At 41.1% G+C, this 481087-nt stretch overlaps 9 protein-coding genes across 12 annotated transcripts; 2 read left to right on the top strand and 7 right to left on the bottom strand.

Annotated features, from left to right (window-relative positions):
* Positions 1 to 47709: 47709 nt before the first annotated feature.
* On the bottom strand, positions 47710 to 158702 carry atrn (attractin). Its single transcript, XM_041060111.1, has 29 exons — positions 158238 to 158702; positions 147945 to 148028; positions 144313 to 144426; positions 143876 to 144004; positions 141048 to 141244; positions 138310 to 138478; positions 136768 to 136858; positions 134798 to 135047; positions 133973 to 134156; positions 132843 to 132997; positions 129561 to 129645; positions 125936 to 126159; positions 124693 to 124814; positions 123835 to 123973; positions 123338 to 123519; positions 121030 to 121249; positions 120484 to 120669; positions 118166 to 118411; positions 116690 to 116827; positions 114897 to 114990; positions 113504 to 113556; positions 112024 to 112118; positions 110202 to 110280; positions 109522 to 109679; positions 102643 to 102704; positions 88452 to 88530; positions 64387 to 64494; positions 54257 to 54371; positions 47710 to 50917 (listed from the first exon to the last, which is right to left on the bottom strand). The coding sequence occupies exons 1-29, from the start codon at positions 158486 to 158488 to the stop codon at positions 50793 to 50795; spliced, it is 4134 nt and encodes a 1377-aa protein (XP_040916045.1). The 5' UTR covers positions 158489 to 158702; the 3' UTR covers positions 47710 to 50792.
* A 2815-nt stretch (positions 158703 to 161517) lies between these two features.
* On the bottom strand, positions 161518 to 189431 carry eif2ak3 (eukaryotic translation initiation factor 2-alpha kinase 3). The gene is made up of 18 exons (XM_041060891.1): positions 188948 to 189431; positions 178561 to 178690; positions 171768 to 171962; positions 171441 to 171571; positions 170668 to 170935; positions 170353 to 170518; positions 170131 to 170256; positions 169708 to 169830; positions 169322 to 169551; positions 168957 to 169069; positions 167370 to 167492; positions 166591 to 166740; positions 165638 to 166196; positions 165322 to 165495; positions 164839 to 165012; positions 164608 to 164709; positions 163778 to 163840; positions 161518 to 162835 (listed from the first exon to the last, which is right to left on the bottom strand). Exons 1-18 carry the CDS (start codon positions 189253 to 189255, stop codon positions 162653 to 162655), a joined length of 3318 nt encoding a protein of 1105 aa, XP_040916825.1. The 5' UTR covers positions 189256 to 189431; the 3' UTR covers positions 161518 to 162652.
* Positions 189432 to 190815: 1384 nt separating this feature from the next.
* rpia (ribose 5-phosphate isomerase A (ribose 5-phosphate epimerase)) lies at positions 190816 to 197426 on the bottom strand. The gene is made up of 9 exons (XM_041061218.1): positions 197055 to 197426; positions 196208 to 196268; positions 195835 to 195890; positions 195531 to 195590; positions 195245 to 195309; positions 195093 to 195161; positions 194607 to 194748; positions 193435 to 193534; positions 190816 to 193173 (listed from the first exon to the last, which is right to left on the bottom strand). The coding sequence occupies exons 1-9, from the start codon at positions 197238 to 197240 to the stop codon at positions 193076 to 193078; spliced, it is 837 nt and encodes a 278-aa protein (XP_040917152.1). The 5' UTR covers positions 197241 to 197426; the 3' UTR covers positions 190816 to 193075.
* Positions 197427 to 214336: 16910 nt separating this feature from the next.
* Positions 214337 to 301370, bottom strand: slc4a11 (solute carrier family 4 member 11). 4 transcript variants are annotated; one of them, XM_041060991.1, is made up of 20 exons: positions 301280 to 301370; positions 262155 to 262205; positions 258732 to 258848; positions 250592 to 250635; positions 246336 to 246564; positions 237424 to 237505; positions 236698 to 236821; positions 233388 to 233597; positions 230793 to 230877; positions 229657 to 229782; positions 228432 to 228545; positions 226925 to 227057; positions 225566 to 225639; positions 222929 to 223157; positions 222409 to 222515; positions 220467 to 220632; positions 218543 to 218716; positions 217174 to 217369; positions 215804 to 215973; positions 214337 to 214724 (listed from the first exon to the last, which is right to left on the bottom strand). In XM_041060991.1, exons 1-20 carry the CDS (start codon positions 301338 to 301340, stop codon positions 214658 to 214660), a joined length of 2559 nt encoding a protein of 852 aa, XP_040916925.1. In that variant the 5' UTR covers positions 301341 to 301370; the 3' UTR covers positions 214337 to 214657. The 4 variants fall into 4 exon arrangements, with proteins under 4 accessions (XP_040916925.1, XP_040916928.1, XP_040916926.1 ...); XM_041060994.1 differs by having other exon boundaries at positions 258732 to 258843; positions 301280 to 301354; XM_041060992.1 differs by lacking the exon at positions 301280 to 301370 and adding an exon at positions 284380 to 284533.
* Positions 301371 to 305582: 4212 nt separating this feature from the next.
* Positions 305583 to 311046, top strand: ky (kyphoscoliosis peptidase). Its single transcript, XM_041061585.1, has 7 exons — positions 305583 to 305650; positions 306588 to 307186; positions 307742 to 307856; positions 308000 to 308117; positions 308458 to 308649; positions 308867 to 309057; positions 309269 to 311046. Exons 2-7 carry the CDS (start codon positions 306608 to 306610, stop codon positions 310594 to 310596), a joined length of 2523 nt encoding a protein of 840 aa, XP_040917519.1. The 5' UTR covers positions 305583 to 305650; positions 306588 to 306607; the 3' UTR covers positions 310597 to 311046.
* A 1312-nt stretch (positions 311047 to 312358) lies between these two features.
* On the bottom strand, positions 312359 to 332932 carry dnaaf9 (dynein axonemal assembly factor 9). The gene is made up of 37 exons (XM_041060808.1): positions 332780 to 332932; positions 332203 to 332282; positions 331900 to 332025; positions 331681 to 331805; positions 331289 to 331385; positions 331002 to 331108; positions 330779 to 330856; positions 330429 to 330530; positions 330261 to 330316; positions 330029 to 330164; positions 329441 to 329522; positions 329201 to 329237; positions 329003 to 329087; positions 328851 to 328927; positions 328693 to 328737; positions 328473 to 328518; positions 328239 to 328350; positions 327902 to 327972; positions 327715 to 327762; positions 327536 to 327626; positions 327293 to 327396; positions 326882 to 327025; positions 326655 to 326740; positions 326365 to 326466; positions 325563 to 325680; positions 325304 to 325392; positions 325005 to 325139; positions 324506 to 324631; positions 322395 to 322432; positions 321558 to 321693; positions 321148 to 321234; positions 320280 to 320386; positions 319899 to 319973; positions 318892 to 319061; positions 318692 to 318757; positions 317802 to 317895; positions 312359 to 317469 (listed from the first exon to the last, which is right to left on the bottom strand). The coding sequence occupies exons 1-37, from the start codon at positions 332833 to 332835 to the stop codon at positions 317363 to 317365; spliced, it is 3441 nt and encodes a 1146-aa protein (XP_040916742.1). The 5' UTR covers positions 332836 to 332932; the 3' UTR covers positions 312359 to 317362.
* A 3015-nt stretch (positions 332933 to 335947) lies between these two features.
* On the top strand, positions 335948 to 339880 carry LOC121197671 (GTPase IMAP family member 8-like). Its single transcript, XM_041061374.1, has 3 exons — positions 335948 to 336011; positions 336250 to 337089; positions 337618 to 339880. Exons 1-3 carry the CDS (start codon positions 336002 to 336004, stop codon positions 338328 to 338330), a joined length of 1563 nt encoding a protein of 520 aa, XP_040917308.1. The 5' UTR covers positions 335948 to 336001; the 3' UTR covers positions 338331 to 339880.
* cfd (complement factor D (adipsin)) lies at positions 339805 to 341837 on the bottom strand. Its single transcript, XM_041061375.1, has 5 exons — positions 341726 to 341837; positions 341167 to 341323; positions 340867 to 341008; positions 340424 to 340714; positions 339805 to 340122 (listed from the first exon to the last, which is right to left on the bottom strand). Exons 1-5 carry the CDS (start codon positions 341787 to 341789, stop codon positions 339943 to 339945), a joined length of 834 nt encoding a protein of 277 aa, XP_040917309.1. The 5' UTR covers positions 341790 to 341837; the 3' UTR covers positions 339805 to 339942.
* Positions 341838 to 369691: 27854 nt separating this feature from the next.
* foxi2 (forkhead box I2) lies at positions 369692 to 373027 on the bottom strand. Its single transcript, XM_041060890.1, has 2 exons — positions 372345 to 373027; positions 369692 to 371484 (listed from the first exon to the last, which is right to left on the bottom strand). Exons 1-2 carry the CDS (start codon positions 372949 to 372951, stop codon positions 370910 to 370912), a joined length of 1182 nt encoding a protein of 393 aa, XP_040916824.1. The 5' UTR covers positions 372952 to 373027; the 3' UTR covers positions 369692 to 370909.
* Between the last annotated feature and the right edge of the window lie 108060 nt (positions 373028 to 481087).

Raw genomic sequence — 481087 nt, 5'->3', positions numbered from 1 at the left:
CACACACGAGACTCCCCCTATGTCCTATCCTCTCTCCTGCTCTTCTCCCCAGAGCAGCACAGCAGTTTCAGCAGCAAAATACATGGCCCCCTCCCAGCAGTGGGCGCTATGAGTGTATCATCATACGAGCATATTCATGTCATAAATAATGTCATAGTATAGTAAGGCATCAAAATCGGACAAAAAAAAGTCAAAAAAAAAATTCGCCCTCAAAATGTCATAAAAAACGTCATAGTATAGTAAGGCGTCAAAATCGAACAAAAAAAGTCAAAAAATTTTTTGACCTCAAAATATAAAAAACATCATAGTATAGTAAGGCGTCAAAATCGGACAAAAAAAGTCAAAAAATTTTTTGACCTCAAAATGTCATAAAAAACGTCATAGTATAGTATGGCGTTTTTTTCGGACAAAAAAAGTCAAAAAATTTTTTGACCTCAAAATGTCATAAAAAACGTCATAGTATAGTATGGCGTTTTTTTCGGACAAAAAAAGTCAAAATTTTTTTGACCTCAAAATGTCATAAAAAACGTCATAGTATAGTATGGCGTTTTTTTCGGACAAAAAAAGTCAAATATTTTTTTGACCTCAAAATGTCATAAAAAACGCTGTAGTATAGTATGGCGTATTTTTCGGACAAAAAAAGTCAAAAATTTTTTTGACCTCAAAATGTCATAAAAAACGTCATAGTATAGTATGGTGTTTTTTTCGGACAAAAAAAGTCAAAAAAATTTTTTGACCTCAAAATGTCATAAAAAACGTCATAGTATAGTAAGGCGTCAAAATCGGACAAAAAAAGTCAAAATTTTTTTGACCTCAAAATGTCATAAAAAACGTCATAGTATAGTATGCCGTTTTTTTCGGACAAAAAAAGTCAAAAAATTTTTTGACCTCAAAATGTGATAAAAAACGTCATAGTATAGTATGGCGTTTTTTTTTCGGACAAAAAAAGTCAAAATTTTTTTTGACCTCAAAATGTCATAAAAAACGTCATAGTATAGTAAGGCGTCAAAATCGGACAAAAAAAGTCAAAAATTTTTTTGACCTCAAAATGTCATAAAAAACGTCATAGTATAGTATGGCGTTTTTTTCGGACAAAAAAAGTCAAATATTTTTTTGACCTCAAAATGTCATAAAAAACGCTGTAGTATAGTATGGCGTATTTTTCGGACAAAAAAAGTCAAAAATTTTTTTGACCTCAAAATGTCATAAAAAACGTCATAGTATAGTATGGCGTTTTTTTCGGACAAAAAAAGTCAAAACATTTTTTTGACCTCAAAATGTGATAAAAAACGTCATAGTATAGTATGGCGTTTTTTTTCGGACAAAAAAAGTCAAAATTTTTTTTGACCTCAAAATGTCATAAAAAACGTCATAGTATAGTAAGGCGTCAAAATCGGACAAAAAAAGTCAAAATATTTTTTTGACCTCAAAATGTCATAAAAAACGTCATAGTATAGTATGGCGTTTTTTTCGGACAAAAAAAGTCAAAAAATTTTTTGACCTCAAAATGTCATAAAAAAACATCATAGTATAGTAAGGCGTCAAAATCGGACAAAAAAAGTCAAAATTTTTTTTGACCTCAAAATGTCATAAAAAACGTCATAGTATAGTAAGGCGTCAAAATCGGACAAAAAAAGTCAAAAAATTTTTTGACCTCAAAATGTGATAAAAAACGTCATATTATAGTATGGCGTTTTTTTCTGACAAAAAAAGTCAAAAAATTTTTTTACCTCAAAATGTCATAAAAAACGTCATAGTATAGTATGGCGTTTTTTTCGGACAAAAAAAGTCAAAAATTTTTTTGACCTCAAAATGTGATAAAAAACGTCATAGTATAGTATGGCGTTTTTTTTCGGACAAAAAAAGTCAAAGTTTTTTTTGACCTCAAAATGTCATAAAAAACGTCATAGTATAGTAAGGCGTCAAAATCGGACAAAAAAAGTCAAAATTTTTTTTGACCTCAAAATGTGATAAAAAACGTCATAGTATAGTATGCCGTTTTTTTCGGACCAAAAAAGTCAAAAAATTTTTTGACCTCAAAATGTCATAAAAAACGTCATAGTATAGTATGGCGTTTTTTTCGGACAAAAAAAGTCAAAATTTTTTTGACCTCAAAATGTCATAAAAAACATCATAGTATAGTATGGCGTTTTTTTCGGGCAAAAAAAGTCAAAATTTTTTTTGACCTCAAAATGTCATTAAAAACGTCATAGTATAGTATGGCGTTTTTTTCGGACAAAAAAAGTCAAAAATTTTTTTGACCTCAAAATGTCATAAAAAACGTCATAGTATAGTAAGGCGTCAAAATCGGGCAAAAAAAGTCAAAATTTTTTTTGACCTCAAAATGTCATAAAAAACGTCATAGTATAGTATGGCGTTTTTTTCGGACAAAAAAAGTCAAAAATTTTTTTGACCTCAAAATGTCATAAAAAACGTCATAGTATAGTATGGCGTTTTTTTCGGACAAAAAAAGTCAAAAAAATTTTTGACCTCAAAATGTGATAAAAAACGTCATAGTATAGTATGGCGTTTTTTTTCGGACAAAAAAAGTCAAAATTTTTTTTGACCTCAAAATGTCATAAAAAACGTCATAGTATAGTATGGCGTTTTTTTCGGACAAAAAAAGTCAAAAATTTTTTTGACCTCAAAATGTCATAAAAAACGTCATAGTATAGTAAGGCGTTGTTTTTTCGGGCAAAAAAAGTGAAACATTTTTTTGACCTCAAAATGTCATAAAAAACGTCATAGTATAGTAAGGCGTCAAAATCGGACAAAAAAAGTCAAAAAATTTTTTGACCTCAAAATGTCATAAAAAACGTCATAGTATAGTATGGCGTTTTTTTCGGACAAAAAAAGTCAAAAATTTTTTTGACCTCAAAATGTCATAAAAAACATCATAGTATAGTAAGGCGTCAAAATCGGACAAAAAAAGTCAAAATTTTTTTTGACCTCAAAATGTCATAAAAAACGTCATAGTATAGTAAGGCGTCAAAATCGGACAAAAAAAGTCCAAAAATTTTTTGACCTCAAAATGTGATAAAAAACGTCATATTATAGTATGGCGTTTTTTTCTGACAAAAAAAGTCAAAAAATTTTTCGACCTCAAAATGTCATAAAAAACGTCATAGTATAGTATGCCGTTTTTTTCGGACAAAAAAAGTCAAAAATTTTTTTGACCTCAAAATGTCATAAAAAACGTCATAGTATAGTAAGGCGTCAAAATCGGGCAAAAAAAGTCAAAAATTTTTTTGACCTCAAAATGTCATAAAAAACGTCATAGTATAGTATGGCGTTTTTTTTGGACAAAAAAAGTCAAAAATTTTTTTGACCTCAAAATGTCATAAAAAACGTCATAGTATAGTATGGCGTTTTTTTCGGACAAAAAAAGTCAAAAATTTTTTTGACCTCAAAATGTCATAAAAAACGTCATAGTATAGTAAGGCGTCAAAATCGGGCAAAAAAAGTCAAAAATTTTTTTGACCTCAAAATGTCATAAAAAACGTCATAGTATAGTATGGCGTTTTTTTCGGACAAAAAAAGTCAAAAAATTTTTTGACCTCAAAATGTGATAAAAAACGTCATAGTATAGTATGGCGTTTTTTTTCGGACAAAAAAAGTCAAAATTTTTTTTGACCTCAAAATGTCATAAAAAACGTCATAGTATAGTAAGGCGTCAAAATCGGACAAAAAAAGTCAAAAAATTTTTTGACCTCAAAATGTCATAAAAAACGTCATAGTATAGTATGCCGTTTTTTTCGGACAAAAAAAGTCAAAAATTTTTTTGACCTCAAAATGTCATAAAAAACGTCATAGTATAGTAAGGCGTTTTTTTCGGGCAAAAAAAGTGAAACATTTTTTTTGACCTCAAAATGTCATAAAAAACGTCATAGTATAGTATGGCGTTTTTTTCGGACAAAAAAAGTCAAAAATTTTTTTGACCTCAAAATGTCATAAAAAACGTCATAGTATAGTATGGCTTTTTTTTTGGACAAAAAAAGTCAAAATTTTTTTTGACCTCAAAATGTCATAAAAAACGTCATAGTATAGTATGGCGTTTTTTTCGGACAAAAAAAGTCAAAAATTTTTTTGACCTCAAAATGTCATAAAAAACATCATAGTATAGTAAGGCGTCAAAATCGGACAAAAAAAGTCAAAATTTTTTTGACCTCAAAATGTCATAAAAAACGTCATAGTATAGTATGCCGTTTTTTTCGGACAAAAAAAGTCAAAAAATTTTTTGACCTCAAAATGTGATAAAAAACGTCATAGTATAGTATGGCGTTTTTTTTTCGGACAAAAAAAATCAAAATTTTTTTTGACCTCAAAATGTCATAAAAAACGTCATAGTATAGTAAGGCGTCAAAATCGGACAAAAAAAGTCAAAATTTTTTTTGACCTCAAAATGTCATAAAAAACGTCATAGTATAGTATGGCGTTTTTTTCGGACAAAAAAAGTCAAAAATTTTTTTGACCTCAAAATGTCATAAAAAACGTCATAGTATAGTATGGCGTTTTTTTCGGACAAAAAAAGTCAAAAAATTTTTTGACCTCAAAATGTCATAAAAAACATCATAGTATAGTAAGGCGTCAAAATCGGACAAAAAAAGTCAAAATTTTTTTTGACCTCAAAATGTCATAAAAAACGTCATAGTATAGTAAGGCGTCAAAATCGGACAAAAAAAGTCAAAAATTTTTTTGACCTCAAAATGTCATAAAAAACGTCATAGTATAGTATGGCGTTTTTTTCGGACAAAAAAAGTCAAAAATTTTTTTGACCTCAAAATGTCATAAAAAACGTCATAGTATAGTAAGGCGTTTTTTTTCGGGCAAAAAAAGTGAAACATTTTTTTGACCTCAAAATGTCATAAAAAACGTCATAGTATAGTAAGGCGTCAAAATCGGACAAAAAAAGTCAAAAATTTTTTTGACCTCAAAATGTCATAAAAAACGTCATAGTATAGTATGGCGTTTTTTTCAGACAAAAAAAGTCAAAAATTTTTTTGACCTCAAAATGTCATAAAAAACATCATAGTATAGTAAGGCGTCAAAATCGGACAAAAAAAGTCAAAATTTTTTTTGACCTCAAAATGTCATAAAAAACGTCATAGTATAGTAAGGCGTCAAAATCGGACAAAAAAAGTCCAAAAATTTTTTGACCTCAAAATGTGATAAAAAACGTCATATTATAGTATGGCGTTTTTTTCTGACAAAAAAAGTCAAAAAATTTTTTGACCTCAAAATGTCATAAAAAACGTCATAGTATAGTATGCCGTTTTTTTCGGACAAAAAAAGTCAAAAATTTTTTTGACCTCAAAATGTCATAAAAAACGTCATAGTATAGTAAGGCGTCAAAATCGGGCAAAAAAAGTCAAAAATTTTTTTGACCTCAAAATGTCATAAAAAACGTCATAGTATAGTATGGCGTTTTTTTTTGGACAAAAAAAGTCAAAAATTTTTTTGACCTCAAAATGTCATAAAAAACGTCATAGTATAGTATGGCGTTTTTTTCGGACAAAAAAAGTCAAAAAATTTTTTGACCTCAAAATGTCATAAAAAACGTCATAGTATAGTAAGGCGTCAAAATCGGGCAAAAAAAGTCAAAAATTTTTTTGACCTCAAAATGTCATAAAAAACGTCATAGTATAGTATGGCGTTTTTTTCGGACAAAAAAAGTCAAAAAATTTTTTGACCTCAAAATGTGATAAAAAACGTCATAGTATAGTATGGCGTTTTTTTTCGGACAAAAAAAGTCAAAATTTTTTTTGACCTCAAAATGTCATAAAAAACGTCATAGTATAGTAAGGCGTCAAAATCGGACAAAAAAAGTCAAAAATTTTTTTGACCTCAAAATGTCATAGAAAACGTCATAGTATAGTATGCCGTTTTTTTTCGGACAAAAAAAGTCAAAAATTTTTTTGACCTCAAAATGTCATAAAAAACGTCATAGTATAGTAAGGCGTTTTTTTCGGGCAAAAAAAGTGAAACATTTTTTTTGACCTCAAAATGTCATAAAAAACGTCATAGTATAGTATGGCGTTTTTTTCGGACAAAAAAAGTCAAAAATTTTTTTGACCTCAAAATGTCATAAAAAACGTCATAGTATAGTAAGGCGTCAAAATCGGACAAAAAAAGTCAAAAAATTTTTTGACCTCAAAATGTGATAAAAAACGTCATATTATAGTATGGCGTTTTTTTCTGACAAAAAAAGTCAAAAAATTTTTTTACCTCAAAATGTCATAAAAAACGTCATAGTATAGTATGGCGTTTTTTTCGGACAAAAAAAGTCAAAAATTTTTTTGACCTCAAAATGTGATAAAAAACGTCATAGTATAGTATGGCGTTTTTTTTCGGACAAAAAAAGTCAAAGTTTTTTTTGACCTCAAAATGTCATAAAAAACGTCATAGTATAGTAAGGCGTCAAAATCGGACAAAAAAAGTCAAAATTTTTTTTGACCTCAAAATGTGATAAAAAACGTCATAGTATAGTATGCCGTTTTTTTCGGACCAAAAAAGTCAAAAAATTTTTTGACCTCAAAATGTCATAAAAAACGTCATAGTATAGTATGGCGTTTTTTTCGGACAAAAAAAGTCAAAATTTTTTTGACCTCAAAATGTCATAAAAAACATCATAGTATAGTATGGCGTTTTTTTCGGGCAAAAAAAGTCAAAATTTTTTTTGACCTCAAAATGTCATTAAAAACGTCATAGTATAGTATGGCGTTTTTTTCGGACAAAAAAAGTCAAAAATTTTTTTGACCTCAAAATGTCATAAAAAACGTCATAGTATAGTATGGCGTTTTTTTCGGACAAAAAAAGTCAAAAAATTTTTTGACCTCAAAATGTGATAAAAAACGTCATAGTATAGTATGGCGTTTTTTTTCGGACAAAAAAAGTCAAAATTTTTTTTGACCTCAAAATGTCATAAAAAACGTCATAGTATAGTAAGGCGTCAAAATCGGACAAAAAAAGTCAAAAATTTTTTTGACCTCAAAATGTCATAGAAAACGTCATAGTATAGTATGCCGTTTTTTTTCGGACAAAAAAAGTCAAAAATTTTTTTGACCTCAAAATGTCATAAAAAACGTCATAGTATAGTAAGGCGTTTTTTTCGGGCAAAAAAAGTGAAACATTTTTTTTGACCTCAAAATGTCATAAAAAACGTCATAGTATAGTATGGCGTTTTTTTCGGACAAAAAAAGTCAAAAATTTTTTTGACCTCAAAATGTCATAAAAAACGTCATAGTATAGTAAGGCGTCAAAATCGGACAAAAAAAGTCAAAAAATTTTTTGACCTCAAAATGTGATAAAAAACGTCATATTATAGTATGGCGTTTTTTTCTGACAAAAAAAGTCAAAAAATTTTTTTACCTCAAAATGTCATAAAAAACGTCATAGTATAGTATGGCGTTTTTTTCGGACAAAAAAAGTCAAAAATTTTTTTGACCTCAAAATGTGATAAAAAACGTCATAGTATAGTATGGCGTTTTTTTTCGGACAAAAAAAGTCAAAGTTTTTTTTGACCTCAAAATGTCATAAAAAACGTCATAGTATAGTAAGGCGTCAAAATCGGACAAAAAAAGTCAAAATTTTTTTTGACCTCAAAATGTGATAAAAAACGTCATAGTATAGTATGCCGTTTTTTTCGGACCAAAAAAGTCAAAAAATTTTTTGACCTCAAAATGTCATAAAAAACGTCATAGTATAGTATGGCGTTTTTTTCGGACAAAAAAAGTCAAAATTTTTTTGACCTCAAAATGTCATAAAAAACATCATAGTATAGTATGGCGTTTTTTTCGGGCAAAAAAAGTCAAAATTTTTTTTGACCTCAAAATGTCATTAAAAACGTCATAGTATAGTATGGCGTTTTTTTCGGACAAAAAAAGTCAAAAATTTTTTTGACCTCAAAATGTCATAAAAAACGTCATAGTATAGTAAGGCGTCAAAATCGGGCAAAAAAAGTCAAAATTTTTTTTGACCTCAAAATGTCATAAAAAACGTCATAGTATAGTATGGCGTTTTTTTCGGACAAAAAAAGTCAAAAATTTTTTTGACCTCAAAATGTCATAAAAAACGTCATAGTATAGTATGGCGTTTTTTTCGGACAAAAAAAGTCAAAAAAATTTTTGACCTCAAAATGTGATAAAAAACGTCATAGTATAGTATGGCGTTTTTTTTCGGACAAAAAAAGTCAAAATTTTTTTTGACCTCAAAATGTCATAAAAAACGTCATAGTATAGTATGGCGTTTTTTTCGGACAAAAAAAGTCAAAAATTTTTTTGACCTCAAAATGTCATAAAAAACGTCATAGTATAGTAAGGCGTTTTTTTTTCGGGCAAAAAAAGTGAAACATTTTTTTGACCTCAAAATGTCATAAAAAACGTCATAGTATAGTAAGGCGTCAAAATCGGACAAAAAAAGTCAAAAAATTTTTTGACCTCAAAATGTCATAAAAAACGTCATAGTATAGTATGGCGTTTTTTTCGGACAAAAAAAGTCAAAAATTTTTTTGACCTCAAAATGTCATAAAAAACATCATAGTATAGTAAGGCGTCAAAATCGGACAAAAAAAGTCAAAATTTTTTTTGACCTCAAAATGTCATAAAAAACGTCATAGTATAGTAAGGCGTCAAAATCGGACAAAAAAAGTCCAAAAATTTTTTGACCTCAAAATGTGATAAAAAACGTCATATTATAGTATGGCGTTTTTTTCTGACAAAAAAAGTCAAAAAATTTTTCGACCTCAAAATGTCATAAAAAACGTCATAGTATAGTATGCCGTTTTTTTCGGACAAAAAAAGTCAAAAATTTTTTTGACCTCAAAATGTCATAAAAAACGTCATAGTATAGTAAGGCGTCAAAATCGGGCAAAAAAAGTCAAAAAATTTTTTGACCTCAAAATGTCATAAAAAACGTCATAGTATAGTATGGCGTTTTTTTTGGACAAAAAAAGTCAAAAATTTTTTTGACCTCAAAATGTCATAAAAAACGTCATAGTATAGTATGGCGTTTTTTTCGGACAAAAAAAGTCAAAAATTTTTTTGACCTCAAAATGTCATAAAAAACGTCATAGTATAGTAAGGCGTCAAAATCGGGCAAAAAAAGTCAAAAATTTTTTTGACCTCAAAATGTCATAAAAAACGTCATAGTATAGTATGGCGTTTTTTTCGGACAAAAAAAGTCAAAAAATTTTTTGACCTCAAAATGTGATAAAAAACGTCATAGTATAGTATGGCGTTTTTTTTCGGACAAAAAAAGTCAAAATTTTTTTTGACCTCAAAATGTCATAAAAAACGTCATAGTATAGTAAGGCGTCAAAATCGGACAAAAAAAGTCAAAAAATTTTTTGACCTCAAAATGTCATAAAAAACGTCATAGTATAGTATGCCGTTTTTTTCGGACAAAAAAAGTCAAAAATTTTTTTGACCTCAAAATGTCATAAAAAACGTCATAGTATAGTAAGGCGTTTTTTTCGGGCAAAAAAAGTGAAACATTTTTTTTGACCTCAAAATGTCATAAAAAACGTCATAGTATAGTATGGCGTTTTTTTCGGACAAAAAAAGTCAAAAATTTTTTTGACCTCAAAATGTCATAAAAAACGTCATAGTATAGTATGGCTTTTTTTTTGGACAAAAAAAGTCAAAATTTTTTTTGACCTCAAAATGTCATAAAAAACGTCATAGTATAGTATGGCGTTTTTTTCGGACAAAAAAAGTCAAAAATTTTTTTGACCTCAAAATGTCATAAAAAACATCATAGTATAGTAAGGCGTCAAAATCGGACAAAAAAAGTCAAAATTTTTTTGACCTCAAAATGTCATAAAAAACGTCATAGTATAGTATGCCGTTTTTTTTCGGACAAAAAAAGTCAAAAAATTTTTTGACCTCAAAATGTCATAAAAAACGTCATAGTATAGTATGGCGTTTTTTTCGGACAAAAAAAGTCAAAAATTTTTTTGACCTCAAAATGTCATAAAAAACATCATAGTATAGTAAGGCGTCAAAATCGGACAAAAAAAGTCAAAATTTTTTTGACCTCAAAATGTCATAAAAAACGTCATAGTATAGTATGGCGTTTTTTTCGGACAAAAAAAGTCAAAAATTTTTTTGACCTCAAAATGTCATAAAAAACGTCAGTATAGTAAGGCGTCAAAATCGGGCAAAAAAAGTCAAAAATTTTTTTGACCTCAAAATGTCATAAAAAACGTCATAGTATAGTATGGCGTTTTTTTCGGACAAAAAAAGTCAAAAAATTTTTTGACCTCAAAATGTGATAAAAAACGTCATAGTATAGTATGGCGTTTTTTTTCGGACAAAAAAAGTCAAAATTTTTTTTGACCTCAAAATGTCATAAAAAACGTCATAGTATAGTAAGGCGTCAAAATCGGACAAAAAAAGTCAAAAATTTTTTTGACCTCAAAATGTCATAAAAAACGTCATAGTATAGTATGCCGTTTTTTTCGGACAAAAAAAGTCAAAAATTTTTTTGACCTCAAAATGTCATAAAAAACGTCATAGTATAGTAAGGCGTTTTTTTCGGGCAAAAAAAGTGAAACATTTTTTTTGACCTCAAAATGTCATAAAAAACGTCATAGTATAGTATGGCGTTTTTTTCGGACAAAAAAAGTCAAAAATTTTTTTGACCTCAAAATGTCATAAAAAACGTCATAGTATAGTATGGCTTTTTTTTTGGACAAAAAAAGTCAAAAAATTTTTTGACCTCAAAATGTGATAAAAAACGTCATAGTATAGTATGGCGTTTTTTTTCGGACAAAAAAAGTCAAAATTTTTTTTGACCTCAAAATGTCATAAAAAACGTCATAGTATAGTAAGGCGTTTTTTTCGGACAAAAAAAGTCAAAAATTTTTTTGACCTCAAAATGTCATAGAAAACGTCATAGTATAGTATGCCGTTTTTTTTCGGACAAAAAAAGTCAAAAATTTTTTTGACCTCAAAATGTCATAAAAAACGTCATAGTATAGTAAGGCGTTTTTTTCGGGCAAAAAAAGTGAAACATTTTTTTTGACCTCAAAATGTCATAAAAAACGTCATAGTATAGTATGGCGTTTTTTTCGGACAAAAAAAGTCAAAAATTTTTTTGACCTCAAAATGTCATAAAAAACGTCATAGTATAGTATGGCTTTTTTTTTGGACAAAAAAAGTCAAAATTTTTTTTGACCTCAAAATGTCATAAAAAACATCATAGTATAGTAAGGCGTCAAAATCGGACAAAAAAAGTCAAAATTTTTTTGACCTCAAAATGTCATAAAAAACGTCATAGTATAGTATGCCGTTTTTTTCGGACAAAAAAAGTCAAAAAATTTTTTGACCTCAAAATGTGATAAAAAACGTCATAGTATAGTATGGCGTTTTTTTTCGGACAAAAAAAGTCAAAATTTTTTTTTGACCTCAAAATGTCATAAAAAACATCATAGTATAGTATGGCGTCTTTTTCGGGCAAAAAAAGTCAAAATTTTTTTTGACCTCAAAATGTCATTAAAAACGTCATAGTATAGTATGGCGTTTTTTTCGGACAAAAAAAGTCAAAAATTTTTTTGACCTCAAAATGTCATAAAAAACGTCATAGTATAGTAAGGCGTCAAAATCGGGCAAAAAAAGTCAAAATTTTTTTTGACCTCAAAATGTCATAAAAAACGTCATAGTATAGTAAGGCGTCAAAATCGGGCAAAAAAAGTCAAAAATTTTTTTGACCTCAAAATGTCATAAAAAACGTCATAGTATAGTATGGCGTTTTTTTCGGACAAAAAAAGTCAAAAAATTTTTTGACCTCAAAATGTGATAAAAAACGTCATAGTATAGTATGGCGTTTTTTTTCGGACAAAAAAAGTCAAAATTTTTTTTGACCTCAAAATGTCATAAAAAACGTCATAGTATAGTAAGGCGTCAAAATCGGACAAAAAAAGTCAAAAAATTTTTTGACCTCAAAATGTCATAGAAAACGTCATAGTATAGTATGCCGTTTTTTTTCGGACAAAAAAAGTCAAAAATTTTTTTGACCTCAAAATGTCATAAAAAACGTCATAGTATAGTAAGGCGTTTTTTTCGGGCAAAAAAAGTGAAACATTTTTTTTGACCTCAAAATGTCATAAAAAACGTCATAGTATAGTATGGCGTTTTTTTCGGACAAAAAAAGTCAAAAATTTTTTTGACCTCAAAATGTCATAAAAAACGTCATAGTATAGTATGGCTTTTTTTTTGGACAAAAAAAGTCAAAATTTTTTTTGACCTCAAAATGTCATAAAAAACATCATAGTATAGTAAGGCGTCAAAATCGGACAAAAAAAGTCAAAATTTTTTTGACCTCAAAATGTCATAAAAAACGTCATAGTATAGTATGCCGTTTTTTTCGGACAAAAAAAGTCAAAAAATTTTTTGACCTCAAAATGTGATAAAAAACGTCATAGTATAGTATGGCGTTTTTTTTCGGACAAAAAAAGTCAAAATTTTTTTTTGACCTCAAAATGTCATAAAAAACATCATAGTATAGTATGGCGTTTTTTTCTGACAAAAAAAGTCAAAAAATTTTTTGACCTCAAAATGTCATAAAAAACGTCATAGTATAGTATGGCGTTTTTTTCGGCCAAAAAAGTCAAAAAATTTTTTGACCTCAAAATGTGATAAAAAACGTCATAGTATAGTATGGCGTTTTTTTTCGGACAAAAAAAGTCAAAGTTTTTTTTGACCTCAAAATGTCATAAAAAACGTCATAGTATAGTAAGGCGTCAAAATCGGACAAAAAAAGTCAAAATTTTTTTTGACCTCAAAATGTCATAAAAAACGTCATAGTATAGTAAGGCGTCAAAATCGGACAAAAAAAGTCAAAAAATTTTTTGACCTCAAAATGTGATAAAAAACGTCATATTATAGTATGGCGTTTTTTTCTGACAAAAAAAGTCAAAAAATTTTTTGACCTCAAAATGTCATAAAAAACGTCATAGTATAGTATGGCGTTTTTTTCTGACAAAAAAAGTCAAAAATTTTTTTGACCTCAAAATGTGATAAAAAACGTCATAGTATAGTATGGCGTTTTTTTTCGGACAAAAAAAGTCAAAGTTTTTTTTGACCTCAAAATGTCATAAAAAACGTCATAGTATAGTAAGGCGTCAAAATCGGACAAAAAAAGTCAAAAATTTTTTGGACCTCAAAATGTCATAAAAAACGTCATAGTATAGTATGGCGTTTTTTTCGGACAAAAAAAGTCAAAAATTTTTTTGACCTCAAAATGTCATAAAAAACGTCATAGTATAGTATGGCGTTTTTTTCGGACAAAAAAAGTCAAAAATTTTTTTGACCTCAAAATGTCATAAAAAACGTCATAGTATAGTAAGGCGTCAAAATCGGGCAAAAAAAGTCAAAAAATTTTTTGACCTCAAAATGTCATAAAAAACGTCATAGTATAGTATGGCGTTTTTTTCGGACAAAAAAAGTCAAAAAATTTTTTGACCTCAAAATGTCATAAAAAACGTCATAGTATAGTATGGCGTTTTTTTTTCGAACAAAAAAAGTCAAAATTTTTTTTGACCTCAAAATGTCATAAAAAACGTCATAGTATAGTAAGGCGTCAAAATCGGACAAAAAAAGTCAAAAATTTTTTTGACCTCAAAATGTCATAAAAAACGTCATAGTATAGTATGCCGTTTTTTTCGGACAAAAAAAGTCAAAAATTTTTTTGACCTCAAAATGTCATAAAAAACGTCATAGTATAGTAAGGCGTTTTTTTCGGGCAAAAAAAGTGAAACATTTTTTTTGACCTCAAAATGTCATAAAAAACGTCATAGTATAGTATGGCGTTTTTTTCGGACAAAAAAAGTCAAAAATTTTTTTGACCTCAAAATGTCATAAAAAACGTCATAGTATAGTATGGCTTTTTTTTTGGACAAAAAAAGTCAAAATTTTTTTTGACCTCAAAATGTCATAAAAAACGTCATAGTATAGTATGGCGTTTTTTTCGGACAAAAAAAGTCAAAAAATTTTTTGACCTCAAAATGTCATAAAAAACGTCATAGTATAGTAAGGCGTTTTTTTCGGGCAAAAAAAGTCAAAAATTTTTTTGACCTCAAAATGTCATAAAAAACGTCATAGTATAGTAAGGCGTCAAAATCGGACAAAAAAAGTCAAAAATTTTTTTGACCTCAAAATGTCATAAAAAACGTCATAGTATAGTATGGCGTTTTTTTCTGACAAAAAAAGTCAAAAAATTTTTTGACCTCAAAATGTCATAAAAAACGTCATAGTATAGTATGGCGTTTTTTTCGGACAAAAAAATTCAAAATTTTTTTTGACCTCAAAATGTCATAAAAAACGTCATAGTATAGTAAGGCGTTTTTTTCGGGCAAAAAAAGTGAAAAATTTTTTTGACCTCAAAATGTCATAAAAAACGTCATAGTATAGTAAGGCGTCAAAATCGGACAAAAAAAGTCAAAAATTTTTTTGACCTCAAAATGTCATAAAAAACGTCATAGTATAGTATGGCGTTTTTTTCGGACAAAAAAAGTCAAAAATTTTTTTGACCTCAAAATGTCATAAAAAACGTCATAGTATAGTATGGCGTTTTTTTCGGACAAAAAAAGTCAAAAAATTTTTTGACCTCAAAATGTCATAAAAAACATCATAGTATAGTAAGGCGTCAAAATCGGACAAAAAAAGTCAAAATTTTTTTTGACCTCAAAATGTCATAAAAAACGTCATAGTATAGTAAGGCGTCAAAATCGGACAAAAAAAGTCAAAAAATTTTTTGACCTCAAAATGTCATAAAAAACGTCATATTATAGTATGGTGTTTTTTTCTGACAAAAAAAGTCAAAAAATTTTTTGACCTCAAAATGTCATAAAAAACGTCATAGTATAGTATGGCGTTTTTTTTCGGACAAAAAAAGTCAAAAATTTTTTTGACCTCAAAATGTCATAAAAAACGTCATAGTATAGTATGGCGTTTTTTTCGGACCAAAAAAGTCAAAAAATTTTTTGACCTCAAAATGTCATAAAAAACGTCATAGTATAGTATGGCGTTTTTTTCGGACAAAAAAAGTCAAAAATTTTTTGGACCTCAAAATGTCATAAAAAACGTCATAGTATAGTATGGCGTTTTTTTCGGACAAAAAAAGTCAAAAAATTTTTTGACCTCAAAATGTCATAGAAAACGTCATAGTATAGTAAGGCGTCAAAATCGGACAAAAAAAGTCAAAAATTTATTTTGACCTCAAAATGTCATAAAAAACGTCATAGTATAGTAAGGCGTCAAAATCGGACAAAAAAAGTCAAAAAATTTTTTGACCTCAAAATGTGATAAAAAACATCAGAGTATAGTAAGCCGTCAAAATCGGACAACAAAAGTCAAAATTTTTTTTGACCTCAAAATGTCATAAAAAACGTCATAGTATAGTATGGCGTTTTTTTCGGACAAAAAAAGTCAACATTTTTTTTGACCTCAAAATGTCATAAAAAACGTCATAGTATAGTATGGCGTTTTTTTAGGGCAAGAAAAGTCAAAAAATTTTTTGACCTCAAAATGTATGACGTTTTTTATGACATTTTGAGGTCAAAAAAAATTTTGACTTTTTTTGTCCGAAAAAAAACGCCATGCTATACTATGACGTTTTTTATCACATTTTGAGGTCAAAAAATTTTTTGACTTTTTTTGTCCGATTTTGACGCCATACTATACTATGACGTTTTTTATGACATTTTGAGGTCAAAAAAATTTTTGACTTTTTTTGTCCGAAAAAAACGCCATACTATACTATGACGTTTTTTTTGACATTTTGAGGTCAAAAAAAATTTTGACATTTTTTGCCCGAAAAAAACGCCATACTATACTATGACGTTTTTTATGACATTTTGAGGTCAAAAAATTTTTTTGACTTTTTTTGTCCCATTTTGACGCCTTACTATACTATGATGTTTTTTATGACATTTTGAGGTCAAAAAAATTTTTGACTTTTTTTGTCCGAAAAAAAACGCCATACTATACTATGACGTTTTTTATCACATTTTGAGGTAAAAAAAATTTTTAACTTTTTTTGTCCGATTTTGATGCCTTACTATACTATGACGTTTTTTATGACATTTTGAGGTCAAAAAAATTTTTGACTTTTTTTGTCCGAAAAAAACGCCATACTATACTATGACGTTTTTTATGACATTTTGAGGTCCAAAAAATGTTTGACTTTTTTTGTCCGAAAAAAACGCCATACTATACTATGACGTTTTTTATGACATTTTCAGGTCAAAAAAAATTTTGACATTTTTTGCCCGAAAAAAACGCCATACTATACTATGACGTTTTTAATGACATTTTGAGGTCAAAAAAAATTTTGACTTTTTTTGTCCGAAAAAAACGCCATACTATACTATGACGTTTTTTATGACATTTTGAGGTCAAAAAATTTTTTGACTTTTTTTGTCCAATTTTGACGCCTTACTATACTATGACATTTTTTATGACATTTTGAGGTCAAAAAAATTTTTGACTTTTTTTGCCCGAAAAAAACGCCATACTATACTATGACGTTTTTATGAAGTTTTGAGGTCAAAAAAAATTTTGACTTTTTTTGTCCGATTTTGACGCCATACTATACTATGATGTTTTTTATGACATTTTGAGGTCAAAAAAATTTTTGACTTTTTTTGTCCGAAAAAAACGCCATACTATGACGTTTTTTATGACATTTTGAGGTCAAAAAATTTTTTGACTTTTTTTGTCCGAAAAAAACGCCATACTATACTATGACGTTTTTTATGACATTTTGAGGTCAAAAAAAATTTTGACATTTTTTGCCCGAAAAAAACGCCATACTATACTATGACGTTTTTTATGACATTCTGAGGTCAAAAACATTTTTGACTTTTTTTGTCCGATTTTGACGCCTTACTATACTATGATGTTTTTTATGACATTTTGAGGTCAAAAAAATTTTTGACTTTTTTTGTCCGAAAAAAACGCCATACTATACTATGACGTTTTTTATCACATTTTGAGGTCAAAAAAAATTTTAACTTTTTTTGTCCGATTTTGATGCCTTACTATACTATGACGTTTTTTATGACATTTTGAGGTCAAAAAAATTTTTGACTTTTTTTGTCCGAAAAAAACGCCATACTATACTATGACGTTTTTTATGACATTTTGAGGTCCAAAAAATGTTTGACTTTTTTTGTCCGAAAAAAACGCCATACTATACTATGACGTTTTTTATGACATTTTGAGGTCAAAAAAAATTTTGACATTTTTTGCCCGAAAAAAACGCCATACTATACTATGACGTTTTTTATGACATTTTGAGGTCAAAAAAAATTTTGACTTTTTTTGTCCGAAAAAAACGCCATACTATACTATGACGTTTTTTATGACATTTTGAGGTCAAAAAATTTTTTGACTTTTTTTGTCCAATTTTGACGCCTTACTATACTATGTTTTTTATGACATTTTGAGGTCAAAAAAATTTTTGACTGTTTTTGTCCGAAAAAAACGCCATACTATACTATGACGTTCTTTATGACATTTTGAGGTCAAAAAAAATTTTGACTTTTTTTGTCCGATTTTGACGCCATACTATACTATGACGTTTTTTATCACATTTTGAGGTCAAAAAAATTTTTGACTGTTTTTGTCCGAAAAAAACGGCATACTATACTATGACGTTTTTTATGACATTTTGAGGTCAAAAAAAATTTTGACTTTTTTTGTCCGAAAAAAACGCCATACTATACTATGACGTTTTTTATGACATTTTGAGGTCAAAAAAATTTTTTGACTTTTTTTGTCCCATTTTGACGCCTTACTATACTATGATGTTTTTTATCACATTTTGAGGTCAAAAAAATTTTTGACTTTTTTTGTCCGAAAAAAACGCCATACTATACTATGACGTTTTTTATGACATTTTGAGGTCCAAAAAATTTTTGACTTTTTTTGTCCGAAAAAAACGCCATACTATACTATGACGTTTTTTATGACATTTTGAGGTCAAAAAAATTTTTGACTTTTTTTGTCCGAAAAAAACGCCATACTATACTATGACGTTTTTTATGACATTTTGAGGTCAAAAAAATTTTTTGACTTTTTTTGTCCCATTTTGACGCCTTACTATACTATGATGTTTTTTATCACATTTTGAGGTCAAAAAAATTTTTGACTTTTTTTGTCCGAAAAAAACGCCATACTATACTATGACGTTTTTTATCACATTTTGAGGTAAAAAAAAATTTTAACTTTTTTTGTCCGATTTTGATGCCTTACTATACTATGACGTTTTTTATGACATTTTGAGGTCAAAAAATTTTTTGACTTTTTTTGTCCGAAAAAAACGCCATACTATACTATGACGTTTTTATGACATTTTGAGGTCAAAAAAATTTTTGACTTTTTTTGTCCGAAAAAAACGCCATACTATACTATGACGTTTTTTATGACATTTTGAGGTCAAAAATTTTTTTGACTTTTTTTGTCCGAAAAAAACGCCATACTATACTATGACGTTTTTTATGACATTTTGAGGTCAAAAAAATTTTTGACTTTTTTTGCCCGAAAAAAACGCCATACTATACTATGACGTTTTTATGAAGTTTTGAGGTCAAAAAAAATTTTGACTTTTTTTGTCCGATTTTGACGCCATACTATACTATGATGTTTTTTATGACATTTTGAGGTCAAAAAAATTTTTGACTTTTTTTGTCCGAAAAAAACGCCATACCATACTATGACGTTTTTTATGACATTTTGAGGTCAAAAAATTTTTTGACTTTTTTTGCCCCAAAAAAACGCCATACTATACTATGACGTTTTTTATGACATTTTGAGGTCAAAAAAAATTTTGACTTTTTTTGTCCGAAAAAAAACGCCATACTATACTATGACGTTTTTTATGACATTTTGAGGTCAAAAAAATTTTTGACTTTTTTGTCCGATTTTGACGCCTTACTATACTATGATGTTTTTTATGACATTTTGAGGTCAAAAAAAAATTTTGACTTTTTTTGTCCGAAAAAAAACGCCATACTATACTATGACGTTTTTTGACATTTTGAGGTCAAAAAATTTTTTGACTTTTTTTGTCCAATTTTGACGCCATACTATACTATGACGTTTTTTATGACATTTTGAGGTCAAAAAAATGTTTGACTTTTTTTGTCCGAAAAAAACGCCATACTATACTATGACGTTTTTTATGACATTTTGAGGTCAAAAAAAATTTTGACTTTTTTTGTCCGAAAAAAACGCCATACTATACTATGACGTTTTTTATGACATTTTGAGGTCAAAAACATTTTTGACTTTTTTTGTCCGATTTTGACGCCTTACTATACTATGATGTTTTTTATGACATTTTGAGGTCAAAAAAAATTTTGACTTTTTTTGCCCGAAAAAAACGCCATACTATACTATGACGTTTTTTATGACATTTTCAGGTCAAAAAAAATTTTGACTTTTTTTGTCCGAAAAAAACGCCATACTATACTATGACGTTTTTTATGACATTTTGAGGTCAAAAAAATTTTTGACATTTTTTGCCCGACAAAAACGCCATACTATACTATGACGTTTTTTATGACATTTTGAGGTCAAAAAAATTTTTGACTTTTTTTGTCCGATTTTGACGCCTTACTATACTATGATGTTTTTTATGACATTTTGAGGTCAAAAAAAAATTTGACTTTTTTTGCCCGAAAAAAACGCCATACTATACTATGACGTTTTTTATGACATTTTCAGGTCAAAAAAAATTTTGACTTTTTTTGTCCGAAAAAAACGCCTTACTATACTATGATGTTTTTTATGACATTTTGAGGTCAAAAAAAATTTTGACTTTTTTTGCCCGAAAAAAACGCCATACTATACTATGACGTTTTTTATGACATTTTCAGGTCAAAAAAAATTTTGACTTTTTTTGTCCGAAAAAAACGCCATACTATACTATGACGTTTTTTATGACATTTTGAGGTCAAAAAAATTTTTGACTTTTTTTGCCCGAAAAAAACGCCATACTATACTATGACGTTTTTATGAAGTTTTGAGGTCAAAAAAATTTTTGACTTTTTTTGTCCGATTTTGACGCCATACTATACTATCACGTTTTTTATGACATTTTCAGGTCAAAAAATTTTTTGACTTTTTTTGTCCGAAAAAAACGCCATACTATACTATGACGTTTTTTTTGACATTTTGAGGTCAAAAAAAATTTTGACATTTTTTGCCCGAAAAAAACGCCATACTATACTATGACGTTTTTTATGACATTTTGAGGTCAAAAAAATTTTTGACTTTTTTTGCCCGAAAAAAACGCCATACTATACTATGACGTTTTTTATGACATTTTGAGGTCAAAAAAATTTTTGACTTTTTTTGTCCGATTTTGACGCCATACTATACTATGACGTTTTTTATGACATTTTGAGGTCAAAAAAAATTTTGACATTTTTTGCCCGAAAAAAACGCCATACTATACTATGACGTTTTTTATGACATTTTGAGGTCAAAAAAATTTTTGACTTTTTTTGTCCGATTTTGACGCCTTACTATACTATGATGTTTTTTATGACATTTTGAGGTCAAAAAAAAATTTGACTTTTTTTGCCCGAAAAAAACGCCATACTATACTATGACGTTTTTTATGACATTTTCAGGTCAAAAAAAATTTTGACTTTTTTTGTCCGAAAAAAACGCCATACTATACTATGACGTTTTTTATGACATTTTGAGGTCAAAAAAATTTTTGACTTTTTTTGCCCGAAAAAAACGCCATACTATACTATGACGTTTTTATGAAGTTTTGAGGTCAAAAAAAATTTTGACTTTTTTTGTCCGATTTTGACGCCATACTATACTATGATGTTTTTTATGACATTTTGAGGTCAAAAAAATTTTTGACTTTTTTTGTCCGAAAAAAACGCCATACCATACTATGACGTTTTTTATGACATTTTGAGGTCAAAAAATTTTTTGACTTTTTTTGCCCCAAAAAAACGCCATACTATACTATGACGTTTTTTATGACATTTTGAGGTCAAAAAAAATTTTGACTTTTTTTGTCCGAAAAAAAAACGCCATACTATACTATGACGTTTTTTATGACATTTTGAGGTCAAAAAAATTTTTGACTTTTTTTGTCCGATTTTGACGCCTTACTATACTATGATGTTTTTTATGACATTTTGAGGTCAAAAAAAAATTTTGACTTTTTTTGTCCGAAAAAAACGCCATACTATACTATGACGTTTTTTGACATTTTGAGGTCAAAAAATTTTTTGACTTTTTTTGTCCAATTTTGACGCCATACTATACTATGACGTTTTTTATGACATTTTGAGGTCAAAAAAATGTTTGACTTTTTTTGTCCGAAAAAAAACGCCATACTATACTATGACGTTTTTTATGACATTTTGAGGTCAAAAAAAATTTTGACTTTTTTTGTCCGAAAAAAACGCCATACTATACTATGACGTTTTTTATGACATTTTGAGGTCAAAAACATTTTTGACTTTTTTTGTCCGATTTTGACGCCTTACTATACTATGATGTTTTTTATGACATTTTGAGGTCAAAAAAAAATTTGACTTTTTTTGCCCGAAAAAAACGCCATACTATACTATCACGTTTTTTATGACATTTTCAGGTCAAAAAAAATTTTGACTTTTTTTGTCCGAAAAAAACGCCATACTATACTATGACGTTTTTTATGACATTTTGAGGTCAAAAAAATTTTTGACATTTTTTGCCCGAAAAAAACGCCATACTATACTATGACGTTTTTTATGACATTTTGAGGTCAAAAAATTTTTTGACTTTTTTTGTCCGATTTTGACGCCATACTATACTATGATGTTTTTTATGACATTTTGAGGTCAAAAAAAAATTTGACTTTTTTTGCCCGAAAAAAACGCCATACTATACTATGACGTTTTTTATGACATTTTCAGGTCAAAAAAAATTTTGACTTTTTTTGTCCGAAAAAAACGCCATACTATACTATGACGTTTTTTATGACATTTTGAGGTCAAAAAAATTTTTGACTTTTTTTGCCCGAAAAAAACGCCATACTATACTATGACGTTTTTATGAAGTTTTGAGGTCAAAAAAAATTTTGACTTTTTTTGTCCGATTTTGACGCCATACTATACTATGATGTTTTTTATGACATTTTGAGGTCAAAAAAATTTTTGACTTTTTTTGTCCGAAAAAAACGCCATACTATACTATGACGTTTTTTATGACATTTTGAGGTCAAAAAATTTTTTGACTTTTTTTGTCCCATTTTGACGCCTTACTATACTATGATGTTTTTTATGACATTTTGAGGTCAAAAAAATTTTTGACTTTTTTTGTCCGAAAAAAACGCCATACTATACTATGACGTTTTTTATGACATTTTGAGGTCAAAAAAATGTTTGACTTTTTTTGTCCGAAAAAAACGCCATACTATACTATGACGTTTTTTATGACATTTTGAGGTAAAAAAAAATTTTGACTTTTTTTGTCCGAAAAAAACGCCATACTATACTATGACGTTTTTTATGACATTTTGAGGTCAAAAACATTTTTGACTTTTTTTGTCCGATTTTGACGCCTTACTATACTATGATGTTTTTTATGACATTTTGAGGTCAAAAAAAAATTTGACTTTTTTTGCCCGAAAAAAACGCCATACTATACTATCACGTTTTTTATGACATTTTCAGGTCAAAAAAAATTTTGACTTTTTTTGTCCGAAAAAAACGCCATACTATACTATGACGTTTTTTATGACATTTTGAGGTCAAAAAAATTTTTGACATTTTTTGCCCGAAAAAAACGCCATACTATACTATGACGTTTTTTATGACATTTTGAGGTCAAAAAATTTTTTGACTTTTTTTGTCCGATTTTGACGCCTTACTATACTATGATGTTTTTTATGACATTTTGAGGTCAAAAAATTTTTGACTTTTTTTGCCCGAAAAAAACGCCATACTATACTATGACGTTTTTTATGACATTTTCAGGTCAAAAAAAATTTTGACTTTTTTTGTCCGAAAAAAACGCCATACTATACTATGACGTTTTTTATGACATTTTGAGGTCAAAAAAATTTTTGACTTTTTTTGCCCGAAAAAAACGCCATACTATACTATGACGTTTTTATGAAGTTTTGAGGTCAAAAAAAATTTTGACTTTTTTTGTCCGATTTTGACGCCATACTATACTATGATGTTTTTTATGACATTTTGAGGTCAAAAAAATTTTTGACTTTTTTTGTCCGAAAAAAACGCCATACTATACTATGACGTTTTTTATGACATTTTGAGGTCAAAAAATTTTTTGACTTTTTTTGTCCCATTTTGACGTCTTACTATACTATGATGTTTTTTATGACATTTTGAGGTCAAAAAAATTTTTGACTTTTTTTGTCCGAAAAAAACGCCATACTATACTATGACGTTTTTTATCACATTTTGAGGTCAAAAAAATGTTTGACTTTTTTTGTCCGAAAAAAACGCCATACTATACTATGACGTTTTTTATGACATTTTGAGGTAAAAAAAAATTTTGACTTTTTTTGTCCGAAAAAAACGCCATACTATACTATGACGTTTTTTATGACATTTTGAGGTCAAAAACATTTTTGACTTTTTTTGTCCGATTTTGACGCCTTACTATACTATGATGTTTTTTATGACATTTTGAGGTCAAAAAAAAATTTGACTTTTTTTGCCCGAAAAAAACGCCATACTATACTATCACGTTTTTTATGACATTTTCAGGTCAAAAAAAATTTTGACTTTTTTTGTCCGAAAAAAACGCCATACTATACTATGACGTTTTTTATGACATTTTGAGGTCAAAAAAATTTTTGACATTTTTTGCCCGAAAAAAACGCCATACTATACTATGACGTTTTTTATGACATTTTGAGGTCAAAAAATTTTTTGACTTTTTTTGTCCGATTTTGACGCCTTACTATACTATGATGTTTTTTATGACATTTTGAGGTCAAAAAAAAATTTGACTTTTTTTGCCCGAAAAAAACGCCATACTATACTATGACGTTTTTTATGACATTTTCAGGTCAAAAAAAATTTTGACTTTTTTTGTCCGAAAAAAACGCCATACTATACTATGACGTTTTTTATGACATTTTGAGGTCAAAAAATTTTTTGACTTTTTTTGTCCCATTTTGACGCCTTACTATACTATGATGTTTTTTATGACATTTTCAGGTCAAAAAAATTTTTGACTTTTTTTGTCCGAAAAAAACGCCATACTATACTATGACGTTTTTTATCACATTTTGAGGTCAAAAAAATTTTTAACTTTTTTTGTCCGATTTTGACGCCTTACTATACTATGACGTTTTTTATGACATTTTGAGGTCAAAAAATTTTTTGACTTTTTTTGTCCGAAAAAAACGCCATACTATACTATGACGTTTTTTATGACATTTTGAGGTCAAAAAATTTTTTGACTTTTTTTGTCCGAAAAAAACGCCATACTATACTATGACGTTTTTTATGACATTTTGAGGTCAAAAAAATTTTTGACTTTTTTTGTCCGAAAAAAACGCCATACTATACTATGACGTTTTTTATGACATTTTGAGGTCAAAAAAATTCTTGACTTTTTTTGTCCGATTTTGACGCCTTACTATACTATGATGTTTTTTATGACATTTTGAGGTCAAAAAAAATTTTGACTTTTTTTGTCCGAAAAAAAACGCCATACTATACTATGACGTTTTTTATGACATTTTGAGGTAAAAAAAATTTTTTGACTTTTTTTGTCCGAAAAAAACGCCATACTATACTATGACGTTTTTTATGACATTTTGAGGTCAAAAAATTTTTTGACTTTTTTTGTCCGAAAAAAACGCCATACTATACTATGACGTTTTTTATGACATTTTGAGGTCAAAAAAAATTTTGACATTTTTTGCCCGAAAAAAACGCCATACTATACTATGACGTTTTTTATGACATTCTGAGGTCAAAAACATTTTTGACTTTTTTTGTCCGATTTTGACGCCTTACTATACTATGATGTTTTTTATGACATTTTGAGGTCAAAAAAAAATTTGACTTTTTTTGCCCGAAAAAAACGCCATACTATACTATCACGTTTTTTATGACATTTTCAGGTCAAAAAATTTTTTGACTTTTTTTGTCCGAAAAAAACGCCATACTATACTATGACGTTTTTTTTGACATTTTGAGGTCAAAAAAAATTTTGACATTTTTTGCCCGAAAAAAACGCCATACTATACTATGACGTTTTTTATGACATTTTGAGGTCAAAAAAATTTTTGACTTTTTTTGCCCGAAAAAAACGCCATACTATACTATGACGTTTTTTATGACATTTTGAGGTCAAAAAAATTTTTGACTTTTTTTGTCCGATTTTGACGCCATACTATACTATGACGTTTTTTATGACATTTTGAGGTCAAAAAAAATTTTGACATTTTTTGCCCGAAAAAAACGCCATACTATACTATGACGTTTTTTATGACATTTTGAGGTCAAAAAAATATTTTGACTTTTTTTGTCCGATTTTGACGCCTTACTATACTATGATGTTTTTTATGACATTTTGAGGTCAAAAAAAAATTTTGACTTTTTTTGTCCGAAAAAAACGCCATACTATACTATGACGTTTTTTGACATTTTGAGGTCAAAAAATTTTTTGACTTTTTTTGTCCAATTTTGACGCCATACTATACTATGACGTTTTTTATGACATTTTGAGGTCAAAAAAATGTTTGACTTTTTTTGTCCGAAAAAAACGCCATACTATACTATGACGTTTTTTATGACATTTTGAGGTCAAAAAAAATTTTGACTTTTTTTGTCCGAAAAAAACGGCATACTATACTATGACGTTTTTTATGACATTTTGAGGTCAAAAACATTTTTGACTTTTTTTGTCCGATTTTGACGCCTTACTATACTATGATGTTTTTTATGACATTTTGAGGTCAAAAAAAAATTTGACTTTTTTTGTCCGAAAAAAACGCCATACTATACTATCACGTTTTTTATGACATTTTCAGGTCAAAAAAAATTTTGACTTTTTTTGTCCGAAAAAAACGCCATACTATACTATGACGTTTTTTATGACATTTTGAGGTCAAAAAAATTTTTGACATTTTTTGCCCGAAAAAAACGCCATACTATACTATGACGTTTTTTATGACATTTTGAGGTCAAAAAATTTTTTGACTTTTTTTGTCCGATTTTGACGCCTTACTATACTATGATGTTTTTTATGACATTTTGAGGTCAAAAAAAAATTTGACTTTTTTTGCCCGAAAAAAACGCCATACTATACTATGACGTTTTTTATGACATTTTCAGGTCAAAAAAAATTTTGACTTTTTTTGTCCGAAAAAAACGCCATACTATACTATGACGTTTTTTATGACATTTTGAGGTCAAAAAAATTTTTGACTTTTTTTGCCCGAAAAAAACGCCATACTATACTATGACGTTTTTATGAAGTTTTGAGGTCAAAAAAAATTTTGACTTTTTTTGTCCGATTTTGACGCCATACTATACTATGATGTTTTTTATGACATTTTGAGGTCAAAAAATTTTTTGACTTTTTTTGTCCGATTTTGACGCCTTACTATACTATGATGTTTTTTATGACATTTTGAGGTCAAAAAATTTTTGACTTTTTTTGCCCGAAAAAAACGCCATACTATACTATGACGTTTTTTATGACATTTTCAGGTCAAAAAAAATTTTGACTTTTTTTGTCCGAAAAAAACGCCATACTATACTATGACGTTTTTTATGACATTTTGAGGTCAAAAAAATTTTTGACTTTTTTTGCCCGAAAAAAACGCCATACTATACTATGACGTTTTTATGAAGTTTTGAGGTCAAAAAAAATTTTGACTTTTTTTGTCCGATTTTGACGCCATACTATACTATGATGTTTTTTATGACATTTTGAGGTCAAAAAAATTTTTGACTTTTTTTGTCCGAAAAAAACGCCATACTATACTATGACGTTTTTTATGACATTTTGAGGTCAAAAAATTTTTTGACTTTTTTTGTCCCATTTTGACGTCTTACTATACTATGATGTTTTTTATGACATTTTGAGGTCAAAAAAATTTTTGACTTTTTTTGTCCGAAAAAAACGCCATACTATACTATGACGTTTTTTATCACATTTTGAGGTCAAAAAAATGTTTGACTTTTTTTGTCCGAAAAAAACGCCATACTATACTATGACGTTTTTTATGACATTTTGAGGTAAAAAAAAATTTTGACTTTTTTTGTCCGAAAAAAACGCCATACTATACTATGACGTTTTTTATGACATTTTGAGGTCAAAAACATTTTTGACTTTTTTTGTCCGATTTTGACGCCTTACTATACTATGATGTTTTTTATGACATTTTGAGGTCAAAAAAAAATTTGACTTTTTTTGCCCGAAAAAAACGCCATACTATACTATCACGTTTTTTATGACATTTTCAGGTCAAAAAAAATTTTGACTTTTTTTGTCCGAAAAAAACGCCATACTATACTATGACGTTTTTTATGACATTTTGAGGTCAAAAAAATTTTTGACATTTTTTGCCCGAAAAAAACGCCATACTATACTATGACGTTTTTTATGACATTTTGAGGTCAAAAAATTTTTTGACTTTTTTTGTCCGATTTTGACGCCTTACTATACTATGATGTTTTTTATGACATTTTGAGGTCAAAAAAAAATTTGACTTTTTTTGCCCGAAAAAAACGCCATACTATACTATGACGTTTTTTATGACATTTTCAGGTCAAAAAAAATTTTGACTTTTTTTGTCCGAAAAAAACGCCATACTATACTATGACGTTTTTTATGACATTTTGAGGTCAAAAAATTTTTTGACTTTTTTTGTCCCATTTTGACGCCTTACTATACTATGATGTTTTTTATGACATTTTGAGGTCAAAAAAATTTTTGACTTTTTTTGTCCGAAAAAAACGCCATACTATACTATGACGTTTTTTATCACATTTTGAGGTCAAAAAAATTTTTAACTTTTTTTGTCCGATTTTGACGCCTTACTATACTATGACGTTTTTTATGACATTTTGAGGTCAAAAAATTTTTTGACTTTTTTTGTCCGAAAAAAACGCCATACTATACTATGACGTTTTTTATGACATTTTGAGGTCAAAAAATTTTTTGACTTTTTTTGTCCGAAAAAAACGCCATACTATACTATGACGTTTTTTATGACATTTTGAGGTCAAAAAAATTTTTGACTTTTTTTGTCCGAAAAAAACGCCATACTATACTATGACGTTTTTTATGACATTTTGAGGTCAAAAAAATTCTTGACTTTTTTTGTCCGATTTTGACGCCTTACTATACTATGATGTTTTTTATGACATTTTGAGGTCAAAAAAAATTTTGACTTTTTTTGTCCGAAAAAAACGCCATACTATACTATGACGTTTTTTATGACATTTTGAGGTAAAAAAATTTTTTTGACTTTTTTTGTCCGAAAAAAACGCCATACTATACTATGACGTTTTTTATGACATTTTGAGGTCAAAAAATTTTTTGACTTTTTTTGTCCGAAAAAAACGCCATACTATACTATGACGTTTTTTATGACATTTTGAGGTCAAAAAAAATTTTGACATTTTTTGCCCGAAAAAAACGCCATACTATACTATGACGTTTTTTATGACATTCTGAGGTCAAAAACATTTTTGACTTTTTTTGTCCGATTTTGACGCCTTACTATACTATGATGTTTTTTATGACATTTTGAGGTCAAAAAAAAATTTGACTTTTTTTGCCCGAAAAAAACGCCATACTATACTATCACGTTTTTTATGACATTTTCAGGTCAAAAAATTTTTTGACTTTTTTTGTCCGAAAAAAACGCCATACTATACTATGACGTTTTTTTTGACATTTTGAGGTCAAAAAAAATTTGACATTTTTTGCCCGAAAAAAACGCCATACTATACTATGACGTTTTTTATGACATTTTGAGGTCAAAAAAATTTTTGACTTTTTTTGCCCGAAAAAAACGCCATACTATAATATGACGTTTTTTATGACATTTTGAGGTCAAAAAATTTTTTGACTTTTTTTGTCCGATTTTGACGCCATACTATACTATGACGTTTTTTATGACATTTTGAGGTCAAAAAAATTTTTGACTTTTTTTGTCCGAAAAAAACGCCATACTATACTATGACGTTTTTTATGACATTTTGAGGTCAAAAAAATTCTTGACTTTTTTTGTCCGATTTTGACGCCTTACTATACTATGATGTTTTTTATGACATTTTGAGGTCAAAAAAAATTTTGACTTTTTTTGTCCGAAAAAAACGCCATACTATACTATGACGTTTTTTATGACATTTTGAGGTCAAAAAAAATTTTGACATTTTTTGCCCGAAAAAAACGCCATACTATACTATGACGTTTTTTATGACATTCTGAGGTCAAAAACATTTTTGACTTTTTTTGTCCGATTTTGACGCCTTACTATACTATGATGTTTTTTATGACATTTTGAGGTCAAAAAAAAATTTGACTTTTTTTGCCCGAAAAAAACGCCATACTATACTATCACGTTTTTTATGACATTTTCAGGTCAAAAAATTTTTTGACTTTTTTTGTCCGAAAAAAACGCCATACTATACTATGACGTTTTTTTTGACATTTTGAGGTCAAAAAAAATTTTGACATTTTTTGCCCGAAAAAAACGCCATACTATACTATGACGTTTTTTATGACATTTTGAGGTAAAAAAATTTTTTTGACTTTTTTTGTCCGAAAAAAACGCCATACTATACTATGACGTTTTTTATGACATTTTGAGGTCAAAAAATTTTTTGACTTTTTTTGTCCGAAAAAAACGCCATACTATACTATGACGTTTTTTATGACATTTTGAGGTCAAAAAAAATTTTGACATTTTTTGCCCGAAAAAAACGCCATACTATACTATGACGTTTTTTATGACATTCTGAGGTCAAAAACATTTTTGACTTTTTTTGTCCGATTTTGACGCCTTACTATACTATGATGTTTTTTATGACATTTTGAGGTCAAAAAAAAATTTGACTTTTTTTGCCCGAAAAAAACGCCATACTATACTATCACGTTTTTTATGACATTTTCAGGTCAAAAAATTTTTTGACTTTTTTTGTCCGAAAAAAACGCCATACTATACTATGACGTTTTTTTTGACATTTTGAGGTCAAAAAAAATTTGACATTTTTTGCCCGAAAAAAACGCCATACTATACTATGACGTTTTTTATGACATTTTGAGGTCAAAAAAATTTTTGACTTTTTTTGCCCGAAAAAAACGCCATACTATAATATGACGTTTTTTATGACATTTTGAGGTCAAAAAATTTTTTGACTTTTTTTGTCCGATTTTGACGCCATACTATACTATGACGTTTTTTATGACATTTTGAGGTCAAAAAAATTTTTGACTTTTTTTGTCCGAAAAAAACGCCATACTATACTATGACGTTTTTTATGACATTTTGAGGTCAAAAAAATTCTTGACTTTTTTTGTCCGATTTTGACGCCTTACTATACTATGATGTTTTTTATGACATTTTGAGGTCAAAAAAAATTTTGACTTTTTTTGTCCGAAAAAAACGCCATACTATACTATGACGTTTTTTATGACATTTTGAGGTCAAAAAAAATTTTGACATTTTTTGCCCGAAAAAAACGCCATACTATACTATGACGTTTTTTATGACATTCTGAGGTCAAAAACATTTTTGACTTTTTTTGTCCGATTTTGACGCCTTACTATACTATGATGTTTTTTATGACATTTTGAGGTCAAAAAAAAATTTGACTTTTTTTGCCCGAAAAAAACGCCATACTATACTATCACGTTTTTTATGACATTTTCAGGTCAAAAAATTTTTTGACTTTTTTTGTCCGAAAAAAACGCCATACTATACTATGACGTTTTTTTTGACATTTTGAGGTCAAAAAAAATTTTGACATTTTTTGCCCGAAAAAAACGCCATACTATACTATGACGTTTTTTATGACATTTTGAGGTCAAAAAAATTTTTGACTTTTTTTGCCCGAAAAAAACGCCATACTATACTATGACGTTTTTTATGACATTTTGAGGTCAAAAAAATTTTTGACTTTTTTTGTCCGATTTTGACGCCATACTATACTATGACGTTTTTTATGACATTTTGAGGTCAAAAAAAATTTTGACATTTTTTGCCCGAAAAAAACGCCATACTATACTATGACGTTTTTTATGACATTTTGAGGTCAAAAAAATATTTTGACTTTTTTTGTCCGATTTTGACGCCTTACTATACTATGATGTTTTTTATGACATTTTGAGGTCAAAAAAAAATTTTGACTTTTTTTGTCCGAAAAAAACGCCATACTATACTATGACGTTTTTTGACATTTTGAGGTCAAAAAATTTTTTGACTTTTTTTGTCCAATTTTGACGCCATACTATACTATGACGTTTTTTATGACATTTTGAGGTCAAAAAAATGTTTGACTTTTTTTGTCCGAAAAAAACGCCATACTATACTATGACGTTTTTTATGACATTTTGAGGTCAAAAAAAATTTTGACTTTTTTTGTCCGAAAAAAACGGCATACTATACTATGACGTTTTTTATGACATTTTGAGGTCAAAAACATTTTTGACTTTTTTTGTCCGATTTTGACGCCTTACTATACTATGATGTTTTTTATGACATTTTGAGGTCAAAAAAAAATTTGACTTTTTTTGTCCGAAAAAAACGCCATACTATACTATCACGTTTTTTATGACATTTTCAGGTCAAAAAAAATTTTGACTTTTTTTGTCCGAAAAAAACGCCATACTATACTATGACGTTTTTTATGACATTTTGAGGTCAAAAAAATTTTTGACATTTTTTGCCCGAAAAAAACGCCATACTATACTATGACGTTTTTTATGACATTTTGAGGTCAAAAAATTTTTTGACTTTTTTTGTCCGATTTTGACGCCTTACTATACTATGATGTTTTTTATGACATTTTGAGGTCAAAAAAAAATTTGACTTTTTTTGCCCGAAAAAAACGCCATACTATACTATGACGTTTTTTATGACATTTTCAGGTCAAAAAAAATTTTGACTTTTTTTGTCCGAAAAAAACGCCATACTATACTATGACGTTTTTTATGACATTTTGAGGTCAAAAAAATTTTTGACTTTTTTTGCCCGAAAAAAACGCCATACTATACTATGACGTTTTTATGAAGTTTTGAGGTCAAAAAAAATTTTGACTTTTTTTGTCCGATTTTGACGCCATACTATACTATGATGTTTTTTATGACATTTTGAGGTCAAAAAAATTTTTGACTTTTTTTGTCCGAAAAAAACGCCATACTATACTATGACGTTTTTTATGACATTTTGAGGTCAAAAAATTTTTTGACTTTTTTTGTCCCATTTTGACCCCTTACTATACTATGATGTTTTTTATGACATTTTGAGGTCAAAAAAATCTTTGACTTTTTTTGTCCGAAAAAAACGCCATACTATACTATGACGTTTTTTATCACATTTTGAGGTCAAAAAAATGTTTGACTTTTTTTGTCCGAAAAAAACGCCATACTATACTATGACGTTTTTTATGACATTTTGAGGTCAAAAAAAATTTTGACTTTTTTTGTCCGAAAAAAACGCCATACTATACTATGACGTTTTTTATGACATTTTGAGGTCAAAAACATTTTTGACTTTTTTTGTCCGATTTTGACGCCTTACTATACTATGATGTTTTTTATGACATTTTGAGGTCAAAAAAAAATTTGACTTTTTTTGCCCGAAAAAAACGCCATACTATACTATCACGTTTTTTATGACATTTTCAGGTCAAAAAAAATTTTGACTTTTTTTGTCCGAAAAAAACGCCATACTATACTATGACGTTTTTTATGACATTTTGAGGTCAAAAAAATTTTTGACATTTTTTGCCCGAAAAAAACGCCATACTATACTATGACGTTTTTTATGACATTTTGAGGTCAAAAAATTTTTTGACTTTTTTTGTCCGATTTTGACGCCTTACTATACTATGATGTTTTTTATGACATTTTGAGGTCAAAAAAAAATTTGACTTTTTTTGCCCGAAAAAAACGCCATACTATACTATCACGTTTTTTATGACATTTTCAGGTCAAAAAAAATTTTGACTTTTTTTGTCCGAAAAAAACGCCATACTATACTATGACGTTTTTTATGACATTTTGAGGTCAAAAAAATTTTTGACTTTTTTTGTCCGAAAAAAACGCCATACTATACTATGACGTTTTTTATGACATTTTGAGGTCAAAAAAATTCTTGACTTTTTTTGTCCGATTTTGACGCCTTACTATACTATGATGTTTTTTATGACATTTTGAGGTCAAAAAAAATTTTGACTTTTTTTGTCCGAAAAAAACGCCATACTATACTATGACGTTTTTTATGACATTTTGAGGTCAAAAAATTTTTGACTTTTTTTGCCCGAAAAAAACGCCATACTATACAATTACGTTTGTATGAAGTTTTGAGGTCAAAAAAAATTTTGACTTTTTTTGTCCGATTTTGACGCCATACTATACTATGATGTTTTTTATGACATTTTGAGGTCAAAAAAATTTTTGACTTTTTTTGTCCGAAAAAAACGCCATACTATACTATGACGTTTTTTATGACATTTTGAGGTCAAAAAATTTTTTGACTTTTTTTGTCCGAAAAAAACGCCATACTATACTATGACGTTTTTTATGACATTTTGAGGTCAAAAAATTTTTTGACTTTTTTTGTCCGAAAAAAACGCCATACTATACTATGACGTTTTTTATGACATTTTGAGGTCAAAAAAAATTTTGACATTTTTTGCCCGAAAAAAACGCCATACTATACTATGACGTTTTTTATGACATTCTGAGGTCAAAAACATTTTTGACTTTTTTTGTCCGATTTTGACGCCTTACTATACTATGATGTTTTTTATGACATTTTGAGGTCAAAAAAAAATTTGACTTTTTTTGCCCGAAAAAAAACGCCATACTATACTATGACGTTTTTTATGACATTTTCAGGTCAAAAAAAATTTTGACTTTTTTTGTCCGAAAAAAACGCCATACTATACTATGACGTTTTTTATGACATTTTGAGGTCAAAAAAATTTTTGACATTTTTTGCCCGACAAAAACGCCATACTATACTATGACGTTTTTTATGACATTTTGAGGTCAAAAAAAATTTGACTTTTTTTGCCCGAAAAAAACGCCATACTATACTATGACGTTTTTTATGACATTTTGAGGTCAAAAAATTTTTTGACTTTTTTTGTCCGATTTTGACGCCTTACTATACTATGATGTTTTTTATGACATTTTGAGGTCAAAAAAAATTTTGACTTTTTTTGTCCGAAAAAAACGCCATACTATACTATGACGTTTTTATGAAGTTTTGAGGTCAAAAAAAATTTTGACTTTTTTTGTCCGATTTTGACGCCATACTATACTATGACGTTTTTTATCACATTTTGAGGTCAAAAAAAATTTTGACATTTTTTGCCCGAAAAAAACGCCATACTATACTATGACGTTTTTTATGACATTTTGAGGTCAAAAAATTTTTTGACTTTTTTTGTCCGATTTTGACGCCTTACTATACTATGATGTTTTTTATGACATTTTGAGGTCAAAAAAAATTTTGACTTTTTTTGTCCGAAAAAAAACGCCATACTATACTATGACGTTTTTTATGACATTTTCAGGTCAAAAAAAATTTGGACTTTTTTTGTCCGAAAAAAACGCCATACTATACTATGACGTTTTTTATGACATTTTCAGGTCAAAAAAAATTTTGACTTTTTTTGTCCGAAAAAAACGCCATACTATACTATGACGTTTTTTATGACATTTTGAGGTCAAAAAAATTTTTGACTTTTTTTGTCCGATTTTGACGCCATACTATACTATGACGTTTTTTGACATTTTGAGGTCAAAAAAATTTTTGACTTTTTTTGTCCGAAAAAAACGCCATACTATACTATGACGTTTTTTATGACATTTTGAGGTCAAAAAAATTTTTGACTTTTTTTGTCCGAAAAAAACGCCATACTATACTATGACGTTTTTTATGACATTTTGAGGTCAAAAAAATTTTTTGACTTTTTTTGTCCCATTTTGACGCCTTACTATACTATGATGTTTTTTATCACATTTTGAGGTCAAAAAAATTTTTGACTTTTTTTGTCCGAAAAAAACGCCATACTATACTATGACGTTTTTTATCACATTTTGAGGTCAAAAAAATTTTTAACTTTTTTTGTCCGATTTTGATGCCTTACTATACTATGACGTTTTTTATGACATTTTGAGGTCAAAAAATTTTTTGACTTTTTTTGTCCGAAAAAAACGCCATACTATACTATGACGTTTTTATGACATTTTGAGGTCAAAAAAATTTTTGACTTTTTTTGTCCGAAAAAAACGCCATACTATACTATGACGTTTTTTATGACATTTTGAGGTCAAAAAAAATTTTGACATTTTTTGCCCGAAAAAAACGCCATACTATACTATGACGTTTTTTATGACATTTTGAGGTCAAAAAATTTTTTGACTTTTTTTGTCCGATTTTGACGCCTTACTATACTATGATGTTTTTTATGACATTTTGAGGTCAAAAAAAATTTTGACTTTTTTTGTCCGAAAAAAACGCCATACTATACTATGACGTTTTTATGAAGTTTTGAGGTCAAAAAAAATTTTGACTTTTTTTGTCCGATTTTGACGCCATACTATACTATGACGTTTTTTATCACATTTTGAGGTCAAAAAAAATTTTGACTTTTTTTGTCCGAAAAAAACGCCATACTATACTATGACGTTTTTTATGACATTTTGAGGTAAAAAAAAATGTTGACTTTTTTTGTCCGATTTTGACGCCATACTATACTATGACGTTTTTTATGACATTTTGAGGTCAAAAAAAATTTTGACTTTTTTTGTCCGAAAAAAACGCCATACTATACTATGACGTTTTTTATGACATTTTGAGGTCAAAAAATTTTTGGACTTTTTTTGTCCGATTTTGACGCCTTACTATACTATGACGTTTTTTATGACATTTTGAGGTCAAAAAAAATTTTGACTTTTTTTGCCCCAAAAAAACGCCATACTATACTATGACGTTTTTTATGACATTTTGAGGTCAAAAAATTTTTTGACTTTTTTTGTCCGATTTTGACGCCTTACTATACTATGATGTTTTTTATGACATTTTGAGGTCAAAAAAAATTTTGACTTTTTTTGTCCGAAAAAAACGCCATACTATACTATGACGTTTTTATGAAGTTTTGAGGTCAAAAAAAATTTTGACTTTTTTTGTCCGAAAAAAACGCCATACTATACTATGACGTTTTTTATGACATTTTGAGGTAAAAAAAAATGTTGACTTTTTTTGTCCGATTTTGACGCCATACTATACTATGACGTTTTTTATGACATTTTGAGGTCAAAAAAAATTTTGACTTTTTTTGTCCGAAAAAAACGCCATACTATACTATGACGTTTTTTATGACATTTTGAGGTCAAAAAAATTTTTGACTTTTTTTGTCCGATTTTGACGCCTTACTATACTATGATGTTTTTTATGACATTTTGAGGTCAAAAAAATTTTTGACTTTTTTTGTCCGAAAAAAACGCCATACTATACTATGACGTTTTTTATGACATTTTGAGGTAAAAAAAAATGTTGACTTTTTTTGTCCGAAAAAAACGCCATACTATACTATGACGTTTTTTATGACATTTTGAGGTCAAAAATTTTTTGACTTTTTTTGTCCAATTTTGACGCCTTACTATACTATGACGTTTTTTATGACATTTTGAGGTCAAAAAATTTTTTGACTGTTTTTGTCCGAAAAAAACACCATACTATACTATGACGTTCTTTATGACATTTTGAGGTCAAAAAAAATGTTGACTTTTTTTGTCCGATTTTGACGCCATACTATACTATGACGTTTTTTATGACATTTTGAGGTCAAAAAATTTTTTGACTTTTTTTGTCCGAAAAAAACGCCATACTATACTATGACGTTTTTTATGACATTTTGAGGTCAAAAATTTTTTGACTTTTTTTGTCCAATTTTGACGCCTTACTATACTATGACGTTTTTTATGACATTTTGAGGTCAAAAAATTTTTTGACTGTTTTTGTCCGAAAAAAACACCATACTATACTATGACGTTCTTTATGACATTTTGAGGTCAAAAAAAATGTTGACTTTTTTTGTCCGATTTTGACGCCATACTATACTATGACGTTTTTTATGACATTTTGAGGTCAAAAAATTTTTTGACTTTTTTTGTCCGAAAAAAACGCCATACTATACTATGACGTTTTTTATGACATTTTGAGGTCAAAAGATTTTTTGACTTTTTTTGTCCGAAAAAACGCCATACTATACTATGACGTTTTTTATCACATTTTGAGGTCAAAAATTTTTTTGACTTTTTTTGTACGAAAAAAACGCCATACTATACTATGACGTTTTTTATCAGATTTTGAGGTCAAAAAAATTTTTGACTTTTTTTGTCCGAAAAAAACGCCATACTATACTATGACGTTTTTTATGACATTTTCAGGTCAAAAAAAATTTTGACTTTTTTTGTCCGATTTTGATGCCATACTATACTATGACGTTTTTTATGACATTTTGAGGTAAAAAAAAATGTTGACTTTTTTTGTCCGATTTTGACGCCTTACTATACTATGTTTTTTATGACATTTTGAGGTCAAAAAAATTTTTGACTTTTTTTGTCCGAAAAAAACGCCATACTATACTATGACGTTTTTTATGACATTTTGAGGTCAAAAAATGTTTGACTTTTTTTGCCCGATTTTGACGCCTTACTATACTATGACGTTTTTTATGACATTTTGAGGTCAAAAAAAATTTTGACTTTTTTTGTCCGAAAAAAACGCCATACTATACTATGTATACTAATATTAGTATCACCTCAAGATATCATAAAAAACATCATAGTATAGTAAGGTTTCAAAATCGGCCAAAAAAAGTCATATGTAAGTATGACCTCAAAAGGTATCAAAGAAACGTCATAGTATAGTAAGGCTTCAAAATTGTCCAAATAAAGTCATACCTTAGATTGGTATCAAAATTGTATTTAAGTAGATTAAGCATGTGGGAGAAACACCCGCTAATACATCCACTTCCTGTGTTTTGGCAAAGGGTTAACTTCGTGGTGCCACCCCGTGCACACCATGTAATTTTGATGAAAGCTTTTGATAACTTTTACTCATCAATGTCTTGTGAACCATGACAAAACATTTCAAATGTATCAGATTATGTCCTTAAGAGGACTTCATTAAAATACGTGTGGAATGTGGAAAATAGGGCTAAAAATAATGCATATAGCCAGTCTGTGGCGCTATTACTGTGTCATCATATTAGCATATCAATCTGTTCAGAATCACATGGTCATCATGCCTGATTTTTTTCATCCACACTGGATTAAGTATGTGAGAGATACAGCCACAATTATATCCATTTCCTGTGTGTAGGTGAAGGGTAAAGTTTGTGGCGGTGCCACGGGCAGACCGTGTAACCCACACCAAAACTTTTGATAATGTTTTGTCCTTAATGCCTTAAGATTCAACAGACAAAATTTCAGCCCGATTGGACCAGTCACCTAGGACAAGTTCCGGCCAGTCCGAAATGCCAAATGGCAGCATTTTTCCAAAATGGCAGACTTCCTGTATATCGAAGAATTTTTTTCCAAGAGACTTTTTTTTCTTGTATTGAAGAGATCTCTCTGTTCACCAAATTTCATGTCTGTAGGCCTCACGGGGGCTGAGTTCACATTCCGGGGGGCGCTTCAGAGCCTTTTGGCTGCGCCCAATTGTGCTAAAACGGTGCCCTGTGGCAAGACTTCTTAGGAGATTATAGGTTTTAAGGAGGAATATTAGCCAGAATGGATGATAAGTGGGAAAAACCCAAAATCCTCACTTTCACAAATTGGAGGGTGAGTTTGAGGTGGTGCTCTGCCCACATCGTGTAACGTAGAGAAAAGCTTTTGGACAATAGTTTGGTGACTTTTTGAGCACGTTCAGGGGGTCAAATTAGCACGAATTTCGTGCTCGGGCCCTAAAGCTGCAGAAATTATCAAAAAAGTACCTGACGTAATTTTTTAAAAAAAAAACATATGTATATCACTGCAAAATCGTCTCATCCACAATGCTTGTTTTGGCAAAAAAAAAAGGAGACTCAGGCAGTCATCCTTTTACAAAGTGAGACTCCAGCTGCCTGTGTCCCACCTGTGCTTTGCATATGGCAGCTGTAATTGGTGCCAGTCTCCATGTTTTGGGTCATCAGCTATGTGGGACAGACCTCCTGCTGTCCCACATACTGAAGCTGCTGGGTCCATGGATGCTGCTGCTGCTGCTGCACGCTGACAATAGGCTAAAAATCTGACCACCGACAGGAAGGTAAGCACAGTACGAGGTCTGAAACCAACTGGTGGTGTGAGGTTTGAAACATCTACAACAGGGTTTCACAGCTTTTCCTGGCCTGTCACAGTTTTAGGTCCCAAAATTCTTCTCTCCGTCAATTAAAGATTCATTAAGTCTCAACAGCACAGAGGCAGCTCCAAATTAACTATATAAATAACAAAGAAAACCATTTCAAACCTCTTCTTTTCCAGTCTTAATAACCAGTTTTAACACTAAACCACAGCTAAATTTAAATGCTATGAATTTATAACTTTACACAAGTAAAATGTCTGTATTTGCAATTTTGGTCAATACAAGAACAAATGCTAATTTTTCCATGTTATATGTACAGTGTTAGTGAATATACTTGCTGACAGACATGGACAAAAAATGTGATTGGACCTTTAAACCTGACAAGATGGAATGAAGAGAAGAGACTGTGACCATTACTTTGCAACTAATAACAGACATGAAATATGCCAAGTGAAACTCAAAGCACAGGGTCAATCGGCAGTAAACTTCATCATATTTCTGCAGTGTCCATTAGGGCCTCGTCTACCACATTAGATTCAAGGTAAAAATATCATTACACAGACAAATAAGACCTGACTGATGTCAGCAGCTGGGAGCTGGCCTCAGCCAAGCACACAATCTGTTATATCATGACTGCATAGTATTTTTGTGTTATGTTAGCTCACCTTGTTATTATACATTCTGTTGTTTTTGGCCTTATCGTTCTTCGTGCTCTTCAAAAGACATGGAGTGAAGTCAGCCGTGGAAGAACAAGCTGCACCATCTTCTGTGAAGCTCAGGGAGCAAGAGCTGGCTGTAAAATACACCATCAACATGCAAAAGAAAAAAAAACACAAGGAATGAGTTTTTCTGACTTGTTTTCTTGGCACAAAGAAAAACAATCTGAAAAGATGATGAGGCAACAAAACACTCACTTGTAGGTACAGCTGCACAAGCTGATGGTGATAGTATCAAAACAATTTCCTGCCAACTGCTCTGAGCAGAATCAGTATCAGTCACTGGCCAAAAACACTGGATCAGAAAAAACAATATTTACATCACAAAATATTAGAAAATATACCATGAAATTGGAAATTAATACTCCAAAAAAGTACAAAAATACTCACCACTTGACACATGATAACAGCAGGTGACAACCTGCACACAAGTGAGAGTAGCTGCCGCTATCAATAGCACTGTAGAGCTATTTTACCATGAAGGAAAAAGGCAGAATGCGAGTAAAAGTGAGTGTTTCTGGGGGTGAAACAAAACTGAAAGCAGAGCTGTGTTGATAAAATCGATTCTCCTATTCTGAATCGATTCTCATTTTATTTTCTAAAGATCGATTCGTACGTGTTTGCGTATGAATTTGCGTCATTGAATTCACGCATATGCGCATGGTGTGAAGCTACCAATGAACATGGCGTTTCACTTTTTTATTTTTAATGTTAACTAAGCATTGCTTACTTTCCAACGATGCTCATTGTTTTGGTAATTTATTATTCTGTAAACTTTCAAAAAGAGTTAAGCCAGATGTCTTAGTTTCTAGAAAACCTATTACTGAGTCATGTTACACTCATATCTAGAAGACATATTACAGCCATTTCATTCTATTGGTAACATCTTGAATGAAGTCTACAATTTTAGAGGACACCTGTTTTCATTTTGGAGCACATCAGCAGACAGGTTTCCATTCCCAGTATGGATTTACTGCTGATTATTTATGAGTGAAACGCTTCAATGTAACAAGCACTGAGGGGAAAAAAACATCACCATAAGTCAAAATCTGACAGCTCAGTATAAAGGATGAAGTGGGGGCGGATAGATTGGAGAAACTCCTCTGAGAATTGTTTACTAATTGTACTAATGTGTCTAATGCTGTCAGCAAGACATGAGAGAGAGAGAGAGAGAGAGAGAGAGAAATAAACCTATGCAAGACGAAAACACAAATGCAGCATTTCTGAGAATTACATTTCACCATGTAACCTTTGTTCAGCAAATCTGAAATACGACGGGGGAAATTTCACACAGACATTATTGCCCCTGACAGCTCTGCTGAAAAAACGACCGAATCCAAGCTGAGGAGAGATAATTATATTACACTGTTTAGTGAAAGCAATAAAGACAAGATGACCTGGAAATGGGCAGATGCATGTAAAGTCTGCAAACAATCTCTGCTTACTCAGAATCAGACTCGTCGGAGGAGGAGGAGGATGGTTTCACAAACAGCACTGTCATAATGTAGAGGAGAGGAAAAAATAAGAGCCTCATTATCGGCATACTGCTACAGAGCAGCGGCGTGCAGGCTGTCAAAATGATCAGGATGGATTTAGTCAAAGACTCGGAATCAAAGGGCAGCACCTAATCATGTGTTTACACCGTATAGGAGCTCCTGAGGCCGGGAGGGAGAGAGAACAGGGTCAGACGAGGTAAAGGAGAATGAAAGAGGAGGAGAGGGCAAGAGGGAAAAGCAGGAGATGGAGACAAGAGGAGAAAGATGAGAGAAAATGATGGAGAAGGGACTGAGAAACAAAGGGAAAAAGGGAATGAGAGGGAAGGAAATGTCAAGAAAAGACAGAAAAGAGGAGGGAGCAGGAAGACAGGAGAAAGAGAAGAGAAGCCAGAAAGTAAGAAAAAAAGAGCTGGAGAGAGGAGAAAGGGAGAAAAGGAGCAATGAGTGATAGAAAAGAAAAGAAAGAAAGAAAGAAAGAGAAGAAAGGGTCAAGCATAGTAGGAGGGTGAGGAGAAAGGAAGGGGCAGAAAATGGAAACAGATGGAGGATATGGAGACAGTGGAGCTGGAAAAGTGGAAGGAAATAAGGACTTGGAAAAGAGGAGAAAGAAAGAGAGAAAGGAAAAAGGGGAACAGCAGCAGAGGAGAAACAGAAGGAAAGAAACAAATGGAAACAAAGTGAAAATGAGAGTGGGTGAGATAAAAAAGAAAGAGTTCAAAAGTCAGAAAAAAGAGAAAGTGGGAAAGGTGGGGTGTGGATAATAACGGAGGACAAAAAGAAGGAGGGAGAGAGCACAAAAGAAGATGAGGAGGAGAAAGGGAGGTAGAGGGCAGGATAGAGGACAGAAGAAGGGATGATGTGGTGACTGGAAGAAACAGAGCAATAATAGAGGAGAAACAGAAGGAGGGAAAAACAGGAGAGAGAGAAGAACAAATGAAAGGAGAGTAGGTGAAAGAAAAAAGGAAGTGGGAAAGGAAGGGGGTGAAAGAAGAGGCGACAAATGTAGAGAAGAGAAGGAAAGTGGAAAGAGATAAGAGAAAGAAGGAGGAAAGTAAAAAGTGAAAGAGTGATAGAGGATATGGAGATAGAAGAAAGATGGATGGATGGAAGAGATGGAGCAGTAGAGGAGAGGTGGAGAGGGAAAGAAGTAAAAGAAGGTAGGATCAGAGAAGGGGAGGGAGAGAGAAAAAGAAGGAGAGAATGAATGAAGAAGTGGTGAGAGGAAGGGAGAGAGTGGGCGACGAAGAGGGAGAGGAAAGGGAGAAGGAAAGTGAGGAAAAGGTGTGGGAGTAAAGAGGGATGAGAGACGGAAGAAGAAAAAAAAGAAAAGACGGGAGAAGTGAGGCAGAGATGGAGAACATGGAAGACAAACACTGAAGGATGGGATGAGTGGGAGAAGTTTGAGACTGAGAGGAGAAAGTAGTAGCCAAGAGCGAAGGAGGAAAGAGGGAGAGAGAAAGAAAAGGAAAAAGTGGGGTGTCAGACAGAGAGGGAGAAAGTGAAAGAACAAGAGAGGAGGGGAGAGAACGAGAGCTCAGAGGCAAAAGGAAAAGATCAGGAGTGAAAGGACGAGAAGAGAGTGGGAGAGAGAAACAAAAAGAAACAGAGCGAGAGGGGAGAAGGAGGGAGGGAGGGAGAGATTAAAGGGGGAGAAAGAATGGCAGAGAGATGCAGGATGACTGGTGATGAATAATTGCTGGTGAGAACACAGCAGCTCAGCGACACTCAGCCTCTCCTGCCGCCGCTTAGCTGCAGGGCTCGGAAACATCAACAGGAGCATTAAAAATAGCAGCCATTATTTGAAAACAGGCCTGGGGAAAAGTGTATTTACAAATAATTCCCTGCATTTGTTTCATCCTACTTGCAGCAGCAGACGTGTGTGGTGTGTCACAGAGTCGAAATCCAATATGGGAAAAAACTTTAGCTTTGTCTTTCACTTCTGACCCAGCGTGAGACTTCACCTGTTGAACAACCTGATTTAGATTTTCGTGACCCCATGATTTTCCCTGTAGCTTCTCCATCGGGTCAAAATTTACATTTGACCAAAACGTTTTATCTAAAAAAGTCATTGCTTGATTTTATGCATGACTGGCAGAGGATGGATCCAAACAGTTTTGGTAAAATACATGAAAAAAAAAAAATCTATGAGGAAAATGCAAAGAAAATTTCTGAACTCATTCATGCTCCCCAGAGCAAAACCCCCTCCACTTCCTGAGCTTCACATTCTGTCATCCAGCACTGCCTTCAGGCCACAGTTTCAACTTTGTAAATAAACTGTTGCACAATTAATTTGATGATACACAAAGAGAAATTATAATACTTTTGATAGTGCGGCTAAAAATCCCATCGACCCCTGAGCAGATGTTTCTGAGCTCCCCTGAGGATGAAGTTCATGTATTTTAGGTCATCATCACTCTGTGGTCAAATGATCAACTTTGAGCAACAACTTTGTGTCGTAGGAACCTTCCCTTGACCTCTCACTGCAGCGTCACAATCAGGCCAAAATTTCCATTTCTGCACAAAACATCAAAAATCCAATTTGAAGATTGTCATAATAATTGATGAGCACATTTTTGATCTCTTTCCATTTCGGACTCACCATAAAATTTCCTCTGGCGTCAAACTCAAGCCAAATAAAAACTTTTCCACACTGCAGACTGCCATGAAACTTCCTGAGGACATTTGTCCTGTGAGGATTTACATATTTGATTTTAAAGACTCCCTGAACTCCATCGAGCAGTACGCAGTGTGAGGTTGACGCTGCAGCCCAACGAGGGTTGTATTTGAAGTTACACCATCAAAGAAAATCTTTTAAATTTCAGTGTACTTACTTGAAAGATCTCTTACCAGAAACTGCAGTGCATATTCTGAGGCACCACCCCTCTGGCACTCCAGGCAGATTCAAACAAGCACTACAGGAGAGGGTTTGAAATTCAGTGGAAAGTAGTTTTCAACACAAACAGCGACGGATGGGTTTTCACATTTAATAATAGACAAAAATGTTCTGTCATTCTTTTATGTACATCAGTAATTACAAGTTCATTAAGCTATTATCCTCAAGTTTTACACGTAGTTTCATCAGCTTCTAGTAATGCTTGTTCATCTTTACACTGCTGTCTTACATACAAAATATGCTATGTACTGTAGTCGCATTTTTAAAAGCCTGGAGAGGTTCGCCATAAAACCATTCAACAAACGTCATTCACAATACTTTCTCATTATTTACAAAAAAAAAACAAAAACAAAAAACAGAGCAACTGCTAAATTATACATATTAACAAACTACTTCATCAGTAAATATAATGCCGTTATACAAAGAGAGACCGAAAGAAAGAAAGAGGGTAATGCATGATTTTACAGTGACCTTATTCTGATGCTTCAACCTGTGTATTAAAGCATTTTAAATACATAATAATGCTGCCAGTGTTTGACAAAAATTCTACTTGGATTGTGAATATTAGGAAGATTTCCGGTAACTAGTCACACTTTATAAATACGTGTTTTGCTGGATATTTTCATCAGTTAATACAGAGATTAAATAAGCTGCAATAAGGCCACTGTAAAGTTAGTGTTACCCAATAAAGATTGAGGCTTGGAGAGCGGGGCGAGACAGATGGAGTCGCTCATCTCTTTAAATCAAAGCCAATTCAACAGGTATTTCACAGGTAGGTCTACAGGGGCACGACGGCAGACTGTGCACAGGGTTCCTACACATTTCCATTTGCAAACTTCTACACTCCCTCTCAGATATTTGCAGCAGCTCGGGGCCACTTCACACTCAGGCAGCTGCAGATGGTGGAAAGAGGTAATCATCTGGAAATCTGAACTTTAGGACCCAGGAATCCTGTAATGCAGTGCCACAGTAAAGATCATGTTTACCAACAGGACTGGGCTTTGATGCGTTAGACCAAAGGGAGAAAGTCAAAAGGTTTAACCTTAGAAAGTCCAGCTCTGTCTGGACAGCGCAAAGGTTTGTATTGTGCTCTTGAGTTTTGATTAGTCACTTCTATGGGCCCTCAAACAGGAAGGGGGGACACTCTTCTCTATTTTAGCTAGAAATTGTGATTCAGGGGAAGAAAAAAAAAAGGTGTATTTTTCCATTAAAATTGTGACATTTTAAACTCCTGCCACATCCACACAGGACTTTTCAGTTATGCTGTTTTTCAGTAGGTCTGGGGACACGCGCACCCATCCAACCCGTGAACATCCACCACTATTTAAGCTGCAAGGTAAAAGCTTTGGATCACAGAGTGGAGGTCCCGCCTCCGTGTCTTTAAAAGCTCGAGTGCACCGCATGTCTCCTCGCTGTTTCACAATAAAAGTCTCCTGCTGGTTTGCTCGTGGAAAACTTTTACTGTGAAGCAGCAGGAAATGTTTGGATCGCATCAGCACTAACTTAACAACCTGTGGAGTTTCTGACCAGCAGTGGCACTATGGACCTTACTGATGTGAACTGTGAACAGCTACAACAGCCAACAACATCTAACCACAAGTTTAACCAACCAGTCAGTAAACAGTCCAACCCAGAAGCCCAGAGCTGTGTCTGAAACAAAACATGTTATTATAGCATTTAGGCCATATTCTCCAGCCCCACCATGGAGGTCCACGTTAGTCCTGCCCTAAACTAACAGGGGAGTGCGGGAGGTGTCAATCAAGCACCATCTGTACACACCCACTCAGTCCTGAGAAGACGTCTGATCAGCCATAAATAAATGAAAACGCCTGCGTGGGTGGACCACAAATGTTGAAGCTGCAATATATCGTCTAAATTTCCCTAATCACGTTCGATACTTGGAGACTTTGCAGACCTGTGTAGGAACCACTGTGAGGCTGCTGACAACAGATCTGGGTCAAACAGTATTTACAGATGATAGAGTTTGTTTCTGATCCCTCTGCTGACACTGCAGTTTGAAACTGGTGAGACTGGCCACACAGGACAACAAAGCAACATCCGGAAAGTTCAGTCTGTCAGCAAAAAGTGTGTTAAACCAATCAGAGGTAAAAACAAACATCTAAGATTTACACCATCAGACCCCAGATCTGTTTGTCTGAACCACCACGCAGAGGATGATGGTTAGAGAGGCTCTGGTTAAGCTGGAAACCTTTCATCTTCTTTCTTTATACATCTTAAACTCGGCAAACCTTCTCTTACATGGTCCAAAGCTGTGACCTTTCGGTTACTGTGCTGTGTGTGTGTGAACCACTGCACCACCCTCTCACCCAGGACTGGAGAGGAACTGAAGATCACAGGATACTGGGACTGACAAACCACCCTGCCAAGTTCCAGTTTACAGATCTACCTTGGCTGCACAGGTAATTTTTCATTTTACATTCATTTACAAACAAAACAAAACAAAAAAAAATAAAAATAAAAAAACAAAAAAAACAAAAAAAAAAACCAAAAAAAACAACAAAAAAAAACAACACAATCTTGAATCTTTGTGAAGTTATTACTACAGTACATTTGAATCAGCCGTAAAATAGATTCATATATTAAGAGGCTCATTGCAAAATGAGATTTCTGCTTTGTGTTAAATTAAATAAAATTTTCAACTGAAGATGACTGTGGTCATACATTTTATCACTGAATATTGTTACCAAAGAATGCAGTAAAGTGATTTTCTAACTGAGCAGGTAGTGTATTGTGAAGTGAAACCATTCACCTACAGAAAATCAAATATGAGATGTCGGCTGATCTCAGAGCTGCTCGTGTTCTGCTGACGCTGCAGAGGACAGAGACGTGGTACATGCACGCTCCAGGCATTTCTGTGTCAGGAGCACATCGCCCATTTGATGATGGGTCATGTGATGTTGCAGGTTTGCTTCCCTCTCTCTTATCTCCATCAGCTCAGGGTCACAGTCTGGCTTCAGTTTTTGTTTTAAGCTGCATTTGGGCTTCTCATAAATAAAGCTGCACCAATGTGCTAACAAGTTACAACAAGTGGAATTTGGTTTTGTTTTTTTTAATAACGTGTCTGAAACAGACAATCTCTCATAATGAGGAATTGTACTCAGGTCAGTGGAAGCGGAAGCATTTCTACCAAGGAAGAAGAATGTTGTTTCTACATCCTGAAAACATTCCCGCTATTGTCAGCACCTTATCATCCAACAGGATTTTTGGACTGGAACAACACCTCCAAACAATGGTTGGTTACCTGCCAAACAGAATGAGAGCGCAGGTAAACAAAGTCAAAAAAAGTCCTGCACACCTGAGGATAACTGACAGATGCGTGGGCGAGAGACTGTGGTACAAACCGTAAAAATAAAACTCCCACAGCCTGACGGTAACAGTGTTTAATAAAAATGTTTTATACGGCTCAGAATGGCTTTTTGTGGGAGGTTTGTCTTTAATTTGTACTCAAGTGGACAAACTCACCAAACACACGCCAAATTTTCCCACATTTGGCTGAAAGCTAACGGTGATTTTTCTACCATCAACTCTCTGCAGAGGCGACAGAATGAACATCAAAACCTAAACCGGCCGTGACGGCTTCAATTAACGTTACTGTAGTGGAGAAAAAAGCAAAAACTGATTGATAATAAAGCGCGAGAGTGAAGTGCTTTGATTCCTCAGTGCACATATGAACAAAGCTAACTCCTTAATGCCGTGATGCTCGCTGGGCTCGCTGAGTGGAGCTGTGAGCACATCCAGCTCTCTATAATTACAGAATGTCAACTTTGTTCATGCTTTCTGCTCTGACCTTTTTGCAGTGCTAAAAGTGTGCCCTTTAACCAGATGATGAGCAGTTCTAGTGTGGCGAGCACATGTGAGAGCCTGGAACTAAAAAGGCAGAGCTCTTTAGGGCAGAATGCGAGTTATTAAATTGTTCTATTACTGTACTTCTCTGAGGGTGGGAAGTTAATAACTTCGCAAGGGGGAAGGAGATACGTCTTCTATATCAGTGTGTGCCTCCGCTTTCAAAGACCTGCCGGTGTTGTAGTATGAGAGTTATATATTTAGCAAAAATGACCAGTATGGACTAATTCAAGCCTGCTGTGATATTCAGTGCTGAAGGAGAAAAGATGAAAAGGTAAGAAACACCAATCTGACACCCTGATGCCCTTACAACACAGAAAATTACTTGTGACATTTCAAAGCAACAGCTCTGTTTTAAACTAGCAGCCTGAGTTTTTTTTCTTTTTGTGTCTCTTGTGTTTGCCTCGTGTTTTTCCATTTCTGTTTTCCCTCATTTTCCCCAGTTGACAAAATGTAATGTTTCTTTAAAAATGGACCAGTGATTTCAGATAAGGACTGTGGAAAGAGCAGGTAAAGCAGATATAAAAGGAAGGAAAAATAATAATAATAATAAAAAAAAAGAAGGACCAGCTTAGAGAAACCTTACACACGGAGCACATAAAAGGAATAACCCAAAGAGACTCGGCTAAAAGAGAATTTCAAGAGGTAATTTTAAGAAAAAGCAATGGATGTTTTTCTTTCTTGTCTTTTTTTTTTTTGGTAGAATGAATACCCGAGCTCTTCTATGAGATGTGGTCAATTCAAAAGTCCCATTTAACAAAGGTGCAAATAAGGAAACAGACAATGACATTTGCGACGTGGCTGGTTATTGTAGTGATGTATGTGTACGCTTGATGTTCAGAGTTGTTGGCCTGGTACCATTTAAACGTTGGCATTAGCAGCTCCACTGTAGCTGCATCAACATGGACACAAGCGTTTCCTGCCACAGTGGTAGCACTGTACGGGGGTAGGTGGGAGCATGCATTGCATTTGGGGACACGGCAGGAGCAATTAGAGGCTATGGATTTCTTAGGCAACGACCAGAGGATGCTGAACCGTCACCCCGGCTCCCCTCACGCAGATCGCCCTAATCACTTCAGTCAATCAGAGCCAGGCGATCTATAGGAAACCTGTTTCACATGAGCTCGAGGCGCAGCACTGCCAAAGGGACAATCGTTAAACGCTGGAGGGTTTTCTCACCACCAACTGTTTTTCTGTGTGTGTGGGAGCCTCAGTGTGTGCACCTGCGTGTGCAGAGATTTTGGCTTTCATCGCAACCGGAGGAGTAATAATTAGCTGGAAGTTTCAACTGCCACCGGCTTACGATCCAGCCAGGCAGCCAGTGTGGGTGAGATGCTGCCGTGCTCTTGTTTTGTACTCGGCCACACCACCAAAGAGGTTGGGAAGGCGGTCGGCGTGGCAGGCAGACGGCCACAGAGACAGAGAAAGAGAGACGGGCGGAGACAAAGCTCCAGACAGGCCACAGAGAAGACAGTGGTAGAAGACACAGAGGCTGATTAGAAATGTCACATACTCTTTAGATGGGCTTTGGCTGCACGGCTGGCCTCCTACAGTGGATCCTCATTAAAGGAAGACTGAACATGCTGTTAGCTTGCTTGGGGGCCAAACTGTACAGGACTCCAGTGACACCAGCCCTCAGTGCTGAGCTGCGAACACGACAGCAGGAGACAATGGGCTACAAATGGGTCAAGGGCCTGGAAGGTTGGTTCGTGGAAGAGTGTGCGAGTGTGTGTGTGTGTGTATTTTGTGTGTGCATGTGCAGTTGAACATGTGCAGTTTGTTCCTGCCTTCAAAATAACACAATACAAAACAAAGAACAACAATAACTTAAGTAAAAGGAGAATATAGAGGGTTGCAATGTCTCTGGATTTTTCAAAAACTACGAGACTCTTCTAGCAGCAAGCCGTGGCCGCCTCGACTCTAATGAGGCGGTGTCGACAAATGTAAAATGTTTTTTTTTGTTGATGGGAAAGGGTGGAGTAAGCACCTGCTTTGTCCCTCCGCTCCCTCGGCTGCTCCCCCTCCTCTGTGTCCAGTTTCTGTCATTCAGTTTGAGGGGACCAAAAGTTCCTGTGGGAGGAGAGAGAGGGGAAGCCCACCGAGGCTTCAGTCCACCGGACGACTCGGCCGCTCACCGAAATGTTCCAGTTCTGTGTCCCAGCATGCACCTCTCCCCGCCAGAGCGGAGCTGGCGGAAGTCTCTGAAGGAGGGGGCCGAGGCATGGGGCTAATGGGAGAGCATTGGGCTGGGAATGGTGGAGGAGGGCGGGGGCGTGGTCAGATACAGGTGGACGGCTGTGCGGTGGGCTGCTGTTTGCGGCTCCTCAGGCCTCCAGACTTCTCTTTGTAGCCCACACACATCTGCTGAGAGACGTCCACCAGCGCGCTGGCCACCGCCAGACCTGCCCACACACGAAAACCATGATTAGGTGAAGGTCACGCACAGATGTATACGCCATATGTCCCACAAGTTTTGAAAATGTAAAGGTGCCACATTTTCAGTGAATGAGAACTAACAACATTTGTTCTAATTGAGTAAAAGAAAAAATATAATCAGTTAATAAATTAGCTGAGAAAATCAGACTTCTGTGATTAGGGGTGGAAAGTAGACGCTGCTCACAAGACAAAAGTCTGGGAGCCACCGGTCTAAATGAAAAGTGGTATCAGTGATCTTAACTCATCTGCACACACAAGCTGTGTCCCTTCTATAAATCATATTGTGACACTATATAAATACTAATTAATATTATATAGTGTCACAATATAATATTAATAATTGATTAAAACAGATGGATCAGCCTGGCTGATATTTCAGTCAACATTAGCTAATTGCAGATGAGATAAAGATCTATTGAGAACACTGGGCTTTACCTTGAACTCATTTATATACACTTCATATAATCTATTATCTTTACCTTTTTTTTAAAAAAAATTAGTTTGACTTTGATTTTTTCCCCTTTCATCGTTTTCCACAGTGCATTTATTTAGTGCCTTAAGTAAAGTACTTTAAACTCCCCTTTGTGTTTGAAAGCTGCTGTACAAATAAACTTGCCTATTAGCATGTACCTCTTCCATTTCCTTTTATGTGTGACACTGTGGGACAATAATGTTCCTTAACAACAGCACACTCAAAAATCAAGTGCTTTTTCATGCATACTGATTTTGGTCTGCAATTTTGTCGCTTTTCCAGTGTGAACGTCGTACGTACAGAGAGTAGTGTAAACACACACACAGCCACATACACAGGTGGTGAGATCATAGACTCGCAGCGCAGGCAATCATTGACTTATACCACACTTCATTAACATTTATTAATACTCTCTGAGCCATGAAATTCCAATAAACTCCATTTATCTCCAATGATGGATGCATTTACCCCGATCGAGTACACATAGCCAACGGCGAAATATAAATTCCGAGGGGAGAAGCAGCGGCTGGGATCATATCCTCTGAAATCATACAAACTGACAGTCTACAGTGTAACAGGCCGCAACTCTTGGCTTGTTCCTTGATCTAAAAGTGGGTGGTTCAAATCACACAAATGAGGCTCAGATACAAACCAGAGAACATCCGCGGTGCTGACCTCCTCTTGGCTGTTTGGAGAGTTACAAGGTCAGTTATTTTGGGACGAGCTAAACTGTAAACAGATGTGCCGTGAGGTCGTAACGCTGACGACAGACCGGGGGCCCGAGGAGTCAAAAACGAACGCGGTCGGATAGGAAACGAGTTAAAAGCATTATAACGGGAGACCCTCGCGGGCATGTGAGCATGGTAACATAGTCTCAACGAAAGCTGCCCGAGGGAAAGGTCCACCGAGAGCCGAGACGGTTTTGTTATAACAAAAGGACTATGTCGTAATTAATAAGGGCCTGGGGCGTGCTGATGGTCTGGAGACTGCAACTGTGGGAGGCAAAAAGGCGATAAAACACAGACGGGGGAAAATACATAAAGAATCAAGCTGAGTTCTTGTTTGAGTCCTTGAAGACAGTGGAAGAAACAGAATGGTAAAAAAAAAAAAAAGAAAGAAACTTAAAGCCAAGTGAAGCGCTCAGTCCTGAGTCTTATCAGACTGTCTTAGAAAGACGGATAAGGAAAACAGATGAAGGACGGATGGGAAAGTAAAGAGACCGAGTGACAGAGCAGTGGATGAAAGGAAGTAATGGGCTCAACTCTCTGAGCTTTCAGACCGTCCCAGGAAGAAAGAAGAAGGGAGATAAAGAAGGGTGAGAGCACAGGTAAATGGAAGGAAAGACACCGGGCTGCATTTTAAACCCAGACCTCACAGACAGGAAGGAAGAGAGGAAGAGTACGGAGAGGAAGAAAACACAGGAGTGGGAAAGAGAAGAGCTGCAGTATGCTTAATACAGGGAGAGGACAACATGCAGACAGAAAGATGAAGAAGGGAAGAAACAGGTGAGATGAGAAAGGAAGCAACAAGCAGACTGCAGCCTTCATTTCATTTCATTTCACCACACAGGACTGAAAGGAGGAACGAGAGAGTAAGGAAAACAGAGGAGGTAGAGAGGGAACAGCAGAAAGACGAGCAAACGCAGGAGAAGTGCTGCAGCATCACATGATCTAATTACTGTAAACAAACGAGGCCAAGGTCAAGTTGATTGGTGGACTCTGTTTTACATATCACTGTTTCTCGACACTAAGACCGCATTTCCCATAATCCAAAGTGCTTCTTCTAACACTGAGATGTTATTCTTCCTTGTTTTTTATTTTTTCAAAGAGAAGTAAAATGAGTCACTGTAGCTTTCAGGTTCTCATTAAGCACAGAGCAAACAGAAGATGCAGGATCTTCATACGCTGAGAGATCAGCCACTACTCCCGCACCACTTCACGCCAGGTTTTCAGCCTTAGTTGATGGTGTCTCATAAAAGGTGCAAATTTTGTATATGCACTTCATCAGTGTGCCAAAATGGGTCTGGTGCCTCTGGCCACTTTGATTTATAAACCAGCCTCGACTAAGCCGACTACATTTAAAAACATTCGAAAATCTTTTTGTTACCGTCTTGTCCTTTGATCATGAGTTCATTTTTTCCGGTCCCCCAAAACAGTGTTTTCTTTTTCTTGAGCAGCTCTTCAGAGAGTGGATGAATCTGAAAATGCTGGTCTCTAATTGCAACACGGAGGGAAAAAGAAAGCCTTCCCCAAAATGATGACAGCGCCTGCACAGAATTGTGAATAAGCAAACTCTCCTGTCTTCTCTTCAGCTCTCTCTGAGGCTCTTCTTTGTTAATACCAAGATATGTGATGACACAAAACAGGTATAGGATGAAAACTGTGTGTTATGCTTTTTTGAGACCACCACAACCAGTGGGAAACCCATTTAACTAGCTGAGTGACCAGGTTGCCTGTCCCCATGTCCTCACTCATGATGGCTTCAGCAAAATTTTGGAGGGAGAACAAGTTTAGCTGCTTTCCTTCGTGGAGATTCACTGTAGATGGAAAACTTTTTTGAAAACAACCTGAAAACACTAGTGTGAACACAAGTTGGTGTGTCAACACTATTTTATCAGAATAGTTTTTATCTACTCTGCTGTGGGCATGGCCAAAAATTCTGTGCGGGCAGGATCACGAGAAAGGCAATAAAGAAGAGCAAAAGAAAAGAACGTGAAACAAGTTAGAAGAGCTAACTGTAGGGCTAAAAACCAAGGAGGGACAGGAACAATCAAACAAAGGCAGATAAAGTGAGGAAAGAAGAAAAACAGGTGAATTCAGCTGCTGCATCTCACCGGACTGTCCTGGAGGAGGGATGCCACCGGTGCCCCTGGGTAACCGCACAAAGATGGAGAGCACGGCGGCTTTGTTACCAAAGCAAGGCTCCAGGGCGATGGGTTTTGGGACAGACTGTGGAAAGAAAAAGAAAAGCAAAAAAAAAAAATTGTATTACACATCACAAGCTTCCCAAATCCTGGTGAACACACAACATTTTCAAAGGCATGGATACCAGAGGCTTTGCTGTTACTCTTCTTGTTTGTGTCAGCAACATGCACAGCAACCAGAAAAAAAAAAAAACCCTTTCCATCCCCTGTTGAGATACACATACTGATCTGCAGGTACAAATTGGATTCCCCCCCCCAACCCCCAGAACCCCCCCCCGCAAAAATACCCCACTGTGCACAATTTCATGACAATGCCGCCTGTGTGCTACGTGGGGACGCGACTGGAAATCAAGTGGTGGTGCTGGGAGCGGAGATCTGTGTCAGTGGTGCTGGCGGTGCACTCCTGTCGCCGCAGGCTGCCTGACACACCTGACTCTGTAATACCAATATCTCCTGTTTATCAGCAACTCATCCATATGTGGGGATGAGTCCCCCCCGGTAAACACTGGCCGGATATGCTGCTGCTTGCCTCGTACAATATTCATGGGTTTACCTCGACAGAGGATATGGATACGGAGAACGCCGCCACCTCGGCCGCATACAGATGACTCCCTATCTTTCTCTTGCCATCTCTGTCTCTCTCTCTCTCTCTCGCTGTACTTCGAATTCCTGAGCCGGACAGGAAACTGGGCCATGGCATGGTTTCACACACTCCTGAGACTGCCTCTCAATACACACACATACACACTTCTAAACATACAAGTTCAATCCCTTCCCACGCTGGTCTTCATACTCTGGAGAGTTGAGCTTAATGCCCCAAGTAGCTGTACCACTAGACTGTGACACACACACACACACACACACACACACATATGAATTCCTCGCACTGAAACACACATTTTTACACACATGCAACTGTATACACACACACACTTTTCACCTTTTCATACACAAATTCATCACGGCTTCTGTAACTCACACACTCACACACACAGTGTAAGTGTACACATGGGAAGCAGGGCAGTAATAATATTCAGGCTCTGACCCATTTTACACATTTATTCTCTGCTCCCCTCTCTGAGGCTTACCTTTCATACCAGCAGGATACACAGGCTGTCACACAGGTAGCCGGGGAAGTGGCACAAAGACCTGGATGAATCAGTGTGTGTGTGTGCGTCTGTGTATTCAGTGCAGATGATGTTGTAACACAGGGAGATTCTGTATTTGTTCTTACCCCCACGGATGCGTGTCTGCCTGTTTATGGCACACGTGTTTTCACATGTGTATCAGTGTAACTGGCTGTGTGTTCAAGCAGTTTCTGACAGAGGAGGACATTTCAGTCCGGTAACCGGTCTGGTATTTTTACATGCCGGCCTGAAGAAGCCCCCAAATAAGTTTTCTGCAAAAGTCATGACTGCAATTTCACCAGCTGAACTATTTCTATAACACTTCCAACACGGCTGTACCTTCAACCACGGCTTGAAATATGGACACATGTCTCTGTGGGTCTACACAGACGAGTGTGTTATGAATAACTGTAGGTCACAGAGGAGCTAATGCACACACCTCTCAACACTCAACAACATGTCACGGGGACCTGAGCATCAAACAGACTGATTCGTGGATGAAACTGAGCGAATAGTGTTGAAAAGAAAAAAAAAATTCTTCTCCAAAGACACAGCAAGTATGCAGATAGTAAAGAACAACTATATGAAAAAAACAGCCATGCATATGCCTCTGATTTCTCTGCCCACGCACAGCCCCCAGAACCATGTTACAGGCTTTGTAATGCATTTGTAATTTAATTATTGGCTCTTATGCACAACTTATAAGATCAACTCAACAAACAACAGCGACATGTACTGTGAATAGTATGAATAAGCCAATTTTAAGCCCTTGAGGAGATTTGTCTAATCTCAAATCAGTCTATAAATGTTGTTTTTTCCTTTCTTTCCATTGCAACTGTGGGAGGAAACAATGAAGCAATGAAAATGCATTTTTAAGAAACAAAACAACGAAAACAACAAAAACAAAGACTCTTGGAAAAAAAGAAGTCTCCGGCATAATGCAGATACAGGGAATCATATAGGGTTGATTTTGATTAGACCAGTGAAGCAGGGGACTGCAGCTGTATCTGAAATGTTCCTGTCATGTTGTATATGTAATGGAGACCTATGTTTGAAAGCTAAAAAGTCCTTATTACAACAGACAAATGATAAATGATGCCAGCAATGTTTAAGATTTCATTTCTGAAAGGGGCTCATGTGAACGAGTGCATGCAGCCAAGAACTTAGCTGAAAAGGTTATGAAGAGTTTGTTCATAGTATGTTTGTGTGTGTCTGTGTGTGTGTTCTTTGCGTGCACGCCTCTGAGCTTGCACTACTTTTCAGCTGTGCAGATCCTGGACTCACACACATGCAGCGTTACAGCCCTCTAACGGGTGGGGGGGGGGTCAGATGCAGACAAATGAGCTCATAGAGGGTCAGAGCCACCTGCAGTCACATCAGCAGCAGAATCAACAACACACACACAGAAAATAACAAATACTGAGACACATGTCTGGATACCAGGACTGTGCACCGCTTCTCAACTCTGACATGCTGGAGCTTTAACAATAAATCATTAACACAGTGTTTTGACTTTGAGAAATGAGTGTGATTAATGTAAACAAACAAGATGTTGGAGAGGAAAAAAAAGAGGCGTAAGTGCTTTGTTTTACATCCCCTCCATCTTCTGCTCCCTCCTTGATTATCTTTGTTTCCGCTGTCAAGTCAAGTTTATTTAAAAAGGAGAAAATTAAGACAAGTTTGTCCCAGAGGGGCTTAACAATCCATCCAGTTTAACACACCCTCCCTCCCTAGACCCTTGGCTTGGACACAGAGAAATTCAGAGACACTTTATTACTGTAAACAAATAAGACCAAGACTGAGAAGACTGATAGCTTCTACCAGCCTGCTGAAACAAGGATGTATTCATCCTCATTAACAAAGTAAAAAGAAACAAGCCAGAATGATAACTAGAAAAGGCAAGAGGGACGAGCAGCAACAGTTTCCAGAACAGGAAGGAAGATGTTTCATGAAAAATGTGGATTCAATTATGAGAAACACAAGAGCCAACAATACCACTGCTGCGAAGGAGAAGCTACAAATCATCTTAACTGTGGTCTAATTTGTTTGCAGTGAATAAACAGTATGAGAGTATCAAAAGTAATTTGACTGTGACATCATTTATCACAAATGCTTCACATGGCACTTGTGTCTAATCGTCTCTGTGTATCTAACAGAAAAAAACAGAACAGGGTTAATGGGTTTTCTGGAAGGTTCATCCCTGAATCAGCGATAAATGGTCTTAATAGTAGGACGCAGTTTAGGTTTACAACCTTTACATCATGTGACAAACACTTTTGCTTATTTAACCGGCTGTCGTCATAGAAACCTAACCAGACAAGGCGCACAATTTCAGCCACAAACTCCCTTTGTTTAAATTTCACTTGTTAGATATGTCAATACTAAATTTGGTCAACTTTTAGCAGTGAAATTAAACATCCATTAATCTGGCAGAGAGCCCTGTTGGACCCCGTCAAAAAAAAAAAAACAGGCTCCTATCGCTCTCTGGAAGCACTTTAGAGAAGCTTCTTTAAAAACTCACGAGAGGGGTGGGAGTGAACCAGATAAAAATATCCTAATTAAATACAGAAAATGAGCAAATTACCATTTTGTTTTCCATTTGACTGCAGTAAAAGCCAATATTATCCCCCAGGGCCCCAAAACATTAATATCACTTACAGCGTTGTGTGATAAATGAGTGATGACTCAATAACTAGATAAGACAACCAAACTCTCAGTATAAGGATCATTTCTTTCCATTTTCAATGTCATGGAGCTACAACATCATTACATGCAGCTGACGTGGATTGCTGAGAAATGGGAATAAAAACACTGACAACTGTTCCCATACAACATTAGGTGGTTCAATATCACACTTGGCTAATTTCACTCCTCGATCCCTTGGTACAAGGGAAGATGAAACAATTATTTTGGCCTTGCCAGAAGCAGTTCAACCAGGCTTGGTTAGCTCCAGTCTACAGGTCTGTTTTTGCCTCAAGGAAAATGTATTTTCTCATCCGGTGTGTTTACAATTGGAAAAGTGAGGGCTGCCCGCGATAACCCGAACATATCTGCGCTCTATGTGTAAAAAATAAATAAATAAAAGAAGAGGAAGACTGGCAGCTTTTAATTTTACAGCTTAGGGCTGTCATAAAACTCGTCTGCCAAGTCCAATTTCCACTGCAGCAGCTGCAAGCTGCTCTTAGGTTCTTCGCTTGTTTACATGCTCATTTCTCATTTTCTAGCACCAGCATCTCATATTCAAACTGGAGAGAGAACAGGCACTGCAAATAAATTTGGAATTGGAAGAGGCTTGCTGTCAGACTGATGTGGGATGTGACAGTGGGATCATTTTGTTTTCAATAACCTTGTTTTGTAATCAATTTCATTGAGTGTTCATCAGAACGACTGTTTTATCCAATATACAACCTCAATTTCAACCTGAGCAAACAAGCCAAGCACTTCACTACCCATTTTTGACAAAAACAAAACTGTGCAAACCCCCCCTAAAAAACACAGTTTATCTCCTTCAACACACATGTCCACTTTATTTTGGCCTGAGCAGTAATTAAGGGGGAAAAACAAAACAAAACACCTTGAAAAATTCAATTAGCCATCCTTTTAAACTCTTTGTGCATGCAATTTTTTTTCTTGCCTAAGATGTTCCCCAAAGGCAGTGTCTTTTCTCGTTGTCTTCTTCAGAGGCTGCCTGTTAATAACTTTCCCCAGCAGATGCCTTTTTTTTTTTTTATAGCGTTGAAGCCCTCCCCTTGAGTCCCCCCTGCCCAACCTCCTCTGGAGAGTTATCTAGACTGGCCAGGCAGAGCGGCGAAAGGTTTTGTTAAATTACCTCCAGTAATTAGCCCAGCACGTAGCATCGCTGCTGAGCCCACACACACATACACACACTGATGTGGGCATACACTGCAGCTGCATGCTGCTCTGCTTTCATCCACTGCATTCATCTCTACTTTAGCAGCAGCCGGGGATGAGTTTCCCCCCGCCAGCGACGAGAGCAAGTCAAACTCCCTGTTGCTATGACTCATCAGGTACAGCCACGTCCACTGAGCCAACTTTGTCGAGATTTTATTCAGTTGGCTTCTGTTTGCCAAGAAAATGTTTTGTCAGCCTTTAATAATAACTCCATATCGCAACATATTTAAGCTGAACACTGCAATAAAAATAAAAATAAAGACAATAGGACAAGTTTCAGTTGATGTTATCTGTAGAAACTAGAATTCTGGTTCCCGATATGAAACATGGGCAGTTAAACTGAAGTGACACAGATCAGATAGATCAGAGTTCAGCTTTGTTCAGGAGTCACAACAGAAACACATTAAAGACCATTCTTGCTACGAAAGATGCTACGAATAACATCACAGACAATTTACATCTACATCTACATAAAACTTTACATTAAAATCGTACTTCAGTCACATCTGTTCAGTCTGTTAAAAAGCACAAATCTTTACCATGCACCTGTCTATAAGTATATGATCAGAACTGAGCATTCCTCTGGTATTTTGACCTTTGACCTTCATTTTTTCTTGTCAGTCATGGAATTTCGGGTTATCACACTCACACGATTGGTCTAAAACTCAGCCAAATGCTTATAGCCAATAGCCAAATGCTTGTACATTAATGCAATACACAATGAGTGGAAGGGGAGATAATGGTGCGCCACAACCATGACAGATAAAACAGAATTCTCCCCCAACCCCCGTTTTTTTTTTTTTTTTTTTTACATCACACGTCCCGATTTTCTCTCGTCCCACGGTATCTATAAATAAAAGCAGAGCATTAGGCGTCACAAAGGTAATCATCTGCCCGTGAGGCTGGGGCCGCAAGCTCCATTTGGCAGAAGCTGAGTGAATATATCTCATCGGCGGAGCAAGTTTGGACTTCCCACCGAGGCTATAAACAACTTTAATGATCTTCAGCTCAATGTGCAGCGCCCGGCCCACAGTATACTCCGATTGCCGGTCTTAATACACTACTGTAGCGTCCTGATAAAACAGCATGGAAACAAGGGGAAGAACCTGCTCTGAGTCGCTCAATCTGAGCCGGGAGGAGATAGGATAGTGTGCGCTCACCGTCTGAGCTGGTGAGGGCACAGAAAGCTGAGGAGGAAGATCTAAATTGGATCTCTGCTCCTGGGCTGCTCCTGCCCTGACGGAGAGAAGGAGAGCAGGCCCGGGAAGAATGGAAGAAAAGAAGAATAGAGGCGGGAGAAGAAAAGGTAAAGAAGAGATGGAGGAGGAGGTGGAGGGCACCTGATTTCCCCAGCAAGCTGCATCTCTTCTTTCTGCACAACAGCACAACGTGTGCACACATGCCAACACCCACACAAACATGCAGACGCACACAAAAAAAACAAAAAACACACACACGCGCGCAACAGAACCAGCAGATAAGGCCAACAGAAAACCCCAGACAGCTGATAGCATCAGTAAAGGGCTAGTAAATTAGAGGAGAACAGTACAGTGAAGTAAGGATGTCAGACGAGAGAGGAGAGAAGAGAAGAAGCAAAAACATACAAAGAGAAAAGATTTAAAGAGAAGTGCAGAAAAAAGGAAAAGTTAGATAAACAGCACAAAGAGGAGAACTAAACTGAAACTAAGAAAAAAGACAAAAGAAGTGGAAACAACATATATAAAGGGAAGAACAGTGAACACAAAAAATGTGATGTGAAAAGAAAAGAAAAAAGGAGTAAAAACAGAAGAGAGGAAACGATAAAGAAAAAGAAAAGAAAGATAACACCCCAAGAAAATACAGAATAAGAAAAGAAGCTGAAAAAACTGAGGATGCAATAAAAGAAATGAAAAGGAGAAAATTCAAGCAAAAGGATAAGAGAGAAGAAAAGAGAAGAACACAAAAAAGAGAAGGAGAAAGGAAAGGAGAATTAGGAAAAGGAACAAAAATAGTCAACAGAGCTGAAAAAGGGACAAAAGAAGAGGAAGGGAGTAAAAAAGGAAATGAGGCAAAGTGAGGAGAGAAAGAAGTGGAGACAAAAAGAAGAAATGGGATGATAAAAACCAAGAAGAACAGAAGAGAGGAGAACAGAAAACATGTTAATGGAAGAAAACTGGAAAAAAAGAGAAGAGCAGAGAAGACACAAGCAAAGACATGAAATGAAAGCGCAAAATGGAAAGGGGAAAACTGGACAGTACAGGGTAAAACACTAAAAGAAGAAAATAAAAAGAGGATAAAAGAAGAAAAAGGGAAAAATTTAAAAAGGAACAAAAACAGACCAGAGTGAAGGAAATGAGAAGAAAAAAGGAGTAAAACAGAAGAAAGAAGATAAAAGATAAAGAGACAAAAAGATGATAAATCACAAAGAACATGAGAGAGAAGAGGAAAAAAGAGAAAAAACAAAAGATACAAGGAAAGAAGGGTGGAGGAGGAAAGAAAAGAAAGATAAGATGAAGAGAGAGGAAGAGAGGAGGGCACATTAAGAGAAAGGACAGAAATAGAAAACAGAAGGAAGAGCAGAAGAGAACTGAGGATGGATGAGCAGAGAAGTGAAGAGGCGGGATAATTTCTGTTTGCGCAGGGATTTGATTAGCTGCTGATCTTCCCGCGGGGCCCTGCAGCCTTAGCTGCGAGTAACCTTGTGCTTGGGCGCCGAGCCCCTTGAGATGCATGGCCCCTGTCAGAGCCGAGGGGCCCCGAGCCACGCTGCCGAAACAGCCCTATAATTCTGCACTACATCTGCATTCAGAGGTTATTCATCACAAAGTGCACAGTCACAAGTACACCTGCCTGTGGCTCCGTGCCGAATACTCAACTGCAATTTCTATAACTCTGTACTATTTTTATGTTTAAATGTTTTCTACCGCTGCCTCTGCGCTCAATATCTCCATTTAAATCTGCTCTAACCTGCTTCAACTCTGCTGACACGTTGAACTCTTCTCTATAATCAAGTCTCTTCAACAGCTTAATCTCTACTTACAGTCTGCTATACTGATATTCCTTTACCTATAAACCTACAACACCACTTCTAATGTACTTTAACTCTACATTAAAACCTACTCTAGAATTCTGAAACTAAACCTGTTCCCAGATTCTTTCAAGAGCAAACAATCTGTCAGATCATGACTTGTTGAGGGAGGTGTTTGCAGGTTAAATGAGAACTCCACCTATTTTACACATCAAAGTGTGTTTACAGGTCTTGCGGCGTATTACTGCATAAAAGTTAAAGAAAGCCGTTTGTGTCTCTGGAGGGAGCTGTGTGAAGTCTGATAAATGTCCTCCAGCGACGGCACACGAGTCCGCATCAGCTGGGACTGAAGACTAAAAGTTTCAACGTGAAAAAAAACATCTGGGGGAGAGAGGTTGGACAGAAGTGAGCTTACCGGACCTCTGCAGCCTGCTCGAGGCTGCATTCACTGATGCTAGCATAACACACCCAAATCTGCGACTGAACTGGCAGAGGTTGAGTTGCATTCTGGGTAATGTAGGAGCCAGGTTTTGATAAGGGTACAGTTTCTTGGTCATTGTTTCTGGAAAGATATTTTTTTTGGTTCAGCTCCATACACCGGTGTACTGAAAGAAGTTTCACATAAAGATGTCTCCAAACCTCTGCACCACCAGCTACTAATACTGGTGAGAAAATGTGTTTTAGTGATTTGGAAAGAAATAAGTAAAGAAATGATAGAAATTCAAAATTTCTCAAACCAAATATTAGCAACCAAATTCAATGACTGCTAAATATTACAAAGGTTAAATGTGAAGCCAAAGAAGTTAAGTTTCCAAAATCACAGTTTAAGCAGAACTGCATTTCTGCACGATGGTTTTTTTAAATGATTCATTTACATTTGTTTGATTCAACTATTCAGTCATATGGTTAAAAACTTTGTCTTAATCTTCGCTTTTGGTCTTTGTAGCTACACTAAAACAATATCAACACACCTGAAAACTAAGTGCAAGAGGCTTGGAGTTTGAGTATAGCCTTGGAGGTTAAATGAAATGTGTCACTTTCACTTCACTTTTCGGGATCGACAGAATTTGAACAGGGTCTTGCTGACCTGGTCTAATTAAACGTGGTCCCAGCAGCAGCATCATTATTTGCTCTAAATGTTGAGCCACATATTAAGAAACACAGAACGCCTCTTTATAACAAACTGTCTTTCACTCTATATTGAACTCCTGTATGAATGGCTTTGCTCCAGCTAGCTGTACATCCATATTGACAGAGCTCGCTACCTTCAGTTTCTCTGTCAGTATTTCAAAAACACAGATGGTCCGATGCACCAAAACAAGACTGTTTTGTAAGATGAATCATGACTTTAATGATGTCCTCTAATGTTCTTTATTTTCATGCCAGCACACATTTCCTGCAAGTAGGCGTTTTATTTATTCCAAATGAATAATATCTCACTGTTGGAACGAAACTCTTATTTCTGAGTATAGTCTTAATCTACATTACCTTACTCTCGTCTGCATGTATTTAACTCCAGGGTTAACTGAATTCATTCCCATTAGAATTCACTGCCTACCCACAATAACTGGCTGTAACTGGTATAATGTGCTGTTACTCATCAGCAGCCCATTTTCATCATTGTCCAGCCTTCACACTGTCCCAGCAAATGTACACAGTATTGACCCTCATTAAGTGTACTAGACCCGCACCATGCTTCAAACCCTTCTCCTCGTCCTTAGACTCCTCAGTTTGCAGAAAACGAATGGAATCACCTTAAAGAGGTCAGACTCAAAAGATGACGTAAAACAGATGGTGTGAGGAATATATATCACTTTGGTGACTGTAATCGCAAACCGCTGTCGACGGGCACAAGACTGAGCTCCCACTCGAGGGAGGATGAGCGACAGTGTCGATGACAGATGACGCTTCCCTGCTCAGGGCCGTCTCAGTTCAGACAAAAGGTAGATATCTGGGGTGCGATGGTGATTGCTCAAAGAAAAGGTTGCGCTCACCTTGACGTTTCCTCCTATCAGGTCAGGCGGCTCGTCGTCCGTCTCCAAGGCGACGTTGATGGTGGCGAAAGGCCGGCTCGCCATCTGCTGCATCTCTCTCAGCAGTTGCTAGGGAAAGGGAGGAAGAAGAAGAGGAGTGCGAAGGTCATTGACAGGTAAACACAGAGACTGCCTACTGTCTATTCTCCAATCAACTGCCCAGTATGACGCCAGTGTGTTTCATCTCTAGTCACTGAGCAGAAGCTAATAAAACACTCATAAGTTTCTTTAAAGGACAAGTACATTTTTGAAATCAATGAGGGAGGAAAAACTGAAAATACACTGTGTCTTAAACTGGGTTTATGTAACAGAACTCTGAGATATTATCACTGAGATATTATAAAGCTGATATGACAAAAGTGTTTGCACACAGAGGCTTATTTTCTGTCGTTTCTGGCCACATAATGAATGTAAGTCCAATATTCACTCTATTTCATGCTCTGTTTTGTTCTCCACCAACTCCTGAGAGAAATATTTGGCTTTTTAGTGGCTGAGTGTTCCACTAGGCTCACCAGCTAGCAGCAAAGTTTGTTCTGTCTGTTGTTTGGTCCAGGACAGTTAGAACTGAGTGGGTTTAACTGAGATTTATTGCTGAAAACAGCTACCTTCTGTGGCTGGAAATGAGAGTGATGAGAGTGAACCAAAATAATTAAGTCTGGAGGCATAAAACCAAAACTAATTCATGCTGATTTCAACCTCTTTATTTATTATTGGCTGCCTGTAAAAATCATGTTTTATAAACACTACGAAAAATATTTTGTAGTTGTTATAGGAATATACTGAACTGTTTTCTGAATTCCTGTAAAAGTATAAATGACAATATAATGGAAATAATCAAGTGAAGTACAAATACACTTTAACTGTACTTGAGTAAATGTACTAAATAACTTTCCACCACTGCAACATGGAGGCACAGTCTCATTTTGGTCTGATTTATAACATGGACCTTGGCCAAAGGAAGAGGAGGAGGGAGGTGATTATGAGAGTGAAGGAGGAGGAAGAAGAGAAGGGGAGCAGGGGAAAGGAGACAACGGTGAGAGAAAAAGTGGAAGGGGAGGTTGAGGAAAGTCAGAGACCACAGTAAACAAGGCAACGTGCCTGTGTCTTCCGCTGTCAACGCAGCCAAAGTGCTACGAACAGAGAAACAAATGGCGTCAACTGCCAAAACACCAAAGACCTGAATACCCCAAAACTGAACAGTAACACCTGCAACTGCTGTACAAGAAGAAAAACACTGACAGGAATGAGACAAAAAAATCACAAGGGAAGAAAAAAAATAATAATAATAAAGTAAGACATGTCGGAAAAAATCACGTCTAATTGATCATTTCTTTGAAAAACATCTCGTAGCGCTTCAGCTCATACAGGAAGTCAAACAGCGACAATGGAGCATGATGTGAGTGGAGCTGTGTGTAGACACACAATCAAAAGAAGTCTGACACAATCCATTGGCCTCCGTCTCATTACAGTGAGTCGCTGGCAGAGAATAGGTGCAACTAAAGGGCAGCACTGCAATTCAACTTCAAAGTACACATGGCAGAAATCACACATGGCATTTCTGTGTCGACCCGTGTTCACATGGGGGTCAAAGCTTGCCAGAGAGGTGACGGCCTCTCGGTCAACTCAGCTGGCAATTAATCTGCTGAGCGATTTCATCCCCCGGTGAGGCTGTCGATGGTGGTTATTGACATGTGAGCACTTTCTCTCTATATGCGATGCCTTATGATCATATCCTTACCGAGGGATACAGAAATAGCTTAACGGGACGCCCCTTTTCCTCTCCACAGTAAAACCTGACACGAAAAAAAAGTCTAACTTGAATGTCCTGGATTCTCTTTGTGGAGCAAGCCAACTCATTAAATTTCTGCATGTGTCCGTGGATGTGTGCCTGTATTCAAATCTCCCTACACTCCTCTTTGTGGTAACAGCTGGGGTAGGAGGAGCTGAACCCTTATTTCACTGGAGTCACTACTTTTAAAGGAAATGTTCAAACTTTTTAGGGAACGTGCTTACTCGCATTTTAGCTGAGAAATAAACGAGAAGGATCAATTCCTCTCTCGTGTCTGTCCGTTAAATATGAAGCTACAGCCGGCAACCACTTAGCTTCATGTGAATTCTGGACATGGGGGCAAACATCAAGTCAGTTTAAACATCATGTTTGTTTAACTGGTGCAAGAAACCACCCAGCCAAGATACACAAACCCCCATAAAACCACAACTTCTCACATTTACACTTCAGTCTTTGCACAGATGAGACAAACAAGATAAAAAATGTTAGCGAGCTCTACAAGTGCTGGTGGGCAGAATTTCTTCCCTCTGTCAGAGCCTTTTCCGGTCTCTATGCTAAGCTAAGCTAACTGAGTGCTGGCTCCAGCTTCGTGTTATCAAATCTGAGTCTGGCATTTATGTCATCTGATAGAAGACAGCCATTCAGGCTTCATGAGTAACAGAGCTGGCGTGGCGTAACTGAACAACTGAAGTTCATTAGCAAATTGGCAAGTTAATAATACATAAAAGTGCTTAATAAAGCTGGTGATAAAACAGCATCCGAACACTACTTAATGTGGAGGAAGTACAGTTTAAAAGATGGTTTATAAAAAGCTCTCACATCAGAGAGAAACTATGAACCAAATCAGTCATGAAAAGCAAAACTACAGGCAGACGCTATAAATAGAAACAATGTGAACAGAACAAAACAGCAGAACAATGACAACCATAAAGTATGAATGAGTCCACACACGATGAAGAGTTGCCTCGTTACCATTTACACAAATAAAAGCAGGCTGAAGCATCCGACGTGCCCAGTCCAGCGTTCTGAAGCCGCGCACTCTTTGCTGTCAGCACGGCCGACAACACACAGAAACAAATGAAAAGACAAAGAGCAACTCGTTGTGCTGAGTCCCGATTTGTCATGATTAGACGTCCTGCTGTGTGAAGCATCTAAGAGCCAAAGTATGCAGCCTTTATGAGTGTGAAGACTGCCGGTTGTGTAGCAACACGACACGCCAAGCCGGCTTCCATCTTTCACTCATGTCTGGTTGGGTGAGTGTTTGATTGAAATATCAGCCAATTACCACTAACTCTTGTTAAGTACTAATCAGACCTGTTACTTTCTGGCCAACCAAAATCAAAATGCAATACTCCTGCTACAAATCAGGTTTCGTTCCGAGTGAGATAATGAACTTTAGTTCTTAATTAACTTCAAGAAATTTGGGGTTCTGGCAGAATCGGCCTCGCTCGTTCTGATGCAGGAGGACGAGCAAAGCAGCAGCGTCGCCGCCTGGATCTGCATGCATGCAGAGGAAGTGAGAATCTGCATGCAGACAACATCCTTTTTCATAAGCGGAGCTCCTTGAACAGCACAAAGCAACAGAATTGATTTACTGGATAAAAAGCAGATGGAGGAGCATCTGAATGTTGCAGTAAACAAACTTTATAGATTCATTCCACTGCACTGAGCCTCCCTGCAAACAGCCTGTTCTCATGTCTAACATACAGGTAACCTTTGTTTAAACAGGCACGTCTGGCTGAACTCCTGTGCCTTTATTCACAACTGTACAGCTGGGAACTGTCCACAATCAGCGGCTTGTATCTATGAAAAAAGGTAAGTAACTGTTTACCTATCATACGTCTGTGTGAGGACTGATGGGATTATGGCATGTTTCAGTTTTAATTATGATAAATCTACTGTATTCACCAAATAATCTTCTGAAATATTCAGATTTTTCTGATCTTTTCTGACAGGTTAAAGCTGCCTCAATTAATATCTTTGGTAGCCTGGAAACAATAGAACACAACTGTGCATGTAAACACACAACTGATGGTAGATAATGTCAATTCCAGACATGGGGCAAAAGAATTATTTCTTTCAAATGGAATCAAACTGAACAACTAGTTTGGTTTAGTTTTGTTATGAAAATCAGTTCCTGTCTTCCAGTGCAAAAACTACAATCTATTTTGACGTAACTACACTGCGCAGTGGGTCCGGGTTTTCAAACCAACTGTCCTTTCCTCCTCCTCTCGGCCCTCCCCTCTGACCTCTGAACTCCCACCATCAGGTAAAAGAGACATAATTTGGAGAACAACCATCCTGGAAGGAGTCCTACAGAACATACAATTTGCACAAATCTCATTATGCCATGCTGTGAGTAGGCAACCGCTGTAGAGCTACACACACAGCGCTCCAAAGATAACCAGAAGCCAGAGGAGTTACAGCACAAGTCGCCTACTTCCTAAATTGGCTCTTAGTGTTCTGCAGGGTAGTCTGAGAGTGTGTGTTTGTGTGAGCAAATATCTGACTGTGGCAGAGCGAACTGTGCATAAATACACCTAATTATGAGATGTGCGCGCATACACGCGGACACGCACGTGCATTTACGCGCATGCATGCAAGCGGGCCGGAGATACCTGCACATGAGCACTCATGAATGTGTATGTGTATATATTCACAAATGCAAATGAATTCCCTCAAACACACACCAGGTGGAATTAATTCTGTTCTGTACGCACAAAAGCGAAACAGCAGACGAGCAAACGTGCCTGCAGGTAAAGTTTGAATGTTTGAATTAAATGCACATATGTAAAGATAAAAATACATGAACGGTCACATGACAGGCACAGGGATGAGTATGAACACACTAGTGTTGAATCAGTGTGAATTGTTTTTTGGCCAGTGTAGCATTAGCATTGATTCGGATTCATGTTGACTGAGACAGCAGGGCTGGTGCTGTTCTCACCTTCTGGTTCTGTTTGTATGTGTGAGCTTGTGTCATCATGGCAAAGTGCGCTCATGGAGACACCTACTGTAGCAGGAACAATCCCAGAGACGGTTTAGAGTAATTTGGCAGGTGTTCATGTCTCTGTCAGTGTGACAGCATCACAGCCAAGCAAGACGGCTTGATGCTATCGCAGCACGGGGGCAGGATGTAGGACAGGGACCACTGCCCCACTACCTCTGCAGGTAAAGCTTGCGGTGGGATCACCCAGTTAGGCATACTGAATAAATCTTGTGTGCTTCACCTGCTCTGCCACTCACGTATCTCATGTTGTGTGTTCCACTGCACCACACAAACCGATTTGCCGCTGGTGTGATCCCATTATAACACGGTTGCTCTTGTTTTAGTCTCAAGTGGAAAATATGTCTCTTTAGGTGCTAAATGCTCCACGATGTTCACAACTTTGTCTGTCTGACGTTTGGTGCTGAGCAGGCAGGGTACAGCGGGTTCACAGGGCTTTTCTGATAAAACAAGCTGCTCGCTATAAGTGGAAACACTGCTGATGAGGGCGGTGGACGGGAACCAGAAGAGTAAAGCTGCGAGACAAAAAAAAAAAAACAAAGCAATGACTTGAGAGACGCTGAAATGCTCCTTAGAGCCGAGTGAAGAGAGTCCGGTGATAATCGTCTGTGGGTTTGTCACTACGAGCGACTCCTTTCACACAACACATGGTCATTTCATCCACTGTTAATGTGAAAATACTTTTTACAGAAGATTAAAAAAAATAACCTATATATTGAACAATAATGTCAAAAACCATTTGATGTGGCCTCAGAACAAATCTGTGGATTCAGGAACGCTTTCATTCCCTCCCTCACACACACACACACACACACACACACACACACACACACACACACACACACACACACACACACACACACACACACACACACAAACGCTGTCTGCAGGAATTGTGTTTGAGCATTCTTAAAGTGAGCAGCGGTGTGCCAAAGAGATTGAGTGCGTCAGCAGAGCGCACAGGGGAGAGGGAAGCGGGAATGAGAAGAAAAAAAAAAAAAAAAAGCAAAATGCGAAGAAGAGAAACGGAAGAGAAGGGAGATGAGACAAAAGAGAAATAAGGGAGGATGTTGGTGAGGGATGAGTGATGGCAAACACGGCAAAGAAGAAAAAAAAAATGGGAGCAGAAAGAAAGGCGTTCAAAGAGTTCGCCCCTGGGAAGAGGGGATGGAGCGCCGGATCGCCTGGGCACGGAGAACACAGACATACACACACAGATAAACACACACACACACACATCCCACGTGCAGAAAGCGCAGCACATGGACGGACGCACACACATACAGTACACGCGGCACTACATCAAGCCATTTATTTATTGATGCGTCTGTTTAAAAATGCTGTCGGTGGGAGAGCTCTCAATCATCCTTCAGCATCACTGAAGGAAAACTGGGGAGTGAGAGGCATGGAGCGGAGGGAGGGAGGGAGGGAGAGAGGGAGGAAAGTGCAGGGAAAGAGGAGAGAGGAAATCTTTGTGAAACGATGTTAGCTGCTCGCTGCTTCTCTCTCGCTTCATCTTTCCATCTCTCCGGTGGTGAGGTGGGGGGTAGAGGACGCACGCTGTGAATACTGACAAGAGAGAAGGCTTTGATCCCTCCCTCTTTCTCGCTCTCTCCACATCTTTTTGTCTTTCTTCCTCTCTTTTCTACCTACACCATTCCCCTAGTCTTCCTCTTTCGCACCACAGGCCTCCTGCTGTCTGTGCCAGGCACCTCTCCATCCATCTCTCCCTCCCTCTAAATCTGTTTGTCTCCTGTACATACTGTATACTTTCTCCACCGTCCTGTCCACAGGACTGATCAATACTCCATCAAAGAGGAGTGCACAATCACAAACCAAAACTAAAGGAGGGATGAGAATAACAAAAAAATAGTGATGAGATGAAATGGATAAATGAAATGAAGACGGGTTAGAAACAAAGGAAGCTATCAAAGAAGGAACTGAGATTTACTGAGAGAGCATTTAACTGGGTCCAGGCCCAGGTTGTGGGGGGGGGGGGGGGGGGGGGGGGGGGGGGGACTGCCACCCAGTCCACAATGCACCAAAGTCCGACGGGTGGTGGGCCCATGGGAGGCGGTGCCGCCAGGAGTGGGACTCAAACCCACGACCCCGAGAGATTGAGTCTCGTGCTCTACCAACCGAGCTAACCAGGCAGCTGTGGCTCATTGCGTTTTCTTGAAACTACTGCAGTGCTCGTTCAACATGTGCCTGTCAGCAGGGGCTGATTGCTCGGCCTGGGCTAATTCAGCCTGCAGCTTTCTTGAGACCCCCATGTCGCCAGCACCTGTCAGGGGACAGTCGTGTCCCCGAGATTTACCCTGAAATCTCCTGCTCAAACGACTTGTGAAAAGTGGAGGAAATAGTGTTAAACAATGAAAGGGGTGAAACTTCCAATGCACTACAATATAGCATAAAACGTAGCCTTAAATCTTACATGTAAACAACTTGGTGCGTGAGTGAAAAGTGCAGTAAATGAAGCATGGATCTGTTTTGTTCTCAGGTGACCCCAGGGATGAGGGGGTGAGGGGTGGGGGGGGCATCATTCATAAACATTCAGCGTTGGGAACTAGGTGTCATTTGTTGCTGCTGGAGTCGGCTGATCTGCTCCGCTCTGATAGTGTCTGGGTGATGGTGCAGAGCGTGCCGTCGCACTTGAGTTCCACTGTTCTTAAAGCCCTGGCATGTGTGTGCTGTAAACTGTCTGGGTGCTGCAAACTGTCTGGGTGCTGCGCTGCCCTCGTGGCGAAGTTCCGCCTTTTTCCTTCACGTCAGGTGACATGTAGAAAAGAGGCTTTCTCGTTCATCCAGTGTCCCATTTGACACTGCACTACCTTGGGTCCTCAGCAACACACCCGCCAAGTTTAAGTCGATCAGATGAGCAGTTACCGAGAAAATCAAAATACAGACAGACACAGACAGACAGACAGATAGACAGACAGACAGACAGCTGCATCAAGATGCCCAAAAATGTGAATTCTTCCTCTTTTTCTGAGTGAACTGTAGGAGAGTTTGTGTGAGGATGGGAGCCCACAAAACACAAGGTATTATGAGTAGAAGGAGATTGAATTTGACATCTGATAGCCAGCAGCTACTGGACCGAAGCACAGCATGACTAGCCAAGCAAAACATATCAAGAGATTTATTTTTAAGGAGGCAACAGTTTAGTCTGCAACTTTCTAAATGAGGTTTTCTGAAGTGTAGATGCAGAGGACAGATGATTTTACTCGGCTGTCAGTCTCCTCTGATATTCCCGTCACTAAGAGCAGAGCAACACCTGGTCCGGCTGCAGGTTGTCTCTGTTCTGTGAGCTGGTCAGATCTAATATGTAAACAACCAAATCACTGCAGCTGCCCACACTGTTTACACAATAATTTATTTACTTATTCATTTATTTATTTATCGCCAGACTACACAGCCTCTGTTTTTAACCTTATCAACATGCTTTATTCAATACTTTGGTCCAATGCCAATGTTTCAACTCATAAATGTCACGGAGGAAATTCACAATGTTAAATTTTAATCTATTTTGCATTAATTTTGCTTTGTACTAGATTTTTTTTTATTGTGCTCTTGTTTGTAAACTGAGCTGCCAATGAGCTGCCAGACCAGATCTTGTTTAAAATTTAGATTCATTTTTAATTACAGTTCATGTGTAAAAGTACAAAAGTCTAACATTTCTGGTGAAAATGTGCCGTTGAAAACATTTGAAAGTTTCATTGTCTTACTATGTTAAGAAACTTTCAAAGTCTTTAAGTCTTTTGGGGCTTTTTAAAAAAATGAACTGTCGACCTCAACTGTTAAGCCTAGAGGCGCTCAGAGTCATCAAAACTGGAACATATACACTTTTATCACAACTGAGCAAAAAATCGTGTAATACAGTCCAAAAAATAAATAATAAATAAATAACAGTTGTGTCATCTTTTACTCTCCTCTGGTTGTGTCACCTACAAAACAGGCAAAACCCGTACACGACACACACACACACACACCGGCTGTGTTGCGGTGCGTCACGTCATCTGACGCCCGTGGCTCACACCAGACACAGCACACAGACAGAAGGAGCAGTCACTGTACAGGAGCCGGGATGTGCCTTCCAGGCTGAGAATGTTATAAAACCTTGCTGGCATTTGGAAACAGATACAGTTTTATGGAAATGTACACGGGTGTTTCGGAGCATGTCTGACGGCAGTGGTGTGCGTTGCCCTTTTAAGATGCTAATTATTCAGCACAGCTGCAATAAGTACTGTACAGAAGCGTGGAGGTTAACTAGTGCGAGGCTGCCTCTCAGGTGAGGCAAAATCTCTCTGTGCTCACATGAAAATCCTTACGTAACAAAATAAAAGTTCGACTTGTACTAATATTTCACTGCAATGTTTTTAAATGTTTTCAGACAACACTTCTACAATAGTTAGCTTAAGTCAGAGGCATCAGTGTTGTTGACTTTAGAGTGACAGAAGAAATGAACTGAGGTGGTTCTGAAGTTAAAACAAAGACTGAACAGTGATGGAGGAGATAAGACAGCTGTGGGAAGAAGAAATGAATAAAAGTAAAGTAAGTGAAGACAGCCTGGGATGAGATGAAACAGAATCAAAAACTACAGGAGCGGGGGTTCGACAGAGGTTCTGGGCTTATGATAAGCCCTGTACCAGTGCCATGATGGATGGGTGGTGGTTTAGAGGGTTGGATGTTACTAGGCCAAATGGGGGTCACGCACAGTGCTGCGAGGTTGGGACGATAAGCCAGCCTGTACGTTCTGAGCAATAAGACACTGGCGCTGATCCAAACTCTAATTATACGCACCATCTCTGTGGAATTAAGATTAGCAGGGTTTAGAAGTGTTTTGGGAACTCTATGAGACGGAAAGCCATGTGTTCACACACACACACACACACACACACACACAGAAAATGTGAATGACACTAGTGCAAACACTGCACTGAATCAAACTGTGGGAAGCAGCTAGAATAAAAATCAGCCAACCCACATACGTACAGTCTACTATTCATTCACTTGCACCCACATGCTGCAAAACACAAACTTTTGTTTGTTCACCAACACACACACACAGTGCCCCCGAAACATATGCACGAGCTGTACAAACACGTAAACGTAAATATAAACATATGATTAGTGTTCTTTCACTTGTGCACGTGTTTATATTAGCAGTCTGTTATTTACATGTTGCTTATTTCCTTTTAAAGGCACGGTTTATTTGTTTTTATTTGCTGTGGAGTTGGCGAGGACGGCGAAGGCATGAGCTTGAAAAGCTCGTCTCCCAGCACTGCTGCAGAGGGAGCTGGCTGCCTGTGCTGCGGTGGCTCCCGATTCTTTTTCATCACATTTTGATGAATCCGCATCCTGTCAGGTCCGAGCAGACTCCTGTTAGCTTGACTGTGCAGAAGATACCATTAACAAGGTCCTCCCTTTAAGAAGGATGCATGTTTTCCTGAAGATTCTCAGCTTCCTGTATAAGTGACCTTCAGTGCTGCCTGCTGCCCCCCCCCCCCCCCCCCCCCTCTCTCTCTCTCTCATCATCTAAACTCCCCTCTCCTTACCTCTCACTTCAGGATTGATCACCTCAGAAGTAGGCCTTTTGTTCTGTGCGGTGGTGCAGTGAACATTGACCTCAGGAGAGAGAAGGAGATGGAAGGCAGCTCTCGCAGAATCTTAAAGCATTGCTCTAGTTAATCTACAGGGGCCTTACAGTGCTTCAAAGAAGAACACAGTTGATGCTGCAGTACACAGGAAATGCATTTTTCCTCAGCGTCTGCTCGCCTCACTTCGTTTGCATCATAATCTGTAGCTAAGACAGCATCAGTAACATCCTTGTTGGCAGAGCTATCGTGTCCAAGCCTGGTCAGAGGAAACTGAAACTAAAAATGAATTACCATTACAACATTAAAGTCCTTAAAAAGGATCATTTTAATGTGTTGTGTCATTCATAAGCTTCATGAGACACTTTGATTAAAACTTGTTTCAGTGAAGAGTTTATGGCACGGTGTGAGTTTCATTAGAACTGGTTTCAAAGGGAGAGTTTTACTGTACGATCGTCCAAATGCTGCTGCACAGAATTTCACAAGTTTCGCTTTCAGGGGATAGTTTCGGCATTTTATACAGCGGGATGCTGTTCCAGAGAACTGCAGAGAATTAGTGCAGCACTGGTTTTAATAGACAGCTTTTAGAGTTATGAGCAAACGAATTAGAGGATTTAATAAAATGTTGCTCTAAATGAGCAGAAATGTACTAAAACCTGATCTTGTGATAATTCATTTCTGGATAATGTAATATATCATTACATTACAGGGACTACGAGTTTCATAATGATCATTAAATGTCTGGAGATGTTATTGTATTAGCGGGTAATTGACTATATTAGCATGTTTTACTGCTACATCTTTAATCCATTTAAAAGGAGAACATGGAGATTTCTATGTCACTAGCCCACCAACAAACACTGGGCCACACAGCAGCAGGCCGCAGAGAACATGGTGGGGAGTCTCTGAACCAAGAAGCAGCTGAAGGAGGCTCTGAAGTTTGCCGCCTGGGGGACTGGCAGTCTGGGAGATGACAGAACAGAATGGGTAAGTGAGAGGAGCGGTGGCACGAGGGCAGGCGGGCTGAGCAGAAAGCATGCCGGCTTGGGTCACCTTGAGTAATTCATCTCCCACCTCCAGCAGGGAAGAGAGACTGCAGGAGCTGGGGGAGGAGAGAACCTGCACCCCCTCCCCATTAATAGCACTCTGTGGAGGGTGAGATAAGGTGAGGGCTCTCCCTCTCCGATCTCTTCTACTGTGGATGCAGCCACAGCTGGATTGCTGGGAGGGGAAATGTTCTGACGTGCCCGACAGCTGGGACAAACAACACATTTGTCTGAAAAGAGTCTGTCAAACAGCGCAGCTCAAATGAGCTTTCACATTGTAAAAATGATGAGGTGATGCTTTGACTTGACTAGACTGAGATAGGTGTTTTTTTTTTTTTCAAATATAAAGGTAGGGGAAAAAATCAACCTTTGAGTCTTTTCATTTTTTCTCTTAGTCAACTGTGAGGAGACAAAAGAATAACTTCTACAGCAGAATAAGCTTTTAAACGAAAGTAAATTCACCACCTGCATGTTTCTTAATGTTTAAAGGGGCACCACAATCCTCCCCGGAGAGCCACGTGCCTCTCTGCTGCGCTGTCAATGGTTAAAAGTTCGGTTTTACCTCTGTGTTTGTATCAGAGAGAGGAAGAGGTGGCGAGGGAGACAATTTCTGCATCGTGTTCATGCTGCGGCACAAGCAGAAAGACGTTTTTAACCCAAAACTGACAGTTACAAAGTAGTTAATAAAGTGCTGGGGATACCTCCAACAGCAAGGAGTGTCCCAAGTTCTTTATAGTTCATAAAGCGATGGAGCACTTCTGCAGCATAATCCCAGCACTGTATACTGTACCACTGAGCTGTAACGACAGCCAGGGCTTCAACAGTCTGCCTTCTAGGAGACAATTATTCTTAGTGCAGGCATGGCTGAATCCATTTCCAAGGGTACACAATGGAAACAACGACCCACCTCCATCTTCCAAAAGCATTACAAAACTTCTTTCACAAGTTCAAGATTATCACGTTTCCCAAATCTACAAGGAGAATTTACACATGAACATTTTAATTATGTAGCTTATGATGTTTTATCGAGTGACCTTAAATGAGTATAATGGTTTCATAAGCCTCGCACTTCACCGTTCCACACTTGACTCCATGAGGAGAAAATCTTCAGAGTAACTGCCACTGAGAAAGAGTTGAAGTGGGTGAGCTTATACCGCAGAGCGGCCGTCAAAAACAAACCGAGATCATGCCTGAGAAGCAACTGATGATGGATTTTGCTTTTGACTTTTTCTTGCACAGAATTAAGACTATGAAATGGACCTTTACCTGGACCAAAACACCACAGGCAACCTGCACTGGAATTTCCACCTTTTAAATTTCACCGTCACCAATTAAATGTCTTAACCCATATTATCGACCACCCCAACGAGGCGAGGGGGCAAAGTGGATATGTCTGCCTGAGGGATGTGATGGATTGACTCTCTGTAAATCTCTGTAACAATCCACTACACTGTCAATTCCTCAAGCTCACCTCTGGTACCTGAAACGAATTCATTAAGCCATGTCATCAGAATACTCATACAGACAGGTTTCACTTATTTCAGTGAAGATGTGTGAGTTCTCTGGTCTGGATTTTAAACTTCTGGTCCTATTTTATTGTTCACTTCCACACAGTTCTATTTTTTACCCTGTGTCTGGACTGATTATAAGAACTGAGCTGATTATTAAAAATTACTGGATGTCCCCAGGCTGTGTTCCTAAGCAAATGAGGCCAAAGACAAGATTTAGCTGGATCAAGCTATACTCTCCTTAGTTTTATTTTGAAGTCTAATCATGTCTCCAGATTGCCAACACTACAAAAATATCTTGTTGTCCCAAGTTGGGAGGATTCACACATTATTTCAAAGTGGTTAGCCCCACTAACAGACCTGTACATTTTGCCTTACCAATCTGCGTTGGGTATATAGGCCCTTTTTTTTTGCTGTGGATACCATAAACCTTCACCACGTACTGTAACAGCTGGAGAAGCCTGGCGTCTACATTCACTGATTTCAGCTCAGCCTTCATCACACTAAACTCTTCAATATGCAAACATTAACTTCTGTATAAGACACCAACCACTGGAGCCTCCTGTGGGAAAGTCGGCAGTGGGTTAACACACAGGTGGGACACAGGTGTCCCTCAGGGCTGCCTCCCATCACCCCGTCTCATATAACGCAAGGCAAGTGACAGGCAGGTAATCTCCTGCTCAATACATCCACAACCAGGACAGGAACTTATTACTGACTTTATTATTGACTGCACTGCACAGTTTTGGGCACTGCACCCAAAACCCCCATACAGGTGAACTCAGAACCATCACAGACTTATTTAACTTTCTCTGCACACATTTATGCAACATACTCAAACCGAGAATCAACTTGGACCAAAACACTAACAAAGCCCAGGAGAGACTGCTCTGTCTCAGACAACTCAGGAAATTCAAAGTTAAACACGGACATCTCCTACAGTTTTATACAGCCGGCAGGGCAGCTCGGACACACACGCACACGCACACACGCACACACACACACGCGCACACGCACACACCTACAAAAAACTGCAGCAAACTGTCAACAGGTCATCTGAAATCATCACTGTACAACCAACACAATCAGAAAAGGAGGCAAAGTTTGTCTGACCCATTTGACCGTGCTCACTGTCGGTTTCAGCTTCTGCCAACAGGTCTTTTTTTTTGTTTTTAAACCAAAACAACCCACTTAAAACTTTTTTTTGTCTTCTGCAATAATATCTCTGAATTCTTCAGCCTAATCTGTGCTACACCCCGCGTTCCTCTGCCCACCTACCGTCACAATACTGTAATTACAATTCATTGTGTGATCTTTCATGCCTGTATGTTCAGCTGCTGACATTCTGTACTGAGTGTTTTTACCATGCTGTACCAAAAATAAACTTGTACCAGCTTTGGCTCTGTGGGCCATTAAACTGAAGGAAAGGACTGATGAGAAGTTTTAACTTGCTACGCTGATTGTAACGGCTGATATTGGATTTCATTTAGACTGAACTGCAGGCAGTTGTGGTTTTTTTTTTTTTGGCAGGAGTTCGTTGACACGTTTTTAGTTCTTTTACACAACTGGGAGATATTGTATTGGTCAGAAATTCAGAATGTAAACACATAGCGTGTCAAGCTGAGGTCCTGTGTATTAAATCACTATCGGGGTGCATCCAAATATTCACTCGCTGGATTATGTTGTACAACACTCCTGGCAAGCAAAAGTAAAGAGGCACAGTGCATTTTCATGACTCTAAAATTATAATGTATGACAGAGCATCATCAGAAGTGCTTTGTAAGGGGGTAACAGCTGCAAAGTAAAGGTGGAAAGATTGTTTTTTTTTCCTTTTCTCACCGCTTATGTGTGAACCGCATTCACATCCAGCCATCTGCTTCTGGGACTGGTGTGTACGGGGAGGGAGCAGCCGCGATGGCGAGAGGATCCTCCTTATCATTAACGGATATTTCTGGAAACTAATTTGACGTGGAGCTCTACGTGCTCCTTGATATCTTCATTATGTTTCGGGTCTCTGCTTATTCAGAGGATACCAGTGCCAATCTCTCCCACTCTGCTGCGCTTCCACACTGAACCATCTGTTTTTTAGACCTCGCTGCATGTGTGGCTGTGCGTATGAGGCAAGAGGAGAGCGGCTGAGTGCGTGAGGGAAGTTAGTGAATGCTGAATGTGTTTTTGAGAACGTGGCCTCATCTGACTGTGTGTTTATCAGAGTGAGAGAGTGACTGTAGGCTGTAGGAGTGTGACTGGATGACTGATTATGGAGCCATTTACAAACATGACTCTCATCGATCCCTCTGGACATGAGACTCTGATGGTCCTTATGGCCTACACTGCTCATACCAATCACTGTGCTCTGAATAATGGGCTTTGGTTACAAAAACAGGTTCCAGCAACAACATATCAGCTGTAGCTAATGTTAGATAAAATCACTTAATTATTATAACTTGTCAGTTTGATTTTACTTGTATTCTATGTGTTCTATGTGCTGAGAACATGTTTGTCAGGACACTGCAGTAAAAAGTAAAAGTGTTTGTGTAGATTTTATGGAGCAGCAGGAGCAGTGTGTGCTGCTGACAGCTGCGGACAGGGCCAGCGATGGTGTGGGTCAGAGGTGGGAGTGGACGGGGCGGACAGGAGACGGGAGGACGGTACGAGACAAGGAGGCTTGGTGACACAGCCACCCCCTAGAACCCCACCGAAGGGGAAAAAAACAAAACAAAAAAACCCAAAACACAAGGGTCAGCAGTTTGTCGCAGCTGAGGGCACAACCACAAGGACGCAGCTGTGGAACCACTTAACAACTTTATTGGCCGTTCTGATTCATCCTCACCCTCTGCATCAGACAGCAAGAAATGTCCAAGCAGAGCTGTGTTTTAATCTGGCCACTGGTGAACACGTTTACTCGCCTGTGTATCAGCCACTGAAGGAACACAGTGTGTCTTACAAAAGGCAAAAAGCAGATGTTCTACCAGGGGTTCCTGGATGGTTTACACATCTGTATTATTTCCTCTAAGCCAATTATACAAATTAAGTATTGTTTTAATGAAAATGTGGCCTAGAAATAATGTGAGGGTAATAACAATGTAAAAAAAATGACACACACAAATCTTCTATGTTAGATAGAAGCTTCAAACATTTTAATACTTAAAGACTTTCATTCCAGTGGCTTTAACAAAATCTAATCTACGGATTTGTATGCGTTTTGTAAGTAGTGCATTGATATTATCAAATTATATCAAGGTATAATTAAATATAACTGTACTGGGATGCAAAAACTGTCACTCGCTATAAATTACTCCTTTATCTCTGCCAGAAATCAGGCCAACCTTCTAAAGATCTGGCGAGAGGTAAACTCTAAGCTTACTAACGTAAACGCACGTATATTGTTTTCCTACTTTCTCGTGCGTCATGAACTGTTTACAAACGACAGGACGACGACGCTGCATTTGGCGCTTTCTAAGTGGTGAACTCACAGATTAATAGCCTTGAATAAAGCCGGGGAAAAGTCTTCAGAAAGTGGAGCTGTTTCACATCAGACTGTCTTGTTCGGGCCTCAGATCTTTCCTCTGATGTGCTCCCATTCTTTAGACACTTTTATGTGTGGACTGTATGCTCTCCCTCGCAGAGTCATCAAAGGTAAAAGTGGAACGGTGTCTGTTCGTTGCCGACAGGGGAACGTGTGTGTGTGTGTGTGTGCTCTGAGAGAGGGATTTTCAGGGAGCTGTACCTCTGCACATCACTTCATTAACATCCTACAACCCAAGCCACCGAGTATTTCATTAGAGAAAACAAAAAGTTCGGTTTACATGTCACAGGCCATTGGGCAGCTTTCCACTCATTTTATGACATAATAGCAGGTATTTCTAACAGGGGCCTGAGCCTTGACACCTTGGTTGACATTCATATTTATAGCAGGCAGTGTGGTGGGGAGGGCACTTAATGGGGTAATAAATATGTGAGGGTATCTGGAGACGTTTATGCTGCTTTCCCTGCCTACCCCCTCCTGGCAATCTGCCTCTGATGTAGTGTAAGGAATCTACAACACAGTTAATCATGTGGGACGCAGTGGCAACGATCAGGGACATTATCACATTCTGCATTTCTATCAATGCCTCAGGGTGCAATACATGTCTAATATACGTCAAGTTAGGTGTGATGTATATCTGTGTTGGGGCGGCGATGGATGTCGGGTAAATACACATGCTGTCATCATGAGGATATTTTTGTGCAGATAAGGTGAGGAAGGAGGGACATCACGAGGATTTAACAACATGATATGCAAGTGAAAAAAGAAAGAAAGGAACACTATGAAAACTTACAATCAAGATCAAGGACTTACTGTATTGTGAACCACAATGCCATTCAAAGGGGCAGTAAGATTTTTACAACTCCCTTATGAATCAATACATATGACTCAACTCTTACGTGGCCAGGTACTGAAAATTCTGTCTTTCAAAGCTCAGGCCTGAAATCTCTTTTGGTGCTCCAATCGAGAGAAACAAGACATTCTGTCCTGAGGCAAAGAAAGTGCATGTTAAAGCAGTACCGTTATTACAGTATTTTGCATCATGATATATTACCCCATCACTAGATGTTTCTTCTGGATCCTTGCCCTAATTAGCGAGCGTGCTCATCTCTACGCAGAAAATGTGCTTTTTATTATTTGTGTCTGTTACAGGCCTCCATAAGCTGTGCCTGAAACCTGTCAGTGTGGCTGTAACTGCTGGCTGCTGCTAAAAGGAAGCTATACTCCTCCTCTTATGACTTAGCCTCTATTTAAAGATAAACTATATAAAGGCAAATATAGAAGTAATTCTAAAAGAATATATAAAAGTCAGGATTCTTTCTGCTCAGAACAGCAACATCTAAAACCTGCGGCACTTAAATGCCCCTGCAGGAATAATCAAGCAGTAATGACAGCGGGCCGCTCACGTTGCACTGGGGCTTATTCTGGCTAAGAGGCCGGTGCCTTCGATGGCACAAAATGGCTGCTGTGGTTGGGCCTGTCTAGTGCCATCTGGCAGCTCCAGCTCCTTCAAAGGAGCTGTCAGGTCTCAAAGGAAGGCTTTGATTAGGACACACACATATACACACACACATCTAAGCACATCAATGCAAACAGATGCACGGCAAACACACATGAGGAAAAACACGCACCTGAAAACTTTCAAATGCATGCAAACAAACACACAAAGCCCAACAGGTGGGCTCAGGGTTGTTCCAGAAGCCTCCACCAGTCTCAGCAGGTGTTAGTCTGCTGCCACGGTGAGAAGAACCTCAAACGCAAGTCAGAAACTTATTTTTACTCTGGGCTTGAAATTAACACCTAAAAACTGCCAAATGGAAATAAAAATAGACTGTCACAGATAGAATCAGTCATACTGGTTAACTAATAACCTTTAACGCTTCAAAACTGACCCCTAAATTTAAACAAATGGACAAAGTTTGAGAATTTGACTCTTCTGGTGAATCTGGTCATAAAGAGTTTTAGGATTTACTGCACTGTAAAAATGCCGCACTGCTTTGAATGTAAGAAAGTCCTATATTTTTAAAGTCTTAGCTTTTCATAGTACTAGCAGCCTGTGCATGATATAAATGGCTCATCAAATGAAGAGGAGTGTGAAGACGAGTGTGTCTAAGAAGGTAAATGATATATTCATATCTGCAGCTACTGATTCTGTAGCACAAGAAAATAACTGAAGAATAAATAAAAGAAATGTTTCAGAATTTGTCACAGGATGTGTTTTTGTATCATGCACATACATTAAATTTATTGATACCAGTGGAGCTTGTTGTTAGAGTTATGGTAAAGTATGAAGTCTTATTTCTTAATAACAAATCTCCCGGAATAAATGGAATAACTGATGATCTGATGAACTGTTTTGGCTCGTTGAAGCTCTGCACCCTTCAAGCCCCCACCCCTTCTTTTTCTTTACTGCTTTTCTTAAAAAACAAAAAACAAAAAAACAAACAGCTCAATGACATTGACATTTTAGAGCTACAGCTATCACTGTTATCCAGAGAGGCTTACAGTGACTGCAACAGCACAATGTGCTTAAACTCCTTAAAGTCAGATGACAAGCAGCTCGGGGATAAGAAGCACAAGGCTCAGGGCCAAAGACCTAAATTCCTGTGACCCTGCAATGACCACGTAAAATGCGACGGCCACCATTTCCCTCTGCACCGCGGCCTAAGTGAGGTGGATGTGGGCATAATTAGATGCAAATGTGTGTCACTGTATGGCTGATGCAAGCACAGAGTAACATGGAGGAATCGGGGGGTGAATGTGGGAACGAAGCCTGGAGGGGACAGTGCTGAAAAAAACACAACGGTCCAAGAGTCGAGGAAGCAGGCGGCTGTAACGAGAGAGTTGACCTCATGGAAAAACATGATTAGCTTTCTGTTTGCCGGAAATTATGTGTCACGCTGTGTTTACACGGTAAATGTGTACATATGTAGGCAGGTCTGCTATGTGTAAATGCGTTCATTTCTGCATGAGTAGGACAAGGTAATTATAGGTAAAACCGAAACGCCACAGTTTCGGTGACAAAACTCGAGCTTTTTCCAGACCATTTCTTTATTTGGGATATTGTTTGGTTGGTGTTCTGTTTCCTCCCAGTCCTAAATATCAAATCACTCTCAGTCGGAAAAACTGTGGGTGAGACGATGAGCATCTAAAAAAACAGAAAAGATGTATTTATATGTACTTCGACGCAGTAAAACATCACTTTTCAATACATCCACAAGTAATGAGACAGTCTTGCAGTAGCGTATAGGCTCTGAAAAATGTTATGTCCAAACATAATTCTTTATGCATACAGAAAACTGGCTTTTTCCTCACTGTTCAGAGAGTGTGTGGAGAGAGGGGGACGTGGGATGCCAACATTACTGCTGAGTATTTCTAAAGAAGTCCCAGCCCTAATCCAACTTGACATCTATGATAGGCGGCGCTCACTGTATATCTAATATAGTATTCATGTGTTTGTGGGTTTACAGACAGATCTACATCCTTAATATTTTACTGATTAATGGTTAACTTAATGATTACTTCTGCACTGGAAAAGAAGGTCCTGTTTTGTGGTATAACTTGTTTTCTGGCAACAGAATATTGTAGTGAAATTTACACTGAATTCCACAATGAGGTCAAATTAAATAGCAAAAGAGATTCAATTACCACTGCAAAGGACAGAAGTATAATGAAGAGCATCATTTACAGGAGTCCCCTCGGACACGGCACTCTGCGACAGGATTTTAGTGCATCCACCTCTTAGAGAGAAATATAAATCCTAACAGAAAGGCCACGTTATTAAAGTTCCCACCTGCTGTTTGAACTGGCTGTGATGATTGGACGGCACATTTCTCTCACTCCCCACTAAAACGAGGATGCCACTGCAGCTACTTGGTGTGAACGTTATTTCGACCTCAGTCTTTCTGATGATCTAATAACATTAAAATGCAAAACTGCAGGATACAAAGGGATTTTTCCAAAACAGACTATAAAGTCTGCTGAAGCAGGGACGTCACTGCCAGATTTAAAATTCTCATTGGCAGAAATTACTATATTTATTTTAAAGAGGCAAACACTACATGATGTTAGCTGACATCTCCCATGAACTAGTGATTTAACTAGTGCTAAATTGTCCATATGATTGGTGTAATTTACTAATAATGAACACAAGGTCCTTTCATATTAATGAACACAGTGTAAACCCTAAAAGTTCTCCACTGCAACATCAGGCAATCAATCATGTGTTTGATTACCTTCCAATTCAAATAGTATAGAACTCTTGCTAATAAGCTTGAGAACCTATAATATTGAAAGAGACTGGATCATAATGCAAGAAGTGCATCGTGGGTTAAAGGTTAACGCTCCATTATTTTTCTGTACGTCACAAAATGCTATGAATGCTGGTGAAGTCTGATGCACACTATGGTGACTTTAAAAATAAAACTGTGAATGTAAAAATCTAATTTTCCATCCGTCTTCACTTGGGAATTGCTTTAATAGTAAAAAGAAAAGTATAATTTCTAGTTTGACTGTAGTTAGCCAAAAAAATATTTTTCCTCCAAAGTGAGTCTTTAATTTCTTTTACTTCGCTAATGCTTTCATCAAGTGAATATTTTCCTCGTCAATTTAAGAGAAACCAAACTGGTTCCATGAAAGGCATTTCAGCAAACCCTGCTGTCCTCCAAAAGCTTTTCCAGGTGGTGGGGAGCTTAATATCGGCCCCACAGTTTCCTGTAGCCCCCAGTCCTCTTAACAAAGGTCCTGTGCTAATTTTGTTTAAAGGTTAGGCTGTAGAGAGCCCAGCTGGACAGCAGTGGCTGTGTGATGGAGAGAGGGCGGAGTGGGAGCAGGTGAATGGGAGGATGTTAAGAGGCATCCAGGGGTGAGGGTGATGACAGCACTCTTGGGCGAGGTTACAGCCAAAAGGCACTTCAGCCGGTGCGACGAGTGTGAAAAGCACAAACCAAAAGTTCATATTAAGCACAACATTAGCTTGTATGCCCTCAGACACACACACGCACACACACAGAAACGCACTCCCACGAGCACACAACCTTTCAGCCACTCATTCAAAAGGTGGCCCAAACCCTTCTGGAAACACAAAACTATGAAAATGCATTCGGTCTGTTTCCACAGAGCAACTATTCAATATGCAAAAACTGCACTCACTGTGACTTTTCATAGTTTCCACATCACTTTAGTTAGCTAACCAGCTGCAACAAGCATGGACTCAGTTTGTCTGGCCAAGACCACCAAACATACATTCAGCCTCAGCCACTCAAACACTGAGGTTACTGAGGGCTCGCCCTATTTCCTGGACAAAAATAAAATGCCATCACAGTTACTTGGACAATGACTTTAAGAAATACAGTCATGAAGTGAGAAGATCTATTGTGGCTGCTGTCGTCTTAGAAGGCATAAACCAATCACACGGGAGCTTTGTCAGGATCCCTGCTTTCTATCCGTCAGCACTGGGAATGTGTATTTTTGAAAAAGTGGGTTTAACGTCAGTGAAGCTGAAATCTGCAGCGTATCACCGTATATTTTACAACCTTGTTTTCTGATCCACAGGTATGATACACACAACTTGATGTTTAAGACCTTTCCTCCTATGAATCAACGAACAAATTAATTTTAACATTTTAATTTTTTAAATGCTATAACATAAGCTGTCAGTCTGCCCGGGGTGGAACAATTCAAATGTCTTCTGAAACATTTGGATTGTTTATACTTTTGGTTCTTCAGAATTATTAAAAGACCTGAAAATTGTCTGTCATATTCAGTCTTTTGTGGACCCTGCAGTGCCTCCCACAGTTTGGCAGATTGCTTTGGCCTCCTCTGTTCAGTCTTTTCAAAAAAATTTGTGACTTTTGAGGGGTTTTTTTTTTTTTTCCCCCAGTTGTCTTGAAAGACACCACGTGCTGTGCCATAGGAGCAATTAATCATGGTAATAATAATAATTTCGGAAGTGTTGAGTGTTAGAAGCCCTTTGGTTTTCATAGACGTTCATGGACTCTGGAGGATATACTCATCCTCAGGTTGACTTAACACGTACTTCACTGATGCCCCTATGAACAGGTGCTATTCAGATTACTACATTACATTCTTGTTTGAAATGTAACACCTGCCAATGGCCTACTATACTGTCCATCAATACGCTTTTAGATGTATTGAACTTAAAATAACTATTGAGAAACAAAAGGGCAGACAATGATGGGACTTTTAAAGAGGGGTAATGCGAGCTCTGCCTCTGTCCCGGTCAGCATTTGTGATGCTGTTTTGTTAAATGATCCTAAATTCACGCCATTTACACTTTTCTTGGGTAGTTTAGGAAAGTACATTACAGCAATCAAGCCCGCTACAGATAAAAGCATCTATTAGGCTGTAAGTACCCGCCTGTCAGAGAAACGGCTGTGCTTTAAATAAGGATAAATAGGACAAAGTGAACAGACTTCAGGCTTGATGCTTTGTTCCCAGGATTTTAAGCTAATGCACAGGGTCTTGGCTCCAGTAATTAAAACACATTGTTCAGTTGCATGCAACTGTGTGCTATCCACAAATTGATATAATTGCTGTACTGAACTCTCTCTCTCTCTATCTATCTATCTATCTATATATATATCTCAATCCTGCTTTCTCTGACAACATATCCCAGCAGCAGCAGTTATAGCACAATCTGAACAACACTGGTCCCAGTAGTCACCAAGAGACACAACGAGAAACTTCCTAAAACTATTGAAAGCTGTACCATAGATGCAAGCAGATCACTGGTTAGAATAACAACACCTGTTCATTCAAAAATGGGCCATTTAAAGCTTATCAAACTCCTGATTTCAAATTTTCTGAAATACAGTCAAAATTAAGCTCGGTACTAACAAGTTAACAAAGGCTAGCTAACAAGCTGGTTCACATATAATAGACACAGTAAATAATGCAAAAATTGCTGATGGGTGGTTTTAAATCACACGTTTTTTTAATGTTTCTTTATTTGAACAAAACTAATTCCATGTACTTAATGGATATAACTGAACATTGTCACCACTTAACATTGTCTGTATTATGCTACATGTCCTTCTCCCCCTCTCCTCCATTCCTAGCTGTCCTATCTTCCTCCTTAAGCGCTTTGAGACAATTTTGATTGTGGAAGGTGCTATATAAATAAAATTGAATTGAGTAATTGATTGGAGAGCTTGCAATGCATTTGTTCTTTCCTGAACAATTGTGTCCACAAAATGGTTCATGGAAGTTTCAAGGGTAGAAGGAGGAAGGGGAAAAAAAAATACGGTAACGACGAAGTGAAAAATCCACTAAGACAGACGAGTCAAGGTTTTTCTATTCCTCTCCATTAAAAACCACTTTTTGATCATATATCTGGATGAGTTCATAGCTCATTCGTTTAAATGTATTCCAGTACATTGATCTTTTTAAGCTACACTGACCAGAAACCTCGAGCCTGAACGTTTTAACAAAGCAAAATAAATATAAGCAGAAATAAGTCTACGTGGTTGTTAATTCACCTACCAAAGAAGCCAAAAATCTATATTTGTTGTGAGCTTGCGTCTCAGACTTACCTCTCGTCGCCGTGACGCCCAGCAGCTCTGTTTGATCTTCCAAACCACGGCGGCCACCAGGAGCAGGGACAGGAAGCAGCTGTGGACAGACAGGGAGAGGAAGGGATGAGCCAAAAAGACAGAACAAGCGAGAGGAAAACTGGGAGCCCTGGGATCATCCGTGGTTCCATTTGTGGTGAAGAAGTACATGACTATGAGTGCCATTTTCTGGCCTACATAAATTAATTAACACTGAATTTCTTCTTTAAAAGTACGCATACTCGTGTGTTTTGGTCTGAAAGTGCCTGATAGAAGAGGTGATTACATCCCATGTCAATCTGTATCATTATTTAATGATACAGGTCTGAAGCTTGTGGACCAATCTTCTTTTTTTTTGCCTCCCGAGAAAAACAAGTCATGAGCTGCTGCTCTGCCATAATAAGAACATCATTTAAAGATGTTTTGACATATCGCTGCAGCTTGTCCTGTCTAGACTGCACATCTAACAGCATGTCATGGCAAGAAAATTACCACCAATCGCTGAAGAAGATGAGAAGTTATTCAAAGTTTCTTCTACAGTGAAATACACACATTTTTTTTTTTTGTTTTTTTTTTTTGTGTGAATTTAAGACACAATTCCAAACCCAGCCTGTTTTAGCTTCGATCAGGTATAGAAACACAGCTGCAATCTGTTCACAGCTGCAGTATATAAAATAACTAAGAGTGATGTCACTAGTTTACAAGATAAAAAGTGCAAGGGTACAATGGTGTCAGAAGAAGCAGCTGTTGATGTGGGTGTCATGGTTCTCACATTGTGTTCTGCCAGTTGTGCGTTTTTTGTTTTTTTTTCCATTTCACACAGCCGCACCTGTCTGCCAGGTGCTCCACGCCTGCACACACCTTTCCTCATTTACCTAATCGTTCCCTCTGTATATATACACCTCCCTGTCTCCACTCACCAGTTGTCAGATTGTCTTCATGTTCATTGCCAAGTTCTCTGGACCTGAGTTTGCTTTATCGGCCTGATTCTGGTTCCTGCCTGCCTGACTACGAATCTGCCCGTCCACCTCTTTGCGCCGTTTCCTGCCTGGTCTGTCTGTCTTTGTTTTAATATTCCAGTAAAGAGTCTGTACCTGACATCCCTGACTCATCACTTGTGTGTTCTGAGTTTTCTCACTCGTGACAGTGGGTTTCTGTGAGGAGTCAAAAAATGGCTGACTTTCCATGAGCTTGCCAAGAGGTTTAGAGTGGTAAGACAGACACGCGTGACTGCTTCCTGTGTCAACACTTCCATTCCTTATTGGCATGACATATATTTTACTAGCCTCCTTTTTTCTGTATGTCGTCGTTTCTGTACATTTCCCCACCTCTGAATTTTGACGTTGAGTAGCATCTACATGAATCATTTTTCCTACACTCTCCTCCTGTGGCTGGATATGATTCTGTAGCCCTGTGGGATTTTTTTATTTTTGCTTGAGCACTTAATGTTTTTTTCCTGCTCCATTTTCGGTGTTTTCCACATTTGTGCAAATAAAATATACAAGGAATCAAACCCTGAGTGTTCTCTGCACTCTACACAAAATTGCCTTGAGGTGATGAAGGTACGGGTGACATGTCTTGGAGAGACTGTTTGTTAGTCTCTCTCTCTTTCTTTCTCTCTCTCTCTTTGTGTGTGTTCCCCCGTTCACTCCACTTCTCCTGGCTGCTTTCACACTTGCACTTAGGGAGCTGTGAGGAAGTCAGGGAAGAGAACCACAAAAATAAAGACAAAGAGAGTGTGTATGTGTGAGCCTGTGTATGTGTATGCACAGATACATCACAGACAACATCTCCTGCCATCTGAACTTCATTCCCTGACTGTCACGCCTTTCGCTGATTTCCTGTCAGCGCTCCTGCAGCTGTCTGGCCCAGACTTTCTATGTTTCAGCTCACACAGTGTTGGCAAGTGGCTGCTGATGAGCGAAGTATCAGCAACGTGATGATGGCAAAACGCCTCAGCGCCAGTGATCCACACATTTTCATCCAGGAAAACAATCAACTATAAAAATAGAAATTCGCACATTTAAGCTTTATGTCATCTTGGATGGCTCAATCCTGACGTATGAACACAAACACTAAGTCGCTTCCAAAACTACACAACTCAGCAGCGGGACGCTGGATTAAAATGTCACAGTAAGACAACATAAATGTGTTTAAAATGAGCTATGGATGTATTATGTGCATTAGGTTTTAACGGTAATGAAAACAAACTCAGCCGGAAAATGCATCAACAACAGCACCATAATGCAAACTCAGTGCTATCACCGTTCACAACGACAGCGTGCGGCTCTAAACGCTGCTGGTTTTAAATTCAGCTTGGCAGCGGCACTTGTAGAGTTCACAAGCTGCTTTCATTTAATTAACATCCCATCTCTGTAATATTCCCAGGCCCAAGCATTCAAACGCTGAACGTTACAGAAGACATCGGTTAACAAACTAAATGATGTCAATTGGCTTCTATTTGCAGTTTGACCGACATTTATAGTAATATATAACAACAACCGCTGCTTACTGAGGTGACATTAATCTCAACACTGATGATAAGGCTGTTTACATGCACACGACAAACCAGGTTACTCAGGTCAACACAGAACGCGTTTAGAGAAAACTGATGCTGCTACAAACTGCTTCCTGATTCCTTTCTGTGTGTGCGTTTGTCCTTACAGCCACAAATGTGTCTGGATTTTACAAAAAAGTCTCGATGTTCAGCAGCAGAAACTTAGACTTATTTAGTCTTAAACTCTGGGTGGGATTTTTTTTAAATACAAGAACAGATCGCAGCATGATCTCTCCTTTAATTCGTCTGCTCGATTGTCACAATGCTTTGCATGTTCTGAAACCAGTTTAATGTGTATACATGGTCAGGAAATCAGTATTCTCCGCAAGAAGTCTAGCTGGAGAACTCTGGTTTCTCAAAGTCCCTACCCTGATTGCACAAACTGATCTTGAGGTGCAAGATAACCTGGATTGATTGATTAATGGTTAACAGGTAACTGCTTTTACTTTCTGTCTACATTTAACCACACTGAGGCCGAAAGCTGTTGGCTCTGAATTTCCTAAATCTAATTTTGCTTTATTGTTTCAAGTGCAGCAGATTTTCTTCTTTTATTCAAGATCACAGGAATAATGTATGTGAATTTCTATTTTCTGAGGTTAGAAGTGGATTTAATTAGAAACTCCAAGTTGAGGCATAATTCCAGAGAGGCCCCTCACAGATTCTTCTGTATAAAGTTTTACCACCTTTTCAATCTAAATGTCTTTACCCATTTTACTACTGGCTGTGATGCGTTCAGATCTTTATTCATTGAGCCCACATCCCACCCTGCCCACGCTGTGTGACTTTTTAAAGTGCCATCCATTCAAAAAATTTCCCTTATCTCTCCAGGCTGAAGAGGACTCTTAAGAGATCCGTCCGTTCAGCCATCTTATTGATCTGGCTTCCTGCTCGCTGCTTAAGAAGCGACACGATGCTGATGAATGACTCACGTGAATAGATATCAGCCTCGCATCAAAGGCCTCCCTGCCCAGCGGAATGGGAGGGAAAAAGAGCGAGAGAGAGAGAGAGAGAGAGAGAGAGAGAGAGAGAGAGAGAGAGAGAGAGAGAGAGATAGAGAGAGGCAAAGGGCGGAAGGAGAAGAAGAAGCAAAGACAAAGAGACAGAGGGAAATGGACAGTAATGGTGACAGACAGAGAGATAAAGACATATAAGAGGTTAAAGTGCAAGCTAAAGTCAGAACAATGCACAAAGCAAAGAGATAAAGAAGAAAACAGACAGAAGATGGAGACCAGAAGACAAAGACTGAAAGACAAACACACAGAAAGTAACAACAGAGAGACGGACACAGACACAAAGAGAAGAAGACACAGATGGAAACAGACAGAGCACTCCACTTCATTTGATCTCAACCTCCACAAGGGAGGTTGGCTCCCCCCAACCACCACTACATAACACCCAGAGCTCCCAGTCTCACAGTGAACAGAAAGGAGAATCCACCAGCAGGAGGAGCAGGAGGACTGACAACGCATAACTCCATAACTCCTTCATTTGAATTGATTCCTACTTTAATGGAAAGTATTTCACCTCACAACCTGAGAAAACACAGTCCTGTTCTACCTGCTCCATCGAGAAGCCATTCCAGATTTAGTTTTTTTTCCAGTATTTTTAGGGAGTGTGGGAGTGTGCGGAGTTTTCACTGTAAACCACCACAGTTTTGACTTTATTCACCTGTCACTCACCGGATCATATTGTGTGTTTCCTCAAGGCCAAACAAACATGAAGAATGCATTTCCTGTCTCACAGAACGCAAAGCATTTTACCGAATGTTCTCAAACCTGCAATGCTTACTTTAGCTGGCGGTCGGCTTCTGCTCAGTTTATTGCCACACTGCTGCCACCAACTGTTCCTTCTGCATGAGACACAATACAAGCAAAATGCAGGTCTACTTTTTAAAACTAATGGTTACAAAACTCAACTGGGCACCTTTAAAATGAATGGTTTTAAAAGACATCCCATTCTCATCATAGTGTTTTTTTTTTTTTTAAATCAAGCCAAATACCAACTACTATGCAGAAAATATTGTTTTCACCCTCACAGCTAAAGAGGGAACACCGAGTCTCGAAAACACATTAGTCAAAATCAGATAATGATAATCATCTGATTCCCAAATTACGTTTGCTAACAGGTATTTCTTCTACCTGCTATTTTGGTGCCACTTATTTTTTTTCCCATAAAATATCAGTAACAAACATGTGCTTTTGTAATTTTGTTGTTATCTTGTTGTATCTTCATTGAAGCGGACAAACGATATATTTAACTAGACATCGTGTGCATTATGCACAACGTGCTTTAACACTGTATACTGCTGCTTTAACATGATGTCAGCGAGGTTAAGTGGCATTCAGCGTTTCTGCCATCATCAACAGAAACGCTGGAAAATGTCAGTGAACACTGTCACTGGAGTTACAATGGATGGAAAGAAAAGGGTAAAGGAAGAGAGGAGACATACGCCTACATACATACAACCACTATCCTGTTATATTGTTAACCTTTGATTCCAAGCTCAAGCCTGAAACACACCTTTGGTTGAGCTGCTAAACGGCCAACTGTGGAAAAACGTGGCTGCATTACGGGACAAAGCTACGACTGTGTAACTGAATTTGACACAGAGTGAACATGTGTCCAGGTGTTCTTGATTAAATGAGGCTGACAAATGATAGAAGCTGCCTGTTCCCGTGGCAGACCGAGCGTGTTACAGCCACGAGCTGCTGAGGCCAGAGAGGTGAGCTCTGACGTGTCACTGGCTAACCTGACAGCAAAACAACAGCCACAGGGCAAACGGCAACAGGCCGGCTCCGTTGTCTATAGCCAGCCGAATACTAATCCGCCTGCCTGCCCCTGGCTTTTACTCTGGGGTGGGAAATTAAACCTGCTCACCAACCAAATGCCATTTCATTTTCACTATGGCTGATAAGTTTGTCGACTGAACCATACACTAACCCGTAGATGCTCAGAGGTCCCGTTCTGCCCTGCACTCGTCGTCACTAAAGCATGCAGCACCATGGGTGGTGGGACACTTCCAAGAAGTCTGACCCACCTGAAACAGAAGCAAGGCTGAACATGTCGCAGAATACAAATTTCTGCATAACCTCTGCAGCTTTGGATCGTTTGTTTACTCACTCCTCGCACTCTTTTTATGTTTGGTAAAGGAGACAAAAAACAAAATCAAATTTGGCATATTTTTAAAAGCAGAATGGGAGGTTTGCAGTCCACAAAGAAGCATGCTGCGACAGAGTGTGCACATTTTGCCTGGCTGAACACGTTATTTATACCAATTCACAGATGTTAATTAGTGACAGATAATTAAATTTGCCACAGACAGTTATCATTTCACCTCTTAAAGCGTGTTAAGATGACAGAAAACTAATTAAAGCTGAAGCTTTTTTGGTTTGAAAATTGCAGTTTTTCAAAATGGGAAGTTCAATAAAATAAATATTAATCATTTTACATTAAGACACATCCTTCGTGCGGTAAATCTGGCCACTGCAGCTGTAGTTTACTAACATTTACCTGAAGGAAGACTGAGAACTTGCAAAATGTGAGTTTGCTGGGAGAATACAGTACTGCCTGTCTCACGTGTAATCTAGAGAAAGAAGAAGCAGTGGCGACAAAAACTCGGGGATAAAAACAAAAGCTGCTGTGAAAAAAAAAAAACGGGACAAAAGCAGCTGAGGGAATGTGAGGATTTAGAAAGCGTTTCGTGAATAAAGGAGCAGATTCCCTCTGAAAACCTCAGAAAGCCGAGGCTTCGCACTTTTCATTCTGAACAGGTAGAGATCTGACCAAAAAACAATGAAGTGATGAAATAAGGGCTTTAACACAAGTCATGTTATATATCAGACAATGCTGCAATAGGATGCATGAGAAGACCAATGCCACTTTTTTTTTTTTTTCCTGCAAGCATTTGCTTTTGCTCATATAAACCTGTCGAAACTTATTTCGCCTGAAAGAGCAAAGAGAGTCTGAAAGCACACGTATGGAGGGAGTGGACACGAGGCCGATCGGATGGGAAGAAAAGACTTTGCCTCCCTCTTGGGACTCCCCAGGAGTGCATTACGGCCCAGTTCACGTTCCTGCCTCTCTCCTCCCCACTCATTACAGGTGAGGAAGACGAGGAGGAGGAGCACAGACTGGACGTTCCGAGTCAAACCAACTGATCTGACTCATTTATTATTAACCGCACGCAGAGCGGCTCCCGGCTCCTTGCGGACCTATCGGGAAGAAGGTTTAGCCGCGAGGCTCTTCTTACACTCTCTCTCTATCTGCTCCATCTTCCACTTGTATCTCTCTCTCTCTGCCTCCTCGCTGATGACCTGACAATGAGGTCAGATACAAAGAAAGAGTGTTAAAGAATGCAAGAGAGGGGAGAAAAGGAGATGTTGCGAGAGGTGGGGCGAGAAGGGCTGAAGAGAGAAGAAAAAAGGGGGAAGAAGGAAAGCAGGTAGGCCGAGGTGGAAGATGAGGTTAGGGTTGGAAATATACAAGGAATAAGAAAGACAGAAGATGGGAAGAAGAAAAAAAATGAGAAGACACTCAGGCAGGGTGGTAAACAGACAGGAAACGATGCAGCAGCAAAGGTTCAGGTAAAGATGGAGAGAGTGAGAGGAGGCAGAGATTCACAAAGAGAAAGAGATGGACAACTAGAAAGCTCAGAGAAGAGGAGATTCTGACACAGCACTGGCATATGCCCCTGCTGAGTGCCCAGGGAGGCCCCTTAGGACCGACAGACTTGAATGTGTGTTGAGTATCTACCTCTCTCTCCCTCGCCCTTGTCTTGGGGGTGGGAGAGACAAGGAGAGAGAGAGAGAGAGAGAGAGAGAGAGAGAGAGAGAGAGAGAGAGAAAAAGAGAGAGAGTCTGCTGTCAATCAACAGCACAAGGAGCAAGCTGAGGGCAAACACAACTCTGAGTGTGAGCAAGTGTTAGTGTGTGTTTTGAAAGAAACCATGGGTGAACTGTGTATGAACACATGACGACATTTTAACAGTATGAAAGTTAGTGTTAGCCTCCACCCACACCTCCTGTCACCTGCAATTATGTGTGTGTGTGTATATATATACACATATATTCTTTACATGTGTATATATAATAATATCATATTAAATTATATTATACTGTAAGTTTGTTTATGCAAATCAACCTTTCAAACATTTGAACATTTGCTTGACAGTTGGCTGAACAGATGAAATCACAGCTATCGTCAGTGTTTTGAGCTGCAGAGCCGTCCACACTCTGTCCTGCTGTCAATCACCTACCACCCGCCCTGTCGCTCCTGTCGGTGATGCTCATGCAGGCCGACGCTTGTGTACAAACACGAACTTGTGTTAAGAGGGAGCAGTGAGCGCCACGGCACATATCGCAGCCGAGGTCAGTGTCACTTTCTTCTTAACTAACTGCACTGATGGAGATCTTTCCGGATTTGAACACACAAAAACTTCGATGTTCGATAATGAATCCACTAAGACCGAACACCACAGGGGAAATAATCGAGAACGATATGTCGTTAGTAAACGGGCTGCAGTTTACACTGACATTTGGAATTGATTGTATTGACCTGACCCCAACTCTGGCACTCATGCACTGATGCAGGCTGAAGCTTTAAAGGTGCAGAGAAAAAGAAGATCCAGACACCGTGTGCGTGCGTGTGTGTTGTGTGTGTGTGAAGGACAATCACAGAGCTCAGAGGGCACACAGCACCACTGAGTGGCCAGCTGCCTCCTATGTTTGAATAAAGAGTGTTTCTGAGTGCATGCATGTGTGCCTGAGTGTGTCTGTACAAACATCTGTGTACATTTCCCTGAATTTCTGTGCCAGTGTCTGAATCTGCACATGTGTTTAAGAGGCTGAGCACTGAGATGATGATCACAACAACAGAATTATTTATGTTCGGTTGCAGGCCGCTTCCACCTGCCAAAATATGCATGAGTTGCCACTTGGTTGTCCTCAGAGCCTGGGGCCAACACAGAGAGCCCCAAAATGATGGTGTGTGGCTGGGTAGATGTGTGTGTGTGTGTGTGTGCGTGTGCATGTGCTCCCATATTTGAGATTGGTCATGGATGCATTTGTTTACCTTTGACTACAGGACAGTTGGGCACCAAAAAAGTGATACCAACCAGAACTGGTTCTCAAACGATAATACTTAACCTCATTATGTGTAAATGGGTGATGCTGATCCCTCAAAAGCAAAAATCAATCCATTTGAACGGTAAGTACACCCAAACCAGTTGAGAGTGAGGTCTTTGGGTTGTGCAGAGAAACTGACATGCTGCTGTTTTCCAAATATATTCTTTCACTTGCGCAAAAAAAAAAAAGAAAATTACTTCTGCTGTATTATAGTGGCAGCAGAAGTATCATAGGCGGCTATCTAAAATATTGGGCAAATAAAACCAAAACTAGGGCATTTTTTTGTGATTTGAAATTCAAATATCGACAGTTTTTCAGTGTGACTGCTGCAGCATGAGCACAAGAGGTTAAAGACCGGGCTGGGGAGGATGGGAGGGCCAGTAGAGGGGGAGGCAGAAAGAGGATAAGAGGGACATATACGGCTGGGATGCTGACTCAAGAGACCTGGGAGTGACGACACTAATCACCTCTCTGCTTTAACGAGGCAAATGGTTCAGACCAAGGTCAGTGAGTGGAATAACACTGCTGCATGCTGATGGTGGCTGGGCAGTGCCGGAGGAACCACTGTTAGGTAGATTTTGATGGTAGTACGATTATACTCAAAGTCACGACCAAACAAAATCAGGAAAACATAAACAAAAAGCCAAACAACTGGAGTCAACGTGACCTTTTGACCTCAGATGGGTCGAAGCTGAAGGCCGGAGCTTCGGAGCTTGACAAAAGAAAAGGCCCCAACTGAAAGCTCATCTTCACTCAAACTTGTCTTTGTCTCATAAGAGATCGTTTAAGTCTCCTTGATGGCAGCAGGCAGATTCATTCATATCACAGAATCCCAGCCACCCACACACACACCCAGGCTTGGCTCAGGGAGGGCAACCTACTGGTGCCCCATCGTTTAAATGCCTCTGCCCCAGCCAAATTAACATCCCCCGTCTGTTCAAACAGCCAGCAAAACAATATAAATCATTAATCATTTAAAATACACAACCCTGATAAAATGATTTTTAAATGTTTTTCAGATTTTAATAATTAATCTCAAAGAGGACGACATTTTTCAAGGGTGCTGAGGCTGCCAGGTGCTGAGTCACATGTCACTCTGTGTAGGTCTATGGTCATTACTGGCGCACAATTATGCTGTCAATGATTTGAAAAGGCTGGAACTTTTTGTGTCCTAGATAAGGCTGCTGTCGTTTTACAGACTCCATAACCAACAATGTGTTAGTCCATCTCTCAGTACTCAGTACCAAACACTAACCCCGTCTGTGGCTCCAGGCCAGTTCATTCCTAGTTTTAGTTTTTAGCAAATGTTTGTTGGGGACTATTTTCTGCAGCGGATTAACAAACATTTGGCCCTCAAGTGAGCATCACTGCCGCAGGATGTGTGGGTCAAGGTAAACTTCAGCGCCAATGTTTGTGGTAACGAAGGCAGTGTGGCTCACTGATGTGTACGCCCTGTGAGACAGAACTCAGGAACTTTGCTCGCCATCATGACTTCACCTTGAAAGACTTTTGAAATCACAAGACCCACGATCTTAAGAAGCTCCACCAAGTTTAAGCCTGCTGATTTCACTGGTTGTGACAACTGTCACTGGCAAATCTTCTCTGCTGTAGCTAAGAAACTAATTCATTTAAAAATGATAAACATTTTTTGAGTAGGTGAAACAAGAAAATGTTTATATACTCACTCGCTGCTCATTTGCACCACAAAGAAAAGCTCAGCACAGTGGTTCGTCCTGATGAAGTCAGTGAATGCAGTGAAACCTCATATTAACTTTGAAAATGCATTTGTGCATAGAAAGAGGACTGTGGATTTTCTTGCGTAAGATGGTGATCACGGTCTCTATGGAGACAAGGGATGAGTACAGCAACTTGTAGCTTTTTCTATGTGCATATGAAATGTGAGCATTGCATTAAAATAGACCTGAAATCAGAACCTATTCTTTAAGAGTCTGAGGAAACAGACTCAAGTGTCTGTGACTGGTGACACTTTGGGGTGCTCAACACTTCCAGCGTCAGGGGTTTATGTCCCACTGGGACCACTCATGTACTAAAAATATACAGTAAGCACTCATGTCAGACGGAAGTGGCCACAAAAAAGCACAAGTTATTTTAATATTTGCTGTCAGGCAGCTCCGACGTGCCGCAGACGTACGCTCTCAGAGGAAGCTGAATTTTCTGGGACGTCAGGCCTCACAGCTGCGCTGACTATTAGAAGGTTAAGTCAAGTTTTTTGGAGGAGTAAACACCACAGAGGGACGACTTGTGGTCAGTGTTCTAGAACAGCGGTTCTGTTTTTCCTCCGTTACTTTGATGCATCCATCAAAAATAAAAACAAAAATAAACACAGGTCCCAGGACAAAGAAGTGGGACCCAGTGCAGGTTAGAGAAGCTGCATGGTGTCTTCAGAACTGACAGTTTTATCACTGCCTCTTAACATTGTTCTCTTTCTGGAATTTCACTTCACATCAAAACATTATCTCTCATCTCTTGTTTTGCCCACTCTGCTGTAACCTGGCTGATTCTACAGAACTCAGTGCTGCACTGAAATATCTGCACTTTGCTGAATAGGACATTAAAGTGTTCTTATGTAATTTTGTTAATTATATATTCGAGCACCATTAATTCTCCAAGACAGGCACAGATGTAACCTCTGTAGGTTAAGTCCCTCTTTCATATGCACCTTTGCTGAACTACTTCTGAACATTTGCTTCATAAACAAGATAAACTATTCAGAAAACATAAACAAACTTTTTTTTTTTTTTTTTGGGAAGGAGCTTGTAACCAGTTGGCTGGGGGAGAAAAGATGATGAATTAAGTCAGAATTCAAAACTAGCAATAGCTGCAGAAAAATTTCCATGACAAATATGTCCCAGCATGCCCTGTTTAAAAAAAAAAAAAAGTTGTACTTTATGATAGCTCTTCTAGCTTCCTCCATCCAGCAGTTCAGACTTATGGAGCCAAGAAATTTGTCATTCAGGTCACTATTAATTCAAAGGGCGCTTGCTTCAGCAGCAGCCAAGTTTAAGATTAAAAACATCACAGCTTGAGAAAAAAAGGTCAAGAATACATTTTCAATGCATTTCCAAAAATGTTTTGGAAATTTCACATTCTCCAGGGCTTTTCCAGGCCTGGAAGAAAACATTCAATTTGCTCAGCTAGAGAAAAAAAATTCTGTAAAACATTCAGTTTTCCAGAAACGCCGGGGCTCTGCGAGTCTGTGCTTTGGTTTTAAAAGGGAAAAAAGTGCTAATTCACTTTTAGAAGCCATGATTCAACATAACAAGTCGACGGTGAGAAACTGCCGCACAGCTGGACGTGAATATGTGAATGCATCTGTTTGCTGTTAACGCTGATGTTTAATGCATCGGTTTTGTAGCTGGAGAATGCATGTGGGGGTATCTGTGCTGGTGCTGCAGATAACGGGATGGCAGCACCTTCATCTGTCCCCACAGGGAACATGGCACAGAGCGAGAGAAAGAACCGCGAGCGAGAAAGAGTGAGATTAAGACAAGGAGAAAGTCTGAGCGAAGAAGAGCAAACAATTTTCACGTTAATTAGCATCCCTCTCCTCCCCCGCATCACAAACAATGCAGCGCCCAAAGAACCAGAAGCAAACAGGGACAAGGCTGCGAGCTCGCTAACTTTAGGTCTCTAGTCATCAGTGCTGAATCAGAGGCACGCAGCACACACATCAAAAAAGACTGAGCTGTGGGATTAAGAGCAAGTCAGAGGGAGTGGTGGGAGGCTCGGAGGAAAGAAAACAGGGGAGGGAGGGAGGAGGAGAGGGGATGTAACAAGGGAGATAGACAGAGGGAGGGGAGTAAGAGAAAAAGAGAGGAGGCATAGGGAGAAATGGAGGAGGAAAACACAACAGGAGGGTGAGATGGAGAGCCAGAGATGAAAGAAGAATGATAGGAAGAGAGCATGAGGGGGAGGGAAAGAGGGAGATAGGGAGAATAGGAGAGAGGCAGGGGAGAGGCAAAGTCGGGGATGGAACAACACGAGGAAAGAGCAGGAATAAAGGGAAACGTAAAAAATGATGAGTGAAGGAGGGATGGAAAAGGCGAGCTAGAGATGAAAAAGAAAGAAAAAGTGGAGGAAGATGATTAAAAGAGGGAGAATGTCAAGAAAAAGATGGAAGAAGCAACTGAGAAAGAAAAGAGTGTGCTCTGTTTGTGGATTGCTGCGATGCCTGCTTCCTGCACACAGCAGGCGCAGGTTGTATGCTTCGAATGCTGACACGCAAACACTCAAACGCTGACGCGTGTGTATAAACATACCAGCATCATGAGCGAGCAACTGCAGGGTCGGCATTTGTATGCAAAGGGGGTGAGGCGTATAATAGCAATTGCTTTAATGCTGAACACCATCCACAGCACACCTCAGCGAGGAAGGTGATTTATTCAGTCGATGCTGAAACATACTGTTACCGAACACAAAAGGCTGGTCACCAAACAATAAAAGAGAATCCTTCGAATCAGCCCTATCAAATCTCCCCGCCTTTACATGGCGGCCGGATCAATAAAAGCAGCATGACTTGGAACAGCCAGCCATTTTTTTTTTTCCAATACAAAGTGGAGAGCACAAAAACATGACAAAGTCCTACAGTTCTCCTCTGGGCAGCAGCCGCTCGCAAACAAACATACAGGACACTCAAGAGAAATAAATACACACACGTGCAGCGAAGCATGCAGGGCACAAACTTGTGCAACCAGTTTTTGGTCCCGTTCATTTTTAAAATCGATAACACATTACAACAGTTCCTGAAGAAGGGAAATACGGGCCCGGGGATTCATCACAGCTCAACACACGCACGTGTGTTCAGCCCTGGCAGCAGAACCGGTGTCTCCATCATTACCAAGCAGCGTGCCGCTCTGCCAACAATCCCTGAGAAACCTATTTTAAATTCCAAGATCCGAAGCTGATTCACACTCATCAATCAGATATGTCACGGAAAAAAAACGTGTGCAAAGCCATGTGCACATACCTCCATCTCCATGCCATCACATGGCATCATCAACTTGAACATTGGATTCAGTGTAAACATCACACAGCAGCAGTGAGGGGAATGTGGGGAACACACACGACCTGAACACGGACAGAGACAGTGACTAGCTGGTTGAACACAGTGAAGCATTTAGCAGCTACCGATGCTGGTGCTTCCCTTCAGTAGCTGGTAAAGATGAAAACAGATCAAGAAGGAGCGTGAATCTTGCCCTTACATTCATCAGGTCACCAGAGACATGGCATCTACTGGATGTATATAAATAAGCAACAGTAAAAGCTCCACTAATTAAATCAAATCAGTGAATCATAGAGCTCTGCACCTCAGCAGAGCGAATTAGCCTCTTTACATGTTTCAGTTTTGGAAAGATAATGGTGCTCTGTTGCTTGTAAAATTGCAAGCCAGGGCTTTGTGTCTGCCACCACATTAACACTAACACGTCTGTGGTGTGGAGTGAGTGAACTGAAAGGAGGATAGAGTCCTGCTCACCTGAAGAATGTGACAAAGAATTGCACCAGGTCCATGAAGTTACTGTGCTGGGAGAAGGCAATCTGTCAGAAGGAAAAGAAAGGACAACAGACAGGGTTAGAAATCTGCTTTAATACAGGAGGTCTGAAAACAAAAGGTAAGCATTATACTCTCAAACATGCCAGTTTTAGACTGGAGTCGACCTTGTAGATCTGACAAAAGGAACAGAGATGAGAAGGAGAGATAATGCTGCATCTGCTCACAAAGGCAGACGGTGCACACTGTACATTGTTTATGACATATGCATATTTATGATTCTGTGTTGTCAACATGCACTTGTACCTGCCTTATTATGGTGGTTATATTTCTAGTGCTTCAAAACTTCAATCACTGTCTTAAGATAAATAATTTTTTTTTTTTTTTGTTTGGTTTTTTGGTACCCACAACTCACAACCACTGGGAGGTTCCCAGTCTGTCTGCTTATCTGTGTTCCAGACTACATGCCTGTCAGAGCAGCAACACACCAGCTGCTCACAGCCCGCTCAAAACCCCCCCCCCCCAAAAACCCCAAAACTCATTCCTGCACATGTGGGCAGAAATATTCACTATGTGATCGTCACAAGAGCAACTGTACTAACAACATCCTGTCATCAGGGTTGCCAGGGGTAACATTGGCAGTGTTGTACCACCTCCCCATCCCCTCCTCGTCGTCTCTACACTTATGCCTGACCCCCCAACCCCCGCCTCCAAAAAACCAAAACAAAATGCCCCACAGTGAACACATTTTTTCCAACAACACAACACTGCCTCTCTCTGGCAACAAAGAGGTACTGCAACTCCTGTTCTCCAGAAACAGAATTCCCCTCACACACTTTTCTCCGAGGTGACACCTTAGACCAGAACTCATCACCGCTCCTGCTTATTATTCCTCAGCAAAGCAGGGATTTGCATACAATTCCACACGAAAAAGAAGCAGGAGGCTGGGAAAAAAAAAAAAAAAGAAGACAAAAGCCGGAAAACCCAGCTGTGTGCATGTCAGATAAGTCTCTGAATACTTAATATGTGATCAAGAATTACAATATATGCGTGAGAAAAAGATTTTGATGGGTCTGAATGCACATAAATCTACAGTGACTTTATTCAAGAACAACATGGGTCCAAAGGCATCGGCCTCTGCGGTGAGATGTCAGGGGGGTGTGTGTGTTTTGCGAACGGCCCGGGGTCTAATTTATTTGTGTAGTCAGCACCATCTGGCTCGTTAATGTGTTGCTGTTGATTACTGTTGAGTGCCGAATCCTCAGCGTGATAATTTTGCTGCAGACTGGTGAACACTGAAGAGAAGTTCAGGGTGCCACAGTACAACCAGAGAAAACTTTCAAAAAGATGTCTGTGTTTAGGATTCTGAGTTTGTGTAACACATTATGTCATTTTTATTCTTAACTATCTGGACCATTTCACTCTTGTAAAAGACATTTCGAACCCCAGTAAAACTTTTCTGGTTAAATTAAGGTTTAAAACAAGGCCCGTGAAAAATGACCATCACAAGCTGCAGTGATATAAACCAGAAAAAAGCTAAATCTGATCACATTTATGAATCAGGAATCAGCAAGTGTTGTGCATTTTATTTTTGCTTTATAAATGACTTAAACAACTCAGCAGTAAAACTAATCAATTAATCTGCTCATTGCTTTAGCACTATTCTTAACTGGAGAACACATGAGAACAGAATACTTTCTTACTCTCGAGCAGTGGGTCCACTTTTCTGATTCTGCTCACTGCCTGTGCTTCACCAATGTAAACAGTCCCTCCACAAAGCACTAAAGAGCAAATTTTTTAAATTACTCTGAGTTTCCAAGAAGCCAGTCAGGTACTTGCAATTAAGAGAAAATAGTTTGGAGGGAATATTTTACTTCCTGTGCTCATGAAGGATTAAAGAAAAACTACCTGAGATTATATGAAACCGTGAGTGGCACCAGGATAGCTTAGAATTATTTTTAAAAAAAGCCTCAGCAGGTGTACTGAAACCTGGTGTGCTTTGTGACAGAGGCCTAACAAAGACATCTACTGCTCTAAGTGGTTAAAGGCACATAATGCTCCCTTCCAATGGCACAATAGGCCCTTCAAGGACAATGCCAACTTCCTCCAAACACAAAAAAGCAGTGACGGTTGCTTCAGCATCACGTCACTCCATTTTGAAAAGTACAAGCAGGCCGTCTCGCTGAGAAGATGTGTGATAACAGTTATTGTAGCGGATAATCTCAAGTGTCAGCCATGTGCGGTGCTTTGTCACCGAGAGGCAGGCTGGTGGTGGCAGCCCCGGGTGACGCTCTCGTTATGTGCCCAGCAGAGGGTGACTCTTTAGGGGCTGCAAAGGAACTCGCAGCAGGGCCTGTCAGCCTGCCGCCGGGCATTAAGACGGGAAATATTCTGCTGTTAATGGCTTCTGACAGCCGCTTGTACTTCACATTGGAGTTTTGAAGGAAAGTGTCGTTATCACTGTGAGGGAGGGCAGCTCAACAGGTCCCACAAAAAAAAAAAAAAGGCAGAACAGAACTGAAGGAAAAACAATTTTAAATTTGGTGGAGCTGAAATATATGTATTTAACAACACTATTTCTTAATGAAGGCAAAACTGGTCAAGCCAGCAGCCCGATGCAGATTTGTGGCAGGTATGTTTTTACTGTAACAGTGCAATAATAAGGTTGATTTTATTAATTTTATTTCATTTGCATTTTATCTTTTTAAGGTAAAAGAATTTATCTTTATATAGTTTCTGTAGTTATAATAATACATATAGTATCTTTCTTAGCTGTACATCTGGAGGTTGAACGGGTTGTCCACTAATTAGAAAGGAGGTAGTTCAATCTCCGGCTCCTCTGGTCCACATGTACCAGTGTCCTTAGGCAATGTATTTAACCCCAAGTTACCCCCATGTGCCATTGGTGTATGAGTGTGTGTGGTAGTAAAGCGCTGTATGAATGTGTGTGAATGGGTGAATGTGGCTTGTAGTGTAAAGTGCTTTGAGTGGCTGATAAGACTAGAAAAAAAATTTACCATTTATTTTTTAATTTGTTAGCATAAAATTCAATTTACTTTTTGAATCCTAAGCAGCTGTCTGACTTTGGGTTTCACCCACTGCTGTTGCACGCTGGTAAAACCGCTGTTTCCGTTTCCTACTCTGTCTGTGATCAGTATCAAGACACACCCATCAGGCAGCCATGCATGGCCCAGATAAACACAACACAAGTCCACACAGATACACAGAGCGGCCCAGCCAGCTGATAGCTGCAGCTGCTGCTACACCACAGCAGGGTATTAAATTGGAGGCTGTTCTAATCTCCACCATATCATGACATGTTCACTAAGGCACCGAACAGGAGATCACAGCTCTTTAATGTAATTAGTCTGGGATTTGTGTTTCATTACAAACATCATTAAATTCAGATCTATTCTTCATTAAGAAAGAAAAAAAAGAGAGGTGGGAGAACTCCTTCCTGACTAATCTCAGCGCAATTGATTTTGCTTTGATGATCCGATCAGCTCGACTGTGATGAAGTCATCACAGAATAAACTTTGACCACTGGAAAAGATCTAAATTTTGGTCAAATGACTTGCCAAAAAAGCATTTTGTTCCTCTAATGCAACATCTGTGTATTTCACAAGTTCTGTATGTTTCATCTGGAATAAACTTTTATTTATTCCAAGAGCTGGAGCTCTGCTGTTCAGTTTTGGAGGGTGAAATAATATGTAGCGCTAATTCAATGCAACAGGTTGGCTGTTGAATGCAACAAGTGGAGTCAAAGTAAATCGCCAAAAAACAAACCAAACAAAAAAAAAAAAACTGCAAATGTCACGCACGCTGTTCTAACACCACTTCTGAGCACGTGAAAGCAAACAGAAGAAACCTTCAGGTGGTGTGTCAGAGAGAGAGAGAGAGAGAGCTCTGTTTGGTTGCAGACTAAAGCTAAGAGAGAGAGAGAGAGAGAGAGAGAGAGGGCTTAGCTCACACAGCCCACTCTGAATGCAGCATGTGTTTCAACTTAACATTCCACTTTGCCCTTGCTCTTTCTCGGCTGCTGTTTATGAACCGTTTTCCAACACTCCGATCTCTGCCTGCCAACACCGGAGGACCAACCACCTACAATTACACACATACACACACTCACATCCCAATGCCTCACTGCAGTAGACCACCGAAGGCTGGCAAAGTTTAAAAAAAAAAAAAAAAAGACAGCAAAAGAAAAATGAAGGGATGCTATTAAGAAGAAATGGTAAAAATACGATTCTGAGGCAAGGAGCGGTGGAAGGACAAGCAAGAAAAACAAGTGGAAAATGTTACCTCGCTGACGAAGGTAAAGCTCCATGAGTGCAAGGAAGAAAAATGACACGCTAGCAGACCTGCGTGCTTTAGTTTCAAGGGCAGGGGTGATCTTCTGCATGATCCCACCCAGCAATGCAGAAGGTGAGTTGGACCAGAGGAAGCTGAGAGGGGCAGGCTCTCTCAGCTCAGCTCTGTTCTGCTGTGGAGCTGCACTGCTGACCTCCTGAGGCTGGCTGGCAGCAGCTGGAGTTCTGGAGCTCAGAAAACTAAAAGCCTTCACAAGGCAGGAAACGGAGGATGGAGGCAGGATTTTTCTCCCCTGCAGGAGGAGGGCAGGGGGAAGGAGCTTGCACAGGGCAACCAGTCGAATCACTTCCAGAACAGATCGGGCAGGCTGGACAGACCACACACACAAACGCCAGGCCCAGAGCGCCTCGCTCTCCCAAACCAGCACAAGCCAATCCCGGCAATGCATTCATTTTCTGCACTAAACCAAGAATTAACGATGGGTTCATTCTATGCCTCATTATGGAAACCTGTCTGAAAATCAACTGACGGCTACATGTGTAAAGCATTTACATACAGAGCTATATGGGGTATTTGATAAGCTAGTTCTACCCTCTGAAGCACAGTTAGCCATGCAGCTCAGTCAGAGTAGATCAAATGTCAAAAAGTTGAATGTTCACTTTCTTCAGACAGACCTACTTGAAAAATTATTTTCGAAAGTACTAAGACATGTTGGTCCTAGGGTACAGAGAGAGGTGTCCTTGTTCAGATACGCAAGTCCTCAGGTGAGTCCATCACTGTCTCCACAGGGGACACAACAGTGTTGCTTTTAATATGCTGCATCTTCAGCACTGACTTCATGCTGCAATATTACGTGTAACTAGAAAGTGTAAATAACAAATTCATCAAAGATTGTTCATCAATCCTGTTTTTTCTACCTGTGCAATCAAACACAGAGGAAGTAACGATACAATCTCATGGGACTTTTAAAGGTTGTTTGAAGTAAGTTTAAAGTCCCTCCATCTAAAGTCTGAGAACTCCACGCCTTGATGCCACCAGTGTTAGTATAAAAAAGGCACTGTGGACAACAGCGATGTTTGCTGAAATACAGTGATTTATACTCACTTGAAAATTTATTGAGTCACACCAAGCTCAGTCTGCTGCAAGCTAACATAACAGTTCTGTAATAAAATAAATTCTAAGTTCAAAACAGTAGTAATATTACACTTTTTGATGAAAAGGCTTTAAAGAGGTGCTGAATCAATTTCACTGTCGTTTTGGAGGCTGCCAGCCAATCAGACACAAGTAAACCTCTATCTATACACTGCTGAGGTCACTTCAGAGAAAACTGTCTGTCAGATGTATGTCCCACAGCTACGATATTACCTGTTTTATCAGTACAGATGGATAAGAAAGACAGACCATGCATATGAGGATGACAAAAAAAGCCGGCATAAAAAGTTTTTACCGATTCAGGTTTAGAGTTTCTACATGTTTTGCTTTGAAGTTTATCCACAGTGAATCGACCGACTGAAACAAGCTGACTCTACTGCTGCGGCAACGCTTATTTATTACGTAAGCACAACTTTGCTGCCAGTGTACTGCTGGAGAACTGTTGAGGCACAGTTATCTCTCCGCTGTCCACACGGCAGCGGTTCACCGAGTGCACACACAACCAGCATCTAGGCAAGAAATATACAGAGCCCCATTCACGGCTACTGCCGAGGAGCCACATCAACACTGGGGAAAAGCTCCTGCACACCGAGGGCAGGAAACTTTCTCCCCCCCACTGACCACATTTTACCGGCAACTGCCAACATTTACATTTTGCCATTTTACCAGCCAACTTTCTGGTTTGTAGAGTAGAAAAGTGGCTTGTGAATAAGACAAGCTGACCAGTCACGGTGAAAATTAAGGTTTGCTGCACTTTGATACAAAATATGCGGAGCTGAGTGTATGTGTGAGTGTTGATGCGCACTAGTTGCACGACCATAAAGCTGCACTGGGTAAATTTCCAGGTTGGCAGCCCCAAACAGTGCAAAACAAACCTGTCTGAAACATTTGTTAAAGAGCAACATGGAAGATCACTTTCTCTCACATTTCTCCCTTTTTGTTCACCTAACGGTGAGTCGTTGCAACTTTCCCTTTCTGTCACATCTCATTGCCAAGTTTCCTGGCATCACCATCATTTCTACTTTCCCACGCTGTCAGAGCACAAAGCCTCCTTCAGCGATTTCAAGAATCATATCTAACCAGTCCGCTTTCCTCCCTTATTCAACAAACCAGTCAACGGAGGCTGATCCTTACACATCACTCTGTCTGTCTGAGTTAAATCTGGCAGCTTTATGTAAAAATTACATAAAGCTTTGCAAAGACAATGGAAAAGAACCACTCCTCTGTTGTGGCTTTCAGCTGAGAAACAAAACGTGTTAATTTTTATATGAATATGAAGTCCAGGAATCACTGGCTGAAATGCAGTCATATGTGCCGCTAAAGCGCAGATTGCACAAACTACCTCTCACTTTATTTCCAAAAGAACCAGTTGTATTTTCGTTGAGCTCTGCTGAATCTTACTTGAATCTTAATGGGCCATGTAAAATTGCTGACATAGACAAAGAACGTTATGTTTGGGCTGTTGCGGAAATCGAAGTTCTCATTGGAGAAGCTGTCTTTGAACTCCTTGATGTTGCTCCGAGAGACGATAGGGATCTCCTCCCCGGTCTGGGTTCCTGCTGAACGACAGAAAGAAGAGGAGAAAGGAAGGACAGAGATGGAGAAGGGAAACAGAAAACAGAATATTTAGGAGGACATGGATAAAGAGATGGAAGAGGGAAAGAAATGGGATGAAGGACAAAATACAAGTAAGATAAAGCCAAAAGTTACAGACAGATTCGAGATGAATGAAGTGAGGGAGACAGACGTTAATGGTTCATTCACTGGTTTATCAAAGGTGAACTTTAACAAGAACCATCAGCCTCTAATTGCAGATTTGTTTTTCATCTGTATGAGATGAACAAATCACATGACAGAACTCTCTGTGTATATAATTACCCCATTTTATGATATCAAACATTATCTTCAAATTACAGAGATATAAACAAAGAAAAGGAAGCAAATCCTCACCTTTGATGAGCTACATCCAAGTTTGGCATTTTTTCTTAATGAACAATTTCAAATCAATCAAAAATTGGCGGCAATCACTTCTCTCTTATCGTCTAATTGCTTCAGCACTGCCAGTGTTTGCTGAGACCTACCAGTGAAGCTAGTGGCCCACGTTATGTTCAGGTTGAAGTTCTTGGAGGCATTTATGAACATGTCGAGATCCCGGTTCGGCTGAGGAGGGAGAGAGGACACAGAAAACATGCAGTCAGCGTCATAAATGTTACCCCATCATCTTTCCCTAGATCCAAATATCATATGAACACACAGTGGAACCAGAGTTCAGTGACGGAAGAGAGCCGCGAAATCCATTAAAAAAAAAAAAAAAAAAAATCAAATATGGCCAGTGAGTTAGAAAAACATTTTTAAAAGAGAACATTATTTGTACCGGGTCAAACGGCCTCTCTGCTTTACAGGAAATCCTGAGCAGGCGTCTCTGCAACCCTCCAGCACCAGTTTGCAGTTGCACAGACGGGTATTGTATTGCAGACTAAAGCAAATTTGCACAGCTAATGGATGTTCAATTAACAAAACAAATGTTGGAACAGGAATCAGTGATGGAAATGCCACGTATTAAAATACTGTAAGTGCAGCTGTAAAGTGATATCACCTGTCGTCCAGCAGGTGTAAATTAAGACCTAATTGATGTTTACTGACTGACTGAAAGGCAGTGTTTGTTTATGACTGATTCCTTTTTCAAACAAAATTAAAATAGCTTTAGAGGAGATGAACAGCTGAAGAGTCATTATGAAAATTCTAAATATCTTCCATTTGTACAGATATAATCAGTGACAGATTTATTTTAGATTACACAAAGAAATTCTGCCTATTTTTGGGTAGGTTAATTTCTTCCTGTGACTTTAAAAACACTGTTATTCACGCACACTTTCAGCTGACAAAGAGATCACAGTTCTGCATTTGTTATCATTTGGTAAAAACTTTATCAGGGGAAGAAATTTCATCCGGAAAATTGAATCAGATCCTTGTGTTTCAGCTTCAGCTCCTGATGCTGCCGCCAGGTAAACAGGACTGGACAAGCATTTGTTTGCTGTGGAAACATCTGTGTGACCGTGTGATGTGCTGTAGTTCACAGCACATCATCACACTCCAGTCTGATGTCGTTAATGTCTGTGTGTGCTCATCGGGGCAGACTGACTTCTACTGAGGGAAGTGTCAGGCCAGAACTCAGCTTGTTAAATATGATATAAGATAACTGAGTAACCCCTGTTTTATGTATTTTATTACTTTCTGTTTGGTATTATTTAATGTCTTATTATTCATAAATTACACTTGTGTTTACATGGTCTTACGATGCTTCCCTCCCCTGATCATACCGTAATATTTCTAGTTATTTACTTAAATCGTTTTTATAAACTCAGGTCTCCCATGAAAATGAGATCTCAGTCTCAATGGGACTTTCCTAACTTAATGAAGATGTTATAATGACATGATACTGCTAAATAGTTTGTTATTATACTTTTTCTCCTCTGCTAACTGGGTTGAAATGGAGCCAAGGAATCACAGTATTATGGTCCATCCTTTCATTTTCTTTGAGTTCTCTCTCATTACTTTGGAAGATTTTAAAACAATATACTCAAGTATTCTGAATGCAACTTGTAATTGTTTTCTTTAATGTGGAACTTATTTCAGTCTACTGTGTAATTAATTTTATTGTGAACTTCTGTGTGTTTGACTCCAATTAAAAGCTTTTATCTCCAAAAAAATGTTCCTCTATTTTCCCACAGTACTTCTTATGCTAAATAAACCATTAAAAAGTCCTTTGCATTAGCTGAAAAATGTCGCAATGCTAAACATAATCATCATCATCGTCGTCATGATGTGCTGATTATATTGTCTTTAATCCTAATACAAGTGACAGCTGCTGCGGCAGTGGGGCGTTCACTGTTAGAGACATACCTCCTCAGGTGTGGCCACGAAGTTGATGGCGGTGTAGTAGCGGTCGTCCTCCTGCGACAGGCTGAAGGTGAACTGGTAGTCGATGAGGAGCGTGTCTGTTTGAAGTGATCAAGCCGGAGGTGTGGGTGTGGGAGAGCGTGGAGGGGATTACAAAAGAAAAAGAAGAAGAAGAAGAAAACAGCTTGATCAGTTAAGTTTCAAAGTCACACAGGAGCATGTTTTCAGACGGCGCTCGGGGCAGGAAATTATCCAGATCCCGATTCTTTTTCTCAAAATTCGATCGACTCTCTTGGATTTCGGTGTGTGTTCTGTGATGATGAAGGTCATGATCGAGGCTGGGTTACAGAGCTGTGTATCAGCCAGCGTTAATCCACAGCTGTAGATAACAGTCACTGTGCCACAACAATATGTGAAATGTCTGTAAGTTTACAAACATGAAGTCATAATCATGTCTCTGTGTGTCACACACTGTCCACGTTTTCCGGTCCTCATTCTCTTCAATACGTTATTGACCTGCACAGGAAAACTCATTTCCTTTGTCAATTACTTTCCATGCCGGCTGGAGTATTCCAAAATTTTGTGATCCCCTCTCATGCTTGTTCAAATCAATGGAGGAAAATAACACCTGATACCGACAGTTCAAAACCCAAAGAAATTCAATTTTATACAATATTATAAAATAAAGAAAAGCAGCAAAAAAACAAACTGGACACAGAATTCTTCCTCAAAAAAACCTGAACGTATTAATTAGGCAATTACTGAGAAGTTAATTAATTTTTTAAATTTAATTTAATGATGATATAAAAGAGAGAAAAGCAGCAAGCAAGTCCTCAGCTGGAACAATCCAAGATTTAAAACTTGCTGTTGATTCATTTTCTGGCAACTGCCGAACCAATTAATGTGCACTAAACGTCAACAGCGTTAAATCGACACTGTTGATAGAAATGCTTGTTCGTTAAAGAAGGGCTGTGAATGGAGCTGTCACAACAATCTGAAAAGAACCCCCCCACAAAAAAAATGGATTATAAAATAATGAGGAGTAAGTGTTTGAAGACCATGAGAACACAGTTCGTTTAATTCCACGGTTTGACAGAAATACCTCTTTCACATTATTATATTCTCCAACCACAACTGACAGGAATAATAATGACAAGAAACTAATCTGCAGCGTGGACCAGCACACTGGCAGAATGACAGTCATCGCAGCAGGGAAAAGAGCACAACTGTCCTTCAAGAGCTGGCCGTTCTTCTACGATTCACTTTTATGTGCCGATTCTTTCCACCTGCCACTGAAGCTGTTTCTCCTCTGGCTGTTATTTCTTTAAACATCAAACTACTTGAACTACTTTGATTTAAGAGCCATGTAACTGTCTTGGAAATGACCCGAACAAGGAAGAAGAGTCAGGCCTCCCAGTGCTTTCTTTTTGTGACTCTGCCCGCCCCCACCCTCCCTGAAGTTGGTAATTGGAATTCCACTTACAGTAGCATGTTCCTTTGAGGGGGTTGCCTTGGTAACGATTCTCGACTTCACACCTGAGGGAGAGAGGTGCAAGATAGATGGATGAAAAAAGAAATGGGGGAAAGAAAGGAATAAAGAGAGAGAGCAACAAAAAAAAGAGAGAGACAGGAAGGTGAATTGGGACGATTTAATTGCTGATGAAAACAAAACAGGAGCAAACGCTCGCATCAGGAAACACACCGTCAACTGCGGTGAGGCTCTTGACCTTCAATCAGCTGGAGTAACATCACAATGAAAAGAAAACAGAGACAGAAGAATGAAAGAACAACGTCTGGTGAAGCTGATAAACGCCACTCACAGACACATCCTGCATGCAAAAACACCAGAAATAAAAAAACAAAACAAAAAAAAAACAGCCTCATTTTCATACTGATGACCACTCATTTCTGAAACATTATCTCAAGTTTTTAATGGGTTTCAGGAAGCCCTATGGTAATGACAGCCAGGGTTTTAGATAAGTATTAAAATTTAGCTGCAAGCACTAATGAACAGCTGCTACTCTGGTGTGCCAGAAAAAAGGCAAAGAAAAAATATAAAACATGCTGGACATGGTGGGTACTGAGAGCCTTTTCTTAAAATCTCAACATATTAGCATGTGGCCTTGCAGGTGTTTGTAAAATTCTGTTTCTATAAAAAAAAAATCTAAGTGCTTCAACATTCTGGAACATAAAAAAGGTGACGTTTGAAAAGGTGTAAATACAGATTGATATCAGGGTTCACATTTTTATGACTGCAACCTTTTCAGCTGTACTGACAGCCCGCCGATTGTTTTTTATCTTCACCTTACAACATGACTGCAACGAAACAATTAGCAAATAAAATGGCCTTACTCTTTTTTTTAGACTAGTTGGAAAGTTGACTGCTTTAACATCAAAAAACTTCGCCAAGAAATTGACATTCCTACTCACACGGTTCTGTGTTCTGGCAGCCTCGAGGCTTGTGTTTGACCAGTTACTAATGTTAATGTTAACAGTGATGACACTAATTAGCAAACTGCCAGATCATTCCTGGGCAATCAGAAATCCCCAGAAGGTAGACACAGGCTGCTCTGGTCAAAACGCTTAAGACTTCCTGTGAAAGTTCCCGCAGTGAAAAAGGGCTGTCTGAAGGGCCTCTATAGCTTGGTAAGTACCACTCTTGTGTGCCATCAAAATCTCAGCATGTGGTGTCACAAATACTGCCTGCGATGGACAAAAAAAAAAAAATCGACTAATCCACACTCCCCCAGCCAAACGTCACTGTAGCAAACTAAGATATTACAGTTGCAAAGTTTTCCTCACACTGCAGACACAGCAGAGGAGGAGGACAGAGGAAGACAGAGGGACGGATGAGCGTCATAAAATGTGAAACTCACAGGTGGCAGCGATCTCCTTTGATGCCCTTGGTGGTGCAGAAGCACTTGCCGTTGTTTGGGTTGCACATGCTGGCGTGGCCGTTGCACTTGCAGGCTGAACAAAGGACATGAAAATGTCTCGATAAAGAGAAAGAATTTCATTTTTCACATTTAAAGACTGCTGTTATTTTAAATAACAAACTGACAGAGAATATTGAATAGACTGTATTATATGGAGGGAGACACACCGACCAATCACAACATTTTATCTACCTCAAACAACATTCATTCACATACCAGTTTACCATTAATAAAAATTTGGGTTTACTGGGTCTGACCTCCTCTCTCTCTCTATAGCAGCTGATCCAACTCAGCATCAGGTGGCGATCAGGTGAAAGCTGTGCTCCTCTCTTCGGTGTGTTCAAGACACACGACCACAAATCTGATTATACAAAGTCAATTATTGATGTTTGGCCGAAAGGCGTTCTGGTACCAGGTACAGCTGTATTACGCTTGAACGCGGTGCTTTGTTATAATTCTTAAATCCAATAAGAAAGAACTCCTTGGGTTCAGGTCAGGCAAGCTGTTTCTCCCCGGCACCTCCCTATAGGTTTGTTTGTCATTGCTGACGTTTGCTTTGAAGTCCCCCCCACCCTGCCCCCCGGTGTCCCTATGAGTTGTCCTTTTCAGAAACGCACCCAGAGAGAGACTCCAAGAAGGCCAGATACTCGGAAATGCTGTTCACCACACAGGCACAAACCGCAGCGGCAACAATCCTGTTGCGCCGCAACTGTCTCATTCTCAAAGGATAGGACAAGGGAGGAAAAAAAAAAAAAAAACAGTTGAATCCCAGCCCAGAAGTTTAGTGCCAGAGCCAATTCTGTGCATAAAGGTGAAGGCAGTTTTAACCCTGCATCTCCCACACAAGCTCCAGCTATGACCACACTCAAAAGAGACTTTCCACATCTAGAGAGAGAGTATTTGTAGCCGGTGCTGATGTAGCAGATGCCAAATGTCCATTCGATTTGGTGGTTTTTGTCACACCAGCCCGAATGTTAGTGTCTCTCATCCTTTGCATTAATGCTGTTTGTCACTTTTTAAAATGACTGAGCCTCCCGGCATAAACAGCTGCGAAATATGTAGAAATCTGTGTAACAATGGGGAACAGCTGGTGGAGCAACAAATCGTAATTTATGTACATGTGTTATCTTGATTATTTATTCATTATCTCCTTCTTGAGGTATTGATTTCGTACTCTTTACTTACGCTCATAATGCCTCTCGAGTCAGGCTGATGTAAAGAATGTCCTGATTAGCTGTGGAGCAATAAATGGCTCGGATACATGTGAGAGGCACTTTGCTTTACAACCAGGAGGCAGGGAAAAACAGATGAAGTCTAAACAACAAACGCATAATACTGCCATGATGAAGATAAGCAGAGATACTAGTTTATTGATTGACTGTCACTGATACAGCCAAGTAAATATATATTTCAGGGGGGAGACCAGGAATTAGAGCTTTAGAGCAAAAGAGCAAATTTGCAAAACAGAGGTTGTAATATATTGGTAAGCTAAATTAAACTATGGAAGCACTGGACGATTGATTTGTTGTCAGACTGACTGACTGTCAGTATTAGCTGCAGAGTGGAGTAAATCTTTAAGATCCCGGGGGAACGCTTTACTGTGCAGCCAGGAATCAGGAAAATGGCCGACATAAAACTGAACTGTAAAATACTGACTGAAGTTAAATGAAGCTGTGCGCACAAAGACTGACCGGCTGATTTACTGCTGGACCGAACGGCCCGCGGATACTCACGCTGGCAGCTGCCCCCGTTGGTCGGATCTCCGTAGAAGCCGGAAATGCAGCTCTCGCAGTGTCGGCCGGTTGTCAGGTCCTCGCACTTCTCGCACACACTCTCGTTGACACACTGACTGTGACCATTACACTGACAAGCTGCCAAAAGAGTAAACAAAGTGCACACCGCATGAACATCACACACAGGTATACATGAATTCGTTAGGTGACTTGAAAGTAATGTGCAGTCAGGGATCGGTGTGAGTTCTGAAGTGTCTGCTGGTGCTGCACATGAGGTCCTCATGACAAATAATGTCACTTCTCTCTGCTGGCACGGTTTATTTGTCATGATTTAACCACAAGGGTCAATTAAATTGAAATTGGTCACCATGGCCACTGCAGCTCATTGGGAAATACATAACTTAACTTAGAGAATGATGAACGAGTAAAATAATCCCTGTTAGCGGTCAAACATTTTTAGATATGATAGTTGTCAGAGGATGCTAGTTTCATTATGGGGACACTTAAATGACTTTATAGTTTAGTTGTCATGAGAAAATACTGCACAGCATGTGAGAACGGTTGTGTAATGTGTCCTCTGGCTGTGGCAGGACTGTGACTTATAAAATAACCCTGTCTCAAAGGATGGAAACTTATGTAGACTCTTCTACATTCAACAGGTGAGCAACACTTGTTACCCTGAATATATAAAACTGTGTAAAGTGCACATTGTCGGCTAAACTGGAAACACATTTCCTGGTTATACAACTGTGGACAAATGTAAAACGACTTCCAGGCTTCCATGTGCAAAACAGCTGAGCAAGAATAATAAAATATCTGCACCATGTACAAGGGCGTCATCATTATATATATTTAAAAAAAGAAATGAGGTCCCATACAGCTAGGCATGGTCTGCCAGTGGTAGGTGATTCAACGAAGTGCAGACATCTACTTTAATGATCACTGTGAGCGCAGACAAGACAGCGGCTGAAAGTCTGCTCTCTAATTCATCTGCACTGTTTGTGTTAACAAGACATATCTGTGACATGTGCAGACAGCTGTGAGCCAGTGTTAGCTCAGGGCACAGACAGGCTGAATAAAGCAGAATGTACACACCCTTTATCTGTGTGACAACTCCACAAAGCAGACATTTCATACATCATGCACTGCCTACACATGACGTTTAGCACAGAGGTACATGTTCACTGAGAAAAGATTTTAACAACTGATTTTGGATCATTCAAGTAAAACCCGTAATTAATAACTGGATAATCAATTTCTCCATCCAGCCCTGCTTCAGACCTTAGATTACATTTTACATACAAATATTTTCACCTTTGTACTTTCCATGATAAGCAAACTGATCTCAATGTATAAAATCTGTGGAATTCCCCTTTAAGCAAAAACACTTGTAAAAACATTTGTAGAATGAATTAAAGAAATCCATATTTTCAGAGAATACCCTGGTTGCAAAACAGGACTAAGAGCCTTCCCTACCTGGGCAATGGATGAAGGACCAGTTGTATTTGGCCTCACTGGGGCACATGCTGGCGTTGAGGGCCGGCTGGGGGCTGGCGGGCAGACCGGGCAGGGTGGACGGTGCCGGGACCGAAGTCTGGAAGGGTCCGCGGTACGAGCCCTCGATGCACTGACCTTTGCCCGTGTTACTGGGGTCGGTGCACCAACCGCAGCCCGGCTGGTCCAGACACTGGCCACATGTTCGGTACCCAGAGCAGTTCTCCGCTGCACCAAAACACACAACACAGCACCGGTCAAAAATTCCCATTTCATTATAATGAATTTGTTTTTGTGCACTGTACAGTTTAGAAACAGTCTCAGAGGGGGTTTGTTTTTCTGCACCTGTCAACATCTCAATGACTTCATTACCTTGTGCTGAAATTCCTTTTTAAACTTTTCTATCATAGAAATGTCTTAACAGCAAACATCTGAACATCTGATCCCCATTTTCTCCACGAAATTCTCCTTTAAGTTTTCCCCTCTCTCAGTGCACATGCAGCTGTCATTCCTTTTTCTGTCTCTGGGGCTCTGAGAAGGCCAAATCAGAAGTTTACTGTCTCTTTCAATTTGTATTTTCTGATAATCACGTTCCATATTCTCAGAGATTCTTCTACAGTGGAATTTTAGTCAGTGAGAGAGAGTAAACTTGTTATGTTGGATGTTAGAAAGGTTCAGCCGCTCCGAAAGTTTACATTAATAACTCCAACAATACAGTTACAAGGCTCAACATGAAGCTCATTCCTGAGACACTGGTTCCCTCCACCTGTTCTCCATAGAAATTTGCCTACATTTTAATTTCTAACTCTCAGCCCTCGAGGAGTTTCTCCGCCTATGGCTGAAAGCAACATTTTGTACTTAATTGACCTGCCAGGTTAAATAAATGAAACTGTTCTCTTCTGCACCATACAAAAGCCAAGTACCAGCCAGAGACTAAGTTATCAAGCTATTATTAATCCCATCTCATCTGCTGGAGGGGCCACAGTTTCATGTGCTCGGCTAAATGAAGATTAAAAACACAAATATTTGCTTTAAAGACACTCTTCTTTAAAATGTTGCCTTTTAGGTCATTTTTAAGATGAAGATCACTACATATGCTTGAGTGGTTGAGTACATTAAGTGCAAGTAAAGCATTACATGGGCAGACTTCAGATTTATGCTTTTATTTTCGTGCAGTTTTCCTCATTTCATAGATTGCAACTTGTGAATCCTGACTGAGACGGTGGTGGTTATACAAGTAAAATATCCCTGTACATGTTGTTGCAGCTTAATCAAAGGTTTAAATAGGAAGAAGCAACAATTTCATGTGTCAGACGGGAAATTTTTTTTGCTATGCCAGCAAAAGCAATTTGTTCAGAGCAAATAGGAGAGGAACTGGGAAACGGGCATAAGGAATGCACAGGGAGATTTGTGCACATTTCAAAGTAAACATTTCATGTATAATCATCGGGCTTCGACTCCAGAGATGCCGAGGAGAGGGCTTCAAAGCAAACATCGCAGAACGGTTCTTACAGGGGTACGACAAGATCAACAACGCGGAAGCCAAATGATGAGAAGACATTATAGATTACAAAAAAGAAGCCAGCAGCAGAGAAGAGGGCAAATGTTCCACTTTACTGGTCATTAATTTCCTCAAAATGACTATGTAATTAGGTATTAAAAGAAAAGATCCACTGCAAGTAAAAATTATTTTTTTATTCATATATTATTGGAAACTTTATTCTTCATTTAAAGAGATTTGCTTTGCTGTGAACAAATGTCACTTTTCTCAGTGTGCAGCTGACCTGCTGTGCACCAACTGAACATGGTCTCGATTTTCCCTGAATATCCTACCAAATTATTTTTCTTTCAAAGAAACTTGTTATTGAAATTACTATTATTCAGAAATTATGGCCCCATAAAATAAAGTGTGATCAAGAGGAATTTAAACTGTGAAAGACTAACAAGTTCTAAGGCTTGCAAACAGGGTTTTTAATTGGCAACGCTTGAAATCATCCCGTGTGGTTAATTTGTTATTTGCAGTGCTGTCTCATTTAAAAGTAGAAACATTACATATGTTTTTTCATCCCAAACGCCTTGTTCTTGATAACTTTGAACTCCTTATAGTGTTTTAAAAAAACCTCTTCTTTAAAAAATAGTAACGGCAGAAGAGTAATGTCCTGTTTAATTTCAGTCTACATACTGCACACTGTTATGAAAGAGACTGAATGAGTGTGTTTATAGTTAGAATCACAGTGATGTTAAGCCTATAAGCCGACGTGTAACAGAGAGGAAGAAAACGGGAGAAAAAGATATCTTACGTGGACAAGTGTTCATGGTGTACCACTCCATACACTGTCCGAAGGGGAAAGAAGCCACGTAGGCGTTGGAGTCGACGCACTGCTTCATGTTGCTGCACCACATGCACTCCGAGCTGCTGCTGGTGCACTCGCTGCAGGTGGTTCTCATGGCACATGGCGTCCGGCACTGCTTGGCGCTGTGGTTGGCTGAGGAGCATTTTCACAACAAGCTATGAGTAAACCCCTCTGGAGTTTGAATGCATAAATTCTAGCGCTGATGTGCCAGTGGGAGTCAAGTGTGCTCTGGCAGCGCTCTCCCTGCTGAACTCTACTGGACGACAATAAACACCTGCAGCTGTAAGTGTCGACCAACTCAGAGCAGGAATTTAACATTTCTTAATCTGACAAAATGACCATCTCATGATGTTTGTAGTTGAGAAACACAGGGAATGATTACAACACTGCTAATTTAGTAAGAAGTCTGATCCTATGTGATAAAAGTCTGGGCTTTAACAGCTATGTTCTGATAAATATGTACTGAAAACCAATAACGTATTGTGAACCCACCCGGTCGTTCACACAGGCTGCCGTTCACAGGACTGATGCAGGTTTGAGCTTTCAATCCGCTGGACGCCGGCTCGGCCAGGTAGCCACAGAACCCGGCGTCGCTCGGCTCTCCGGGCAGCCACTGCAGGGTGGTGTTGGTGAAGGGCGACATGTCCTCCCAGCACCAGTATGACACGTTGATCTTCCTAAGACCCACCCAGGGCGTCACTGAGGCCTTGTACTGTAAACAAACAGAAGACCAAAGTCAAAACAGGGATTTTCTTTTGAGATTTTTCTCTAAATCAGCCTCTCGACCATCAACATTAGCTGATGTTGGGAAATCTCTGTGCTTTAAAAGTTCACTAAACCAAGCTTGAGTGGCACAAGTTACATGGCAGTTATTATACAGCTTAAGACTAATGTGACATTTGTAGAAACACAGTTTAATAGCCATCTTTTTGGGGGGGCGGAGTCAGAAATCACAGCTTTTCCCTGGCTATAAGCAACGGCAAAAAAAAAAAAACCCAGAACATGTCAGAGCGATTTCTCATGTGTACCGACATAAATTCCACTGGACTGACTGAGCTGCTGTAAAAGCAGCTTCACTTCACTGGACGTGAGAGGCTCTGGTATCCATCCCATCTCTAATCAATGGCCACGCTGCTGCAGCAGTAGTAAACAAAGAGAGCTTCATCTCTCACAGACATGGTATGAAATTACTGTTCCATCGCGTTTGCTTGTATTTCTTCCACTGATTGATCCCGTCTGGAAATACACGGAGCTGCTAAACAGCACCAACGGTGTCGATATAACACAGCAGGAAGGCTGTGGAGCGGGTTTCAGAGTGTTGAACTGGACAGTTTGAATACCAATGTTATCCCAGAGCTGTTAAGCTTTAACTCTTCTCTGCCTTTAAGCACAACGATTACTGATCACAAGAAGTGAATTTAGACCAACAGTGGAGCACTACACAGTTTCATTAGTATGGATGGAAAATACTTCTAAATACCAGCCCCGCTCTGCAATTCACACTCTGATGTCCTTTGTCTGATCTAGCTTTCGACTTTACGCTTGTCGTTTGGTGGCTCGAGGACACTGTGTAGGATCATAAGGGTCTTGCTTTTTTTGGATGGGTGGCCTCAGTGAGGGACGGCAGCGTTTGCGGCTGCTGGGTGAGCTACACACAGAGGATGTCATCGCGTCTCATTTAAGTGCAGAGCGGGTCGTTAGAGCTGTGCTCTCACGGTGCTGTTGACACGTATGGGATTATCTAACACTCTTCAGTGAACTCAAGTGTGGACACATGAATGCACCAAACTATAATATTTTAGACACTAAAATATTTTAGACAGATTCAGGTGTGATTAGGTCAAAAAAAAAAAAAAACATTTTCCCTCAACAGCATGAAATCTGAGACACTTACCAACAGCGCTTATTAATTCAGGAAATGTGAGAGTGTGAATCATATTTTAGCACAGAGAATTTGCTCTTTCTTTGAGGCATTTCGGGACATTTAGTGGCAGCATTTTACGGCTGCTATTAACAATTACTGTCATTATTCATTGTTCTGTTGCTCATTTCCAAGGTTAATCCACTGATCGATAAATCATTTAGCGCATGTGACAGAAATGGTGACGATTGCTTGCACTGCATCTGATGAAATTAACAGCAGCTCGTAATGGTTAGTTGATTGTTGGGATAGATTTTCTGTGTATTTGATGTAATGGAGCGAGTAAGAGATGTCTGAGCTCTGAGGAAAGTATCTCCTAACGTAAGATTTGTTTCACGCTCACTGGTCCAAAAAATTACAGACAAAAAGAATCCGACCGGAGCTCACCTGCTGATAAAAAGCCAGCATTTCAAAAGAGAGACGCTACCACAAAGACATCCGAGTCCAAAAACTAAACAGATGCACAAGAGTAAATAACAAAGAACAAGGAACAAGAAATCAGATGGTTTCTTTGTGGATTTTCGTGGTGGTTGTTCCGGTTAGTGTGTCATTTCTTATCTGATTTTTTTTTTTTAGGTTTTCTTTGTCTCATCTGTTCACATGTGCCTCTGCTTCAACATGAAAACCTGAGCGTGCTCTTTCTGCACTGTATCCTCATTCATTTCACTAACATTCTATTCTACACTCTTTACTTGTGATCTTCAAGCTGTAATTATCTATTTTATCTCTACATCTGTTGTATTTTAACTCTTATCTCACACTTTGTTGATTTATCTCACTCACTGCTGATGTGATGACCCAGTTATCAGGGGGGAGTATAAAAGTTTCATCTAATCTGATTAAGTCAGACCCAGGACCAAATCCTGTCCTCTGTCTTACCACCACGCTCATAATCTGCAGCTCCTTCAGGACAAAGTCCACCTTCTTCTGCGTTGTGAGCGAGGCCAGGACAGCGTTGTGGCTCCTGCAGGCCAGCTTGGCGTTGTCATACGAGTCCTTTGCCGTGATGAACTTCAGACAGGAGTTGCCCACCAGGTGCCAGCTTTCACCACACACATTTTCTGGAATGGACAGAAAAGATAAGGAGCTCGTACTAAAGATTTAGTATTATGTCCAATAGATTGATTGGACAATAAGCTCTTGTGTTGCACTTTTGTAATAAATACAAGAATCTGTGTCTTTGCTTTAAGGGAACATTTAATTTTAGGATTATCTGGATCTTATTTTCAGTTTTTTATTAGTTCTGAATAATTCTTTGGTCACCGGGCTAATTAAAGAGAAATTAGCCACACATAAGTTTGAAATATAACTTGTGCATTATGCTTATTGTTGAAATGAAATGGCTTTTATTTCCATTTAAAAACATCCACAGTTACCTGGCAGAGAGATGCACTCCTGGTTGCGAGGTTCCCACTGACAGTTCTGGTCCACGGCGCAGCTCTTGCAGCTGGTTTTCTTGTTGCACACGTATGAGGGGTTGTCCTTGGGGCAAACATCATACTCCCCTATGGCGCCCTGAGAGGAGAAAGCAGAAAATAACAGGCGTCAACTCTCAGGACGGAAAATACCAAATTATTACATTACATGCTCCATAAATGACACTGGTTTATGCAAAATTAAATAACACTTCATTATGAACGGAACCCAATAGAATTTCATTAAGAGGACGCAGGTTATTTTTGATGTTTAAGCATTTGGGACATGAGAGAAATGTTTTTTTCTCTTCATGAAGCCACAGATAGAACAGAAAACCAGGTTATCACAAGTATTAGATAATCAAATTACTGCAGTCAGAGAAATGGACTCGTGTTTGTCCAATATTTTAGAGACAAGTGGAGGTCAGAGCACTGGAGAAGACACATGAACTGTCTGTGTGTGTCTGAGCGGTGATTTAGTCACAGATTAATAAATCAAATTCAGAACTGGAAGCTACAACGTGCTTCATCACTTCTTTATGCAATCCTTATTCAGGTCTGACAGGTCCTAATTTATAAGGTGAAGTATGTCTTTGTTTGTGACAACATTTTATTTTTTATCTTATTCAAAATAGAAAAAACCTTCTAGAGTTAGTGAAGCTGCACTGGAACAAGCCTTACACATGATGTCTGAGCTTCCATTATTCAGATGTGCTTCAAAGACCCTTTGACAGTTCAAGATTTTAGGGAGACTACTGACATTAGCAGGGTTAGCTGGTTTATCAGTTAGCAGTGTCGGGGGTTGGTCAGTTTTCTCACCGTGGGAGAGGTACAGTTGCTTCCCAGTGAAACACACTGGCTCGTACACCACTGGCAGCCGTTGGTGTTGGCAGTGCAGCTGTAGCAGTCCGTGTACTGGTCACACCTCTCGTTGTCGGCGTCTGCAAAGTTTGGAAGAACGTGGTTTATAATTACTTCCACAATTTTCTAACAGTGCAGACAGAAATGATAATTTGCTCAACCAGACTGTGCAGCGTCCACTGGTGAGTCCACTTTTGTTTTTTTGTTGTTGCTGTTTTTAACGAATGATAGAAGGTGGCGATTAACGAACAGGGGGGTGGCTGTTCAGTTTACTGCTGATGCCATTTTCCATTCCAAATACAACCACATAAGAGACTTATTCTACCCTCTTTTCTTTTAAATAAATAATTTAATAATGATATATTAATATCCGCGTTCTTTTCAGTAGCTTTTGATCTATTATCAGGGCGATGTGGAACGATCTTAAGACGTCTCACTAATGAATGTTAATCTACTGTTTCAACTATTCCAATTTCTTATTGAGATCTGACCTACAGCACTAAAATAAAAGCGCAGGGAATTGATTTAGTTCCTGTTTGTTTCTTACACAACAGTTTAAGTGATTCTGATGCTGCCAGATCAGTCAACATCTTCCTGGACATGAGGTTTTTGCTTTGGGGAAACTGGGGCAGGGTGACTGCCAGACGGCAGCAGAGCAGAGGGCCTCCCTGGTATTAAATGTGCCTGAAAGATATTCCAGGGCGCGGTTTCCATCTGCCAACATTCCTGTAGACGCCAGCACTGGAACATGAGACCGGCCGTGTTGCTGAAACTGAGGATTTTTTGTGACAAACGGCAAACGGAAGAGAATTCTCTGTCCCCTGATGATTACCTCCTCCCGTCCTATTACACACACGCGTACACACAAACCTGTACTGCTGATTAGTAAACTACTTAACTGATTAATAAACTCCGTGTTTCATCACACATACAGAAATGACAGCATCTGGACAGCAGCTTCTGAAGAAACATCGAGGCCACGTTTCCTACATTTTAAAACGTCTCACACTCTGGTGACACAAGACTCCATCGGCAGTCCGTGGCAAACAAGCTGTTTCTGTGACTCTATGCATCTCATCGGACGTCAGCGCTGTGAATGCAGATGAGCTCTGCAGACGCTCAGGAAAAGCCGCAAGAATATAAAATCATCTTGGATAAGTTTCACATGGCAGACATGTACAAATGCAGGATTTCAACCTACATGATCTTGTATTGCAGGAGGCTGGTAGCTGCTGCTGTTCAGGACCGGCAGTGCTGCTCTCCCAGGGCAGACAGGTCCCCTGGGTGCTGTTCCAGACACAGTGGATCCCTGACCAGGCCTGGTTGCAGGACGCCTGGCTGGAGAAGGCTGAGCAGCTGGGCGAGGTGTACATGAGGACGTCACTGAGCAGCAGGCTGTTGAAGCCACCGAACACGTACATCACACTGTCAGACAAAGGAGGAGAGAAGATGTTAGGGGACTAATAGTAAGAGAAACCAATTTCTAACTCACAAGTTTCTCTAGTTTCGATCTTTTGAGAGCAAAAGACGCTTAGTTCGAGCGATGTGCCTCTTCTCTGGGCTTCAACCTGTCTTACAAGTCTGCTAAATCCCCAACAAGAACTCTCTTTCTGTGTGGATGGACCTGACAGACCACCCTGCTGTGAGAGTGTATACGTGTGTGTGTGTGTGTGTGTTAGGTCCAGGGCATATAACACTGGCCTCTGTTCAGCTGCTGGGATTACTTTGTCAGTGTGAGTCGGTGTGATTGTGTGTGTGCTGGTGGTGGCCGTGGCAGCCGGGCAGGGTGGACGGGTAATTTGCACCAGACTGATCAAAAGTCCCCCCGGATCACAGAGGGCACACTTCAAACTGCTCGGTCTGGACTTCCTGCTGAGCGCACGGATCAGGAGGAGGAGAATGTGGGAGTCTCGCAGAGGATCACATCAGTTAGCCACTTCTTTCCGTCTCATTTGAAAGACGTGAGTCATTGCGGAGAAGGAGACGATGACCAAGACAGTGACAGGATGTGTTAAAAAGGTCAGTTCGTCTAAATTACATTAGAAACACATTAACATAGTGTCTATGTTATGAGATATCTGCCTCTTAGTACAATGGGGGTGAATGGGATTTCATTTGCAATGCTCTCAACATTGAAAAATCACTTTAATAAATTCAAGAGCGACGTCTCTTTCCAGAAAGGACGTCCTCGTTACTCTGGGTAAACATGATGGCACCAGACTTCACAGGGACCATTTCTGCAGCACAAACTAGTTCTGATGAAAACTGTTGACAGCGAAGTCCGAGCAAAGTCATGAAATACAAATAACTTTGCAAGAGCATTAACACGAGGAATGAGTGAGTAACGGGACATATAAATGGATGACTGGACAGACTGTTTCTCCATAAGGTTTTACAGTTGTTACATCATGTGTTCTGAAAAGGGGTAAATATGAATTAATAATAGATTAATAGTAATAGTATAGCGGACCCAGACCATGGAGTGCTTTAAAAGTAAAGAGCAAAACCTTAAAATCAATTCTAAAATCCACTGGAAGCCAAAGTAAAGAGGCTAAAATAGGGATTATGCTGCTTATTTGTCTGACTAATACAGGAATGAGTAAGCGAATGTCTCCTCCAAATTTTCTTGGAACACCAGTGGTTCCGCTCAAACTCAAACCTGACCTTCAGGTCTATGCCCTCCTCACACCACTGCCTTAATCTCTACAGAAGCTTCTCTGTCTCCAGACTCTCTTAAGTACAACAAGTTTCCTCAGTCTACATTTTCTATTTTCTTCTCCTTATAATGTATTTTCTCATTTTGTTCTAAAGCTTTACTGTAAAGTGCTTTTTAATGTTTTCTTTTCGGAGCAGTAATGTTAAAATAAAGCTTAATATCAGTGCTCCAAATTCTGCTTGGAACTCGGTGATTGCATTGGATCTGGATTTGATCAATGGATGAATGAATGAACGCATGAACAAACCCTTAATTGCTTCTGAGGAACAGGAGTCATCAGTGAGGATTGACTCAAACACGGCTGGTGATTCATGTAAATATTTGATGCGTTCTCTACAACAGGACGCATAATTTAATATAGATCGCTGTGTCGTGCTCTGCTGGCAGAGCGGATAACACTTACCGATGAGTCACCCCTTCTGGTCACAGCAACATCCCCATCACAGTCTATTCATACGCAGGCTAATAATGAAATGGGACGTCTGAACGCACAGGAAAGGATTCTTTTCCGAGGTAACAGGGTTTTGTTTTTTTCAGCTGGCCTTGCTGTTGGCTTTTTTCTCCCTCTGCCACAGGAGCTCAGAGCAAGTTCAGCTTAAATAAGATTTTTGTATTTGTCAACTCAGCATGTGGATTTTTTTTTTTTTTGTTTTGTTATAAAATGTAATTGCGAGTCAATGCTTTTATTATTAGATAATAAGAGCTATAGGAGGAGCTATTTTACATGTCACATTTCAGATTCACATTTTCACCTGTGCCAAACATTTAAGTTACAATTACACCCCCCCCCCGTCTGAAGTTTTTCAGTCAGTACGAAGAAAAACACTGTTCTCAACATTTTGGCTCCTCACACGTTTCAATTCAACTTCAGACACGGATGATGAGCTTTACTTATTCGAGAGCAATCATTTTCAATCATTATTCCCACCAAACAGGGGATGTCTCGGTTTAGCTGAATCTATTTTCCTTATAGCCCCTGCTGAGCGTGTGTAGTTCGCAAATTGTTCCTACAACCGTGTTCCGAGAGCACAGCGAAATGATCATGAATAAAAGAACCAGGGAAGGAACCATGGAAACTGTGCTTTCCCATCTGAAAAGCTGAAAAGTCCCATAATGTCAAACTTGGTGCAATACATATGAGAAAAGAAAAATCGCATCCCGGCTCATATTTAGATCAAATGCAGATACATACCGGACATGTTTTTTTCATGGTATATTCCATTTCGACATGCTTTTAAATACCATGAGTGCATAATTAAACGTGTGTGGGCCACAGTGGAAATAAAACCAGTCACCCTGATTTTCATGCCCCCAAGAAACAAGGTTAGCGAGAGAAATCAGGTCAGCAAATCAAAGAACATGTTTACACACACAGCAGAGTCCTGTCGGATTTCTCCCCGACCCCTCGCCTAACACAAGCAGTACATTTCCAATACATTAGTGATATACAGAGAAGAAGAAGAAAATTTTAAAGGAAAAAAAAATAGCCTAAAGCGTTTGGCTGCCATGAGCCTCCAGAGGAGCTTCAGCGCTACTTAGCATAGGTTTTACAACTGTGTGTGGAACTGTGAGAGGGACAGTATACCATTCTTAAAAGATATTCCCTTATTCGACGTTTTGATGGCGGTGGCTGAGAGCGCTGTCTAACACATCACTCCAAAATTTCCCATATCCCACATCCAGTTTCCATCCATGTTCAGTTCAGTTCCAATCAGGTGACTGTGAAGGCCACGCGTACAACTCACATGATTTTCACACTCACCACAATATTCAGTGACCCCTTGTGCCCTGTTTGGACGAATCTGCATTTGTTATGTCGACTCATTTATTTAGATTCTCACTTTAATTTGTCATCCATCCTTATGAAGACCTAATTAATACCTGGGCTGAATTTACAATAAGACAACAAAGAGCAGGCCCCAGCAGGTTTGGTCAAACTCCTATGATCATGATTTCACGTGATGATTATATTTATGTTCAATTTGTAATTTCATGTAATAATCTTTACTTTGGCTAAAACACCATTTTCATTTTCCCAGTTATCCACTGAGCCTTTCTGTGAAGCGCTCTGCAAACTCTGATTCTAGTGCAGCGCTGTATAAGTGATTACCTGTCACTGAAGACTGCAGAGTGCCCGAAGCGGTTGACGTCATGGTAGAGGTCTGGTCGAGGCAGCACTGTCCACTCATCACATGCTGGAATGAAAAGGAGACACAGAGAGATCAAACCCGCTGACCTGCTCCCACATATTAAATCATACACGTCTTCAACAGTTGGAAATTCAGCTGACGCTCCTCGGGTGGTTAGTAGAATCCGTAACAGCTCATATCCTGGTGTCAGTCAACGAGTCGGTCGGCAAAATGTCCTTGACAGCACAAAATGCAGTGAGGCATGTGTGACTCCGACATGTGAAAACTCATTAAATAAGGCCTTGTACAATAACTGACAACAGCAGCTCACCGGTTAACGCTGCAAGATCACAGCAAGAACTGTGGGTTTGAACCACCAAGCCACTGCTTCAGTGAGGACAGAAACCCGCTCGTTTAAGAACCAAAAAAATGATGTGACATAGAGACGCTGAACTACCAGGGGAACATTTGCCCAGTTTTTTTGGTCCCTGGCCAGAGTCTTTCCTCACCTCCCTTCCAATGGTGATGGGCCCGACAGGACTTAAATGACCCTGAACAGGAAAAAGTTAGGCACCCAGCGAGCAATAATTTGGTGATTTGTGGGTCAAATGATGGCTTGACGTCGAGGATAAAAGCAGGCTGAATTTGATTTAAAAGTTAAAGTTGTTTAGAACAGTACTACCTGACTTATGTGGCTTGTGAGCCCTTATAATAAAGCAAGTTCTATTTGGGACCCCTGATATAAATTTTATGGTCTTAAAGTGGACATAAATTGTAAGAACTTCAACCAAAGTGTGGTTTTCATTCTTTGATTGTTTCATTTGACATATTTTGGAGACCCCACACAGGTGAAAGAGTCCATTAATTCACAAGAAAAAAACATATATTTTAATTTAGACATCTAGTTGTTTCAACAATATTTCAGTGACTATGCTTTAGCGTGAAGAACTGCTCAGCTACATGTTGGAATTCAGTCACCAAAATAGTGCAGAAACGATGACATATGTGCCTACATGTGAAAAAACATTCACTCTTCAACTACATTTACCACCATTTTAGCTCAGACGTTGAAATGTCTTGACGTCCTGGGTAAACAAATGACTCAAAATGGTGATGAATTCCTTTAGGTTTGTTTTTAAATGAAGCTGCGGCAGTATGTGACAGTATACACTCATCATATGTCTGTACAAACAAAACAAAAACAAAAAAAAACAAAACAAATGACAAAGAGACCTGGCATGTGAGTCTGAAAGTCAAAGCTGCTGGAACGCAGAAAAGAGGCTGCAGTACATCACCCTCAGTTAGCACAATGCAGTGCAAGTCATCATGGTTTCCCAGCGGAGGGAGTGACATCTGTGAGAGCCCCACATTCACAGGTATACAGTGCCCTCTAGTGTCACAGACTGGTGCTGCAGGTGGCGTGGCGCGTGGCCTCCTCAGAGTGGGGATTTATTACAACACCATCTACCAATGTCAGGACAGCGGACGGCCCTTAAATTCCATGCTGTAATTGAGTTCAGCTTGTTAAGGAGGGGCAATTAGTCCTTGATGCGCGGCCCATCTCAACTGTAATTACCAGACAATTACAGAGCTGCTGCTGCTGACAGCAACCCTGCAGCTGGCTGGTGATGGAGAAGGAGGGGGGCGATGGAGGGGGTGGGGGTGAGAAAAATAGTCGGCTTGTCTGTCCAATTACAAACTCATACAGGGGATGAGGAGTGGCAGGGAGGAGAGAGAGGTCAGAGCTGAGAGAGGGAAAAAAAAAAACAATACTTGGAAGTTTTCAATTTCCAAAGTTCGACTCGAATTCAAATTCTCTGGGGAAATCACGAAAACAATTTGTTTCCCGCAGTGACCAGTTTCAGATGAGTTAGTCTCATTGTGCCAATCAAGTGGGGACATGTGGTATCGTAAATGTATAAATGGGACACTCCGCCAAGAATTTAATTAATGTGACGCCTCTACACGTGCTGCCGGCGCCGTCACCTTCACACCACTCGAAAAAAGGGACATTTGTTGGAGATGTTTTAGTCCCAATACGCAATTCTCACGAACAAGAGCTGCAAAAGCTGGCTGCACGGGGGAAGTGGGGGGGGGGGGTCTGTTGGGCCCCTGATATCGTAATTTTGCTGCCTCTCAATCAAGTTGGTAATGACACAGAAAAACTGAATGTCCTGGGGCCATTTCAGGGCCTGCAGGGAATTCTCCCTCACACCCAGACAGAATAAAGCCTCCCATTAATGAGCAGCTTATGACAGCGCTGCAGAAGGAGGCCGACTCAATTTACAATAATGCAAGATGGCAGCTAAAGAAAGATGGTGATGAAGATGGTTTCTGACGGAGCTACGCTAACTTCTGTTAGCACATATGGACATACTTAAAATGGGCTTGTAACTAGAAAGCAAAAAAAGGTACACAACATACACACGTGTATGTGTATGTTGTGTGAGTTGTATACGTGTATGTTGTATATGAGTATATTGTTTATGAGTGTAAGGAGCAGAGCAGCCTCTAGGGCCCACTCACAAGGTGTTTAAGGGTTTTCAGGTTATGTCTGGAAATTGGATAAACTACTGGATGTTAGCGTTACCAACATACCAGAGCTAGATACATACAACCCGATTTCTTCTGGATTCAGGATTTCTATCAGATTTTGGAACCTGGCTGCAGGGATTTGTTCCCGTTAAGCCACATGAGCATTAGTGACGTCAAACACTGACACTGGGAAATAAGGTCTGACTCATGGTCAGCATTCCAGTGCATCCCGTGTATGATGGACCAGGTGAAGTGTTTTAGTTTCTCCAGGATTAATATGCACATTAACAGAGGCAGTGACCTCTAACAGGTACTTTAAAGGCAACATTCAGATTCAGCTCCTCTATCCAGGACATCATGTGTATGCATATCATATAGTGTGTAAATGCATTCTGCATGTAGATATGTAGTAAAACCGCTACACTGCCAGAAAACTAACCACCACATTATTATGAGTCTTTTGTATGAAAGTAGGCTGTGGTTTGCCACTTGTGTACATCGAGTTACAACATTTGACCTTCTGTTGCTCCAGCGGAGCTGCTCAGCATCCAACAACAAAACACTGCGGCTGAACTGAGCAACTCCCAAGTGTGAGTCCATGCGACCGTATGAATACAAAGCAGCGCAGTGCAGGAAAAAAAAAAAACGATGATGCATGCTCAGCAGAAGTGAGGCTCGGAAAGCAGAGTGCAGGAGCTGCTGTTGTTATATGTGTGTGTGTCACTGACCCAGACTGTAGGCCAAGAAGTCGGAGGAGAAGCACTTGGCGCCGTGGCTCATGGACGTGTCGTTGTGTGTGTTTCCTCCAAACACCAGCATCGTCCCGCTCACTATGACCGCCGTGTGGAGGTAACGGAAGAAGCCGCTGTCTCTCAGAATCGTCCTGCACAAACACACAGCGACGGTTGTTACACGGTTAGGTTAGGTTAGGCTGTACAGCTGTTGCTTTCAGACGAGCAGCGTGGCCACTTAAAGATGAGTATCATCTGTTGTGGCAATCCCCACATGCTACTATGGAAAATGTTTCTGTAACTAAGCGACAGCAAAAATTTATCTTTACAGCTGTTTTTTTTCCCTTGTATTTGCACAACTTCCCACTGCTGCCGACCCGGTAACCTTTTTTTTTTTTTTTTCACCATTCTTTGACTCAGTTTTCAGAATAGTTTCAATGTGAAATGCACAGTTTAAAACTGCAAATACACAATTATTAGCACAAGTTTCAATGCTTAGTACTAAACATACATATCACTAAATCAATGTGACAAGCGTGTGCAGGCATTTCTCCCTATTTTAACATCATTACTCAGGTAAACAGCATTCATTTTCAACATAATTGCTAATTAATTCACCACTGCTGCCAAATAATCAACTGTACAAAGGTTGAAATATCTTTGTATTTATTTTCTGTTACTGTGGTTTCATGTTATAAAGGAAATGACCATTACAGACTCAAGACAATATGTTACTGTTTGATAGCGACACTGTGATGTGATGTGAAATCTGTACCATAATACCATAATAAGTACTCAATGATACAACTCTGTGTTGCACATTTGAGGTTCCTAACGTTTCTTGACTCTGAGCTTCAGACACAAAGTGCTGCCTGTTTGCGCTGCCTCGCCACAGGGTGCATGTCTGTGAGCCGTGAGCAGCTCAATTGAAGAGTTTTCTTTGAATAATTTTTAAAGGCTTGTGGAGATAAAAATATACAGTATTTCACAAGAGAAAAGCAAAGTCTGACAAGTAAATGGAAAACTATACTTTTTCTCACTTCCACAACACACTGCGCTATGAATTTACACCAAATGTTGTTCTCGTATCGAGTGCGTCATTACTGTCAATAAAACGAAAACCTCACCATTTTCTCTTGTCCACATCGAACTTGTACAGGTCTCCAGCCAAGCCGTACTTGTTGGCACTGAAGGCCTTGTAGCCTCCGTGGATGTAGATGGCTCTGGTGCCAGGGTCGAAAACGCTGCTGTGGCCGTAGCCTCCCTGAACCAATGCACCGTCTGTCGAAACCATGCTCCATGTGTTCTTGGCTGGAGGGCCACACAAACATCTTTCACTGAGCAACAGAAAACTAGCTTCATGTTACCATCACATAACGAAATACCAAGTGAACCACGGCCTCAGAGTGTTTGTGTGGAGGATTGAGTTTTTGGTCCCAGCAGGGATGTAATGGAGGTTATTACTTTAGAGCTCTACTCAGCTTACACTGTGTTTTATGAGTGAAAGAAAGATAAACCAATATAAATCTTTGTGTTATTGCTACTAAAATGTATCACAAGTATGAAAGTATCACCAGACAGTCATCAGATTTAATTGGTAACCGTTCAGGTAATGATAATAACCAAATCATGTTCATTTGTGAGCGAACAGGACATGCAGTCTTGTCCATCATCACAGTGGCAGGTTAATTCATCCTATTTTCTCAGACATATTGGCTTTTAGAAGACAGTGAAGTCTGGTTTCGTGCCAACGAGGTAGGTGGTTTAGATGAACACACCGCCCGCGTCCGAAACCCGTGAGCTTTATTTTGGTTGCCAGTGTTAATTTCCTGTTGTTGCAAAGTGATATATTAGGCACTCACACCCACAGTCCAAGGTTATTAGTTCAAATAAGGGAGCAGCTAAAGGTCTGGTGAAGTCCCTCTACAAACCTCACAACACCTACAGCTTACCAATGTTGTACTCCTGGACCTGGCTGATGTAACCATACAGAGGACAGTGTCCAAACAGAACCAGCATGACAGGACTGGCCCCCTCCTGGACGGGAGGCACAATGTGTGCCGAGTGTCCCACCACAGCATACTGCTCTTTAGCCCGGGGGCTCAGGAGGACCCAGGTCTGGTTCTGGATGTGGAAAACCCACAGCTGGCTGGACACGTTTCCTGAGGAGTCGATCTTTCCTCCGTACATGAAGATCTTCCCCTGGTAGAAACAAACACAAAGAGGTCCCAAAACTAAATAAAAATAAACAAAATAAAACTATTCAGTGATTTTGAAAGCATGGAATTTTTTTGTTATACATCATGTTAATCTGTTAAATGTTTAGAACCAACTCTTATTTTTAAAAATAATTAAAGATAAGCTTTAGTTTGACAACTTTTCTAAAATATAATGCTTTAGACAAAGATGAAAAAACTGAGACATAAGTCATTTTCCATTTTAAGGATATATATTTATTGTTATGTTAGATTGTTTGACGGTTCTTTGTGCATGTATTTTGGTTTTGTTTCTTTCTGCCAGTCTTCATTTTTTTGTTTTATCTGGTTTGTTTAATATCTCTTCAAACTCTGAATCTATTTACATAATAAATCCACGTGAGAAAAGGAAGGGGACATTTTTAAAGTGCTGAAACATTCACAGTTTGTCCACAGACTGTTCTAACTGTTGGTGTGTAGGAGGTTAGTCCTGAACCGCAATGATCTTTGTGTCTCATTATGACTGAACCAAAGTCCTACACAGTTACACCACCGTAATCAAGAACTACTGTCATTCCAATGAAGCCTAATAATCAAAACTAAATGCAGCAAATAAACCATTAGAGATTCCTTGAGAAATATTGAACTCCTTGGATATCAATAACCTTCCAAGGGTCCTTGAGTTTTGAATAATAATACCAGTCTATTATTATTCCCTGGGCTTTGTTTCTTATTTAACAATTTTCCCTCTGAAAGAGCTGGATACAGTCTGGAGGTCAGACAGAACAATGTCTCTTGATATTAAGACTTGATATTACTTTCCTCACTTCAACCTAACACGTAAAACTTTCTCGTGTGCTTGATAATATATGTGCAAGAATTGCAGATAATATTGCACAGAGAAGCTGATGAAGAGAAGCTTTTATTTTATGTCAAGAAAGGTATCTTGGTTAGATTTAGTTAGACTTTGAAAAGTAATACTGCAACATACTGTATTTCTTGCCTGAAAAGAGAGTAATCTGGACCCATGAATGTCACAGAGAACAGCTAGATTTCATAAATGCTGTGACTGTTCATTTCAAGGTGAGGCAGAATTGCTGTAGTAGCTTCAGCTTATTACAACCCAGTGAGGGTATGTGTTCTTGAGAGCCCGAGCCGACGCGTTATCCTCGGCTGCGAGACATACATCAGTGCTATCTGTTATGTATCCACACTGATTTGATTTCGGATTTGTCTGGCAATCCCCACATTGAGTTCCAGGACACATTCATACACCGTGATGCAATTTGTGCATCGCAAACGCTGAAGCTCAAACTCGGTTCTCTCAAACCACACAGCAGACAGACTGCGTCTTCCTCTGAATCCTCCGCTCTCTAATTTATTATTCCATCAGCGGCTCCTCACAGTCTTTCTGGCTGAGAAGAAACTGCTTCAACCACTTCACTGCAGCATATCAAAACCCAGAGATTTATATATTAGTTCCAGACAACAAACAAACAGCACTGAAAGCATAAATAAAAGGACGGAGAGTTTTCAGTGTTTCTGATACTGCCTCCATTTCATTTAGTTGTCATCTGTTCTTTTCTTATCCTCTTCTGAAGTCATAGTGCAATGAGGCTGAGTCGGCAGAAACAACAGATGCATGTAAAAATGTAATATGATAAGAATGAATACGGTGTCATGCTGTGTTTTGTCAGCGTACATCCTCTCTCCCTCCCTCCACATACCTCGTGAAGAGCCAGCGAGTGGCCATATCGTGGCGTGACAGTGTTGACGGAGGGGTCGAGGGTCAGCCACCTGTTGCTGCTCAGGTTATACCTACAGAAACAGAGAGAACAGAAAGGTGTGATGAACACTACGGAGAAGCGTCTCAGGGATGAGGATCAAAGACGTTTGCCCACTTGTAAAATGTACATGAATATGTTCTGATCTCACCTGCGTTCAATCATTTTTACACATCAAAGTAAAAACAGCAATATATCTATTTCCAAATATATCATATAAATATTTGTCTACTTAGGACATGGTCTCTGACAAAGTGTGACGAGACTAGGTAAACCCACTACAGCCAGAGAAAGACAGAGCCTGCGGGGAACGCCTGACTCGAAATGGCACCTTCTTTTTTACGGCTCTAGATTATAGTTTCTCACTTTTAAACTCAATGAGATGCAGGGGAACAATTTCAGAGCACTGGGAAACTCCCTGTACCTATCATGCGGCATCAAATACAGATAAGAGTGCTCTGAGTCAAAATGTATGTACACAGATCAGGCCACAGATAGGCAGAGCTAAAATTAAAATGAAAAGACGGAGATCCAAATTGGTTACTGAACAGCAGTGAGTAAGCTGTCGAGCTTGTCTGTGAAATACACTCATTCTCTTGCAGAGAATTTGATGAAAAGATCTAATTCTGTAAACCCAGCATAGACAGGCTAGCTGTTTCCTCAGTTTCAGTCTTAGCTCTAAGTCAACTGACGTGTGGCTGTAGCTTCATTTCAGCAGACGGACCTGAGAGTGTTATCAATAATCTCGGAAACATTGAGTATTTTGCAAAATGCTGAACTATTTCTTTCATTGCTTTTGATATTTCTAAACTTCATATGTGGGACGGTTGTTGCAACTTTTTTTTTTTTTTTTTTATGGGACACACTTATCTTGCTATCAAACTGCTGACTGGTTCTGATCATTCAAATGTTTCCACACCCAAACCTAAACTAAAGTAACACCAGAGCCTTGCTAAACCTACTGACTGATTATCTGTCAACAAGACACAGGAAATTCCACTTAGCATGAGCTTTACACTGACAACGGAATCTTTGCTGTTGTCCAATCTAACTGCGTCAAGGTAACAAACATAAGAAGTTGTATAAAGTTGGCAGGAAGCTCCTTTACAGTCTCACATGATAGAGCCTGGGCAGAAAAAAAAGAAAGGCCTTGGCCTGCTGGAAAGCCATAAAAGCAAAACACAAGCCAGTGGAATAAGTGTGATCTTCCTGGGTGGAGTTCAGGGTGAGGAGCATCAGCCTATCCTGTAATTTTATGGTTTTAATTACATCTTTCACTCTGTGCCCAACACCAAGCTGTCTGTACAGAGCTTGTTGATTTTCAACTAACAGGAAGTCCTGTAGCTTCCTCCTGAAAACAGACATGTATGTTAAATATCTGCAACAGACACACTGTGTTTCAGCCACATAGCAACAGCAGAATCATGTCAAGCAGCTCTTTCGCCTAAAATCCTACTACAGACGCTCACAGGGGAGAGTACTCACGCTTTGACCATGTGATAGTCTGAGGCGTTGAAGACGTAGCCTCCGATGACCCACATGATTCCCTGGTCCACCACAGCCTTGTGGGAAGCCCTGGCCAGCCCGGGCTCTGTGTGCTCCTCCCGGGACCAGAAGGAGGAATTGGCAGGCACTGGGATGGAGCAGTATGGACCTGAGGAGGGACAGAAACCACAGAATCAAGGCTCCACAGGAGACTAAATGATTCAGAAAGCTCAGTTATTTTTTGCCCTTTTGATGAAGACGATAAACAAGCCCCAACCTTTTAGAGGAACATTAAAAGCAGATCTAAAGACAGAGAAAACACCAACAAAATGAATCTGCACTATGACAGAAAAAAAATCTTCTAGCTTGTGAAAAAGTTCCTGCATTTTTAAATCTTCAGGTCACAGAGTGATGATGCAGGTGTGGAGTAATTTAGCATTAGAAAATGGATCCTAAAACTAAAATATGATGAATTATGGAAGCTTTATTCAATGTTTGATGAGCTTACATTTTTTAGAACAATCTTTCAGGAAACAACAGCTATTAAGGCCTCACTGAGTTGAGTGGAGCAACTGTTTAGAGTCAGATGGCTCTGGCCAAAGCTGCCTTCCCCTGTTACAGGACGAGAACAATAACACCAGCAGAAACCGGAATCACTCCTGAATGAAGGGAAAAGATTCTGAGAAGTTTTTTGGAAAACAACCTCCCTGCCAGAAATAGTCAGTCTCACTAATCACAAAGGTCGAGGTGAGGTTTGAGGGCAGTTTGTCGATCTATTTAATCTAATGTGTGTCCATCCTCCCTGATGAAAGACAAAGATAAAACCTGCCTGGAATAAAACATTCACCTACCAATTAGTGATATCACTCCACGGTACAGCAGAACAGGATGTTAACCACTGGGGGAGTTCCTTATTGATCATTATCGAAACAATGCAGAAGCGGTCACATGACAGGAAAGGAAGTGTTGTGATTCACTGCAGCAATCAAGGTCACTCTGCCCATTCGCCTTTTTGTTTTTGTCAGCAGCTGAGAAAACTCCCCTGTGGCTAATATTCTTCGATCTGACTCCAGTATCACTAAGCAAACAAAATTACCTTTGCACCTTGGTGGCATTACCATAAATAAAACGAAGGCCGCCATCGTCTCCCTTAAAGATGTAATTTGTTGAAGGGTACGCATCTGTGAAAGAGAGACTAAACGCAAGGCTGGCTTGATTGAACGGACATCTGTCTCTGCTTTTGCACTGGCTGGTGTAGAAAATGAGTTCATTTGGAAGATGGCAGCACGGAGTACACTAAGTGTGCTATTCCGCGGCTAAAACACCATGACAGAGTAATAAAGGCTGGAAAAAAAAAAAAAAAAGAAAATGAACCCAGTCAGTTTCCCAGCTCCCTCAGCTTTGGTAATTAGATCGTGAGTACACTGAGCTGCTGATATAACTGCAGTTAAATTAAGCCAATTGTCTCTGCTTGTGAGCAGCAGCACAGTGGAGCCGTTTAAGAACTAACAGAGTGGTTAGAAGGCCCACATCTTCTGAGTGAGAGAAGGAACAGTGGTGTCAGGCTATCACCAAATAAAAAAAAAAACCCTCAATATTCATGGCTCAACCAAAATAACGAGGAAGCTAATCCTGCAAAAAGTTCATTTCAAGTGCAACAGGTTAGAGCAGATGGATGCTGCGGGGGCAGCGGGAGCCTCAATAACAGTGATGGAGGCTTAAAACTGAAGAGGCACTGGGTTGAATCACCGGATAAACAGACAAAATCTGGACGGATAAAGTCAGTAACACTCTTTACTAAACCTCCAACTGCTTCTTTGGAGCTGCTTAGTGCTCAGCTGTGCTTTGTTTTCCATTTATTCCTGGGAACGTTTAAAAAGTAAATAACTAGACAGCTATGATCTCCATCATGTGCAACTTTTGCAGAATCGGCAGGTTTGTACACGGAGGAGTGGACTTTTTCAACAGGGATTAGCCGAAAACCTCGTATGGAAACCAACCTTCTCTACTGAGAAGTGGGGTCCGGTCATCGGGTTGAAGGACGCCAAGACAAAAGAAGACACACTTTTTCTTTCCCCGAGTCTGGCATAAGTTTTATGCCTAATTATATGAGCTGCGTCCCACAGCGGGCGGTGCACAGGGCACTTAATCAGATTATTGAACTACTTCAGTAATAAATCAGCCTGATAATCATACATTTCTTTCCGCTTCATTCATTCTATATGAACGGCTGAAAGAGTCGAAAGATGTGGGCGACAGTTCAGCGGTCTGGAACCAAGCGAACGGCCTGGTCTCTAGTATTTCACTGTTCTCAGCTCGAATCACTTTATACTCTCTGACCGAGATCCAACAGCTCCACAAAAACCTAAGCAGAGTCGCTGCATCTAATCTCCAGTTTCTGTACCACTGGCAGCACCATATCTGCTCCACAAAAACAGACCGAAAATAGGAAGAAGCCTCACTGTATTCCCACAAATATCCTGTATTAATTATTTTGGCTGCTAAAAGTGAGTCCTGGCAGCTAAATTTATGATAACCCACTCCTGGGAGCGGAGCCACGGTTCAGTCTGCACACAGAGTGTAGACCCAGTAGAAGGCTTATTTTAGTCACTGAGCAGGGTTTGGCATGTGTGGGCCTGCTGAGGCCAAGTGGATGACACTGTGGTTATTCAGACCAGCGCAACGTACGAGACAATGAGTTCATATCGCTGGTAGCCGAAGCTGCGGTGCCAGCCCACCTTGCCATCCGGTCCAACAGACGCAGGCCTCGTCCTGGCAGCGACCTCGCTCAGGGTAGCCACAGTTGGCCAGGCAGTAGGGGACATCACAGGCCTCTCCCTTCCAGTTGGCCTCACACTCGCAGTACACCAAACCGCTGGAGATCCCCACACGACACTCGCCACGGCCTGAACAGTTGTTAGGACATGTATTGAGCCTGGGAGGGAGGAGAGAGGAAGAAAGAGAGGGGGAGAGAGAGAGAGAGAGAGAGAGAGAGAGAGAGAGAGAGAGAGAGAGAGAGAGAGAGAGAGAGAGAGAAACTAAGATTCAAATCCTGCCTTAAATATAAACTCTGAATAAAATATCCAGAACACCTTTCAACAACTGAGCTGCATCTGCCTTTGTGCACAGAGTGCCTCAGCTGTCTCCGGGCTTAAAGCTAAAATATGCAACATTCCCCTTCGGACAGCTGAACGTTATTGGCATCGTCCTCCCTCATCAGTTGGTAAAGCACCTGCCTCAACACTTGTCACTCTTCTCAGAGGCCTGTCCGCACTGAAAAAGCATCGAGCTAGAGGCCGAGGTAACTGGCAGACATAAAGTCACCACGGGCGCCGAAGAGCAGATGGCAAGCACACCCAATCTGCAGTAAAACACCAGCGCTGAGGCTCTCCATGTCTTTCAATAGGTCATTTCTATTGTACATTAATCTTTTCTGTTAGCACCCAGTTAGCACAGTCAGTGCCAACAATCAAAGCTCCTCTTCTCCAAAACCACGACCTCGTTTCAGTGGCAGTACATCTTACATCTCATTTAGGTTACACATCAACATTCATGGATCTGTTAAGCAATAATTTACACAAAATTAAACAAAAAAGAACCGATGGCTGCATCACAATCGTCAACTACTGCTTCAGGACCAGCAGTAGCACATGCAGCACGACTTTTTAATGGTGCAGAATTTACACAATGTAAAGAAATTTAGCACATTTAACACACAGCTGGTAAATGTCGGGTGAAGTTTAACAGGCAGCAACTTTTCCAAAGTCAAATGATTTATGTCCACCGGCAATTATGTCCTTCCAACCTGTGGAGTATTTCAGAAGCAAACAAAGACATGTTTGCATTCGGTGTTTGGCAAAACCCCTTCTGTGTACGCTTGAGGCCAAATAAATATTTCAAATGCCATTAATGTTAATGTTTGCTCGTAAGCAGTCGTCTTCTTTGCCTTTTGTGAGCACTGCAGCACTTCTTGGCACAGCACCGCCAACAACATCTGTGAGTAACCAGGCATATATCACATCCAATGTCCTCATTTTAATGTGAAAAAAAAAGTAAACTGTGCACAAGACTAGAAAATGTTCCTAATGTTTTCTAAAACAAGAGTAAACATGTCTGTGTCAAAAGTTTTGCGGTAAACTCTAAGAAAACAAATTATTATCCATCAAAGCGAGAGACTGAAGTGAGATGCTAGTTTTTTCCTCTTGAAGACAAACATGTTTGGGAGTGAGGCAGACGACAAAAGGGCCCTCGTCATTCTTTCATGTTCCTTCAGCAGTCTGATGGTTTGATGTCGGCTCCTCCACCTCTCCCAGACACCAAAGATCGGGGGCCCGAGGGCACTTTGCTTTCATCTGACTCTGTGTTTCCCAGCCCAACTTCAATCCCCATCGCTATGGTGACGGTGCCAATGAGCGAGGGAAAAAAGCACGGCTTCATTGTGTCCTTTTGCAGATGTTTTGGAAGGGACAGGCCCCACTCTGGTTTTTAGAACGCAGGTCCCTTTTATGCCAGTTGAAGCAACCGGCACAGAGAAAATGAATGACTTTTTTTTTTTTTCTCTTTCTGACTCGTGAAGCTGAGTCTGATCTGTCTATCTGTGGGCACAGTCTCTAGCACCAATTGCACCAAGGTTTGTTGTGCTTGTAGATCTGAAAGCAAGGACAACATAAGGGGACAAAAGACATTTTTTTGCTGCAAAGAAGCTCCATCTGGTCTCTGAAAAGCTGATGTCAAGACAGACAGAGCTAAATACAGCTCACAAGACAGGATATCATGCAGGACATGCTTAGAACATAGATGGATCGAAGCTAAACATAAAGCTGCTCATAAAACCTTGGTTCATAAAGCAGGAAATTATTAAAGAAGAAGAAGCCATTTGATTTCACATGAAATTTTCAGATAGAAAACTGACCAACTGTATTTGAGTAACTCGAATAGAGTTTTATGGAATACTGGACTTGTGAACCATGAAAAATCCTGGAAATCCCTCAGGTAGGCAGGTGCTGAACATGTCTGGCACATGCCACAGTACGCCCATCAACGATGGTGTAGTGATCTAACGAAAACACACTGCAGACTTGCAGGAAACGGACAGCAGCAGTCCGACATGATGCCAGCACACAGGCTGAATCATGCAGAAAGCGATAGGCTTGCGTCACTCTGTTCCAAGTAAAGGCCGTTAAGTGGGTCCTTCACCTAAATCTCCACAGCCAGTGACACAGAAACGATTTGCACTGAGGGTCTAATCTCAGAGCTCAGTATCAAGATATTTGTCATTTAGCAGAGACTTCTATCCAGTGACTGACTCTATCGTGAATGCATGTGTGGACCCTCTGAGATGCAAACCCGGAGGCCTGGCAGTAGCACATGCTCAGCTGTAGAGGCTTAGGAGGAATGTGATATGGGGAAACTGCCTCCAAAAAGCAAGGAAAGGTCTCAGAGTACAGCTGAGGACAAATGACCACACTGATAGACAAACAACCTTGTGTGTTTTTATTATAAAAAAAGGGAAATTCAGGGTGTGGCCGTGGTAACAAAAACCGTTTTCCTGCTGTGTTTCTCTCACCTGTAGGAAATGTTGAAGCCAGTCAGGTTGTAGGCAGCATCACTGAAGAAGTGCAGCAGGGCGTAGCCAGACTGAGACACCACCTCGGGAACCGTCTCATTCCCATAACGCTCAGGAACAATAAGACCACTGCAATAACAACGCAAAAGTGAAATTTAAGGCTGTTATTGAAAGTAACACAGCAGCTTAGCTTGTTAATAATGCAGCAATTTAATGGTTCAGTAACGGTTTGTGAATAAACGTTCACAGTTTCCCCCACCACCCTAAAACACTTTTATTAGTTTGTTTCTCAGTGTTGAGTTAGAAAATCATATGATTTAAATTATGTTTTTTTTAGCAAATTAGAAAAAGCAGAAGCAGAATTATCTCCACACAGAGGTTTACTGTACTCAGACCTACGCCAAACCAACCTTCAGTCAAATCCACAGTAAACGCACCTGAAAGCAGCGAGAAGGGGAGCGTAAATGGAGTCTCCGTCGTACACGTAGAGGTGGTCCCAGCTGCACTCGGTGGCAAAGTGGTTGAACCGTAATCTAAGTATAGTGTTGGGCCTGGAAAACACACACACACAGACACACAGACACAGACACACACACAAAGGGAGACCATGAGAATGCCAGCCTGGGTTTGATTTTACTTTAACACTGACCAAATCCTTCTAGTGGAAACATTAGAAGTCCTCATTGTGTTATTCAGCACAAACAGCATTGATTTGAAAACACAATTTATGTGCGGGGCTAATATATATAGAAAACAGTGCGTATTTTTTAGACACAGTATAAAGACAGAACTTGTGACTTGGCTGATTAGCTTGCAAATTGGTGCAACAAACACACTTTTGTAGCTGTGACAGCTCCTGCCATCCAAAATTATTCATTAACTTCAGCGGTCTAATGCTGGGGAACTTTTTTTTTTTTTAACACAGCTCCGACGGGTCCTACTGTGAGAGACCAGACAGAAACAAACAAGCCCAGGGCACATAAACTTTTCTTTGCCCAACTCAGAATACTGTTTCCAGTGAAACAGCTATTTTTTTGTGAATATTTGGCAACGTAAAAAACCCTGCGGGAAACTTTTTTTTTTCTTCAAATTAACCATTAATTCATTATTTTTAAAAGATTACAGAGTAAAGTAAAGTAACATACAGTGTACGTAGGGACACTGTGTCAATTAGACATTCAGTGACTGAGTTTGGGAAACATAACTACTTTCCTGCTAAATATTCTAACCTTAAGTAAATGTTATGACCTATTAGCATCAGTCATTGAGTGTATCCACACATCCTTGTTGTTCACATCTTTTCTCTCCTCAGCTGTACATGGGTTGTACATGGGAAATTTACTGTTTCACCAGCTTGAGAGGCTGATTTGAAACTACAACACCCACTTTCACTACATGAGCTGAAGAAATTAGATTTTAAGAAAACAAAAGATAGATAATTAACTAGCTACTACGGCGGAAACATCCACCACCTACAACACCATTTATCTGCAGGCAGTTACCAACCCTGACTCTCTCTTTGCATGAAATCACACGATAAATAGCTTAAGAAAATTTACAGACGCTATTCAAATATCTAACCTAATATTCTTTTATAACCTCCTGCGTCCTCTGTGTTAACAGCAGTACCGCAAATTAAAATTCAGCTGTTAAATCTGACAGTGAAGTTTTACACCTCATAACTGATATAGTGGGTTATATTAGCTACTGCACATTCTCCACTGTGCAGAATGAATAGACTAACTGTCCACTGCTGAGTGTTTTTACAGTAAAGGGCAGCAGACATCAAAGAAGAAAAAACAAGCTTGTTTAATCGGTTTTTGATTTAAGACATTCATGAGATTCTTAAAAATGCCTCCGCTCTAAATTGGGTTAACGCTGTAAAATGAAATCATTCAAAAGAGGAGGGAAGAAAGACAAAGGCCCATTTAGGGTATGTACGATGGGGGCACAAGATGTACAGGAAACGTTATGAATGGTCACATTTTTCTCCTCACAATTTTATTTATCAGAGTGAAGCAGCAGCTCACTCCTCCCTCCACGAGCAGACAAATAAACCGAAGGAATGGCAGCAGCCCCAAGGTTGGATTGGAAGAGAAGACTTGTGACTGGTAAATAATGAATCAAAAGTAAAAGAGTTACTGGGGAGATCTGACAAAGAAGCATCCTATTCTAACTCAGCAAACACCACCAAGGTCCCTTTGAGCACGGCAGCAAGACACAGAGCGTATCGGGCATGTAGCTATGTGTTACGAATCATGTCACCGCCTGTCTGCGGCTGAAGTCACTTCGGGCCACTGCGGGGATTCAGCACGCCTAACTGCAGAGGGAGCTTGTGATGAATGTGCGTCTGAGGCCTTTGAAACCCTCGTTTAAAGTATTCCTGTCGTTTTGATCCAGGCGTTGCATCGTGTCACTGCATTAACCTCCCGTTAAGAACAGGCTGGGGTCTAAAGACAGCATATAAATGTGCCATTAGAACGCAATCAAAACGCTGGACGACAGAGTGTCCTGGTGATTAGACAGGCCGTCCGGGAACACGAGGGTCAGAGGTTCAAAACCATGCAACGGCGACACTTAACGTGAGTGTGATCTCCTGAGCCCCGACAAAGCGGCTCACGGTGAATCCCCCTGAATGAGTGTTGGCTAAAGGCCTGAAACATAAATGTAATCAAAGGGTTTATGGTTTGGAAGAGCTGGCAGCCAGAAAAATTAAGAGTCATCTCTCTGAATCGATCCTCCGTGATGTGGTGTGATGTGGTGTGGTTGTGCTGACTTAAACGATAGAGAAAGTGTATTGGATTTCTTGTAGCTGCTTTGCCATTAATTTTCATCCATGACCTTCTGGATACTGTATATACCTAATGCTAATGAGTGAAGCAGTGCAGTGGGGGTTGTCTTTAGAGGAGGACCGAGTGAATTAGTCTCAGGTCTTGTTATGTATGAGTATGACTGCTGTCCACTGATCTGTTAAAGGGACACAGACAGGTGCCATTAACCCCGAGAGCTCAAGAAGTATCTGCTTTCATTACACCACGTGGCCTGTTCTCTTATACAGTCGTGGGTTTGGGCTTATACAACGCACCAGCTTCCTTTCAGTGACTTATGAATATGGTCGTTAATGGACTTGAAGGTTGCTCCGTATATCTAGATGATGTGGTGATACACAGTAATACCTCGGAGGATCATCGGAGTCGTATTCGTGCTTGGATTGAACAACTGGCAGATGGAAATCTTCCTGTAAACTTCTGCAAAATGAGAGTTTGCAGAAGCAGACGTGACCGAGATCTTGGTAAGGTTGTGGGTCAGGCTCATGTGCTCATGCCGACGTTTCAGCTATTCATACATTTCCTCTTCCTACCACGAAGGAGGAATTGATGAGGTTTTTGGTTTCGGTCAGTTATTACTGCTGTTTCTGCCAGAATTTATCCGCTGTGGTGGCTCCTCTGAATTACTTGCTAAAGGCAAAATAAAAACTCATTTGGTCTGCACCATGCCAGCAAGCTTCTGGTAACATTAAAGCTTTGTTGTGCTCTGCTCCAGTTGTGTTAGCGCCCCGACTGGATCAGCCATTCCATGTGGTTGCGAGCCATGCTGGAGCAGGTGCCGTTCTCCTTCAGGCTCACAGGCAGAGTATTGATCACCCCGTCAGCTTCTTTTCCAAGAAATTCAGCTCCTACCAGCTGAATCACTCACTGGTAGAAAAGAAAGCTCTTGGCTTTGGGGCACTTCCATGTCTTCCTTGACTCTGGAATGCCAGTTCTATTATTTACTGGCCATAATCCACTAACCTGTTAGAACAGTCAGCAGGACCCAAATCAGAGGCTCATGCAGTGGGCTCTGTTCTGAGCGGCCTGGGCTCAGGAAGTTATAAATCAGAGATGCTCTCGCTCTCTTCCTCTGGCCTGCTGACTAATATTTGTTTACCTGTACAATTTCTAGTGTGGTTTACGACCGGGCACGTTCCTGAACTATCTAAGGAATTTTTGAGAAAGCCTTTTAAGAGCACTATTAAGTCCTGTCCTGATCTGGTGTTTGGTCCCTGGTGTTGTCTTTGCACTGTACTTACTGTCCCTCAATGAGCCATGTGCACTTGGTCTTGTACTTGTAGTTTCCTGGTCCGTCGGTCAGATAACCAGAGGGTCCCGTCAGCCTGAAAGAAAGCAAAGAGATTCAAGGTTACACACGAACAGGTAAAATCTATTATTCTAAACAAGCTGAAATCAGGGAAACTGTGTCCTCTGCTCAGAGTTTGGGTGTAAGGTGCCACATTACAAAGCAGGATGAAAACAAAAACAGAAAGCCACATGGACCTGTGTGGCAGCCATCACTGTAACAGACACACATTTTTCTTAATCATTCAAACTGTTGACAAATTTAATTTTAATGTGTTTGACATGGTATGTTAGCATGATCACCATGCGCGCGTTAGCACGCTGATGTTTGCGTATAGCTCAAAGAGAGCAGCTAGCATGGCTGATAAATCAATTTAGATCTGAAGTGATCTGTGTATTGTCAAAAGATACTAGACACCATCTTGTGATCCCACCAACCGTGGCGCCTGTCAGCATGTTGACATTTTGACTCATGAGCACTCAGTAGTTATTAGTACATTATCACATGATTACTGAGCAGTCACAGGTCGGACCACACCCATCTTCAAATGTGGTATTCATTTCAGCCTGTCAGTCGTTACAGTCTACTACACTGTACTACTGCTGCAATCGTTTTAATGTTGTCAATAAAGCTAAGTCTAAATTCACTAATAAAAATAATCATTAGCAGTAGCTCTAATCATCATCTGCTGAATATATTTTCAGTTAGATGATTCCAACACTGGAATATTGAGTCTTTAGTTGAACTTTGCGACACTGACAACGGTTTCACGTCATTACGTAAAGCTTTAAAATACTGATCGAGAAAGCAAATTCAAAGAATTTAAAAAGCAATTCAAAGAATTTTCTGCAGCGACACCAAAGAAATGATTGCACACCGTGCTGTTACACAACAGCCGAGCAGCAGAGCAGAGAGAGAGAGAGAATGCAGGTAAATACAAAACTTCTGCCACTTCACTTTTTAGCACATGCAGCTCAGCGGTTGAGCAAGCAGCAAACAGGGCAGCTAAGGGGCTGAGAATGATTAAACCTCACAGCAAATTATTATCTGAGGCCGACGCGACGGGCAGCCACAAACACCAGTACACTGCAGCGCCCCGGCCTCTGTTATTGCCTGATCAATTCCAGCTTGATGACACAGCAGCAGAGAGAAGCTGAATTACACAGGGGACACTTAGAAGCAGTCAGAGATTGTATCATTACTGATGTAGGTCTCAGGGTGCGATGACTCTGCTAACACACCCAGTCGCAGTCTTGTTCCAAAACAGTCTCCCAGCGCTCCCAGCGTTTCAGACTAAAGTCTACTGAGAAAGCTGCAGAGAACACACTCCTCCCATGTTCAGCCACGAGAGTCGGCCCGAGACCTCTCCCCGAAAATAACAACCAAGAGTCACGCTTTAATAAATACACGCAGATAAAAGCTCAAGTGCTCCACATTTTCAAAATATTAATTTGTCTCCGACGTTACATGAAATAATATTTAAGTGAAATGTGTTTCACTTAACAAACAGGATGCTATTCTTTCACAGTTTTATGACACAACTATGAGAAGTGTATGAAAGGGAAGATCCCTTCTGTAGATCACACAGCTGAGTTTTTATTTGCACCTAGGCAACCAGCGTGCCGCAACTTCTTGTTATTGAAAACTTTAGACTGCTCCCATAGCTGCTGAGGCGCAGGCCAATAGCCCCAGCTGTGTGGGCTGGGCGGCTCAAGGTCCAAGGCCAAGGGTGTTGTTAAGTTAACGAACAACTTTACGGGCTGAACATACGACACTGTTGTCCTGTCCCTGCTCAGATGGCCTACAGTCAGTGTGTCAGCGAATGAAGTGAAACAGACCAAGACATATCTCCACGCTGACAACCACACACGAAGCTGAACGCTGCTGGCTCACTGTTCGCACATCGAGTGTTTTAAGGGAGTAGATTCACACAGCACACTTTTCACGTGGCAGGTCTCAGCGGTTAGCTAACCGGTACACTAACACTGTAATTACAGATCTCTCAGTGCTAATACAGCCGGGGCCTGCTGGGAGTCTCCGCTCCCGCAGCAAGCAGACAAACAGAGCTCTCTCAGAGGGCCAGAGGCTCTGGACTCTCCTGAACCCAACACACCAGCACATCCTGAAACAGAACTCAAACCGTATTTCCTGGACTGACATGTTGCTGCTGATTTTTTACAAATGTTATTTAAGAAATTTCATTCCCTTCCACCCATCGGTTGAAAGATATCAAACAGGTAAAACCTGGGGCTAATAAAACAACAACTTTGTGCGCGCCTTCTGCAATTCAGAGACAAAAACAGGAACAGGACCGCAACCAAAAGTAAAACTGCTCCCTGAACATCACAGTTCCATAAAATTAGGGGAAACACTGACAGAGTTTAGATTAGATTGTTTACATACAGTACTACGTCTCAAATTTAACACGCATTCAGGAATTTGTAATTTAATTCAGTCTTTTCACTGATCAAAGAATATCAACAAGATTAAAAAGTGTCTGCTGCAGAGCCAGTGGTGGCCTGTAACCAGCACAAAAAAACATCTGTCCAGACTGATAGTTAAGATAAGGACTGTTCAGTCTTCTGATTCTTTTTTTTCTTTTTTTGGACAAAGTTCAGTTTGGGCCATAAAGTGAGTTTTTAATTGCAAAAATGAAAGCCCAGTCTGTTGTCACTTCATGCCCCCGGCAGATTAATTATGGTCATTTACAACCACAAGGCAGTAAAATATCTTATTAACTACACCCTTCATGTTGTTATTATGAAGAAGCATGCAAAGGGCACTTTGCAAAATGGTAACTGAGGTGAACAAAAACTCTCTAAAAAAAACAGAAAACAAAAACAAAAAACAATTTGCAGTAACTAAACCATTTTCCAAAGCATGCCATGATCTTTACACTGATTCCTTGTACTGATGCAAATTTTAACCAGTCTACTCACTGGTACATTGGCCATGTAATTCTAATCTATTAATCATTTTTAACAAAATAAACTACAAGGACTTCCTGCAATACAGCTTTATACTCGAATCATAAATTACATAAAGCACAAGTAAGTAATTTAAGTTGCATGCAAAATTAAACCCAACTAAAAAAAATGCTCCTGCATCCAACTCTACCTATTATAATCAATGTTACATCATTCATCATGGTGAATATACTGTTATTGTCAAAGGGAGTGCTGTCACTGTGTGGTAACTTGCAAGCCTTGTGCCTTGGATGGGTCAAAGATACTGTAAAGTTCATATGATTTGTAGTTAATGAGCTGACATGTAAAACACCCATCTTGTCCTTTGACCCCTGTGCAGCTCTGCAGCATGAAATCTGAGAAATCAAAGAAACATACTGTCAGTTTGTCGTACTGCACATGATAACTGTCATGTTAAAAAAGAAGCCGTCAAAAAGCCGTCCTGAGATAAAGGATAAGCTCGCAGGTTCTCATGCTTCCTGTAAATAGATGTACACTGATACAACACATTCACAGTGACGTTCAACAGAGGCTCCTTCTCATGCAAACAGTATCCTTGCAGCAGAGCCAAGTGGTCTGCAAACGGAGAAGTGGTGCAGCATGAGAGCAGAGCAAACACGATTCCTCATTCAAAGGAGACAACAGTACTGTTCGGTGGCACAGGCGCGAGAGGAAAAGAGCATGCTCAAACAGAATGTAAATGCTACAGAGGCAAAAGGCCGCCCCCCACCCCCCACCCACCCACCCAGGCTGTCTGGGTAGACGTATAAAAGGTGCTGATATGAGATTTTAAATCATTTAGGGAATATTCTGTGGGAAAATTACACTTTTATTATTGTATCCCCATGCAGAGGCAGTGGCAGACATAATGTGTTAGTTTCACATGATTTTGCACATGTCAGCAAAAAGAAATTTACCTTGATATCAAATGAATTTCCTGGGGACAACGTGATTTTTTTTTTAATAGCATACTACCCAGGTCATATCCAGAGCTGCTTCTGTAAACATTAAGGTCGAGAGCGATGCACAATATTCAGGACAATGAATACAAGTGTCCTGGGATGAAGATCCACCAGATGTTGTAATCAACAGTAAATTTGCTTTCCTCTCTTGTTATTGCTGCAGTGCCAAAAACATTCAGGAGATATATCGACATTAAAAGTTACTCAGCAGCAGCCACGGAGGAGAGCTGAGAACCCAACGCTGACGGCTGGCAACAAATCAACAAAGGCCGCGCAGCCAAAACACGCTCATGAAGCTATAAGTCAGTCAATAAATATTTCATAAAATATTAGCAATGGATATTTTCCCAGTCACTGAGCTTTTGCACCTCAGTGGGCTTTTGCATGAGTTACTGGTGCACTTAGGTTGGTGTTTTATGCATCACAGCCCTGCTTAGACCCTGTGAATTCATCTCATCTGCAAAAACAAAATTCTGTCCTTTGATACTGAGCATCACAGACATGCTGAGTGCAATTTACTAATGCCACCTTACAAGATTTCTGTAATGATATTCAGATAACTCACTGCCATTTCAGCCTTTCTCTACAGCTGTAAGCAAATCTATCTGTGCCTCTGAGTAGCTGAGGAAAGGGATGGGACACATTTCCGTGCCTCTGCATCAGTAAGCTGGAAAAAAAAAAACAGTAGTACAGCTGTGGGGACCATTAGTCTCTGCAGAGGGCAGGCAGGCTAGTCGCTCAGTGGGGCCTTTAGTAAAGCGAGGTCAGCCTTCAAACAGGTTCCAGACACCGCCTGAGGACAGAAGTGGACTAATACACTACACAACAGACGACAACAAAAGCACAACAAAGCAGAGAGCTGTTAAACTGAAAATATCAAAACCAGTGTTAATGTCAGACCAGGACAAATGTTCCAGTATCAGAATCTGAGGACATGACATGGTTTAAAATTGAATACGTGTAATTTCTGTTTACTGGCTCAGGATACTGACTGATTTAAACTAGTGCTGTGACAATTAATGAATTCATCAATTAGTCAGTGACAGAATATAAAGGGTATACTGTGTGAGTTTTTGCTATTAACTCTATGAGATTTGTTGCATAATGTGCACATGGACACAACACAAATGCAAACCTATGAATACATCAGCAATGTGATACACATCCCTGCCAACATTTTCATGCTATTCCACAACAGTTGGCGGTGGTAACGTGCCAAGGAATGTAGAAATGTTATCTAGTGCTGTCTAGTAAACATATCACAACATCCAAAATATATTTTTAAAAAAACAAAAACAAAAAACAAAGATCAGCTTTGCAAATGTTTTAGAAAGAAAATGCTTTCAACACGTTTGATGATCAACACCACAACACAATGATGTTTATTTACAATTTTTAATTATGCATTTGCCATTATCAAACAGAAAGGCAAAACATTTGCTTGTTCCAGCTTCCAGATGTGAGGACTGGCTGCGTTTCACTCTTTAAACTTTAACTGGTGATTAGCTGATGACTAATAAACCCCAGCGCGAGAATATCTGATGCTAAAATACCAAAAAGTTAGCCAAGTTTCATCGCTGGTAATGTGCAACATAAGGTCAGGAAAGTACTTTATGGATACAGTGAAAAAGAGTTCGCAGAAATATAATTAACTTTTTTCTTTCACCAGTCAATTAAAAGTTGAGAAATGGGCAAGACCTCCAAATGACGGCTGACTGTCCGACTCAGTGGACAGCAGTATGGGAACTGTTTGCATTGCACTGATGATGGTGGTTATTTCATAACCTGACACTTCCAAACATATATGCATACGTACTGTATATGCAACGAACGTGAGCAGGAAGCTCAGTCACGTCATTAGCTGGCCCAGAGTCGCACATTAATTGCATTAGAAATTGGGGGAGTCAGAGTTGGTGTTAGGACATGAACATGCGTCAGAGGATATTAGTGGCTTTAAGTGGCATGGACAAGGCATTTATTCACTACCTCATTCCACTGCAAAAGAAAACTGGCTCTTAACCACGATCCTCCTAAAAAAAACAGCTTCATCTTGGCAAAGGCTGCATCTCTCGCTAATAAAAAAGTACAGTCGCGTGTGCTACTTGACTCTTTGTGCCAAGTAGCATAAAGCTGGCTTTTGTAGAAATAATCTGATCACAGTGTGACTATCGGACACGGTTCAGCCTTATGGCAACACTCATCAACATTACGTGCAGCACTTAAAGGCTGCAGGTTATAGGAAGCCAGAGAGCAGTAGCTTTTCACGGAACTATAGAAATGTTATAACTGTTTACTGTTGTTGATTTCCTGAGCTTCAGCAACATAAGGCAGCTGACTGTGGAGCTCAACCACTCGGATTTTTACAGCAGCAGGAACGGTTTTCCCCAGACAGACATGCCCAGTGAAAACTAAACCATTAGCAAGCAGGTATTAGACTGATGAACCAGTGTCGATGTCACTCCCCGTGTCTCTCTCCCCTCATTTCCTGTCACTTGTCCTCTTTCAGGTCTTTACTGAATGCCCCCAAAATAAATACTGCAGGAAGGGAGAGTGCTGCTGAATTTTCTAAATGTCATTTTTCAAGGATGTGAGCACCACAAACAAGCTCCATCGTATTGGGATGAAGGGAGAAATCTCAGAGATGGACAGCTCTCAAACCCTGGCCAAAAAAAAAAAGAAGCTGTCTGCATGGCTGGGCATCACTAAAAGCAAAAAAGAACATCTGGTTTTTGTTTGTTTGTTTGAAATTTGGGAGAACAGACCCTTCAAAAACAAAGACAATAAGATATTGACGTTTGGATTTGCAAAGATGAAGAGTTTTGTCTGGTGCGAACATCAATTTGACCATTTTGACGCCTTACTTTGCATACATTTGTCACATTGTGAGACAGGAAAATGTTCAGATTAATAGTGTGCCCACCCCTAACCAGATTTGCTCACTGGAATTCATGGGAAATACACAGAACCACAAGTTCAAAGTATCCTCAGATAAATAAGGAAACCTCAATTTTCTGCCACAAAGCAACAACAAAACACACTAGTCTGTTTTTGTCGCCCCCTCCTTCATGTTGATTTTGGCCCTCATGGCAAGTCGGGACTCCATCTTGGCACGACCCCGCCACAGAAAGCTGCTTTTACCAGCACTCACCCAGCCGTGTATGGTTGCATTGTCTGTATGCTAAACACAGCCTCACACCACAAGCTCTCCCCGAAAAACTATCGGCCCTTTGACCACGTTAACAAAACGGGGTGAGGTAGCGACAGCATCACTGATAATGCTGTGCACGGTGGCACAAACGCTTGAGCTGATAAACATTACACTGTACAGCAGTGCCCTGCTGTGTTATTAGTGAAGTTCATGGTCAGACTATCCCTCCTCCAGCAAACAGTCAGCACCACAACCTCTCTGACAGCACTGGCAGCAGAGAAAAGACTGGAGCACATTTCTCCACTTTTCTACACAATAGAGGTTTAGAATAGAAACAGACAATTAAATGTTGCTTTTACGAGAGAAGACAAACAGAACAGCCACAGAGTGTAAGTTCAACTTTAATAATCCCCACAGGGGCGTTCATCCCCTGCATTTGCCCCAGTGGTCAGTGCTGAAGCAGTGTCCAGGAAATAATTTGAGTTTTATGGGCAAGTTACTTGGTCAAGGATAATGGCAGGAGTATGCCTAATACCTAACATGCATAAGCTTGCGGCACTGTGCGATATATGGCCATGCAAATAGGGCTGCTGCAACCAACAAGTACTTTCATTATCAATTCATTCATTCCTTTAAAAAAAAAAAGAGAGAGATTAGTTAAGTTTACAAAATGTTCAGAAAATAATTTTAAAAATGGTGATTACAGTTTTCCATAGGCCAAGGTAATGTTTCAGATGGCTGACAGTCCAGTACAGCACAGACCAAGGATGTTCAATTTACAGTGGTATAAAACCAAGAAAAGCAACACAGCCTCACATTCTGTTGTCAACTCGTATTTTTACACACACACGCACACACACACACACACACTCGCACTGTTATAAACCAAATTCCTTCATGTTTACAGCTGTTTCACGACTAAATAGGTAACTGGAGCATGGCACCATGGGCTCTGGGAACTTGTGATAGGCATTTGTCCTCATTTTCGAACAATTTAATGACTCAACAGCTAATCATAAAAACATTTTTGATTGTAGCCTTTAAGCCTCACTTCAGCCCAAGACTTTCATGCTAACAACTGAGCCTCCATGTTACCCAGGATGCAGCTGGTGGCCAGTGATGATTTCCCTCAGAAACAGATTGCTACAATTGATACTTGAGTGCAACGGGCTCCCGGTTTTTAACCACAACCAAGACAAGCTATTTCGTCCAGAGAGCACTCAACCATACCATTCTGTAACATTAGAAGCTCAGCAGCCACTCAGTCTCCATTTTTCTTGTTCAGATTTGCTCAGCAATCAGCTGTGCTAATGTGCAAAATGTCCCAGCTTCCCTTTTCTTGACCAAGACTGTTTTCTGAGGGTGCACAACACCAAAGGCCTCCTGCCGACTCTGCTTTATGACCTGGCAGGCTAGCACTGGGCTGAGGCAGCATGACACCGAGTATCGAATTTTAAAAAGGACAAAATACCGCGGGTCTTCTAAAAAAAACACATTTAGCCGAGGCCTGCATACTGGGCGCATTTTAGCTGCACAGAGACGCTAGCTCATCATAATGCTAAAACAAGATCAGCAACCAAAAAGAAGTGAAGCAGAAGTGTAACATTACTATTGGAGCTCAAATTTGACTCAACCAAGGAAAATGAAATTGGGACAAAATTGTTGTTGTATTTTTTTTTTTTTTTACCTAAATGCTTGTTTGTGTTATCTTGGCAGGATGCGCAGAAGGACACAATCCTATATAAACTGGACAACAGTGTAATCATCATTGATTTTGCTCTAAATGAAGTGTCATCAAGCAATGAAGGGCAATTTTCTCCACCAGAACATCAGGACAGAATATAAACTCCAGTAAATGAGAAGTGACACTTTAATGGGCACAGAGAACAAGATGTGCAGCACTGATTGTCTGAGTATTCTTATCAATTGACATTTGACACTTTTCAATTGTATACCGCATTTGCCATTACACAGTATGAGGTGTCACTATCCCTTGTTGAAATTAGGGTGAGCTGACACAGAAAGCTAACATGAATGTGGGCAGAGAAAGGGGGCGAGAGAAAGTGGATGTGTTATCGGCTTTATCAAGTGGTCACCTTCCTCCCACCTCTCGGATGTTTCCAAGAGTTCGACCACCACTTACACAGATGGCTCAGCTGTAAAAACAGAGCGCCTTCACTCTGAGCACAGGCAAATTTCCCTTACTTTGACCCCGAGCTGCTGTGGATAACAGCTTCCTCAAGGCTTGAGTGGGTCAAACACCACATCCAGTGCTTTGGTTCAGAACTAGCATGACACCTGCTGTATTTCAAAGAGTCCCGTGAAGCCAGACAACACAAAACGGTCTTACCTACAGGCCTGACAGCACAACAACAAAAAAGCCGGTTCGGACTGAACCCTCATCCATTCTCCCTGCTGAGATCTCCAGCAGCTACCACCACTGTTCCCGTTCAGCAGAGGGGACACTACCCGCTCGTCCCCCTCACAAACACAACTACATTTGCCGAATCTCTCTGTAATTTTAAATTGATCACCTTTGGGGTTAAAGCTGCTGGACACACAAAATACGCTGTTAAATGAAATTTCCTTGGCCTCTGGGAAAATGAGACGGGAATTCTTCACTTTTTTTCGCCCTGACATCTCATCGCCAAGATGTTTGATAAGCAAATAATGTCAGAGTGCAGATAAGGAAAATCATCTTTAGCTGCAGCCCTTTCTGTGGATAATCACAGTCAAGTGAAATAGCCAAGCTGATCTTTAAAAATCACGGATGCGATGTGTACCATGAATTTGAGTGACTGGATGCCAAGATGGTGACACCACGAAGATTAACAAGAATTCAGGCCCCATATTGGTCAACGGTAGGCCGCCTACACTACATCATAACCATCGCATATCGCATATTTCCTCTGTTCGGCATCTTTACAAACATGTACTACATTTGAACCAGGACAACTGTGCCCTTGTGGTAACGTTAGTAGCGATAGTAGTAGTAGTAGTAGTAGTAGCAGCAGACCGGTAACTAAATGCTTCAGGTGTGCACCCCCGTGACTAGCTACCTGAGCTCTGAATTAGCAAACATTTAGCACAAAGCAAAGCAAACGTAGGCGACGTACACAGCCTATCTCCGTGATAAAAGCAGCTTTATTCGGCTCGAGTGTTCTCTGTACCTGAATCGTCCTCCGCAGTGCTGGCATTGGTCCCCAACCCAGCCGGGGAAGCACACACAGCTGCCAGTGCCGGTGTTGCACTGTCCGTTCATACACGGTTTGTCGCATTCCTTCGCCTCGGTGAAGCCGGGCAGCCCGGAGAGCAAGCCGATAGCCGAGAGCAGGAGCGCGGTTGTCAGCATCAGCAGGCTCCGGCCCCGGCCCCGGCCCCGGCCAGAGCCCGAGCAGGCCCGCCGCGTCGACCCGTACATTCTCTCACAAAAGATGGCTGCTTTAGGCAAACGCTCCGCTGCTCCGGAGATAGCGACCCAACGAGCGGCACGTTGTCGCGCTTCCGTTTATCAGCCTAAGGTGCGGGTTCCCTGGAGGTAACGTTTAGTGTCTTCGTTGAGGCTGGTCTTCGCTGGTTACTTGGTTTACATCTTTCCAGTGGTTCTGTTTCCCAGCGCCGCACCAAGCCGCATATTGACATCCAGAAGTGACGTTATGGCAACGGAAATGCGCAACCGGAGGGGAGGGGGGCGCGAAGCGCGCAGCTCTTTAAACTTTTATTTTGAAAACACTGTAGAAATCCCGCCCACCTACCTGCTAGCTTGTTAGCGTCTTTTCCGTATTTTATCATCAATGGTTTCTTTCATCTGTTCTGAGATTTTTTTTTTTGTTCATATGTTGTGTTAGATTAACGTTTATCTACAACCTGGCTATCTCGAAACATTTATTTTAATTCGTTGAAAAAAAGTTGTTATTTAAACTACATTTCCCATGCTGCTTTGCCAGGACTCGACTCAGTGTGAAACTCACGAGAGCAGTAGTTTTCGGTTGCTAGTAAAAATAATTGTCAAGTGTGAAAAGTTCTCAGTTCCTGATCAAATAATCATAACTCAAGGTTCTTCAGCCTTTTCCAGAGCTTTCAACTGAATATTTCGAGAGTCTTCATCAGCGATAATGACAAGTGAGCAATGGTGAGCAAGCAGATAATCAATATCATGACACCAGAACTAACAGCATCCACTACTGAAGATCCTGATAACCCTGAGATGTGCTTGAAAGCTTTTATTTATTTATTTATTTATTTATTCCCATAAAAGCAATTAAAAAGCCACTTATTAGCTCCAAGAAGCTAAGTGGACCTTATACTTCAATCTGAGCAGAGGTCTACTCAGCCAGAGAAACTGAAAACAGCTGTGTGTATGTGTGTGACATGTATTAAATGTAATGTTCTTACACTTTCCTCCACTGAATTTCACATGGGTGCTCCTCACCAGGAAACAACCCTTTACTGTATTTATACATTAAGGTGACATACATGTACACGGTTCAAAATGTGAGTGTTTTTTTCTGTAGTCCATTGCATTATGAAATATTACCGTCTTGTTCCTATAAGGTCTTGTGGTGCATCTAGAACTACTGCTGCTTTCTAGTGGGCTGTGATAGTTAAATGTCATTTTTCATTATGTTTTTCATTATGTTTTTTAAGTCTTTGGTGTTTTTTGTTTTTTTTTTTGCCTAATGAAGTCACAGTGCCCAACTGCCCAACACTGACCCACAGACTACACACCAAGGACACAAAACTGTACAAACGGTATATAACAGTTTATTAAATTTAGACTTGTAAGAAGTCATCATATTCCAACGCGCTCCATCGCATGAAGCGCATTCATAATAACACCAACCCAAAAAGGATTGATCACGGCATCAAAACATAAATAAAGCAAATAAACATATTTACAATTCAACATGGACAGAGAATGGGTTTGTGCACAAGAACACGCAACTACATGTCCAGACAGAGGCATCAGAGATTGAGAAGAGAAATTTGATTTTTCCATTAAACTATCCTCAGGAAAAGGTACCTGGACAACAGGAGAGGAAGGAGGATAAACACAATTCAACAAAGCATGAAAAACCTACTGTATGATGACATTTTCTTGGTTTAAGTGAAAAGAACAAATCTCTAAAACCTCCAATAATACACTATTGTCAGTAATGCTGTTTTCAGTTTAACGGTATACAATGGCAAGCTATTTACTACCGTAGGTGATTTAAGTTGTGAAAGTTTCCTTCTTTCCTGTTGTAAATCGTCCACAAACAACTCTTTATATCACAATTCATTCAGGAATTGATTTATAGAAGACAGAGGAAAGTTTCCAAAACCTTTCAACTAATTTTGTGTTTTGGGAGTGAAGGATTTACCCTGAATCCTTAATTGAATTCCTTTGAAATATCAAATATCAGTTCTACAAAACGTGTCACATTGTCAACAAAGGACGTAAGTAACGGCTCCTACATACGGTCGTTCACACAGCAACTTTTGACTTTTCGGAATGAGTTTTCACATTTTCCCGCCTAACTTGAGGATATGTCATTACAGAACTAAACTCTCATGTTCCCACCTTCATCGTAGTGGGAGTACAGTCTGTTTTAAACTCTGGAGAGAGAACTGATAATTTTACAACAAGAATGACTCATCTTCAGTGGGCTGAGTGGATGGATGAACAAACATCAGTTTGACTTCCTGTATCAGACACAGTCAAGACTACAAAAATCAAAAAACCCTGCAGAATAATCAAAAAACTGCGCTTACTTAAAAAAACAAGAGAAGATCCTTAGAAAAGTACAATCATTGAAAGCACGTTACAATTAGCAGTTTGAGTGTGTGTAGTTCCAAACAGGTCATGTACTCTCCCAGCATTTCTTATGTACATAGAACAATGCTTACGAGGATCATATGACCAACATCAGGTTCGGGTCCCCAGTAGAAAATCTAGAGGGGATAAAACAGTATCACCTTATTCACTAAATGCTATTTTTCCTGCATCGTGGGAGAGCTGCAGACCTCAGTACTGAGTGCTTCACCAGGAACACCAGCCGGATGGGGTTGGAGCACAGTAGCACAATTGCAAAAATGTGAGGTGAGTTATCAGTTACAGAAAAGTACACTTAACTGACTTTCAAATGGCACTCTGGTCTTGCGGGTTCTCCTCTGGTGCTCAAAGCAGGGCATACCCCCTTCACTTGGTACCCCATATATGTGAAAACACTGAGAATAATTTCAAACAGCTATAAGAGGTGACCAACATCATCTGTCTCTGGAGGTCACACTGTAACATTCAGCTATCCATTAATGGCAGAAGTTGTCTCCTCTTTCTTCCCTCTCCTCACAGTATATCACACTATCTTACAGTTGTCTCATGAAAAAGCCATTTACAAGCAACCGCCTTACAATATGTACAGGATTGATCAAATTTATGTTCTGAGTTAACAAAGAAAAAGATATAAACAGGTTTCTCCCTTCATTTATCTACAGAGAGCAAAGAGGAGGTGTTGGAAAATGATTGAGCACCTCGGAGTCATTGTGTAAATTTACACACAGAAAAACTGTGTCCAAGTACTGGCTTTAAGATAACAAAGTCACACTCACCCCTTCACTTTTCTATCAGATACATGCAAAAACCACACGAGCCAGAGGCTCAGCATTCATCCAGAGGGAGCCGCGGGCCCCTTTCTAAAGGCAAATCACATCTGATGAACTGGATTCATAAACTCTTCTCTACACAATACATCACCTTCTCTCATAAAAAAAACCACATAGGAAAAAAAGATGGTCTTTTTTGGTCTCCCAAATCAGGCATATTGGGTGTCAGAACACCAGTTAGTGCTCATACCAGTGATCAGTACTAGTCACTAGTAGGTTGGATGATCAAGCATCAAAGGCCCCTTTGGAGTTTCCTCTTGGTTTTGATACCTGAGGTGTAGCGTGAGTGAGTGAACACTGGCTGAATGTTGAGAGCAAGAGAGCGTGTTGTGACCAGACCAGAATCAAATTATATCTAAAATAGCTCTTATCATGTCTGTCAATTATCTCCGAGTACCAGATGATGTTTGCCACGTCAGTGAGGAGAATGCCTGTCGTCTAAGACAATCACAAGTAAATATTTCAGAATCAGTTAGGTATAATGTTCTGTGATGATAGTTTCATCTCTGCTGAGCTGACCGGCTGCAGCGAACACTGCCCATCTGGTACTCAGAGCCATTTAAAACAACAACTAAGAATTATTTACAAGTACCACTTGAGCCAAGTCTGGTCGTGACCATAACAGAACGGCTGTCACTTTAAAAATATTCTTTCACTTGTAAGTGTGATTAAAATTGGGAATTTGAGTAGTACAATAGTGTGCGAATATGCAACGGCATGTGTATTCACCAAGGACGGTAACTGTGCAGGACTCTGTCTAAAGCCACTGAGATAACTTCCCGCACATTTGTCGTACTTGGCTTCTAAAGTGATTCTGTCAGAGGCAGTGTGTGATGGCAGGGGGCTGAGGTGTTTCTTTTGGACAGCAGACCAGCAGGGGGGATGACAGGGGGAACAGGGGGAATGTGGGACGGGGGTTCTACATTGCCACATGGGATCTTCAGTTAGTCGATGTCTGACGTGAGGGACGGCCCATGGACGAGGCGCTGTAGGTGCGGGAGCGCTGCCTCACAGCCAGTCGGCAAGGCAGCTCCAGCTCCTGGAAGAGGGGAGTCCCTGTGATCTCAGCTGCCTCGGGACGCTCGCTGGGGCTCAACGACAGCATGCTGCGCACCATACTCAGCTACACACAGAGAGAAAACAGACAGCACAGTGAGTGTCTTTGACAACAGTCATGATACAGTAATGCTACCGCTAACACTGTCAACCATTAATTCAACTTATTAGCTTTTCTTAAGGCTCATGTGACACAGCAGACCCAGGACTAATTATAAACACAAACACTAAACTGCTTTAAATACACAGCTCAGATAATGGAAAAATATAGTAACCCATGAAGCCACATACAGACATATGCATACACAGATGGTACACATAAACACACAGTCACATATTCACCCCCCTAATACACAGACACACACAGACACAGTGTACAGGACGTCCTAGAACAGAACAGCATACAGCTAGTAACGTGAGATACTGGGATAACAGGGCGAGGGTATTTCCAGTGTTGGAGAATCACAGATTATGCTGTGGGATTATGCTCATCTCATTACAGAGTAAACAGGTAAACAACATAATGCAACCAGCCCAACACCAAACAGTGGCCCAGTGCCGGGTGTGGTGCTAAAAAACAAATCTGATTTACTATTTGAACATATGGATAATTTTATTCTAATGGGACGATGGAAACAAATGAATTCTAACAAATTATTTATATCCAACTGTCTGAGGTAATAATGAAGCTATTTACATTTTACTTTGTGTAAAATGCTGATATTTCCATATTTAACTTTATTTTCTGTTGATTTGGGAGTAAAATAATCCAGATACGGCTCCTAATTGGATTAGCTAAACAGGTTTAACTCACCAAGTGGATTACATTGGTGACTGCTCATTTGAATCTGTGACTACAATATGAGGACAAACTCTCCGTGCTCTTGTTGTGTTCCTCTTTTTTCATTTCCTCAAATTTGTTCTCAGAAGAAACAAAAATAGATTTCTTTTCTTGGTTTACATATAGTTTGGGTTTGCTGCCACTAGGTGGCAGCAGCAGGCCACTCACCTCCTGAGCGTTGTTTTTGGAGAAAACCTCTGGGAAGCGCAGCACTCTCACCTCTGTCAGTGTCTGGAAAAAAAAAAGATGTAAACACCTGTGAGTGGAGCTGTGCAAATGGCTAATCAGGCCCTTTGTTACTGAGACAAAGACGCCCTGGTCGATCACACAAGGGGAAAGAAAATCTTCTATTTAAACTGACAATCATTCAAATGGCAATAACCATTATGTATTAAAGTTTCCCCAACAGAATTTTCAGTCAAAACAGAATGATTAAGTGAACAAAAGAAAGATAAACTGCCTCATTACAAAGTCCCTCCCTCGTCCAGCTTACACAAAGAGCAGCAGCGTGGATTCTTACTGAAGCCAAAAATTAGAGCATATCATTTTAATTTAAACTAACAGTTTTGGTGGCGACCTGTCAGTTTTTAATCTGAAAAATATAATAGCCTGTGTCTTTGTTAATAATTCAGGTTGGGTAAATATTACTTACACAAATTAATTCTCAAAACACGTATATAATCCTGCTACTGTTTGATGAATCTTTATTCACTCCCCACCTCCCTTTTATATCTTTTGCTTTGCTTACACAGCAATTTTTTTTATTCAGTGCATCACATGCCTATTTGTATCTTACACAGAAAACAGTGTATGTTGTAAAGAGGAAAACACACAAATTTTGTCTACATTGACTATAATAATCATGTGCTTGGCAGGTTTAAAAGCCGAGTGTCGGGGTAGTATATTTCAGTAGAACAATCCTTTTGGGAAGTAAATGAAAGAGAGAAAAAGAAGTAAAATTAAGACATGTTTATGTGGCCATGAGTTTGCTGACTCACCCTCACTCTCTCCATCTGGGTCCTGAAAGGATACAGGAGCTCAAACAGGATCAGACCCAGAGAGTAAATGTCCACTTTGTGAGAGTATGAGTTTCCGGAAAGCTGCCAGGACAAAAAGGAAAAGGACGGAGTCAGAGACTTGACAAAAAAATTGCACACTCAGTTATTTTAAGTGAAATCTCTCCTGTTAATGTTTATCCTAAAAATTAGTTGGTCCCTATGTCTCCTCACCTGCTCTGGGCTCATGTAGAGCTTAGTGCCGACCTGGCCCGTGTGTCGGGTAAGGAGCGGAGCGGGCGTCAGGGCGCTTGGCTCGTCATCGTCCTCCTCCTGGTCCATGGCCGTGACCAGGCCAAAGTCTCCCACCTTCACCACGTCGTCCATGGTGAAGAAGATGTTGGAGGGCTGGAGGACGGACGGTGGCGGTTAATGTAAGATGTTTCACTCATCAAATACAAGAAAGGCAACAAGCCTTAATAATACATGCACCAGCTGACACGTCTCATTCACAAGCACAGTAAATCACACATGTAGTGATCAAACCAAAACCAGACAGCTTGGCACTTTGGGAGTAAGAGGTACATTTTTAACAGTGTTTGCCATGTTTTAAAGCAGATTTAGCTAAATGTTAGTGGGTACATCTGCCTTTCTTTACATTCACTGCTTCAGTATAAGATACAATATAGTGGAGGGTATGCATGTGTGCATGTTCACCTTGAGATCCCTGTGCATGAGCCCCTTGCTGTGCAGGAAGTCGACAGCCTCTGCAATCTGGAGGAAGATATCCAGACACTGGTTGTGCTCCCTCTGCTCCGGGAGGCAGCGCTGAGCCATCCAGTCCTTCAGGTTCTCCTTCCGACAGAGCTGCATCTGGATGTACAGGTACACCTGGAAATGGGAGAAGACAGTTTGAGTTCATGACGATTTATATTTGACACTCAAAAGAAATATTTCACTTTGGTTGTTACTGGAAAAAAAAAAGAAAAAGAAAAAAGAACATAACCACTGTATGAGTGAATGACTGACTGACCTTGGGAGAAGGCTGGACTCGCTGGGTTGGAGGAGATGTGGGGAGAGCCAAGGTAAGTGAGGTTGGCCGGGGGGGAGAAGAAGAAGACGGCGGGACAGATTCCTGTCGTCTGGTGTGCGAGGAAGACGAGCTGTTCTTCTCCGTCAGCGTGCCAGGACTGGCTGCACCAGAGGCCGAGTCTGTGTCTGCCTCTGCATCTCGGTCGCAGCCCGAGTCCTCGAACACTATGTCAAAGGAAGAGGAGGTACAGTCGCTGGGGCCGCGTGGGGGACACAGCTCAAAGGAATGGGGGGTGTCTGAGGCGTCGGGGTCAGCCTGGCTGTCCCTCTCAGACATCAGGCTGTCGTGGCCCAGGAGCGGGTGGAACGATAGGTCTCCGTCATCGACACCAAAACCTACAGCACCACTGGCGCTGCTGGAGAGGAGGGCACGTGAATCAGCGGAGGCCTCCAGAACATCTCCTTCAGGCCCAGAGACAGGTGAAACAGAGCTGGACACTGGAACTTTAACTGACAGCGCCTCCATGTGGTCGAGGAAGCTCATTGGCCAGTCAGTGGTACTGAGAGAGAAAAAAAAAAGAGAATTGTTGCTGCCAGACTTACTGGTATAATTACCATACATAACATTCAACTACATCATAATATTACAAATAATTAAGCACAGACAAATGTGTAATAAACACAGATGAAAATAGGTAACATATTACATGACACAGACAAGTGGGACATGATGTGTTCAAGTGAGAGTGGAAATGATGTAAAATCTTGAGAATGAGATTCATGTGACTGATGAAAAAAATCAAATGCGATTATTTCACGTCATTATTTTCCCAGGCAGAGGCTTAGATTTCTTTGCACAGAGGCCATCGCAGGAAACCAGACCCCTCGCAGACTTACTGCCATGTTCGACCTGCTGAGCAGCATAGGGTAACAGGTTTAAAAGCCCAGTCTCACCTGGCATCTTTCAGCCATCGCTTGTCCATCTCCTCCTGCCAGCCCTCAGGGGGGCTCTCCTGCCAGGCGTTGAAGTAGCGGATAATCCCAGGGTGCTCCAGCTTGGCCAGAGCCTTCACCTCTCGCATCACCTTCTCACGGGCCAGCTCCCTGAATGATGGAAAAAAAAAAGTTGCTTTAGGCTTTGATTTATATTCACAGCAAGTTTGACAGTTGTTTTCCAGAAGTTGGTTGTCTGATTTTTCAGGAATTAAAGGTCTGAACACACAACTCTGATTAATTCCTTTGCTCTTATTATTCTTTATGTTTTATGTTCTTATTCACTTGATTCGTTGTTAACCAAATGCATGTATGAATGTTCTACAAAAACATCGGGATTTGTTCCATTACACTAACGGACTGTAATGACATAAAATGAAGCTGGCTTTGATACACCAAGGGCTTAATAAGCGCTTCAACAAAAACACCGGGCATAAAAATAATTAACAGACTAGTTTGTTATGCAGCGTGGCGCTCCAGTCAACAACGGGCCGAAAATGAAAATAAATGCAGTCGCTGCAGCTGAACAATAAATTTCCATGCTTGTCAGTACAAATATAAATGCATGACTAGCATTTGTTCCAAAATGTCAGTTATGACTCCATGTGGTTTTCTGCATTGAGACAAGTAAGACGCTGCTTACATAACTCAGTTTAACAGCTTTAAAGAAAACTGAGATAAAGGAAGAGGCAATGGCCTCCAGCAAGGAAGTCTGTGGTTTGACCAGTGAGAGGTGCTACCTGTTGGGCAGACGGATTCTTTTGATGGCGTAGTTGCAGTCGTCCACTTTGTTGCGGGCTTCAAACACGACGCCGAACCCCCCACGGCCGAGGCACTGCACTGGCTCAAAGTCAGTCAAATACCTGGGGAGAGACACTTTGGTTGTGATTATGCAAAGATGAATCACACTGCACTCGGCAGTAGAAAGGAGCTGTGTGTGACAAGTGTGTTGTCGCCTACGTCCAGGACCAGGAAGATCAGGAATCCAACAATCCACTGTAATCAGGAAGGTGTATGAAGTGGTAAAAGATGAGAACCAGAGTAGGAATTACCACCAGAAAATCCCACATTTAATATTGTGCTGCCAGAAAAACTCTTATATGTCTCTGTGGCAAACTCTACTTCAAAGTTACTTAATAACAGCAAAAACAAATATATAGAAAAAAAACTCTCTCTGGCAAGGTGATTTTAGGGCATACATGGCCTATTTTAAAGTTAAAACAATTTCATATTAATTTGTTGTATATAGTAGTATTTCAAGTAGACATATATCTTCTGCTAGCTGTAACTCAATCACACAGGACCTGTTAGGTGTAATCCCATTTTTTCCATTTTGAGTGGCTCCATAAACCATCATTAGGAAGTTCTCCTTTATTCTAAGCTGACTTAAAGAAGTGCAACCATTCAGTTTGCTGCTCAGAGAGACAACATAAAACTCTGCCTCAATTCACTGTCTTTTACACCCTGTCAAAGCTTCTCTGCTCCGGCTCCTCAGGGGATTGAAGGCTGTCTTATTAGGAAATGTGTGGGCACATGTGATTCAGGCCTAGTTTCCTGATCTCTATCTCCATCCTAATGATCCTGACTCATGCCTGCCGCAGCTGCTGCTGCAACAGCCACCACTTTTATTTAAAGAAAGTTCATCTAGCAAAAGCACTTTGCATGGATTGCAGCAGCAGCAGTAGCAGAGTTAAAGGAAAGGGATGGGCGGGGTGTTTGTCATTTTAGGGTGGATCAAAAGCAGAGAATGTGCACGCGATGACACCCTGAGAAAAAAAACCTGCAGTTTAATCAGATTTCTGCTTGTGTTTGGGTGGATGCAGCCACATTATTTAGCTCACGAATGTAAATGTGCAAAGTCTCATCGATCAGACTACAGGAGGTCAGTGGCAGCCCATAAATTATGGCTGCTGATCATATTTTGGATGTCCAAAATGACAAACAAACTTCTGACAATCTGCTGACAGTGATGTAAAGTGACACTCCGACCCTGTGGCAGATGCTGCTGGGTAGGGTGGGGTCTCCGGGTGCCAAGGTCATTTTCATTTGATGCCAAACAGCTGAGCTATCCAATCATGCACTACTACGGCTCATATCTCCCGTCGCTGCCTTGTCCTATCAAGGCAGGCTGGAAGACCAGTGGTCACCATGGTAACAGCGCTGAATCTGTAGCTACACCTTGAAAGAGTGAGACTCGCATGTGACTTTCAAGTGGATAACAACTCCCAGCACAGTAGTAGTGTTATGTAAAGTTCTCCTGAGTCAGGACAATATCATTTTACGTGGAGCATATTCTGCCTCAGCTTCACAGTGTGTTAATGATGTACCTGGACACGTATTCGTTGGAACGGGTCTCCATGGTAACCGGCTCTTTGGACTCCACAACCTCAAGGTCAAACTTGCTGTCGGTCTGGCACTGTGTCTCCGACTCTTTCCGTTGCTTTGAAGGACAGAAGGAGGACATCAAAGATACGTTGAGCAAATTTTAGATATTGCTCAGTTCTTTATTTAACAAAAAAAAAAAAAAGCTTAACTTCCGTGGCAGGTTAGGTCTGTTTCTAAGAAACACCTGAACACGGTCTCTGAAGAAGTGTTGTTTATCTCTTGCTTTAAAAATATAGAATTCCATACCTAGTGTGAAATTTACTTTTTATCAACAAAGAGACTCATATTTAAAAATATGAAGTCTTACCCTCACATAGGCTACAGGGGCAGGAGGGTGGAAAAACTTGCGGACGATGTAGGTGGTAGCGGCAATGCAGAAGAAGATGGTTCCGAGGATCTCCTTCCACCAAGGCAGCAGCAGCACGGGGTCCTTTCTCCTGCGACTTTCAGCCCCCGCCCCATTTACATTTATCACGCTTACAGCACTGTCACGTTTCTCCCGGTAACGCTTGCTGTAGGGGAAGTAGTAGCCATTGTCTACGAGGACGAAACAAAGAAATCCGTTAGTGGAGTTTTGTTCCCTTCGTCCTTCTCAGCCAATTTGCTTAACATCGCTGTACATTCTAGATGCCTGCATGTATATCAGACTTTATTTTGGTCTTTTACAACCTACGTCCAGTATCAGCTTCTTACCATATGGATACTGAAGGATGGACAGGGCTCCATTACTGTATTCTTCATGGGAGAACTTGTCATTATTTAGACACTTGTCAAATTCATCAGAGCCGACCAGGGCTGGTGTCCGGGATGGGGAATCTGCGTCAAGGACGAGATGAGTAAGTTATTTGATCTCAGCAGAAAGACGAATCAATATGGAATAACAATCTCAGAGTGGGCATTTATTTAGGGGAATAAAGATGGAAAAAGCTTTGAGGATTTAGGAACAGAGGGAGACACAGTGTCCACATGACTTCAAATATTTTTTTGGGGACACAGTTTCACTTTGTGGTTAAAACGACAACAACGAGGTCAGTCTTCGGTCACTGTGCCTTGAGTGTATACGCCCTCATAAACTCAGTCCCTGTGGTGATTAGACACAGCGAGTTGTGGACTTACGGATTAGAGGCTTCCATTTGACAGTAGGTAGTGGAATTATATTCTTCTCCGACCCGATAGCTTTGGAGGGAAACTTTTCAGTGATCCTCACTGAGGACTGGAGGTAGAGCTGTCCCTGGAACATCCCTGATGAATGAGGGCAATTAAGAGTTATACATGCACGAGATTTAATGGTTCCTGCACCTAGACATTAGGAATGAACGCTGCCACAAATAAATTTACCTAAGTACACACTAGACTCTGCAGCTCCTCTGGCCTTCTCCGGATCATCTTCATCATCCTCCTCATCAGTTTCTGACTGGTTGCTGTAGGCAGTGTCATCAAACAGGCTGATAGGTGTGACTTTACCACCGCCCACCAGCCAGGCTGAAGCGATGGGTGTGCAGAACTACACAATGCAGGTGACAGAATGAGCTGACATACTTTAACGATCTCCAGGCAGAGCGTTGGGAAGTGTGAAAGTTCAAATAAACCACTCTAAACATGCTCAGTATAAAACAACGGCAAATTTAGCTTGAAAGGTTCATAACATCTCACCTGACGCTCCCAAACCAACTGCCCATCAGGCTTGGTGCTGAAGGCCATGACCTTCCAATCAGGAACTGACACCTTGATGACAAGGTCCAGATTCTGGGCCGGGTTTTGCTGCTTCTCTGTCTGCTCCCTCTCATTTGGTTCATCAGCGATGACCCGCTGACTCTCCTTCCAGCCATCGCCGTTTGCCATTTCTCCCTCCAGGAAGTTCATTGCAGACTGCGACTCGGGAACAAGCTTCAGCTCAAAGTTTCCAACACTGAAGTTCCACCTTGTAACAAGAGAGATAACACACAACTGAAACAACGACTTTCAAAGTAGTTTTATAACTGATTATCACAATTAGGGGTTAACTTAATAAAAAGTAAACTAATGAGAATTGTTGAGCTTTATTTTGTTTAATAAATGAATTATTTATTACTCACTGAATTTTAAATCTGCTGACTCCAGATGTAAACAAAAACAATATTTATTTAACATAGGTCTGCATAATACAATTACAGATTTACTCTGCCTGCTAAGGGAGAGCCAAGGACACTGACAATAACAAATGGATAAATCATGAAACTTCTTTTTCAGAGTCCATATGCAATATATGAGGAAGTTGATGAAGTGCAGCATCCGTATTAATAATTAATAATTATTTAAAACCACTGACTCAAAGTCAGCTGGGTGACTGTGACCCTTTCTGAAAAACCACACAAGATACAGCAGCTGCTTCTTGACTCAGGCTGACTGACTGACAACGACACACTGAGTGATTGAATAAAACTCACTTCTCCATCCCCGATCGGGGCCTGATGGCTCGCACAGTCTTCTGAGTCCTCTGCAGCAGGAGCATGTCTTCGGACTCCATCTCATTATCCCCCCAGCGACTGCAGCCCACCGCAGAGCAGATGTACCGAAGCTGAAGCAAACAGCGGGACAAGTTACAAAGTGGGTTATTCTACTGTGTTCGTGTAGTTAGGACAGGCTGATGTTTTCCTGACTTCTTTCAAAACCAACTGGTGTGAGTTATTTGATTCTGTCTCTAGTTAGAACAGAGAAAAAACGAATTTATTACATTTATTATCATACTATCATGTTGGAATGATTTCACTGACCTTGCCACTATAGGCCCCCAGGCCATAGGTAGTAAGGGATTTGCCCCCGACCAGGACTGTGTCCTCTCCGATACGGTAGGACGACTCCAGCAAGGACTCCACACTGAAAGGCACTGCCTCCATACTCTCTCTGTCCCGGTTCCATTGGAACAAGGCACCGTCCAGTGAAGGGATGACCATCTTATTGCCAAATACCTGCAGGAAAGACCAGATTGGTTTTATTGTGGTTTGTTTCAGTCTTTCACTGTCTAACTATCACAAGTTGATGTTAAATTAGTTGGAGAAGCAACGAGATGTCATCTTGGAATGTGAGACACTGGGACGGACAAATTTCAACATTTTCTGAGGAAAATAACTGGCAAATTAATTGATAATGAAAATAATCATTAGTTGTAGCCCTACGCATACCCGATTACAAAAAGCTATGAAATGAATTTGGTCATTTTGCACTAAATGTTGCATTAATCTTTTTGCTGTCCTACCTAATGTTAACCTCAGTTTGAAAGCCAGAAAGCCAAGGATCTGAATACAGATGATGATGCTGTACCACAGCTGGGCTCCCCCTGCTAAGGTTGTCTAAACGAGCCCCAGATACACAGAACAGTAAGAGAGGTGCTGTTGCCACTGCTGCATAAACCATGTCCTACCTTTACTGTAATACAACTATTTTATTATTTCTGTCTGATGCAACAGCTTTTAAAACCCATCAACCCTCCTGGAATATCTATTACAGTTTGAAAAGTCCTTTTCAGCTCAGACAGACAATCGTTCAAACACAAAAACACTTGCCCACACGGACAACACTGGCCGACACACATCCGCCCACTCAGGAACAGCGTTAGCCCCCACACACTTGGACTCAATCCACAGGCTTGGGACCATTACACAACTAAGAGCCCAAGTAATTAACCTGGATCTTTATAAAAGTGTGCAACTGTGGATAATGTGTGTATGTTCCTGCGTGTGTGTGTGTGTTATCAGGTGCTCACTGTAGGGGAACAGGAGGATGACATCATTGCAAAAACTTGAGCCTAATCCTGATTTAACCTTCATAGCTTCAGCTCAGCAGGGGGTGTCAGGACAATTAATTTCTTCCAGCACTCCAGTCATCATTATGCAAACACTGTAATCAAAAATCAGTTTATCTGAATGTCAGAGTTGTGACAAACAAACTGATCAGTGACACAGCACTAATTAGAGATTCCTTATTTTGCTGATGGACATTTCCAAAAGGGACAGACACATCGTGAACCTGTGAACATTCAGTCACCTTGTTGGGGAAATCTAATCTTATCAGACTCGAAAAAAGTCAGTTTAGTACCTTTGTGGTAGATTTAAAAATACCAGGAGGGAGCAATGGCACAAAGATTTACTAGAGAGCATAGCCAGAGGCAGAGGTGATGTCATCTTTTTAGAGAGGGGGGGGGGGGGGGGGGGGGTGGATGGCTTGGAGACAAGACCAGGATAAATTTAGCAAGTGAAAGGAGGAGGGGTTAACAATCTGACCATCACATCACACTATGCTGGTGTGGCTGAGGGGGCGCAAAGAGGTTTACAGCAGAGGGGAACTTCTCAGAGCTGTGGATGAGTCATCCTGCTCCTGATGCCTTAATCCATGTCTGTGATCCGGCCCGGTGTTCTAACACCAGTTAGCCTAGATCTCTTCTCTCAGCTGCTCTTCTTGCTGATCTTGTCCATGTGCACAGACACACATACAGACACGGTTCCATTCCACGCTGACTGATCAACAGTGTTGTCCTACAAAACTCTACATCAGCAAGCAGAGAGGACAAACTGAGAAAAATAAAACAAACAGAAGCAGTCAAAAAATTATTTAAGAGTTTTAAGGTGCATTTATGTAGAACTTTTTCATGGCCTTCCCCTTGGAAGTAAGTAAAATAAATAAATAAACATCCCTCCAGGCCACTCCTGCCCAGAAGATAATACAATTCCCATCTAAAGTCATCATATCACACAATAGGTTTGTTTTGTTTTATGTTACTTTTAAAACTTTAACTTTCCAAGATGATAACTGTGAGGTTTCCATAGGACAAAACTTGAGGCTTTGCTGTAAATTTAAAAAACACAAAGTGGTTAAATATTTGGTATCAGCTTTGTCACTTCATTCACACTCCATAAACATAAATCTAATGCTAATCTCTTTGTTTTAAATGTGGTTTAGATGAACTAAAATTCAATTCAATTGACCTGGCAGCGTCACTTTTATGACTTTTGGCAACGGACCTGCAGAACATTATGTTACATACATGTTATTACTCTCCCATTAGCCCTGATATACTCTCCGTCTGCTGGGTGTATTTACCACTTTAAGTCTTAAGAATATCCACGTTCTGAGGTTTATAGAATTTATGTTTTATCTACAACTAAAAAAATGTATTTCTCTCAGCTGGAAATCTGTTATGCTAATCAGAATGAGGTTATTCAAAATTTGAAAAAAACATGAAAAAAGATGAAAAAAAAAAATCAAAGCAAATTAAAAGGTATCTGTTGATGAAATGTGTATGAATATATATTCGACAGCCCACCCCCACTCAGTTGTTTTATGTCTTTGTCTTTTCTGTTTGTATAAAGTGGTCTTTGTTTACCCTGGTCTCTGTTTTGTTTTGATTTTTTTTTTTTTAAAGGATCTTCTGTTAACTTTCATATCTTTATTAAATCTTGAAATATATTCAAAAGCAAGGGCTTAGATTTTGCATTTTTAACTTTTGTAGAATAATAAAATAAATATTTCAGAAGAACCCATAACTTAAAAAAATATTCTAAATGATTCAAAAACTGACTTCTCAGCACAAATGTTTTCCTTCTCCCTGTGTCTCTTCTGCTATGAATTTCATGGGCCTATTAATATTTTACGACCTATAAATCAGACTCATTTAAGTCTTACCCTCTTCCCTTTTTTGAATGCGCACATGCCCCTTCTCCAACAGAAATATCCATTATCAGTCTGAGAGCCATGTCATTCACTTACTTTGAGATATTCCTGTGTTGGCTGCAGTGAACGCTGCATTGCTCTACTGCACCAGAGCATCCAGACTTCCTTGTAAGGTCTGACTGTAGGTAAATATATTTTGTTTTGTAATTTGATATAATGTGCACTGATCATTATTAGTTCATCTTTATTATAACATCTTTAAGATTTTTGCATTTATATTATTATTTTTTATACACAATTTTGAAGGTGTTCTTCATAAGTAATCAAAACGAGCTGGAGCACTTGATAATTATTTGGTGTTTCTAATCATGTATGTTGTATTCTACCCTGGGGAAATGTAGCGGGGGAGGGGGGTTTGGTTGAGAGGGAGCGGAGGGGGAGGTCGGACAGTGTTGTGTTGGTGTGCACCAATGTTTGTGTGTGCGTTGCTGCAGATGCACCAGCGATCCTGTCAAACAGAGTCAGCTCTCACCCACTGCTAATGTGCCACTGTTGGCCCACAAGGCTACTGCTCCACTTAAAGGCGGCAGACAGTGTGTGAGAGAGAGAGAGAGAGAGAGAGAGAGAGAGAGAGAGAGAGAGAGAGAGGGATGCAGACAGAAGGAGAGAGAGAGAGGGAGAGAAAGTGAGAGAGAGCACGCCGGTGGTTTGACTATAACAAAACAAAACATGAAACGACAATCAAAATGAAATCAGAGCACCTACAAGAAAAAAAAAAAGCCCATCCGGCCTTTTTTCATTTCCTTCGCAACAGTAGAAGAATTATTGCTTGGCACATTAGTCACCGCGAGGCGATCAATGGTGATCAATCAATGTCTCTCATCCTCATTCATTCACGCCGCACGCCAGCAGAGGTATGCAAGTGTGTGAGTGAGCACAAGTGTATTGTCTATTATGTGATGACATCATCTCTGGTTCAAGGCATTACCTCACCTCACTAATCACCCAACCTCCCCCCTCTTCTTCATCCCTTTAACCCCACCCCCTGTGCATGACTCACTCCATGTTGGCACTGACTCCCTCCATCTAACCCCCCCACTCCACACACACACACACCCTTCACCCCCCCTCCAAACACCCCCCGAGCAACTCTTGGCTTTTTGAAGTGATGGCTTCTTTTTCTGCAGACATGGCTGTTTGTGGCTCTTCTGTCCCTCATTTCACAAAAAAAAAGAAAGAAAGAAAAAAGACACACACTCCGCAGGATGCAGCAGGTGACTGGCTGCTTCCTCCCCGGCATGCCGAGGCCAGCCAATGGCATGGCGGCAGACCCCCCTAGCCTCTAATCACCGAGCAGACTGGTGTCTCAGGGACCCAGCAAGCACCAATGAAACTGTTGCTAAGCGCTCGGGAGGTGGTGTAAGGGTAGTGGTGGTGGTAGGAGACAGTAGCAGCAGACTCCCCCACCCACCCAGACATCCACACACAGCAGACAGGCATCCCAGGTTACTGAGGGTAGAGAGGGCAAGGCTGGATTTAAACTTACATAAAATACATGAGCATAAAACACACACACACACACACTCCAGGGATAATAACAAATGACGTCACAGAAAGTCACTGGGTTCAGAGCTGACAGGCATCTCTCCTCGTTCCGCTCTGTCAGCCAAATGAAAGCCAACAGGTGAAAACACACAGACAGAGGGAATCCAACACACAAACACAAACACAAAAACACACACACACACACACACAATCAGCATCCTCTGTCACAACATGAGCACACTGGAGGATGACACATGTGTGTCTGTCTATGATTTTCTTGACACTTTATGTGAAGTCAACACACGCAGATGTAAACATGCAGTGGCCCTCAGAGACTCTAAAGCAGCTGTGGAAAGTATTCAAATAGAAACGCTTTGATACTGTAATGAAGTACCACAGTATTTTAATCTATTAAATATTATACTAAGATTTTAATTTTGATAAATTGTCTCCAACCAAAATTTATCAAACTTATTTTAAGGAAGAAAAACAGTTTCTCAACAAATTTTTGGTTTGTTTACTTTATCTTCAAATACTATATACTTAATATTGACACTTACTTAAAGTCAGTCATTACTTAAGTCATTTTAAATTGAGAAATTATTTTTACTAAAGCGTGAAATTTCATGACATAACACTACTCTCTGTTATACAGATCTATCTATTTTTTTTAATTTATTTCCTTGTGTTTAGGTTCTTCTGATTGAAAAGAACAGGTAAAAAACAAAACAAAAAAAAAAACACCAAACAAACAAACACAACATTAAATACAAGAAGTACAAGTACAAGAAAACAAACTGATATTTGGGGGAAAAAAAACACACTTTGACATCTCAATCACTTTGACATGTCAGTTTTCTGTGAACTTAGAAAAACATGAGAATCATGTAATACTTCAGATGAAGGCAGGCACAAATCACCAAAACTGCAGGATCCATATAGCAAGTGTGACATCTTGTAATTCAGCATAGTGGGGTGCAACTTTATATTCAAGGTCAAATGTGGATTTTGATGCAGCCAGAGGAGAGGATATACCACTGTATAAACTTTGAGTGCTTTGAGGAACCTTTAGGGGGTTTCTACATCATAACCTCTGAGGACCCCGAAGGAAAAAAAAATCAGATTTTCTGAATCTCAACCACAGCAGTTCTCAACCACGTGCCACCGAGCAGCTGATTTCAGTGATTAGTTCCCTCCTTCTAATTGTAGGTTTGCTAATCAGTGAACTCAGCTGCTGTAGTGTTTAGCTGGGATGAAAACCTTCAGACTTTTCAGGCTGAATAGCAGATACTTGAGAGCCACTTCACCCACTAATACGGGAGGTTTTAAAATACTTGAATGGGATTCTTCTGTGAGTAACCAAAAACCCTGCTATATTTGGATTGTTGAAGATCAATGTAAACCGCTGATTTTGTGCTTTCATTTTATACACTTTTTTTTATACTCCTTACTAAAGCACATAACCATAACCCTGGCTGTCAAAAGATATTAAACCTCATGAACTGGCTGTAGATTGATTTCATTGTTATACCACACGTATAAAGCAGAGATGTATTAATGCGACAGAGCCAGAGTTCATTCACTTGTATCCTCCTCACTAAGGCAGACTAACATTAAACTGATCTCAGCAGCCATCCAGACCCTTGTTAGCATCAGAGGCTTTTTCTCTGAGGCAAAACTCACACAGAGCGAGTCCACATCAAAGCAAAGCACGAGCACGCCTCTAGTATGTATTTCGGAGAGCAGCGCTCTGGTCTTCCTCTGGGCTACACTTCACTTTCAGCATGTCGGTGTGGGCGGTTAAGCCTCTGTATGCATGTACACACGAGGGTCTCGCTGTGTAAACCACTGCAGTCAACAAAGAGGCTAATCCTCCAGGCGAAACAGATACTCTCAGATTTATGTGGGGGTGTATAGTATGTCTGGTATGTATTGTGTATGTGTGTGCATGAAATAAACGTATGCAACAGCAACTCTTGGTTGGCTGTTCAAAGTGCACCAAGTTCAATTATTAGTGTTGCTGTCTACAGAGAGAAATCCTGGAGGGACAGTGTTTGTTTTGAGGCAAAGACAGAAGCGAGACTGCATCCTTAACCTCCCACTGACACGTCAATTGAAATGAAACTGACTTTTTCATCTACTGGTAGATGTTAATCAGCTGAACCATGTGTGTTTAGCTTGTTTAAGTGGCTGTATTTATCAGGTTAGGCTGGTCTTGTTAGACTTTGTCTGAATAATAGTGAAAGGCTGATTATATCACCAGTTTACTGATCTGGATCATTTATCTTTATTTGTTAGGGTAGGTAGCTTTTCTTATTTTTCCCCATTCAAATGAATAAATAAATGTTGGTTTACCTCAGGTTTGCTGAGGCTGGAGGACACCAGGCACCCTGAGCCGACATCTAGATCCCACTGCTTCCTGCCCTGGTTGTGAGGATCCAGAGCAGAGATCCGTCCATCCAGGGTACTGATGATTACAAGAGACCTGTGGGCGGAAAACAAAGAGTTCAACAACCAGCTTACATCAGTGCTGTCCTTTAACGCTGTCTTCCCAGTTGGGGTTTTAGTCGAATGCCATCACAGACAAGACAATAAAGGGCAAAGAACTTTAGTGGTGCAGATGTTGTCTTTCCCTCTCTAGTCTGTCCTTGTTTGGAAATCAGGGTGACCTCCAACTGCAGCCAACAGCACACCTGTGCCATGACAAAACCCGCCCTGTCAGCTAGTTTGGGTGGCATGTTGATAAAAGATGGGACCAGACTCGAGGATTATTAAAACCTGACCAGAGATCCCACGCGTAAGTCCCACACAGTGACTTATTTCCAGAAAAAAAAACAACATGAACATGTGAGATCATGAATTTGGAGTTGTTAGTGAAGCAAACCAGGAATCCATCAAAAATACACCTTGTGCATTGATTCTGCAAACCCCATGAAAACGGCTGAAACGCTGTATGAAGCAACATAGAGCTACAAAGCTGATCAATGAACTGGATTAATAAACTATGCTTAATCACTCACGGCACATAACACTGTTTTATCTGCTCACAATTTTCAGCTTTTTTCAGAAAAGACACAAGAGTCAGTTGCGCTTCAGGTGTGGGTGAACACACTGGTGGTGCTCTGAAACAGATGGTCACAGAGAGTGTTAGAGCACACAGGGGGATTTAACATGGTTACTTTTCTCAGGCTTAAAACTGTTATTACTGCCATAAAATTAGGCTAATTTACATGTAAAACCTCAAATGGATGTTTTATGTGTCAACAAAGGCTGCCTTTTATTCAGAGTGGATGAATTCATTCACTGACATTTCTGATTAGTCTTGGCTTTCTTCTGGACTCACTCAACATTGGCACAAAATTCGTCTTCATGAACACTGGTTTGACTGCCCACGATGACAGCTCAGAGAAATACCATATCAGAACTGTCAAGAAAACAACCAAACCCTGTATAATTTCACGTTCAGAGATCAGAGATGAGTTTAAGGAGCCCTGTCTTGTGGCTGTTGAATAACACGGAAGTTGCTTGACCATCACTGGCAAAACTCTGATTGGATTTGGTGCAGTAAAAGAAAGACAAAAAATATTCAAATGCTGAATACAGTTACAGCAACAAAAAGTTGACACATTTTCCAGGTCTTTCATTCAGAGGCATCGCTGGCCGAGAAAAGGCGCGAGGCTAAAAATAAGATGGAGAGGAAAATAAGATGCAGGGGGTGACAGTGTTTTCCCTTGGATGATGTATGGGCTATAGATTTCTCACAGCACCAGTGGGCTTTACCACTAAGAAAAGATTTATAAATTACTGCGGAGATGGATTTTTAAATTTGTTTTTTTTTTTCCCTTCCCAATTATTTCTGTAGCTCTACCTTAAATGTTAACTTGTTCGAGGGTTTTTTTTCCCCCCCATCAGAATCACAGTACAAATTCCCAAATGAGTTTTATTTCCCTTTTATCCCTCTTTTATTCCCCTTTATGTGCCCACACAGCAAGAACTGTTAACATTTCTTCTCTCTTTCGTCTAGTAACTCCAGGCTAAAAACAGTCTAACTGACTTCAGTGAATCAAGACGTCCAGCCCCACCCTTCGCCTAACTCGGAGCGCTTCTGCCGCATTGCTTGTCAGTCATGTCCTGAGCTCTGGCAGGGGCCACCTCCTGACTATTGATTTGTATCTGTCTAGAGGAGATGCTGTCAATGGGGCTTTTAGCTTTATTTAACCGGCAAGGGTCTGCTGAGCACACACGCCATCTCTGAGCACCCACCGCCTCACATCCACACAGCTGGGACCCAAGCAGCTTCCCTCTGTTGGCCACTGGGGCATATGGGGTTTTAACTGCCTCCCTCGAGGGCAACTAGACAGCAGTTGCTGAGGGAGGAGAAAGTGTTACACTGGTTCACTTTCCCAGCTCAGACTGAAAAGAAAAATGAGGAAACAGAGAAAATGTGTCCTCAGCATCATCCATCTTTTTTATTTATGCGCACTGTGACAGCTGTCAACTAAACTGAGTGTATTTATTATTAGCATCAACTGCAGTATCCATCATTTAGACTGAGCAGGTGAATTTCTACTGACAAGCTGTAATCCCTTATTGATTTCACCTATTGAACACACTTCAGTCATGAAGGGGAAAGAGCATGTTCAAGGATGTTTAAGCCTTAGGACAACTAAGAAATGGATTGTTTCAGAGGGTGCAAATCAATTTCAGGAAAGTTTCTCTTATGTTTCACCACACTCAACGACACATTCCCAGGGAGTTACACTTGCTGCTCTGGACAAGCTCGCTGTTCCAGCTCAACTGGAACTGGAAGTTTTGCATAAAAATGCAAATAGGATCACTTAACAGTAATGAGCCATGTGTCTTTCAGCCCCATCAAAGCCAAGATTATCTCCCCAAATCTGCTCTAAGCATTATCAGCTTCGCCACTAGCACTGAAGTGTAGAGTACTAAGAAAAACATTGTTTTTCCTCTCAGCCACCAATAAAAACAGAGCGCTAAAGCCCGCTCTCACCCTCTCGATTGGCTGCAAGACCCTGCCAAAAATATTAGGCTGATTGGTTGTTGCTAAGCAGGCGGCTCTCTGAGAGGGTGGAAGCTTTGGCGGCCTTCACTTGGCCGGCCCCGCCCCCTCCAAGTCATGCTGCGAATGTAGAAGTGAGGAAGAAGTCACTGAGAGCATTGAGTTCAACTTCAGAGATGGTAAGAGGGTGAACAAGAGATAGAAGAATTTCATTTTGAAAGGGAGATCAAAGGCTTTTGTGGACTCTTTGTACTCCAGATAAAGGATAAGGAGGAGGAGAGAGGGCTGGGGGTGTAGTGGGGGTGTAGTGGGGGTAAGGGTGGGGGAGGGCACTTGACTGTACAACTTAGGTATCGTGATGGTAATGGAGAAAATGAGCAGTGGAGCAGAGGAAGAAGGAGTAGCTACAAAAATAGTACTAAACCGATCAATAAAAACAACTCAAACAAAACAAACAGCCCTACTGCATCATTTAGAACTCGAGGCAATTTATTTTCCACGTCTGAGCCCCGAGACACCAGTGCTCTGCTCGTCACCAAAGGGATAACATGTAGCCTGTGGGGCTGCTGCCGCCGACTGTGGCAGATGCAGGCGGCGGAGAAGCTGAAAAAGACGTTGGAATAGCGAATGAAGAGGAAGAAAGAGGGAGAGTATTGCGGCTGCCAAGACCCAGGGTTGTTAGCGTCCTCGCCTGTAATGCTGTCAAAGTGTCATAATAGTGCAGAGTGCTTCTTCAATCACAAAGCGTATGGCGGAGCAGGGAGCCAATTAGCCTCGCTCTCACCAGACTCTCCGCTCCTCCGAGACTCTCAGCCTCAGTCTGCACACACCGGCAAAACCGAGCGGCTGGTAAACACACTCCATTGAAAGAAGCAACCAGGATGTTTACACAGGCCGAGTCTCCAGGGAGCGGGAGCCACTGAGCTGGACCAATCGCAATGGCGTGACACTTCCCCACAGCCAATGGAAGCACTGTTTTTCTCCTCACTTAGCCAATGCGCAAGCGGCTCTGCAGACTCTGAGCCAATGGCAGGCCAGAACGGCCTGTAACCATGCAACAGCGAGCAGCCTGGATGCACGCTGGAGTGTGGAGTTCTGCTGCCACGCAGCTGCCACTCAGCCTGCCGTGCAGCCACAGAGAGGCAGGCACAAAAATATGAGAGCATGGGGAGCACGTGGGGAGAAAGTTATGGATGCAGCTCTGAGCTGGGCCGCACCCAGCACCACCAGCTGCACCAGGAGGAGAGAGTCAAGTGCATTCCCTTAAACTGTGCACATTTTTAAGACATAATGCCACAGAAATGGCACAAAATGGGGAAGGTTTAAGTACGGTTTTATCACAAACGTGTGAATAAACATGATACTAGTAATAGTAACCTGGCTGCAGTGAGAACAAAAACAAGTTTTAAAATCTTTCAGAGCGCTCTAAGACTTTCAGTTGTGGCAATCCCATTATTCAGTGCAGGATATTTTAAGGCTAAAGCAAATATGAATATGCTCCCATGTGCCAAACAATGCAGAAAATAAACAAACACAATAAGGTTGGATTAAATGTCCAAGTTAAAGAAGAAAATTTCACCTGTAGGGTGTCACACTGGTGATTGACATGGCAGTAATGTGCCAGTAAGCCTAAAGAGACATTAATAATCTCAGATGACATAACTCCTGCACCTAAACACAGCTTAATGTGACTTGAAGGTTTATATAACTGTCCTCTGAACCTGTTAAATACACAAGTGATTGTTGTATGTCTGTCACGGCAGCTGAAGGCTGACTGATGTGGACCTGAGTGACAGACCTGTGACATGCAATCTGCTTTAAAGCTGACCTCACATGCGTCCAAAAAAACAAAACAAAAACACGCATAAGAAACACACACATACACACACACATCATTTAGAAGCGTTGCCATCACCCTCTCTCTCCTCCTGCGTTAAGCGCGCTCTCCTCTCCAACCCATATCATCTCACATGTGGTAAAATCCAAACTCTATGGCGCCACACTCCTGACAGCTGATTGGCTGGACTGCAGCTCTGATCCAAGGATCTGATTTGTTGTTGCTAAGCAGTGAGGATCCATCCAGAGTGAAAACAAGTCAGCATGGTCCTACTAACTACCAGCTAACTCCTTGTTTTCAACCTCCCCTCCCTTCGTCTCTCCCTCTCTGAGAGTATCCCACCTTTTTGCCTCTGCCCCACCCATACTGCAGTGCTGCAGGATGGGTCCTGCCGACTTACCAAAATAGCCACCGACCTAATAAATTCACACCTACTGATAATCAAATTCAAAACCGTACTGTTTAACAACCACATTTATGTAGAACTAGTTACTATTTCTGTCACTACACATGGTTATGAAACAACCTGCAAACGTCCGAATGAGCCATAACCTCTTCTATAACCCAGACAGCATTCATCAAGTGCAGAGAAAGTCACTAAAGGTCATCACATCCAAACATCACAAACTGCTGGTCAATTTTTCAGCAACTTCTTTATACTAAAGAATAAACTTTTATGTTATTACAGAGAGAAAGAAATTAAGAAACTGTTGAATAAGACCGAAAAAAAAAGCACCAGACATGGACAAAAGCGTGCTTACATAAGGAAAAGACAAAGAGGATAAAATAGGTTAAAAGAGATTATATAAGCTTGTTTGAAGTGACACTGAGTTTGGTAGCTAGAGTTCAGACCTCTCTAATGCAAAACATTCACTGTACACAGACTGAGTTTAAAGAACTAGGTTTCAAGTGCTCAGTTAAAACTTCCCAGAGGGAGTTCAATCAACTTCATCTTGACCTGTTATTTTGGGGACAGTTTCTATTAATAAAGCCCACAACATCTCCCTGGTTACAGAGAGCACACTGCTGAAACAAAGTAAGGGGGGGAAAAAAAAAACAAGGAAATGATCTCTCCCCTCCCGAAAAAAAAGAAAAAAAAATCTCCTCCTCCTCCTCCTTTACCTAACTATAGCAAGACCCATGCGGCCAACTCAAATTCTGAGCACTAGCCCGTCTCTCCGACGCAATTGGCCGACAAGTCCCCGGCTTGGCCGATTGGCTGTTGCTAAGCAGTAGGCTGGTGGGAGCCAGCCGGCGAGCAGGTCGGCCCAGAAGAGCTGTTGCCCCTACAGGGCCCTGATGGTGTGGGGGGGGAGGTTGACAAAGGGCGGGGGGTGAGTGGCGGTGGGGTGGCAGGTTCAAACAAAGCTGCTGTCCTCTCTCCTCTCACCTCCAAGTGCTCCCTAAGGTGCTGGAGGCCCCGACGGAGCACTCGCTGGCGGAGACATCAAACCTGCCAGCGCCGTCACATGCATGATTCACACACACACATGTACACACAAACACACATGCACTGAGACAGATGTAAACACCAAGTCTCCAGAGCGGCGTCTGTAACGTATAGATGGCAGCGTTAAAAGTGAGGTGACAGCCATCAGCCGACATGACAGCAGCTCACGTCCCAAACTGAAGGACGGATCAAAGCTAACATCTAGAATATTTATAGATTACAGGATACAGGGGTGGAGGAGGGAACGGGAATAAAAAAATAAGGAAAAAAAATAAAGAAAAAACAATTGCAACTGACAGAAACCAAAAAAATTTTGACATCTGAGCATAGACTGGTTTTCAAGCTGTCTGTTTTCAAGAATCTGTGTTTGAAGTGCTCCCTCCAAAATCTAATTTGGAAGAAAGTAAAAGGGTTGAACTGGAGGTCCATTTACTTAAAAACCAGATCCAGGGTCTGACACAAAGCGCTAAAGTTACTTCAAGTCTGCCTAAGTTACTTTTATGTATATATAAGGACACAAAAGTTCCTTTTATATATAAAGTTCTCTCTCTATCCAAAATGACCAAGGGTGTGTTAGCATTGCTATTGTCACAGGGTGGCACTTCTTATCACAGGACCTGGTCTGTTCAACTCGGTAAACAGCCTAAGTAAGGTCACAAAAGAACGTGGTGATATGTTTTTAAAAGGCTGACCTAATTAATGCTGGTTGTAGAGACAATTGCTCCACAAAAAGTATTCAAGTTTACTGTTTCCACACTTAGTCACAGCTGAGTTCCCTTTACCCTGTATTAAAGTCCAAGTTTACAGTCATTACTTGTTTAAATGATGTTAAATTTTTTTATTATCGACACATTATGTTCTTTGTTTGCGGCACGTCATGTTTAAATTGGCCCATTTTACATGAATCACACCTAAATCATGTTTAATTTCTTGTAACACTTCTAAAGTTCAACAACAATACTCCTGACAGACGGATGGAAACAGATAATGGAGTAGAGTATATACTCAAGGGGGGGCATTAAAAAGTGATGTGTACATGGGAAGGTAAGGGAGAGCATGAGGGAGGGAGAAAGTGTAAGATGAGAGAAAGAATGAATACAAGAGTGAGAGACAAAGAGAATAAATGCAACAATGGGACAGATACAGAGAGAGACAGACTGGTTGTGATCGCAGGTCTCAGTGTTTTGACACTAGAAAAACAAAACACCCTCTTCGAGTTCATCATTTTATAATTTCAGAAAAATCGGTGTAATCTTTTATACAGCTTTGTTGTTGTTTTACACAGAGGCTTTTTTATGAATAATTCACCTGTTCATTCTTGTATCTGCCTCTACAAGCTACTCTGTTAATTCTTTATCTTGCTGACTTCTACATATCAGTGTAACTGTTGTTATAATGGTGTGTAAATTCCTGTCCTGTGTGGCAGCATTTTGAAAAGTGGCAGAAATAAGACAGTAATATTATTTAGGTAATCGCACAATTAGCACAAACATGACCTTTCGTGAGCTCAATAATTCTATAATATTTTACAGGTAATAAGCCAAAACAAAAAAAAGGAATCATTAAAACTTTTAATACTATGCAAACTAATGTATTCTAAACATACGCAGAAAGTGACTGATACAAGATGACTCAAACCTAATAAGTGGTGCCAGAAAAACTGAATGTGGAAGAAAGGAAGAATGAAACGATAAGGTGGGAGATACAGGCTGTGACGAAGTGAGAAAAGAAGAGAAAATGCAGCAGAAAGTGACAGACAAAGGTAGATATACTGTATAGGAATAGATGCAGGCACAGAAAGTGAGCAATGGCAGGGTGTGACCAGCAGCAGGATCAACGCTCAGGAGTTTTCCTTCAGCAGCTGAGGTGCCTGGCAGGGGAATAGCCCGCTTCTATCAGAGTAAGCTGCTCTGCTAATTACTTTCGATTTCTTCTTTACACTGTACTGCAGATGACAGACAGAAGCCTACCCCCCCCCCCCCCCCCCCCCCCCCCCCCCCCCCCCCCGAAGTCCTTAAACCATATGTTGCTCTTACACCAGAGTTATTTCACCATCACTTTCATCCTGATAAGTTTGTGTCCTTGGTGGTGCACTAGGTGTGATATGTAAGCCACTTCTTGTCTGTCTGTGCAGTGGTGTGACCAAGATTTTATTCTTCTAACACCATGTAAAAACATTTTTTCTGTCTCACACAATTGTTGGAAAACAACAACTATTCCTCTCAACTTGAGCTCTGTGGGGCTGACTGCACAGTCTGCATAGCTCCCTACTCTGACGAAGCTGGGGTGGTATGGCATCCTAAACAAAAAAAAAGAAACTAATATAGGACACTTTGGGGATTGTCAGAAAGCTTTAAAGAGTCTTAAGATTAAAAAGGTTGATGGCTATAGGGAAGCAAGTAGCATTTTTCCACCAGGTAGGTACAGCTGCAGCAAGTTTTAGTATTACGGCAAGACGTGGAGAAATGGCACCAGAAACCTTCAAGAGGTTTGACTCTAACAGTGTTTTCAATTTTATGACTGACTTTGATCCGGCTCCCTCTTGGAAAGTAGACAACACGTTTATGAGACTACACAGAGAATAATTTAGTGAGGGACCTGAAATGCTTCAGCGGGGAAAGGCACTGAAATAAGAATGATTCAAGAAGCTGTACCGCAGTCAAAAGTACATGTAATGATCTTGGTTTAAAAAAAAAAAAAAAAGAATAACATGGCAGGGAGAAGGAAGGAACATCATGAAGAACACACTGCGCCAAAAATCTAAGGTGGGCGTCAAACCTACTGTTTACCAAGGAAGACAAAATCAATGCCCTACCCACTGCGCCAAGAACTGCATCTCACTTTGGGCAGTAGTAGCAGGTCTAACAACGTTTGGTAAACCTGTGATCTGTGTAAAGCAGTTAACTTTTGACTGGGGGGGCTCAGCAGAATGTCATGCCTTTACATGATAATATGCCATGAAATGTAAACTCTGCTTGACATGTTTCAATTGTATTCAAAGATTGTGAGCAGATAATGCACTAAATGTTTGCTTTTCATTTATAACAACTGCTTTCAGTTCATGTAAATTGCAAATTACATCACTACCACAATAAGGCTTCTCTTAAGCAAAACAACCCTACCTAACTACAACTTTCTTAAGCAGGAACAGATCCCAGAGCTGAGGCAGCATCACAACATGTGATGGGCAGCGCTTTAGACTGAGTGTTCAGTCTTTTCTCTAGTGCAACACAGCCAACAATGTCACACCTTTAAATGACAACAAACATTCTCACTTCTGCTAAATTCCTAATAAACAGTGGTTGATTACATGAACAGATCCTTCTCTATTTAAACTTTACTCAGTCTCAGCTCATAAGTAGCCTATCTGCTGACAAAAGGAGATAAGCTGTGGACCGTGAAAGGACGGTATCTCTGTTGTCAAGTGATTAGGTAGTCCTACCCGTAGTCCTACATTACATCACAGTTGTGTTACACAGAAACGTGTTTATTTATCATATAAACTTGTGGACTCAACTGAACCGACTGCCGCAGAGTCCATTCGCTTGAGCAACAGAGCAGGAGACAGGATTTTAACGTTACCTGTATTTAAATTTAGTTAATTCACAGTTAGTTAATGGCAATACAACTACCAAGAAACCCGAGTAACAACATGTCAGTTCATGACATGTTTCAGTTTCACTGTGGAGACTTTGGTCACAGTTCCAGCCCCTCTGTCAGTGCGCAGGACGCACAAACTTTCCGATGGATGAACTGAAACGCATTTCCATCTGACACACCGAGCAAAGCGGAAATGTATAGTCTACTTTCTAAAGACTTTCACTTCTATCAGCACACGGCGGCTTGAGTGCACAATAACCACAATTAATAACTAAGAAAGGGGCTAGCTGTCGTTAAGCACATGGGTGTTTTTACTACGTCTGCTCTTCTCACCATTTCCATCCAAACTTTGATCAGAACTCTGCGCCCATTATCGGACACCAAGTGAGAATCGCTCTACAGCACCGTGTTCTTCTTGTTTTGTGATCTGACAGTTTCCTGTACCGCTTAGCATTTCTTCCACGAAGATTTATCACGAACATGGGGATATTAGCTGGGGAAATACGCGTTAAAACAAGGGTTATGTGCAGAGCGGACTCAAGCAACGCATTCACAACAAGTTTAGAGTGCGGTGCTAAGGCGGAGGAATACTCGGAATACGTCCAAACCACAAACTGTACGTTAGCTAGCTAAACAGCCGCTAATCGCGACGTTTTAGTTACTTAAATTGAACTGAATGGGGTTTTTCAAACTTTCGTTTTGTTAAGTCGTCATTGAGGAGGTCTCACACTTTTTGCGGATGCTTTAACGCGAGTGTCAAACTAAAAGTGTCCGATAATGGGTGACTAACGGCTAGCTGTCCGTTACAATTGACAATTTCTTTTTTTAAAATTACCTTGTCGGTCGGACATTTCCGTTACTTTCTCCGTATGATTCATCAGCATCCCCGGCCGACGCGTTCTCGTCGTCCTCCACGGTAACGTCTGCTCCTATGACCGGGGCGCCTACGTTCTCCAAGCCCCGCTCCATGACTCTTGCACCATCTTCCAGCGAGGTCGAACCTGCACCCCGGGCGGCGGACTGCGGCTCCCTCCCGATGGCGGAGCCCTGAGCTTGCGACGTCCCGAATCCGATGAGCGCTTTCAGCAACAGCAGGAGCACCAGGGAAATGCTCACGTTTCCAAAGTGAAGCCCCCTTTCCATTTGTAAGACTGGCACATTAGTGAAATATGAGATTTACATGCCACTGGCCTTGTAAATCTTAACATAAAATGCTTAAAGTGCAAAAAAAAATAATGTAACCACAAAGAAAATTCCGTTATGGCTTGCAAAACGCCCTTCCAAATCTGTTCTTTAAGTAAACATAAACAGCCACTGGGGCACCATGTTATTCCCTTTATACTTCACTCGACTTGCCTTGGTAACGTTAAGTCCCGCCTTGTTTCTACACGAGGATTGGACGGTAAAATCCCAACAATCGTTAAAATTTAATGTAACCGTTTCTCATTGGGCCGTTTGCTGTCAATCACACACACTCGCATACTAAGCAGAATGCGATTGCATGTGACATCCGTCACTCAAAGAGGCGGGCTCAGCGCGTGCCAGCCTCCCAAACAGTACACTTCATTGGCTAATCCGCCGTCTGTCTAAACGACGCAGGCGCACTTTCGGCTGCCACACAACGGGAGCAAAAGTTGACGCAAAAAAATCCCCGATGGCGATTCCAGTGGCGGACAGATGATTGGTGGGATGTGTCGACGTCAGTCCAATAGGAGAGACTATAGCGTTAAACTGAAACGCTATTGGTCGAGTTGTGCTATTGCTGAGTAAATGCAAGCGCTGGATTCGATATCTCATCTGTCATTCTTGAGTAGTTGTCAAGACAGCCGACATGAAAGCATCAACGTGGCTGAAAGTGTAGCTGTGAAGCCCAGTTCCTGTTCCTGATCACGAGTACTGACAAAGTGTGTCGCCGCGATATCATGTCAGTCAGCTACAGCAACAATATTCATTATTTTATTTTAAAAAAAAAATAATAATAATAATAATTTATACAAAACGTCAGCCACGAAGCTTTCGAGTTCCGTAGTCATGCTTTCATTAAATATGTATTTCATGACAGTTACTTTAAACGTATCACATAAAGTATTTGTAGCATACATACAGCTGCTCCATGCAGGTAGGATACAGTTTATAATGATTTTAGGTGGTATGAGGTCATTGTGAACCCAGTTTGCTGTGCTCGCACTAAACACCGTTTAGCGCCCCCAAGTGGCCATAATGAAGAACAGCACAGTCAATGTTTTGATTCAGTTGTCATCTTTGGTTGGAAAATGCATTTCCCATCGTTTATAACTATACAAGCTTGGATAGTCAAAATATACAGATATATTTTCTGATTAACTTCAACTGACTTGCTGATTATTTTTTGATTTAATCGATTGGTCTTTTCATTATAGGAAAAGAGAGAAATATCAATTTTACAAGTCGACTAACAGTCTTTGTCTAACAGTCCAAAATGATAAAGATACTATGACTTACCAAGCCAGCAAATACTCACAACTGTAAAGCTAGAATAAGTGAATGCTTTGGCACTTTTTGCCTTAAGAACAAAAAAAAAAATCACACAAATTTACTTTCTGATGAATGGCTAATTGTATCTCCACTAGTATCTAGTTTTTGAACCAAGTCTGTGCTTCATCACATTCTGTTATTAACATGAAAAGAATGAATCATCAGAAATAAAACAAGAAGGCAAACTGGTATAATTTTGGTCCTGTATTGGTTGACAAAGAAAATAGTACCTTCACAACAAAAATCATCATCACAGCCAACTGGTAAAGAAAGGAAAAAAAGAAATGCTGGTGCCAAAATATCATAATATGGTTCATACTCTGTATTTTACCCAAACTGGGCATCATATTCTCAGTTCAGTTGACTTTAACATTGTCTACAGGCCACTCAGGGTTACACATCCTAAAATTCAGCCATTTCCTTTTGATTACTGAGAGTAGCATTAGACTAGAATAGAATCAGACTGCTTGTACCTAATAACCGTGGCTTGTAGACAAATGTGCCAGGCAGCTGCATTTGCTTGCTTGTATTAAATTTCTCAGCCTTGATGTTCTCCTGAGTCTTTCAGAGATGTACATACAAAAACATCAACATATAAAAATAAAACCAGATTTTAAGGCATTGAGTCAAAAGCAGAGTGAAGAACTGCATCCCAAAACGAAAGACATCAATCACCTGGAAGAAACTGACAAGCTATCACTAATTTTCATACAAATGATGTTTGCTCTGGGCAGTCAAAGTAACCAAGTGCCCTTGGTGCTTTAGCAGTGATGTTGACATAGTTGTAGGCAGTTGTTCCCACAACATGACCAGATACATAACCAGTGAATCTTACAACATCTGAAACAAAGGTTTGCAAGTACATTTAATGTGCATTGGCATGTCAAAGTAATAGAACATCCTCTATTACTTTGACATGCCAATGCACATTAAATGTACTTGCAATAGTCCTGATTCGTATTTGAGCTACATAGTTCCCCATTAAACATGTAACGTTTATAGTATGACGGCCAATCATCACTACCTTAAAACACTTATTTAGATTTAAGTTTATGACAAGACGTCCAGTGACTGGACAGCTTGTGGAGGTAAATACGAGACTGACATGCAGGTGACCTACAGGCACAAAAAAGGACATGCACAGTGAAAGGAGGTACATGCATCAAAGTACAAACATTCAGTGGTTTGTTTTGTGTTAAACAGTGAGGCTGTGGACTTTAACCCGGCTGACTTGACTAGTGTAACTACAGGAACCCCTGTTGTAACTGAGAGGAAACCACAAATGTTTCTCAAACTCTGTCTTTACTCAGAGCACAAAACCAGATCACTGATCCATGGCAACAGTGGCAATTATATGAGCTCTACATTTGAGCTGCTATATCGTGACTAGGTGTCCAGCAGGTCAGTGGAATTAACACAGCGAAAAATTTCCAGCTAACTCTGCTCACAGTGAGTGTGGTAAAAGTGAAGGAGGCTCGTCTGACAGAATGGAGCTGTTTGCAGATTAACATTGATGTGCACATTATTTTATAAGCATCTAATCTGTACCCTGTGTTGACATGTCTCCACTCTCATGCCAGCCCAACGTCTCTTGAATTTTTAACACAACGACTGAAAAATGGAAGTTTCACACCTGCACCACAGGGTTTCCCTAAATTGTCAATGATCTCATTCATGTTTGGAGCTTCCTGCTGTTTAAAGCATCACATTAATTAGAGAAATTAATTTCTTGAAAAAAAAGTGTAATTTCTTTATGTTGTACTATACAATTCACATTATTCCTCCTTCTGTGGTTTCATTTAACAAAAAGACTTAAAGGCATCTCAGCTTTTTTTTACTGCTCACAATGCCTCGAGCTTTACCTTGACTGGTGGACTTTTATTTATAGCAACCTAGCAGATGATAACAGTTTGATGTATGATTATGAGCTTTTCAAATGTAACTTTAATGGCATTGTTTTTTTTAATAGGACTTTAAACATAATCTCAAGGCACACCTTAGCTTCATTCTGCAGCACTGCAGTGATTCAGCAAACTGGTCGAGAACCACAGCACTGCAGACATTCAGCCATACCCGCTGATTACAGGAAGAGTCAACATTCCCAGTGTGACCAGGCAGGCAAACAAAGCAACAATACAGACTGAGAAAAAAAACACACACAAAGTTTATCAGATGTACTTGATTTCACTCATCAGGCACTTTAAAACTCACAGAATCAGAAGCACCACCTGCAGGATGAGAAAAAATCAAGTGAACCTGAATTTGTATCTTGTTTTGAGATGTGTGAAAACTTCCCTGCTACAGTTATGTGCAGTTGTACCGGAGGTGCAGTTGTACTGGAGGTGCAGCTCTCTCTCAGTTTGACACTGGGCATCAATCATGAACACGGCACTTGTGGGAGAAGTGAGGTCATTCGAGAAGAGGGATGACAGTGAATATGGCAAACTCCTCAGTTGACTGGAGGATCCCGAACCTGAACGCTTCCATCCTCCATCCCAAAGTAGGCCCGCTCAGCCATGCTGACAAAAAGCCCCGTCTCCACCACACCTGAGGGGGATACATACAGACATGCTGAGCGTTCTGTTGGACAACAACGGTCAAATCCAATTTTTAATGCTGACTACCAACCAAACTTTAACTACAAAACACAAACATTTCCTAAAGTCTCTGGGTTGCTGGTTTTGTCCCTTACAAATCTAAGTCCCTTTTCTGAGAGCTTCTATGTGATGATGATTTGTTGGCTGCAGATCACACACCTTCACACAAACTCAACTGCACTTCATGAACCAAGAGCTGTCAGCTTCTCACCTGGAATCATCTTGATTGCAGTGTTGACTTCCTTCCAGTTCTGAGCATTCTCAAATTTCCAGTCCAGGATGAAGTTACTGTTGTCAGTGACCACAGGGCCCTGAGAGTCAGACAGACCTGATTCAGATCATAGACACTTGCCAAAATCATTCACAAGTTCCTGTAAATGCTAATTTAACACCCAGGCGGCTGCCAGCAAAGTTCAAAAGACAGAAATGTGTCTTTTGAACGTGGACACTCATTATACAACTAAAACATTGTGATAATTGGTCAATTACAGTTTTCAAAGACAGGTGATGTGTGACTATAAGTGTGTTGCACAAAAGTGTTTGACCTGACTGACTTTGTTTCCAGTGCACACAGTTCCAATAAATCTAGAAATGGCTGTAATGATTGGAGCTTCCTGGATAAACAAGCTAGGACCTGTCCGCTCATTAGAGCACAAACTGTTTCCAGGCTCAACAGTCAAAACGAACAATAAAAACATAAACAGCCAGAACAATGAACACACGCTCCTGTCTCTAGCTTCATGTTGTTCATTTAAAATAACCAAGCAGGAGGGGACTCATTAAAGCTCCACTCTACAGACTGTCAGCGAGGCAGACGCAGCACACGTGCAGGTTTCATGTCCTGTTTCCATTGCAAACCTTCCTGTTTCACTGTTGTCATAAGCCTTTTCTTACAGATGCTCTGTGGAGGTTTCTTGTAAACAAACAAAAGTTCTTTTTATATTCAGTGTTCTTCCTCCAAGACACGTCAAACAAATGTATTAAATGCTTTTCCTTCCATCCTTTAACCATTTTTTCCCAAGAATTTTAGTCAATCATGGTCCAGTACGACCTGAAGATCCTGCATAAAGAGCACATCTAACATAAAAAAATCCATATAATTCATACTTATGCTGTTTTAGCTGCTCTGATCCTTTCTGAGATCATTATTATTATTATTATTCTCAATCTGGACCTCAGGACCACCACAGGCCCCTGGACCTGTGAGATCTAACAGTCCTGTACGAAAACAAAAATTCTGAAATATACCCAGGAGCAACACAAAGCAAAGCTATGAAGAAAAAGAATTGTGAAATTGCTCCTGTGACAAAAAAGAGAGCTGCTCTGAAGACAGCAAAATAAGAGAAGCGGTGGATACAGAAGTCAAGCCAATCCTCCACTTACTGCTTTACTGACAGCCATCCGTAAGTTGGCCTCCCCTCCAAAGCGCTTGGCTATCGTCCTGGAGACAGGAACGTACGCCATGGGGATCACTTCAATGGGAACTCCCTTTTTCCACTGCTGGCCCAGAGCCTTGGAGTCCTTCCTGGAAGGAGAAAACAGAACACAAAACAGAGGAGAATATGAACTAAATCTGGACACACACACACACTTCACAAATTACAGATCCCTTCCATTTTATAAGAGCTCGTCCTTAGGTATGCTATCTGGATATATTTTCTCCTGGATCTTACTTGGGACAGAATTATACATTAAATTTGTTCATATAGTAGTTCATGTTGGAAAGGAAGGCGGAAAAAATTATTCTTGCAAATGTCACTAAAATATGAGAAGAATGCAGAGTAGGTGATGTGATTTATAGTGTGAATGTTGTCACACTGTCACTGGTCATTATACTTCTCCTCTCAAGGTAAACTAGCAAATACAAACCTGTAGTCGGCAATGACAATAAAATGTTTAGCACAGCCAGCTACAATCTTCTCCTGAGTCAAGCAGCCACTGTGAGACAGAAGAGAAAAGGAGTGAGACGGACGTCAGAAGACACAGCTGAAGCTCTGCTGTCTGTACTGAACTGTACTCACCCTCCACCTTTGATCAGTGTCAGGTTTGCATCCACTTCGTCTGCTCCGTCAATCGCCACATCCAGCTGTGTGACAGGAACGACAAACAACTTAATACACAATCAGAAAACGAAGCACATGTACAGTTTTTGCTCCACCTCTCCACCTCTCACATTTACTCTTGCAGTTGCACAGGCATAATTTTCACGACGAGCCAATTCGACCTGACAGCGTTTGAGCGCCAACATATTGTGGCCCTTTCTCATTTCCACGGCTTTCAGATTCATTTGTAACGAGCTCATCATACCTCTGGGTGCCTGTCCAGATCCGACAGCGTGAGGCCATGCTGCAGAATCAGCTGACGAGCCTGTGAGAGGAAGAGATGGGAGAAAACGTGACAACCACAAACACAGCAGGAGTGAGACAGAAAGTCAAGGAAAAGCACTGATACAATTTTCTCTGTTTACTTTTATGATTTTTACTTTTTGGAAAAAGAACATCTTATTTATGTCAGAAATGCAGATTTACTATTTCTTCTTTCACAAGTCACTTGGACATGTAAGGGCAAAAACTGTGGATCATTCTGAAGTGTCTCCAACATTAAAACTAACCTGGAAGGAGGTGGGCACACATACGATGTTGAGTTTCTCCTGACGCACTCTCTCCGCTGCAACAAACAGAAGGAGTAAGAACAGAAGGACCATGAGCACATTTATGTTTCATTTTGGTTATAAAAACCCAAATGCTGCTGCTCCTGCTCGATATATTTAGCAATTTCCTTGTGTTGTAAAAGCGGAGAAATGTGCACTAAAAAGAGTTTAACCCCCTGAACTCAACCTTAATCCTGTGCTCAGCTCACAAAAAAATCCAACCGGTGAGACTGATTCTGTTTACTGTGCAGAAATTATTGTCTAAAAAACAAAACTCTGCTCAAGAGGTGCTTTTTCTGAGACCTAACACCAGATTTACAGTGTTCTTACTCACCTAATCTGTCCACGGCATAGACAATGGTTGACCCGCTGCCCACACCGACCACCTGGTTGTTCTACAAGAGACAGAAAAGAAACTCAAACTCATACAACCAGGCTACATCTCACACCAGGTCCTAAAATGGCTGGGAGCAAAACTCTGCCTTGTGCTAACATTTACTTTACAGCGGGTGGGTTGAAATGAGCAATCAGCAGCTGGACACCAAAAACTGAACAGTTTTCAAAATGGAAGTTCAGTCACCTCCATTTGTTTTCAACAGACACTGTAAAAATGTTCACGGTGTTGTGTCACGTGATGTTATATCTTCTTGTTATCTGACATTTACCTGTCAGGATGTGGGAGGTTAAAATGGAAAAGTCCAGCTGCACCACATATTCACTGTACAGGACACAACGCTGCACCACTGCTCATTGTTCGCTGTAAGATAGCAGCAGTGTAAAACTCCGCCAGCTCCCGTTTCTTATTTGAAGCAGCAAGTTCAAGATCACGCTTCACATGTTAGCTCCTCTATCTCTGTTTGTCCACCTGAGCGTCCCGCTAACAGCTAACACATGCTGTAACATGCGGTCGGTATATTTAGTCCGTAATGCCGAACAAAGTTAGCTCACTATCCCGGGACAAGCATGCATAACACGGAGCTAATTCCCTCCCAAACCATGCAGGTTAGATAACGGTAATAATTAACAAGCTAGGCTAACGTTAGTATGTGTTTGCACTTGAGCTAACTTTGCTAGCTTGCTGCCTCCGAGCATGGAGCCAGGAACTAAAGCTGGCAGCCTGTGGACACGTGTATGTCTATAAATTCGCAGACAGCGACTCTGAACTGTCCACCTGGACGTACCTGGACGTGGTTGTCCACAGCGGCGTAAGCGGCCAGTTTCTTCGCCTCCTCTGCCATGTTAGCTGCAGACTGACTGAGCAGACACGCGTGTTTCTGGCTGCCGAGAGCCGCTGCCTGCCTCCAGGATGCTGAGGACAGAAATCCAGCTGCGAGGTTACCGAGGGAGACCCACCCCTGGAGTCTCATGACCCGGCCCACAAGACGCAGAGACGGGCCCCACAAGCAAGAGAGGGACAGGTTCCTCCGCCTCACCAGGAAGTCAGGGGCGGTGAAACGAGCTCTGAGCGCCGTGTTTGCTTTTCACTCCTGTTTGACCGCTGATCACCTGCCCTGTCCGGGTTCTTAAGACTCGGAGATCTGCGGTCATCCGCGCAGGTACAGCACAGCAGCGACACCACGGGGACACCGCACAGTCTGGACATTCAGGAAAGCCCACCTGTTTCATACACATCCGCATTATGGGCACAGGTGTTTCTGTTATTTTGTCCACCCCGCTGAAATCATTGAGGGGAGGCTAAATAACTGGAACGCATGTACAATGCTGTACAGTTGACACGCTACATACATGAACACACTCACGATGACTTTCTCAGAGCCCAGTGGAAACTCAACTTTGTCCTGAGGGTGGCGCCAGAGGAAAAGCTATGGGGTAATTAAGATCTAAGTGGTTCACTCTCTGGGGAGCATGAGTGTGCTCAGCAAACATTCCGATTAGATGATGAGATTTTTTTTTTGTGTGCATAGCTGGCATTTTTTGTCAGGTTAATTCTCTGAGCGGCAGGAAATCTCTCAGGATATTTACTATCATAATAACAAATTCTGATATTTCTTTTGTGGAAAAACAAGGTGTAATTAAAGCTGCAAGCAGCGATGACGGGCCCTCGCACCCCTTGCGACCCGCGGGAGTCGCAGCCGGCGCAGCCAAGAGTACCAGAGTCCTCCTATGTCCTCTCCTCTTCTCCCCAGTACACGTCATAGTACAAACAGGTTATTTCCTGTTACCAGCAGGGGGCGCCACGAGTAAGGCGGGAGTTTGACATATGGAGGCGTTCAGGGCAGAGCCCTCATCATGCTCATGAAGTTTGACGATGTTTGGATAAAGTATGTGGATGTGAGAGCCATTCAAAATGTCATGGCAAATTCACCAAACGCCACCGAACTTTGGCGAGCCACAGAGGCCACGCCCTTTAACTTAGAGAAAAGTCTCTTATAACTTTTGATCATCATGGTCTTGAGGTGAGGTCCACCAGATATGAAGTTGATCGGGTGAAATCCCTAGCACGAGTTCATCCGCATACCAGTGGTGGAAAGCAGTGAAATTTGGCCGCCAAAAACAAAATGGTCGACTTCCTGCTGGGTTGAGGTCATGGTGTCAAGAGACTTTTTTGTGCGTCTGGAAGTGTTCTTTATGTGTACCGATTTTCATCTTCATACTCCAAAAAACCCATATGGAGAGGGGTATTTTAAATTTTCAAGGGGGCGCAGTTGAGCCACTTTGCCCCGCCCAATTACAAAAACCCCATCAGAGTCTAGGACCAGCCCCCAAGAACGTGTGTATGAATTTTTATGATCATAGGAGGTGGTTAAGGTCATTACAAATCCAAACGTAATTTCAGGGCGAGGGATCGTCAGTTGCCGCGCCGCCACACAGATGCCATCGCACCCAGCTTCACGGCCTTTATAATGTAGCTTCACCAAGTAGTTGGGAAGGTTGTAGAGCAGAAACCAAGCCGATGGTGTCAACTATTAAGGAGCAGTACACTTCAGAGTAAAAATAGGTCATTTCCTGTTACCAGCAGGGGACGCCACGAGTAAGGCGGGAGTTTGACATATGGAGGCGTTCAGGGCAGAGCCCTGATCATGCTCGTGAAGTTTGAAGATGTTTGGATAAAGTATGTGGACGTGAGAGCCATTCAAAATGTCATGGCAAATTCACCAAACGCCACCAAACTTTGGCGGGCCACAGAGGCCACGCCCTTTAACTTAGAGAAAACCCTTTAATAACTTTTGATCATCATGGTCCTGAGGTGAGGTCCACCAGATATGAAGTTGATCGGGTGAAATCCCTAGCACGAGTTCATCCACATACCAATGGTGGAAAGCACTCAAATTTGGCCGCCAAAAACAAAATGGCCGACTTCCTGCTGGGTTGAGGTCATGGTGTCAAGAGACTTTTTTGTGCGTCTGGAAGTGTTCTTTATGTGTACTGATTTTCATCTTTGTACTCCAAAAAAACCCATATGGAGAGGGGTATTTTAAACTTTCAAGGGGGCGCCGTTGAGCCATTTTGCCCCGCCCAATTATAAAAACTCCATCAGAGTCTAGGACCAGCCCCCAAGAACGTGTGTATGAATTTTTATGATCATAGGAGGTGGTTAAGGTCATTACAAATCCAAACGTAATTTCACGGCGAGGGATCGTCAGTTGCCGCGCCGCCACACAGATGCCATTGCACCCAGCTTCACGGCCTTTATAATGTAGCTTCACCAAGTAGTTGGGAAGGTTGTAGAGCAGAAACCAAGCCGATGGTGTCAACTATTAAGGAGCAGTATACTTCAGAGTAAAAATAGGTCATTTCCTGTTACCAGCAGGGGACGCCACGAGTAAGGCGGGAGTTTGACATATGGAGGCGTTCAGGGCAGAGCCCTCATCACGCTCATAAAGTTTGAAGATGTTTGGATAAAGTATGTGGACGTGAGAGCCATTCAAAATGTCATGGAAAATTCACCAAACGCCACCAAACTTTGGCGGGCCACAGAGGCCACGCCCTTTAACTTAGAGAAAACTCTGTGATAACTTTTGATCATCATGGTCTTGAGGTGAGGTCCACCAAATATGAAGTGGATCGGGTGAAATCCCTAGCACGAGTTCGTCCGCATACCAATGGTGTAATTCGCCAAAATCGCCAACTTCCGACCACAATGGCGGACTTCCTGTTGGGTTGAGGTCATGGTGTCAAGAGACTTTTTGGTGTGTCTCGGTATAATCGACATGTGTACCAATTTTCATGCACCTATGACAAACTAAGCCCAATGGGAGGGGGGTTTTGAAAATTTCAAGGGGGCGCTGCGGAGCCATTTTGCCCCCCCCATTTACAAGGACCACAAAATATCAAATTTTTCACCAGACCTGATGAGTGTGCAAAATTTCAGGCGTTTTAGAGCATGGGAAGGGGTTGAAAAATGCAGTTGTTTGGGAGGAATAATAATAATAATAATAATAATTAAAGCTGCAAGCAGCGATGACGGGCCCTCGCACCCCTTGCGACCCGCGGGAGTCGCAGCCGGTGCAGCCAAGAGTACCAGAGTCCTCCTATGTCCTCTCCTCTTCTCCCCAGTACACGTCATAGTACAAACAGGTTATTTCCTGTTACCAGCAGGGGGCGCCACGAGTAAGGCGGGAGTTTGACATATGGAGGCGTTCAGGGCAGAGCCCTCATCATGCTCATGAAGTTTGACGATGTTTGGATAAAGTATGTGGATGTGAGAGCCATTCAAAATGTCATGGCAAATTCACCAAACGCCATCGAACTTTGGCGAGCCACAGAGGCCACGCCCTTTAACTTAGAGAAAAGTCTCTTATAACTTTTGATCATCATGGTCTTGAGGTGAGGTCCACCAGATATGAAGTTGATCGGGTGAAATCCCTAGCACGAGTTCATCCGCATACCAGTGGTGGAAAGCAGTGAAATTTGGCCGCCAAAAACAAAATGGTCGACTTCCTGCTGGGTTGAGGTCATGGTGTCAAGAGACTTTTTTGTGCGTCCTGAAGTGTTCTTTATGTGTACTGATTTTCATCTTCGTATTCCAAAAAAACCCATATGGAGAGGGGTATTTTAAATCTTCAAGGGGGCGCCGTTGAGCCATTTTGCCCCGCCCAATTACAAAAACCCCACCAGAGTCTAGGACCAGCCCCCAAGAACGTGTGTATGAATTTTTATGATCATAGGAGGTGGTTAAGGTCATTACAAATCCAAACGTAATTTCACGGCGAGGGATCGTCAGTTGCCGCACCGCCACACAGATGCCATTGCACCCAGCTTCACGGCCTTTATAATGTAGCTTCACCAAGTAGTTGGGAAGGTTGTAGAGCAGAAACCAAGCCGATGGTGTCAACTATTAAGGAGCAGTACACTTCAGAGTAAAAATAGGTCATTTCCTGTTACCAGCAGGGGACGCCACGAGTAAGGCGGGAGTTTGACATACGGAGGCGTTCAGGGCAGAGCCCTGATCATGCTCATAAAGTTTGAAGATGTTTGGATAAAGTATGTGGACGTGAGAGCCATTCAAAATGTCATGGCAAATTCACCAAACGCCACCAAACTTTGGCGAGCCACAGAGGCCACGCCCTTTAACTTAGAGAAAAGTCTGTTATAACTTTTGATCATCATGGTCTTGAGGTGAGGTCCACCAGATATGAAATCGATCGGGTGAAATCCCTAGCACGAGTTCATCCGCATACCAATGGTGGAAAGCACTCAAATTTGGCCGCCAAAAACAAAATGGCTGACTTCCTGCTGGGTTGAGGTCATGGTGTCAAGAGACTTTTTTGTGCGTCCCGAAGTGTTCTTTATGTGTACTGATTTTCATCTTTGTATTCCAAAAAAACCCATATGGAGAGGGGTATTTTAAATCTTCAAGGGGGCGCCGTTGAGCCATTTTGCCCCGCCCAATTACAAAAACCCCATCAGAGTCTAGGACCAGCCCCCAAGAACGTGTGTATGAATTTTTAGGATCATAGGAGGTGGTTAAGGTCATTACAAATCCAAACGTAATTTCACGGCGAGGGATCGTCAGTTGCCGCGCCGCCACACAGATGCCATTGCACCCAGCTTCACGGCCTTTATAATGTAGCTTCACCAAGTAGTTGGGAAGGTTGTAGAGCAGAAACCAAGCCGATGGTGTCAACTATTAAGGAGCAGTACACTTCAGAGTAAAAATAGGTCATTTCCTGTTACCAGCAGGGGACGCCACGAGCAAGGCGGGAGTTTGACATATGGAGGCGTTCAGGGCAGAGCCCTGATCATGCTCATAAAGTTTGAAGATGTTTGGATAAAGTATGTGGACGTGAGAGCCATTCAAAATGTCATGGCAAATTCACCAAACGCCACCAAACTTTGGCGGGCCACAGAGGCCACGCCCTTTAACTTAGAGAAAACTCTGTGATAACTTTTGATCATCATGGTCTTGAGGTGAGGTCCACCAAATATGAAGTGGATCGGGTGAAATCCCTAGCACGAGTTCGTCCGCATACCAATGGTGTAATTCGCCAAAATCGCCAACTTCCGACCACAATGGCGGACTTCCTGTTGGGTTGAGGTCATGGTGTCAAGAGACTTTTTGGTGTGTCTCGGTATGATCAACATGTGTACCAATTTTCATGCACCTATGACAAACTAAGCCCAATGGGAGGGGGGTTTTGAAAATTTCAAGGGGGCGCTGCGGAGCCATTTTGCCCCCCCCATTTACAACGACCACAAAATATCAAATTTTTCACCAGACCTGATGAGTGTGCAAAATTTCAGGCGTTTTAGAGCATGGGAAGGGGTTGAAAAATGCAGTTGTTTGGGAGGAAAAATAATAATAATAATAATAATTAAAGCTGCAAGCAGCGATGACGGGCCCTCGCACCCCTTGCGACCCGCGGGAGTCGCAGCCGGCGCAGCCAAGAGTACCAGAGTCCTCCTATGTCCTCTCCTCTTCTCCCCAGTACACGTCATAGTACAAACAGGTTATTTCCTGTTACCAGCAAGGGGCGCCACGAGTAAGGCGGGAGTTTGACATATGGAGGCGTTCAGGGCAGAGCCCTCATCATGCTCATGAAGTTTGACGATGTTTGGATAAAGTATGTGGATGTGAGAGCCATTCAAAATGTCATGGCAAATTCACCAAACGCCACCGAACTTTGGCGAGCCACAGAGGCCACGCCCTTTAACTTAGAGAAAAGTCTCTTATAACTTTTGATCATCATGGTCTTGAGGTGAGGTCCACCAGATATGAAGTTGATCGGGTGAAATCCCTAGCACGAGTTCATCCGCATACCAGTGGTGGAAAGCAGTGAAATTTGGCCGCCAAAAACAAAATGGTCGACTTCCTGCTGGGTTGAGGTCATGGTGTCAAGAGACTTTTTTGTGCGTCTGGAAGTGTTCTTTATGTGTACCGATTTTCATCTTCATACTCCAAAAAAACCCATATGGAGAGGGGTATTTTAAATTTTCAAGGGGGCGCAGTTGAGCCACTTTGCCCCGCCCAATTACAAAAACCCCATCAGAGTCTAGGACCAGCCCCCAAGAACGTGTGTATGAATTTTTATGATCATAGGAGGTGGTTAAGGTCATTACAAATCCAAACGTAATTTCATGGCGAGGGATCGTCAGTTGCCGCGCCGCCACACAGATGCCATCGCACCCAGCTTCACGGCCTTTATAATGTAGCTTCACCAAGTAGTTGGGAAGGTTGTAGAGCAGAAACCAAGCCGATGGTGTCAACTATTAATGAGCAGTACACTTCAGAGTAAAAATAGGTCATTTCCTGTTACCAGCAGGGGACGCCACGAGTAAGGCGGGAGTTTGACATATGGAGGCGTTCAGGGCAGAGCCCTGATCATGCTCATGAAGTTTGAAGATGTTTGGATAAAGTATGTGGACGTGAGAGCCATTCAAAATGTCATGGCAAATTCACCAAACGCCACCAAACTTTGGCGGGCCACAGAGGCCACGCCCTTTAACTTAGAGAAAACTCTGTGATAACTTTTGATCATCATGGTCTTGAGGTGAAGTCCACCAAATATGAAGTGGATCAGGTGAAATCCCTAGCACGAGTTCGTCCGCATACCAATGGTGTAATTCGCCAAAATCGCCAACTTCCGACCACAATGGCGGACTTCCTGTTGGGTTGAGGTCATGGTGTCAAGAGACTTTTTGGTGTGTCTCGGTATGATCAACATGTGTACCAATTTTCATGCACCTATGACAAACTAAGACCAATGGGAGGGGGGTTTTGAAAATTTCAAGGGGGCGCTGCGGAGCCATTTTGCCCCTCCCATTTACAACGACCACAAAATATCAAATTTTTCACCAGACCTGATGAGTGTGCAAAATTTCAGGCGTTTTAGAGCATGGGAAGGGGTTGAAAAATGCAGTTGTTTGGGAGGACAAATAATAATAATAATAACAAGCAGCGATGACGGGCCCTCGCACCCCTTGCGACCCGCGGGAGTCGCAGCCGGCGCAGCCAAGAGTACCAGAGTCCTCCTATGTCCTCTCCTCTTCTCCCCAGTACACGTCATAGTACAAACAGGTTATTTCCTGTTACCAGCAGGGGGCGCCACGAGTAAGGCGGGAGTTTGACATATGGAGCCGTTCAGGGCAGAGCCCTCATCATGCTCATGAAGTTTGCAGATGTTTGGATAAAGTATGTGGACGTGAGAGCCATTCAAAATGTCATGGCAAATTCACCAAACGCCACCGAACTTTGGCGAGCCACAGAGGCCACGCCCTTTAACTTAGAGAAAAGCCTTTGATAACTTTTGATCATCATGGTCTTGAGGTGAGGTCCACCAGATATGAAGTTGATCGGGTGAAATCCCTAGCACGAGTTCGTCCGCATACCAATGGTGGAAAGCACTGAAATTTGGCCGCCAAAAACAAAATGGCCGACTACCTGCTAGGTTGAGGTCATGGTGTCAAGAGACTTTTTTGTGCGTCAGGAAGTGTTCTTTATGTGTACCGATTTTCATCTTCGTACTCCAAAAAAACCCATATGGAGAGGGGTATTTTAAATCTTCAAGGGGGCGCCGTTGAGCCATTTTGCCCCGCCCAATTACAAAAACCCCATCAGAGTCTAGGACCAGCCCCCAAGAACGTGTGTATGAATTTTTAGGATCATAGGAGGTGGTTAAGGTCATTACAAATCCAAACGTAATTTCACGGCGAGGGATCGTCAGTTGCCGCGCCGCCACACAGATGCCATTGCACCCAGCTTCACGGCCTTTATAATGTAGCTTCACCAAGTAGTTGGGAAGGTTGTAGAGCAGAAACCAAGCCGATGGTGTCAACTATTAAGGAGCAGTACACTTCAGAGTAAAAATAGGTCATTTCCTGTTACCAGCAGGGGACGCCACGAGTAAGGCGGGAGTTTGACATATGGAGGCGTTCAGGGCAGAGCCCTGATCAAGCTCATGAAGTTTGAAGATGTTTGGATAAAGTATGTGGACGTGAGAGCCATTCAAAATGTCATGGCAAATTCACCAAACGCCACCAAACTTTGGCGGGCCACAGAGGCCACGCCCTTTAACTTAGAGAAAAGCCTTTGATAACTTTTGATCATCATAGTCTTGAGGTGAGGTCCACCAAATATGAAGTGGATCAGGTGAAATCCCTAGCACGAGTTCGTCCGCATACCAATGGTGTATTTCGCCAAAATCGCCAACTTCCGACCACAATGGCGGACTTCCTGTTGGGTTGAGGTCATGGTGTCAAGAGACTTTTTGGTGTGTCTCGGTATGATCAACATGTGTACCAATTTTCATGCACCTATGACAAACTAAGCCCAATGGGAGGGGGGTTTTGAAAATTTCAAGGGGGCGCTGCGGAGCCATTTGGCCCCCCCCATTTACAACGACCACAAAATATCAAATTTTTCACCAGACCTGATGAGTGTGCAAAATTTCAGGCGTTTTAGAGCATGGGAAGGGGTTGAAAAATGCAGTTGTTTGGGAGGAATAATAATAATAATAATAATAATTAAAGCTGCAAGCAGCGATGACGGGCCCTCGCACCCCTTGCGACCCGCGGGAGTCGCAGCCGGCGCAGCCAAGAGTACCAGAGTCATCCTATGTCCTCTCCTCTTCTCCCCAGTACACGTCATAGTACAAACAGGTTATTTCCTGTTACCAGCAGGGGGCGCCACGAGTAAGGCGGGAGTTTGACATATGGAGCCGTTCAGGGCAGAGCCCTCATCATGCTCATAAAGTTTGAAGATGTTTGGATAAAGTATGTGGACGTGAGAGCCATTCAAAATGTCATGGCAAATTCACCAAACGCCACCGAACTTTGGCGAGCCACAGAGGCCATGCCCTTTAACTTAGAGAAAAGTCTCTTATAACTTTTGATCATCATGGTCTTGAGGTGAGGTCCACCAGATATGAAGTTGATCGGGTGAAATCCCTAGCACGAGTTCATCCGCATACCAATGGTGGAAAGCACTGAAATTTGGCCGCCAAAAACAAAATGGCTGACTTCCTGCTGGGTTGAGGTCATGGTGTCAAGAGACTTTTTTGTGCGTCCCGAAGTGTTCTTTTTGTGTACTGATTTTCATCTTTGTATTCCAAAAAAACCCATATGGAGAGGGGTATTTTAAATGTTCAAGGGGGCGCCGTTGAGCCATTTTGCCCCGCCCAATTACAAAAACCCCATCAGAGTCTAGGACCAGCCCCCAAGAACGTGTGTATGAATTTTTAGGATCATAGGAGGTGGTTAAGGTCATTACAAATCCAAACGTAATTTCACGGCGAGGGATCGTCAGTTGCCGCACCGCCACACAGATGCCATTGCACCCAGCTTCACGGCCTTTATAATGTAACTTCACCAAGTAGTTGGGAAGGTTGTAGAGCAGAAACAAAGCCGAGGGTGTCAACTATTAAGGAGCAGTACACTTCAGAGTAAAAATAGGTCATTTCCTGTTACCAGCAGGGGACGCCACGAGTAAGGCGGGAGTTTGACATACGGAGGCGTTCACGGCAGAGCCCTGATCATGCTCATAAAGTTTGAAGATGTTTGGATAAAGTATGTGGACGTGAGAGCCATTCAAAATGTCATGGCAAATTCACCAAACGCCACCAAACTTTGGCGAGCCACAGAGGCCACGCCCTTTAACTTAGAGAAAAGTCTGTTATAACTTTTGATCATCATGGTCTTGAGGTGAGGTCCACCAGATATGAAATCGATCGGGTGAAATCCCTAGCACGAGTTCATCCGCATACCAATGGTGGAAAGCAGTCAAATTTGGCCGCCAAAAACAAAATGGCTGACTTCCTGCTGGGTTGAGGTCATGGTGTCAAGAGACTTTTTTGTGCGTCCCGAAGTGTTCTTTATGTGTACTGATTTTCATCTTTGTATTCCAAAAAAACCCATATGGAGAGGGGTATTTTAAATGTTCAAGGGGGCGCCGTTGAGCCATTTTGCCCCGCCCAATTACAAAAACCCCATCAGAGTCTAGGACCAGCCCCCAAGAACGTGTGTATGAATTTTTAGGATCATAGGAGGTGGTTAAGGTCATTACAAATCCAAACGTAATTTCACGGCGAGGGATCGTCAGTTGCCGCGCCGCCACACAGATGCCATTGCACCCAGCTTCACGGCCTTTATAATGTAGCTTCACCAAGTAGTTGGGAAGGTTGTAGAGCAGAAACCAAGCCAATGGTGTCAACTATTAAGGAGCAGTACACTTCAGAGTAAAAATAGGTCATTTCCTGTTACCAGCAGGGGACGCCACGAGTAAGGCGGGAGTTTGACATATGGAAGCGTTCAGGGCAGAGCCCTCATCACGCTCATAAAGTTTGAAGATGTTTGGATAAAGTATGTGGACGTGAGAGCCATTCAAAATGTCATGGAAAATTCACCAAACGCCATCAAACTTTGGCGGGCCACAGAGGCCACGCCCTTTAACTTAGAGAAAACTCTGTGATAACTTTTGATCATCATGGTCTTGAGGTGAGGTCCACCAAATATGAAGTGGATCAGGTGAAATCCCTAGCACGAGTTCGTCCGCATACCAATGGTGTAATTCGCCAAAATCGCCAACTTCCGACCACAATGGCGGACTTCCTGTTGGGTTGAGGTCATGGTGTCAAGAGACTTTTTGGTGTGTCTCGGTATGATCAACATGTGTACCAATTTTCATGCACCTATGACAAACTAAGCCCAATGGGAGGGGGGTTTTGAAAATTTCAAGGGGGCGCTGCGGAGCCATTTTGCCCCCCCCATTTACAACGACCACAAAATATCAAATTTTTCACCAGACCTGATGAGTGTGCAAAATTTCAGGCGTTTTACAGCATGGGAAGGGGTTTAAAAATGCAGTTGTTTGGGAGGACAAATAATAATAATAATAATTAAAGCTGCAAGCAGCGATGACGGGCCCTCGCACCCCTTGCGACCCACGGGAGTCGCAGCCAGCGCAGCCAAGAGTACCAGAGTCATCCTATGTCCTCTCCTCTTCTCCCCAGTACACATCATAGTACAAACAGGTTATTTCCTGTTACCAGCAGGGGGCGCCACGAGTAAGGCGGGAGTTTGACATATGGAGCCGTTCAGGGCAGAGCCCTCATCATGCTCATAAAGTTTGAAGATGTTTGGATAAAGTATGTGGACGTGAGAGCCATTCAAAATGTCATGGCAAATTCACCAAACGCCACCGAACTTTGGCGAGCCACAGAGGCCACGCCCTTTAACTTAGAGAAAAGTCTGTTATAACTTTTGATCATCATGGTCTTGAGGTGAGGTCCACCAGATATGAAGTTGATCGGGTGAAATCCCTAGCACGAGTTCATCCGCATACCAATGGTGGAAAGCACTCAAATTTGGCCGCCAAAAACAAAATGGCTGACTTCCTGCTGGGTTGAGGTCATGGTGTCAAGAGACTTTTTTGTGCGTCCCGAAGTGTTCTTTATGTGTACTGATTTTCATCTTTGTATTCCAAAAAAACCCATATGGAGAGGGGTATTTTAAATCTTCAAGGGGGCGCCGTTGAGCCATTTTGCCCCGCCCAATTACAAAAACCCCATCAGAGTCTAGGACCAGCCCCCAAGAACGTGTGTATGAATTTTTAGGATCATAGGAGGTGGTTAAGGTCATTACAAATCCAAACGTAATTTCACGGCGAGGGATCGTCAGTTGCCGCGCCGCCACACAGATGCCATTGCACCCAGCTTCACGGCCTTTATAATGTAGCTTCACCAAGTAGTTGGGAAGGTTGTAGAGCAGAAACCAAGCCGATGGTGTCAACTATTAAGGAGCAGTACACTTCAGAGTAAAAATAGGTCATTTCCTGTTACCAGCAGGGGACGCCACGAGCAAGGCGGGAGTTTGACATATGGAGGCGTTCAGGGCAGAGCCCTGATCATGCTCATAAAGTTTGAAGATGTTTGGATAAAGTATGTGGACGTGAGAGCCATTCAAAATGTCATGGCAAATTCACCAAACGCCACCAAACTTTGGCGGGCCACAGAGGCCACGCCCTTTAACTTAGAGAAAACTCTGTGATAACTTTTGATCATCATGGTCTTGAGGTGAGGTCCACCAAATATGAAGTGGATCGGGTGAAATCCCTAGCACGAGTTCGTCCGCATACCAATGGTGTAATTCGCCAAAATGGCCAACTTCCCACCACAATGGCGGACTTCCTGTTGGGTTGAGGTCATGGTGTCAAGAGACTTTTTGGTGTGTCTCGGTATGATCAACATGTGTACCAATTTTCATGCACCTATGACAAACTAAGCCCAATGGGAGGGGGGTTTTGAAAATTTCAAGGGGGCGCTGCGGAGCCATTTTGCCCCCCCCATTTACAACGACCACAAAATATCAAATTTTTCACCAGACCTGATGAGTGTGCAAAATTTCAGGCGTTTTAGAGCATGGGAAGGGGTTGAAAAATGCAGTTGTTTGGGAGGACAAATAATAATAATAATAATAAACATTAGAATTACAATAGGGCCTTCGCACCACTCGGTGCTCGGGCCCTAATAATAAACATTAGAAAAACAATAGGGCCTTCGCACCACTCGGTGCTCGGGCCCTAATAATAAACATTAAAGCTGCAAGCAGCGATGACGGGCCCTCGCACCCCTTGCGACCCGCGGGAGTCGCAGCCGGCGCAGCCAAGAGTACCAGAGTCCTCCTATGTCCTCTCCTCTTCTCCCCAGTACACGTCATAGTACAAACAGGTTATTTCCTGTTACCAGCAGGGGGCGCCACGAGTAAGGCGGGAGTTTGACATATGGAGCCGTTCAGGGCAGAGCCCTCATCATGCTCATGAAGTTTGCAGATGTTTGGATAAAGTATGTGGACGTGAGAGCCATTCAAAATGTCATGGCAAATTCACCAAACGCCACCGAACTTTGGCGAGCCACAGAGGCCACGCCCTTTAACTTAGAGAAAAGCCTTTGATAACTTTTGATCATCATGGTCTTGAGGTGAGGTCCACCAGATATGAAGTTGATCGGGTGAAATCCCTAGCACGAGTTCGTCCGCATACCAATGGTGGAAAGCACTGAAATTTGGCCGCCAAAAACAAAATGGCCGACTACCTGCTAGGTTGAGGTCATGGTGTCAAGAGACTTTTTTGTGCGTCAGGAAGTGTTCTTTATGTGTACCGATTTTCATCTTCGTACTCCAAAAAAACCCATATGGAGAGGGGTATTTTAAATCTTCAAGGGGGCGCCGTTGAGCCATTTTGCCCCGCCCAATTACAAAAACCCCATCAGAGTCTAGGACCAGCCCCCAAGAACGTGTGTATGAATTTTTAGGATCATAGGAGGTGGTTAAGGTCATTACAAATCCAAACGTAATTTCACGGCGAGGGATCGTCAGTTGCCGCGCCGCCACACAGATGCCATTGCACCCAGCTTCACGGCCTTTATAATGTAGCTTCACCAAGTAGTTGGGAAGGTTGTAGAGCAGAAACCAAGCCGATGGTGTCAACTATTAAGGAGCAGTACACTTCAGAGTAAAAATAGGTCATTTCCTGTTACCAGCAGGGGACGCCACGAGTAAGGCGGGAGTTTGACATATGGAGGCGTTCAGGGCAGAGCCCTGATCAAGCTCATGAAGTTTGAAGATGTTTGGATAAAGTATGTGGACGTGAGAGCCATTCAAAATGTCATGGCAAATTCACCAAACGCCACCAAACTTTGGCGGGCCACAGAGGCCACGCCCTTTAACTTAGAGAAAAGCCTTTGATAACTTTTGATCATCATAGTCTTGAGGTGAGGTCCACCAAATATGAAGTGGATCAGGTGAAATCCCTAGCACGAGTTCGTCCGCATACCAATGGTGTATTTCGCCAAAATCGCCAACTTCCGACCACAATGGCGGACTTCCTGTTGGGTTGAGGTCATGGTGTCAAGAGACTTTTTGGTGTGTCTCGGTATGATCAACATGTGTACCAATTTTCATGCACCTATGACAAACTAAGCCCAATGGGAGGGGGGTTTTGAAAATTTCAAGGGGGCGCTGCGGAGCCATTTGGCCCCCCCCATTTACAACGACCACAAAATATCAAATTTTTCACCAGACCTGATGAGTGTGCAAAATTTCAGGCGTTTTAGAGCATGGGAAGGGGTTGAAAAATGCAGTTGTTTGGGAGGAATAATAATAATAATAATAATAATAATAAACATTAGAAAAACAATAGGGCCTTCGCACCACTCGGTGCTCGGGCCCTAATTAGAATTACAATAGGGCCTTCGCACCACTCGGTGCTCGGGCCCTAATAATAAACATTACAAAAACAATAGGGCCTTCGCACCACTCGGTGCTCGGGCCCTAACTATCATTTCTGTTTTGGCAGAAACAGCTGCTACAGTTAGGCCCTCATCAATGAGACGCCTTTATACATATGAGCATTTGTTGTGATCCCGTAGAGGTGTTTATTAACATGTTCTCCTCCCATAAGTGGTGACTGCAGTATAAACAGATAATGGGGGGACAATATAGTGAAACTTCACTGGAGATGTTATAAATGCTGACAAATACTTTGGCCCAAAGTGTCTCACAGACACCACAATAAACACAAGCAAACATGAATATTTACATCACTACTACTTTTTATTTGGCAAACAGCTTGAGATAGTCTCTCTTTTTCAGTGTACAGTATATATATATACTATAGTAAACCAACACATTTTGTTTGATAACCATTTTTTTCTCATTTTTACATATTACAGCTTACAAATATAGCTGATCTTTTTGACAAAATTACAGATTCTGTTTGACACCTAAATTAGTATGCTATATAAAAATCCACACATCTTACATTCATGATTAGAAAAAGTAGGCTATATGAAATCAGGAAAAGAAAAGAAAAACAAAACACCACAGTACGCAATTTCAAACAAATCCAATTAGGAGGAGGGGAGTCAAGGTTTCACGAACAGAGTAGCATGTCTTTCACTCTGAATCCAATGTTAAGTCCTCTGAGAGAAGTCTGCTGCTATTCCAAAATCATCAGTACAGAGAAGATATCAAGGAACAACAACAATACTGTCACATACGAAGAATGGTTTAATCTCTGTACTCGGTCCAAAGTTAGAAACTAATACCTTGCCATGGATTATAATGGATAGCTGATAAAAACTAAACTTTGCATTGCAAACTGTACATATTACTTCATAACTCACAATCTCTCTCTTCTCTCACCAGTGCTGTCTTAAGGCTTAGTCCAAGGATTATGCAAATGCTTTCAAGCTTTCCTTTCATGCCTTGCTATCTCGGCATGAGACATCTGCTTAAATTGGACATCTTTCTCACATCTGTAAGACAAAGTTGAACAGAATAGCATGAGGGAGCTGCCATTTGGATATTGGGAAAGCAACTAAACCGTAATAAAATCCGGCACTGTGAATGCCTGGTTGACAGGCAAACTTTTTTTTTTTTTTCTCCTTGTGTGCAATAAATGAATCAGCACAGAGCAATTTTTGTACCATGAGGATGGACTGAAAAGTTGCTGTCTTAAAAATACAGCTGGCCTGTCGTTGCTTCACTGATGGGTCAGCCTTCGCTGGGGAACCCGAATCTCACCAGTGAAGTTCTGTTTTATACACAGTATTGCTGAATATTGAGCATTGCATTCAGTTTATTGAGAAGTTACTGTTTGACTTGCTACTTTTTTTTTCTTGTGTAGGATACATGTCCATTGGCATCACATTGTATCAAAAACCCAGATAAGACATGCTTTAAGCAACCCAGTGCTTAGAAATTTTCTTTTTTTTTCTTTTTGTACTGTAGATAACAAGATAACCTCTCCAGACGTCTGGATTATTACATGACAACGTTTGCAAGCATTGATCTAATCATAACATCTAAATAGAAAACAAGACCGGATTATTCTAAAACTCATCTTTGAACACTTGTTCACATAAGGAAAAATAAAAAAGGGATGCATTTTGTTGAATCCAAAGCCCACAAATGTTTTTTTTTTTTTTTAAACCTTGCCTGACTCTTCTCTTTACTAGCAAATGCACCAGAACTGTGTTGGACTTGACAAAGGGACTTTGATATGTTAACACTGCAGCAAAGTCAGATGTAAGACATGACACTTAAAATACGTGTAACTGTGAAATGTAAAGGAGCAAACAGAGAATTACAGATTAGTTTCCAGTTTGGGGTAAACACACACAATGACCATTTTGTACTTTAAAGATAAACTGTCATCATGATAAATAAATATTCTATTTCAATTTAACCTAAAATACTTTTTGTATATTGCCATAATATATTCTAATATATTCATAATTTGATAAAGATTTCACTATATGTTTTGGTTTGTGCTGTCGTTCTAAATAATTACATTTAATATATACCTGTGGAATGTATTTCCTCCTCAGTTAAGCGCTTAAATTCCACCTGAAAAATGAGGTTTTCTAAAGAGCTGGCAGGAAGCTAGATGAAAGACAGATTAATAATGTGCCCATAACACACACATGCACACACACAAACGCATGCACGCACATACACACACACCTTTTTCCACTCCTCTATGAACACTGGCATTTGTTGGAATGACTTAGAAACTAAATATGTCCGGGCACAAGTGTCCTTCATAGAAAAAGGGGGAGTCACAGCTAAAAGGTGCAGGAATGTGAAGGTTTTTAACATTGCACAATGGCAAAAATACAAAATGTTAAGATTTTACTTTACAGAGGCCTAAATGCAGTGTTCTTACCAGGTAATTTACAAATGGAAAAGTATTTTAGTACTTATCAACACAGTGTAAGTATGTAAATTACTCACATGACAGTGTAAAACACAGTGTGAGGGCAAAGTGCCAAAAAAAGATTTTGTTTATACTTACATTGTGTCATCACACCTGTCTAAGTACTATACAATGTACACTGGCAGAGTTTTCATTACTTACACAGTATTGGTGAGTACTTTAAGCACTTGCCCGCAGATCAAAACACAGATGCATACACTGCAGTGAGGATATTGTAAAGCGTTATCATACAAAGTAAAGATGTGAGAGGAGAACATGGAGGTATGTGGCACTGAACGATCTGACAGGGTCAAACGGAGGTGAAACAGGGAGTTCTGGACAGTCCTGTTTTTTTTTTTTTCTTTAATTCCCCAGAGAGATACTGTCTGTCCACGTTTGGAAAATATTTCCCACGGCTCCCATCTCTCTTCCTCACATGACTTCCCACATTTCCAGTGCGTCACCTGTAAGTATGTTCTTATCAGATACAAAAATCAAAACAGTCGGTATTTCTCCTTTTTGCTTCCGGTACAGTTTTGCATTGAAAAATATGTTTTTTAAATCCTCATTTCTATTTTTTATTTTTTATTCCAGATGTCTTTCTGTGGTGCCAGAGCTCATCTCCATCTGTAGCTACATGTGTTGGGCATCCATTATGTCCAAGTATTTGGCCTCAATGATATGAGGAAGCACGTTGTTCCTAAACACAGAGCAGAGAGAATTTATGTCACTTGTTACTTGTTAAGCCAGAAATGAGAAAAAAAAACACCAACCCATCAAAATGTCAGCTCTTATCATAGAAGATTTATCACTTCCTTCTTAGTAGTACCAGTGTACAAGAGAGTAAAGCAACAACACGGTGATGGCTGAAGCACAAGAATGTGAGTGGGTGGGAAAATGCTGCACACACACTGAGCTGCGGGTTTATTAGGTACACCTCACTGCAACCGTGTAATACAACAGCCCTGCCATAAATTCTGCTTTTATAAAGGTTATAATTTTTGTTTTTTGTTGAAATTATTTCAGTTTGCTGTTGATTCAACTGCAGTATCACACTAAAGGATGTAGTTTGTGGTGCTATTGAACTGCACTGTACAGAAAGAAGTTGATGGGGGGTGGTGCTAATATGCTAATGAATCAGTAAATTTGGGGATGGGACTCTGAAAACTAAAGTCACAACTGTGCTTCACACGTAGGCACGTAGAGGTGAAACCAAATCATCATAAAAAATATGAAACAGCTGAAACTTTGAAAAGCACCGCATAAATATAGTTTGCTCGTTTTCTCTGTAGCTTTTCAAATGCAAAGCTGCATTATTAGTTAAAAACATTCCTCTAGTTTGATGCAAAAAAGAAAGTCAAGGAGAGTGCGCTGAATTAGTCTGTGAATTTACAAATATCATATATAATGCACTACGCCCATCTGCTGTTGGTACTGCTGTTTTCACACATTAAGACTGAGCAGATGAACGGCAGCACAGAACATTTGTATCTCAACTGAACTGCCAGATGTTTCCAGTTGAAAAAACATTTAACCTTGTTATAGTATTTAAAAATGTAATTTAGAAAAAAATAGAATTGTCTGCTTCATTCCCTCAAATGATGCTATTTAGAGAGATGCGCAGTTTGGGAAAACAACAGAAACATGTCCATGTGGATCAAACATGTTTTCATCCACAGGCAGATTCAGGTCAGACACCACACTTGTTACCTATGTGCCACTGAATGTCATCTTGGTTTAAAGCACTTGAGAAAGCCATTTGCTGGGACACGGTAGTACCTGATTGGGATTAGCAGGATCATGAGCAGAGGGAAGATCATCTTCATGTACGGTATCGGGTACATGCCAAACGTACACAGCACCAGCAGCTGCATCATCTGCAGGAAGGTGAAGTAGTGGATCTTCCTCTGGGGCACTTTGCGGATGTAGTGGGTAGGTGGGTAAGACGTCTGCAGGAGGTGAGAGGATCAGGACAGATTAAAATACAATCTCCCCTGAGGTTCTTTTCCTCGCTGTCCTCAGGTCTCCTGCAGTCTTAGAGGAATGACTAAAGGAAGTGGACGGCCCACACACCTCTAAGAAGTGCACTCTGGGTTTTAGATCATATATAACATTTAGCTTTCTTAAAAGTACAATAGGTGTATTTAACATACAAAAAGTCTATTCATAGCCTGTGGGGTCACCTGTGTGAATGTGTGAGGCTGAGTACAGGTGAGAGGTTTCTGATGTTATTTTATACCAAAGCTCAGTGACATTATTATATAAAAATGAATCTTTCCAGTCTGACTGAGGCTGCAGCCGACAAAACAAACTCATCGCCCTCCACCGATCTGCAGTCAGGTAACAGCAAGTTATCGTTTGGTTACCTCTGCCAACAAAGCTGATTCACAATCTTGGTAACTACCTGCAATCATTTTCATCAGGAAAATAAGACAACAAATCTCAACTCTCCACAGCTGAGGGCTGGAAATCAAACGTAGTAAACTGCCACCTGAACAACAAGGCTTCTTGTCAAAGCAGAGGTTGTACATGTTGGATATGGTGACACGTGGTGTTAAAAATGAACTTGGTGGTAAATAACAGTGAGATACAAGTGGCTCTCATTTTGATATTTGCTGAAGACCTTGATGCTGTTACCTCTCACGGCCATTTGGAGGCACTAGTGTCTGAAGTTACCGAGTACAGTTAGGAGGAAAATGGCAAGTTTTGCTTTACTGAGACAGTAGGAAGGTTAAATCGGACAAACAGCAGAAGAGAAACAAAGAAAGAAATTCTAATAGTTTGCACATATTTGATTTTGTGTTTTAATCTGACTGACCATGTTAAGCGGTTCAGCAGATAATGAATAAAGATGAGTGTCAGAAAACATTTATGCTTTATGTGGCTGATACACCACACTAGAATAATAATGCTAATTTACTGTCTGATCTGTCTTAATTCACCAAACCCCGCCCACCCGGTGTTCTGAGTGAATTAAAACAAACACAAAAATTTATATGTGCAAATATTATTTGACTCATGTCTGGTCCTCCCGCACCGGGCACCCAGTCAGCCGTTTGATCTGCAGAGCCCTGCAATCGACATATGGTCACACACACACACACACATTTATTCACTCATCCTCTAACACCAAACACACACTTTCTCACCTGCTCCTTGAGGAGGAGAGCCATGCGGTCGCACATCTGGTTTCCGTCGATGGAGGTGAGGGCGATGTAGAGGAAGAGGCCGTACAGGACGGGTTTGGGGATCCACTGCAGTGGGACGGGCAGCAGCAGCACCGACACACCGATGAAGATGTTGGCAGCCAGAGACGTCAGCCGGGTCTCCTTCACCTGGACAATACTGAGGGAGACAAACGTGGCGTACGAAAACACACAAATGAATGGTTACTGGAAAGCACACAAAACACAATAAAACAGACGACATTTGTTTTTCTGGGATTTTCTTATCAGTGTTGTAGCAGATTTTCCATTTGAAAAATTGTGAATCTTCCAGACATAAATTCCAGAGTTGATGGGATCTTCACTGTTGAAAACAAACTAAGGGTATAACCTGATTTTTGCAGGAATAAGTCATATTATTAACAGGCTTTGTTTCTTATTAGATATGGAGGGCACAGACGTCTCTTTGTTCTTTGTAATTAATGATTATATACATTCTCTGTAATCAATTATTGTCTAATTTAAGGCGTCAGGTGTAGAGCTGTCCTGGACAGTGTCATCTAAGCTGACCAACCAGTAATTTCTGATAGATAAATGTAGAATTTGATTTGATCTATGTCTTTGTCTCTGTATTACACAAAGTGTAACTGAAGCATCCATCCACCTATACTGTCCAGAGGACGGAGAAGCTAGTGAAAGAAAAGTGTTAATTATATAAGTGCTTCCCAACCCACTAAGGGCTCAAAAGATAAATCTGGAATGTTGCAAGATGATTAGTAGGAAATAAACTAAAGATTAAAAACAATTTTGCTTTTTCCTCAAAAGTTTCAAGTCTTCAGGTCTCAAAAAATTATAAACCAAAAAGTGTAAACTGTGGTTTTGAGGTTGTGGCTCATTCACTCTCTCCCAGTGGACTTCAGATCTGTAGACACAGAAAATCCGATTTGCACATCTGGAATATTAATTTCCAGATAATATACATACTTTCAAGAAGCCTGAACTTCACATTTTTCTACAGCTACTACGTCTAATTAGATCTCCTGTTCTTATAGAAGATTGTCTCCTATGCCCCATTTATCACACTTGACTACTTAAGGAATCCTGAATATATGCTAACTATGATTTTTGCACATATCTATGCGACCAGAATGATGAACTTAATCCTCTAATCTCTTAAAAACTCCCTCACCTCTTCCACCCACGGAGAAAATGGTTAGTTACATAGTAATCATGCAATCAGGGAAGAGAAGGATACACTAGCCTGCGACACAAAATTACAGTCACCACAAGTTCTGAAGACGACCTTTAATTGAGCGTCTGATTAGTGGCGGCGGTAAGAGGGCGGGTAACTCACGTCTCGTAGAGGTGCCCCCCCTCCACGCGCTGCTCCACGAACGCCAGCTGGCGCACATGGAGGGTGGAGTGGGGGAAGGCGGCGTGCATCCAGGGCAACCCCAGCACCGACATCAGTATGTTAATGAGCCCAGAGAGCATCAGGTCCCAGTGATACGCCGTGCCCTTCAGCAGCCTGAGGAGCAATGCAACTGTTACACACTGCAGCACAGTCAACAACATCATGGTGCACCACAACAACCGGCTAAAGCACAACAACTCAACAAAAAACACACAAAGAAAACATGAAAAACACATGCACACATGTACACAAGTTCATTCACACAGGCAGAGATGCACAAAGAAGTCATTTGCATACAGTAATGTTTAGAAGTGAGCAGACGTGACAGTCGTCCACTCACACACTCATACACACTGATACAAAGGGCATCACTCTCCTAAGGTTAGAAGTGCCCTTCAACACAACCTGAACAAACTCGCTCATATGTTTCACTAATTCATGTACACGTTGTGAATTCTCTCATGTTTTCATACAAAGAAAGACAGAAATCAGTACGTCAGTAATGATGACATGATAAACCCTGCGTGACATTACTGTAAAGTTACACAAAAAGAAGTCTGCGACCTTTATGATGCCACACAACATGTTTCTGCACCTGTTAGTTAAGGATCACTGCTGTGCATCTTCCCTGCCTCTCCAGCTCTGTACGAGGGCAGTGTGTGTGTGTGGGTGTAAGCGAGTGTCTACCATCTATCAGCCATCGTTGTGCACAGGAATTTATTTGTAAATACACCTTTATTTTCATTTACTTCCCTTCGATCAGAAAGCACAAGTCATTTTTAGGTTAAAAGTTTCTTTCGTCTGTATTTATTTGCACAATGATGACGGATATTTTATATAAATAAATAATAAAATAGGAAATGAGGAAAAAAGATGATGTGCAGGTAGAAAAACCTTCAAATGGTTCAATGAGCATCTTATTTCCAGACTTAGAAAGAAAAGGAAGAACAAGATGTCAAGCAAATAAAGGGACAAAAAAGAAAAAAGATAAAAGAATCAAAAGAGGAAAACAGGAACAGAAATAGCCATAAGTTTTTCCAGCTCTCCTCCTATTGTTAGTTACACATGAGGAATGTAGTGAAGGTTAAAAACAGAAAACTGTATTTACCAACCTTATTACTGGTGTTACAACACTTGCTGATAGATATTTTATTTATTTTATTTATGTTGATATATGTGTAGAGTAAATAAGATCACGATTCACGTACAAATTTATAAAACAATATGAAAATAGTGTGAAAAGATGAATACTCTTGGAAAGCACACTGTTTAATGCTACAGCAGCTGTTGTTTGGCCTATAGGTGAATTCTTCATTGTTTGGAACAGACATTTAGATCCAATTAATTTCTCCCCAACAAATGTACAAGATAAGGGCTGGAATGCCATCATTATAGATTTTTACTGTAGGGCTGGTTGATGGTCCATCTATGGGGCACAGATAAGCTCTAAATTGGTCTGTCCAGTGTAAATTTAGAAGAACAGGGTAAAGGCTCAACATTGTGTTTTGGCTCTGAGGCTTCTTCAGAGCTCCCTGACTGTGACGACTTGACTCAGATGTCAAGTTTCTGGCTCAGTTCATCCGCTCTCCCTAACAGACCGGCAAATATCCGGTTACAGCGGCTCCTAAAGTAGGGTCAGTGGATCCCTAAAGGTGCCTGGCGGCTTTTTGAAGGGTCACAGGGAAAAGAAAAATCGGATAAAAGAACCAGCCCATTTAGAAAAGAACACCCCAGGTTTCACCCTCACTATCATTATCCAATCTTTAGGTTTGTAATTGGATATAAGGGAATTTTAAACTGAGATGAAACGGGATGAAATGGGTGCTTTGTAAAACTCTTTGAGGTGTCAGTGACTGAGCTGTACCTGTTCTCTGGTGCATTGGTCAGAGAGACAACAATGTTCTGGTCGATGAAGATGAGGAGGGCCAGGAGGAAGCCGAGGCCCATGGCGCTCACAACGTTCATGGCTGACAGACGCTCAAACGGAGCCACATTGAAGATGGGCCGGTCGTGAACTTTAAAGACTGGAACTGTTCAAAAAGGAAGAGAAAACAATGGTTTTTATCTTCAACTGTCTCTCAAAGTGTTGCAATGACTCATGTTTTAACAGCAGCAGTCATTTTCTAAGAGTGGCAGGATTTTTTTTTTTTTCAAATGCCTGATACCTCATTTAGGACTGTATCCTCTCCAATGCAGCTGAATTAAGTGCATTTGGTTAAATTTAGGAAGAAGTGACAACATAATAATGGATCTATTATCTTATGACTTGTCTCAGGAGGTAAAGAACAGAAAATTGGCCAGGCACTTAAATTTAAATTCACTTGAGGGTTTGGCGCTCGTCTATGTGTTTCTGGGTCGACCCCTGGAGAACAGCTGCTGCCTTGGCAAGAGTGAATGGAGACTCAAAATGATGCTAAACAATAGAGGATGAAAACTGAAAATGTGTTTTGGACTGTGCCTTGATTAACGAACATAAAAAGACAATAAAGGTACCAAATAAGGGAGGCCTCACAGTTAGAAAGCCTGTGTTGGCAGTAAACAGGCCATAGGTTTGAGCCCTTCAGCAGGTTTGGATCAGAGTCCAAGTCCCTGCAATGTAAATATATCCCAGGCAGTACTGCACGGTCACAAACAGACAGCTAACAACCACATGGAGATTTTTTTTACAATTACTTTTCCTCATTTTTTAAAATATTAAAGCAATGTTATGAAAGTGTTGCCTTCAAACACTGTGCTTAAAATTTTAGAGCAAAGAACCAAAGTTACCAAAAGACACATAATCACAGGCATTTGTCTCACAACAAACTCACATTATAAGAGTTCAAAACAACATTAATACACATGCAGATGTTAGAAAACAACTCTTTTTCTTTCTGTCACATTTGCCCTAGTTAACAGCACAGCAACACAACTGCTAATGGCTTCGTCATTCATTAAAAAGCTGTGAGAAAACATAAATGCCTGTGCATGTTGTACAGTATCGTGACGTGGGAGGAGTTATTTTGGGCATTCAGTGTTTTGGAAGTAAAAGTTCTTTTCTCTCCGTAACCTTAACCAGATTTTGTGGATGTGAAACTTTCCTGAATGAATCAATAATTCAAAAGATGAGCAACAATTTAAAATGTCTGGTTCTTTGATAAATACTCAACGGTACAAGCTTTGTCCATAAAAACTGAGAAGGAATTCAGCTACAGCTCCCATCTCAATAAAAAAGCATCCAGTCATCGAGCTTTAAATTCTCTTGCGTTCATCGGTAACATTAAAGATTAGGATTTTCAGGAGCCGATAACAATCCAATCAGCAGTATAAATCAATTCATTTTCACGCTCTGGGTCTCTTTTGAATGAATTACGCACCTATAATAGCTGCGTGTCAGGGGGTACAGAGTGGGTCATTTCCATTTTAACGTGTTTGTGTAACACCACTACACTTTGTACATTATTGCAAAAATATCTACAATCAATATTAATTATTAAATTAAAAATTACCACTGTGTATGAGCTGACCCTGACAGTTTTATTTTAAAATGCAGCCATGACCAGTTTCTGCTGCTGTGATGCTATAATGTTGAAGTACTTTCTAACTCATAATTAAGTAAAGAGAAATTATTTTGACTCGACAGTTTTGAATGATGAAACTCTCTTCGATGTAAACGTGTAAAAACATGGTGAAAAACAAAAAATTTAAAAAAAGAAAGAAAACAATATTATGGTCACGTTTGCTGCTGGTCAGACACACTCTATGATCAGACTGTATAACACACTCTCTCGCACTGACTGTTCAGTGAAGCAACAAATGATACTAACGCTCAATGTCACTGAAAAGGTAGGAGCCGATGAAGGAGAACATGAGCACTGAGATCGGCAGGGCGCAGTCCGACAGCACCTCCCTCACTTTGGCATGCAGGAACGGACTGAAAGAGAAGGAGGTGGGGGGGTGAACAGGGAGAGACAAATAATAGAGGAATACAATTACTGTGGACAAGACAAGGACAATGGCTGCAATCCTGACACTGTTTAAGTACCCTGGTCTGCCTTTTGCTTACACAATTGAATCCGGCTTTGAGGTTGATTTGATTACTGGGAGCAATCAGAAGTAGAATATTAATGCTTATTAAATCACAGACTGGAATAGAACCTTCGACAGAAAAGGGAGCTTTCCCGTCTGGAAAGTTCCTGCAAGCTCCGTCACTCCCGACAATCTTTAGAGTCAAGGCCCTACTCAGCAGTATTCGTCCTGGTCGGCAGTGCTCCCATCCAAACTCCATTTAAACTTCTCCAGTGATTTATCTTAAAGAGTGCTGCAGCGCTGCAGTGCTGCACATACCTCCTTTTGAACTGGTAGAGGGTGTAGCCCATCCATAATGTCCCGAGCATCAGCAGGAGGCAGAGGACAGGTCTCTCTCGAGTACACTGGATGAGGGATTCAGGGAGGGCATTGAGACCTAACCCCGCTGCCACTTCGCTCCTGTTTCCTCCCAACAGGTCTCCGCCCCGAGGGAAGTCCTCCATGCTTCTGTTATCCAGCGTTGGGGCATGGTAGTATCTGTGAAAGACTGAATCACATCCACAGTGTTCAGTTAAGCAGGGAAAAGACTGTGAGGTTACTGAAACCAACAAAAAATTAGTGGCGTCACACTTAGTAGCTACTTCTACCAACATATACATCTTTGTGTCCATGTCTCTGGTGATGGTGAAGTCAGCGGACAGGCTGGTTGTTCCACCACTTTGGTCTAAACTGATATGTCTCAACAGCTATTTGATGAGATGTCATGAAATCCATGGCCTTCAGTATGATTTGTAATACAAAGCTGGTTGCACATCATAAGCGTTTAGTGCTAAGTAGCAAATGTTAGCATGATAACATAACTAAGACATGTTAAACGTTACAGTCCTGGTAGTGTGGACTCTTAGTCTTGTTTAGTCTTGACAGTCAGAGAGAAGCCTATGTTGAACTGAGCAAATACAGAGGAAAACACACTGAACGATTGTTACACTATGATTATGGCCTTGTTGCTTGGTTAACTCCAAAATCCCACCAGAAATCTTGTATTGACTGTACAACAAACAAAACAACCGGCCTCAAAAACAGTTTGCGTTGTTCATGCTGCAGTCTAAATAAAAAAATAGGAAAAATGCTAAATTTAGGTAAAATGTTGGTTGAAGAGGCACTAGCGACAAGGACTGTAAACTCTGCAGGGAGAGCTGGAGGAGGGAGAACACTAATAAAAATGAGATAAACCTGCTGAGATTTGGTTCAGCACTAAAACCAAATCAACTGGATCAACTCCAAAACTCCCGCTCAAGGAACACGGCCTTGTTTCGTTTGATTATGGACAACTGGCTCACGCACGTGATGCCAATGTCCCCAGCTACCATAATAATTATCAAACATTTAAAATAATCCTACTGAGAACAGTTGGCAACTGCATCAAAAGTCAAATGAGCAGAATCTTTAAACACCACACACGGTATGGTTTTGTCTCTGGGCTGGACCAGATTGTACTGGACTGTTTGGTGAAATCAGTCCTGACACAAATATCAGAACTGCAGTATAAACAATCATCACATCGGAGGCTGGGATGTTAAACTCTGCAGAGCAATGCCCCAACTATTTAAATAAGAAGAAGGACTCAGCTTTGCCCATTAGAGTCCCACACAAGTAGAAATCATTTCTATCATCACTTCCAATAAAGAGTGTGTGAAACGACCGGCATGCAGCTCCCTCCGCAGGCCTTTTCCTCAAACCGGGAGAAAGTTATGCAGCAGACAAAGTTGTACAGGAGCTCACCCAAAATGTATTCGTTCGTGTTACTGGAAAATATTTTGGAGGAAAAGTGTCAACAAAATGTCATAGGTTAATGTTATGGTAATGGCATATGAGCTTGGAGCGTATTTTACAAATGGTTTCTGAAAATTGAACTAGTGCACTGGCAGTCTCCAAAACAGGACAATATCGCATTCAAAATAAATTACATTCTGCGATCGTCATCTCGTTTTTTGGAAATTAAATTGTGTAAAATATTTATGATGTACTAAGATGAGGTGCAGTAAAGGCAGGGTGGTGTAATATGGCTGCGGGCCGGGTTCAAAATCTGGATCGATTAATTTAGTGCATAGTATCTCTCTCAGCCTCTCAGGCTGTTCGTCCAAAAGAGGAGCAGAGGAACTAGTGTATTTCCTCTGTCTCGTCACCACTGAGCTCTCAGGAGGGCTCTGTTTCTTAGTCTTGGCTGGATGAAATGCTCACCTAATAGGGAGTTTGACTTGCCATGTATCTGAATAAGAAGCACAGCTCTTATTAGACTCTTATTATTAGACTCTGCTCTTATAGTTGTGGTTGTCTCACAATTGTTTTGTTGTCTTTTATGGTCCATTGTCAGGACATTAACAATACGTCGTCAGTGACAATAATATTCAAAAATACGGACTGCTCTTTAATGAGCACTGCATTTTAAGATCCCCTTCTGCATGACTGCGTTAAGGACAATAATACTGGCAAAAACTATTTGACAGTGTTTAATTAAACAGACTAAAAGATTAGCTGAAGAGGTCGTGTGACTATCAGTCAACAAAGGATTCTTCAGTCAAGAACAGGCAAACTAATTAGCGAGCTGCCCACTTAAATGATCTCGAAAATTCAACTGTAATACAGTGTAGATTTAAAACGTTTGGGGCATTTAATGTCCTCTTGACTCACAGAAACTGACTGCTTAAAAATCAACTGCTAAAGTAGGACGAGCGGCGGATCTGACAGCAGGTATGATGCTAGTGTTGTCATTGTTTCAGCTCAGTCAATGCTGGCGACAAGCTCATGTTTGCACAGCCAACATGCCAGTTATGCAGCAGGGAGAGGCCACAGTAAAAGCAGTGTGACCCCGTGAAAACAGTGATGTAAACAAGCCGCGGGCTGAGCTGTAGGAACAGAGAAGAGAGACATCTGTCATGTGTGTCAGGAACTTACTTTTCACTGTTCCTTTCACTGCATCCACCACAAATGCGATGGAAATGAACAGGGCGATGACCTCCTCTGTCGACCTGGAAAACCACAGAGACATCACAGAAGTGACGATCGAGGTGGTTGTAGAATAGAAGAGCATACTGGAACAAAATGTTTAGAAACTGTCCATGTGAACACAAATACGAAAAAAAAAATCTGAATCAATTTTAAAAGGAAAGTAGGAGCTATTTTGTGTACTGACCTTCACACATTGTACCTAGTAAGACACAACAACAACTGTGTCGACAGGCAGATTTACTGGGGTTCATGCACACAGTGCAACTTGGACATACACAGTTTGTTCTGCAACTAAATATAAAACCGCCAAACAAACAAATTAAAATTGTGAGGTTATAATTTGCATGCTTGTGTTTTCATTAACTGTTTTTATGAATGAATATAAATAATGTGTCATAATTCCTTCAGGAAGATAAAGTTTGGAGTTGAAATAAAAGATTAGTTCGTGCCAGTTTGAAGCTAAAGCTGAATACATAATAAATACATGTTCTGTTGGACAGTTTAACAACAGAGCTGCCTCTGTGGACTTTGGGGTTTTACTATGTACAAATATACCACCACATTTCAACTGACATATATACATTTAAACATAACGAACAGGGGCAGTGTGGTCTATATTTAATGACACATTTTTTTTATGTATATATTACAGATTGGATAATAGGCGTATCTTTTACTACACTCACTGTCAATTCGTTTTTTTTTTCTCCTCCAGAAAATCTGTTCAGAAATGTGTAACACTGCTGCATCCAAGTCGAGCCCACCAGCGTCCTGGAGCACTTCCAGTGTAGCAGTTCTTGGTGTGTGTGTGTTTTTCCTATTTGTGTTTTCATATTTATTGCATTTCTGGATTTTTAGCACGTTTCCCTTAATGTTTGTGCTTTCACTCTTGTTTTTTGTGTTTTGCCCTTAGGGGCCACCGTATGTTATCCCCCTTACCTTTTCCTCACTGAGTTTGGCTCAGGGAAAACAGAGGGTAACGGAGTTCTTATATCTGTGGGCGTTGGCTAAAGGGACTTTGAAAACGGGAACCAGAAAGCTAGATCTGAAACTCTGGTGACTGTCACACAGAATGGACTCCGCTTTCTTCAAAAACTGTTTGTTGTACAAAACTGACAGATTTTTTTTTTCTGTTGAGTGCCAGTGATTTTGCAGCAGACACTGTCATGGCCACGCAATTTAAAACATTTTTCTGTCTGACAGAGAAGGAGCCACGCCAACAGATAAAAGAAGACATAAGAACTGATTCAATAAATTGGAAAGCACTGGAATGAAAACAATTAAAGCGAGTTAAATGTAAAACACCTTTTGAAGAGCTTCATGAGCAGGCTGACATTGAAGATTCCTCCCAGGATGAGGAAGAGGCAGTTCCACAGGCCGATGCAGGCGTAGAAAGCTGGGAAGTCCAGGTTGTAGTCGTCACAGATTCCTCGGATCACTGCAAAGGATGCACGCGCACACAGACACACACAGAGACAGAAATATAAACACCGTGTCTCACGCTGAGTTTCACTCCTGTTGATTGATGGCTTCTTTTTTTTGCCTCTTTTGCTAATGCAGATGAGGCAGCAGTAAAAATGTCATCCCCCCACAGTGAATGCTAACTTGTATGTCACCTTGGTTGTAATGTGTACAGATGCTCTAGTGTCATTGTTGGTCTAACCTGTGTGAGTACAGAAAACAGAAAAGAGGTGATGAAATGTTCCTTCCCTCAAAACATTATCAAAGTTCAATCAGTTGCGTCTGAAGAACTATATGTGACGTGTAAACAAACAAAGAATGAGCCAACAGGAGACAGATCGATGTTGACTTAATCAATAAATAAAAAAGAAACTAGGTTAATAAGGAGAACTATTGATCATATTTTTGTGCTCTGTAAATACAGATGCTTTAAAAAATTATGAAAAAACAAAAACACTATTTTTTGCTACAGCTATCAGTGAAAAACTGAGGAACAGATTTCTCACACACATAAAACACACACACGCAGAAAAAACGCATTTCATTCAAACATAAAAAGAAAGAAAAGAATTGCAATGTATTCGTTAAAGCCATTACAATTTAGTTGTAATCTTGAGCAGATCTGTGCGTAGATGTTATATCTTTACAAACAAGCCATTGTTCTGCTCAGACAGGCTGCTGGAAATGTACTATAATTATCCCCATGAGAATGTGCTTAGTACAATTCTAACCCATTTACTTCAAAGATCATCACACCACAAACCCAGCAAACAGCTTCGGTATTAAAACTACATCTTGGCACCGGAGTCGCTGCTTTTCCTCATCGCTGCCCGAATCTGCAGATTCCAGCCGTCAAGATCAATTTAAATTCCAACCAACAAAACACTGCTGTTGGGTAAAAACCATATAACAGTTTATGTGCTGTTGTCTCTTTGGACTGAATATAAAGTTTACATGTTCGTTTATGCAATGAGCGAGTTTCCTGACCCACAGGCCCCTGAATCCAACCATTACATAACATCAGAGAGGAGAGAAAAGAGTATTTTCTTCATTCCTGGAAAATGTAGGTTTTGGGAGATATGTGCTTTTTGTTCGACTGCACCAGGAACAGTTGTTAGGAGGCATATGTGTCAACAAACAGCCAAATTAGTCCAAAGGTGCTGTTTTCTAGAAAAAGAGAAAGCAGATGAGTTTCTAGCTGCTGTTCTACACGGCTGGGCGCCTCCTTCTCTTGATTTTTAATGTAATCTTCTTAGCACTGCATCCACCCGCAGCCTCCTTTTCAAATCAATCTGTGGAAAGATAAGTGTATTTTGGCCGAGCTGAGCTGAACGAAAGACGGGAAACCCACCGCTGATGAAGATGGCAAGGGGAGCTGTGGTAAGAGGGATGACTAAGGGAGATCCGGCGAACAACGAGTAGATGACCCCACCGATGCTCTGGCCGATGATGGTCTTCCGAACATCTGTGCAGAGAGGACACACACAGAGAAAGCACATGAGGCAATACTGATTAATGTGTATGACTATCTGCTATGTTCTCCTGTGGGGCTGAGGACATTTCCAATTCATTTTTCAAATAGCGACTGTTAGTATGAGCCAAAAACTTTTATTTTATACCCGTTAAAACTAATTAATGTTTTTATATAACACTGAATTAAACTGCTACTCGTAATGTGAAAGTAGTTACTCACTGTGATGAACCTAAAGAGAATTTGTCACTCAATTCTGGCACTCCACAGAGCTTTGCTTTTTTTTTTTTTTTTTTTTTTTGCCTCTTTTAGCTTTTGTATTTAATTTTGTGACACATTTGCTGCTTGGTTCAGTCAGCTGGGAGGAGCCTTCCGAACAAAGTCACAGCTGTTGCTGCTCCTTGACTCTGGGACATCCTCAAGACAAGTGTCAAAGAAGCCAAATCAGTGCATGTCTTTAAAAAACATCTTAAATCTTGTTTTCTTTGTGAGGTATACACGTATTTCTCCTTGTTTCACTGCACTCTCTCTCTCTCGTATCTTTCATCTTTGTCTTTTCTTTTTCCTGTAAAACACATTGTACATTATGTGTGTAAATTAAGTTTTCTAGCTTTCTAGCTAGCAGTCTCTGCACTCCACTCTCATTAACCCTGTTCCCAGGAGTTGCAGTTTATAGCAAATAAGCTCTGATAAATGGATTTAACTTAAATAAGTGCAATGTTTAAAGGGTAAGTAGTCAAACATTCTTCAAAGAGTCAGTGTAAAAGCAAATAATATGAGCTGTACTGTAATACAGGTCAGGACTGTGTTCTTGAAAATGAGTAATAAAATTGTGAAAACACCACCGGCCTAATTTCAGCTTTGTTCTTAAATTCAATAAAAAAACCCCAAAACATCATAACCTTGAATTCCCTGTAAAATTCTGCCCTTTTGAAAAGTTTGTGTCAACAATCATTATCCTATCATTATTTTATTTAGTTACCTTTGAATCTGAGAGTGTTGATGACATTACTCATAGCAAATACAGAACAGAGAGTTTTGTTTTGATATTAATTTTCTGTTAAATGGGCCAAACTGTGAGACTCATTCGAGTGCGTGCTCATACCGATCTCCCCACGTGTGCTCTCGTCATTGAGGGAGCCGAAAGCGATGGCAGGGAGGAGGATGGCAATGTAGAGGAAGATGGCTGTGGTCATGTACTTCAGCAGGGTTTTATTACTGCCAACTATCCCTGAGGGGAGATAAACACAAACACATGAGTCATATTCACCTCATAATAGAGCGGAGGGTGCTCAACACTTTAATTTTTAAATGACAAAAACATTAGTGGAGTTCATCATTCACTGCTTCTACAATATGGAGCATCCAGTAAGTTACAGTAAAACTATTCCATGAGCTCTCACACTGCACACTGCCCTTTTTAAAACACAAGCAATCTGTTTCAGTTTGGTGCGATCCATCATTGTGTAAGAGCAGTTATCGCTTTTATCCAAATGATGGATAACTCATTTTGAAATAAAACTCTTTGATTGGGCTCTAATGCGATCACAACGATTTTGGTCCTGTGACCTTCATCAGATGATCATTATGTGATGACACTCACAAGACAGAAATATCTTGATTTTGTTACAGGCCAATGAAAGTGTTTGGATATTAAGGAATGAGAAAAGACTGAAACAGAACGGCGGCGGAGAGGAATCGAGCTGGAAAACTCTTTTCCTTAACTTTACTAAGGATTATTTTTTTTAGGTCAACTGAGTCAGCTGAATTGGGTTAACTGAGTAGTTACAATCACTTTAAACAAAGAAACGGCAGCAATAGCAAATAAAAACTATCCAGAAGTTATTTTTTTTCCATTTAACAATGAATTCCAAAGGACATGTGTACATGCATTTGACAGGGGACAGAAACCATTTCACACACTTGCTGATAAAGAGTGCAATCTGATGAGTCAAAAAAAAAAAAAACCCCACCAGAGACTGCAGTGGTGATGTATAGGGCAATGTCCCTGTCTGCTGTCTTGGGAAATTACAATAATCTTGGACATATGGGAACATATGGGAGCAGTAAGACATCTGAGACGGTCCTTTTAGCAGGAGAGGACCCTAGATGTGACACAGATGCAGCACAGATGTATCTGAGGCAAAGGGTGACAGACAAATGAGGAGCTGCCAGAGGCACCCTGGTGTGGCATAATAAGGAAGATGATTCACTTTCACTACAGGTCCAAGTCCAGCCTACCATCTGTGAAGTCAGAGGGGTAGAAAGGCAGTCTGCGGCACAGGTCCTCGTAAATCCCCCGGCCGGCTTTGAAGAAATCTTTACACTGTGGACAAAAGGGAAAAAGGTTAGATTTTCAACAAGGACACAGAGTCTGCTTGATGCGAAGTACCTGAAAGCAGGATCAATTTCAGTCCAACCTCCGTCACCTATAGGAAAGAAAAGCGACGGCAACAGCCTGCAGATGTAGATATGCCTGTGCACCATCTATGAGCAAAGTAACAGCCACTGCAGTTTTTTTTTTTTCCTTTGTTAAAACTAATGATGGTCACCATCATCTCTCAAGGTCAACAGACGCCAACAGTCTGACAGCGAGTGAACAGCTGCTTTATGGAGAGAAACTTAGTAACAACCTAGTAAACATGAATCTGAGTTTGTGAGTGAATTAGCTGCTTCTCAACTAAATATGTACACACTCCAATTATTTCCTTATTTTTCTATAATGTTATTGTAAAGTTTCCATTTTGCTAAACTAGCCTGTTTTATCCACGGTGCCCTCCAAAAATGTAACAGCATGGGAAGCCTGAGGCTGTACCCAACCCAATGTTCTTTTACTCTGCAGTCTGCTGTGGACAATGACACATTTAGATTAAAAATTGCCCGTTTGATGATTCAGCTAAGACGCTGGTGATTCCACAGGGTGCTCTCTCAAAGATGATTTGAATCATCAAATTTAACGAGGCAGTCCTAGAAAATCTTTAATTGCGTAATACAAAACAAAGTAAGCAGAGCAGCACAGCTGGATTTAGATGTACATTTATTAAAGATCTCTGTGTCCCCAGAATGATAAAGAATGACAGAGAGATGACAGCAACAGCGAGGGATAGAAGATTTGGTGTATTTTTAGAGAAGTCAGGAGGAGGACGGCTGGAAAGGGCCACGTGACTCAAAAGACAGAGACATGAAGTGCTTCTTAAAAATAGGAGCTTTCAGGTTACCGAAGACAGGGAGTAAATGTGCAGCCCTGACTGAGCTTATTAAGTAAATTATCCAATTAACCAATGTCCCATTTTCATGTTGAACACAGCATTATACCATTAAACGGAAGAGGTGTAAGAAGGGGCGTATGAAGGCAGGTGTAGCCCCTGGGAAAATTCTTCCTGCCTCATTTGTCATCTTAAAAAGTTTCGACAGTTTTTGGCAGAACAAAGCAATTTGTCTCAACGTAAACAACACGAAAACAAACAACAGCATCAGCATTTCTTCGTCTCTGAGCGGGCTGGCTAGTTTTATGAAGCCACACACGCTTGTTCAACAAGGATTCTTCATCCATTAAATCCCTATACATCATGGAATCATTTATTATTACAAGGGAGACTGTGTGTGTGTGTGTGTGTATGTATGTGTGTGTGCGGCCTGATCACAAGCTTTTGGCTCAGGTTCGATAAACAAAAGTCTCAGAGAGGAATTACTGTCCACCTGTTTGCCATTCGTTCTGAACAGTCGATAGAGTGAGGCAACGGGGAGGAAAAGCATAAAAACACAACAGCAATTTGGCCTTGTTTCTTAAAGTACAGGAAAGTGCTGCTGCAGGTGGTCTTATGTCAATTTTAGATGTGGAAGGAGGTGGAGAGGGTGTGTGGTCTTTCTTTCTCTGTTCCTCTCTCCCTCATTTTGTCATTTTCTGTTTCCTCTTGATTTCACCTGCTCTCCCTTACTCCCCTCTTCCATCCCTTCTTTTCCCCCTTTCCCTCCATCTGTCTTTTTCTATATATCCCTCTTTCACTGAGTGGCACTGATCCTTTCAAGCTCTGGGATAAACACCTTACAAAAAAAAAAAAAAAAATACACACAAGGGGAAATGTCTGGGAGCCCTGGCCTGTCAACGGCAACATTAGGAGGAGATGTTGGTCCGTGGCATTGAGCAGAGCCCCTTTAGAGGTGTGTGTTAAGGTGTGTGTGTGTGTGTGAATGTGTGTGTTTGTGTGTGCACATGCACGTGTGGCTAAGGGGTGGGGAGTTCTGACAGCACTGTGAGAGATGTAAGGTCATTTACCCACTGAGGAGGCCTGGCAGGAGTTGATGCTGATTGATTAGGGAGAGAGAAAAGATGGAAGAGTCAAGCCAGCTGAGCGAGGATGAGAGGAGGAGGAGGAGGAGGAGGGGGTGGGCGATTAAGGAGGGAGAAAGAGATAGAAGAGAATTTAAAAAAAAGGGGGGGTTGAAGAAATGTGTAAATGTATGTGCACAGTGTCATTTCTCCACAGAGCCCTGTAAAGAAATGAAATGATGAAAAGTAAGTGAAAGGTGAGGAAGGAAGTCGAGGATGAGAGGCATTAGAAAAAAAAAAACACCTGAACTCCAACATGTAGAAGAAAATTAGCGAGTTCTAACCAATCACAGGCCTCGTTCCTCAGGGTGCAGAGGATGACTCATAATGCTGTCGTATCAATACACGCTGCTTCAAAATGTTTGGGAATGTGCCCAACTGCCCAAAACTGAAAGGTTGTGCACATGTTCACACACACACACACACACACACACACACACACACACACACACACACACACACACACACACACACACACACACACACACACACAGGTTACTGCCCACCTTGAGGGGCTTGTGGCTGCGGGGGTCGGTCTCCTCCTTCCCCAGGGCAGTGGGCTGCTGGTTGGTTGCTGTCAGCTGGTGCCTCTGGAAAACCAGCGCCTCCTTAAACTCCTCCTGCGTCTTCGTCTCCAGCAGCTTCTGCCTGAAGGAGATGTCAGAGAAGAGGGTGGCAAACGTCCTGCCCAGCTCCATCGCCGTCTTGGTGCTTTTCTGTGGGAGAGAGCAGACACAATAATAGCAACAACAAAACGTTGACCGTTTCCATATTGAGAAGACACAAATCAACATTAGCATCATCCTCAGGCTTCATGCAGCTGTAAACGATGCTGGGAGCAGCAAAACAGTATACTGCAGAACATAGAACCAAAACAACGAGCTGAAAGACACTAAAGGTTTTAACCGTTGAGCTAAAGGGGAACAGCAGATTCAGGGAATCATTCTCTGTTGGTTTGTCATTACAAGTGAAGCCTTTCACACTGCACTAAGTCATCTGATCCATTTTTAATATAAACATTTGAATTATGGCAGCTTTAATCTTGTGGTGTTGAAATATTTCAATCCAAAATAATCTGTCAAAAAAATCCTTTTTTTTCAAAATATCTCCTCAACAAATGTTTTCAGATTTCTATTGTTTTCTTCAGCCATGTACATAGCTTCTCTATTCAAGAAAAGTATTATATAGCATTATAAAAATCCAGACTGAAAGTGAATCTGTTTTCTTTTGATAATGTCTCTCTCTCTCCAAAACCTCATGCATACCTGTACTTAGAGATATAAATTTGGTTCTGATACAGGTTTGGAGCTGGGTATCTTGGCGGGTTTCTGTCAATAATCCCACATCTGTTACGAATAATGATGTCCCAAGTCACAAAGTGCAACAGCGCGATGGTGATATCGTCCTGGCAGGCTCTCAGTCAGTGTGATGCCAGGGAAGCCTTGTTAGCCAGGTGGTGATGATACCAACATAGCCAGGCTCAGTGCGTACAGTAGCAGCTGCAGCAAACAGAATAACTAAAGCCTTTAAGCTTTTTCACAGTGGTAACTGAATTTCAACCAGAGCTGAAAGAGCTGAGAGAATGGATTTTGATTTATCTGGAGGCTCTCTTTCTGTGTGAAGGCACGGGATGCCCCACCTCCAGTCAGACTAGAGGTCTGAGAGGCAGCCTTAGAGGAATAAGCCATGAAAAATCTCACCCATGAGCACCCTCGGTATGCTCTGGGAGTTAAATGCTAAATTCATCATCCAAACATGCTCACAGTTACAACGCTATTAAACTGATATTTAGCAGGTAGAATGTTCACCATCTTAGTTCAGTGTGTTAGCGCGAAAACATTTTCTAATTAGCACATATAAAGCTCAAAAGACGGGTTTTTGGTGGAGGATTTAGTTTAGAAGGTCACTGGTTGGATGAAACCTACACCACAAACACAGAGGGCAGCTTCTCAAACTAGCAAACGACCTAGAGGAGTTTCTCTGAGGGAAACAGGACAGTAATGGCTTGATAGGCGATTTCAGGTATGAGTTTGTTTAACCGAGTGAATAAGAAACAGAGCATTTTTGAAGAAAGGTCATGTTTGTTTGGCACATTCACTTTGGGCAAAGGAAAAGGAGAAAAAAAGCCACAAAAGGCTGTAAAGCTCTCTAAATGGCGGGTGATGGAAATGGTTCACCCTTACTCATGCTAGATTACATACATTTGCCAACCAAAGGAATTCCCATTGTCATTATCCTTGTGCCCCTTCAAAGATTTTTTTTTCGCAGAAGCAGTCACCATCAACAATAATTGAGGCATAATAGCAATTTATGTTTACTTGGGGCTTGGATTAATGTCTCTGAGAGCACCATTAGTGGTTGTGATTGCTGCATGCAAGACTGGAAAGGAGGGCGCTGGGAGCATTGAGGAGAGGCACGAACACAAAGATGGGTTCATGGGAAAAACAGAGATAGAACCAAAACAAACAAACAAACAGAAAACAACGATGCTGCTAGCTGAGACGCTGCTGATTGCCGGGGTCACTCCAACACCCCGCCCCCCCCCCCCCCCTCCAGTGTTTCAGGGTCTGGTGGTGGGTAGGTGAACATGGTGTGTTTGTGGGGAGGATACAAAGGTAAAAGTAGAACCTGCATGAAGAAATCCCCTTTTTTCAACAGAAACTGGGGCTGAGGATTGGAGGGGTTTTCTATCTGGAGCAGGGCAACAATCAGAGCCATCTGAAGACAGGGGAGTGATGTGTGTCTGAGCATGCATGCATGTGTGTGTGTGTGTGTGTGCCGGTGAGCGTGAGCTGAAAGCTCTGGATGAAGCAGAGAAGACAGGAGGGTTGAGTGGTTTGACGGGAAGTAGAAAGAGTTCATGTTTTGATGGGAAGGAAGGGTATTACAGGATATGTGGGGCTCTCCATCGGCCACAGCGAGCTCTTCAAAATTGAAGAAAACTGCAATCTCGCACACAACAGTGACCCAAAAGGTTCAGCCAACAGGGCACTCATGCCCACGCAAGACACCGAGAGGCTCTTGGATTGGATTCTGTTCAGCAGACAATTGGCAGCTTAGTGGATATGTCAGCGGCATTTTAGATATTTTAGTGAATTTAGATTTTTTTTTTTAAATGTAAGAAAAATTAGCAGTAGATGGCCTTAAAATGAAAATCAATACTGAGTATGGAAAAAACCTGCAAATGTATTAGGCTTACAGAACACTTCTTTTAAAGCCTGCTACCCTCCAACATTTAATGGAAAAGAGTGGTCAGAGATCGTCTGCTTTTATTTTCAAAATCGTAACAGAGGATAATACAAAAATCACAGTGGAAGTGATGTTTTAAAAGCACCCTTTCAGCCTGAATATTATGTGGTTTGACTGTTTATTCATTTTTTATTACTTTAATTACTGTGGCACATGATCAGTAGCTCATTTGTGCTTGGGAAGTGTGGGGGCATGAAATCCTGCACAAAACCACCGATTTTGGCATTCTGGGAAAAAAAACATGCAAAAACAGAACATGGTGATCCTCATTCATTCTATAATTCCATCCAGAGCTGAGTTTCCTTTTAAGAAAACCAAATCAAATTTGTGGGTGACTCTTACATTGATCACATGGTGAGTGTATATAAGTAAATATAAGCAATGAAAAAAATCTTAAGGAATAAGTAAATAAGAAGAAATATTTTTGAAATGAAGTGTGGAAGCAAATTAATTGTCAGTTATAATTAAGCAAAACACAGTAATCTATATAAAATATAGATGAAAATATAATGAACGAAAGACAGATAAATCCCAAATATGATTCCTCCCTCTGGGGGCAGCAGTTACCATTTTGAGTGGGGCCAGTATCAGGATGACATAGCGGACCTCGCAGCAGTTCTCTCCCCAGTTTTGCGGCCTCTCCAGGCGGGAGATGCACACGTGACGCCTCTGGAGATGCTTCACGTTGCAGCTGGAGCAGAGAGAGAGAAGGAGGAGGTTCTATAAATGTCAACGCCTCACCTCACCGGCATCGCCCTTCATTTCCATAGATTAACCTCCTTCTCTCCAGCAACAGTTAGACAGTATTACATATACAGCACACACACAATTACAGAGCAGAGACACTCACAAATAAATTCCTGCAGTTCTACCAGTTGGATTGAAGCATTTTTTTTTTCAAATATCACATTATGAAAAACATGCAGTTCCAATGTATTAACCATTTTAAAACCCACTGAACTATCTGAAAAAATGTTTCACAAGTTTGGGGCATCTAGGATTTTCACTGAGCTACAACAAATACTGTTTTAGCTGTACATGTTTTAGTAATTACACTCTTTATTAAAACTTAGCATACACATCTCCCCAGGGCTAACTATCACTGATATTGAGTTATAATTAAATTTAAAAAAAATGAAAATTCTCACATTTAAGAAGCTACAACCACTGTATTTTTGGTATTTTTGCATAGCGTCTTCTGGTAATTTGTACTTTTGATCAGCTCGTCCATTAACTGACTAATCGTCTCAGCTTTAAACCTAACATGCAACATGCACAGACACCTCAGCTTACAGGATGCAGAGCCAGGACTGTTGGTACTGGACCCCGGTTGCGGTGGCTGTCACCCCCTGGATCGTCTCTGACAGCAGGTGAACTGCGGAGCAAAGGTCAGAGGTCAAACACGTTAGCTGAGATCAACCTCACATCCAGTCTGGTCCTCACATACTTTTTTTTTTTTTTTTTTTTTTTTACTGCTAAACGGTGTTGAACCCCTTCTTTTCTACGTGGGCCTTGATAGCACCTGCATTGCATGTCATCACACCACTTTAGCTGACTGTTACTAAAATATATGGTTACATGTCGATTTGTTCAAATCTTGATTATTTCTGTATTTAACAATAAAACCTGGTCCTGATTCCCTTATATTAGAAAAAGGCTGTCAGACAAATGCCTGAAATGTTCAACAGAAACTTCTAGCGCCTTGTCTGCTGTGCCAAGCTTCGCAATATGATGTCTGCTTCAGAAGTGCCTAACGAGCTCGCCTTCTGCTTTAGACGGTGATGCCAGTCTGCACTGTGTGCAAACACCACGCCACGACAAGCTAATAACGATGTCCATCCAGCCCCAGAAAACACCAATGCTCGTGTTAGCAGATAAAGAAAAAAAAAAAACAGATTTCATTATGCTGCCATGTTTACACAGTACAAATCATTAAACACGGGAAACTAGCGGCACAGCTGAAACCAGCTTAATAAGAAGAATCTCCCTTCCGACTTCTCACGCTGAGAGCGATGAATAATAGTGTTTTGGGGGATATTCTGCAGCAGCCCCGACTATCCCAAACCCCTCCAGAAGATTCAGCGTGCGTTGGCTTGCAACGTCCTCTTTGACTCATCAGTTCTGAACAAATTACAGGGTGGAAATGTTTTGTATCGTAAGCAGCGGGGACGATCATTTCCGCATCATTCTGATTTTCCCTGCCAGTGGTTTCTCTCTTTCTTTCTGCCTGTCTTTGTCTTTCTCTCCATCACTCTGCCTTTCTCTCCCTCTGCCATGCCGTCTCATCAATAAAGTATCCTCCATTCATGCCAGAAAATGATGGGCGTCACCATGACAACAGTATCACAGTGCTCAAGGAGTGAGAGAGCCAGGAAGGGAGAACAAGAGTGGGGGGAGGAGGGGGAGACAAGAGAGAGAGAGAGAAATAAGAGAAAGAGAGAGAGAGAGAGAGAGAGAGGGCATGTAGATAAAGAGTAAGAGGGGAAGAAAAGATGAAAAGAAGCTTGTGGAGAAAGAGAATGAGAGAAGCGGGAAGAGAAGGAGAAAAAAGGGAGACAGAGAGGGAGAGAAAAATGGAGTAGACATGCAGAGAGAGCAAGAGAGAGAATGAAACAGAGAACGAAAAAATTCAAGCAAGAGAAATAGGGGCAAAGAAGGACCTGGGGAATGAAAAAAAATCATGCAAGAAACAAAGAACGTGACAAACAAGACGGAAAATGAGAACGAGACTAGATGAAAAGAAGAGCAAGAGGGAGACAGAGGGAGGAAAGGGGACAGAGAAGTGAAGGAGATGGACTGGGATTCAATTCAATTAATAGCAGTAAGCCTGACAGCCATGTAATAATCAAAAACCATCCAATTTCTCATTGACGTCAGGGAGAAGAGAGGAGAGAGAGAACGAGACAGAAAGAGAGAGATGCAAACGGAACAAAAAAAAAGATTAAAAGATAAAGAGGAGGGAAAGAGGATGAAACAGAAGGAGACAGAGGTTACAGGAGAGAACGGAGACAAGAAACACAGAACGACAGAGAGGTAGAAGATGTGAGCGGTGGGGGTTCCTGTGGTCGAGATGGCCGATGTCGGACCATCAGAGGGAAGCTAACAGCTAACACTGTTAGCCAGAAGCCTTCACATTAAAAGCACTTCTTTTTTTTGTGTGACAAATGTCTTTTCTAAGTGAGAGTGATTGTTTCAGTGTTGAGAGCAGCTCAACAGCCAGAGAACGGCATGAACACTGTCAGCGTTCAGGGTTAAATGTCACCGTTACCAAAAGTGGGACGTTTCTACAAAATGATGTATGATTTATAAAAAAGCAGCAACACTTCATGGTTTTGTGAGTCAAGCCTTTCTCTTCCCTATCCAGTGTTTTGTAGGATGCAGCGCACACCACTGGGGAAAAGGAAAAAAAAAAAAAACTTCCAAAGGGTTTAACATCAATTATTTTACATGACTTTGCATAATAACTGTTTTCGTTCGCACTTGCATTAGCTGATTGACATCAGCTGATTAGTATCAGCTGCTTCGTGAAGACTTCGCCATCACCGGTTCATTCAGCAGCTGACTGGTAACATTCAGTCACATTCATCATCGGTGTACGCTGCAGCCCTTATAACCTCACACCTCACACCATAACGGCTCAGGCTGGATTCTGCCCATAAACCATCCCGTCAAACACGTTACTGTCATAAACCTTTCTCACTGTCCTTGGTCAAACATTGTCCGTCCTTTTCCTGCTGCTTGTGTTACATTCAGTTGCCAGTTTATTAGGCACAGTTTTAACACACACTGAACATTATAGCCTTCATAAGAGGAGGATTTACTGCAGCGCTATTGTACTATACTGGATCAGTTTTAGCTTGATGTACCTACTAAAATGGCAACTGAGCGTGTTTATATATACTGTATAAAAAACCAATCAATGTTCATTAAATGAGGGGTCAATCCCATCCCCAATCCCAAACTGGCAGGACATTGGAGAGTGCTGTATCAATCAGACTGAACTCTGCAAAGCCGAGCTCTTTACTGAAATCAATGGGAAGCTAAATCTGGTGAGGCCGTGCCTTTGGTTTGCTCTTACCATGCAAATGTAATTTCCTCCATCACCCCGCCCTCCTTTGTATGTCCTAACCACCTTATTTACTGTAAATGGTCCCATATGGATCATATATGGGATATCAGAATACACCGTACAGTATGTTACATCACCAGCTAAGGTGAACAAACCTGACTTGAATGTTAGAGGAGACGAAGCGCTTGAGAGCGGCTGCTGGTGTGATCAGTGTGATCAAGTGGGAGACTAATTAAGACGCGCATTTGATACTTGTCAGTTACATGTAGATTTCTGCACAGTTTCGTCAGCTCTTGCTATGCAAACACGGCTGTTTCCACACACAGATATGAAAAAAAAAAAATCACAGATGCTCACAAGCAGCATATCAAATGTGACAAACTTCAATGGAAAGTGATGAAAAAATATGAGGAAGGCAAGACTGGATGGCTGGATTGCCCTCTTTGATCTTTTGGGATTTCTGGTGAATTCTTTAACTGCATTATCCACACGGTTTGGTTGGAGGGAGGAAAAACAGATTGCAATTTCTGTAAATCACATGAGGATAATGCAGCCTGTCGCAAATAAGACGAGACGAATCGATAAATATGCTAAACCAGCCCAAAAAAAAACTGTGATGTTAATATTTTTTCGGGTTGATGTGCCGGTCTAACATCAACAGCAGAAAATCTGCAGAGGTGTGTTTGTTCAAAAACACAGATATCCACGGTTTCTCTGTCGGCGTGTGAAAGGGCCACGAGTCCTTTTACCTTATATTATGCTCAAAGGTGACCTCAGTAAAACCTCCTGAACTTATGCTGCCTAAAAGATTAACCGTGGTCTCAACCATTGGTGTACCTGCCAGTGAATACACACACTTATAAACGCACACGTACAAACACACGCACAACGGAGAATGATTGGTTACCTTCAAAGCACGGGCTGTGGAGGGCACTTTGAAGGAGGTGATTAAAACACAGGATGGCTCCATACAGCAGTGGCAGATGAAACACTTACTGTATATTAGGTCTCCATCACAGCCAATCACTGTGCAGCACACAGATGCAATGTTGTCACATGCTGATGAGAGGGCCACTAGGACTGGGTCAATGGTGAAACCTTGTTATCTAGAGAGGCTGTCGATTCTAATCTTCTACCCGCTTGCATAGAAAGAAATTACATAAATGGTAAATAAACCATTGTCCTACACGGACATACAGTAGAACCAAAGTCAAGTACTGCATATATGAGCTGTATCCCCCCCAAAAATGAATTACCTGAATATAAGATCACCAAAACATGGACAATCTTTTTTTTTCTACCAAGGAAACAGCTCCAAAGCCAAAAACATGGACCCAATTTTATCCTTTCAATCTCGATCAAATGAATGTATTAATTTTGTCAATTTCAACTCAAAGTATTCACACAAAACCAGCAGTTTTGTTTTTTTTTGTCATGGTGCTTTGTAAAACGAACTGATAACATTACGGGACAATGAGTCCGCTGGATGGAGAGGGCGTTGATTTGAGGGGCAGCTGAAGAGGCATCGATATCTGTGACACGGGAGGGATTGCTGGTGTCTGTAATCATTTGATGACTCAATGCATCGACCCAGTCCCGAGTGTGGAGAGGAACACAAACGGCATACTGATGGTGATTGGTACAGAAGCAAACCACTGATTGCAGCCTCACGGCGGCTGATGCTGACATTTTCATCCAATTAGCACAGCTTACCGTCATCAAAGAAAACGAAACTTTGAGACTTGTCTGCGTGGGGAGAAGGAGGAAGAAAAACCAAGAGGAGAGACCAGAGAGTCAGTTCAGTCACCGTTTCTGATCAACAAGCGAGCAGTTTCTTAGATTTTACACAAACACATGCAAAGAAAAAGACACACACACACACACACACACACACACACACACACATAAATATCTCTGCTGAACAGAAGCTTCATTTCCTGCCCTCCTTTACCTCATGCATATTAAATATCATTTTCCAGAGAAAATCCCTCAATGTCTCGTCTTTGTTGGGTGCAGAGAGATCTTATCTTGATTACCGTCTACAGGCTATTACCAAAAATTGGATTTTATCACTGATAGCAGTTATGTGTTCAGCTACTGCAAAGAAACCCGGAGACGTCAATGAAGAGATCAAGATGAGAAAAATGACATGTATGGCCACCATTTTTTTCATGTGGTAAAGAGCCTGAATTAATGGTTTCAATTTAGTATTCTGATCATTCCCGCAGAACGTTACAGAGATTTTCACAGTGGAAAAGTCATGCCGCCGGCCTGGAAAAGATATATTATTATAATGGAGAGGCATGGTTGGTTGATTTAAAAATACACAGCACCTTTCCTGTTGAACGAAGCTAATTATTTCCAGAATATTTACAGTACCTGTCGTCAGGGAAGAAAACATGTATCTGCACAAAGTATGTTCTTGTGCAGATGGAAATACAGATAAGTAACAGATTATAGTTTACCAGTTTAACAGATGCTCATGTATTGTTGAAATCATTAAACAGGTTTAGGGAGGAGACCTGAAGGGCCTGAGGGTCACAAAACTCAGAAAACAAAACATTTTTTAAAAAAATATAGCTTTGGATAGATCCATGCACTTGTTTTAGGAAAGAAGTCTCAACTTTGCAGCTTTAGAATTATAAATAGGTGACTGTTCTTCAGTTTGAGTTGGCAAAAAAAAAAAAAAAAAAAAAGAAATAACACAGGAGACTTATGCAAATGGAGGCGAAGTGGAGAGCCACTGAGATCGATCAAAGGTGACAGCAATTTAGGAAGAAATTATGGTACAGTCATCACAAATAGGGCACACAATCAGCAGCGTACACAGCACCGAGCACTGTAGCTGCTAACAGCATCACAGAGGAAGAGAGCAAAATACAATTATACAGTACATCATTACACAAAATACTGACAATTAGTCATTCTGTGGCAGCTGCTCATCATGTTGTAAGAACTGTCATCATCTTCAGCATCCTGTAAATGTATATGTTTATATAATCCAAGTATATTAAAGGAGGACGTGCTTTTTTTTTTTATATTAACAGGTTTCGTGTGTTCAGTAGTGACTTAAGTAATATTATTATCAATGCATTGCATCATCAGCAATGCTGTTCATTATTCCTCGGCACAATGTGTGTACTGGGCTCCATCACCGAATCCCAAGACAAAAGTGAGTCGAAAAAAAAAAAAAAAAACCACACAGAACAAGTTGGCCTCCAAAAACCGACTCCTCTATACAAGTTGGAGCAGGACTAATTATCTCTGTGGGCTTTCATCTTTTTCATTTCTGTAATTCTCTGTTCTTTCTGTGCCTGTTATAATCTCGCCCTGTTCTCTTTATCTCACAGCTGTACAGTATTACACTCCAAATGAGCTGGTCCACTCGCCAGCCGTATCACCCTGCTGTGGCAGAGTGAACGCAGATATGGCAGAAATTAATACCTGAAGAGATATGTCCCGTTGATAACATACTTACGTGCAATATGAATGTATTTCCCCAGGAAGAGCCTTTGTTCCTCCCCTGGAGATACCCCCCCCCCCCCCCCCCCCCCCCCCCCCCCCTCCTCCCCTCAGTACTGACATGACTGTTTCATGTGTAAATGTTCATGATTTTAATTCAGGGAACCTACCAGCAACACAATCTTACTCTGAATTCAAACTAAAAACAACATACTGACGAGAGGATGACAGATCTGCCTTTTGAAGTCCTGCAGACACTTATTAAATAATTAAAAATTCCGTATCAAAATTAAAGAGTTATGGTTGACTGAAATCTGCAGCCTGCTTGAAAAACACACCTTTTTTGGGATGTGAAAGAATATGTGATACATGTGAATGTCTGAAATAAATGCATCTTCATCTTTTCTGCTCGTTCTGTAAATATTCCTGTATGTTACATCCATCTGTAAATATAATTTAATCGCTACGATAGAGATGCTAATTTGCATGTTTCAAACAGTAAATCTTCGCAGCCTTTATTTGTTGCATAATTGTACAATTGTTACATCATTCATCCTCAGTACAATTAATTATCACCCAATTCTCCTCTGCTATTATCCTGTTCCTTCTGCTGCAACTAATTAATTTGCCAAGAGTGATAACTCAAGTTTCAGCTGCTTTAAAACAACTTTTTTTGTTGCACAACATATAAAAAAAAAATAAAATAAAATAAAAAATCTTGATTGCATCTTGTTGGTCTAAGGATGTCATGTATATGCTAACATTTGTGAAAAGATTAAAATCAAAACAACACAGTATTTTGTGCTGTGGTTCCTCTTCCAAGTGACGATAGATGCAGATATCGGTTTTGTGAACAAACTGTAACGATCAATCTGTGGCTGTAGATTCTATTTTATAATGATGTGTCACTGATATAAGAATATTCTTCCTTTATTTTTCTATGCTGCTTTATGCAACTTCAAAAATTGAGTGAGACCTCTGAGACCTCTGAATGCTCAAATTGATTTTCAAAACAGCTCAGACCTGCGCAGGAAGCCTTTTTGTTAAGATGGCAGCCACACACACACACACACACACGCACACGCGCACGCACACACACACACACACACACACACACACCCCTCTTCCTGCCTCTTTATGGGGTATTCTGGGAGAGAAACAGTCAAGTAGCAGCAGCCACCGCAGCTTGAAAGTCTCTAAGAGCCATTTGAAAAGCTAAGTGAGTGATCGATGACAGAAGTCAATTATCACCTCGCCAATCTATCAGAGGCGGCTGTGCAGGGCGAGCTCACACACCACCCACCTCTGACGAACCATCAACAACTGTGGACACCAGCCTAGCCAGACAGGAAAACACTGGACACATCCAGATAGGTGTCAGATTAAAGGAAAAACCAACACAAAGGGCTCCATTTTAACAATCTAAGCACACGGAGCAAGTGCATCGACAGTTTGTCTAAACTCACTTTTCATAGTTTAACAGCAGAAAAAAAGGTCGCAGCACCAGGCGCATGGTTCAGAGGGGTTGCACTTAGTCTCTTAATTAATCATGAGTGTGTTTTGGGTGTAACATGAAATAAACCAATCAGAGTGCCACTTCCCCTTCCCTTTAAAAACCAGGTGCGCCTTCGCAAACTGCGAAAGTTTGATTTGCCGAACAATTACTTTTGTGTGAAGTGTTCGGTACAGCTCATGGCAGTGAGGCATCAACAATGGATGCATACTGTTATGTAAGAAGGTGGATTTTTCCTGGTCTGAGGAGAATCGCCTTTACCAAGAGGCTTTGCTCTCAGCCAGAAGGACCTGAGCTGAAGGGACTGAACTAATGCGACAAGGATGAGGTCCAAACGGGAATATTAATATGCATCTAACTCATGCGTGTGCAAACAAAATAATTCCAATATTAATCAATATTACTGCAGTTTTTGGCAGGCTTCTGAAATCAATCTATTCTACATTCTGAAATAAAACCCTTTGTTTCCCCAAAAATATTAAATGAAAATGTTTAACTGATTTTACATTTTTGTAAACAAGGAAACTGGCACCTGGTTGCAACAGTGAAAGGAATAAACCAAAACATCTCAAAAACATTTTCAATTATCTGAAAAATATAGAACTACAGCTCAGCCATGAATGGGAAGCAGGATTTTGTTACTTCTGATTATCTGCTGTGTTGTTTTGTTGTGGGTTTGGTATTCGGATGTGTGTGTTTGTGCCACATGTTTGTGCATTAATGCGTAAGATAGCCCCTCGACAGTTGTCCTGGGAAACGTTTGATGTCTGCACATGTAAATGGTTGCCAGCACGATTCAGCACATTGAGCTCTATTTGCGTCCACTTACAAGAGCCGCGGGGCGAATGAACAGGCTCGGTTCAAACATCACAAACTTTCCTCGGGGTCTTCAAAGCTTCCTGAACCATTCTCAGGTCTATCTGACAATTTTCCTCCTGAGCGTGGGGAAGCTGTTTTTCAGGTAGGTGTTGACATGTGCAGACGTCAGATGTTTTTAGGTCAGGTGTCAGGTGTTATAGGGTCTTGGTCTGATTGTGGGCAGGCACAGACGGTACAAGTTATCTTATTTTGTTGTGTGTGTGTGCGATTGTATATTTGTGTGTATTTTCCCACATTCTTCTACATGCATCACACAAGCACATCGACGGTGTCCCTGCTTACCGTTGACCTCCTGTGCGCCTGCATCTGTGAAAAGCATGCTCATCACCTCCTCGAAGTTGCAGCCGGGCTCGGACGCGTGGCTGTCCTGGCCCACATGGTGCAACATTCTCTTCAGAACGTCGTCCAGGGAGGCGGCCGTCTCATCGAGCAGGATACTGGCCCTTGCCAAGAAGCCATCCAGGTCCCGGTGTGCCCGAACCTCTTCCTCAAAGTTCATCAGTTTCACATACTGTGGAGAAGATTGAATTCTTTAAAAGTCGGAACTAGATTCACTTGTCAAAACGTATCTTCCCTCATCTCTGCAGAATTTTTATATGTTTTGTTTGTTGTATCTTTGCTGATGTTTGGCCTATGAAGACAACAGTCTCAGATGTATTTCTAAGCTTAAAAACTCTAGCATCCCCAACAGGTTGACGTAATTACAGGGCCATGATACCTGTAATGTTGCATAAGGGAAATTAAGCCTGTGAAGATAACTGTCGCTAATTTTCATTTTATTCTGCTAAACAGAAAAACTGTAGGAGCAGTTCATATTTTTATTTCAATTTTCAGAGACCGTATGGATTAAACCCGATTTTATCCCTAAATTGGTCGACCAACTTTAGAATTGGGCCAGATTGTTTGCTGGATGTTCAGACTGTAGAGTTGCTGCCATTTTTGTTCCCTGTCACAGTGTTTGTGGCTATTTTTCTGTCACCGTTTTTCACTGATGCAGCTATGTAGCTAACAAGCTATGCAGGAAGATGATGCTGCCTCTCCCGATCATGTCCACCCAAAGCTCTGTTTATCCAACCAGCAGAAACAGTTATCAATGGGCAACGATATGAATCGTACAACAAACAGGAGATGTGGGAGCAGACTCAGAGGTCTGGAACCAGGCTGACAAAATCACGAGTGCAATGTCTTCATGTAGTACAGCAGCAGGTCGAGTGGAACTGAATCTTTAGATCCACAGAACCATTTATATCACGAAACGTCTGAGTCAGCCACCCACAGACAGGGTCTGCACCACAAGTGTCAAAGCTCCCTAAATCTTTGACCTTAAAATATCCTTCCACACCATCCCCACTGAGTCAAACAGTGGAGCTTTTCCAAAGGGCAGAACACGGAGAACATGCTTCGCCCCTCCAGTTCATCAAAATTGGACCACTGGTGTCTAAGAGTCGGTCGAACGGACAGAGAGATGAACACAGCTCGATTAAGAGCCCTGACACTCACCAGCCCTCGATTTAATTGATTGTGCGATTAAAAGAAATTCTGAAGATGACTGGATTCCCTGCTGTTCTTTTTAAAACAAGCACCAAGAACCAAGCTGAAGGTCCGTCTCTAGAATCTTTGGAACTATTTGTGTATAGAGCTCTATTTATAGGAATCTGTCAAAGCTTAGGTACGGGAGTCTCTTCAGCCTCAGATCAAGTGATTAAAATGTTAATAAACTGAACTAATTTGGGACTGTTTTAGATTTATTTCCAGTAATATGCGCTGTGCTAAATGTGCAGTCTTGTGGTCCGTATGTGAAGGATGGAGCTTTGGGACAATATTCAATTCTAAGGAGATTTCTTGGTTTGTTAATAAAGAAAATGAAAAGTATGCAGCTGTTGCAAAAACATGACCATATCAAAATTAATTCTAAATATAGGCCGCTGCAAATAAACAGATCCATGACAAAATTCTTGGCGGGTAAGTCGGCATGTGAGCATGTGAAACTGAAAAAAAACAGAAGGAGAGAGCAAACAAACAGAACAGTAATACAGAATGGGGAGATTAGTGAAAAGAACCAGGCAAGCTGTTGGCAGGAACAAGGCACAACAAACTGAAATCTCTGACAGGCTTGTACTGAGGGGCTCAAACTCTTGACAGCCTCGGTCACCAGTTTAAACCACTGCCCTCTGGGTGCTGCTTTAAACTCTTTGAACTGCAGAGGTAGAGAAACATCCATTTATCTCCAGTGCAAGAGATGGCTCGTTGTGCACACAGAAATCTCTTAATGTTGCTCCTAATTTTAAAGAACTTAGCCTGAGAAATTGTTGATGGCACCAAAGTAGAATTTTTTTTTTTTGTTGAATGTGTTTGGATGTTTTCTGCTTTTTTTTGGTCATTTTTTTGGATGTTTCTTTTGAGAACACAGTCTGGCTTTCATGCTCACTTGTGTTGCTCAGCTTTTATACATTAAATACACTCAGGGATGTGGAGGTTGATTTACAAAGCTATGAAGACAATTATCAACAGGACTCATACTCATGTCTCATGTGGTAATGAGGTATACTGGTTCACTATATAGATAGATTTATTACAGGTAAACAGAGATGTAAGATAGAAGTTTTAATTATTGGTGCAAATGCCAGCAGACAGAAGCGTTGCATCGATTTAGCTGTTAGACTGAAGAGTCTTGAGACGAATCTGAATTTTGATCTACACATTAGACATACCACAGAAAGTGTCTTTTATCATCTTAGGAATATTCCCACAGTATAACCCTCTCTCTTTCAGGCAGACGCCTTCATCACCAGCAGGCTTGATTAGAGTAACTCTCTCTTGCCCTGGAAATCCTGGTATAAAATGCAGATGATCTAAAAATGCAGCAGCAAGTCCAGAGGCTGAGGATAACATTACACCTGTTTTAGAGTCATGTGACTTTAAGGCAGACTTTAAAACCCTGAATCACTCAACTTGCTGATTTAAAGTATGTCTGCTAATACAGTATGTTCCTCCATTTCTCTGACTGTTCTGGACTCTAGGCCAGGACTAAGACTTACGGGAGCTTCTTACCTCAGGACCTGCAGACAAATGAAACCTGAGGGACTTTCAGAGCCCTACTATTTTATTTTGGATCAATAAGGCATTTCTTTTGTTTTATGGTTTGATGTATTTATATGTCTGCACTCTTCTGTATTACACATGTTGTACAGCATTTTTCTCAAGGCAGGTGCTTTGATTCTTGGGGAATCCCTTCTCTCTGGCTGAACATGTAACAGTCAATGAAATCAGTTGCTACGGTGTTTATTTGGAATGTTAATCTTCACACAGTTCACGGGTCTCTCCGTGCCACATGAATGAGGACTTCTGGCTGTAACGCAGAGCGTTCATTCATAAAGTTGATTAAAAACACACAATACCTCAGGCAAGCCATCAAATCTGCGGGACCATCAAACAGGCAATACCATCACAGATGTTTCACAGAGACACACAACACTGGAGAGAAATTCCTTAATGTCCTAAAGTGCCAAAAACTGTATCAGCAAACGTGATAATATTATTGGGATTTCCTAAATGTAACATCCATATCAGCACGATCCAGGTATATTTTAAATGATCAGATTTTCCTCCAATCCTATTCAGATCCTTTGCTTTAACCGACTGCAATGTGGATAAGCCAGCTGCTTTATCGATATCATAAATGTGCCATTTCATTTGCTAAAATACTAAAACCAGTGACATGAGCCAGCCACTGGCAGAGAGACATGAAAACATAAACAGCAGCAGCTTCAGAGAAGATGTACACACTGGACCAGTCGAGCTATTCGTTGGACAAATACATCTTACATAAATCATCTTACATAAATGTTTAGTTTTTTTACAAACATCAATGTACTTCAACAGTGCATGATGTAATAAAGCTTTGCGGAAGTTCAGTCAGACTGTGTTACTTACTAAATTGTCCCCTCCAGGCGTCCAATCACGATTCACACCTAATCGTTTCTACGTCATCCTAAATAATGTCTCTTCTTTCATGTACAATGGATTTCAACATATTAAAAAGGCAGTACCCATTTGGTGTGAAGTGGGCAAACTTGGGCATCTCAACACTTTCTTCTTTGATCTACTTTGGGGATCTCAAGTAAATTTAGTCATTATCCCCTCGACCACTTCTCTGTTCAACTTGCTGAAGTTGGGGCTGATGCTAATCAGTATCGAGGCTCCATGTGGATACCAGTGGAGTTCTCTCCCTCATAAGTATGCATAAGTTTCAAATGAAGTCAGTGCCTAAGTTTGTTTGTTTCACTCCCATGATTAAAACATTTGGTGCGTTGCAGTTCTTCTGCAACTATTTTTTAATTTTTTTTTTTTTATGGGCTGTTCTACCAGACTTTAGGTGTATAATTTAAATCTTGTCACTAAATCAGATATCCCTCAGAGAGCAATTAAGATGTGAATTGAGCTGAATTGGGCTGCTGCACTCGTTATCAAGTTCCTTGATTGGCAAAAAAAAAAAATTATATTGAGTTACATTTAATACAGTGAATACTAATACTTACCCTTCTTGATGTGTTCAGCAGCACACAACCAGAGTCGTCAGTATCTGAGGAGAAACAAAACAAGGTACAATTATACTCTGGAAGTGTTTGTTCAGTAATGAACCTGTTCTTTAGTAAAAGCTTTCACACCTGCATCATCCTATCTGTAATGTGTAATGAATCTGTAGGAATGTATGGAAGTAACATTGGCCCCGTCTTTCTATGATGTTTCCCTGACAGATGGTGTTAAATCTTCTGTCGTGGTAAACGAGTGTTACTGTCGTTGAAATGAAACGGCAAAACGAGTAAAAATTTGGTCAATCTATAATCTATCATCATCAAAAGGTACCCACAGTCAGACTGCGATACAAACACAAAAAGTGAGTTTAAATTTGACCAAAAGTTGGAAGCAAAGTCTACGGCAAAATAAATGCAATGTGCCCACGAATATAATCACTATATTCTGTATTAGGCACATTTCACATTCACCTCATTCTCACAATAAACTGCAGATCTGATCCAGCCTGCAGAGGTTTTACATTTATTTGGTATTTTGTTTTATTGGTGAATCTCAGCCACTTCTTTCAGAGTAAAATCTGTTTGTTAGTGGGTCTGTAACAGAAAAGACAAGAGATTAAACCAAAAGAGAAATTTGGTGTGAAACATTTTTAACAATTCTATACACAGAATGTAAGACTTATTAATGAATTAAGTACAGGGTATAATCATGCAATAAAATTATCACTTAAGTTCTACATAATCAAAATAGGCCAACTAATCTGTCACCTTCAGGAACCAAAGCCCTGGGCATTTACAAACATTTTTACTGCTACTTTTTTAATACCTTTATCATAGAGATGAAAGTGGAGAGATGATGGGAAACGAGAGAGAGAGAGATGGGAAATGACACAACTTGAAAGCAGACTCGAACCAGGAATGTTGTAGTTAATTGTCAGTGGCCCAAGGCCACCAGGCTCCCTGTGACTGCAGTTTTCAAACAATAAAGCAGCATTTACTTTGGTAAAATCAGAATATTACAAGTTAGAATGCTTCGTGTTTTAATGCTAATCTGTCGTAACATGGTAATTATAATGTTCTGAATTTGCATTTAAAAGCGTTTTTAACCAAGAGAACATTCATTACTGGTGGTGAAAATTCTGAAATACAGATCACAAGTAACGACCACTCAGCCTTGTAAAGAAAAGAAGCCAGAGACCCTTTTTTCTAATAGGGATGAAAATGTCAAGAGGCAAGTCTCTAAATGCTCTCACTGAACAGGGATTGGAAGTTCTCTGCTGATAAGGCTTTAATACACACGACTGTGCAGCTGAGGTGAATGCTCAGATAAAGTACAAAGGTCTGGATTTTCCCAGTGTCGAAAAAAAAAAAAGGAAAAAGCGGAAAAACCTTTTATGTTAGAAAACAATACGGGGACAAAGCTAGGGAATGAGGTTTTCAACACACTTCAGTCCCATAACTAGCAGACTGTCAGTACCCTGCTGACTCTCATAAAACAGTCCGCCACCACCATTACATAACGCCGTTATCGCAGTTTACTGTGGGGAGGACGTTATTAGGTTACCATGGGCTTTCCTCCTCTGCTCCGCGTGATGCACTGTGTCGGCTCCGTCTGGAAATCAATCAGTGCTTAACTCCACCCTCCAGCAACGGAAAAGCAAGAAACCCCCCCTTTAACAAGCCAATAAGCCTCAGGAAAGCGCCAGGATATCATAATATCAATAATCAAGCCACAAGTGAACATGTATGAGTCTGCAGAAAGGGGTGGGGTGGGGGGATGGGGGGCTTTGATCGCTGCACCAAACACCTTGCCAACATAAAACCCTGCAGGCAGTGGATGAAGAAAGAGAGTCCCAACCCCTACCTCTCTGTGATGAGGCTATGGCAGGGGGGCACATGTCGTGTGCAGTGGATTTGGTTCATCAAAGCCTCACAATCAAAAAGCACACGGCTTGGCTGATCCGCTCCCAGAGGGGAAAGAGAGCTGCGGCTCTAATTGCTGTCAGGCTGCAGCCGTAAGGAGATATTCATATATTCATATAAGATTACCTCGTCCCCAATGATCACCTCTTTCTAATGGCCTCTGTATGTCTCAATATACTGTGTGGCTTAAAGTAATCCAGGAGAATTTCAGGGTTTAGGATTAGGGAGAGGAAGTGTTAAAATGTGGCACAGGCTTGTTTCCCTTCTTGGTTCCTTATTTGATCAATGTGGCACTATAACTGTTGATTATATTCAGTCAGCCACAAGTGTTATGTAATCTCAGAGTGGAGTGTTGTATTATTTTAGTCATTAAGGGTTGCAGGGTGGTGACTGAGGATGGCTGAATTACTATGTGATAGGAGAGAGCTTGTATCCGAACAGACTCGAGTGTCCTTGGGCCAGGGGCTGGGCAGCGTGTTTGAAGCAGTGCATGCATTTCAAATATGTGTTTGAAATCAAAAATAATTCGGTGATGATCATTGGTGTGGAAAAATAGAAAAATAAGGTTCATACTTTTTCACTTTCAGAATGCTAAGAATATATTTCACAGCCTTCTGCCAAACTCTGCCTTTCACATTCGGTTAAATCGCGATAAAGCAAGTCGGGGCCAGTGCTGACCTTATTAAGTGGATTTTCAATATCAGCCAGAGGTGATTAATCCACATCAAACAAGACTAGGTCAAAATCCTGCATGTGGCTGGACCGCTCATGGTCAATGTGTGAAACAGAGGACGCAGTTCAGAACTACAACTACTTTCAATGGAAAGCTGCTAAAGCTGCTCTAAAAGTCGCGAGATGACGTCATACGCCAGTTAACATATTTCTGACATCATTGCGTTGAATTTGCCTTTCTGCCAGCTGTCAGCTGGTTTCAGCTCTTCCAGGCCATTCCCAAGCTGCTGCACTACACCGTAGAAAAACTGGTAAAATACTTATAAATTTTACAAAATATCACTCACACTCTTGAAGAGGAAAATTCAATTCAGAGGCACTATTACAAGCCCTGGTGGAAACTCTTCACCTCGGCAAACCAATGTCCTTGCAAATATGTGAATATTTTAGGAGCTGGCTTCTCGGACAGCTCTTACTGTCAGGTTGTTTGTGTTATTTTGCATGAAAATGCACTTTGATGCCTAAAATGTAAAGGAATCAGTCTTCTTACCATTTCGCTACCTGCTTGTCAAGAAAGAAAGAAAGAAATACACCCTAACTCCTCTATTTCATTTATTACAGATTTCTCATCCTTAAATTATATTTTTTATTGGTAAATCCATTCTCTTCACTCGGTCCACTGTGCATTTACAAAACAAAACCCACTCAAGGTTATCAAGGTCAAGTAATGACCTTGATCAAAGCCTAAATCCTCAAGTTTCCATTGTGAGATGGCTGCCCTTCCTCATGACTCTTCCACTTCAGTATTCAGCCAAATTGATTGAACTGAAGTGGAAGTGAGCCAAGCGCTGGCAGAAATATAATCATGAAATCAATTCTATTTATGGAGAGCATTTGACAGCTTTATGACAAAGTTCTCTGAAGAGAGAAGAATGGTTAAGATCATGTCAGAGCGATAAAGAACAGAGGAGGACAACAAACAAACAGCATCCTTGCATTACCGGCCGATAACATTTTCAGTAAGCTCTTCAAATTTCAATCTTCAACACTCGCTTGAATAACTGCCATCATTCACTCTGTTTGAACTTTGCCTGATGACACTTATAAACCAATACTGAGCACAATCTGTGTCCCAGAATCTGTGTACAGTCAGTCGCAAAAACTGTATGAGGCTGCAATTTGTGGTCTTACTATTATTTTGTCCATTCTATTCAAATCTGTGAGGGTACGATTAACAAAAGACGCACCTTCCTGTATATTGCAATACATTTCAACAGCACCACAATCTACATCCTCCAAAAGCATCATACAGTTGAATCAGCACCGACGTGTTGTCGGGGTAAAACTGGCATGTTTTCCTGTTCATGATAGATTTCCTCTTGAATTATTGTTGAAAAAAACTTTTTTTTTTTTAGTCTTTAGTATTTTATTCTAAATGGTTCTGTCACCAAAACATGACATTTAGCACACAAAATCTGTCCTCCTGAGCATTTTAGCTGAAATAAAAACAAAACAAACCTAGAAATACATGGTACATTGCCAGTAGTTGTTTTAAAATGTTGTATGGTGAATGGATCATTTCCTGCTGATGTTACTTTTCACATTTTCCATCTCATTCGAGCAGTCTTTGTTTTCCCTGTATTCTGACAGAGAAGACAATCGTTGTGTTGCCTTCATCATCAAAAAGAAAAACAGAAAGAAGAACACTGCAGCGCTACTTTGGAGGCTGAGCTCGTATTTGGGACCTTAAATCATAAATGCTCTTTAAATAACTCAGATGTTGGAAGGCCATTGCAAAATTTATCTTTAGTGTGGTGCACGTTAAATATCCAACAGGCACAATATCACAAAGGTCAGGACCGAATACTGTCCCAGAAACCAGGCTGGCATGAGACCAGATTCATAAAAGCATCCACAGCGTGACCACGTTTTCTCATGAAAGAAGCCACTGTTAAATATAGGGAGAGAAATTAATTAATTATAACAGACAGATGTTTTTGAAATTAGATTTAGGTAGGAGCTGCTGTCTCTGGGTCTGATGTAATCACCAAGCTATCTGCTTTTTCCAAACCACTGCTTATTTAGCCAGACAGGATGTGATTAAAAGTCCTGTTCGGAGTCTTACATTGATTTGATATGGTGGACCTATTCCACAGCGGCTTGCTGATGTGGAATAATAAAATAACATAATAATTTGTGACATAAAGTAAAAGCAGAAACAGGCACGCAAACAGCTAATGACACTGGGATCAAATGTATGCGACTACTAGACTAGACTGTGTGTGTGTGTGTGTGTGTGTGTAGGGGGGGAGCACAAAACAAAAGACACTAATCAACATTCAGCTGTGCTGTCAATGAATTATGCACCGAAAATCTGGGAGCAGACACTGTTGGGCATGACAAACATTCTGCACCTGCGGGTGAGAATTTGCCTGATGACAGCGGCGAGAATTCAACATACTACAGCTGTATAGGCTGAGAGGAATGTGGTACAAACACTGCCAGGTTTACGGGTTTATCTCCCTTGTGATCAGGCGTGGGCTGTATGAGGATTACACAGTGAGATGAATGTAAGAAACTTTACCACTGTGGTATCGCTTCTAATACTTTTTTGGGTGTATTAGGGCAAAATTAAAAAAATTATTAATTCCACTATTTCATCCACTCACTCCTACTTCTGATGTTATAAAGATGGAACCACTGAGTTCACTTCAAATTATATGTTCTTTTATTTTTTGGGGTCTAATAATATGGTTCCACATCCTGGCCCAGAGGTCTAAACATCACCCCTCAGTCACACAGGTATAGAAATAGAAACAGAATGAAAAAGTGGTGCAGTCCAAATAATGTTTTTCAGAAAAGAGGGGGGGAGGGGAAATACGCCTTTCAGTGGCACAGAGATCAACATTTATGGTAACGGGCACTGAATATAATCTGTTCTGCTGTGACATTTTACACTACGCCACTCAAGTATTTTACACTCTTATTTTAGACCTGACATCCGCAGCATCTGTCCAAACTGAAGGGGAGCTTTCGCCATTGTTTTCCTCCTCTAACTTGTTCCCAGCTTGCACCACTCCAGCTCTCTTGTCAGATGCCTTAAGTGTTACTATGTATGGAGAATCAGCCCAAGTGACATGGTCACCTGTCACATTCAAAGGGAACGGACATCTCTCTCTCTCTTTCCTCCTCTCCCCGTGGTGCACCTGTGACTGTTGCCATGGCAATGGTAACCTGTTGACCCGTGGGGTTTCTGGTGATGGGGTCAAAATCATCTGCACCTGCAGCTGAGGAGCTGTCTGTCAAGTCAACACCTGCCATCAGGCTGTGGACGGACCCAGACCCCAGCAGACCTCCACAGAAATTAGTTTAAAGTTGTTTGAAGATTTTTCTGGGCATTTTTCCTTTGCTTTCTTCTTGAATGATGCCGTGGAGATCTGCCATGACTGCAGACACGCGCTGCCTTTGAAGAAGCTTCGTGTTATGATATAAAACATCTCCAAAAAGGCTGAAGTGCAAGGAACAAAAAGCAGCAGCAGAGGAGCTGATTGACTGGAAGAGGCAAATTCAGAAAGACAACTAGCCGTTTTTCAAAAAATGTTTTTTATAACTAGGCGGGCAGATTGTAGCACACATTCCCACTTATAGTCAGGCGAAGTCAGAGGTTGCATTCGGACGCCTATGTCCAGAACAACATCCATCTAAGCTACAAATGCAATTTTAATGAATCGGCTTATGACTATAAATAACGGGGTCTGACACTGACACACTATTATCTGTCAAAGGAAGAATACCACTAGTTTAATTTCAAAATGAAAAAGGATTAAATTTCTAATAACCAGTGTTGTAGTGAATGCTGATTGGTCTCAGAATACAGAAAGTAAAGCTCTGGATCGCGCTTCATGTTTTTCAGAAAGGCCGATGACAGAAATGCTGACTGAGAAACTGAGGTGAGTCACAGAAGTTAGTGGAACAGATGCTGGCCCGGGCACGATGTCGTGACTTCAGCTCTTTGTCTCGTGTTTTGTCTTTGCTCTTCTCTCAGGCGTCACTTGCTGATGTCAGGTGCAGCATTTTCCTTCACCAATCAGAACTAAACAATTCAAGGATTCAGGACCAGAGGCTGATGACAGTTGTTGGGCTGTTTACTTATCCCGTCAAAGCGATTCACTGTCAATCCAATTTGGATTAATCTTTTTTTTTATTTCTAATACTTCTTTTTCATTTGCACATTTTCTCAGTAAGAATATAAATCTGTGCTAAATATTATGTGTAAGTAGTGTTGCCAGTGCTTCAGTCAGGGCTGCACGGTGTGTAAAATGTCTACTTTGTGTAAATCAAGTAATTACAACAAGCACAAAAAGGTTAAGTTAAAATGTATGATAGCTGCTATTTGAGCCGCATTAAGTCACAACAGTCTGTGAACGTGAATAATTACAGCCGACACGTATCTGCTGCAGTTTACGAGACTGTTGAGACTCAATGGTTAGCCGATTCTGGCTATTTCAGAGCAAATCTACAAAGAGGAACAGACTGAAAAACACTCTTCACACTGATCTGAGCTCTCGGTTTGTGTTTATTCTACTTCATTCAGGCTGTCCCTGCCGGGGAGCTAACACTAGCTAAGCAGCTGTCTGCAGATATCAGGCTGATGTCTCGTAAACACAAACAGTGCAGATGAATTAGTGAGCAGACTTAAAGTTTCTGTCCCGTCTGTGCTCACAGTGATCATTAAAGTGGATGCCTGTACTTAGCTGAAGCATCTGCTACTGACAGCCCATGTGTAGCTCTATGGAACAGCATGTACTTTTGAAAATATGAATAATGATGACACCCTTGTAAGTGATGCAGCTTTTAATTATTCTTGCTCAACTGTTTAGTGCACGTGAGCCTAAAAAATATAGATGTGTTATGTTTTAGTCATTTTGCATTTGGAAAACAAATCCTTGACCCGCTGTTGTATAACTGGGAAACGTGTTTACAGTTTAGCTGATAATGTGAACTTCACAGAGTTGTTCACTCGTTAATTGCAAAAGAAACATTGGCATTTATCTGATGCAACTGAATCATCAAAGAACAGAATCAAATTAAACTGAATTTTATCAAAAGGAATCAATTATGGATTTAAAAAAAAAAGAGAACTGAATCAAATCAGCAGCAAAATCAAAACAAAGACCTGGAAGATGCAAAAAAAAAGAGAAACTACAGAGTCAGGCGATAATTTAATAGTAGTAGTAATCAATTGATCCATTGTTAATATGAAAGTGTTAATTAAAGCAGTCTTAAAACAGTTTGCATGAAATGTCCTGACCTTCCATTTCTTCTTCTTGCAAACAAATCCCTCTCTCTCTTTATCGCTCACCCTCTCACACATTTTCTGCCACCTCTCTTTCAATCACTTTTCTACGTCTGTTTCTCCTTCCTGTCTCTACCTCCCTCTGTTTCCTTCTCATTCTAATTCTATTTTCCTCCCTTTCTTATCCCCACCATACACTCAAACCCCCAGTGGCCTCTGAATCCCTCTCTCACTCCCTCTCTGTGCACTGACCTGGCCCAGGGCTGATCTGGTTGTCGTAGAGGTGGATGTCATCTCCGCAGGCGATCGGCGAGTCCTGTCCCTCCTCTCGGCCCTCGCTGCCCTCCTCCTGCTCCGCCTCCCGCTGCTCTGGGGACACAACAGCACAGGGTCACCTCCTGGACCTCACTGGCTATCAGACAGGGCAGCAAACTCACTTCATCATCATCTGCAGCCAAAGTAGCTGGCAAGTCCCAAACATTCAACAGGTGCTTACTGCACATTGTTTCAGCAGTCAGCAACAATAAAGCGATACTTACCAAGAAAAAAAAAGAAAAAAACAACAGCTATCATCTGAGGGATGGCACACAGAAGCTCACTTTTCAACTCTGATTTTACGCCAGCATTCCTTTTCACATCATTTCATAAGAAAGGTTGGCTAAAGGACCAGTGTGTAGGATTTAGTGGCATCTAGCAGTGACACTGCAGACTGCAACCAGCTGAATATCCCTCCCCTCAACCCTCCCCTTCCAAGCGTGTAGCAGAACCTCAGGTGACAGGTAACGTAAAAACCTGGAAAGCCCTCTCTGGAGCCGCTGTTTGGTTTATCTGTTCTGTCCTACTGTAGGAGAGGATGAAAACACAACAATTCTCAGATTCAGGTGATTATACACAAATTGGTTGTACAAAAGAAAACAGACCGTATTGTGTATTTTTTTTAAAAAATGGCTTAATGTTTAATCAATCATCAAAATATCTGAGATTCTGTTCAATCTGTGACAGAAACTAATAAAGCTTTAATATTTAGAGAGCTCTAAGTGTGATGGTAAAAGATCCCGGTTCAATTATTTTGGGGTGGACAATGTCTACAAAAGATTTAAGAGTTCGATGATCAATCAAAGGTTGTGTGTTTTTAATGCATAAATAAGCATAAAAACCTAAACAAATGGTCAATTTTCACTTTCATGAATCAGCAGGCAGATGCATGTTTTTAGCAGGTTTTTTTTTTTGTTTTTTTGGTGCGTAGTGGTCAGGATTTTTTTTTTTTTATGGTAGAAAGCATCACAGGACCCAGCCTGGAGCCTGTTTGTATGACTCATCCCATTCTCTCTTCCTGACACAGCAGCCCCTTAAATCCAGTCCTACAGTAACTAGTGGGCTCCCAAATATCATCCATCGAAAGGCTCGATGCGACGAGAACAATCTCTCATACTTGTGCTCTTTATCTGCTGACCTTATCCATGAGGAGGCCCCAATTTCAGTTCATTCAGTTTGCCTTGCATCAGGATCATCCCTCAGCACTTGACATTATTTGAACCTTTCTGTGTTGTCACCTCTCCTGCATCCCTCTGAGCCTCAGACTCACCGGCTGGGCTCTGACTTTCAAATCACCTTGGGAGGGAGCAGCAGCTGCTGAGCAGGAGGAACGGCTTTATTAGACGTCTATTACTTATTTTTATGCTACAATTATCATGTTTTACTTTACTTCGCCACTTAATTTTGAAGTTAAACTCCAAATATGCAATTCACCATTCAGAATTAGGGCTGACCACAAAATAATCCCAATCTGGATTCTTGTCACAAGGTTTTTAAATGGAACCAGTTCGCAGCATTTGAATTCACGACGAGCTGCGCCTCAGTAACATGGCCGCTGAATACAAACATGCAACATGTAGAAGGAACAAGGGCCGAGGGATGAGGATGTCTGATATGAAAACACTGAATGATTGATGCATTTCCTGAAAATGGTGTGCAGCGCTGTGCAGCAGCCTCTGAGATGTTTTTGGAGCTGAGACATACAGGAACACCACAGTGCTACAAACAGCCACACTGGAGCAAACTTCATCATTAAAGATGTTTTCACTTTTGGGCTTTGTGTGCAGAGAATTACTCAAAGACACTCGTCTACCTTCATATGCTGATTTAACAAACCACATTTTTCATCAACAGTTTAATCTGCTGATTATTCTTTTGATTCATGTGTCCATAAGATCTGTCTTCACGTAGCTGTTCTGACCAAGAAACAGTCCAAGATCAAGCGGTTTGTTCAGCCTTTGTCCAAAATGCTTAGATATTCAAGTTACAATTATATAAAACAGAAAAAAGGGCTCGTCTTACGCAGCGTGGACCTTTCCAGATTTGAAATCGATGATAACAGCTAAATTACAGGCCTTCCCGCAGTGTTTTAAAGTGGAAGTGGGCCACCTCGCCTGAACTAAGGACCACCTCCATTAATAAAAAATTATTACACTCTCATAAAGTGACACATTAAGCTTCAAGGAAAACATCTGAGTTACTATTTCATGCAGGAAATTCCTTGTTTAATGAGTGTGGCTAAGACCATTACTTTCACCAAACACTTTTAACCCTGAATTAGTTGCTAAAATCCATAATTACACCTGTAAGGTTGCCTCAAAATGTGACATGAGAAAGCTTTGATGTCCAAGAGGACTCAAGCACAATCCCTCCAATGCATCCCTGTGCCCATTAAACAGGAAAATGAATATCACAAAATTTTGTAATAACTGGTTTTTAATTTTTTTTTTTTAAATTACTATTCTCTTTGTTGTTTTTATGTTCTCCAAGTCAAAATAAAACAGAATGTAATCCTGCAGCTGTGATCAGATTCAGTCACAGTTACTGGCCAAGCATATCAACTGTTAACACGGTAAAAGAAGAAGAGAGTGACACAGAAGGCACAGGTGAACAGGACCACTTCTGCAGTTCAACATGTACAGCAAACATTATTTCTCACGTCACCCTGCTCAAAGCCTTTGGTCGCCAAGTGCATCCGAAGGGCATTCGGCCTCCAGACCTGTGCTCACTAATGAACCTCTCAGATGACAATGGTGGATAATGCTTACTTGCTAACAATAATGTAATTGCATTTATATCCTGATAAAAGGTTGCCTAATAAAGACGGTTATGTTCAGCTGCAGCAGTGGGACTTCTCTGAATCTGCTGAGTGAATTGGTGTGTTGCAGCAGGGGAATAATTGGCTGGGGGAGACAGGGGGATCCAATGCAAGCATATTCTGTCCTGACTGCTTGTGCTGCACATACTAATTGGGTGCCTCTTCTTGGCTTGAAGGTAATGAAACTGCCGTTATCATAACAGCCGGAGAAAAGTTCATTATTTATATCCAAATGCAGTGGAGTGTGAGAGCTGGGAGAGTTCTCTGTGTCTGTGCTGCAGCTCTAATCTTTAACTCACATCTTTCACTATGGATATACTGTACAACGCACATTACTGGCAGCATTCAAAAAAAAAAAAAAAAATCCCTCTACCTCTTTCCCCATCATGATGAGAGGATCACATTTTTTTTTTTTTTTTTGACACGGTGCCTCCATCGCATGGATTCCTTATTATCGGCTGCTTTGTTTTGCATTGTGAAAAACAGAAGTGAAAATGAAGTGCACGGTGCATTCAAATGTCCTGGTGGTGACTAGGACTCACCCATTTCTTGAAAGAAGTATCCATTCTTGGACATCCCAGAGGGAGGCGCCTCTGCAGGAGAGAGCAAAAAAGAGAAAGACAGTAATCAGTGAGGTGAATCCGGGCAACAGTAACAGGCCCTGAAGGAAGCCATTTTTATTTTGAAATGAGATGCCCATTATTCGTTATTATTTTCTCAGAGTAATTGTTGGTAAGAGAGATGTTTATAAATACAGATGCAGGCCTTTGTTAGTCGTTTAGTGATGGTGTTTAGGTGGAAACGTCCTGCGCATTTAAATGCAAAGCACCTTGTGTAAAGAATCAGGATTAAATATTATTCATTCGTTCAGTTAATCATGAAAGTATCTGCCCCCCAATGGACATTAGGAGACACAACAATGACGACTAATGACACACTGAATGCAGCTGCACTGCTAATGTGTAAGACACTTTGTGTCTTTGTTAAAGGTTAAGTCTGGTGATATTCTATATTTTTCTCCTTGTCAATAAATTCCATCAAAAGACCAAAACCAACAACAAATTCATCCTACAACCACGTGAGTATCCACACCCTGGTATAGTTTATTCCTCTGCACCACAGAGCTCCATTATTGTCCAAAAACTATTACAGACACATCAGTGAGTTGCACATTTGCACCGGGATACACAATCCAGCTGCCGTAAATACTCACTGTCCCACCGAAACTGTATTAATCCGCAGCTGAAAATAGTCCAAGACAAATGCACTATTAACTCCTACTTGAGAAACATTTTCTAAAAACTACAGTGTCCAGCTCTTTAAAGAAGTAATGCGTCCTCTACGTTTCTATGCTTGTGACCGAGAGCCACAGGTTCAGAGCAGGGCGAGGGAGCCACTGTCACATGGTTTTTCTCTTGTGATTGTATCAGTTGACAGTATTAACAGAAAAAAAGAAAGAGAGAATACTAGAAGCCTTATCCTTGAACGTATTGACTTGTCATATTGTTGTTGTGGGTCTTGTAAACGAGTACAACAGGCATCAATAAAGTAACTATAGATAGCCTTAAAAGCCCAGCAGCAACATTCCTCATTAAAATTCCACAGATGCCTCAGAAATATGTTTTGGGCTGTGGTTGTGACGTCAGCTGTATGTAATGATGGTGATAAACCATGTTCTGTGAACATGTACATTTTACTTCCCTCTGATCCAGAGCCAATATGCAAGTGCTTCACATAAAATGTTGCTGTTACCGTCACAGAGACAAACGAGCTCTGTAGGCTGAAACCAGTGTGCTGTCAGAGGGCAGGAACAAAGGCAGGTCACAGCTCTGGTGCCCGATGCGACGGGTATCATCAAAGTGCAATGTGATGCAGATGAAACATAAATATTAGTGGGAGTAGTGCAGTGTTTAATTATTATTTTCATTATAGAGTAACATGTAAATTATTTTCTAGATGAACTGATTCATGGTGGAGTCCACAAAATGTCAGGAAATACTGAAAACGCTTGTGAAAATTCGACGTCTTCAAACTGCTTATTTGTCCAGATGCACAGTGTATGTAGTGAAGCCTCTGAAGGGGGTTAATAAAAGTGTATTGAGTGTATTCTACTATAACTGGAGCATGAATTCAAAAACATGTTCTGTGAGGTCACACTGACCTTGACCTTTGACCACCAAAATGTAATCAGTTCATCAACTGTGCGAAATTTGAAGAAATTCTCATTCTCACGAAAATGGCAGGGACGGACAGAGAGGACAAACCCGACCACACGATGTGTCCGGCCACAGCTGTTACTGATGCAGAGATATAAAAACGCCTGATTTAAACATTTATATAATGAGAGGCAGTGACACCCTCAAGTGCAAATAACCTCAAAACGAGAGAGACCACACTTTTCTCCGTCTGATTATCTTCACAGAGACACGTTAATAATAACAGTCAACACAGCAAAAATGATCTGTTAACAGTGGACAGGCTGTTTAGACTGTGTCATACACGTTTGGTAAGTGAAACTTTCTCTCCTAAAAGGCCGACTGCTGTCAAAGATACTCGGAAACAAACGGGGCAACCCTGTAGTTCAACCAAAGGGCAGAAGGAAGAATTCCCTTCAGGCGATAGAAAGTGTTATCAGGAAAATGTAAGGGCTTCATTCCTAACATGTTTATTAGGTAGAAGGAATGTTAACAGGCAATTATTATATGCAATGCACACTCTTTTCATCAGCAAAGGTCTTGACTTTGCTAATACATTCAGTGATAATCCACAGTGAGTTTTGCTTCCAGGCAAGCAATCGCTTTGCAATGGTAGGCTGCAGCGTTTTTAAAATGGTGGATATCTCATTTTGGAATTAAACGTAATCTGGTGAAGAGCTCCACTACAAATGCACAGAGAGAGAATTCAGAGTACAACATTTCAGAGTGTTTGTCACGCGGCCCTGTGGATGCGTGCAGCATTCGGATGGCACAGAAAGACGACGCAGATATGGAGTGGGGACACTTTGAAGGTTATTGAGACATTGTGGGCTTATGCTGAAGGAAAGGGGGGGTGCCACGCTACCAGACTTCAGAGAGGCTTTTCTTGAGCATTAAGCCAATATGTTTACATATTCATCCTACAACCAAAGATCAGCAACATGTCTTGCGGGTATTTCCCTGACTTGACTGCTAAAATCACAGCCATCCCAGACAAAGGGACACAGGCTGGGGAACACACACACACACAAACACACACACCTGTCCGAGCACATACACAACCACTTTCTGTTAAATGTCAGACACAAAATCCATAAAAAAAAAAAAGAACAAAAAAAATTGTGTCTTTGTTTAACATGTCTCTGTTCAGCACCTGTAAAAGCTCACTAAAGGACATTTTAAATCTTATTTGTTTAATGTGCACATAAACCAAACTGTGAAAACAAGCTGTGGTTGTAATGGGGTTCTGTGCCTGACCATTTCCTGGCTGGGGGCACTGATCTTGCATTCACCTCTATCATCAGCCAAGAAATAGCCAGGCACGTAAACCTCCCTCGAAACAACAACTTGTTGTTTTGTAAGGACTGAACTCATGAAATATAAAGTGTTGGTGAGTTAGTGGGCTGGCAGTTTCCCTCCGTTTCCAGTCTTAGAGCTCAGATAAGCTAAGTATCTTCTGGCTCCAGCTTCATACTGAGCTCACAGACATGAGAGTGGTATTGATCTCATCGTTTAACTCTCGGCACAGAAGCGAGAATATGCGCCCCAAAATGTTGAACTGTTCCTTTAAATGAAATACATGGAAACTTAAATGAATTGTAATAGCTTACCCGATGCATTGAAATGGTACTGTGTTAAGTTTCATTGTTGTCACAGCACAGCAGAAGAGAAAAGTAGGAGAGGAAAAATACTTCTTTTCTCTTTTTCAAAACCCAATCGAGCTGAAATGGAATAAATTGATTTATTAGCCCAACGTAGCGACCTTCAAGACCGTCAGTGTGACTGGCTACTAATGGAGAGAGTTTTAAATGTCAAAGACCTTTACTGTGTGAGAGTCTCACACAGTAAAAGGCTGCACATTCTTAATTTTAGCCGGTAATTCTTTACTCGATGCTTGGTGATACTTCACATCTGTCACACTTTAAGACAAAAACATCTACATTAAGATCCATTTCCATAAAAATGGCTGGTTTACAGTGCGAATATTTATCAAAACCAAGGAAAAAATGCTTCCGGGTGAGCTGATGGTGTGTTTTCTTATCACGAGGAATACGAACAGTGAAAACAGGACATTTCAAGTTGTAGATCTTTATGATTCATGACAAGAATCGGCAGAACAAAGTTCGTGAAACACAACTGCTCAGTATTTTTCTCTCCACCTGCCGTCCTCAAATATCAAAATAAAAAAAAAAAACAAATCTGCTCCCTGATCCAAGCTGACGCGTTAACACAAACATGTGGGAACATTTCTCCGACATCCTCTGTTGCCTCTGTGTTGCTGGGTGTGTCTCATTGTCATGTCAGTCACATAAACATACATTTTCCCTTCACCTTCCTACACAGCACACACAGGTCGATCGCAGTTACGCAGTCTGCTTACCTGCAGCTGCTGCATCAGAACCAATCCTTCACAGCAGAAACACTCAGCTGGACTACGAGCATAATGGATACACACAGATAGATGGATTCTTGCCTTTCAGACCCATGTTTAATTTACCTCACCTACAAAAATCTGAGAGCTTAGTCATTTTTATGTGTGCAGCTGAATAAACTAAATAAACAGAGTCACGCTCACAGCTCAGCAGCCTGAGGCACAGCCAGAGTTCTTGCATCGTAGCGTGTTGTCGTCCAACACAAGTCTATGATAAAGGTTGTATATATGATTATATTTCTGTTATTATTATTGTTGTTATTATGATTATTAAGCTCCTTCCAGACATGCATGCCTTTACACAGATGTGATGGGAATTTTACATGTCAACCTCATGTCTAAATAAATACTCGAGTCACTATCTGTGACATATTTACGTACTGCTTCTGTCACGTTAACGTAAAGGCTGCAGCAGCGCAAGGTTAAATACACCCAGAGATTAAATGCACGTTGTGTTCTGCCTTGTTAAGACCGCTGTAATAGATGTATCACTCTGCCATCCTCTCTTATGCATAAGTTTAATAAACCACAACATACTGAGTGAGTCAATTTTACAGTAGCTTGTTAAGGGGATTCTTCTAATGTCAGATCAGTCTATAAAATATTTTTTCTCCGTACAGTGTGGGGTGAGTTTTAGACAAAACACGAGACGTAACCACAATAATAATTAGGGCTGCAACTAAGGATTATTTTCATTATGGTAGGTGGCATCTTCACCTTCCTTCTTCAGTCCAACACCAAAAAATATTTAGTTTAGCTGGAGTCAGAGAATGTGGCATTTTTGTTAACAAACGATTAACAAAGCAGGTGCCACTGAACTGCCTGTCGATCAGCTTATCGATTAATCAGCTCATCACTTCAGCTTTTTATATTTCACCCAAACCATCCGTGTGGATGAAATTATGAATATCCAGCAAAACACTTCACATGCAGAGTGTGATCAAAGTCTCAACTCAGCATCTTGTCATTCAGTTCTCGTGCACAGTCAGAGAGCATGTGCATATATTTAAGGGCGAACATCCCTCATGATCAGTGATGTGTCCAGATGTGTTGAGGCGCTGCTGCTCCAACCAAAAAGAGAAACCCCCGTTTTTTTTAGCCCCGGTGGTCACAGACAGCAGAGGCTCTCTGAGGCATTCAAACTTCGAGGAAACATTTTTGAAACCAAAACTCTGAAAACCACAATACTCACACTTCAAACTCTGAACTCAGATGGTTACGAGTTGATATTTTATACATCATGTAAAGTAAAAATTTAATTTGAGTCATTGGAAATTTAATACGCTCCACTGCTTCATCCAAAACCAAGTATTTGATTGTACTCATGTCTCATAGCTCACAATTTCAGTTTATTTCTATAGAGCTTTAACAAGTTTGTCCCAGAGACACAGCTGAAGTCTCTTAGCCCCAACAATAGCACAGCTAGAACAACAAGGCCTATTCATGTGAATATTAGCTAGCGAGCTAAAACTGGTTCATGTGATAGCATCATATGAGGCAGTATTGTGTGATGTGATGCAAACATTACAAGCTGCACATTATCGTCAACAATAGCAAGTTTGGCAGTAAGTTTGGCATCGGGCATCACTTTATTATTTTTTTAATTTTATTTTTTACGGCTGTGGACAGCGTCTCTGTCCCACAGAAGCATATCTATCAAAAAGTAATTAAAGTTTGGATGATATGGTGATTTAATTTTAATTTGGTCTAACTTTAGTAATTATAGACTACTTGTATTTATGCAGCCACAACAGTATAAATAAAATAATAATTATCATTTGTCTTTTCCTCCAGAGGGACTCCTCAGCCAAAGAGGGCAAATGGGTTGTTGCTTGCGCAATCTAAGCTCGGCCTCGTGCATAACCTCGTTCATGATATTCATGATATTCATTAATTAATTATTTAAAATATGTTTTAAAATCAGTCACTGATGCAGACCGTGAGAGAACAGAAAACTCTCCTCTTCCTCAACAGCATTACTTTTTAATTCACGGCTGTTCAGCAGTGACGTTGCTCTCTCCTGTGCATCAAATGCCAAATATCTTTGCTCTGTGCATAAATGTTGTCACATCTGAATAAAACTGTAAGGAACATTTAAAAGTTACCTGAGTCTGAATGATGGAAAAGGCAATGTTTTACAATCTATGTCTGAAAAAGACTTTATGTTCTTGCTGCAAACTAAACTGAATCAATTTGTACAAAAATTCAACAGAAAATCAAAATAACATGTAATTGAAACATGGGCAAAGGTTTACTTATAGAATATCAATAAACTATGCTCGAAAATATTTTCTAGTACAAACAGAGATGTTTGAAAACCATCGAGAAAAGCCAAATCTTTTTATTTCAATATCCTGGAGGGGCTCTTCTATTGGACTGCTCATTTATTTATGTGGCACATCACGCCAGCTTCCTGCGAACGCTGTGCTCCTCTGAACCTCATCTTACTCTGAGTGCTGTGATCAGGACGGGCATCATGGCGAACGGTTTGGCACTGACAGATGCAGAATAGAGATTTAGCAGGATTGGAGGAGAATGCACATTATCCATGTTACTGGCTTTGCCAGATCAAGGAAAATACAGCAGGAGCATTTCTCTGCTGTGAAACACCGAGCTTCAGTTTACGACCAAATAACGAGCTTTGTGCTAAATTTAAGGACCTGAATGAGTAACACTAACTCGAGTGAAAGGACGAATGGCAGAAAACAAAACTTTGTTTTTATTTTGTGGAAGTGAGTCACCCACTAACATCCTTTTAGTATTTTTGTAGCCAAGAAATTCTACATTAGAGAGAGTTTTTTCATCCTCAGTTAGGACACATAGCAGTGCAGAAGGTAAATGAGCTGTGCTTGAGACCACATTGTTTGTATTGGTTATGAGTTAATACATTCTGCCTGTGCCTGCTATAATGGGCTACACACATGCAGATAATTGTCAGACAGAGCTGATTAAGGGCTTTTACATACTTCATGCTCTGATGGTCTTTTAGAGACAGGTTCATTAGCAGTCATGGAGGCTATTCTGTTGTCAAATCAGAAGCAGATTCACTTAAGCTGTGTGAATTGAGACATACTGACAACCACAAGAGTCAATGAAAAGTATAAGACACAAGGACACCTGACCCTGTTCTATGCTAAGGGACTGGGACATATTGCTCTTTCTTGCTCTGTCAGTGGATGTAGTGCTTTGTGCAGTTCTTGGTAACTCATATGAAACTACGGCAAATAATCTAATGTGTGATATGTGGATGGAAGTGAGAAAAAAAACACACTTTCATCTTAGAGACAGAGGTTAAATATGAAAAGAGGCTCCACTCAGCCTTAAAATTATTTATATATACTGTAAATATAGCACCTAATTTTAACTTCAGAGCCTGTTCACTTGTTTCAATAATGTCACATGCAATAATATAATGAAAATACAAGCAAAAATACCTGGTTGCTTTGCATTAAAGAAAAGGAAAGTGAATTTTTGGAAAAATTTCCTAGTCTAATCTAACGTTTTAAAGGCCAAATGAAGAAAACTAAATAAATTAGTCATATAAATATAAATGTTTCAGTGCACGCAGCATGTTGGCTTTTAGTTGTGTGTTTGTGTGTGTGCCTGGTGCTGTTCCTTATTTTGTTGCACTTAGATGAAGCCACCATTGCGCAGGAGCGCCATTCACTGACACAACCATAATGTTTTCAGTTTTGAGAAAGAGCAGGATCTGTGCTGCACAGCCACAGTTGCATCACAGCAGAGAAATGCGCAGATATGTTAGCTGACACGAGGAATGTATTGTGCTTCAGCGTTGTCCCTTCTGCAAATAAACACTGTCCTCCACTCTGCTCTCTTCTATTTTTACTTTCACTCTGTTTACCAAACAGTTTTTTGAATGTTGCCAGTTGTAAAAAAAAAAAAAAGAAAAAGAAAAAGATGAGTATGCAGCAAAAGCATGCATATCTCATTCTAAACAAATAAAGTGGTATCTATAAAAACTTTAAGCATGGTGAGAATATATGTGAAGTACTTCTGTTTTGATGGGCAAAATAAAGTAATTCTTGACTGACTGACTGGCCAAGCATAATGTTCCTGTGTAATGATGCTGGAGAACCTTAGAGATGCGACATCATTTTTGAAATTGAGCTGTTTAGTTTGTGATTTTTCAGACTGAAGCAGGCGTGGAGAAGGCAGAACCACTGATATGCAAACAGCTGGTTAAAGGCAGGTCTAGATTTACTGCATATATATTTATATATCAGACAAAGAGTACGGATGCATATTTCTGTCTTTGAGCACACAAGCAGAGCACCAGTCGAAGTTTTCTTTAACAAACCCTTTTGTAAATTTAAGCATCAAAGCTGCTGCAACTGAAACGCATAAATGCACAGGACTTTTAAAAAGCTTCTGAGCTTATGAATCCTGCACAACCTCATACTTGCTCACTTTATAATGGAATAAATACAAACAGTGGTTAAAGAGACGTCTCTGGCTAGAGAGACTCTTCAAAGAAGAGAGGCACAGGAACGGCTCATGCAAAAAAAAAAAAGATGTATGATAACTTTCTGCAGAAAAGAGGAAGCTGTCTACTTGCAAGCAGGAAGTCAGAAATGGTTAGAATAGTATCGCACATATGTCTCATCACTTTCCCTGATCTTCTGAGTGAGCGCGTGGGTGTTTGTGTATGCGAGTCTCTTACTTTGAGTCGGCCCTTTCATCATTGCCCGACACATACATGCGGGAAATATCTGTCAGTCAGTCGAGTTTACATGTCACAAACCCACAAGCAAGGCAACATCTGCTATGTTCATCGCTTGATATAGTGTCAGTACATGCCACATGACAAACTCTTTTTTTTTTCCTGATAAACCCAAACCTTCGCCTGATACAAGCGATCTGCAAGAAAAGATGGCAGATAGCTGCTTGTTGCTGTTGCAGCGATTGCGGTTTTTACATCAGTTCGAGGACTAGTGACACAGCAAGCAGCAGCTGTTTGACAAAGACAGACAGAGGGGTTTCAGCTGAGAAGATGTTACTTGAGATGTTCCTATGATTTCCCTCTTTGAAAACACAAATACCCATGTGGGCCACGAATCAAACACCAGCCGACCCTTCGTTTTGCTTTGAATCCTCTTTTTGATCCCTGTGTTCTCAAAAGAGGAAAAAAAAATGTGAAGGGAACATGACTTCCCACAGTCCTTAAGAAGAAAAAAAAACATCTGTATGAAGTACACCCAGGGATAGTGTTAGTGATTTGGACGCCCTAGGCAAAAACCGAGATGAAGCCCTGTAGGTGTATGCACACGCCCACATTTAATACGACTTACCGCCTCTCTTACTAAGTCACAGTGCTATTACAGCTAAACAGTGGAGGAAACCCAGCCTTTCTCTACCTGGTATGACACTTTCATATAGAGAACAAAACTGTTTACAGGCAGCTTGTTTCGGTAACCAGGGCCAAGTGAGAAGAACTGTAAATGCTCTTCACTCAGTTAGAGAAGAAAATCAGGCAAGAAATCCATTTCCTGAAAATGAGTTTAAGTGAAAACAAAAACTCAGCTTTTTACAGTTTTGGTGAGCACAGGCATAAGCACAGTCCTGGTGCAGTGTGGCACAATCTGAAAGAGTCTAAAGCAGGATGGATATATTTTTAGTAAGAGGAGTACAATATCAGTGGGTGAAGTCAGGATAGAGCTTAAATAATGGCCATCACCTCTAATCCCCTTTAAAAGCAGGAGGCGATTTAGCATTTTAGGGAGTAGCAAGAAACAAATACACATCACCAAAAACTAATACGGAACAATCCTAAAAGCTTTACAAGCTGAATTTACATATTGGAAACAGACATTAAGTCTCTAGTTTTTATATAACAAAGATATCTGTGCACTCTGGCAACAATTTCTATTATAACTTTTTGTTGCTTATGTTAAAATGATTAAAAATGTGTTTAGCTCAGTCCTATGTGGGCACATTTGCATGTGCTCGACAAGGCAGTTGTTGCAAATGCTGTGAGAAAAGAAACAAACTGCCAGAGACTGAGACCTTATTTACACAACAGGAAATGGTGTAAATTGGTTTAGAGGATATTTGATTGTGTTATTGTCAACAACATAGTGGTCGTCTCTTAATACTTTCCAACAGTACTGAGAAATCCTATTCGCCTAACTGGGAAAAAGTTAAAATGCACAAATGATTAGAAATTTCCATATCTCTTCTGTTAGATGAAGATAAATCATTACAGGGATCCATTTCTAAAGGCAGGTCCTCACACTGTGTGACCTTCACTTCATCTGTGTGTTGCTTAAAGACGGCAGATGTAATACACCTGAACACACCCGCTGCTGTTTGATGGCTGCAGGTATTTAATCAGCTGAAATTCTACAAGCAGTTGTGGAGGATTTTATTGGTAAGAATCACTCATTACTCTAACCCAGCGCAGACTCTGCCTTAATTACATCAAAAAAAGTGTTTTGATGTGTATTTAAATACTCCAAGACAACAGGAAGTCAACTTATACGACCCTTGGTGTGTATATAAACCAGCCAGGTTGAAACTGATCCAACCCTCCTCTCCATGCAGGCTGATGTATTGCAGGGCAGTGCACTGCAGGTACATGCAAAACAGATGCCAGAAGCCCCAGGAGGGACAAACCATGGAATTTACGGGAGAGGTGAGGCTGAGAGTCTGAAGTGAAGAGGGCAAGAGATTAAAAGGTGCCCCTGCTGCGTTTGTAGGGGAATCTACGAGGGCTGGGCCAGCACCAAGGAGGAGGCCGGGCCTTTGGTTGGCTAATTGTGCCCACAGGCTCTCTTGGCACCCGTCCTCTATAGAGCTGTGGTCGTTGAGAGATCCCAGGCGGAGAGGGAATTCCTCCCGACGCTCTGCTCTGCTTTGCTTTGGACCGGTCTGTTTGCTCCATGTTTTAAAACAGCAGGTCCACATTTGGCCTTTATTTGTCTTCTTTTTATTCCCAAGAAATTTTAAAGGACTTCAGTCAGCATGCTAATTACACACACATTGTAAATAGCAATTTACTGTATGTGTTTACGTGGTATTTCCCAACAGGCGTGGGGGCATACTGGAGCCTTAAGTTAGGTAAGAGGGCACACCTACGCATTTTGTTTTCTCAGGACTGAAACAGACTGAAGACATTTACTTTGATGTACTTCTGTATTTCATTAACTCAGGTTCACAGCAAATTGAACCTGTTACTAGTCACGTTAACTTACATGTGTATTAGACAGAGGTTCTGGCAACTTGGAAAGGAGGAGAAGTCAAAACAAAATGGATGGCATTCTCTGAAATATCGTCTATACATGATGGACATTGTCTCTGCAGCCGAACTACAGCAGCAAAGTAGAGCTGAAACATTTGTGTCTCCTTGTCTTAAATTACGGCAAACTGCTGATTAGTCAGATAAGTATCAAGTAATTATCAGTTGCAGCCCCACAGGAAAGTTCACAGTCGTTCAACAATGATGGAGAACAGCAGTTACCAGGTATCATGCCTCTACCATAACTACACATGTGACAGGTGGGGCTGCAACTGCCGTGCTCCTCCTGACATCTCTGTCATCACCCCATCCCTAAACGTGCTCCTAGACACCCAAACCGCAGCCGCATTTACTTGCGATCTTATCCTTTCCATCACCGGCTGAAGGCAAATCCACATCGCCCTGGCCCGGGAAAGTTTCTGAAACCACCAGGACGAGCTAGCGGGTGAACGGGCTACTCCGCTAAATATTGCTGCAGATAAGGAGCCTAAAATGGATGGACTGATTGCTGAGGAGGAGAAGCCACCCAGTATCTGTGCCATGCTGCACAAAACCCACTGAGATGTTGACGACAACCACATCAGTGAGTAGTTTTAAACCATATCTGGTTTGGATGATGAAGAAACATGACTTGGCTTGATGCTTAGACTCATCATAACCACACAAGGTCAGTTTCAACACAGCTCCATCAGGACAAGCCTTTGGTCTCTCATCAGATTTACACGCCCACACTTTTTTTTGTCTGTCACACTCCAACAGAAGCCGTCCTACAGTTTCCATAATTTTCCTACACACTCTCTGATGTAAATTCACACTGAATCTGGAAATACAATTTCCACAAACTGAGACACAGCCCTCCCATTTCAATTTCAGAGGCCAGCGGTCAATCAACTCTCACCTTTCCAGTGGCGACACATTTACCGTCCATGTGAGCCTGAATCAATATTTCAAACAGGAGTAATCAATACTAAAATTTCAGTCTGCAAAAGGTATTTATAGGACACAGCCAAATATATTCAGAGGGGCTCACAGTGACAAAATAATCCATAATACAGGACTAATTCGATTATCAATTAATTGAATTTTCAGGAGATATTTTTCTTTGAAAAATTCTACTAAACTAAACAAGCTTGCACTGTGCTATCCTCCCGCCAGGCATCCGAGGTAAACACCACATTATTGATGGATGCTTTTATCCAAAGAACCTTGAAGTACAATGGGTCACGTCAGCAGAAAAAAAAAAATCTACTTCTGTTCCTCAGTTTCCTTGAAAACGATTGGCAGAAATCCTTTTTCAAACTCAAGGGTCTGCAGCAAGCTCTCCCTCCATGTTTTCAGTGAGGGCAGCTTACAGTGTTAACAAGGAAATGTAGAGACATTTAAAGCCACATTGTGATAAGTGACAGGCAAATAAAAAAATATAAATAAAAAAAATAAATAATAAAAAGAAGTCTCCTTCTTTGCAGATTGTTTTATCCATTACTTTTTTTTTTGCTCCAATGTTGAAACTGTTTACTCTGTGGCAGTTGTTCTGTATTAAATCCACACAAGAGACATTGGTTGGGCTTCTTTTCTAAATATTAGAAGAATTAAAATTTGATTTTGATTAAGACAAATAGTTCCTGGCTCTGCTGCAGACGGCTGCGTCCTCAGCCTGGCGTCTGACGTTGATGATGTCACAGCAGAGCCTTGACCACGAAGCTGGCCACGACCGAGCTGTCTGGCAAGCAGGTGGACTCTGGCTGGGCTCGTGCTGGACAGCAGTGCGAGTGTGTGCACTCGGCCATATGCTGTTCACGAGTGTGTGTGGGAGTGTGCTTGTGTCTGTTCCCATACCTTCATACATTAATACATTAACGTGTCTAATTTGTTTCTGGAAAGCTACAGGTGTTCCCATGACTGGATGTATGTGTGTGTATCAGAGGAGATGGGTTGTTTGTACACGTACGTACTGTTTGTGTAAATTTGTCAAAGACTTTGACAGAAAACCGAGCTGCTTCAGGCAAAGGTGCAGCAAAGCAAGATCGTTGAAAGGAGGGAGCCACAGGCAAACCTGGCCAAGCCAGTTAAAACAAGACTGGAAATTTGATTTCATTATTTTTAGGACTGCGAGAACTGAAACTCTACAGGGACATTTCATGCAGTGATTGACAGTTTGCTTTGCAACAGGCCTCAACCAAAGAGCAAAACTGAGTACTGCACTGCTGCCCCCAGTGTAATTCATTTTGAATAATTGCCTAATTGAGAATTTACCATTTGTGCAAAATTTCAGTCCTGCAGTATTTCTGTTTTCCAGCCTGTTTCTTTTCCTCCATGAATTTAAGATCCGTTTTTTGGCGTCAGGTCTGTGGACTGAAAAGCTCTGCAGTAATCCTCCGGTCCTTTCACCTGAGAGGGATTGATAGTTATAGTGAGCTGGCTACTGCGAGTTCACAGATGAATCCGGCCCTGTCTGCGGCGTGGCGAGACGAGGCATCGTGACTGAGGTTAGCGCAGGAACATGCTCTAATTTAAAACCCCTCCGCCCGTCGGCGTTTCATTCTCTTTTGCCCCCTTTTTCTTTTCAGCCCTCTCTCCATCTGTTTGTCTAATTTAACATTTTTCACATCTTTCCCTCTTGTTCCTTTTGCTCTTTGCTGCTTCTCCGCTCTCCCTCACTCTCACGCAGGTATAGGATTATGCTCAGGTGCTGCAACAGGGACGCTGTGTGTGTGTGTGTGTTCGTAGTGAGCGAGCCAGGCAGTGAATGAGCGAGTGAGTGTGCGAGTGACTGAGGGTGTTGCTCCACTACACACACATATACACACACACACACACACCAGCCAACTGCTTGCTGCAGAAATTGGCTGTCTTGATTTTCATAGAAGAGGGAGGGAAAAAAAAAAAAAAAAAAGCCAGTGCTGGGGGATTCCTGCTAATTGCTTGCACATTCCCCTCTTCCTCTGGCTCGATTAAAGCCAGGCCACCATCTCGCTTTCAAGTCTGCTGTACTCCACACAGCCCTCTACTGTATGCTGCTCCAGCCTGCCCGCTATCCAACAGCACATCTCGCTGCTTTTCATTTGCGGTGTCCCCCCCACAGAACTACAAAGACGCAGTTCCAGCTGAATCGATGTGAGGTAGCCGGAGAGAAAATGCCGGCGCAAAGTCTAGTTGAATGTATATGTGACGTGCTCTCTGTTTCCACCTTATGTGAGGTCCTTATTCACACTGCGCACGCTCCTACGGAAAATGTGGAAATAAGCGATTTGGATTTTGAATTTCAACTACAGCGCTTACAGTAGCATTCAGAGGACATGACATTTTCAGCAAGGTAAAAATATAAAATTTAATGGCCGCTTTATTAAAAAGAGCCTCTCAGCTGAGTGTTCAAACCTTTTTAGTATGCGGGGCCCTGGTGAGAATGAAACCACTAACCTCAGCAGTGTCAGTGCCCTGCCCTGCCCTGTTCAGTGGCTGTCTCTTTGCTTAGCTTAGTTGTATCCCACCCCACACTGACAGAATTTAAATGAAGCAACCTTGGCTACCTACTGTTCTCCAGCTTATTGTTCTACAGTACGTCTCACTGCTAGCCTTCTTCTTTAATCCTCCACCTGACACTGGGTGTAGAGTGATTTGTGTCGTCTTTTGCCAATTTTATGTCTTGAGCCTTCTTTTTACACTGTAGGTGAGATCCTTTCAGCCTTGTACGTCACTCGGTGTGCTGCTATGCCGACATATCTCTGCACCAGTGCTATCGCATCTCATTGCTTTATATTTGCGGAACACCAAGCTACTCAGACGGACGTGAACTACAGATGTTACACACTTGATGCTTGTGCTGGAATATGGATGGATGCAGAATTACACTGTCACGACATGTGGCAAGGACAAAAAGGACATCGGACACAGTGTGCAAAACACCATTTATGGACAAAGACCATACATGCCAGTCCGTGTGTGCAAACTCAGCATTCAACAGCTGTATGAAGAGACGCGCATGGCATACATAACCTGAGTCTGAGCGAGAGGGAGAAAATGTCTGCAGGACTCATCGTGCTACATGAGGCTACTTGTTTCTGCAGGTCAGAATGTGTGTTGTTTGAATTGCGTGGGTCATACATGACAGGACGTGTGTGTGTGTGTGTGTGTGTGTGTGTGTGTGTGTGTGTGTGTGTGCTAACACCCCTGTGAGTCTGCAGTAGACCTCTTACATATTGCCACACTCTACTTAGCACATTGGTGTTTCTGCTCAGGCACATGGCACCGACAGCTTTACAATCAAGGTTTGGGAATTCATCAACACGGGCATCCTCAGACATCTTGGAATAATTACTATGTTTGGGGGTGGAGGGGTTTGTACATATAGAGAGGCGGCGAGAAGCAGAGCGCCGTGTCTGCCGCTCCGTTGTGTTCTGTTTGTTGTTTTTAAATTAAATTCACTGCAAAGGGGAGACTACCCCGCGCAGCACACATTGTTATGTGGTGTAGCCTTGGTCGACCATACAAGAGCAATATTAAATAGGAAATGAAACAAATACCTCGCCTGCGCACAGTACTGCTTCCTGTACTGTAACCTGTAGAGTACGGTTTAATCTGCAGTGGATGGGCGTGCGCATGTTAGGGTGGTGGTAAACTGTAGCCTGATTACACAACAGCAAGCCAGAGCAGCATGTCATGACCAAGGACCACCAACAGTGTGTGTTTTTTATTTTCTGTGTGTGAAAGTAGCTGCGTTAATGTCATCTTTGTGTGTTTGTGTGCACGTGCTGTGTAAGAGATGATTGATTCTCGTTTGTGTGAATGATCTTCGATGTTAAATGTGAAGCCAAATTACTCGTCATCCACTTTCACGTCCACTGAAAACCACTTAAATACCCAGGAATTCAAACATTTAACGCTTTCACACTAAAAACAATGACTGAGAGACTTTCTGCCTTTATAATCAGGGTTATAAATAACTGTACTGGTCGAACTGGATTCAGCTTCATCTTGATTTATGATTACAGGTTGTTTTTTTTTCTAGGAGGCAGCACACCAGTATTTAAAGCCCTTTTCTATCTGATCATTGAAAAAGAAGACAAAAGAGTTTTGTTTTCATCCTCTCGACAATAGATGCTTTTTATACATCCACATCTGGAGGGGCTATAACGCACTGAGGACATGTGGAATTAAGAGTCACATGTTAAATACCATGTTGGAACTACAGGGCTATTTCTGTACATGGTGCTACTGGGGATACGCTGCTTAATTAGCTTGTAAATTCCACATTAGGATGGAATTCAGAATCAGAATAGATTTTGGTAGTTCCCAAACCCTTCATGTTGCATGTTCTGCCTACAGTGAAGAACAAAGTACAGTGGAGATGTTATGGAGCAGTACAACGAGAGGTCTGTTCACTGCTGTTTAGTTCTGGGCTTTAAAGTAAAGTCCTTATCTTTTTCATGTCTAATAGTATAGAAACTGAGTGAACTGATGTGTGGCTCATTTTCTGACAGCACTGAAGTTTATGATAAATTGGATGTGGATGGAGAGCTTGTGTTCATACATCACCATCTCTCCTCTGCCTCAGGACCTCCCAGGTATCGATTCTACATTTGGAAATGCATCAGTTTAACACGTAACTTAAGTCTTGTCCTTGAATAGGAATTACTTGGTGATTTTGTTCTTGGTCTTAACCATCCTTTTGTAGTAGGGTCTAATTCGAAAGTTTCAAAATTCACAGGTACCTTTGCATTTATATTACAGATAACTGCCAAAAATATTCTGCTGCATCTTGGAAATACGAATTTAAATCTGTCTGCTTCATTAAAAAATATGGGTAGTTATTGTGAACCTGGTAAAACTTGAGCCTTATTCATTATAACACAAAGAGACCGAAATTGTTTCAAAACATTTAACCTCAAATTTAGCTGGACTGTGGTTTTGACTTGACTCCAAAATGTGACATGTTACGGCAGCATGACTCGTTGTATTAAGACCACGATCTTGAGTCATGCCTCTGTGCAATCTCATTTTTATGTGACAAAGATTCTGCCAAGTTTCTGTTAGCAGGGAGATCCAGTGCATCTAATGAAGCGCTCCTAATTGCTCCCCAAGCTATATTAACAAATGACAAGTACACGTTACTTCATGTCACAAACCGTGCACAGGAGGGGAGGGGGCATCAACGAGAATAAAACTTTTCTGATCGACAGAGAACTTCAGTAACAGGAAAAATGAAAATGTGTCATAAGCGTGGAAACCCAGTGATTGTGAGAAAGACTAGAATAAGACATACATTTATCAAATAACAGTTCAAAATAAAAAAAAGAACCTGTGATGTGTGCTCTGGTATAAAACCAGACCCAGACTTTCATAGTCTTGGTCTGACTTTGGGGGAAATTCAAATTCTCATCAGGAACATTCAGAAAGAGCAAGTGTGAGTGCACAGCAGTGCGCCTCCATCTACTGCGGGGCAGAAAACAGGACAGAGCATAGGTGCACTGGCCACGATGAGCCACCAAAATTGCATCAAACTACTGGGAAAATGAAGCTTTGCACTGTTCACCTTCATAAAAAAACAGAGCTCAAAATATTTTTGGACATTTTACTACGCTGATTCTCTCATTGTAAAAACATTAAGGTGATGCTGAGATGTGGTTGTCCAGTGCAGTACAAACTTGCTTCCTCCACCTCACTGCTGCCAGAGTGATCAAATCACTCACAGAACCTACAGCACAAACCAAACAGCGTTCGCACGGAGGTTAACATTCAGAAACTCACTATACAGCAAATAAACATCTCTGCTCACTGATGTCTCACAGCATCTTGTCTCTGAACTGACTTTGTCGCTTTCACAAATTTCTACACATGAATTACACCAGACGACTGAGCAGATTGTGAATATGATAAAGCTTAATATGTTATTCCAAAAATACCAGGCTCATACTGACTGCATGCCCCGCCACACTGACAGGAAGTGTTTCTATCACACTTTAAGTACTGCAGGCCTGAGGATGTAAAAACAGACAAATACACTGCTTACGACACTTCTGAAGCACTGTCTCGTAGCTGCTCTACCCTCTTTCCAAAAATACACACCTGTCCATGGCACAGCTGTGTGTGTGTTTCTGTGTGTGTATTACGTATTATGTATGGATTCAAATATCCAGATAAAAGAGTGTCTATGTATGTAAATGTGTGCGTGGGAGAGGGACTGAAGAAATGGAGAAAAGACGGAGTAAGACAGAGATATAAAGACAAACAAGAGTCGTGTGTGTGTGTGTGTCTACATGTGTGCGTGTGTGTGTGCGTGTGTGTGTGCGTGTGAGGGTGTGAGCTGTAACTGTAATGAATGTGTGGTCTTCATCCTGTGTTCCTTGAACTGTGCATGATGAGTGTCTGTCTTGACACATCTACATAATTGTTTTGTGTGTGTGTAAACTAACAAATTATGTAGATAGAATGAATTGCGTATATAATTATGTGCAGTGTGTATGGACAATGTCTGTGGCACAGTTGGTGTGTGCGTTTCTGTGTGTAACAAGTACATGTGTGTGACTTTTCCTCATGTGTGAATACACTCGTGCGTGTGTGGCTGTCCTGTCATGTCTGGGATGGATGTGTTTTTGTGATATTTCAGTGCTGGTGCGTATTTGTATGTGTGTGTGTGTGTGTGCGTGTGTGTGTGTGTGGTACTGTATAATAATTTGTATGTGTGTTTCTCCTCTGCCCAGATGGCTATGCTGAGAGGCTGGAGCGTCTGAGATCTGTTGCCAGCGGTGAATACTGATCAGAGATCACTGTCACATCTACAGCACACACACACACACACACACACACACACGCACACAGGCACACGTCATCCATCTTCTTTCACACACACCTCCACTTCCACATGGTCGAACTACTAATTCACACAGCCACTATGTGTCCGCCATGCTGATATTTTCTGGCTCTGCAGGTCACGGCTTCAACACTGATTATCAGGCTGTCTGTCACACCTGAAGATTGACACCCTGCTAGCACGACGCTGGGAGATTTCGGTCTTATGCTGTAATTATGATATTTAATCAGAACAGAGAAGACAGCAAAAAATGTGGATTTGACTTAAGTGGCTGGATTTACAGCCGTCACAGTTTTGTTTTTACAGAGCTGGATCTGTTTACCTTCAGTAAACTGCCAGCAGCGAAAACCAGTTCTTGAGAGCAAAACGATTTAACCAACTAGTCAATCGACAGAAAATTCATCGGCAACTAGTTGGATTATTGCGTAACCGATTGGTCATATTTAAAGCCAAAATTCAGAACATTTCCTGGTTTCAGATTCTAAACTGTGAGGATTTGCTGCTTTATTGTCTGGTTTTAAAAGTTCATCAGATTGATGGACATTTTATTGACCAAATGATTTATTGATTGAGAAAATAACTGCAGATGTGAAACAATTATGCATCTGAAAAACAAAAACACTCCTTTCAGTTATGTAACTGCAGTTACAATTCAATATTTTAATGTCTGTCAGGATGTTATTTTACTATTTAAATGATGTAAATAAGAACATATTTCTGATATAGTTACATGTGTAAAACAAGAACTTGAATTAACTAACCCTTTTTTTTCTTTGCATAAATAATGTGGATAACAGAAATTAGTAAAACGATGTCACCGAAATACGAATCCACTGAAAGTCAATAAACTATAAAGCAAATTATCGCCCTATTTTGAATATTACCTTTTTACTAAAGAATCAATAACTCAGTGCAGGAAACAGCTGTCATAGTGGAAGCATTAACACGCTGCACTGTTACAAGCTGCAGTCATTTGCTGTTGTCCATTTTGGGCACAAGTAAACAAAATCAGAAAGGTAAATCAATCTACACCCCAGCATTAAATCAAAACCTCACCGCTGTACTATCACGTACAGTAATTACATGCGGAAGCTCTGTGGTAATTTACAAGTCCATAAAGTGAATCCCATATCTCCTGACCTCCTCCCACAGCGCCAGCTGCTCCTTCACCTGTCAGCAGGTTGCCACTGATAATGACACAATCTGGAAGATTACTCACAATGTGCTGATTTAAGGGTTTGCTAGTGTAGATAGATGAGAACACCAATATAAAAAAAAAAAAAGAACAGTATCTGTAGTCTGTACGAGCAGCTTCAGCTGAACGTTCTGATGAACAACATGTTCCCGTTATGTATGCTGAGAGCTGCTGCGCAGAAAAGCTCGCTCTGCTTTATTTGAAAATCCAGAGGGCAGTAAAGTGAGTTTGGAAAGCCAGAAATCTAATCCTCTGGCAAAGTAATTGTTGAGTCACTGGTGGTGATCAATAACTCCATCAAATTCCTGCAGATGTATTTTGGCCATTTTGTTTTGCCGGGCAGTGAAATGTTAACATGCGCATTTAAAACCAAGGTTAAGTTACACGACACATAAATCTAGAATGAATGTAATTAGAAGGATTAGACATTAGATCAGACATTTCTCCTCTCACTGCCAACCCAAAGCTCAACCTGTCCTGTGTAACAAACCTTTTGAATACCTTCCTGTTCGCAGAACCAAATTGTTCTGCTGCACGGATCAAACCTGCCCTCTCCGCCTCTAATCAGCTCCTAAGCAAATGAATGCAAATTACTCTTCAGAGGACGAGCCACAGCAGTGTCCATCACGCCCCGACACACACTCGGAAATGTAGTTAGTGTGCACAGCGCATGACGCTCACGCACAGACCCACACGAATACACACACACACACACACACTCTCACACATCTCACCAGAGCACGACTGAACTCTGACAAATACATACACACGAAAACGCACACAAACACAGATTTATTCCTGCACATTATCCCATACACACAGGGCCGAGTACTCACTAACAAAAACACACTTGTGCGCGTGCACACACACACACACACAGTCTCAGATAATATTTCTGCACTTGCATTATCCCACATAACGTCCTCATCACACACACGCACACACACACACACACGCACACACAGACGCAGCATCCTGCTCTGCCTTCCCAGACAAAATGAAAGTGAGGAGGCAGCCGCATCACACCTCCAAATGGGCTCTGGGCGCTCAGAGGACTTTCAGTGAGGGGAGAACTCGCTGCTCTCCTGTGGCTGTCACCAACACTAATCTGTCTGTCTTGTCACACACACACACAAAAAAACACACGTTTCAAACACACACAGACACTGATACCCCCCCCCCCCCAATTTCTCATGCACAGAAACGCATGCACACGCACGCATACAGTACACACAGATACATGTGCACATTCACACACACTGTTTCTTGCGCTGTGTCGATCCCTCTTTGTCTAGCAAGCGCACAGGCACGAGCCCTGCCACTACAACACATGAGAAAGTGCATTATGAGCCCAGGCGTTCACTGCATTCCAGCTGTCCCTGCTCGACAGGTATACTGGCTTTCTTCGCGTGGATTTGCAATGCAATTGTTTGTCAAGGTTCAGTTTCTGAACTGAGGAAATACGACGCAGTAGCCTCTCACTCATGTCGCATACCAGGCATAAAGAAGAAGAAAAAACGGCAAACGTGTACTAATGCAAAAAAAAAAAAAAAAACACATCTGCATTTCTGTAAGCACAACAAGGCTTCTACAACCCCTCCTCCTCCGAGAGTGAAAATAAAAAAACAGGATTTCTGTCACAAACAAAACATTGCCACATTCTTAAGTATGCAGAAAGTGCAAACACAGAACGCTAAGTATGTACAGTAGAACACATGAACACCCAAACATCTGCCGTTCCTCAGAGTGGAAGTGGAGGTGGGCTGCACATGTTTTGCACAGGGGGTTCTCGGGTTTCACTAGGTAGGGAACCCCAAGGTTCTCCCAGTGAACGCTGTGTCGTGCACAGCTGAGGAGCAGCTCTCAGCGCTTTGATCCACTTACCCGAAGGCACGAAATGAAGAACTTTGTTGGTCTCCATAGCTGAGCAAGTGGTGGCGAATGCACACTTCCTCTCTCCAACCGCCTCCCCCCCCCAAGTCAACCCATCATGGTTGTGTTATCCTGTGCTGATGAGTGTGAGATCACCTCTGCTCCCTTGCTCTGCTCTGTTTCTGACTGCCTCTCAGACACATGCAGTGACTCAGCCCCACTCTGCCTGCCTACTCGCTGTCTCGCCGCTGGGTCCTAGTGCCTTCTCGCTTCCCCTTCCACTGCTTTATCCCGGCCCACCAGTCAGCAGCCTATGGCAGGCCAGCATGCAGCAAGGCAAACCTCACGTCAAGACACACCTCCCCAACACCCCTCTCTCAAAGTCAACATGCAACATGTCATCCTGTTGTCAGCCATAGCACCTCACCTGGTCGCCTCCAGGCTTTGTCATCTAACTCAGAGTGACCGAACTAGTTTCACCATTAATGTGAGCTAATCTCTGCCTGTAATCTCATTCACACATGTCTGTGCATACACACTCGTACGGCTCGTGTCAGGACAGAGTCAGACCGAGAGCGGAACGGCACGAAGTCGAGCGTAAGGTGTAGTAGTTGTGCGATCACTTCACACCACATGCATGCATTTATGCTGACTTTCAAGGACGTGTTGCTTTGTCTTCCTCTGCAAAATATTGTGGCTTAAACGGAGATTAATCTAAACCAATTCAGGTCCAAATCCAACACAGGAACAACAGCTGACTAAACTTTTCAGCCCAGCTCGAAAAGCCTGACATCACTCTGGCTTGCTCTCACTCACTTGTCATTTCCTTTTCTTTGTTTCCTTCTCATACACATATAGTGAAACAGACTCTGGTATGTTGTTCTTGGTCTGATCCTCGTCTGGTTCCAGCTTCTCAAATGAGAGGATTCTCTTGATTAATTGAAAAAATATACGAGAGATAAATCAATAGCTGGAACATAAACCAGATGTTGACTCTCTTACTCTCTCTCCTCATGTTTCCTGTTTACATTCAAGTGTAACAAACATATTTCAAGAGTAAAGCACAGTCACAACTCGGGCTAATTATAGCAAGTCTACATGTTGTTGACTGGAACCACAGAGTTTAAATTATGGCAAAGAGCACACACAGGTCTGAGACTTGTCTGGGATCACATTTGTGTTGACAACCTCCAGGTTCAGTTGCCAGAGTCTCCAGTCTTACATGATGACAGGTAACTTCAACTCTGTCCAAATAGAACAAGCCACTGCTGAGAGCATCTGATTCTGGACATCAGTCCTGAGCGTGGTCCACCAACCCACCAAACACCAACATGTTTTCACAGGGTAGTGGATCAGTCCACATCATAAAAAAAAAAAAAAAGCTTTAGTCAAGCTTCTGACTTCCTCATCAATAAACTCAAATGATCTATTTAGTGAATGAACGAGTTACTCAGACACGGTAATAAAATCCAAATGCAGCTGACCACTTATGAACTGAGCTCAGACAAAGACGCTTCATACGCTTTAGTAGGTGTTGGATCAAAGAAAGGAGGACACCCGTCTTCCTCTTAACTATATTCACACTGTTCTGCCAAACAGGATTTCTACATCAACAGCCAGTCCAACGTTTATAAGCAATAATACCACTCCAGACCTACTGTGACCACCAGCTCTTTCCTTTTTACTACCCACACAAGAACAACTGCAACTCATCCCAGTGATGCTTCGCTCTACTGTTACAAACACAGTATGGTTAATAATTGTAGTTACACTTAAACACTTAACTTTGCTGTTCTCACTAAACATTTGCTACTGTAATGAATACTAATAGTATTTTCATGACAAACACTACTATGCCTACAACAACTGCCACTAAAGCTAATACTAAAACCAACTAGTGCTTCAACAAACCTACAATTAGTGCCTGTCACTTGCAGTTCTGCTACTAAACCATCCACTGTTGCTGCCTCTTCTATCAATCCTCATTTTCAATACTTATTCTGAGATACGCTTATTTTCATCATAAAAAAACCCACAAAAATAAAAATCACAGCTGTCAGGAGATGGGATCTGCCTGTTTACTGTACTTCTTTACATAATGGAGGAAATTACTTATCGGCTTTTTGTTACTATAATAGTGGGTTAGGTTTTATTTTAGTACACTGCATGTAATTCTGACCAATGTGATTGATGAGCTGGGCAGAATTATCATGCATAGCCTCTTAAATTTTGAGAAGCATTTATTAAATAATGGAAATTACAGAGGAAGCAAAAAAAAAGACAGAAGAAAAGTGGTTTAATTCAAACTTTCCAGTTAGTAACACTGTTAAATGTCTCAAGATGATGATCAATCAATTTATTTTACAAAATTTTTCTTCTTATACTGTTAGACTGATGAAATAATGAGCAGTTTGGCTTGAGTTTATAAATCTACCAGACACAGAGGCTACTGGATCAAAAAGTTAATTTCCCACCCTGATGTAAATGCTCTGTGAAAGGTCAGTCATTTGCATAAGCCTGCATATATAACATGGCTGTGTGTGGTATGGCCAGTGGGTCTGCTTTGCATAGGAACTGTTACACACTGAGAGAGCAAATGCGTCACTCAGTGAGCCAGGGCGCATTCTCCCTGGAGGATAATTCAAGTGTTCTCATCCACCACAAACCTGCAACCAAGGTGTCATAACAGTTAAACACCAAACGGCACGGCTGCATTACAGCCCATGTCTTGGTAAATGTCAATAAGAGCAAGTGAGACGACAACCTGGCGAAAAACATGGCCGTGGTGTCTGTCACGTTAAGGTGTTTGAGGTGATGCGCTGAAACCTTAAGGGTGGATTTATACTCGCCTTCATCTTTGTCATTTACTGAAGCCAGAAAAGTCAAATCTCATTAACGTGGCGGCTCCTGGGTGAACCGGAGGCGGCTGGAGTATGGAGTCAAATTAAGCGCAATGGAGTGAAAATGAAAAGAAAAAAAAAGACAAGAAAAAAAAACTGTAAATGGAAAAAGAAAATCTGCAAATGTGAACTCCAAAGACAGTTGTACCTGGTCATGTAATATCCTTCCTTTCTTTCCTGGGTATGAAAACTATTTTCAAACTCAGATCTTGTTCTGGCTTTTACATTTCTATAGAAGAATTACTCCTATTCAGTTCTTTCAATCTTGAACCCGTGTGGAAGATCTGCTTAGAGTCTCCAGGCGTCCCAGCTAGTGACTGACTGAGGTTAAGTGTCATGTCAGACCTGCCCTAACAGCTCTGTAACAGACATACTATTGTTTCCAGAGTATTTTCTGCTTGCTCACTTGAACCGATCATTAAAATCCTCTCCCTAAATGTTAACCTGTGGACTATCAGCACTGAGAAAGCAAGGATAACTGCTTGTATGCTCTTTTTTTTTTTTTTTTACAGAATTTGTTTCCTTTTAGATGCAATGCAAATTAAATTGGTTTGTAATTTACCCACAAACTCATTCACGTACAGCAAACTGCAGATTCCCCCACAAAGTGCATCTGTAGTAGATGTTTGAGGCCACTTTCAGGGCAGCAGAAATAAGCAGCTCAAACACCAATGAGCTGAACTTTGTCACAAATATCGGATCATATCGGTTGCTGTCTATTAACTATGACATACGTGTATTTGTTTGAATTCTTCTGTACTTTGTCATCGCACAATAATATTGTCTTAACTTCGGGGAGACGTATGAATTTGAGAGTGAGAGAGGGTGTAGGCGCACTCTGTCAAAAATATCACGAACAGGGCAAAAGGGAGTTACGTAAACAGAAATATTTAACTAATTTCTTGACTCTAATTATAGCTGCCACCGTAGCCAGAAACAAAAATCCAGTACAACACATCTGTTAAAAACAAAACAGCCTCCATGTTTGAAGAAGGATAGCCTTACATTACCTTATCTACAACTATTCAGAGCAGCCACATCAATTTCCAACTCAAACCCTGGGTGGAAAATGAACAAATACAAGTTGTAGAACTCGGTAGTGGAGTTTGTGTTACATGCTTGTCTTTGGCCAAAGGCCTGTTCAGTCAGTTTGCAGCAGAGAGAGACCTGAAGGGCACAAGTGCATCACATAACCTGCCACAGCCATATGTTGCATTCAACTGGCCCTGACACTGAACCCTTACTGTCTCCTTACTTTAAACCAGCGTGGAAAAACAAGTCGTAGACCACATTCGTGCAACTGCAACATGCAGCACGTTACAGTACGCGCACAAAATAAATAAATAAATGCCTGATTGTTCAATAAAAGAAACTGTGTTCACTGAAATTCTGACGAAGGCTGTTGTCGTCAAAACAGTTACACATCTGGAGGCTGACCAGTACGACCCCGGTCTGATCTGTGATGTAAAAATTCAGCTTTTCTGCTTTGAAGGGTATCAAATGCTGGCAGGTGCCCTCGGTAGGTGATGCAGTTTATATGGTTCAGGGACGCCACAGCGCCATGTTGTTATGGAGTTCAGCTGTGATTGGGAATGATGTCAGCCCTGTTTGTGTTGAGGCGCTCGCCTAAAGCTGTGTGAGTTTATGTTAATAAAATATCAATTTCTGACAGTTCACTACAGTCCGGAGCCAGCAGCTGCTCGCCAAGCTTCAGAGAAAGGGCACGCCACACAACACCGCAACAACACCGCAAAGTGATGTGTTTTTAGTCTTTTGACCAACATAAAGTTAAACAAGCCACAAAACGTTACACTAAAAATATTAAATTGTGCACAGGTAGGTTTGACTATTCAATTATTCGAGAGGGGCGAAGTCTTATTATATAAATTTCTTAATAATATTTCAATGTTTCACATTAATTTGCCCTGACATTTGCACATACTGATGCTGTATACACATTCATCCACAACACGAAACCCAGTCACTGGTTTTCAGTGTGTGTGCAGACCAACAGAGCTGCCTCCGTCTCTGAAAGAAAATCCCATCCTGCTTGAAACTCCAGCTGAGGGCTTGAAGCCAGGTCTGCTTCTGGTTTCTGCTCAGAGCGACACATTTGGTAAAAACGGTTCTTGGCTCTTGCCGGCTAACTGGCATCAAAAGGTAGTTGCACCACATACCTGCAGTGGAGGGTCTGAGATAAAATTTCAGTTTCAGATGATACTGAGTGCACAGGGAGGCATCTGGAATGACCCTGCAGCTACTCTGTGGCTAGTCATCAGTGGGTGCTATGAGGCTGGAGGTGGGAATGGCCTCCAGGAAGCTCACAGCTTGGTATGCGTGTGTGTGTGCGTGTGTGTGTGTTAGTGAGAGATGAATCACCACTTGTGAACTGCCTTAACCACTAAAAAGCAATAAGGTGCAGAGAGAAAGAGTTTAGCAGTTGGGACCCCCGCCTCTGGAGCCACCCTCCTACCGGCCTGGGATTCAATCCTGCCAGAACTGTCCACACTGTGTATGTGTCCCCTGTCTCTCAGCCTCCTGCTGTTTCAATAAAAAAAAGCAAGTAGGAAAACCACAAAAAATAAAGTAAGATTTTATACGTGATGGGGTGTAACACTTACAAGGCCCGCGGGGGTGGTTACACATAAAAGGTTCAACCGGCATTCAGGAGACTCCGTGAAGTCATTTCTGGAGTCCTTCATCACTATTAGCAGGTCATGAAGAAACTTCCAGAGAACAAGCTGACTAACACCTAACTAATGAGCCATTAGTCACAAAACAGCAGCAATGCAGTAAGCAAACAAAACAAACCGCAACAATATAAAATATACCGTAGCACAGTACACAATTTTTCCAGGACCTCAGCTGGAACATTCAGAACGAGCCTATGGGGACTGATAAATACAAAATGATTTGTTCTTTCACAAGGTCCTGATGAGCACTAACCAAACCACCTTTTCTAAACAACACAACCGGAGCTGACAGTGTCCTGGTTTCACAGAGTCCCACAGTGCAAATAAAACTGCACACTCTGTCAACATACTGTAGTGTGTGTGTTTTATAGGGAAACATTTAATGTGAGCTGGATGGTCTGAAGGACAAAGAGGATTGAATGATCAGTGTTGTACAGTATATCTCTCTGTCATAACTTCCTGTCCATCTACAGAACTTCTCCATTAACTGATGAAATGTTTGCAAGTCACTGCAGTAAATTCTGAGACGTCCAGTAGGAGCAGTTTTATTTTGACTAGTTTTGTCATTTTAACTCGTGAACACAAATTATTAATTCATGTTCTCAAATTAGTTAATTTTTGAATTAAAATTACTCATTTGTGCTCTTGATTCAATGTCAAGTTACAGTAACAGTAAAGATTTAAAGTTACAGGCTGGTGTGGCTGATCCCGGTCAGTTAGGTATGAGTGTTAGCACATGCATTAGTTTTTTTCCACCTCAAACCTACCAAGCTACTATTTTACTCTACAGTCTACTTCAAATCCCAAACCTTCAGCTGCCATTTTTAAACACACTGTCCTTTTGTCGATACGATCCCTACGGTAGCTACCCTGATACGCAGCACACTGCCATGATGAGTGTAGGCCTGCGGAAATTGCGTGATTTAACTGATTTGTAGTCCAGTGTTGTACAGGACTGTGCTGCTGCAGTGTATGAGGTGTCCTTTTGTCCTTGTGCCAGATGTCAGGATGTGGTGTACAACTCATTAGGATGCCAACATGCCTCTGCACCAGCGTTAAGACTTTTCACTTGCTGATTTTAAAGCCTGCCGACCCTGTGCTGAGAAGCCACGGCGCTCCTAAGGTAGCTGCGTCTGTAATAGTGCAGTCATAACGGTGATACAGCATAGCAGGTAATGATGCACAAACAGCGACAGCTATTGCCTCAATGAGTCATCAATCAGTGAGGGAATCCTGCTCCCTCCTTTTGACTGGGAACAACCTTCATTAGCAGCTGTGTGTGTGTGTGTGTCTACTGTATAAGCGTGTGTGGGCAGGTCTGTGTGTTTGTGTGTGTGTTTGTGCTTTAACTACACCTCAGTGTCTGCATGCGTAGGCGTCTGTCTTGTCTTTCTCTCAATGTGTAGGTGTCTATTTTGTCTTTCTGTCTGTGTGTGTCTATAAGCTCGTGTGGCTGTCAGCTTTTGTGTGCGTGTGTGTGTGTGTGTGTTTGCATGCATTAGGGGAGGTCTGTCTCTTTTTTTTCAGCATCGCCTTTGTTGTTGTTGTTTATGCTGTACTCTGGCACAGGAAGAGAGAGACAGGCACAGTGATAATCATAACACTCGGGAATAAAGGAGTGAAGAGAAATTAAGGAAACAGAAGGAGGAAGATGATGAAGAAGAGGAGGAGGAGGAGGAGAAGGAGGATGAGGGGAGCAGCTGGTTCTTGTTACTCTGCTACCCGCACACATCACTGCAGGAGCTATCAGAATATAGCCTCCCGCAATTGCCTCTGTATGGGTATGGGCGTGTGTGTGTGCTTGTGTGTGTGTGTGTGTGCGTGTGTGCTTGTGTGTAGCAGCGTTCAGTACTGAGCTGTAAGTATTGCCGAGGGGATGAGGGCATATTTCAGGTCACAAACTAGCTACAGATTTAATTTGGAGAAGAACAACTTGATTATGTTCTCTCAGGCAAAAACGGCTCAGGGAAATATAACTGAGATGACACAGGTGAACACGCACATCAGCACAGAAACCTAACGACACATGCCATCCAACATGCCGTGTGCATGAAAGGCGCATGCCTTTGTCTAAGGACATGTTCGCACTGGGAGTTTGGTCTGAATCTGAGAGCTGTTTGCATATGAATGTGGTAACATGAACATTTTTGTTGCACCCGAAGCCCGTCTGCATGAAGCCGTGGTGTGGTACGGTCTACGTACGGTCAAAACGGCAGGCACATGCTCATGTCATTTTACTGTTAGCAAGAAAATGGAGGAGATAAAATGCTTCACTGACGTATAAGCAGAGAATAACATTCAAGGCCAACTTGGCACCACATGATATTTTTCCCTCCGTGGAGGGAACGTGAGTGAGGAGCGCTTGTTTTTCATCTCTTTGTGGCACACAAGGGTGGTCATGCTCCCATCGCTCATGCTCACATGGCTCTGCCCCATCATCAGAATGAACACACGGCTCATGCTCACATGGCAAATGTCTGCAGCTTCAGCTTGATGTTCAGTGAAATGACTGAATTACACTTGGTATGGTATTATATGGTATTGTGTTTTATTGACAAAAAGACTGCAGATGGGAACCACAGATTGGAACAGCAGTGAAAGCAAAGCTGCAGAGTTAGAGGAAGTGGAGGACAATCAGACTCCAGACACAAACAAACAAATACCTCAAACACGCCCAGTGCAGAGTGATAGATCCTCCCAGTAAGAATTCAGGCTCTAACCATGTCATGTCCGTGTCTTGGCCAAAAATTGAATTAGCTTAATTATCTCCACCAAGGAGGTTATATTTTCACTCATGTCTGTTTGTTGGTTTGTTTGTTTGTTGATTTGTTTATTTGTCAGCAGGACTGTGCAAAAAAACTACTGAGCTGATTTGCACTAAACGTGCTGGAGGAATGGGGCATGGGTCAGGGAGGACCCATTCAATTTGGGGCAGATCCACAACATTTACTATGAATTTAAATGTTTGTCTCTAAGCTCTGTCTATGTTGTCTGACACTGGCCTTAGCAGAGGTATGCGCTCCACTGAGTGCCATTCTAATTTGATCATCAGCTCCTTTGATGTTATCATTAGATGAAGTCGGACTTTCAGTATTTCTAAAACCTAACAGAGTTGTAAACATCAACTTCTTTGATTTCATTTGAAAACCTCAAACAAAAAAAAACCCACATCTACCTGCTATGGGCTACCTTTAAATTCAACAGTACCAGGACAGTTAGTCCGCCAGCAGCAGTGTGGTCTCTCACCACAAATTACATCTTTGTGTTGGTTGACTTTTTGTTTGGTAGCAAAATAACGGATGCCAGTTTGACAGAACCAATCCTCACACATGTCCGATAACAGCCGTGTGAAACACAGTAAATCCCACCTGCTCACTTAAAGTAAGCTCACCTCGAAAACCGGCATGACATAACTGCCCGAACAGCAAAATAAGAATTCCTGTGCAACAAGCGTAGTGTGGAAGTTTCGACCCTCATCTAAATGAGGAAGGTTGGCTGAGCGCACACATTTCTCTGCACCTCCTTGCTACCACAGCACAGGAGCTGCTCCATGCAACAGCCTTGCTCGCTCAAGGACACTATTGACTTTCTTTGCCTAGCTGTTCCCAGAGGCTCTCAGACTTGAACTAGCAACCCTCCGGTCATAAATACACTTCTCAAACCTCTCGGCTCCATAAATATTCCTCATAACGTCCAAATAAAAATGTGATAAGGGTGAACTTTATTAATCCCTGAGGGAAAACAAAGTCAGCCGCGGAGTAAAAAGGTTATAAATGGCTAATTAAAAGTGACATTATGGGATGAATGTCTCTTTGGTGCAAAAGTAATGCTTCTTCATATTTGCTTAAGTAGAATATGTATAATAGAAGCCACTGACTGATATGTCACATCACATCTGCCTACGAATGAGCAGATGTGATCAATAATTCTCAGTCCTGTGCAGAAGAAATGCACAGTAGCTACTGTATGTGATGACTACATACAGATTTATATATATATGGCTTCTGGTTTTACATAAATATCTGGGGCATGAGGACGTGAAACATGCACAAATAACGATCCAGAATCCAAACGAAGACAAAGTCATCCCAGTGCCTGAGGATTTCTAAGCAGAAGATCTTACAGTTATGTACAGTTATGTTGTCCAGTGAGGCAGAGATACACACTGCCCTCTGCTGGAAACTGCAGAGCCTCAGAAACAGGCACTGCTGTAGGTATATCAAAATACATCAGTTCTACTCTACTTTCTGTTGTATGGTAAAAATTTCTGGAGCAAAATTGTGTGAAAATTAAAATAAAAAATTTAGGTCTACATCTGTTTCCATACAGTCAAAAGTAAAATGAGTAAGTATAGTGCCTATACAACCTAAAGAGACACAAAATGGTTATCTCAGTGAGGCTCGTCTGATCTTGAATTGGTCAGAGACACAAATGTGCAGAGAGCAGAGGCAGCATTCAATTGAAGATAGCGGCTGTGCCCTTTGATCCCCAGTTTCCCCTACATGTTTTCCCTGTGATACTCTCTACACAAACACACACACACACACACACAGACAGACACAGGCAGACACCACTGCACAGGAAATGTTTGTTGTCTTTACATTTCCAAAAGCCCTTATGGGGAAGCAATGCTGACACAGACACTTTTAACTTTCAAGTGAGTGAGTGAAACGGTCACATCAGCAACATGGATCATCCTGCCTCGTCCCTGTCGCCAACCCCCCACTGTAAAATACTCTCTTTTACAAAAGAACAAGAATCTACTGTAACATGGAGGTGGTGATATGCTTCGAAATCAGGTTTACGTGTTTATACTGTCACTATGAAAAGAACAGCAGTGCTGAATCCTGTTCTTATGACAGAATATTCCTCAAGTACTGCACTGATTGAGTCATATCTATATTAATTTTGTACAAAATTCACCGTGGACATTGTTGGGGGTGGGGGGGGGGGGGGTCATATTTCTCTCTATCCTTAACAAAATGTCAAAATGATAGTAGATTAATAGTCATGGTAAATCCAATAATACTGCATGTGCTACTCCCTTTATCTGATGTGTGTTTAAAGATTTAATTTTGAAATCACTACCCATCTCTTTTGGAGAAAATTATAATTTCCGGATGTTCATCATTCAGGATCCAGTCAGAAGTGTTTCATTTAATCAGCCGAGGACTACAGGCTCCTACTTTGTGCTATTAATATTTTTGCAAGAGTGCATGTCACTACTATCAAAATAGATTAAGCTGCGTGGTTTTGAAAAGAAGCCCGTCCCTTTGCTTTTGCAGAACGGCTCCTGAAAAAAATGTCACTCTGCAGCAAGCTTTAAAATTCTGTGCACCTACAGAGCGCATTAAAACGCTGCAATAAACTGCAAAGGGCACCTTGTTGTGTTGTGCTCCAAGCAGGAAGACAGCAAAGACACAGTTAGTGGACAAACACAGGGTGGGATTTCCTCTCCTCCTGACTGGCTCCTGCCTTACATTGTCCATTTTCAGATGCTGGCCAAGTTCAGCTTGCCAAGGAGAATAACAAAATGCGTTTGTCATGAAACCACACACAAACACACACATACACAAACTCAAACAAAATGCATGCTTTCGCTCACACACTCACACACACACATCGTGACTATGGGTCCTAATGATTTATTAGTGTTCCATTATCATAAACCAATTCTAACACCATGATTATTCATGCATTCATTTTTACACACATGACATATAGAACTGGAAAAAACCTCTTAAACAGTGGTGGAATACTGTGCTGTGTGTGAGAGCAGCAGGGGTGGAAGTAATGAGTCACATTTACTCTCGTTAGTGCAGCAAAGTCAATTTTTGTGTACTTGTATTTTTTTTGGAGTGTTTCTAAAAATCAGCAATTTTGCTCTTAAGTAATTTTTTACTCAAGTCGAAATTGTCACAGAGCAAAAACAAAGGTCACATGATTATGATGATTAACTGTGTGAACATGCAACGAGAAGAGCCAAATCTGCAGCATCGTGGTCTGTGGCCACTGGAGGAGCTCCGCGTTCAACTTAGCCTGGTTTTAACTTAGATGTCTACAAGTCTTTTCAGCTGCAAATAACCAAGTCAATGGGTCCTGACACATACTGCAAGCCTCAGTGAGTCTGTCAGTATTTTCAGATTTCACTTGCTCACTTACACTGGGATGTAATATCTTTAAATGTTCCTGAAATAATGACTGGGCCTCCGACTTTGCAGATTATGTATATCATAGCGGGCAGAAAGCATATAGAAATAAATCTTATTTTAGCACAAGGACTTGTACAAAAAATATTTTCAGTCAACAAAGTCACTGTTGATGTACCACAGATTTTATATCCCTGTGTCATCATAAATCTGAAAGGTAGCTTCTCCCGTTGCAACAGACAGGTGAATGATTTTTTATTAAGTGGCTGACATTCACTTTTAAGACCAAGGTGACTTGAGGTGTGAGTAACTCCGGGATATCTGCTCCTCAGTTCATTTCAGTGTCGGCTGTCAGCTGCATGTTTTCCCTGTCTGTGGGATCCTGCTGTGCCTGGTCCACGTTTGTCGGTATGTAGTGTGTTACCGGTACAAACTGTGCACTGTGTGAGCTGACAGTAAGTCACTGCAGCACGTCAACCAAGACAAATACTTGCACTGCGTCGTACACAAGAATTTGAATGTCTCTGATTTTTTAACATTAAAGGGTTTGAAAGAACGGTACTGCAGATTTCTATGATACCGCAAAATAATCCCATTGCGATTACTTAACATTCACTGCATTTTTGTATCCTGTTAACTGCAGTTCAGTGTACAAATAAATGTGTCAAGCTTAAATGTGTCTGTTATTAAAGCTGCAATATTAACGCATGTTAAAATGACTCAGTGATGTTAAAAAAAAGTCTAATGAGGAAACACTGCAGCTCTGTGCGGCTGTTAGCTTCTTTTAGCTCAGTGTTGGGGCTCCCCAGTCACACGTAGACTGAAATGGTTGAGTCACACCACTCTCAATAATCCCCTAACATAAAACCGTAGTTAGCTGCTTCCATTAAAATGCTCGCTTTTTGTTACATGTCATTTAAAACTGATCACGTGCGTTTCTGCAACACTGACACGATAAATACGTAACTTGTGATGGGCAATAATCATTCCTTTAATATTTAATAGAATTAATTCAGTAAGTTGAGAAACACAACTGATTTGTTTGTTACACCCTTGGTATTTCTCTCAGCTGCAATTTACATGATAACCCGCGGTCATTCTGTTCAGACCACACGGTATGTGTACAGTCAAAGTTTTAATTAAGCCTATACAAATTTAACCCAGACACACCGATGCATCTATTTAACATGGCAAATAAAGTGGTTGTAAAGTGACTGAGGGAGCTGGAGGCTAACTGACTGTCCACAGTCTGAGCTGATTGATTAATGGCTTCACCAGTAGCGACTTGAGTCCACTGGAGTCCCGCGAGACAGCGGTTAATTAAAGACACTTAACAAACAATTAACACCGTGAACCAAATTCCCACCACTGACACCGTTATACAAGACAGACAGAGAAGGCAGAGGAGGTGAGCTCCTTGTACACAGAGAAACACTGAAGATCTACTCTAAACATTCATACATAATATTGGAGCTTTATATTCGTAAGGAAAAACTATTAAATTCTGAATCTATTCAAAACCTTGAGTTACTGACTAATCCAAGTGTGAGTGTTGGATAGATAAATGCTAAGCAGATGAAGCGCTTTGTGAACATTGATTATCTCAGTTTGCAAAAAATTTTGAATGAAAAAGTGGAGAGATATCTTGGTGGATTGTACATAAAAAAAAAAAAATTAAACTGAAGTCCCATCGACAGGACGACACCAGCTATTTGTGCCAAAACCAATTCAAAACTCTGCTGAAAAATAAATCAGTTTTATGAAGTGATCACACTATGGTTAAGTTTTGGTTTAACCCATCCATCTACTCTGACCTCCTCCATACACTGACACTGATGCTCTGGCCACTAGAGGGCTTTGTCACTTGAATGTTAACGCGTCCGCTCAGGTCATTGGCTGGCTCGCTTCACCTGTACCATAATGCTCCCAAACAACAGATCGAAATACGGTTTCTCATTTGCGCTCATCACACCGACGACACTTGGTATTTCAGAAGGAGCATACAACCAGCGGCTAATACGGTTAGCATGGCTTAGCACACAGACAACAAAATGTCTTTCACACCTGCAAAGGCGCAGACCTACATTTTGACGTGTCTTAGCAGGAAAAGCACAGGTGAAACAAATTTTGTTGACCGTGGCTCAGTTCCATCGAGTGTCCCAGTAAGCCGTGCCAGCGAGCCAGCACGAACAATTCCAGGACCCTGGAGCTGGCTCACCTAAATGGAATGCAGCTGTTTTAAATGTTATCAATTACACGTATGCATTTCCTGGAGGGGTAAGCCAAAATGTCTGCTGTGGAAAAGTTTATATTTATATTTCTCTAATGTTTATGGCTTAAAACTGGGACCTGAGTACCAATTTCGTACCATAACATGCAAATGTCCTGGTATGACAATAAAGTTCCTTGATCCCTTGATACTGACGTGAAGACAGTCGCGAACCGAACGAATTGTGTCCAAAAGCTCAGGTGGCTATACACGAACATGTGATGAATACATGTGTCATCACATGACATCACATCCCTACTGCCTCTACTGTGCTGCAATGCACAGCTTGTTTTACATGGTCTAAATGCTAAGTCAAGCTTCTACACCAGGTGCAAAAGCAAAGCAACAAACAATGGAAAGTACAAGTTATACACAGTATTGTAGTTATTGTTAGATTTGTAGATACTGTTGTGTACCCCGCACAGAATATCAAGTATCCGTGAATTCAGTTTAAAATGAGATCAACCATTAAAACCCACGTGGTTTGAATGGTTCTGGACACTATTTTCTCTTAATGTGAACCGTACAGTATTAACAGGGTCATGGGTGTATTCTCCCGGGTATGTCAACATGTGGAGCACGGCGTTAACAGCGTCAGAGATGAGGGAGAGAGAGGCTCAACTCCCACCGGAAACAAAACAACATGTATGCACTCTCAAGTCCATGAGGAGCTCAGCATGAAAGTGCCAGCCAAATGGCATATATAAAAAAAAAGAGGTAATCCTGGTCAGGACAGACAGTTACACAATGCACACTGGATGATGTGATGTGACTGTTTGAGGAAATTCAAGGTCACAGGAATGCAGAGGTTTTTTTTTTTCCAACATGGCTCTGAACTTTGCAAGGATTCGGGACTATAAAGCTTCTGTTCCACAATGGCCAATTAAAAATACAAGATAAGGGAAAGGGGGGTTCAAAAGGCTAATAGTGTGTCTTTCTGTGAAGTGTTCCAATTACAAGCACCTTGATTTAATTTTATGATGTAGGAACTCAGTAGTAAAATAAGACAAAAAAAAGTTCAACCTACTCAAAAGCCTACGGCGTGGAAAAAACCCTGTCTCTTTTTATTTTATACCACATCAAATGACATTAGATATGATTTGTCATATTTTTATATTTTGCACATTTTTACCACAGACACAGCTAATAGTTCTTTTCACTATCCATTAACTATTCCTTACTTTTTATTAATTGACCAAACTTTAAATGTCAGAAAATAGTGGACAAAATGTCTCTCACAAGTTTCCAGAGCTTGGGGCAACATCTTAAAATTTCTTGTTCTGCCAAGTCCAAAACCCAAAGATACTCAATTTACATAGATACAAAACAGAGAAAAGCCACAAATCTTGACATTTAAAAAGCAGGAGGCATCTAATGTTTAGCTTTTTTGCTTGACAAATGACTTGTGTGATGTCGAAATGATGTCTAATCAGTCATCAGAACTGTTGCAGATCAATTTTATGTTTATGAGCGACTGATCAATTAATCAACTCTCCCAGATTCTGTGGTATATCTGCTTTAAGATCTTGCAGAATCAGTGCTAAATCCTGTTACTGTGTGAAGCACATATGGAGCTGCACTATGGGCCTAAAAATTATTTTGTGCACAATTACATTAATGTATTAGATTTTAAAAATTAACACATTACAGATACAGTTAGATGCCCCACATATCTGTACCTACTGTACTCTTTGGTGTGTGTTTTTTTTTTGTGATGCTGTTGCACTTGAATCTCTTATTGCTTAAAATATTGATGATGTAGCAGGTGTAGCTTATTGTACTGTTTCGTGTATTTTAGCATGTTCTAAATGCCTAAAATGTAAAAGTGAGGCCGCGCATCCAGACAAAGACATTTTTAGGACGCCACATTTCACTGTTTGTCTGATTTAAAGCTGCTTGTTTACATGTGTTTTGGCACCGATGACACTGTTTACTCTGCTTGTGTGTTCAGCATTTCCTCTATCCATGTATTATGAGTTCTGCTGTGTTCCTCACACGTCTCCTGACATGTCATTACATGTCTTGGGTGAAAACTTGTAAGACTGTCAGTTAGGGATACAACTAACAATACTTCTCTTTACTGTTTATTCTGCTGATATCACTTTTTTTTTTAAATTGATCAATTAATTGTATGAAGAGTGAATAGTATCATCACAGTTTCCTAAGGCCTGAGGTGATGTCTTCATATTGATTGTGTTGTCACGCCAACAATCCAAAATTTTAAAAAACAATCACATAAGAAAATTGTCACAAATGACAGCTGTTAACACTTTGAATTTTTTGTTTGATAGAGGACTTCCTTGATTAATCGATTACCAAAATATCTGCTGTTTATTTTTCTGTTGATTTACTGATCGATTCATTGACTGATCACTGCCGCTCCAAAGCAAAACCTTTAAGACAATGTGAATTGACACCTAGGCTGCGCAAGGAGGAAGTGGCACCAAAACTGCCATCCACCTTCTTTAATGACATTTTTCCACTCTGTGGTAAAATAACACGAAATAAAGCCATACTGTACAGCGGAGGACGGTTTTCCTGGGTGAAGTCTCGTTTCTGCACTGACTAATTTTCCTCTTTAGTAAATTGGCCCTCCTCCGGTGCAGTCTGTGTGTCCCATTTAATTACGAAGACTCTCTCACACTCTCTTCATCTTCCTTTCACACACTCACTCACAAGAGGCAGTTAACTCACACTGTACCACTGGCAAACACAGCTACCTTAACTATACAGGGTGACGAGTGGTCACACTTGTATGTCAGTTTACAACATGAAACCGTCTTTGAAGAGTTGAAGGGATAAAAATAAGTGTTTTCACAACTAAAACACGAGTGTCAGGACAGTTCACATGCGTTACAGCCCGTTCACAAGAAATTAAAAAATAACTAAGACGCATCTTACCTCTAGTAAATCGATTAACTGACACCCCCGTCACCTCTCCATCGTCCTTCACAGTTTTCATAATGTTCCCGGGTCTCCACAAAGCGTCGGAAAATCTTCTCTCACCGGCTCCTGTCTGTTTCCACAGGAAACGAGGAAAAGCAGAGGTTACTGGTTTTGTTCTGTCCGGTCGCTACATTCAAGAAAAGGTGTCGATACTGTCACTAAGTGATCAACCGTCACCGCCAGGTGTTACTGGCAGCACGCGCCCGCCGAGTGCCTGAACCAGCGACCCCGCCCACCGCTCGCTGCAGGCACGAGACCGTTGATTTGTCCGGTGAGTGTCCAGTTGGAAGGATGAGTGTGTGACACCTGCCGCCAGGTGCCGTGTCTCCACACTGCAGCGGCCAGGCTCAGGTAAAGGTGCAGTCCGTCATTAAAATGTTCCAACCAACAAACTCAGAATGCTGTGACTCTAACTGACCGACGGCTCCGGAAATAAATGGACTGGAACTAGAAAACCACTGTATCTAATATCAGACTTAAGATTTTCTTTTTTTTTGATTTTGTTATGATTATGAAGAAAAAAAAACTGAGTTAAAACATAAAAAATAAGATAAGAAACAGATAAACACTTTTTAAAATACAGATGCTGTAGGTAAAGTGGGCACTTACACTGAATTTGTTTTCATTATCATTACCAGACATTTTAAATATGTCACACAAAAAAAAATCAAAGATCAAAGAAAATAAAGATAATTTGGTGTAACAAGAGATTTTTTTTTCTGTTTTCCTTTTCTGTTTATCATCTTGTGACCCATTTCATTTGTCTTGTGACCCCTTGTGAGAGTCTTTACCCTGAGCTGGAAGCAAGTGCCTCAGTGACTCAGAAAACAAATAAGAAGATACAACTTTTAATGCAGAATTTCATCCACAATTCATATTATTTAATTATGGATATGCCGTACTTGTAATTCATATGGTCAAATGTTTGTAGATGCAGCCTTTTGTGTTGACTTCAAAGGAAACTGTTTCCGAAAAGCCAGCACAACATCAACAGGAGCTTAATTCAGCTAAAAGCCTTCCTGTTTAAGTATTATATGGAGCAAAGCCGTTTTAAAGGTTACATGAAGTATTTGAACGGGTACAGGAAGATTCTGTTTGACTGGACTATTGCTGAAATGCATTGGTTCATAAAGTTCAGCCATCCACATAATGCCCTTTCCACCTCTGATCTTCAGAGTGGACTTCTGGCACCAGTCTGCAGCTGTAATGCAAGAAAATGTCCAAATAATCCAGAATCAGTAAACCCCAGGTGTGCGCATGAGGCCCATACTGTAAGCAGCCTACCGTAGCTTTCTGTGGTATTATCACCACTTTTTACCATTGGAGTTTTTAAGAACAGACTATTAACTGTCGAAATTCCAATGCATAACCCATCCATTATTAAATGTATTTTTAGAGGCCAGCTGTCCAGATTATGCAGTATTTAAGCTGCGTTTACCAGCTGATAAAAGGGGCCAGAACTGCTATCAGCTGCTATCAGTGCTGGGAGTCCTTCACTATGTAGTTCTTTGGAAACCCACATGAGTTCTATAATAATTTCATGCCAAGAACTCTCAGGTAGGTGTGCTTTACACAGCACACCTGTATTAGAACACTAAACCAGAAACCCTTTCTGATCAAGCTCTTCTTGGTATCTTTAAAGTGGGAGTCAAACCTTTGATCACAGCAGTCACACAGCAGCTTTCTAATTTATTCTCACCTTTGCTGTAAAAACAGGAGTCCAAATTCAAAATCCTTAATTTTTAATGGACTCAGACTTAAACTCCAGCTGCCGCATCAACACAGCACTGCCACAATAGTGACTAAATCAGCTTCTTATCATCTAAAAATAGTTAGAAGCAGAGGTCTCATGTCCACGTGAGGTTTAGAGAAACTCATGCCGTCATCTCCAGCAGGGTGCAATGCTCTCCTGTTCTTGATCTTCCCAAAAAAAGACAGCAGCAACACATTTCTCCTGCTGTTGCTACAATAATAAGAAGACAACGGAGAACATTACACCAGCTCCAGAGTAGTCGAGAAATAGATTTTAAAGTTCTTTTATCAGTTTATGAATCAGATGACCGGCAAAGGCCAAAATATGTCGCTGATATGTTTGAAGAATATAGACCCAGTGGGTCCCTTAGATCTCGAGGAAGTTTTTTTTTTGCCTCCAGTCACAAGCAAACACAGTAAGGGTGTATCCACCTGCCATCCTGCACACACCAGGGGCCACCTGACGATACACCTGAACTTTAGCCACTTTCAAATCAAAATTTCAAGTCATCATATTTTTTCCATTCCTTTGATCGATTTCCTCCACTGCGCTTTTACACCATTTACTTTTTTTCTTGAACCTACATACAGTAGATAAGCTCAAAGTTCATTCTTGGCCTTGGAAATGGTGATTTAATAAGAAGGTCTTAACTCAAGATCAAGTTACTTGCTTTTTTCCCCCCACAGCTTTCAACCATAGGTCATCATCTTCCTCTGTGCTCAGTCGCTAGTGATACAGGTTTTCAGACTCTCACCCTTAACTCTGGTAACTCATCTTCATCTCATGATTAAATGGTGTGGTTACCGGTGAATTTTGGGGTAAAACAGAAGGAGACATCTGAAGCTCACGAACCCAAAAGGGAACAGAAATCTGTATTTTCTCACCATAAGAAATTCAGTAGTGCCTGGAAGCAGATTAACATCATTCCTTTTCAGCCTGCAGTGATTTCCTTTTCATTCTCTGCCATCAATACTTCACATCTCCCCTCCATGTGTTTCACCTCTCTTTGAGTTGGAGAGACCCCCCCCCCACACACACACACACACCACCACCACTTCGCCTTCTCTGCTCTCCCTAATAAGCCTGAGCGAGATTCCTTTGCTGACAGCTGTTCCAGATGGCATTATTACTCCACGGTTTCACAGTGCTTGGCTCAGGATCCACCACCGGCAGAGGTGGCTGTCCCTCTGCCATGCCCACGCGTCAATATCAGCAACAGCAACATATGACAGCGTTATGTAATACTGTATCTGCTGGGTGGCATGTTGCGGTGATTGCATTTTTTTTTTGTACTGGTACAATTTGAGAAAAGCCCGGTTCCAGTTACTTTCCTCTCCGCAGTATTTCTGTGGTGTATGTACATACAGAACAGCACTGGAGATGACAGTTACAGTGTTGACTCTGCGGTAAAGGTGAGAAAACCTTGATGCTCTTCGCTCCCTCTGGATGGAAACGGCCTGAGGAAATACTTGAAAGGCCCAGAGCTGGATGAGCTGAAGAGTTCAAAGCACCTGTGGTGTACATGGAAGATAACACCCTGGACTGTGCTTTGATTTAGGACCTTTCAGTGTTTCTACTCCTGCATTTCTCTGTTTTGCTCAGTTTAACCAGTCGACTCTAAATAAATGCTAAAATCGCACCGTATGCGGTGGATGTGTAAATAGGCAACTGTTTGCTCTCAAGGTCACCGTATGTTTCCATGATGTGGAAATATGTCGGTGTTTACAGCTTGTTCCTGCTGCTCCCAGGTGGCCCCATACATTTTTAATGTATCTTTTAGATGAGTTTGTCCTTTCCTTGTTAATAAACGTGTGTCAGGAACGTATAGATGTTGTAAGCCTGTGAGATTAAACCAGATCGGACTTTTTCTGTTGGAATGTGTTATCAAATCTGCTCAGCATATTTTCAGACTGGTGCTTTTCACAATGAAAAACTGAGATGGAGTAAACTGTGTATTCCTGCGTGTGTGTGTGTGTGTGTGTGTGTGTGTGATGTTGACGTGGGCGTTATCGTATGCCAGGCTCTTCGTAAACCCTTCTGTCCCTTTCTCTGAACGGCCAACTCTTCGCTGAATCTGACCCCTCCGTCGCACCCGACACGTGCTCACGCGCCAACCTTCCCGAACCCACCTGCCGCTCCACCTGCCCGCGAACAACATATACAAACGCACACACATTCACAATGCATATGGAGCCATGCCGACATGCATCACCTGACACCCACACATTCGCAGGTTCACACTCACTCGCGTGCCCAGATATGCTGCGGCGCGTATGCACTGATTAACAAATGCATGTACGGAATACACACAATCAGAACATACATCTGTAAGCAACACACTGTCACACACACACAAACAGACGTCACACTCCTCAGTCGGGGCTTACTCCATTGGCCGGTCTTAACTGCTTTGTAGTATTTTTAGGTCTGTTATTCTGGGGCCTGTCCTGGCAGGCCACCGGGAGAGTATATAAGCCTCCCCCTGCAAGTGGGGACCACTGAGAACGCACAGTGGAAACATCTCTGCCCGACTCTCCAGCAAACATCCAGCAGGCATTTTAAATCCTCTCAGGGTAAGTAAAAGCCTCGGTGACTTTTAGGGATGTGGCGACGGTTAAACCTACATAGAATGGCTTTAACCACCTTCTCTTTTGTGAGTGTAAATCGGACATAAATCAGCATTTGGAGTGTGTAGAGTTATAATAAACACAAAAGGAAGTATCAGTGATGCAGAGAGGTTAAAAATGCCATTTTTTAAAGGTATTATTCTGAAAAAATTGTATTTTATCATCTGTCATGATTTTATTTTAGGACTGGGCTCGGATTTATTCCAACATACCTTACAATATCCTTTATGGCCTTTACTTTAGTTGCACTCTAGGGAGGTTGGAGGTCAGGGTCAGCAGCAGCACGGTGCCCACGGGGCTGACGGGACTTAGTGGTCTTCTGAAGGACACTTGAGCAGGGCGAACGCTTGCCAGCACAGGGCTTCAGCCTGGGTCAACTGGCTGAAGGACGCTTAGTGTCTCCACGGTGCCAACCTGCTGTTCCTTTGAGAACATAAGTCATTTTTCAACAGATTACTGAGTTTTGGTCAAAATATGTTCACATGTTGCTTATTTTGAAGACATGTCGAATATGGTCATCAATCTACAGGTTCATCACATACAGGAAGTTATAAGGTCATTCTCATCTGGTGAAGACTTTGACTTTCTTTGCGCTGTTAGCTGTGACAGTGACTAATGAGTCCAACCTTTGCGTTAATTTGTGGTCATGAATAGACATGATATAATTGCCAATTCATCACTGTCTTACACAGAATGTACTGTATGGAATATACTTTCTGTTTTAGTCCGTGCAGCATGTGTAATACTGCTAAGAATCTTTTGTCATGGCTTCCCACAGCAGCCATGTGTCTCATGTGAAGCTACTGAACAAGGATTAAGCTGAAAACAGCAGAAGGAAAACAGCGACTGTCTTTTGAATAACATCTGTCTTTTCTCTGGTTAGGACACCATGCTTCCAGCATAATGTCAGCTGAAGTTGCAATTCAGAAGTTCTCCTTCCCCTTCTCCTGTGCTGCACGCCTTACTCAGCAAGATGAGGTGACCCAGAAGGGATGCATACAGGTGAAGGCCCTGGAGCTTCATGGCCTCCAGGAGAATCCCATTATAGGCGAACAAAGCCCTGTTCCAGTGATAGGAGCTCTAGTGCATAAAGAAAACCAGGCCCAGGAGAGTCCAGTGCCTTCTCCTGGGGGAGACAGGGCAGCTGCCCAGGTACTGGTCTGTGCTGAAGTTTCCCAGAGTGCTGCGCTCTCCAGGCAAAGTGTGCTTGAGAAACTGACGGTGGAGAGTGATGATCAGCGTCCCGCAGCAAAGAGACAACTGTCATCTGAGAGCGCAGCCAGGACCATCTCTGTGGTGAAGAAGAGTGCAGTGAGGAAGGAGGCAGAAGAACAGAGGCACCTGAAACCGAAAGCACACCTGGGACTGAAGGTGACACCGTTCTCTGCAGCTACAGGGAAGAGGAAACGTCGAAAGGACCTTTTCACCAACTCTGATGTTTTCCACAGGCTTGATGCACATGTGATCAGGGCAGGAGCAGAGGTGAGGGCACTTTACCTGCCGTGTTCGTTTCCTGTTCATTTCCTACCACCAATCCATGCTTCACCTGTTAAAGCTACACAAGAGTACCAGTTTATAGCCAGTCACATTTTTACTTCATCTACACTAAAGACCTCAGAGCAAAGATGTTAAACGAACTGGCCAGAATAACCTGGCCAGGCAATCCAAATAAGAAATAAGAAATAAGAGGACATCTGCAGCAGGATAAAACAGAACAACACACTGAGGAACAATAACATCTGCTCGTCTACTGCAATAAAACCATAACAAATACCGCAGCTCTCAGGTAGCACTCACAACCTTGAGCATGGATGTAACCTGGTTTGTTCAATTCACTGAGTGACACTGAAAAATGCTGGCAAATAGGATGATGCAGTAAGATGATAGGGGGAAAAAAAAAAAAGAAAGAAAATCTCTGGTTTACGTAACGTTTTTGATGCTGGCTGAATGTGAAAACATGAAGACTCCATCTCTGGATACTGTGAGTACCTATGAAAAACTATTCTGTCGAACAGTGAATGTCTTTGTGTGTTGCAGCTGAAGGAAAAGTGTGTGTATGATGTGAAGACAATAGTACAGAGCATCACACGAGGGGCCAGAAATGAGCTGGAGAGGCTTCGTGCCATCTGGGTCTGGTTGTGCCACAACATCGGTGAGTTTACGAACTGTACTGTAAATCCATTATGCATTATGTAATAAACAAATGTGGATTTCAGGATTGCTAGTCATTTGTGTTAAAGAGCAGATGTCACATTCGTACCTTGTTTTGGAATAAAAGGAATGTTGTCTTCATAGAATACGACGTGAACGGATACCTTGGCCGCTCAGAAAAGTTGAGCTCCCCAGAGGAGGTGATAGCAGCTGGTCGGGGTGTGTGCTGCGGCTACTCCAACCTCTGTACAGAGATGTGCAGGTAAACACAGCAAAACCAAAAACTTCATGTCTTTAAATGAATTAGACAAGAGGGAACATGGCCTTTCCTCAAAACACCACAAATCATATATATATATACTGTATATTACTGGTGGTCATTTTCCAGGCACCTATGTTTTTCAAAATATTATTAAAAGAAAAAAAAAATCAGCCACTGGCCAAAGACATATAGTTACAGATACACTCAAACACAGTGACAGCTCTTTCTGCTCCTGTTCTGCCATCCATCCATTCATTCAGTGCTCTACTGCATTGTACCTTGCTTAAGTTTAAAGACAAAAAAACCAAAGGCAGTGAACATGCTCTGTTTGTATTTACAGAGAGGTGGGCATCGAGTGCCAAGAAGTGCCAGGCCACAGTAAGGGCATCGGGTACCGTCAGGGCCAGAGCCTCAAAAATGTGAAATCTGATCACCTGTGGAACGCTGTGCTTCTAGGAGGACAGTGGTTCCTGTTGGACGCCTGCTGGGGAGCAGGACGAGTAGATATGGACAACGAAAGCTTTGTCAAAAGGTGTGAACGTGTTTCTGTCCAAACTGGGAATCTGAAGCCGAACCTGAGCAAATGGCATTTATTTTTATTTTTTATTGAAAACAGTTCTATAAAAACACCACATCACTGCAACCCTGACAAGTTTGTCAGTTTGGCCCTTTGTTTGTTTTCATACACCCACGACCAGCAGCGAGTGGAGTCTCAAACCAATCTGCTTTCTCCATCTGTTGCCTCCAAGGTTCGATGATTTCTATTTCTTAACGGACCCAGAGGAGCTGATAGATTCGCACTTCCCCGATGAGGAGAAATGGCAGCTCCTGGAAAGGCCCATACCCCTGGAGGAGTTTGAGAGGAGGGTCTTCAAGACCTCAGCCTTCTTCAAAATGGGGCTCAGGCTAATTCAGCCTCATCATTTTCACATCGTCACAGGTCTGCCCTCAGTTTGGTTGATTTTACAAGGCAGTGCAGATGCATCAATTGTACCATTCATACATTTTGAAAATGTTTAAAAGAAATAAAAGCTTATGGAATTTAAATTTCGCCAGAACAATGTTTCCAATCAATGTCCCCCTTTTCTCTTTCCAGTAAAATAAATGGATTAAAATTATTTTTAAAAATCCCCTTTCCATTTCCTCCACAGATGAAGGCGAGGCCAACGTGTCCCTCGGCTTCTCCAGACCTACCACTTTTACCTATGAGATCACACAGCACCAGGACCTTCTCCACTGTGGCGCTTCAGAGCAGAGGGAGTCCACCAACTCCTCCTTTGGCCTCCTGACTGTCTCCCATCGCAGTATGAAGCTGCAGCTCCTGCCTCCTGCGAGCGGCACATATGATGTGAAGGTTTTTGCCAGACCTGAAGCAGACACCACACCTCTGGTCTGGGTCTGCTCCTTCACAGTCGAGTGTCAGAAGCCTCGGGCCATGGAGGAGATCCCGGAGAACCCCTTTTTGTCTTGGGGCCTGCAGCCTGTTGCAGGATCTCTGGGCATTGCAGGCAGCAGCCAGGGCAGCGAGGTTGCTGAGGTGGAAGGTGGTGTCTTTGAGTTGGTGTTGAAGACGTCCAGGCCTCTGATGGTGCTGTGTGAACTGGTCCACCCAGAGCTGGACGCAGCTGTTGCCAAGCGCTGCCTTGCTACTCAGATTCAGCCAGATGCTCTGACCTGCCACGTCCTGTGCTCCTTCCATGGCTTCTACCGACTGTCATTGTTTGTGAGGGACTATGAGAAAACAGAAGTCAAGTTCCAAAATGCTGCAAACTTCCTGTTGCACTGCAAAGGGAAGGTGGTCGGACTGGATGAGCTCTTCCCTCCTAACTTGGGCTCGGTGTGTGGCCCAGGGACCCGCACGTTGGAGGTGGGGCTGTCCAAATTCAGCCACACAACGGCGCTGGTGAGCACGCAGCAAGGCAAGTGTAACATCACCTTCCACAACCAGCGGGACCTTGAACTTCACACTGTGCTCAGCAGAGAAGAGAACAAAACAGCAGATGTTCCGCTTTCACGCCACCTCTTCTGCACATACACAGACACCAAGGTGACGGTGAGCGTCAGCCTACCTGAATCTGGGGTGTATCGGCTGGGCCTGTACGCCAGGATCGCCCCTGGTGGAGATTTCAACCCCATGTGTGACTTTGTTCTGAGGAACAGCTGTGATCAGCGGGGGCCTCCGTTCCCCTGCGTCTACTCAGCCTGGAGGAAGGGCTGTGTGCTCTTTGAGCCTCGCGTGGGCCTGCTGGAGCCCCTCTCCTGGGTCCGCTTCAGGGTGAGGGTCCCTGGGGCCCAGAGGGTGAGTGTGGTGGGAGAAACGCGTGCTGATCTGAAACTGAACAAGAGCAGAGTCTGGGAGGGCGAGGTTTTCAGTGGAAACGGTCTCCAACAACTGAAACTGGCAGCCTCCTCAGGGGAGTCCAGTGACTTGGCTGTTCTGATGACCTTTGACATCAAACAGTTGGAGAGAGAAGTGTGAAATCAAAAGCCTGGCAGAGACCAGATGGATAGTTCTCCGAATATAATAATGAACTGGTTACTGCCCGATGAAGTTACTGATATGAACTAATGCAAATCAGACGGGGGTTAAAAATATTTGCAAATAATTCAAACTGTGAGACTTAAGCTTTCAGGAGTAAGTGCATCAACATAACACAGCTCACTGCCAGTCATAATAAGGTGGATGAAAATGAATTTTGATCCTGTGAATGTGTGAATCCTTGTAGCAATGAAGTTTTGAGCCAGGTATTAAAAAAAAATAAAAATAAAAATAAAAAAATAAAAAAACAGATTGACAATGGTGCTCAGCTGTGGTGCTAAGCCATTATATCATACTGATCAGGAGTGCATTTGTGGCTTATTATAATGTTATGGGCAAGTAAACCTGTACTGTAAAATGATTGTCAAAAGGTGTGCAATAAAAATATACTGTGAAAACTATACCTAAATCTGGACTTTTTTTTTTTTTTTCCCCAAAAGTCTCAGATAACCCCAGACAACACTGCAAATTTTGTGATCACAGTAACAGCACTGACCATGTAATACAGGCCCAGCAATTACCTTTAAAACTTTAAGTTCCAAGTTTAACTTTAAATTATTAAAATGGGAAATGCTCTTAATGGTTAAGGCACTTAAACACCGGCAAGATGTCCAGAAATAGATGACAATATTTTTACAAACACTACTATATTATGTAGAGACTAATTTTCACATTATGCTGTTTTTTTCTTTTAGTTAATCAAACCATCTACAACCAAGTGGAAACTAAACAGAGAAAATGTTCACTTTAAGTTTTCAGAGATCTTTCTGGAGCTGTCACACCAAAAAGTTTAATAAATAAAAGAGAGACAAGCGTCCCACAATCCCACTTAGCAGAAGTGAGCAACTCCAGGACTGTACAGTGCACTATTGTTGCAGTGACCTGGACCTGCTCAGCAGGCTTTGGCAGACGCCAGTGAGAGTGAGGAGTGTTTACATGTGGCTGTCATAATAGCCCACAAATAGCCTGTGCTCACTGCCTCAGTAAAAATACAACAATAGAGGGGTGGGGAGGAGAAAAAGGGCAGTTAATGGTGCAAGTGATATGGTAAGAGTGTGTTTTAAGTGTGTGTGTGGCGGGGGGGGGGGGGGGGGGGGTCTTGCCTTGAGTCACTGGGGAGAAACTGGCGGCGCAGTGGTGGCAGGAGAGAGGCAAGGAAACGCTGATGTCAGAGGTTAGCCATGTGGAGGACTGTATCTGCCTGGCAACAATACAAGGACACGGAGACACACACACACACACACACAATCTTCCTTTCTACTAAACACACACACACAAACAGACACTCAGCATGAGGAAATGGAGGGCTAAAACTGTGCTACATGTATGTGGGCCAGGATTCCTCACATTTTCCCCGCAGTGTTTCAGTTAATAGCTGAACCACAAAACACACACATACAAGCTTTAACACACACACACTCCGCAGACAGTTTCTCTTTAGTCTACCTCTCTAAATACCAGCGGCAGACCTCCCCACCACAGTTGGTGCTGATACAGGGTTTGGATGCACAGAGTGAATTCATGTTGTCTCACCAAGTGACAAATCCACTACTATGCTGAACTGGCTGGCTGCTGACACCTGAGAGCAAAACAGTTCCCATGCAACCGGAGTACAGAAACAAACCGTAACTCTGAATATACTTTCAAGTGAGATTTAAATGACTAAACATTGCATTAAGTTCTAAAAGAACAAACATTGACCATATAAATATTTAATGGATTACGAGGTGCAATAAATACAACAATTAGATTATAAAAGCATCAGTCACAGGAAAAAAACAGAAGTTACAGTAGTTTAGTGCAAATGCAATTCAGTTTTGCTCACTTCTGTGAACGTCCCCAAAACAACATGTGGAAGTCAGTTTGGCACTTTTGAAGTTAAGTTTGTTTTTTCTTCTTTTGCTTCTCATCACAACAGACCATAAGAAGTTTTTTTTTTTCCTTTTACTTTGGACGGTCCCGGTGCCCCCCCCCCCCCCCCCAATCTAATTCTGCCATCACGACATCAAACACCTCCCAACTTCGATCGTTAGTGTTCCTTGATACGAATAACAACATCCTTTTTCATACACGGCTGTGTGGCCAGCGAGTATGTGGCTACAGACAGAAGACATTAACCACAATTTCACCCCCATCTTCTTCTATAACACTTGGGTTTGATAGGGCAAATATGTAATCTCAGGTATGGAAATAATAAGCACACCTGAGAAACTTCCTCTCGCTGTCTGTGAGGACTGCGGGGTGAAGAGCCTGTGATTCCCTTTTAACCTCGACAGGACAGAACAGCCCAAACAATTAGCATCAACAGTCCCCTGAGGGCTGGGAAATATTTGGTCAGTTAAAAATCCATTTCCAAGCCGCCTTTTCTCCAATGAGCACAAAAATACCATAAAAATACCAACTTCTTCAAGAAGCGCATACATTCCACATTGTTGGCCCCTTTGAACACTGGAGCCAGTCTCAAAACTAAAAACGGAACAAAACCCCCTCACACTGTGTTATCACAGTGCAGTATAAGAACGCCACGTTTCCACCTCTTTACATAAAACCAATTAACACCAAACTTTGTTTTTGTCCTATAACTGCAGCTACAAAATTGCTAGCATCGACATACAGGATGAAGACACCAGGGTGCTCGGTCTGCCAGAGAGCTGTGTAGAAGTCACACTGAGAGGCTCGTGGAGGGCTCTTTGGGCCCCCCATTGTGCAATAGGTAGAGGTCACCCAACTTTAGTCACAAACTCAATCCTCATTTTTCTTGTCTGTACTCTGATACAAAACATGAGGGCTTTGTATCCCAACTAGGACTGAGCATAAAAACACAGAGAAACATTTCCACTTCCCATTATTTTAGATATTATTGGTTCTAAAGGAACATGGACAAAGTGCAGCTTTGCTTTGAGCCTATGTACATTTCATTAAATAAATCAACTATTTGGTCTGTTACTCATAAAATAAACTAAAATAAACCACTAAGAAATGCACCACTCTGAATATAAATAATTAAGTATCAGAACTACACTGGTTTCACTGTGATACTCAGCCTATATTCCAACATCTTTTTGGTTAGTTTGCAAGAATACCTGAATCATCCTGAGCCCTCCAGTGGCTTCCCCCTGTGTGACCTAATCTACTTTACCCTCTGGCTTAGTAAAAACACATCGCTTTAAAGAACAACTCCATGGATTCCTTTCACCAACACTGTTGAAGGACGGATCCTCGCCTGACAACACCTCCTCCCCCTGTGACAGGGAGAAGGATGGAGCTCTGAATGCAGCTTTAATCTCTGCTTTTTCTTAGCCGTAGCCAAGGCACTGCTGGATCAGAGAAACCTGACATCTCACAACCAATCAGATTCTCTAAGACTTTTTTTTTTCTCTCTACAAAAAAATTGCATCTGCTTTTGCCTTTTGTAGCTTGTGCGAGAAGAGACGTTTTGCTTGCATCTAGAATGTTCAATTCACAGTCTTATAAAAATACTATTTGTTGTTTCGAGGTAATTCAAATTCTTAGCAGATATGTAAAATAAATGCGATCATTTCTTTGTTGTACCAGTTTGGTGAAAGGCAATTTGTCAGAATATATGATATCATATTCACATGACATCTCAACACATGCAAAATAGTATAGACATATTTGTAGTAGTAGTGGTGTATACGTGTGTGTGTGTGTACAAGTGTTAGTGGTAATTTGATTTAAATATCACAAACATCTTACGTAGCCCTCAACTCTTTAAGGACTTGGCCAGTAATGTTTTCAGTTACTCTGCTCATGTGTAGCAGGTTTCAATCTGCGGCACCTTCAGTCTTCCATACATCAGCCTCACAGCTATTTCACTGTCACTCAAGGTAAGCCCCTGCAGTATTACATAACTACACAATGACAGCAACTGTTGCTCCAAACAGACGGCTTCAGAGAGTGCATCTCCGAATCGCTAAACAGAGGATCCAGCTTAAACAAGAGTTATTCTTTTTGTCAGCAAAAGGTTTAAGTTACATATTGTCCTGCTCTTAAAAACAAGCAATGTAATCGGTTTGTATTTTCTTCTATCAGTCATTTGTAAGCAGAGGTAATGTTTTCTCTTCAAGTAGCATCTCGTTTTGAAACAAACCCTTCACTTGCTGTTAAGAACCTTTATGGTGTTATTTGAGATACAAGCACTCAAAGCCAGTATCCAGCAGACCACAGAATACAAGCTGTGAGAGGCCGAGAATTTAGCAGCTCATCTGTTTGCTCGGCTTTGTCCTTAAAGAGCTCTTTGAGGGTGCTGTAAGCACAATATATAAAAACACAAGGTACAATTGCACTTCTTTTATAGGGTGAAAGAGAAGGACCGAAGGAGAGAAGTTCATGGAATGAGTAACTTGGGGTAAGCTTCTCCTCTCCGTGTGAACCCCTCTTTTGCTGCTATCTGGAACATGCCAGGGTAATACATGTTAGAGGCATACTTCTTTGCTATGTTATATGCTATGCTATTCTATGCCATGCGACAGTGGCACATCTAGCTTAGGATGGTATGGCTTGTTCAGATCTAAGTAGACTCTGCTGAGAGGACGGATGGGGCCAGCAGTGTGAGGTGGAGTTCAGGATTAGGCTTATTTGAATCTGCACAGATACACACAGGCCATCTGGGGGAAAGTAATTTGCTAACGATGTTATCACTCTCCACTTATCTGCCAGCTGAAAACAAAATTATTGATTATTTCAATTTTACAGGCTGCTGACAGTGCTGTCAGACAGACATTTAAAACATGACATACCCAGCGTTGTGAATGGTAACCCAAAATACACTGAGGTCGCCAGTGATTTAAAAATATCTGTTTGGATAAGGATCAACAGCAGAGAATAATTGTTCACATCGCTAGTGAGCATTTCCCCCTCTGCTCCATAATTCCCCTGAATTAGACTCTGGACTTAAAATACGCTCTTAGCAGAAACTCCCTTCCTTTCTTATCTGACATGGTGAAAATCTCACAGTACTCATCACTGAGTACAGGCATTTTTTGGTACAGTCCACAAAGACACATGTAATATATCGTACCATTGTAGTAGCAGCGGTATGTGCATGCCTCTATGAGCATTTAAATATTCCTTTGTCAGTATCAGTTCACTCAAGCTAGAACCACTTGATCCAAAGATTAATTAGTCTGTGTTACACTGCTGACCCCATAATGAATGAAAGCTATCAAATCTCCAGAGACTGTAACAGGGTTCCTACACATTTCTAACTTCCAAATTCTGTGTTTACCACACGTTTATTTTGAAATGCTTGTTTGGTTATTTGGTTATAATTTACCTAAATCTTATGCCCTGTACAAATGGCAATAACACAGGTTTTCCTCAGAAATTACCGACATTCTCCACAAAGTTACAGACTTTCAAAACCCGTGTAGGAACCCTGATAGGAGGAAGACATGCATAGAACATTAGTCTGACACACAATCGCAGAGCAAACAGTAGCATAACTACTCATTTAAACAGAACATAAAGTCTGATTCGCTGCAACATCACGTCACTGATACAAAGCCTTATACCTTTCACTAAAGGCTCGACTCATGTTTACCCAAACCTAACCAAAGTTTCCCCAGATTATTTTCCCTTTGTCCTACCCCAATGTTGTGACCCAAAATATAAAATGTTCACACAAATCTATCAACAAATAAACATTTTGACCAAAAAGAGTGATGTGTCCTACCTGGTTTGTCACTGTTAACTAGCAGCATAATAATAAACAGGGAACAGTGAATGAAGGAAAAGATTCTGGTGGACATGTAACCTCGGTGATTCAGTGTTTTCTCTTTACGGCCTCAGCTGTTCTATAACTACAACACTTGGCTGCAGGGACTGAAGTCTGCTTTTTTTTTTGCACTTTCTTTAGATTCACTTTAGGAGTCTTAAAATAAAGCACTGAGGTGGTATACAGCTATTTGATTAATGGCATCATTCATCAGTTGTCTGCAGCCAACAGGCTGTCCAGTGTTTACAGCTCTATGGCCAAGCGCTCCCTCTGCTGCAGCACGGCACGCAGACAAGCTAACAGGTGGGCCATGGATTGGGTGACAACAGAGGAGGAGCGATTCTTGAGAAACCCCACCAGGGAGCCCACCAGAATCACACGGCTATCCATGCCTCTCCAGAAATAGAGGCTTTAATTTGCCAACTGTGATAAACAGAAACGCACAAGCTGTAGGAGCGAGCGGCTGGAAATTCCCTTCGATTGTGAACGTCTCATAGCTTGCAGGCTTAGTGGCACAATCCTGCTGGTTTAAAGACGGAATCTTACGTTGCATCATGTCTTAATTTGAATTAACACAAGTGACCACGTCAACTTGCTGCTTTCATTTGATGAATATGATACCTAACGTGCCAAAGTGCTAACTGTACAGTTCGTGGTGCTGCGGAGGGAAGTACGGCAAACAGCCATGCCATGACATAACTGGCCTCTGATGGGTGATGCCATTGTTCAAAAGCTGCCCTCAGCTCATCCTTTTCATGCCTCCAAACTAGGTAACAAAGTGACATAGTACATAGATCATGAATGGATTTCTGGAAGCAACAGTTTCTGCAGATGCATGTGGCGTGAGCACACACTGACCATACAAGTGGACTGCTCCTAGCCCCTCCCCCACCCCAACCCCCCGCCCACATTAGTTGCCTTACAGTTAAATAAGACAGATGGAGGCAGTGGACATACACACAGATCCTATCATGGGTCAAACAGGTCTGGCTGTCCCTGCAGCTCCAGGTGACGGTTGAAAAGCTCGATCTCTTTGTTGGCCTCAGCGATGTACTCTTTAATAAATTCTTCCATGTCTGCAGTAACAGCAATGTATGGGAAACAGCAGCACAATCACCACACACAACAGTAAATACAGATGCCAGCACATCTGCATAAAGATTCATGATTGTTTGTAATTGCCTTTCTGGGTCAAAAAGTCAGGTTCGCATCAAACTGTACTAACTTTCTGACACAGAGCTTCATTTTTATACTTGCACTCAAACACATTCACTGTACTGGGCTTCTTTGAATGGTACCTGGTTTTGTTTTAACCTTTAAAATGTGTATAAGCTTCTTCTAAATCTGAGTGACAGGCTAGGTGTACCTGGGGTTCAACAATAGGCCGTAATAACTATGAAAAGGATACTGGGATGGAAGTTCCTTTTTTCTCCGAAGATGTCAACATATTGATAACCGTTGTAGAAATAGCCTGGTGGCAGTGGGTCCAAGTGCCTGGTCATCTAAAGAGAAACATATAACATCAAGTGCAGTCAACATTATTGACTGCAAAGCCAAAAAAATCCCCCGTCTCATTTACAAAAGTATTCAGACCCTTAATTCAGTGCTTTGTAGAAGCCCCTTTAGCAGCAATTACATCTTCGAGTCTTCTTTGGTGAATCTCTACAAGCTTTGCACACCTGGATTTTGACAGTTTATCCCATTTTCCCGAGCAGATCCTCTCGAGCTCCGTGAGATTGGATGGGAAATGTCTGTGAACTGCCATCTTCAAGTCTGGGCTCAAGTGGCACAATTGTAGTACCACACCAATTGGTCTGAACATTTTTCTAAATGAGATTTCAGTTTCATTTAAAATTTAATCTACAACTCAAATTATGCAAAAAGAAGCCACTGTAACTAACATCAAAAATTTCACACTCTCTGCTCTTGCAGCGGCATTTACTGATAATAAAGCTTGAGGTGACCTGCGGAGATATCTTGTAAAAATACAGTTAAATATACATTAGAAAATATACAGTGGAGTCCAGAAGTCTGAGACCACTTCCTCATTCACTTGGATGGTAAAGTGGTCTCAGATATTTGTACCTAACAGATGCGTGGATCATATGCATGCTAGTAATTCAATATAAGCACAAACAGAGCAGGTGCTAGCTCATAAGCTCATAGCTCAGAGTCGACAAAACTCCACAGAGTAGCTTAGATGCAGTTCAGTACGCTCGAAATTCCACCAATGGTAATCATAAAATTATGTTATATATACACATATAAGTATACAACTATAAATATAAAGATACTCACGTGTATAGTCTTGATTTCGTGTGGTGAAAGAGTATTTTTAGTCTTCTTAGGCTTCTTTGTCTGCCTCTGTCAAAACCAAACAGAATTAACAGCCTCTGGGTTAAACAGCAGTTTATACCCTTATACTTGACTGATGCTGCCCATGATAATAGATCAGTGTGTATTACCATCAAAAACAGTGGGGCTATTCAAATGTCTACCTGCTTGGTGCACAGTCTGAGCCAGTCCTTCAGTCCATCCTCGGTGAGCCCAACACCATCAAAGATCACGAAGCAGGACGTGTTGGTCTCTTCGGGGCCCGGGGTGAGAGGGACAAGGCTCAGGCTCCCACTCACTGTGTTGTAGCTCACCTCCATCAGTTGTTCTGAGTCTGGAGGTTCCAGAGATGAAGGAGCTCACATCCAAGTCGAACACACAGTTCACACCTTGCGTAACACCTGCTACAGCAGCTTCATACGGTATCAGCATGCTGTTGGTGGGGTGTTAATGTTTCAACATTCATACAGCCCCTCTGCTCCCAAAATGGCTCACAGAACTCACGTGAGTACAAAACAAGAACACAACATGTCAAATACAGCATGTCCTAACTCAATGTAAAATATGTTCAACAGCTAAATACAACTAAAATAAAGTAAAACAACTGAATATAAGGTGATGTAAATGATACACTACCCTACAGACAGTGACTGAGATGCACACTTGACACTAGGGGAACGTGAGCATTTGTCTTAGGATCAGTCAGTCTCCACACTCGTTCCATACTCCTCTATCTTCCCAACTCTCTAAAAATATCTGCACACTCTCTGCACATCTCCTCACAGGCACCTGCACTTTCTCCTCATGCAACAAATCTACACAGGTCTTTAAATGAAAAAGGAGTGAGAAAACTATGTGGAGGAAATCAAACTGGTGGACTATGAGCTGAATTCTAAACACCAGACACCAGAGCAACAACCGAGCAGTATTCCTACCGTCAGGAGCTTCTTGCCTGCCTTGAGGGCAACCTTTTCTCTAATAATTCCCAAAAGTGGGAAATGCAAATGCAGGTCAAATATTTACCAAGGAAAGAAGTCACATTTGTTTAGTCATGCTTAACAAAAGCAAGTTCTCTGGAATTCGAAATCTGATCTGAAATTTTTTAAAAGTTAGCAACAATGAAAAGGTATTTTATAAGACAGAAAATAAAATGAAAATATATCATTCCTACCAGAAAATCGGACTTTTCCCCAAACATTGTACACGTTTCCTCGGAAGGGGCTTGGCCTTAGGGATGACTTGAATGCTACAGATAAACACACGGAGTTGTAGAGGTGAGTAATGTGAAACAAATTTACAGATTTAACAATAATAATTTAAATTAATAATTTCCTAAAAAGCAAAATTGGCAGCAGGATGTCAGAGAGCATCCTTCGGGAATACAGATTGTTTCACAGCAGCCACTGACAATTACTTTGAGACCTCAGTTATCTCCATATTTGGAGGGAAAGGCTGCTTATGTAATCAGCATCAAACCGTGCCAGCTCATATCTGGTGCTTCTGTCACGTGTAAGAGTCAAAAAAAGGAGGGCAGGCTTTCTTTCCGTCTCACCTTTACAGCGGGTGACAAACAGAGGCCTCTCTAGGGGCCGGCTGAAAGCCACATGCTGCTGGGTGAGGACCAGAGACCCAGAACCAGAGGAGAAGCGCCCTTTGCACCTGAAACACAGAACACAAGCACATTACACAAATGGTGAGAAAGTTAAGTCCAGAGCAAGCCAAATATTTGTGCTACATTTTGTCTTTGGCTGGAAAGTTGTTTACTCTACCAGCTGCCCACAGGAAAGGGGCCAGTGAATGTGATTTGCTGGTAAAACTGTGGAAGTGGACGATGAATCGGTAAATGTAGATACTCTCATCCGCAGGTGAAAAAACTACTTGCCTTGATCAAAGAGCTAAGGATGAGTAAGAGCACAAAGCAGCATTTTAAACACAATAGCATACACCTACACTACACTACACAGAAATGGAAGCTTGAAGATGAGTAAATCAAAAGGGCCGGACTCTGCCCAGATATCCAGTGTATGATCTGAGGGGAGGATTTTGCAGGGGTTCATATTAGGCTGACCACCAAGGCATGAAGGCCGAATGGGCCAGATTCAAAAGGAAGGAGACCCCTCTGTGTACATGGCAACTGCATGCCCAACAGCTTGTTACTGTGCTGCCAGGAGGCAGCTGGTGATAGAACACAAGATGCCCCGAGGAGCTTTACAGCAATCAGCAGCCGATACCCCGACCACTGCAGCTCCACTGCGAGTGGCAATTAAACCACAGGGAGGGAGGCGAGGCAGGACTGAGGAACACTGAGGCAGGAATCAACGCCAATCTGACCCTCAGCAGCCAAAAGGTTGAGTGCGGACACATGAGGACACATGGGGGTCACGATGAGTAGAGTAGAGAACATAGAAAGAGGGTCTTACCATCCAGGGTAGAGGACATAACGTGCTCTCAGCATCTGTGGATCAGTGAAGCTGCTCTCAGACAATATCAGATTCACATCTTCATTCCTAGTTTAAAAAAAAACAAGAATACTTACAACTGAATACCAATTTTACAACAGTCTACTGCACTAACAAGTCTATAAAAATATGAACATACAGCATGAAAACACACATAAGTCACTACAAGAATAAAATGTTCTTTCTGTATATAATGCATTGGAAATGTTCATGACACATTCCTGTGCTAACTGAGCACTGCTATGACCCAACAGATTTAAACATAGTCAAAAAAGCAGAATAAGATGTAGTCTTGAGTGAGCATTTTAGGCAAAGATAAAAGCAGTTAAATGACTGTTTGCAGCATTGATCATGATTCTGTGGGTGCCTACCTGGTGACAGCTCCTCTCTCTGCTTGTATGAAGGCTGCAGTGGGGTTGGCAGAGCGTACCAACTGCTGAACATGTTGCATGAGAGGGTGCTTCTGCTCTGCTGTCAGCCCGGTGAACACCACTGTACTCACAATACCTGACATACAACGAGGCACAAAAAGGGAATATGAATACCTGGAGAAACTGGCTCACTTCCCTGAAAACACAATGTCTGTAGAAATAGCATATTTTAGACTCTCCCTTTTACTGCTGCTGTATCGTGCCTGCACGCTGAAGGCTTTAGGGAAACTGATGTTTTGAATACTAAATTCATTGAATACTAAAAAGACTGGTAAGAAACAAAAGAAATAAAGAGTAATGCTGTGACAGATTAGACTGCGGTGGTTGCCCCGCCACCTGCTCCCTTTCAGTGCCACCCAGACTTTACCCCTGCTGCCCAAACTGGGATTTTCTGGTTTGAGTAACAAAGATGGCAAGGACGGCAGTAAACCCAACTAAAATCTTCAATATGTCCCTTCAGAGCACAGGATGGAAAATGGATTGTGTAAACTGTAGTGTACACTGATGAGCTACTGAACGGCCATTGCTTGTTAGGCTTTTACACCTTCATATCGTAATATTCCCACTCAACTTCTGACAGCTGCACATCGCAAAAGAGGCAGGCTTAGGCTAAGAAAGCAAAAATGAAAACAGCAGTTAAACAGTCGAGCTTTTGCCAACCTGAGTCACATGCATGCACCGCGTGTTTCAATATAATGTTTCCTCAGTATTCCATGAAAGAAGTTTATCCTGGACGTAACAAAGGTGAGGGTAGAACGGTGCACAGACAGGACTCACCTTGGCTGCACTGCTCCAACAGCTTAGGAAAGGAAAACCTAAGGCAAATGACAAGAATTGACAGAAAACCTTAGGTTAAACATGCATCATTTACTGGTTAACCGTTCTCTTTATTTTAAGCCATGTCCTGCTCCACAATATCATCACTAACAATAACTCTGTTTATGACAGATGGGTGCTTGCCATAGTTGTGCAACAATAAACAGACTAATTCCATGTTACGGCCCTTGGCTAGCGGGCCAGTTATCCTTCGTGAGGCATTTTTCACAGGATGACATCATGACTATGACTGGCAACTGACCAGTGTAAAAGCTTTCTGTAATCTCATTTAATCTTAACATAATTTATCCTGAGTTTTCAAATCAATCAGTGTTATACACCACTTTCTGAATAACCATTCTGAGTCCCTTTCCAGCCACTGCAGACCCTCCCCAGCAGCTCTTAGGGAGCCTGGGGGGAGGCTGGGGGATCAGCAGTTTGAAAGGCATTTATCTTTCCTGTCCTGATGTAATGAACTGTCTGCATCCATCACAAAGAATGGATCATGACTGACTGATGAGCTTCACTGAGGAGGGTGTGTTGGTCACACATGTGGATCTGGGGGATTAGAGGGCTATGCAGAGGGGGGTGATGGGCAGGTCAGGCCTAAGCTGGGCTAACCACACCCAATTAGCACCATAGTAGGGGTCCACAGACCTCCACACAATTTATGGCAACAGACAGTGATAAGGGGCTTGCTGAAGATGCCTCAAATGGAAAAGTCAGCGCTAACCACTAAACCTAACTAAACCTCTTATTACACATTTTTCCACTGCTGAGCCAAGTAGGGCTTGTCAGAGTTTGACAGGAGGGACATCACGAAATGTTTATAGCACAGGATCCAAAACGCCCTTTGGATTTATTATTAAAGCTTAGCTTGCTAAACAATCACCTCGTCTAAAGGACGGTGGGAATTTCCCTAACAGAAATTTCTTCCTGCATGTTTGCTCACGTGTTTATGAATGTTATTGTGCAGAATTAAATTATTATACTGCTTACCAGGACTTTTGCTGTAACACCTTCTGGTTTTTCAGCTAAATTTTGAGTGGTTCTTGAAACATGTTAGAAAAGCTAGACCCTGACTAGACTGACTCCATCTGTAAGTATCACTGGCCAGCCCAGCTTGGCTGTGCAGTGGAAAACAGCCTATTAACTGGAGTGGTATGTCATATTGTGTGGAGCAGCTCAGTCAATCTACGACAGTGAGAAGCTCTGTAAGCTACATCTAAAGCCTGTAACAAAAGGGGAGTGAGATTAAATGTAGGACTGATCCTCTCTGTAAAAGGGACCCAGCCTTGAGTTTTAATAGCTAAAAGTGTCATGTAACCTCGTCCTGGAAACCTCCCGTGCTTCAACAATTCATCAACATCCGGCCCTGTCTGTCATCATCTGGTCTGTCTAAAAGTTACTTGAAAACAGAACTGAGTGAAACCATCAACTTGAGTTTCAGGTGGTGTCACTGGTGTGTCCTAGCTTATTGAACCTCTTTAAACTTTGCAAAACAGGCCAAAATATGGCTACCTACCACTTGTTTTTCGCAAATCCTCTTTCTGGCATGCAGCTGCATTAACTTGCATTGGACGCACATAATAAATGTAAGCAGCTAATTGTTTGTTTTTTGTCATGAAACTGAGTCCCCAAATCATTTTAACTGCAGTGTTCTTTAAGATGCTGTAAATGTAAAATTAATACATACAAATGCCTGAAAGTAAAAGCCTTCCAGTCACTGTGAATCTGATAAAAACACTGGCAAGAAGCAGGAGGTCCTGCTTGAGGGCATTTACTGCGCGTAGCTGGAGCATTATGACACATACTGAAGTATTAATATTTACCTGCTGCGACAGATTGGCGGGAATTGTTTTCACCTCGTGAGTCTGTGTGTGTGGACTTGTTTTTAAATCTTGGTGGGGACGTTTGTCATCACAACCATGTAAGATGCCGTCACAAAACTTTACAGGGGTGTAGTTGAGATCAAAATGAAAATTAATTTAAGGCATTCAAAACTTATTTTGTTTGTTTCATTTTAACAGCAGCAGAGCTGAGAACCAGTCTAGACGAGACTGAAATCTCACCTGTGCTCCAAACAGGAAGCAAGAGGATCCACACAGGCTGTGACAGCACCAATGGTGAAGCACGACTGGACAACTGGATCGGGGTGGAAAAGCACAGCCTGAACCACATCCAGAACATCTGTGTATCTGTACAAGTAGGAACATTTGAAAATGTTAAATACACTGACAAAGAAAGGTAAATTAATTCACTGTTCTCCTTTCCTGATTTACTCAGACACTGTTAATGAACAGTTGGAATTATTTTTTTTTATTTTATTTAACACTTTAACAACAAAATATACTATAAATACTCAAAAGGTACAGATAATATTATATGCTTTGATGAAATTGTCTATTACAAATACTGAAGGATGGAACTTGGATAAAATTATTTTCCTTAAAAATGGACGTGCTGTGTTTTTGAAACAAAAGACCTTGATTTAACTCAGCTCAGCTCTTCAGGAATAGTCTCGACTTCTCATTTCCAAGCTGTATCAAGCTGATCAGCAGGCTTTCTTACCCAGGTGAGAGCACCAACAGACGGGGTTTGCCTCCGAGGCCTCTCTGGCTCTCCAGGAAGCTGGACAAGTACTGCTGGAGGTGAGAGGCTGAGAAGCTGTCACAGCTGTCAGGACCAGGCTCGTACACCACCCACCTACGGGTGTAAGGAAAAATACATTTGAATTATTTCTGCTTGTGTTGCAAGGCTTGTATTAGTATTAGAATAAAAAAACTAACACATATGTAAAAAAAAAAAAAAGGGACAACAGAGCAAAAACATACAACACCGAGCATGTTGTTGGGTGTAGTCTCTCTTACCTTCCACGTTCCTTGTTCAGCTGGACCACGAAGTTGCAGAGTCTCTTCTTATGGCTTCCTGGCAGTCCGGTGATGATGGTAATGACAACCTTTTCACACATTAAAAAGCCTGCATCAGTTTCTCATTTTACCAGTTTTATCATAATTAAACCAGGATGCCGGAGGGGAGAAAATTCACTGTAGGACCCAGAAAAATGATTTACCTTGTCAACATTTTTCAAAAGAGGATGGTCCACTGCACCATATTCAGTATGCTCACCTTGTCTCCCTTGCCACTGACTGAGTTCTGAAGCTCTGTAGAGGGGAAGAGCACTCCCAGGTGGTCATACAGAATGGGCTCCTGACTAATGCTACTCAGGGCAAAGTGCTGAAGAAACCTGGTGAAGGCCACAATGCAGCAGTCAGTAAGTGTAAATGGAGTCACAAGTGGATTTAAAAAGAAAAAAGCAATTGAATGATCATGTACTTGTAAGGAGATAGACAAAAGTAAGTGATACAAGTTTATAAAATGCAATAATTTTACAGCTAAGACTTCATAATAAAAGCGCAAAATCAGTTTTATCTCTGGTGAATCAGAGCCTTTAGAAATGAGACTGATGAAGCAAAGCTGTGCAAAAGAGAGCAATACATTTTTATAAGCACTGTACAGTATGTTTATTCTGGGCACAAATGCTTAAAACTGTTGGATGTCTAATTATACTAAGTGACAGATTTAGGGCTGATTTGGGAAGACTAAGAAGCTGCCAAAAAGTGCTGAGTTACCCTTGCATGCTGTCGTCTTTGTTTCATCTATATTGATCGGAAAGAAAATGTGTGCACTGCTTACTTTAAGCCAGATAGTGAATCTACATTATCTTCTATACTTTGTCTCTGCAGGATAGACCTTCCAAGTGTGGATGGTCAGCCGGGATGAAAATGTTGTGTCAAGAAACACAGGCTTAAATACTATTTTGGGAGCGCATACTCATGATTAAGCAATACCTACAGTAGCATCAGGTTTTATTACTTGTTCAGTCCAACCCTGGGGCACTCTACTATGTGACGGCTGTGTGTGTACTAACATGTCCTGCTCTGGCAGCTGGGAGTAAGAAGTCTTCAGGCTTCCTCTGCGTTTGGCCACTGGTGGCTCCTGACTGTCGTGCAGCTTCTGCAGTCTGTTGTGCCTGAAAGGAAAAAGAATTTTCTTCTTCAGAATTTCTTCTTTAATGGCTTTATTGACAAAGACTGATTCATAAAAAATGCACAGTATCAATAAGTAATATGTGTTAGACAGACAGGTCTTCCAAAATTATGTTGACAAATGACAGCTATTCATACTGACAGCTGAAACTGGAAAATTATGCTGCCTTACATGCTTCTTTGGGTCCAAGTCAGTTGCCCTTCGTCCAGCAACTGTAGAGTGAATCCAGATTCAGAGTTTTGCCACACTGATAAGACCTGAACCAAGAGAGAAAGGGTCATACAACTAGAGCTGTGTCTTTAATCAGCATTAAAATAATGAAGTTGCCTAAAAACATTTCGATCCCTGTGTATCTTCAGTCTCACACGCTGTCAGAGGTCACCGGCTAAAGGCCTTACCTTGGAATAGAAGGCCCTGTGACTCTTAGACCTGGGCTGAAGAGCAAAGACCAGACAATGGTCAGAGCTGTGGAGAGGGAACGGGAGGTGTGGAAGCAGGCTGCTGTCATACTCCACAAAGAGAGAAGCCACAGCGCTGGAGTCCTGGTAAATCACACACAGATAGTTACCATGAGTTTAATTGCATATAAATTCATACAGTATGTTTTGGCATGGTTTTATGTGGGAGCCAGTAAAGCCACCCTCTAAACCAATAATGAACTAGTTATCAACAAAACAGATCCAGTACAGAAAAAGTAAATATGCCATCTGACGTAAGATGAACTACTGCACGTCCAATCGCATGACAGAACTGAAAATATAATATGAAAATAGTTTCATGTTATAAAGTCATATTATTAATACACTTACCGGATCATAGAACTTAATGGTGTTGATGTGATCCTTGGACAGAGTAATGCTCCCGTATTGAGAATGGACAAACAGGAGGCCCTCAGAGAAGAAAACGATCTTTCCTAAAATTAAGATTTGAATAAACAATAAAATATTATACAGAATCATAACTCATTGTCACATTACGAACAATACCGGCTTAAATTTAAGACAAGTTTGCAAAATGACTCCCAGCTTTTGCAACGCATGAGAGAGTTTCACCTTCTTCAGGCGTGGAGAGCTGGCTGCTGGAGAATGCATATGCAGCATCGGCCACAGTCAGAGGAGTTCCCAAACAAGTGCCTTCCTCTGTCTGTTTAAGACACATATTGTAGGTCATTAGGTCATATATACTGATCATAGGCCTGCAAACATATAGTGCAGTGGGCTTCTGAATTTACCTTAGTAAGATTTTGGGCTTGCTCAGATTGCTTTACATCAGACTCCATCTAAAAATGATAAATGAACAACCTTGGAAAAAACATACTGTTTCTTTCTAATGTAGACTAAGTAATTATTCTGTATCCAAAACACTGGTTGTTTTTGACAATAATATAAAATGAATTTTATTTCCAGCCCAGCACATACCAGCCAGCAGGCATATCGAGGCACAGTTGTAGTCAGGATGGTGTAGCAGCTGTCTGATGACACAGTGCCATCTGCAGGAGAGGAAACAGACTTGTTTGAAATGGAGCATAAACAACAAAGCCAAAGAATGACAAACATGGAAGATGAATCACAAATATAATTCTCAGGGCAGGAAACAAGCTATTTTTAGGCTCGTCCTCTGTTCTTTCAAAACAACTTTTGCCATTTTCTGTTAACAGTAATGTCTGGATTTGTCCTGCTTATGTAAATCAAATTTCCTTTGTGGTAACAATCACAACATACATTTTAATTAAACTTAATCTAATTCATATTATACCTTTCTGCTGAATATTGATGCTGGACTCCAAGAAGGATTCAGAGAAGACCACAGAGCCCAGGTCCCCCCTGTCCTGCTGCAGGTCTGGGATGTCATGGACAGTCATGGAGGCCTTCAAAAAAAGTACAATTAGGAAAGATGGGAAAATTTTTTCAGAATGAATAAAATCGCATAAATAAAATTGCATAAATGTCTGCTTGGATAAGCAGAAAATAATATGCTTCCTTAACTTACTGTTTTAACTATATAACGGCTTTTTTCATCAGTCAGAGGAATTATCCTGAAAATAAAAAGCAGGCTCTTTAGGTCTGAAATCATATATTTACAAAAAGATTTTAAAAAAACAGGAGGAAAGCATTTAATCTGTATTTTTAAAGTAACACAATGAAAATGTCAAGAAGATGTGCGGAAACTACAAATGCTTCCACATGACCAAAAATAGGTTAACACCCACCTCCCCTGCTTGTTCACTGCTTGAATGCTGAATTCACATTTGGACCTGAGGAGAGAAAACACACAATCAAACCGATTCAAACAATAAATTTAATTTCATGCTTGGCTGAAAGTCTCATACAGTGAACAACAGTCAAAAAAATGAAAATCAATCTGTACCTGAGAAAACCGCGGTACTGACTTAAATTCATTGAGTCCAAAGCCACAAGGAAGGTGTTCTCTGCTACATCCTTAGCCTACAATAATAAACATTTCTTAATGAGTAATTGTACATACTGTAAGAAACTGGTTAAATGCTCTTTTTGAATTACCTTGGTAGCACTTGAGGTACAGGAGTAGCATTTGATTCCTGAAAGGACTGCTTGAACAACACCTGAATAAATCTGTGACAAAAGTCTGAAAAACAAAAACAAAACAAAAAACTCTTTCATTTAACAATAGTTACCCAAAAACTTAGAGGGAAAACATTAAATTACCAAAAAAATAAAATTACAAAAAAAATAACTTACAAGACTTCTGTTTTATTTTGCTCCTTGTTTTGATTTCCTGTAGGTGAAATACAGTACAAAAATTATGGGATTATTTAGTACTGCTTTACTCCCTGGGTGTATAAACTATACTCTGAAGCACAGAACCCCAGGAATAACAATAAAAAAAAACCATATAAAATATAAAAAAACAACCTCATACTTTTATAAATATGGAGATGAACAATATTAAATAAGCAAAATCATACAGTAAAACCTCACCAAGATAAGGAGCGTGGGTGGTCCCAAAGAAATAGGTTCGAGAGCAGGATAGAGGTCCTTTGGGAGCAACACACTGCAGAATCTAATGGAGGAAAAAAAGATACACCCATGTCATGTTCCCACTTCACACTGGTGCAAAGTGACCTGAATTTAATATTTACAGGAGACACAGATCAGAAAGCCTGCTTCCTGACATGAGGTGTTCAAGATAATTTGTCAAAACAGTGCTCTGGGCGTCACTGGACACTGGCTGTACCAAAACACCTCACCAGGTGGTGCTGCAGGCCAGGTTCCCTCTTCAGCTTGAGTAATATGTTTTTATGAAACATCAGTTACACCTAATGGGAACATTAGATCCATGCCATTTGAAATGCTGAAGAATGTTCACAGTGGCAGGCCCTCTACTCTACTAAACACTTTGGCAGATGCCCAGCCATTAATAAGGATCTTACAGTAATGTGAGTAGTTTACAGTGTTTGCTAGGTCATTTTTTTTTTACATTACACAGTCTCATATTTCAGACTTATTCTCTGCACCACAGAGTATCAGCGTGCAGTTATTCCCCTTCACTCAGCTGCTGCTTCTCACCATGTGTTTGGCTGTAGAACCTTGAGGCCCTGTGTTGCGGACCTGATGACTCTCTGAGGGAAAGTTGAACAAATAGCGCTCCAGATCCTCTGCGGATGAATGCTTCCCAAACAACACAAAGGGCTGCTGATTTTTACTGAAACAGAGAAACATCTGATTAAACAGCAGTATTTTTCTTTCTACAAACTACAGAACAAGAGATGAGCAACAGTTTATTGAATATGAAGAATACCTTTTATCTGTGATGTTGCTTGAGATCAGTCCATGAGAGTAGTAAGTACGGAATGCCTGTGGAGTGATGAGAATGCAGAGTTTATGCAGACACTAAAACAGCACATGACAACCAAGTCTGGCTGCCCTCAATTCAACCATTCTTGGTCCAGAGAGGCTATAAACTCACCTCTCCTGCCTGAGCTTCAGACAGCTCAAGGATGGACAGATGACTCTCTAGGTCCATACTGGAGAAAAAGCTACTCCACTGCTTCTCAAAGTTTACCAAGTCCTACAACAAACAAAACCAAGGTTACAGTAAACATCATAATATAATAGACTGTCATATTCACACCTTCACATACCAAATACGACTAGAAGACTTTTAAGGACAAAACACTAAATAATTTTGTTGATTAATGTTAATCAAAACACACTACTGATCATCTCAACAAAAACAATGGGTCTATGAACATTAACATGTTAAGGCAACAGCTATGAAAGTTAGAACAGCAGATGAACAACAGAAGTCACTGTTACCTCTGCGAGGAGACTGTCCAGGGACACTGGGTCTAGTCTGCCGTACACCTGCCAGAGCTTCTCGCTCATATCCATAAGCTAGAAAAATGTGAATATACAACATGATTAAAACACTTGGGTGTAAGAAGCACAGTTCTACAAATGCTCTCATGTAAAATAAGTTCTACATGTTTGTCACACCTCTAGATCCAAACAAATATATTTTTTAGCCGTTTAAAAGTACCTTATATTTAATGGTAAAAAAGCTTCCTCCACCGATGCCTTCTAGGGCAAATGCTTGAATTAGGGGCCATTTTTCCACCATAAACATATCAAACTTCTGGATGTGTCCTAAAAAGTTGAGTAGAGAACAGTGTATAATTACCTGCATTGTTGATGTAATTGCACATTAAATACAAGCTATGCTCATTGCGATATAATGTCATGTAGTTAGTGTGCAAACACTTTTGATTATCTCTTGAACAAATAAGCAGTAAATAAATGTGGAGATTAAAATGTGATGATATGTACCCTGGGAGCTGTAAGGTACTCCGATACGATAGCAGTCCTGCACCATTGTGACAAAGCTGGAGATTTTGAATTCCTCTGCTGCTTCCTCATCTTCATACTGTGTGTGGAGGTGGGAAAAGTACAGGGCTTGGCAATCTTAGCAAAGTACTTATTCTGTGGAATAACACACTTACAAACACTGCTACAAAGGGTCACTAGTATAAACCGTGATGACTTGACTAACAGGCAAATGCTTGAATAAAACTAGTAGTGATCTGCAAGTTAAAACTGCAGCCAGGTGGATACATCAACAGGCCTAAATACTCTTGATAAGGCTTCTTATCCTAGCTTAAGCACACAGGAAGTGTAATTAACAGGAATGATAAAGGAGGGGAGGAAGAGGGCTTTTTAACCTCTGCTTCTGTCATGCAGTAGAGATGCAGGTTCCTCCAGTGAGACACGTAGGGCAACAGGTAACTGTAGTTTAGCGGGTTGCAGTACAGATGAACACACTCCGCCTTGATCAATAGGATCACATCTGGCACACAAACAAGTAATGTGTCAGTGTAAATAAACACCAAAGCAAGCACAAAAATATAATTAAAATTACAGTGAACACCTGAAGAACTCACCATCCAACATTTCTTCTGGAAATTCCTCAAGGACATGTTCCAGATTTAGCTGATTCCGTCCATACAGTCCATAGAACAGGTATTTTGCCAGCTCAGTACACCCTTCATTATATCTGCTGTCAATTCCTGAAATATAAGAAAATTTCCATTTATATCCATTAGTCCTTTTGAAATTGCCATATAAGATGTTTTGTTCACCATCTGTCATGAAAAAATTGTTTCCTCTAGTTGGAAGCACAGTTAACCAGGCCAGATAAAGAAATAATGCTTAAAGATAAAAAAAAAGTTTGCAACTTAACATACCAAGAGAGCACAAGATACCATCAGGAGTGGCAGCACCTCCCTCACAGAGCAGAGACTGAACCTGACGCAGGCGACAGCAACTGAAAAATATAACAATAAAACATATTTACAGTCATGGCTTTGTTAGTTATGAACATTACCTTCAGATCAGTGTTGAGCTTAAAGGTTCAGTGCTAACCTTAGGAAAAAAACTTCAACACAAGGTCAAACTTACATGTTACCTCAAAAGATTTCAACCACATCTCATCCTTTCTTACAACAAACCATCTTGTGATTATGATTCAACATTATGGCCACTTTGGAGGCTGCAGTTTTTTTTTATTTCAAGTAAGGGGCGTTACAGTACAATAAGCATCTAGCTTAAACAGCTGATTGACACGGACAATATAACATGTAGCTAGCTCAACACCTCGCTAACGTTAGCATTAGTTCAACGGCACTGTTAATGTTGGCTAACAACAACAACTGGTGTTGGAACATCGACTTATAACGGGCAGCATTCGAGCTAACGTTAGCTAGGTTAGCTTGACAGCTTCACTGAAGCGTTTCAGTAAACACAATACGATGTTAACGTTACCTGACGGCTGGGTTGATTCCCGAAAATTTTCCGTTTACTGTTCTTATACCGGCCATTGTAATCGATGTTACGGTACACACGATTTACGTTTTAAACCGAACAACGTTATGGTTTTTTGTTCTGTTTTCAGGCCGAGTAACTACATCATCCTCTCCATCACCCTGGAGAATGTCTACACAAGATAGCATGGCAACGGGGCGAACCATTCTATAAATAGGGGTATTCCGGGTAGTATTAAGATACTTGGGAGCAATCCTGATGCTATAAACCACTAATTATGAATTATATTCGACTCTTCTCTTATAAATTTATAACCTCATTTCGCAAGGGCTAAATTAAGCCATTAAGAGAAATGAATGTTTCCGAATTCGCCAAACGACACCCCCATTTTACGGTGTAGGACTGTCTTGTTTTGGGCCGTTGACAGTGGCAGGCAGCACGTCAAGCCCAATGAGATGGTGCAACCCATCAGTAATAACAGTCGGTGAGAATATGGGGGAACTCCTGCGTATACTGTGGCTGTGTCAGTATTACAATACATGTATGTTATCATCGTTAATTCCATTTTGCCCCCCTTAGTGCCTCAGCATAAATGATAATATACAGAGAGGAGTAGGAGCTAAGCCTGCTGGAGCTAACATCCACATTAGTATTCATTTACTTTCTTTAAGAGATTAAAGAGATTTTTCTTCAGGGCCACAGGGACGTTGACCCACGTTTTATCTTTGCATATAATGGCACACTTTGGTTGAATTGCTGCAAACAAGGCAGCAGCATAACAGAGTGAGGTGGCAACCCCGAGTTTCCAAATTCCCATAATGTTTCAGTTTAAAATGTTCACCTCAAATGTGGCTCCACTTCTTTGTGGTCCTTTGCTTCATCCTTATGAAGTCCTCTGTGGCCGTGTCATCAAATTTCATGACTCCACCTGCATGAGTAGGAAAAGACAAATTATTAGAAATATGCGAAGGCAATCTGCAGTCATACTGTACTGCTCTCACCACGCGTACCCTTACGAACGTATATGGTGACTACATAAATACACAAATACATTAAACAACAGTACATTACGCAAAATGTAATGCGGCTAGCAAACAAACTCCACTAAATAGTGCTAACAACACAGCACAATAAGCATAGCACTTTGAAAACTACATACACACACACACACACACACACACACAATACTTACAGACTGTATATTCCCTGGCTGAAACGTGTGCAACCACATTAACCAACTTTACAAGCCCATCTCTATGTTACTGACCTAACTTATTGACTGAAGCAACGGAACGGAGCGTAGCGGCAAATAGGCGAATTGGAATATTAAGAGCGGTCACTCTGTCGCCGTTTCCAAAAACTAAGTACAGAACACTAACTCTAATACTATTTCCACGAACCAAAGGAAAATACACATTTTACATTTTTATACCTTTTAACACGTTTAACTTATGAACGTATATTATTTTTAACGTTTAAAGACAGCACACGTACACCAAGTCCCCATATTTGTAAGCAAAAATATGATGCCTGTGCATCCACTACCAATACTGGATTAATACATCTACATCACCACCTGCCTACCTTCGTGGCTCGCTAGCATGTAAAAAGCATATTCCCTGCCATGGGGGGGCGGCTAAACATAAAGTTCGTAGCTTGTTCATTTCGCTAGCTTAGCGAATTTAGCTTAGGTTAGCTACCAGCCTGGCTCTGGTTAGTAAGTAGTGACTTAGCGACCGAACAATGCTTGTTCACGTTAAAGCTTCAGCTAACGTGAATATTTTTAGGCACGGTCGTTTTCAAAAGTAATTCCAATTCCATTTTAACTATGGCCAATGTTTAGCTAACGTTAGCTGATGGGATGACATGCAATGCCAATTGTCGCCACAGCAGGTTTAGGTAGTTTAAAATAACAAAGCTAGAACAGCTAACACTATAAATACATAAAAGATCATAAAATGAACTAACCTGACCGAACTTAGTGTCAGCTTAGTGGAAAACGGTGGTTTTTGATGTACGCTGAACATAATCGAGCGGCCACTTGCTTCCGCAGTTGAGATGAAAACAGAGATGACGAGACGGTCGATGAAATTCGCCGAATCGCGCCAAAAGTTTGGCGTGTTGCCTCGGCCAATCAGAGCGCCGTTTACTGGTTGACTTATGACGACGTGCTGGCTCAGCCAATCAGAGTGGCGTTACTGGTTGAACTCATAAGAGTTATAAAAATCAAGGCTCTTATGTACCATGAAATTATTTTCTGAAGCCTAATTTCCAACAAGTTGCATTTCCAGATAAATGAATAAAAACACAAACAATCAAAAAAATAATCTATATTCGTATTCATTAATCATGTTGATAACAACGATGTTGATATTTCTCATAAATAAATAACAAAAACATTCATAAATAGTGTCAATTTCCTGCACCTGTCTTAGACGTCCACATGACGTCCAAAAACATTGCCTAGTCCGACGTTCAAATGTTGAACTGCATATTGACGTCCAAGTGGGGTCGTGGTTAATCGTCAAAATATCGGACCTAGTTTGCACGTCGTGTAGACGTCCAAAATTGGTCTTGGACCAACGGACGCAATATAGACATGATCTGCACATCCATCAGACGTCTAAAGTTTAGTGGGTCGTCTCCTATTTGAGGACAAAAGGCTGGTCCCTGAAAGATTAACCATTTACAGTTAGAGTTTTGATGTCAATCTTAGAATTAGGCTTAGGGTTAGGTCTGTAGTGGTTATGGCTCATGTTAGGGTAACTCTCTGGAGAATGACCAAGTCAATGCAATGTTCTTAAAACAACTTTGTCTGTGTGGATTCAAAGGACAAATCGAAAACTTAGTGTTATACAGTTTTTTTTTTATTGATGAATTCTTCAGAATCTTGGTTTAAAGTGCACAAATGTGTTAGTAAGAAGTATTGGTTCTTATTTGTGACTAAAGTAATGCTTTTAAGGGAGGGAAGGAGCAGAGTTCTTGTGTATACTCAAGCATGAGGCAAAGCATGAGGAAGATGCATGTTCAGTTCAGGTTGTATTGTGGAATGCACTTCCTTGACAGCAGAAATGTGGGTGGCACATGGCTTGTTGTAATCAGGAAGCATCTCCTCTTTTTGCCCTCATAATACTTGTTTCAAAGCCAGAGAATCCAGTTTCAGGTGTTGTCTTGAGCTGACAAGGATCTTAGAGCAGACTTGTTGGAGCCCCTGCCAAGAACATGTCCCACAGTGAGTAATTTTCTTTTCTGTACACGTCTAACATTTCCAATGCTATTAATCACTAAATAATTTCTTTTGCAAAACAAGGCCAACTGTATAACTACTGCTAATCCTGGAGAGTAACATACAGTTGGGTTGCGGTCACCTGCCAGAAGACGTTTACTGTTCACAAATGCAATAAGTTCATTATTATGTAGATTGTGCATTTAAAAAGTCATTGACAAATCCTTACTGTGTTGTGTTGCAGACGGTATATCTAACACAAAGCAGACGGTGGTGGTCATAGCCACAGTGGGAGAATGGTCTTCTTTGAAATCTCTGCTGCAAGATAACCCTGGGGAGAAACGCCACCAGGTAACCTTTAGTTCTCTGGGATCAAACCAAGTCTGTGACCTGGCAGTGCATGGTCGCTTGATTAGCTTCCACTATGCGGATTTAAAACTAGACATGACAGAGGAGGGAATCAGCCATGCAATAGATGGTTGCTTTAAGTCTTGCAAAGATGGAATCAGTACATTTCTGCTGCTGATCCAAGGTGGACACTATACAAAGAAGGAAAGAAGAATGATAGAGATCCTGCAGGCACACTTTGGTCCTGAAGCTCTAAAATACCTTGTAATTCTCTCTCTGGATGACGGAAAGGTGATTGACACACTGGATGATGCCCTCCTGGAGTTAATAAACATTTGCGATGGGAGATATTGCCGCATCACATCATCTGCTGCAAATGACAAGATGCAAGCACTCCTTGAGATGATTGACTACATGCTTACTGAAAACAGTGTGACTGGTTACACTGATGCCATGCTGGTTGAAGCAAGGAGAAGGAGCACAGAGGACTCAGCCATGAAGATGCTGAAACAGAAGGTGCAAGAGGCAGAGGAGAATGAGCAGGTTTTCAAGCAGCTGGTTCAGCAACAAGAGGAGAGAAGAGCCAAAGAAATGGAGGAGCTCAAAGCTAAGCATGCTGAGGAAAGAAAGAAGGAGGCAGCTCAACGAAAGCAATTCGAGACAAAAAGAGAAAGCCTCGAGGAAGCTGTGCTAAGCCACAGAGCCATGTTGCAGCTCCAGATGAGTGCCACTGATGGTAAGACTTATTTTTCAGTTGCTTTTAGAGTTTTAAATTTAAATTTTTAAAGATAGTAAAAAAAAAAACAGACCCACCTCTTTCCTGTACTCCATACATTTACATCTGTACAGATATGTTGTGCAGAGCAGCAGTCACTGGAAAAGGACCGTGTGATTTTCTACATTAACTCTGATTTCATGTGGGACTCTTTAGCAAAAATGATTTTATTCAGAGAAACAACATGAAAGTTTGTTTTTGCTGAACTTCATTGTCAGACACTCTGATGCTGCACCTTCTTCCACTAGGGGGAGATGCAGTTACACACTGATAATGGGAATTCATTACATTTATATTGTCCAATTTTCAGTTTCACAAGTGTAGTAAGAAAAAAATATTCATGCTTTATCCCCAACAGGCAAATGACCCATTAAGGGTTACTGAACTGCTTTTGAGATAGCCAGATATGTCTTTGGTTTTTTCAACATTCATTAATCTTCCTAAAAATACTTTCTAACACTCAGTTTCCTTTTCTTTTTTGGCTTTAAGATGATGAAACAAAGAAGATGTCTATCATCCTGCTGGGTCTTTCTGGCAGTGGGAAGTCTTCTGCTCTAAATCTAATTCTGGAGAGAGCAGGTAATCAGTACTCTCTTAATGAGTCCAGCCACGAACCTCTGCAGCCAACTTTAGCTTGTGAGAGAAAGGAGGTGTTTGCAGCAGGGAGGCGGCTCATTCTGGTGGACACCCCTGAGCTGTGGGATGAAGACGGGGCAGAAAATCTGGAAATTGTCAAGAATTGCTTGGCCTTGTCCCTTCCGGGACCCCATGTCTTCTTGCTAGTGCTCCAGGTAGGACGCTTCACCCAGGGCGAGAGTGAGATGCTGGGGCACCTGCAGAAGATCTTTGGACGAGAGTTTGCAGAGCATGCCATAATTCTGTTTGTTCACTTTGATGATAACCAGCGCAGGCCTCAGAAGATCGACAACTACGTGGCAGGAGCTCATTCAGCCCTGCAGGATTTGGTACAAAGGTGTGGAAGTCGTTATTATGAGCTGAATGTTACCAAGTCCCAGAATGCTTTGAGCTATCCTCAGGTGAAAGACCTGCTTTCAGGAATTAACAAACTAGTTTCCTCACATGGTGGAAATGCCTACACTATGAAGAGATTTTCTGTGCAGGAGCTGCAGGAAAGAATGAAAGTGATTGAGGAGAGAAAGGAGGGGTTGATGGAAGTAAACTACTTATTAAGAGAAGCTTGATTTCTGTACTACTACATGTCTTTTGAAAGTTTTGCCACTGGGGCAATTTAAATAAATGAATTTCTCAAAATCTGAAACATCTGCAATTTGACGAAATTACCTTTCTATATTTTTAAAATAATACAAAGAATGTATTTATATGCTATAGACAAACAGATTCTACTTTTTATAAAATTGAGATATGTTCTCATCCGACACATGAAGTTGTGTTGTGGGGATTTTCCAAACTAAACAGAAGAGCAGCGCACATCAGGAAAGAATCATGTCTATGTTTATCTGCATGGAGCAGAGAGGGGAGGAAAAGAAAAAGTTCAGCTGCAGATTTGATTTACTTTTGGACTTCCCCATTGGTATGAGGACTTATCTGACAAGTTTATGACATTTGCTTGTTAATGTGTTGATTGCCTAACAGTTGCATCCTTAAACACGATTCTCCAGATGCACTCAGCTGCCAACAAACTCATATAACTGCACAAAAACAATTAGACTGGTGCTACAAGCAGTTTAGATTTCACTGTTGCCCTTATTGGGTAATTCTTTTATTTCTGTGCGATCTATGACTTAGTGTGCTGTAATGGCCTTTAATTTAAGATTTAAATGATGGCTTTTGTTATTTGCAGTTAGTCTGCTCCCTTATGTTGGGGAAATGCTTTCTCTCTTCACCCCAACTTAATTAATAATAAGGAATCACTGAACCTCAAATTCTCCAATTTAAAATACACTTTATTCTTACAAAGTATATATGGGTAATTCAGATTCAGATATCTGGAGACCTGTGACACGCACCCTGTACCTTCTGTCACAGATCTAAAGAAACAGTTCAGAACAACTCCTTATATATCGTAAGTAACCACCCCCATTGCACACCAAGAATTTAACCCCTGAGTTTAATTACTTTACAACTGTTTACCAGACCCTGTTACAGTTTATGACACCATTTGCAGGTCAACCTTGCATGACCTAACACAACTGGTCAGACAATCAACAACTTAGCCTTCCTATGACCCCACACTTACTGTTCATCTTTCCACTCATAACAGCCTTTTACACAGTTTTGCAGTTCTCCACACATCTCCCTTTGTTATTGTTCGGCATCTGATGCTCATTGTACAAGATAATTAACAACTCGAGACAGATATGGCATCTGAATGTGATAAACTGTATTTTATTGATTCCTTTGTAGAGTGATTTGGTACAATAACATGAAACATAGAATGAAATATATTATTCAGGTGAATCTTTTTGTATAGGTGGTTATAGTATGTTTGCTATAATGGACATCAGTGTCTAGAACCATGCAATTAGTTGCAAATGACAGAGAAACATTTCTGTTAAACATATAAACACACCAGCTCCAAATGCAGGTTGAATAGTTAGTGACCCAGTAGAAGCAGGACTGGTGGAAACATGGCTACCACTGAAAATTGTTTTTTTTTTTTTAAGTGTGATCTTTTTCTTTTAATGTCAACATTTGTTCTTTGTTTTATTGTCAGCTTGCAATCATATGGTAAAGCATTGTACCAAAGGTGCGATACAATATACAAAAATCATACAATAATCATATAAAATTTGAATGATTTATTAATCAACTGTAGTGTCTGCTGTTCTTTATTTAACTGCTCTGGTCATCCGGGGCAGTAGGCTGTAAGGCCATGGTGTTGTCAATCCACTCAGTGTAGTGGGAGATAATAGTGTAAATTCCAGGCTTTTTTATTTGGCCACACTTCTTTCCACCATTGGAAGTGATGCCCACTACAATGCCATTGTAGAGGAGAGGACCCCCAGAATCACCCTGGAAGACAACAAACAGACAAGCGGAAAGGGTCAAGGGTCAAAGGTTTCCTTAAATTACAGTATTCAAACCTGCATCAATCAAATCAAAGTACAATGGTGACCTCAGTTGGCAGCAAAAAACCCATTTGTATAATTTTGCTTATTACATAAGCAGTGTTTTCTATATTCAAACAGAAACAAAACTGAGGTTGTGCTACTTTTACTTAGCTCATGGTCATCCTTACTTAATATTGTAAATTCCATATATCAACTGTGAGCAATTTCAACATTTATGTGGAGCAGAAGGAACTAAAACTTACATCACAACTGTCTTCTTTCTTATGCGGCTGATTACAGGGGTCTGGACACACTTTGTGCGCACAGATCATGTTATTAGTGAACTTTCTGCCAAAGTAGTCACTGCGTCTGCACCGAGCCGAGCTGACCACCTCGATGACCACCTCTTTAAGCTTGTCGGGTCTGGACCCCAGGTTGTCAAGGGATCCCCAGCCAGCTGTGTCGACCTCTGCATTAGTGCCGGGATTTGTGCCTCCTGCTCGCAGGAATTCCACTGTTTTAACAGCTTCAGAGATCTCAAATGGACGATCCAACTGCAGAAATGACACAGAAAGTTGTTTCAAAAATTGATCATTTCATTAATTTTTTTGAAGGTCTGCTGGTTTCTTCCCAAAAACCTAACCACCCAACAATTTGCGTTTTAGAAAAGGCTATCACTGACCATCAACACAAAATATACACTTACCTTAATTAAAGCAATGTCATTATCATAATTTGATGGGTTGAAGTCTGGGTGATTGTGAAGTTCCAAAATGTCAAAGGTTTGCTTTGACTCCTCGGGTTCACTCAGAGAATGGACACCCAGCACTACTTTCCTCCCATTTGGCCTGTGAAAAATATTTTTTAAAAATCCCATAAACAAAGTGGAAAACATATCCATGTGAAGAGTCACATTTGTTGGAGCTAAATGTATTAGATTTGTCCTGATCTTGTACTTTCTGTTTCCCACATAACATCCATCGTGCTTAGAAGAAGGTTTCCTCACCCGGTCGGCAGACAGTGTACTGCAGTCATCACCCACTGAGGTGCGATCACAAACCCTCCACATTCGTGTGTCATATTCTCTCCCTGTGGCATCTGGATGGAGGCCATGTAAGGCCGAGAGTGTGGTGCTGCCTCCCTGCCACCAATTATACCCTCACCTGAAATGATCGAAACACACAAACCAGGACAAAAATGTTTAATTTTTTAAAGTTATTTCAGCATTTCTGGTTGAATAAAAGAGTGCTACACATGGAAAGGTAGAAAGGAGGTTATTGGCAAAGTACTTTCATACTAGGGGCATATTAGCATTTGATGTCAGGGAAACTTCTTTATCCAAATTATACAGTCAAAGAACAACCACCCAAGTGTTAAAACAATAGAAAAAAAGTTGAAGGGTAAAGTAGAGCTTAGCAACTGTACCAGTCTATATTTGCAGGAAAATACATTAGTAACACAACAATACAATAAAAATTTAAACCAATGAACATAAATTACTTAGAAGCCAAATCTAATCAGATTAAATATCAGTTGATAAAGAAACAAATTAAGCACAAACTCACTCTGTGAAATGAGGGCAACAACAAAAACAGCAGCAGCCACCAGCACTTCTCTCTCTGACACCATGATGTTGGTTTGACTAAACCAAAATCTGCAACTGTTTTAAAGTCTTCCATTTCAAAGACAGGAAACATAAATCAAGTAGATATGGTGCAAGACACAAGTGGGAGTAGGACAATCCTCCTGTTTCATGTTTCCTGTTTCCTGGAATGAAAAACAAGAAAACATACATGTTCACTGACATCTTTTACTTTTCTGCACTTCTTCACAAAATCGCCTATAACAGCAATGTATTTCTTGACATTATAAATTCTTTAGTGGGTAGTGCTCAGCTGTCGTACGTTGCTTCTCATCATTCACATTGATCACCTCTCCCTCACTTTGTGGTGAAGTTTAGATTTGAAGTGAAAATACACAAAATCTCTCAACAACAGATGCTGGATAAAATCCACAGATGTTTTCAAAGTGTGCACATCTATTGACCCCGGCAGAAACGGTGCAGTCAGGTTTACTTAGATTATTTTGCACTTTACTGACATTTTCAAGTTACGTAACACTGAGATTTGGATGAACCTCACCTGACCTCAGGCACTTAAACACAACAATCACAGGAAGAGGACACTATCTTCTGCTTTTCCTCTCGTAAATCCAACAGGAAAACAAGAAACACAGCCAATGTGTGTTAAGTACATCTGACATACTTTGCTGTTGTGGTAAGGTAACTCGTCAGCTGTACTTCATGCTCTGCACAAACATTAACATCTGTAGAACCTACAGTACATTCAATAAAAAAAACTTAATTTTCACTGCCACCTGATTGAGTTAGATTCAAAATGACAGACTGATTAACTGTGGAGAATCAGCAGCGCCGGAGTAACCGCGCTGCAGGTGATGGAAGTGGATTCCTTGCTGTTTTCAACATCGTCTGACAGAGAGAATAAAGCACAGACATGAACAGAGCATGAACAGACAGCAAACATCAGCCCTGCAGACTTCATTAGAGAGGTGACAAAAGATTGATAACATATTACACTGAGACTCTGTAACATACACAGAGCGACCCTCCTCTTCCAATCTCACCAAAGAACATGCAGATTCAGATAAAATTATGTCAGATAAATATGATGCTGACATGTAAAGGCCAGTTTTGCAACAGCATGTAATTTTTCTCTGTGAGAGAGATGGTGTCATTCACAAAGTTTTCAACTCAACTGCTTCTTTCTTCTTTGTCTTTCTAAATTCACTCTTCAGGTCAGGATGTCATTTGCCAGAGGGTTTTATAAGCAGCGTTTCAGCACCCTCAGTGGTAAAGACTATAATTGTAGTGCTGTGAACAATTCCCACTATGTCCTGAATTAAGTGCTACAGCCTTATTTCCACCTGTCTTTACCTTTTGTCTCTTAATGTGCCATCAGTCTGATGTTATTTGTCAAGACAAACTGGGCTCCGTGCTAAGACCTCAGCCCATGCATTCATTTCTGCTTCCAGATCAGCTCTGAGAAATGTTTGTTTAACTGAAACTGGCTGGTGTTTGGACAGAATAATCCTGTTGTGAACCCATAAAGAAATATTGCCCTTGGTCTGGGAACACTTCTGTTTGGCTGATTACATTTGGGGTGGAGGTACAAGGAAAGAGAGGCCTTGCATGAGATTAAGAAGTCAAATATTTTATCCGGGGAAATTCACCAATGTTGTTTTGTTACAGCAAAGGTCTGCTGTACCTGGTAATTAATTTACACTGGCTGTCCTGTCAACCTTGATTGATTTTTTTCCCCACCACCACCACATCATTGAGCTTGTACCTGTGGTTTTCAATAGACTGCACATGAATAAGGCTTTGTGTTTCTCTTTTCCAAGAAGAATACATAACACTTTCATGAACTCTCTGCTCTCAACTCTGTGCTCCCACGGCAGTAATTAAGCATGCATAGCAAAGAATAAATAGAAATGCATACACACTCACACCATTCACTGTGTTTTATGACTGCATTTCTGTGCCAGCTTTGACTCCAAAACTCTCATCTCCACGTGGTTTGACCTCCCATTTCATGTATTCTCCATTTCTGTGTCATCACATGTGCTGCAGAGGTTTGGATACATCCCATAATCAAAACCTTACACATTCAAAAGTACAAATGTGGCCAGCCAAAACTCTCTCCAACAGGAAGTCAGAGTAAATGGATTCAGATTCAGTGTGAAACTGCTCAACTGCTGTTACTTTATACAGTGATGATACCGTAAACTGTTGTGCTAAAAAAAACTTACCACAGAAACTTCTGTGAAAGAACAGCTTTCCCTTTGTCTCTGCTGTACTCAGGTCTGTCTTGCGTTGAGATCTTAATCTAAATGAGATAACCTGATTAAATGAAGGTTATAAAAAGCCAAGTAAATATTGACATATTATTCATTTATGTCAGAAACTTGAATTTATATAAAAGTTGAATTGTTTGCCTTCCTCCTGACACACACACACACACACACACAGCGCAGAACCGACACTCTTGAATTCTAGACCTGCACTGCCCTCTGCAGGTACAAACAATGAACAAGTACGACTGGAAACTGTGGACGTTTCAGAAAACATTTTAACGTTAACAGTTCACTGAAATAATGAATGTTCCCTTGAAAGCTCACATCAAGTTTTGAAGTAGTTGCCGTAAACTGAATGAATGCTAAACAGTTACATACATGAACAAATGTTTTGTCATGTTAAAAACTGTCTCTATCCCTTGATTGAACTGTTTGCCAATTTTATGTCATTATAGCCATTTTCTCAAAAATAGACCTATTATGATAATTAAAGTTACACAAATGCTTACCAAGGGCTTCCTCTCCTGATGTCTTAGGGGGTTTGACCTGCAGATGATCATGTGGTCACATTACTGTAAAGTGGGGAAATAATAAGTGTGCAGGATTTTTATCACATATAACATTTTCCTGCTCCTTGCCAATTAAGTCATGACTCATATACTCAGAATTACAAGTTAGGAAGAACATAATAGTTAGAAATTACAGCACAAGAACAAAACAAAGACATCTGCATCCACCTAGATGATGATGAGTTAATTCAGCTACAGAAACATTTGCTGTAAAGCCGAATGTCCAGAACCACAGTAATTCACAAAACAACACTTACAGCAAAAAAATCGGTGTTTTGACTTGAATATTATGAATTTTGTAGATTTTAAGGAATGAATCTCTGTTCATGAACTTTACATGTTTTTTCCCCAGAACTGATCATGTCACAAAATGACAACATGACACGGCTACAGCAGAATAAAGTGACTGTACGTGTTGATTCATCTGAATAATTGCTCTGCTGGTTCAGACTTTCGATATTGGTGTTGTTGCCATGGGGATGAGTTATAGCTACAACTATAGCCTCGAGCAACCAAGCCCACCCAGCCAGGTATGAGGTGTGTGTGTACGTTTGTCTATTACATGTGTTCGCGTGTGTGTATGTAGAAATCCGTATCAGTTCATCCGTGTGTGTGGTCTGGCACTGAACCAGTTATCAGAGGTGAGTTAACAGAGTCCTTTTCCAGTGTATGCTTTCTGAATGTTTCATTACTCTCTCTCTCTCTCTCTCTCTCTTTCAGCCAGTGTCTCTCCTCCCTCGTTCGCTCATTCCACCTCTGCATCTCATTCTCAGACACTGAGTCAGCAAGCCTGTCAGTCTGTCTGGCAGGCTTTCTATCCATCAATCTATCATACAGTCAGTTTGTCCAACTTTTTTTATTATTCAGTGGGTTTGAGTGTCTGTTTATGTCTTTGATCCCTCTGGGCCATCGGCTTATTAGAGAGTACTGCATTTGTTTTGCCTTTTAAACTATTAACTTACTCTATTTTAAAGCATACAGGAAGCCTGGTACATTACAAATACACGTATACAGTAGAATATAATAAAAAACAAAATTCAAAAAAGAATTTGAACGTGCGATCACTTACAAACTGACAGGCCTTTACAGGACAATGAATAAATCTAAAAGCGATTAATGTTTTGTGATGCTGTCAAAGTTTAATGTTTGTAAACACAGGAAAGCTGAGAACAGGCTGATTTTTCTACAGTGCAGGTCAGAGGCTGTGATGATACACATACGGAATGAACCTTTGAAGGTGACATGTTGCAACTGTAATTCAGCTTTTTGTGACTCACTTGTGTGACTTAATGTGTCGTTGTGATTTACACAGGTTATTGAGCAACTGGTGCGTCACACACAAACAAACAGAAACTGACACTTAAGTTTTGATGCATTAGAGACACGCTTCCCTTTCCATCTAAATCAGAATTTGTGAAATTCTGTCAGCGTTTCACGTTGATTTGTGCGGCCACTAAACCAAAAATTGCCGCAGTGATTTTTACAATCTCTATGACTCATTTTATCTGTAGATAAAGGACATTTTCCACAAAACAAACACTGGTAAAAAGTGGACACCTGGAAGAGGTAACGCTGAACATTTAGAGGAGTGACGTCCAAAGCTCCCTAATCCTTTAATGTTTTTGTGGTATAAACATGGGGAATAAAGTCAACATGACCATGCTGGGTGAAATCAACCTTTAAATAAATTACTGGACTCCAACTTTTTCTTTTTATCCATCGATAAAATTTTTTCCACTGTCAAAGCTGCCAGTATGGAAAGTTGCTAAACGCAGGTTTCAGATGATGTAAAGCAGTGAGAGTAAATTTAAATCCATAATAATTTGTTGTAAAAGTTTGAATCTCATTAAAAAGGTGGACTCTCCACCTCTGTCTGTCTCTCCTCTTTGTCTCTCCAGTCGAGTGGTGGTCTTCTGCTCAGTGCTGGCGTTGCTCCAGATGAGGGGGATTACAGTTAAATAGGTCTAATCTCTGCTGTTTCCTCCATCAGTCCAGGCCCATCTGATGGGAGCTGGTGTTTAGAAGGGGCTCCACAGGACGAGATACTCTTTAACTGTAATCTCTCTAATCTCTCTTCTTACTGCAGGCCAGGGTCCCACAGACCTGAAGCTCTCACTCATACTTCTCCCAAAGCCATTTGAAAAAAGTGACAGGCTATATTTTCTGTTTGGAAAATATGGGAACTTTTTAAAGGTGTGTATGACTTTTTTTTTCCCATAGAAACACATAAAAAGTAATTATGGTATTTTAAATCTGTGTGATGTTTACTTCAGGAGATGATAAATCTTCAGGTAATGAGTACGCAAAAGTACTTCATAAAAAGGACACAATGCATTTTTAGAGTTTTTTTTTTTTGTTTTCTGAAAATTCTATTTTATTTTGATATAAATATCTATTTGATGGACAAATTACAGCAAAACTGTATAAAACTTGAATATCCATGACTTTTTAAAATGATACTAGAAGGAAATTAACACCAGAGACCTAAGTGTTAATACATGAACCAAAATTTGCCATTTATTGTATTAAAAATCCTCTCTGTCATCATATGCAGCTGAAAAATATTTAATGCGCAGTAATAAGTGCTGCAGAATCCAAAACTAAATTTCAAAAGTTCATGTGACAGTCAACAAGAGGATTTTGAAATCATTCAATTCAATTTGTGTGTCTGTGTGTTACTGTACATTTGCATATCATGTGCCTACAGCAATTCGACTATTCCAGTCAGATCTTTCAGGAGATATGTAGCTATACAAGTTTGAATATGCCTGTGAGTGTGTGTGAAACCCATCAGCTTGTTTTCTCAGGAATGGTAAAATGTTTCTTACAGTGTTTGCCTGCTATCAGCTGCTCCATTTCCTTCAGTAAATGTGTGTATGAAAGTCTGTGCTGCATGGGAGTGCGTCAGAACCTCCATGTTTCCCAGGAGAACACTGAATCCTGTAAATCTGACATCTCTCTTCCTGGTGGTGGTCCCATGAGGATCATCGGGAGATTCCACCTTTCCCACATCACTCCTTGATCCACCTGACTCCTCCTCGCCTCGCCCATAAGCCTGCCTTTTGTCCCCATCTGCGCACAGTGCTCACAGGTTTGTTTGTACATCCAGAGAGCACGGTGAGAACGTGTGACAGTCCCATAAGCCTAAAAACTGGCTGCTCACATTCCCACAAAGACAGAAAACGTGTCTCAGGACACATTCATACTGAAAAGAAAATAAGAAAAGATGTATCTGTGATTACCTTGAGGGAATAATAAATAATCCCTAAATAAACAACAGAACTTAAAAAAAATCTGGAAAGAAGTTGCTGCAAAATATCTCAAGGTCCAAAGTTGGGGACAAACAACTTGGGGAAAAAAGTTTTTTTTAAAAATAGGCCGAGAAGAAATTTAATGGTGAGAACATGAATATTCTGCTCTTTTTTTTTTTAATCCAGGAAAACTGTTAAACATTTCCTCATTCTAGCTTCTCAGTTGTGAGGATTTGTTGCAGTTTATATCTTATGTGACAGTAAACTTATTATTTTCTGGGCTTGGAAAATATACAGAAAAGCAACTTGTCTGGATGTAAGAAATTCTGACTGGTACGTCACTATTTTCAGACATTTTATTGACCAAATTATTTATCAATTAAATTGCAAAAACATTCAGCAGACAAATCAATTACGACAATAATCAGTGTAATAGTTGCAGCTCTGAAATGAAGTGACTGGTCTGATGGGACATTTAGTTTCATTGTAGGCAATAAAACTAATCACATTAGTCTATGTTTGGATTTTATGAAATGCTGCCTGTGAAAGAGCCTCAAAATTTTTGCTTCCCAATTTAAATGCCACCATGTTTTTTGGCACATGAGAAAACAGGACATTGTTTAATTTATTTTATCCCAAGCTGGCAGAAATCAACCTGACCTTTTTTCTATGCAACAGGTCAGTGGCTTGGCTGGAGCTTCTTGGAAAAAGTGAGAGAAAAAAAAAGAAGACTAAAGACAGAGAAATACAGACCAAAACAAACAAGACAATGGTGAAAGGCTAAATGAGAATACATGAGCGAGTGAGACGAAGCAAAAGTAGAAAAGAAGGACAAAAACAGAAAGAGGAAAAAAAGGAGGGAAACAAAGAAAACATGAGCATGCAGACAGAGAGAGAGAGAACGATCTGCAACCACAAGCCCCGTCTGAACATGTCGTGAAAGTGAGGTTTTCAGACGCTGTAATTTACGCAGATTCAGATTCAGATCACTTTGGCAGAATATTGGACCACCTGCACTTCAGCTCATGTGAGCAACTTCCAAACTCCTGAGAGCGAAGACAGAAAACCGGTGTTTTACTAAAGCGTGAGATCTGAGGCCAAAAACAGCTCACGGTGCTCCTCTGACAGTCTGACACCTCCACCGTGTTTGGGTGTACATGTGTGTGTCTCGGCCTGGAGGTATTCAGTTTAAAGCAGCTGTCAGTGCTTAGGAAGATGAATCTATATTGGAAGCTGTCAATGCTTTAAATGAGGCGGCTGTGGATTGAGCCACTGCTTCGTCTCTCAGACTCTCTTTGTGTCTCCCTCTTCTCTCTCTCAGTATCTCTGCCTCCCTGTTTCTTTGTCTAACTTTTCAAAAAAGATTTTCTGGACATTTTTGGCTTTAAGGGACAGATTAATGAAGGCTTAGAAGAGAAAACTGAAGCTGAAGAAGTTAATAAAGTTGAGTAATAACTAATATCTGTTGTCATAACCTGAAAAAGGCAGTAAAAGCCTGTAGTGGTGAATGGAGACTGTAAAAGTCAGAAAATCCAAATTTGGCCAGGAGAGGATTTGACATGGATCAGCAGCTTCCATGGCTGACTGATGTCTATGGACACCTGTCAGTCAAATACTGTATATGTACTCAGTCGCAGCAATACTTTTCAAATCATCATCAATTGTTTTTTCTTCCACTGATCACATTTGTTTAGTCAAAATCTAGCTCCACTCGCACTATTTTTTTATTTATTTGTCTTTTGATTTTCCTTTACATGTCTTTAGATACATAACACACACATTCACAGCATGAACTCAGCAGTTTAAACATCTGTTGTGTTTTTCCTTTCACTCGCTGGTGCATAATTCAGCTCAGTTACAGTTACACTTCAGTTTATATTATCAGGAGCATTGTCTGAGCTGTCAGGATACAGGACCTTGTTTACTGTAAACTGTGCTGATTAGTGTCCTCTTGCAGTGGGAAACATGTAAACGTTTGAGTGCTTGAAGACATAAAATTAGTGTGAAATCAGTTTTAAAAAAGTCAAGGTGTTCGTCAGGAACTGCTTATTACTGCTTTATTGTAAAGCAAAACAAAATGAAAAGATCTGGTTTGTACCTTGACAGTTGCTGGTTTGATTCCCAGACTGACCTGGCTAATCTCTGAGGACCAGTGCTACATTGCTGAGGTCACATTTCATCCATGTGAGACAGGATTTGTCATCTATAGGGACATGTACGAGATACGCAGTCTCTTCACTGCGTACAGTTTTGACTGGCATGGACACTGACGATGTGTCTTTGATGTGCAGGGTGTGACGGGCAGCTTCCTTTGAAGCTGGTGTGACTAAGTGTTGGACGCAGACGCGGGACAATCAGAGGAGCGAGGGAATGGCTTTGGGTCGCTCACAGGCGCTGACCCTTCCAACCATTTTCACACAAGATTGAGAGTCACTCAACAGGGAAAGAATAAATCTTTGAGTGTAAATAGACCTGTGCTGTTGATCTTTGATCCAGGCTTCACACACACACACACACACACACACACACACACACACACACACGCACGCACGCATGCACGCACACACACACAATAAATCAGAATAGGAATATTTTAGGAGACAGAAGATGAAAATGTTCACAAAATAAACTTTGGTGTAATTTTCTGTATTCGACAGCCGTTTGTTTAGCAGTAAATCTGCTACAAATGCTGCCAAGGGCCGCTAGCGAATACAATCTGACCCTCTGGCAATCAGACTGGCATCTTGGAGTGGGTGTCATCCGCCATGCCCATTCATAACTACTGCAATGAAAACAAAACGCCAAATCTGAAGGATCCTGACTGTCAGTCACAAGAAAGGCAATCTCTTTCATTTTAAAGAGTGTAAACACCTGGGGATTCTGGGACTAATTTGTTGAACATAGTTACAGTTGTCAAGGTAAAATCTGCCCCATTTGAAGCACCTCTCCCTGCAATGTTTATGTTGGAAGTGGTTGATTCCTCTGCCTCTGGCATATTATGGCTAGACAGGGCCGATTGTCAATAACTGTCACCCACAGAGCGGAGGAAGAAACAGGGCCCATCTGCCTTTGCTTGCCGTGTAATTAGCACTAAAACAAAATGCTTTGTGTTGAAATGTAGAGACTGGCACCCCTGCCAGGCACACATAGCATCGCGTGCCCAACGAAAACATCGATGGGTGGCATGATGGAACATAATCGCCCTTTTCCGACTCATAAAGTATGCAAATGACGCAGATCTGGGACACAAAGGCACTATTACAAGCTAATTAAAAACATTTGAACTATGCCATCCATTCTGCAATGTTGTCTCCTGGTGTGTGTGGGTTTGTGCAGACACAGTGAGAGAACGCACCTAAAATCCACCTGTTCCCCCCAGGGCTCAACGTTAAACAAGCCCTCCTGGAAAGGAGGAGAAGCCTGCAATCCAAACTGGTGACAAAAATATGTGAATATTAAAAGCACTTAATGTTGTCCTCCCCTATCCTAGAAAAACAATTGTGCCATTGTGCTTGCTACCTGCCTGTGTTTTCCTCTGTTTTTTTAATCAATGGGAGTGATAAATACAGCTCTCTAAGTGGCTTCCCTCTGGATTTCTCTCAAACATAATATCTCTGCCAGACCCCAACCAAACAGCTGAATCAAATTCATCTGTGCATTCACAACCAGTGAGACACTGCCAAAACTGACAATCATATATATATATATATATATATATATGACTAAAGATGAGCTCGTTGCCTTTTTCTGATAGTGAAGTGTCTTTAAAGTGTCTTTAAACGCCTGCATGATTTGTGGTGTGTGTTGATTCTGGCTCGAACTTTACGTATCATAAAACACTGCAGGTTTTTCTCTGGGATTCAAACACCACAGTCAGAAGACGTTGCAGAGTTTTTTTCCATTACAGGTTTCAAAACATTTGACTTCTGTACTCTGACTCCATTACACAGCCATGACACATCGTGATAGCTAATTAATGTAAACCATAGAGATCATAGGGAATCCACCCTCTTCAGTTTGCAAGATCATAATTAGACGCCCAATCAGTCGTAACTCAGGTGGAGGAACAGTGGCAGGATTGTTCAGCAGCAACACCACAAGGCATTTAACCCCTTTACGGAGACAAATCATCAAAATCCCAACCAAGTAAAACAAATCTGAGAATGATGCCACAAGACTCTCTGACAAATTATGTCAAAGCAAACCACTGAGGAGTACATGTGTGTGTTCTAATTATGTGCAACCAAACAAATCGCACTAGCAGCCAGTGAAAAAGCTGAGGTGGTGAACCGTTTGTTGCACAAATTAGCCTGGGATACATTTTTTTTCTTTTTGCTTTCACAGAGACACATTTAACTTCTTAGTCATCCTAGTGGTGTGGCTCCGGGGACAGTGGACTGGTCCACCACTTGGATCCAGGCTGAAATCAATAAATAAAAAGTTGCAGACTGGAGAAGTTTCCTCCAACAGGTGCGTGTGTATATAAGTGTTTGGATCTGGGGACATCTGAGGCAGTGGACAGACAGTCCCTGACATCAGGCTCCATGACAGCAGAAATGCATACACACTAAACTGATTTTCACACGCTAATCTCTCTTTAATCATCTCTGTTTCTGGTGGACAACCCCACTCCTCCTGTTGCACTACCTGAACCACACTGATGAAATAAACCCCACTCACCCAGTGCACAGAAAAAATAAAGAAAAGAATATAGGAAACATGTATACAGGAAAAAGGGAAAACATACGGATCCAACACATCATGCTCCTATTGCTTGGATATTTTTCATGTTCATAAGCTGCAAATGAAGCATTTGAAAGTTTCTCAGTCAGTCTAACCTGTCCTGCTTCTAACCTACTCGTCAGCTTACCTGTCTACCTGACTGGCTGTCTGACGTCCTCACACCTTGAAGAGCCTGTTTGCTCAAGCCTCGTTCGAGCCTGTCAACAAGCACAGGAAACTCCTCCCTCCCTCTCTTTACCCTACTTTTTCTCTTCTACTCTCCCCATGACACCCCCTCCCTCCCCACCTCCCTCGCCTCCCCAAACACCGGTTTGATTTATGGGCCTGTCGAGCTACCTGGCCCAGGACGACAGGTTATTTCCATTACTGCTGGGATTCTCTGTAATAAGGGGATCCGATGTAATGGCATAGCACGGGGGCCAGCTGTCTTGTCCCAGCTGGGCCACAACAACAGACCTCCAGAGAGCGAAAATATTCATATACCTTTGTTCTAACACTTAATGTTGTTGGGTTTACCTGCGGTAACACGTGTTTTCAGCTCCATTTTACTCATGAAACCTCTGCTGATTTGATGTTTTGTAATCACTATCTATAATCTATGTTTGAGTCATAAAATGGAAATCCACCACACACAGCCACTTACGTAGGCAAGCAGCTGGAAGCGTGTTCAAGTTTGCCCAGAACATTTGGCTCAACCAAGCAGCCATTTTGCAGTATATCTTAAAGTGCGTGTGAGTGACGGCAGAGAAGTGACACCAAACTGAGAGACTTTTAAGACTTTTTCATGGCCGCCCCACTGAGGCATCCTTGTCTGTCAGCGAGGCAGGAAGGCTTCGTTGAACAAACGCCTGGCCTCTTTGATTTTCTCCTCTGTGTTGTTTTTGAATCCCCTGGCTCGACGTTGCATCACTTCCCCTCTGAGGCAGACTCAGACAAAAAATGTCACTCACCTGTCGTTATGTGTGCGGCTCAGACAAAGGTGAGTTCACACATCATTTGAAAGCTCAGCGGCTCTAACAGCTACTCGATCGAGGGTTACCTGCAAAAATTCCTCCACCCAAACAATCACATAGGTTGCTCGTCCTTATCCTTGGATACAACTCATAGGAGCATACCACTAGCTGGCTTACTGGACATTTGTTATCATTGTCACAGTAATAAGCGTAGTTAAGGTTGTGGAATGGCAATTTTTTGGTTGGGTTTATGCACAAAAACAACCTTATAAAACACAAAGTTAAGGTTGTGCAACAGTCATGGATAAAAGTAGCTGCACTGACTGTTTCACATGGGTAATGAGTAACGGTAACCTGTGAGTGTCCTGTCTTTTGCTGACCGATGTATTGCCTAATGTTAAAACAGAACCATGGATCATGATTAGCAGCTGCACAGACAGACTTCGGGGGGTTGTTTTTACCGGAGGACAGTCTCATTACCTAACATGGCTTTTGCTAACTTTAGCGAACTTAGCAAAACTTTTTTCTACAAGCAAAAACACGTCATCAGATCAGCTAAATATGAAAAAAAAAAATTATACATATGGCAGCTTTATAACACGTCTGCACTGGCTTAAGTTTTCAGTGTCTAATCTTATCTTGTAAACTCTAAGCATTTTCCCCTTATGGGTTAAATGCATCAAAGAAGAAACCTAATGCACACATCTCCCTTGACTGACTGTATAAGAATGATTATATAAAGCATCACTTTGGCTTAAAAGAAGGATCCGTGCCCAGTATCCGCAGTGTCCAAGGAAAGGCAAACACCTGATGATGAAAGAGACAAAGCCTAAATGTTCATTAGGAAGTGTAAGATGAATTGACAGATGTTTGGCCTCGGCTGCTGGAAACTATGCCACACACTAACTTTTCAGCACAATTCATGCATAAAACACTTGGCTGTGATGAGCTGTAGACCGCAGCCCACAATGAATCACGGCAGTCCTTAGTAATGGGAAGTTGTTTATGAACCTGAAAAGGTAGATGACTTATTATTCTAATCAGGCTGTTGACAGACATGCTGTTTGCTCCGTCTGCCTCACCCTCTCTGTTAGTTTGTGTATATGCATATTTATACGCCAACATTTATTGGGATATAAGAAGCCAGTTTAACAACTGAAACATTTGTTAACACCCTACCTGCTAATAATAACTAATTGTCATTGTTGGTAAAGCGAGCAGCAGTTTTCACTACATGCATCGCAGTTTTATGCAGTGTTCTCAGTCTTAATACCTGGGTTTGATTCCTCAGCAGAACCTTTGAACAACACCATCATTTACGCCCAGGAAGTGCCAGGTGTAATTGTGATAGCTGACTGAGATAACTGACAAAATAATTTAAAATAACTTTCTAATGTACGGCCTGCTTGAAGTGAAGGATAAAAATAGATCATGTGAAATATGATGGACATTTTTGACCTGACATTTGATAAAATGCTGTTTTTATGTAACTTAGAAATGAAAAAAGTAACTCCCCCTGTGGAGGGTGGCAGGTAAAGACACACTTCATTATTTGTCAGACTTCCATGGTAACTCTAAATTGTAACTGAGAGTTTGAATCAGACCTTAACCTGTTTACTGTTGCTCTGTGTCAGGATCGTGTCTACGTGCCAAGTGCAGGTGGTACGCCAGGAATTTGACTTCATTAATTGGTGCTGGCACATTACAAGACAGTTACACAATGTATAAAAAAAATAAAAATAAGAGGACCTCACATAAAGTCAGACATGATGTACGGTTTGACAGTAGACTAAACAAAAACACAAGGATGGTTTAAACATGCAAGTTGTGTCACTGCATCAGTAGGCTTTTTGTAAACTGTTTGTAATATGCTGGTATGATAGTATACATAGGCTACTGTAGATACATTAGATCTGCATTACGCTGTATGAGCTGTGATCTGAAATATTGTGTACCTGTGAATCTTTGAATGATGAAAACAGATTTCAGCTGAATTCAACTGGACTTTTTGATCACATGACACAATCTTCATCAGCAGATGGAGTTGTGCAGTGGATCTGGCGCTGAAGTTATCAACAGCTGTTTCCAATAAAAGGACAAGAATGAACTTTGAACCTGGGATTTAAAGAGTGGACAAGTTGTTCAAGGTGTCATGGTTAACGTAAGTTTGAACATCTACAACTCCACGACAATTTGGTAAACTCTATCTGTGAAATGAGATCATGTGACACAAGCAAAAGCTCAACAACAGCTACCACATGGACCTTGACTGAGACTGTCTGTTTTCCTTGGTGTTTGGATTTTAAAAACAACCTATTAACATACCTACGACATGAAAACTGTGGTAAATTATGTCTGTATGAATAAGCTCAGTATACGCAAAAGTTTTTACTGTCTCTCATGCACAGAGACGTTGTGTATTCTCAGATACACCTCTTCGTTTCCATCTTCTCGGGTCATCTTTACTTTCCTCCAGCTACTTCAGAGCCCTGTTCGGTGCGGGCCACCTGGCAGTGGAAGGCACGCCGGGGGCGGGGAAGCGTTGTGGGTGTTCTGCAACGTCTGGGCTGGACCAGGCTAGCGATGTCTATGGCTTAGCGGGTGGGTGTGTGTTGTGTAACCCAAAGCTGTGGTTGGATTTTTTTCCCACATGAGCTGTCAGCTGGCTTTATGGCACAGAGAGAGAGAGAGGGGGGGGGGGGGGGGGGGGGGGGGGCAGGAGAGAACAATAATTAATTCAATTAATTCCCACAGTGACAGTTTTCTTCATGAGAAAATGATAAATAGTATATCGTTAAACTGGAAGCGCAGATAAATCTGAGATTGTTTTGTTTTTGTTAATAAGTTGGTGATGACTCCATTGCTTCTTTTGTTGTTAACAAAAATAAGACTTTGGAAATAATATTCCTGCTATAAAAACAAGTACACAAAAAACTCTCAGTAATGTTCCTGCCTTCCCCTTTTAAAAGACTGTAAACTTGAATGAGTAGCAATCAGTTTGATGATACTTTGTGTAATATACCCTGTAAAATTTTTTATGCCTCCCATAAAAAGGTGTTTGTGTAAATTAGAAGGTGTTTAGATGGGTCTACCCTCCATTACATGCTGAAATTTGCCTTGGATGTTGGAGAAAAGGGTGGGTGAGCGAGAGCAGGGATGTAATTGGGTAGAAAAGTATTGCTTTTCCAGCAAAAAGCTCTGCAGGAGAAAGTTGGTGTGAATAAAAACAATAATGTAGATGTAGATTTTTACCTGCGACCAGTCCTTTCTCCACTTTTTTCCCAGACAAGACCCTCTCACACACCCAAACAGGCGGTGGTTGTACAGTTGTGTGAGGAGAAGTGTACAGGGGGGTAATTTAAAGCTGAATTAGGACCTTTTATACTGATGCCATATTGTCAACACAGCCCGTAAAACCTCCTCCTCCACTCCTCTTCCCCCCTTCTCTGCCATTCTCCCTTCAGTTCCTCTTTATTTGTTCTAATTCCAGGGACCAGCTTGGTCTTGCCTGGATTTGGAGAGTGCTTGGTTTCAAAGGGTAATTGACACCTTACCTGTAATTTCATGGTTTCACTCCACCTGCCTTTGATGTCTGGGTCTTGGTTGGGGCTGGGATGCGGAGGGAAGAGACGGTGTCGGTGTGCTGCTGCATGCTCCGCCGCGAGTCTCTTCCAGCCCGCCTGAGCACTTTTCTGAGCATGAATGACGTCTCATGCGAACCCGGGTTATTAAAGACAAAGAGGAGGGGTTCCACGGGCTGCTGAGAAGCTTTTCTTGTGGTGACAAATAGGCCTGCAGAGTTGTCAAGACTCAAAGACACAAGGGTCAGAGATGAGTCAGGGGCAGAGCTGATGACCTCCTCATTTTAAGAACATCTCATGAAAACCACATAAAAAAGTAAAAGATTAACTTTTCTCGACTTTACGAAAAGAAATTCGGACACACTGTTGGTTCTGTTATGAATGACAGCAATGACCTGTTTAGGATATTTGTGACTATTTTTTAAAAACACTCCGTGTAAATTTGTGTTTTTGCTTTTTTCTTGTTTTAAATAATGTCTCACTGAACCATCAGTTGAATTTTCTCTGAGTTATCAGCCATTTACTTGCTTACTTCTTTTACTTCTATCATCTCACCCACTTTCTAATTTATTTTCTTTTTTACTTTTTAACTCATTATCTTTACTACACTGTTGTTAAGAAATAACAGTTGAATCTCCTCTTAGTCAAGGAGATGTACAAATAAAGTTTCTTCTTCGTTTCAGTTTTCTTTCTGTTATTGGTATGTTGCCTACAGTTTGTGTGTTTGTGTGTTTGTACCCCACAGCAAATGTATGCTACTGTAGTGTGCTAATCCTGGGTGAATAAATAAAAGGTTAGATGCCTCTGCATTGTGGCTCACCCTTGTCTGCATGTTCACACATGCACGCTGACTGGAAGTAAATAGGTCAGATCGTACATTTGAATCATCTCACTTGTTGATCGTCAGCAGCAAATAATAATATTCACGGAAAGAGATGTTTTGTTGTGCGGGATGAAAGAAACAGCTTGCGCTGGAAGCTACAGTGCTACCAGAAGTTGCGTAGAGAAACCATTAAACTGAACATTAGCTCAATTAATGGAATTTTTTTTTTTACTGCGTTGTTTAATGTGTCTGGTTAGCACAGTGAAGGTGCTCCTTGCAGGGCTGCAGATCTGGGCGAACAGCAATGAGTGATGAGAGGGGAGTGACAGGAAAATTGCATTTGTGCAACCATGAATCATTACAAACAGCCCTTTAAAAGACACCCCTCACTGTAATTACCTCCTCTGCGATGCTCTATTACGGGGTACTTTATTACCTTCTATTACTTTGCTGTGCCTGCCTTGGCAGATGTAGACCTCACACTGACTAACAAAGCTTGGCAGGTGAATCTACAAGTCTGCTTTTCTGTTTGAGTGCAAAAATAGAGGCACAAAAAAGAGCAGTGTTTTAAAGGAGGATTACGTAATCTGTGATTTATTGATTCCAACCACACTGGCAGACCACAGCGTACAGCAGCCTGGAGCTAACGCAGATATACACGTCACATTTTGATAATGGAAACAAATAAATTAGCTCTTTTGAACACAAAGGTGTTCATTAAATAGATTACCTGTGCCCACTGGATTGGAAATGCTGCCGTTGTTTGGTTTTTGGGACTTAAAGATGCACTAATCAATATCTTCAATTAACAGTGAATCAAATAACTGATCAGTTGTCTCGCAGTTCTCCTCAGGTCTGTTCAGTGTTTAAGGTTTCTTAAGCTTATTGTTGTTGTGGTTTGAAGGCTGTAAATTTATTATCCTGATTCAGTCTTACTCTCAACAGCCTTATTTCAACAGCAACGTCAGGAAACTGTGGTCAGCAAAAAAAAAAAAAAAAAAACACAAAACAAAACAAAACAAAAAACAAAAAACAAAACAAACTGTGATAGACCTTCTGTTTTCTACCAGCCCAGCAGCAAACAGCAGAAAAGACAAAGTGATTAACTGGTAAACATGGTGGAACCAGCAGCTAGAGAGCCAGATATTTTTCTCTGGAGTTGGTGGAGACCAAAGCAGAGTTAAAAGGTGAGTGAATAGCGAAGTGATATTGCTGCCCCCTGTTGACCACAATAATAAATTGCCACTACTTTAAGGGGCAGCACACCTAAATCACAAAAGAAACAAAAGTCTACCAGACATTTTGTGTCATGAGACAGAAAAAAAATCTTTTTGTCTTTTTACTTTGTATTTTGTTCTATATTTTATATGTTATATGTTTTCCTATGTTTTCAGTACAGAAGACATTAGATTTTTATTATCACTGTATTTTTCTCATGATGTTTTTATTTTCTCAAAAGAAACTGGATTTTTTTTCTTAAGAACTCGAAAGAGATGAATAGCCCAATTCATAAACTGCATTTCCATTGGTATGCACTATTAACAATGGAGTCGATGAACCATCTGTAGGAGCTGAGGCAGACTAAGCTGATCACAGAAAAGTGGATCTGTACAGTGAGAGAACAGGAGGGGTAGAGGGGGGAGAGAGGCAGCCTGAGGAAAAGCAGAATGAATGAACGAGTGAAAACATATTGGTCATCCTGAGTTCACCCCCTGTCCCCCGCTGTGAGCCCCGACCGTGGGCTGCTTCACTGCCTTGCTGCCCAGGCTCTGCTGGGCCGCTGGGCACAAATCCAGTTTTCTGTCCAAATTACCAGCTCTGCTTCGCAGGAGAAGGCCAGCGGGGTGAGAAGATCTCACCCTCCACCCCCCTGTCTGAACCCCTCACTGGCCCGGCACGAAGCTGACGGAGCGTCGCGGATGGCCCTGGGTTGCACCTGCACTGGGGGCTTTCCAGCTCTTCCACCCCTTCGGTTCACACACACACACACACACACACACACACAAAACCCCCAGACCATATCCCTCTTTCCCTTTCTGTGGGTTTCAATCAGGTGGCCTACAAATTCGCCAAGACTCCAGAAGCTGTAATCTGTCATGACTGTTGGGACAGAACGCGGCCTCATGTCCTCGTGGACGTGAACAACGACACTTTTGACAGGAAAATGAATGAATGTTTGTCGCTGAGACGAGTAACTGCTTTTGTGTCTAATAATGTCAGCCTGTGCTGGATGGTAAAGTCACCTTAAGCATCTTAAAATTTTAGCAAAGACAAACCAACAACATGGTTGCACAGCGTCTGTTTTGTGTGCGTCTAATTGGGAAAAACATGCACACACACAGGGGGCAGCAATGGCCCATTGCAGCTTGGCTCACCAACATGAGACGAAGAAGACACTGCACTCAGAAGCAGTCGTCACGCAAAAGGTGAGAGTTAAACAGATTTTCTACCCTGAACTTTTCAGTTAGAAGCATATCTTGGGCTGGCTTGTTCGCAGTGGTTGAGCACCTGAATAAATGGACTAATGACGGATTATAGTCAGCCTGGATAACATTGTTAACTAAAATGTGCATCTTTGAGTTATTTGTCATGATATAAAAAGCGTCACAATCCATCATGGTATCACTTATTAATGTCTCCCCTTGAAGGTTTGGACTGCTGGGGTATCATGGAGAGCAGACAGCTTCCCGGGGCTTTGCTGTTTGTCTTGGCCCTGCCTCAGGGTTGGGGGTTGTTTTTACCTCAAAACAAAAAGAAACATGGTTTTGATGCTCTGCCATTGTGCTGTTGTGTAAACTGTAAACAATACACACACACGCACACACACACACACACCCTCACATACACACACACCTACTGCTGCAGCGGCCACTCCCCTTCCTGTTCCCTCTCTCTGTAACTCTTTGTCGCTCTCTGAGTAGAATTTACACGCACTCACACCAAACAGCTCTCTCTCATTACCAGCACTGTGGTGCCCTTGAGCAAGGCACTTAACCTGTAATTGCTCCAGCGAAACTGCCAACTGTGGTTGTGCTGGGCAGCTTCCAGGCGGGAATGGTTTAAAATTGATTTCCTGCCTTCCAGGTGGTCATTGGCTCCAGTTCATTTCATTATGGCGAGAAAATCAACTTGCAGAGACACAAGACTTGACTGATGCTGCCTGGTTTGGTGTGGTCAAGGAAGGTCCACCAGTTAACGTAGCTCTCTATTACAAATCCAAATGGTGACATGATATAATAACTTGCAAAATAACTATAGTAATTTAAGACAACAAAACATTCATTTTGATGGATTATCAATCTTTCTTCAAATGGTACTGAAATAAATTCACATGATGACTGTAGGAGGGCTGGACATTAGATGGGAAAATAACTATGCTCTGAAAAATAGATTGTTGTCATTTTAGATATACCATATTTGAAATTAATGGAATTAAAAATTCAAAACTTAATTGCCAGATGTCCCTCCAAAGCATTTTATTGGACTCAGTTCTTGTTCTAGTTCTGCTAAGTTCTCTGCAAACCCCTGTGGTCAGATCACAGATCATAGGTTAAGGGCTCATTGTCTCTTCTTGTCTTTCAGTTTTACTCCAGAGATTCAACCTTCTTCATTCTTGTGGCCTCAGTCAGCTGCCACGACCAGGAGCTGACTAGTAGTTCGTCTGTGACCCGAGAGCAGACACCTGGAGCAGTGAACCTAGACAAATGTGGGTGAGGAACCTCAGAACCAGTGAACCTCCAACACGCACACACTGACCACCATCATGCCTACTAGAAACCATGAGGAATGATGCTCGCTCTCACTCTCACAGCCCCCCTTCACAACCCTTCCTCTTGAAACACACACACATACAAAATCATACACTCCCCACCTTACTGAATGCCCCCCCACCCTTACCCCCTCAGCTCTTAGTTTGCCATGGAGGCTGATTCCGCCCTCTGGATGAACCTTTCCCCAGGACCCTGAGCTCTCAGAGGGGGCTGGATTAGAAGGAGGGGGCAGGAAGGGTGTGTGTGTGTGTGTGTGTGTGTGTGTAAGTTGGGGGGGTGGGGGTTCATGATAAATGGATAATGATGAGTTGTAAGATGCAGAGCGATTCCGTACATACTGTGAGTGTGAGACAACAACACAGCACAGCCAGAATCCACTCTGAACAACACAAATATATTTACATGTTGATTTATTTAAGCTTCACTTTGAGTTTTGTTGGAGTTAGTGGAGATAAGAGAAGCTTGTGCTGAAGGGATTACTGAAACAAGAAAAGATGTGACCTTAAGCACCACGTAGACGGAGAAATGGGAAATATTACTTGGCAGATAGAAGCAGGATTCAGGTGTTGGAAATGATCATGTGTGTAAATAAAGAAACCTTTTATACACAAATGAAATGATGTTTTTATTCAATGCAGTAGACACCAGTGGAGGCTGATTATTTTATTATAATGATGCAATCACTGCACGTTATAGGTTTTACGAGACTCGATTCTCTTGTGCAAAAAGCAAATTTTATGGCAAAAACATCTGATTCACGTGTTAATTTTATAGTTTAAAAAAAAGCAAAAACTTGGTTTTATATTTTGTATGATGAAAGTTAATAAAAGAGGTGGAAGGTTTTCTGTTTGAAGAAATCTAGCTCAAGTTAGTAAAGACCCGATATCCCCACCGACATCTAACCACACACTCCCACCGCCAATCTCTCATACTGAACCACAGGGGCTCCTCCCTGGACTACCCCCATCATGCACCTGTTCACAGCTCTGTCCCAGCCTGCCCTCCATCCCCTGCAGCATTCCTCCAAACACAAGCACACACACATCCACAGACTCACACACACATGCAGAAACTCCAACATCTTTGATATCAAGAAGTACAAAACCTGAAAAAAACTTCACTATTTTGCTTTGCAGCTGGGTAATTAAGCGCTGTTCCTATCAACAGACTTCCTCACGTTTGATTTATGTGCCTGTACATTGGTTCTGCAGCAGCAGAAGTACAGAATCTCCTCCTGGTGACAAGAAAGAGATTGACACGCTGCGATGAGTACGAAGTCTGTACATTCCCAACATAAAATACAGCGCTGTCTCCCTCCCTGCCAAGGCTGTGCAAGTATTAGCACCTCAGACAGGCTGCAGTGCCAAGGCCTCGTCTAACCCCTTGATTTTGTGCCTGGAGGTGTTTGGACTTGTTCAGGAGATGTAACATGGTTTAAGAAGGTTCCCTCCTCAGTTCCATCATGCAGTGAAAAGATGTGTTCGCATCAGACACATTTTATCAAAGATCTGCAGGAGAAATAGACACTGCCGAGCACAAATATGTCACATTTATCACAAATATGTGAAAACAGCACAGTACAGTTTAGTAAAATTCTTTCTGTCCCCCCCCAAAAAAGGCACATGTACCAGAATAATAGTTTAAGAAAGAAATGTGTTCTTACATGGCTGGATTTTAGAAGCTCCACAAGTTCAGCTACATTTCTGGTTTGTCAGGACAGCTTTCGAATACGAAACTGAGCCAATAAAATATGTTAATTATAAATTGTATTGTCAATAGCTGGTGTGGTTTCAGCTGAATTGGGGTCTAATTTTCGAACGGGTGCTCCATTGTTTTGGGACGAGGCGGAAAGTCATATTTTTGCCAAAGCAAGATGGCTGAACCGAAGGTGTTACAGTTTGTTTTGTTGTTTCATAGGGGGCAGTGAGAGTGAATTCACCTCTCCTTGATCTCCCTGTCTGTTTACCTCCCCTTCTCTTGCCCCCTTGTCCCTCTGCGAGCCAGGGCGTGGGTGTCCAGGGCTCCGAGGTCCAGGCAATAACAATAGTCGGACTGTGCTGTCCTTAGTCCCAGTCCCACACAATGACCATGTCCATGTTGATTAGCGTGGGGTGGCGGCGGAGCCCGGTCTGGCTGGGGCTAATAGCTTATTACGCAGTGTAAAGTGACAGTGTGATCTGGAGAGGTGCCAGGAGAACGGGCCCAATTAAAGGAGAAAAGAGAGGAGGAGGGAGTGTGTGTGTGTGTGTCTGTGTGTGTGTGTGTGTGTGTGTGTGTGTGTGGAGGGGACGGGTGGTGGTGGTGGGAGTATCAGGGAGGGGATGGGGACGAGGGCAGCGATGTACATTCCTCTGAGCTTCGGTCTAATTCGCCCATGACGGGTTCCCTGGGGACTGACACCCTCCTTTGCTGAAAATATTTGACTATTCTCCCGCTCTGTTGTTCCAAAACACACCTGAAACAAACCCCAAACAGGCTCACAGGCTACGTTACACCTGCACAGTTATGGGTAAACAACTCTGTTTACTTGTTGATACAGTTTGTGACTTGGGATACAGAGATTATGGAGCAGTAATATCCTTATCTACACTAATACATTACAGTATACAGCACATACAGCATGGCTGTGCGGTTAATGACATTTAAGTTTAAGCTGATACAATCAGCTGATGCTCTTGCCCAGAGCAGATTACACTGAGTGGCACAGCACAATAAGCTCACGGGACCATGCTGGTGTTTTTGTGTATTTCAGTCCATTAACCACAAAGCACATTTTGCTGATTTTCAAACCCACACTGAACTTGTTCCTGGTGTCATCTCCGACCGTCCAGGCAGCCGTCGGTTTGCTAAGTAAGAGCACCAGCTCACGCGTCAAGATGTAAGTCGGCTTTTTCACATTTATGAGAAGAGACTTTATTATTTGTTCTTGACACTCTGCTCTTTGCACATTATGATTTGAATATATCTGTTTACTTGAATATATCAGGGCGGCTTTTGAACCAGGCCTTACTTTCTTATTCATCATTCTAATCACCAGCTCTTTGAACACTACAGTATTGACTTTACCTAGACGCTATCGATCTTCAGCTCTTTATGCCATCAGCTGTACCTGATTTATAACCTGACTATCAGTCAATATCCCCATTTATCCATTCATTAGTCTTTCTACCTATTCATCTCAGCCTCTGTGTTCATGTACCTATTGATATTTGTATTTTATTTCAATGTTTCTTGCTGCTGTAACAATTTAATTTCCCTCCAGGGGTTAATAAAGTCAACTGTCTATCTATCTCACAAGATGACAGAGTAAACAGTTGCCTCCGTTGTTAAATGTAATGCGTCTGATGTGTGATGTATCACCTTTTTTTTTTTTTTTTTTGCTTCTGAAGGTCAGTGGTTTCTGTCTTAGAAGTGTAAAAATGCTGAGATGTGAAACAGAAGCAGTGTATTTAGACGTCATTTGACCAGAATATCACTGCTGCCTCCTTTTTTCATGAAGAACCAAACTTTTTCACACTTTTTAGGCAACAGGAAGCAGCGTCGCTTTGAGATCCTTATGATTATATACAAAGCTTTTTGTGGCCGGACGCCTCGCTGCTTTACTGGGCGACTCCACCGGCACACGATGAGCAGGCCTTGATCTTTCGACATGCTGTCGACTGTTCGAGATTAAAAAGTAAACATCATCAAGAATGTGAAAGCACTGCCCCCAAACTGTAACTGAAGCTGCCTTCTACAGACCCTTATGTTCAGTTTTGTGTCATCTTGTTTTTGTTCACATGTAAAAAAAAAAAAAAAAAAAAAAGTTTCTTATTCTCTTCACTTATGTTGTCATAAACTTGCTTTATTAGTTTGTACAGTCAACAACAATAAGAGCTGTTAGTGCAAACAGCTGGCCAAAGTTTCAGCACGGCTTTACAACTCTTCATCAAGTCATCACACAGTTTAACAGTAGAGACACAATACTTCCCCACTGGTGGATAAACTGGAATAAAGCTATTGAAACAAAGTGTTACCAGGATTTTTCTCAATGGGATGTGGAGTCTGTCAGTTCAATGTTTAAGCTCCGGGAGGAAGAACAACAGAAGGGGTTAATGTAATCCATTTCATTGGTGGGGGCCTCTAATAACTGGTCTCTCCCTGTGTCTCCATTGGCCCGCGGAGTTTCCATTGTGCTGGCCGGTGCAGGTGTGGGACATGCTTTGTTGATCATAATCCCCTAGGCAAGAGGAGAGGCTTTGAGTGTGTTTGACGTACCCCACCGGCAGGCCCTTTGCTCCTCGGCCGCCGAGCAGCCACCGTCTCCAGCGGCCGCTCATGGGATCCGACAGGCGGAAAAATAATGAACAACACCTCAACCCGGAGCTGACCTGGCTCCAATTCACCAGCTCCACACGAGGGGTAAACGAACCACTTAATTGAGCCTTCCAGGATCAAATCATACTCAGGACCCCCCCAAGCCACCCCACGATCAACCCTCCCCACTCCCCCAACCTCAACCTCCTTCCCGGACACTACCCATCAAGATGTTTTCCTACACACACCCCCACTCTCATTCTTCCACTCTACTGTTTTCTTATGTTTTAACGGTTTATGCACAGAACAGGGGCAGGTAAATGGCACATCACAGGAGGATGAAGTCGTGAAGTCTTTACAAACTGTTCACACATAATTCATTTTGCAAACACTTTTAGTTAAATAACAAAAATCCAATATTGAAGCATATGACAGTATTACATTTCTGCAATAAGTACGTTTTTACTTGAACTATATTTGGCTAAAATACTATGTACTTTTACATAATGTTTCCACTGCAGGATTTACAGGAGAACTTTTAGAACATGGTATTACTCCTGAATCTGATCTGGATGCTGCCTCCACTTCTGTTCAAAACCTACTGTGGCAGCACATTGTGTCTGTTATTCTATTACCTGTACTTTCTGCTTTGGACACATTTTGCCATTTAATACATGTAAAAAAGTGTAATGGTGATTAGAATAGTGGCTTTTGAAATTCAAAACAACTCATGTTAAGATATTTTAATTGTGTCCTGATTCCAGTGTTAACACTAGTGTTTGATGAGAAAGCAGTAAACCATGTCTTTACTCAAAGAAAGCTTGTCACTTTTTGTTTTTTAACCTGTGTCATTTCTTTGGAGTAGTTTCTGTAAAATCTTGGTAAACAGACGGGCCAGATAGGATAATAGGATAATGACTGTGTTGTTTGTACTTTAAAACCAACAAGCTATAGGATTGAAGAGGGAGCGAACTTGAACAGCCACCTTTTACATCAAGTGTAAAAGAAAAACAAAAACAAAACGTTGCCTGTGTTTGAAGACAACATTCAAACAAAAGATTAGAAATTTTGAGGAAAACCTGAGCAAAATCTGGTTTGTCCTTGTGGATCATTTGATAAAACTGTATTATTCAACCTCCCCCGACACAACATCGCTCCGCTGTCCTTGATGAAGATGCTCGGCCCTTCACGTGAAACACGCTGGTACGACAGAACAGTTGCTTTCTGTGCTCCCTCCAAGATGTTTCTCATTAATGAGGCATCACCTCTTCACCATCCATTATCTGAAGAACAATTTGGGTATGGGGTCCTATGGGGTCGTGTTAGGACATGAACCTACAGTATACAGTCACCCCTTGAAATAGCACCCATGGTCCTGTGTTCAACCTGCTTCCCAGACGGACCAACAATGCCGCTTTTCAAATGTCACCCGATAGAGCTGTGCGGGTGCCAAATTAGGATGGGGTGTCTGATGTTCCAGGCGCAAAAGAAGGTGATCAAACAGAGCTTGGGTCAATGGATCCCCACTAATAGAGAAGTTCACACTTGGCAGCGGGGGTCCTCATTCTGCACTGGTGCAGTCTGCCAGAGTGGAAAAGTTTTGGAACTGCCTGTGCAATGCATACAACTGAGTTTGACCTCCACACTCAGAGCCGGGCCATCAGATTGTTGTTTTGGAATTATCGTGGCATCAGAGAGCAGAGCTGCTCCGATGAGGAAACACATTTCAGACTATCAGATAAAATAAGTGAAAGAACTGATCCCTGTTCTGAGCAATGGAGTCTGGTGAGTCCACAAATTAGATCAGAGCAGTTTGAGTTTTTGGCCACAAAGTGGTGTTTATGAAGAGCTAAGTTCATGGGCCTTAATTAGTAGGTCATAGTATGATTAAATAAACAACGCTACACAAGTACGGGACATAAGGTGAAAGACTTTCAACAGTGTTTTATTATTATAATCATATGACATTTTTGGTTTTTAGCCTTTTTTTCACTGTATTTAGATCCACAGGTAAATAAAAGTGATACAAGAGAGAACTTTACATTTTTACCAGCTGCGGAGTTTGCTGTTATTCCCATAATTATTCGCTTTTTCTAATCTCCCTAAGGGCCAAATCCGAGATGATGGGAAAGTACTATCATATCAATTTCACGGCATAACACTTAAGTACCTTGAACACATGCCCGGTGTGAATCATAAACAGCGAAAACTAAATAAATGGTCAAATCATTGTCCCTAATCTGCACAATGGGTGGCAAATATTTGCAGAGGGAATTTCTTGATGCGTCGTTTCTTAACAGGAACAAAGCAAGATGGCCTCCTCTTAATTTGGGGCAAACACTGCCGGAGAATGGAGACAAAAGAGATGCTTAAACCCTGTTGGTCTAAGGGGGATATCTTCAGAGAGTCCCTAATTGATATGCGGATTGGCGTGAAGGGCCGAGGACAATAGCTGTTTTGTTTCACATCAAGACGTCTGTCAACTGCGGTGTCTTTGCATGGAGCTTGGCTCACCTCCAAACCTGAACTTTCTCTCTTGATTTTCCCAAAGCTTCTCCCGTCTGATATCCCGTCTGTGGCACTGGAGAACGTTGTAGGACGAGGTGTGACATGAGAGGAGGGAGCTTTCATTCAGAACTGTGACTCAGAAGTTAAAACTGTTTTTGAGGATGTAATCGGTGGAGTTAGATTTTTTTTAAATAAAAAAAAAAATTGTGGATTTGTGAAATTTTATCTCCTTGTGCTGCACAGAATATCAGTGCAAAGTTAATCAGAACTTAAGGGAACGTAGACATCCTGACTGTAGGAAAAACAGGAATGTCCATGAAAGAAAAACTAATAAATGTGCATTATTCAATTCTTCATTCTCCATACATGTTGGATTGTGTGCTTTTCTGTAGAAACATTTTTTCAGATTAAGCTGACCACCTGTGCATTAGCTAAGAGACTCCTTGATTAACATGTACCAACTGAAAACTATCCAATGGTTTAAACCAAATTACAAACTTCCCTCTGAGAAACTTCCTAAGAAATTATAAGGAAATTACTAACGCTTCCTGTTTGTAATAATTTTTGCGGCATGGTCTTTGACCTGCTCAGATTCATTAGAGGGCATTAGTGGCGACAGATGAGGCAGTTTTGGGTGTCGACCTGTGTAGCTGGGCAACGTTCCCACTTTCTAACAGCAGAAAACAAAACTAAACAAACTGTAAATGACTATTTACAGCTTTTTCAGCAACAAGATCGTCTCCAACACTATTACTCAACACTAATCTCCGATCTGACAGGATGCAAAGCAGCCTTAATTAGAGACAGATAGATTCATTTTCTTTTATTTGGAAGTGAACTTGATCTTGAATCCTGTCAAACCAGATATATTATGACAAAGAGAATGAAATGAGGAATCATAAATACTGAGTTAAGTCTTGGTTCAGAAGAATCTCCAACTCTTCAGCCAGGCTTTTGCACATATATCACACATTAGTGATATAGTGATATAACGCTATAAGTGATATAGAACATAATATGTAAAATCATTTAAACTGAAGGTTCACAGTGAAAAAAAAAAAGCCTGTGGAAACACAACTAAAAAATGTGGGATGTTTTTGTTGTTTTTATATAACTGGTGAGAGGCTGCATTGAGGTGAAATGGAGTACAAGTAATTAAATATGAGATGAAAGTCAATTTCCATTCAAATTATAATGAAGAACTGAATACACTGATGCCCTATTTGAAAATGATGCATGACAATACAATAGAGACCACATGATATTTATTTATAATCACAGTTGAAACTGCCTGTAAGTTGTATGTACTGTATAAAGATTTAAAAAAGAGACAATAATAGATACAAAAGCCATTCAATGATTGTCACATTGAATCCTGAGAGAAACCATGACACAGCATATAGTTTTAATATATATTTATGACATCTGGGTTTTAGTGATACTGTTTTCGGCACATTTTTTTTAAGCTAATATTCACTTCTGCTTTAATCAAACTACGTTCAGACAACAGTAGAAAAATGCCTATCAGCATAAATAGCATAAATAGTCACAAACTATCTTTATAATTTACAAAAATACACATTTATAAAGTATGTACATGAGCCTTACTGCTGTGGTTTCAGTCAACCAGAGGATATAAAAATACGGCAAGCCCTGTTTTGGATCATATTTGTGTTAAATCAATTATTGCTGCATTTGGAAAAGGTCTAAATATACAGCAGGACACTTTCCTCTCATATGATTGTTGTTTTGAGGTAATGGCGGTATCACAAAGGCAACTTTGGCAGATTTGTGTCGATTATGAATAAACAGTTTCAACATATGTAATCAATTGTAAGAATTTAGCTGCTCCAAAGAAATAAGGGCTGGATTTGGCATAACTGGCAAAATATCAAATGTACATTTACTTCTTAAACAAGACAATGACGTAGTTGTGACATTAAGACTGGGAAGAGTTTCTGTTCCAACTGCCAAAAAAAAATAGATGTTTAAAATATTAAACATAAGTTTTCAGTGGTTGTTTTACTTTGCCAATATAATTTTAGCATTAAGGACAAAGTAGGAGTTTTGATAGTAATAAAAAAGAATAAAAAAGATAAGTGCTAATTTTTTTTTTTTTTTGACTTTCCAGCTGGTGTTGCCACAGATTTGAGTGCTTGTCAAGTTAAATCAAGTGTAACTAAAAGACTTTCTGTTCTCTGATCTCTCCTGTGAACTGATCAGTGAAGGTAGTGTTATGTTCATGATGTACAGAAGCCGCTGCACAGCCTGCACTCTGACCTCTCTGCTGAACTGCACGTATGTATGCATGTGTGTTTTTCAGGGGGGGATTCACGGAGCAAGAAGTCCCTAAAAGAGAGTGAAGTTGCGGCGAAGCAGCTCCTATAGCTCAGTCCCTTCCCTGGGATAAATCAAGCTGTTGACACTGAAGCTGTTGTAGAAGTGACTGTTGAACTGTCCGCTCTGCCCACTGCCAAACGTGTTGTAGTACACTCCACGGTTGAAATGCAAGCCCTCGCTGTGCTCTGACACCCCTGCGTCCTGTCCACCGTGGTTCGGGTGGTAGGGGCTCAGGGCCGTAATGTTCCTGTTTGACAGTTCGTTCATCAGTCCCAGGGACCCTTGCCGGCTGGGGGCCCCCGAGCTGAGAGTTGACATGCTGCTGTAAAAGTTATTAAAACAAGGAGCGGATGAGGCCAGTCCAGGTGGTGACGATGACGACGAACTCTTGTGGTTCTCGTTCATCGACTCCATCTCCAGGAGCTGAGGACTGTCTGCGGGCTTCAGAGAGGCTGACGCTGCTGGCCTGCCATCCTCAACTTTTGTGGCCCCCGCTGCGGCCGCCGCAGCTCCTCCCGCGCTGCTCGGATCTGACCGTCTTTTCCTTTTCCTGCGGAAATTTCCGTTGTCAAACATCTTTTCACAGTTTGGGTCCAACGTCCAGTAGTTTCCTTTTCCTGTGATTGAAGATGAGACAACATATTACAAATGAACTGTTTCCGTTTTGGTTGCATGTACCTTTACTTGACTGATGTTTTTGGAGCCTGTTATGTATAAGTTGATATAAAGAAACGGCTAAATTTATTTTTTAGTAAATCAGCCTTTTCTTGTCAAGATATGACTCTGCAAATAAATGCACTGGGAGGACGATTTGTCTATCATAGCAAACTTCTGTCAAATATTTTTTCAAATCTAAATGTACAAAGTTGGTGCCATTTATCTCACATCTGTTTCCTGCTCATTCTGAGCCTTTTCAGGATTGCTGGACTCTCTGCAGGTTAAAGGAACAGTAATAAATAACACCTTTCTACACTAAAGAACAGGTTAGAATTAAAAACATTCCAGTCATGTTAAAGTACAATGGGTGCACTATTTTGTAGAAAGCAAATGTTTTAAAATGCAAGGTATATTTCTAGTAGATTAAAATATATATTTACTACTTAATAGTGAGCCTTTAAACTCATTATACACCTTGTTATTTTATTGTGTTATTTTATATTTCTTTAGTGTCTGTATGAATTTCTCTGTATTAATCCTTGAACACTATCACCACTATATTTTTCATCAGCCAGTGTTAGCCCAGGATTTTTACAGAAAATTATTTGGAGTTAAGTGTTGATAAAAACTTATTTTACATATAACTGGTATGGATCAATAAAAGCGGTGTTCATGGTTACAATTTTCTTTTGAAATGACAATGTCAGTATAATTCACGCTCACCAAGTTTCACATCTAATCCGATCTCACCAAGACTTCCTGGTGACTGACCTGCACCTAAATTAATAAAATAACATTTTCCCTGGTGCGTTCACGGTACCTGGATCGTCCTCGTCCCTCGGCACTTTCTTGAAGCAGTCGTTCAGAGACAGGTTGTGCCGAATCGAGTTCTGCCAGCCGGCTTTGCTCTTCTTATAAAATGGGAAATTGTCGGCGACATACTGGTAAATCTGGCTCAGGGTCAGCTTCTTCTCGTGTGCGTTCTGGATGGCCATGGCTATGAGCGCAGAGTAGGAGTAGGGCGGCCGGACCAGTTTCAGCAGCTCTTCCTGGCTAGCGATAGACAACCAGCCCAGGTCGGGCCCACCGAATCCAGGTGAGTTTGTTATGAACTGCCGCTGCGAGCCGTAGGAGGGCGGGATGAACGACGCCGGGTTGTTGCCGTGCAGGTAAGACGCGGAGGAGTTGACGCCCGGCCCGTTGAGCCACAGGTACGGGTTTGGAGACGATGCGTAATCCCCGAGGCCGTAGCCGGCGGGTCTCTGTGCGCCCTGGAGGCTCTGCTGGTGGTACATGCTGCTGAAGTTGTCGCAGTAGACAGCGGCCATGTCCGGGGCCTCCTGGGCGCCTTTGGGTGGGAGAGAGCCGACGGTAGGGGAGGTGTGGTGCTGGTGCTGGTGATGGGACTGAGGGTCGATGGAGTTCATCACTCCCCGCGGGAAATCCCAAAGGAAATGCTGAAGCGGTTCAGGTGGCCTCTCCCGGTGGTGCGCAGGTAGCAGCAACAAGTGTCAGGGAGGATGGAGGAGTTTGGGGAGTTTTAATAGTATAAACCCTTGACAGTGGCCACATCCAGGCAGTAGATAATTCCCAACAGCCAATAGACACACACTGAGTAACAGGGGGTGTGGTCATGGTCTACCTCATTCAGCAGAGACTGGGTCAGTGGTTTCCTAATGTTTCTCTTGTCAAATCCTCCTGGAGACGCACAACAGACTCCTGCCGGGTTCAAGTTTTCTCATAAGGACTGAGGCTGTGATCATTTAACCTCAGTCAACAAACAACACACCTGCATGGCTGCAACAACAGCGATTACATTGTTAGTTTTCTTCTTCTTCTACATCTGCTGCATTTAGACTTTACTATAAATTATAGTCAGAGTTTTGGAAAATCTTCAGATTTATGAAACAGTTCCTAACCATGTGTGATCTTTGACACTGAACCTTTGCATTACAATTAGTACATACTTAATTGATCACCATGTAAAGTGTGTAAATTCTAAGCCTTCATTAGCTTTATATTAATCAGGACTCATTTCTGTGACGCTCTGGACCCACAGAACTGACAAAACCTAACAGACCGTAAAACAATTATATCTATGATTAACAATTAATTAACAATTAACATTATCACAAGATTAATAAGTGATGTTATCCATTCATGCTACAACATAAAAACTTAAGGAAAATTAAAGCAGCTAAAGAAAATGACTTGGCTGATTATTTCAGCTTATTTCTCCTGGTTATTCTACATCTTTAAACACAAATACACTAATTAAGCTCATTTTAAATCATCTTTACTGCAGTACAAACATTACTGTAGTACAGAGGGATTGAACTGAGGACACTCACTGACCTCACTTGTCTAACCCTGTCCCTGATACTAATCTTAACCCTAAAACCAGTTCTAATCCCCCTGAACTTCCCTAAGACCAGGTAGAATTTACTCATTCTGCTGCTCTCTGGTTCTAAAACCCACGTTGGTTCTCACAGAGATTCAGTTGCTGTACAAGAGCAGACACTCAAACAAATACACTGACTTAAAGTCATTGCCCTGTTCATAACCTTCACCTTGACCCTAAAACCAGTACTCAAAACCAAACGTTGTCCCTGTGAGCAGCAGGACCAGGGTTTGGTCCCCTCCCAGGGAGTCCCCACAGTGGGACCACACACACACTCAGACACACAAGCTCAGAGCTTGGTTATGTATAAAGGTCCAACATATCTAAATTAAGGCTTGTGCAAAAGTTTGAGTCAGTTTTATGACACATAAGAAAAGAATGAAGTACCTCTCCTACAGTTTTTTTTTAAAATTTTATTTTGGTGAGATGTTTGATGATAATAAACTTTATTTTGAAATCAGGTTCACTGGCCTCATTTTATGTTATAAATAATGGTGATGTGATCATGTGAAACAGTACATGCTTAGTTTGATTTATAGATACAAAAGGATGGAAGCTGGAACATAATATCTCTGATGCTTCCCCAAAGGAACTCACTGTTTTTGTTTACATGCATTAAATTACATGCATCAATATTGTGAACTGTCAAAAGGCTTCAACTGAAAATTGCTTGACAATCCTGACAGGGTTTCATTGTTACGTATCCTTAGGCCAGGAACAACAAATCAGTTTCTTTGAAGAGTTTAAAACATGTTTTTTGGCTAATTAAGGTGTCTGGAGAAAATTCAGACATTGGCTTTTTATCTTTTCATCAAAGCATTTCATAATTTTCCTGTTTCATTCAGGATCTGCTTGCTAAAAAAAAAAAAAAAAAAAAGATAAATGAATAAGAATGTTTTGACTGTGAGTGAAGTAAGTTCTGTTAATACAGAGTCTTTTACTGAAAGAAAGAAGCACTGACTTTTGAACTTTTGATTTCAGCAAAGTAAAATGACACCAGCTTTACCAGATTTCTGAGTTGATTAAAAAAAAAAAAAGTTTTTTTTTGATGGACTGTGTCCTGTTGTGTCTTAAAGACACATATTAACATGTGCTCACAGTCAGTATGTGTTTGCTTTGAGACAGTATAGCTTCAACACTGCTCTGATTTAAGAGGATCGACTGTCTCTGGACATAACGCTGAACCTTTCTACGAGTCAAACAGCCGACGTGATGCATAAATAACAACAAAACCTCCTCATGAACTGTCTTTTCACTGCTTTTCTTTGAAGCTTTATGATATTTGCACTGAATAAAATACTGATATAAATAAAATCTTGACATTCTCGGTATCTTTGGAAACTTTGACTTCAGAATACAGTTTTCTGAGTTTAAGCAATGACTAACCCACTAAAGCAAAATGCAAGGGAAACTAAAACACAGCACACACACACAAAGAAAACCCTCGAGTGGAGTCTGAGATGGCAGCTTTTATAGGCCCTGAGGAGGATTGAGTTCAGGTGCTCCCAGTTGTGCTGATGTGACAGCTCCACCTACCAATTACCCGCAAGAAAACCAGTTTAAAACATCAAACAGACAAAATAAAAAAAAAACCCCAACAAACATAATTTAAATTTATTGTAAATATAAAGATAATCTGAACTTAAACCATTTATTGCTTTATTATTAGCAGGTGGATTAGTTTACAGGCTGATTAACTGGCTTTGGGTCATCATTTTTCCCTCTCTGAACAGCTTAGATTTGACACGTTTACTTTACAAATGTGCCTTATATGTTCTTACATGGTATTTTTTATTTATTTTTTAAATGAATTAGTTAGAATTTCTGTATTTTTGTGTTCACGGGTCTTCACTGAAATGGTGTTTCTTACTGCAACCTTGTACTTCTGTGCCTCTGGCTCAGATATGTGGAGCTACACTGCCACCTTGAGATGCCTTTTTCCTGTGACACAACGCATCCTGCCAGCTATTCTCAAAACCTGCAGCATATCACATTCACCACAAGATGGAGGCAGCTCACTGCTCAGTGTGGCGCCTGACCTGATCGTGCAGAGCGTGAAGCACCCACAGGAGAGAGCTAAACACTGCTGTGACTGTCTTTGGATGAAGTTGCCAAGGAGCCATCAAAGTCTTGTAAGAAATCTAATATGAAAATGTGGTTTTCAAATGAGAGCTCCTGCAGACTGAGAAAGTCTTTGAAGAAGTGCGCTTTCAGATAACATCAAAGGTTATTCCAACCCAGAGAGTCCAGAGTAAGACTGGTAATAGACCAAATAATGCTTCTTATGGACTTGAAAGAAAGGCAAAGAGTTAATATAAATGTTTCTTTGACCAGAGACTGTCTGCATTTTGCAAGAACAACCACTGGTGTTACATTTCTTCTTGGAGAGGAACTATCTAATAAAACAGAGTCAGACCCCCTCTGAGCCCTGCTGTGATTACTTTGGTTGGTATTGACACATTATCTGCCAACACTTCCCTGTTTTTCAGCATCTGATAGACTGAGGTTTTTCTCTAATGCAGCTTTTCCACTGAGATCCAGGCCGCAGAGTAATTGTCCGCGCAGCACCAGGAGTCGCTCTGTCTGACTGTAATTCTATAATATTGGGGTTGGCTATGACAATAATCCCCGGGCTCATCATGCGTCGCCAGAACTGTTTCACAAACTCAAATGTATGTATGAGAATTTGAGATTGTGGAAAAGGGAAGACTCTCTGGCTCTGGAGCTCCTGTCAGCAGACTCTTTTCAAGAAGAAAAGTTTTTGTGAACACGCAGCAAAAGTTTTTCAATTGCAACTTTTGCAGTTGCTGTCTGAGTTAAACAACCCGAGGGTGGAAAGCAGAGGATGTGGATTTGTAACATGACAGTTTCCACATAAAGGATTTTTTGTCATCAGATACCGTATTTCCTGACTGACACTGTAACATCCAGCATTAAATACAGAGGAAATAAACAAGTGTTAAAATATTAAGTACCCAGCAACTGAGGGTGGCTCATTAGCTGCCCTTGCCTGTTCCCAGTGTGACTGACAGATGTATTCATCGCTCTGATTCAAAGATCTCTGTGTGTTGCATGTGTGTTTCTGCGTGTGTGACGTGAATAGAAAACTTGTGGATGTCTTAAAACCTTAATAGGACATTGCCTTAAGAGCATAACAGGAGGCTGGATGTGAAAAATAAAGGCAGACTGTGAGCTCTGCTCTGCCCAGCTGGTGCATCTTCACAACACAGAGTCAAAATCAGGCCTGTTCAAAGCATTTCACTGCTAAATCTTTAAAGAAACTCCCAAAGACGAGAGGAATGCATAAATAGTTTAGGGCTGGCATGTCGGTAACATGTACTGTGTGTGAAATATGGAGAAAATATTCAAACAGGGCTCTGGCTCGTCCCTAATTCGGAGACTCTATCCACACAATAAATTTTCAGGTCATATTGTTTTGTGTTTTGTCGAATTTCAAAAGAAAAGGTAATTTTAGAAAAGAGGCAGCACACGCTGAGGCAAAAACACATCATACACAGTTTAAAGGATGATTTTCTTAGGTTTTTTTTTTTATATGTAATTATAGACAAAAGAGGCAAAAACAGGAAAAAGACAACATCATACACATACATGTCGCAGACGGTGTAATTTAAAATTGTTTTGTTCTGTATTCGTGTTTGCACACGAAGAAGTAGAGTTGATATATTTCTGCTGTCAGCAGAGTGTAAAATAGTGACACAAATAACTTTGTATTCCAACACTCACGAATAAAGAGAAACAGATGACGAATGTGATTCCCAGACTGAGGCAGGAAGGATGTGACCTACAGTAAAGTGTTACCACAAACACCTCAAAGTATTTCAGTTTACAAAAACCTTTTGAAAATGCATGAGGACACAAACAAGTGCTAAATAAATAACATGAGGGTGGCACAGTATGTTGACACTGTTTAAGAGTGTAGGATTATACACTGACAAGAGGCAAAAAACAGGAAAAAAGAACACACAAGCGAACCAGTTCCTGACTCACTGGTCTGATCCAAACAACCACTCTCAGCTCCCTGTTTTTGTTTTTGTGTTTTTGCCTCCCATGATATTTGTCAGATGGACGTTTTATGTCCAAGGATGCAGGGAGGATGATTTTCAGGCTTTGGTGGGAGGAAGACTGAGCTGAAAAAGAATTCACCCCTTCATCATATAAACAGCTAAAGGACCTTTTCACCTTATTTAACCTTATTTAAAGCCTTTTCTGTCCATACTTGTCTTTGTGTTAGGGGATGGGAGTTGATGAATGTATGGATGTTTTTGTCAGATTTCCCCAGCTTTTATTTTTTTTAAGTAAATATTAGTGCTGCACGATTAATCTAATCGCAATCGTGATGCCACGCTGTGCGATTACGTAACCGCATAAAAGACTGCGATTTGCGATTTAATGTAAACCAATGTGGAGTAATTGACGGCACATCCACACACTGTGGGCAGCCGCAGGAAACTTGTTGGATAAACACAAAAAGAAAATATTAAGGCTTAAAATATTAAATGGCCACAACATAACAACACTTAATTAATGGTTTAAATTTAAAATTTTCTGAACTTAGACACATCAGCAACACTTGGGAACTTGAACTTGATATTATACAGATACTGAATGATGAACATGCGCTGGTGGTTTTTCCATCTCTGAATGCTTTTACTGTATATAATCAATAAAATGTACATAAACAGGTAAACTTGTTAGGCTTTACTGCTTTGCCATTACTGGTTAGGGGGGAGGATAAGCTGCAAATTTGTGGATGCAAAGACCTATTTATTCCTATTTCAGAGACAGTCGGACCCATTCAGGCGACGCACAATCTCCACCATTTACCTCCAGTCTATTTCTGTGACATATTCATGCCCACGCGTCAGGCTCAGTGAATCTACCTGTGTTAGGCCGAGCAGGATAATTTACACAGGAAGCCTTTGGAAATAAACATTTGCACCTATTATATGTCGCATGCTTCTTGGGGAGCAAACACACACGTACACAGACACGCGTGTGAGAGCGACAGAGGACAGATAAGAACATGTATACACACACACACACAGAAGGCATTCATAGCGGGCGGTAAAAACATAGTGCTGGTTTTGAGAAGCCAGCCACAGTTCTGCGGGCAGAGAGGGTACATACAGGAGATGTTATTGCTCTATATGTTTATAACGCTGCCATGGAAAAATAAGAGGCTCAGCCACAGGCATTTCCTCAGTTCCTCTCTCCCCAGTCACCTCTCCAAGCCTGTGTGGGAGGGAGGCGGTTAGCGTTTATATGAGAGCTGAGCGCATGTCACACTTCATCATTTCAGAAATAGGCATCCTAATTTCTCTTTCTCTCTTTGCATATATTCTATCACAAACCGCTTTCATCAGCCTGCTCTCGTTTCTCTGCCCAGCCCAACTATTTGTTACTTCCATTGTCTGGACTCTCAGTTCCGACCCCTGCAACAGTCTTATTTACTTCAGATGTTGATTTAGCGTAATGTTAGAGACATGAGAATTCAAAGATAAATATCTGAAGGAGAATATTTGTTTGGTTCGACCCTTGTGTTGCTCACTACTGGTTGCTTATATTGCTGCCCACCAAGGAGTTTAAGCTTATTTCACTGTTTTGTATTTGCTCTGAATTTGAGTTTCAGCTGCTGTTAATATCTAAAATGAAAATGTAATGTCTGAAGCTGGGACGTCGTTGATTTTTCCAAGACAGCAATAATGAGTTTACTCCATTGTTTAGCCGCCTAAATGATGTCAGGCTTGTCTGAGTCATCATAAGAAGAAGCTCAGATTGTTGTTACAAGTAACTGAGGTTGTTAAGAAATAGCCAGCCCTAGTGCAATGTCACGAATGCCTTCAGTGACAGACTGTCCAAAACTGTGCACCAAGATTCCAGTTTCTACAATTCCTCACGCTGAACGAGGGAGGTTGTGTGACGAAACACCTGACGGGACTACGGCTTGACCATGGAGACTGTTGTGGAGACTGTTTGAAGTGGATGTCCATGTGAGTCCTCGTGAGTGTTAAAATCCATGGTTACCCCACCAAGGCACCCGTACCATTCTGTTAAACCATGCTTGGTCATACAAAGTCTTAAAAATGGAGATAAACAGTGCACATTTCTGTTTGTTGATCTGACACAAACTTCATTCAAAACGCACTGACCTTACCTCTCAGTGAGGTGAAGCCATGGCCAGAGCTATTACCGCAGCAATTGTGTGGAAAATATGCAGTGGAATATTTTTTTCTAAGAACAACTGCATTCCATGATTGGACTCCTTCAAACACTTCTTTAAGTTCAACTTTTATTCATTTTCCCATCTCATCTCTATCAAACATAACCTTCAAGGACACAGGAAGCGAAGGAAATGAAACCTATTCTACTGTCGCACTACGTTGTTCTAAATTATAGTGCCAGCCCATAATGTGAATGTAAATAACAGCTGAAATCATGTCACATTTAATTATTTTCAGACACAGCTATCCTCTGTTCATCTCTGCTCCTCTGAAACCAGCACTCTGTTTGTGATCCAGAGGATGATTAGGCCTCGGAGCATGGCGGTGAATGTTTGGTCTCACTCTGCTCGGTTTTAAAGAGAATGCTCCTTTTGGATGCTGTAGTATGAGCGTATATAACCCTTAAAAAAGCAGGACTGTAGCTGCTCGTGCCTCTGATGTGCCATCCAACTTTAAAATACAGCTTTGCGAGCTCAGTCTTCTTCAAAGCCTTCTTTTCTTTTTCCTTTTTTTTCTCCCCCTCCATTGGCTTTTTTTGCCCCCTTCTGCCAGCTCCAACTCGGCTCTGCCTGCTGCCTCGACATGATGACTGGAACTGAGTGAAGATGTCGGGGTGAAAAGCCTTAAAGGAACTGCAGCTAATTCATGAAGCAAGCCACTATCTCATGAGCTAAAAAAGTAGTTGTAGCAGCATGGAAAATGCCGAGAACCTGCCATAAAATGGGGACATTGAGCTGCTGGTTTATTGTATGTTGATCACTGTTCTGTTTAGAATTCACTGCAAGTAATCAGCATAGGAAAACACTCCTTTCATTCTCTTTGACTTGGAGGCCTAATGGCTTTTTTAGTAATGACTTTGTGTCTTTAACGGCACAAACGTCATTAACCCAGGCCATTGTTATTCTAATCTCTCTCTGTCAGCGGCCTCGGGGGCAGAGCCCTCGTCTCATTGAAACAGTTTCCTCATTGTGAGCCCGGAGGGAGGGGGGGGATGGGGGGGCGGAGGTGTTTCAACCGCTGCCACCTGAGCGGGCATCGGCATCCAGAAAACCTTACATTTAGGGTGGTCCAACCCGCCATCTCCAAACCGCGTCCTCCTGGCTCCCGTCTTTATGTGGTCCTAGTTCCACCTCCCCCATCCCTCCTCCCACCAAGCCTTTCCCCCCTCTCTCTACACAACCTCTCTCACAAAAAGCCCCTCACACGACGAACAAAGTTTCACTGGCCCTCATTTGTTGACTTATCTGGCATGGCAGAAGTTCGCCTTTTGAAAAAAAAAAATTACTTAAACACCGTTTGTTGAGCTTGTTTTGCAGCAGGGAGGTGGCGGACTGTTGCCCCCACACCCCGACTCCCCCACCCCAGACACACAGGAAGAGCCTCTGCCATCTCCTCCACGACTTCAGCAGGTGCAAAGACAAGGCTCAATGACATCTTTGTACCAAATGGAAGAAGTTTGGGGGTTTAACAGCACCCCTGGCCGGGACCCGCACCACCTCCCCTCCCTCTGCCTTTGGGGGAACTCGAACGTGAGAAGTTAGCGGTGACAGGCTGCAGAGGGGGGAAACCGTATATCCTGAAGCGACACAGACACCAAAGGTAGTTGGTTTTTGGCTTCCACGGCTGCCTGTCACACTGCTTTTAACACTGCTGCTCTGGTCTTTCACTGGCTGCAGTAATTCATGTTGGCCCAGTGCTGTCTCTGAGCCCAGTTCACAATAGAGACTCACAATAGCAAGTCCTGCTTTGTAACTGTGACTTAGCAGCAAAATACATTAACTAGTCTATAGTCCAGGGAGCTCCATGGTAAAGCCTCCATCTCCACTGTAACTGTATTACTCTGTTAGTCAGCTGTGAAACAATGGTGAAAACCTGCATCATTTTACATGAAGAACTAGTTAATTGATCAAATGAATTAATGGATAAACCAAATGGCTGTAACTCTACCACGTACAGGTATACATGTTCAACATAGGCTACCAGGTGTGACATGACAGCTTCTTAGGACACAGTACCATTTTTATGTCTACCCACATGTTGCTATCAGAAAAAAAAATAACAACACAGGTATGTCAATAACAAATGGAGGTAAAAACTCGCACAGAATTCAGAAAAGCCTTACTGGACTGCACTGAACCTTAACACTCGCTACCCGATGCCCTCTCAGACCCCGCTCCACATGTCTGATCTCACAAAGCAAAGTGTAAATCCATCCATGGTGATGATTCAGTTTGAAATCTGATTGTTCAAACCTCCTGGGTAGATGGAGCCAGATGAAGTCCTACCGAGCTACTTTTTATTGATCCTTGACTGGAGCAGCCACTGAGTGATCCGTATGGGTGAGTTAGTGGTGGGAATAAGAACCCTTGTAGTTCATAAATAATTTTTTGTGATTTGTATGTTACACACATGAAAACCAAGATGGATTACAGTTAGATTTGTGATCTTGCCAACAGAGACTCCGTGTAAACAAAAGTGCCTTTAATCTCATCTGGATTTTATCCGGACATGAGAAACTTGACATGACAAGTGCAAATGGGTTCTCAGGCATTGTCAAACGTCTTAGTTGTGTGGGTTTCCAGGGGGAAATTTTCAAGTTGAGATGTGTTTACATTTCAGCAAAAGAAGCAGTCTAAGGAGAAGCAGAACTGTGAAGGTTTAGCCACCATGGCTAAAAAAGACGAGGCAAAGAACTCACACGTCACCAACAGAGAATCCAAAGAAAAAGATGCTACAGCTGACAGCAGAGAAAGTGCAGTTCAAAGACTGGCAAAGTCTAAGATGGAGACTCAACACCGGAGTCTCACCTCAGGCATTTAACACTTCAAGCAAGTGGCCAGGAAGAGGACTCGTCTTTGAAGATCACTTCCAGTGATGTGGGGCGTGCTGACCTGACCCAGAAATACTGAACCCCAAACAGGTAAATCAATTCACAGTCACAGACATCACGATGGTTTTGTAGCCTGGAGCCAATTTGGGGTTTTATATTTCACTGACTTAATTGTTCGATTGTTTAAAAGGGACCGCCAGCCATTTTTGGCTCTAATGGTGGAACAAATACTAAAGGGATAAATGAAAAAAAATAAAAGCATAAATTAAAAGGCCTGAACAGTGTTTGCATTTGTCTTTTTTCATCACTGTTCACCGTGAAACCCTGTGTATTGCCACTGCATCTCTCTATCAGTGCCACCAAGGGACATCGCCGCACATTTGTTATGCATGGTGATTATTTCCGAGCTGATTCGGATCCTAATGATCAGCCACGATAAGCCATCCTCTCCGACTTCCAAAATGTGAAGAGTGTGAGGCTTTATTATTTCTGGAGCCGTTCCCATGGCCGAAGCCTTTGCAGCCTACCCTGGATTTCATGGAGCTCTCAGGCAGTAACCTCAAGAACAATGTGGGGTGCTGTGCTGATTCTGGGGACCAGGCAAGCCCAGCTGCCCCCACCTGCTAGCAGCTTTACGGTCTTGGCTCCTGGCCCCGAGGCCTGTTCCTACACTACAAAAAACATCCAATTTATCATCCAATTTTGTTTTTATATAAAGGTTTTAAAAGTGAGTTAAAAGGAAAAAAAACAGACTTGCTGCTGATTCTTAGTGTTGCTGATTAACTGCAAAGCCAGCCACAATCTGTAAAGCTCAGTTTTCGTAACAAGGTTTGATCTGAGCTTTGCAGGGTGACTTGTCAGGTGATTTCAGAAAAAGTACTGGAAACTGATTTATACTGCAGATGCCACATTTGTGAGGACAAACCTTTTGTTTTGGAGAGGCTCAGAGTTTAAGGAATATTAGCTGAAACGATGCACATTTACTTTTTGCAGGACAGGCCTGTCTGATCCTTCACGGGCATCCAGCTGGGGGAGGAGGGGCCTCGGAGTGGGTGTGTTTTGGGGGAGGAGGTGTGTGTCGTCATGGTGAGCCTTCACTCAGCTGTCGAGTCCATACACACACACACACACACACATACATACATACAGCCAGGAATGAACTTCCATGGCCAATCAGCTGCCAATGCATGCAAATACATCCATACTTGATGTTTTGACAGAGTATATTCCGTGTAGTCCTCAACTTTAACCATCACAGCCACATGCTGAACCCTTAGCCGAACATAAAACTAAGCCTTGACCGAGTCTCGGCCCTTAATCAGTCCCACTTTTAAAAATGTTCTAATTTTCCAAAAATGTCATCACTTTCCTAAAATACCCTCGATTTCCCAACAGTCCTCACTTTCCAAAACCCTTCTGCTTTCCAAAAATGTCCTCACTCTAAAGGTACAACACTCACAGAGTGCACAGGCACACACACACACACACACACACACAGCGTGTAGACATGGTCTTGTGTGAATCCTCTGTGTCCCACCTGCCTCGGCTGTATCGGGGGTCCACATGTGAACAGTGGTAGATTGTGATGCAGCACAATGCTGGCACAGAGCCGATGGGGAATAAACACCCTTTAAGCTCATAACTAGGCCCTAAGAAGAACAGCACTCAGTGTTCTCCTGTTCTCCTGTGCTGCCTCTGTTTGCCTTTTCACCATTTTGTCCTCTGCTCTTACGCTCGGTGCCACACTGTCACTCGTGACTGTTGCCAGAAAAATAGGAATGTTAAGATCAGGAAAATTTTACTACAAATGTAGCTGAAAAGTCTTTGCATCAAAAAAAAGTAGCATTAAAAGAAGTATTGATCAATGACTCTCACAAATAAAGCCAATTTTATATTATTAAGATTATATTTATATATTATAATATATTTATATTATAAAGAAACAGCCACAAACTGAACCTGAAAGACTCAAAGCTCTGGTCACATGACAAAATTAAAGAATTTACCCGTAACTTTTCCCTCCACCGTGTCTCATCTTCAAGGTTGTGTGTGTGTGTGTGTGTGTGTGTGTGTGTGTGTAGAATACCACAGCCCACAACTTTTTTTTAGTTTTCACATGTGCAATAGTTTATTCAAATTGTTAAAATCATAATCACTACCAGGTGAACGGACACAAACAATGGCAAAATCTTTCCTTTCATCTTTCTGTCTCATTGTTGTCATTTATGATTCTTTTTTTTTTGTTGTTGTTGTCGTCTTTGCACAAGCTGGAAAACAGAGCAGCACCCAAAACAACTAAGGCCACACCTGCTGTAGCTACGCCTCCAATCACAGCTGCTGCTCGAACCTGCAGAAGACCAGTATGTGACAGGCTGAAGGACAAGTTTAGTTTGAATTCACATACAATCTGCAAGAGGTGGAGAAGGAATTATGTCAGAAAAGTTGTTCAAGTCACATGACAGGACGGTTTCCTATTGCTTGATGAGACTGATGAGGCACGTCAAATCTCACCACAATAAAATTTAAACAAGCGCTTCTGAGATAAAATCCTGTAACTGTGACAGTAATACATAGATGAATTTAATTTGGTATGAAATACAATCTTTTTCTGAATCGATTCTTCCCACACACAAGCAGCAAGAGGCACAGACGAACACTGAAGTACAATGTTAAAGTTGCTGAGATTATGTAACGGGGAAATTGCTCAATTCTCTATAGAAATACCTCTTTCAGGAGAGGGCTCTCAAAAGTTAATATCCCGTCTTCTGAATTAATGTAGTTTCTTTTCCGAGATATCTTTGGCCTTAAATGACTAGTTCAACATTTTGAAGTACAGCCAAGAATCAGTCTTGCACATGAGCCCCGGAAAAACCACAACGTGTCGTTTTCTCAACTGGATATGAGAGACAACATTTTAATTAATTAGTGGGCTTTAGAGGTTCTGGTAGGCAGATTTTGTTAGCTTTGGACAGAACCAGGCTAGCTGTTTCCCCCTGCTTCCAGTCTTTATGCTAAGCTAAGCTAGCTGGCTCCAGTTTGATATTCGTGTGGTGTCAGTCTTCTCATTTAACCTTTGGCAAGAAAGTAAATGAATGTGCTTCCCTGACAGATGTTTAAAACTATCACACTCAGCTGCTGCAAAATGTACATTTAGCAGCGAAACATGAACAAATGTAAAGAACACATTTACATATAAGTGAAAAACAAACTAACTGTTGGGAATGTGATTAGTGCCATGCCTGTAAGATGGCTGCTTTTGTATTCTGTATACTCATGTATAAGCTGCACAGTGAAGGTGACAGATGCACTAAGTGGCTTGATTAAACAAGCTTTTTGAAACTTGCAAATCAGTTTGTTAATCATCCTCTGTTGTTTGAAATACGGGCAATCACAATTTATTCAGCGCCACATCTGCTTCTTATCAGCTGTAATAGATTGTGTTAGATCTGTGTTTTGTTACAATGAATGAGACGCTTATGTGATAAACCCATCCAGAATCCAGGTGCGGACACACACAGCAGGCTGTGCATCACTTTGATAAAGGGATTTCCCAACGAAACATCAGTAAAATATGTTACAACCACATCTGTTATGTTCTGTTATGATTAGCAGTGAAGAGGTTTGTTCAACAGCTGACTGACTTTTTCTCCCTGATTCTTTTAGAGAGAAAATCATGATTGAGATCAAAGAGTTGAGATGTTTCAAGAGTAACTTCTGTTATATAAGAGGTTAGTTCACATGACCTCTTATTTTGTTATGCATTTGATTTTTTTAAGATTGTATATATGTGGCTTATTTGTTCCTGTGGGCTGGGAAAACTAAACTGAACTGAATACTAAACCTGTTCATAATGGAGATTTGATACACAGATCTACCAAAGGTTTTCCGCTGATACCTTAGGCTCGCTTTTGCAGCGACTGATGTTCCTGTTTGAAATACATCTCTCCCTCTTCCTGCCTGATATTATACTAAAACAATACTTTAAATGTATCAGGGCATGAGTCATGAAACAAGCAGAGCAAAGGAAAACCAAGTTTACCATGAAACTTGGTGTGACATGTCCTGGAACGAATTCATGTGCACACATACAATTAAAACAAGTCAACACTCGGAGATTTTACACCATGAATATTTACAGTTTTGTCAGTGTAAAGGAAAACAAATGTTTGAGCTAAAACTGGAAAAAGAACAAGATCAACACTGACTCATCAGTGTCGGTGCCATGTCTTCACCTCTTCTTCTACCAGGGAAGAGCAGGGCTGACTCACAACCAGCTTGTCTCTGCTGGAACTGAAACCTAAGTGCGCTCATGTCCCAGTTAACCAAGTGAGGTACTTTGGTTTTCACAGTGATGAAATTAAAAGTACTCTTACTGTGAAGGGTTAATTTGGTTTATCAGTCAGTCAAATGATTGCTCCATGACAGAAACCTGAGATTTAGTGGGTGAGCAAACAAGTCTCCCAGTGTGGCCGTGGTTTACGTCTCACTACGGCTCATTAACACTGCGAGTAAAGGAAGATCAGATCAAGACACTGGTGCACACTGTATAATAATCAGGCTGCACAGCATTAATTTGCAGATCATTTAGCCTGCAAGATGAGTTAGTGCAAATGTAGGACTTGAGCTACTGCCAGGTGATGCTGAGCGCAATAAAGCTGCAAAGGTTAAGCTTCATTTCTTCTGAACTTTATAATTGGTGCACTCATGCTACTACAAGGACCTCTGCATTAAAGGTTCAATGAAACTGCATTTATAATGTAATTCAGAGAAGCTCTGCATGATTTACAGCAGTGAGGTGAAGTTTGAAAGAAGAAGAATCTCTTTAGTTTGGCAACTGGTTTGTTGTTAATAATGAACTGATAAAAAAAAAAGGCAGATGAAGGGTAAAACCAGCGTACTCAGCAGCTCCACTGCAGGCTTATCAGATAAGAACTGCCTTTATTGATTTTAAACCCCATCTGCTGATCATGGGAACTACTGCAGAAGTGACCTGTATACACAACAAAGCAATCATTTGGTAACCATAGTAAATTACACCTGCAGCCAGTAACATTCACTGTCCTTCCCATAATATTATGATAGAGGACCTCTCTCCTGTTTCTATTTGTCTGTCATTAGTTTTGACATGTGAGGCTTCCAGCTCTTTGTTTCTTTGTGAAATGTCAGAGTCGCCATTAAACAGAACAGAATGAAATTTTTTCTTCTTGGTTCTGACCAACTGAACCAAACTGTGAGCGTGAAAATGACTTCAAAATATCTCAAAGGCTAAAATGGAAGGGAAAAAAAAGAATTATTCAGATTAATATTATTGTTTACAGCAAAGGACACTGAATATTGGACTTCAAGTGGCTGAAAAACACAGCTCCACCGTGACTGTTGTGTTGCTCGGCGTCTGCTGGATCAGTAAATTGGTAATCATTTGCTAACACGTTAGTCGCAGTATTTATAAGGTGATAATTTGCCAGGGTTGTGTGTATGTGAGCTTGTTTTGGACTTCTTCTGCCCCCTACAGGCCAAAATCTGCCCAAAAAAATCGAACACAAATGCAGCAGTGGCAGGTGAATATCAGCCAGGATGGACTGGAAAAAAAAAATCTTTCTTTCTTATTTTCAGGAAAGAGTCCAAGCTGGGAGACCTGCAAGTTAAATTTCTCCCCAGTTCCTCATTAAGCGCTTAAAACAGGAAGCCCTCAATCAGACCAGCACAGGGATCCCACTGGCCTTTTAGCTCCGCAGGATGTTTGGAGAATTTCCCCCCACTCAGATCAGTGCTGCTGTGCTTTTTATTAAATACAGCTGTAATACAGTATGTTCTGCATCCCAGCCAAGGATCTTTTTTTTTTTTTTTGAAAAACTTCGTTTCCTTTTTTTTCCCTTCTGTATTTTCTCTCCGCTGTTCTGCTCTCTTCTGGTTGTCTTCACCTCATTGACAGCGGACAGAAGCCAGAGGAGAGACTTGACACCAAACATTCATCTCTCTTCCTGTCTGTCAGCGCTGCCTTTTACCACGGCACCTGTTGAACTGCCTTCCACATATGCCGTCACCTGCCTGCTGCTTCACCCAGCCTCTTGACGTCATGTACTGTATGCTTTCCCTGTCTTTCTCTCTCACTTTTTATTTCTGTCTCTCACTGTCTTTCTGGACGTAGGACTAGAATATCCCACTTAACTTGCACTTGAGACTGTGTTCTTGTAGTCTCTACATAAATGGGTTTATTTATGTCTGTGATATAGCGTCATACTTATTACTGATACCAAACATGTCTCCTGTCACTGATGGTGCTGCATTCAGGGCCAGGCCCTGGAGAAAGGAAAATAGAGCTTCAATCATGGAAATAAAGCAGAGAAGGCCCTCACACCGTGGAAAAACTAATGAGTTTTTGATATATTGCATCTTATAGATTATGCGGTGTGTTCCAGAAAAATAATCTTGAGTCACTGTGTGCTAGACAGTGTCTATTCCTCGTACTTCATATCCTCTTATTCTTCCCACCCTCAGGACCACCCTCTCTCTCACCCTTCCACTTTTGACCTCTGACCTTTCACACTGAAATCTGCACTGTGTGTGTGTGAGTGTGTGCAGGGTTTAATCAGAGCCTGAGGCAGAAAGCTGTCCTGGTTTTATCGTCTGCACCCTCGTATTCCTCCTAATCCCCTTCCTGTGGGTGCAGACTACCTCTCCTTCTGTGACTGACGAGCGTCGGTAAAACCCTCGGTGAGCTTCGACCCGCAGACTTTCACTTTTCCCACCTCCTTCTCCTACAGTCGACCCTCCTCCTCCCACTGCACCCCACTTAGTGTAAGTTCAGACAGGCAGGGCCGTGTCAGATGTCGGCCTTTGATATGCTAATACCTTCCTCTTTCTCATGTCTTTTTAAAGAATTGACTGGTAGCCGTGCGGGCGCAGCGTGATCCTCGGTCTGTTACAGTGAAAGAGGGAGGAGATATTGTTGAGAACGTCCTGCTTAGTCAGTGATTTGCAGTCTTTTCCCTCAGTGAGTCTTAGAAGAAGAAACCACTTCAGTCAGCTGAGAACAATTCATGTTGAGGAATTTGTGGTGGTGACAGAGGAGTGGCAACTGGCTGACAGGCCGACGTTCACAGTGCATTCAGGAAACACCTTTGTCAGGGCTCAAGCTCAAGGTAACAGAAGGTGCACACAAAAGTGAGTGTTTTTTTTATTTCTGTGTTTGAATAAAAACACAACAAGACACATGAATGACTGCAGGTCACATACAGGGCAAGAGATAACATACATACCATTCATTACATTACTGCTTATAGATAAGATGACAGCTCGTGAAGGTCTTTAGCATTAATACATCACTTCGTAATATTCTTCGGACTATTACATGTATCTTACTTAAGGTTGTCAAAGATCTCTTTGTGTTTATACTTCTCCAGCAACTTGCTTTGTCTTTTCTTTCTAGCTCTGTAACTCTTAATGATGCATTGTGAGAAAGAAACACATCATCTATGATAATGACTTGCTAACGTTTATAAGTGCACGCTTGACGACTTCTTGTAAAGTGAGTTGTTCCATCACATTAATCCACCAAGTCTGCAGCTTAATTATTTGTTCATTATGTTTAAATTTAATGCGTAAATAATGGATGTGTAAACGAAATTTAATTACCGGGGATTCTGATGATATTAAAAATTATTATAACAATAATTTGAATGCAAATTCCCACACCTCCGTAGGTGCAGATCAGCAGACGTCCACTGGAGGAGTCTGACTGACACATGGATAGGAAACAGGTCAGACTCGAGTCATCTAAGGACTAACACTGAAAACAGACAGTGGCAAAATCAACTTCCCACCCAGACTTGTTCCTTCACTTTGTTTGACTCTTTAGATTTTGAGTAACTTAAAGATTAGAAATAAGCATATGAGATTTGAAATTATATTGTAAAAAGCGTGCCTGTGACAGCATTATACTGCCAAAATCCAAATGACATCCACGTGTGCAGCTCCTCCACATCTGCACGCATGGATCTCAGTTGTGCTGGAGCTTTTCCCCTCTGATTTGAAGTTTAATATTATTATCCACATATTCTCTCCTCTCTCTCTGCATCTGTTTTTATGATGTTAATATTGACAATGTTTATATAAAAATAACTGCAAGTTAAAAAACCCTAAATTACCAAAGTTTTATCAAATTCATGTCAGCGATGGAAGAAACAAACCATCGATGACAGTAGCTGTTCTCTTGGGAACAACAGTCACGCGCTCCTTCATTCTGCACATGCTCAAAACGCGGTTTTCTCAAACAAGGAGAAAAATCCTCATTTCCTTGTTTGATGTAAAATGAAAAGACTTTCAGAACGTGCATATTTTGCCGTCTTAGATTAAATTCTGTGGTGCTAAATAGTTGTATTTTGCAGCAGAACAAGTCCAGCTGAAGCCGCCTTCTGTACCCATTCAACCACGGGCGGACCGTAAATCACGCCGCCTGTTTGGCAGAAGTCGTGGATCACTGTACAATGGTTAATTAAAGCCAGATCAATCTCAGTGCCACTGGTTCTTTTTTTACTCTAGAAAGAAGTCCCATGATACCTTCAGCCCAGCGAGGAGGAGGAGGAGGCGGAGGAAGATGACGAGGCCCGTAATGTTTGTTCAGGGCTGGAAAAGAGGTTGCCACTCATATTTGTACAGAGGACAAAGCCTCGTAGGCTCTCTGGCACCAAATGAAAGACGTGTTTTCACGGCGCGTACAGCAGATACAACTGTTCACTTTTTTTTTTGCTCTTTTCCAAAAGCCACGGCCAAATTTCAACAAAATTAGTTTTGTGCCAGTTTCCATGGTGACCGGTCAGCACAGTGGGCAGAGGATAGGCAGGGGTGGCTGGGGGCAGAGTTCACATTTGAGTTTCTTATAACTGTAGTGGCGGCATACTGTGCATAATTATACTGTGAGGGAGTTCAGACACCAAATGAAGAACAGTGGTACAAGTCGAAGAGAAAAAACAGACAGACGTTTTTAAATGGTGAGAAAAAACAAGCAGGAGCTCGTCCACTCAAGGCCAATTAGGATGCCGTTATTCGGATGTGATTTTGTAACCTCAGTGTTCTGGGTCTCCTTGCATGAATGTATCCTGTCTCTGTCTGGTGTTGATAGGGCTGTTACAGTGGAACCATTTTTAAGGCCCAGTTCACAATCCAGCAGTTCAAAATACAAAGTTTCATCCTGCTGTGACCTGCTTGAATACTTGAAGGTTGTGTCATTGCAGTGGCTAGTTTTGTTGCGAGCACGCATGGTGCTAAGTGGAACTTCAACAACTGTAAAAACAATAGCCTCTTATCTGTGCGAGCTGGTTTAGTTCTTCCATTCCTCTGGATTTTTTCCCCTGCCAAGAATTTTTGTGAGAAGAGACGTGAGGGGAAAAGAGAAACGAGAAAAGATGCCAACTACTGTAGAGTTGTCATCTCTGAAACTCAGATGGCACGCCAGTGAGTTCTCTGCAGCCCTGGCCAGTGAAACTCAGAGCGGCAAGCAGCATGGAATGATGGGTGGTGTGAAAAGGGTTCTCGGTCCCCTGTGCAGACTTCCTGCTCTGAGCCAATCAACCAATACAGCTAGCAACACAATGTTCCCGACAACCCCAGGAACTGATCTGACCCTGAATGCAACTCTGACCGTCCTCTGCAGGCTGTGACCTCAGTCGATGAAATGGCTTGTATGATTTTATGTCTGTGTTTGTGCAGATTGTCAGGGCTGTGTGGATGCATATGCTTGTGCTCATGTATAATATGAATCTGCGCTTTTGTTTTAGTGTATCTGTAGTTTATTGTGTGTGTGTGTGTGTGTGTTAATAATAGTGTGTTTACTTGCTTGTGTGCACATCCTGCCTGTAGATGTGGGTGTGTATTCAAGTCATTTGACATCCAGCCGTCAGCTCAAGGCTGCCACAGCCTCATTCTTATTGTGCCGTTTTTGTCTGCGACTGATAATTTAAAGACATTTTCTTACAAACAGCAACAAAATCTGCAACTAATGACAGACAGTACTCTCTCAGTGGACACGTCTGTTTATGTCTTTTCATTGTGGTGGTTTGGATTTAATTTGTGGTTTGATTATGGACATTACTGTTGTTAATGTGCAGATCCTTAATTGAAAAAAAAAAAGAAATAAAAGTATAAACAAAAACTCGTTTTTGGTGCAGTATATATTGTCTGGCAACTTCAGTTTTTCTCCTCTGTGTCCTTCTCTGTCTGCATCATTATATGTCTATGTTTGTCTTTATGAGTGTTGATGACTGTGTGAGAGCATCGGTGCTGGAAAAGACGAGCAGAGAAAACACTGTCTTCAGAGTTCAGTAAAGCGTCAGGATCAGCAGGCAGGAGGTGACTGATGATTCACAGAGAGAAGAAGCCGCCTTCTGCTCGCGCTCTGTGGGCTCCTCTGAGATCTCATCCATGCGACAGAAAGAAATGGTGGATATTTTAACCAGCAGGCAAGAGTTGAAAGGTGCCCAACTGTTGGTGACTCATTCAAAACATACTGCTTTTACACGTCTGTGGGGATGGAAATTATGCCCATGTGAGCAGAAGGAGAGGGAGCAGCGAGAAACTGCAGTGGCTTTTTCAACTTTAAAACAGTAAAAGTAATAATCCACGACAGTTTCACATAAATAAAGGTCCATTTTGTTACCAGTGATTCAACCTGCAGCCAGCTCATGGAAGCTTTTATATTCGTGGTCTTAACGTGCAGTGTCTGGTAGGTCTTTCCCAGAGAAAACCTTCTGCTGCTCGGAAATGAGGCGCTAAACGTCTCTGGTTTGCTTGGACTAAAGAGAAGAACTTAGCATGAGAAGAGATGGAAACCAAGAGAATCACCCACAGAGAGTTAAACTGCACTAAGAACGACCTCACAGAAGAACCTAATAACAAGCACATTTTTTATAACCGGGTAAAGGAGCAGTGTGCAGGATTTACTGGCAGAAATGGAATTTCATTTTCACAATTGTGTGTTCATTAGTGTATAATCACGAGAAGCTAAGAATTTATGTGTTTTCATTACTTATGACTTTCTCAAAAGCTTTAGCACCTCTCATCTACAAATCTACAACATAAACCATGCACTTTTTTTTCAAGCCCTATACTCGCCCACGTAGAGATCCTACATCGATGTGCCTGATTCATATGAAGCGTCGCCCCCAGACTGAGCCAACCAAGACCAGAACTCATATATTTCCTAAGTATATTTATTATATTCATATTTCTTTACCTCCTGAGCCGGGGGTGGCTGTATGTTTTCTCAAACTAGTTGATCTTAGCTGAACAGTTAATGGACTGAACAAGATTTCAGATCCCTTCACGATGGAAGAGATAAAACATAACTGATTATTCATTTATCCTGATATTTTCCCAAACATGCTGATAAGTTCTGACCGAGCAGGTGCAGAGCTGCTTTTATTTCCGTAGAAACAGAATTAAATCATCGCCTCTCAACAACAAAGCTATCCAGAGGTGGAGCTGTTGAATAAACAAAACGTATCTGAGCCAGATTACAGTTTGGTGTTGCCAGTGAATGACTCTACAATACATCATTAGCTTCTTCTGCACAGCGGCTGATAGAAGCTGTTCCCATGCTTGCTCCGGCCTCTGCACAGATGAGGTAAGAGTCCTGGATAGTTTTATCTAGATATGTGGCTGTGAGTCAGTCTACTGTATGTTCATTCCACTTGATGATAAGCGAACGTTCACCCACAGGGGACGGCACAGAGCACCATTGTTGAGCGGACCTGTTTTCTGACACAGCGGCTCTCTGTGAAAGTGTTTGACAGGACAAGCCTTTGCACCTTTGTCTGAGAGTCATCAGCTGACTTTGGCCGGGCGCTGCCGGACTGACACGTCCTGACGTTGTTTGCACAAGGCTTGGCCACGGATGATTGATTACCCCTTATCTCCCCTGGCGAATCAGAGCCTTAATTGAGCACGGTTTGGTTACAGATCCCTTTCTCTGTCCATGAAAGGCTTGGCCAGTGCTCTGGCTTCTCCCTTGCGATGAATGGCTGTATTTTGGGCCAGACCATGCTGTGGGCAGGCCTTTGTTTCCCTGACTGATGGCTTTGGGTTGTTGAACAGCTTCCAGAAGATCGTTACTGACTTGATCTGACAGCGCTGGAGACTGCCAGGGCCCAGCAGCCTCCGCTGCCAACACAGACAGCTGCAGAGAGCGGGGGGCATCGTTCAAGCACACTGACCCCTGCTTGTATAACTAAGATCACCCGCTTCAGCAGCTTTGGTTTCACAGCCCACATTATTTCCTGCTGCAGATGTGCCACTGAGCAAGGCATTTAATCCTTCCTCACTGGTGGAACTCCGCGTCAAGTCGAATCACAAAGGCATCCCACAAAATGTGGTTTGGCAGGGCTCAGCACGATTTTGGTCGGGATAGGGATGTCTTCAGCGGGCAAACAGCCACGATGATTTGCAGCCTATTGGATACACCTTTTACCAACCATCACAGTATTCTCCAGTTAATGTCTGCATCTGATTGGGTGAACACAGCGATCACTTGGGATATGAATCAATTCAGCTTCAAGGTTTTAATCTGGAAAAACCTGTGGTTGTTTGGGAAATGTCACAGTCGAACAAATCTGAGGCAGGAAACAGGCCAAGAAGCGGCTGAACTGTGCTCAGCTGTGGCTCTGCAACACCTCAACCAAGGAGCTGCTCAAAGGATTCTGGGAGTGAGAGACAGCTCTAAAGTCAGATTACAAATATATTTGGCTCATTGTTTTCAATTCAGCTGAGTTTTACAAAATAAAATATGTAGTTTTTAACTCATTTTTCTCTCAAAGCACGTTCCGTTAAATTCCGAAATTTTTTGACATTAAGAATTTACGATCCCAAAAATACAACATTTAAATCTCATAATGAAAACTTGTGATGAGTAAAGCTCCACTGACTCTCACGTGGAGAGGAGTAAAGGCTAACAGGGAGTGGGTGGTGCTGGTGTTGCTGTTGCTGTTGTGGTTTGGTGGTGAGATGAATCAGGCAGAGTGGAGGTGACCAAACTGGCTTCTGCTGCACTTTTTAATTAGCTTCTGTTTCAAAGTGTGAATGGTTGTTTTTTTTTTTGTTTTTTTTTTTTGTTACCGCACAATAAAGCTCTGTCCAGAGTTTATCTATGAAAAACATGAACTAACCCTTCAAAGTAAGGTCAACTGTTTTTTTTATTAACTCTGCGATGAAGGTCACTAACAGGACTCACACACACTTTGTTTTTACAGGAAATAGTACAGAAACTCTGACTATCTCCGAACTTCATTTCCTTTTCATGCGCTTATCTCGTCGGCCTCCAACCTGGATAAACATTTTCTGCAAAGCACAGAGCTGCCACTTTGCTCCTGCTCCGACTGTAAATAAAGGTTCACCGTTCTCATTTGGGAAGCAAATCTAAATATGCAAACTCTAACAGAAACTGTAAGTTAAATATGTGATGCTAAATGAACTGTTAAAGGTATCTTTAACAACCTGGCTGTTGTCACCAGCGGTGCCTCTGCACACTGACAAAATCATTCAAACTAAGATGGATTCAGAGCAGCTTTTGGATGCAGGAGAAGGGACAAGGATCTCCCAAACGAAAGCTGGGCTCTTCTCCTGCACTTGCCTCTGGAAGTGAGGAGAGACGAAAGCCAGATTGGTCCTCCAGCACTGACCTCGCCTGAACTCCCGACATCACAGGAACTGATTCCTTTTAATGCCTCTTTGCCTAGCAGGAACTTTCCCGAAAGAAAATCCCTGAACTGCAAACATTCTCAACACATTTTTCCATTTGTACAGCTGGATGTTTAATGAGGCGGTTCAGGTTAAGATTCAGGTTAAGTGCTGAATGTATTACAGCAGCGGGGGCCCTCCGGGGACCAGAACGAATGACCCTCTGCTCATTAGCAGCTTTATCCTCCTGCTAATGGATACAGTAGACGGTCTTGAGATGCTGCTGCAGCCTCACATCTCAGAGATTGTGATTTTACTTGTTTTTCTCTCAGCAGCTGAACCCTTTGTATTTGAAGACTAATATAAAGATATACCTATATATTATAGAACAAGCTTGATTTGACTTTTAATTGAACACCTGTTGCTGTAAGAGGAGGATAAAACCCAGCTCAAAGCAGACGAGGAGTCAGACTGAGGCAGGGAATCACAGAGTGGCAGAGCTCTGTGGTTCTGTGCCGTTTTCTCTTTCATAAGCTTTTAGGTGACTGTGACAGAAAACAGACACGTGTCACCGAGAACCAGCATCGCTGCTGCGGCACAAGGGAAAAGAACTAAACTTTATTTAAACCACTTCTGTTTTACAGTGATACTCACTCCGTCCCTCACCTGAGATATGAATGACACCAGTGAGAATGAACCGAAACAGTAAGCTGGTGTTTGGACAGATGAACAATGAGCTGAGATTCAGTGTAAAGCTTTTCACAGCTGAGCGGAGCTGCAGATTCAGGTGATGCTTCTCTGTCACGTTGTTTTCATGTTTTCATTAATTGTTTTCATAAAAACATCAACTGATCATCTGATTTTTTGAAAACAAGTGTTTTTACATCAGAGGGAAAATATTCTCACTGCACTAGATTTTTAGCCACTCCAGCAGCGATGGCACGGCTGCAGCCATTTCGTCTTGTTTTCATCTTGTTTCAAACAAACTTAATTTCTGGCAAAAATGGCTCGATAACCAGATTTCCTGCAGTGCGTGGTGTAATGAAAACCACTTAACTTTTCACCACACTGGCAGAATCTTTCACACTGCTAAGAGACACGACATGTGAGGCTCAAACTTTATTGTGGCTGACAGAACAGACTACTGCTGTGAAATATATTCACCAGGGCCTGATAACAGACGAGGTGTCACCCTGTGTGTTTTAATTTAACATGGAAACCAAATGTAGATCCTGAGGGCCAGTTTCGGTCCCATCCTGCACCCTGCCCCCTTCCTATTTCCCAATACTGCACCGAGCACCTGTCTCGCTATAATCACAACAGCGCACGAGAACCCCTGGTCTCAGGATCGTTAAATCGCCGTGACTACGTACAGAACAGTTGTGCGTGTTAGTGTAAACATTACGTTTGGCCGGCAGCCACACCATCCTGCCATCCAACAGCTGAGGCTGATCCCAGAGGGGAGAGCTCTTCCGACAGAAGCCTTCTATCTGAGCCTGATGGAGAATCAATCACAGTTTTTCTCCTGGATCAGAACGACCTCCTGTTTCACAGACGTGGGTTTGTAAATCACATCTTCTCATGCACAGGGAAATCACTCGCTTGCTCACTAACCATCGTTAAGGTGGACTGTCACAACTGGAGGAGATGTGGAGCAGAACAGTGTTGATTTGATAAACTTTGCAAATGGGAAGTTAACAGGCTCATCAGGATTAATTTGCCTGAATTAAATGATGTTTGCTAGGCTGAAGTTTTAAAAAGCCTCCTGTTTGTTTTGCTTTCCAGTCAAATCCTTGGTGCTGTCAGCATCAAACTTTGCCTGTGTTAAAGGGGCTCTTCACCAGTCTCACACATCAAGTTCAGGTTGCTCATCCTGAGGAGTGGGTGACTGCTCTGTGAAAAAACTGAAAGCCTGGGTTACAAACACTGGATGTGGAGCTTGAAAGAGATGGGCATTTATCAGACATAGGGATTCCAATGAAGGACAAACGAGGGGGAATGTAAGACCCAGTGTTTTTGGAATGTGACTTATTTTAGGATCTCTGCTGCTTTAATTCTGATAATTAAAAAAAACTAATGAGTCTTTTGAGTTTTGAAAGTGTAAATTACAATGAGCTGAAACAAGTTTTGGAAATTTAATGATGCTTTATGCTAAGGTTTGATTGGTGGAAGATTAGTTGGTGGCAGAGCAAGAGAGAAGAATGAAAAATGCAATTTTCAAGGAGAAACGTGTGAAACCATTCTTTTGTTTGCAGAATACAGTATTGGTTTAATTTGACCTGCTCCTTAAGGCAATCTGGGTTTAAAGAAAACTAAAGTGAAATTAGTGACCTTTTGTAGTGGTTATATATTTAGATTTAGCAGGTTTAGTAAACTGTACCCATGAGGTACTCCACAAAGGTTTAAACAAACCATCAAAATGATTTACAGCTGCTATATAACCCAGAACAGAGGAACACACTGTACTGTCCATCCTCTACACCCTGTTTGTCCCCATCACACAGGGAAAGAAATAAAAATTAAAAGCGTGTCCTCTTCCTACCCCCTGTGCTGGACTGCATAGATAATAAAGATTTAATAGGAGGGGGAAGGTTGAAGGGGGTGGGGGTGGGGGGTTCTGCATGGCAGTGGCAACCATACATCTTCTCCTCGGCCTCAGACCAAACAAAGCCCTCTGGGTACAGAGCGCTGAGGACCGTCTCCAGGAATAGCCCAATTCTGGCATCGCTGAAGGCCTTATAAAGCCAGGTACAGAGTCCGGATGCCAGGGATCGAGCTGTCTCTGGGCTCGGACGCCAGAGAGGAGCTGAGATACTGCAGGGTTTCTTTAGTCTTTACACTCAAGCCATGTTTCTCTCCCTCTACCCTCTAACACTCTGACAGGAAGCTCTGCGATAGATCAGGACTCATCCGTCCACACAGAGAGAAAGAGCTGGATGTCTTTGTTGCGCTGCGGAGCTCTCCGTGAGGATCCCGATTGTCAGAGGGCAACTTATAAATAAATCCAGCTTAACCTGGGTTGTTTCTGCAGACTCTGTTCACCTGAACATCTTCTTTTTGCTGCCTGCAAGCTGTGGTGACCACCTGTGTGTGGAAAACACGGCAGAGATAGATCTGAACAAACACACACAGCACTGCTGTACAGGTATACAGCAGTATATCTATACACTATAAAAATGTATGGATTTATTTAAAAAAAAAAAAGAGAGAGAGATGTTAAAAATGGCAAGACAAACATTTCAGTCCTCAGAGGACATGATCCCAGTATCCTAAACTGCAGCTGAGGCCCTGTCTGCAGTGTGCAAATCAGTTTTTTTTTCTCTCAAACTCTGGAGATAGTTGTAGCAGAAAATCAGCCGACATGTGGTTGCAGAATCGAGAACCTTTAATCACTGCTGCATCCCAAGCCACAGTAGCTGTATTTGTTTTCACTTCAGATTGAACAAAAAGTCTTTTTAATCACCATCAGTAGGTCCTTTTTTTCCAGTTTTAGAGTCAACAAAAACGTTTCCTCCCAGAGTAAACTTTGTTATCTTTGTGAGAAGGCTCTCCCTCATTTCCTGATGTCAGTCCACAACAGCCCTCCTTACCTGGAGCCAGAGCAGGAGGCAGACTTCGACACAAGGTCAGAGCGACCACAGCGGCGTGATGGTGAGAAAAACAGCTCGATAATGTCTGTGAGCTGGTCTCTAATAATGTGGGAGCAGGGTGTTGGACTGCTGGGTTTCCTGTTCAACAGATTCTCTATCTCCACTTCACCCACTCACCGGCTGAGTGTAAATCAACTTCTGAAGGTCCTTACAGGCCCTTTACTGAAGTCTAGCTCTGAATAACTGTCATGCAGACAGGGATAAAGTCAGAAAATAACACAACACGTCACGACTTAACAAAGCTTAACGCATCATAAAACATCACTTTTGTAAAAAGTACCTGACATTACCACAAGTGCAGACAATTTTAAGCTGAAAGTAAGGAGAGCTCAATGCTGTTTGATCCTCATACTATTGCCTGTTTGCTGGTGTTTTCTGAAGCACATTGAACTCTCTCTGTTACTGTATAAAAAAGGCCCGAGTGGAAAACAAACCAGGAGCTAACCACTGATGGCAGTACCTCACAGTCAACTATCACTACATATGATAATAACCAGAGTAATTCAATCCTAACAGCTCTGAAATCTGCTGACATTCGTTTGTTTGGAGTTTTGTAAAAGCTGGCACGTTTACCCTCTGTCCTCTGCTGTTTATAAATGTTGATTTTGTCTTGTCCTGGATCAGAATGCTAATAAAGTCTGTTCAAAACACTGGAGGCTATGCATTTCACACCATGTTTATATTTTCACACATTAAAGCCAAACATAAGCTCACAGTCGTATCGCACCTCACTCCACACTTTACTGTGGCGATATCAACAAGTCTGCACTGACGGCTACACACAAACAGCAGGTTGGCTGGACTCCGTATGAATTTCTGCTTTAGGCTCATAAGCTCTGTTAGACTGAATCAAATAACCAGGATTTTTATTTATTTGTTCAGTTTTGTTGGTTCGACTTCATTTCGTGTTTTGAATTTATCCCTGTCCCAGAAGGAAGATAAAGACAACTGAATTTATAATCACCAGAACTTGCATTAAGCTGCAGCCTGCTAATTACAAATTCCCCATATGCTAAAGGCCATTACAAACCGAGTACTTTTTCATTTAGTTTGGAGAACTTGTTGGATGATAAAACAAATATTACGAACTTATATATTCAGCAAAACTGGACAACAGATTTGTTGTGTTGTAGCCAGTGTGCACCAGTCAGTTGCAAGAATATTAGAGATTCATGCATACACTTTTACAGACTATGGATCATTGGATGGATCTATAATTTGGAGATCACCCGCGTTTTGGAAGAAACTAATCCACAATCCTGTGCGTAAAACAGGAAAATAGACCTGAAGCACAAAAATATGCTTTGTGTTGGACAAATAGTGGAAGTAAAGCCCAAGCCGTTACATGGCCTGTGTAGACAGCTGTTCAGTCAGACACATGTGAGACGGACACCTGAGTAGACATACCATGATTCTCACTAATTATTGCATAAATGATTATACGATTGTTCTGCCCACCTCTGGCTCTGGTACTGTAAAACAAGCTCAAAGTCTGTAACACACGACAGGTTTCAGGGGCTAATAGAAACATAATAGGCGATGCACAGCTTGTGAAGCGCAGCTGCTGCTGTCGTACATGTAAAGCTTGTGAAAACAGCTCAGTCTATCATCACATGCTGCGTTAGGGCGCAGGGTGAACTGCAGTGGTTTATATGTGGGCACAGTGAACGTGAGACCAGAAAGGGACGAGGGCAAGAGCAGAAAGTGGGAGGGAACGATTCATCTGTGTCTGACAGACTGTAATTACCGCATTGTCACAGACAGAAATAGGGTAAATGGACGCTGTTTAAATGGCCTTTTAATAGCATAGAGGGGTACTTAGTGATTTCTAATCATTCGTGGCAGCAGTGGGTGTAATTCCGTTGCTTAATCTGATCTCATTAGCGGGTCCCCGTCTGTAGCCGTGATTTATATTGATCGTCAAGACTCGCAGCTCAAATGCTGGAAGTTAATTAAGCGATAAACGAGGAAACAAATTAGTGAGTTCTAAATGTTGGTGTTGGTGCTGGTGCACAGGGAGCTCCTGCTGGGGGGTGTGAGGACGCAAAGTCTGAGCGTCACGCTGAAACCTGCAGGATGTGCATGAGGCATCTACCTGAAACTTCCTGAATTCCTGACTTTTTACCCCAAACTGATGCCTTGTACCGGATATTTAAAGTTCAGTGGGGATCACAAGAATACAACATTTAGCCGAGCACTGAATATTAATGCACTGCAGCTGTGGAATTTTGACATATGCCTTGTGGGATCTGACATTTCGTGACACCAGTAAATGGCATGAAAGAGAGAAAATGGGACGGTGATGGTGTCATTAGAGAGAAATGGAGAGATGATGGAGAGAGAGAGTGAGAGGAAAAGAGGGAGAAAGGAAGACAAGCAAATGTTAAAGTGGATATTTGTGCTGCTCTGGAAAAGTTGCCCCATATACTCACACCTGAACGCCACAGGAAGCCACAGGATTTTCATTTCTATTTTTTTACACTCTGTGTTGACAAACAAACTATAAAATCTTCTTAAAACTTATTTTTGAAAAGTTTCAGCTCATTAGCGTGAACATTCAAAACACCAGTGGGCTTCGCTGCTGAAGTCTCACTTGATCTGATACCAGAAGTGGTTTAATGTGAGCAAACTTGACATAGATGTTGCTGTGTAACTGAAATTGATTAGTGCTACTGTGTGTTGCTGGGATTCAAATAAAAGTAAAGTATAATAATAATAATAATAATAATAATAATAATAATAAATGAGCACAATCACAAACGACAAACAAGTGATTCATATATTCATAAAACATAAACTCATGGTCCGTCTGTGGCTCTGGTTTAACACTGATGGAGAACAGTCAGGTGTGAACATTATTCTCAATGTAGTATTTCCACTTGTAATTATTATCTCTTCAGCCACACACAGAACATTCATTATGAAGTGATGACTTTGCAAACGAGTGTAACAGACTGTTAAAGACATTTGCGGAGATCAGTGGAACTTTTCCGTCTTTTAGAAAACGTTTGACAGAAATGATTTTTTTTTTTCCCAATTAATTTCTATCTATTTAACCAGAAGCGTTGCATTAGCCATCAGGTTGTGATGTGGTGTTGATACCACAGCCAATGAGAAAAGCCTCAACAGAAGGAGGACAATCCGGACTAATGCATGTACCCAGGAGGAAATAATTGAATTTTTATCTGTTTTACACTATAATGAATCCTTAGACATTAGCATGGACGGAGCTCTGAGGACTTTGCAGAGCATGGATAATTACTTAGCAGGAGCTGCATCTATGGGCCAGTCAGAGAGAGAGAGAGAGAGAGAGAGAGAGAGAGAGAGAGAGAGAGAGAGAGAGAGAGAGAGAGAGAGAGAGCTTCATTATACTCAAGGCTAAAGAGGGCACAGCGGTGATGGAGGCATCTGTTACTACAACCATACACATTTATCTGTTGTCTGGTTTCCTCTGCGGAGCTCAGGACCCAAGAAACTCTTCATTATCAGATAAAAGAATGAATGGAAACTCCAATCAGTTTGTGTGTATTAGAGTGTTTATGTCTCCTGACTATGTGTTCACGTGTCTGTGTGTTTTTGTTGTGTGAGTTTGTGTAACAACTAAAAGTGTTGTCTTAGGATGGTTTTGTGTTTTTGTGAAACATGTTTTTATTGTTTCTTATGAATTATTGGATAATCTGACTTCTTCAGGAATCCTAAACTTTCTGTTGAGCACAACGTTTTGTTTTCATGTGTAGGTTTGAGATTGCGTGTTTCTGTTCAAGCTTTTGTGCCTGTGCTTGCGCATGTGTGTGGATGTGTTTATCAGTTGGGGTCGAACCTGTTGTTTGCTTTGAAGGGAAACTTCACCAGTTAATTTCACAAACACAACACATCAGCACAGAGGAAGAAACCGCAGAGCTGAGGGTGTTTTTTTTTTCTTATGGTGGGGTGGCCATTGCTGCTCAGTCGACCGTTGCTTATGAAATCATCACTTAAATCTCCACAGATACGCAACTGTTGTCAATGGACTCATCGGCCTCTCCCCCTGCCCCGCCCCTCACCCTCTGTTCCTAAAGAAAAGGCCTTGTCCTCGCCTTCCCTCCTCTGAGAATCTGGAGGGGGGATTAAGACGAAGGTCCCAAAACGAGACGACCAAAGACCAGCGTCCTCATGAAGAGTCTATTTCACACATGAGTGTGCCTCCATCTCATGCTGTTGGCCACTCTTTGAATGGGCAGAGGGAGAAAATGGAGGGGGGGGGGGGGGATTCCAATTGATCTCTTTAAGCCGTTGGGGCTTACTTAACTCATCCAGGAGCCGGCACTCTGCTGAAGGTATCGCTAAGGCCCCACTTTGCATGAGAAAACCAGGATTAATCCAAATATTTATCCGTGCTGAGAGAGATGTTTTCCCAGTCTTTACATCCCCAAAAGAATTTTGCACATTTTTTGCCTTTGAAACTCTAAGATTAATGCAACTCTCTCCGCCCAGAAGTCTAGTTTGCATTGTGGCCGATGCTGAATATAAGAAATCCAGTGCAGTGAGTGAATTGGAAATTGCGAAACGCATGACATAAATATTTCACACTGAGAAAATTCATCGTCCCCTGCTCCTGGAAGGGGCTTCTGGCGGGGTGGAGGATGAATGGAAAGTGAGAATTTCTCACAGAGGTGTTGCTGAAAGGAGTGTGTGTGTGTGCACGGCAGTCGACTTGGCCGCCGGTCTACCTGCAGACAACAACAGCTCCACTTGTGAGATGTGTCTGATGTCAGAGCTGTCACCACGGTTACAGCCAGCTAAGACGTCATTTGACAATTCTCTCAGAAGACGTCGAGAAACTCCCTGGGACACCTGTCTCTCTGCTGTGAGGTGTCCATGGCAACCGCAAGCAAGCCAAGCATACTGTAATTCAATTGATATCTCACTCTCTGCATGCATCCAATCTCCCCATTCAAATAGACTCATCGCTCTCTCTCTCTGTGTGTTTCCATCTGTCCTCTCACTCCCAGTCTGCCGCTCTCCATCACTCTCTCATCGTACCTCCTCATCCTTTCATGTTTTCATTGTCTCACTCATTAAATCTCCTTTTGTGTTTGTCTCTTCCTCAAAAATCTGTTGTGTCCTATCAGTTTTGTTTCTATCAGACTGTTGCACGTGTTTGAAAGATAAGGCTGGTTTTACTGTGGTGTAAACCGTGTTTCACTCTGTCAGCAACTTCCATTAAAAAAATGAAAATGATATGATTTGATATTATCATCATTGTTGTCATCGTCAGCTTTTACTGTGATACAAGGCTTTGTATATGTTCTTCCCCTGAGCCACAGAGCTCATCACTGCACTGGGTGACATACTCCTTTATTGCCAAAGACATGGGCACCATGGCTGAAAATAGTCCCCAACAAATGCAATAGTTACTCCTAGTTTGATAAAGTTTGCTGTAGACTACAGTGTCCAGCTGTTTTAGGACATCACTGAGTCTTTTTAGAAAAGGAATTAAATATTTTTGACCCATTCTTAGAGATTTATGTCTTGAGTTGGAATAAATGTGCTGCTGAGAGGCAGAATGACATGATGCCTTGTCTACAGCACAAGAAGCAAAATCTGGTACTGCTCTGATACACTCTGTTCTTAAAATGTGTTTCCATGTCTCTTTATCGCAGCTGCTCCTGTTTTCACATGACAGCTATCAGAAGAACCAGTTTTGAAGAAGAGTTTTGATGAAGATTTCACTTATTTAAGACATGCAGCTGATTGTTTTCTTTTGTTTTCCTGTCTTCATCAGTCTTTCACTCTGCCTCTTCAGTTTTCTCTCCTCCAGTCAGTTTCCATCTCTTGATTTTACTGTATGTGTCCTCACCCTTCCTCCTCTGCTTTCTCTTCTCCTTCTTTCTGTCTTTTTGTTTTTTGCCTTCTGTCCCAGTATCTTTCCACCTCCCTTCCTTTCATCCTCGCCCTCCCTTCCAGCACTTTCTCTGCCTCCCTGTCTGATGGCCTGTCCTTGGAAACCATTCTGTGTGTGTAAACTGTTAGCTTGGCTCCAGCAGTATCTCAGGCTCTGCCATAAATTGTGCTGTCAGACGAGCAGGCTAGCATTGGGTCAACCCGGTAACGTAGTTTTCTTTTCTGTCTTTCTTCCTTCTTTCTTTTTTGCCTTTGTCTTGGAGCTCTTTAGCGCAGGGCATGGAGCGACCCCTCTTCTCCTCCGCTCAGCCTGCGGCGCTGGGTTTTTCACTTGCCTAATGGTGGGGGGTGATGGGCAGGATTGAGGGTCCCAGAGAGAGGAGGGACTCTGTTGTGGGCCCTCAGACAACTCAGGACTCTGCCGGGGGACTCAAACAGAGCTATTGAGGCAGGAGAATAGTCAGACTCGGCCAGGAGGAGGGCCGAGTCCAGCCCACGCAGCGTGAGGTGCGGTATCATGGGAAAGATAAGCAAAGGGGAGCCATGAGCTGATCCGCCTCTCTCCTACTCACTGCAGAGAGCTGCACTGTCGAAAACAAAGTGGCCTTCTCTGCACTGCCTGTGTCCTGCAAACATTCAGCGGTACTGCTAACAATGCCATGTACTATATCAATACCAGATACAGTTTTTACATTTATCAGTAGTTGGCAGACAAACAGTGGCACAGGTTTCTGTGTGGAGGTCTGCAGACTTCCTGTTCACCTGTTCCTCCCTCCCACAGGTGTTTGTGTGGCTATGAGTGACTGTTGCTTTTGTGATTTTTGTCCTGTGAACTGTGGCCTACCCTAAACCTGTCCTCCTGGTTTCTGAGAGCTTGTCCTCAATGTTGTTTGCTTTAGCAACCAGAGGAACATTTTACTTTTTAAAATTTAAAGTTTAAAAGAGTTGCAGTCCTGCTTGTTGGATTAACACAGGACGCTGACACTGTTTTGGAGTAAGCATGTGCAGTTTATGTATGAATGAACATACAGGGAATCAAGCTGGTTGTAGGTTGAAGTGACTCTGGGGTTAGTGGTTCAAAACCAAAACTTTTGCAGGTCAAACATGATACCATCCGTATCCTCTCTCATATTTAAACTCTCAACATCTTACAAACATCTTGCAAACAACCAACAGACTGAGCCTTGGTATGTGTGGAAAATGGAGACCACAGAGAAACAGAGGCAATGAGAGTGAGAATACACAACAACATGTTGACAATCAATAACAAAGACCGTTTTCTCTCTGACACTGCTTTTCTTCCTCTGCATCAGCGCCCACAAACCCATTACACTTGAGACACCTCAGGGCACAGCTCTAACATGAGTACCCGTCTCGGCCAGTAGAGGGCACTTGAGTCACACCTCCTCTGGTAAACATATGCCAACGTATACACAGAGCAGCACACTGCCACAAACACTTAAAGTCACCACACCCAAACCACTGGCACATAAAGCAGGAGGGCTGCAAGACGTGTTACAGTGATGAGGCTCCATTTTGAGGCAATGGACATGGATGAAATTGCCTGTCTGTGTAAAATATAGTTTCTTTTTTTAGGAATAAAAACAGCACTGAAAAAAAAAAAAAAGATTTAAAACAATAATAGAAATACGACAAGCCAGCTGTGTAATCTCACAGTTCTGATTCTTTGTCATGGTCTATAAATCATGCTCTGTATGGATCAAGGCTGAATTCATTAAAATTAAGCACTAATCACTCATTTAAAGAAAGGTAGAGTTTTGCTTTTTTCTATAAATATTCCACCCATAGCCTAAAAATACAAATCTCATTGACTGCAATTCTGAGATTCTTCCCACAACGTTTCTTAGCCAGTAGAAAAAAGTTTACATGAAAAGACAATAATTATAAAGCAGGATGAAAAAGGGATGGAAAAACAGTCATTAAAAGCAAATGAGAGTAAAGTAAATATTGTCTTTAGGTTACCGTGAAGTAGAAAGCTGCCAGGAAGTATGAGCTGTATGGCTGACTGATTCTCTGTGTCACATTTGGCGGGTTTTTTTTTTTTTTTTTTTGAAGGGAATGTCTTAGAAAATGCAACTTTATACTGCTGGACAGCTCAACTGGTAAGACATGTTTTTACGGTTAAAAATAATTTAAGAGAAAAAGTGTGAACAAAATACAGACTAAACTCAACATCAGGGCTATCAAACCCACAAAATGAAGCAGAATTCAGCCCAATGCTGTCGGCCTGTGCCACAGTTCATTTAGAAAACAGAGGATTTAACAGCTGTACAAGAAAAGTGGTTGAACAGTTCTTAAAATTAAAGATTTTTCAGAGTATGTGCACGAGGGACCTTTGAAAGACAAAGTTATAGTAATTACACAATGTTATAGACTGAAGTAGCTGTAATTCTTAGAGTAATTCTCTAAAAAAAATTATCATGAAAAAGATGATATACTTAAAAATGGAATTCAACATGATACTGTCACACAAACAGCACTGAGAATGAATATAAAGCTGGATGCAGTGAGAGGTCTGGTCTGTCGGCAGGCTGACGTCTCACTCCATGTGTCAGGTCTCTTTTGGTGGGAACATCTTCATTTCGAGGGGAGCAGAAAGCTGTTACACAGCAGGCTCATTCACTCTGGTCTCAATGGGACAAGCGGAACAATGGGCGTGATCAATGTACGCAGGGCCAACAAAGAACAGATAAGGAGTTTCTCAAGGATCAACAAGCCTGCTTTACCATCTACAGTACACCGCCCTGAGGAACCCCCTTTGAAAACACTGCCTGAATAATCTGACTGACCTGAAGATCAGATCAGCATTCACCGAACCCTTTCTGCTGGTTTTCAGTTTCAGCAGTCATCAGATTGTGGCTCTTCAATCTACCTTCAGCCAATGAGAAGCGGTTTGTGTGAGATGCTTAAAGGACACAGTAGGTTGCTATAGACTCAATGTGCAACACGTGACACAGATCTAATGTTTTCTCATCAAAATGAAGGAAAAAACTTTCTATTTTCTTTAATTGTAATCTTGGGTGCATGGAAATATGCCATGAAATCAGTGACTCTGGAAATTACATGTATTTTGTAGTTAAACGTAATCACTGCTATGACAATAAGTAATAATTTTGGCACCACATCAGCTTGGCAGAGTGAAACCTAGCATGGAGGAAAATGAGGCACAATATTCGAAAGGCAGCCAAATGGCTGGCTTGACTGGTGTTTGGGGAGATGCCTCAATTAAGTCAAAACACTACTTCGCCTATATTAACATATGCATGCAAAATGGCACATGTATGTACAAATATGTACAAATATGTACAAATCAACATCAGATCAAGCTCAATTGAAAAATCAGATTGTAATATGAGCAGGAAAGCTGGCAGTGTGAACGCAGCCTAAGAAAAAGAAGAACACTCAGGAATTTGTGACTGTGCCATGGATCCAGGGACACACTGACAATTTACATAACACAGTGGCACACTGACACACAACACAGACATGGTTCTTGCCAACAGAATCACATTTGTTCCAGTGCAGCCACTCTGTCCCTGGTGGCTTCCGTGAATCTGTCCCTGGTAAAAGCATTAGCCAGCTCTGTCACTGTGGGACCTTTGGGGAGAGTTTTCCTATGCACCTGTAGATGCCCCAACTTTTCAGTAACAGAAATCACTGCGTAAAAGTCAAAACAAACAAAGAAAAAAAAGTATTGTATTATTTGACCTAAATCTTCTCAAATTTGTTAGAGTTAACTTTAACATGTATTTTAACTTCTTCGCTGCAGAGAAGCCAAAGGGCCTACAGCTTTCTCCTGCTTTAAGTCTCTCCCTCTCTGGGAACCAGCAGACATTGGGGCCTGGGTGGTGTCACATGGAGCTGCTGTGGAGAAGCTCTGCATGTTATTCCAGTGAATGAAGATTTGCTATCATGAATTACTCCCAAAGCCAGAGATCATCTTTTATTAAATCATTAGATATGATCGCCAGCACTGAGGATTTGCAACTACATTAAAGCTCATGAACATTGCCTTTCAGCAGGGCAGCAGCTTGGAAGTGACTGCTGGTTAACATGTAGTCTTACTGGGCTATTTCATGTTTGTTCCATGTTACATTAACCAAGAACTGCAAAGTACCTGAGCTGCAAAGCACAGAGTTGGTGGTAGAACTACGATAAATCACAGAGGATTTCATGTATAAACAGAAAAAAACATTTACTATATAGACACTTCAGGCTAAGTGTAAAAGAACATGGAGTGGAGACACTCCTCCATCCTGTCTCTCTTGATTATACTGTACATCAACCAACTATCAAATAAGTCAAAGTGCCTAAGAAAAAAAAATCGTTGTTGTCTTTGATAACAGAGCCGTGTTGTTGTACCAGTCAGCCTTGCCCAACACGGCGTCCCTCACCACGCCGCTACAATCCCTGACTTGTCAGCAGACACCAAGGAAAACACAAGTGGAGCCTTGCATAAGCGCTCTATCAGGCAAACTGTATCCAAACAATTCAGCCCTAATCTGCAGAGCATGTTCCATCAATCAGGCTGTCATGTGGTGATAGCGAACGAGAGTGTCAGACAACACGGGAGGCTGAAGATGAACAAAGTGCTTCTGACCTACTTCCAGTGAAGACAACTTTATTTAGAAAGTGCCTTTAACAAAATACGCTCACGCTGTTTTTACAAGGTGATGAAAGACATAAATACACATTCAAACAAACACACTGTAAATTTTAGGATATGAGGCCAAAGTCTGCGTGATCCTAATTGTGTGTGATTTTGTGTAAGTGTGTGTGCGTGTGTGTGTGTGTGGGCCTTCAAGGTCTCTTCCAATCCAGCTCTTTCTCAACACTCTACAAGTGTTTTCCTTTGTAACCTAGGAACCGTTTCTGCTGCTTAAAATGAAATATATGACTTTTCTTCTTCATCAACAAGGACTATTAGATCAGAGCTGCATGTAACAGCGTCCAACCTGTTTTCTTAAGAGAGATGTGGGAATTCACTCCGATCCATCATCATGATTGTCTGATGGAGAAGTCCAAAAGGAAGCAATTATGTTTTCAAAGACAGAATGCAACCCACCTGGGAGCTGGATACAGTGGCTGCACATCACACGCATCATACGATGTGACTGACTTTAGTTACTGGTTTGTTCGATTAAGATATATTCACACCAAACATGATTTGACTTATTATTATTATCTTATTCAACTGGAAAACTTCTAACAACAAGAAGGCATTTAGAGTTGTGTTAATTCTCTGTGTGTTCATGTTCGTTTAAACATTGTGTATCTAATGCTCTGCCTGATGGCTCAGCAGATCACAGACAGTTACTGTCAGACTCAGATTTATTTCTGGTGTGTTACAGGAGAAGAACCACCCGCACACACACGCACACACACGCACCCGCACCCGCACCCGCACCCGCACCCGCACCCACACCCGCACCCACACACACCCACACACACCCGCACACACCCACACACACAGGTCAAATAAACAGTAAAAACCTTGACACAAGTGTTCTGATATAACCAAGTTTGCATGAACTGAGTGTTGTATTAAACACAATCTAAATAAAAGTGGTTAAATTACACTGTTACACGAGGTGCTTACAGAACTGTTCCATTTTTTTTTGTTTATTTACACGGTACGGAGCAGAGCCTCTTTTCAATGACCAAAGACCCCCTACATTATATTTTACTGTCAGTTTTCCTCCTGTTTTCAATGTCAGAGCCATTCTGTCATGTTCTGCCAAGGTTAACAGAGTGGCATGTCTTCAATTTGTTTATGTTTTAACCTTGAGGATATATTCCTCTGATTTTTTTCCCCTTTTTTCTCTTTGCAAAACAACAGTGCTGCTTTAAAGATATACTGTACATGCAAGTAGATTCAGATGGTAGAGTGTGTAAAAGCATGCAAACATGGTTCCTTTTTGAAAATGCACATTTAAACATGGCCAAGAAGAAACCTGTGCCAAAGCCATGTTAACTCTAATGACTGGTAGCATTTCAGTTCAATAGTATACGATAATAAAGGGCTTTTCATTACAGGAACGAAGCACCTTAATAGTATTGTGTGATTTAGTTATTTGAATTTTGTAGTTCATATAAAATGTCTTCGACATTTGACCATTTTAAAAACAACACACACACAGTTAAGAGAATAAAATGAAGATAAAATGAAACTTCATGAGCAGATCTCTGTCAAATCCCATGAAAGGGATTCATGCGTTCAAAAGAATTGATCCCCTTTATGTTGTGATCCAGCAGTTGAGTGAATGGGGTTTGCTGATCAGTGTGTTGTGATCCTGGGGGGAGGCCCCGGGGCTTTGGGGGTCAGGCCTGAAAGGGACAGTTGTCTCATTGTGTTTGTAACTGTTGGACAGTTAAATCCCCACAGACTGAGAGGCTGCAGATGCAGCACTTTGAGGAACGTCCCCTCGTCATCCCTGGATTAACCCCCACATACAAATCAGAGGTTATCTGCTGAGAGTAAAGAGCAGGGATGATGATACCAGACACACACATACACACACTCGCTTGGGGGGTAAACAGTTCTCTAACCAACTCCACTCCCACCACATACACACACTAAGTCGCCAGTCTACAGTGTGTGAACTCCCCACACCACATCCATCACCATCACATCAGAGCGCTGTGATGTCACTGATAGCTCTGATTGATCTGAACCTTTCAGAGGATCAAACACTGAACAGTAACCTGGGTCAGAAACACCCCTGCCTCCCTTCTGCTTTACATTTTACACTGACATTTACATTTTAAGGTGTGATCATGTTCAGTTTTTAGTTTTTCTTTGGGAGAGAGAGAGAATGATGCAAGTAAATGGAAAGTGGTGGATTTCATCTCAGTTTTCCTTTTGTTTCTCAACATTGCTACAGGCTGTTGCATCAGAGTCTATTTACATTACATTTGCTGAAACCTTTGATGCCCTGTGAGTCATTACCTCCACTGCCATAAATAAACCAACGTACAGAGTATTCCAGTCCACAGATAGAGCTGTTCACACGGGAAATAAATGTGAAAAACTCAGTCACCAGCTCCCGTCCACACAATCTATTTTCCCTTAAATAGGAATACAAGAGTCTGTAGAGCTGTAAGCAGTACCGGGTGCAAAGTATTTGTTTTCTTGAGATGAGGAAAAGCTAAACCTATATGCAATCAATTAACAGTATAGGAGCACTGAATCTTTATCTGTTTTACCAGGTCAAATGAGAAGAACTATTCTTTCCAGAACACTGCAGAGCTGAAGTCAAGAGGCAAATTACAGCACAAAAGTTTCCAAAACAACCCGCTGTTTTGTCTGAGTGATGAAAGAGTCGCATCCTCCCTACACAACAGCCAGGTACATCAACCAAAATGTGACATCTGTTTGTGTGCAGTTCATCCAGTGCAGTATCCTGTAAACAAAGTGAAACTGGAACATGAAGTTTGTATGAGGCTGGTGTTTGACCTGATGGAAGAGCCAGAAAGCTCCAGAAGCCGTTACTAAGAGGCTTCTCTCAACAGAAAAACGACAGCACTGGGAACATATTTAAATACTTAAAGCAATTATATTTTGATTTTCCTGCCAATCAATCTCTTGCAGTCATGCAAATATTGATTATTGTCAGTGTCCATGATAAAAGTCAGTAGAGATGATGTAACCTACTCCATGCAGATCAGCTCTCATAACTTCAAATCTTTTTCATAACTTTAAAGAACTGAACTCTGAGTGAGTCATAATCTCAGCAGGCTCCGGCTGCAGAGACTCCCAGCTGTAAATTAACTCGAGGACAGTGGCTACCTGATCCCCTTGGGCATATCATGCCGAATGGATGTAATGGCTCATTGTCAGAGCCCCTGTAATTCCTCATTTTCAGGTAATACACCTCATCGTGCCTTTGTGTCAGACTCTGACACCGACTTGGAAATCTTTTTAATTCTTGTAGCTTGAGTGGAAGCGCTCCAACTCGCTCTCTCTCCACCCAATTACGATTCTCTGCCACCCTGTTCCCCTGACAGCAAACCAATTGTATTGTTTTAAACCTTTTTTCAGCAAACCCATCTACTGCCTTGTCTGAAACCCCCCCCTTCGCTGAGGTGCATTAAGCCACAGAGTTTGCCACTGCTGCAGAGGCACCAGGTTAATCAAAATAAGCCTCTGCATGCCACAGCTGACCTGGAGCTCTATTAATAGAAACACCTAGATCTTAAGTGATGCCGCTGATTGTCGGTGGGGAAATTCCCCAATGTCTCCCACCACTGCATTCTCCCAGAGAGACTAAAATGAATTAGAACCTGTTTTCATCCCTGCTTGCTTTCTTTAATTCAGAAACCAATTACTTCAGATTTTCCACTTCCAGAGAGAGAGAGACACTGTGAGCAGCAAAGAAGAGAGAGAGGAAAAAAATGGGATGAGAGACAGAAAGAGAGGCAAGAAAAAAAAAAAGGCACAAAGACAATCCTTCTTACAGTTAGCTTCATATGGAGGTGCCAGAGAGGAAAAATTATCTGTGCACTTCTGTTCCCTCGCTCCACGTACTCTGCTCCACGGATGACAAAACTGCATGATGGAATATCTACTAACAAAATATTGTACCCAACGTGCAGCAATAAGTTTATCCAAAATAAACTCATCCCTGATTGAACATGGCATTCTTTACATGAATCCATTAAAAATGCATGTGTTATCCTCAAATCTAGCAATTGGGAAAAGATGCTGTTCTTCATACATTAAGTGAGAACACATTTCACCAGTGCCGGGTCTATTTCGCTGGAATGAAGCAGCAGCAACAGTGTTTTTGTGATTCAGTATCAGCAGAACAGGCAGAAAAAAGGTTGTTGCATTATGTATGACGGCAAGAGTAGATAGACATCTACCATTACCCTGAGATGAGATATCCTCTCAGGCTCCCCCCAGCCCCCCAACTCTGACCCTGTGATCTACAGTAGAAAACCTCAAACTCCAATATCACCTCTCATCTCTTCCCTCTTCTCATCCATCCCCCTCATTCTCCCCCTCCCTTCCTCCCTCCACAGCTGGAAATGAGTAGTGAGACATTTCACTCAGGCTGCTGCTGCTTTGGTTCAAATTTACCTGAGAGCACTCGAGGAAATTACACAAGAGGAAACTGCAGTTCACTTAAGCTACTCAAGTGCTCAGTGTGATGCAGAGAAGAATTCTGGATTCATACTCTGAATATTAAACTTTGAGGTCTAAACAAGGGGCTGAACTCGGCTCATTCTGAGTAAGAGCAGATTCAGAATGGATGGTCAACAGCTTTTATTGTTATTTGAAAGACTGGTTTGATTAAGTCTCTGGCTCATTCTGTTATTCTGCATCATTCCTTTGTTTAAACATATCTTGCCTTGCTGTGTGTTTGTGTGCTAGCTCATTATTTCAGACAGTTTTTCATGAAATCACAACCTGTTTATAAAGATATTCACAATAAGCCTATTTTTTCAGCAGCAGCCGTTCACTGTATTTACATTCTGTGTTCATCTCTTTGTGTTGTAGTCTTTATTGTTAGTGGCGGAGTCTGTCATCATAGATTCAACAAACACAAACAGGGCTTCACAGGAAACAGTACGTGAGTGATATTCACCTCACTGTTTACTCTTCACTCTTTTTACACCCTATCAGAGCTGCTTTGAGTTCCTGCTAATGTAAACCCAACATTTCCTGCTGCTTCTCAGCAAAAGACTTCACAAAACAGCTTTTATTGTGAAGCAGTCACAGGAAATGCAACATGTTTAGAGCCAACTTCTTGCTGATCTCAAATGTGCCTGAACTCTAGTCGTGTTTTTAAACAACTGAAAAGGAAATTAACGCGAAAACAAACAAAACACAACAAAACCACACAGGGTGGAAGCCAGGAGGAAAGAGGGACTGGCTGACTGCAACCAGCTTATATAGTGCCAGGTGCCAGGTGTAGACCAGGTGAGCTGAATCTCTGATGATTAGGCTCCGCCCATGAGGCTGCTCAGAGATGGTCTTCACATTCTGGTTTTCATTACTTTTATTTTTTTTTAGAATATTGTTCTTATATTTTTCTTTGCTTTTGTAAATTTTCTCCTTGAATTGGATCTGTGTCTAACATGTGCTATGTAAATAAAGTTGCCTTTGTCACAGAGCTTGGTTCTGTCCGAGACTGTTTCTCAAAAATATATCTACAAAACAAAACAATGGATTTTTTTTTTAACATTTTTCGTTTTTCAGCGAGTAGATGGTGGTAGATGAACAGTTGCAACTGAAAGGCTGTGCACCTCCAACTCCTCAGCAAGATAAGCAACTGTTATCTGTCCGTATGAAACCAGATTGCAGTTGCTCATGGCAGATAGATATTGGCCAATAATTAAGTTCTTCATTAAAACACATTTGTTTTTTTTGTTTGTTTGTTTTTTTTGGCCAGTATAAGCACAGATGTCACCAAATCAACCGGGAGTAAAATCTGAAGTGTCGAACACAGACCTGCTGCTAACTGGGCCTCCTGTAAAAGTTTGGTTTAGTTCCAATGAAACACTTCGGATTTATACTCTGAACTTTTGAACTTTTAGGTCTTTAGATGTAATTGAACTTGTCGTGTTTTCTGTTGTAGTGTGTGTGATATTGAAAAATATTGAGACCCAAGGAGGTACAACTACATAATATTTCACAGAGAAAAGTCTGTAAAATAAACAGGATTTTGTGATGCAGAATTTTAATATTCTCACTACTTAAAATTCAGTAGAAATGTATATTTGTATTGTTCAGAGCTCTTACAGAAGAAACATACACAGATTAGCAATTTACAATACAATGACCACAGAAAAGTGAGAGGATTAGTCAGGAGACGACAAAACACAAAAAACTAAACACACAAAACAAAACAGACAAATTAATATTGTGAATAAATGGACCGACAAAGGGTTGGCTCTGTCCCTAAGCAGCTGACCTGCTGGGGTGATTACACACACCTGCTGTTAATTCAGTCTCCTGATTGGGCCACCATACACCACTGACTACAAACCTGAAGACACAACGGTGTGTGATCATTTTAGTCTTGCAACAATTAAAAAGGCTAAATAACACAAAGACACTGCAAACCCATGGCAGTTTGCTGAAGCTGCTGAGGTGTTTAGTCTCTTTTGAGCGACAAACAAACCAAAGCACTGAAAACTCCACATTTTATTCATGTCACAAACTTTTCATTGCAAAACAAATTGGCTTTTTGTGATGTTGGATTTGTACCTGGCTGAAATGTCAGTGTGCCAGTTCATGGCTCTGCATGGATCACAGGAACAGAGCAGTCATCAGGATTAGTTACACCTGAGACTGTCTCATTATGTCAAGTCAAAATACATATAAAATATAAAGTATGCATGTTTGCATTTGTAAGAGACCATGTTCCCTGAAGGGAGTGTAAAAAAGATAGATAGACAGATAGATGGTATTCCGTTTCAGTGTATCTCTCATTCTTCCTGTTTTCATCAACTGGAAGCTGAGCTGAGCAGCTGTGGAGGAGGCCCTTCGGTGCCAACGAGATATTAGGACTTATTCCCAGAAACTGAGACCTAATGTACAGCTGGCGGTGAGGCGGTGTTGTTCTGCAGATAATTGGATATTGTTCTATTGTCAGTGATTGTGGGGGAAAATTGGGAGAGAGAGCGTAGCAATTTCACAGATGCAGCCTGTGCCTCGACAAACATGATACTTCCTTGAGGAACTCCATGTAAACATGGGAAAATGAAGATAGTTTCCACTCGCCTGGCAGCTGTGGCCAAAGTGCCCACGAGCAAGGCATCCAACCTAACCCTTTGTTACCGAAATATGTTTGAGTTTTGTTTATTCAGAATCCAAGGATTAAACCCTTGAGATGAACCGTCTTTGTTTTCAAGGGACACAAGAAGATGTACATTAGAAATGTGAAAGTAAAATTAAAACAAGAGGGAAACATTAACATAAAAACAAAAAAATAAATCAAGAAATAATATTAGTCACAATATTTGTGTGACCATCAAACCTTTCATGGAAAAACAGAGAGGCCCAGTATGAACATGTGTTTATGCTCAATCAGAATAGTCAAAGAGTCAAATGAAAGAAATTTTATCATCCGGTATGACATGTTTGAACAACTGCAACTGATAACAGGACATTCCTGAAAACTCTATACAGACCCTTTGCAAACCCCCACTCTGATGGGGTTTAGGCTGCTCCAGTAAATCAGGTCTATGGCCAAAGATAGGAAGGTGCAAGGTCAGTGATCCCCTGCCCCGGGATCCTTCGGCATTCCTAAAGCCTGATGCTCTCTGCTCTATTCAGAGGGATCCAAGCACTCAGTAAAGCCCGGTGTTCAAGGTAAGCCCATCTCCAGAAGAAGTGGATAAAATAGCATATTTTAAGGCCAGTTAGGCAGACTAAAGTGGGCCAAGCCATTAGAGAGTGAAGATGTTTTATGAGCAGCTGGGGAATTGAATATTCACACACAAGAGGATATTGACACTCTCACGTTTACGAATTCTATGACTATCACTTCCATTTTGTCGGGTTTTCCTTTTAAAATTTCATACTGCAGTTGAAACGTGCTCAGCTGACGCCTGACTTTACAGAGATCATCATGAAAACAGGCATTTCTGGAAAAACTACCGGGGAATTTCTGAAATATTCATCTGCCAACATTAGGTTCAGTAAGTTAAAGTGGGTCAGGTCGTTTGGGAATGAGAATCTTTCATAAGCATCTGGAGGAAGAGGCAGGGGAATTTACTGTGAATCTCTATATGAATTTAAAATATGAATAATAGGATATTTTCTTAAACTTTATTTATAAGGGAAAAGGCTGCTGAGCAAGCGTTTTACAGCTGTGCATTTACATTACAGCACACGTAGACCGTCCTGGTTTAAAATCCAGCCCAGGACCTTTTGTCGTAGAAAACGTGAGCTGAAAATGCTCATGTCGGCCTCTTAGAGAGAATTCCAAGTACAACTTATGGGATTTAGTTTTTTTAATAGACTCATATATTTCCACATTGGCGTCATGAATCCTGGAAGTATGTCTACACCAGCAGTAAATATGGCAGCAAATCCACAAACTGTATGATTATTATTACACGTTCCAGCTGGTTAACATGTGAAAGCTTCCAAGTTGTATAAACAAAATGACGTTTGGTTCCTCTGCTTCTTCATATGTGACATGTACACAACCACAGCCGTATCTACCGGCTGCCCAGCAAAAGCTGTGCAAACAAGATGACATGTGCCATCAGTGTTGGGGTTAGGGTTACATCTCTGCACACCTGAATGAGAGGAAAGACAGGCGTAAACAGAGCAGCAGAACTCAATGTAGATGAAGACTATTTAGAGCAATGAAATATCGTGTGAAATAAAAGAGCAGTAAGAGACAGTGTGCTGGAGTTTTGCCACTTGGATTCAAACATCCCAAAAGCCAAAGATGTAAAGATGTCTGACAAAAAAACTGTCAACTGCCAAGAGCTTCCAGACATTACTGGCAAAGTGGCAAACAAAAGGAAGTATTCTGATCATTCAATCTACACTACATGGCCAAAAGTATGTTGACAGAGGAGTACATATATCTGGGACTCTTGTTCATGACTTGGACTAGTCCACTGAAAGGAAATCATAATGCTACCCCACACACAATGATATTCTGGACAACAGAGCGCTTCCAACTTTGTAGCAACAGTTTGGGGAACAGTTCCTGTTTCAACACCACAATGCACCCGTGCATAAAGCCAGGTCCATAAAGAAATGGCTTTCTCAGTTTGACTGGTCTACACAGAGCCCTGACCTCAACCCCATCATTGGGATGAACTAAAACAGCAGCTGAGAGCCAGGCCTTTCGGCTCAAGTCCCTGAACCAGGTTTCGAACTCTCGTGGAAACCCTGAGCCCGAAAGAGTGGAGGCTGTCGTAGAATCAGATTAATGCCCCTGGTTTTGGTATGAGATGCTCAGCAATCACACACACGGGTGAAATGCTGGGGTGTCCACTTACTTTATTCAGTTGTCCACACATTTTTGGCCATGTCGTGTGCCTGCGAATTAAGGGATTCTAACCTGCAAGAAAACCCAGTTAGTGTGATCTTAAGGCTGCTGCTACAACCTCCAACATTCCAGTGCTGTGTGCCTACAGGCCACTGGTCCCAGTTAAATTACTACACTGTCATACTCTGCAACCTTCACAGAACAGACAACATGTTTTTAGGCAAACAGACATGAAGTAACAATTTTCTCGAGGACGAATGCGTCAGCGCTATAGCAGGTCTCTTGTCACACCATTGTTGAATTGCAATAATTAGAGAAAGTACACTGTAATCAAGTTAAAGTAAAACATTCCTTCATGCTGGATGGCAGAAATACAACGACAGCTTCCCTTGGTGATGTGGACCATGTTTTTCATCAGAATGTTGTGTTGGCCGTCCAAGTGACAACTCCGGGAATGCTCAAGCCACAGAGCCACAAACAATGCTGAGACAATAAATAAATGAAATAGCTCTGAAACCACGAGCAGCTCAGAGGTCCATTTGGGTGAATGTATCCCTGTAGTCTAAAGCCTGGGGAAGTTAATTGAAGCAATATAAATGTGTTGGACAACCACAAACTGACCTGGAATGCGATGTAATTGTAGTTTACAGTTGGGACTTCATGCAGCCATGCAATAATGTGCAAGTCAGAAGGGTTCTTGGCAGACCGAGCGCAGAGTTCCACTTTCAGAAAAACGAGACAGCTCTAATTGTCTCCCAATAACTCAAACTCTTTCCAAATGTAATATTTTTGCATAGATGATGGGTATTATAAATTCAGCAAACATTTCTGATAATTCAGTGGCGGGACAGAGCATGCCATGTTACAGAAATGGAGATTTGCAATGGCGCCAATCTTGTTAAATGTCAAAGACTAAAAGCCAGAGCTTCACACTGTAGAACTCAATTTCCTTACACAGTGAGAACAAAGTCCCCATATAACTCCTATGACTGTAATTAAGGCTCATGAGTGACGTTTTTCAGGAAAAGAAAATCTCTGAATCTATCATGCTTATTTTTAATATTTAAAAAAGGTTAGAAAACAAATAAGAAAGGGTTATATATTGACACAGCAATTAGCTGGGCTTGTATTTTTTTTATAAAAATCTGTAAAAGTAGATAATTATACTCCTTAACTGTACTACATGCAGTGCTATACTCTTAGACAGATCTGTAGATGTGTTATTCTATAAGACTATAGAAAACAAAAAATATGTGTATAAAAAAAAAAATATATAAAAAAAATATGCATACCTAAAAGATATAGTTCAGTTCCAGTATAATCTCTACTATGCTTTTGTCCAGGACAGGAAATAATGGAACATGTTGGCCAGAAGGCTTCACCCTGTTTCCTTTGTTTTGCCCACATTCTACTTTCTGTTGATGCAGCCAGGTTTACTATGTTGGCTAAAGATGTCACAAAGGTGAGTGCCTGAAACTGAAAGGGTTTAAACTCTAGGGAGCATGAATGTGCTCAGTAAATTTCCACCTAATATCCTTTGCATGCTCCCCAGCATGTGAATCCCTTCTGTTGTGGATGGTTCATGAGCTTTTCTCTTGTGCTGCACTTAGGACAAAATTTTCATACTTCTTGTGTAGACTTAGACTTTTTTGCCAGATGTTTGTGGACAGGGTGACAAAAAAAAAACATGGTTTCTCCTCTGGAAACATGACTAACCACAACACATTTCATGGAAGTCTGACCAGTGGTTATTGAGATACCCAAACACATTGCCTTCGGGTCATCAATGAAATCTGAGTTTCAGAATCATTTGCCAGCGATTGGTTACTGTCACAGTTTTCAAATGACAGATTTTTCCACAGCCAGCTATTTTATCCTTCTGTTCTTCTTTCAGTTTTACTGTCTCACCTTCAGTATCAAAACCACCGGTTAGGGTTTTTTGGACGAGCAGGTAACTACAGCACTTCCTTTCTGCCTAAAGACAAAAGGGGAATCACAGTCTAAAAATAGACACAGCCATTTTGGGACGCCTTTGATGGGCACACACTACTAATCCTCATAACTACTGTCAAGAGTGAAGAGGAAGACCGCTTTGGACCATCATCAGAGTAGAGCCCTTCAACCCAAACCCCTGCAAGTAAGAGTGATGGGGAGAGAGCGGGAGAGGGGTATACAGACAGAGAGAGTATCCAGCCATGTGCTCTCCATATGCTTCTCACACACACACACACACACACACACACACACACACACACACACACACACACACACACACACACACACAGTGAGCACTCTGGATTTCCGCTGCAATGCTTCAAACAGACCCTTCTCTCCCCATCATTCTTCCACTATCACCAGCTCTCTTCACTACTCTAAGCCTCACAGACTTAAAGAGAGCGGCAGAGAAAAAATTAGAGACTAGGGAAGTGTGTGTGTGTGTGTGTGTGTGTGTGTGTGTGTGTGTGTGTGTGTGTGTGTGTGTGTGTGTGTGTGTGAGTAAGGCAGCGGGAAAGTGAGATGAAGTGAGACCAGATGAGAGAAACATCAACCAATAACCAGAAAGATGCGAAAGTGAGAAAGTGAAAGTTCCTTTTATGCAGTTTGCTTCATTTAATGTGAAACAAGACATCAGGTATTAGTCTGGTGTGAAATTTGAAGGCACCATAAGAGAGAGACAGGACTCATGCAAGAGACAAACCAAGAGATTGTGCTAAAGAGTCTGAGAGACATTAAAGTGCACTCAGCATGCTGAGAGCTCTCACACTCTCTGACTCTCTCTGACTCTCTGTTATCTAAGGTCTTTGTCCCCTCTCCATGGCTCCGTATGGGGGATATGGGGGATTAGGACACTCCAGTTAACCAGGGGGCCTTTACGCTACGTGACCCCTGAACGTCAACCACAGGATTAAACTGCCTGCAGGTAATTTATTAGCAGAGACATTCAACAAGGCAGACGCAACGCAAGAGCTGACAGAGGCAACGGTGAGCCACGTAAAAATGTAGAAACATGATGGACAGTGGTCAACTACAGGTGTGCTGTCAAATTATTGTTATCATCAAGTCATAACTGATTTATTAACATAAATACAGTGATGTAAAAATGTATGCAAAGAGAAAGCTTGAGAGGCACAAAAGTCACCACAGATTTTTATACATGTACTGTTTGTTTGATTTGGTTTAAAGGAAAACGTGGGACACAAACCGTCTCAGATTTTGTTTTGTTTGAGTGTCAGAAAGTTTCTGAGCATAAAGATGGAGCGCAGAGGAATGGGTCGTTCTGCAGGGAATGTCAGGGAAGTTTCTCTGGACCTCAGCTGTTTCAACCATGAAAACGTGTGTCACTCACAGAGGCTTTTAATGACCCTCATCCCAAAGCACATCTCTCCAAAACTGTGTTTTTCAGAAATGAGGAAAAAGTGTCTTTCACTTTCAAAAATGCAATTTTAGCAGCTTTGAAGAGCCCAGGGGCTCTGCTTATAAATATGGAACGTTTAGATAAAAACAAGGTGCTTTGCTTGTTCATTCTGTGTCTTTTTTTAAACACTCATTACAGGATCTGGTCTCATAGATGAGTGAATCAAGTGCATTTGTAAAATGTGTTTCCTGTAAGAGTATAATGAGCCTGAGTTCCTGGTGTTACTGGTCACACATGCGGCAGGTTGGCCTGTGGCTGAAGCGGTAACCCGCAAATTCCTTTTACAGTTAACAAGCCTGTTCTGTTTATTCCAAATAAACCGGAAACGTCACTTAAAAACATGCAGGAGAAAAACTGCAGCAGTGATAGAGTAATAAAGAAAAGAGATGTTATTATTACTGAACTTTTACTTGCTTACTCATTCTGGGCTGAGTCATTCTGGCTCCAACCAATTGAGCTGTGTTGAAAACTTCTGTACTGTTTAACCGGCAAAGCAAACACGAGGGCACAACAATCGGCAGTGCTTAATTTCAGGAGAAACAGATTGGTACAAAATGAATAAACGCTTTCCTTCTTGAGGGCCACGTCTGTTTCTTCCTCTTTTCCTTTGTCAACAATGTGAGACTTTCCACTCTTTTATTTTCAGCGCTGAGATGAAATTTCACTCTGAGATGAGACGTTCACCACAGGAAAAATGTGAAATAAATGACTTCAGCCATGTAAATAAAACTCACTGACAGACACTGCCATTATTGGCTATCCTGGGACTCTAACATGCATGAGAAATGTAATTACATTATTATTTTTGCTTGAGTGTTCTTTTTTTTCCCCAAATGTGTGTATACCGCAGCAGCAATCAGCCTCTTCATGTGTTCTGCATTATGAGCTCGACCGTGATATAATTTCAGTGGAATAATACGACACAATGGGATGTGAGGTTTGAAGGGAACCAAACAAGACTCAGACATGTCAAATTAAAGACATTCCTGACATATTTTCAGGAGAGAGGGATATTTTATTGTTTCCTAGTGGTAATTCTTCACAGCTGCTGCAGTGTTGGTGGCGGCGAGCTAAACAGTCAGGCAGATTTGCTCTAAATCTAGAAAACGTCACAATCAACAAGAGGAAGAAAAAAAAAATCACCACGAAGGAATGCAGGGATTTTCTAGAAACCTTAGGGGAGTGTGGCGATAGCGTGCAGCATGACTATCTTGTTTTATGATGCACAGTGAAAACACTCTGCAAAATTACACAGAGGAGCATGTGTTACCTCAGGAGCTAAATCAGTAAAGTATTTATTTCCTCATTTTCCCGATCATTTGAAGCATTGTGGGATTGTTACAGAGGTGTAAATACAACATCCTGTGGGAGTTCCTGTTGTTTCCTGCTCTATTTCATGTTTCTCCACAGGCAAGAAACGGTATATCTGAAACTGAGAAATAACTCTGCAGAGTTGGGAGGGAAAGAAGAATAAAACAATAAAGTAGCACAAAACTTTTCTCCTTGATCCTTTCTTAGAACAGAGAGCAATCTGGGATGTGATGCTCCAGCACCTACACAGGTATTTAAAGTGTGAGTCACCATCATCTTGTGTTTCTCTGGGTGATACATGAGCTGAGGAGCAGAGCTGAACACTGGAGGCTTCGTGGTGGAAGGTCCAGAAGCAGTCGTGCTGTAGTGCAGCGTGTGTGGGAAGCACTTATGCAAACTTTCAGAAAAATAAATTCTGAGTTGTTGTGGATTGTGGAGGCAAATGAAAGGGAAGGAAATAAAGCTTTTTCCAGTTTTTGGAACAGTCTGTTGTATATTTATCCAGGAGGTTGCCTTGTCACTCTGACTTTCTTTCGCTAACGTCCTGCTTGATTTTTAACATTACCATTGTTGTCATAGTTACAATGAGGAGCTTCCCCTGTTCGGCACTGCTGCTGCGCCAGGAACTGAGTAAAGTTTCAATGTAAATGAGATGTTATTTACAAAAACCTGCTACCTGCTTCTGTGGCTGTGATTACTGACAAAAAGCATTTCTGTCCAGGACAGAATCACACATGATTTTTATACGTCTTAGGATGTACCTCAAACCGTGTACCTCAACTGTATGGCTGTACAGCCATGCAGTGAGCTTAACGCTCTTCTACTAATGGCTAAAGACAGGACTGGGCTCATCGTGGAGTCAGTCTGAGATCACACGAAGAGACAGAATACACTGAGTCAGCCTAAATCCACACAAGAACTGTGGCAAGTTCTCCAAGATGCTTGGAACAACCTACCTGCTGATTTAGGTTTTTTCCGTGAGCTGCACTTGCAACACAATGTCCACAGCCAGAACAACAACAGAAGTTTGGTTAGCACCAAATTTAACACAAAAATACAAAATAGCAACACGAAACGGAGAATGCACTGGAAAACTTGGCCCAAAAAGATCAGAGGGTGGATAAAAGATGCTTTTCAACATTTGCTTGGTCACAGATTTTTCAAAATGGTGGGGGGGTAGTTACAATGTGTTGTAAACAGCAACTGCTCCAGAGCTGTGGCAGAAGGGCCACTAGCAGCAGAATGTCACAAGTAGTGTTGCCAGGAGCCAGAAGACAAGAATGGGAATTTAGCAAACTGAAGAACGTAGGCCTTTCTCGACACAGAGTACGCCAAGTTTGGACTCGCATACTTGGGGATTCGAACTTGGCAAGTTCAACTCCGCTGTCCAAGCTGAGAGTCTAGCTCAGCTGAACTCTGGCGATTAATTACACTTCAACACAACTGCACTTTATTGTACAGTGACAAAATAAAAGGCCCATAAACAGACTTTGTCACAGGGGGAAAAAGATTCTCCTGTTTTCCATAAAAATGAAACTGAATGTAATACAGAGCACATTGCCTCTCTTCATTTTCCTTTCTATATATATTTATTGTTTTTTTATTGAAATGCAGTTTTATCTGTATATATAAAGGGATAGATATCAGAGCCAATGGTAAATAACCAAAAGGCTTGTTGAGATAAGACTGTTTTCCCCAGGATGACAAGAGTCATCCACCTCACCAAGAGGGTCGTCACGGCTCTGAAAATACTGGAGCAAATTTCTGAGTAGGTATTAATTATTAAACTGTTAAAGTGGCCACATATTCAAAATGTAAATACTTTCTCATCTAAAAAAGAAAAAAAAAAAACATCATCAAATAAAAATTACAGTGAAATAACAGCCTGGTAACATTTACAGTTATTTAATCTGTACTTGGCTAGACGCAGACCGAAAGTGGAACAGAACCTGATAACATTTCACACGAACGCAAGCACAGAGAGGAGCACAGACTGAGAAAGGCCTCAAAATGGAAAATGAAGAAATCAAAGAACTGTGCTGAGAATCGGTTCACTCCTTACTGTGGCTTTCATAATATTGGCGAGTCACCAGTCTAGCCAGGCAGTTCACAAAAGATCAGCTTGCTCAGCTAGCTAACCTAAATAATGTCTAAAATGCTTTATGCAGTGGTATTGTTTGCATGGGTATTTGGCTTCATAATAACGTTGGTTTCTCTTATGTCTTGCCTTTTTCACTTGGCTCAGTCTGATGTTATTTAGCCATCAAAACTGGTGGTTTATTTCCACATTTCATTTTGTACAAGGAAAATTTCAATCGTTGCTTCATTCCAAGTCTACATGATGTATCCCAAGTAGCGTGTGACAGAAAACGTAGGAAAGTACATACTGTTACTGATAACGACAGAAACAACAGAGAACCTTGTGCTTTATAGGTATCATGAAGTTGCAGAAGTTTGTTTATGCAGTTAATGTAATTTCTCAGAGATCTTTCTTTTGACTTAAATGCCTTATAAATGTTCACCTGGTTCAAGTCAGGCTATTCAACAATGTACATGAGTTCCCTGCCTTACATTTATGTGGCCAAATGAATTCAAGACTGAGGCTTGAAATTGGTTTTAAAGACACTCTATGGGCTCTATCGTCTCCAGTATAAACAAAGCTACACAGTAGAAAACACTAGATATTGCTTTCTGTCATGCCAATGACATCTCAAGCACACAACAGTGAAGACAAAGCAGAGAACACAGCTAATCCAATTTGCAGGAGAGAGCAACTCCGTCCATAAACCCTAATTCAGATGTAACCCAATCTAACAAATTACAGATTCTCCCTTTTATATCGAAGACAGAGAGAGAGTGTGTGAGTGCCTGTGCAGAAGTGTGTAGCAGTGCACAAGGCTCATACAAGAAAATGAGAGGCAGAAGCAAATCTATGAGGGTTATGACTTAAATCATACAATGGCAGAGAGGTAAGTGTGATCATCCTGTAACAACAACACCACAAAATCAGCTGCTGGCAACACAAACAAGCTTGAAGCTAATTTTTAAAAAGATGCCACATGGAGTTACGTTGTCCACAGTTTGATTCCATGATGAGAGCTGCAAAATGTAATGGTGGGAGAAAGTCACACTGAAACAGAAACACTGAAAAAGAGACAAGTAGAAGTCGGAGTGTGGGAAATGTGGCTTTAATTTTGAGAAAATTACCACTAACAACAACAAATGCACTAACACTGGCACGAAATAGCTACCATGTCAAAGTGACATGCCTGTAAACTGAATGCCTGTCTGAAAAGGACACCTGATTTGGAGACATCCCTAAAAACTTTAGGTCTGTTGAGCCTGTTCTGTGAACAATAAAAACATTTTGAAGACAACATAATGACTTGGTTTGTTCAATTCATAAACATGTTCCTCGAAAGTTTCATTTAAATCCTGAACTTCTAGTTGGTTGGTATTTATAGTACAGAAGGTTTGTGTTTCAGTGAAGCGTGCACAACAACAAAACAAGATCTGAATTGTTGATTTTTCTTCAAACACCCTTATGGCTACACCTCTATACTGAACCGGTAGAAAAAACAGCAGGAAGAAGAAAAGAAAAAGGACTCATTATGCTGCATTTCACAACCTACATTTACTGCTGCACTGTGGAGTCTATACATTAAATAAAATATCCAGCGATGCACAAAAACAATGAATATTCATGGAGAATCATTTGTCATGCTATTCACTTGTATGAAAACACTCTGGATCGGCTCCATCACTCATCAGTTCGACACCCGGCTCCCTGGAAGGCTTGTTTTTTTCTGTTTGGCTTGGAAAAGTTTTTTTTTTTTTTTTTTTGACTTTCTGTGTCACACATTTAGTATTCATGCATATTCAGTCTTGTTTTCATCTAACTCACTGCTGGATAGGGACGGATTTATTCCAGGATGAAATGGATTTGTTAGTTGAGCATTTTCTGCAGTTTGGGCTAATTAAGATGCAACTAATTACCGAGCACCTCCCATGACACCCGCTGGTTTTTTGTAGTTTTTATGGAACAGGACCATCAAGGATGCTGCTGTGGAGCTCAAATAATCCACAGACAGAGCCATTAGCAACAGAGGGTATTTTTGACGTGTTTGCCAATGTTTAATATTTTAGGTTTTGCTAATTGGTTTTTCCACCAATTGTCTGTTCATCTGGGACTTTTTGATATGTACTGTCTAACAAGCGGGCCACAACTTAAACAAGTCCCATGACACGGCTTTCCCACAGCTATGACAAGGAGCAAGGTTATGGAATATGACAAGCCATGAAAAGCTGGTATGAAGTTTGGGGAAAGTTCTGGAAAAGTTTGGGAATTTAAATGTAAAATAAGTGTGGGAACAGTCATGATGTAAAATTTTGGGAACACTTACAGTGTCTCCTGATGAGGAAAGTTACTTCTCCCCCTCTCCCCATTGCACACACTCTGCTAAATCCCAGCTTATGAAGATCATGTGAGGTTCAAACTCTGAATGATACATGCAGCCGGTGCCAGTGCATTCTGGGTATCTAATTTCTTGGCCATAACAGGCCTGTGATTGATGAGACTTCAGCTCATGGCAGCTCACGGAGCGGCGAAGTACAAGAAGACCCTCCTCAGCCAACGTGTGACCAGACCTGGTTGAAAAAGTACTTGCAAAAACCTCGCTGTGTTCAGTTTGTGTGTTTTGCTCTACCAGGTTGGTGGCATGTCAGGACAATTTAAATAATGTTAACTAAGTTGTCAGTCAGAGTGACGGCTACAGTATTGGCTCAGACACTTTCCTGAGATTGTCAAAGCTGTTGGCACTTTGCAGAAAAACTGTCTTTGAGTGTGTACTCAACCCCATCTGGAGCCTACGTAGACTAAAACGAGCCACACACACGACTTGCACATAGTATTTCATCCAGGTCCAGTGAACTGTGACAACCTAACTTTTTGAGCCTAACAAGCCGGTGATTGATGACATTTCAGCTAATGGCAGCGCAGAGACAAGCTGAAAGGAGCCTTCTGCGGCAGAGCAGAAAAAAACATTTGGATGTAAGATGTTTAATCTACAAGCCCTGGTGGCACATACCCCCATGTCTTTGTGTGTCTGGGCAGAGTGAAAAGTTCACTCTGTGTGTGGACTCTGAGTCAGACCTGGGCCATGAGTGCATGTGCATATACTTCTTTTATAGTAGTTTGATTTAACCTACTTTAAAGCCAGATGGGTGGGTTTTACCACATATGACAACACTATGAGAGCCAGAAAGTTATTCAAAAACCACAAGAGTGTTTGAAACTTAATTCTATGCTGTTTTCCGTGATTGACAAGTTATCTAACAAAACCCGATGCTATAAACTCCACCCATCTGGTGCTGCTAGTAGATTAAGACAAACACTTTAAGCAAGAATTATTTGAAAATAGCATTTCAGATGGTTTTTAGTGAGAATGTGTATATGTGTGTGTGAGGCAGGGGATGTGCCTTTGTGAGGCGCAGCAGAGGAGGAGCGGTGTGGTTTTAATTAGGCGGCTGCTGCAGCGTTGCGGGTTGGGACGCGGTGCCAGGACGTCCCGGGAGAAACAGCACTGACGCCTTCGAGGCCTGCCAAGCGCGGCCACAGCCTATCCCAGAATGCCTCTGTCACCGTCACCGTGGGGAATGGCTGGGCCACAGAACATCTGAGAAAACAATCATTTTTGCCCCTCCGTCGCTACGGAAACGCTCCCATTTTTCTGCCCGGGGGGAGACTGGGAAGGCAAACAGGCTGGGTCGGTGTCTGTTTGGTAGACGTTTGTGTTCTCCTCTCTGACGTGCTGCAAAATGATACGTCACGTTTGATATCTTACACTTTTGTGCACCACATCCCAAAAAATGTGGTGAAACAGGAGGGAAAAGACGAGCTGTGGAGGGAAACATCACTTTGTTTTCACTCCCGGGACTCAAAGTATTCACTGAGCAGCATAAGTGGAGACACACTTTACAAAGGGTTTATAACTAAAGGCTTAACTGATGGATAACAAATCATTTGTCAATGCTTTTATAGATCACTACACCATTTGGTGGGTGTTTACCCTCCCCGGCACAACTTTTTTTTCTTGTCTTCATAGTTTCTATTGTTCTTTAATTCATCAGCGAGACGTTTCCAATATTCAGCAGCTGAACATCTTGAACATTCCTGGAAAAGAGCTGCACAGCATCTGGACCAAAATCAGAGCTGCACTTATCAATACTTATATAAGAACGGGTCTACTAACTGTGTGAAATGTGACGGAGTCCCATGTAATAACAAACTTTGTGATTCCCTGTGCTGTTCACAGTGTTTTAGTGTCTCTTGGCGTCGCTTTTTTAACAGGAAAAGCTCAGTAAACCCACTGTACACTGCTCACACAGCACTAAACAACCAACAGACACAGTCTGACAGAGGCAAAAACACAGATACATCAAAGTTATAAGGCTGTAATATGTCTAACATGTCTTCACTGTTTGTTTTTACTTGCTGTGGAGTCCTGTTCAGATGTGCGCTGAGTGGGAAATTGAGAATACATACTAATATAAACCAAACACTGCTTTTACAGTTGACTTATTACTGATCTTTAAAACATTAATAAATGATTAGTGCATTATGAGCGTGTGCAGGTGAGGCAAAAACCCCATGGAGCTTATTAGAGGTATTCATCAAAACGAGACCGTTATACAATATTAATGACTGAAATACATCATGCGTCTCTGTCACAGTTGGACCTCAACATCTTTGTGGCCATTGAACGCCCCACAAACACTGCTGGATTTTATGACCCTTCATCTTAGCGTGATTAAGATCTCTGCTGCGTTGACCTCACCCTCGGCTGTCACTCCGATGACGACATGATTGCATCGTTTGGAGTTCTTTTTGAAAGCCGTTCTCACTGCACAGATCAAAACGCATTTTAGATGAAGCTTCGTCTGAAATGCCCCTGCGTCGCATACTGTCACATGCTACATAGAAAACCACGTAAACATGAGCAGGGAAGCATCCCATGCTGTGCAGCACCCACCCCCACCTCCTCGGGTTATTCTCTGAATTGCTGCTTTATTGGTATTATTTGCGCTGTCCGCTGTGTCTCAACACAAATCAATAATACTGACAGTTCTTGTAAAACACATTTCTCAATATGGACTCAAAGTGGAGCCATTTGTGGAACCCTGCAATTATGGGACAAGCAGGGGGGGACAGAGCGGGGTGGGGAGGGAGTGAGAGGGGCCTGTGGGTTGACTAATGAATACCCTGGGGGATTCTCTCTCATCGTGGGGGAAGAATGAAAGTATGATGGTGCGAACAGCATTCAAGCTTTCTTTTATGTGCGACAATTCCCTCCCTCTCTGAGTGAACATTAAAACAGGATGAGGCCGAGCACAGAAAACAAATAGGCAGCCCTTGACTTTGATTATAGGTTTGAGCAAATTGGAATCTGGGTACAAAGGGAAATCCACACTTTGGTGAGGACCCATAATGGATTCTTCATGAGAGTGTGTGTTGTCTGTCTATCTGTCTACATTGTGTGTGTGTGTGCGTGCGTGTGCGTGTGTGTCTCACAAGAATATCTGTCTGAGTACGTCTATTAAGACTCCTGTATAAACTTAGCTGTCACACTCTGAATGTAATTGGCCCTGAAACAGAAGTGAGCTTATATTCGACATTTGCTCACGTTTCCAAAACATATCTTACCTGTGTATAATCAATCCCACTTCATGAGACAATAGCTCTCAGCTGAAGCCTTTTCAGGAAATAATATGTAAAGACCCAGATGGTTCACAACATGCAATATCAATGGGGGGTCTCTTACTATTAACTTTGTCACTTCATACAATCTTCAGCACAAAATAAAGTGAAATGCACAAATGGATCAGAATGTCATAGATTTATCACTGAATCCTGGACACAGCTACAACCAAATTCTCCTTTCATGCATCAGCAGTGCAGGAAGACGTGCTCAGATACTTTACTTAGGTACAATTAGTTACATCAAAGTGTAGAGACACTCAGGTGCAAGTAAAGGTCTGTTACATTACAACATATACTATACTGCTGTATCGCTATTGTATTAATATTTGGGCAGCATTTTACAGTTCTAGCCAGTGCAGGTGGAGAAATTTAAGGGCTGTATATGCTGTTGGTATAATTATTAAAAGTAAAATCATACTGAAGGAGGTGATCATGTGTTTTGCGTGTACAAACTTGGGTTTTCAGTGTGTTTTTTTTGTTTCAGGTTTTGGATATTAGATATTCTGCTGGAGACGGACAGGAAAAGAGGGGTTAAATGCCGGTGTGCTACTGTTTAATTCAGTCCTGGATGAATATTTAATCACTTCTGCGGAGCTACAGCGTGATGGTCCATCTCTGCAGCTGACGCAGAGGTGGGAAAGGGAGACTGTACCAACGCTCTCGTTTGATGGGAGTTCAGCTCGCTTTCATCATGATGAATCATGCATTTGTCACATCCCTGCAGCTGGGAGCAGATGCTGAGGAAACATGATGGGAGTGTTACAGTACATCCTCAAGTTGAACACTTGTGCACTTAAGCATCTTCAACAATTAGTTTTAAACCACGGCGATCTGCAGCGAGTGCACCAGTCGACTAAGCTCCAAATCTTCAGCAACGTCAGAAGCAACCATCATCAGTCATCAACCCTCGTCATCAAGTATGGACACTGGCTGCAGCGTTAGCGAAGTGACGATCTGAGATCAAAACCAAATTACGTCACATCGTCAGAGCTGCGAGCAGATAAAAGCATGTGCAATGTCATTTTACAGGCCTAATGAGGTAGCTATATTAAATGTGAAATTGCAGCGCTAATTGTAGTCCCTGGTGGATAGTTGTTAGTGTGACGTTTGCCTTGAGAGCACAGTGCCCGTCTGGATGCATAAATCATCAGGGCATGGTTACAGGCACTCAGATTAATAGGGGTTAATACGGGTGGGTGCAGGGACATCCAGGAGATGGGTGGCAGGCTTTTACATGGTGGATGGAGAGAGAATGCAGCACTGGATCAGCTAAGCGTGTGTGTGTGTGTGATGTGGAGAAAATGAAAACTTGACATAAGCTTCCAGAATCCAGCTTTTAATGGTATTTCTGCTTCATTGGATAACAGAGTCGAGAGTGACAGGAATCACAGAGGAGAGAGACACACAGAGAGAGAGAGAGGGGATGATGTGGGCCCCACATTAAACTCACAGCAGCAGCAAACCAACTGAACACAGACACCGAACATCCTGACTGTAGATGTGCTGTTAGATCTTGATCATGTCTTTCCATTAATGAATGAAATACATAAATAATTGTCCCAGTCCCACCTTTTTTGCATCTTTCTGTGTGGTTCTGGTTTGCAGACGGGCCTATGAGGCTCATTCAAGCCGTAACGGTGGAACACGGCAGGCTGGATGGAGCTGCTGGCTCCCAGTGATTTTCTGTGAGGAAGGGTAATTCTCTCGCAGTAAACACAGTGTGATATCTGGCAGTGACAGACAGGAGCATGGAGGGCAAAGTTAAAGTAAACGAACTGTGACCTGGACGGTTTTAAATCGTGGTGCAGTAGCCAATCACATCCGACGTCTGTACATTTATTGCAAATAAATGTAAATTGCAGCTTATTATTCCCCTGAAACACTCAGTAAGATGTAGCTCCTGCACTCATGTGTATCACTGTGAGCGGAAACAGCAACAGTTAACGGCATGTGGATTGACATCTCTGTGGTCCTCCCCATGATGAATGAATGTGGGAGGTGCTAGCAGTTCCTCATGGCTATGCTGCTCTCTGATTGGTTGATTGGTCAGTGAGACCACCGATAATTTTTGATTTTTTTTTTTTTTTTTTTTTTTGCAGTGACCTTTTTTCATGAAAATATGAACTGCAAAATGGATCTTAAGTCTTATGCATTTGTTTAGAGACAAAACTGGGAAATGTGTCATATTAAGCTCGGTGCATTCGAGCCACGATGGACACCTACGGTGAAGCGAACACTGGCTCAGGAGGACCTTTAACATTTAATTGCACAGGCTTAACCAACTGAATGAGCCTACAGTCTTTTAAAGTGATATTTGTTTACCGTTAGCTGTGTGGGCATATCCATTGACATCAATTTGTGAACTTGGATTTTAAAAGAAGTGCCAGACCTCCTGACTAACAAGTCCAACTTTGAGGGTTAGTGGGAAGCTCTTTCCCTCAGTGGGTAGCTCTGACTTACAATGAAACCCAGTATAATTATCCTTCCAACTACTTTTTCCCCATTTTCTGTTTCTACTCAGAGTAGCAGGGCGCTGTCCAGGAGAATCCTAGACAGGGCTCCAGGTGAGGAAGACTTCATTCCGATTTTTTTATGTCTTCCTGGGTCATGAGTCCTGAAGGAGAAAGCAGATGCTGCTGACACTTTCTGTGGAAAGTTACCCTAAGACACTGCACATTTAGCTAAAATAGTGTCACCTGACGTTACGCTGATGACACACAGATGGTTACATGGACAGTAGATGCACTGAGATGTAGTGCACCAGTATAAATAAGGTCAGTCTTGTCTCTGTGCCAGCACTCATTTTGTCAGAGAATGTGGTGAATCTGTCCGTTTCAATTTTTTTTCCATTTCCTCCCTTCTGTTTGGTCTTACAGTAGATATGGTGGAGGGTGGGTCGAGGTGAGGGTGGAGGGTGGGTCGAGGTGAGGCAGCAGCAGCAGTGGCGGCGGCACCGAGGGACAGGAGGTGAAATGGAACCCACGCACTGAAAGGAGACGAGAGCCCCGAGGTGCACAGTGGACTTTTTTTTCCGGCCCATCGCACCTGTTTACAAGAGGAAACGGTGATGTCACCCACTTCACACTTGGGGACAATGGTGGCTGGAAGAAAGCAACAGGTCGCAAGGGGCGGTGGGAGGAGAGCAGGGGGAGGGAAGAGGGGAGGGAGGGGTTGTCGAGGGGCCTGAAGAAGCTCTCTGTTTTATTTACCACGGATAGCTATGTTTTGGCCCCTTCGGCTTGAGCACAATAACACTTGCCGGTTCAAGTTCCTGCCTTCCCCCTATTCTCTGTCTCCTTCCTTTAATTCTGTACCAGCCTCTCTCTCATACATCATATGGCTTAGGCTCAAAGACATGAATTTCCCATCTATTGAGACTTCTCTGTAATTACCTTGAGAGGAGGAGGAGGAGGGGGAGGATAAAATGGGGAAGTGAAGGGGGGGGGGGGGGCACATATTAAAAGTGCCTGAAAAAGAAATACTCTGCATTCTTCTATCACTCTTCACAAACGCAATAAAAGAATGAAGAGGAGGGAGAAGGGGGGAGGAAGGGGTGCAGGGTATGAGGGTACATAAAAATGGGGTGCGTTCCAGGAGAGTCGGTCCCCGGAGGGAATCTGAATAAATTAATCACAGCGATTGGCTCCCTCTCTTTTTTTCTCGCCTCCTTTCCTCTGGTAGGATGCTGTCATCTAATTGGGTCCTGCCTCTGCGTAAGGCTCTGATTGGCTGAGAGGGAATGTGAGAACCTGAAGACCCCGGCCAGCGAGGCTGACAGGGGCTCAAAGGGCAGCTTCTCTCCCCGACTTGAATGGAGAGGAGCCGGGGAGGTAGGGGGAGTGGAGGAGGAGGTAGAAGGGGGGACACTATTATACAGCTACTAATGGAGCGGCAGATTTGGAGTGGGATAATTAAAACCAATGGAGGTGGGGGAGGCATGAGGGGAGTGTGTATGCATGTGTGTGTGTGGTTTTCATGTGTGCATGTTCACATGTTTGTAAGAGAGGAAGAAAGAGCGAGAGGCCATGAGAGGCAAAGGAGTGAGAAGAGAGAGAGAGGGAGAGGGTGAACCCCACCAACAAAAGCAGGGATGTGTCCCCCCCGCCTGCTGTGGGCTCCCAATAGCCAGACATCTGCCTCATTATAGCCTGCACTTCACTGCATGCTGCCCATTGTCTGCAGCCATTCTGTTTGTGCACACCATTCTGAGGCCGGCAGAAATAGCTGCACAGCCACAATGTCTCTTAACACAGAGCGAGTGGTGGCCGGGAGGAAGTGTTTTGTTTTGAAAAACCTGCCTTGAAATCGCCCATTGCTTGGGAGAGACAGCGATACCTGGGAGGCAAAGCGGGGAAATCGCACAGCTTGTTCTGGACTCTTTCAACTTTGAGCCATGTTCCCTTCACAGCCTGGACAGAAGCGCTGTGCCAACTGAATCTGTGGGTTTCACTCAGAACACAAACACTGCAGCAGGTGATTTTATTGATTAGCACACTTTTAACAAGCCAGAAAGGATCTAATCAGTGAAATCACCTGCTGTGGTGAGGAGAGTGTGCACTCAGAGGCATGTCTGTGGACAGAAGACTGCAGGGTGAACATGAATTTAAAAATTATAAGGGAATGTACATCTCTGAGGTTACCCTTCGGAGCATGTGTGTGAATGATAGAGAAAGGCTTTTAACTCCAGTCGATCACTGATCATTTCTAAAACCATTTTCTTTTTAAGCGATTGAGAACTTGTACTAGTCGTGAAATATTAAGCCCAGTTTTGCTCCATTCTGAGCCACTTTATTACCTGAGTCATTAAACACTAAAGCCCAAACACACACCTGGTGCATCTGTACAGGTGTTTACACTTACTTCCTTAATTAGACCTCCACCCAGGACTGAGCAGGTCTCTAAAAAAATCTTATTAAACCTTTCCACTGCAGGAATTTTGACTTGTCACAGAATGAAAAGCACATGTATAATGAATAACTTGAATGATGTTTGTGTGTCTTTTAGGTGTTTAAGTTTCAGGACAGCAGCGAGTCGGACACTGAAATGGAAAAAACCATCATTAATGTGCTTTTCTTCACATTACAAATCCAAATGTTTGCAGAGAAAAGGGTCAGTTGCACATAGAGTTTGGTGAGCTCAGGTAATTTCCAGCACAGCTATGTTCAACCTTAACCTGATAAGAAATCTAATGAGCCAACTGAAAACACCTGTGTGGGGAAAACCTGTGTCAACTAATGAGACAGGGATAGGAATGGTAGGAGGCACTAACATTACCTTAGAGAAAAAAGAAATCAAGTTCAAATATCACGTCACTGAATCTTTTTTAGGTCAAAATAAGGGAAAAAGACGTGAGATCCTCAAGTGACAGAAAAAAAAAACGAATAATACTGAACATTCATGAAAATCACCTTTCTGTGTCTGCGGCTGATTCACAGGTGCATTGTTTATTCACCCAAAAGTCACAAACAGAATTTGCTCTCAGACAGTTTCTGCTGCTGCTGTCTCTGATTTATAAAACCTCCTGGAAGAGCTGAGGGTTTCCAGCAGAGGCAGAGACACAGGCGGCTCTGAGAGGATGACACTATTACTGTTGTTGTGTGTGCAGTGGCTGGCCGTGTGTGTGTGTGTCTGTGTCTGTGTGTGTCTGGGAGTAAAGCTGAAGCACAGAAGCATTAGTCATTTTGTGTAACTGACTGAATCCCAGATTTATCAGTTCAATGTAAAATAAAAGAACATACAGTTTGACCCAAATGGTGCATTGTGGCACAAATGCAAATACACATGCACACACAAGCATTGCCGCTCTAGTTTCCCAAGGCAATGCTGTCATTTTCATAGAAATGAAAACCACTGGTCAGACTGTACAGGACTCTGGTGCAGTGTGACTACATTTCATCAGTCTGGTTGTACTTCAGTGGGTGGGGATTTAGTCAAAGGGGATTAATAGCTTACTCTAAACTCTAACTTTCATAACAAGCTATGACAAGATAATCTGACCGACTTTTGCTAATTCTCTGCACTAATTACATTTGCTGGGTTTGTGTGTTAAAGGTGTTAATGCATTTGGCTAATTAATCACTGCAGAAGAGTCCCATGCTGCCTGCTCTGCTGCTCCCATTAGAGACAAAGAGAGATGTGAGAGCAGTATGAAGACAGAGCGAGAGAAAAGGGAAGAAACATGTTCGTCGCTGCAGATTATTCAACCTTTTATTCTACTTTTCATCTTAAGGGTCTTCAATGACTTGGAGGGTGAGGAAAAACACAGGACTGGAGCTCATTCTTTTGATGTTCGCCGACTGATGAACAAAACAGGCGAACCTCAGACAGCCGAGCTTTTCATGTGAATATTTAAACAGGTGAAAATTAGTCATTCATTTTTTATTGCTTCTCTGTTTTTTTTTTTCGATCCAGTTTATCTTTGCTGTGCTGCACTTTCTGACAATAGTCCCTCATGACACAAACTCGTCAAACCTCCAAACTACATTTTGATTTCCAAGGAATGCCGAAGTGCCCTTCACAAAAAAAGTAAATAAATAAAAGCACCAAGACAACCCTCGCCTGCCTGCACATACCAAACGGGCACTTAGTTTCAAAGTAGCACTGCCCACCATGGCCTGCATACTTTCATATACCGTGCTCCCTTTCTCCTCGGGGCCTGAGGTGAATGTGGCCTTTGAGAGTGGAGGGAAAGCAAACATGTAGCCGGCAGCTCTCGCCTGGGAAAAGAACATCCAAACTGAGTGGGCTGTCTTCAGAGCGACAGCCTGAGCAAACAACCTGAGAGGGCTTCATGAGAATGGGGGAGCTGTTGGGTGACTGAGAGGCTTCATGGAGCCAGCTGGGGTCCAAACTTTCATACAACAGAGGCTCTTTAACATTTTCAGGCTGCAGTCAGAGTGAGAGATGATGAGATATGATCCTGAATGACATGTGAAAAACACAAAACCTATGAAATGACTGAGAGAGGGAAACCAAAACAAATTAGGGTGATCCTCTGTAGCTTCATTTGGCAGCAAAAGGGATGTTTGGAAAATTTCAATACCCACACATTCATGCAGCAGAGTCCAGGTTTACCAACGTCTGTGATGTTTTATACCTGAAGCTGAGGCCTGATAACTTACTAATCCACTTTTTTTTTTTTGGCAGCAAGAGCATTTGAGAAGGCTCAAGGAATAAAAGCCACCAAACCATACATACTTGATTTGGGAATAGCTCTTCCAAAAAATCTCTTCAGCACTGAACATATTAGTTTGGGTCATCATTTATGAAAATAACAAAACCTCTGGCAATGACATTTTTAACTAAAAGGATTTTTAAACTACAGCCTTGCCTCTTGCCTTGGGCAGAGAATCATAAAACATTTTTCATGCAGTGTGAGGCCCCATTGGAAGTAGGTCAATACCTCATTTTAGGCCCCAACCCATAATTCACACAAGCACAAAGATTTTTCTTAAAAAAAGTAAGTAACAAGTATTTTTCACACTTTGTGACAGAACAATCAGCTGATTACAAACACATCTGCATCGTGGATAGGTGGATAAAGTTAGTAAAGGTACAGCGATGATGAGATGTGATCCAAAATGTCAGCGAGAGGACAGACTCTGTGAGTATCATTCCTCAGTTTGCGTATCAGTAACCAAACAAAAAGTTTAAATGTGGAGCGATGTGGCTGTGAGTGGTCGCAGGGGGTTTGCTGGCTTGTTTATCCAGCATCCAGCAAGTCGTGACTACTGTTCACACAGCCGGGATCAGAGCCCGCAGATCAGGGCTTTGAGTGTTTAGCCTGTGGATTAACTATTGTCCCAGCCTAGCACGACCACCCCCACCCAAAGCTCGTCGCGTACCCCACCCGCTAAATGTACCTCGTGGTGGACACCCAGTAACAAGTCTCACCCCAGTATCCAGAACACAAGATGGATGAAACGGGACCAAATTATCTTGTTAGTGAATTTTTCATATCTTAGACATCGTTCCTTCACACCACACAGTGCCGCCACTCATGCCACATAGCTGCAGTGCTGAAGGTGACGGCCTGCTTGAGTGCCGGGAGCAAACAGATGGTCAACAACGGCCCAGGAGAGATGTCTTTGACCGGGCGGCAGCGCCAGGAGCTGCCAACAAAAAGCTCTCCAATCCACGGCCCGAGGAGGGAACAATGGGCCAAATGCAGGGTGAGTTAGTCCTCATTCACTCAGCAGCTGGCTGAGAACCAACAGGTCGGCATGCACAGCACTCCACACAGACAACGAGAGGGAAGCCTTGCCACAATGAGACAGAGAACCCATCAGCAAATGATCAAAATCATCAGAGAATTAGACAATGACACTGGAATCCCAGAGCTCTCTGTTGGTTTTGTTGTAACACCTGTTTGACACCTCAGCACTCTGATCACCCGGTGTCTCACTTCTGGAAGGGAATTCTCCTTCTTCTGATAATGTGTAGGTTCATCTCACTTCTCGTGTATCGCACTTTGCTGAGAAATGTGCACACAATAATGGACACAGGAACTTATGTTTGAAATTCCAAAAGCAGAAACACATTTTCTTGTCTGATCACAAAAAAAAAAAAAAAAAGAAGTCTGAGGAATAGCTGTATCTTTTTTCTTTATTTTGCCTGTGATTGTAGCCCCGAACAAGCCAAATATTGTTACTCTCATATGGATATATGGAGACGGATTTGGCAAATTTTGAATCAGTCCATTTATATGCATGTTGAATGAGAGTGGAAACCTCACAGGGCATGTAGAGCGTTCATTCCTGCTGTAATTCATTCAGATTTTGATAATTATTTCTCCCGGGCAGGGAAAACTGCTAACAGAGTGTGTTACAAGCGAGGGTTTAATTTCAGCTTCGCCTGCGTTAGCAGCCCTCAACCACAACGGCGAAATACGCCAACATTTACAGGTCATAGATACCAGTGGAAAGAGCCACCTTGTGTATTTTCTTTTGTGCTGTACAGCGAGATGTGTTTTAACTGTCTGTCTCTCTGTCCTGCAGTCTAAACACATTTCTGCCAATCTATCTGTCTCACTCTCTGCTAGACTAAGTAGCCTGACTGAGCCCTGTTAAAGTTAATAGCTCTCCACAAGCACAGAAGCCCAGACAGGCCAACACCAATAAAACTCAAGCAAATTATATCAGTGAAAAAGAGGCACCGAGGAGTCATTTTGTTATTGGGCTCAGCATTCCTCGGCTTAGGAGAAGTACTCTTGCGTCACGCAGGAATAACTTTGGAACACTGTAAAAACGATGCAGACTGTGAGCTCGAATTTGCACACGGACTTTCAGCATGACTGAGACATTGTTGAGGCCTGGCTTCAACATCCTGAGAGGGTGAAAAGTGTCCTGGCAAAGCTCCTGTCCTCTTAGCCTCTGTCATACACCGTGTCCTGTGGCAGACTGCCCTTATTAGACTCCTGGCTGGTTACTTTCCACCGAAACGCAGTTTGCTAGAAGTCAGCAGAATGTGTGAGGTGAAACCAGCGTCACATTCAGCAGCTGAGACGTGTTGTAGCCTGTTTTCCTTAAAGTTTAAAAAGATCTGCATGGCTTTTCAACCATGGGTAAGGTTGGAGTTCTGAGAGATTTTGATAGGTCATAAAAAAAACAAAAAAATATAACATTACATAAAAACACAGACTTTTCTTCCAGTCTCCGTACACTTAGTTCTGTTTAAACAGCCTCATCTTCCAAGAAATTACGTTCACACTGGACGATTCTGCAGCGTGATTTACTTACAACATCAATAGCCAATGCCAACGCAGGAAGTAGTGTGTCCGGTACACAGCTAGGCAAAAAAGTGAGGGTATTAAAGTTGGAGTGGTGAATAGGCCTGTAGCCCATCCAACTTTCATTCCAGAAGTTAGGGTTCACATCCTGTCTCAGACCAACAACCAAGCTACGATTGTTCACTAATCCTAAACATACCTTTAACCATACAGTAGTTGGCACCTTCACAGATTTAGGGGAAAAATAGTTTTAAAAAATGCTGGCGTTGGAGGTAATCAGAGTTGCTCAATATCGGTTTTCGGTCTTAACTCATGAGCTTTTAAGTCCAAGAAATCAAAGGCTGCAATGAATGGCACAGATCCAGCTGCAGACATGCTGCAACCAACATACCTCTCTGTGTTTGTGAACATAATCTGTCAGAGAAGACGTGGAAATGTTGACACTGCTGCAGGAATCTTAGAAAGACTACTTCTAAATCAACTCAAAGTCAGAAAGAGATGAGTTACAAGTCAAGTCTAATATAATGCCAGGAGGGATTTAAGACTTTTTAACAAGGTTCATGCTGTGACGCTGACACGTGGTTTGGCTCAGTCTCTCAGTCTGGACTGGAAAGACTGGGTCCAACATCAGTCAGTGATACAACAGACATGTACCAAGTGTGTTTATACAATCAAAGATGAGAATTTGAAAGTCAGAGTGCAGCTTTATGTGACTGACAATGAGGCAGACACTATGAACTGTGGTTAACTCCACTCTGCTGGTACAGTGTGTAAACATATGACATATTCTCAGCTACTATTGGACCCCTGTCTCTGCGTAATGGGAGCTCATTGCTCAGCAAGACCCAAATCCCCGGGCACTGCCTCTGCCAAGCAGTGTAAATATTTAGGGTCACCCGTCGCACAATGGAAAATGAAAGCCACGACTTTCACTGCATGTGTGTGTGCTGGAATGTGTGTGTGACACAGAGAGGAAGACAGAGAGCACTTAGCACAGTGTGAGCATGTATCTCCAAATGTATGTCTGCATGTGTGTTCACATGTCTGTGTATTGTACAACAGTGCGGCGCAGTTGTGTGTATGTTGTCCCTGCACTAAAATCAGCCTATATGAGCACATATGTCTGTGTGTGTCTGTGGACAGAAGCCAGCCTCACATACCTGCAAGTGTTTGTGTGAAACCCCAGATTCCTTTTTTTCTTTCTCTCTCTCTTTTCAGTTCTTCCCTGAGCCGGGACTTTGACAGGAGGCAGAAAACCGTTATCTGTCTGATGTGGAAGCCGTGGCATTCAGGGCACCACATTAATCACTGCCGGAGAAAAGGCTCTCCGCTTAACATAAACACCATCCTCCAGAAACAGAGCACGACACACACTGCAAGGCCGAGTGAACCAACACTTGCCTTTACTCTGTCACTCAGTGGCCTCACTCCTTTCGATCCTCATTTTCATTTAGGATTTTCAGGCATTTTGCTTATTTTAAGTCTAATCACCACTGAGTTTTAACTAAAGATCACAAAGTGTGTGACCAAGAGGAAATGAGGTAAAAGAACCGCATGTTCTTCTTAATTAAAGTGAGTTTTGAATTTGTACAATCAGAAGTTTTTCCATGCATTCAAAATCTTTTCAGTTGCAAAGAAGTGAATCCTTGTAAGTTAAGTTTACATTCAACAGAACGTTTTAATAAATAATTTGGGAATAAATAAACCTGCTCAGCAACATCTCACATGAAGAACATACAGAGATGCACACCTAGGCACATATATTCACATTCATGCACATATGTCAGTGTCAAACATACCAGCTGTAACACACTGGCTGTAGATTACACAACTGATATGTCCAATAAATCTTATACGTATTTATATCTGTAAAAATTTCTCATTTCCCCAAAAGAGCAGACCTGATAGCCGAAGGTCAAACGAAGCATTTGTGAAAAAATGTAACCCCGAGGCAAAAAAAAAAAAGTTGAAAGGTTTGATATATTAGAGCACATAAAACAGGAATACTGTTTGTGAGAGGAGGAGGAGGCTATGATTCAGGAAGACACGGGCGACTTTCAGAATAAAAAGAAATCCTGTGTTATTAGGCAACAGGGCTACACTAGGAGCATTTACAGGCACTTTGAAAAGAGCCTCAGAGACCTTGTGACGAAAGGAAAACTAGCTGGAGACACGGGGGATAAATATAACTTTGTGTGTGTGGCCTGTGGCGGATACTCTGCTGCTGACCATAGAGCGTATAGCCCTCATTCACTCGTGGAGAATAGACAGCTTTGACCCCACAAGGAGTCGGAGCAGCCCTGACCCCAGTAAGTCATAACGTTATCATCGCTCTGCATTTTTACTAGAGGTAGTACAAGGTTTCAGTCCCACATTTGAAACAAATTAAACTGGATAAATAAACTACTGTGTTTGCAGCACAACTGTGTGACTCACCTTGAATGGTCCGTATTCAGTTTGCACGGTAACAGGGTTCTCTTGTGCTCTCTATACCCTCTGCGTTCCCAGATACACTCACCCCGTTGTGACCTTCACTGCTCATAAACAGAGGTGGAAAGTACCCAGTTACAATCACGCTACGGAGAAGTTTGTATTAGTTCTTCAGTTATTTATCCTCCAAGGACAGTCACTGAATAATTATTGAAGCAAAAATCAATAATTTAATATTAGCATTAATATCAACATTGAGAAAAATTATAATGTGATGGGTCAGTTGAAGAATTTGGCTCTTTTGGCTCTTTGTTTTGGTTTTATGTATTACAGCACCCATCTACCTGAAGCAGGCAAATGTTCCAAAGGAGTTGGTTGAGACCAAAAAAGAGGTAAAAGGAGAGTGAATATTGGACTTACATCTATCATGTGATGGGGTTTACTCCACCTTAACTCCTCTAAATACTTTGATGATAATGAGCAAGATTTCTGTGGTGCCTGATTTTCTCCAGACTAAATCTCTGTACCCAAATCAAGGTCACGACATTTCATTTTGCTCTTCCTCTCTTGCAGAGCAGAAATGGCATAAAAATACCCTGATATCTCCACAAAAATATATGATTTATAAACCTTTCATCTTTTCAGATATCAAAGCTGCCATTCATTTTTTTCCTGCCTGACAACTTTCAGACACCTGAACTGAACAACAGTGACATAAGATATTTTATCCAGCAAAGCGAAATTAGAGTTGGACGGATATACATTTTTTGTGACTTTAAGTGGACTCAGCTGTAGTTTAGGTCATCCTGCATCATTTCAACTGACTGAGGAGAAAATTCTGCATCAGACCCTTTGTCATGAACCTGCTGAGATTGAGAGGAAGCATGGTAGCTTTGATGCCTGATTGGATTAAGGAGTCTTGAAGTGTGTGTCCAGCATTGGGAGGGAAAGAGAAACACAAGTGTTTGCCATCAAGAGACTTAGACACTGATGTTCAATATAGTTCTGTTACATTACTCTGAAACATGGTGAACTATAAGTTTTGCACAAAACTTTTTTACCAACTCACCAAATGTTATAGATGAGTCTGCCTGGAGTCCACAGATGAAGCACTTTTGGGGGCAAATCTAATCTAATCAGCCAAAGGAGACTGATGAATCCCAGGTAAAGGAAATGGATCAATTTCAAACAGTAATAGTGGTTCAGCCTGTGTTTGCCTGTAACACAGTTCTAATCTCCAGCTCATCTCTAAAGGGTTCTGCCTGCTGTGTTTGGATATTAGTTTCTGCAAAAAATGATTGAGACAGGTGATGTGAATTCGTTTAAAAGGAAACAGGTAAGATATGTACCACAAAAAGCTCATTAACATACCTTGGGGAGTTGAAAGGGGTGTGGATCACTACCGGTGACTCACAGATTACTTCAGCATGTTGAAGTTTCTGCCTTTCAAATCTCTAATCTGTTTTTGGAGCAAAAAATTCTATTCAAATTTTGGACATGAGAAGCAATCAGAAGCAATGGTACTCATCCTGATTTTACTGGTGATTTTACTGGGCGACAAAAATTAAAACATCATGTTCTACTCAGTAGGAATTTGATAAATTCATAAAACGAAACAGGTGCACTTCTCCTGAACTGAATTTCAGTTTGGGTGTCCAGCTTAAAAAGACAGAATAATAATGCGCCTGTTTCACCTACACAAATTCGGAACAAAAAGCATCACTCCAGCAGTAAAAGAAACGATCACCACAAATCTCGATAATGTTTTGCAAAATTTACATACAAGAAATGGACTAAAGAAACCGTCGATGCATAGGTTCAATCTCAGAGAATATCTTCTCAGAAATTTATGACGACATGATGAGTTTTTTCTCGAAACATTACCACCTTTCCCTTTTTTTTTTTTTTTACCTACAGTGACCCTAATACGCCATCATAGGTCCTAAGGCAGCATGGTTAACATCATTTTGGTCACCAGTGAGCTTAAAATACATGTTTTGAAAGGGAATCTACAACGTTTCCCCTCTAATGTGCTCTTGCCTTTTTGTCCAGCTCAGTGCCGCCCCTCCCTGAGTACGTACAGATGCTGCTGCTGCTGCTGTAGTGGCCTTGAAGAGGCTAAAGTTAGTGTGTTTTTCTGTTCTTCAGCAGCAGAGATCTTTCACTGCCTCAAAGTTTTACTCTCTGGAAGCACACTATATAATTTTCTCTTAGCCAGCCGAGTCTCTATTTTTTTTCCAACCACTAATTAATTACAATTCAGCACAGTTTGATGCAGTCAGGCCAAAGGAATGCCAGAGCCTGCATGTTGAGCTTGGAGAAGAGGAGGAGAAGGCTGACAGAGGGATGGATGAAGGGGAGGGAGGGAGGGAGGGAGTGTGTGGTTTCTATCTAGCTCGCAGGCCCGGCCCACTGCAGGGATTTAATTACTTGTATGACCAAAGTCCCAGAGGCAAAGACACAGCACCCTGCTGACTGCAGAGGTTTGACCAATCACACCGCAGACAATTACTGAGGCTTGTCTGATCTCAAGCAGCTGATCGTTCCCGTCTCATGTTGGTGTTTGTATAAATGAGACGAGCTGAGGGACGAAATGTCAAACACAGCAGGTCCAGGCTCTGATAAATCCATTTGTCTATCACAATATACAGTGAGAAGGATCCATGAGGCATTTAAAAAAAAGCACTGGTGCTGAACCACAACATGGATTGAGGAGCACATGCTCATCGCTCACACTGAGCGTGCAGATAGAAAAGACATCAAATGAGATAAAGGGTGGGCCATGAGTCTGTCAGAAATTATGAAGAACCTCTTTTTATTTTTGCTTTACGGCTTCAAAACAAAGCCTCAGAGAAAGAGGAATGATGCCAGGACTGCAATGACAAACTTTCTGTTCACGCCTCTTCTGCTGGCCTCTGCTCAACTGCACTGGGGAATCACAGGCTGATGGAAGAGCTTCCAGTACGTTTCACCCAGCAGACACGAGCAGCCTGTACTTAAATTGACCCTTAGGTATTCTGATTGCAAAACTCTAACTGACTTCATTTACATAAATGGTCTTAATTAGGTGCAAAGCTGAGGAAAGCTGTGGCTGTCAAGTTTTTTGTGCATGGCAGTACTTAATGAATGAATATGGCCTTAAAGGCTTAAAGGTTTCAGCTAAAAGCCCAAAGATTTCATTTCATGCATCAAACAAACTAGAAAATTCCTCTTTTAAAATGTTTTGAAAACCACACGCATCTGCCACCGAGGACGTCAAAGACTGCAATCTGCAGCCTTCGGGAGTCGCAGATGGAAAAGAGTCTTTCCACCAGTGTCTCATCCACAGCATAAAAAAATACAAGTTTGTTGTGTTCCAGTGTTTACCACAAAACAAATGCCAACAGAAAGTTTTGAAATTACAAAGCAGTTTGATTTAAAGATGCATTCAGCTTCACTCTGTCATTGTTGCAGAATCACTGTGAATCTTTCTGGGAACAAAAAATGACCCCGTTTTCCATGTTCGACATTTTTGTGGTGATGCTACTTCTTTGTTTCGTGCAGTTAAACAGCCTCAATAAAAATTTCCTCATTGATTCAGCAGACGGGTCTCAGAGTCTCGGCCTGCAGTATCAGGAGGCTCGTTTACGTACGTGCCTGTGGGTGGTCTGGTTGTTCTGTCATACAGGCCGACTTGTTCTGCAGGAGCGACGCTGCCATCATGGCTGCGTCTGCATCGAGTACACACAGACACACATCATACAGTCTCACAGGCTGAGGGTTAGGATGAGGATGGGGTTGATTTATGAACATTTTCAATATGTTCCAGACAAGTTTTCTTTGTTAGTTTTTCACAGGGAAAAATATTAGTCCCACCACCATCACTGACTGTAGAGAATTCAAGCTTGCGTTGCACATTATTCATCTTTTGCTCCGTGTTCATGAGAAAGGCGAGCACCAAACCAGAACTTAACCACGGGGCACTTTGGTCGAAATGCCACAGACTTCAAATTGAGCAGAAGATTCAGTTATGCAAATATTTTGTGATCCTAAAGTGAAGCTTTAATGAGAAGCCTGTAGAGCTTTGTGTGTCCTCTAAAAACAGAGGGTGGGAGGGACAAAGAAATCAAGATGACAGCAGATGTGGCCGAGCATCCCGGCAGGAGGGTTGGGTGCGTAGAACGTGACAGGATAGATTGGTCATTCCTGCTAAAATCAACATTTTTGAGCTGTCACGGGACGAATGCTCACCACAGAAAGTTTGATTATGTTGTTGTGAGTTGGTGAGGGCAAGCTTTTCAATGCAGGTAAGAAAAGTAAAAGTTCAGGGGTGATGGATAACATGTACCTGCACATGCAGTGACCTGGGTGCAACAGTTTATGATAAGTTTTTGATGGGCAGGAAAAATTTCCAGATCCCACAAACAACACATCTGAATTATGGATGATTTATTATTTATCATGATCTGACTGAATTCAGCTTGTTCTTAGTTAAATTATCAATAACTGATTTTTAAAAAAAATGTTTTCCTCATTTTACCACAACATGAACCTTGACTTGTAGATGTATTTCAAGATGCAGACAATGTTTGAAAAGTTCTTACCTAAAATCTCTTGATAAGATGGAGATTTTTTTTTTGCAGTGCAGCTGTCCAGTTCATTGCACTGAACCTGGTTGCCATTACTCAGTGACCAGTCTGGCCCTTCTAATTCTACAGTGTGGGGCGGCAGTAACAGTGGGGATGAATCCAGTAAAGCCGTGCCAGTGTTTTGGTCAGAGGTTACGGTAAGGCGCTCTCTGAATTGCTGTCCAGTTATAGCTCTGCAAACCAGAATAACATGCTGCCCAAATAACCCAACACACACTCATACACACATAGAAAACACATGGTTAACATCCTGAATAACAGCTATATACTTTCACACAAGAACCAATGCAGCTTTTTTACTCTCCCATTTTGGGGAACGGCAGCTGTGCCGTGGGCATCTTCACCACAGGGCGGTTATTTGCAAAGACCAGTTTAGGCCTGTTTGTCTCCCAGTCATCCCTCTGGGCCCCCGGGTGAAATAACTTCAGCCCCGTCCCACAGTTTAACCCCACAAAATCTGGTCAGAGGTGCTCAACCCTGCCTTCCTTCAAAATAAAACTGAGAAGTGAAAAACAAACCGAGGACGTATCCTTGATAGCCCACTTTGAAATCATGGGTGAAGGCAGAGTGCTTCATTTGAGATTTGGTGGTTAATGAGAGGAATCTGGTTTCATGTTGGCTACCTGTCCTCAACTCTCAGACTTTACTAACTGTTACTAAGAGCTGACTGTTAGAGAAGGAATCTATACAAAATTATTTTAAGCTTAAGTTCACCAACAAATTTCCGTTGCCTGACTGTAAAACTCGCAATTATACTCAGCTCTGTCCAGCAGGGCATTTAAGGGTACGCATTTGTCTCAGCCAGTCTGCAGAGAGGACTTTATTTGAACATCTTATTTCACACATGTGCACATTTCTCTGAATTACAAAACATGCACAGGCCTCTGAGTCCTCCCTCTGCTTTTTTTATAGATATAAATACACACCCAGTTAGTCTGCAGTAAACCAGCTTTTATTGGGACATAAAACTTTTTTTCCATCAACACCATGCAACTGCTGCTGCGGCACACAGGAGCATTTGAGAGGTTTATACTGAAATACCTCCACTCTGGCTCCAGAGGAATTTGTCCATCACAAATTCACCAGAAAAACTGAATCACAATCTTCTCATTGTTTTCCTGACTTGCTCCTCTGTGCTTAAACTCTCCTGGAGCACTCACTGCACTTTCCCTGCACAGATTATGTATTTAACCTCTAAGAAGTGTGTCCTGAAGGAAGAAAGTGGAAAACAGAAGCTTGGCAAAGAACTGAGGTATATCAAACAAACAGTGGCACCGCTGAAGGCAAAACAAGGTGCTGGATTAAGATGTGCCATGAATAGATCCAAATTTCACTCTGATTCCTAAAAAACGGATCACACGGGAACAAACCAGAGAGATCTCCCAACAGGCAGCAATAAAGAGGTTTGTGTTTCAAGCAATCAATCAACTGCAAGCTGTCACCTTTTAACTGACAAGTCAAGGGTTGTGTAGTTTGGGGTTAGTTCAGGAAACAGTTGCAAACATACACTGTAAAAAGCAAAGGATGATTCCAGTGAAACGATGGTGTTGAGTTGCATCATGGGAAGTGTAGGCTCCTGTATTATTTCAGCTTGGAGTACCACTGCACGGGTTTTCAAAACACTGTACAGTACATAAAAAGTTAAATAAAGATAACTTGGTGTATAAAGTCCTAAAACAAAATAAAAATCTACCACTAGTGAGTAGGTGCACTTTTTTCACATGATGGATAAAACACTTCATATGTATGCACCAAACAGGCACTTAATGTGATGTAATAACCAGCGGTTGATGGTCATCATGAGCACGTAACGACCAAAAGATCAAGAGATCATTGCAGAGATGGGCCTGAAACACACTGCAAACCATTACACATTCAGCAAAGTGGGTGTTATTCCATTTTCCATTACAGATATTTTCAGACATTCAGACATTATTCTGAGTGATTCGGGTTGACTGCTAAAGTAGAATAAACACACGTTCTCAGACAAACAGAGGTTGCAGCGATAATCCTGTGATCTTATAGGATAGCAGCTAATAAATGCTCTGTTTCTTCATAGACAATGGGCTTTATTTTTATTTTTTTTACTTGTAAGACGTGTTATTTCTGCTGTGGAGCAGTTTGCAGTCAGTAGTATTACAGTGTTAGCACTGAACTGTTCCTTTGGCACCACCGGTGAGGATCTGCTGTATGACTCACACGGCGGGAGAATCATGTTTTGCCATTTTGAGGAATTATCTAAGACACGAAAACGAGGAATGTCGTTTTTCTCACTTCTTTTCCTTCTCTCTCGTTTGTTCACTCCCTCTCTCCTTTTCTTTTCCTTTTCCTTTTCTCCTAGCCCTTCATATACATTTTGTCCTTTCTCACCCACTTTTCATATCTCCCTCCTGCCTCCCCCCTTGTACGTCTTTTTCTTTTTCTGATCTCCTCTTTCTCCTTACCCCACTCTCCCTGCACCTGTTTTCCCACTGTCCTCTTCACCCCTTCTCCTCTTCTTCTCCTTCGCCTCTCTCCCTCGTCTTCCTCCCTCCTCCCATTTGCTCCACCATTCCTCATCACACTCCCACCCTCCACACCCCATCATCAGCTGCTGCTGTGGCGGCTGGGGGTGGGGGGCAGACGGGCTCGGGAGATATTTGCGGTGCCAGGCAGACATAATAAAAAATAAAACCAGAGGGGTGGATATAGGAAAATCTATTAAAGGGACTTATTCACATCTAATGTTGCAAATATTGCTTTTGCGATCCCTGAATAACATTGTTATTATCCAGAAACAAAACATCAGCCAAAGACACAAAGTTTAATAGGCAGGAAACAAGAGGAGACATTTTTATTGCTGAAGCTCATCCATAGTTTGAAGGAGTCTGGGGTGTGAAATGAGGGATACAGACAGTTGATTTAAGTATCCCTGGACAAAATAAAACACCTTTATAAGTATAATAATTATGTGTCTGCTGGTGTGTTTTTTTTTTTCTTTCATATTGCCCAGCAGAGAGTGCCTCCAACTAAAATCATAGGTTTATTCAAGCTTATTTGTACATTTAAAAATATAAAAACACAGGAATCTCAAAAATAAAACAATGCAATACATTAATAAAATACACGGTCAAAAACCAAAGTATTGGACATGTTCAAATCTTGACCTGACGAGAGCAACAGATGAAAACTAAAGGGATCACAAACGTTATTACAATTCATTTTTGTGGGAACAGAAATATCTGTGCAAAATTTAACAACAATCCACGCCATCGCTGCCAGGACACTTCATGAAAAGTCACACCTAAGTCAGGTGGAGGATTCACCCTCAGGGGATCGTGAATGTCTGTACAAAATTTCATGGCGATCCATGCTGTAGTTGTTGAAATATTTCAGTCTGGACCAAAGTGGTACACAGACCTACAGACCAACACTCACACGCCTGGAGCCAAACCGCCAGCGTGGCTGAAAATAGTTACGTGATTAAGGGGAGTAAAAAGATGAGAGAGCACATGGTGCAGTCTTTTATCTGTTTTATTCCCCTTGTCACTTCATGTGTCTCGTTTTTCCTTAAGTTCTGTTGTCACTGAGATTTTATTATTTAAAGCACTTGTGTCTGAGCTTGTCATCTTGGCAAGTTTTTGTTGTTGCTCTTATTTTGTCATTTATTTTAATGATGACAGGTTTGAAGGTGGGTATCTCAGCTGTATTTGTTACTGATTGAATATATTTTAATGTGTTTTTTTTTTTTTTTTTAAATAACTGGACTTATGTAAATCACATCACGTTTCATCACTGTGTATCGAGCTTTAACATAAGGCTCCTCACTGTGTGGCTTCATGTTCTATGTTACCTTGAGTACAGTGTATGAAGCCTGTCAGCTCTTTGTATTCTCCTAGCTGCGTGAAGGTGGTGACACCCCCGACGAGTTGACGGGATTTTAATTTGTCTCGCTCAGCCTGCTGTCTGGCAGTGTGTGTTAATTGTGTAGACGCCACTCGAACGATTTAGCAATAATAAGGGACCTGTTTAATAGAAATGAATTACCGTCATTATACAGCAAGGGGCCTGCAAATCCCAGCGTCTGAGGGCACTGACACAGACGGGGGAGTGGGGGGTCAGCAGAAAACTGGAGCTCACTTCTCGCCTCCGCAGTGAAGTGATAAGTGAGGCTGTCAGAACACTGAGGACCTGCCTCCAAAGACGGGCAGCTGTCAGGTAAAAAATCATGTAACTATAAGTTGCAGCTGCTCCACTTTTCTGCTTATTTGCTAAGCAGATTTGTGCACTAATCAAAGGTAGAGTTAAGAACAGATTGGCGTTGGATGAAATGCTTTATTTCAAGATTCATTATATAATTAAAGTAAGTTCAAACTGTAGATCTAAAAAAAAAAATATGTGAAAAAACAAAGATAACAGCAGAAATGTGGAAATCAGCAAAAGAGAATAAAATTTATTAGTTCTTAAAAAAAAACAAAGACTGTTGCAGGTAAATGTTTGACAGCAGACGGACGCTTGGCAATGACTGGAGACTCTCTTTCCCAACACAAACAGTCAGCAGCCTCGCATGCCTGCTCGTTTATGGCACGCCACCCAGCCAAAGAGGCATTGTTTTATTGTTCCTTTACACAATGTGAGTTGTTAAGCCTGAAAATGAACTCACATTGTATCAACAGCATCTGGTCTTGGTTCACTTTCTGGGATTGCTTCTAATGGGGAAGAATGAGTTTATAATGTGTCTGCAGAAGAGCTGGTTTAGTCTCTCGCTAAGTGTCTTTTTACAGTTGGACATGTGCAATAAATTGAGAGGAACACATTTTTTTTTTTTTTTTTTTTTTTACAGTTTTTATAGTTTGGAAATGTTCCAGCATAAAGTTATCATGTCTAAAACAACACAGTGTTTTGTTGTCTGTTTGTGTTGGCACTTACTTTGTTTTCATTTGTCTCATTTGTTTCGTTTGTCATTAAACTCTTCACGTCCTCCTCCTTTTGCTCCACTCGAGCCAAAAGCACTTTGGGCCCAGTGATAACTACAAAACAAGAGGATCAACTTCCTCCATACATTTATCATTTCAGATATTGTCATTGTGCTGTGTTCATTCTCCCGCAACATCTCGTGAAACGTTCTTTTGTCAAAAGCAGCTGACAGCCGACGGAAACAGACTGATTCAGTCCCATCACTTCCTCAGCTATGAATCTGAGCCTTGTCTGAAATGATAAAGCTATACATGTTCAACAAGATCCTCTGCAGCCGAGCCTCTTTAGGTGACAGGGGTGAGTAATTTTATTTTTGTCATCTCTCAGGTATGTATCTAGGCTGTCGGAACAGGTTTGTACTGTGGTGCTTGGCAGCTCGGCTCTTTCAGCTCAACTGCTGGAGATTAATGAGCTGCCAGTAGCGAGGGAGGTATTAAAAGACAGCCCTCCCCTGGTCAGAAAAGATAATTACTGTTGATCACTAGTGCTGTAAGAGTAATAACTGTCTCCCTGTCTCCCTGCTCATCTGCCTCTGCCTACCTGACTGTGTGCCTGCCTGCCTGCCGACACGTCTCCCCACCTGTCTGTCTGTTAAGCTGTTGTTAAGATGTTCTGTGTAAAGTATCAGAGTTACTAAAAACAGTGTGATCTTTCTGATGTATGACAATAAAATCAACATTATTATACTGGTTCAGACTCGGGCTTAGACAGAGACCTGGGTCGAGGCTCAGACAGCAGAGAGAGAAACTCTGGTTTAGGCTTAGTAGGCTAACTGTTCAGCTAAACAAACCATTTCAGCCTCGGGCTGAAGCTAATGGTGATGCTCAGCATGATCAATAATGGCTAGACGTGAGAAAAACAGCGACGCCCTCCTTTAAGTTTACGGTGCACAAAACTATCTCCAGTCTTAGAAAGCTTTCCTGTATATTGCAGCTGAGTTATATAATATGGATGTCTACAGAGCATTGCATCTCTGCCATTTATCAAAGCTGAGTTTGTACAAAAGCTACACAGAGTCTATCTTCTCTGCTGAAGCTCTGTAAGGTTTAAACCTTCAGGAAACCTTCACTCACTGACACTTTGTTCTCAAACTAAAGCTTCTCGGGAGAAAAACACGCTCAGAGCTCCCACATTGTTCTGCAACACGGGTGCTGTATTTTATCTGATGCAGCCTAAGAGCTGGATTCATTACTGATCCATACTGTAAACTACACAGTGGCAACACCAGCCGCAGACAAATTGGCTGAAAGTGTCAAGTCATCTATTTTTAAAAAAATTAGGTTTTAAGTTTGGCTGGAAAAGTGTGCGCTGCCCTTCTGTAGTGTTCAGACCTTTGTTTATTGCAGGTCAATGAAGGGCTGGTTTTCATTTGGAGCAGCGCCTCACTGTCCTAGTTTGAGCTGCAGCTTTTTGAAAGATTAATTTTTTTTTTCTCTGTCTTTTCATGTCTTTCTTCTCAGGTAACACCTGCGTGTTTCCCGTTCTGCTCGCATGGATGTAACAAGTACGAGAGGAAAAGGGTGAAGGAGCTTATTCGGGAGCTGCCGTGTATTAATTTTCTGCACAATTGATATGTCAGGCCTGCACGTCGAAATGTGAAGTGATAAAAACAGCTTTTGAAAGCACGAGTTCAAAGTCAGTGATTTTTCTTGTGCGCTCGTGAGTCTCTGTGTATGAGACGTAAACATCTTTTTCTTGCCTTCCACATCTTTCTGTCATGCATGTGCTTCTTCTTCTTTGTTTGTATCTGTATGTTCCTCCACGCTGGCCCGTCCACAGCTCGTACAGTAACTTCCCATTCAGCACTGCTACATTGTGAAACTGGTTTTGGGCTGTTAAAAAGAGCCGCTACTTTCCGTATATTAGCCCACATAAATCACAGCACTGACACCAAACTGCCGCGGAGTAATGATCTCTCTTCATGTGGCTTCCTTAGAGCCGGCCCTCTGTGCACATACAGATGCAATTACTTCACAGATGACATGCTTTTCATGTGGTGCGAGCTTCCACGGATTGATTTACTTCATCTTTCAAATGGACTATTATCAGCTCGGATCAGACCTGTGTTCTCTGAGCAGAGCTGGAGTGGTGCTTCTACAAACACTAGAAAATGATAAAGTGTGTGTGTGAACAAATTTGTTTATAACAGGAGACATCAAGCAAGGTATGTGTACAGTTTTTGAATAGAACTTTAATGACTTTTATAACTTTTGACACCTCAAAAATTCTGTTTATGTGAAAGGAAAGCACTGAAAGAAAGATCCTTACCTCAAGAATTTGCTGTCTTTTATTCCGTAAATTAATTCTTTCACATTAAAAAAAACAAGTGTCCTGAGTCCTGAGTTAAAATCTGAATCACAGTGACATGTGGCATCTGCTTCAAACACGGTCCTGCTTACATTTGTTAGATTTGTATGAATGGGTACACATAGCTAAAATAACCCTGATTAAAATGTAAAACGGATTCTCCCCCCGACACATGGCTGTTGATGTGATGGGGGTTTTTTTTCATGGAAAACAAAAAGCAAAGTAATGTTAAGAAACAACATGCGGGCACTTACTACCAAAACCAACCAGAGTACAACATGAGATGACACAAAATACAAGATGCAAGATTTACAGCATTGCTAACATTGATAATGATAATAAATGTGACATTTATAGGATGTTTATTATCACCAGAGGCAGAAAAATTTGCATTTACCTGTTATTTGCCTTTTATTTCACCTGAGACAGAACCATGGTCATAAGTGTGCACATGTCTGGCGTGGGCCTGGACAGGTTTTTCTGTCTTTTGTCACATTTAGTATCTGCACAATTTCAGCGTTTTAGGAACTGCAGTGAACCTTTTCTGTAACAAGGTGAGGAGCGACCCATTAAACTTTCCTGTCAGGATCTGAGGTGAACGACAGCTGCCAAACATCATATCAAGTCAAATCTAAAAATCTTCCCGAGTTCAACATGAGACACTCTCAATTTTTCATTTCACTCCCTCTGTGACCTCGCTGTGCTTCTTTGGAACAGCAGGTCATCAGTTCAGCACCACTCTGAAATTGGCCGCTGGCACCATTCTGCATTATTAACTTTGGGCTTGGAAGCAATATTCCTCCTCGCCGGGAGCAGCAGAGGCTGACTGGGAGACCCTCAGCTGCTGGAGTCATGTACAAACATTACTTCCTCTAATTAAGGGTGGCAATGAAAGTGCAGAGTAATTAGTGACTGCAAGAGTCTGGGTGAAGCTCTGTTGCAGCTACACCTCCAGGCCGACAAAGACAGGGAAGATCTGAAGCCGCAGATCTCCAGGAAGGCACAGTTCTTCCACAGCAATATTTCCTCCATATTGTTTGCCTTCTACAAATGCCAATATAATCTTCATGAATTAAACAGTTTCCCTTCCCTCACTCCTTTGTTTTGGCAATTAAATTTGTTTGAGTCATGAAAGCGATCGCTAATTACCCACAGTGAATGATCTGAGCACAGAATAAAAGGGTGTTACGAGAATCGTCTGCTTGCCAACAACAAATACAAGCAACGGTTCCATTTATTTCTGATGACCCAAAGGCTCTTGAGCAATCTCAGATCTTTGGATTCGATAATAGCGCAACGGTGGAACTAGATATTTGAAGAGCCTCTGCTGCCGCTGCCAACCCACATGCATGTGCAAGCAACAAACTTGGCTTCTTGAAATACTCGCAGAGAAATTAGTTGTCGCAGGCGTGTGCAGCCAAGATACGAGGGTATGTGTGGGTTACTGGGTGTTGTCTGGGTGTGTGAATTAGCGGTGGCAGCGAGCAGTTTCACTGTTTTTCCATTACTGTTATATTGTTTGGGGTTTAAAAAAAAATAAGAGCCGCTGGAGAAGGACTTGGCATCCCATCGCTTTTAGGTGCAACAGGCACAGACTTGAAAAATATGTAATTACCAATGTCATCTCTCTTAACAGCAAGTATTTTATCTAAGTGTTTTCTGTGTGGGTCTGATTAGCATTCAGTGTGTGTGTGTGTGTGTGTGTGTGTGTGTGTGTGTGTGTGTGTGTGTGTGTGTGTGTAAAGGGGTTTTGGGATACCAGGATTTACAGACACAATTAAAAGCCTGCGATCTGTGATGGGATTTGCTCACCTGAAAGGCCCTAATACATCTAACTGTCAGCCAACACCCTTTTTGCCTTCCAACCTGTTTAATAAAACAAAGTACAGTTCAATCTGAAACAGTGAACTAGAAATTATTGACAGTTTCATCCTATAGCAAGACACACCAACCACATACTATAATAATGGACAAATTAGATCTGCAAAAATAGAATCAGTCAAAAATGCGCACACATATGAAAATGTTTTTAGACGACTCTTGAAAGCATAAAAAAGATAAAAACCATTTTCTAACATTTTTATACAAAATGTGCTGCACTTAGGAGCCGGGTGGAGTTTACAACCACTACCAGCACTCGCTATGTTTCAAGTGCGTCCCCATTTCATTTGTATCGCACTCATAACGCACTCAAAAGCAGCGCACTGGCATCACATGAACGTTTCTTGAGCAAGAAAATCCATTTGACACACAATGTGTTTTTGAAACTGTGAGTGGAAACATACGTGGGTTTTTTTGTATGTGAGAAAATTTCACTCACAACTTTACCAGATCTTTCAACCTCATCTCATGGTCTTCCTCGGTGGGATGGACCTTCGTGTGTTATCCTCAGGTGACATGAAAATTAGATAATAGGTAGTCATATATGGAAGCATGGACAACAATTTCAAACAGTAGCAGCTGTCATGCGTGTTAAAGATTAGCTTTAAAAGGGCAGTTTGTCACTGAATACTTCTGGTGCCCAGATTCCAGCCTCTCAAAACTAAATATTTTTACCTGAAGCAGAAGGTCAGTGCAGATGAGCGATTATTCCGTGCTTACTTTAGAAATCCCAAACTAAACTAAACTTAAGTCAGCTAAACTAAACTAACGAGCCAGTGGGCAGGGACTCTTGAAAACACCACTGCTTCATGTGCAGAAAACCCATCAGAGGTTACCGCGCTTCACAGCTCTGTTAATTATTTCTCACCGCTGGTATTTCACACCTGCCAGGGAATGTCAGCGCAGGCCCAGCAGCCAGCAGCTGAGCCGGGGCATGATTGATATCTGTGGTTATTTCACTCTGTCCCTTCGCCCAAAGGCGTGGCTGCACAATAAGCTGCTTCTTCTTCTGCTGTCTCCCATGCGTGTTGTTGTAATTCTTCTCTGCTGATCGTCCTGGCACACCTTGAACACTGGGAGGGAAGGTGGATTGGAGGATTGATGTGTGTTTGAGTGTGAGTGTGCGCATACAGGCAGGAGATTCTGTGTCTCTGTGTGTGTTTGCATGATTCAGAGCCACACTACATGTGCACACACATACACACACACACATGCGGCAGGTGACCCAGATGACACATATTCACAGTGTTATTGATTTCACCTCTTAAATTCACTTCAGTCATGAAGAGGAGGTGCAGCTGAAGAAGAGGAGGCTGGTTAAACAGTGATTATTAATCTAAGAGACAAATCAGCCAGAATGTGGCCCTGCACACTGGCTCCAACCCAAAGTGTGGCTCAAAGCCAACATTAGGATCATGTTCGTAATGTTTTGTCTTGTATGAAGCCAAACAGCGGCAGCCCTGTAGGAAAACAACTATGTTTAAAAATAAATTTACTTCTATGTGAAGGAATTTAAAATTTAAAACCTGTGATCAAACCTCTGCATGTCTGAAATGTGGTGTTGGAGAACTTGTTGACTGCTTCTCCAGTCTGAAGACTTGAGAGCTTCCTGAGCTCTAAATATTGTTGTCAGCTGTTTCTCACAAGGAGTAACGGCTTGCATGGCAAGTGTTGTCATGAAATATTGGGACAGAGTGGTAGGAAAAGACCCAAGCAGGCAATCCATCCGAAAAGAGCGATCCAAGTCCAAAATCTGATAACCAAATCCAAGAGTATGAGAACAGCACAGAACAAAGGAAGAAAAGCAAAGAGGCAAAAAACAGACCATAATAAAATGAGGGGAAAATACATAAATTGTGCAATAAACTCTTTCAAAACAAGAGTTCTATTTCATGCATGTCTCATGCTTTTAATGCAGATGTATGCATGCAACATCACATAGGTAAAATAAGATAAGAGTTACTTTATTGATCTCTGTGGGGAAATTCGGTAAAAAGTAAGCACTCATTAAAACATACTCTAATCAGATGATGCCATCTCTGGATTCATATTTGTGAAACAACAACATTCATCTGCACAAACTGAGTCACACAGACTTCAGGTCTGTGCTTCCAGAGATTGTCAAAGGCTGCAGAGATGTTTTCTAAGTTGCTGTGTGACATAAACTAACCAAACAAATGCTCATCTGAATGATTCATGCGATAAAATCTGTATTTTTTAAAGCTTTTCCACAGACAACCACAAAATCCTCTGAAGTCCTTTTGCTTGGGATCAGGTTTCAAAAGAAAAACTGCCATATTGTACAGATTATTTTTAATTGAGATGGCCTTTACTTTTAAATATTAGTTTGTTTTCCTCCCAGTATAACAGCCATCGTGGGTTTGTCTTGCCACATGGGTTTTAAGGAGAGTTCTGTTACATGATAAAGTGACATCATCTCCTTAGGTCTGTTGTATGTTGTGGCCTTGCAACATAAATTTGACTTTTTTCTGCAGCCCCTCCCAGCCTTTGTGATTTCTTACTCCACTAACCTGCACCTTTGTCTGCACACTAACACACAACACAGTGATTTAAATTATGAAGCGTTTAGGGCGCACGTGTCCTGAGCAGGTTACACGAGCATTACTGTGACCACAAGGTGAATATCTGACAGGGAACTGTGAGTAATGCACCTCTCTGCTGCCAAGGTGCTTTTGATTAAGGCTCGTTAGCACCTAAAGAGTAGCAGCTTGTGGTCTCACTGAGCAGATGCCTGATATGAATATCAGTCAGTGCTTCAGGGACAACACTGCCAACTTAAAAAACAGAAGTAAAATGTTTGTCCATAAATTTTAAAGTAAAAGTTCAGTTGTTTTATTGATGTTTTTGTTGGGTAACCTGGAAACAAGTGGAAATAGACCAAAAGCAGGAAACAACTAACAGTGTTTTAGTGGGGTAGGATGTGTTTTTACTTTTTGTTTTGAAAACAACAGTTCATTTTATTCGATTGCCAGAATATTATCAGTCAACTATTTTGACATTATATCATGCAAAAATGTCAACTTCCTCTGGTTCCAGCCTCTCAGATGAGAGGATTTTCAAAATTTCTCTGTTTTCTATCACTGCAAATTCAATATGTGTGGGTTTCGTACGGTTTAGACTTTAGATCAACACAGGCTCTGGGAAAGTACACTGGGCAATTTTAATCTAAGAGTTTAATCGATAACATAAAACAAAAAAGATGAATCAACAATGAAATGAATAATTAGTTGCACAATTCTCAAAACGCTGTTAGTTAGTTAATGTGTATAATTTGGAATTGGGACGCAGCTCAGGTGTGAATGTGCATTAGGTGGAAGAATATGAAGCACAATGTTTCTGAGAAGAAGTGTGCGTGCTCAGCGTCCCTGCCTGGATGAATGATGGCTAAATAAAGGTACAGGAGAGCAAAGACAGGTTAAAGATGGTGTGCGACTTCAGAGTCAGACCAGGGTCTATCTTTGAACAGCAGCGGTCCATCGGTTCAGTAAATCCACCAGGATAGAAACATAATACCTGCAGGGTTTAAGGGGGGGATGGACTGACTGACACTAACACCCTTTCCTCAAAGATCCTTTTTGTCTTAAGTGTTCAGTGGTGGACAGAGCAGAGCTAACAGGCTGCTCCTAGTGCTTAGCCAAGCAGTTGTGAAAACACACGGATCCCGGCGCCAGGGATCTCACAGCGCTTTTTTGACCAAAAACGAGAAGCTCTGGCTGAGAGCGAGGGGCTCGGAGGGGGCAGCGGGGAGGCAAGAGTGAAGATGAGGGGGTGGAAATTGAGGAAGATTATTGTCCAAGGCTTTAATCGGGTTTCTGAGGCAAGGCTCAGCGCCTTTAAAGGGGGAGGTCTGGAGTCAAGTAATACTCGGTCTGTCTGGTGTGTGGAACTCCTGTCAAAACAAGCTATCGTGAGAATGCAAGGCCCAATGATTGGAGGGCACAGGGGAGGGAAGTGCAACCCACAAAAGCAGCAGAGGTAGTTAATATGAAATAACAGCTCACTGAAGACTGGATTTAAAATGATCAGTTTGAACCAGATTAAAAAATGTGGAGTAATGCTTTAAAATGACTCTATTTAAATGTATTACTCAGCATGGTAATATATGGAGAAGTGTATAATCTGCAAGTAAATGCATAGCAGGTGCAAAGTGATGTATTAGAAGTTGATTTCTTCATTATTTCCTTTTTTTCCCCCCTCAAATCAAACAGGCAAACACATACAGTGCCTACAGAAAGCATTTACCACTATCAACACTCATAGAAGTGTTCATGCTCTACTGTTTTACAACAGTGAATGAAGGTTTAATGTGGCATTTTAAATTTCTTTAATGTCAGCTTAAAAACAATTCTTATCTAAATGAATGTGCACCTTTGGCAGAAGCCTTCAGGCTATGTGGATATGTGTCAGCTGGACACTGAAGTTTCTCCTTTTCTTCTTCACAAAACTGCACAATTTATTTTGCTGGATGTCTCAAAAACATGACATAAATTTGGCGGGAAAATGTTACTGTGCAGCCTTTGTGGAGGTATGAGCTCTCTGATTGTAATATTTAGATTGTGTAGTTTTACAGGTTCATTATGTGCGAGGGAGCCATGTTCAGGCTGCTGTTAAGTGTTACTTACTGTTCATATGAAATATTAGTTCACAGAATTAAATAAGCCAAACTGAGAGAAACAGGAGGCTTTTTATCACAATTTGTTCTGTATCTAAAGCACTCTGCAGCTTGTGTTGTTCATGCTGAAGTGCTCTCAAAGCTCTTTCTACTACTGTGGGTTATTTGCGGTCTTCTATTTTAGATGCGACCTATTTATGAGTGATGTGTGTGTTTATGCAGTCCTTTTGCCCCCACAGAAACACTCAGGTTACTATGCTGCAGTAATTGCCCTCCCTGCTTTTAGCTGTCATAACACAAAATGTTTGGACTCAGGGAAAACAGACGAGGTTGTCACACTGAACAAAACCGCTAACCAGACATAGTAACCGGTGTTTAACTGCAGCGGCCGGCTGGGCTGCAATAGACCACCGCCGACAGCGGGACAGCAGGAGGGAGTATGAAAGTAGACAACCATCCAGTCATGCCAGACATATATACATTTAAATATATGTGTGTGTGCGTGTGTGTGTGTATGTATGTATGTATGTATGTGTGTGTTTGAAGACTGGCTGACTGGCTTTTGAATGTTATCACTTTTTAGATTTTGACAGGCAGACAAAGGCAGGGCAACAGAAAAGCAGATAAAGACAAGTAGACACCCAGACTGAATGAGACGGAGACAGAAAAAAAGAGGACAGAAGTACCAGGAGCAAACTGAGGATCACCAGCCCTGATCAGTGTCATCTCCGGTCCAGCTGGATCCTCCTCTACCCAGGCTATCAGGCCGGGTCCACTGAGGTGTTATTACAGATGATGGATGATGCTGAGAACTTATTGGTTCTGACCCAGCTTTGAATCTGTGATAGTGTCCGGCCTGTGCACTGAAAAATCTTTAAACAAACCTCAAAAATGTAAATGCAGTGAGGGTCTTTACTTTGGCTTTATTGAAAAATCACTTTTTGTTTTCCTAAAAGCCCATTTCAACTCTCTTTGAACATCACACACGTTTCTGTGCCAAGATTAACCAATGGCTGCATTTTCCTAGCAACCAACCTCCTGTGGCTGTGTGAATAATGACTGCTGTCTTTTAAAAACAAAGGCAGAAGTGGCATAATGTTGTTGTAGCACCAGTGAACCCCGTAAGGAGGAAGCCGGGGTGGACGGATGGGTCAGCGAAGTAGAAGATTTGACATGGGACACTGATTGGATTGTTGTTTCCTACCAACATGGGACAAATTTGGGAAAATAAATAACATTTATTTGACATAAGTTGTGGGTTGGTGAGAGGACAAAAGACCCAGAGATACACAAAAATATTTAACATGCAATGGTGAATCTGCTGTAGTTGTGTCAGTACATGATGGTAAAGTGATCAAAGTGTTCAGTTTACAGTTATCAGGAAGTAAAACGAAGGCAAATGCATAAAGACGCCAAGGTTTTCTGTTTTTTCTGTGGTTCTGATGAAGTTATGCAGCTACATTGTGTTTTTGTGTCTTATAGTTTCTCATCAGACAGACACAGACAGAACAAAACTCTGCTGCAGTGAACACGACACTTATACATTGTCTTATCTCTTTTCTTTTCTTTATAAGTGCATTAAAGCCCAAAGGACCGTCCTCTCCTGTTTCCAAGGTAACCAGCAACTGCCATCCCAGTGAACCTCGCTCACCATGCAAAATAAATATCCTTACATGTTTTTGTATGGATTTCCAATTAAGGTTACCCACCATTGTTAATCACACCATTACCCTCGGGAATGGCGAGAGTCTGAGAAATTGATTTTGATGATTGCTTTAATGAGACAGTTTTTATAATCAACTAATGAAGCTCACTTGTTTGTTGATCTGAAATTAGCTCAGTAATGATGTTTTGTTTTGTAGGCTGGTTTAGCTCTATTATTTACACAGCCATTCCAGTAATGCATTTCTTTCTGAGTTTAATTACAGAAACGTTTTTAAAGCTCCTGGTGTTTGCACTTGATGCGACGTGAAGGGAAATGTCGCAACATAAATCAGGTCATTTGATCCAGGAGTTGGGAAGTTGTGTCTGATGTCATCCCATGCACAAACTTTCTCTGTGCTTGTTGTGAAGGGACTGGTGTGTTGGCTGAGTGGGTGTTTGGAAGGTAGCAGCTTGTCCCCCCAAGGCAAAAAGACAGGTACTCAACACACAAAGAATCTAAAGACTGTCACATATCCGGTCTGAGTGCTGAGCTGTTATCCACCTCTGCTTAACACCACATATCTTGGATTCTTCATTCTGCTGCCTCTGATAAAACCTGTGAACAAGGGAGGAGGAAGGAGGGTCATACTAAAGTAATGCATTGTTCAACAGACACTTGTGTGGGAAGTTGTATGTACTTTTACATCCACCTGATACTCTACACAGGCAAAGCTCTTTGTTTAAAGAAACACTACATTTCCACCTCAGTCTCCAAACCTCAGGGTTTTGCAGCTTCACCGGAAACATGACAGACATCTTATAGAAAGGTTTCCGTGATCTGAATAAGGCATTTGTCGGTAGGTTTGGTTTCCAATAGCTGTTTCCATTTCACATCCACTTTCATGTTGGCACAATACCAGCCTAAAGAACAGTGAACACCAATCGAATAAGGTGTGATGCGAATGCGTTGTTTATTTATGTTTACTAATGAGCAAGCAACTTACTGTGTTGCGAGAGCTGACACTCTCACAGTGATGAGTGAGAGTTGGTGGAGGTGAAGCTGTGTGATTCACTTTAAGATGTGAAAATATCAAATCTGCATTTCAGAAATAAGTCACAACATTTTTACACATCCAAAACATCTCATATTTACTAAAAAAAAAAAATCACATTATATTCACTTTTCATTAACAGGAAATATAACAACAAATAAAAATGAACAAAAGCCCCTTTATCTGCTACAACCAGTCTCTGCAAATGCTGAGGTGATTCAAGGCCCAGATGATTAACTGGACAAACTGCACATGAAGATTTTGGAAAATGCCAAAAATTATGAATTGTGTCATCTGGGCCGTGTTACTTTTCATCCAGGATCTAATCAACAAATATCCCAGTTGTGGTATATTAAAGAGCTAAATTATACATTCATGCATGTTGGAATGACCACTCCATTTGCATATTTTCAAAGTTTTAGTCATTTCCCATAAACAGTGAGAGGTGTTTTCAGAGGTCCAAACCCTGCAGAGCGTCCACAGAGTTACTGTGTGTCCAGGTGTGAAGCTTCAACCCAACAACAAACTGTCCACACATATCACAGCTGTAGCCCTGCTGCCTTTCATCTTCATCTGCAACATGCATAATGTATATCATTGATTTTCATCAGGCTTTGAAGGTTGTACATAAAAGGTTATGTGTTACATAAATGCAGTGCTAAAACTGGTTTATTGGGGGATTTGTCTTCTTATTGCTCCCTGCTGCTATAATTAGAGTGTACGATGATCATTGGATGCGAATCTTAACGTGTGGTCCCTGCTGGCCTAATTTACTCGTCTGGACTGAGCGTCCTTATTGCCGTGAAAACACAAAAAAATAAACTCATTAGGACTTTGGTGTGTTTACACAGAACAGCTGGGTTTCAGTCACGTGATCACGGTGACGCAGGTAGGCGGAGCGATTTCACACGGAGCGCAGGAAGTAAGTTACATGTCAACGCCAATGGAGGAAATATTAGCAAAGAGTCCGTATCGTACGGGTTTCGATCCCGCGTCGAGGCGGAGATACACACAGTTAATAAAACAATATGCTGGACGTGTCCCGGACCTCATGAATATGAGCCAGTTTTCAACGGACGTTAAAGATTTGCCGACAATCGAGGCCGTTGAGATCACCCGTTATCTCGTACTTCAGACCTCTTATTATACGAAACAGCAAACGAAAGCCTACAAAATCCTGGAGGAATATAACTTTTTTTGTGAGCGGGTGGGTCCACAACCTTGTTACGAAGCGGCTCCAAGACGATTATCGTTTGGTCTTCGCCAGGGTGAGTGTTTATTCTTACACTGGTTATGTATAGCTAGCAGCTAGCAATAGCGGCTATAATGTCAACAAACACATCTTACAGCGATACAAGGGGGTTTATTTGTCAGTTACATAGAAATACTAATGTATGACATGTATTACTATGTAAATGAGCATTAAGCGACAACCTAATGATATAAACACAGCCACAAAAACCAAGTTAGCTAGCTAATATACCTCTGACGAAGTGGTCACTGCAGACACGGGCATTAGCAGACTGCTCCTCCTGACCGCAGACGTAGGTTTACGATCCACTTTTTATGGCGTTGTTCTGTAAGTTTTTTTTTTTTATATATATTTCTCGCCTTTGTGGGTGACTGCTTTTGGCACCCTGTAATAGCCTTTTTTTCTTTTTCTCTATTGGAACGATTTGAGCACCGGTAAACATACACAAAGCATTTTTCCGCACGGTAGATTCTCAGTGTGTCCGTCAGCTAACGGCTGAAACACTTCCTGCCCTCCATTTGAATTTGGCGCCCTCGCGCCGCTGTGTGGTGACGTCATGTGAAACCCACCTATTATTGTGACTGCAGAGCTTCCAGGGGGTTAATGCACAGGTGGGTGCACCTGTAAAAAAGCCAGGGTCTTTTTTCAGTGTCCTGCCGGCCACTCTGTTTGATTGACAGGTCAATAAAGCACAGAAACAGCGCAGATATTATTATTAGACAAAAAAAAAAAACAAGAATAACACACACGGACACACACTGTGCTGCATGAAAATGAATGGAAGGAATTACAGATTATGATGAGTGAGGAAGGGGTTTAGATGTTATATTTTACTATGCATCGTGTCAGAATCAAACAGAGGAGCCTTTATTGTTATCTTAATTGGCTCTTTTTCATTGTATTTCATTCACACCCTCACTGCAAATAAAATATTTCATTTTTTTGAAGACAGGTTTGAAAAACAGCTTCTGCTGATCCTGATTTGTGGTGGATATTCTCCAAGTAATACTGATAGTCCTCCTCCGCACACACTTTCCCACAAGTTAGCCCATAAAGTGGAGAATGTGCCTAATCCCGTGCAGAGTTATGACATATGGTCAGTGGCTTAAGTGATCTGGGGCCATCTTAAGATGTAAGTGGAATGCTATTCCCAAAGGGGAGCGGGAAGGTAAATAAAGGAGACAATGCTCAGCAGATATGGGAACATATTGACATGGCTGACCTCAGTGCTTAACTAATTAAGGCTGGTAACATCTCACAGCTGTTTACCTAACAGCTACCAGTGTGATTTTGGAAAATGTAGGATTCAAATACTTTCATCAATCACTAAAGAGCATCCAGTCATAAGAGGTGTTGTTGGTTTTTAACCAGGGGTTTAATTTGCTCCACTTTTGAAAGTTGCTGTAATCTGGATTTGTTTTATTCAATCATTGTGGGAGAAACGAATTTTGAAGATGCCTCAGGCAAAGAGAAGAAGGTGCCATTCCCATGCCATGAAATAACATACATAAGCTACAATGCCTCTTAATGAAAAGTTATATAGAAGTGCTTACAATAAAATCACAGTCATAGTGAACCTTTAAATAAAATTCATAAAGCCTGTTGAACAGCAGCTGAGTGAGTCCATGCAACCAGGTCAAACCAGGTTTGGCAGTTTATTGATATCAGATAACATGATTTCTGGGCATTAAATTCGTCTTTAGCTCTCACTGAACATTCAGTCTGCCAGGGTGCAGCGATACGATAACAAGAGCAAATTTTCATCAAACTTCAGACTGAGGATCAAAGAGAGAAGACTGAAAGACCACCGGGTTGTGGATTGAACTATTCTGGTTGAGAAAGAATAGTTTTTCTTTATGTGCCAGGTCTGCATTGGCAATACCAACAATCCAATAACAACTAAATATCACCTCCAGGGCAACTTGCTCATGGACTGATCAGGTAATGTACACAACCCTGGGTGTCTGAGAGGGATGTGGTAATTAGATCAACTGTGATCAGTGTGATACTGAACATAATCGTACTATTTTCCTGCCATTCTCCCTGAGACACACTGATGAATGTAAGAGGATTTGAAGAGCAGCACCCACACTTTGTATTCAACACACTCTTTACACGTGAAAAACATCCACTGTTGATGTATCGCATGTGTTTCTCTCCTGACCTCAGCCCACATGATTACTGAGCTCTTGTGGTGATCGATACAGATCAATACTCAATAACTCCTCTGCTCGTTTTTTTGTTCTTGCAGAGGAGTCCGAAGGACAAAGTACACTCGGACCGGAAATGTGGAGAAGAAATATTGCCTCACGAAAGGGGTAGGAAAAACGATAAATCAAATTTGGATTAAATACGGACACAATGGGAATTAAACAATGTTCTGCAATAAGAAGCTGGAGACATTTTTCATTCCGGTGAAACAGCTGATGTGAAAATATCAAGCAAAGGGCGAAGAAATGACTTAGTGTGATGTTTGTTCGTTTTTGGGGGGATGTAACAAACACGTTTGCCTTTTTCGTGTCTTGCTTTTTTAGTCACTTGCTAACTAACGGCACCATGTTTCTAAAACTGTAACACAGTGAGCACAGCGATGGGCCTGTACTGAGCCTCAGCGGAGTTCGCCTGGGAATTTGTCGTCATCTGAATGAAGACAAATGACAAACAGTGACTAAAACAGCCTGCAGCGTTGCCACCTTCTTCTCGTTTTGTCTTCAGACTCCTTCAGAGCTTCATCATGTGCGAGCTGCAGATGTGAGTACACAAGGATTGTAAAGAACCATCAGGGGAAATTTGGGGGTTTGAACTCTCTACATGACAAACTCAGCTGCACTGCGGTTTTAAAAGAGACGTCTCTAATTGACAACTTGCTCCTCCTCGGTGTTCCAGACGGCGTCTTATCGAGGGTTCTTCTCCTTTACGCCTGTTTTCTCTGCTGGCCTGGGACTGATAACAAAACCCCCCTCTTTAAAAACACTCCACACACCACCTCACATAAACACACACACACATACATTCATTTGGTTTCACTTGCCTGCACCCAGCATGACACACAGGCACCAAAGCACCCACATGCAATCCTGTGCACACTTGCATGCATCGTATTAAGCAAGAACCACAAGCATGTGCTTGCACACACACACACACACACCACTCACTCATTCACTTGCAGGGAGGGAGGAGTCAGCGCTAAAAGACTTGTAATTTGTGTTTTGCCAACAAAGACTGGCTAATCCTGCAGAGGGCTTTGTCGCAGCTGCTATTGTGTGTTTGTGTGGTGTGTGTAAGCGGGTGAGAGAGAGACAGAAAGAGGGGGAGAGAGAAAGAGAGTTGGAGGAAGGAAAAATGTGAGGAAGAAAAAAGAAAACAAGAGAAAGAAGAAAAAGAGAGAGCTCCTCTTGATTGCTGTTGAGGTTTTTGGTTTTTTTTTTTATCTGTGTGTGAGTGTGTGTTACTCATTGTCCCAGCTGTGTGTGCATATCTGTGGGGGGTGGGAGTGTGTATTCGTCGCCTGCCCCTCCTGCAGTTTTCTGCATGACAGAGCTCATTTCAGCCCATCTCCTTCTCTTCCCATGGACACTCCTCCCCGGTCGGGCTCAGACCTCTGCTCTTCAGGCAGCCCGTGGTGCCGAGGGGTCGCGGGGGGTCACGGGGGACAGGAGGGGAGGGCCGCAACGCTTGTTGGAGTCATTTAGCATAAGACGGAGATGATCTCTCTGATATCTACCAGGGGGCCTCAGCCGAGTCGAAATAAAGTCACCAATGTGTGACAGGTGGAAAGAGAGCGAGCTAATAGCTTTGGAGCGGTGAGGGTCTCCTCCACCCTCCCACCCGTCCTGCCCCATTCACAGACTTAAAGAAACCACTGAATCAGACTTACCGTCCAGCGACAAACAGAGAGGCAGCCCAGCGGGAGGCTAATCAGAATTAAGCAAATTGATCAGCTGTCACAAAGGGGAAAGTGCAGGTATCACAGAGATTATTTGCCTTTTATTCTTAGTTCCAGAAAGTTTCATAGTATCAAATCTTTTTTGTAAGAATTCGCTGAAGGGCTTTGGTGTTCTGTACTGTGGCCTCAGGGAAGCAACTGACATGCAGTCTGCACATTTTGCTCTTTTCAGCGAGCTCTGCAGCGGAGAGGTGCTGAGCTGCTCTCGGCAAATTCCCTCCATCTGGGTGCAGAGATCATAATCTGCATGTGGAGTTCAGTGTTTGTGCACTGATAGCATGTGACAGAGCACGCAGGTGCAGCTGTGGGCATGTGCAAGCCAACAGATGTGCAAAATATGATTTCAGCACTGTAGCACATTTACCGGGGGAGGTAGAGTACAGTTGTGCTTATCGTTTAGCGGAGATGTAGCAGTAAAGAGAAAGATGTGTGGACTATGACCAATCAATGAACATCCTAAAGATACAGTCAGTCTCTGGGAGTACACGGACTAAATATGGGTTTGTTATCACAGTGCAAAAAATAATTGTTAAAGTTACATCAGAGAATATGAAAATTTCTTGTTTTATTTCTCATTTTGTACAAAAAGCGAATAACTATAAAAACAAAACAAAAACCCCCAAGAACTTTAAAACATGCACTAAGCATAAATGCTTAAAAAAAAAACAAATAGATAAATTCTGAATGAAAGTAAATGATTAAATGCTGAAACAAACCGATAATTAAATGCATAAAAAATATACCTAGAGGTTAAAAGCATGAGAGTGTGGTAGTGCCTTCTTTGTTGAGCTCTAGTGCAGAAAAATGTTCTACAGACAAAATATGTTTACAGATTTAAAATGGACTGACAGTCTAAACAAAGACGAACCCACAGTTTAATGAGCTGAGCTATGAGGGCTCTGAGCTACATCAGCTCTCACACAGAGAAGTTCATCTAAGAACTTCAGCTGGATCAGAGTTTAAATATTAAAACACTGCATACAAATAAGAACTGAAAAGATATCTGGGTGAAAACCAGCCAACCACCAAAAACTAAATATATCAACACAAAGAAACACAACTTGTTAATCAGCCTGTCGACTGTGCGAATAACTCACTGGCGAGAGTTTACTATCAGTTGTGTAACACCTCATCAGGACAGCTTGTCTCGCTATAAAGCTACACCTCCACCTACAACACACAGCCAGCTCATGTCAGGTTCTCCTCTGTGTTTATGTGACAGATCCGGGCCAGCTGAAGTGAAGTGATGATTGATAGATGCTGACATACCTGCCTTCTGCCAACAACACTCCCTCACAGGCCTGTTCGCCACTGAGAGCAGGAACGCAGGTAAAACCAACCCACCTCCCAGCATTTCTCCTCTGTATGCATACGCTACTGTCTGTTGTCTACTGTAAGTATTACTGTCACAAAAAGCGTTGCCAGATAGTTAAGATTACACCATATTCTCTTCATATCCAGGCAACATTTCAGTGTGTTGCCAGGTCCTGTTCAGATCTTCTCATGCTTTCTGATTTTCCACCTCCAGAGTTAAGGTTTGGTTAAGTTTAGGAAAAGGTTTCTGTTGAGGTTCACGCAAAGCCAACACCGACTGTTTGTAGGAGATGGGATGCAAAACACACTCCGTGGTGCTTCAACCATCCACCAGCCTGACCTCATGTTTAGGAGATTTTGCATTGTTGTAACAACAACACACCACTTCCTCTTGTGTGGGTAGTTTGTAATGGCCGCGCAATTGCTTTTCTGGTAAGGACGTGAGCTGTCAAAGAAAATCATACTGGACACCTTTTCACCTGCAAACCCTGCTTCATGGAAAGACTTCTCCAAGTGATACCTTCATGGTGTAGATGAGGAATAGTCATATCCACATAAACTGTGGTCAGGCAAACCCATAGGCCACTATAGCACTGTCTGTTGGGTCACTTTTTTTTTTTCTTGTGCAGAACCATTCCTGCCAACAGCAAAGTTGGCTGGAAAATCGTTTATGAGTTGTGCAGGAGTTACTGTACAGTTAACAAGTGGAGGCACAAGGTGTTTGTATTTCCAGTTGCTTTTCTACTCTGAGTTCGTAGTTTCATACACGTTCAGATTTTTTTTTTTTTTTTTTTTTACTGTGTTTTGTACTTTAAGCCCATTTTGTGACATATCCTGGATTGTTTTTGTTAAGCTTCAGTTCAGTGAAAAAGTGATGACGCAGGTCAAATACACAGGTTAAAATAAATAAATAGAAACAGTAGCATCAAAACAGCTGATTCACTTCACACTGACTCAGTTCAGTGTTTCGTTCAGTGTTTAAACAGTGATTAAGGAATTAGCATTGAACAAAACGCTTGTCAGGCACACTTTTGGACGGCAATGAAGTAACAAGGCCTTGTGTTGCTTCACAGCATTTGAGATGACATCTGTTTTGATTGGCAGATTGTAAATCAAGTCTGGCTGAAGTCAGCCACCGACGTGCTCTGTGTGCTGCTTTCACCTGGGCTTTACGAACAAGTCTGACTGGCTGCGTGAGTTTCTCCTCCACCTCCACCTCCACCTCTCCTCCCACGCTGCTCCGTTTGCAATCAAGCGGACGAGTCTGGTGATTCTGGATGTGGAGAAATGAGAAACCGGGGACAGAGAGCCGCCTCTCCGCCCTCCCACACAATCATTAAAAACAAGCCACATGCAGCAGACACAGAACGAGAGAGAAAAAAATATCTCGCTCTTGTCAGATGAAGGCAACGTTTTATTCTCTAATGTGTTCATGAGATCAGAACTGGTAGCAGTTGAAAGGGCATCACACTGCAGCGCAACTGAATCATGGGAGAAACGGAATGTGCCGATATAACCAGTATCATTTTCATTTTTAATCTTTCTCATCTCACTACAAACCCCGCCCATCCCCCACCTGTTCAGCCACCTCTGAGCCACATCACCACAGCTGTGTCGACATTTTAGCGCTGACCTGCACACACACACACCCACTCACATGCAGATGAATATTCTCCCGCTCTCTGAAACCATCTCCTCTCTCCACCCCATCTTTCTTTCAAGCCCTCGGTTGTAGCAGCGGCTTTTTGATGTTGGTAAGAAACTGGGGGAGCGGTTATGAAAAAAATAGCAGGCTAAAAATAGCCGCTGGATGAGAAGTGGGCAGAAAATAGCCTTTCATCTGTTTTTGCAGCATGTCTTTTTTTTTTTTTTGCTCTATTCTTCCTTGACAGACACAGAGAAGGAAACCCCTAGCTGAAAACACGTGAGATAATTGATTATTAGTACAGGCTGAAATGGTGAGTAGGTCAGAGGTCACAGCTGGACAGAATCCCTGACCCCTGACACTTTCTGTTTTGAGAAGGAAAATGACCAGCAAGATGTTTGTACTACTTTGTAAAACTTACAGCACCAATTCAATCAATACATTCTTTAAATGCATTTGCTGCTCCAAAATCAGTTTTTCTCTGCTGGATTCTGGTCTAGTTTGGTTGCAGTTTCCACAAAGTTTGCGGTCTCAGTGCCTCTTCCACCATTTTGCTATGACTGCTAAATGTTGGCACGAAATTGCAGCTCAAGAAAGCAAAGGGAGAGACACCAAACCTGATGATTACCAATTTTCTCCAAGCTGAGCCGTAGCCCAAAATGTGTCAGCGTGACATAATGTCATCTACTTTTTGGCAAGTTATTCAAAAAATACATCACCAAACAACACAATTGACGATAAATTACATCACTGAGCTGCTGATGTGTGTCCCAGCGTGAGGTTTCTACATAATACTTGCACCATTCGAATTTGTCTTTCTCTTAAACGCCACTTTCCTGTAGCTTATCTTCCTCACCGCTGGGCCTCTTCATCTCTGCTCCGCTCCTCTGTCACTGTATCAGCAGTAGCCTCAGGTGAATGGATTACCCAGATGCCTGTGTGTCGTTACCAATGTAGAGCCGCTGTGGTGTGATCAGAGCGCCGGCGAGATAAAAACTCAGACACTCTGATTACGTGAGACTGAGGCTCTGAGAGGAGCAGCTGACCCAGTGAGAAGAAGAGAGACAGCTGAGTTTATGTAACCTCAACAGAAGAGTTTGTATACTGTTTTGGCTCTGTGCCTGCTCACCGCCGCACTCAGCGTGTGTTTGCACGGTGAAATGTATAGTCTGCTGTCTGCTGTGTGTCTTGGACTGTCCTCGCGAACTGAACGTGAAGCTCTGCTGTTGTCCCAAAACTCCAATCAGTCGCTTTAATAAAAGTTGCATTAACATAGTGGAAAAAAATGAAATGCCTGCATGTGTCCAAAGTGGTGCAGATACATTTGTGAGAAGAAAAAAAAACCTAGAATCTCTGGTTTCAGTACTTTGACTGGTTAAAGAGGGAAAGGAAGAATGAAGGACGTGAGGCTGAAAATAGGGAAAGAACCGAGACTTAAAGGAAGGAATGAACTAAAGACTGAGAAGAAGTTAGAAGAAGGAGTTAAACTAATTCAGAATCTGAAGTCATTCGCTGGGTTTAACTCACAGCAGCTCTTGTTGTGATCAATTTTAGAACAGACTGCGCGGGTTGTGAGAAAGAAAAAAAAAAACTACATTTCGCTCTAATCCAAGCACAGAGCAGTGTCTCTACCATCTCCACCTTGATTCAATAAAGTTCAATAAAGCTTTTTTTTTCACACCGTCTGGCTCGCAGCGAGGCAGTCGGCCAACCAACTCTTCGAGCCACCCTACAGCTGATACGCAGCAGGCTGAGGTTCACGTTTTTTTTCAATATTTTTTTCTATCCTGTGTTTCTTGCCAAGCACTGGCAGCTGCCTATTTAACCAAGATATCACTTGACGTTCACGTCTAACGATTAGATAACACTGCTTTGTTTGATCAGACTGAAGTGTTTAAGCCTGCACTGGGATAAAAAAAAAAAAAAAAGCCTGCATGGGAAGAGAAACCCACCCGAAAATGCTGCTGCTTTTATCTGATTCTGCTTTTTCCCTCTTTCTCTTTCCGACAAATCTCTCTTTTTTTTTTTGCTGTCATGCAAATACGGAAACTTATGCGCCATCTAAAAGCCAGACGCTTTGCTTGCTCTGTGGCCTCACATGGAGTGCTCCCTCTTGTTTGATTTTGTCTGAGAGTTTAGTTTAAATATAAATGGATATGTGTGGCGTAGTGCTTCTGTTGTTTATCCCCTGTAAACAACAGATTTTCTCTCAGTTCTCAGGAAAGGGAAGGCAGGTCTGTAGAAAATAAGAGAGCTGCTTTTTGACTCATGGAGTTTTTTGGGTGAGTGCAAATGCAAACACAGCTGAGGGCTTGTTTTGTTTGCTCTGTTGACTCTCAGTTTTACACCTCAGCTCATAATCAGGGCAGAAGGGAGGTAAAGCCGAAGCTGGAAATGGAGACGGACGGAGAGTGCCAAGGCCCGGACACGAAACAACCAGCCACTGTGTGCTGGGACAACAGAGAGACGATTTAGCATCTCAGTGCTTTTGTGCCGATCTACCTTTGAATAGCAGCAAGTAATCTTTAACGAACTTCTTTTAATTTACTTGGAGGATCACAACAGGGAGTTTCACTGCATCGGATTCAAATCCCCAAATTCAGATGATGCAAGTTCTTCGAAAGAGAACATTAATCCTGCGACAGCAGCACCCACAGGCTCGTCTGTCTTACAGGGGAATAAGTCACAAAACTCCCTTCACAGATCTTGCAGTTTAACTTTGCAGGAACAAACTTTGCATACTCTGTGCATATCTATTAGTAACTGTTAAACTGTTAAAGTCTGCATTAAAATATACACACGAGCATTAGCACTTATTTGACGAAACATCCATCTCCAAAACTCGACTCATTTTACTGCCAACATCATCTTAATGAATTCCCACTTTCTGTAAGTTTAAATCCCAATCCCTCTTTTTCAACACCAAACCCCACCTCCAGGTAAAATTAGACCCATGTGTACAGCACTAAAATCTCACACTGACCACATATAGTCAGTAGAAGTATTTCCTTTTTGCCAGAAGAGACGACAGTTCTCCCACACGACCTCAGTGTTACTGTGAGAGCGACTCACACTGATCCAGTTGTGCCTGAGCGATTTACTCTTTCAATCTTTAGATGTATTTCTGTGAAACACCCAGGAGCTCAGAGTCAAGCTGTCAAACTGTTCTGCGACCGCACCAACGAGCCCTCCTCTCTCACAGCGAGGAAGATGTCAAGGTGCAGAAATGACTCGCAGCTCGGTGGTCTCCATGAGAAGTGTAATGGAAGCGAATGTGCCAAGCAAGCGGACTGGCTCACTTCTATACCCTGTTCTCCAAAAAGCTCCCATTACTGAGGCCATTACACCCAGGAGAAGCAGAGAGACAACACAAACAGAGTGCTGGAACCCTGCGGGGCCTCAGCAGAGCGCTCGAGTCACCTCACATCACGTCGCGCTTCAAACCTACTGATCTCATTTCATTTTGAGGTGTGTGTGCTCATCATCACAGTTTGTGGTTACAGGAGAGTCACTGCACACATGCTGATCGACTGCATCTCCCCGTGTCCTGGGAAAGTCGCTGCACACTTCAAATGTTTGCCTGTGAATCAGTGCATACGTTCGGAAATATGGTGGGAAAAGAATCCTCAACAGCAAACAAGCAAATTCTTCTGTGATACAGCGAAATGTTTTCATATCAGAGCAAAAAAATCTGCTAAAATTACGAGTTATGGATATTTGGAATATGAGTATGTCAATCATGCACAAAGTCTTATGAATTTTCTAAAATCAGATTCATCTTTTTTTGAAACTTGAAGATGTGCCGTGGTTTGTGGTCAATCATGAGACACTAATAGGTAACCAGCCTTTTAGCTGCATCACTTACAGCACTAAATACTCAAGTATCCCTCCATCCGATTCATCTCATGATCAATCTGAAAGGTTCTAGCCACCATGATGGGAACCACTGTCATACAGTGTGTTTGTGTGTGACAGCACCAGAGACAAACTGTGACAGTTGCTCACTTGCGAGTATCTGGGTCAGCAATAAAGAGCAGAGAGCAGCATCTAGTCGAGAGTGATCGGCTCCCTCCCTTTGTGCTGTCAGAAACTCTCGCGTTAATGATTAGTCCTGCAGCTTTTGTCCACCTCTTACAGACAAAGCCAGTGCGAGTCAATTGGCTCTTGCCCACACAGGCAGTGTGCTCCGAGCCCTGAAGAGAAAACAGTCAATGCTACCAGCTTGTTGGGGTTATCAGTGAAAATATGCACCCAGATAACAGCAGCTAAATAAACAGCTGGGCAGAAGAAGTATTTATTAAGGTTTTCTAATTTTCTGGATGTTTCCCCCTTTGGATCATCACAGAACAGCAATTAAACTAAACTCTGAGGCTTTCTTGTTGTTTAATTTTTAACTCCATTTTAAATGAAAAGACTTCACCTTTCATCTCCTGCTGATCTGTTCCCTGGAGGGCTGGGGGGAGGAGGAATGTAAGTGGAGGGGATGGGTGTGTGTGTGTCTGTGAGTGTGTGCGGGGGTGTGTGAGAGAGAGTGAGTGTGTGTGTGTCTGTATACATGTGTTTGAGTGTGTTTGTGTTAATTTAGAAGTTAGGGTGTTACAGGGGGGAGTTTTGTTTTCCTACTAACATGAGCAGTTGTGGAGAGCCGAGGAGTGTGAGTGTGTGTGTGTGTGTGTGTGTGTGTGTGTGTGTGTGTGTGTGTGTGTGTGTGTGTGTGTGTGTGTGTGTGTTTGTGTGTGTGTGTGTGTAGAGGTCATTTGGTCAGCTTGGCCATCAGTACTCGAGCTGTCTGACTGAGCATTCTCACCATCTGTATGACCTCTCCTCCTGACCGACTGGCTTTTGTTCCCGAGCTCGCCTCCCTCCCACTGATGTTTCTCACAGAGCACTGTAGTCCAAAGGGTCATCGAGCCCGGCCTTTATCATCAGTCGGCCCACTTCTTTTTCACTTACTTCAATAAATGTTGTTTCCCATGAGAATGAGCCCAAGAGCAATATCACCTGTATATAGTTGGATATTTTTTGAAATATCACCATTAATTTGGTGCAATTTTGATTACACGTTCTGCCTGCAGTTACTAAAGCTGGAAACTGCTGCTTTGAATTGACTGAATGGATTAATCACTGATAAACATTTTGTCCAGTGGCTAAAGTGAAACAGTCTGAGAAGGGAAAATCCCTCTTCAACTGCTCATATCTCATAAACATATACAAGGGGTCAAGTTAATATCTGAGCCAAAAAGGTCTACCCGCTGATGCAGGTGCACTGCTCCTCCTTTTTCCACTATTTACAACGTGTTGACGTTGATTGTCACAAATCACAGCGAAGAGCCTACCTCTCCTGGACAAACACAGATGGATGACGGCGGCACACTCCTCCAGCCTCCTCACAGTCACTTAGCTGAGGGCTGCTCTGCTTTATGGCGTCATAAAGTTGCCTTCTCAAAACACAGTTTAAGAGATGACAGTAATTAGCGTGTTGTTTAAAGCGGCGTTGGGTGCTATCACCTCTGTAATGACGGCGGTAATTAGCCCGAAAGGCTGCAGTATATGGCAGATTAAATGGGTGGTTAATGGTAATTTACTGTTCACTCAGCACACTCCAGGTCTGACTGGTCAAACATTGGTTCGCGCTGTTTACAATCTTCTAATGAGCGAAAGGCAATGCTGACTGGAAATGACCTGATTTACACTTTAACTGTGTTTGACATGTTACAATGAACAGCAGTGACGTGGGTGATAGAGACGAGACAGTTAAAGACAGCAGGAAAACAAATGCAGAGAAGATGAGTCGCATTTGAAAAACAGCAACAATAAATGTTTCATCAAATAAGACGACAGAACACTGAAACACATTATAAATAAGGTTAACTTCTCTATACTATAGTAGTGTTAGCAGCAGTCTCTTAAGATTTTCCCATTTAATTCACTGAAAGAGTTTCCAAAATGTCACAACCTTAAGGCAAACATATCAGATTTTGTTTGCTCCACAGTTGCGGTAGTAATACTGGCAACTTATTTTAACTGTTCAGAATCTGCTGAGATAACCAGGGGCTCCAAAAAGACAGACATAGTTCAACAACAGTTCTTAGACACACACAGACTCACAGAAAAATTATCACTAATCCCTGACATGTTCCAGGGTCCCCGGGCAGCTCTGGGCCCCTGATTCTTTCAGGATTTATCCCCTAATGGCGTCCCTGGAGATCACTAAGGAGAAAAGTGACTTCTCTGGTCACAGCAGAGAACTATCTCTAGACTCTGGGTCACTGCATTAAACTTCACATAGTCACATAATAGCAAACGTATTCCTCTTTTTCCCCGTAGACCACCCACAGCCCACTTCAGGTCCCCTTGTGGTCCCCAAACCCCACATTGGCAAGCACTAATTTTAAAGCATTCATGAATCATTTTAAAACTCATGCAACTCTGGATTCTGCAACAACGTCTCGCTTGATTGAGTTTTTTTTTTTTTTCCCAAAACGAAGTAAATGGAGAGATGGGAGGCGCTTGAACCATCCGTCGCTTGCTGCCTCTAGCGAGCCCAGAGGGGCGGCGCGCCGAAATCTGATCTGCCTCCCCCCGCTGCTGCTGTTTGTCCCAGCGGCGAGCAGCCCGGCGGGGGCATGAGGCAGCCAGGAGGCATCCTGGACCGAGGTGAGAGAGGAGAGAGGAGAGGAGAGCAGCGTCAAGTCCGCGAACACACACAAAACAATGAAAACACACGTGACGGCGAAGCCTTCAAAATAAAAGCCCGGTCTGTAAGGTAGCCCAGTTGAATGCGATTCTCTTAATTACTTTATTATGATTAATCTGACTCTCTTATTTACTGGTAGTTCTGCTTACTTACCTAAGTCTAGTCTTAGTTTATTTAATCACTTTAATTACATTTTTAGAAAAGTATCTTGTTAGGCCTGCAAACAAAAAAAAAAAACAATTAAGCATTAAGATAACAACTGAAAATGGAATAAAATGAAATGCATCACACAGCCTAGTTTAAAGAT

The sequence above is a fragment of the Toxotes jaculatrix genome, chromosome 17 (assembly GCF_017976425.1).
Source record: "Toxotes jaculatrix isolate fToxJac2 chromosome 17, fToxJac2.pri, whole genome shotgun sequence".
NCBI lineage: Eukaryota > Metazoa > Chordata > Actinopteri > Toxotidae > Toxotes > Toxotes jaculatrix.
Note: the sequence above shows the minus strand (reverse complement) of the source record. Positions and strands in the feature narration are given on the sequence as shown.

What these genes read in the sequence shown, in the direction of transcription:
- atrn (XM_041060111.1), bottom strand. Translation starts at nt 158,488, where the DNA reads ATGTACGGGTCGACGCGGCGGGCCTGCTCGGGCTCTGGCCGGGGCCGG. An exon ending in CCCCTTCTCGCTGCTTTCAG is followed by an intron (nt 144,005 to 144,312) that starts GTGCGTTTACTG and finishes TTGTTATTGCAG; the next exon opens with TGGTCTTATTGTTCCTGAGC. An exon ending in CTTCTTGGCCTACAGTCTGG is followed by an intron (nt 129,646 to 132,842) that starts GTCAGTGACACA and finishes TTTTCATTCCAG; the next exon opens with CATGTGATGAGTGGACAGTG.
- eif2ak3 (XM_041060891.1), bottom strand. Translation starts at nt 189,255, where the DNA reads ATGGAAAGGGGGCTTCACTTTGGAAACGTGAGCATTTCCCTGGTGCTC. An exon ending in TCCAACGAATACGTGTCCAG is followed by an intron (nt 167,493 to 168,956) that starts GTACATCATTAA and finishes GTCTCTCCCCAG; the next exon opens with GTATTTGACTGACTTTGAGC. An exon ending in TCATGCACAGGGATCTCAAG is followed by an intron (nt 165,013 to 165,321) that starts GTGAACATGCAC and finishes TCCGTCCTCCAG; the next exon opens with CCCTCCAACATCTTCTTCAC.
- rpia (XM_041061218.1), bottom strand. Translation starts at nt 197,240, where the DNA reads ATGAGACTCCAGGGGTGGGTCTCCCTCGGTAACCTCGCAGCTGGATTT. An exon ending in GTGTGCCCACCTCCTTCCAG is followed by an intron (nt 195,591 to 195,834) that starts GTTAGTTTTAAT and finishes TTCCTCTCACAG; the next exon opens with GCTCGTCAGCTGATTCTGCA. An exon ending in GGATGGCTGTCAGTAAAGCA is followed by an intron (nt 193,535 to 194,606) that starts GTAAGTGGAGGA and finishes TCTGACTCTCAG; the next exon opens with GGCCCTGTGGTCACTGACAA.
- slc4a11 (XM_041060991.1), bottom strand. Translation starts at nt 301,340, where the DNA reads ATGAAAACTGTGAAGGACGATGGAGAGGTGACGGGGGTGTCAGTTAAT. An exon ending in CCTTGCCATCTTCATCAGCG is followed by an intron (nt 227,058 to 228,431) that starts GTGGGTTTCCCG and finishes CATCCTTTGCAG; the next exon opens with TGATCCGAGGAATCTGTGAC. An exon ending in CCTTTTCAGTGACATTGAGC is followed by an intron (nt 220,633 to 222,408) that starts GTTAGTATCATT and finishes CTTTTTGAACAG; the next exon opens with TTCCAGTCTTTAAAGTTCAC.
- ky (XM_041061585.1), top strand. Translation starts at nt 306,608, where the DNA reads ATGTCAGCTGAAGTTGCAATTCAGAAGTTCTCCTTCCCCTTCTCCTGT. An exon ending in AACGAAAGCTTTGTCAAAAG is followed by an intron (nt 308,650 to 308,866) that starts GTGTGAACGTGT and finishes GTTGCCTCCAAG; the next exon opens with GTTCGATGATTTCTATTTCT. An exon ending in TCATTTTCACATCGTCACAG is followed by an intron (nt 309,058 to 309,268) that starts GTCTGCCCTCAG and finishes TTTCCTCCACAG; the next exon opens with ATGAAGGCGAGGCCAACGTG.
- dnaaf9 (XM_041060808.1), bottom strand. Translation starts at nt 332,835, where the DNA reads ATGGCCGGTATAAGAACAGTAAACGGAAAATTTTCGGGAATCAACCCA. An exon ending in GTACCTCAAGTGCTACCAAG is followed by an intron (nt 328,928 to 329,002) that starts GTAATTCAAAAA and finishes TTATTATTGTAG; the next exon opens with GCTAAGGATGTAGCAGAGAA. An exon ending in AAAAAGGAACTTCCATCCCA is followed by an intron (nt 317,470 to 317,801) that starts GTATCCTTTTCA and finishes CTGTTACTGCAG; the next exon opens with ACATGGAAGAATTTATTAAA.
- LOC121197671 (XM_041061374.1), top strand. An exon ending in CCAGATGAGTGCCACTGATG is followed by an intron (nt 337,090 to 337,617) that starts GTAAGACTTATT and finishes TTTGGCTTTAAG; the next exon opens with ATGATGAAACAAAGAAGATG.
- cfd (XM_041061375.1), bottom strand. Translation starts at nt 341,789, where the DNA reads ATGGTGTCAGAGAGAGAAGTGCTGGTGGCTGCTGCTGTTTTTGTTGTT. An exon ending in TGTTGCCCTCATTTCACAGA is followed by an intron (nt 341,324 to 341,725) that starts GTGAGTTTGTGC and finishes CGATCATTTCAG; the next exon opens with GTGAGGGTATAATTGGTGGC. An exon ending in GTACACTGTCTGCCGACCGG is followed by an intron (nt 341,009 to 341,166) that starts GTGAGGAAACCT and finishes TATTTTTCACAG; the next exon opens with GCCAAATGGGAGGAAAGTAG.
- foxi2 (XM_041060890.1), bottom strand. Translation starts at nt 372,951, where the DNA reads ATGAACTCCATCGACCCTCAGTCCCATCACCAGCACCAGCACCACACC. An exon ending in GAGGGACGAGGACGATCCAG is followed by an intron (nt 371,485 to 372,344) that starts GTACCGTGAACG and finishes CTTCAATCACAG; the next exon opens with GAAAAGGAAACTACTGGACG.